Source organism: Hermetia illucens, chromosome 1 (genome assembly GCF_905115235.1).
Source record: "Hermetia illucens chromosome 1, iHerIll2.2.curated.20191125, whole genome shotgun sequence".
NCBI lineage: Eukaryota > Metazoa > Arthropoda > Insecta > Diptera > Stratiomyidae > Hermetia > Hermetia illucens.
The window spans coordinates 205,728,621-206,206,262 of NC_051849.1; the positions used below are offsets into that span (position 1 = coordinate 205,728,621).

At 43.9% G+C, this 477,642-nt stretch overlaps 8 protein-coding genes across 20 annotated transcripts; 5 read left to right on the top strand and 3 right to left on the bottom strand.

Annotated features, from left to right (window-relative positions):
* Positions 1-53,683: 53,683 nt before the first annotated feature.
* On the top strand, positions 53,684-97,187 carry LOC119661179 (protein Wnt-4). The gene is made up of 4 exons (XM_038070397.1): positions 53,684-54,253; positions 86,384-86,900; positions 87,332-87,553; positions 96,911-97,187. Exons 1-4 carry the CDS (start codon positions 54,171-54,173, stop codon positions 97,145-97,147), a joined length of 1,059 nt encoding a protein of 352 aa, XP_037926325.1. The 5' UTR covers positions 53,684-54,170; the 3' UTR covers positions 97,148-97,187.
* A 10,408-nt stretch (positions 97,188-107,595) lies between these two features.
* LOC119649693 (sodium bicarbonate cotransporter 3) lies at positions 107,596-301,523 on the top strand. 12 transcript variants are annotated; one of them, XM_038051972.1, is made up of 15 exons: positions 107,596-108,497; positions 135,398-135,431; positions 209,544-209,641; positions 217,318-217,446; positions 218,434-218,493; positions 239,105-239,596; positions 240,143-240,313; positions 258,343-258,577; positions 258,649-259,462; positions 259,536-259,673; positions 266,361-266,860; positions 271,341-271,653; positions 271,759-272,007; positions 279,309-279,583; positions 280,519-280,784. In XM_038051972.1, exons 3-15 carry the CDS (start codon positions 209,554-209,556, stop codon positions 280,691-280,693), a joined length of 3,639 nt encoding a protein of 1,212 aa, XP_037907900.1. In that variant the 5' UTR covers positions 107,596-108,497; positions 135,398-135,431; positions 209,544-209,553; the 3' UTR covers positions 280,694-280,784. The 12 variants fall into 12 exon arrangements, with proteins under 12 accessions (XP_037907900.1, XP_037907908.1, XP_037907928.1 ...); XM_038051964.1 differs by lacking the exons at positions 107,596-108,497; positions 135,398-135,431 and adding exons at positions 201,509-202,104; positions 299,630-301,376; XM_038051980.1 differs by lacking the exon at positions 135,398-135,431.
* Positions 301,524-308,717: 7,194 nt separating this feature from the next.
* On the bottom strand, positions 308,718-316,827 carry LOC119652537 (elongation factor G, mitochondrial). The gene is made up of 4 exons (XM_038056744.1): positions 316,638-316,827; positions 315,153-316,548; positions 314,471-315,092; positions 308,718-309,092 (listed from the first exon to the last, which is right to left on the bottom strand). Exons 1-4 carry the CDS (start codon positions 316,707-316,709, stop codon positions 308,951-308,953), a joined length of 2,232 nt encoding a protein of 743 aa, XP_037912672.1. The 5' UTR covers positions 316,710-316,827; the 3' UTR covers positions 308,718-308,950.
* A 105-nt stretch (positions 316,828-316,932) lies between these two features.
* Positions 316,933-328,597, top strand: LOC119647191 (SWI/SNF-related matrix-associated actin-dependent regulator of chromatin subfamily A-like protein 1). Its single transcript, XM_038048002.1, has 10 exons — positions 316,933-317,675; positions 317,737-317,962; positions 323,686-323,820; positions 323,891-324,246; positions 324,307-324,457; positions 327,233-327,385; positions 327,446-327,596; positions 327,690-327,821; positions 327,994-328,188; positions 328,274-328,597. The coding sequence occupies exons 1-10, from the start codon at positions 317,243-317,245 to the stop codon at positions 328,481-328,483; spliced, it is 2,142 nt and encodes a 713-aa protein (XP_037903930.1). The 5' UTR covers positions 316,933-317,242; the 3' UTR covers positions 328,484-328,597.
* A 9,687-nt stretch (positions 328,598-338,284) lies between these two features.
* On the top strand, positions 338,285-344,548 carry LOC119657603 (thioredoxin domain-containing protein 17). The gene is made up of 3 exons (XM_038064605.1): positions 338,285-338,638; positions 338,697-338,778; positions 344,296-344,548. The coding sequence occupies exons 1-3, from the start codon at positions 338,494-338,496 to the stop codon at positions 344,447-344,449; spliced, it is 381 nt and encodes a 126-aa protein (XP_037920533.1). The 5' UTR covers positions 338,285-338,493; the 3' UTR covers positions 344,450-344,548.
* A 3,472-nt stretch (positions 344,549-348,020) lies between these two features.
* LOC119646902 (vacuolar protein sorting-associated protein 52 homolog) lies at positions 348,021-356,500 on the bottom strand. Its single transcript, XM_038047570.1, has 6 exons — positions 355,757-356,500; positions 349,394-349,609; positions 349,180-349,335; positions 349,000-349,118; positions 348,798-348,918; positions 348,021-348,719 (listed from the first exon to the last, which is right to left on the bottom strand). Exons 1-6 carry the CDS (start codon positions 356,498-356,500, stop codon positions 348,090-348,092), a joined length of 1,986 nt encoding a protein of 661 aa, XP_037903498.1. The 3' UTR covers positions 348,021-348,089.
* Positions 356,501-356,755: 255 nt separating this feature from the next.
* LOC119657539 (F-box/LRR-repeat protein 15) lies at positions 356,756-364,124 on the top strand. The gene is made up of 3 exons (XM_038064485.1): positions 356,756-357,049; positions 362,821-363,729; positions 363,807-364,124. The coding sequence occupies exons 2-3, from the start codon at positions 363,035-363,037 to the stop codon at positions 363,970-363,972; spliced, it is 861 nt and encodes a 286-aa protein (XP_037920413.1). The 5' UTR covers positions 356,756-357,049; positions 362,821-363,034; the 3' UTR covers positions 363,973-364,124.
* A 9,084-nt stretch (positions 364,125-373,208) lies between these two features.
* Positions 373,209-462,100, bottom strand: LOC119647455 (mitochondrial carrier protein Rim2). 2 transcript variants are annotated; one of them, XM_038048389.1, is made up of 7 exons: positions 461,209-462,100; positions 399,426-399,621; positions 381,600-381,667; positions 381,404-381,535; positions 380,948-381,221; positions 380,518-380,735; positions 373,209-374,544 (listed from the first exon to the last, which is right to left on the bottom strand). In XM_038048389.1, the coding sequence occupies exons 1-7, from the start codon at positions 461,253-461,255 to the stop codon at positions 374,424-374,426; spliced, it is 1,056 nt and encodes a 351-aa protein (XP_037904317.1). In that variant the 5' UTR covers positions 461,256-462,100; the 3' UTR covers positions 373,209-374,423. The 2 variants fall into 2 exon arrangements, with proteins under 2 accessions (XP_037904317.1, XP_037904322.1); XM_038048394.1 differs by lacking the exon at positions 461,209-462,100 and having other exon boundaries at positions 381,595-381,667; positions 399,426-399,605.
* Positions 462,101-477,642: the final 15,542 nt, after the last annotated feature.

Below are 477,642 nucleotides of genomic sequence, written 5' to 3' on the forward strand. Positions count from 1 at the left end.
GATGTGATGAGAGCTGCAGAAATGTACAAACTTGCAACCTTTCACCATTATCGTTACAGTCACCAAGACCGTGCTTCCCCAACATATGTCCGAGCAAGTGTTGACAGAGCCCACCTCGGCATCTAGATTACTTATCATGGTCACAATATCACTTTTAGCAAGTCTCTTCTGAACTGTGTGCAATTGTTAGTAGAAAGCATCCTTTTCCACAACATCTGATGTTTTCGTTATCTGCATAGCACTGTAAAACTGTAATGATCCGAAACCTGGACCAAAATCTTGCAGTCAGAATCGTATCAGAAACCGTTTCACAGGTCAGAAAAGCGCACCATGTGGTAGCCGTCGGACACAGCCGGACCCCGAATTTGCGTCTGCTACCTTTTGGCTTTCCAGAATATCAAAGAGCACTGCCATTAGTGTAACAAAAGGGAGAGGAATATCCCCCCCCCCCTCACCACTTCTCCAAAGTGCCATTATCTTACTTCGTTTAGACCCACAATGGTTGTAGAAAGCGTTGCTGACGTCTTGGTAGCAGTGAAGTTGCAGGGTGCTAGTCTTCCTTCCTCTTAAGGGAGACGCATACCCTTTAACACTCAGACCGTAGTGGCCCATTGTACCCAACGCACAACCTTTCCTGTTACTTCTGTAGCATGACTGGCATCTAGGCCCGGAGATTTTTATGCAGAGAAGCTTTTTATAGTCCAGTCGATCTTTACTTCGGTTTGGCAGTCTCGAACGGCTGGTGTGGCGTAAACCCTCCAAGCGAGGCTCTGACTCACAGTCTGACGGCAAAGTACGTCTGAACCAGCAGCTCTAAGGTTTCTGCAAAAGATCCCGTACCCGAGGCTTCCGAATTTTAAGGAAGAATGAGCTCCTATGTTCCATGGACAGAATCTTGCTGAGCCTCGCGGATTTGCTAGTACCTTCGACGTTCTGTCAATGATCCAACCATGACCGACTTGTATTCCTTGAGGCTGTCCTTGTATAAGTGCCAATATTTATCCCGGTAGCAGATGTTGAAGATTTCTTTGGTCGGCTTCTTAAGGCTGTAGAGATCTTCATTCTCCTATGGTGGCAGTGTCTTCTTGCTGTTTTTAGCAGAGCACGAGAATTTCAAGGCGGTATCGAAAGCCTTTTCGAGAGTCCCGACCCCGACTTCAGTTCGTATGTCGTGCCAATCTCGCCTTGCACACCGGAGAATTCATTTTTAATTACTTAACCCAACTTTCTCCAGTCGATTCTAATGAGGTTTCTGAAAGGGTCTCCAATCCCTCTGCGGCGAGATCTAGACTGTAAAGTGTCCAACTGTGATCCGAGAAGGGTCTGTGGACAGATACTTTCCAGTTCTGCACCCTTGTCGGTGATATCAAGGACCTCCTCCCAACCGTCACAGTTCTACGAGCTGGGGGAAATGGAAGGTTGGTGTAGTGCCCCTGTTACACACCGATAGGTTTATTGTAATTATAAAATCAAAGAATCACTCATCCCACTCATTAATTTCCGAGCTGCCCCAAAGTGTATGCCTTGCATTGGTGTCACAGCCTATCAACAGGTTGGCCTTCGTTGTTGCTATGGTACTCGTTAAATCGTGTACTAGCTGATCGGTCGTGAGCCACATAAGCCGAGGAAATATACACGTTCTCTTCCCCGCCTGCTCCAGTTTGACCACGACTAGGTTGCTGGAACTCAGAAAAGCGTGCAGACTCTTTCTCGCGTGGATACATGTTCTAGGCCTATCCCCCCCTATCAGCGTTGCCTGTGCTGTAGGATAAATTATAATATTTGCTTTGAAGCCCTTTGATGGTTCGGTCCCTCTGACACAAGGCTCCAGTATTAGTGCGATGTTAATGTCTTCCTCTAGGAAGGGAAGCAGATTAGCCGAGGCGCACTTCGAGTGCTGCAGATTTATCTGCGTTACCCTCAGTATGATCTGCTTGCGTGGGTGGTTCGTCGGCCCCCTCGCCCCGTCAATCCTTATCTCCTCCAACAGTTCATTAACGGCGTCGATTGGATCTAGATCGTCATCCGGTTTTGCATTCCGTACCGCACTTTATAGTCTACCTTTTTCCAATCAAAAACTCCGTTTATATAAAGCAGAAAAGGTTGGCTGTTTGTCTGGGATTCCTCCCCCTTGATAACTGCCCAGTCGAAAATGGGAAGTCTGGGGATTTGAAGGCGCAGGGATTGGACCTGCTTGTCCTTATCTTCGGCAAGCAGATGGGAGCGGTCTCCTGGAAACCTCGTCTCCTTTTTCTTCAGCCTTTGTCCCGATCGCAAGCGGGGTCGACTCGTCTCTTGGGAATCTAGTCGTGGGAAATGAATGAACTTTACGCCCCTGCAGGAGAATTGATCCACGCAAGTCATAACGTAGAATCCATGTACCACCTGAGAGGAATCAAAGCAGGTGATGGATATGGTGTGTTCGCCTTTGACATGCAGGAGATGCTCAATGAACATTTCCAACAGCCTGGCCTCAACACTGATCCACACCTCCGACGCTAGTTTGGCGCAAGCGGAATTACCCCGTCGGTTGATTTATACTGCTTACTTTTCTTCAGAGGATGCTTAGCGTCCGAGCTCTTGTCTACTCTGCTCCACTTGTGATCTTGTTTCACCTCGCCTTGAGATCGATTGTGTTTGAGAGCGGTAGACTTGGTCTTCTGCTCGCCTGCCGGGTGTTTGCTGTTATATTCTTCACCAATCGCCTGGAATTTAGCAAGGCCTTTTTCATCCCGTTCGTCGAGAGGCACCTTATTCTTAGCAATCTTGCTGAGAATATGCATGACTTTCTGGTACTGGCTCTTGAGCAGGACATCAGAGGACCTTCGCTTCTTAGCCGGTTTCTGGTTCTTATCGTTCTTTACTTCTGAGGGAGCTTCCGACTTCTATGGTTTCGCGTTACGAGTGCTCTGTCTGGTACTCGCTACACTCAGCTTGACGGCAGTGGATTCCAGGCTGGACGTTCATCTGCCGCGTCGCTCCGGACGATTGCTACGGCTAACAATAAATGTGTTGCTTTCAATGGCTACTGTCAGCAGTTCGTAATCCGATGATGCACCTGGCATCATCTCCTCTTCTTCTATAGTTGGTTTGTCTGTTTTTTTCAGTAATTGAGTTTATGTCTTGCTCTTGTGAGGAGTCCGGGAAGGATGTCTACCGTAGCTAGCCCAGCCACCGGGGTAGGAGTCTTATTTGAAACTGAAGGTGTCCAAGGTATTCAGATTTTGAGCTTGGTCGTCATTGTTTACGCAGCCTTGCACCTTGGTTTGTGGTCCTACAAGCACCTTCTCCAGTGCAAGGAGGACGATCCCCGGGTTGTTGCTTTTGCTCATCCCCCCGCCACATCCACTCGCCTCTAATATATTACCAGTAGACAAGCCGATCTTCGTCAGTTGGATGAGCTTTCCCCCAGTCCTGCTCTACACAATCTTGGCCCGTCCGAAGACGGTTTCCACCGGCCACCTTGAGGAGGTCGTGAAAGGACTTGCCGGATTATGCAACATTAACCTGAAGCAAGTCCTAAAAACTAGAAAGAGTTCAACTGCAAAGCCTCGAAAATGAGCTGGTTTCAATTGGTACCTGACAAAAGCAGTGGGAAATCAACATGTCTTATCGTGGTTCTTTTCAGTTCTCCTGCCTGAATTCCGCCTTCATCCCATTACTACAAATTCCTTATATCCCAACATAATCCAGAAAATCTCCGCCATCGACTTCTTTTTAAATTCCTCCTTCAACCACAATCAAAATCACCAAAACTATTTTTCTCAGAATTTTCATTGAAATTACACATTAGCTCACTCTTGTCACTAACGGCCAATATGTTATTAAAATTAATTGACATCCCAACAATTACAACCTTTTAACAGCACAAGCTCTCAAGATCAATGGATCGATCCAGTCGGCCAGTAAGCGAATGTGAGAAGGAGAGGTTGAACGGTACGAACCTCATTTTCACGCCAATAAAAATTCCAAGAAGATCGAGATCTCTGATAAGAGAAATCCATTCACTAGCAAAGAATCAATATCTGATATTAGTCATCCACGGAGATGTAGAAGATCGAGAACATATAAAGGCTAAAAAGATCAGTGTCCAGTGGGCTATCATTATACCTTCAATGATGCCCCGTCTCCTGCTTTTTGTATTAATTCAGGATCGTCTGCGTCTTTCATTTATGTCTTTGTCGTTTTTGTTGTACTTAGCGCCTTCGGGGATGAGCCTAAGCGCCATATCACACATACACTGTGCTTTGAAAGAAAGGTTGCATCCTTGTCGGGGTTGATTTTAATTGATTCAAATTAGCTACATGTGTCAGCTAACCATGAAGGGAAGACTCCAATTTTGAAGGATAAACTGGCGACTTCCGAAAATATCTCGGATTAAAGCTGGGCAAATCTAGTTTAAATTGAATACTTTCCTCTTCCACAAACTATCAACCATACAATGTAGAGGCTGCACATCCATATTTATATCCATATCAGTGTCAATCCGCTTAATAAGTTGATCGAATCGATCGATTAAATAAGGGACCCCCAGCAAAAAAACGCTAGCACAGCAAACCACAATGAGGCGCAAAGTAAGAGTCATTCCAAGCTCTAAGATCCTAATCAACAATTATCGCTATTATTGTTTAAGTCCAACCAATTAGAGATGATCCCTAGAGATAGGTACGGAAAGATCTGTCGATCGTCGAATCAGACAAATGCCGGAAAGATCGCGGTGCACTCAGCCAAAGAATTTTCTCTTCTAATTTTTTACAGGTGGTTGGTGTGTGGTATTTATATTGCCGGAGGAAATTTTTACGGCGGCACGCTATCAACAGCTGTACCAGTAAATTGGCGAGGGACCCTCTCCTCTAGCTTACTGTATTAGGCACCCTTCGCAGACGCATTAGACTTAATGTCTTAATTAAGTCGGCCGGGATCAATTTAATTGTCGGGAGTCTTTCCTTTTTTATCAATGAATGAAACGCTGGAATTTGGGCCCAACATTTTTTGTGTGCAGGGTTTAGTCATGTGTTTGGAAGCTAGGTCGGAAGTGACCAGGATCAGATGAGCAGAAAAATAAAGTTTCAGCACTCTTATGCGTCAATGAAGTGAGATAGTTTCTAAACCTGGCGAAAAGCGGGAGGAGTTTTTCCGGGGGCCGGATTATGCACTATCAAAGAATTATAGATAGATGTTTTGGTAATATAGATTAGGCCACATCAGTCCAGGGGCTGAGTTTTCTCTTTACGATCTAGCTTGTGAATGCAAAATGGTTTTAACTAATCTGCGCAAGTCAAAAGTTTTTGGGATAATGGCCATATTGGCAGAAATACCGGCGCGACCTCAAATCCATACTATGGGAGGGAAGAAGGAGAAAATAGCCTCATTGCTACTGACGTCAAATACCTAGAAGGAAGTTAGATGTTAACTGTAACTAAGACTTCAGCAGTACTTCGTAAGGTTGCAGAGATGTGTGGGATTCTGACTCAATAAAGCCACCATCCTGTTTCCCTCGTCCTTCCCCGCGGAATTTCCACAAGCATGAATTCTTGAAGAGGACTTCGCTTCAAGCGGCCAATCCTAATGCCCTCCACCTTATGAAATTTCGCCGATATCTTCCTTATTACGGAGTTGGCTACGCACCAGTTTTCTTTTAACTTCAGCATATCCTCGACAATGTTCTGCCGCCTTAGGTCCACTTCCAAAGAGTCTTCCCCTAGATCAAGTCAAGAGACGATCGTCTAACAACATTTATGACGCTACTAGTTTCATTGGCATGCACTTCAACATCACGAGGTTGTTCCCAAACGATAACAACTTTTAAATTATCCACAAAACCGATTTCCACAGCCTCCTTCTGCACAAAAAGAGCAAGAACCCCATTGTACAACACGTTCTACAGACCCAACACTGAGCTCTGTGGTACTCCAGCCGTGTCCAGCAATACTGTCGTATCCAAGTGTCCTTTTGTACTGATAATTTTCGATTATGACTAATTAGGGACACCGATGCACCGATGTCCAATCTTACCATGGCACAGCTTTTATTGGCAAATATGTAATAAGACAGCTCCAAAACTGCGTCTAAGATATCCTCATAAAAAAGATTGACGAAAATCAAGAGTAGGAGAAGTTCTATTATAAATGATTGTTTCTAGCACTTTTTCGGTCATGTCCAGGCATATCGGGTTATACGATGTCTCCGGGTTGCTTACTGTGGTTCCTGTGTAAAAACTTCTCCCTGCTTCTTTCACCCAAGGGGAAAAACTTTCTCCACCATGCATGCCTCAATCGTGCCGTTAAATTAGTCCAGTCTGGGATGTTAACGCGAAATTCAAGGGTGACGGCATCCATTCGAACCGGAAGCTTTATTCTCCCCGAGAGAATGAGAACAGGTTAGTTATGGTCTTCACCTCCTCATCTTTTTCATAATAACTTTTACGCTATCTCTAGAGGCTTTAGGTCTGCTTCCACGCAAAGTTCTTTAAGGCAAATCGGCTTGTTAGTGCTTGCAACCTACCTCATGTTTCACGAGTAGTTAGACCACTTATGATGAAGATTCGCCAGCTCGATGTCTCATCGTTTGCCATTTCTGAAGCCGCACCATCGGAGTCATTGCCTCTCAATAGAGTCTCTACCAGCAAACTCCCTTAAAGCGCGGGCTCTGTTGTTATTAGTTTAACTCTCTTATCCAGAGCCCACACGCCAAAATCAGCAACTATGACTTTGGGGTTTCCACTTCTTTCATTCGGATCCAACATTTCCTGACATTATGCCGTCGTCACATTTGGTGGAGCCTAACTGCTGTATATGTAACTGCCGGCTATTTTCTCCCTGACAGATCCTGACAAAATGTTCAAATTTAAGGCATCTAAAGGAGCGCTTGAGGGACACCTGCTCTCTGCATTGGGCAACTCGGTCTACTTCCACTTGGCCAGCTACCTGGAATGCTACTTTAGCAGCATACATATGCTGGTGACCCCTGTTTACGGAATCGGATCCCGAGTGGAGTGAAGTTTTTTTCAAGCACCTCATGGCTATCAATGTTTTTACATTGCATGGCAATCACCGAACTGTCTTTTTCTCCCAAAAACTTGTCCACCATACAAGGGATATTTTCAGCCATCTTGCCTGGAGCATTAAGTTTTCTTTTTGAAGACGTTTGGTTCATCTAATGTTATCTCTAAGGTTCATCAGTTTCGGATTGGATTTAGCATTCCTGAGAATATCGGTGAATGTCACGGTGAACACTTTTTCTGGAGATGATGAACAATTCGAGATGTATTTACCATTTTTTTTTTGCACCAACCTTGTTCCATGTTACTGCGATTCCTCTAGGTGCTCTTTTGTATTCATTAAAGCCAGAGCAGCTGTTTTTCCGATCATGATTACTTGTTGGGCTGTCAGTTTCGGCTTATGAATATATTAAACGTGTTCTCTGCTTGCTGTACTAGGCGATTTAAAGAGATCGAAATTTCTGGAATACCAATCGGCAAATTTTGAAACTTTATTGCAACCAAAACACCAGCAACGGTTAGGGACTAATCTCACGGCAGTGACCTTTGGCTATCGAAAACGGACTTTGATTGGTTTTTGAAATGTGGGAACACTCCTAGACAGCGGTAGCGAGAGTTCTCAGAATGGTCGCCTTCTCCAACTTGACCGGGGATTTCAACGATATAAGTTGAACATTTTGGGCCTCAGCGAAGTTAGATGGTGGTATTCTGGAGAGTACTCCTCTCTCTCTCTAGCGGTCATGTGCTTTATAATTGTGGAAAACGAGTGATAGCGGACGCAAATCCGATGTTAGTTTGCTTCTGACTGCTACCGGCTGATGTGGCAGCCGGTTTCTGACAGACGTCTATTTGCAATAATTCGGCCCTGATTAAGAAGCATCACAATTATACAATGCTACGAACCGATGAAGACTAACGATGTAGTGGAGAAGGATGCTTTTTTCAAATAATTAAACCCAGTTCAGAGGAAGTCTCCTAAAGGTAAGATTGTGGATGTGATGAGTAATCCGAATGTCAATGGAGGCTCTGATAACACCATGCTCACACATGTGATGAGGAAACATGGTTTTCCCAACCATGACGAAAAGGGCATGAGGTTCGTGGATTTCTGCAACTTCCACCGCTTCTTCATTGGTGACACATTGTTCAAGCACAAAGTCTGGCATAAGATCAGTTGGGTTTCAACTGACCGACACTGTACGGACAATCAAATTGATCACTTTGCGATCAGCAGCGGATTCGGTCGAAAGGGATCACCATCTGATGGTCGTTTAGGTGCGTTGCGTGTTGCTTCCACCACTTCACGTAAGTTCGGAGAGCTGCGACCCCTCAAGTTCACCGTCGACCGCTTATATGATCAGTGAACAGTGCGCGAAGTTTAAATATTTATTTCATCTAGTGTATGTATCTGGGGTACTCTACGCAGGCAGAGAAACTTATGATTATCGTCAGAGCGACATGTAATGACGCAAAGTGGACTTTGGAGTCCGTCAAGGTTGTATCTTGCCACCGATATTATTTCTTCTTAATACTATTGACGATCTTCGTGCTGTCTTGTCCAGAGGACCTGGAAAAAAAATAAAAAAATGCCGGTTGTGATTCAGTAATGGTAGTGGGAGACATAATCCTAATGGAAATGGGGGAGTACACATAAAGGAAGGTGAGAGTCACGTTTTTGCAATGCTTGCAACGCAGATGAGAGGAGCCTTCGGGGGATGCACAGCTTTCCAACATTAGAGAATGTTTTGAGCGGAAAGACGGAGAAACCAGCTACCAGTTTCCAAGTTCCTCGCGGTACACGGTGGGAAGGAGTGCGTGTTGTTGAGATTCTGAAGTAGAAAGAGAAGTGACTTTCAGTTTCCCCCACGATTGAAGAAATACAGAACGAACTGGTGAAGGAAGACAGAAGGAGGAAAACTCAAGGAACAAAAAGCACGACTTCCTAAAGGCAAACCGACCCTGCAAAGTAATACTTAAATGGTGGCCCTTTTAGGATATGGCTGTAGAGAGTGTGGGCAAGGTTTCTTTCTATGGTTATCTTGGAAAAGTTATCGAGATCTAACCAAACAGGGGGCAGGTTTGGTTCCCGAGCTTCCAGTTTCCAAGTTACTTCTTATGGTTTTAGTCAATATAACCAAAATCTATTCATAATCCGAGAAATGAGAAAAAGTATCGCTCCAGTGAAAAAATAGGAAAAGAGCTAGTTATAGTGTGTAGCTTCAGGTCGGGGACCCCAGGCGTTGCTATAGGGGAGATTTTTGTTTGAATTGGAGGTGAATTGTATTTACGCATAAAGTACGAATTCCTGTATCAGACAGACTACCAGCTAAAATAACCCCTTGGTTCATTTAGGACTTTAACCTCGAACATTTGTCACTTTACCTCAGCCGAACCCCAAAGGAAACTCCGTGGTTCAAGGAGCCTCAACCACCTTGGCATCTCCCATCTCACTTTTTTCGACTTGAGTATAACATGCGTTCCGTAAGATGGCCTGAATTATATCATAGTATCCGGAAATAATTCCCTTCAATCGGAAGGTGATGGCGATAGCGCTCCCACTTTCTCTAGAAGAGAAAAGTGTGGTAAGCATCATTCACCACATCCTCGCAATAAATGCAATCGGACAACCGTGATTTCCCGGTTGTGTGCACATAAGATTCAAAACACTCGTGTCTGCTGAGCGGCTGGGTTAGGTAATAATAATAATAATAATCATTGGCGCAAGAATCCAATTGGATCAGGGCTCTGAAGTGTGTTAGAGCACACAGACAGTAACGGTATACTACAGGATTACCGTGCCCTATAGAGTTCAATGTGGTCAGCATTGCGCTCGCCCGAGATTATTACCCTGATTTGACTCAGGTACTCATTCACAGCTAAGTCGACTGGTATCCGATGTGAAAACACGATACAAATTCCACTGCCACCAGTGAGATTTGAAATACGACAGCCTTGTGCTCTAACCAGTCAACTATCTGGACAGGTTTAAGTGATAGTCGCCCTTTATGGTTATGAGTATTCACCGACTATAAAGGGCAATGAATGGTGTCTTGCGGCAATGGAGGCAAAGATGTTGAGGGGGACAAGTAGCGTGACATGTCTTGATCACATCCCAAATGAGTATATCTGCGGTTGAAGCCTTGCTAAGATTGGTTTGAACGCCGAAGTCGATGGTAGGCGACCAAAATGCCGACAAAAACAAAAGTGGTTTGATACGCTCAATGGTGATTCGAAAGGCTCTCGATTGCATCCAGATCAGACCTTTGATAAAATTACATGGCGCAACCGATCACAATGAATAGACTCCGCTTGTAATCGGGATAAAGGCTAAGGAAAAACCCGGCCTTCGATTGAGCCACGTCCACACGTCTTTGATAAGATGCGCGGTCCATCAAACCCTCGATTCTCTTTCTCGAAATTGTTTCCATTCACGGAGAAAACGGGCACTCTCTCCATAAGCGGCGGCTACTTTCTTATTGGAGACTTACCTCGAAATTATATAAAAATTTCGTTCCGATTATTTCTGATTGTCGGTGGGACTCAGATCTCCTGTCGATTTGAGCTGAGTGGTAAACTTTTATTACCTTGGAAATTTCACACAAAGCGGAAGAAAACTGTTCACTTTATGTTTGGCAGCACATTATACATCTGTTAAAATTGACCCAATCGTGCATTGATTTCCTTGCTTGTTTCTGTTATTCACCGGGGACATCTCCTTTTGATGAACGTCCAAGCAAGATTCAGGACATTCCCTTCCATTAGGCATAATACTAGATATTTTTCGTAAACCAATCAAATTCCCGTTGTGTTTACCACAAAAATGCAGTTCTGTACTTGCAAAACATTACTATCAATAGATGCTAGGCTTGTCTAATTTGACGAAGTCCTTACACTGAGCCCATATAAAAAGCTCGAGACTCAATACAAGTCTAACCACAAACCATTTCCACCAGTGCATAGGTCCCTCAAATTCAATCCATATTCCATAATATCTCATACCCAGCACAACGGTTGAGGAGGTCAAGCCTCTGAATCTAATTGCCCTGGATTCAAATACCAGTTGTCATGGATGTTTGTGTTCGTTTTACATTTCTCGCTCTTGTAAGTGTATCAATTGCACTACATTGAAAATGGAGGAAGAAAGGCAACAAAGAAACTGAGTGGATGTCTTATGCTCCACAAATTAGCGGAAAGGAGACATACGAGTATATAAAGGTACCTTTCTGTAAAGCCTCATCTTCGTAACCACTTTGGATAACCTTCTCAGAAACTCGGGTCGAATTCCCTTCCTCGAGTAAGTACGAATCTAGGACATTGTGATAGGCAGGACGTTGAGTTCAATAGGTAACTACCGTCTGAGTGATCAAAGGCTATATCTCTCTCCCACCTCCAGACCTACAAAAGGGGGGAAGACACTCCACAGTTTCGTACTCATGGTTACATAAACTCCTTGGCGCACTCCGTCCTAATGGTTGATTTATCTTATTCATATGCACAAATAGAGAAAATCGAGAAAGAATATCTTATTTTTTTCCGAATTGGATTGTCAAAATATGCAACCAGTTGCTTCGCACAAGCAACCTGTCGAATCCAGACACTACATTAAGATATAATCTTTGGTTGCTACAAACCCCAAAAAAGCAAATCTTCTATCTCATCTATTATAATATTCAATTCTAGATTATTTTCATAATTTATTCGACTGGCATTTCGAATACATTACATTCATCTTCAATTAAATCTTCAATAAATAACCGTAATTTTAATTTGGTCAGATAGTGAAATATGATGCTATAAAGTTCATTCAATGATGATTACTTTCGAATTAAGGCGTTGTTTGGTTGTGTTGAAACCGAAAATTTCAATATACTTTGAGAAGTTGACAGGAAGACTAAGCAAAAGATATAAGGTCCAAGATAGACCGGTTCTGTTGCTATCTTTAAAGTTTAGGTAGAAGATTCGTGTTTGTATTTTGTATTCAATTAATTCTAATATTATGGAAATGATAATTACCTTGGTGGCAGACCCTAATTAGCATATGGCTCTAAATACTGCACTTTTCGGTGTTTCTTTTTCTGGGATTTATGCCCGGACGTTTACTGATTATGTCATTTTAGGTGGGAACTACTGAGATTGGGGAGAAAATGTAGATTTGAGGAGAAAATTGAAACTTTTTTAAACTGGAATGTTGTATCTCAATATTTATTCCCAGGAGATAAGTTCATACAATGAAGACGTTTGGTTGTGACATAAGAACATCGTGAATAGGAAGTGATTCGTTAGTTTAGTTTACTGGGGGCAACCGGAGCTCCGAACACTCAGGCCATTATTAGGCCCATTATACTATTCCCGTAAATCGCCTATTCAATGGCCTCCCGCATGCAGCATTCGCAAGCTTTAGCGAATCTGAGCACATTCTCCAGAGGCAGAGAGTGTGCTGATTCCGCAATGAAGAAAACCTTGCCAAGGTGTCTTTGTCGGAGATCTGAGGAGACCGGGCAGCTGCATAAAAAGCTCCTCCTGACATTGGCTGCACATAGCCGAAACCACTACCCCAATCTTTTTCATATAGTAGTTTAAGGAGCAGTGTGCCGTTAAAAGCCCTACTAGGGTATTCATGCTCCAGTTCTTAAGGGACAACAAAAATACCGCTCTAGTGGCCCTAGGCCCTTTCACAAGAATTTTCGCTTGCCGGCAAGAATCCAAATTTCTCCACTCGATTGCGTGAAGCCATGCAATTTCACCCTTCAGAGTAGACTTGGCAGTAGATGGTCGGATTCCAAGAGCTGGTTCTGGCCCCATCATTGTGGATCCAGGCCCTCGGCGAGCCAGTCTGTCAGCCTCCTCATTACCAGTGATGTTAGAGTGCCGCGGCACCCACATCAGGAATGTTTCGTTCAGTCGGCCAAGTTTCAGCAGCACCTGATGACAACTCCACACCAGCTGGCTTGATATGTCGTTGTTACTTACCGCTGATAATGCCGCCCGAGCGTCAGAACAGATTCGAATGGTGCGACCCCTCCATTTTTGTCACAGACATTCTTCTGCTACCAGTGAAATGGCATATATCTCCGCCTGGAATATGGTCGTCATTTTTCCGAGTCAGTCATATAACAGGATTCCCCGGGAACACCCCTGCGCCCAATCCGCCCTCCATGACTAACCCGTCGGTGAAGATTGTTAAGTCTGTAATCTGAAAAGACTCTTTGCCATTTGTCGACCATTCTTCTCTTTCGGTGATTACAACAGTGTACGCCCTTTTAAAGATGAATCTGAATACCATATGATCGGCCGACATCAGGGTTACCGGATGTTTGTCAAGGATTTTCCAGATAGACGCATGACCGTATGATTGGCCGCCTCTCCACACTCCAATGGTATCGAGTCTATATGCGTCATTGGCTGCTTTCCGTTTCACTTTCAAGTGAAAGGGGGTAGATTTAGGATAGCTTCAAGTGCCGCAGTCGGCGTAATACTCCTTGCTCGAGTAATACTTAGGCAACGAAGCCTCTGAATTTGCTTCCAGTTGTTAGCAAAGTTCAGTCTCGGCCACCAGACGATGCATGCCTACATCAAAATGGGTTTTATTATGGATGTATACATCCATTGGGGAAAGTCCCCAGATCTTACCTATCGCATTTGTACAGGACAAAAGCAATCTGCAGGATTTCTGATATTGTTCCTGGATATGGTGTTTCCATGTTAACTTGGAGTCGAAATGTACTCCTAAGTACTTGACTATTTGTGCAGCTAGATTCCCCCCCCCCCCTGCTAAGGTGAGTAGCGTATAGCTGCGCCATCTGATGTTTCTAGTAAAAATAACTAGTCCAGTCTTCCTAGCGTTAACCGACCAATACCATGAGTCCATTGCGGAGGCTGTGGATTACTGTGTTCGCAAATTTGCCGGCTAGATTGTCCGCAAATGCTTGCACAAAGACTTCTATGTCTTCCAGAAACCATAGCAAGATATCCATTTCCAAGAGTCATAACAGAGGAGAGCCCTGTGGGCAGCCCCTAAGACATCCTGCTTCAATAGACTTTTGGCCGACCCAAATGTGGATTTTTCTCCACTCTAGCATGTGAAGGATCCAACTGATTAGCAGCGGTTCGATTCCATGCTGTCCTGTCCCATCATAAATTGCCGCGAATGAGGCATAATTGAAGGCACCTTCAATGTCCACGAATGCGCCTAAGGCGTATTCTTTTTCGAACATCGCCTTTTCAATTTTTGCCGTAAGTTCATGGAGTGCTGTCTTCGTGGATTTGTCCTTCTGGTAGGCGTGGCCACTTTGGAATGGGTGTAACCCTTATGAGCCGATCTACTAGTCTTTTTAGTCCTTTTAATAGAAAGTACGTTAGACTGATCGATCGGATTTTTTACGTCTGTATAGCTGGGTTTCCCTGGTTTGGGAATGAATAACACCTTCACATCATTTTCCTGGAATATAAGCATGTGCTAGGCATGCGCGATATATACTCCAAACATGTTGACCTAGGGTATCCATTCCCTCTATTGCTAGTGCAGGGATGATGCCATCCGGACCTGCAGACTTGTATCTATGGAACGAGTTAAATGCCCATTTCACTCGCTCCAGTGATACTACTTTGCATGCCAGATTCCAGTTTCTCGGTTGAGGGCCATATGCACCTGTTGACCCCGTTATTAGATTTTGGATGCTGCCTGGGGGGTGGGCTTCAAACAGATGGTGTGCCGTTTCTTCATCGTTTTCTGTGTACCACCCGTTCTGTAAACGTAAATAACCCAGTTTCTTTCTACGTTCCTTAACCAGAATCCACTTCAGTTTCGAGGTTGCCTCAAGAGAGTTAGTCTCTTCACAAAAGCGTCTCCATGATGATCGTTTAGCCAATCTTATGTTCTTCTATAGAGCCTTCTGTGCGATAACGATTCCAGCTGGCGGCTGAATCACACTTCAGAGCACGATTGAGAAGCCTCCTCTGTTGGGCCAAATCCGAGTTCGACCATGGTATTTTACCCTTCTTTGGCATCTTGAGTGGACAGCTTCCTTCGAAAGTTTCTCTCATGCTAGTTGTGATCATCTGGGATGTCTTCTCAATTCCAGCAATGGATTTGATGCGCTTCCCAGGGATCGTGACTCGGGTGCTCAATTCTCAATCTTATACATCACCCAATCTGTCTTCCGCAGATTCCAAAATGGAGTGGGGGGAGGTGGATCCATACCCATTACGAAATCAATGCGCCTGTGATCGGAGAGTGTTATATCGTTTGGTACTTTCCACTCTCCGATCAAAGCCGCGATGTTAGGAGATGCCACCGTGATGTCGATGTCCTCTCGCCTGACCACGTTGAAGAAAGTGGGTTCATTACCCAAATTAAGGATCTTCAAATCGGTTCCTACTAGATACTCCAGTAGTCTCTATCCTCTTGCATTGATGTTGGAACTTCCCCAGCATATGTGATGAGTGTTGGCATTAGATCCTGCTATTAACCCCATGCCTTTACTTTTGGCATATTGGATAGCTCTGATGAGTGTTCAACTGGGAACGTCATTGGGGAAATATGCAGAGCCCCATAGTACCTCTGTATCTCCCTATTGACTTTTTATGGTTAGTTTAGCCGATAGGGTATCGCCATCACATAGGTCGTTAACCAAATTAGCCAGGAAGTCTTTTGAAACTACCATGCAGGAGCGGGGTCGATCGCTTCCATTGGCATACAATAGGTTAGCATGTTGGAAGTTTAGGCCCCTGACTAGCCTACCAACAACCCACGGTTATTTTATGAGGTATATAAATGTCTTGCAGCTATTGATCCGGCGACTGATAAGTGCAGTCGCCGCTTTGCAATGCTGCAAATTTATTGGGGAAATGTGACACCTCATCTACGTTTAAGATGAAGATGCCGAGGGCTGCACGTCCCCTTCAATGGTTTTAGAAGTCGACACTTGCAACGTGACGTTCCCTAGCCCGTAGTAAAGCCGGCAGCCCGATTTTTCCCGAACCTTCTTAGCATCGGGTTCGGGAACGCTGATAGTCAGAAAAGTTTCCAGCCTATCGGCGCTCTCTCCTGTTTTGCTGCCTAGCAGCATCAAGGTGGAAGTGTTGAGGTTATTGCGCACACCAAGTTGTTCCAGAATCCCAGCACAATTTCGCTCTTCTTCGCACTGCTTAGTATCGTAATCGGATGGATTAGAGTCGTCATACAGGACCCATCCATCGACTTTGATAGCCTTGGCTGCAAATGAAGGCGTAGCCGTTGCCCGCCGAGCCCTCTTTGCTGCCTTTTGTGTCGAAGAGTTAGGATTATCCGAGGACCGCTGCCGCTTTGGCTTCTCCTCAGCCGCGGGTGCCCCGAACGATCCTTTCCCCTCAACCTTGGGTTGTGCGTTGGCCGGAGGCGGTTTGCACGAGACGGCTTGCCCGGAGGCGGTTTGCCCGAAGGCTGTTTGTTGTCCGTGGATAGGTGCTTACTCATGGGCAAGACTTTAGCTTCATCAGGGGGGGGGGGGCAATTGGAGCCTGGGGTCAGCAGTGCTTACAGAAGGGGCCTGCTTCGGCTCATCCGTTAAGGACTGGGTCCCAATAAGATTTGTTCCCACCTGAGTAAGTGGAGAATCTGAGTCTAGACTCAGGTTAGGGTTCACCCTTCACTTGGGGTTGGATCGTCACGATCGAGGTTTAATTGTGTTTGTTTAATAAGTTTATGTTTTTGTTTTTTTGTTTTTTTTTCACAATTGGCTGCCATGGCCTCAGTTTTATCGGGGAAAGTAGGCCGATCTCGGCAGAGCCCCTTTTTGCTAAGATAAGGCTAGTCGGGGTGGGGTCGGTGGGGGGTCGCCTGATACCCAGAGTTCACCGTTTACGGCCACATCTTAACCTCTGCGATCATTCAGCTTTCGGCACGGTAGTCACACCTTGGCTTGGGGTTTTGATTACCGCTTGGCTTCAAGTATCACTTCCTGTTTCCTGGAGGATCTTCCTTATTGAGCTCTCTCACCACAACAAGGTAGGTAACCGTCAAGGGAGGAAGTGATCCGTTGTTTCTGTTCTTTCGTTCTTGCGGTTTAGATATTAATTTAGCAGTTAGATAGGATTCCCCATTGATATTTGTGATTATGCCCTGAATGAAACTATTTAAAATTAAAAATAATAATATTGAGTAATAATCCTAAGAGAAATCATGGCTATACAAATGTTTACCATGGGAAAGTAGTCGGACTTCTTCCATCTCTTATTGGATGGTCCGCAACGAATATTTTATTCGAATGGCGGGGCTTAAAAATAAAAACGGCTTTATAAATCTTTCCCGAATCAAAAAGATTTCCATTTCAAATCATCGCCACCCATATCCCCACCAGGCCCAGGGTAATTAATTTGATTACGCATTATAGACGTTCATTTGTAGAACGACATAAACAGTTTTATTATCAACTAATTCGTTATAATCGTAAAATTAAAATCTGGTCATTAGCTAAATTCCAAACAATTTCATCTGCCAAAACACCATCAATACTGATTATCGTATCGAAATATAATTAAAACGTCTTAAAATCCAGATCCATTTACTAACGAATGGACACTACCATTGACCAATCCATTCACCAAGTTAGCTCGCCCACACAGTGGATACCTCGTAAAATCCTTTCCTTCAATTTCCTTTCCAATCATTAAAATGCGATTAGTTTGTTCTCAACGTTTGACAGTGTACGAAGTATACGACCAATTTTTTTTCATGAGATCAATGAGGTTGTATGGGAATTTTAGAGTTGCCGTTTGAGTATAGTCCTTGATGAAGTGGCTTTCGTTTTGGTGGAATCAATGGTTCAGAAGAATAAAGTCAGAAATAAAAACCTTGGAAAAGTAATATAGAACCGTTTAAGGATGTTTTCTTCAACAGCTTCAGTAAGATTCAGGCAAAGAAACATAGGAGCTCGTCACTTCCAGCCAGAAGGAAATCAGCAAGGAGGACTGTGAGCCAGAATCCAGCTTGGGGGTCATTTGAGAATGTTGAGCCGATAGTAACGAGGGATAAAATTATCTAGGCAATGAATAGCTCCTCCTCTTGAAAATCTCCGGTCCCAAACATATGTTGCTCCTCTGGAAACGCGCACATATTTCTCCTATTGAAAGCGAAAAGGCGAGACCGTGAGTCGATTAATCAACCTCACTCCTTTCGAGATAAAGACCTTAGACCGCGCCCTGGACGTCCTCTCTTAAGGGTGATCAGTTACCTTTCTTCATATCTCAGCATGCCTTAATGGGGAAATCGTCAGAGACCACTCTTTATGAGGTTGAGTGATTTTTACATTGCAACAAACATCCTAGGCTGTCATTCTGGATATAAAGGAAGCACTTAGAAACATGACTATCACAGTCACCAAGGAGGCTCTCACCGGAATATTTTTGAAGAGATGCCTTACGCAATGAATAGTATCCATACTAAGAAACGAAATAATTAATTAGTTCTAGGAACTAGCCACTTGACTAGAGCTGCAAGTAAAGGGAAGGCCCAGGGTTCAAACCATCGCTCCAGTTTTTGTTCATTTAGAGATTGAGGGATCCTGATGCCACACACACACACTTGATGTCAGACCGGACTAAATGGAGAGTAACTTGCTCCTAGTTTTTCGGATGTACGCAAGTTGATCCGGACTTAAGATCCCTCAATCCCCAAACAAAAAATCGGCTTCGGCCAAGCTTTACTATATCGAATTTTCATTCGATATAATTCGCACTCGAGTTGTGCTTCGAGAATTATAAAAAGGACCGTTAACACCTTCGAACTGCACGATGCTCCTATCGTAAAGATGAAACAAGTTCTGATGAGTTGTTTGACAAACCAGTGAGTCTTCCGCGAACGCAAAATGCAATAGAGCCAAGCTCAGTAGAATCGAAAGAACTACATGTACACGAGCCACCGGGGCTCCGTAATGCGGCCAAGGGCGTTGCCCTTAATGTATCTCCATACTCCTTCCCCATTGACCTTCAAATTAAATATGTTGGATCGTTTAGTGCTGTTGGACTCTGTGAGTCTGCGTGTCTGGCAGGGAAGTTCCACGAGCATGGTAACATCCTAGACGAAATACCACAGAATACTGGATATTCTCAGCAGACTATGACCCATTCAAGTTGAGCTTCAAGAGGATTATAAGTTTAAGCCAGTTTGCAAGAGGTCCATGCGGACGATTCAGCATATAATAGTTCTTATGTAGGTATTCGTGAGTATACCCGCAATCATCCTTGTTGTTCATGTTTAAGTAATACCACAATCTTCTATTCCTGGTAAGTTCGCTGAGTATATAGTAGTAGCTCAACCTACTGTTCCTCGTCCTTCTTCAATTTTATGGTAATAAACCTCTTCCATATTCCACAGAAAGGGTGTCGTCCATTTAGCGGTCTTTCTGCTCCCTTCCCCCCAGCTCATCCGCTGCCTCATTGCCGAATATGGTCTGGAAACCGAAGTATCCTTGTTTCACTGTAACCGCCAAGTAAATTCAATTCACCCAAGTATTTCCAATAACAGTCCACACTTCATTTAGTTGGACCTGAGTGCCCTGACATGGCTTAGTGGCCAGCTAGGATGCCAATGTTCTACACTCTAAAGGAGCTCAAAGTAGTACAGTATACATTTCTCTCGTAACATATTGGTCAACCTTCCCTTTGTTTCAATGCACCTTTTCGAGGGACTAATGGTTTAAGTAATCCCACGCAATGCTCGGGGCCCCTCAGTTTATCAGGCGGGCTACGCCTTCCTAGTGCGCCCGGCTGCTCCATGATATTGGTAATTCCGGATGCCACCTAGAAATAACTTCGTTGTCGCTGTTTTGTTTGTCCATTGGAACCCAGCAAGCTAACAGTCCAAGCAGGACTTGACACTACCCACGAAGTTCACCAACAGGACTAATGGCAGGCACTTTTAGTCGTTATCCAGTTGAATGAATACCCAAGAGCCATTTTAGGTTTTAGTGTATAGTCGATGAGATCGGAATCACAGGATGTATTCCAATATTAATCAATAACGCTTTAGGATTGTGTGTGCTTATTCGTTGTTGACTTGATGAGGTTAAAGTGATGATATTAAATCTCCATCTAAAAATGCCCAAAACGGGTGAGACGTTTCGAGCGAAACAGTTTTTGTAAGCTGAAATAGGCTCTGTTGGCTGCCCACAATCTGCTGCTTTTACCTGGCCTCACACGTTGGTCAGGGTCAGCCTAGTCAGTCTTATCACTTTCGTCAGGATACCGAATTCTCTCATGGCCATGTACAGTTTTACCCTGGCTATGCTATCATAGGCGGCTTTAAAGTCGAAGAAAAGATGGTGCAACTGATGTCCATATTCCAACAGTTTTTCCGTCGCTTACCGGATAGGGAAAATCTAATCTGTTGCTGATTTGCCTGGAGTGAAGCCGCTTTGGTATGGGCCAATGCTGTTGTGGGCATATGGGGCTATCCGGCCTAGCAAGATCGCAGAGAATATCTTATAGATGATACTCAGCAACGTGATACCTCTCTAATTGCTGCACTGCATGATATCCCCCTTTTTATGTATGAGACAGATAATGCCAGTCGTCAGGCATTGTTTTGCTGTCCCGCACGTTGAGCACAAGTTGCTGAACCGCTTGGGGTAATTGGTCGCCTCCATTTTTAACCAATTCGGTTGTAATTCCATTGGCTCCTGGCGAGTTATGAATTTTTAAGCCGATGAATTATATGCACTGTTTCTTCTACACTTGGTGGTGGCAGTATTTGTCCGTCATCTTTAGTTGGCGGGACCTCCAACTCGCCGATGTTCTGGTTATTCAGTAGCTCATCAAAGTACTCAACCCATCGCTCCAATATGCCCATTCTGTCGGAAATCAGAGTTTTCTCTTTATCTCGGCAGGATGAGCATTGAGGTGTATAAGGCTTCATTCTGCTGACTTGTTGGTAAAACTTCCGCGCCTGGTGTGGTTGCTCCCTGTACTTTTCGAGTTCACAGACCGGTTGGTTCTCCCAGGCTTCCTTTTTCCGTCTGTGAAGTCGCTTCTCCGCTCGAGGGAGTTCGTGATAAGTCTCTGCGCGTGCCCGTTCTTTGAGAATGCAACATTACTCGGTATGCGGCATTCTTCCGGTCCGTTGCTAGCTTACATTCATCGTGAAACCAGCCGTTCCGACTCCTTTTGCGGCTGGGGCCAAATATGTTTGCGGCCGTATCCATGGTAACGTTTTTCAGGTGGTTGTGAAGATCATTTGTTGATGCTTCATCTCCAGGTCCTCTGTTGACTGCGGTTATTGCGGCATCCATTTCCCTCTTATAGGTGTTGCGGAGGGCTGTGTTGTAGGTGGCTTCAGTGTTAACTCTCACCTGATTGTCAGAGGGGATTCTAGGTGTTATTGTTATTTGTGCTCGGAGCACCATGCCAACGAGATAGTGATCCGAGTCTATATTGGCCCCCTTATATCTTCTGACATTCACCAAGGTTGATAGGTGGTGGCGTTCGATCAACACGTGGTTAATTTGGTTGAAAGTGGTCCGGTCTAGAGGGGCCCATGTATGTTTGTGGATCGCTTTCCGCGCAAACCAGGTATTTCCAACAACCATTTCGTCTGACACTGCTAATTGAATAATCCCCAGTCCGTTATCATTTGTATTTTCGTGTAAGCTATGAGAGCCAACGTATCGCCTGAATACGGGCTCCTTCCCTACTTGGCTGTTAAAATCCCCAAGTATGATTTTGATATCATATCTGGGACAGGCTTCGAGGGTTCGTTCTACTGCCTCGTAGAAGGTATCCTTCACCGACTATGCAGTCTCGGCTGTAGGGGCGTGAACGTTAATGAGGCTTATATTTCTAAACTTGCCTCGCAAGCACAGAGTGCATAGCCGTTCGCTTATGTTTTCAAAGCCGATAAAAGCAGGTTTCATTTTTTGGCTGACTAAGAAACCTACTCCGAACATATGGTTTACTGGATGGCCACTATAATATATGGTGTAGCGGCTCTTCTCCAAGAAACTGGTCCTTGTCCAACGCATCTCCTGTAACGCTGTTACATCAACCTTCGATGGTATGGCCACGCAATTTGCTCTAACTAGAATTCACTTGCCAGGATTGGTCTGAACATCGAAATCGATGGTAAACCATCAAAAGGCCGGCCGAAACGAGAGTGACTTGATACACTGGAAGGGGATTTGAAAGCCACGAGATTGCACCCAGATCAGGCATTTGATAAATTCAAATAGCGAGGCCGATCAGGACGAGTCGACCCCGCTTGTGAACGTGAGAAAGGCTGAAGAAAAAGAAGATAATTGTTTGCGCTCATCTTAAGGCTAGCACAGCATATTGGAAAGTTTTGTAGAAACTGCATTATTCTCAACAAAGTTATGGTAGGTTAATGTCATGCTCACTGCATCCTAAGACATCGTAACCTGTAAGTATATCGCAAAACTACTTTCGATAGTTTATTACTACCACATAACATTTCCAATAGAACAAATCAACCTTCCAAGCAATGGCAACACCTTCACCGAATCAGTGGCGCTCTCCATATTTATGTGTGTACATTTATATTATGCGCCACCGTCTACTGAGTGTGTCCCTAAATTTCTTGTAATCAATGAACATATTAACTGCCCGCACTATCTCGACTTGTTCCACTTAATATCCACCGAATGTCAGGTTCGCTTATCACAAGTCGATTAAAATAATTTCCTAGTTCTTCTACCTCCAATAAAGACAGCAACTAATGAACAAGAGGTCTCCCTTGCCGTTCGGCTTGATTAACTCCAATCCACCTTTCTTATCCGATTCGGATTACTTTCATGAGACTTTTTGTCTTTTGGGGCCGAATTGGGATGTGGTCGTTTGGCCTAGGAGGTGAATAGCGTAGGAACTGTGACGAACACCTTTGGGATGTGCTATGAGAACTGAAGTTAAGGTGGATGCAGTGTTTCGGTAACTGGAAGCTGTGGTTAAGGGAGGACATATTTGGTCGTAGTCTGCCAAAGAGACTTCATTTGCTTCGTTGGGTCTAATGTTATCTCCCGACTTCTTCAAAAAAGATGCATCATTCCGAGATTGGGGAGTTAAGTCCTCGGTCAGCCATGAACTCAACTCTGGGAAGCTTCAAGGATCTCCAAGAATTTCGTAACTCTCCCTCAAATAGGTGCCGACAACAAAATGTTTCCGATACACTGGTCTAATCATCCACCTCCACCTGATTCCTCCCAGGCCAAAGTATGTGAGCCTGCATCGGAAAGAAGATGTGTAACTGCATGCCTCGTTTAATATCTCCCAAGATTCCATAATATTATATATACATGATCTCCTTTTTAACTTCTGGTTGTAATTTGATAAAAAACCGACAGGTGTATGCCACAAAAAACATCTCTTATCATATAAGTCCATTAGAGGTTAAATGTGTTTGTGTAGATGTGATATGCGACGACTAAGGTGCCTTAGATTGAGAATCATCGGCGAGGACAGTTTTATTGGTGCTCCCGAGAATGAATACATTTAATTGGAATTTACGGGCTTAGACAGTGTCTTCGGAGCTGATTCTGTTATGATACGTTGAGCTGGATGAAAGACATCGAAGGAAAGTCTAGCGCCAATGCCTGGGATCGTCGTGGGATCTATAGAATTTACAGATATACCTACGTCTTCGAAGCGTACAGGGCCGAACGCACATACGCAGCATACCAATGTTTTTATCTGTTATCATGCAAATAAATGTTTCAGATAAATGTATCTCAGATGGCAGTCTATTGCATCTTGTACTAGTTGAAGTGTTTTGCTGTGAAAGGCTGCACTTCGATGGTTCTAGTCTACTTACTTTGCTACTCCAGTTACACTCAAGGAACTAAACTTGTGTGTTTATTGCGATTAAGACAGGGAAATGAAAGGAAATTTATGCATCTTTTATTTACCAAATTTACTGCTTTCCTTCTAACCCGGATGATTCCTACCGCATAGGAGAGCATATCGAATGACTCACCAATGGGGCCGACTTCTCTCCTTCACCCTTTGCCGAACCGAGTACCAAACCCTATCGCATTCCTCGAATTCTACATATTCTCCGGAATCAGGACAAAAGCAAACAGTTCTCCGGAGTTCTCCGGAGTTCTCCGGAGCGGTACGCTACAATCTGATTAATGCAAATACACCATCTAATGACTTTCTGTTGTTATTTAGAAAACATTCATGGGAAATGAACATTTCTCATGGATTACGATGAAGAAGCGCATTACCTTTATTACCTGTTGACTTTCAGCATATTTTCGATTGAATCGTCGCTATCATATCTCATCCCTGACTCGTTGAACAGGTTGCCTGGTTGCCAGGTCTTGAAAGGAATGGCGCTCAATTCATCCGTATAAGATCATAAAAGTGTATAAACAAAGGTTGACTCAAGTGCGTCGATGTTGTCACCAAATCTGATGAGCTCAACAGCGGAGCACACACGGCTCAACTATTATACGCGTAGATAATGGCTCTCCATCCTGTTCGGAAATCCACAATGTTTGGGTGTTGTACCGGCGGATAATATGCTTCTCGGAACGTTTTATGGTTGTTATGGTTTGTCAATATGACAACAAATTTACATTTGTCGTGTTTGCCTACCAGATAAAGTTCAGTCATTGATGAAGATGGGAAGGTTTGCTACCAATGGTATTATTGTAATTTGCATTACTATTCCATAGACTAAAGTTTAGAAAAGGACATCGTAACCTCACCTTGAGCTTAGAAAATCAGGGCTCAAAAATACGGAATGGGGCGAGATGCTGCACCAACTAAATGCACATTTTCAAGGTTTTGTCTAAAGCAAATTAAAATCAGTTTACTGTCTGTCTGTCTGCTCGTCTGTCTATCTTTTTTTTGTAAGGAGGTGGAAATCTTCAAAAGACTCTGGCCTGGGCAACCTGTAAGTCCGACGATCCTTTTCTGACTGATCTCATTGCTGTTGCAATCTGCTTATGGATCTCTCATTTTCGGCTTTTTGACCTGCGATAAGGGAGAGATGGACCTGGTGTTATAAATGTTCATCATCTCGGTTGCAGGATGTCAATCGGCATCATTCCCGAGATGCCTAACGCTGCACCATCTGAGACGGTCCTGAAGGCAGAGCACGCCCTTAAGGCTGTCCGTCTGTAGACCGTACTCAGTTTTTGTGCATTACCCAAAACATGTAGCGCTTTTCCCCAAACAGCGACTCCATTCAACAAGCTAGAATTGACCACCTAGCTATGAACAGCCTGCAAGTATGCCGCGGTCCTCCCACGTTCAACGTCATCCTTGCGAGTGCCATACTCGTGGTGCATGCATTTTTTGCAAGTATGCTCTATGTGCTGCTTAAAATTGAGTTTTCCGTCTATCATCACCCCCAAGTATTTGATGGCCGGCTTGGAAGTGATGATACGATTCCCGATTCTAATGCAGGCGTAATTTCTTTTGCGGCGCTTAGTGAGGAGGACCGCTTCCGTATTTTCCACAGCGAGTGCCAGTCCAGCACTCACTAACCAAGCCTTAACAACACTGATTGCTTCGCTTGAGTACAACTCAACATCCGAAATGCTTTACGACCACAACCAGTGCTATATCATCGGCGTAACCCACCATCGTGGCCTCCGAACCGAAAGATTAAGCACATCATTATGCGTGATGTTCCACAGTAGTGGGTCCAGTACAGAACCCTGTGGGACACCCGCGGAGACAACGTACTCCTTGGGTCCATTATCGGTATGACACCAGAGTGTTTGCTCATGCAAATAGCTATCTACAATAGTGGCGAGGTAGGTGGGAACATCAATCGTTGCCAGAGACTTTGTATAAGGTTCCAATTGGCCGAGTTGAATGCATTCCTGACATCCAGGGTGACCACCACACAATATTTGCGAGTCGATGTCTGACTGTCCGCCTGTCTGTCTGTCTATCTGTCTTTTTTTTGGCTGGGGAGAAATCCATCATGAATACGCATCTGGAATCTAGGACACGCGTGCCGCACTCTTACCGACTAAAACCTCCAGACTTTCCCCGCGGGACCACCGTTTCGGTATTGCTTCGCGGGGCTGTTCAGATCTTAGCTGTTCACCCTAAACGAGCTGCTACCGCTTTGCGTGGCGGTAATTGCAGTAGCTTCCCTTCTATGTCTCCGCTGTACTTCTGCTGCTTTTAGTTACTGGTGGATCCGTTTCACCATTGCAACTACCGCGTCTCATGTTGTATTTGATTGCATCATGTACCTTATCAGATTTTCCACCGTTAAACGGATCTTAAGCTCTATTTCAAGCTTTCTTCTTGAGCTTTTAAATCTGGGACAGGCGAAGAAAACGTGTTCTGCATTTTCGGCTGTACCTTCACACGTAAAACAATCGAGCGATTCAGCTAGACCGAACCTATAGAGGTAACTCCTGTATCCACCGTGTCGGGTTAAGAACTGAGTCAGATCGTAACTCGTCTCACCGTGGTTCCGTATAGTCCACATGAAGCTGCCTTCGATTTCCCTTATTTTTGTCGCAGACGTCCATACTGGTGCCGCGTATGAAAGTACAGAGCTCACGACTCGCGATAAGAGTAATCGTCGACTGTGCTTCGGACATGCATTTGGAAGCATCCTTGCCAGTTTTGAGTTGATGTTCGCCGCTTTCTGCCCAGTAAGCTTTAGGTGGGGTTTAAAGCTCAGCTTGAAGTCGAATATTACCCCAGGTATTTCAGCGATAGCTGAGAGCTAACAACATACGCCCCGATGCAAATTTCAACAGTTTTGTGTTTCCGCCGCTTTGTGTTCGAAAAGCGCTAGCCCGTGATCTTTAAGCCAAGACTTGATCGTCCGTATAATCTCGTTCGCATATGTCTGTACTTCGTCGGGGTGATTGGATGTTATGACCACTCCAGCGACACCTGCAGATCCGACGAGAACGGCTTGCTTAGCTACCTGAAGCCGTAAAACGCCATTATACATTAAGTAGCATAGCAGAGGGCCCAGAACAGACCCCTACGGAACTCCTGCCGTTATTACATACGTCTTCAACCCTTCGTCCATATCATAAAGTAGCTTCCGCTGTCGGAAGTAATCGAAGATTACATTTAATATGTATTTTGGTGTTTGTGCCGCGATGGGCGCTTCGATGATATGGTTCCTTCTGGCAGAATTGAACGCGTTGTTGATGTCAAGAGTGACCAGTGCGCAGTATTTTCCTTCGTCGTAGACTTTTCTGGCTAGTTCAAAAACCAGTTTCGTAACATCAACCGCTCACCGAGCTTTCCGGAAGTCAAACTGCCTATTCAATAGATAACCTCCACTATCAATTAAGGGATATAGCTTACCCGCTCGCCTATTGTATTGCTTGTTGCCATTCTCATTACCAATTTCAGCGCCTTGTTGGGGATTCGATCCATGCCGGGGACTACGGCATCCCGGACCCTTTTCGCTGCTCACATGCTCGGTATATCAGTTGGGACAGCTGCGATGCTTTTTCTATGGCCGTTCCAGTAAACTCGGTGTTCAACTGCAATACTCCGAGAAATGTATCCTCATCAAGTGCTCTTGATGATCAACCTCTTTATGGTTTCTTCAGGTGAGGATTTATTGTTCTGGGTCCCTTTTAAATAGTAATATATATCTACTGGTGGTCGCTATGCGTGTATTTTTCACTAACATGCCAGTGTATATGCTTGACCAACGAATCACTTACAAAAGTAAGATCTACAACGGAACCTAGCTCTCCATGGCTAGAGGTGTTTACGCTTCCGACGTTTGCCGGGGTGACGTTTAGGCAGGAGAAAACCTCGAGTAGGATTCTTCTCCTTTCATTTATTTTCTAGCTTCCCCACTCCATTGCCCCAGCGTTGAAGTCGCCAGCAACAATTTTAGGGCTGCGATCGTTGGCGTCTCTCGCCAGTCTATCTAACTTGCAATTCTCTGGTATTGTCATACTGGGGGCGGCATAACAGCTGGTGGTCAAAGGGTAGTATAGGTCCCGGGGCGAAACGTGGATTGGTACCCACGATGGAGCATAAAACCTGGGAAATGCCTGCTGAACCAACACCAACAGCTCTACTACCAAACCCTGTCTCCACCTCCACGTGGTGACCGCTGGGAGCTCTTTCTTGACGAAAAGCTGCAGACGGAGAAGGATGAAGGCGAGTCTCCCGCGCCTAAAAACGGGACAAATTGTACCGACTGGTCCTCCAGGTTGGGGGTTGGGTAGGGCTGACAACCCTACACGGAAAACAACCGTTACGAAGCCACAACAGGAGCCTCGGATAGGATGGATATTAAAACGACGGACCCGGCAACGACAAAGGAACAACGATTTGCGCATTTTCTCATGGAACGTGCGCTCCCTGTACAGAGATGAAGCTGATAAGCAGCTAGCCGATACCCTGTCCCAATATAGGGCTGATGTAACAGCGTTGCAAGAGATGCGATGGACAGGGACCGGTTTCCTGGAGAAGAGCCACTACACCATATATTATAGCGGCCATCCAGTAAACCATGTGCTCGGAGTAGGTTTCTTAGTCAGCCAAAAAATGAAACCTGCTGTTATCGGCTTTGAAAGTATAAGCGAACGGCTATGCACTCTGCGCTTGCGAGGCAAGTTTAGAAATATAAGCCTCATAAACGTTCACGCCCCTACAGAGGAGACTGCAGAGTCGGAGAAGGATACCTGCTACGAGGCAGTAGAAAGAACCCTCGAAGCCTGTCCCAGATATGATATCAAAATCATACTTGGGGATTTTAACAGCCAAGTAGGGAAGGAGCCCGTATTCAGGCGATACGTTGGCTCCCATAGCTTACACGAAAAACCAAATGATAACGGACTGCGGATTATTCAATTAGCAGGGTCACACGAAATGGTTGTTGGAAGTACCTGGTTTGCGCGGAAAGCGGTCCACAAACATACGTGGGCCTCTCCAGACGGGACCACTTTCAACCAAATTGACCACGTGTTGATCGAACGCCGCCACCTCTCAGCCTTGATGAATGTCAGAACATATAGGGGGGCCAATATAGACTCGGATCACTATCTCGTTGGCATGGTGCTCCGAGCTCGAATAACAATACCACCTAGAATCCCCTCTGACAATCAGGTGAGAGTGAACACTGAAGCCATCCACAACACAACCCTTCGCGACACCTATAAGAGGGAAATGGATGCCGCAATAACCGCAGTCAATAGAGGACCTGGAGATGAAGCATCAACTAATGATCTTCACAACCACCTGAAGAACGTTATCATGGATACGGCCGCAAATATACTTGGCCCCAGCCGCAAAAGGAGTCGGAACGGCTGGTTTGACGATGAATGTAAGCTAGCAACGGAACGGAAGAATGCCGCATACCGAGTAATGTTGCATTCTCAAAGAACGCGGGCACGCGCGGAGACTTATCACGAACTCCGTCGAGCGGAGAAGCGACTTCACAGACGGAAAAAGGAAGCCTGGGAGAACCAACAAGTCTGTGAACTAGAAAAGTACAGGGAGCAACCGCACCAGGCGCGGAAGTTTTACCAACAAGTCAGCAGGATGAAGCCTTATACACCTCGATGCTCATCCTGCCGAGACAAAGAGGGAAATCTGATTTCCGACAGAATGGGCATATTAGAGCGATGGGTTGAGTACTTTGATGAGCTACTGAACAACCAGAACATCGGCGAGTTGGAGGTCCCGCCAACTGAAGACGACGGACAAATACTGCCACCACCAAGTTTAGGAGAAACAGTCCGTGCAATTCATCGGCTAAAAAATCATAAGCCGCCAGGAGCCGATGGAATTACAGCCGAATTGGTTAAATATGGAGGCGACCAGTTACACCAAGTGGTTCATCAACTTGTGCTCAAGGTATGGGACAGCGAATCAATGCCTGACGATTGGCAGCGAGGCATAATCTGTCTCATACATAAAAAGGGAGATATCACACAGTGCAGCAATTATAGAGGTATCACGTTGCTGAGTACCATCTATAAGATATTCTCCACTATCTTGCTAGGCCGGATAGCCCAATACGCCCAGAACATCATTGGCCCATACCAAAGAGGCTTCACTCCAGGCAAATCAGCAACAGATCAGATTTTCTCTCTGCGGCAGGCGATGGAAAAACTGTTGGAATATGGACAACAGTTGCACCATCTGTTCATCGACTTTAAAGCCGCCTATGATAGCATAGCCAGGGTAAAACTGTACACGGCCATGAGGGAATTCGGTATCCCGACGAAATTAATAAGACTGACTAGGCTGACCCTGAACAATGTGCGAGGCCAGATAAAAGCAGCAGGATCACTCTCAAGACCATTTGACATCAACAACGGTCTACGACAAGGGGATGCGCTATCATGCGTCCTCTTTAACCTGGCCCTCGAGAAGGTGATCCGTGATGCTGAGGTGAATGCAAGAGGTACGATCCTCTTCAAGTCCACCCAACTACTGGCCTATGCTGACGATATCGACATCATGGGAAGAACCACCCGAGACGTTCAAACTGCCTTCATCCAGATCGAGCAGGCGGCGCGAGATCTTGGGCTGCACATCAATGAAGGCAAGACAAAATACATGGTGGCAACGTCAGCACCGAAGACGAATCAACCAACAACATCAAACCGCACTGGTCAAACACAAGCACGAACAAGAATAAGGATAGGGGAATACAACTTTGAGACCGTTGACAATTTCTCCTATCTAGGGTCGAAAATCACAACTGATAACAACTACGATGATGAAATCCGCGCACGGTTGTTGTCAGCCAACAGAGCCTACTTCAGCTTACAAAGACTGTTCCGCTCGAAACGTCTCACCATAGGGTCAAAGCTCTTACTGTACAAGACTATGATCTTGCCAGTCCTCATGTATTCCTCGGAAACTTGGGTTCTTAGCAAGAAAAATTGCGAACTCTTGGCCGCGTTCGAGAGAAGAATCCTCCGAAGAATTTTTGGCCCCCTACATGAGGATGGACGATTCCGTAGCCTACACAATGACGAAATCTATGAGCGATACCATGACCGTCCGGTTGTGGATAAAATCCGGCTCAATAGGTTACGGTGGGCGGGTCACTTAATCCGTATGGATGAAGATGATCCCACCCGGAAAGTCTATAAGGGCAATATCTATGGTAGGAAAAGAAGACGAGGCAGACCCTGCCTAAGATGGAGCGATGGCGTGGGCCAGGACGCCAGACAGCTTTTAGGGATATCGAATTGGTGGACCTCGGCGCAAAACCGGGATGTCTGGAGTTCCTTATTAAGGCAGGCCTAGACCGGATACCGGTTGTTGCGCCGTTGATGATGATGATGATAACAGCTGTATATGTAGAGGCCATCTATCTTAACCCTTACAAAATTGTGTTCGCGGTGCTTCATTGCTTGCTGTAAGGCTCGATTGCCGCAAGCGCACACCACAGCCTTTCCACCCATGTCTGTTTCCCAGACGCCGTGATGGAGGCTTTTGCATTTCTCGCAAACAATCACAACATCGATTTCCTCCTCATATACTTTCTGTGCTAGCAGGTCGCAGTGGCTTGGCAGTGATTTAGATTCAGCTGAACGGCTCCCGTGGTCAAATGGTACTATAGGTCCCAGGGCGAAACGTGGATTGGTACCCACAATGGAGCATAAAACCTGGGAAATGCCTGCTGAATCAACACCAACAGCTCCACTACCAAACCCTATCTCCACCTCCACCTGGTGACCGCTGGGAACTCTTTCTTAACGAAAAGCTGCAGACGGAGAAGGATGAAGGCGAGTTTCCCGCGCTTAACAACGGGAGAAATTGTACCAACTGGTCCTCCAGGTTGGGGGTTGAGTAGGGTTGACAACCCTACACGAAAAACCGAAGTTACGAACCCACAACAGGAGCCTCGGACTGGACGGATAACACAACGGCGAACCCGGCAACGACAAAGGAATAGCGATTTGCGCATTTTCTCATGGAACGTGCGCTTCCTGTACAGAGATGGAGCTGTCAAGCTCTGCCCTGAGGGGCTGATGTAACAGTGTTACAGGCATCGGTTTCCTGGAGAAGAGTCAATACACCATGTATTATACCGGCCATCCAGTCAACTATGTGCTCGGAGTAGATTTCTTAGTCAGCCAAAATATGAAACCCGCTGTTATCGGCTTTGAAAACATAAGTAAAAGGCTATGCACTCTGCTCTTACGAGGCAAATTTAGAAATATAAGCCTCATTACCGTGCACGTCCCTACAGAGAGACTGCAGAGTCGGCGAAATATACCTTCTACGAGGCAGTAAAACGAACCCTCGAAGCCTGTCCCAGATATGCTATCAAAATCATACTTGGGGATTTTAACAGCCAAGTAGGGAAGGAGCCCGTATTCAGGCGATACGTTGGCTCCCATAGCTTACACGAAAATACAAATGATAACGGACTGCGGATTATTCAATTAGCAGTGTCACATGAAATGGTGTTGAAAGTATCTGGTTTCCGCGGAAGGCAGTACACAAACATACATGGGCCTCTCCAGACGGGACCACTTTCAACCAAATTGACCACGTGTCGATCGAATGCCGCCACCTCTCAGCCTCCATGAATGTCAGAATATTTAGGGGGCCAAGATGAACTCAAATCACTATCTCGTTGGCATGGTACTCCGAGCTCGAATAACAATACCACCGAGAATCCCATCTGACAATCAGGTGAGAGTTAACATTGAAATTATCCACAGCATAGCCCTCCGCAACACCTATAAGAGGGAAATGGATGCCACAATAACCGCAGTCAACGGAGATTCTGGGGATGATGCATCAACAAATGGTCTTCACAATCACCTGAAGAACGTTATCATAAATACGGCCACAAACATACTTGGCCCCAGTCGCAAAAAGAGTCGGAAGGACTGGTTTGACGATGAATTTAAGCTAGCAACGGAAAGGAAGAATGCTGCATACCGAGTAATGTTGCATTCTCAAAGAACGCGGGCACGCGCGGAGACTTATCACGAACTCCGGTGAACGGAGAAGTGACCTCACAGACGGAAAAAAGAAGCCTGGGAAAACCAACAAGTCTGTGAACTAGAAAAGTACATTGAGTAACCGCGCCAGGCCCAAAAGGCGGAAGTTTTACCATCAAGTCAGCAGGATGAAGCCTTAGATACCTCAATGGTCATCCTGCTGAGACAAAGAGGGAAATCTGATTTCCGACAGAATGGGCGTATTGGAACGATGGGTTGAGTATTTTGATGAACTACTGAACAACCAGAACATCGGCGAGTTGGAGGTCCCGCCAACTGAAGACGACGGACAAATACTGCCACCACAAGTATAGAAGAAACAGTCTGTGCAATTCATCGGGTGAAAAAGTCAACCCGCCTGGAGCCGATGGAATTACAGCCGAATTGGTTAAATATGGAGGCGACCAATTACACCAAGCGGTTCACCAACTCATGCTCAATTTGTGGGACAGTGCATCAGTGTCTGAGGACTGGCAAAGAGGCATTATCTGCCTCACTCATAAAAAGGGAGATATCACACAGTGCTGCAATTATAGAGGTATCACGTTGCCGAGTACCGCCTATTAGATATTCTCCGCTATGTAGATAGGTCGGATAGCCCCATACGCTCAAAACATCATTGGCCCATACCAAAGAAGCTTCACTTCAGGCAAATCGGTAACCGATCTGATTTTCCCTCCGCCACAAGCGATGGAAAAACTGTTGGAATATGGACCATTTCTTCATCGACTTTAAAGCCGCCTACGATAGCATAGCCAAAGTAAAACTGCACACGGCCATGAGAGAATTCGGTATACCGACGAACGTGGTAAGACTGACTAGGCTGACCCTGACCAATGTACGAAGCCAGGTAAAAGCCGCAGGATTGCTCTCAAGACCATTTGGCATCAACAACGATCAACGACAAGGGGATGCCCAACCATGCGTCTTCCTTAACCTGGCCCCCGAGAAGTGATCCGTGATACAGAGATAAATACAAGGAGTGCGATCCTCTTTAAGTCCACTTAACTACTGGCCTATGTTGACGATATCGATATCATGGGAAGAACGCCTTCATCCAGATCGAGCAGGCACATGCATTCCTCGGAGACTTGGGTTCTTAGCAGGAAAAATCTCGAACTCTTAGCCACGTTCAAGAGAAGAATCATGGCCGTCAAGTTGTGGATAAAATTCTGCTCAATAGGTTACGGTGGGCAGGTCACTTAATCCAGCCCGGAAAGTCTTTAAGAACAATATATATGGTGGAAAAAGAAGACGCGGCAGACCCTGCCTGAGATGGAGCGATGGCGGAGGTCAGGACACCAGATAGCTTTTGGGGATATCGAATTGGTGGACCTCGGCGCAAAGTCGGGATGTCTGGAGTTCCTTATTAAGGCAGTCCTAGACCAGATACCGATTGTTGCGCCCTTGATAATGATGATGATGATAATGGTTATCATTGCCGCTTATACGAGGCATAGTACACCAATCACTTCCAAGCGCCACCAATATCGATTTCAGAATATATTTTCCAAAGGGCCTTTCGAACTGTTCTGCGTCACACATTCCGAAGGCGGCCTATTCGGTAGCGGTCTCATGACAATGGATTCCATTATATTCCTTAGCCAGCAATAGAGCTGTCACTGCCACTTCTGCTTTTCTTAATATGTCGAACCTGAGTACTTCGATAGCTTGACGGAGACCGGTGTTGCAAGCCACTTTGCAATAAAATCGCTTTTGTCAATAATACATTTCAGGGCGTGATGTCATCCTCCGATCATCTGCCTGCTTTGACGTAAGTAAATTCCGGTTAATATTTTGACACCTCTGAAGATGAAGAAAAATCTTTGACAGGTAAGGTCATGGGTCTCGTTCGAATCTGGAACTCCAAAGGACCAGTCACAGATATATCATTTGAGTCCATAGAGCCCTGGCTATTTTAAGTTTCGGATTGCATAGGTCACCCTCAATTACCTTACTTTATTTGACAGAAGACGAGTTTGATTTTGTAAAAAACAAAGATAAATCTGAATATTCCAAGCTGTCATTAGCCAATATCTCTATTCCAAAAGCTTTTAAAGATTCTGCCAAATTAAGTGTCATTAATCAGTTAAATCAGCCTAAAACGATTGCACCATAAGCAATTTCTATAAATAAATTCCTGGTCATCGCAAACAACCGGACGTTTTGATTTCAGGCGGTCGTTCATCATCCATTTTTCACTCAAATATTTTCCCTAATTAACTGTTAAAATTAGTTGATTATGCAAAACTGAAATCGTTAATCTGCACTTAGCACAAAACGTGTGAGGTCCAAAAACATAACCATAAATAATATATCCGTTTCTTCGCCCCAATTGGCATGAAAAAAAGCTCCAAGAAAAAAACATAACAAAGTAATTAAAACATCACATTCTGGAAATGTCTTCATTACAAGCGGATCCAGTTGATCCCATACAACAAACATATTATTCGAGCATCTTTTTTGGGATTATTAAAATCGCTGCTAGACTTATCACCATGAAGCCCAAAACCACTACCACTAATGACTAAGACCCGTGAATGCTCACTGCCCATTTTCATATTTATTCACCTTTAAACTTGTTAATTATCACAAATTCAACGATGACGTGACAACATACTAATCTTCTGTTCGGATCGAACCTGAGCGAGGAATGGCATTAACCCCAATTCGATAATTGAAATTCCCTTTTTTGAATTTTTCAAAAGACCACCACATATGCTGGAATACTGGTTCCCAATGGCCTCCTGAAAAAATATGTCCATATGCCACCTAGATGCCGTGTGGTACGGTTATTTGGTCATTGGCTAAATTACGTCGATCGGATTGGACCACACCGACTGCCAGACGACAAGTTTATCAATTTTGAAAAAAGCTTAAAAGATTTCCCTTTGGAAATTTTTTTCAAAAAATATCTTAAAATTGGGAGATTTGGTCAGGTAAAAAACTCGAGAAACTTGACTAGGTGAGTTGACTTGAATCTTAAATAGACTCGTGCGCTAGGGACGCAGCGCTTGGATATCCTTTGAGCCCCTCAACTGAGACCATTAACTAGAAAAAAGCTTACCCCTCTGAAAAAAAAGGAAGTTCAATCTATCCTTTAAAAGCTTTGGAAACAAAAGGCAACCACACCATATTTACTACCAAAAATCTAAACAACCCCCACAAAACCTGCCGAGTGAGCCCTCCCCCCTCTCAAGAAAAAGGCCCATTAGTTCAACCCATCCATGACAATCCTCTCTAAATTGATGTTGTGATTCCAACGAGCGAACAACCACATTCCAAATCTCATTATCAATGCCCAAAAATTCCAAAATAAATTTGTCAATTCGTAATTAATCGACCACCATCGATGTTCTAATTTAAGTGAATCAACAAAAAAGAAGGTAAATGACAACCTGGAGAGATGCTGAAATCCGGAAAAAAAAACTCCAAAAATCTTTATGAATTTATTAAAAATGTTGAAATTCTTTGTGGTACGTTTTCTGGTTCGCGCAAAATGCCAGCAGGGCGAAGTGTTTAGCATAAATTGATCGTTTAAAAGGCATCAATAACGTCAGCCGATGAATGTTTATAAAAAGAAGACCAGGAAAAGGCTAAAATTTGATTATGTCATTTTGATTTTTTTTAATGAGATCCATTTCAAGCAGATACTTATTGCACTGCAATTTTTTAAGATAAATTCCATTTGTTTATGCAATTCATGGTTTTTATTTATCAACAAAAAGGAACAGATACAAGATAATTATAACATTAAATATATTATAAGGATTCTTGGGAGGGAAGACCTTGTCCGCAAGACTTAGCTAATTCCAGGACGTCATTTTGAATTTATCTGATAGAAGGCTTAAGGTTTACATGAAACATGTTTCACCGTTTTTTATCCTTAATTTCTTTGGTTAAAATGCTTACCAAGAAGAAAATTCGGATTATGTACAAAAATGTTCAATTAGTAATCAATTAAATTAAAATGACGAATCGGCGCCCAACGTGGGCTAGTTTTAATTTGGAGCTGAATTCTAGAATGTTGGTGAATTTACAGCTGTTTGCCCCCCCTTTATCCGAGGGAAGAGTGCCATCACGATATCGAGCAGAAGATGCGGGCAGGTCAGTTGTGGTGTTCGCTTTCTCATCTTCATAACCATCCGGTGCACTGTTCCCCAGAGACTTTGGTCTGCCTCTACGCAAAGCTCCTTGAAGAGACTAGCATACACATCATTCCTTCGAATTCTGCTATCGTCGCGCTTGATGGAGCATAGCAACTATATATATAGATACTAGCTATTTTTGCTCTGGCGAATCCAACTTCTGGAAACTCCATCACCTCTTGAATGGCTTGATTTCCACACGCCCATATTGCCGACTTGCCAGTTGCATCTGCATTCCAGGCACCGCTCTTATTATTGCGATAATACTCGCTGATTATGGCAGTTTCGATTCCCTTCTCACAGATGGTCCGCAAAAGAAGGTCTTGCGCTGCCTCGCAGTGGTTGAGGTTGATTTGTATCAACCTCATTTCTTTACTGCATTCAAGGCTCACCTAAACACTGGGCATCTGCGGCTACCTGCAACGTACCGACAGCCGACTCCCTTTTTCTCCTTGTAAAGCATACATTCAGGCCCAGCCTTGCACTCTCTGAACATATGACCTTCCCCCCCACATTTTCTGCAACTTTTTGACCAGTCACGGTCAACGGTGCATTTCGCCGCTACGTGGTCAAATTTCAGGCATTTAAAGCAGCGCTTAAGGGACACCTGCTTCCTGAGTCGGCAAACGACCCAACCTATTTTTACTTTTCCAGCCGCCAGCAGTTTGAACGCTGCTTCAGCTGGTAAGCTTATGATTGCCGTTTGCGTGCCTCGTTACGCTTTCCTCAGTCCCCTCATTGCGGGATCTTGTAAGCAAAATGGTTCGAACTGCTTTTTTGAAGCGCCACGGATATCCTCCTTACTTTATATAACAATCTTGAGCTTTCTGGTCCGTTTTTGTGCTTCTTCTCCTAAGAACTTCTCCACCTTGCCGAGGAAATTTTCTACCGTTTTGCCCGGAGACTTCTTCAGCTCTAGCATCAAATCTCCTTTTAGAGAGCGTCTGGTTCGGCTGACGTTTTCTCCAAGGTTCATCAGCTCATGATCGGATTTGACCTTCCTGAGGATATCAGCGTAAGTCATATCACCTGTTTTTGGAGATGATAATTAATCCGGGCCGTGATTTTCTTTTCTGTTTCGTATTTTTCTTTCCGCCAACCTTGGTCCATGCTTCCTTAGTTCCCTTTTGGGCCTTTGCCTCACTTGGGTCGATTGGAGCCGACGCGGCAGTTTCCACGATTTTTGTAACTTTGACTGTCTTCCCTTTTGCCGGTGAGAGGCCTTTTTGGCCTTTTCGCGTCCTGTGAGGATCCGAAAGAACCGTTCGCGACCTCTCTACTCCTTTTTTCAAGCTCCTCCTCTGCTAGGTTCTCCCACTGGGCGCTTGCGGGTTTATTAGCCTACCGGGAGTTTCCCTGATTTCTTTCCTTCATCGACGTTGATTTTGGAAGAAGATCGCAGGATCGTCGAGCTTCTCCTAAATGGACCAAACACTAAGCCCTGCGGCATGTTCCGACCAGGTGTAGTCACTCCAATATGGGCTAATGAATGACCAGTTTGTGGGGCACCTTTTCATGTATTTTGAACCGGCGTTGTCAGGCGTGATATACTCCTTTTAAATGCCTCTTTGTCCAGGCTACTTGTAGTATTCGATGCAACGGTGGCCAAGCCATCCACCACCGAGGCACTGCTTGCCCACTCCCAAAAGCCGCCGGTACTGGGCTTCCGAAGCCCTCCACCCTAACTTTATTCTCCTTCTGTTCCTCCATGTTTGGTTTCATTTCTAGGTATCCTTCCCATAGCCAATTTTTATCCACGAGTGGGCGTTTACTTCACACCTACCCGCCCTGCGCATAAGCATGCCCATACACGCACACCTCCAAATGCGTATATGTGCATATTCCTTCGCATCCGTCGAGCATTCCCTTATCCACACGAAGGGACGCGCCTGATGGGAGATCTGGCAACTCTTCACAGGTCTGTCTGTCTGTCTGTCACACGAACTTTTCTCAGAAACGGCTACACCGATTGACACTAAATTTAGTGAGAAGGTGGGAACTGTGAACACCCAGGCTGCAGTGAGTGATATCCTTCTACGCTGAGTTTAACGGGGGTCCCCATACATGCAAAAGGGGGGGTGTAGATTTTTCTTTTCACCAAATATAGTCATGTTGGGTATCAAATGAAAGGTCTCGATTAGTACTTTTCTGGCCTTAATTTTGAGATTTGCTCAAAAAGCGAGGAGTAGGATGGGTGGAAAGTGATGATTTCTTTAACAGACCCATTCTCAGAAACTACCCAACCGAAAAATCTGAAAAAATCATGAAGCTGTCTCTGTATGATGTTCAGGCCTCAAAATACTCTCCATATCGATATCTGCTCAAATTAAGTTAATATTGCCATATTTTTTGTAAAATTCAGTAAAAATCCCCCTTAAGTTCATCGCAGGCAGCAGTATAGAATGTAATATGAAGCATATTATTCCCAAGTTTGATCAAAATCATACCATTAGTAACAAAGTTACAGTAGCTCAGAGTGAATTTACTGTAACTCAATACCAAATGCGATAGCTCCGCACTCAAATATACTCACAGAAGAAGCAAGCAAAACCTTTCATACCTGAGGCGCCCAGCTTCCGGTGTCCCGGCTTGTTTATGTATGGAACATATAATGCCCATCGTCAGGCATTGATTTACTGTGCCACATCTTGAGCATTAGTTGATGAACCGCTTAGTGTAATTGGTCGTCTCCATATTTAACCCATTGTTTCTTCTCTACTTGGTGGTGGTAGTAGTTGTCCATCGCCTTTAGTTGGCGGGACCTCCAACTTGCCGATATATGGGTTGTTGCGCAATTCATCAAAATACTCAACCCATCGCTCCAATATGCCTATTCTGTCAGAATTAAATTTCCCTCTTTGTCTCGGCTGCATCCTGCTGACTTGTTGGTAAAACTTCCGCCTTCTGTGCCTGGTGCGGTTGCTCCCTGTACTTTTCGTGTGAACCTGTTGGTTTTCCCAGGCTTCCTTTTACCGGCTGTGGAGTCGCTTCGCCGCTCGCCGGAGTTCATGATAAGTCTCTGCGCGTGCCCGCGTTCTTTGAGAATTCAGCATTACTCGGTATGCAGCATCCTTCCGTTCCATTGCTAGCTTACATTCATCGTCAAACTAGCCGTTCGGACGCTTTTTGCGGCTGGGGCCAAGTATGTTTGTGGCCGTATTTATGATAACGGTCTTCAGGTGGTTGTGAAGATCATTTTTTGATGCTTCATCTCCAGAATCTCTATTGACAGCTGTCATTGCGGCATCTATTTCCCTCTTATATGGATTGCGGCGGACTGTGTTGTGGATGGCTTCAGTGTTAACTCTCACCTGATTGTCAGCGGGGATTCTGGGTATTATTGTTATTCGAGCTCGGAGCGCCATGCCAACGAGATAGGGATCCGAGTCTATATTGGCCCCCTATATGTTCTGACATTCATCTAGGCTGAGAGATGGCGGTGTTCGATCAACACGTGGTCAATTTGGTGGAAAGTGGTCCCATCTGGAGAGACCCAAGTTTTGTTTGTGGACCACTTTCCGCGCAAACCAGGTACTTCCAACAACCATTTCGTGCGATTCTGGTAATTGAATACTCCATAGGCCGTTATCATTGATATCTTTATGGGAGGTATCGCCTGAATACGGGCTTCGTTCCTACTTGGCTGTTGAAATCTCCAAATATGATTTTGATATACTACCTTCGACAAGCTTCGGGGGTCCACTCAACTACCTCGTAGAAGGTGTCCTTCTCCGCCTATGTAGTCTCCTCTGAGGCGTGAACATTCATGAGGCTTATGTTTCTAAATTTGCCTCGCAAGGGCAGAGTGTATAGCCTTTCGTTTATATTTTCAAAGCCGATAACAGTAGGTTTCATTTTGACTGACTAAAACATCTAATCCAAGCACATGGCTTACTGTTACATTAGCCTTATATAGCTATACTGCTGCTCAGCAGCATTCGGTCTGTACAGGGAGCGCACGTTCAACGAGAAAACGAGAAAATTTTTGTTCGGTTGTCGTTACCAGAATCATCATTTTAAAGTCCATCCTGTCCGAAGCTCCTTCCATGAATTCGTAACAAGTTGTTTTTCTTAAGGAGTTCTCAACCCTGCCCAACTTCCAACGCTAAAAAAATTCAACTCACTCACAATCATTTAATGAGAAAGTAAGTGCAGGTGGACACCCAGCTGAATCAGAATAAATCTACCATACTACATCCTACCTGATCACACCCCCTTGTCACGAGGTCTAAAGAAATTAAACCGATTCTGGAGGTTGGGGATTCTGTGCGACAGGCTTACAACCAACGATCCACCAAAGAATATCATGTAGAGGAACAGGATGAGCAGCCTCGGACAGGATGGAAACCATGGAAACAACTGCGGTAGCGAAAGGATGACTATGTTTTTAGGTCGTGCAATGTAAGATCACAAAACAAATCTAGTGCTGTTAACGACCTACTCCGCAAGGCCAAGTACAATGTAGTGCTGTTAGCAGTCCAGGAAATGAATTGGAATGATTGCAAGATAACCGAAATGAGGTTGAACACTATCCTGAAAAGTGGGCAGCTACCAAGGAAACGTGCCTTTTGAGGCGCTTTTATGGTGAATAAGGACTTTCAATGAAATGGGGCTTGAAATCTGGACATGATATATTATATGCGCCTCGCATTGAAGCAAAGTTTTTTCTTCATATATGGGTTGCTAACATACACGCCCCAATTGGAGAAAAAGATAACGGAAAGAAACAGTAATTTTATGAAAGCCTGGAAAGACTGCGATTGTTGTGAAGATATCGCTCGCTGATTCCATCGCAAAGATTGGGAACGAGGAGACACTGCGAGAAACGACCGCGGGGCACAGTCTCCAAAAGATGTCCGTCCAGAATTTTCGACGTGAGATCATATCGAGAAACAAAGTAAAGGGCGAAAGTGACGCACGTAAGAGGTGGTCGCCTTTATTTACCCCCGCATACAACTCAACCTACCTCATACAACCAGAACCTACAAGAATTATGATCGAGCATAATGGAAACACTGAATTGTCAATGTTGAAAGAAATAAAGCCAGCCATCAAATGCCAAATAAGTAAGAAACCGGAAGCTTGACGCTTCAGGTAGGCTGATTTTTATATAAGAATATTTGACTACACGATGGTTCCCCTTATATATAACTCGTAGTGTATACTCGTTGAATTACCCGATATTCAAAGGGCGATTTGGCCTACTATAATTTTATTAATAATGGTAGGATTTCGAGCAAACTATCCCCCTGCACTCCTCACCCTTGTAACCAATGTCAAAACTAATATCTGCTTCGAAAAGTGCAAATTGAAACTCTTCATTTAATATTCCGCATGGCTACATTGGTTGAAAAAATGTTCATCTCACTTTTGCGCATATGGGAACTCCCCTTAAGTTCAACGGGCAGCAATGTATTATAATGGGTGAGGGAGGTTCACAGTTCCCACTTTTTCACCAAATTTCGTGTCAATCAATCAATCGTTTCTGCGAAAGGTACGTGTGACAGATAGACAGACAGGACGCAAGAAATCATAAGCCGGATACGGTTGAATCTGCAACCCAAACTACGAATGTAACTTTCTCCCTCAATAATGTCAAGGTCAAAAACTCACGGAGAAGCCACCTCAAGAAAGATTAGTTGTCTTCGCAGCGAAAACTGAAAAGAAATTGAAGGAACCAACTTGGATGAGGGTTGAGATCAATAAAAAGCTTGGAAATAGAGGCCGACCTCATGCCTTCATTATTGCTAGCAAAAGCGAAGTTCCCTATTCGAAGAGTTTACGTAGAATAAAATCAGATTCTCCTATGATAGATCTAGAGGAGAACGCAACGCGTACAAAGCAAACGCTGAAAGGAAGCAAACACTGGAGGATCAAACACATCCCGAAGATGGGAATTGGGTTTTATAATAGACATAACATTCATGAGTGAAACCCTAGCTAAGGATCTCCAATGGCATGTTAGCAGGCATTACATGTATAGCGAACATCAACAGATTGCCTTTCAAATGGGGCACACCTTTCGACGAAAGCAACGCAGCTCTCCAGATGTAGGAGGGACTGCCAGAAAGCTCGATGAAGAAACATTCTCGGAGGTATTGCTGCAAGGTACAAATTTCTCAAGGAATGCAATGGACACGACTGCACAGATTCTGGAGCGAAGGCAGTTGGCTTCTGACGCCTCCATGCGCGGGAAATGGGATCCTTAAAGCGAAGACAAATTGGCGATATCTCGCGTTCCTGATACCATAGCGTGAAAGTTCTTGCATTTCCGTAATCTGGGCCGCATTCCCTCTCGATCGAGGCATCGCTCACCGAAATCCGACGATTTTGCATTTTTGGTCATTTTGTCGACCCGGGAGTCGTGGAAATTTAAAATTCTCTTGGATTTTGGCTAGTCTCCGTGGCGGCGGATTTTCTGCGATATCTCGCGTTCCCGATATCGTAGCGTGAAAATTCTTGCATTTCCGCTCGTGGAAATCCGACTATTTTACATTTTTGGCCATTTTGTCGACCCGGGAGTCGTAGCGATTTTCAATTTTCTTGGATTTTGACCAGTCTCCCAAGGAATACAACAGAAACAGGCCAGAATATGAGGAGCTACACCAACCAGGCTATCGCAAAGAGTAAAACCATGCATTCCAAGCAGCTCTGCAGGGAAGCTGACAGTCACTCTCGGGGTGATCATACAAGGACTATAGCCAACAAGGGGATAGCGTTGCCCACTGATTGATTACACGTCCCAAGTCGCTGAGCGACATACTTAATGTCCTGCTCCCTCAGAATATTACCAGAGATAAGCGACGAAGAGGTAATGGAAGCGCATCAAGGTCAACAAGGCTCCCAGCTTAGATGGCATACCGAACATAACTATCGGCAGTAGGGATACTCCCAACAACTGTCCCACAAGTATTTACTGCGTTCTTGATAGAAGATATTTTTCATGCACAGCGAATACACAAAAATTGATACTCAGTCCCGAATCCAAACAAGCCACTAGGCAAACCCTCGTCGTATAGGTCAATATGCCTCTTGAATGTTATCGAAAAAGTTTTCGATATTTTCGATATTACTCCTAATCGAGCAAAACGGAAGGCGGTCTATCAAAATGTCATTTTGGATTCGGGAAAGGAAAATCAACGGCCAATCTGGTTAGAAATCTGGCGAAATCGGCTTATGAAGGAAACAAATGTTGATGATAAACCCCGACGTAAAAAATGCCTCCAACTCGACGAGGTTGAAGCAAATCATTGTGGCACTGGCAAGGTTTGGTGGCGTGGCGTACCTTATACGTATTGTTCTCGAGTTTCCAATAAAAAAGCGACTTCGTTACAACTTAGATGAGGGCCCTAAAGAATACCGTACAACCTGTGGTGTACCAAAACGATCAGTCCTCGATCCGTTATTGTGGAGTATAATGTATAACGGAGTGCTAACGTTGCATCTCCCTGACAAATTTGCAAATGAAATGAAATTACAACCCTAACAAGCTCCGTTGGCAGATAAAGTCGGGGTTGGAAAATGCTGGACTATCCACTCACAGATCACAAAACAGAATCAGTTCTGATCATTAAGCGCAGGAAGAATACGTCTAGCCGGTGACGAAGTTATTAAATCCCAGCCTGTTCTGAAATATTTCGGGGTGATTTTCGATCAGAAGTTGAACTTCGGGCTGCAGATGGTGCCCGAAGTTATGCAGCTACAAATGTGTCTAACATCAGCTCGTTGATTATTAGAATACTACCGAATATAGGGGACCTAAAATAAAGCCATCGATAACTCATTTCAAAAGTGGTTACTTCGGTGTTATTGTACGAAACACCTGCGTGGACAATCGTGCTAGGTAATATTAACAAAAGAAGAAAAATGGCAGCGGTTTATCGACTTATCGACCTCCAAACACACTGCGCTAACCAAGCAACATCCAACGCCGCAGCATCTATAATAGCTGGGACTTTGTCTACTTCATCAATCTAAACGATTGAAGCCCTACGAATTCGCGAAGCCGGTGAGCCTAACATGGATCGACGACAGTCAACAAAGGATCTATCACTGGTAGAATGGCAGAAAGGACGCTGGACTGATAAGTCCACACCGAACGTAGAAAACTGGATTAACCAGAGACTTAGTACGGTGGGCTATAACTTGACAAAGTTTCCAGGCGGACATGGTGGTCATCGGGGATACCTCCACCGATTTGGTCATAATGAATCTTCGGAGTGCCCGATTTACAAGTACATAACGGAGGATTCGGAGCATGTATTCTTTCACTGCCACTGATCCAGCCCCGCGATGGGCGGAGATGGGCGATGGAAGTGGGTAGAGAAGGAGGTGGCCTTAATGGGGAAAAGTCCCGCATAACCGCATGGTAGACGTCAGCGGTAACTTTTGAAACTTTCCATGGGGAAGATTCTGCAAGAGTGATTAACAAGTGTGATATGCCCTGTCCACAACAGAGACGAAAATATGATATGCGAAAATTAAGGAGGCTAATCACCACATTCCACGTCTTCGGTGGTATACAACTGATGAAAGATAAAAATGAAGTTAACGAAATAAAACGTCAGCTCGCAAACAAGGCCTTCTACTTAGTCCTACCCATTTTGAAATCCAGCTGCATACACAAGAAAGCAAAGCTCCGAGTATAAATATCGATAATAAGACCTTTGCTATGCTCCAGATGTGAAACACGGACCTTGATACAAACTTCCGAAAATTTGGTCAACACTTTCGAGGGGAGGGTCCTGAGGAGAATAAAACGAGCTAAATGAGTGGACGACCAATGGTGAATTAGATACAACTATGCGTTGTATCAAATATTTGACGACCTTGAAGTCTCAAAAATAATCAGTCCTCAGAAGTTGTAATGGTTTGGTCACGTTCAACGTATGGACGACACTCAAATATCCAAAAGCGTATTTGAAGTGGGAACAGAAGGACGAACACAGGTAGAAAAGCCACGAGAGGCAGATTTCGATGTTGAAGACAGTGCATCCCTACTTAGATTTTAAAATTGGTGGACCTGATCAATGAATGGAAATGGTTGGAGGAAGGACATCCTGAAGACCAAGGCCCAACATGGGCTGTTGAATCTCTACAATGACGAGGACATAAGCGGTTCGAAGCCGATCCAAAGATTTAAGTTCTCTTGACCCAGTTGCTCGTTTCTTTCTCTCTCTCTTCTCATTCGCATATTCATGACTAAAACAAAACTAAAACAAACTAAACTTAGTGCCTCTCTTAAAGCATGGTTTGAACGCCGTATTGTAGTTTAAAGTAAAGTTGACTATGGTTAACCACTAGGGTACGGCTATCCTGGAACCTAGGGAAATGTGGCGAAAGTTGACGGCTTAGATCCGTCAACACTAACAACAACTCCATTCAAGTATTCCGTCGACAGGCCGCCTTTGGGACGGCCAGTGGAACAGGGGCTTAGATCACTTCCCAACCTTGCAATTATTCAGTAAATAGGGAACTAATATAAGACAGAATAATGATCACATTTTGAAAGAATTTTGTCTTATTTATAGGGGTATGTCAGAGCTCTTATGAACTGTCAAAATGCTATAACTTCTTTTGGAAATACTGTCAAAGGTGAATGAAATTAATCAAAATTTGATTTCATGGAACAAAAAGCGAGGATTTGTTTTAAGATATCGTTCATACAAGCACGTTAAGGGGGTCATCCCGTGTGAAGACCGTTTTTTTGCCTTTTTGAAAAATTATTTTGGAGGACTGGATAAAGATAGAAACGTGATTTTTTCACCATATGTTTACTGATATCTCTAGTATATGCGATAAATTTTTCAGCTTGATATCATAGCTAGTTTTCGGAATACGTGTCAATTTATACACCCATCTCCAAAAAAAGTGTTTTTCTGCTGCCACGCTGAAGAGGGCTGTGTTCATCTGAGGAAAACTGAACGGCATTTTAATGTGGACAATATTCCACGGTCCGCAAACTTTTATAAATAACAAAAAAACGACCCATTCGATTGCAATTATCCTAGTTTGCGGACCGTAGAAATATGTATTAAAGAAGTCGTGATAATTTTAAAGAATTTGGTAAGTTAGATTTTGAGCTATGGTACAGCCGATTTCCAAGATGCAATTTCGAGAAAAACGCATTTGAAAATTTAAATGTGATTATCAACAGTAAAATTTTAACTCACCATTAATCTGCTCTACCTGGTCCATAGAGAGTACCTTCCGTTTCTTCAAAAAAGTCTTGTAAGGCCGATTGTTGCTCTCTGGTTTCAATTCTGGCTCTTTTAGCGAGGTCAGTCGATCGTCGTTCGGACCGCCAAATTCGCGCTGCATTACGGCGGTCGACATAAACCTGACATATGTGACCAACTTGACATCCCATTGTCACTAGAATTTTGAGAATGCCATTGAATCCTTCATTGAAAATAATTGCAGCCAGAAAAGTGGCTATTTCTATGACCTTGGCCCCAGAATGAAGGTGTTTAGGAGCGAAAGTCCAGATTAATGCATTTAACGACTCATTGTTATTCTGGGTCTCTGCTCCTGAACATCTGTTCAAGAGATCATCTCGTGACAAATCTTCGTAGATTGGTTTGATTACTGTTTGAACTTCTTCAGTCAAAGGTGCCTTCTCGTGGTGAAAACTATCCAGTTCTCCTTTAGCTTCCACTTTGCGCCATTTGCACCAACTGTCCTCGCCTGCTGGACAATTTTGATTGCTGAGGATTTTCGTCTATAGAACATTTATGGAAGAAAGTTGACCAAATTTCTTGCTTCATTCCTTCTATCGAATTCGCGTGTCGACGAATAGCTAGCCCAAAAATATAGTGAGGTGTGTGTGTGTGTGTGTATGGTGGGGGAGAAGCTACAGCTTCTGAGCACTCAGGCCGTGTTGGCCTATTGTGCTCGCCTCCCCCGTCTAACGGAATATTCCGGATTCGTTAACGTATCGCAGGATTTCCGTTAGTGGATGTGATGCTACCCGTCGCAATTGGAGGACATCAGCACTAAAGATCTGATGCCTGATGCGTCCATAGGCGGGGCATTCACATAGGAAATGCTCCGTGGATTCCGCTTCCTCATTACAGGAGGGACACGTATCATCTTCGGTAATTCCTATTCTGAACATATGCCCAGCTAGTGAATTAGGGCCTGTCAGAATGCCCACAATACACCTGCAAGTCCTCCTGCTTTTCGACAGGATAAACTTTGCGGTACGTATGTTGGGTTCTGGGAGGAAAATTTTGGTGTGTCGAGCAGCATTTAAGCTCTGCCACCTGTCGTTATGGGAAACTTGTTCCCAGTTTTTGAAAACAGATTTAGCCAATGCTACTGATACCCCAATTGCTGGCTCCGGTCCCGGCATAGGGGAGATTGATCCCTCTTTCGCTAAAGTGTCCGAGATTTCATTTCCCTCTATGCCACAGTGACCAGGTACCCAGAGTTGTTCCACCGTATTGAATCTAGACGTAGAGTTCAAACGGTTTCTACATTCCTGAACGATTTTCGAAGTGATCAAAGGACTGCTCAATGCCCTCAGTGCAGCTTGACTGTCATTGCAGATTGCGATGCGCCTGCCCTTCAACTGCTCGTCAATCACCCAGTTTGCCGCCCTTAGAATCGCATAAACTTCGGCTTGAAAAACCGTTGCATATTGTCCCAAAGGAAAAGCCCACTTCTCGTTTTTATTCGAGAGGTAGACTCCGGCTCCAGAACCCTCTTCTGTTTTTGAGCCATCGGTGTAGAAGACTTCCGTATATCCCACCACGCATTCCTCTGGGTCTTTCCAGTTCTCTCTACGCTTCAGGGTTACTACACATCTTCTACCAAACAGATGTATGGGGACACGAGAATCGGAAGGCATTGTAAGAACTGGATTTAGTGCTCCCAGTAACTCTTACAATGCTCTGTGCCCCCCACATCCGTTGTTTTCCCATAGATCTAATCGAATTAGCCTATGAGCTGCTCTCATTGCAGTGCTTCGAATAAATATATCCAGGGACTGCAAATTGAGTAGTGCATTCAGAGCTGCGCCGGATGTCGTGCTCATGGCACCAGTGATACCCAGACAAACAGTTCTTTGCAGTGCGTCTAGTTTACGGTGAAAACCTTTTTGTCTCACCTTAACCCACCTCACTACGGATGCATATACGAACATCGGCCTAATGATGGCAACATATATCCACATTACCACATGAGGCCTGAGTCCCGATGTCGAGGCAAAGGTCCGTCTGCACAGCCCATAAGCTGTGAGAGCTCGTTTCATCTTTATCTCTACATGTTTGTTCCAAAGAAGTTTTTTATCTAGAGTGACTCCCAGATATTTCACTTCTTCGGAGAGTTGAAGGGTAGTACCCCTCATCTCAGGGAGACAAAGTCAATCCAGTTTTCTCCTTTTTGTGAATAAAAGCATTGTGGTTTTATTTGGATTAACTGACAAACCATGTCTAAGGCACCAGCTGTCTATCAAATCAACGGCACGCTGTATATTCCTACACACCGTTCCAAGGTCCCGATCAACAGCAAATACAGCCACGTCATCAGCATAAGCTTGAGCGTGTATTGGCAAATTTTGCACTCCGCATAGCAATGAGTCGATCGGCATACTCCACAGAAGCGGCGAAAGCACACCTCCTTGGGGGCAGCCCTTCGTCGCTTCCGTAGTTAAGTAGCGATCGACCCCTACCTCAGCGCACAACAATCTTTGCGTTAGCATAGGATGGATCCACTTAATTAAAGCATCATCAACACCATGCGCTCTGGCGGATTCACAAAGTTTTTGAAAAGGCGCACAGTCAAAATCCCCTTCAATGTCCACGAACACCCCCATCGCGTACTCACCATTCAAAGTTGCATCCTCTATCTTTGTGACCAAAGAATGAAGAGCAGACTCACAGGACTTTCCACGTTGGTAAGCATGTTGGTTTTCACTAAGTGGGTGTGACCTAAGTGCGTTTCCACGAATGTGACGCTCCACCAGTCTCTCCAAACCTTTCAGCAAGAATGAAGTCAAGCTGATCTGTCTGGAGTTCTTTGGATTAGAATAGTCATCTTTCCCAGGTTTCGGTATGAAAACTACCTTAACCTGTTGCCAAGAAGAAGACACGTAGCCCAGAGCAAGACATCCTCGAAAAATATTTCTTAGAGGTTGCTCTAAATGCTCCATACCCTCCTGTAGCATTGTCGGATAGATGCCATCCATGCCAGGTGCTTTGAAATGTTCAAAGGACAGTATGGCAGCTCTCACCTTTTCATGGGTAACAACCGCTTTCGCAGTGTTCCAGTTCCCCTTGCAACGCTTGCGTGTTGAAGGGGTTACAAGAACCGTCAACTCTCCCCCTACCACTTCTCTCACCCGTTCTCCCGGGTGGTGTACTTCCAGGAGGGTCTGTACTGACTCCAGTCTGGAGCTCGTGAAAGTACCGTCGGGTTTTCTAAGAGAATCCAACTTGGCCGACTCATCCCTTTTGAAGACTCTGCACAGCCTTGAAGTCTCCCTTTCGCCTTCCAGTTCCTCACAGTACGCTCTAAAGGAGTCTCGTTTCGAGCACCTCACGAGCCTCTTATATTCACGTTGTGAGTTCCTGAAATTTAACCAGTCTTCGTCCTTGTTACTTTTGCAAGCACGATTTAGAAGTCGCCTGGTTGATTTCCTGAGTTTTTGCAATTCTCGGTACCACCAAGGAACCGTTTTACCGCTTTGACCTCGGGAAATAGGACAAGCCTCTTCATAGCACTCTAAAAGTGTGCAGTTCAGAGTTTTCAATTCATCTTCCAGCACCAAAGGAGTCCTTAGTCGGCTAGGGAACTGTACTTTATTGCCAAGAAGTTCATTGAACTTTACCCAATCCGTTTTCCTAGGGTTCCGTCTTTGTACTGCAGACTGTTCGCCCGCAATAGTCAGATTGAATTCTAGATATCGGTGATCTGACAGTGAGACCTTGTCTAGCACTCGCCAGTCTGTAATCAACTCTAACAATTTTGGGGTACAGATTGTTAGATCAATTACTTCGCTTCTTCTCGGTCCCACGAACGTAGGGGCGCACCCTACGTTTGCAGTCATAAGACCAGCTGAAGTGATGAAATCAAATAGCTTCTCTCCTCTTGCATTGCATCTGCTACTGCCCCAACAAATATGTTGAGCATTCGCATCGCAACCTATTAAGAGTTCGAGACCACTTGATTCTGCATACGCCACCAGATCCCTTCTTGCGTCGGTGGAGGATACAAAGAATCATAGGGTAAATAAGCGGAGGCAACTATGATGTTTTTCCTCTCGCCACCGTAGCTAGGTCCTGGGAACAATATTGTCTCAGCATAGTTGCCTCTAACCGTCTTGACATCAGGACGCAAGCTTTCGGTCTTATGGATCTTTCGTCGTAGAAGATCCTAGCCCCCTTTACTGATCCAATGCCACAGATTCTGTTAAATCGAACCCATGGTTCTTGCACCAAAAAGATATAGGGGAAATCCTGCAGCTTTGTCATTCTCGCTGCCAACAGGTAGGAGGGAGCTTTGGCATGCTGCAGGTTGATTTGACCAATCTTTATGTTTTTCGACATAAACTTAGTCTATTGTCGCTGACGGAAGAGTCTGGTGCGTCCAGTGTGGATCTTACCGGGGTTTCCAGTTTATCCCCACCTTCCGCCGGAGATTCCGCTTCCGTGTGTCCGATTTCTCTGGGCGTTACCGCGCCTAGTGGTACAACCACGTCCATGTCCTCATTCCCAAGGTGCTTCATCTTCCTTCGCAGTGCTCTCTTCTGCCGTCGGCTTAGGGTGTTCGGTGTTCGGACCGCTTGGATCCATTTCCACATACTGGCGTTGAACCAGTAGCGTCCACGTCACCAGCTTCCCGTTCTTCCGCTCTTCCCAGTAAGGATGGCGGAGAAGATTCTGACAGGCAGGATTCAGCCCCCTCTCCTAAGTGACCGAAGTTCCCTTCTGCCGGGCCTTCCTCTTCCGCTTGCGGGTAGATTTGGGCTGTAGTACCGCGGACGGGCCGGCCGTAGTCGGATTTCCAGTTTCTCCCAATTTGAGAGTTTCCGTACTTTCCTTTCTGGCTAACTTCGCCGTAGGCACTAAATGCAAACTTTCCACTGAGTCGGAAAGCATGCCTTCTACAGATTGCTCTATAGGCAAATATGAATGTGGTGAGGCCTCCAAAATCCGCGCCTCGGCCGCGACATGATTGCTCATGGTCGCGGGTGGATTCGAAGTCTATGACTTCTTACCACTTGGAGAGTTTAAATCCATCGTTTCCATATTCATATTTTTGGACACCCTTAGTGTAGTAGTAAACTACTACAGGCTCCCCCACCACGACAAGGTGGTGTCCGAGGGGGAGTTGGGACTGCCAGTTGACCATGGGCTTTGACCAGTTCCCAACCTTGCAATTATAGGGGTATGTCAGAGCTCTTACGAACTGTCAAAATGATATACCTTTTTTTGGAAACCCTGTTTGTTTTAAGATGTCGTTCATACAGGCACGTTTAGTAGAAAGCAAAGGTTGGGGGGGAGGGATCACCCCGAGCCCGACTTCTTTCACTGGCTTCAAGAAAATTAGATCAATTATGCAATTTTGAGGGGACCTGCATAATTTTCACCCCGGGTCCAACTGTTCCACCCTGCGACCCTAGGTTCTGCCATCACTGAAAGATTTGTTCCATGCTCCCATTGAATCTATTTTATGGCTGGTCGGTGATAACAAAAACGATGCCATTAGATCCCCAACACTGTCAGATTTCTCAACGAATGATTATAAAAGCGTTTTATTGATACATGAGTAAATTATCCACCCATCACGCCGCACATTTAAATATCTTAACTCGCTTTTTTCATTCGCCACGGAATGGCTCCGCATTTTACGAAACAAAGTGAAATAGCGAGAGTGTCTAGCCCCTCCCAGCTATAAAATATTCAAACATCTTAAAAATTAATAGATACTAACATCTTATCACTTAGCTAAACACTAAATCACGCAAGCAGCTAATAGCCGCCGAAAGCGAAATGTGAGCTGCGAGTGGAGTTATTTGACGGTAATCACGTGAGTGTATCTTTCTGGGGCCCACATATCTACCCATCCGCGCACCACCGTCATTGATCACGTTCGACACTACGCACATATGTAGGTAGGATCATATTAGTTGCCTGGAAAAATTGCCTTATTGACAGGCCAAACAATGAGCAAGTGCATTCAAGAAACCATCTAAGATCGGGGCCGTGTAAATTTTTTATGTACTTTCTCACGCCTGCTGTGAGGCCGTGCACTGCCTTGGTGGAGGTGAGTTTCGCTCAGGTGAGCTGGGCCAGGTATGTATGGACATATATAGGTGTTTATGTGCATGGCGGATCCCCGAAGTGGTGGTCTTGGGAACACTGAGCCCATCCCATCTCGTTCCACATCCGAAACTAGTGTATCGCCACAGATACTCGTAAAACGCTGTCTGGAACTATGTTCTGATGAATTCGTTGGTTTTTTACTCGTTTGTATATTTGTTGCACCTAAACAGGAATGTATGCACAGCCATAGTATATGGACGGGTATATGTTTGCCGAAGCCTGTGCAACGCCTTCACCGTCCATTCTCCTAAGATGTTCTCACATATTTCTTGCTGGCTAAGTCCAACCACGATATTATCCGAAAACTGCTCTGTACCTTTTGCAATTTCTTCGTATTTATGGCCGTGTTGGTATGTGAATGGAAACACGGATAAGCCTATCATTAAGTTTTTATCATTCGAACAAATCGGGTTACAGTGATTTAACAGATTAGCTTCGAAAAAAATCGCACTCCTCGGCCCATAGGCAATAAACTCGTTTCGGAACCAATCGCAGATTTTTCGAAAATAGTTTTTATTGCTGCACATAAGGACGGGAGGAAATTAACTACCACCACCGCCTGGATCGGGGATTTTAATTAAATTTGTTTATAATCAGATAATTTTTAAACAAATTCATTCAGTGTTTAACTCAATTAATAACATTTAAGTATAAAAACAAACCATCCAACACGGATCCCCCCGGCTTAATGGAATCTAAAAATCTATCTAAAGTTATGTCCGTGCTGACCGCCCACACCTAGTTCCATCTTTCCCGTATTCGCCAGTTACCAGCTATGTTGCCGTGGTTCATCCTCGTTAATTGTATCTACAGTAGTGTGATATTCAGCTCCATTGTTTGTGGGGATGTAGTGAACGGGTGAGTATCTGATCCATTGCAATCGCCTCCTGGGCAGTAACATTAACATTTCCAAATCAATCTTTTACCCTCCACGAGTGTTAATTAGTCACATTTCCCAAGTATCGATTCCAAATCTTTTCAGTCACTAATTAGTGCATTTGTTTATTTAAGCACTCAGTGTTGTTTGACAATGTCTTCTTCGATTCATTTTGTTGTTTTGTTTCTTGGTATTTCTAAGCGTTTTGTCTTTTCGACACCTTCAGAGCGAAATAAGTCACTTAATGGTCGCGATGACGACATAAATGCAAACAAAGTCTCGCCCCAAAAAGGAAGTGACTTGACTAGACGACAGTCTATTTGCCCAAGAAATATGGGCACTGTCAATAGTATGACGAATTAGTCACATAGCGTTTTGCTTCAATGGCCATTTAAGGTAGTAAAATTCAGAGCAACTAAATGTACGACATAAAATATTAGACAATAGATAAATAGAAGGCCGTAGAAGTTTTACGTTGTATCTGTCACTTGTGTAGAATAGTTACATTTCAGACCAAAGATTACACATCCCTTATATGCTCAACAAACTGGTTTGAAATCCTTTTTGTCCTTTACTGTCCCAAAACTTCGTCATACTCCACACAGAGCCTGCAGACAGTGCCTGTAGATATCCCTAACTTCCCCAGGTGATAGTTTAGTCAGCAATGACTAGTGAGTATTCCCATTACAATCTAGACGCTCTTCTTGGTGAGGTTTAAACGATCCTTTGAGCGCTTGGGTTCGTATCCCCCCATGAATAACCTAGACTGCTCCATTCCTGATGAATTCGCTGAGTATAGTTCCCTCAGCCACTCCTCTTCATTTGTCAATATGCATCCGATTGCACAAAAGGGTTTTGGTCTGTGTAAAGGCGTCCCTGCTCCCTTTCTGACCAGTTCTACCGCTACCCCATTGTCTTCTAACCCAAAATGACATGGAACCCACAGTATGCAGACCTTATTGTGCAAGGCGAGCGTCCTCAGTCTCTCCCGGCATTCCCATACCAGTTTAGAGTTCACCTAGTTGGATCCCCCCGAGAGCCACCAGCGGAACACCGCATGTATTCACCGAAAGGCTGCCAATAGCAGAGCTTTCTCTGGCCAGTCCGCTGGCTCATTCCCATCTATGTTCCTATGCCCGGTAACCAAGAGCTGGGTGACCTTGAGCGTACCGCCCAGATAATTCAGCGCGTCTCTGCACTCCCCCCCCAGCCTAGAAGATGTTGTCGCCTCTTAGCGGTCCTGATGGTCGACTTGTACTCCTTCAGGTAGTTCTTGTATGGCTGCCAATATTTTTGCCTGTAGCAGATGTTGAAGGTTTCTCAGGTCAGCTTCCTGAGGCTGGAGAGATCTTCATTTCATCGACTTTAAAGACGGTATCGAAAGCCTTTTCCAGAGCCCCGATCTTTGACTCCAGTTCGTCTGTCGTGCCAATCTTACCAATTTGCGCATCGGAGAGTTTGGTCTTAATTACTTGTCCTAACATTCTCCAGTCGATCCTCCTGGGTTCTCTGAAGGGTTTGCAGACCTCTGCCGTGAGATCTAGACTGAAAAGTAGAGAAGGATCTCTGGTCAGACACTCTCCAGTCGTCCACCCTGAGAATCCCATTGTCGTTTATTAGGGTGATATCAAGGACCTCTTCCCAACCGTCAACGCGTATGCCTTGCATTGGCGTCGCAGTCTATCTACAGGTTGGCTTTCTTTGTTACTATGGTGTTCGTCAGATGTTGTAGTTCTTCTGGCGGAGCTGATCGTTCGTGAGCCATGTAAGCCGAGAAAATATACACGTTCTCTGTCCCCGCCTGCTCCAGCTTGACCACGAATAGGTTGCTGGAACTCAGGTCCGGACACAGAAAAACGTGCAAACTCTTCCTCGCGAGAATACATACTCTACGTCTATTCTGATCAGCGTCTCCTGCGCTGTGGAATAAATTAAAATATTAGCTTTGGAGCCCTGTGATGGTTCGGTCGTCTCCGACCCAGTCTTCCTCCAAGAGGAAGACAATCAGATTAGCCGAGGCGCAGTTCGAGTGCAGCAGATTTATCTGCGTTACTCTCAGGATGATCTGCTTGCGTGGAGGGTTCGTCAATCCCCGTCGGTCCGTCGATTGTTATCTCCTCCAACAGCTCGTTGGCGGCGTCGAACACTTTTACCTTTGCATTCCTGACTCTGAACCGCACTTTATAGTCGGCTTTTTTCAGTGTCTCCAGACACTCTTCATTTATACAGAATAGTAAAGTTTGACTGTTTGTCTAAGGTTCCTCCTCCTTGATAACAACCCAATCGTCCATGGGAATCCCGTGGTTTTGAAGGCGCAGGAATTGGACGAGCTTGTCCTTATCCATGTGGATCTTCGGCAACCAGATGCGAGCGACCGGTCTCCTGGGAATCTCGTCATAAGGGAGGACCTTGAGCTTTACACCCTCCCAGGCGTGGCTGATCTTAGTGACAAACGAACCGAGAAAGTCCCTAGAAAACTGGTCCTCGCAAGCTATAACGTGGAACCCACGGATGACCTGGAAGGAATCAAAGCAAGGGATGAGTCCCGTCTGTTTGCCTTCGGTGTCCAGGAGACGCTCAAAGACCATCGCCGAGAGTCTGACCTCAACCCTGGTCCAAAACTACGGCGTTAGTTTGCTGCTAGCAGAATTACCATCCGTCAGTGCCACACGTAGGTGGCTCCTGGTCACGTCGCTAAAGGGTTTCGTAGTTCGTGGCTCGTAGACTGACTGTTGTTGGGCAACTTTCTTCAGATGTTGCCTAACGTCTGAGCTCTTGCCCACTCTGCACCGCTTCTTATCTTGCCCGACCTCGTCTTGAGATCGATTGCGTTTCAGAGCGATGGGCTTCGCCTTCTGCTCGTCCACCAGGCCGCCACGTGTTTCAAATTTCTGATAGAAATAAAATGTTGCTATCATATTATCCCTTCCTCTTCCATGGCGCTAAAGTCCAAATTAAGCCTTGAACTTCCGCGTCCAATTATCTCGATGCAAAGACCGCGTCCTCCAGTTAGAAAATCTTACAACTAATCTGCAATATGCGTCCAGTGACTCCTTTCGACGTTTCCTTGACTTCCCTATTGGTCCCCTACTATTGAATCTACCTTTCTACACTCGTTTCGGAGTCCATTGCAATTTCCAAATTTTGACTAGTGTCAACGTTGGTGGGTTGTCAAATAATTCATACAATTCGGGATTGTATCTGATTTGCTAAGCATCTCCTTCTTTTCATCATCAAAGGCGCAACAACCGGTATCCGATCTAGGCCTGCCTTAGTAAGGAACTCCAGGTACCCCGGTATTGCACCGAGGTCCGCCAATTCGATATCCTTAAAAGCTGTCTAGCGTCCTTACCTACACCATCGTTCCATCTTAGGCAGGGTCTGCCTTGTCTTCTTTTTCTACTGTAGATATTGCCCCTATGGACTTTCCGGGCTGGATCATTCTCATCCATGTGGATTAGATGGCCCACCCACGGCAACCTGTTGAGCCACATTTTTTCCACAACAAGACAGTCGTAGTATCGGTCAGGGTTTCGCGCTTGTAGAGGCTCCGAAATCGCCCATCCTTGAAGAGGATGGTGCCTCTCTCTTGTATATCAGCATTGCGAATCAAGATGGTACTACTGATGTCCATATGTCAATAGCTTCTCCATCGCTTGCTGCAGAGAGAAAATCTGATCTGTTGCTGATTTGCCTGGAGTGAAGCCTCTTTGGTATGAGCCAATGATGTTCTGAGCGTATGGGGCTATCCGGCCTAGCAAGATAGAGGAGAATATCTTATAAATGGTAATCAGCAACGTGATACCTCTCTAATTGCTGCACTGCATGATATCCCCCTTTTTATGTATGAGACAGATAATGCCTTGTTGCCAGTCATCAGGCATTGATTCGCTGTCCCATACCTTGAGCATCAATTTATGAACCACTTGGTGTATTTGGTCGCCTCCATATTTAACCAATTCGCCTGTAATTCCATCGGCTCCTGGCGACTTATGATTTTTTAGCCGATGAATTGCACGAACTGTTTCTCCTAAACTTGGTGGTGGCAGTATTTGTCCGTCGTCTTCAGTTGGCGTCAGTATACAGCATCTACAGAGAACCTACTTCTGGTTGACGATATTTATTGGATAATGGCTTCTCGAAAAGTTAAGCAGTCTGTGTGAGGGTCCTTTCTGATTTCTGACACTTCACACTTCCTCACGTCAAATACAAAGCTTCATTCGGTGAAATGAATGCAACTCTCATCGTACCTTGGTATCTCCCAGCCTTAATATATATAGGGAAATATCCCCTACCTCCAAATAGAATATGCCAACTGATCTGTGAATACTCAAATTTTCTCCTTATAATGACGTTTGCCTAAAGATAATTTTGCAATTTGTAATGAACTTAGAGGGATTGATATTGATGGTCAAGCGAGTGGCCGGAGGTGACCTAGAGGGGAGAGTCATCCCAAAACCTCAAAAAAACTGGCTAAGTTGACCGTGAAGGTCTGCCCACAAATACTGAAGTTCGATCGAAACACACTGTCGACACGTGCTTGCACGCCTCTGAGCTAGCTAGGCACGGGAATGTGTAGAGTTCTGGCCAGTCTACCATGAAGTTCTGACTGGTTCATCAGCCATTTGATCGAAGCGTCAGTTCTGTGAATGCTGTGCCTTTAATGTACGCTTTAAATTTGGTTTAGAGAACTTGGGGCTGTGCAAGACCGGACTCGAAAAGAGACTCGTTTTCAAAGCGTCGAAGGCCAATATAGCTTCCTTAGTCGGGGAAAACTCACGCTTGTTCTGAAGCTTGTCCGTCAATGGTGTTATCAGTGAAGTGTAACTTGGCACAAATCGCTGATACCACCTACATATTCCAAGAAGCCACCGTAGTTCTTTGACGGTTTTCGGCCGCGGAAAATCTTTGATGGCGCGCACCTTGTCGGGATCGGTACAAATCGTCCCGTTACCGATGATGTATCCCAAGTATCGAACCTCCCTTGTGACAAATTTGCTCTTCCGCCACTTCGCTTAAGAGCAACGTGTGCTGGTGGAAGGTCTCTGTGATGAGCAACAAGTCATCTAGATATACAAACACTTGATGGCACAAGTGAATAGGGATGGCTTTGTCCATCAGTCATTGCAGAGCCCAATTGATACAGTGGCTGCCCCGGAACTATGAAGCCTTATCCTTGGACGCATCATCCCGTTGAATTTATCAGAACGCATCCTTCAAATCTAGACCCGTGATAAATCTAGCCTTCGCAAAGCGGCTGAAAATCCCCTCGATGGGAGGTAAAGGATGAGCGTCCTTCGTGGTGACACTTTTCACCTTACTTGCACGAAAGCAAAGCCGCACTTCGTCAGGTATCACCACAAGAGTAACTGACGAGGACCGATGCTTTGCGATTTCTCGATGACTCCCAACACCGGCGGTCAATCTCTTCATAGAGGAGCTTCTGAATGGCGAGAGAGACTGAGAAGTGTTTCTGTTCGATGGATTTATTATTCCCGCATTGATGACGTGCCTTGTTAGACTTGAACGTCCTAAGATTTCCGACTCGAAAGAAGGAAACTGCCTTGCTCGCTGGCGTGTCGTCAACTGGTTTTGGTTGACGTTCTCGACACTTCCTGTCGAACATACAGAAGGTGCAAATAAATCAATAAATCAATCAAAATCAGCACCATGGTAGAGATTTTGAATTACCGATGGGATAAAGAGGAATGATTCCTCCTATTGTTGAGAGGGTAGTCCCGTCTCCTACCCAGAGATCGATACGTGATCTCCCCCATTTGTGCCGACCGTCGTTAATAATTATCCAATCGAAATCCGAAGCGAAGTAACTTTGGGTCCGGTACCAATCAGTCCAGAGACACGTTCACCCAAGACTGTGACATCCGCATACAGGCGAATATCATTGCTGGGCCGACTTATGAAAACGACAATGACAATGGTTGCGCATTATTCGCCGCTGATATTGACGAAGAAGAACAGAGCGCTTAAGCTTTTGCGTCGCCACCTCTGCTACTCCGAAGATTCGGCCGCTTAATATTCTTGCAGTCTCACGTACCACGGCCTCGTAACCGAATGCATGGGTTTTCTAGAAATAATTGGTTGTAGGTTTCAACACGAGAGGCAGACAGAGGGTCGACACGTCTAAGGTTGTGATGGCAAGCTGATTTTGCGGCCTCCTCCCCCAGGAGAAATATTCCTCCATTTTTTTTTTGGGAGCTCGCAGCGAAAACCCTGTGACTTCATGTTCCGCAGCCGTACCTACCCCACACAATCTTTCCACTGGCGTCCCAGACCACCGCAGTTCCTGCGACCACGGGACTGTACCGGTTCGACCTCCACTTCAAGCATATCATGGAGATTCTCGTCGTCCTTTTCGCAAAATGTTTCGGTTCCGTCCACTTCCGGAAGATGACGCTTTGAATTGAACTAGCTGATGTAGGGCCAAGCGGTCTTGCTGATTTTCAAATTTTTCGACCCATCCACATAACTCAGGAATTGTAGTTATGTGAATAGGGAACATTCCCGGATGATTTCGACACAGGGTTTCCACCAGTTTAGCCTCCTTAGGCGGTTGCTAGAGTCTAGATACCAGACGCCAAATGTCTTGATAGAAATCCGCGAAGAACTCCCATTCTTTTTGGGTCCGACTTCGGATTCGCTCCTAGAGATCAATATCTGGCAGTCGATTCCGAAATTGATCCCGATGAGCGTCCCACAGATTCCGCCACCAAACGTCTGAGTTGCCTTGTCGGTACTCCCAGTACCACTCTGTCACCTCGCATACCAGGAGTATGTACGTGTACTCTAACAATATAAAGAAGTTCCCCTGTAGACTCGAATGAGTCAAGGATTTGACCCTTAAAAGGAACTTGTCTATAGGCAACGACCCGTCTGACCCATCATAACTTAAACCCCAGGAGTTTAAGATATATGATATCTTGTCAAGGACAACACGCCACGAACACGAACTGTCAAACTAGCTGGGGATGTCGAAGGCGTCGAAAGCGACACAGAAGCTGGGGCTCGATCCATCATCGGAGGCCTTTTAAGTTTGGATGAGCGCTGTAGCTCGTCCAACACCTCTCAGACGACCAAGCTCAGCCTAGACATCAATCTGGGTTCCAGATACGACGACGATTCCGGAGTCATATCATACGGTTTCCTAACATGGATTGCCGTGTTAAAAGACCCTCGTTGGGTGTCTTCTGTCAGAGGATAAGCGGAGTCTTCGGGGGTAGCTGAGGTCCAGCGGCGCTTTACACTCGCTCCATGATGATGGGTCGTTGCCCAACCCGGTAGAAATGGTCGTTTGACCATTACTTTTCCCCCTAAGCTAATTACAAATGGCGCCCAACGTGGGGCCTTGCGTTTCCTAGATTCAAAATATATATGTATGTTGAAAGGGATCAGATATCAAATATTAAGTTTTCGTTTTGACATACTATCAACCAACAACATTGTCTTTCCAGAAGCAGATGCATCAGACTTTAATCGCTAAGCTATCCGGATACAAGCTGTAATTATAAAAACAAATTCTCTCTCTTTCGACTGCAGTCTCCCCATATCAAGTAGGTCCTAAATGGAAATCCATCTATTTGACAGTACTATGTTTGGAGTTCTTGCTAAACACTTAGGTCAAACTAGTTAAAACCAACCAGTCTTAGAAAAAATTAAAATGAACGGGGGATCCTGAAATTCAAATTCAAGTGTTGTTTCAGATCCACTTAGTTGGCGCAAACTAGAACCAAATACGGTCCTATCGTCAGATTCCATACGCTACCAAATGTGGACTAGAAACAGAAACAATTTGGAGGCTAAATACTAAAAATAGACCACAATACTGGAAAACACCAATTATTCAGTTCCCCAACCTCAGAAGTAAACAGAATCCAAACGGAACGCCTTTCCGCGCCGAGATGATGAGTTATTTCGCTAAAATCCATAAAATCAATTAACACTGACTATACCAATAACTTCACCGATACATTATTGTCTTAACCGGAAAAGCAATTAGCACCTCTGATGCACTTAATCAAAGAACTAATTAAGCCTTTCATAGTCAACCGTTGGGTCCCGCTTTCAAATGTCCGCTTATGACTAGTTTCATCAAGTCTGCGACTTCACAACCGCGGGTATAAGTAACATCTCGTCTCGTCTTAGGTCTCCATTCTTAAGGAATCAGCAGATCACCTCAAGGTGAATCTTCGTGGAACCTGCCAGCTTATAGTGATCCCCTCATAAACGACGTGTTTATTCATCTTGTCAAAACGCTGATGGCAATCGATGGCTTAGAAGATGATGAAAATTAGAAAGAACCAACTACGACTATGCAATATCTTCTCGTCTTGTCCGGTCTCCAATCTTTTCCGTCTCAGATATGTAAAAGTAAAATTTAATTGCATAAACAAATGGAAAATATCCGTGGACAAAAAGCAGACAATTAAGTGGTAATTCGCATTTAACTGTTTAATCACGTCTTTGTTGTATGAATGCAATTATCTCCATTCCATCTTAAATGGGAAGAGGAGAACTAATTGATTTTATTCTAAATGGAAATGATAGCAATTTATTTGTTGTTATTTCCTTTCCCTTTCATTAAGAATATATTATTTTCTCCATCAAATATTGACTACAGAGTACCATGTCTTATAGCTCTTCAATTTCGTTCATTTTGACTAACCAGATAGCATCGGTTTTTGGGGAACCATCTCCCCAATTAAATGAAAGATAATTATTTTTCATTGATTTTGCTCTTATAATTTATTGACTACTTCATTCTAGAACGAATATAACTTCTATTACTAATTACATCTTTTAGATTATATTATATTTTTATTAAAATGAAAGTAAAGCTGAAATTATGGTCCTTCTCTGGCCGCGGATGCAATTAGAGTGTTGAGAAATGTCATTCTTGTCGTGGCCATTGAATATAGCGGCAGAGGCGAATTCACAATGACGCTCAGGTTCGCGCCTCCGATGTGCTGCCACAGATTTCTTATTTCACCTCGGAATTTTGATAATCAGCTTTCAAGTTTTCGGTTATTATTCTGTTCTATTTTTTTCATCGAATATAGAACACATATTATTCAAATTATATAAGAACCCGCAGCAAAAATTGTTTTCAATTTTAAAAGTAATTTCTGTACTTCTTCTTTCGAATTTAATGCTTTACTCGGGGCAACACTTATAGGAGTCGATAGAGTAATGTATTATGTCCTGCGAAAACCTGTTCAATACCTGATGAATGACCAACTGGAAATTGCCAGAGTACAATCGAACAAAGAAAGGTTTAAATGAATGGACTATGAACACAGTACTAAGGAAGCGACCAGATTGATGGACCTGTGATCCACCCACCGATTTGGAAAATCGTCACTATCCACAACAACCGGTGTCCAGTCTAGATTTCCTTAAATATGGTAGCTCAAAAACGCCCAGTTTTACACCGAAGGCCACCAATGTAGCATTTGTGATGTAGCATCACTTCGGTCGATTTGGTTGAAAGTGGCCCCATCTATAGAAACCCACGTTTGTTTGCAGATCTATTTCCGTGCCAACCAGATACTTCCAAAGACTGTTTCATGTGACAAATATGATTTTGATACTTACCTGGGAAAAGCTTCGTGAGTTCGTTCCAGTGCATCATAGGAAGTATATTCCTCTGACCCTAGAGCCTCCTTTGTTGGAGCGTAATTATTTATGCAGCTTACTTTTCGAAATTTGCCTTCGTTTATGTTCCTAAAGCTGATAACAGTAAGCTTTATTTTTAAGTTGACTGGAAAACTTACCCCAAGCACTTGGTTTACTAGAAGTTCGCTACCTTATATGGTATAGTGGCTCGTTTCTAACGCTGTGATGTCAGCCTTATATCAATTTGCACGGTAGAGGCACATTCCATGAGAAAATGCTCTTTTGTTTTTCTCCCTGCCCGTTCTGTCGTTGTATTATCAGTCCGAGGCTCTTTTCGTGGCTGCACAGTAGGTAGCTTTTTCTGGAGTGAGGTCAGCGCTAATCAACTCTCAAGCTAGAGAATCAATTTATCAGGTTTTGAGGCGCGGTTCACCTGCATCCTTCTCCGTCTGTAGTCTTTCATTAAGAGGAAGCTCCCAGCGATCAGTACCTGGAGATGGAGATGAGGTTTCGTAGCAAAGCTATTAGGTGTTAGTTCAGCAGACGTTTCCCCAGTCTTATGCGTAGGTACATTTTACCACCATTGGACCGTCGAAAAATTTCGTTCAGTCAAATTTGCACTTGGGGCTGGTAATTGTGCACCGTTCTCCATTGATAATTTCATCAAATTTGGGTCAACTTTCAAGTACCGACGAAAATGTTGTTAGCGAAGTTTCACATAAAATACAGCCATAATGTTACTCTGTCGCCCCCTCTCCGTAAATGAGGAGATTGGTTTTCTTAAAAAACAAAACTAAGCTCTCCTTAACAAACTTGAGGGAGCTCTTGAAAAAAAAACAAGTCTTTAGAAGGCTCAATCCGCAGCCTGTAGACGACGATTCCCTAGATTCAAGCCGACCAACTGCTCGACTACAGTGCCACAGAAACAAACGACCAGTGCCACTGCTCTAACCGAATTTGCTAACAAACAGCAACCGTAACAACAACCACCGTAAGCGCTGCGAAGGAAGCAGGTGGGTACCAAAATTCCTCCGTTGAACTGCCAAAGGATTTTAGGGCTACGCAAAGCTCCATTACAAATTCCGTCACCAATGACTCCCTGGTTAAGAAATCAGATATATCTAATCATTAAATCCTCCTCAAAAACAAAGAGGATTTCTCAGCGACGAAAGATCTTTTCATGAAAACCCAAGCGAAATTCTTCACCTATAACTTTGAGCGGATCAAGGACAAACGGTGAGTCGGCCATGCGGCGCCGAACTGCCATTTGCAATATCATAATCATCATCAACGCGCAGCGGTGGTTCGACAAATTCCGGTCAGGCGACGTAAACCTTCAAAGTGAGCCACGTGGACATCCAGAACCATCGATTGACAACGATGATCTGCATTTGCTAGGCGAATCCGACACAAGTCAGCCTGTGAGAGACATGCCAGAAAAACTGGGCGTACTCTATTCAACCGTTTCCCCGCCCTAGCAACATCTTGGAAAGGTGAAAAAGCTCAACAAATGGGTTCCGCATGCCCTTACGGAGCAAACATGGCGCTTCGAATGGAAATTTGCAGTTCTTTACTCTCCCGCAACAGAAGCGATACCTTTTTGCATAGAATAGTGACATATGATGAAAAGCGGATATTATACGACAATCGTCGCCGATCAGCACAATGGCTAGATGCTGATGAGCCACCGAAGCATATGCCGAAACCGAGCCTCTATGCGAAGAAGGTAATAGTGACTGTTTGGTGGTCTACAGCTGAAGTTATCCACTATTCTTTTTTGGCACCTGGAGAAATGTTAAATGCACAGGAATACTGTGCCCAACTCGAGGAAGTGCACAAAAATTGAGTATTCAACGGCCGAGGTTGGTCAACAGAGATGATGTAATACTCATTCACGACAATGCACGACCTCATGTATCCAGAACAACGGTTCCAAAGGTGAACGAATTGCAGTATGAGACTCTGCCCCATCCACCATACTCACCGGACCTTTCGCCAACCGACTACCACTTTTTTAAGCATTTGGATCATTTTTTGGCCGAAAAAGAATTTAGGAACGAAGAGGCTGTTAAAATTGCCTTCGACGAATTTATCAACACCCGACAGTTGGACTTCTACGAAACTGGCATATATGCTCTTGAACCTCGCTGGGAGAAGTGTTTTGAATCGACTGGGCTGTAAATCTCGCCCAACGAACTAAAATGTGCTCTGCGTCCACTGAGATATTCGACCATTTTGGGCAATATGGCGAATCGTCATTTCCAAACTGCTAGAGATACGCTCAATATCTTCCGTGTCCGCTCAAGAACTGGCTTAGGTTGAGACCTACCTCGCCGTGGGATCGTTCGATCCAGTTGATTCTGTGGCTCCAGCGGACCCGTCTCACTTCTCCTGCCATTCTGCAATAGTTTCACTTCCCAGGGGCAGGAGATCCTCCATTGAGATACATTCGATTATAAAGTCGTTGCCCTTCTCTCGCCAGAATCTCAATGAGGATCATTCCTGCTATCACGTAGGCTGTTTTATCGCGGTTTCATTGGTGTTCTGTAAGCGCAACATGTTCGAAGTGCACTAACGCGATATGCAGTTCCAATCCTTCTCTTATTTGTTGTATCCTCAGTACGTCTGCCCACACTGAAGCTGCATACAGTAGGATCGACCTGACCGCCCCCGAAATAAGCAGTCGATGGCTCGGCCTTGGGCCTTGAAGTTTAGCCTCTGATCAATCATCACGAATAAGTACTTGAGCGCAGGCTTCCAATGAATGGTTTGTGTTCCAACTTGTATCTTCATTGACGTGCACTTTCCCCGCTTAGTAATAACTACTACTTCCGTCTTCTGTTCTGCGAGAAGTAGACCAGCATTCTCTGACTAGAACTTAATGTCATAGACTGCTTCATTACCATAAAGCCCAATTTCTTCGAGGAAGCGTGCAACAACCGTCACACCAATGTCATCCGCGACACCAGTGCAGGTCACACCTGTAAGGAGGTCTAACGTCATTACTCCGTTATGCATAATAATTGCCAAAAGTGATCCTAGGACGGACCCTTGTGAAACTCCACATGTTGTTTAGTATAATTTCATTCCTTCATATGTATGTATGATGTATGATGAAGGTTCTCCCAACGGTTTTTCTGGTTTGGGTATGAGAATCAACCTTTGCTTTTTCCACTTTGTGAGAAATACTCCTTCCTTAAGACATGCGGTAACAATCTCGGCAAACATATTTGGCACTTTATTTACTTCTCCCTCAAGGGCTTTGTTTGGGATACTATCCAAGCTAGGAACCTTAATTTCTGCTATTTTCTTTTCAGCTTCCAAGACCTCTTCTTCGCTTAGCAGCTAACTTCATTGCTTAGTTCAGAATCCCATCCACGCAGCCTTATTATCTCCAATACGTCCACAAATCCCTCGTAGTTACTCTTCGGTGACCTCGGGGATTGTGAAGACGTCCTGTTCCACCGTTGGCTGATGCCCACTTCCTTTCTGTTGGGGAAAAAGATTCCGATTAGTTTGAACAAGAGCCGCAAGAACGTCACTTAGGGTGAGTTTTGCCAACGAATCTTCTTCATTACAACCTTGTACACAGCGCCCCAGGGGTTCGTATTGCTACCAGGCACAATTGCTTGTAGCAATTCCGTTTACTTTCCCGTATAGTCTTTTTGAAAGTACGCCAAAGATCGGGGTATTATTTCTCCGACTGCCAATGTTCCTGCTCTAGTGGACCGCCCAGCTATCCTGGTTTTTCAGCTTTTGTTGCTTACTCGGCCGTCGCCTAACTCGTTTCTGATGTTAAGGAAGGTGGCCTGGTTCAGTCACTCGCCAGACCATCCCTCTCCCCAACGGGGCACTGACGATCGAACCTAGCCCTCTACCTCGGAAGGTGGATACCCATCCAGCATTGGCTAGTACAATGTCCACCTCTGCGAATGTTTCAAGCAAGATTTGCTTTCTGGTGTTCGTTACTCGACTTCCCTAGTCTAAGGCCTACGCGTTGAAATTTCCGGGTTACCGTCACATGCCCATAACGCAGTGTTTCCCGATGAGTCTTCCAACCACTTAGCATTACCATAATTTCGGTTCACATATTACCGCCACGTCTACATTCGACTCTCGAATGATTTGCAACAGCAAATCTTGAGCTGCCTCCCAGTGGTTAAGCTTAATTTTTATCAACCTCATTTAGCCGTACCCCCACCTGCAACGTGTTGGTACTCCAATTCTTTTTTAAGGTTTTATTCGTAGTTTATCCTAAATTACTGCGATCATGGAATTGATCGCATCCGAATCCTCCTGACAAGCTACCATTCTCTGGACAAAATGTTCGGGTGATAGCACTTCACCTAGAGTTTCCTCTAGGTTCCTCCTTTCTTTCACGAACCTAGGATATTAGAAGAATACGTGCGCTGGGTCCTGTCCCTGGGACCCTGTCACAGTTTAGACAATTAGGTGAGGTGCCCAACTTAAACCTGTACAGGTATTGACGGTACCGTAGATGGCCCGTGAGAAACTGAGTGAAATTGTAATTAATCTCCCCATTCTTTCTCTCCAGCCACTTTCCGATGGGAGGGATCAACCTGTAAGTCCGACCCTTTTCTGACTGATCGCATCGCTGTTGCCATCAGCGTATGAAACTCTAGCTGTCGATAATAGCCGCGAAGTAGGTGGAAACACCAATCATCGCCAGAGACTTTAGCATGAGATTCCAATTGGCCGAGTTGAATGCATTCTTCACGTCCAAGGTCACCACCACACAACATTTGCTGGCACAAACCCTTCCGTGAATTGCATTTTCGGCTAAGCCAGTAACTATTTTGATGGCATCAATGGTTGATCTGGCTTTACGGAACCAAGACTTCCTATCTGAAACGCCCCCTTGACTCTCGACGACTTGGAGTAATCTATTATAAATTACCGTTCCAACATTTCTCCCATAGTGTCTAGAAGACGAATGGGTCTATTGAAGGACGATTCCCCTGGAAGTTTGCCAGCCTTAGGCAGCAGCACCAGCTTCTGCCGCTTCCATGGTGCAGGAAAGATACCCTCGGAGATGCACGTTTCGAACAACTTCGCGAACATATCCGGCCTACATTTCACGGCAAGTTTGAGGGTCTTATTCGGTATGCCGTCCAGATCCGCAGTTTTGCAGTTCCTTATTCGACTACAGATCTACAGCAGCTCGTTCCTGGTGTAATTCGCGTCACATTCAGGGGCGCTGGAAAGTGTCAGTAGCCCTCTCTTGCTGGAAAAACAACCCCTGGATTATTTTCAATAAGAGCATAAAGCACGGGATCTGCGGAGATGATCGGTCTCTGAATCGTCCTGTCACGATTTTATAAGCGCTACCCCACGAATTTATGTCCACTTCTGAATAGAGCTTCTTAAAAATGCCCCTGTCTTCTCGCTGGATTTTTTTAATTCCAGCAGCAAATCCGCCTTCTGCGTACGCCTGACACGACTCACACTGCCGCCCAGGTCTGTCAATTCTGGATCGAGTTGGACTTTCCGAAGGATATCAGCGTAAGATATATCTCCTTTCTTGGAAATAATGATTTTCTCCGGACGAATTTTCTTTTTTCCTCCTGCCGCCATTTGCCGATCACTTTTGTCCATTTTTCAGGTTTGCGAGAATCTTGACTGACGGTTTCGTCCAGGGGTGTACGAGCTGTACACTCTTCTCCCCTACCCGAAAATTCCTCCGGCGTCGCTTTCTTCGGCGAAGAGTCCTTTTTCTTCTTGGCCGATTGCTGGGCACCAAGGGGTTCACTCATCCCGTCCCTACTCCGTTTGTTTGCGTTCTCACCCACCTTATGTTGTTATGTATGTAGCCTCGTTCTTCACCTGCGCCTCCCGCGTGACTTTGCCACATAACGCTTGGACGTTTTTCTCCTCCATCGCCCTAATATTGGGCAACTTAATGCCACGTGTCAGAGCCCTGATATTTTGGTGAATATTCTGCCTCTCTTTGATGAACTCACAGAGTTAATTTATGCGTTCTCCCAGTGAAACAAACGCTATTATAGCTTGTTGCCTTCAACGCTCGTCTTCTGCCGCATCGGTAATTAAGACAATCCGGAGACTATCCAAGTTCCTTTCCGAGTCCCGCGACGAATCTCGACTACCAAGGGGTAACGTTGCCCTCAGTGGTGATTTCCCAAGTTTCGAGCTTTTGCGAAAGGGATCCCATGTAGATCTCACTTCCACTCCATTAAGATGCCTTGTAACATTATATGTCAGAGGTACCAAGTTTCCTACTACTTAGGCACTGCGTCACTAGATAACGTCGGCCGAGAGCCTGCTTGCTCACTCCCAAAAACCGACGGTACTGGGTGTCCGAAGCCCTGCACTATGAAAAAAACTTCCTTTCTCGTCCTCCATTTTTGGTTTGATTTCTGGGTGTTCTTCCCATAGCCAATTTTTATTCACGGGTGGGCGTTTGCTTCCCACCTACAACGGGTGGCTTCCTTTTCACTGGGTTTAAAGGGGGTTCCCCATGGACGTCAAAGGAGGGTGTATACTTTTTTTAAGAACATGGTCATGTGAGGTACCAAATGAAAGGACTCAGTTAATACTTTTCAAAACTGATGATATGGCATACTTACTAGTGGTCTGGATTAACTACGGATGGATACTGAGATTAACTCCAATTTGAAAATGAACGTGTCACATCTGTCAGATACATCTCAAATGAACTCGTACATAATTTCATGGTGCGAACTTTTGATTTTATTTCTACTAATTGGCCCATTTTGTTCTTCCATTAAGTAAATCATTTTCAATTTCATCCAAGCGTTCTTATAAAAATCTTGGGACGCTTTTCCGAAAAGAATTACGACCTCAACACTTGCTCTGACAAATATGCCATTAGAAGACCTTGATGAGGCTGCTAAGTGAGAAATTTTCTCCACATCCGAAAATAGAATAAAATCGTCTCATTTATTGTCCCATGACCTACACAAAACAAAGCATAATTATGATGTATCGCACTTCCATTCACAACAGCTTTTCCTCCTCCATCTCACCTCCATTTCCCTAGCCAAATACCCTCTAATCCGCATGTAATTTTCTTGTAACTCCGCAGACTTTTTCACAGATTGTTAACTCATTTAACGGGCATTCAAAATCACTTGCGACCAAGCCCGCCGTATCTGACCCCTCGCGCTTAAATCATGCAAGATTTTAGATTTTTTCCTCAAATTTACGAGTCTATTAGCCCAAACGGTTCTAACCTTGTGGAAGTAAGAGAAGTCGAAATCTTCAGATTTTCACAGAATTATAATTTCGTGACAGCGAATTTCAGCTAAGCCGAGGTATTAGATTACTGACTTTATCGAGCATGAAAATTAGCCGGTGAATGAGAAGAGGAAAGAAGAGATTAAGCATTGTTTCGGTGATAGCGTGGAATAGATCCGGCGAATCGAGACCGTAGATAACACCCCGGAATTTCCTTTTTTCGAGATAAATGTGGCTTTGGTTGAGGCGTTTGTTGGCTATTAGCTGCGTAATGATGGTCAATCATAATAATTTTCAGGAAGGATGAATTATTGAATGGATATGGTTCCAAGTTAGTGCAGTTTAGTTACTCATCAACCCGCAATGCTAGTAGGAATAATGGTTCGGAACAAATTCTAAATGAAGCTGTCGTTTATAAACAAAAAAAAAGTAATTTTTAGTCATTTTTCCATGAATTTTAGAAAATAAATGACTATGGTTTTTTAATTCTAATTTTATTACTCTCAATAGTACAGAATTATTTCTAATTAGAAATAAATGTTCAAAGAACCGAAGTATTCTGAGTAATATCCGCTCCCCAGTGTGAAATTCATCACTAAAATCTAAAAACTACTTATTAGAAATTAAATGTATTTTTAGAGGCAGAGAGTGTGCAGATTCTTCATTGAAGAAAACCTTGCCAAGGTGTCTTCGTCTGAGATCTGAGGATGCTGGCCAGCTGTATAAAAAGTGCAGGGCCATCTCCTCCTCCTCCTCACTCACATTGGCTGCACATAGCCAAAACCACTACCTCAATCTTTTCCATATAGTAGTTTAAGGAGCAGTGTCCCGTTAAATACCCTACTAGGGTTTTCATGTCCCACTACTTAAGAGACAATAAAAATGTGGCTCTAGTGACCTAAGACTCTTTCACAAGGATTTTCGCTCCACTCGGGTGCGTGAATCCTTGGCTAAACTCAAAAAGCTGGTTCTGTCTCCACCATTGTGGATTCAGACCCTCGGCGAGCCAGTCTGTCATCCTCTACATTACCGGCAATGTTAGAGTTCCCCGGCACCCACATCAGGAATGTTTCGTTCAGTCGGCCAAGTTTCAGCAGCACGTGATGACAACTCCACACCAACTGGCTTGATATGTCGTTGCAATTTAGTGCTGCTCATGCCGCCCAACTGTTGGAACAGATTCGAATGGTGCGATCCCTCCATTTTTGTCGCAGACATTCTTCTGCTGCCAATGAAATGGCATATATCTCCGCCTGGAATATGGTCGTCATTTTTCCGAGGGGTCGGACCAGTTCTATAATCGGATTCTCCGAGAACACCGCTGCACCCGATTCACCCTCCATGACTGATTCGTCGGTGAAGATTATTAACTCTGTAATCTGAAAAGACTCATGACCATTTGAAGACCATTCTTCTCTTCCGGTGATTACAACAGTGTATGTCTTTTCAAAGACGAATCCGGAAACCATATGACGGTCGGCATCAGGGCTACTGGATGTTTTTCAAGGAATTTCCAGATAGACGCATGACGGCGTGATTGGCCGCCCTTCCAGGCCCCAATGGTATCGAGCCTATATGCGTCGTTGGTTGCTTTCCTTTTCACCTCCAAGTGAATGGGGGTAAATTTAGGATAGCTTCAAGTGCCGCAGTCGGCGTAGTACTAATTGGTCCAGTAATACTTAGGTAACCAAGTCTCTGAATCTGCGTTAGCAGCTTCCTGCTGTTAGCAAAGTTCAGTCTTGACCACCAGACGATGCATGCATCCATCCAGTATATCCGATTTGGTAAAAGTCCCCAGGTCTTACCTATCGCATTCCTACAGCACCAGAGCAATCTCTAGGATTTCTGATATTGTCCACGTTAACTTGGGGTCGAAATGTCCTCCTAGGTACTTGACTGTTTATGCCAGCTGGATTTCCACCCCTGCTAAGGTGGGTAGCGAATAGTTGCCCTACCTGACGTTCCTAGTGAACATAACCAGTCCAGTCTTGCTAGCGTTCACCGTGAGTCCATTGCGGAGGCACCAGCTGTGGAGTTCATGCAGAGTTGCATTCAAGTGGTCACATACTGTGTCCGCAAACTTGCCGGTAATTATTACAGCTAGGTCGACCGCAAATGCTGGCGCAAAGACTTTTTGTCCTCCAGAAGCCACAGCAGGGCATCCATTACCAAAAGCCATAACAGTGGAGAGAGAACCCCTCCCTGTGGGCAGCCTCTGAGAAATCTTGCTTCAATAGACTTCTGGCCCACCGATATGTGGATTTTTCCCCATCCTAGCATGTGAAGGATCTAACTAATTAGCAGCGGTTCGATTCCATGCTGCCTTCCCGCATCACAAATTGCCGCGAATGAGGCATAACTGGAGGCACCTTCGCTGTCCAAGGTGTCTAAGGCGTATTCTTTTTCGAACATCGCCTTTTCAATTTTTGTCGTAAATTCATGGAGTGCTGTCTCCGTGGATTTGGCTTTCTGATAGGCATGTTGCCTATGGTGAAGTGGTCACTTAAGAATGTGTGCATCCCTCATGAACCGACCTACTAGCCTTTCTAGTCCTTTTAGCAAAAAGGACGTTCGACTAATCGGTCGCAAGCTTTTTGCGTCTGTGTAGGTGGGTTTCCCTGGTTCGGGAATGAATAACAATAAGCGTGTGGTAGGCATGCGCGATATATATTCCTAATATGTAGACTCAGGGCATCCATTCCCTCTATTACTAGCGCAGGAATGATGCCATCCGGACTTGTATCTACGGAACGAGTTAAATTCCCATTTTACTCGCTCCAGTGATACTACTTTGCATGCCAGATTCCAGTCTCTCGTTTGAAGGCTGTATGCACCTGTTGTCCCCGAGATTAGATTTTGGAGGCTGCCTGGGAAGTGCACTTCAAACAAATAGTTTGCCTTTTCTTCATCGTTTTCTGTGTACTTCCCATTCTGAAAACGTAAATAACCCAGTTTCTGGCTACGGTCTTTAACCAAAATCCACTTCAGCTTTGAGGTTGCCTCAAGAGAGTTAGTCTTTTCGCAAAAGCGTCTCCATGATGATCGTTTAGCCGGTCTTATGCTCTTCTTTAGAGCCTTCTGTGCCTCTTTGCACCGATTCCAGCTAGCGTCTACATCACACTTCAGAGCACGATTGAAAAGCATCCTTGTCGTTCTCCTCTGTTTTGCCAAATCCGAGTTCCACCATGGTATTTTACCCTTCTTTGGCATCTTGAGTGGACAGCTTTCTTCGAAAGTTGCGATCATCTGGGTTGTCTTCTCAATTCCAGCAATGGATTTGATTCGCTTCCCAGGGATCGTGACTCGAGCACTCAATTCTATTTTATACATCACCCAATCTGTCTTCCGCGGATACATGCCCATTACGAAATCAATGCGTCTGTGATCCGAGACTGTGATTTCGTTTGATACTCTCCACTCTCCGGTCAGAGCCGCGATGTCAGGAGATGCCAGCGTGATGTCGATGACCTCTCGCCTGACCACGTTGAAGAAAGGGGGTTCATTACCCAAATTAAGGATCTGCAAATCGGTTCCTACTAGATACTCCAGTAGTCTTGATCCTCTTGCAATGATGTTCGAACTTCCCCAGCATATGTGGTGAGCGTTGACATCACATCCTGCTATTACCCCCATGCCTCTACTTTTAGCATATTGGATAGCTCTGATGAATGTTCCACTGGGAACGTCTTCTGCATCATAGAGGAAATATGCAGAGCACCTGGTATCTCTTTATCTCCCTGTTGACTTTTTATCGTTAGTTTAGCGGAGATGGTGTCCCCATCACACAGGTCGTTAACTAATTTGGGCTGGAAGACTTTTGAGACCTTGCAGGAGCCGGCTCGATCGCTTCCATTGGCATACAACAGGTCAGCATGTTGGAAGTTTAGGCGCCTGACTACCCTACCAACAATCCACGATTCTTGTATGAGGTATATAAATGTCTTGCAGCTATTGATCCGACGACTGGTAAGTACAGTCGCCGCTTTACAATGCTGCAAATTTATTTGGGAATGCACGTCCCTTTCAATGGCTTTAGGAGCTAACACTTGTAATTTGACGGTCCCTAGCCAATAGTAGAGCCGCTTCGGTTTCCCCTTAGCCGCAGGTGCCCCGAACGCTCCTTTCCCCTTAACCTTGGCACAACTCTTGGGCTGTGCGTTGCCCGGAAGCAGTTTGCCCGAAGGCGGTTTGCCGGAAGCGATTTGCCCGAAGACGGTTTGCCCGAAGGCGGTTTCCCGGAGGCGGTTTGCCCCGAGGCGATTTGCCCGAAGGGTTTACATCAAACTTGAAGACTGCTCTCAAGTCCATCTCTCAGCTCTGCCATTGCACATTTCTCATCACTACTTACCACCATATCATTACCATATGAATCGTAGGGTCCTTCCCGGAATTACCTATAAGTAATCGATATATCACATATATTTCTTACCTTCGCAGTTTTTTTGGAAAAGTTCGTGTATGGTCTTATCTATTTTCTCAAATTACTTAAATTAAATTGGTAATTTACTACTACACTAAAGGTGTCCAAAAACACATGAAGATGGAAACAAAGGATTGTAACTCTCCAAGTGGTAAGAAGTCTTCGAATCCACCCGCGACTTTAAGAAATCAGGCGTGGTCGAGGCACGGATTTTGGAGACCTCACCTAATTCATGTTCCCCCAAAGAGAAATCTGTGGAAGGCAGGCTCTCCACATTAGTGGAAAACCTACACCCTTTGCCTATGGCGCGGTCACCCAAAAAGGATAGTACGACCCCCTACCTCCGGCCTGTCGGTGACACGGTTGCCCAACTCTTCTAAAATACGGGGGAGGAAGGATCGACAAAAGGAAAATTTAGCCGCAAAGGAGAAGGGAGTACAGGCTTGCCTATCAAAACCTTCTCCTCCACCAGCACCCGGAAAAAAAAGAAAGGGAAGCTGGTAATGTTGATGCAACTGGTCTAACGTCAATATGTGAAAACAGATCCATGCAGCCGACAACAACGGAAGGCACTGCGAAAGAAGACGAAGTTTCTTGGGAATGAGGACGCGAACGTTGCTACACCACCAAGTATGACGATATCCAAAGAAATCGGAGGCAACAAAGCGGAACTTTCGGTGGAAAGTGAAGGCAAGCTTGTAACCGCGGTAAGATCCAGATGGCTTTTCAGTTAGCGACGGTTTTCATATTAGACTGCACTTAAGACTACAAACATAAGAATTAGTCAAATCAATCTGCAGCATGCCAAAGCTTCTTCCTATCTACTGGCGGCAAGGCGGACAAAGTTGCAGTCCTTATATATTTCTCTGAGGGCTCTGAATCTGAGTGTAATTATGCGGGGTTTCCAACGATTAATTATTTGAAATAATAAAGAACTTCTTGTCTCTTTTTCGCTGGTGGGAATTGGGTTACTGCCAGAGCGGGTGTTATCAATGAAAAGGCGAGAGCTGCTATGCTATCATTTGAACACTTCAAACCACCTGGCATGGATGGCATCTACCCAGCGATGCTAAAGGAGAGTATAGAGCACGTCACTGAGAGCAACTTCTAAGATATATTTTTCTAGGATGTCATGCTCTAGGCTATGTGCCTTCCTCTTGGCAGACGGTGAAGGTAGTCTTAATAGCAAGGCCTGGGAAAGATGACTATTCAAATCCAAAGAATTTCAGGCAAATCATTTTCCATGAAATGTCTGGAAAGACTGGTTGAGCATCACATTCCCGAGAAGGCACTAAGGTCGCACCCCCTAACTAAAAACCAACATGCTTACCAACGTGGAAAATCCTGTGAATCTGCTTTTCATTCTTTGATTTCAAAGATAGAGGATGCCACTCTGAAAGGTGCGCATGCGATGGGGATGTTTGTAGACTTTGAAGGAGTTTTTGACTGTGCGCCATTCCAAAAGCTCTGTGACGCCGCCAGAGAGCATGATCTTGACGAAGTTCTAATAAAGTGGATCTACGCTACGCTAACGCAGAGACTGTTGTGTGCTGAAGTGGGTGTTCTTCGCTACGTAACAACAGAAACGACGAAAGGCTGCCGTCATCAATAGGTGTGCTATCGTCTCTTCTGTAGAGTATGCCTATCAACTCCCTACTATGCGAATCGCAAAATCTGACAATACAGCTTTCAGTAAATCCAAATAAAACCACAATGGTATTATTTACAAAATGGAGGAAACTGAATGGTCTTTGCCTTCCAAAGATTAGGGGTGCAACCCTTCAACTCTCCGAAGAAGTGAAATATCTGGGAGTTATTCTAGACAAGAAGCTTCTTTGGAACAAACATGTAGAGATAAAGATGAAACGAGCTCTCACAGCTTATGGGCTGTGCATACCGACCTTTACCTCGACATGAGGACCCAGGCCTCATGTGGTAATGTGGATATATGCTGACATTATTAGGCCGATGTTCGTATATGCATCCCTAGTGTGGTGAGTTAAGGTGAGACAAAAAGGTTTTCACCGTAAACTAGCCGTACTGCAAAGAACTGTGTGTCTGGGTATTACTGGCGCCATGAGCACAATATTCGGCGCAGCTCTGAATGCATTGCTCAATTTGCAGACCTTGGATTTGTTTATTCAGAGCCCTGCAATGAGAGCAGCTTATAGAATAATTCGATTCGATCTATGGTGAAACAATGGACATGGGGGCACAGAGAATTGGAAGAATCACTGGGAGAATTGAATCCAGTTTTCGTAATGCTTTCTGATCCTCGGATCCCCATACATCTGTTTGGTAGAAGATATGATACTATCTTGAAACGAGGAGAAAACTGGGATGAACCAGAAGAATGCGTGTCAGGATATACTGACTTCTTCTACACTGATGGCTCAAAAACAGAAAATCGTTCTGAAGCAGGAGTCTACCTCTCAAATAAAAGCGTGAATTGGCCTTTTCCCTTGGGACAATACAGAACGGTCTTTCAGGCTGAAGTGTATGCAATCCTAAGGGCGACAACCTGGCTGATTGCCGAGCGATTGAAGGGCAGACGCGTCGCAGAGTCATTGAGGACTTTGAGTAGTACTTTGATCACTTCAAAAATAGTTCAGGAATGTAGAAACCGGTACCTGGTCATTGTCGTGTAGAGGGAAATGAAATCTCAGGGGTTCTATTCCCACCTCCCATGCCCACACCCGAACCAGCAATCGGGGTGTGTAGCATTGGCTAATGCTGCCACCAAAACTGAGAACAAGCTTACTATAATGACAGGTGGCTGAGCCTTAATGCTGCTAAACACACCAACCTTTTCCTGTCAGAACCAAACAAACGTACGACAAAGTTTATCCTGTCGAAAAGGAGGAATACTTGTAGAAGTATTGTAGGCATTCTGACTGCCTATAATTCGCTAGTTTCATTGTTTACCGGCAGGCTTTCGGGCAATTTTATGTTTCTGGGAATAATTTATCCCTCTTAATTGACTTCGGTCGCTCATGATTACCCTGCTCCCATTGCAAACGAATAGTTTGAACCTCATCGAACAAAAATTGATTACAAATGAAAATTTTTTCGTATTATTCTAGAGCAGAAAAGACTTTTTTAACCTTAACTTCAACTATTCACTTCTTTCCAGAAAAATTATCTTTTTAAATTCTGATAGATGACACTAAATATCATAGACACGAACAATTTTATTATTGAGCACAAAATTTTAGCGAATATTCAACCCGTTGCTAATGTTGATCTAGGAATCAAACCCGAAACAGTGAGCTACGGAATGACTTGAGCAATAGTTGAAAGCAGTTGAACAAAAGAAAGCATTCCGTGCAGGGAATCCGATTAAGGCTCATGGATGGAGGATAATAAGTTTAAAACGGAGTCAGTGAGCTAATGAATGCCGCAAATAAAAACTTTTGAGTATCTCGCTCGAATCTATGTATGTCGAAATCTTATACGTACCATCCATTCCCACCATTGTATGGTGGCAGGCTTTGAAGAAAAAATACAATGGGATGAAGCTTAATAGGATCCCATGAACCACGTCCGCAGATGCTACTGGGGCTCTGGAGTCCTGCCCGGCAGATGCTCTCAATGTACTCCTGCACCTCCGCACCTTCCACTTTAAATACGTTGCAGCGTGCAATGCCGTCAGACTATGTGAGTCCGGACGCTGGGCAGCGAAGTCCTACGGCCACAGCAGCATCCTAGTCGAAGTACCTTGGAAAATCTGTGCATTTCCCACGGACTATGCCACACGCAAGCTGAACTTCAAGAGAAACTTTGCTGTGGACAAGGTTATGACGACAGTATTCTTTACGGACGGCTCAAAGATGGCCTGTGGAGTCGGCGCGGGAGTTTTCTCGAATACACACAGTGTATCGAAGTCGTATGGTCTCCCAGGTTTCGCCAGTGTATTCCAGGTGGAAGTACTGGCGATATTGGAAGTCTGTCGATGGCTGGAGCGAGATTCGAACCCCAAGCGTAACATTCTGACCGACAGCCAAGCGGCCATCAAGGCCTTGTACTCAACGACGACATCTTCCCGGCTGGTGGAGCAGTGCAGCGACGCGCTTAACCATCTAGGCGCACGCTCAAGGTCACTCTCCTCTGGGTTCCCCGGCATAGGAACATAGAGGAAAATGAGCGGGCTGACGAATTGGCCAGGAAAGGCTCTGCACTTGGCACTCCTTCGGTGAATACAGTCGGATTTCCGCTAGCGGCTGTCGGGGGCCGAGTCTATTCGCACTACCTAGTAGCCGCAGGCCTAAGATGGCGAAGGCTTACGAGCTGTGCTAAGTCAAGAAGAATTTGGCCCGGTTATAACATAGCTCGATCACAAGATCTCCTGTGGCAGACGCGTGAAAATGCAGTCAAGATTACGGCGGTCTGCACGGAATAGTGGCCCATAGGCTTGGCATACCCTACAATTCGCATTGCCGAAGCTGCGGAGGAGGAAGGGAGACTATCATGCACTTTCTCATGACTCTGGCTAGAGTCAGGCTGCGGATACTGGATAAACCATTCTTTGGGGACCTCAGGAAGATTTCTAGCTGCAGAGTGGGAGAGCTGCTTTCCTTCGTGAATGCTACGGGCTGGCTCTGAAGATCCGAGCCGGCTGGACTCTGCTTCCCTGCTCCCATAACAACAGTCACGGTCTTAGGAGTTTGTGGCATCAAAATGGCGCACCAAAGCGCTAATTGTGCTCCTCGGAGCGGCCACTGATACCTACCTACCTACTATGGTCAGTCAGGAACGTTGCCCCTCGCAATAAGGCATAATGATAAGATCCAGATAAACATGTTCGAATCTAGATGATGGTGGCGCAAAGATCCCGCCCGGCTGTTGCAGTCACATGACAAGTCACTTTTGATCGCTGACAATTCCTGCCATCGGTTTTGATAGATGATCAAACAAACCTCTGTGTTATCAGTTTAACGGTGGCGTTTGCTCCTGAGTGGGATAAGTAGTGTCAGCAGTTGGAAACATTTTTCCGGAATGGTTGAGTGATGACCGATGATGACCAGTGGATACATCACACCATAGCTTGCAGCTGACACCTGGAACTGCTTATTCGAAGCCCTGTATTTCCTTGTTGTAGCATTTTGAACTCTTCGTCCGCGGGGTGAGACGCTGCCAATTTTGCGTAATCGATAATTGATTGAAACTCCTCATTGCACTATAATGCATCCGCGACAACATTTCCGCAATCGGATATGTGCTGGATATCGGTGATAAACTGCCCAATATAATCTAGATGAGGCGAAATTGACGTGGTGAACGCTCGTTCTTTTTGTGGAAGGCAAAGGTTATCAGCTTGTGATCCATGAAGAAGGTGAACTCCTTCGCCCTAACCATACGAGGAAAGTGTTTTACCGCTAAGCATACATCCACTAGCTCCCGGCTGTACGCTCCGTATTTACGCTCCACTGGTCCGAGCTTTTTCAAAAAAAGTTAATGATTCCCAGCAAGAATTAATCCGTTGTTACAGCACTGCGAAGTCAGATGCATCGCAGAAAATAGCCAAAGATGCGTCAGATTTTGGATGCGCAAGCAGCGTCGCCTGTTCCAGTGTGGTTTTGGAACCTATGTACAAATTTAACATACCAAAGAATGCTCTAAGCTGCTTCACGTTGGTTCATTGCGGGTATGATTGGATCACTTTGTTTTGGTCTGCTTCGGCGCAAAATTCCTTATAGCATTCTCGTTTCTTGGCCCTTATAGCCTACTTACGCCTCCCTTGATAGCTTGCGTATAGTTTCCGTATCTTGTCAAAGCCTGATCTTCTTCTAGATTGTTGGCAAATCCTTCTTACTCGGAAACATGCAGTCCGCAACTCCGCGATTTCTTTGATCCACCAATATTATTGAGGATTCGCCGCCTCCTCCTGGCAGCATAGCATACTCTCGTTATGCGCCTCATCATCTGTGCTATCTTTTCTGCAACCGTTCAATCAGGATCATGGCCTCCCCATAGCGTCTCTGTGAGTTCATCCTCTTCAAAAGTTTTGGCCAGCCCTGATTTCCAGCTCCGCGGGAAGATCTCCAAACGCCCATATTCAATCTGCAGGAAAATCGCCTGGTGGTCGCTATGAGTGTAGTGCTCACTGACAAACCAGACTATTATCCTCGTCAATGTGGTACTCACATATGTCAGATCTTGGAAATAAAAGTGGAAACGTTTCCAGTATTCGTAAGCAGCAAAATACGTTCGTAGTTCGACTGCCCCAATCCACAGTCTACGTGTTGAAATCACCCGGTATGTTGGGGTTTTGAAGGTATTTTGGGGTTTCTCCCCCACATTTTCTACACCTTTTTCATCTGTCACAGTTACCGGTAGATTTCGCTACTTCGATTCTACCTCCTTCTCCCACGGGTAATTGTGTAGTAATCTGATGTCTTTCACATTATCCTTAATTACTGCAGTTACTGTACCTTAACCTTGGACCTGCCTTTCCTTAATTTTCTTGGGCTCTCACTCCTGAAGTATCTCGTTCGATCCCTGTAATCATCACCAAAATTCATCTGTGACAGTTCGAGGAATCATCCACAGCGATACGATGCAGATAGCTTCAGTAGAAACCACCGTGTGCAGTGAGAATTCCCTAATATCAGGAATAAGCTGGTATGTACACCGACCCTTCGACGACTCGTCCCACCGTCGTTGCCAGAGTCTATGCGACTCCCCTCTTGCTGTTCGTCGATGATGTGCTTCGGTTCCAGATGGATCCGCCTACCTCCATCCATACAGGCATCGCATCTCCCTTGCTAATAGATTAAAAGAGACCACCACTTATTATGAACACCGTATCATGCGAACTAGTTCGAAATGCGCTGCATACCCTCAGCACAATCAGACGATAGACTGAATCTATCTTTCTCCAGTTCTGTACCTTGTCTAAAGCCTCCGCCCACACAGGCGACGCATACAATAATATGGACCGCACGACCCTAGCTATTAGCAGCCTGCTATACTATTTTGGCTCACCAACGTTCTGCATCATCTTAGCAAGGGCCGTGGTAGCCTTTGCAGATTTTTCACTGTCATACAATATATGTCCCCTGAAACTCAGTCTACCATCGAGAATCACGCCAAGACATTTGATGGTCGGCTTTGAGACAATCATATAACTTCCAACCCACAGACTGATCGTATTTCTTTTCCGGCGATTTGTAATGAGGATTGCGTCTGTCTTTCCCTCCGCCAGGTTCAGTCCAACATATTCCTCATAGTGTCCAGCAAACAGATAGGTCGATAGGATGTTGGGTCCCCCGTTGGCTTGCCGAATTTGGGCAAAAACACAAGTTTTTGCCTTTTCTATTGTGGTTGTGTGGTATTGTGGCGTATTTCCTACGCCTTCCACCATGAACCAATCAGGTCTGGTCCCCACCGACAGCTTCAGCGCTTTATTGGGGATGCTATTCAACCCCGGAGCCTTGCCATCATCGAATCGTCCGCAGACCTCCCAAAGTTCCTCCTTGGTAACGCGACACATTACATCCACCTCGAATTGGGCCACCGTTTCATACCTGCTCCCTGTATGGTGAGGAAAGAGCGTGGTTACAATTTTTCATAGAAGCCATGGACAGGTCACCTAGGGCGACCTTTGCCCCTGCAACTTCTTAATAACCAGCCTGTAAGCCTTGCCCCAGGGGTTTATGTTGGGGTCCACATTGCCGCCTAAAGCAATCTCTTTTGCTCCTACGAATGGCCTCGTCTATTCTGCCACGCAACGCCCCATAATCCTGTTCGCGGTCCTCGTGATCGGGTCTTCCCTGGATCGTTAGAACTGCCTTATTGTTCGATGACATGCCTTTCTTTGCTCTGCGATTTCGCTATCCCACCAATAGTTTGTCTGTTTACTTCCAAACTCTCACCTCCGGGGCATAGCAGCGTCGCATTCCTCGGTCACCCATCGCATGATTCTCGATGCCATTTCGGTCGCCGTGCTATTCAGGTCGTCATGACCCGCCAGAGCTTCAGAGAACGTATCCTGCTTGAACGCCCTCGTTGCCCAACGCGACATCCCTATTCGCTTTCTGCGAGTATTAAACCCGTCACTTGGCCCTCCAGCGTCGCTGTGGGCGTAAAGCTCATTGACATATCAGGTGGTTCCCCTCGCGAATGCGATAGAGCCCAGGCCTCTCCCTATAAAAGTAAATGAGTTCGCAACACTGGCAAGTACAACAATCAACTCGGCAAATGCCTCGAGTAGGATACGTCCTCTCCCGTTTGTTCTTCGGTTACCCCACTCACAGGCCCAGGCATTGAAGGCAGCCGCTATGATTTTCGGGTATGACTCCAGTACCAAATGGCATCTCTTCGTACTGCGCACGTGTTGCGCTTGGAGGAGCGTAACAGCTGTAGACATGAATCCGGCCTGCCCGCCACAAGTCCATATCGCTGCTTTACCAGTCTAGTCCCTGGCCCACGCACCACCACCATAGTTGCGATAGGGTTCGCAACTAATGGCAACGTCAATTCATTTCTCTTGGATGGTCTGTGAGAGGAGGTCTTGCGCCGCCTCACAGTTGTTGAGATTGACTTGAATCAATCTCATTTGGGCCTTGTATTTAGCACTCTCCTGATGACTGGACATCTGCTACTGCCAGCAATATGTCGGTTGTCGATGTCCTCCTTTCCTTCGCACAGCATGCATTTTAGGTCAGCTCTTTGGCGATATGTGCCTCTCCTCTGCACTTTCTGCAACGCTTTGATCTAGCGTGGACACTGATGCATGCTGCGGCTCTGTGTCCGAAATCAAGGCACCTGAAATATCTCTTCACGTCCACTCGCTCTTTGAGCCAACAGTTGACCTAGCCTATCTCCACTCTACCCGACGCTTATATTTTGAACGCTGTCTCTGCTGGCAGGTTGATAACTGCAGTCTACGTCCCCCCATAAGCCTTTCGCATCGATTTCCGCCGTTCGGTTACTAGACTTCTTTAGCTCCAGCATAAGCTCTCCCTTCCCTGGCCGTCTAATTCGGTTGACACTCTTCCCTACATCCCTAAGCTCTGGTTCCGATTTAACTCGCTTAAGAATATCGGCATAAGTTGTTTCCCCTTTTCGGAAATGACAATCACTTCTGGCCGTATCCTCCTCCTCTCCTTCCCCTTCTTGGGTACAACTTTGCTCCATGCCTCCGTGCGTCGCACTTCACGCTCTACCTCATTAGCAGGCATCACAGCTACCGCCTTTTTTTTAAATCTTTGGCTGTTTTCAATGCGTGCTCCGATTTCTTTGGAGAAGGGCGTTTCATCCTTTTGGGGATCTGTTGTGGTCTAGGTATTTCACCCATCCCCTCTTTCTAGCCTTCTCGCCGAGTAACCTTTCCAGAGAAGGTGTCACCTTTGTCGCCTAGGTGACTTTCTTGCTGGTTTACACTCTCCTTTCTCCTACTGAGCTCTGCCGTACTCTATTTTGATATTCTCTGATCATAGCCCTAATATTTTGGTGGATGTTCTTCCTATCCTTTATGAACTCACATAGCTCCATTATCTTCTCTCCCGGGTAGCCATTCTCTCGTTGACATTCATCTCACCCATCATCTGGTATTAGAATCACATCGCTGGGCTTGACTTCCTTAAATTAGTTCGTCGTTGTCTGACAAATACCTCGTCCCTCTAGTGGTCTCGCTTGATTAGGTGGCGATTTAAGAAGCACTGAACTCTTTCTGAAAGGATCCGGTATCGAATTAGAAATCCTAGAAAACTGCAACCGAGGCAGTACGGTCGCTGGTCATCGTCGGTCGTGAGCCGATTCGTTCGTTCCCAAAAAACTGGGGCTTTTCAAGGTCTCTATTGTTGATGCAGGTATTTTGTTGTTCGCATCCATTTGATTGTTTGGGTATTTGCCCCAAATTCAGGCACGGGCTCGCGTTCACGGACCATAGCCGTGGCAATTACCAGCATTTTGCCTTCCGCTACTCCCGTGCTAAATTGGAAGTCATATCCTTCCAACCGTCTTTTCCCCTCTTTAAACTGCCTGCCTACCATCAGCAGGCAGCCACCGAAGATTCCGTAGACCTTCAGGAGTAGTCGTACTAACTCAGGTGTTTCCCCTAGTTTAAGGCGCGCTACCTCCCTAAACCGCCGTTCCCCCGCCTCAGGAATGCAGCAAAGTGGTGTGTTGGATTCCGGATGCCGCAGGAACCATTCACCTCAGCCGACCAGCTATAACCTTACCCGGGACACCGTATGGCCCATGCGGAGAGAAACATGAACGTCCAGCTGACACGTACGGCTGGGAAGACCGCTTACAAGATGATACAGCTGGTAGTCGTACCATCTTGCGTCAGTGAAGTAACGTATTCTTTTATTACTGGCTCCCAAGAAAGTTAAGTATTGATCCTAAGGATACCCTGTTTCAAGTCTATTGTAGCATTGCCCCATTAGCCACACAATTCACCTCCGAAATACTTTAATGAAGTGATGTAGATGACCGGGAGCCTGCATTCCTACGGTCAAAGACCGACGGTTTTAGGATTGCGAGTCTTTGCAGTGTAAGTTCCTTCTTGCCAGGAAGAACTATAGCGCTCCTATTACATGAAGACTTTGACGAACAAATAATTGATTGAGTTCACATCAAAATCGTGAAAGTCAACAGGTCAGTAAATGCAAACTAGACTCTTTGCAAATTTGAAACCGATTCAAATCCATTAAACCCCACAGACGATAAACCACAATTTATTCCCAACCCCTTTCGAATAATCTAAATACAAAATCTAAATTTTAAAGGCACGAACCCCTTATGGGAATCACTCACATTCCGCTTACAAAGCATCCCAAGTTTTTATTGATGCATTCAATTTCCTCTTCCATTTCAGCGAACGATATCTAGCGAAGAGTGCTGTCATGTCTATGTTCAATCCTGTTTCGTCGCTATATCCTGGTCCATGTGCATACGTTGCGGCCAGTCGAAAACAAAACCACCAATGCCGGAAGGACGCGGGCCTACCCCGTGCTGTTAAGGATGCCAGCCAACTGGCTCGAACTCACTGTGCTGAACAATTCCGCTACGACCGCTGGAACTGCTCTGTGGAGACCCGGGGCAAACGCAACATTTACAAAAAGCTCTACCGAGAAACGGCATTTGTGCATGCCCTGGTTGCAGCCGCCCTCACCCACTCGATTACACGTGCCTGCTCCGAGGGTAAAATGACGAAATGCACGTGCGTGGGTGGCGGAGTCGGAGGGGCTGCAAAATCAACTTCAATGGCATGGCGATGGGGCGAATGCAATGATAATCTGAAACATGGAAAACGTGTCACTAGGCGATTCCTTGAACTTGGTCAGCAGAACAGCGGGGACCAAGTGGCTGAAATGCTTCGGCATAATTCAGAGGTAAGTGGTCCGTGAAATGGTGATGGTCGTGATTTGAATTGATGCAGAAGTTTTCATGGGAAGGGACTGTTTGCTGCCGGATATTCTGCTCCTAGCACCGCTTTTCAGTGAAAAGGAAGCGCACTGCATATGAATGAACTCAAAGGATATTGATGAAATGGATGTGAATTGAGTGTGAAAGGTTAAAGTTCCATCGAATGACTCTGAAAGGTCAATCATAATAGACAAAGGCAGAAATAGCTTTCACGTTAAAATGACTTCACCCTCAACCCTTCTGCATCAATCTCAACACACTCACAGCTCCTACTTCGCATAAAATTACTGTCAACCCTGACTAACATATATTTTTTTCTCTCATTATCGTATCCGCGTTAATCACTGCACATTATCCTGACTCTGCTGTCGACGCCTTCGTAAATGGCTGCACATAGGTTGGCATCCAAGCTGTCGCTACAACAATGGCGAATAAATGCAAATGCCATGGAATATCGGGTTCATGTTCCATGAAAACCTGCTGGAGAAAATTATCGTCTTTCAACGTGACAGCGGAGCTCCTTCGGAAGAAGTATTATCAAGCCATAAGGAAATCACCAAGCAACAGTACGTCTAGGAAGCGAACGGGAAAAGTACGGAAGCATAAAAAGAAAAAGAAAGTAAGTAGATATTAAGGGATGTGTTTGGGGATGTGCAATCAACTGTACTTAAACTGAAAGTGGCTCATAGTTGTCTGTCAAGCCTCTTACCGACAAGTGAGTATTCAAATGCAATTTTCGTTTCTCACACATCATAATCGGTGCAGGTACTCGGCCGCTAAAGAGGTCTGGATGTGGTAAAATACGCCGACCGTATATGGTGGATTATACTTGTATCTTTTTAATTTTGAGCATCTTGTCAGAAAAATTTTACGTCTCCCTTGAACTCCTACCCCTGATTTGGCTTCGAGTCGTTTTCAACTATTCTATGCCATTTACTTGAACTTCGACCTCTCCGACATAGATCCCATTCTATGTCATGGCCAATAACAAAATTATCGCATTTGTCAAACCTAGTAGGTAGGTAGGTAGATATCAGTGGTCGTTCCGAGGAGCGGTGCGCCGTTTTGATGCCACAAACTCCTAAGACCTTGGAGGCCGAGTCGAGCCGGCTTGGATCTTCAGAGCCAGCCCGTAGCATTCACGAAGGAAAGCAGCTCTCCGACCCTGCAGCTAGAAATCTCTCTGAGGTCCCCAAAGAATGGTTTACCCAGAGTCCTCAGCCTGACTCTAGCCAGAGCTGGGCAGTCGCAGAGAAAGTGCATGAGGGTTTCCCTTCCTTCTCCGCAGCTTTGGCAATGCAAGTTGTAGGGTATGCCGAGCCTAGCGGCATGGTCCCTATGGGCCAGTGCCCGTGCAGACCGTCAAACCTGAGTAGTGGCGACTTAGAAGTTAGATTAAATCCTTTACTAGTTCTAGCCTCTATACCCACTTCGCCTGTCATTAGAAGGAATGTCAGGCCTCATAAACCCGACGATGTGGAATCCCAGGAGCCACATTCTTGACGAAAAACTGTTAAAAAGGCGCTGCAACACCAAGTTACAGCAGTGTGTGGGACCCTCACCCCACTTCTTCGCCTATATCCTCTCTGGACCACCGTGAAGTATTATTTCGCGGGGAGGGTTCTGGTCTACAACCGCACGATTAAAAGAACGGTCCGCCGCGTTTTCGAGGTTCAATCCAGTTCCTAGACCTCATCATCTCTTACATGAGATTAGGCGTCGTTCAACCTACTTCTTTCATCAGCAAATCTCGGACTCGTCCAATCCGAAGCCGCGCAAATATTTCCTGGAACTATCGTGCCCCGTACGGAACTGTGTTTGGTCGTAATTCAAGTCTTCACGTTTTTCTGTCGACCCATCTATCAACACACAAATTCAATGTATGGGTCCAGTGGCCTTATCCGGAATTTTCCTATCATAGATGCCATGTCCTGAACAGCTTCTTCCTACTCATCATCATCAACGGCACAACAACCGGTATCCGGTCTAGGCCTGCCTAATTTAAGGAACTTCAGACATCTCGGTTTTGCGCCGAGGTCCACCAATTCGATATCCCCAAAAGCTGTCTGGCGTCCTAGCCTACGCCATCGCTCCATTTTAAGCAGGGTCTGCCTCGTCTTCTTTTTCTACCATAGATATTGCCCTTATAGACTTTCCGGGTGGGATCATCTTCATCCATATGGATTAAATGACCCGCCCACCGTAACCTATTGAGCCGGATTTTATCCACAACCGGACGGTCATGGTATCGCTCATAGATTTCGTCATTGTGTAGGCTACGGAATCGTCCAACCTCATGTAGGGAGCCAAAAATTATTCGGAGGATTCTTCTCTCGAACGCGGCCAAGAGTTCGCAATTTTTCTTGCTAAGAACCCAAGTTCCGAGGAATACATAAGGACTGGCAAAATCATAGTCTTGTACAGTAAGAGCTTTGACCCTATGGTGAGAAGTTTCCAGCGGAACAGTTTTTGTAAGCTGAAATAGGCTCTGTTGGCTGGCAACAACCGTGCGCAGATTTCATCATCGTAGCTGTTATCGGTTGTGATTTTCGACCATAGATAGGAGAAATTGTTAACGGTCTCAAAGTTGTATTCCCCTATCCTTATTCTTCCTGTTTGACCAGTGTGGTATGATGTTGCAGGTTGGTTGGTTTTCAATGCTTATACCATATACTTTGTCTTGCCTTCATTGATATGCAGCCCAAAATCTCGCCTCAATTGCCGCCTGCTCGATTTGGATGAAGGCAATTTGTACGTCTCGAGTGGTTCTTCCCATGATGTCGATATCGTCAGCATAGACCAGTAATTGGGTGGACTTGAAGAGGATCGTACCTCTTGCATTTACCTCAGCATCACGGATCACTTTCTCGAGGGCCAGGTTAAAGAGGACACATGATAGGGCATCCCCTTGTCGTAGACCGTTGTTGATGTCGAATGGTCTTGAGAGTGATCCTGCTGCTTTTATCTGGCCTCGCACATTAGTCAGGGTCAACCTAGTCAGTCTTATTAATTTCGCCGGGATACCGAATTCTCTCATGGCCATGTACAGTTTTACCCTGGCTATGCTATCATAGGCGGCTTTAAAGTCGATGAACAGATGGTGCAACTGTTGTCCATATTCCAACAGTTTTTCCATCGCCTGCCGCAGAGATAAAATCTGATCTGTTGCTGATTTGCCTGGAGTGAAGCCTCTTTGGTATTGGCCAATGATGTTCTGGGAGTATGGGGCTATCCGACCTAGCAAGATAGTGGAGAATATCTTATAGATGGTACTCAGCAACGTGATACCTCTATAATTGTTGCACTGTGTGATATCTCCCTTTTTATGTATGAGACAGATAATGCCTCGTTGCCAATCGTCAAGCATTGATTCGCTGTCCCATACCTTGAACACAAGTTGATGAACCACTTGGTGTAACTGGTCACCTCCATTTTTAACCTTCTTCCTACTAGCTTTTCGAATTCACCCTCCTTCATTGGTAGAGACAGTGCACTCCATTTGCTAGAATATTCCTGAGAATCTTCCCCGCGATGACATTCAATGCCTCACCTGATGCCTGCCGTATATGTGCTGCCCACCCTCAGCACAGTTGACCAGTATGCCGAACTCACCTCGTTATCCCGTACTCCTGCCCTGACAGGAACCGCGGCTATATTTTGGCGCTCTAATGTTAGGCATGATCCTTGCTGGAGGTGAACTAGCCTTCGCTGTCTTTTTCAACACAAAGACTAAGTGCCCCTCAGGCATCTGTCAATTGATTTGAAAACGACTACGTGATCAATCCTTCTGTTGGTATGCCGTTTTGTGCAGCCCGTTTATAGTTAGAAAACAAAAAAAAACCAAAATTTTCCTATAATGCCGGAAAAGATGTTTCATATACCGATATTTCGAGTAATTGGTAATAAGGACGGCATCTGCCATTTCGTCCACCAGGTCCAGTTCAACCATTCATAACTATGGGTTGCTAGCATGAATGGTTTCCCTTCCATAAAGTTTTACGTCCTCAGGGTGCTTCAAAATTATAAACACTGACAGGTCCTCAGCAAAACTAATCGTCGTTGCCTTCTTTTGCACACGAAGGCTAGGCCCACCGTTATAAAGTATGTTTCATAGTAGACCCTTGGGGAACACCTGTTTCCACAACATTTTTTTTTGGCCTGTAATTCGTCTCGTACAAAAGAAGCCTCTCTGAGAGTTAAATCTCTATTATCCGAACTATGTAACTATGAACACCCAGTATATCCATGGAGCCCTTAATACAACCCCAGTTGGCAGAATTAAAGGGTATCTAATGTCACAACCGAGCAGCGCTCACCAGCTTGCATCGACCATACTTATTGAATGGGCGCATTGAATCCCATACTGCCGCTTCGACAAACCACCCGTTAACTCGACGAACGAACCAAGCGGTTTTTATCCTCCTCTCCATAGTGTCTAAAAGGCAAATAGGACGATGTGGACAAGATGTGCCAGGTGTTTTTTGACGCTTTGTTAGAAAAATCAACCTCTGTTGCCTCCATTGGGGGGGAACATCCCTTCCATCATGTACGATTCAAATGCCCTTATGAACCATGTTGACCTGCTTTTACCAGCCAACTTGAGGGCTTAGTTCGGACTCCTTTCCAAACCCAGAGCCTCATTACCTTTAATTCGTCCACAGACATCTCGTAGATCTCCAGTATAGTGTTTGGAGAGATGGACTTCCTTTCCCCACTTCCTGCCTCTTGTCGATCTATCGTGTTGACTGTTGCATGTTACTGCAAAATGACAGAAATCAAAGCACCTGAAACATATCTTGAAGGATTCTTGCCCCTAAGTCGACGCGGGGCCAGACCTATTTTTACGTTGGCCGCGACAATCAGTTTAAACGCTGATAGGTTGCAGTCTGGGTACACCAATATATCTTCTTCATCCTCTATGTTGCACTCTAAGGATAAGTTGTTCTCTTAGGGCAACACAGATTTTCTCCCGTGATGTAATCTCGTGTAGGTCCTTCCGCTCGATTGTTATTTCTTGGAAAGGTGGAAAACCTTTCATTTTCAGCTTTCGCCTAATACGTTCACACTATCGCGTAAGTCTGTCAATTCTGGTTCCAGTTAAACTTCTTGAAAATAATGATTACTCCCGGACAGATCCACTTTTCGCCGTTGTGGTCCATATTTGTCTACTGCTCTAATTTACAAACTATTGGTACCAACTTTCCCCAGAATTTTCGTCGGCTCAATGTACCCCCGGCGGTAAAGACGCTTCCTTTGGCCGTTAACTGAACTGGGAGGAGGGAGGGTTACTAATATCAGGTTTTCAGGTTCCAGCTCTTATGAAAATGATCAAGTGTAGATCTCATTTCCATTTCGCTGTTATCTCTTGTAGGATTAGATACCACCGTAGCTAAATTTCTTGCTATTGAGGCACCGCGGTCGCAGGATATTAGCAGTGGTGAGCCCGCTTGCCCGCCCCAAAAAACTGCCGGTACTGTAAAAAAAACTTCCTTTCTCCTTCTCCATATTTGGTTTGATTTCTGGATATCTTTCCCATAGCCAATATTTGTTCACTGGTTGGTGGTTGCTTCCACTCAGCCTGTGTATGTCCATAACCCATCTGCCAGACATTCACTTATCCGCGCTTGATGGGAGATTTGACAATTCTACTTAAGCAAGGTAAGATTGCAAATATGGATTCGAAGTAATATATGCGTCGGATGCAGCGGTTTAGAAAGTGGCTTTTTAGCGTCAGTTTTCAGAGGGCTACATCGATTCGTTTGCTCCAGATATCAACCGGTTTCGATGACTCTTAGATGCGTGATCAGCGAAATCAGTAAATTAATCTAAAATCACCCAACTTGGATTGAAGATGAATGCTTCTAAATAGCGGACTTAAAAGTTCCTGAAGAATGTCGGACCCGTGACGTTACTTTTTGAACCAAACCCAGGAGACCACAGAAGAATAGAAACGGCATTGCTTGGATGCAATGGCAACCATTATGGGTCAAACTTCATTAGCGAAACATAAGAAAATCAAATGGTAGCGGCTTCCTCTCGCAATACCTTATGAGTCTAATAAATTATTCCGGTACAACCTGGATGTCACTTCCTAGGAAGTTCCACCATGCTACGACAGCCTTGCGAATTCTCCCGTCGGATTCCAATAAAGCTTGGATAGACAAGAGGTCTCCACTCGGGAATTCCGAAAGACTTGGCTTTTCGCAGAAGAAATCCAAAATTTCCACGAATCCGCCCACCCCGGTATATCTAGGGATCTTGAGCCAGCGCTATCCCAATGTTATCTTTAGACGTTGTCGTTGCAATTACTGTAGGCGTACAGTCTTTGCATGGTGGATGTTGGGGTATTTTAGTGCTAACCATTGGTTTTATCCTCTGACATGGTACTTGTTTGTAATTCGCTGTTCGCCTGGAGCCTTAGGAGATCCAGGACAACACCGTCTAGTTTGCCCTGCTCCTAACTCACTCCTGCCCTTTCAGTACTCGCAATCCCCACGATTCCTTCAGGGTATGTGGATTTCAACTCAGTTTATGCGCTTTGCTGCATACAGCAAGATAGATATCACGGTCCCGGCTACAAAGTCTACAAGTAAACCGCGGGCCTCCAATATTGGTATTCAATCGACGAACTATCGACAATAGCTACGAGGTAGTTTGGAACACCAATCATCGTCAGCGGCTGTCATATAAGGCTCCAACTGGCAAAATTGATTGCATCCCTCGCGTCCAGGGTCACTACTACTCTGGTACTGCTGGTATTACTCTTTCTATGAATCACATTCTCGTCCAAACCAGCAACCCATTGGGTGGTATCAATGGTTTATCTGGTTTTGTGGAACCCATGCCATCGATCGGAAAGGGCTCTTTGACTGCAAACGACTGGAAGCAATCTACTGTAGATTATCTATTTTCACATTTTTTCCATAGTGTCTAGAAGACATATCTGTCTATATGAGCATGACTCACCTGGAGATTTACCAACCTTGGTCAACAAGGGCAATATCTATGGTAGAAAAAGAAGACGAGGCAGACCCTGCCTGAGATGGAGCGATGGCATAAGTAAGGACGCCAGACAGCTTTTAAGGATATCGAATTCGTGGACCTCGGCGCAAAACCGGGAAGTCTGGAGTTCCTTATTAAGGCAGGTTTAGACCGGATATCGGTTGTTGCGTCGTTGATGATGACTTACGACTTTGGATCTAACCAAGGCGGATCACCAAAATCCTTGTCGCTCCCGAAGAAATTCCGAAGATGGCAATCTGCACACCTTTTGGATTCTTCGAGTTCAGCACGATGACTTTCGATTTGTCTAACGCTGCGCAGACTTTCCAGAGGTTCATCCACTCTGTCTTACGAAACATAAGCTTTTGTTTCGTTTATATGGATGATGTTTTGGTTAATTCTTCTTCAGAATCTGAGCCTCAAGTGCATTTTTCAATGTATCCTTGTCCAAAACGTTGAAAAATGCAGATTCCTACAGAAGCAGATAAATTTCTTCGGCCACTTAACAACCCTTGACCGTATCCAACCTGACCCAGGCAAGGTTGAGGCGATAAAGAGCTTTCCCACGGTGAAGGATCTACGAAGGTTCTTGGGTGTGTAAAACTACTGTCGTCATTTCTTGCTCAAGGTCGCTCATCACCAAGCGATGTTTAACGTCCACTTGTCTGGACCCAAAACCAAAGACTCCCACGAGGATGCGTGGTTTGCTGAGACCGTCCATGAGTTTGAGAGAGTCAAACATCAGCTTGTTGATGCAATACGACTGGCATTTCCTTAGCTGTGTTCGTCGATGCCTCAGATACAGCGGTAGGCGCCGCTCTTTATCAACGGGTGAATCAAATCTGGTAACCGTTGAGCTTCTTTTCAAAACAAATCAACCCAGCCCAAAGTAACTACAATGCCTAAGATCGTGAGCTACCCGCCGGCTAAATCGCTATAAAATACTTCCGACCACGAACCAGGACGTAAAATCTTGGGCCAAGCAGTGCATCGTGTGGCATAAATGCAAAGTCAACAAGCACGTACGAAAAGAAGTAGGCGTATTTCCTAGGACAACCAAGCGCTTCCACGCCATTCATCTCGACATCATCGGCCCTTTGCAATACCCACACAAGTATTGCCTCGCAATCATGGACAGGTTTATGCGGTGGCAATACCTCTGTCGGACATTACGGCGTGATCATGATCCAAGGCCCTCTGTCGAGGGTGGATGCCGCACTATGATGTACCAGCCGGAATCAAACACGGGCCAGGGAATGCAATTAGAGTCTACTCTTTTCGCGGAGTTAAGCAAGCTCCTTGGTTTCAAATGGCTTCTGACTACAATGGTATGCGGGAACGTTAGCACCGGACCCCGAAGGCTGCCCCATTAAGCTCGCGACGATCCGTTGTGGTCCCGGTCCTTGCCTTTCGTCCTCCTCGCCCTCCGCGCAGCCCACCGAGAAGAGTTCATGGCCAGCCCCGCGGAAATGGTTGACGGGGAAAATCTACGCCCCCCCACCGACCCTGTGCTGAACATCAGAATCAAGTTAAATGACTCTGGGATGCTGGGTCTGCTCAGAGTGGTTTTGAAGCTGCGACTAGCTCCACCGTCCCGACACGCAACAGTGGAAGTCAACATCCCCAGGGACCTCGAGATGTGTACACAGATCTTCATTCGGGTAGGCGCTCCTCGGAAGCCGTACAAACACCATACGAGGGCCCCTTTAGAGTTTTGAAGTGAGGCGTCAAGCTCGTCGCCGAAGCGAGCCCAAGTGGGTCTCCTTGTTGAGGTTGAAAACATTCGACAAGCCCGTGGTCACTTCGAGGAGCCGCTCACGGCCCGTCAGATTCGCAGGGAGACCCCATTGGGGGATCAAGTGCTAGGTTTGCTCCGCTGAATTCGCGCGGTTTCAACTGGGGGCGAAGTGATGTGGTAGCACATCGAAGGCGCGAACCTGAACGCCGATGTCAACTCGCCTCTGCCGATGAATTTAATGGCCGTGAAACCAGCTGACGGCCTTGCAAAAGACTGGGGTGACCAATGTCAACAATGCCATTTCATTTCTGGACTCTTATCTTGTCGGCCGGCCCCGAAATGCCATGGCTCAATCTACTGCCTCTGGTCTTGCTTGGCTTCCGCACCACTATGAAGTACGATTTGCAGGCATCGCCTGCGGAGATGATGTACAGCACGACTTCAGACGCCTATTCCTCCAAATTCGTTGAGAGTTTCCGCAGCCTTGCGCATACTATTAAACCAGCGACAGCATCGAGACTAATCCCGAAGGAGCCTGCGGGATCTACGCTCGTGCACCCGTGTTTTTAAAAGAGTGGAGGCCATAAGTAAGCCCCTGCAACTGCCGTTCTCTGGAACGTACCGAATCATCCGCCGCAATGATAACCAAACGTACAAAATATACGTCACCGGCCAGGTCATACGATCTGAACAAATGTCCTAAAACCAGCACATCTCGAAACGATCGATAGCCACACCGATGGTGCTTCGTATCAGTGCTTACGCACCATAGCATGATCAACCCCTCAACGGCCTCCGTCAAAGATCCAACAAACTAAGGGTACCCGGTACGATGTAAAGAGTAATTTTGATTACAACCAATATATAAAGTCTTATTTAAAGAGCTTGGGAATGGTTAGGACTAAAGCGATATCGAAAGTCATTTATGCTATTCTTTCAAGTGTTGAAAGATCAATGACTTTCCACCCTGGAATCTTTATTTGCTAATTTTTCGAGCCATCAAAATCTATTCAATATTTTGTTAGTCTATCCATTCTTCGTTTATTTGGAATTAATAATTATACTTCAAATCGACTTTCATTGTCAGCACATCTGCAACATTATCCACGTCTATGTACATTACCTCCCTCCCCGTATATTATTTGACTTTACTTTGATGAAAACTTTTCAGACTTCACAAGGATATTTATGTGGTTCCATTCCCTACTAATTTTCTACATTTCTTTCCTTTTCAAGGCATCACCGTATACTACACTCTTGTACTTGGAAACATCTCCAACTTTCTGTTCCGTCACGAAAGGACGTCGTTGCCTCAATCCAGACAATTGCTCCATCTTGTGCTGTGGAAGGGGCCACACCACCTTCGTCGAGCGTTTTGTGGAGAAGTGCCGATGCAGGTTCAAGGAACCTGGAAGTTTCAAGGTGATTTGTGACAGTTGCAAGCGAACTGAGGACAGATTCTATTGTAAATAGATTTAAGATACAATTAAAGATAAATTAATTTCTTTGTAAGCGATTGGAATGTTTTATTGCTTTTGCGGTTTCCTTTTCTTTGACAGGTAAGACGTTGCTAGATTGAAGAGATGTTTTCCAGAAGACAAAGTTAATCCTCGGTTTTCACTGCAATGCGGTCCATACGGGAATCACAAAGCGTAAAACTAAGTTTAGAGTCTCAATTAAAGTTGAATTTTCAATGAGGGCTCGTCATCGAAAACGCTTAAGGACACGAGTATATAATCGAAAATTATCGACAATATTTCCCACACCCACGTTCATTCCACATCCTTTCCAGCAACATTAAAACCCAACGTCCCTAAAACTTCTTCAGTTTTTCGCTTCATACCACACATCTGAGAGCGATTCAAGGTTCAAGACGATAATCTTGAATCAGCACCAGCCTCTCAGGGACGAGAGGAGTCAGGCTCTTTGTGTAATTTTATCGTTTCATTATGTATTCCTCTACAAGTGGATTATGGGTAAGTTCTCGAAAGCTTCGAATGTAATCACCCTCTCTTGAATTCACGGTCAAATGACGGCAGAAAAAGTCCCTTTGTCAATAGACGCGGCTGATACTTAGGTACACTCCTACGAAGGTACAAGTGCCAGGACATCTAATGAATACCCGAATGAATACAGAGGACGACATTCAGGGACACTTTTGCGAATATTATCATTAATGTTCACAGCCTACTTCTCTGCTTCGTATCTTATGTAAATGAGTCAGACTCAGTGAATGGTTTTCCGAATTTAAAACACATCCTCGGAATTTTCCCTTTATCTTAAGGATGATTCGACGTTAAGGACGTCAGTAGTAATTTGATAATGCAAATTCAAAAGACACAGTAATGATAAATTTATTATCATAAATTAGAATAAACAATGCAAAGAAGTCCTACTTCAAAAAGAAATGAGTGCCGTCTTACCACAAAGGACACAATCTTCTGAACTGGTTAACAATTTTAGTCCTGAATATTTTTGATATTAAGTCAATTCTCACTTCAGTCCTGAGAATACCAAAAACCTTTCCATACATTCTCCAAAACATTTTTAATCAATTCCTTTTTAAAGTAGGAAACCACAAAAATCTAAGATGATTTCCAAGAAAACGTAAAATTTTCTCTGACGTAAGTCCTTGAATTTCAAGGGGGTTTCGAATCCTTGAAGTTTCTTTGCAAATTTTTCACGTTTTACTCGATTTTTTCCTTAATCTTGATCTTGAAAGTTCCATCTATGATACAGAAATACACTAAAACTTTTTTTCGCCGAAGATATTGTCTTCCCTAGAAAGTTCCTGCAAATTAAAAGGGAACTTTTTTTAATTTGTTTTTGGTTTCCTTGGAAGTACCTGGGGAGGCTTTTTTTTGTACTTGCACGTGGAAGGACAAATTTGTATTTAGGGATGGTATCTTTTGAAGAATGACCAAATTTTATCAGTTTATCATTCAAATTTTAGATATTTTTATATCTGATGAAAATGAGTATCTTCAAGGTTATTTTCGTATAAAGGAATGGCAGATTTCTTAAGGGTAAACCGTAAATTCTAAGACCTTGACTGCTGCGGTATGAACAAATAGAGTTCAGTTGGTTTATATCTTCAGAAACATCCGTGGTACTCCTTGCAAAGACCTTCCTCCTGCTGTAGAAGGCTATGTAAGCCTTCTTAACCTTCAGTTCTCTCTCTTAACCTCCAATTTACACTGGAGGAACGAGCAAATTTTTATTCATTTAGCTACGGGAGGCTGAATTCAGGATTACTTGTCTCGGTGTAACATCTGCTCCGTTTTGGTTCAGATCTTCCCGCCCGCAGGCACACCTCTTCCAAAGCTCCTTAAATTATATCATTCATAATGAAGTGAAGTATCCCTGACACTACTCTGGAAGACACATGTCGGAAACATTTGTCGGAAAGCCACGAGGGCTCTGATGACTTGCAGATCCATAGCAGGAAAAAAATGGGGTTGCAGCCCGAAGATACTACTTTAGATATATACTGCAATAGTAAGGCCAATGATTACCTATGGAGCGGTAATCTGGGCAGAAAGAACCGAGCTCAGCACACAAGCCAGGGAATTACATAAGCTCCAAAGGCTGGCTTGCGTGTGTATCAGTGGGGCAATGAGGACATGCCCAACGGCATCCCTGGAAGTCCTTCTGGGATTAACCCCTCTCCATCTGCACATACAGATGCAGGCAAGGAGATCAATATTCAGGATGGTCGGTAGTAAGAGTGAGGCAAGGAACTGCCTAAGTCGAAGGAAGATTGATATCCTTTCTAAGCGGTTTCCCGAATTACTGATACCGAGGGACAACATGACAACGAGGTTTCACTTCGATAAGAAGTTTGAAACACGTTGGAGTAACAAGGCAAACTGGGAGAGCGTGGCTACGACATACGGCTTAAACCAGCAACTGATTACTTGGTACACTGACGGATCCCTCACAGCAGAGGGAGCGGGTGCCGGTCTCATTGGTCCAAGGAAAATGTACTTTGAGCCAGTGGGCAGGTACATTAGCATATTCTAGGCGGAAATTTACGCAATAGACAAATGTGCCTCCTTTAATCTGCAAAGGAACTACAGGGGGCAGAACATAGCTATTCTCGCCGATAGCCAAGCAGCGATCAAGGCACAATATGTCCAACCAGGTGAACTCTAAACCGGTATGGGAATGACTTGAGAGACTGAATACACTCGGCTCGTCCAGCAAGGTCTGGATATTTTGGGTTCCAGGCCACGCTGGGTTGGAAGGCAACGAGGCAGCGGATGAACTAGCCAAGAAGGGAGCAGGGATGCCTTTACACGGGCCATAACCCTTCTGTGGAATCGGAAACGGTTTCATGGCTATGAATCTAAGAAACGAAGAGAAACGGTTGAGGGAACTATATTGGGCGGGCCTACCAGGGATGGAGCAGTCCAGGGTGCTTATTGGTGGATACGAACCCATGCGTACAAAGGATTGCTTAAACCTCACCAAAAAGAATCTCCCAATCATAGTGGGAATTCTCACTGGTCATTGCCGGCTGAACTATCACCTAGGGAAGCTAGGGATATCTACGGACACCGCCTGCAGGTTTTGTGAAGAGGAGGACGAAACCTCTATACACGTCCTGGGACAGTGTCCGGCACTTGTGCAAAGTAGGTCGATACATCTGGGAGAACACTTATTACCAGATGCAAAGCTGAAACATCTGGAAGTGGGGAACATACTCAAGTTCCTAACGGTTACAGGCCTGCTTGAGATACTGTGATCAATAGGTACACTATAACCAGTAAATGGGGCACAATAGTTCTTCAAGGACGTGGTGCGACTTTCCCTTAACAGAATAATAATAATAATAATCCCTGACACGAATACCATCAAGTCATCGACATAAGCCACCAATTTCACCTTCCTCTTGTGCTGAAATTTGGAGAAGCGCGTCCCCTTCATAATCGTCCCTTAATGGATATCCACCTGCTGTGCCAATTTGCACAATGAAGAGTTTCTTCTTGACAACTTGACCTAACTTCGTTCAATTGACCCTTCTGATGATATTGAAAGGGGTGGAATAAAGAATCTGACTGTAATCTGACACGGATCTCTGGTCAAATACTCTCCAGTTCTTCACCCTGAAATTCTCATTGTCGATTAGTAGGGTGATATCAAGGACGTCTTCCCAATGGTCACAGTTCTCCGAACTGGGGAAATGGAAGGTTGGTGTACTGCCGCACCGATTAGTGCTAGTAATTAAGACAAAGAGGAATTCACTCCTTTCATTATTAACAGGTTCGCTTTTTTGCTGTAATAGTGGTTGTCGATTGTTAAGTGAGTGATTTAATCTGGGGAGATGCACACGTACCACGATTAGGTCTTCAGAACTCAGGGAAGGGCACAGAAAATCGTGGAGGCACTTGAGTTCATCACAGGTGTAAACGCCCGGGTGGCGGCATTCGCGTCAAAGGAAGAGCACAGATCAACTAAACCGAGACTACGGAACACCAAGTTTGAGGCCCGAAGGTCTCTGTTCGCTTGAACGTAACCACAATCCTCATGAAGCTCCCACTATAGCTGAATGCACATGAAACAGGAATTCGCTTGTGAACGGAAGAAAAGCTGAAGAAAAAAAAAGAAGATGTGAATTCGGGGCCTATACCGATTGCATGATACCAGTTTACCCTTGGAAAAGTTTTGTGACTTACTGCCACTTCAGGTGAGTCTATACAGGTTCTCCTTGGTCACTTGGTTTTGGTTTGGCTGACAAGGTTACTGGACCGTCTTCCTCAACAGCACCATTATTCCCATGGAGTATAGAAATAACAAAATTGAGGAAATAGTAATGAAGGGGGATGAACTGGGTGCATTTAGGTGTAGTACGGAAATGCGTCGCTCTTCGCCGTGTTGAAACACCCGAGAAAACACCGGGGTGCGCAAAACCAGATAAAGGGAAAAAGGGAAAGTAGCCTAGCGAAAATCGCAGAAACCGGGCAGTTGGTTTTCGATATAAGCTGGTTGGGATACAAATCCTTCACCGTTGCTAGAGCCGAAGAGAAAAGGAAATCATGAAATGCACGGCTGTTGTGAGGCGTATTCGATCTGTATCTTTTCCTAAAAAAATTTAAGCAAAGACGCAAAAAACTTTCATGAACAGCAACAATTGGTTGCGGGAAACGAATATAGGTAGCCCGAACTAAGTGTTACAGGTGCTTACAATGTTGTCTCATGTCAACAACCAGGCAGATTTAACAGCAGGGCGGCATGCTGCAGAGGCAGCCAGGTAGATCACAAAGCGAAGACTTGCAACAAAAAGGGCAGTTGCACTATCTTTAGAGATCGTGGCACATCTGGTGGGAGCGTTTCACACACTGCGAGCTCGACGTGGTAGTTAGTAGGCAGCATGATTCACAAAAATTGAGATGCATGACTTTACATCGTTTATCTAACACCAACTTAGACTATTCCGACGCAGGGTTGATGCTCTGGAAGACGAAGTTTTGGGCACGGTGTACGGATCCTTAGTAGGAGTGGTTTCATTGCCAGGGCGGTGCCCAGGTAACGTAATCTTTGCGTGGAAACGGCTCGTGTCGCCGGTCGACGAATGGCGAGTTTTGGAAGACTTCTCGACAAGTGGCCACCAATATATCAAATTCGAAGTAGTTGACTGCTTGCACGCTGAACGTCACAAAGATTGAACTCTTTCCAGGTGATATTATCATAAATTCAGTCATGCACCTGATAATGATAGCCTGCCAAACTTCCATGCCCCTTGGAGCACCCTGTCATGACAAGGCTTTATTTTGGCTGACAGCGAAAATTACAAAGGGTTGTAATAACCAAGGGACGGCATACATCTGAATTAATGAGTATAAATCAGCTAAAAAGAGACGCCGGAATGAGATAAATAAAGATTGCTGCTTGCTTAGTCGACGAAGTGAATAAGGTTCCGTGGGAACTCGGTTATGAGCTTGACACCCGGAAAATCGGGGTTCTGCGAAAACCCTATTTACTTAATGACGAAAATATGAATAACATTATTGATTACTTGATGACAACATCGTAGAAGACCATAAGGACTGCCCACTTTTCGCCATGAGAGAGCATCAAGATGCAGATCTCCATACGAAAAACAAGGAAACGCCCGGTTCTGATCGTATCTCAGCAGAGTTATATAAGCCAGTTTTCCACCATTGGCATTTTTCCTTGCCGCTGAAAGGTGGCGAAACGCACCTTGATCAGCAAACAGAAAGGAGACTCTTTGCTGCCAACCGCATACCGCCTATTATGTATATTTGACATTATTGGGAAGGTGCTAGAAACACTCATCGTGAATCAATCAATCAAAAATCACCGCAGGGATATTTGTTGACAGAGGAGGAAGGAATAAACTTCTTAATAACACATTGGTTTACCTTAAGGTCGGACTTCTGGAACGCTTCCTACGATAGTGAGAAAAGAGTCGACATGATAGAAGTATCTCGCCCGGGTCGGTTATTGAGGATCATATTGCTGCATTTGTTATGGACCGCACTCTTGAAAAGGCGCAAAGGAAATTTGACACCCCAATGCAATAATGAGCTTGTGATGGGGAAATACGGTATTGGCGACCATAACGGTAATGGTTGGAGATTCGTGGATTTCTGCAACTTCCACCGCCTCGTCATTGGTGACCCACTGTTCAAGCACAGAAGCTGCCATAAGGTCAGTTGGGTTTCCACTTCGTGATCCCCAGTAAATTTAGGAGTTGTCCCCTGGATGTCAGCAACAAAAGAGTCACTGACATCGGTCTCACTATGATGTTCGCTTACGTTAGCTTGCATGTTACGTCCGCCACTTTCCGCAGGTTTGAAGAGCTGCAACCCCCCCTCAACATGGGCCGCTTGTATGACTCAGCTGTCGCTCGACAGTCGGAAAGTCATCTTGTTGATCGAACGGCAGATGTACTAGTAACGTGCCTCAGAATATCGATGAGCTTAGGACTGCCATAAAAAACTCTTTTATCGGGTGGTACATAGGCTGTCGGCCAAGTCCCGGACAGGAAGAAAGTCATTTCGACCCCCAATGAACTCAAACGGAGTAAAGCCGCTGAGCTTGCAATTACTGCAGATCTGCTGCTTCCATATTGGGAATTCGAGACTTTTCCCAGAGAGACAATTGACAATTGAAATCTCAGAGGATAATAAGGTCCAAAGCGGAGTCCTTCAGGGTTGCATCTTATCACCGATATTATTTCTTTTTGTTATCGATGACGTTCTTGATGCTGTCCTGTTCGGAGGACGTGGAGGAATTTAATGGACGATGATATCTTTCCTCAAACATCTCGTCCACGCTGATGATATCTGTGTGCTCACTCATCAGGAGCTTTGCAGTAGATGACGAGTACGAGTACCTCGGTCGATGTCGGCGGGGGGGGGGGGGGAACTACAGCGCGCCCGAGGTTGATGCTATCTCGCCGGTGCTCTGGCTAATAGTGAAGGTGGTTTCATATGCTGACGTCTTGGTGATATTGATGTGAGAGGTATTGCCCTCCATTAGGAGCGACATCATTGAAAGAAAAAAAGGTATGCCTACTGCCACAAGATGCAGACTCGCATAAATCCAACTGAAATGATATTGATACTATTCACCACCAAGACCTAAATTCCATCTCCTGCGACTGAATGAACAATGATTGGTTTGTAATTGGATGTAATCCTGAATACGAAGCTAAATCGGAGATTAAACATAGAAGGGTGTTCAGTAGGTCTGTATAGCTTTTTATGCCTGCAGGGGAACCTTTGGAAAGAAATGAGATCTCCGGCCGAAGATGATTCTCTGAATGCACAGCTGTGGTACGTCACATCCTAACATATGACTGCATTGTATAGTGACAGGCTTTAAGCAAAAAGTACAATAGAAAGGAGCTTAATAGGGCTTAAATAACTACGTGTGCAGGTGCTACCGTGGCTCTGCAGCCCTGCCAAGCAGATGCTCTCAATATACTCCTGCATCTCCTCCCCCTACACCTTAAATACGGTGTAGGGTGCAGTGTAGTAAAAGGACCCAAAAAACCGCCGGTGCAGGTGCTATTGGGGCTCTACCGTCTTGCCCGAATTTATGTACTCCTGCATCTCCTCCCTCTTGAACTCCAATTTTAGTACGCATTAGCGTGCAGTGCTGTCAGACTACTAGAGTCCGGATGCTGGGCAGCGGAACCTTACGTTCATAGTAAGATCCTAGATGAAGTACTTCGGAAAATATGGATACTCCCCAGGGACTACACCACACGCAAGTTAAACTTCACGAGAAATTTTCCTGTGGGCTTTTCGACCAGGGCAGAATAGTAGGCCGGCGGGGTGTTACAACGCTATGACACAGTATTCTTCACCGACGGATCAAAGATGGTCTGTGGAGATTGCATGGGTGCTCTTCTCGAATACACATAGTATATCCGAGTTATACCGTCTCCTAGGTTACGCCAATATACTCCAAATGGAAGTACTGGCGATAGTAGAAACCTGTCGAAAGGTGAGGCATGATCTGAATGCCACGTGTAATATAACCATTCTGATTGCCAGTCAAGCGACCATTAAGGCCTTGTACTCAGCGGTGAAATCGCCCAGGCTGGTGGAGCAGTGGAGAAACGTGCTAAACAGTCTGGGCCTACGTTGAAGATCATCATCCCCGGGAACATAGGAACATGGAGCTGAACTAGCACAGACTGACGGACTGACCAGACGGGACTCTGCTCTTGACAGTCCTTCGTGACCCGCTGGCGACTGTCAAAAATGGAACCTACTCGCACTACTTAGGAGCCGCGAACCTCAAATGTGCCAAGTCAAGGAGGATTTGGAACGCTTATAACCAAACCCGATCGCGAAAGCTCTTGTGCCAGACCGATGCAAATGCATATAAAATTACAGCGGTCTGCACGGAGCACTGGCATATAGGTGACCAGATTTTTAGCTGGTGATTAGCAGAGCGGCCTTCCTTCATGAATGCTACGAGTTGGCTCGGAACATCTGAGCCGGCGGGACTTTGCCTTTTTGCCCCCATAACAGTAGTCATGATCTTAGGAGTTTGTTATATCAAAACGGCACACCACAGTGCAAAACTAGACGCAACGTGCCAGTAATTTATGGCATTTCATTAATAATAGATTCCATTTTCTTTCCGCTTATCAGTGACTTGGGATATAAAATATTCTCATCGAATATACCCAGAAGATTCATTTATATTTTTCCTGACTAGAAGCTGAAACCTTTGGGTAAAAGGTGATTAATAATTTTGAAATTTGACGCAGAGTCAGGGACTACCTCCAGAGCAACGGTCCTGACCAGTTTTCTCAGATTGGTTTTCCAAGCAAATTCATATAGATTATCTCCAAGGGGAGATATATAGGCAGGCAGAATGCTCACCTAGGCTCCGTCTTAATAATATCGATGACATAAGCTCGACCCTTCATTAAGGAAACATGGCATAGTGTCAATCGTATCAGAAACAATATTTCGGATTACAAGGAAACATTTATTTTGATTTCCATCCCCCGGAACTTCCAATAACTTCATCCTTTTTCCGATATTCAAGGTTCAATTCAGAGATTATTATCGTGTGCACGCTTGACAGCAGCGACTCAAATCATGTCCTTAAATTGTAAAAAACAACATCGTACAACAAAGAGACAACATTTGACTCAATTCTCACAGCTGCCACGCTTCAATTTTACCAATGAGGGAAACGTTTCAGTATTCCAACAAAAGACACCTTGAAAGCACTTAACAGGCTCAATCCAGTTGACAAAATCTCGTGAACAATCTAATCAATCTTAATACAGACAGTCAGACAGTATTGCGCAAAAAACCCAAATACCCGAATGTTCATAGTGTTTTCGTAATGCAATCGCTGTTCGTGTAATAGAGGCTAACAACATTATCAATCAAGTACCACTGATAAATACAACTCACCACTAATTAGAATACAAAGGGTGGCTTTTCAAGTAATCCAGTTTGGCAGAAGTCATAGCAGCTCGCCTAGACAATATACATAAACGCCGGAGCATAAGCAAGCGTGGAAGTGCCATATCGCCCGGTCTCATCCCCGCATAATGGGGAAAGGCTACACGTGTAGAACCTATGGAGGTACTTATGCTCCCAAGCTAACTATCGCGGTAAATGCCGCTCATAAATTCTCGAAATATTTATCACCAGGGAAACGGTCCTCAAACGATAGTTGTCACACACGTACTGGAGCTACTGCAGAAGCATCTCAAGTGGAAGCAATGGATACCGCCGGTGAGCTTTCCATGAGCACTCAGTCATCTATTCGACCTCTACAGCTTTGCACATGAGCAGTGTCCCAACTTCCCACCCTCCAGAGTGTTATCGCGAAAAATTCTACTACGAAAACTGGGCTAATAGTACATTATGCTACCCTCTCGTTGGAATAGGTTGGCTAGACGGAAGTTTATTGTTGTCCCCAAAATACGCAATGGTCATTACGGGAATGTCGACTCCGAGAATATAGGGCAGAAGTTGATAGTCTTTGTTCGGCCGATACCACTGATTCCACTGACTCGACAAACCTCATGTTACTTAATTCATCAAAAAGAAAGATATAGACCGGTATCTAGATGACCATCAGCGGTACGTTGCTCCCAGATAAACTGCCAACTGCCGTGTCTACTCGTGCTAGAATTCCAACCACGAATGTATCTTTCTTTCATCGAATCTGATAACATCTCTTGCATGCAAACGAATGTAGCCCCACAAACTTCGTTGGCTCAGAGTCAAGCGAACTCGCTTCCAAACAATGTAACCGGCACGAAGCCGCCGCAGCAACGTACTAGATTCAAACTACCCCCGAGTAACTCACTCCAACCACCCACCCAGATTAACCCTGTAGAGGAATTCCATTTGAAAGCCATAGAAAATTTTTCCGGGATGTGCAGTATTAGAGCTTTCTGGTCAGTTGCTCGTTGACTTTCATTAAAACCGCTCGGAATCCAGTGGACGTTGATCACTTTTCACTCTGGAAGTTTTCTTCACACCCAACTAGCACCTCTAGTGTAGGTGCCTGAAGAGCATTTCCCAACCAAGGAGGCATGAAAAGAAGTGAAATTACCATCTTATGTCGCACTGCCGCACCAGCGAATGCCTCTTCAGTGAAAATGATTAAGTGCGCTTCGAGATATCCACGAAAACTGGAAGCTTCGATAATTCTGGCCATGTGAAAAACTCCTTTGCGGAATCTCCTATCGATTTTCCTCGGAAGCATGAATTCAGTGATTGGCGATGGAGTGCACAAGTTCCGTTTAGGTTTCTAGAAATGTGATTGAGTTGAAAAAGTACCGGAAATTACATTGTGTGCCTCCGTAAAAGCGGAAGTGAATATGATCCTGGCCTTAGTGAAAAGTTTGTTTTAGGTAAATGTTGTATTGTGTACAGAAGAACAGAGAGCCTCCAGCCTATTTCCGCCCTTCTTAAATACCGAATTGATTGGGCCACTGGCAAAAATTCTCAACTCAAACATTGCGTGAGCTTTCGTTCCTGTCTTCATGATGGAGGTACTGAAATGGTGCTGCTCTGCTCTATACCAATTCCACTTAATCGAATCGATTGTATGGATTAGCCGAATTTAAGTTAGTCATAGTTAAATGTTAGCGAAATCGTTGAATTGGTGCTACCGACAAAGTGAAACGCTGTTATCTAGTGAAGTCTAGTGAAATTTTTAGTGAAAGCATTCCGTGTTACAGAGGCATTCAACCCTAACTGCCATCCACCACCACAAAGCCACCCCATCGCCAGTAATCAGGAGGACTCCACTCCACGGGAAGATTCCCGGTGACAATCAAGCGAAACCGTTTAATTGCAAAGTAAGTGAGTCATTCAATTTTCCAATTAGGCTAGGAAAGCTAACTCAGCAAATCACGAGTGGTGGCATGTTGCTCTGAATTACATAGTGGAAATGGCACGACAAATGGAAGATACTCCGAAGAAAAGGTGTCACACAAATAATTTACAGAACAGCAGCCACCACTATTGATTTTCAGCTTCTCCCTTCCTGTCTCCGCCAAGTTTTGTCTTTGTTGCTTCGCTAGTTCCCGGAAGTTGTGAGACACAGTTTGGTTTTTGGTTTTTAGGTTTTATTGTGAAAGTTTGGAAGCAAACACTTTTACGATGTAATAATACCCCGGGACTGAAGGATCAGCATTGCGGCATGGGCCCGCTATGACTTAGAATGTACTCCTTTTTGTGAATACTTATTTAACTGCTTTTCATACGTACAATGAGCTAGCTTATCCTCCCACTTTTCCGCAATATAAAGCTACTGCATTCGTTACTTCGCACAGGAGACCCTACCTATTTTCAACCACTTCGTTTGCGAACTTACACTCAGCACCGATAGTGTAGGCAATCGGCAGAATCAAAGGAACGAAATCTTATAAAAAAGGAACAGTAAAAGCCCATAAATCCCAGCTAAAGTCTGAATTAAATGAGCACCGTAAGTACGTACATATGCGTAAGCTATACCAGTTCATACATAAATGTGGGGTGGGAAATAACTTAAAAGCCCAAATGACAATAAAAACACAATAAACTCTGCCGATTATCGATATAACCAGAATGTAGAAGAATATAAAATTCCCGGAATGTCCTGGGGGAACTCAAGCTCAAGTATATCGCCAACAACCGGGAAACGTGGCGTGTCGGCCTAATTGAAGCGTTATGCCCTACGTAGGGGTTTATGGCATGGTGTAAAAACAAAGGATAAAAATAGATATACAGATTGACGGTCCCACCAGACCGAATCAGCTAAAAGTCGGGAACCATTCCATTTAATCTTAGAAAAATACATCCACTCCAACTAAGCCGCAAGAACCACCACCCCTAGCTATCCAGATTAAAACTGGCAGGCCCACCATTTCGGTACTTCTGGTCTTCAGAGGCAGCCCGTAGCATTCACGGGGGAAAGCAGCTCTCCCACCCTGCAACTTGAAATCTCTCTGAGGTACCCAAAAAATGGCTTACCCAGTATCCGTAGCCTGACTCTAGCTAGAGCTGGGAAATCGCAGAAAAAATACCTCCCTTCACTCTCCGCAGCTTCGGCAATGCGAATTGTAGGGTATGCCAAGCCTGGCGCATGGTCCGCTATGGACCAATGCCTCGTGCAGGTCGCCGTAATCTTGAATGCATTTGCACGCATCTAGCACAGGGGCTAAGCGGGCCAAATTCTCCTTGACTTGGCACAGCTCGTGTGGATTTTCCTTTGAGGTAGGCATGCTAGGACTTAGAGAAAGGCGTTCTCTCCATATTCGTCCTTAAATGAATGTCCAGCATGCACTCAGGTCTTCAGTACGAAAGAGGTCAGGCTGATTGGTCGAAAGTCCTTCGCGGGCTCATGACCGCGCCTGCCCGCTTTCGGTATGAAAACCACTCGTGCACGCCTCCAGGACTGTGGTACGAATCCTAAAGAAATACAACCCTTTCCTGCCGCTTCTGAAGCATGACTGGCATTATGCCTGGAGATTTATATGAGGAGAAGCTGTTTGTAGCCCAGTCGATCTTATCTTCGGTAATTACCGATTTGATAGTCTCCTACAGCTGGGGAGGCCGCAAACCCCTAAGTAAGGTTCTGACTCACAGTCCTCCTCGCTGGCGGGAAAGTACGTTTGAACCAGCAGCTCCAAGTTTCGCTAGAAGATTCCGTTCAGGAGCCTTCCGACATTTTAAGAAAGGATGGTCTCTTATGTTCCTCGGACAGAATCTTACTGAGCCTCGCGGATTCACTGATGTTCTGATGTTCTCACAATGGCCATCTTGTACTTCTTCAGGTAATCCTTGTATGGCTGCCAATATTTTTGTCTGTAGCAGATGTTGAAAATTCCTCTCGCTTCCTGTGGCTGGAGAAATCTTCATTCCACTACGGTGGCAACGTCTTTTTGCTGTACTTAGTAGGGCATGGGACTTTAAAGGCGGTATCGAATCTCTTTTCTAGAGTCCCGACCTTTGACTCCAGTTCGTCTGTCGTGCCAATCATACCAATTTGCGCACCGGAGCGTTTGTTCTTAATTACTTGACCAGGCTTTCTCCAGTCGATACTCCTGGAGTCTCTGAAGGGTTTGGAGACCTCTGCGGCGAGATCTAGACTAAACAGTATCCAACTGTGATCAGAGAACGATCTCTGCTCAGACACTCTCCACTCCTCCGGAAGGGGAAATGGAAGGTTGGTGTACTGCTCCTGTTACACACCGAGAGGTATGAAGTAATAATAAAATCCAAGAATGACTCACCTCTCTCGTTGATTTCCGAGCTGCCCCAAAGCCTATGCCTTGCATTGACGTCAACCTATCAACAGGTTGGCCTTCTTTGTTGCTATGGTGTTCGTCAGATGCTGTAGTTCTTTTAGGGGAGGTGATCGGCCATGAGCCATATAAGCCAGGGAAATATACACGTTCTCTGCCCCCAGTTTAACTACGACTACGTCGCTGGAACTCAGATTTGGACACGGAAAAGCGTGCAGACTCTTCCTTACGAGATGCTGATCAGCATCTACTGTGCTGTGGAATAAACTAAAATATTGGGGTTGGGGTTCGTCAGTCCCCGTCAGACCGTCGATCGTCACCTCCTCGAACAGCTCGTTTGCGGCGTCGATTGGATCTAGGCCGTCGCCCGGTTTTGCAGAGCAGAACACTTTTACCTTTGCATTCCTGACTCCAAACCGCACTTTATGGTCGAAATTTTTCTTCATTTGTACGGAGTCGTAAAGGTTGGTTGTTTGTCTGAGGCTCCTCCTCCTTGATAACAACCCAGTCGTCCATAGAAATCCCGGGGGTTTTGAAGGCACAGGAATTGGGTGAGCTTGTCCTTATCCATGCGGATCTTCGGCAACCAGATGCAAGGGACCGGCCCCCATCGTAAGGAATGACCTTGACCCCCCCCCCCCCTTCTCCGGTGCACGGAGGACGATCCCCGGGCTGTTGCTTCGGTCCATCCCCCCGCCAGATCTACTTGCCCCTAACACATGACCAGTAGACAAGCAGATCCTCGTCAGTTGGATGAGCCTATTTCCTGCCCGGCCCTACACACTCTTGGCTCGTCCGAAGATGGTTTCCAGCGACCGAATTGCCGAATTATGCAACTTTATTCTGAAGCATAATCAGACCAGGCCGCCATCAGCGCCTTATTCGGATCTGTATTTTTCGCCCGCGAATCTCGAACAGTAAACAATCACAGGCCTTCGATAGTCTAGTAAACCCAATTCAAGATGGTGAAGTTGATATCAACAGCATCCACCGTGTTCCATTTTTAGTAGCCTCCTTTTGTGGGCGTTCAAGTCAATCTCTAATGTTAGAAATCAGCCTATACCTCCGCTGCTCCTTCCAGAACTGGTGAAATAGTATGGGACTGACACTCATTATAACCACCGCCACTATTTTGGCCATTTTTCCGCGGGGCCATCATAAAATAGGCTCCGGTATAGACCGGCATAATCAAATAACCCGTCCGAAGTACTTTCTGAGCCCCATTCGGTTTTCAGCGCGTTTCAAGTTATTTCAGATCTCTATATTCCCTTTACGATATTGTGTCACCTGATAACTATGTTGGAAGCATTGCTCAAACACTTCAGACGGTGGAACAAAAGGTATTCCAGGAGAGGGGGGGGGGGGGGGGGAAGGGATTGGTAGGCTCGAAATAGAAGTTTCAATGAAACAAATAGATAATATGCCGGCTGACATAATTTTCAACCCGTAAAATTTGCCCCCCCCTAGCCCCATATTTTCGAATAATTCCCACCCCAGGCCTCTCTGCGGGCTTCCATGCCCTTTACTCCTTGCTGGGGTATAGCGCGTCAACCACACCTGCTCGCCATCGTTCATGGTTACTTAAAATGCCCTTTAGCTCCCCCACGACTTCCCGAGATGCTTGCACTCATCCTTAACTGCTCTGCGCCAAGTGCCCTTAGGGCGGCTCACTCACCGGTCTTCTTGGAGAGTGAATTCCACTGCATGGAATAGCCCGCAATGCAATAGTTGCCTCTCCTTAATGTGTATCCACTGTCACTTCCGTCTTCCTATCACATCGCCTTTCAGTATCAGACTGATGCGCCGACCCAGTTGCTTGTTTGACGTCGTGTCAGGCTAACATACTCCGATGATACTACGCGGAGAGGTATTGAGAGAAGCCTGGAGCTTTCCAGTAACAGTGGAATTCACCTTCCATGTGCTTCTTCCATATAGCAACATAGAAAGGACACTACAATGAACAGTCTAGGATCTAACGCTGTTAATGCGTTGGACAGGGACAGAGGTATGATATCAAAATCACACTTGGAGATTTCAGCAGTCAAGTAGGGACACAGCCCGTATTTAAGCGACACGGTGACTCCCATAGCTAACATAGGAATACCAACAATAACGAACTGCGGATTATTCAATGGTCGAAGTGGTTGTAGGAAGTACCTGGTTTGCGCGGAAAGCGGTCCACAAACATGGGTGGGCCTCTCCAGACGGGACCACTTTCAACCAAGTTGCCCACGTGCCGTTCCCCTCTGACAATCAGATGAGAGTGAATACTGAAGCCATTCACAACACAGCCCTCCGCAATACCTACAAGAGGGAAATGGATGCCGCAATAACCGCAGTCAACAGAGGTCCTGGAGGTGAAGCATCAACAAATGATCTTCACAATCACCTGAAGAACGTTATCATAAATACGGCCACAAACATACTTGGCCCCAGCCGCAAAGGAGTACGAACGGCTGGTTTGACGATGAATGTAAGCTAGCAACAGAACGGAAGAATGCTGCATACCGAGCAATGTTCGATTCTCAAAGAACGCTGGCACGGACAGAGACGTACCACAAACTCCAGCGAGCGGAGAAACGACTTCACAGCCGAAAAAAGGAAGCCTGGGAGAACCAACAAAGTACAGGGAGCAATCGCACCAGGCACAGAAGGCGGAAGTTTTACCAACAAGTCAGCAGCTCTATACACCTCAATGCTCATTCTGTCGAGACCGGGAGGGAAATTCCGTCTTCATTTAGAAGCTTTACTGATGACGCGACGTGTCGTTTTCTTTTGTCCCTCTTCGCCTTCTTCTTTTGAGCCCTGGAGAGTACCTGAGTGAAGTTTCCTTCAGATGTCCCTTCCACCTTTCGTTTTTTCCCCAGTTTGCTCTGCAATGAGCTGTCTGCGATCCGTTTGTTTTGCTTTCTGCTTCAAATGGATTTTCCTCTCAATATCCGCCTATAATATGAAATTCTGCCCAGCTCCATCAGCCAGTTTTTGATCCCTTTGCTGACGTTTTTCTGGAGAAACGTCACAGATCGCATGCGCTTCACAACTGCCGCGCCTTTCTTAATAAGCTTCTCCTCTACAGCTTGCACCAGGGTAATCCTAAACCTTCCTACTCGGCTTATATTCGAAACTATTTGATTACTTTCGGCAGTTTCCACTGTGCCTCTTTCTGCCATTATAGCACAGTATGGTACGTGGTGCGTATAAACGTAGCCAGCTCACTCTCCATTTCCACAATCTCCTCGTTTGTTTTGTTTTTGCTCGCCATTTAAATTTTTACCAGCGCATCGTGTGCAAGAGCGGGTTCACCAATAGTCAGGAATGGGTATACCCTCGGGGACAAAGCCACTACCTCAGCTCCCTGAGACCTGACCTACGATTAGCTGATCCCGGAACTCACAGAAGGATCAGTGCTCGCTCGGGGCAATGCGGTCTACTAATGCCGGTTCAATGCACACTACCCGACCAGGGTCCCGAAGAGGCTGGCTCCTAATACCCACCACAACTACCACCTTGACAGAGCTGGGCTCACATCACCCCATCGGCGTCGATAAGGAGTTGTCGACGGCTTCGGGGACTCACAGTGTGTCCCGGCGTGTATCGGTTATTAGCAGTTCGCTCTTCACTGAGAAACTTTTTCGAGGCAACTAGGGAGTCAGAACTACTTGCTAGGGCACCTCGGGGACGCCACTCCCCGTATCGTAAACGAGCGAAAATTTCAACCATCCCTTCATTTCCCATCACAAATATCGTACATCATGAGTACTGTTGACATTACTGCTTCTACCATTTGACTCTAATAACGCTAGAAGGTATTCCAATAATCAATGGCCACTTTTCGAAAAAAATGTCATCTACAAGATGCAGTCTTCTATAACGAGCAAGATATTTGCAGTAGCTCAATAACAACAAAGTTGCAAATGCACAATTGTTCAGAATCTGTGCCTAATCGCTGGTGACATTATAACTCTTTCCCAACGAGTTCATCTCAATTGTTCTCCCCACCTTTGCTCCTTGTGGAAATTCATTTAGAATTCTATGCTTGTCACATAGTTAAATATACTTACACCCACGTACCTACCCTTTGTCAAGCCACTAGCAAATGTGCTATCGAAAAATTATACCACGGTCGATTTCAACAGGATGTAACCTCATGACCTGGATTTTCGCTCTCCCACCCTCTCTCCATATCCACTTGTTCGTCACTTTGGCCTGGTTAATGGAGAAAAGAAAGCAGGTCCGCGAGTGTATTTATGTAGTCGATTACTCCTCCTTGCCTGATGGGTTGTAATCAATATTTCTAAGCTTGTCCTTAGGACAGGATTCTGAACGGGTGATGCAGGATTGGATTACATAAAAGAAAAAATCATAAATTTTTTTAGGACGTTGCAAGCGTTCGATGAGAACAAGCCGCTTATTGGTCGGAAAATTTATCTTGAGATAAATCTTATTATAAGTATCGCTAGAGTGAAGTAACATAATCGCTTGTTTAGATATTCCGAAACATCACAAAAGAGGGTGAAAAAGCTTAATCTGGACCCTTCGAAAACGATTCCTTCTTCACAGGGCTAGAAAAATGTAAATTCATGAAAGGTTCTGCTCAGCAACACAAGCATAAAATATAACAATGGAAGATCTTCTGAAATTAATATATTCCAGCATCTTGTGAAAATAAAGTGCGAAACTGCCCCAATGAAAGATTTTCTTTCAGACATAAAAAATGTCGCCAAATCAGCACCACAGATTGACGATCCCATCTTGTCTGTTCTATGACCTATTAATCCTCCAATAAAATCTGAAACGATAGTCCCGTGCATCCTGGCCCTCGAAACGTCTCTTTCTTAAATATTTTGTCAGTCGATCAATAAATAAGAAAATCATCCAGGATACATGATTTTCCTCTATAGAATCGGTAGGTAAGTGTGGCAGGATGTTGTAAGGATATAGCATGCAACAGAAATAGATTCTGTTATGCTGGTGGAAATCAAATACGCCTGTCTTGAATTTTTGAAGAGACCCTGATGGGATCCTAACGACAAAATAATGTGCTTGAGTTCAGGATTTTATTTATATCTTGGGCTAATTGTTGAGAAGATTTGAAGACAATAGGACCTAGGGAACGTACTCTAAGATATTTATGGAGGAAACAAAGTAGTTTTTAAGTATTAATTGTCTCATGTTGAAAGTTTCCTAATGGGGATGTACTGTAGTTGATGATGTATCTTCAAAGGAGTTATTTTTACATCGAGCTATCATCATTGGGAGGCTGCTTCTCCCTGCTTTCTATTTAAATAAACTTGCTTTCTGTCTACGCAAAGGTGCTGTACTGTTTCTCAGGCCAAGAGATTTGCCTATACTATTGGAATACTAAAGAGTCCTCATCTTTCCTTGATTCCTCATTAATGTGGAAACTAGGATGCCAAATTTAAGTTGGAACCAAACTATCTATTAATTCAAATAGCGCCAAATATAGGTCCTTTGAGGCCCTATCGCAGTTTAGACACCAGACGAGGTGACCGATTTAAACCTATACAGGCACTGACGGTATCCTCAATGACCTGTGAGCAACTGAGTGAGACTATAAGTGGTCGATAAAGGAAAGATAGACCTGATGTTATATATATTCACCATCTCGTCTGCCAGGATGTCAATCGGCATCATTGCCGAGATGAACAACGCTGCTTCTTCTGTGACCGTCCTAAAGCAGAACACACCCTTAAGACTGTTATTTTGTAGACCGTACATAAACTAAGTGCATTGCCTAAAACATGCAACGCTGTTCCCCCAATTGGGACTGTAAACAGTAAGATGTTACTGACCAGCCTGTAAGTATGTCGTGGCCCTCGTACCTTGAACATTCTTGTTGGAGACCTACCCGAGGTGGATGTTTTCCTGCAAGTAGTATGATTAATGTGCTGCTTAAAATTCAGTTTTCCGTCTATCGACATTACCAAGTATTTGATGACAGATTTGGAAATGATGATATGATTCCCAATTCTGATGAGCACAGCTTCTCTAACCAAGCCTTAATAGCACTGATTGCTTCGCTTGAGTATAATTCAGCATTTTCGTGGTACTTCGCGATCAATCTTCTACTGCTTCCATGAGGCAAAAAAGATCTCCTCGGGCATGCACGCTTGGAAAACCTCGACGAACATATCCGGTCTATTTTTCATGGCAAACTTGAGGGAGGGCCTTATTGGGTATGCTGTCCAAAGACAGAACTCGACCAACTCGTCTGTATTTACTACCGAAATCGACACCACATTCAGGGCTCAGTGAAGACGTCTTGCTGGAGCATGATTTTTAGCAAGAGGGTAGAACATGGAGATGAACGGCCTCTAAATCGTCCCGTCACGATTTTATAGGTATTACCTCACGGCTTATATCCGTCTCCGAATAGAGCTCCTTAAAACATTCCCTCTTGCTACACTGGATGGCGACCTTGAGATTCTTGCTTTTACTGTTTTTTCCCCTGACAAATCCTGCCTACCGCCCTATGGTCGGTAGAAGGCCAATCTAATAGGGGGGTCTAAATTTTGACCGATTTTTAGGTTAACTAATTCTAATTATAGTATTCTGTTAGGGGAAAGTCGTACCGCGTCCAAAAAGAACTATTGCGCCCCTTTTGCTGGTTATAGTGTACCTATTAATCGTAGTCCCTGAAGCAAGCCTATAACCGTTAGGAATTTTAGTATATTCCTTGCTTCTTGATCTTTCAACTTTGCATCTGGTGTTAAGTGCTCTCCCAGATGCCTCGACCTACTTTGCGCAAGTGCCGGCGACTGTCACAGAACATGAGGTTTCATCACACTCCCCATAGAACCTGCAGGCAGTGTCCATAGATATCCCTAGCTCCTTTGGCGATACTTTAGCCGACAGTGACCAGGAAGAATTCCCACTATGATTCGCAGATTCTTTTTGGCAAAGTTTAAGCAATCCTTTGTGCGCATGGATTCGTATCACCCAATAAGCACCCTGAACTGCTTCATTCCTGGTAGGGCCTACCAGGAGCGGGCCGCTCAGTATAATTCCCTCAACCGTTCCTCTTAATTTTTTAATGTTATAACCTTGAACCCGTCTCCGAAACCACAGAAGGGTTCTGGCGCGTGTAAAGGCGCCTCTGCTTCCTTCTTGGCTACTTCGCCCGCTGCCTCATTGTCTTCCAACCCAAAAACGGCCTGGAACCCAGAGTATCCAGACGTTATTGGAGGAGCCAAGCCTATTCAGCTTCTCAAGGCATAATCAGGTATCAATAATTTGTGGCACCGCCTAGAATGAATATGAATCTTTCTTCGATTTATGTAGCTCCTCACTGATACCCCCACCTATCCTGAATATTGCCCTTTTTGCCTGCATCTTTATGTGCAGATGGACAGAGGTTAATCCCAGAAGGACCTCCAGGGATGCCGTTGGACATATCCTCATTGCCCCATTGATACCCATGCTTGTATTCTGAGTTCAGCTCCTTAAATAATCATTGGCCTTACTATTGCAGTGTATGTCCAAAGTAGTATCTCCGGATTTCAACCCCATTAGAGCCCTTGCAGCTTTCCGACAAGTATTTCCGACATGCGTCTTTCTAAGTAATTTTTGGTCTAGCATAATTCCCAAATATTTGACCTCTATTTCTCGTTTCACCTCCATGTCATAAGACCTTATGGCAGGTGATCATGCTTACGTTTCCTAGTGAATGGCAATATAGTGATTCTGGCTGGATTGATATTGAGTCCCACCTTCCTGCACCAGGCACTAGTAACCCTTAGTCCAGTTTGGACTCTATCCATATATTTGCCACTACAGATTGAAACAATGTCATCCGCGTAACCCTGGACCTGTATTTCAGCATTTGTTAGCACGTCCAGAAGTTTGTCCACTACCATACTCCACATATGTGGTGGTAGTACCCGGCCCTGTAAACAACCTTGACTAGTATTCACAACAATAGAACTTGTACCTATCGGTGCTTCCATTTGCCTCCTCTCGAGCATTTTGCCCATCCATTGGTGGCGAATAGCATTAGCTACCTTTTAGTTGGATTTATGCCAAATCCGTATCTTGGAGTCCACCGGCGCACCTTTGCTAGCACTCCCTCCATGATTTCACTTATAACCGAGGGACGCATCCCTGATACCGATATCACCAAGTCGTCACCATCTTCACCCCGTTCCTGTTCAATATGCATAAAATTTCCTCCATTGCTATCAACCACAGCTCCGGGCAAATAATTATCTCCCAAATCAGACTGAATTATGCTAGTCCTCAGCAAAGGTACCCTCTAATCCTATTCTAGCTAAAGCTTCCTTGATGGCTTTTGTACTAATGCTGTTGAAAGCTCCCTCTATATCCGCGAATGCAGCTAGAGGATATTGTTAATACTCTAGGAACCGCTTAACCCCTCTAATTACCTCCTGAAGAGTGGTTTCTATAGATTTGCCTTTAAAGTAGGGTTCTGAGTCTTTGAAAAAGGTGTTCACTCTATAATTGCCCTTGAATTGATGTCCATGATACGTTCTAGCGTTTTCAACACGAAAGAGATGGGGCTGATTGATTGAAAATATTTCATACCAACAGTTTGCAAGCGCGGTGCAAATTTCCAAGAGTGTGATATCCCAAAAAAATACAGCTCCACTATTTCTTTAAGCTACGGCACAACCCTTTCCTCTTCAGCATGACTGGCATTATACCATCTATGGCCAAAGATTTATTTGAGGAGAAGCTGTTTGTAGCCTAGCTTTTGTCTTTGGTACCTACCGATTTGGTAATCTTACACGACTGGAGCTACATACCCTCCAAGTCAGTCTCTGACACACAGTTCTCCTTGCTGGCGGGAGAATGCGCCTGAACTAGCAATTCCTGATCAATGTCCCTTTAGTGGTTCGATCTCCTTGGATCCAGGGTGACGTCGATGTCTTCCACAAGCAGGAAGACCAGCAGATTACCAGAAGCACACTTCGGGTGTTGCAGATTTCGCTCATCAGTCCTCGTCAGACAGTCGATCTTCATCTTCTCCAACATCTCGTGTGTCCCCTTTCGCCAAGTGTTCCTGATTTCGAACCGCACTGTATAACCCATCTTTTTCAGTGTCTATAGATATTTTCCAATTTTTCGGAACAGAAAAGGTTGGCGTTCACCTGGGTTTCTTCCTCCTTGATCACCACCCACTCCATTGGAATACAGGCCTGATCTCGATCTTCACGCCTTAAGAGGCGTCGCTTAACGTTGCTAAGATAACACAGAAGAAAGTCCCTGGAGAATTGGGCCACGCATATTATGACATGAACCTCATCGTTCACCTGGGAGAAATAAAAGCGAAGGATACAGACTTCTGTTCCCTTTTACCGTCTAGGAGGTGTTTGATGACCATCTCTAAGAGCTTGGTCTCAACACGCTAGCGGAATTACTATCGGTTAGCGCCACACGTAAGTGACTCCTGGCCACGTTGTTGAAGGGTTTCGCAGTTCGTGATTCGTCGGCAGGCTGTTGCTGCTTACCTGCTTTCAGGAGTTGCTTGGCGTCCGAGCCCTTGCACACTCTGCTCCACTTCTGTTGATGTTCGGTCCCGTCTTGAAATCGATTACTTTTGAAGGCGATGGGCTTCGCTATTCGCTCTTTTCCCATGTGTCTGTCACTATATCCTAGAACAATTACTTGGTATTTTGCGAGGTCCTCTTCATCCTGTTCTTTGACATCTTTTCCCGGCCTGGTAATTCCCTTGTAGTCTAGCTCAGAATGTTTATAGCCTTCTGGTACTGGTTCGGTTTCCGATGACCGACATTCTCGTTAACCCTTGAGGACACGTCTGCGGTTTCGGGGTTAGGAGTTCCGGTATTCACTACACACAGCTCGACAACATTAGTTTCCAAACCAAAAACCATTAGTCCACCGCGGCCTCGCTCCCGGAGACCCCTGCTTTTGGCTTCAGCTAAGCGGTGCTACAGCTGGCACCGACTGTACTGCCCTCAATGGCTGCACTCTCCGGCTAGATACCAGCAGCTCGTCCTCGGATGATGCGCCTCGCATAAATACCTCTTCGTTTATCGTTGTTTTGGTGTTTGTTTGATTCCATATCTTGGTCCCACGAGTAGTCCGTGAAAAATGTCCACCCTGGCTAGCCCGGCCACCAGGTAAGGGTCTTATTTGAAATTGAAAGTGTCCAAGATATTCAGAATTTGCATACCTTGGATTGGGGTCCTATTAACCAATCTTCCAACGCGAGGCGGAGGATGCCCGGGTTTTTGCATCGACTCATCCCCCCGCCAGATCAGCTTTCCTCTAGCACATGACCAGCAAGCAAACAGATCCTTGTCAGTTGGATGAGCATATTCTAAGGCCGACCCTGCACACTCTTGGCCCGTCCGAAGACGTATGAGGTATGAGGGTTTGCCAATTTATGCAACCTTAACGTGAAGGATAATGATGGAACCCACTCTCCCAAGATGCTCAACGATTAGATCGTCCCAAGAGAACTTGGCGCAGAACTACAGAGGAGAGGTGCAGGCATCTCTGGTAGTCCTGGGGGGACTTGAAGTAAATTTTGGCGAACCGCGAATGATGGCGGGTGGGGATGGTTGAGGCGCTATACCCCACAAAACAATAGAGCGCTGGATGTACTTCGTAACCATTATCACGAATATCATGTATATGTTTTACTTAGCCTAAAGTGATGCTTCCAAATATCATAAATGACCCTTTTCCACTCTTTCCAAGGAGCACTTGCAATAAGACATACTATAGAACTCCCATTCTCCGAATAATACACGCATGTATATCTAAAATTAACGGTGAGAGCTTTAGCTTAACCCACTTTCCGTTCTTTCTTTCTAATAAAATTGACCAGCCAATACTTTTTTATAGGAATATTACCACAAATTTCGATTTTCGTCAGTTTATGACTTCTGTAATTAATAACTGTGAAAGCAATATTGTACGTAACATCATCAGGCTAGTACTCAAAATGGCTACCTTGTATTATCAGGAACACCTACAATGGTCTTCCATCACCATAAATATTTTATAGATTTCTATAAAATTGCCTACGTGTAAAGAAACAGAAGTTGTAGCAGAGTTCGTTTGATAACATTTTCATAATGCTTGTCTTCTATTCACCGATAACAATACATAGCCCCAGCTGGTGGTCGGATCCTTTTCTCCCTCTGAAGCCACCCTCGGTCTTCCAGTTATTCTTCCTCCATTTTCGACTCCTCGTTGTTCTTTGTCGTAGTGAGCAAAATGGGAACGGAAATATCTTGTCGGTCTACCATAACGTCCATACGTGAATTCTGTAACTCAAATTATGTTAAATTTACCGAAAACTTTGTTTTCAATGAACTTTTGTTGGAGTCCTTCAAAGGGCTGTTGTTACTTCGTGGTAGGGGGTCTCGGATAGAAAACGAATAGGAGCATGTGTATTTGGAAGTGACTTCGATTTTCGGTTGTTCTAAATTGAAATCTTGAAATAATTGGAAACGCCTACGTTCATGTGGAGATAGTATTATGTAGATAGAGGTGAAGAGAAAGGGGATGTAGGGGGGCTTTCAAAGGCAAATGCTTTTATTCAAATGAAGGGAATAATTTCCTATTCATTTCCCTTGAAACGTATTTACGTTCCTAATGTTTCAATGATTTGGGCTGACACTAATACACCTTGAATTTAATCTAATGAGTGAAGCTTGCTAATTTCATTGAAATTGAAAGAGACTTTCATGGAAAGTGGGAAAATCGATTTCATAGGTATCCCTATTTAAGCCTGCAGGTATGTCACCAAGCCAACAGAAGGAGAATTGGAGAATTCTGAAAGATTGCATTGTCATTTCGAACCACATTACTTTATTCTAGTTGACAGCCAAATGAAATGTAAATCCGTAAACTTCAGAGAGTTGCTTTTAAGAATTTCTATAAAACAAATGTGACATGTAGGTTACATGTTTCCTGGTCAATCCACTCCTGGCATCCACACTGCCCATTTCGTAACATTTTTCTATTTGATTTTCAATGAGAATAAGCTTCAGTTTCACTGTCATTACACATAATAGGATACAAGCAATAAGCCTACAGCAGCAGGCCAGCACAAAGACGAATACAACCATACATGACAAATCGAAATTCGAACACATGGCAATGAGACGATACCAGTTCAAACTAAAAATACAATCCAAATTTCTTCAACTCAGATTCCCGCAAAATTAAATTATACTGAACGAGACTATACAGTTCTTCAATTATATCTAGCGCCAAACGTCCACTGTCCTACGAACTTGAAGTGTGCTCTGCCGCGTACCAAAAAGAAAAGAAATGCTTCACTTACCGATAGATACGGGCCTATCTCTACCCTCTCAACCACGACAAAATCTTCGATTGAATCATCAAATCATTGATGAACACTGTGATAGGAACGAAACTATCCAAGGTTAGTTGAACAATCGGTCAAGTCACTTTGTTGAGCATTAATTCTGAAAACCTATGTCTTCCATGGCATTCGTTGCAGGACACCTACAGCAGCCTATATCCTTGATATAAAGAAGGCTTTCAACTACTTGATAAGCCACTCCCACATCTTCAAGCTAATCCTTCTCTATATCGGCGGCAATCCCAATCTTCACCTACCAACCTGGCTGGAATTCCAAAAGGATCCGTCTTCACTGCGCTCTTCACATCGAATATTCCTTGCACCTACACCTGTCAAAAGTATGGTCAAAATATAGTCTTATCATAGAAACGAACGTAGAAAGTAATTTCAGAAACCAAGCAGCAGGCGACTGTCATATCATTCCTGGTTTTCCTGGTGCCCGTTTACCTTCTACTTTGCCTTAAATTACATGCCTGGGGATCCTTCTGCCGTTCTTCCGCTATAGACGATCTGTATACTGGACCTTTCAAATCTAAAAACGGAGGGTGACTTTTTTTAGGTATAACTTACCCCTTCCACCCTCACTAGGCCTAATATTGTCCTCAGAACTCAACGTTTAATGGCATTGCCAAACCTGTATAGGAACTTACCCTAGACACAGCGATAACTAATCTACCTATCAGTGATCGAAATCAGCCTATGAATTCATCCGCGATTCATTGAGTTATTCTATCGGGTCTACAATGACCCTTTCCCGGTCTTCACCGTCGTCATCTTCGGCTGTCGTTCTCCTGATACAGATTCCCGTCATCTATTCAGCCAAGATGTTCACCGACAATGAACCGGCTATGAATAACGCCGCACCCCCGGAGATCATTCAAAAACCGCTAATCCCTCTTATAGCACATTCCTGTATGACAACCACAAGTAGATCTTGCCTGATTTGTCGCTAATATTGCTGGTTCAATAGTTTCAAGTCAACTCTGAATCTCCCGAATCGCTATATTTGTTGCTATTACGACTGTTATAACATCCTTCACTCCATCCAGTAAGGGCAGGCATAAGACCCCAACGCACATGATCCATAAGAGTGGACTAGCACGATCCCTGAGGAATGCCTGCTAACCAACGCTGCTGATTTATGCCTTCGTCGATTTCGCATTTTAGTTTTCTATCGTTGAAGTAGCTGTCCTGGTGAGCGACCTTTTGCTGGACGACCAATATGCCTATACTTCACGTGGTCCCTAAACCCAATGGCGAATAGAGTCCTTATGACGAATACAGACGTCTGAATGCCCAGACCATTCCAGACCGCTATCCCATACCACTCATCCACGACTTTGCGCACCCTATCGCAAACTGTCAAATCCCTGTAGCTCCCGACGACATTCCGAAAAAGACAATATGCGCAGTTTTCGGACTCTTCGAGTTGACTAGGATGACTTTTGGACTGTGTAACGTGACGCAAACCTTTCAGTGATTCATCAACTTTGTGCTACGAAACCTCAACTTCTGTTCAGTATATTTGGATGATGTTCTGATCATGTCTTTCTCTGAATCCGAGCATTTAGAGCAGCTTGAGTGCATTTTTCAACATCTCCTTGAGGCTTGTCTAGTTTTAACTTTAAGAAAAACAAATTTCTACAATCGCACATGAGATCCCTCAACCACCTGATTATCCCTGAAGGCATCCAACCGGGTCCACTAAAGGTACAAGCGGTTTCGAGCTTTCCACTCCCAAAAACTTTTTAAGATCTCAGAAGGTTCTTGAGCATATTAAACTTCTATCGTCTTTTTTTGCCCAAGGCTTCCCATCATCAGTCAATCGTAAATGCCTTTTTTTGTTAAGGCCGGAAACCAAAGACTCCCGTCTAATTGTGTGGTTTCCAGAGGGTGTCCAGGCGGTTGAGACCACCAAGCAACAGTTGGTGGATGCTACACTTCTGACATTGCCTCTTCAGCAAGATGCACCCCTAATCGTATTCGTCAATACCTCAGATATTGCCACAGGTGCTGCTCTTCACCAAAAACTGAATCAAATCTGGCAGCCGTTGAGCTTCTTCTCCAAACAGCTCAATCTCGCTCAAAGGAACTACAGCACCTACGATCGTGAGTTACTCATTACAAATTATCAACGTACCATAAGCCCACTCTCTTTTGCTTTGAAGCAAAAGCTCAACAAAGCATCCCCTCGCCAACTTCGGCACTTGAGCTTTATCAGCCAGTTAACTTCCGACATTATACATTTCTCTGGAAAAGATCTCGTGGTTGCTGGCGTTTTGTCACGTGTTGCAGAGGTCAAGATCATCAATTTTCCGCAGAAGGACGACGCAGTTCTTCAGAGCTTGAGTATCAACTCCAAATACACTTTTAGCGAGTTTCCTATCTTCGGTTCAACATCCTGTATATACTTCGAGACCTCAGAAAAGGGACCAAAGCCATACATTCCGTCCGATTTCCGAAAGAAAATCTTTCATCGGAAAGTACTTCTGGCGGTCCATGAACAAGGACATTAATTCTTAGGTAAGACGGTGCATCATATTCCAGAAGTACAAAACAACAAAGCATGTGGGGAAATAAGTAGGAGTGTTCCCTCGGTCCACCAGACGTTTTCACACAAACCACCTCGACACCATTGGCCTTTTGGGAGACTCGCACGGTTTCAGGTATTGTCTTACAATCATAGATAAGTTCACGCAGTCGCCTGAGGCAATACCTCTGAAAAACATTACTGCACAATCTTGGGTCTAGTTCCTTGCTGAAAGCCCGCTTCGTTTCAGCTGGGAGTGGAGTGTTGTGGCGGAGCCAATAACTTGCGACTCGCAAGTGCAAATTGAGTTGGCCACGACATCGAAAAACAATTTTTGACAGCGAAAATTGTTTTTAGATGTCAGGCCGACTGTAATGTCGATGTAAGGTCATATCATCAGAAAACTCCAAATGAAAGGACCCATCACGAAAAGCCTCATTGTTAACATTGGCCTCAGTCTGCACTTTAAAATAGCGTCCCGTGGAATAGTGGAACCTCCACTGGTATCGGCCTGAAATGAGACTGTGGTTTCGACATCCGTCCTTCCCTTTTCCTCCTTAATATTAGGGTTCCTGTGGTATGGACTAGATTTATTTGATGGCCTCCTGTCACAAAAATGCTAGTTCACCTGAAAAACGCGCAAATAGGACCTAGCGCAAAGTACATTCAATCATTTCCTCTTGTAGATGATGCGTTAGTCTAACGCTTTTTGGGTGCATTACCGCTGAGAGAAGAATCCTTTGTGTCCACCGTAAATCTCGGCCACACTTTTCACTCCGTTCCCACACCTCATCCCCAAAGAGCTTCGCCTTCTTTCTGAATGCCTTCCTCTGCTGTCAGTACATACCTCTATTAAACAGTTACATACACATCACAACCATCACCGTTTTTCCCGGTAAAAGTATAGGCGAAAGTTTGGTAGGCAGCATTTTGCCTGGCGTCTGCTCCCCTCTTTCACTTTGAGGATCTTCATCATCATCAACGGCACAACAACCGGTATCCGGTCTAGGGCTGCATTAATAAGGAACTCCAGACATCCCGGTTTTGCGCCGAAGTCCACCAATTCGATATCCCTAAAAGCTGTCTGGCGTCTGGAGTCTCTGGCCTACGCCATCACTCCATCTTAGGCAGGGTCTGCCTCGTCTTCTTTTTCTACCATAAATATTGGCCTTATAGACTTTTCGGGCTGGATCATCCTCATCCATACGGATGAAGTTACCCGCCCACCATAACCTATTGAGCCGGATTTTACATACAACCAGACGGTCATGGTATCGCTCATAGATTTCGTCATTGTGTGGCCTACGGAATCGTCCATCCTCATGTAGGGGGCCAAAAATTCTTCGCAGGATTCTTCTCTGGAACGCGACCAAGAGTTCGCAATTCTTCTTGCTAAGAATCCAAGTCTCCGAGTAATACATGAGGACTGCCAAGCTCATAGTCTTGTACAGTAAGAGCTTTGACCCTATGGTGAGACGTTTCGAGTGGAACAGTTTTTGTGAACTGAAATATGCTCTGTTCGCTGACAACAACCGTGCACGGATTTCATAATCGTAGCTGTTATCGGTTGTGATTTTCGACCCGAGATAGGAGAAATTATCAACGGTTTCAAAGTTGTATTCTCTTATCCTTATTCTTCCTGTTTGACCAGTGCGGTTTGATGTTGTTGGTTGGTTCGTCTTCAGTGCTGACGTTGCCACCATATATTTTGGTTCAGCATTATTTCTAAAAACCGATGTCCTCTTTGGTATTAATTGTAAGATACCTACATCAAAAGCTTGTCTCTTTGATATAAGGAAGGCTTTCGGCTTACTCTTTCCAAAAGAACCTCCACAAGTGAACCCTTAGTTCTATAAATCGGCGGCAATATCTAGTGAAAGTTGAACGGCAGTAAAAGACTGCAGAAGACTTCTACTGCTGTTGCCAAACTACTTCCTACCAGTCCGAATGGAATTCCATAAGGCTCCTTCTTCTATGCGACCCTATTCTAGCTTTACAGAGCGGATATCCCTTGGACTTACTCCAATTAAACTCCTGTAGAAAGCCTATGACTTTATCATAGAAACGGTCACAGATATTTAAAGGGTACAAGGTACAACTTACTAAATTTATATTTAGACAAATTTAACAGAAACTTTTTCCTTCTTCTATGACACTACACTTCGATGTCAGTACTTGGCTTCCCATACTCTTCGTCGTTGTCTTTTATGAGAGCTGCGCCTAGCTACACAAAACTGTCCACCTGTTCGTATCCTTTTGGTGTCGCATGTTTTTCTTCTAGGTTGTGTCATGATTTTAGCCTCTTCTTCCATTGACTCCAATCAGTCTTGCCGGAACTTTAAACAATATTTTGTGCGATTCATATGTTTTCTTGGCTGGATGTGGATTCTTCAAAGGATATCGACGGTAGCCGCTGACGTCCACCAAAAGCCAACCAATATCAACTGCTCACCCCGGGTAACTGTCGTTAGATATTACTTCACGGGGCGGATTAGCTATTACGCTGCTACTTTCTTATATCTACCGCCCACGCCTTCCTCCGCTTGAAAGGTAGCCCTTTTTGTTGTAAATACCATTACATCCTGCCATCCGTCCCTCGAGTTTAGCATGAATCCATCAGCAAATGTCCGATATGTTGCTCTTCCACCCCGGGAAGCAACTACAAAAGAATATTGCATGCTCTGCCTGTTCTTCTTAGTCTGGTCAAGACGGAAATGATGGAAATCCGTCGTGTCCAAACCTATATAGGTGCTTACAGTAGCCACCGTGATCACCTAAAACTGCGTTGACAGGTACCTACAACTTCCACGGCGTATGTATCCATCAGCCCTTCGTAAATCTATTCAATCGGGTCCGCAATCTAACCCATTCCTCCGTCTTCATCATTGTCACGTCATCTTCGGTTCTCCTTCTCCTCTTCAGTCAAGATGTCTGCCGGCAACAAACCGGCAAAGGGCAAGACCAAGTTATTGACTCCAGAGAGTAATACTCTCCTGACGTGTCTAGTTCCACCGATAATTGGTAAGATTCGCAAGAGTGCTTCCTATAACAGTAGTGCCTTTTTCTCTGCATGTTCCACATGTACCTTAAATCTTAGACTGTTATCGAACATTACCCGGAAAAAAAAAATCTTAGGTATCCGGCTGCCTGCTTGCTTTTTATGGTCTAATCTCCAACTGGTTCTTCCGACGTGTTATTAGGATGACTTCAGTTTTCTGGATTCGTCTATGTACCACAGGATTTTCATTAGCCAATGTGATACTACCCGCTACAGCTGCAATATGTCAGTACCAAAAATCTGGTGCTTGATGCATCAAGTGTGCCGTGTTCCATGAATTTTATTTCACTTATTACAGGACTTATCATCTTGTAAAACGGCTTGCCAGAATGCCCACAATGCCTCTAGCTGTCCTCCTGATTTTTTACAGGATAGACTTCACAGTGGTATTTAGAGTATGCCACTTTTCCTCTGGAGAAGTTTGATGCCAGATTTTAATAGTACTATTAGTCAATGTTTCTGATACTCTAATTGCTGGTTTCGGTATTAAAGAGATTGAGCCCTGGTTTGCCACCACAGTGACCAGGTACCTCGAGTAGATACAAAGTTCAAACGAGTTCTAACAAACCCGAATTATTTTTGAGGTAATTAAGGACTGCTCACTACATCTAAGGATATTATGCTGCGGTTCTACCATCACTCGACATTCATCCAAGTTGTCTCTCTTAGGACGAATATGCAGTCAGGTCAGATTGAAATACTATTGCATATTGTCCCAAAGAAAAGGCCCTCCTTTCATTTGTATTTAAAACCTAGATCCCTACTCCAAAACCTTGCCCTATTTCCAAGTCAGAGCGACCACATTATACAGACATGTTTGAGGGTCTATTGGTAGATTTTGCAGTTCACAGAACGGTAAGTCGATCAGCATGGTTCAAAGGAGTAACAATTGTACACCTCCTTAAATTGGATAGCGATCATTAATCCACACCAACTTCGGCAACAAGTATATCCAAGAGCCATTTAACTAAGGCATGATCAACACCATGCTGTCTAGCAACGTCGTTCTTCAATAGGCTTTGATTCACAGGACTCTCCACGCTGGTTAGAATGATGGTCTCCATTTGGCGTGTTCAACCCTAGCGCCTTCTCGCCAATGTAATGCCCAAACCGTCTTTCCAAACGAGAATGATATTAAAATAATTTGTCTAAAATTCTTTGGGTTTGAATAGTCATCCTTCTCTTGATATGAAGACTGCCTCAACCTTCTGACAAGAGGTAGACCAGACTCGCTACGAAGATATTTGCTAGAGGTCACTCAAGGTGTCATATACCTTCATCCAAGTTCGCGTATTGCGGCTGTCACATCTTGCAGGTCGTCGGTCAAGTCCTGAAGGGGCGTCATAAGATCTGGCTGCCTACGGAATCGTAAAAAGGGATCGATGGGCGGAAAGAGTTAAAGGCTCTTTTAACCGCTGCAAGTGATGATGGGTGAGACGCGTTCGAACTCGCGTACCGAGCGAAATCCCGAGAAGCTTAGTACGCAATATGAAGCTTAGTACGCGATATATGAGCGGGTCAGGGAAGTGGAAGATGCCGCAGAACGCAATAATTTCTGAAGTGCATACCACATCGCGAAAAGCTTGCATATGGTTGCAAATCTTTCGATGGTCCTGCGAAAAACGCTAACCGTCGACTTCTCATACACGATGACAAACAACTAAAGAGGTGGAAAGAATATTCACCACGGCTCTCAAGTGTTTTACATCCGGTGAGATACTTCTTCGCGGGGATGAAGTGGCAAGTCACCATAACATGCGAATAAGGAATGTGGCCCCAGGCAGAAACGATGATTATTAAGATTCTAAAGAGGACATCTCTTTTGTGTGCGACAACTAGAGGGACATCTGCGTGTTCCCTGGCGTCACAAAGATAATAACAATGTTACCCTGGAGCGCATTGAAGAACATCTCGGAAGCTTGATATACAAAGATTTTTTCGTTTTTCGCCCCGAATCCTCCTGTATTAACCACATCAACGCCATACAGATTATCTTAGAGCAGTACCTGGAATTTAGATCTTCGCTTCATCGATTTCGCGAAAGCCTTCGATAGCGTGAAAAAAAGTATACTATATATGGCGGGCTCAACGAAGGAAAGGCTGACTGATGATAGCTGTTTGCTCTCTCACCGGGTCATGGAGCTTGGCCAAATGACTCTGAATTCGGAAAGAGAGGCAAAGCAATTAGAGTCAAATTGCCGACATACACCAATGAAACCAAGGTTCTCAGTCCCCTCACGCACTCTCCCTATCTCTATTAATGGGCAGTGCATCGAAGGCGTTGATCAATTTGTAGATCTAGGAAGCGTGGTTTCCGCTGACCCGGCATCAAACTGGATGCCTATATGCTGCTATATCCACTTTCGCTGTCCTGCCTAAAATCTGAAAATGCAGTTATCTCAACACCGAGATCAAATTGACATTTTCTGTGCTAGTGTTCTTTGTGTATTGCTATATAGGACTAGCACATGAAAAGTGAACCCCATTGTCATTTAAATGATCGGCGCACAAGCCTGGCACTTGTACGCACTTTGATCAGAAGGCGAAAGTGGAGGTGAATAGGTCACACATTAAAGTAGGCGACAATTGCATTGCTGGCTACGCCATGCAGTGGTAGTCAATCTCCCAAGATGGCAGGCGAGTGGGTGGCCCCAAAGGCACTTGGCACAGAACTGTAGAGAAGGAGTGCAGGCAGTTCAAGAAATCGTATGGGGATCTGAAACGCGTTTCAGGTAACCACGAGCCATGGCGCGTTGGTGTGATACATGCGTGATACCCCGTAAAGGTATAATTTGCAACAATACATATATTCGTCTGTGTTTGACTTCGCGATGTATTGTTCCGATTGTTCCGTTCAAGGTGTAGTAGGTGTAGTTCCTTCACCTGTACGAGCCCCGTAGAAATCCTGCCAAAGTTTATTCTATCCTCCACGGGCGGATCTATCGTGGAGAAGAATACTGAAGATGTCGCAATTTGGTCTCTTCTTTGAATGAGTCAAAGACCAAAATCGTTTTTAACCTTCCTAATCAAAATGATGCTATACAGTTTCCTGACTAATGATGCGGCTAACCGCTAGATCTCTTAACGTAGATTTGTTCTCGTTAGCATTCATGAACATTAAAATTTTACTCTCTACTGTCTGAGATCAACGCCCGTATTCTGTTCTCTAGCGTGCGATGGTTTCCTCCGCCTTCCTTTGAGAATCGGTACTCATGATCTTAGGCCAGTCACCAGAACTTATAGTTTTGAGACAGTGCCATAAGCAGATGCTACTCGCAAAACTCTCCATCTCTGCACTTCAGCAAGGCCCTTAGCAAGGGCATCAGCCCATACCACCGCGCCGTAGAGTAGAACGGACTGCATAGCTCCCATAAGAAGGTGTCTCCTTTCATACCTGAAGCGTCGAGCTTCCTGCTTCCTGACCTGTTTATTTTTGTTATGTTTGTTCTCCAAGGGAATTTCGCCTTCACATTCTGTGCAAGGGAAGGGAACGGGTGTACTCTCGAAGACAAAGCCGCTACCCCAGTTCCCTGAGGCTTGACCTATATTTAACTTATCCCGGAACTCATGGGCTGATCTGCTCTCCCTCGGCTCAACGCAATCTACTAGATTCGGTTAAATTCACACTACTCACCAGGGTCCTGAAGGGTAACCTCCTGATACACGTCACAAACACCATCTTGGCAGAGCTAGGTTCACATCGCCTCATCGACGTCGGCGGGGAGCTGTCAACAACTCCGAGGATTTCCAGTGTGTCTCAACTGGTCATTCGCTGTCCGTGAGCGGCCCTGTAAAAATCGCTGGCGGCCCCTAAGACAGGCAATTAATAGTTGGGATTAGGATGGATCATCGGTGAACTTCAAACGAAAAAGCCCATCTGGGAAAGCCTGATTGTTAAACATGGTCTTCGGCCGAGGCTTTGAAAGAGCCTCGCACAGAATGGTGGAACTTCCAACGGTAACGACCTGAAACGAGGCTACTGTTTGCTCATACGCCCTTTTCTTTCCCACCTTCTACTTAGTATTCATATGGAAAGGATTAGCTTTATTTGATGACCTCCTGATAAAACGGTACCAGTTCAAGTAGACAACGTTAAAGTAGAGCCTAGAGCGAAATATATCAAATCGTCGCCACCTCCTAGATGATACGTGAGTCTAACTGCCGACCGAAGAATCTGTTGCATCTACTATGAGTCTCGCCCTATTCTGAAAGAACTTTGCCTTCTTCGGGAGCGCCTTCCTAGGACGACTGAAGCCTTCTCATTTTCACGGCGTCCAATCCGTATAGATCCGTTTTCACATAACTGCATTAAGCAGTTGCATACACATCACTAGCTTAAATTTTTTCCGCTTCTCCGAGTAAGGCGAAAGATCAGACAGGCAGTATTTAACCTGCCTTACCCTTTCGCTTTGCGTATGTTTAAAGCAATAATGCGGGAGAAGGCCATGCTCTCTTTTCTGGCGGACTGTTCCATAGGCAGTAGGTGCAGGCTTTCGATTGAATGGGAGAAGATTCCTTCCAAGGATTTCTCTGTGAAGGAACATGAAATAGGTAAGGCCTCCAACATCAGCGCCAACCTCATAATCATGGGTGGATTCGAAATCTATGACTTCTTACTATCTGAATAGTCAATATCCCCAGATTGCATGTTCATGTTTAGATACTATCTGCTAGCGAACTACTACAGGTAAACTCACCATGTCAAGGTTAAGTCTGAGGGGAGTAGGAATGCTTAGAATACGATCGTTTTTTGAATGGAAAGAAACGGTCTCAATGCAGAAACTTTCAACACAAAATATCAAGTGCCTTTCGGAGTGGTGGTTAAACCTATTCAGTACAAGCGTCAACTTTATCAAATCTAATTATCTACGAAAAGGATTTTCTAATGATGATGTAGAGTCCTAGCTGCTGTGTAACTAAAACAAAGCTCTAACAAAGCTCTGTGGATAAACAAAAGATTACTTTCAATAATTTTAATAATCCAAAGATAAACAAATCACATTTAATCGCGTGGGCAATCCATGTCAATCCCTTCAACATGACACAAACAGCAATTACCAAAATTCCTGAAAATCCCATAATAAAATCGTTCATAGCATTTCTGGACGTCAGAAGTCCGATACCAGTAGTTTGATATATTCCGGATTGTAAGGAGTGCGTGCGCCCATGAATTAGTGATGGATAACCTACTTAATTATGAACTTAGTCATTCCACTCGCAAGAGCGACCCCACCGCAATTGAATGATGAATCGATTGCTTCAATTGAAACGACTGCTGATAATTTCATCTAATCCAGATCGTACTATCATGAATTCGCGTAGATACGAATAGATATATCTAGTTAGTGCTTGCATGCATCTACGAGTATATGAACGCTAAAAGATACAAAGCGCAAAGCAATGCAAAAAATCGAAACTGTCTCCCCGTGCCAAACCAAATTGACTAAAATAACTTCAAGGGGACTCCTGGGGATAGTTCTCGATATTTCACTTATTGAATTTCGTAGTCTCGCGTTTAGTGAAAGCTGAAGCAGAAATGCATCATATGTAGGTGAGCATATGCAGTTCAATTGAATCATCAAAAAGCTCCAAGTTAGCACTATATGTATCTTTGTATTGTCGGGACGGAAATATATAGATTACAGTGCCCCCGTCTATCAGAAGTGGTATTATAATAAAAGTACGCTCTCTTGTTCTGGCTACGTATTCCTCTACAAATACCACATAATGCCAATGTTAAGGTTGCCGAAGCCACTTAAGAGTGTAATGTGCAAATCGATTTAATCTAGTAACAGGTGAGAATGGAAGACAACATCATACTACAGTTATGCAAATGAAAAAAGACGATAATACTCAGTACATGGAATTACGAAATAAAGTTCAATAGTATCATTCTGTCTCCGACTCTCAGAATACCCTGGACTTACATGTCTCCATTCGGTCGTCCCAAAAAACACCCTAACGATTGCATGGAAACATTCTAATTACTCTGGAATGAAATCAGCAGACCACAATCGAGGTACCTTTACACGAAAAGAATGTTATGAAAAGTAGATGAAAGTAACTTCGATAAAATCTCTTTAATTAAAATGTCACGCACCTTCCGTCCTCGAGCCGAACCTAGTTCAAAGATCAGCTGGTAAAGTATAGATAATCGCGGGGTATTTTTTGGGGCTAAAGGATGAGTTCAGATAAAATGAGTTCCACTGCACCCTCCAATGTGTAATATGTATCTATTTTAATACCACAGAAGCGAAAAATAGATCAACTAAACGATTAGGAAAACTATCTGTGAAAGGCTAATTGAGTTGCATTAAAAAAGCAAACAATCTAGAATCAAAATTGCGGGCAATCGGTTTCATTGCATCGCATTAGCTCACTCATTCTTCCGGTGTTGTCTCGCCAATCGCCACCATGGACTACAACAAGATATGGCAATAAGTTTTTTAATCTATTTTGTTTGTTTATCTGCTCTGTCAATTTTAATTAAATTTGGTGATTTCGAAACTAATTTGGTACTTGAATGTTGTGTATTTCAGATTGCTAGTTGTTAACACATCATTGAACTAAGCTGTGAGTATCTTTTTGATAAAAATTAACACTTTTATGAATTGTTCATTAAACATCAACTTGACAAGGTATTTCTTTGAATAATAATGAAGGATACACGGTCATATCCTTGAAAGCAGGGAACCAATGCACCAACCGAACTCACGAAGCAATTTCATCCTCTCAGTTGAGCCGATTTCATTCTTTCCGCTTATCTTATTATCTGAGCTGTGAATACGAGTTCCAAGATATTCACGACCTCCTATAGGTGACTCAAAGGTGTTGTTTCTAGGATACCCTCTAGCATACCTCAGGTGACATGACTTATCAATCTAAAGGGCGCCAAAAAGCTCCATCGGAATAGACCTCTTTGTATACATATAGAAAGGAGCGCACTCTAAAAATGACATCTTTCCATCAAACTGTTCAAAGGTAGGTCCCAGGGCGAAACGTGGATTGGTACCCACGATGGGGCATAAAACCTGGGAAATGCCTGCTGAAATAACACCAACAGCTCTACTACCAAACCCTATCTCCACCTCTACGTGGTGACCGTTGGGAGCTCTTTCGTAACGAAAAGCTGCAGACAGAGAAGGATGAAGGCGAGTCTCCCGCGGGACAAACTGTACCAACTGGTCCTCCAGGTTGGAGGTTGGGTAGGGCTGACAACCCTACACGGAAAACCGATGTTACGGAGCCACGAAAGGAGCCTCGGACAGGATGGACTTTACAACGACGAACCCGGCAACGACAACGATTTGCGCATTTTCTCATGAAACGTGCGCTCCCTGTACAGAGATAAAACTGATGAGCAGCTAGCCGATACCCTGTCCCAATATAGGGCTGATATAACAGCGTTACAAGAGATACGACGGACAGGGACCGGTTTCCTGAAGAAGAGCAGCTACACCATATATTATAGCGGTCATCCAGTAAACCATGTGCTCGGAGTAGGTTTCTTAGTCAGCCAAAAAATTAAACTTCCTGTTATCGGCTTTGAAAACACAAGCGTACGGCTATGCACTCTGCGCTTGCGAGGCAAGTTTAGAAATATAAGCCTCATGAACGTTCACGCCCCTACAGAGGAGACTGCAGAGTCGGAGAAGGATACCTTCTACGAGGCAGTAGAACGAACCCTCGAAGCCTGTCCCAGATATGATGTCAAAATCATACTTGGGGATTTTAACAGCCAAGTAGGGAAGGAGCCCATATTCAGGCGATACGTTGGCTCCCATAGCTTACACGAAAAAACAAATGATAACGGACTGCGGACTATTCAATTAGCAGGGTCACACGAAATGGTTGTTGGAAGTACCTGGTTTGCGCGGAAAGCGGTCCACAAAGATATGTGGGCCTCTCCAGACGGGAACACTTTCAACCAAAACAAAACCTTATTAAAATCGGTTCAATGTCTGTCTATCTGTCCGTCTTGTTTTTTTTTTAAGGAGCTGTAAATCTTCAAAAGACTCTGGCCTGGGCACGCCAGAGTGTGTGATGTTTACCCACTAAAACCACCTCCGAATCCCCCTTCCCCGTGGAACCACCTTTAGGTATTACATCACGGGGCGGAGTTAGCTTACTTTAGCTAGGTCTCCTTCCGTCTTCCTGCGGGGTTCGTAACCGCACCTTCCTCACTTCTTCTGCTTTTCGCAGTTTCTCCTGAATTACTGCGATCATGGAATTGATCGCATCCCAGTCTTCCTGGCAAGCTACCATTCTCCGGACAAAATTTTCCGGTGATAGCACTTCACCTAGAGTTTCCTCTAGGTTCCTTATTTCTTCCACGAACCTAGGAAATTGGAAGAATACGTGCGCTGGGTCCTCTGGGACCCCGTGGGAGTTTGGACAATTAGGTCCGGTGTCCAATTTGAACCTGTACAGGTATTGACGGTATCCTCCATGGCCGGTGAAAAAACTGGATGAGATTATAATTGATCGCACCATGCTTTCTCTCCAGCCACTCCCTGATGGAAGGGATCAACCTATAAGTCCAACAACCCTTTTCTGACTGGTCCCATCGCTGTTGCCATCTGCTTATAGATCTCTCTCTTTCGGCTTTTATCACCTGCGATAAGGGAGAGATGGACCTGGTGTTATGAATGTTCATCATTTCGGTTGCCAGGATGTCAAGCGGCATCATTCCCAAAATGACGAACGCTGCATCGTCTGAGACGATCCTGAAGGCCAAACACACCCTTAAGGTTGTTCTTCTGTAAACCGAACTCAGTTTATATGCATTGCCTAAAACCTGCTGCACGTTTCCTCAAACTGGGACTGCATATAGCATGATAGAACTCACCACCCTGGCTATGAGCAGCGTGCAAGCATGCCGCGGTCCTCCTACGTTCGGCATCATCCTTGCGAGAGCCATACTCGTGGTAGATGCTTTTTTACAAGTATGCCCTATGTGCTGCTTAAAATTGAGTTTTCCCTCTATCATCACTCCCAAGTATTTCGTGGCCGGCTTGGAAGTGATGATCCGATTCCCGGTTCTAATGTAGGCGTAATTTCTTTTGCGGCGCTTAGTGATGAGGACCGCTTCCGCCTTTTCCTCAGCGAGTGCCAGTCCAGCACTCTCTAGCCAAGCCTTAACAACACTGATTGTTTCGCTTGAGTATAACTCAGCATCCTCCAGATACTTTGCGACCACAACCAGTGCTATGTCATCGGCGTAACCCACCACCGTGGCTTCCTCCGGAACCGGAAGGTTAACCACATCATTGTACATGATGCTCCACAGTAATGGGCCCAGTACAGAACCCTGTGGGACACCCGCGGAGACAACGTACTCCTTGGGACCATCATCGGTATGATACCAGAGTGTTCGCTCATCCAAGTAGCTATCTATAATAGCGGCGAGGTAGGTGGGAACACCAATCGTCGCCAGAGGCTTTCGTATAAGGTTCCAATTGGCCGAGTTGAATGCATTCCTCACATCCAGTTTGACCACCACACAATATTTGCTGGTACAACCCCTTCCGTGAATTCCATTTTCGGCCAAGCCAATAACCATTTTGATGGCATCAATAGTTGATCTGGCTTTACAGAACCCATACTGCCTATCTGAGAGGCCCCCTTCGCTCTCGACGACTGGGAGTAATCTATTGTAAATAACCCGCTTCAACATTTTCCCCATAGTGTCTAGACGACATATGGGCTTATAGGAGACGACATATGGGCTTATAGGCTTCTGCCGCTTCTACGGTGCTGGAAAGATACCCTTGGACATGCACGTTTCGAACAGCTCCGCGAACATATCCGGTCTACATTTGACGGCAAGTTTGAGGGTCTTATTCGGTATGCCGTCTAGACCCGGGGCTTTGCTGTCGCCTATTCGACTGCAGATATCTAGCAGCTCGTCCCTGGTGACTGGTGGAATCGGCGTCACATTCAGGGGACGCTGGAAAGTGTTAGTACCCGACTCTTGTTGGGGAAATAACCCCTGGATTATTTTCAACAATAGGATAGGACATGTAATCTGCGGAGATGATCGGCCTCTGAATCGCCCTGTCACGATTTTATGTCCGCTTCCAAACAGAGCTCCTTGAAACATTCCCTCTTACTCCGCTGGATGGCGAGCTTGAGGTTCTTGCCAGCTTCCCTATAGGCATGCTCTTTTGCCCTTGATCGATCCTACATATTGCTCTCTGAGCCGTTCGTCTGGCTCTATGGCAAATCGATCGAAGGCTGGCAAATTCACTATTCCACCAATAATTGGGTCTTCTGGTGGAGAATGAGCATCTCCTAGGCATCGACGCGTCACATACCTTAGAGAGGCTTTGTGTAACATGGAGAGCTCTATCCGTGGAGGTACCTGCTTTCCTAGGAAGGTCTAGCCACACTTCCATGAATATTTGCTCATCCATCGCTTTTGCAGACCATTCTGGTGTTCTTTTGGATTTCGGCTTCCTGGGTGCGGGTATCCTGCCTTGTGGCTCCGTCCTTAGTTCAAAGGTGATAGCCTGGTGGTCGCTGTACGTAAAGTCCTCGCTAACTTGCCAAGACATGTCATGTGCCAGATCTAAAATTGAACCAGTTATCCCTTTCTGATAAGTGGTTACATCGCCTTCGTTAGCCAGAACTACGTCTAACTGGACAAATGCTTCTAATAAGCACCGCCCCCTTGCGTTAGTCTCTTTACTTCCCCACTCGATAGCCCACGCATTAAAGTCACCGGCTATCGTCGTCTTGCGTCGTGAACAAGAACCTTCCCCACGGCCAACAATGTCTGCACTGACTCCACTGGCAGTCGCATTGTGGCCGTTTGAGTACCACCATACGCTTTTCTTAGGCTCACGATAGATCCTTCGCTGAATTTCTCCAACTTCCTTGCCTATGCTTCAAGGCAGTGCAGATCTCTTCTCTGGATGTTACTTCATCGAGATCCTTGCACTGGATATAGATCTCATGTTTTTGGGAACGAACCGCGACATTCTCCCCAAGTGAGTTTAAAACTTGGTTACGAAATCCTTCAGTTTTCCCCACGCTGGATTTTTTCAGTTCAAACATTTCCCTTTCTGGGTCCTCCGGATTTTGCTGACATTTCCGCCAAGGTATTTTAGGTCGGGGTCAGATTTTACCTTCTTCAGTGTCTCCGCATACGTCCTATGCTGGAGATTACAATTGCCTCCGGGCGAATTCGCATCTTTGGTTTCCTGTCTCTTTTCTTGTTCACGACTCTGTCTGTCCGTCTGCCTGTCTATCTGTCTGTCTGTCACAGACACTTTTCTCAGAAACGGCTATACCGATTGACAGGAAATTTGGAAAGAAGGTGGGACCTGTGGACCCCCAGACATGCAGTGATTGATATCCTTTTACGTTGAGATTTAGAGGGTCCCCATACATGTAAAAGGGCATACTGCCGGCGACATTACTTATCAAATTAAGGGTGTCAAAAAGCTCCTTCGGAAAAGACCTCTCTGTATACATATAGACACGAGCGCACTCGAAGAATGATATCCTTCCCTGGAATTTTTGCAACCCAGGTATAGTGGAAATTTTCATTTTTCCTCGATTTTGGCCAGGTACTCCGCCCGCAGAATTTCCAACATATCTCGCGTTCCCGACCTCGTAGCGCAGAAATTCATGCATTTCGTGAATCTTGGTCGCCTCCCGGCTCGAACTAGGTATCTTCCTTGAGAATCCGATGATTTCGCATTTCTGGCCATTTTTCCGACCCGGGTATAGTGCAAAATTTCAATTTTCCTCGATTTCGGCCAGACCCTCCACCCGCACATTTTCCAACATATCTCGCGTTCCCGACCTCGTAGCGCAGAAATTCTTGCGTTTCGTGAATCCGGATCGCCTCCCGGTTCGAACGAGGTATCTTCCTTGAGAATCCAACGATTTTGCATTTTTCGTCATTTTTCCGACCCGGGTATCGTGCAAAATTTCAATTTTCCTCGATTTCGGCCAGACACTCCGCCCGCACATTTTCCAACATATCTCGCGTTCCCGACCTCGTAGCGCAGAAATTCTTGCGTTTCGTGAATCCGGATCGCCTCCCGGTTCGAACGAGGTATCTTCCTTGAGAATCCAACGATTTTGCATTTTTCGTCATTTTTCCGACCCGGGTATCGTGCAAAATTTCAATTTTCCTCGATTTCGGCCAGACCCTCCACCCGCACATTTTCCAACATATCTCGCGTTCCCGACCTCGTAGCGGAGAAATTCTTGCGTTTCGTGAATCTGGGTCGCCTCCCGGTTCGAACGAGGTATCTTCCTTGAGAATCCGGCGATTTTGCATTTTTCGTCATTTTTCCGACCCGGGTATCGTGTAAGTTTTCAATTTTCCTCGATTTCAGCCAGACACTCCGCCCGCACATTTTCCAACATATCTCGCGTTCCCGACCTCGTAGCGCAGAAATTCTTGCGTTTCGTGAATCTGGGTCGCCTCCCGGTTCGAACGAGGTATCTTCCTTGAGAATCCGACGATTTTGCATTTTTCGTCATTTTTCCGACCCGGGTATCGTGCAAATTTTCAATTTTCCTCGATTTCGGCCAGACCCTCCGCCGGCACATTTTCCAACATATCTCGCGTTCCCGACCTCGTAGCGGAGAAATTCTTGCGTTTCGTGAATCTGGGTCGCCTCCCGGTTCGAACGAGGTATCTTCCTTGAGAATCCGGCGATTTTGCATTTTTCGTCATTTTTCCGACCCGGGTATCGTGCAAATTTTCAATTTTCCTCGATTTCGGCCAGACCCTCCGCCGGCACATTTTCCAACATATCTCGCGTTCCCGACCTCGTAGCGCAGAAATTCTTGCGTTTCGTGAATCTGGGTCGCCTCCCGGTTCGAACGAGGTATCTTCCTTGAGAATCCGACGATTTTGCATTTTTCGTCATTTTTCCGACCCGGGTATCGTGCAAGTTTTCAATTTTCCTCGATTTCGGCCAGACCCTCCACCCGCACATTTTCCAACATATCTCGCGTTCCCAACCTCGTAGCGCAGAAATTCTTGCGTTTCGTGAATCTGGGTCGCCTCCCGGTTCGAACGAGGTATCCTCCTTGAGAATCCGACGATTTTGCATTTTTCGTCATTTTTCCGACCCGGGTATCGTGCAAAATTTCAATTTTCCTCGATTTCGGCCAGACCCTCCGCCGGCACATTTTCCAACATATCTCGCGTTCCCGACCTCGTAGCGCAGAAATTCTTGCGTTTCGTGAATCTGGGTCGCCTCCCGGTTCGAACGAGGTATCTTCCTTGAGAATCCGACGATTTTGCATTTTTCGTCATTTTTCCGACCCGGGTATCGTGCAAGTTTTCAATTTTCCTCGATTTCGGCCAGACCCTCCACCCGCACATTTTCCAACATATCTCGCGTTCCCAACCTCGTAGCGCAGAAATTCTTGCGTTTCGTGAATCTGGGTCGCCTCCCGGTTCGAACGAGGTATCCTCCTTGAGAATCCGACGATTTTGCATTTTTCGTCATTTTTCCGACCCGGGTATCGTGCAAAATTTCAATTTTCCTCGATTTCGGCCAGACCCTCCGCCGGCACATTTTCCAACATATCTCGCGTTCCCGACCTCGTAGCGCAGAAATTCTTGCGTTTCGTGAATCTGGGTCGCCTCCCGGTTCGAACGAGGTATCTTCCTTGAGAATCCGACGATTTTGCATTTTTCGTCATTTTTCCGACCCGGGTATCGTGCAAATTTTCAATTTTCCTCGATTTCAGCCAGACACTCCGCCCGCACATTTTCCAACATATCTCGCGTTCTCGACCTCGTAGCGCAGAAATTCTTGCGTTTCGTGAATCTGGGTCGCCTCCCGGTTCGAACGAGGTATCTTCCTTGAGAATCCGACGATTTTGCATTTTTCGTCATTTTTCCGACCCGGGTATCGTGCAAGTTTTGAATTTTCCTCGATTTCGGCCAGACCCTCCACCCGCACATTTTCCAACATATCTCGCGTTCCCGACCTCGTAGCGCAGAAATTCTTGCGTTTCGTGAATCTGGGTCGCCTCCCGGTTCGAACGAGGTATCTTCCTTGAGAATCCGACGATTTTGCATTTTTCGTCATTTTTCCGACCCGGGTATCGTGCAAATTTTCAATTTTCCTCGATTTCAGCCAGACACTCCGCCCGCACATTTTCCAACATATCTCGCGTTCCCGACCTCGTAGCGCAGAAATTCTTGCGTTTCGTGAATCCGGGTCGCCTCCCGGTTCGAACGAGGTATCTTCCTTGAGAATCCGACGATTTTGCATTTTTCGTCATTTTTCCGAACCAGGTATCGTGCAAGTTTTCAATTTTCCCCGATTTCGGCCAGAGCCTCCACCCGCACATTTTCCAACATATCTCGCGTTCCCGACCTCGTAGCGCAGAAATTCTTGCGTTTCGTGAATCTGGGTCGCCTCCCGGTTCGAACGAGGTATCTTCCTTGAGAATCCGGCGATTTTGCATTTTTCGTCATTTTTCCGACCCGGGTATCGTGCAAAATTTCAATTTTCCTCGATTTCGGCCAGACCCTCCGCCGGCACATTTTCCAACATATCTCGCGTTCCCGACCTCGTAGCGCAGAAATTCTTGCGTTTCGTGAATCTGGGTCGCCTCCCGGTTCGAACGAGGTATCTTCCTTGAGAATCCGGCGATTTTGCATTTTTCGTCATTTTTCCGACCCGGGTATTGTGCAAAATTTCAATTTTCCTCGATTTCGGCCCGACCCTCCGCCCGCACATTTTCCAACATATCTCGCGTTCCCGACCTCGTAGCGGAGAAATTCTTGCGTTTCGTGAATCTGGGTCGCCTCCCGGTTCGGACGGGGTATCTTCCTTGAGAATCCGACGATTTTGCATTTTTCGTCATTTTTCCGACCCGGGTATCGTGCAAGTTTTCAATTTTCCTCGATTTCGGCCAGACCCTCCACCCGCACATTTTCCAACATATCTCGCGTTCCCAACCTCGTAGCGCAGAAATTCTTGCGTTTCGTGAATCTGGGTCGCCTCCCGGTTCGAACGAGGTATCCTCCTTGAGAATCCGACGATTTTGCATTTTTCGTCATTTTTCCGACCCGGGTATCGTGCAAAATTTCAATTTTCCTCGATTTCGGCCAGACCCTCCGCCGGCACATTTTCCAACATATCTCGCGTTCCCGACCTCGTAGCGCAGAAATTCTTGCGTTTCGTGAATCTGGGTCGCCTCCCGGTTCGAACGAGGTATCTTCCTTGAGAATCCGACGATTTTGCATTTTTCGTCATTTTTCCGACCCGGGTATCGTGCAAGTTTTCAATTTTCCTCGATTTCGGCCAGACCCTCCACCCGCACATTTTCCAACATATCTCGCGTTCCCAACCTCGTAGCGCAGAAATTCTTGCGTTTCGTGAATCTGGGTCGCCTCCCGGTTCGAACGAGGTATCCTCCTTGAGAATCCGACGATTTTGCATTTTTCGTCATTTTTCCGACCCGGGTATCGTGCAAAATTTCAATTTTCCTCGATTTCGGCCAGACCCTCCGCCGGCACATTTTCCAACATATCTCGCGTTCCCGACCTCGTAGCGCAGAAATTCTTGCGTTTCGTGAATCTGGGTCGCCTCCCGGTTCGAACGAGGTATCTTCCTTGAGAATCCGACGATTTTGCATTTTTCGTCATTTTTCCGACCCGGGTATCGTGCAAATTTTCAATTTTCCTCGATTTCAGCCAGACACTCCGCCCGCACATTTTCCAACATATCTCGCGTTCTCGACCTCGTAGCGCAGAAATTCTTGCGTTTCGTGAATCTGGGTCGCCTCCCGGTTCGAACGAGGTATCTTCCTTGAGAATCCGACGATTTTGCATTTTTCGTCATTTTTCCGACCCGGGTATCGTGCAAGTTTTGAATTTTCCTCGATTTCGGCCAGACCCTCCACCCGCACATTTTCCAACATATCTCGCGTTCCCGACCTCGTAGCGCAGAAATTCTTGCGTTTCGTGAATCTGGGTCGCCTCCCGGTTCGAACGAGGTATCTTCCTTGAGAATCCGACGATTTTGCATTTTTCGTCATTTTTCCGACCCGGGTATCGTGCAAATTTTCAATTTTCCTCGATTTCAGCCAGACACTCCGCCCGCACATTTTCCAACATATCTCGCGTTCCCGACCTCGTAGCGCAGAAATTCTTGCGTTTCGTGAATCCGGGTCGCCTCCCGGTTCGAACGAGGTATCTTCCTTGAGAATCCGACGATTTTGCATTTTTCGTCATTTTTCCGAACCAGGTATCGTGCAAGTTTTCAATTTTCCCCGATTTCGGCCAGAGCCTCCACCCGCACATTTTCCAACATATCTCGCGTTCCCGACCTCGTAGCGCAGAAATTCTTGCGTTTCGTGAATCTGGGTCGCCTCCCGGTTCGAACGAGGTATCTTCCTTGAGAATCCGGCGATTTTGCATTTTTCGTCATTTTTCCGACCCGGGTATCGTGCAAAATTTCAATTTTCCTCGATTTCGGCCAGACCCTCCGCCGGCACATTTTCCAACATATCTCGCGTTCCCGACCTCGTAGCGCAGAAATTCTTGCGTTTCGTGAATCTGGGTCGCCTCCCGGTTCGAACGAGGTATCTTCCTTGAGAATCCGGCGATTTTGCATTTTTCGTCATTTTTCCGACCCGGGTATTGTGCAAAATTTCAATTTTCCTCGATTTCGGCCCGACCCTCCGCCCGCACATTTTCCAACATATCTCGCGTTCCCGACCTCGTAGCGGAGAAATTCTTGCGTTTCGTGAATCTGGGTCGCCTCCCGGTTCGGACGGGGTATCTTCCTTGAGAATCCGACGATTTTGCATTTTTCGTCATTTTTCCGACCCGGGTATCGTGCAAGTTTTCAATTTTCCTCGATTTCGGCCAGACCCTCCACCCGCACATTTTCCAACATATCTCGCGTTCCCGACCTCGTAGCGCAGAAATTCTTGCGTTTCGTGAATCTGGGTCGCCTCCCGGTTCGAACGAGGTATCTTCCTTGAGAATCCGACGATTTTGCATTTTTCGTCATTTTTCCGACCCGGGTATCGTGCAAGTTTTCAATTTTCCCCGATTTCGGCCAGACCCTCCACCCGCACATTTTCCAACATATCTCGCGTTCCCGACCTCGTAGCGCAGAAATTCTTGCATTTCGTGAATCTGGGTCGCCTCCCGGTTCGAACGAGGTATCTTCCTTGAGAATCCGACGATTTTGCATTTTTCGTCATTTTTCCGACCCGGGTATCGTGCAAGTTTTCAATTTTCCCCGATTTCGGCCAGACCCTCCACCCGCACATTTTCCAACATATCTCGCGTTCCCGACCTCGTAGCGCAGAAATTCTTGCGTTTCGTGAATCTGGGTCGCCTCCCGGTTCGAACGAGGTATCTTCCTTGAGAATCCGACGATTTTGCATTTTTCGTCATTTTTCCGACCCGGGTATCGTGCAAGTTTTCAATTTTCCCCGATTTCGGCCAGACCCTCCACCCGCACATTTTCCAACATATCTCACGTTCCCGACCTCGTAGCGCAGAAATTCTTGCGTTTCGTGAATCTGGGTCGCCTCCCGGTTCGAACGAGGTATCTTCCTTGAGAATCCGACGATTTTGCATTTTTCGTCATTTTTCCGACCCGGGTATCGTGCAAGTTTTCAATTTTCCCCGATTTCGGCCAGACCCTCCACCCGCACATTTTCCAACATATCTCACGTTCCCGACCTCGTAGCGCGGAAATTCTTGCGTTTCGTGAATCTGGGTCGCCTCCCGGTTCGAACGAGGTATCCTCTTGCGAATCCGACGATTTTGCATTTTGGGCCTTTTTTCCGACCCGGGTATCGTGCAAGTTTTCAATTTTCCTCGATTTCGGCCAGACCCTCCGCCCGCACATTTTCCAACATATCTCGCGTTCCCGACCTCGTAGCGCAGAAATTCTTGCATTTCGTGAATCTGGGTCGCCTCCCGGTTCGAACGAGGTATCTTCCTTGAGAATCCGACGATTTTGCATTTTTCGTCATTTTTCCGACCCGGGTATCGTGCAAGTTTTCAATTTTCCCCGATTTCGGCCAGACCCTCCACCCGCACATTTTCCAACATATCTCGCGTTCCCGACCTCGTAGCGGAGAAATTCTTGCGTTTCGTGAATCTGGGTCGCCTCCCGGTTCAAACGGGGTGTCTTCCTTGAGAATCCGACGATTTTGCATTTTTCGTCATTTTCCGACCCGGGTATCGTGCAAGTTTTCAATTTTCCCCGATTTCGGCCAGACCCTCCACCCGCACATTTTCCAACATATCTCGCGTTCCCGACCTCGTGGCGGAGAAATTCCTGCGTTTCGTGAATCTGGGTCGCCTCCCGGTTCGAACGAGGTATCTTCCTTGAGAATCCGGCGATTTTGCATTTTTGGTCATTTTTCCGACCCGGGTATCGTGCAAAATTTCAATTTTCCTCGATTTCGACCGGGCTGCCCGCCAGCAGGTCGATCCGATCGAGTGATCTTCCTTAGCAGTACGACGATTTTGCAGTTTTCGCCTTTGCGACCTGGCGCCTAGTTCCCTGAAGGATGTCCGGCGTTGTCGGCCTGACGCCTACTTCGTTCATTTCGTTGGTAGTAGTTTTTGGGGCTGGAAGGTTCTAATTTGTCTACCGCCTTGCCCTTGAAAGTTCTTGCCATTGTTTCCTTCGCTTACGTGGGACGACTAGCCCCGAACCTGTACTGCCTGCAAGAGCCCCTACCTCTCCTTTCTGAATGCTATCAGTTCGTCTTCGATGATCTAGCTGTTATGCGAACCAATCCTTTTTCTATCCGCTTACGTTCTTTAAAATATGGATTCGTATCTTGGTCCCAGAAATAATCCGGGAATAGAGTCCCACCTGGCTAGTTGAGTTACCAGGGAGAAGTCATTCCCCATTTACCCCTAAAACCTGATGAACACCAAAAAAGTCCGCTCCCAGTCGGGCCATTTACACTTTTGACCTCTCCGAAGACAGTTTCTCGCAACAACTGCAGGAAGTCATATGAGGACTTACCCAGTTACCCAACCTTAACCTGAAAAATAATCGGGCTAGGCTGGTCTCTAATGAGACTAACTACAGACTTTTAGTAAAGAAAAAACATAGTAGGACAACTTTAACAAGAAACCAATTGAGCTCCTCACACTATGAAAGAATGAAACCACACGCAATTCCATAAATTATGCGGGACAATCTTTTTCCTAATTACAGATATCTGCATAGAAGCATTTCAAATGCTTTGACGCCACGCAAATTGCGTATGTACATACGAGCATGAATTGAGTAAGGACTGCAATCACTCTTCAAATTGCCACTAACTACATACAATATAGCAAGATCTGAGGCGTAAGACAATAACCCCTTTGAAGCCTTCCAAAATCCAAGAAAATCGCAACCATAAATAACATTCGCAGACTCTATTATCCTCGTACATGTACGACCGTGAAGGGCAGGACGCCCAATTAGTCTGCTGACACATATATTCTACGACGAAACCATGATATCAATATCATTATTAGGGCTTTCACCCAGAAGCCTGGAATTCATCACTCACTTTCAACAGCCATTTAATGGGATCTCCTTTTTTAGCCAAATGCAATATTTATGGAGTTCCAAGAGCTCTCCAGAATCTACATGAAATTCTCGAGGTTTTTTTCGGATCAATTTCAGTTCGTATAAAAAATTATCCTGGAAGGAGTAGGTAATTTGGAGAATTTTTTATTCGATGGTATTTCGAGATGGAGAATATTCCTTTGAATACTTCTTGAGGGAATCGTATAGTATAATTGCCTGGGAAAACCATTCAACCTTAAGAGACGTAAAATCAAATAATGAGCCCCTTCACTTGGCCTTGCATTTCTCCTTGATGACGTCTGATTTGACGTTTAGAAAAGATTGCTTGGAAAATTATACAGAATATACTCATAAAATCATGTAGAAATTCGAATATTCTATCAATAAAACCCACGACCAATATACGAATTTTCAATTTATCCGAAATTATTAGGTCACATTTCTGCGAAATTTTGATTAACGATTTTCAATGATGTTCAACACAATTTCCCAAAGGAAAATAGACTGAACATAATATCTGTGCAACCACTTAGACCTAAATTTAATTATTTAATCAATGTCATAGGGAAACTTTCCAATTAAGTACGGAATTTCAAAGTAGTCCTTCACAAACGCTTATCTTTTCCACTCGATACAGTAGTGAATTGTGTAGTATGGCTGTTTCTCGTCAGCATCTATGTACTTTCATTTGAGAGTGAAAATCTAAATTATTAATGAAGATATCTCTACCCAGCTCCTGTGAGTTCAAGTTTAAGAGTGTGCTCATAATTTTCACTAAGACTGCTACCATTGCATTAGGCCTTGAATAGGAGTTTGTCCTCCTTTTGTGATAACAACCTTGAAATGAGATAGGAGGGGAATTTAATATATTTGAGAAGCCATTCATATGCTCGTTAAAAATTAATATTTCATAAGCAATTATAGCATTTTGTTCAATTACTTAGAGCCTAGATATACAAGTAATTACTTCGGAAAATTTGGGTCTCATTTTACTTCACAGAACTAACGCTGACAATTGATTTTCAAATTTAAGCACAAACTTACCAGCATAGGGTTTCCATATTGATACCAATGATCAAACAAGCTTCAAACGACTCCACTAACATATTTGGCTTGCTTCTCAAGGTTCTCTTTAGCTTGGTCACCATTCCAGAAAGTTATAAAAAGCTAAAATGGCTCTTAGTGGAATAAGACTTAATAGCATCGAGAGATGGTGTCGTTCATCCTGTTGTTTTCTACGGTTCTGTTTGCTAGCTGACTGCCAAAGGTAACGAACGAAGCCTTGCGGTATTGGAGACAAAGATATTACATAGTTTCAATTCATGATCAAATTCGAAACGAAAACATCTACAATAGCTATAACATAGTGCTGCATCCTTCGTGAATAAATTACGAGAGTCACCTTCCTTAGTATAGTCACGTGGACCTGAAGAGTCGATAGGAAATGACGCAGAACCCAAGCTTGACACGGCAGATGATAATTAGAGACCATCTCAAATCCACCCCGACCAAGCTTACGACCGGAAAAAATGACGAATCTGAAAGGATAGCGAAATTGGTCGTGAAGGTCCGCCCACAAATGTTGAAGCCTCATCGAAGTGGTCCGTCGACACGTGCTTGCACGCCTCTATGTTTATGTCCTTAAGAAACTTTTTCCCGAAAACAATACTATCAGTTTCGAGGGAGTTATGTCCAATTTAACAAAGTTCGAAGCTAGTCACTTTTTTCAATAATATCAATTCACAGGACCCAATAATAATATATTGTGAGTGCTGCTGCTTCCCCGATACCTATGGTAGCCAATCAAAGGAATCCGAAAGCGGGATCCCGGAGCGGAATCCGGAAGCGAAAACCGGTGGTGATCACCTTTTATGCACTAATAAAAAGTTTGAAGCAAAGAATGAAAGCAACTTTGAGTCTAATGTGTTGGAGGAATTCAGGATCAACATATTGAGAAGAAGCTATCCTTCCTTTTGCGTTAAGCAGGCAAAATCGCACGATCGGCGTTCGGTTGGAAAAGCTTCAAAATAATGTTGCACTTCTGCAACCAACGTTTGCATCGGCTAAAACTTAATATTTCGTCAGTACGAACGCAGGAGAAAGGACCCGGGTGGAGGAAACACGCATCTTACCCTCGACTAGTCGCCGCCGCCGCTGGGCACAACCTTTTAAGTTTGCCTTTTCGGTTCGCCTTCCTGATTTATCGTTATCGTCATCAGTCTCTCATCTTGTGTAAAACCTCCATGTGAATCTACTCCACATTTTCCCAAAAGACCAAAAGCGTTTTCACTTGGTTGCTTCGCCTTCTTTGGCGGCAGATTCCTGTTTTCCGGCCCGGAATGGCTGTTGTTAATGCTGGAAGCGTCTATTTGTTTTTTGTCATAATTACTACCCGTCGTAATTAGTACCTTTACAAATCGTTCAAAAAATCACCTACCCACTTTGGTCGTTAGGAAATTGTCCCTGGAAAATTCAGATCCGAGGTGTATCCGTGGATCACAAGCAAAAACAGACCACCAATTCCAAAACACCGTATAAAATTATAATATAATAATAACATATATTATCTACATGGAAAATTTTATTATATTCACTATAAATTAAAATTTATTTAGCCGTGTCACTATTCTTTTCTCATCGAAGCACTAAACTCAAATAACGTGTCCAGTTCATCTGCTGCCTCTCTAATCAGCCGGTCCTCAGTCCCGTTAATCTCATGCAAAAATGCATTTTCATTCGTCTCAACCAGACCAACTGTTAGGCCTGCATTCCGAAATATGTGAACCGGTAAAGTTTGAATGTAAGTTCGATGATCCCTTTGGACCGACCATGCAATATTTGAACATTCTTTTTATATACTAATTGACAATCTTTATATAAATATATTAATGACTTTTAGAAATGTTGGGGAAGGTGGTTGGTTTCGATAAATAAATGAAGCGGTTTGTTTTCAAAATTTTCAATTGTTGATTTAAACGAATGTCAGGGAGGGAAAAAGGAAAGTGGGAGAAGTATATTGGGAAAAGTAAGAGGTGTTAAATTGGAAGAAAAGGGAAAAATACTCCATATTAGAGGAAGCATGCTTTTTCAAAAGTTGTCTCTAGAAAAAACGAAGTAAGGACTGCACCTGTCGGAAAGACGCGGACACTACAGACTTAGAAAAGGCCCATCAAACGCATCTCCGCATCTAGCATCGCTAAAGTGATAACCTTTGGATTTACCACAAATCTAAATTCATTGCTCTTAAAAGAAAACGCAAGAAACTCTATAAATGTACATATACCTTGTTTTCCTTACCGCACTCTTACTTCTTCCATGCCAACATGGCTCTCTCTTTAACATGCTTTTTCTAAACCTCTCATTCCGAATTTTACCCGCAGAAAAATGAATATGAATGTTATGTGATGATCAAATAACCATCCAAGTGGACGATTGTCGACCACGTAAGTTTTGAAACAATCTACGAAAATGGCGGTTTTACTCATTTTGCGTAATTCAGCTCTACCAAAGAGCCCATCAACACACGTTCACTCCCAGTTTTGTATGCGAGTTTAGGAAGGTGGGTCCAACCTTTAGCGTGGTTAAAGTGTGGTGGGCCTGCACTTTAGTGCAAGTTACAGAGGCTACATTTTGCCAAATGCCGCGACTAAAGGCGGGCGGTTATCATCTTCTGATACCTCTTTCGGCCTCAGCCCTTATTACGGCACAATTATTGAACCTGACACTCTCCCTGACATCTCATGGTGTATATAATTTGAGACGCCCCACATTAAATTTTAAATTCCTAATTGATCTGAAAGAAAAAGGAACCAGCTAATTACCAAACACATTTATTGCCTTAGATCTACAATTGCCAAAGAGAATGTCTATTCCAGGAGCCAGAGATGCCTATGTTCAGCACAACTTTCCCAGTACAGGTACCTCACGGGAAACTACATAATTGATAATGCAATCCTTAGGCCACACTTCAACTCCTAGCGGTGTAAGAAATCTTGGCATGGAAATTGAATCGGTGTTATTTCTCACTAAAGCCAACTCGCGATGCAGAATGCCTTACAGTCAAAACCCTCACGTACCTCAGCTTGCTCAATGGAAAATGATCTATGCCACCTGCCTTCCTACTGCTTTTTAACATGGCTTGACAATTTACCTTTTACAGAACTTCCATATTCCAACTGACTCGAAAATAGAATTTTGATTTATCTCCCTGCACCTGGCGCGAACCATCTTGGAAGTGGAGACCCTGCTGCATGGCGTGACCCACAATGGAATTATCGCTGCTGCCTTATGTATGACCTATTCAGTGCCACTTCCGCCTTTTGATCACCGCGCGAATGAGCGCCAGGCCTGTGCGAGGGCCAATTCTCCCTTTTAAGGCCAGCGTACTCCGATGATCCGACGGAGACAGGTATTGCTGAAGGCTTGGAGCTTTTAAGTAACAGTAGGGTTCACTCGCCCTATGAACTATGCAGTCCCATATAGCAAGACAGAAAGAACACAAGCACAGAACAGTCTCAAATTGATTTTGGTGTTGAGATAACCCCATTTCCAGATTTGAGACAGGGCAGCGAAAGCGGATCTAGCGCTGTAAATGCGTCGGGCAATATCCAGTTCGGTGCGAACGTTGGCAAACACCATGCTTCCTAGATATAAAAATTGATCGATGCTCTTCCCATTAATGTAGATAAGGAGAGTGCGAAGACACGTCAGACATAGAACCTTACTTTTGTTGGTGTTTATCGCCACTTCAACTATACTTTCTTCCATTTCATCAAAGTCCATGATCCGGTGAGAGAGCAAACAGATATCGTCAGCGTAGTCGAATTGTTTGAGGAAAGATGTCATTGTCCATTGAATTCTTCCACATCCTCCCAACAGGGCAACATGAAGGACGTCATCGATAACAAGAAGGAATAATATCGGTGACAGGATGCAACCCTGGTGGACTCCACTCTCGACTTCAAATTCCTCTGAGATTTTACCTCGGTGTAGCACGTGACATTTGGCGCTATCATATGTCGCTCTAATAATAGCTATTAATTTCTCCCGAATGCCACTCCTACGTAGAGCACTCCAGATTCACTCCGTGTTTACGCTATCGATCGGTACCAGGGTTCGAGCGCATCATGCCCGCCATTAGTCGCACCGGTCAAGAGAGCCTCCAACCCCTTCCGTTCATCGATCCGGTTCCAGTATGTCTGCCGTCCGATCAACACAATAGCTCTCCCATTGCCGAGTGACAGCTGGGTCGTACAAGCGGTCGATGTTGAACTTAGGAAGTTGTGGTTCCCCAACCCTGCGAAAAGTGGCGCACGCAACACACAAGTGAACGTAAGTGAACATCAGATGGTAATCCCTTTCGAGGCCGATGCCAGTGCCTCTCTTGTTACCCACATCCAGAAGACAGCTCCTAAATCTATCACTGATCGCGAAGTGGTCGATTTGATTGTTCGTACGGCGTCGGTCATGTGAAACCCAACTGATCTTATGCCAGTCACTTTGCACGAACGGTGTGCCAATGACGAGGCATATGAGAATTGAAGGGGATGAAATATAGAGTTAACTTTCAAGGGTCCTATCAAACTGGTAGGCAGAGGAACTTTCATGAAATGATTGACAAGAACGTTGTTGGGACAATTTGAAGTGGCCTATAAGCCACCAATTGATCATTCTGATATCCACAGCTATTGGAGGCGATTGGATCGATTCGGGAGATGGATGTAGTGAATCGTGATTGCTGATACTAGAAAGGACATCAAGGAGTAGAACGCTGTTTGAATCAGATACTTATCAGAAAGTTGTCGAAAGATGAATGGTTGTGCCCTACAAAGAGCCCCTGAGACGTTCTGCCAGCTAGGCGAAATTGGTCTGCGGAAAAAAATTTAATTATGAAGACTTTCGGATCATCAGTGGGTGATTTTTTCTAAAGGAAGATTATGTGCGAAGAACTTCGTCTTATTTGCCACGAGACGGTTCCCTACCGTGACGTGCTCACCTTTGTTTCTAAGAATAATCCATGATTCCTGCCCTCTGATTTCTTAGTTAAAAATGATTCGCGCTAGACTGGAAAATTTTGCTTTATATGGTCGTGAAATCTTCGAAGGATTATACAACCAGAATTGTGAGCATTTTATTACTTACAAGTTTCCTCCACGTTATCCGCTGCGGTTCTTGCACCTTAACTGTTGTTGAAGTTTATAGCTTCGATTTAGCTGATCTTTGTTTAACTCCTTCTTATCAAGAGCCGGGACATTTTTTCCCTGAGGCACCTAAAATTCGCCCTCCATTGGAAGCCGAGCCGCTCCAATCTTATCGCTTGTGGAGGATACAGTCACTATGCCACTTTTCAACTGATGATGACCGGAAAGATCGGAATCTGGCTACCCAGGGAATTGCAACAATGCTACTTCTTGCACTGTCTGTGCAACAGTAGATACTCGGAAGAGAAAATAGCCTATGCCAGTTATCTGTCTAATGCTGAAATTTCTATTTTACCTGTAAATCTAATGTCTATTGAAAGAGGACAATGAAAACAGCTGAACTACGAGATTACCCTACTTACGCTTCCAGGCGCCTAAATGTTGTAGGACGATTCAGGCTATAATGACTCTTCTCACTGCCCTATTACCCTGTTCAAGTTTTTCTGCATGTGTATAGTGATAATGCAACCAAAACGAGCCAGTCATGCATAAATATCTTTACAGAAATTGTTTTAAACATGAGTCAAAGCTTGTGAGCCTTGATATTAACTTAAACAATGCAAAATAAACTGGATTCCAATAGATTGATTCAAGTTGTCGCAAATATATTATTTGCGTAATAGAATGAATCACAAATATTTAATAACTTACTTCAAGTCTCCAAAGAGGAATGAATTATGATAGACATCTTCGTCATTTATCAGATAAAAATAATGAAAGATACTCTACCACGAAGCAAGATACACAAGGCTCCATATAGATAGATTCACTCATAATGTATAATGCTATGTCAATGATAAGCTTATGAACTTATGAAGGGAAAGTAATAAGTGATATAATAATTGGTTAGATAGGTGAGAAATATATTGTACTTTCCTAGGCTGTGGACAGATAATGTCATGTAATACATATATGTACCTAGCAACACCTTTCCTTGGATTTAAATCAACCACTTTATTTATTTGTATCTGAAAGGTATCGAAATAGATACAATGTCTATTTCGTCCGTGCACAAGTTATCCTTCTTCATACCAAAGGACCTATGGTCAGAAATGACTGAAGTTGGACGCTTCCGGGATGGAAGGTTTTGTTTATTTCTTATAAAAGAATTTTCGAGTCGTCATTTGTCCCATTTCTACCTAGCTCGTCACTTATAGGCATATACAATTATTATTCACTATAGGGTCATGCTGTCATTCAAAGTCATAGGTTGCAGTAAGTTTTCACAAAAGCCACAACTCCAATCTATTATATTTTTGCTAGTAATTGTGCGATTTCCACCAAACTTGGTAGCAACAACTTAAGGGGGGTTTTCAGCCAAATTCTAAAAATCTAGTATCATCCTATTATTAATCTTTTTTGAGCAGATATCGATATGGAGGGTAATTCAGAATCTGAACATCGCGTATTAGTAGCTTCATTTTTTTCAGGTTTTTCGAATGGGTAGTTTCTGAGAATGGGTCCGTGAAAGAAATGATCACTTTCCTGATGCCTACTTTGAAAAATAATAAACGAAATATTTGATATGAAAATCCACATGACTATATTCGTAAATGTACAGTCTTTCTGCATGTATGGGGATCCCTCTTAAATTCAACGTAGAGTGGCGTTACTCACTTCCCTTTCCTTCCCACTAAGCATAATCACGTATCAATAGGAGGAAAATGCATGTGACCGATAGACAGACAAAACCGTAAAATGGTGAGACTTCAATTGTTGAAAACGTTTGGAATGAATAAATAAATTTGGCTGAAATGAAATGTTCAGGCCAGGGTACAATGCTATTAGAACCGAACACGCTTCCGCTTCACGCTAATTGGAACCTTGAGCTTCTTACCTGATGCAGGTCTATCCGTTGGGTCTTTTGGTGATGGATCGAACATACGCTCTTAACAGCCTAAGCGAGACAAGTGCGCTTGCATTTTCACCAGCACTTGGCGGTCTTGCATTCCCATCACTGTCTCGGAGATAAAAACAAAGTTTTCAAAAATGCAAAAACCTGAAGTAGGTCATCTTTCTTAGCGAATTCTCGGTTATTGCCTTCCACATTACACTGCACTTCAAAAAACTCCTGGTTAGCTTCAATGTCTCCTTCAATGCCTGACTCACGTTCAGTCTGCTCTACTGCACATTATTCGATTTCAGTTTAAGTGATATTGGCTACAGACACCCAGAAGATATCCCGGAAATTCAATTTCTGGTGCATCAATTGATAAAGACGACTGTATTTTATGGTATGACGTTAAGTACAGTCATTGCTCATTTTGTATTTTTTCTACGACGTAACCTCTTCCTAGTCCTCGAGACAGAAAGATAAGCAATTCAATTAACTTGATTTGTCAGCCGTAATTTCCCACGAACGGAAGTGCGGGCAGTATTTTAATTTTCTGTACATTCACCGAACTGGCAATTGAGCAACCGGCAACGTCGATACTAACCTTATAATAAAATCCGGCTTCGTATGAGCTTCTTTCAAGCTTCCATCCTACTCCGCACTCGACCAAGCTACGAATGCTGAGTAAGCCATCCAGATTTTTCGATCCCAACTGGTCTCATGGCGCCCATGGCAAAATCAAAATCATCATCTACTCTCTCTCAAACTTTCATCAAAAAGCGCCTCTTCTGTAAATCGTGACTCGAATGTGCCTCGTGGTTTGCGGTAGATTGGGCGAACCCGCAAATCTCCCTAGCAGGTCATAGAATAACCCCCATGTTTGTTAGCTACAAAAGGACCCTGCGGAACTGATACCTTACGTGACTAGCCGCATTATAGATTCCTAAATCCTGTGAGACTGGGGCATCTTAGCTGCAAGGGTACACCAAAATTTTCTCTGGTGGTATGGTCCGTTTTGGTTCACCTCATACGAAGTAACTCCTAGTGCAGACATGCCTATACATTTCGGAGGTGACCTTAACCAGCCTTAGCTAGAGAAAAATGTCCCCGTTCTCATGGTATCGACGCCAATAATTCACTCGCTAATCACTGCAAAGCGTGGGGCTATCAGGAATGTCATAGTTTCCCTTATTGATCACTTCAGTCACCTTCGGCACTTCTTAGGAAATATGAAACTACAAAGTCTTATGTCGTCCTCTAACTGTCGAGCCAATAACCGGTACACGAAAGCTGGATATCTTGAGCTCCGTATAGAAGAAAAGAAAGCACTCTTCATCGACCTCGACACGCTATACTTTTTTTTGTACCTATCATGACAGGACGCAGCTCGTGCTACAAATATTGCATGCCCAGTACTAGATATTAAAAGCCCATATCCACCACTGCGTGGTCAGGCTACCAAAAAGCTTATCAATACGTAGGGCAGCTCATAGGGCCATTTTGACGATTTTTTATTCATAGCGTAGGTGGTCGTACACGCAAAAATTATCCAGGACCCTAGCTTTCAGGCCTTGCTCAAAAGTATGCGCATTTTACAAACCACCTAGGTCCATCTACTAAACTGTACAATGACGATGGTACAGCCTTTATCGTTGTAAATCGCAGTCGCAAGCAAGTCGTTGTTGTCTGTCTTTCAGAGCAGATCCATTGTTGGTACCACTTAGCATTTCAGCTCTCTGTATGGTCCATACCAGGGGATGTGCAGGTAGAACGGAATATGATTCCCACTACTCCAACAAGTGTTTACTACTCGAAAGAAGGGCAGTTCATTTGTTTTGCTATTATCTTTGCATACAATCAATCATCCGAACGCCTCAGTGCTTAGAGCACTAGGCTGGCGTATGGAAGGTCGCGGATTTATATCATGACTTAACGTCGGATTCCAGTCGACTCAGCTGTGAGTCAAATCAGGGTAATAATCATGGGTGAAAAAGAATGGTAGAAAAAGAAAAAGAAGACGAGGCAGACCCTGCCTAAGATGAAGCGATGGCGTAGGTCAGGACGCCAGACAGCTTTTAGGGATATCGAATTGGTGGACCTCGGCGCAAAACCGGGATGTCTGGAGTTCCTTATTAAGGCAGGCCTAGACCGGATACCGGTTGTTGCGCCGTTGATGATGATAATGATGAATAATCATGGGCGAGCGCAATGTTGACCACATTGCTTCTTGCAGAGTACTGTAATACTGTAGTGTACCGTTACGGTATTGAATGAAGTGCTCTAACACACTTCAAGGCCCTGATCTAATTGAATTGTCGCGCCAACAATTATTATTTCGGAGTTATCGCAATCTCGGCGAATGCCGGATTTTAATAACTCTAGTACTAAGTACCAAGCACTTAGGCTTGGACGATCCTACCTACTTAAGAGATAAAGGGGTCCTGGTGGTGGTGGACGATGGTAGGTTTCTGGGAAAATCCATCCGATTGGTATACTTCCGCATGGTTTGAACCAGACAGTGTGAGAGTCCCAGACCATTAAGGGAAGCCGTGAGGGATTTCGGACGATCCCGCCGGCTATCTGTACCGGACCTCAAGTTTCTCCTTCTTCTCATTAGATGCAGGCGTGGTAATAGCTTCCCCAGTGAGTAATCTGCAAGACTGCAAGATTCCTGCACTTTCCTCACCTACCCCCGGAAGTGCTGCGGTGGAGTCATTGAGACTGAAGCTATCTATCCATCCTCCTTTCACAACCCGGCATGGGAGTGACTACGGCGGAGTTATTATTATTACGGAGCAAGTGCGGGGATTTCTTTTCCGGATCTCATAACATAAACTTTAATTTGCTTTTTTCCCCACTTTTTTATTTTCCGACTGTTACAAAAGGATATTTAAACAATACCACTTCAATTTTATTCAAATTACGGACACTGTCCTACATTTCAAAAATACATTGAGTGAGTGCAAGTTTGGTTGAGTTTGAACAAGACCTAATTAAAAATGCTGGCTCCACTGATGCTACTCCTATTTAAAATTTCTTTATAGTTTTAACATGCTCTCAACACTTAAAACGGAAACTCAAAAATTGCGTTTCCCGGGAAAATCTTTTCCGCTCTAAAAGAAATATCTGAAAAGTTCAGAGGTCATTCATTAAACTTTTAAATACCATTTTGTGTGAATTTGTTTCAAGTGGTCTTGAGTGGTGAATTTGATGAAAAGTATTTAAAGAATTCATCTGGTTTCGGAAGTGGTGAAGTGGAATAAAAATTTTATGCAAACCAAGGAAATTTTCAGTCGAGTTCTCCTGAATTTCCAGAATGACGAATATCAGGCATCATTTATTTATCTCCAAAGAAATCTTACAATGGCGGTTGGTATCTTTTAATAACAGTTTCAGTGAGACGCATTTTTTATAGGAAACACAATTTAAAGCAAGTCCCGTGTTATATACACAAGTGAACAAATACATATTATGTCCATTTAAAAGGATTTTCCCAACTTTCTAGGAACTCATAAAAGCATAGAATTAATAACTAGGATTTCGAGTGTACGAAACACGTAAGTTGACACGCAGGTGAGAACAGTAAACTGCCCGCCGGGAATTCCAGAATTTGGTTTAAAACACAAGAAGCAAGTGTGTCCATCAACCAGTCCTTGAGGTGCTCCTTTGAATATGGTACCAAAAACACTATGCGATGCGCCGGCCCCTTAAGGGATCTCCAACTGTTGAAACAATTCAAAATGATGAAGGTCCTGGGAGTTTAACATGTCGTGTACATATAATCCCACGGTCTTTTTCGAACACGGATTTATTTCGTTACCACAATCAATGTCCTGCCGTGAATAGCACAGTGGTACTGGCTTATACGAAGTGTAAGCCAGCATTTACACCAGCGGATACGAGACGTATGCAGCACCTCTGCGGCAATTACGGGATGAGGCTCCGAGCTGCAAAGTACCGCGATAGGGGCTGACTCCAAAAAAAGCGAGGCCGAAAGCATATCCTCCAGGAAATTTCCGGAACGGATATTCTCCAACGATAGACTTGCAAATGCAAAGTGGTGATGAATCCTAGGTCATATCAAGCCTGAAAGGAAGGCACACGCCCTTAGTTATCAAGGTTAAGTCAATCCATTTATGTCCGCAGCCAAACAAAGTAAAACGTCTCAGAGGATTTTTCCTGATATTTCTCGGAGTTTGATACATAGTGCACCGAAAGTGCAGGCACCATTTGACAGAAACATTCGCAAAAATTAAAGGAAACTCACCAATAAACTGGACTGCACTAACGGCGTCAGTTTCCTCATCTAGATTATATAGGGCAGTTTATGACTGACATCTAGAATGTAGGGTTGGTTGGGATAACATTGCCGAGAATGCATGATTCATTAAGAAGGTTGAATAAATTGCTGACTTTCCAAAACTCGCAGCATCCCAATCGTTTGGCGAAGAGCTCAATATGCTGCAACAGCGATACTCAGGGACGTGAGCTGGCTGCAGCCATCCCAGAAAGTCTTTTGTAGTATGCCCTCTTCTTCGTCTTTTCCAGAGCCAATTTTAAAAGTGACATCCTCCAATATCATGGCCTGAGGATGTCATGGCAAGGCGGGAACCTCAAAGACCACACCCCACAATACGAGGGAACATTGATCGAGACTCGAGGATCGTCCTTTTCCATCGCGAAACTAGGGTCCGGAGTTTTACGGCTCCACGCGCATGGTCGAGCCGTCTTTTTAAAAATTTTGTGTGAAACAAAACCAAAAAGGGAGTGTAATTTTTTTTCACCGTTATGTCGGATATCAAATGAAAGGAACTAATCGTGTCGAAAGCCGGTCCAAGTTTTATTTTTATTTTCAGGTTTAGCTCGCGCGCTAGTACTTCGATAGGTGAACACGAATCCCCGTGATTGTTTTATTTTGCAGGATTCAGTGCAGACCCACGAACCACAAAGGATACGTGAATTGCCGCCGAATTACTCACCCTCCAGTCCCGAGCCTGGCTAGTACAGGGGCTTGCAAACACATATCCACGGAGTGTTTCGATGGACCTTCAATATTTGCGAACAGACTTTCACGGTCAATTTCACCATCTTTTTAAGTTTTTGGGATACCTTTCCCCTCTTGGTCTTCTACGGCCATTCAGGATGGTCTTTTGAAAATCGACAATCCATATTGTGATTACTCGTTTTCAATATCGTAGGTCGCATATCATAACCAGAGCAAAATCCACCAAGTTTAAATGGTAACGGAAATGTGTTTGGGCATCCTAGCAATTATATTCAACTATAAAAAGTGGCTCATCATTTAACCACGCCTGTCAGGATTTTCGTGCAACACTTATCCAGGTTCTAGCATCTGCGGTTTAAATATCATTGGTGGCAGTGGAATTTGTATCGTGATTTGACGTCGGATACCAGTCGACTTAGCTGAGTCAAATCAGGATAATAATCTCGGGCGAACCAGGCCGAAGTGAATTTTTTGTTGAGGATGCCGGAATTCCTAAGTCCGCACCCAGTTAATGACGGACCGGGGCACTATAATTCGCACTCATGTCTAAAGCCTATCAGCGCCTATCCTAATTGTAAAGAAGTCAAGTCTACATATGGACAATCCGTTGAGCAAGCTGCCCCGGCCCTCCATACCTGCCCAAAAATTCTTTTCAGCCTTCTTTTTTCGCAGTCACACCTGAAATTGCTGAATCCGCATTCTTGATATTGTCTTCTCCAAGCTGAATGTGCATTGTTTCCCCAATTTTCAGATATTCGCCCTCATATCACTCTGGATGCTTTTGAATTCGGCGCACAAATCACTAGGTCTCATCTCCCAAGTGGTGCACAAGCTTACTTAATTCAACCTTTGGAAGGCCAATTTTGAAGCCCTGAATTTAACCCTGATGACTAGCAACTAGAATCGCATCTTCATTTGCGAAGTTTTGTGAAAAGGAAAAAAGACAATGTGTTGCATCATACTGGTAAATTTTGTGTGATCCTAATAATTAATAAAGTTACAGTAAGTCAAGTTTACCGTGCTCATCTTTTTCTGTAAATTTACAAAATGGAGCCACCGATCACCCAAACGTTCCTAGATAAAATATTTACAAAACCTTTCGTACCTGAAGCAACAAACTTCCAGTTTCCAACTTATTTCAGCATGCAACCAAAGCGGCGACACTTTTTATACCATTTTATCTAACCTGCTTTTTTGTCACGCTACTCTTTCAGCTCCCAGCGCTCTTACCCATTTTGGTTCACGATTGAGATTCATAAGAAGCTCCGCCTGAAAGTTATTGCAAAGCAAAATATAAGTCTTCCGGAAACTGCGCTAACTATACTGAATTTAATTTATTCTACGATCTAACGCCAGTGTCGAAGCCGCAACACACGAAACCCCGTCCATTCCTCTCCTACTTTCATCAAGTTTAAAGAATCCTCAGCTGAGTCGCCTCAATTATCATTTGCCTTATTTTGTGATAACCTTTCCTCGCTAAATAACTCCTTTCCTTCGTCTTCCTCTCTCCCTGGAGTAGAGCTTGCCCGCACCTTCCACAACAACCTACTTTCCCCCTCCCCTTCCTTACTGGAGTAGAGTACCTTAATAAAAATCTTGATAGCAAAGTTAGTCCCGGTGCTGACAACCTTCCTAACATCTTTCTGCTAAGGAGCTAATCAGTACATTTTCCTCCCACTCTGCATAATTTTTAACAAAATCCTCGAACATTGGCGTTTTCTCAACCTGTGGGAAGAGGCCTCCATTATCGTCATACATAAAAATAGTGATCATACATTCAATCATAAATCAAATAATGTTCTAGAATCCTTGATAAATATATCAACGGCCGGTCAATCACCTGCACAATACGGCTTTATGAAACGTCGGTCCACAGCCACAAACCTACTAGACAAACTTCATGGCCAAATGTCTACGTTCTCGACAAGAAATGCATATTATCTACATGAATTCCTCGAAAAATTTTGACTCCGTTAATTACATGATACTTTCGTCGAAACATGTCCCAAATAACATTTCACTGTCAGCCGATACATGGCACATCTTCTGCCCCTGCTGCAACCGTTTTTGCAGCAATTCCTTCGATGGTTGTATAACCCGGTATTCTCCCCCCCCCCCTCTCGTGTACAATAAGGATTCATTCTGGGTGTATTACTATTTCCAGTCTTCATCAATGATCTCCCCGCTCTCCACACTGTTGCTTGCTGGGTTCACGCCGAAGTTCTTAGTTCTTTTCTTCTGTATTTTCCTCAATAGATTATATGTCCCCCCAGTCAAATTTGACTCTCTGATTCACTGGTGCTCTATAAATGAGTAGGCACGATACGGTAGCAGATATTATTCGATGTGCTACAATCTCAAAACCTCTTTCACCCTGTTTGCTTACTCTCTTGGCGGCCATCCTTGGTCATACCTTAGCTCCATCCAAAGCGTCGGTACAAGTTTCGATGATGAGCTCCACTTCAACTGTCTTGATGTCACTTCCAGAATGTCTGGTTTCATATTGTTCATTTCCTCTGACTTTGACTCTAGTCAACCCTCCCATTTTCGACTCCCTCATTCGAAGCATTCTTGCTCTTAGATCTGGTCCTTGCTCTGTGATCTTGAAAAAGTTCAAAGTATTTCAACCGATCCCTACTCCTCCAGAAGAATTTCTCCCTTGTAGAATATCCTACTGGTCTCCACACTTTTAGTCTCCCTTGCATAAAACTACATTCGTCAATAAGTGCTACCAAATTTTCTTACCGGTTTAGTGGACTGCTCCGCTTCTATTGACATCACCAATCAGATCATCACGAAGCTCATCGGTGCAATGCCGCTCTATATCTTGGTCTGGAGTCTTCTTCCTACGGCAGGGGAGAGTTCCTCCTTCCCGGGGCAATATCAAATTAGATTCTTTCCGTTTCTCGTCCTCTTAAATGAGTTAATTAATCTGGAAATCCGCTGCATTTGTAAAATACACATAGTTTAAGGCCGAGCACGTATCCCTGGGGCACTCCTCTTCTGATCTTATGAGGGATGACGTGCAACAGCAGGTGTCTATTATAGGGTTTGCAATCATTCTCGCAACTGCATTTAAAAAGAGATCCAACTCTCAGCATCATGTCGAAAATAAGACATAAGAAACAAGTCGGGAAACCGGAAGCTGGATGCTTCACGTACCAAAGGTGTGTGTATTTCTTAGTACATAGCACGTAATATATGCATATACTATGTGACAATATCCACTTTCAGATGATATTGACATTCATAGTCTTGAATTTGCAAAGAAACAACAACTTTGTTAGTAATAGAGCGATTTCCACCAAACTTGGTGAGATCATGCTCTATGTTATACCCCATATTGTTGCGTGGCGCTAGCATGAACTTAAGGGGGGTTTTGCAGCAAATTACTAAAAATTATAGTATTATACTATTATCAACTTTATTTGTACAGATATCAGTATGGAAGGTATTTCGGAGCCCAGGCACCATATAGTGACAACCTCCTGATTTTTTTCAGATTTTTCGGTTGGCTAGTTTCTGGGAATGGCCCCCTTAAATGAATGATCACTTTCAACCCCCGCACTCCCCACCTTTCCAACAAATGTCAAAACCAACACCGGCTTCGAAAAGTACTAACTAAGACCTTTAATTTGATACCCCACATGAGTATATTTGATGGAAAAAAAGTACACCCCCCTTTTGCATGTAATGCAATTCATCGCAAAAGGATGTAACTCACTGTATGCGTGAGCGCTCACAGTTCCCAGCTTGCTACCAAATTTGTTGTCAATCAGAGAGGCAGACGATAAACCCATTTTAATAAGGTTTTGTGTTTACACAAAACCTTAAAAAGTATCTTAATAACACCTTGGAGTCTTTTTAGGGTTGGCTTTATCCTTAATGAAAATATTTGCCGGTGGCTAGTCTTGGTGTTGACCTGGCAAGTTCAAGTGCCATTAAGAGCTCAATTGGTCTAAATGCTTTTTTCTGGTGAACTCTAAATGCTCTGGCTTTGTGCTTATGGGCCGACTCCCTGTGACAGTTCTTAATAAAAAAATTCAAATTGGTCCTATTTTTCCAACACAATTTTTTTTAAAAAAGTTTACCATAATCCTTAAATTTCGAGCCAAATAATTAATTTTTAAATTATTTTTTCTATGTATGTACAAAATTTTGCCTATAGCGGATCCCCAACTTATTCAACAAAACAAGGGAATCGTTTGGGGAAAACTGATCTATATCATCTTAAAAAAATTTGCTTTTTATATATGGCAGCTTGGGTGCACGTTAAATATGAATAAATGTCTCCTTTTATAATTACTCCCAAAAAAAAATACCTTTAATTTGCTGCACCCAAGGACGATATTACCCTTTAAGTCTTTATTTAATTAAAAATTTGCCTTCATTTCGCTTCCTCGCATCAGAAAATCAAATTTAACTGTTGCAAGCCTGACAAGAGGGGATGGAAAGAAGGGGATTTCCCCCGGGCCAGGATATTTGTGGTGTCCCGGAGTAAAAATTTCTGTGCAAAAAAGGAATATTTTGCGAACACCCCTAATTTTTATGCCACACTCGTATAACTTTCGCCCCGGGCCCAATCTTGGACATAATCTTTAAAATTCCGCATCTTCTCCTATAATGTTTGTGGGTGATCACTTGTGATGTTCAGTTTTTTGTGACAAATATTGAAATATTACCTTGAACTAAGGACCCTAGCCTATTTCAGAAAATCTGCACCCCTTCAACCATTCATAAACAATTCAACCTTATAAAGGAGAGGGTCCTTGGGATAGAAATAATTAAGTGAATTGGAATAAAGCAAAGAGAAAATCTTGCTTTATTTCTTATACGAGTACTGCCTACACAGTTATTGCCTTTCAAACAATCAATCAACCCTTAGTCTGGAGGCAAGATTACGTTCTGGTTTTAGTCTTAATCCAAATCAAGTGAGTAAAAAGGGATGAAAGGCATTGAAAACCATACATTTTGTGTTTTGTTGTTCTATTTTCAGATCTTAGCAGAAATAAATATCTACAAATCTTATATTAAGCTCACTCCCTGCTGATTTTATTCCCATAATTGAATTAACATAGAAGACATTGATTCACGGAATGCATTACCCTTATTAGGTGATAATCAATGGAAAGACAAATTATTTGTAAGCAACCGTTTGAAAATTAAAATGGTCACCAAATCGAGTTCGTATTGCACAACAAAGATAATTAGATTATTTACAAATATCCCATCACGTTAAAACCCTAAATCCACCAATAAAAAACCTTTGAAAGTCAATCATGTCCCCAGTTACAAGGTCGACACATTTACACTTTCAATACTCGCTATATAGTCAATTCGAATTACAAATACAGTCCTTGAGCGATAAAATCTAATGTCAGTAATTATCTATAAAGTCTGATTCGAGAATCGGTTAAATTTCACGTCACCATCCCCCTCAGCCTTAGATGCAAATTTATAGAAAATTTGAATGCTGAAAGATATGACGGGGGAAATTGAGGCATAATTTCGATTGAGGGAGTATCCATAAAGGAGACGATTCAGTCCCTATTAGGATAGGTAAATTTGAATATTTTTTCCAATGGAGGCGATGTTTGCATAAATACTTGTGGTGGCTTGGCTTTGAAGCCGTAATTTTGATTCATAAACCCCAGAGAAATCATCATTTGATTCATGTTGAAAAGATATTGTCAGTAAACATCCATCTTCTATCATAAGTATGAAAAATGTCTTTCACTTTTTAAGGAGATTAAAATGTTTGTTGAAAGAATATTTTAAGATCCTTCCCGTCTTACAACAATTCAAGAAGAGTACCATCAAAAGTGACACTTGGGTGTAAACCGATTATGCTAGGCTCCATCATCATTTTTTCTTTGACAAAATACCAACCAAAGAGATGTTAAAATGGCCTCAAGGTCATGCAAATGCTGGAAATGGTCAATTGGTCGGATTGACTACGGTCGCTATAAGGAGAATACTATCCTAAAAATAGGTAAAGTGGAACAATAGTTGACCATGTGATTCCATCAACATCTAAGTGCACCTCCGCTGAAGTATTCCGTCAGCACACCCTTGCATTCGCCTGCGCTAGACATTTAAGTTCTTGAGGGTTTTACGTGAGCACCTGTCTGGAAGACTTAATCCCACGGTCTTCTTAGGATACGGATTGATTTTGTAACCACAATCAAAGCCCTGCTGAGACAAGCAACAACGGTACCAGCCTATACCAAGTGCATGGCTTAGCACTCATACTGGTGGATGCAAGACCTACCTAAATTTCTACCGAACTAAGGAGTACGGCACCCGTGTTGAAACGCAACACAAGGCCGAGGCCCGAAGGTCTCTTCTCGCTTGAGCATAACCACAACCCCCATGAAACTCCCACTAGGGGGCCAACGGCAAACAACCGAGCTGAACTCACATAAAATGGGAGTTCACCAGGGGCTATCCCGGTTCCCATGGTACCCCTGGTAAGGTTTCATGACCAAATTGTCACTTCAGATGAGTCCCCGTGCAGACTCGGGTCTGATCGCCCTGATTAGGCCTTGGGAGCATTCGCCTACTGCATCACGGCCGGCAAGCCAAAGTGAGTACAGCGTCTCCCGGTGTCACCACTATGGAGGTTCTCCTCGTCCACTTGGTTTTGGTTTGGCCGACAGGGTTGCTCCCCGTCTTCCTCACCGCCACCTCTGATCGCCTGCTAGACAGTTAGGGAAATATAGGAGGACCATTTCCATTCGTGGATTTATACTTTCTGGAAATCATGAACATTGCCCTCCAGCGGCCGATATCAATGGCCGGGTTCTGTTCACCAAGCATGCAGTTAAGACCCCTTGTCTTCCTTCAAAGACCAGGTATCCGAGATTCAATATGCTAGGTATTCACTACCGTGTGCTTTGACCGGCTGGGATTACCAAAGCCACTTTAAGCTAGTCTTATCAATGCACTCCAAATGGTGAAGTATATTGCAAAAACTTTAATTGTAAAGGTACTGCCACTGTCCCTCTGATATTTTACCAGCCTTAAATGAAACATAGCGACTCCCCTTTTCAATTATTTTTATTACAAGATGGGAACAATCTTCCAAAATTCAAGACGAATTTTCAATTTAAGGATTTCAAGCAACCTTTATTTCTGGTTCATCCGAATTATGCATTATTTCCTTTTTCCTAGTTTAAAGCACTTTTACCACTTTCAACATCTCACTTCCTATTTTCCATATCTTATTCCGACCCCATTATAGTAAAAATTGACACTTGGAAATTATTAATTTCAAATGGTCTGAAACGCCTGGAAATTTAAATCTCCGAAAATTCTAAATACTATTTAATAATTCTAGAACTATATAAAGGGGTCAGCCTTTCTTTTTAAAATTTTGTGATTAGAATTAACGTTGCAATGCTATGTATATGTCCGTACAATTGAGCAATGAGATGCATTCTGCCTACGCCTCGGTCCTGGTTATGAAGTAATGAATAAGTGCGCAATATTTGCATGCAGGAAGTGCAGCTTGTACTGGGCTGGTTGCGGGTAATAAATTGTCAGTTTTTTGTTGAGGATGCAAGGACTCCCAAGTTCGCAATCACCCAATGGCGAACTGGACCACTTAGGAAGTAACTTACTCCCTCTCTTGGGATCCACGGACCCCTCGTTTTGAGTTAAACACTCAAGTTTTTTTAAAAAACAAAAGGTTGACTAGCGGTTTCAGTTGATTACTCGGAGCAGGGAGTGATCAGCTTTTAGCTCTTTTATCTCACTTGATGGAGAAAAGAAAGTTTTGAAGCTTGAAAAACCTCAGTTCGTGGTGAATTGTAGAAAAAAGATAGAAATTTTGTGTTAGCGGAGGAACACAAAAATTCATGAAAGGAAATCGTTAAAAAATTGAGTGAAGTTTATTGGAAAACTGAATTTGAATTGCATTGGAGGGTGTTGCAGCCAAAACAGTTTTAATGTTTTGGAAGAATGAAGTGAAGATCGCGTCCAGAGGAGCTGTTCGAATTTGTAATATAGACTATGTTATGAGCTACTGTTGAAATCGCACTCCCGGCAATCATGCTTTTCAGGAGTAATTCTAGTGATCGAGTGGGGGGCGATTTCCGAGGAAAATTAAAAATTCAAAAACGCAACTCACACATAACTCAACCGTGATTACTGGAAAGTTGGTGATACTAGGTGGAGGATGTGAACATTTTTGTTGAACTTGGCTAGGCTTGGGAACTAAAGTGGCGAAACAGTTATATTGTCGGAAATCACCAGAGTTCTGAGTAAATTCGCAAAGCTTAAGTAAAACGATAAGCACGTAATCCTTCCTCGTTATCGGCTCCGTTACGCAGCTCCGATGATCTTCTTACTGTCGTTGAACCGGCGCCTGCCACCACTGAACCGCAGGCCATATCCGTGGTCATTCCAATTTCAAGTTCCTCCAGTGGTCCCCTACTGACCGCTGCCTCACCACCGAACCAGCTGTTCACGTCAAGGCTATCTAACTTCACCATTTCCGATAATATTCTAGCCTAAATCGGAAGCTGGGCCAGCTCTCTCATCTGGAAAACTGACAAAGGGTGGCTACCTCGGCTGAGTGATAGCTTCCTTCAAAATTACATATCGCCATGAATTCGACGCTATCAGCCAATCTTCCTTTTAGTCGGATGGGCTCATTTATCATATCTTGAGAGTATTTTCCTGCCTCAGCTTCCTTTCTTATACTATGATTTTTTCGACACATTATCAGAAGTCATAACCGTTTTGCTCTCCTCTCTTAGTTTCATCCTCTCTCCCTACGTTTTCTTGGCCTACAACTCCCGGCCGTCCTTCCCTCCCCAATAACTCCTTGTGCCCTTTCTTCCCTTTAACCATTTTCTGGAACACCTTCGCTACCCTCCAATTTAGCTTTTTCAGAAATCACCTAAATCACACTCTTGATCTTATCCCCGCTAAATTTCTTGTGCATTGCTTTTCTCAATCCCCTCATTCCTCCTATTTTCCTACGTTACTCCCGACTTGCATCGCCCTACTCTCGAGGCTGATGTTTGCATCACCCAACTTCCCTTCCCTGTCGCGCGCAAGCCTGACAAAGTTCAATTTTTTGAGGCAAACTTTGGAGGTCTAAACTGAGCAACTTGGCGACAATCAACTAGACCCCTCCCCCCTCTATATTAACGTCTCATCAAGCACTCAGCATCTTCTACACTATTTTATCAGATCTTCTTCCTCATTATGTCCCTTCCTCTTCTAAGTCCCTGCGTTCCAACATTATTTAGTCCACCAGTGAAGTCCACAAAAAAATTCATCAAGGACTAACTGTGTCCTTATAGCTGAGTAGTTAGAGAGCAAGGCTATCGTTCGGAAGGTCGTGGTTCAAATATTATTGGTGACCGTCGGATTTGTATCGTGATTTGACGTCGGATACCGTGAATAAATAAGTAACTATGAATCAAGGTTTGACGATGAATGTAAGCTAGCTACGGAACGGAGGGATGCCGCATACCGAGTAATGTTGCATTCTTAAAGGACGCGGGCACGCGCAGAGACTTATCACGAACTCCATGGAGCGGAGAAGCGACTTCACAGACGGAAAAAGGAAGCCTGGGAGAACCAACAAGTCTGCGAACTAGGAAAATACAGGGAGTAACCGCACCAGGCGCGAAAGTTTTACCAACAAGTCAGCAGGATGAAGCCTTATACACCTCGATGCTCATCCTGCCGAGACGAAAAGGGAAATCTGATTTTCGGCAGAATGGGCATATTAGAGCGATGGGTTGAGTACTTTGATGAGCTACTAACAACCAGAACATCGGCGAGTTGAAGGTCCTGCCAACTGAAGACGACGGACAAATACTGCCACCACCAAGTATAGAAGAAACAGTCCGTGCAATTCGCCGTCTTAAAAATCATAACTGGCCAGGAGCCGATGGAATTACAGCCGAATTGATTAAATATGGAGGCAACCAATTACACCAAATGGTTCATCAACTTGTGCTCAAGGTATGGGACAGCGAATCAATGCCTGACGATTGGCAACGAGGCTTTATCTGCCTCATACATAAAAAGCGAAATATCACACAGTGCTTCAATTATAGAGGTATCACGTTGCTGAGTACCATCTATAAGATATTCTCCGCTATCTTGCTAGGCCGGGTAGCCCCATACGCTCAGAACATCATTGGCCCATACCAAAGAGGCTTCACTCCAGGCAAATCACCACCAGATCAGATTTTCTCTCTGCAGCAAGCGATGGAAAAACTGTTGGAATATGGACAACAGTTGCACCATCTGTTCATCGACTTTAAAGCCGCCTATGATAGCATAGCCAGGGTAAAACTGTACACGGCCATGAGAGAATTCGCTATCCCGACGAAATTAATAAGACTGACTAGGCTGACCCTGACCAATGTGCGAGGCCAGATAAAAGCAGCAGGATCACTCTCAACACCATCAACAACGGTCTACGACAAGGGGATGCGCTATCATGCGTCCTCTTTAACCTGGCCCTCGAGAAAGTGATCCGTGATGCTGAGGTGAATGCAAGAGGTACGATCCTCTTCAAGTCCACCCAACTACTGGCCTATGCTGACGATATCGACATCATGGGAAGAACCACCCGAGACGTACAAACTGCCTTCATCCAGATCGAGCAGGCGGCGCGAGATCTTGGGCTGCACATCAATGAAGGCAAGACAAAATATATGGTGGCAATATCAGCACCGAAGACGAATCAACCAACAACATCAAACCGGACTGGTCAAACACAAACACGAAGAAGAATAAGGATAGGGAAATACAACTTTGAGATCGTTGATAATTTCTCCTATCTAGGGTTGAAAATCAAAACCGATAACAGCTACGATGATGAAATCCGCGCACGGTTGTTGTCAGCCAACAGAGCCTATTTCAGCTTACAAAAACTGTTCCGCTCGAAACGTCTCACCATAGGGTCAAAGCTCTTACTGTACAAGACTATGATCTTGCCAGTCCTCATGTATTCCTCGGAGACTTGGGTTCTTAGCAAGAAGAATCGCGAACTATTAGCCGCGTTCGAGAGAAGAATCCTCCGAAGAATTTTTGGCCCCTTACATGAGGATGGACGATTCCGTGGCCTACATCACGACGAAATCTATAAGCGATACCATGATCGTCAGGCTCAATCGGTCGCGATGGGCGGGTCAATTAATCCGTATGGATGAGGATGATGAAGTCCGGAATGTTTATAAGCGCAATATCTATGATAGGAAAAGAAGACGAGGCGGACCCTGTCTAAGATTTTTTTTTTTTGGGGTAGGGTAGGTGAATGCATTTACGCACACTGTGTTGGACTCCCGATTCGGTACGTCGTCAGACTACCAACTAAACACCTCCCCATCGTCAGAGAGCTAAACTGGAACCGTTTGTCACATTACTTCGGGCCAGCCCCCGAACTCTCCCGCCTTGCGGAGCCTTCAAATCAGGGAATTCCGTTCACCAGCGGGAGGGGAGAGGAGGAAGGAAACTGTCAGTTCAAGGAACCCCCTGCCATCCGGCTCCTCCACCGGTCGAGTTCTATCTTCTTAGCAACGAGAAGGGCCCGAACGTAATGGGCAACGCGGTTCCAGCTGTCAGCAGTCCTCAGCATCTCTTCCACAATGTTGTCTGGAGAGAGATCCCCTCTGTTTAAATAGAGCTGCTGACGAACCCCATCCCACCTTCCACAAGAAAAAAAAGTGTGGTGGGCATCGTCCACAACTCCATTGCAAAACACACAATGCGGAGAACGCGCCTTTCCAATCTTGTGCAGGTAAGACTGAAAACCTCCATGCCCACTTAAAAATTGGGTAAGGAAATAGTCAGTCTGACCATGGTTCCGATTCAGCCACGCACCTAAGTTGCCGATGAGCCGCGCTAGTTTCATTTTGCCAAGAAAGCTGCCACTCATCTAGAGTGTGTTGCCGTTCTTCGCGAGCAACCACCTCCCTTGGCTCATCTCCCTTGCGCTTGTATACGGCCTTACGCTAGCAAGAACGGCAACGGGGATAACTCCCGCGATCACCATTGCGGCCGGTTCAGAGACAGTGCGGTACGCAGACGCCACCCGTAAAGCTCCCCGTCTCTATACTTGCGCGAGGCGTCTACGATATACCTCCTTGTTAAGAGCGCCAGCCCATACCTCTGCGCCGTAGAGCAGGGCGGACTGCGTTGAGCTCATCAGGAGACGCCGCCTACTAGACGTAGGACCCCCAATGTTTGCCATTAGCCTACTTAACGCCGAAACTCCAGCCGCAGCCTTGTTTGCTGCTGCTTGGATTTGCTCAGAAAAGCTCATCTTTGAGTCAAGAGTCAACCCGAGGTACTTTACCGCTGATTTTGACTCGATTATCGACTCGCCGAACGATATGGGACGCAGAGTCGGAATTCTCTTCTTAGTCAGGATGACTACCTCGGTTTTTTCCAGTGCAAGGTTGAAGCCATGAGTAGTCACCCATCCGCTTACCCGTCGCATCAATATGCCTAGTCTGCTTTGCGCCTGTTCGACAGTGCGTCCAGCAACAAGCGCTGCGACATCATCTGCGTAGCCGACCAGGCGCGACTCTTCTGGCATGTCGAGTTTAAGCAGACTGTCATAGGTAGCGTTCCAGAGATCCGGCCCTAGGATGGATCCCTGTGCTACCCCCGACGTGACCTCCATCCACCCTTGACCCTCTAGTGTTTCATAGAGCAGGGAGCAGTTCCTCAGATAGTCCCTCAAAATCCGTAAGAGATAGTTCGGCACGTTGAAGGTATTGTCTAGTGTGCCTAGAATGTCTTTCCATCTTACGAAATTGAAGGCGTTTTTGACGTCAAGCGTTACGAGGAGCACCACCCGTCGAGTTCGGCGGCTATGTGCCTCTGCTCGTCAAACGGCGTCCACGACCTGCATGACAGCATCAATTGTCGATCTCCCTGCCCTAAAACCAAACTGCTGGGGAGATAAATCTCCGGCAGCGCGTATCGCTTCAGCGAGTCTATTTCTGATGAGCTTTTCGAGCAATTTCCCAGCAGCATCAAGCATTCTCACATCAAGCATGGGCGGTATGAAGCGGATCAGCGCAAGCCTCGCAACTTTCCAACGAGCAGGGAAAATGCCCTCTTTCAGGCAAGCGTTGAATGCGCCGAGCAGTAGGTCTGGCCGGTGTTGAAATACCAGTTTGTACACCTCTGCTGGAATACCATCGGGTCCTGGCGCCTTCTTATTTTTCATAGAGAGGACTGTCTGTTCCAACTCTTTTACAGAGAAAAGTGGACAGTCCTCTGCGCTCTCCGCGCCAACGTCACCATCCCATACGGGGTGTGCAGGGAAGAGTGCCCTCACAATGCGGTCCATCTGCTCGGCCTTAAGTGAACAGGGTTTCCGCAGAGCCCCGATTTTCCGGGTTACAAGTTTGTAACCGAGTCCCCACGGATCCCCATTCACCTCGTCGATCAGATCTTGCCAGCAGCGAGCTTTGCTCTTGTTTATTGCCTGAAATGGAGCGATGGCGTAGGTCAGGACGCTAGACAGCTTTTAGGGATATCGAATTGGTGGACCTCGGCGCAAAACCGGGATATCTTGAGTCCCTTATTAAGGCAGGCCTAGACCGGATACCGGTTGTTGCGCCGTTGACGATGATGATATTTTTAAATGGAAGCTATGAAAGGTCAGTAACTATGCCCAATAATCTGATTAGCCAAATTTCAGTCAATGCTAAATGTCCAAGCCATCGTTTACGCTAATATTACTGAATTCCTCGAAGAATATAGATCTATAGCTGCAATTCACACTTTGATCCTGATGGAGAAATATAAAGTTTCTGGAGATGATTCCAAAGATTAAGTACCAATACCCTTCCTCCTTGCGAACTAAACTTCTGATTAAAAATTAAAAATGTCCTTAAGATTTTAGAAGTGGCTAAATGAGTATGGTAAAGAAATTCTTGACCCAGGGGGAAGTTTCATAATTTTACTCCTTAGAAATAAACAGCATTCATTTCGGGGTTTTCTCGTTATGATATTTAATTATTAAGATATACGACGCTGGCTTTCTTGAGCATAAACACACTTCTCTTTGCTAAGGGTCGCCCACATTGGCTGAAATAAGATCTCTTGCATCCAGATATAGTACATCCGATTATTATCCGAGCTAAGATAGTGGGAGTCCTGAAAGTAGGGTCAGATTTTCCATTGCAAATCAGAAGGACGATTTTCAGTCAGCAGCTAAATTTAAGAGATTGAAAATATATTCTGTAATTACGAGACATCATAACTTTCCCACTATCACCGCACTCAGTTCGATTATGATACAAAGGTACAAGTAAATCATTATATTTGCGTTGTTAACATCGACCCCAACATCCCAAATATCTTCTAAACGAAAAGTGAGTCCAGTTTTTCTTCCTAATTTACATTTCAGACATCACAGAATGGAGTCCTTTCTCAAAAAGGACCGAAAGGTCGCAATTCAAATGAAGATTTAAAGTCTTACTTACGCCTTCGTTCGTTGTCAGCAAATTCAAAGCCATTTTTCTTCCGGTGATGGTTTCCCTGAACTTTCCAAATATAATTTCACAATGGTTGTTCCTAATTATGCCATAATCCAAGGGATTTGACTTTTTTTCGGCTTCAACACGATTCTGCCCATCCGTTATATTATATTCAAACCAGACACCAGTCAATCTTGCTTCCCACATTCCTTGCTCTGATTATAAAACCACTTAATTTCCTTCGCCGTACTAAGTAAAATTGAATAACTTTGGAAAAAAGGAAGAATTTTCAAAAGCATAAATCCCTTGATTGGGAGCCATATTACGGAGGTTTTTCACCTTTCGACTTTGAATTGTCTTCGCTTTTTTCCTTAAGCCGGATGAAGCAACATGTAATGAGAAAATAAGGCCAGGGGGAATGAGAATAGTTTGAATTGGAAGGAACGAAAATTATATACTTTTCATGTGAAATTATTTATAATATTGGGTTGGGGAAAAAGTAATGTCGTATTTGTGATCGAATTTTGACGCTTTATTTAACATAATTAGAATTATCCGGTTTAAGTCAAATATAATAATAATAATAAAACTCCGCCGAAGCCGGTCCCAAGCCCGGTTGTGAAAGGAGGAGGGATGGATAGCTTCAGTCTGAATGGCTGTACGCCACCGCAGCGTCTCAGGGGGTAGGTGAGGAAAGTGCAGGAACTTTGCAGTCTTGCAGATTACTCACTAAGGAAGCTATCTACACACCTGGCAGCTAGGGATAAAATGCACCACCAAAAAATGAGAAGAAGGAGAAATTTAAGGTCCGGTACGGATAACCGGCGGGAGTCGTCTGACTTGGTGACTGGGTCGGGCTCTCGTAATGGACAGCACGGCGTCGAAACCGCTAGTCGTGGGGCGGTTCGACGTCTAGGCGACACGACGACCAGGAGCACAGCTCCGCTTGCTGCAGCTGTTTCGCCACAATCTGTGGCGACCACTTCAGCAGGTTCGCGTAGGAAGCGGATGAAATGGACTGAAGAAATGAACCTCTTCATCATCCGCTCCTACTACGAAATAACGGCGGGGGCGGGTATAACATCTTACCGCCCCTTGTTGCACCAGAGATTCGTCGAGCGTTTCCCGCAATTCGCGCACGTGACTGTGCAGCGAGTCGCAGACCAGTACCGCTTCATCACTCGCAGTGACACAATCCCGGCCACCATCAGGGAACGTGTTCGACTTGAAGTCATCGGGGAAACTGGTGACCGAGAGTCGATGGGGGCAGAGGCGGCGGCATCAACAACACCACGCCGCACTGCAGGCAACAGGTTCAATACTCGCCGAAGCACTCTTCTCCACCGTCCAGCTGAGGTTTCCGCTGAAGTTCGGGACGAATTCCAAAGAGCGTGTATAGAATTCTCGGATATGGATCCTTTGCATAGACCAGGTATTCCCAGGCTCTATGCATCTCCAGCAACTCCGGGAATTCTATCTCAAATCAATGATGAGATTGCATCTCGACTGTGTGCTGATATGTCGCTGCTGCAACTACAATCACTTGTGTATTGTGGTGCAGTTGCGGCTATCAGATTGCACGGTCAGAAGATTCGCTTTCGCGTTATTGGTTTGAGTGACAAAAGAGATCCACCATGGAAAATTCGTCTGGAACGTCGGCGGGACTCACTAAGGCAGGACATTGCTAGACTGATTCAGATCAGCACTGGCAATGCCAGCCGACGGGTGAGAAATAAAGTGCAGAGGGTTTACCGGAACTATGCCATCCCCTGTGAGACACCCGTAGTTGAAATTCTGGACACACTAAAACAGAAACTTTCTGTCATATGCAGTCGGTTACGACGGTATGGCGAAAGTTATTCCAGACGTGTCCAGAATGCAACATACGCGAGGAACCAGCGGAGCTTTTTCAGATCTCTCAACGAATCCCAACAGAGCGCCCAGACAATACAGTTCTCGGTGACGGAAGCGAAAGAGTATTGGGGTGGACTTTGGGGGTTACCTGCCCAGCATGCTGAGCATGCTGAGTGGATCATCGCCGAAGCCACCCGCCATGCCAATACACCTGGCATGAATTTCGCGGATGTTACCGAAGAGGAAGTTCGACGAGCTATAAACATCTGGAAGAACTGGAGGGGCCCAGGTCTGGATCGGGTGCAGAATTTCTGGTATTTTTTTTTTTTTTTTTTGGGAGTAGGGTAGGTGAATGCGTTTACGCACAGAGTGTTGGACTCCCGCAACAGCACGCTGGCGGACTACCAACTAAACACCTCCCTGTCATCAGAGAACTAGCCTGGAACCGTTTGACACATTACTTCGGGCTAGCCCTCCCGCTCTCCCGGCTTTGGGAGCCATCAAGTCAGGGAATTCCTTTCACCAACGGGAGGGGAGGGGAGGAAGGGAGTTGTTAGTTCAGGGAACCCCTTACCGTCCGATCCTTCCGCCGGTCGAGTTCAATCTTCTTCGTAGTAAGAAGAGCCCGAACATAATGCGCAATACGATTCCAGCTGCCAGCGCTCTTCAGCATCTCTCTGACAATGTTGTCTGGAGAGAGCTCCCCTGTGTCTACATAAAGCTGCTGGCGGAGGCCGTCCCACCTCTCGCAAGAGAAAAAGGTGTGTTCAGCGTCATCCGCCACTCTATTGCAGAACACACAGTCAGGAGATCGCGCCTTCCCAACCCTGTGCAGGTAAGACTGAAAACCTCCATGCCCACTTAGAAGTTGGGTAAGGAAGTAATCAATCTCACCGTGCTTTCTGTTCAGCCACGAGTCTAATTTGTCGATGAGCCGCGCAGTCCACTTGCCCCTTGGCTCATTTTGCCAAGAAAGTTGCCACTCGTTAAGGGTGCGTTGACGTTCTTCACGGGCAACCACTTCTCTTAAGTTTTCGCCCTTACGGCGATAGATAGCTTTGAGCTCCTTGGCAAGGAGGGCAACGGGGATCACTCCCGCAATCACCATCACAGCCGGTTCGGAGACAGTGCGATAAGCAGACGCCACTCGCAAAGCTCCCCGCCTCTGCACTTGAGCGAGGCGTTTACGATGCACCTCCTTGTCAAGGGCATCAGCCCATACCTCCGCACCATAGAGAAGGACGGACTGCGTTGCTCCCATGAGGAGACGTCTCCTAGTTGATATAGGGCCGCCGACATTCGCCATTAGCCGACTTAAGGCCGCGACTCCTGCTGCAGCCCTGTCCGCTGCTGCTTTGATTTGCTCGAAGAAGCTCATCTTCGAGTCGAGCATTAAACCAAGGTATTTAACCGTTGGTTTTGACTCTATAGTCAACTCGCCGATCGATATGGGACGCAAGGTCGGGATTCTTCTTCTGGTCAGGATGACTACTTCGGTTTTTTCCAGCGCAAGGTTGAAACCGTGAGCAGTCATCCATCCGCTTACCCGTCGCATCAATATGCCAAGTCTGCTTTGCGCCTGTTCAACAGTGCGTCCGGCAACAAGTGCCGCAACGTCGTCTGCATAACCGACCAGGCGCGACTCTTCAGGCATATCGAGTCTCAGCAGACTATCGTAGGAAGCGTTCCAGAGGTCCGGCCCTAGGATGGATCCCTGCGCTACTCCCGACGTGATTTCCATCCTCCTCTGGCCCTCTAGCGTCTCATAGAACAGGGAGCGGTCTTTCAGATAATCCCTCAATATCCGCAAGAGATAGCTTGGCACGTGAAAGGAGTTCTCTAGTGTGCCCAGCATATCTGTCCATCTTACGGAATTGAAGGCATTTCTGACATCAAGCGTTATGAGGAGCACTATCCGTCGAGATCGGCGGCTGTGTGCCCCGGCTCGATTAAACGCATCTACGACCTCCATAACAGCATCCACTGTAGATTTCCCTGTTCTAAACCCGAACTGCCTTGCGGATAAGTCCCCGGCAGCACGGATCGCTTCAGCGAGTCTACCCCTGATGAGCTTCTCGAGCACTTTTCCGGCCGTGTCAAGCATACACAGCGGTCGGTATGCAGACGGGAGCTCCGGATCTCCTTTACCCTTACGGATCAACGCGAGTCTGGCCACTTTCCAGCGAGAAGGAAAAATGCCCTCCTTCAAGCACGCGTTGAACGCTTCGAGCAGCAATTCTGGCCGTTGGCGGAACACCAGTTTGTAAACTTCCGCCGGGATGCCATCAGGACCTGGCGCCTTCCTGTTTTTCATAGTGAGAACCGCTTCTTCGAGTTCTCCCATTGTGAAAAGGGGGCAATCCACGACGCTTTCCGCGCTGTCTACATCAAGCCGTACAGGGTGTCTGGGGAACAATGCCCGCACAATGCGGTCCATCTGGTCGGTGCTCAGTATGCAGGGCTTCCGCAGAGCCCCGATTTTCCGAGTGACAAGCTTATAGCCAAGTCCCCACGGGTCATCATTTACCTCATTAATAAGATTTTGCCAGCCGCGAGCTTTGCTTTTATTTATAGCGCTGCGGAGTCTCCTTTTTGCTGATCTATATTGTGCCTTTATGGCACATGCCTCCTCGTTGGCGTACAAACGTTGTGCCAAACGGCGGAGCTTATGACACTCCTTCCGTAGGTCGGCAATTTCCGCCGTCCACCAGTACATAGAAGGCTTGTCGCGCCTGGGGCCTCTCCGGGGCATGGAAGCCTCACACGCCGTCGTTATCAGATTCATCACTGAATTTACGACGGTGTCAGCTGCGACACCACCACCCCCCGGAGTGCCCCCCAGCGCGGCCCTACCTGCTCCAAGAGCTTCGATGAACCTTCCGATGTTCACCTTCGCGACATTCCACACGCAGGGGGAACGTCGTGTTGGTGTTCGCCGGCAAGTAGCGTCAAACACTTCGAACGCAATGTACTGATGATCACTTGCCGAGAAGTCTTCTAGGACTCGCCACCCGTCCACCGATGATGCCAGAGATTCCGACGCAAAAGTTATGTCGGGAATGCTTCCTTCACAACCTGAGCGCCGAAACGTTGGCGTGGATCCGGTGTTTAAAATTACGAGCCCGGTTCTCGCCGCCATTTCCAGAATCCGTTTCCCTCTGGAGTCTGATTGAGGCATGCCCCATTCAAGAGCCCTGGCATTAAAATCACCGCCAATTTCTGGTATAAGAAATTTACCAGCGTACACAGTCGGTTGGCACGCAGTATAAATGAGGTCATGAGTCGGCCGGAGGAATTTCCACCTTTCCTCACTGCGGGGATTACCTACCTTATCCCTAAGAAGGACACGGTGCAGGACCCCGCAGACACAAGACCGATCACTTGCTTACCAACCCTCTACAAATTCATCACGTCCATTATTAGTGGAAGGATCAATGCGCACCTCGAGACCAACAACATTCTGTCCGAGGAGCAGAAGGGCTGCCGAGTTGGGTCAAGGGGTTGCAAAGAGCAACTCATTATCGACTCGGTAGTTGTAGGACATGCAACTAGAGGCCAAAGAAACCTCTTCAGTTGCTATATCGATTATGCCAAGGCTTTTGATAGCGTTCCGCATACCTGGCTAATCGACATCCTACATCTGTATCGCATTGATCCGAAACTAATAAAGTTTTTGGCGACAGTCATGGAAGGGTGGCATACCACCTTGTCAGTCCGTACATCTGAGGGTGCTAATACCTCAGAGCCCATCCGTATTCGGAGGGGCATCTTCCAGGGGGATTCATTGAGTCCTCTTTGGTTTTGTATGGCACTGAACCCCCTTTCATGGCTACTGAATGATGCTAGAGGGCATGGTTTTGCAATAAAATATGGCCTACGTGCTAAGTGCGAACTGACACACTTGATGTACCTAGATGACATAAAGCTGTATGCTGGTACTGACAACCATCTTAGAAGTCTGTTGCGAATAATAGACATGTTCAGCCGTGATATTCGGATGGAGTTTGGATTAGACAAATGTCGAATCCAAGCCATTCGCAAAGGTCATCACGAGCCGCATGCCGGACATAGCATTGGTGACCTCCACATCGAAGCTATGACCGAGACAGACTTCTACAAGTACCTAGGAATTCTGCAAGGAACCCATGCTCGAGTTGGTGATCTGAAGGAAGCTCTGCTGTCCGAATTCCTGCGACGTGTAAAGCTGGTGCTGAAATCGCATCTCTCGGGGAAGAATAAAATAAGCGCGTTGAATGTATTCGCTATCCCTTCACTGGCTTATGCATTCGGAATATTGCCGTGGACGAAGACTGACCTGGAAAACGTCCAGCGGCGGATACGGACAACTATGTCCAAATTCCGAATGCATCACCCAAAGTCTGCCGTGGAGCGGATGAACCTGCCTCGTGACATCGGAGGTAGGGGCGTGGTTGACGTGGCGGCACAACATCATCGCCAAGTCGACTCGCTGCGCGCTTATTTTTACAGTAAAGAGCAGACGAGCCCCTTGCATGCGGCTGTCTGTAAGGCAGACTGTGGACTGACTCCATTTAACTTGAAGGATCGATCTTTCAATCCTCTGAGTGGGGTGAAGTCGGACCAGGAGCGGATCGAGGAATGGAAGTCGAAGGCAATGCACGGGAAACACGTGAATTGTCTTTGGCAGCCATTTGTCGATTTGCATCTGTCGAACAGGTGGCTGTGTGCTGGGGAGCTCTTTGCTGAGACGGAGGGGTTCATGTGTGCCATTCAGGATGGCGTGGTCGCCACCCGAGCTTATAAAAAGCTCATCATGAAAGAACGGGTGGAGAACGACCAGTGCAGAATGTGTGGTTCGGCGTTAGAGACGTTGGACCATCTCATTTCTGGCTGTACTGTTATGGCACCAGTGCAATACATCACCAGGCATAATGCTGTATGTAAGGTTATCCATCAAAACCTTGCATATAAGCATGGGCTGATCACGGGAACATGTCCGGTTTACCGATATGAGCCGCAAGCAGTACTTGATAGTTCTGCTTACAGCATGTATTGGGACCGGCAAGTTCTGACTGATCGCCATACCGCACACAACAAGCCTGACGTACTGCTAGTTGACAAGACGGGTCGCTCCGCGTATATTATTGATGTTTCTATCCCCCATAATAGCAACATTGAACGGAAATACGTGGAGAAGAAGGTGAACTATGAGCCATTGGCTCGGGAAATCAAAGAAATTTGGCGTCTCGAGCGGGTGGTTGTAGTTCCCATAATATTGTCAGCTACAGGTATTGTACCTAAATCCCTCACGGCTTCCCTTGATGTCCTGGAACTTTCGCACAGTCTGGTTCAAACCATGCAGAAGTACACCATTCTGCATACGTGCTCGATGTTGCGGGGAGTACTCGACGGATTCTCCCACTGACCTACCACCGGCCACCACCACCAGTGCCCCTTTAGTTTTTAAGTAGGTAGGATCGTCCGAGCCTAAATGCTTGGCACTTAGTGCTAGTATTAGGTAAAATCCGGCATCTGCCGAGATTGTGATAACTCGGAAAATAATAATAATAATAATCGTTGGCACAACAATCCATATTGGATCAGGGCCTTGAAGTGTGTTAGAGCCCTTCATTCAAGACCGTAACGGTACACTAGGAGGCAATGTGGTCAGCATTGCGCTCGCCCGAGATTATTACCCTGATTTGACTCAGGTACTCATTCACAGCTGAGTCGACTGGTATCCGACGTCAAATCAGGATGCAAATTCCACTGCCACCAGTGAGATTTGAACCGCGACCTTCCGTATGACAGCCTAGTGCTCTAACCACTGAGCTATCCGGACACTAAGTCAAATATGCGCCGTTTTATTTGCAAACTTGTTGCCATTTAGAAGGCAACACCATTGACACCCCATCCACGCTCCCGTAGCTTCTGGTGGGTCATCAAAGATGTGTGAGGCCGAGCGTTGTCCTAGTGGAATAGAAAACCATTCCTATTGACCAATCCTGGCCGCTTTGAGCAGCTCATAGTGGATAACTCCCTGCCAATTCCACCAAACACACGGCAAAACCTTCCTGGCCGTCAATCCGGGCTTGGCGATGGTTTGGGCCGGCTCACCGCGCTTCTACCACGATCTTTTTCGCTTGAGATTTTTGTACGTGATCCACTTTTTATCACCAGTCACCATCCGCTTCAAAAATGGGTCGAATTCGTTTCGTTTCAGCAGTGCATCGCAGACGTTGATTCGGTCCTGGAGATTTTTTTCCGTCAGTTCGTATGGCACCCAAACATCCAGTTTTTTTTGGAATCCAATTTTCTGCAAATAGTTCCAAACGGTTTTATGGTCCTTACCAAGTTCCTGGCCAATCGAGTGAAGTGCTAATGCTAAGAGAAGAGAAGCTTTCCCTCGCCTCACTTTTAATTAGAGATTGGACGCACATATCAGTTGTATTTTCCCAATTGGCTGTTGCTTCAATTGGTTCCCCTTTTCTGACCGCAAAATTGAAGGGCTCTTCGTTTGCTCTTATTAAGAATAGCGTTTTCAGTTTTCATGCCCCCCCCCCCCCCCCCCCCTCCTTTCAAGAAGTGATGGCAAAGTCTGGTAGATTGAGCACACTTTTCGTAAAAAATCTAAGAATTGCGCTGTTCGCGCTTCTCCCAGGAAAAACTCGGACAGACCATGTCACCGATACTTCCCCTCTCTCCCTGATATGATAGTTCCTGCTTTACTTTTTCCTGCTTCTTGGTAAGATCCCAAGGACATTTGCTGCATTTACAAGGGATGCTTCCTCCTGACTGATTTTATCAACTCCTCCATGGCTTTAAGAAAATCAAACATCACAGCTTGGTATCGAGATTCCCCAATTCGATAAACCCAGCAGCTGCCTGGCATCCTATCCCACGTCATTGCTTCATCTAAAGCAAGGTCTGTCAAGTCTTATATTTCTACTATGGATAAATAAATATTGATTTTCTGACCTGCAACATTTTTACCCATGCGGATTAGGTGACCCACCTATCATTGACCCGGATTTTATCCACAAGCAATCGTGATATCCAGATGGCTCAAACGGTTCAAATCTCACTAGTGACAGAGGGATTTGTCATCGTCACAGGTGTTGGATACCAGTCGACTCAGCTGTAAATGAGTACCTGGGTTAAATCAGGGTAATAATCCCGGGCGAGCCCAATGCTAACTACATTGCCCCCTACAGAGTACTGTAGCGTATCCTTACGGTTTACAATTAAAGTGCTCTAACACACTTCAATTCCCTGATCCAATTGGCTTGCGCAGTAAGCGTTTTGACCCTATGTTGAGACGTTATCAACGGAACAGTTTTTGAGACCTGAAGTCTTGCGCGAATTTCGTCATCGTCGCTTTTATTGGTTGTGATATTTAACTCTAGATGGGACCAATTTTGTATTATATTGTATTTTGTACTGTAGTCCCCTATCTTCATTGTTTTCATTTGATCAGTGCAATTGATCGCGACGACTCGATCAGGATAAAGACAGTTTAAAAAGCTCGGAACGCTCTTGCAATTTACCATCACCGTCAACATTAGCCAAAAGTTGGGTAGGTTTGCTTCTGACACTCACAATAATGCCGCTGATCACTTTTTAGGACCCTGGTCAAAAAGGATGGATTATAGAGCATCTTCGGCGGTTTGACGACATTGCTCCGCCTGCTGCAGCTGTTTTCCCACAATCTCTGCCGACCACATCAGCAAGTTCGCGTAGGCAGCGGGTGAAGTTGACTGAGGAAATTCACCTCTTTATAATCCACTCCTACTACGAAATGTCGGCGGGGGCAGATGCACTACCTTCCCGGCCCTTGTTGCACCAGAGATTCGTTGAGCGCTTTTCGCAATACATGCACGTAACTGTGCAACGAGTTGGAGATCAATACCGCTTTATTATTCGCAGCGAGACAATCCCGACCCGATCATCATCAGAAGGCGTGTTCAACTTGAGGTCATCGCGGAAACTGGTGACCAAGAGTCGACATGGGCAGAGACTTCGACATCAACAACACCACGCCGCACTGCGGGCAATAGTTTCAGTACTCGCCGAAGCACACTTCTTCACCGTCCGACTGAAGTCGCCGCTTACGTTCGGAACGACTTTCAAAGAGCGTGTATAGAATTCTCGGAAATATAATAGATCCTTTGCATAGACCAGGTACTCCCAGGCTCTAGTCATCTCTAACAACTCCGAGAAATCTATCTCAAATCATTGATGAGATTGCATCTCGACTGTGTGCTGCTGCAACTACAATCACATGTGTTTTGTAGTGCAGTTGTGACTGTCAGGTTATAATCGCAAGGTCACAAGATTAGCTTTCGCGTCATTGGTTTGGGTGACCGAAGAGACCCACCATGGAAAATTAATCTTGAACATCGGCAGGACTCATTACAGCAGGACAGTACTAGGCTGGAAGAGGAATGTCGACGAGACAAATCGATAAAGTGGAGGGGTCCTGTTCTAGATCAAGTGCAGAATTTGTGATACCAGAAGTTCACCAGTACACACGATCGGTTGGCACATGGCATAAATCAGTCATTAGTCGGCCTGAGGAGTTTTCACCCTCCGTTATAGTGTGGAGATTATCCATAATATCTCCAAGAAGAACACGGTGCAGGACTCCACAGATAGCAGACCGATTACTTGCTTAATAACCCTCTACAGATTCATAACGGTTGCTATTAGTGGAAGGGTCAATACGCACTCGAGACCAATAACATTCTGCTCAAGGAACAGAAGGGCTGCCGAGTCGCATCAGGGGGTTGAAAAGAGCAACTTATTATCGACTCGGTAGTTCTAGGACAAGCAACTAGAGGCCAAAGAAACCTCTTTAATTGCTATATCGATTACGCCAAGGCTTTTGACATTATCCCGCCTACCTGACTAATCCACGTTCTAAATCTGCCTGTTTATCAGTGCATTCATCTGAGGGTACCACACCTCAAAATCCATCCGCACACGGAGAGGTATTTTCCATGGGGATTCGTTGGGTTCCCTTTGGTTTTCCATGGCACTGAACCTCCTTTTGATGATGATCCTTTTGATGATGCTAAAGGTCATAATTTCGCAATAAAATATGGCCTACGTGTTAAGCGCGAGCTGGTACTCTTAATGTACTCAGATAACATTAAACTGTATGCTGCTACTGATGACCACGTAAGAAGTCTGTTGCGAATAATGGGCATGTTTAGCCGTGATTTCCTTATGAAATTTGGATTAGACTAACGTCGAATGCAAGCCATGCGTAAAAGCCATCATTCTATAAGTACCTAGGAATTCTGCAAGGAATCCAAACTCGACTTGGTGATCTGAAGGACGCTTTGCTGTCCAAATTCCTGCGACGTATAAAGCTGATACTGAACTCGCATCTCTCGGGGAGGAATAAAATAAGTGAACTGTTTATATTCGCGCGGAGGGTACGGACTACTATGTCCAAATTCCGAATGCATCGTCCAAATTCTCGCTACATCAGAGGAAGGATTGGCACAATATCACCGCCAAGTCGACTCGCTAGGCTCATAGACTTCGCCCAAGTCTTGACAAAAGCTTTGACGCTGGAAGCTCCGTGTGCCTTCAGCTCTTCTGTAATCTCAGTAGGTGAGAAGGAAGCGTCAAGACCTCTGAAGATGAGACTTGTTGTTTTCTAGGAGGGGAGAGTATAGGTGAAGAACTTGTTCTTGTTCTTCGCCACGATTTTTTTAGCAGTGGAGTAGTCTTCAGGCATCTTTATTAAAATTTAATGAGAATTACCTAATTTTTTAGGGGGGGCACGGGAAATATTATTTTTAATAGATTTAAAGTTGTTAAGAGGCTTAAAAACCACGAGTGAAGGATTCCTTATTACTAATGCTGGAGGTGTTATTGATGGATGTAGGTTTGGGGCTCTATTATTGATGGATGGTGCTTTGGGCGTGGAAGGAAGCCGTATTAATTCAATGATAGCTGGTGTGAATCGTGGCTTTATTGGTGAGAGATAAATCCGTCATCTCTGGTTCCTCTCGAGAACGGAAGGCGGGGAGGCAGCTTACCCGAAAGACCGCTTGACCGTTGCCTCCAAAGAAGCAATTGTAGCTTGAAGTCTTAGCAATAACTCAAGCTAGGACTCAGTTAGCTTCCTCAGGTTCTTGTTCTGTTTCTTCAGTGAAACAAACGGTTTCGTCGGAGCCGTGCCAAGAATCGAACTTATAGTCCGTGGACGTAGCTGACTCCGACGTAGTTGTGTCCTACCGCTCGGAGAGAGCATCCTTAGAGAAGGGGACTGATATTACGTTTCCTACGCGTGTTTGGGAGGGGGCGGCATACTGTTATTCTTATTAATAAATTTGTCTTTCTTTAGTCTTTTTCCATTTTTTAACAAACGTTTTGTTTAAGTTCTACCTCAACTCCTAAAAGGATTTAATCAATCATTATCATCATCAACGGCGCAACAACCAGTATCCAGTCTAGGCCTGCCTTAATAAGGAACTCCAGACATCCCGGTTTTGCGCCGAGGTCCACCAATTCGATATCCCTAAAAGCTGTCTGGCATCCTGACCCACGCCATCACTCCATCTTAGGCAGGGTCTGCCTCGTCTTCTTTTTCTATCATAGATATTGACCTTATAGACTTTCCGGGTGGGATCATTCTCATCCATACGGATTAAGTGACCCGCCCACCGTAACCTATTGAGCCGGATTTTATCCACAACCGGACGGTCATGGTATCGCTCATAGATTTCGTCATTGTGTAGGCTACGGAATCGTCCATCCTCATGTAGGGGGCCAAAAATTCTTCGGAGGATTCTTCTCTCGAACGCGACCAAGAGTTCGCAATTTTTCTTGCTAAGAACCCAAGTTTCCGAGGAATACATGAGGACTGGCAAGATCATAGTCTTGTACAGTAAGAGCTTTGACCCTATGGTGAGACGTTTCGAGCGGAACAGTTTTTGTAAGCTGAAATAGGCTCTGTTGGCTGACAACAACCGTTCGCGGATTTCATCATCGTAGCTGTTATCGGTTGTGATTTTCGACCCTAGATAGGAGAAATTATCAACGGTCTCAAAGTTGTATTCTCCTATTCTCTTATTCTTCCTGTTTGACCAGTGCGGTTTGATGTTGTTGGTTGGTTCGTCTTCGGTGCTGACGTTGCCACCATATATTTTGTCTTGCCTTCATTGATGTGCAGCCCAAGATCTCGCCCCAATTGCCGCCTGCTCGATCTGGATGAAGGCAGTTTGTACGTCTCGGATCGTTCTTCCCATAACGTCGATATGGTTAGCATAGACCAGTAGTTGCGTGGACTTAAAGAGGATCGTACCCCTTGCATTTACCTTACCTTTGCCTACCTTACCTCTTTGGTATGGGCCAATGATGTTCTGGGCGTATGGGGCTACCCGGCCTAGCAAGATAGCGGAAAATATCTTATAGATGGTACTCAGCAACGTGGTACCTCTATAATTACTGCACTGTGTGATATCTCCCTTTTTATGTATGAGACAAATAATGCCTCTTTGCCAATCATCAGGCATTGATTGGTGTAACTGGTCGTCTCCATATTTAACCAATTCGGCTGTAATTCCATCGGCTCCTGGCGACTTATGATTTTTAGGTCGATGAATTGCACGGACTGTTTCTTCTATACTTGGTGGTGGCAGTATCTGTCCGTCGTCTTCAGTTGGCGGGACCTCAAACTCGCCGATGTTCTGGTTGTTCAGTAGTTCATCAAAGTACTCAACCCATCGCTCCAATATGCCCATTCTGTCGGAAATCAGATTTCCCTCTTTTTCTCGGCAGGATGAGCATCGAGGTGTATAAACCTTCATCCTGCTGACTTGTTGGTAAAACTTCCACGCCTGTTGCGGTTGCTCCCTGTACTTTTCTAGTTTACAGACTTGTTGGTTCTCCCAGGCGTCCTTTTTCCATCTCTGAAGTCGGTTCTCTGCTCGCCGGAGTTCGTCATAAGTCTCTGCACGTGCCCGTGTTCTTTGAGAATGCAAATTACTCAGTATGCGGCATCCTTCCGTTCCGTTGCTAGCTTACATTCATCGTCAGACCAGCCGTTCCGACTCCTTTTGCGACTGGGGCCAAGTATGTTTGTGACCGTATCAATAATAACGTTCTTCAGGTGGTTGTTAAGGTTATTTATTCATGCTTCATCTCCAGGACCTTTGTTGATTTCGGTTATTGCGGCATCCATTTCCCTCTTATAGGTGTTGCAGAGGGCTGTATTGTGGATGGCTTCAGTGTTAACTCTCACCTGATTGTCAGAGGGGATTCTGGGTGGTGTTGTTATTCGAGCTCGAGATAGTGATTCGAGTCTATACTGGCCCTCCGTATGTTCTGACATTCATCAAGGCTGAGAGGTGGCGGCGTCCAATCAACGCCTGGTCAATTTGGTTGAAAGTGGTCCCGTCTGGAGAAGCCCATGTATGTTTGTGGACCCCAAGTATGATTTTGATATCATATCTGGGACAGGCTTCGAGGGTTCGTTTTACTGCCTCGTGGAAGGTATCCTTCTCCGACTCTGCAGTCTATTTGTACGGGCGTGAACGTGATTGAGGCTTATATTTCTAAATTTGCTTCGCAAGCGCAGAGTACATAGCCGTTCGCTTATGTTTTCAAAGCTGATAACAGCAGGTTTCATTTTTTGGCTGACTAAGAAACCTACTCCGAGCACATGGTTTACTGGACGGCCACTATAATATATGGTGTAGCGGCTCTTTTCTAGGAAACCGGTCCCTGTCCAACACATCTCTTGTAACGCTGTTACATCAGCCCTATATTGGGACAGGGTGTCGACTAGCTGCTCATCAGCTTCATCTCTGTACATGGAGTCTACGTTCCATGAGGAAAAGCGCAAATCGTTCTTCCTTTGTCGTTGCCGGGTTCATCGTTTTGTAATCCGTCCAGTCCGAGGCTCCTGTTGTGGCTTCGTAACAAGTTGTTTTCCATGTAGAGTTGTCAGCCCTACCCAACCCCCAACCTGGAGGACCATTTGGTACAATTTGTCCCGTTTTTAGGCGCGGGAGACTCGCCTTCATCCTTCTCCGTCTCCAGCTTTTCGTTAAGAAAGAACTCCCAGCGGTCACCACGTGGAGGTGGAGATAGGGTTTGGTAACAGAGCTGTTGGTGTTGGTTCAGCAGGCATTTCCCAGGTTTTATGCTCCATCGTCGGTATCAATCCACGTTTCGCCCTGGGACCTAGATAGTTTGAGAAACTCAACAACCATGAGTGAAAGATTCAGTATTGCTAATGCTGGAGCTGTTGTTGATGGATGTAGGTTTAGGGCTCTATTATTGATGGATGGTAATTTGGACGTGGAAGGAACCCGTGTTAATTTGATGATAACTGGTGTTGTGGGTTGAACCGGGGCTTTATTGGTGACAGATAAATCCGTCATCTCTGGTCCCTATTCTGGAACGGAAGCCAGGGAGTCAGCTTCCCCGAAATTCCGCTTGATCGTTGCCTCCAAAAAGGCAATTGTAGCTTGAAGTCCCAGATTAATTCATCCTGGGGCTTGTTGTTTTCTAGGGCCTCAGTTAGCTTCCTCAGGGGGTTCTGTTTCTTCAGTGAAGCATATTTTTGCATCTCTTCAACCGAGATCGGTGCATCTTTAACGGTTTCGTCGGGGTCGTGCGAAAAATTGAACTCATAGCCCGTGGACGCAGGTGACTCCGACGTAGTTGTATCTTACCGCTAGGAGAGATCATTCTTGAAGAGGGGACTGATATTATTTTCCTACGCGTGTTCCCTTCACAAGCGTGAATTTGCCCTCGGGAGGGGGTGGCATATTCTTCTTATTAATAAACTTGTCCCAACCCAAGTGAAGCTTTTCAGATAAACTTCCATAACAGCATACAGAACTAGAACTTCCTATTTCTGAATCATGTTGGTTATCCTCCAAATGAATTATTGAAATGTTATCGAACAATCTGAGCACCTCAAGTTGCAACAAATTACTGGTAGATACTCGTGTATTACCACCTATATCCAGTGATACCAGTTCACAAACTGCACACATTTCCACAAAAGCGTACACCCCTTATCTATTAGATACGTAGGTGAACAAAAGTGCAATTGATTTCTTTGGAGCACGCAATCCATTCACCAATGCATGACGAATAAAGTAGTAAATAAAGTAATAATGCATTGCATTTATTTGAAAAATCATTCCTCCATTCTTCATAAGAGGAATATTAAAACTGCGATTCGTTTTTTATTTGATTTTAATAGTTTTGTTTATTTGCTTATTGAGTTCCAACACAATAATAAGTAAGTAATGGGAAATTATCAGCATGTGAGCAGTTTTGCCACAAGTAATGGAAGCACCGCTTTCACAGCGATTTAGAACTGATTTAGTAAATTTTCCTCATTAAATTTCATTTTCTTAATTTCTTTCCTTTTATGAAAATGAAAATTTCCCTTGTAACCGTTTCACGTGCCAGGAAATAAAAGCTTTTAATTACTTGAAAGTTAGGTAACAAGCGAACTCTATGGTTTTAAAAATATACAATGACAAAGAGCTCATTTCTGCTTTATTGTAATGGAAATGTTTTACAGACCTACTCTATTCGCTGTAAATATTCTGTGAAAGAATAAGTTTTAACTGAATAACATGACCTTGGACTACAGAAACTTATCATCCACGCTATTTTTATCAGCAGTTATACTTAAAAGTTTTAAATTTACCACCATTCAGCAGCTTCTCACCACAACCATAAGTAACATAAAAAAATCCTATGTATCTCCACCAAACATCAACGTTAATTAAAATCCGTAAATCAAGACATCAAGTTAAAAATAAAGCGAACCATTTGCAATTGAGATTACTATCATTAATTAAGCAAACTTCCTACTTACTTAAATACACAACAATTACAGAAACAGTTGATAATTTTAAGCCATTTACTCAGAAATAGCAACAAACATTGTCACTTCTATATTTTTAATGCAACAAGACACTATGGCGCCAAAAATTATCTTATAGAATGAAATATGGAAAGATACTTTGAATTTAACGACCAAATGACGGGTCACAGAAGTTAGTTTAGATGGGATTTGTTGCTTAATATAGAGCTTAGATGCTTAGAGAAAATTAAATATTATTATTATTCTGTTAAGGGAAAGTCGCACCGCGTCCTCGAAGAACTATTGGGTCCCTTTTGATGGTTATATAGTATCATAATCATAGTATCTCAAGCAAAGCGTATTACCGTCAAGAACTTTAGTATATTCCCTACTTTCAGATCTTTCAAATTTGTATCTGGTTTTAAGTGTTCTCTCAGATGCCTCGACCTACTTTGCGCAAGTGTCGGACACGGTCCCAGGACATGTATAGAGGTTTTATCACACTCCGCACAAAACCTGCAGGGAGTGTCCGTAGATATTCCAAGCTTCTCTAGATGATAGCTTAACCGACAGAGACCAATGAGAATTCCCACTATAGTTCGGAGGTTCTTTTTGGTGAGGTTTAAGCAATCCTTTGTGCGCATGAGTTGGTATCCCTCAATAAGCACCCTGGACTGCTCCATTCCTAGTAGGCCCACCCAGTATAGTACCCTCAACCGTTCCTCTTCATTTTTAATGACATAACCATGAAACCATTTCCGATTCCACACAAGGGTTCTGGCCCGTGAAAAGGCTAGTTCGTCCGCTGCCTCATTGCCTTCCAACCCAGCATGGCCTGCAACCCGGAGTATCCAAGGTCTGTACCTTGTTGGACGAGCCGAGCGTATTCAGTCTCTCAAGGCATTTCGACACCAGTTTAGAGTTCATCTGGTTGGACCTAAGTGCCTTGATCGCTACTTGGCTGTCGGTGCGAATAGCAATGTTCTGCCCCCGTAGTTCCTCGGAGGGACATTTATCTATGGCGTATATTTCCACTTGGAATATGCTAGTGTACATATCCATTGACTCCAAATACATTTTCCTTGGACCAATGACACCAGTAGGGATCCGTAATGTACCAAGTTAATCAGTTGATGGTTTAAGCCGTATGTCGCAACCACGCTCTCCCAGTTTGTCTTGTTACTCCAACGTGTTTCGAACTTCATATCAAAGTGAAACCTCGTGGCCATATTATCCCTTGGTATCAGTAATTGGGGATACCGCCTAGAAAGAATATCAATCTTCCTTCGGTTTAGGCAGCTCCCCGCCACACTCATACTCCCCGCCATCCTGAATATTGCCCTCCTTGCCTGCATTTGTATGTGCAGATGCAGAGGGGTTAAGCCCCGAAGGACCTCCAGGGATGCCGTTGGTCAGTTCCTTATTACCCCACTGATACACACGCAAGCCAGTCTTCGGAGTTTGTGTAATTCCCTGGCTTGTGTGCTGAGTTCGGTTCTTTCTGCCCAGATTACCGCTTCATAGGTAATCATTGGCCTCACTATTGCATGCTACAACCCCATTTTTTCCCTGTTATGGACCCACAAGACATCAAAGCCCTCGTGGCTTTCAGACAAGTGGTCTAGCGTAATTCCAAATATTTGACCTCTGTTTCTCGTTTCACTTCCATGTCATGTAATCTTATGGCTCTCAGGTGAACAAGCTTACGTCTCCTAGTGAATGGTACTATGGTGGTTTTGGCGGGATCGATCCGCAGTGCCACCTTCCTGCACCAGGCACTAGTAACCCTTAGTCCAGTTTGGATTCTACCACATAGGGTATCCTCATATTTGCCTCTACAGATTAAAACAGAGTCGTCCGCGTAACCCGTCCAGGAGTTCGTGCACTACCATACTCCACATAAACGACGATAGTACCCCGCCTGGCACATTAAGAACCATGGTCCTCACCTGCTCTGCAGTATCTTCCGACGTGCAGTCCACCAGTATATGACCTGGTCGAAAGCGTATCCCGGTGAACACAAGTCTCGCAGTCCATCCCTTGCACATCTGCCTGACGGCAAAGTCTTCGATGATTTCCTGCTCCTCAGTATGGCCAGTCGAATGCCCTTGGCCGCACTAGCATAGCTAATGACGGGCTTCCTGATTCCTGCCTTCACCCCTGACTTGCTCAGGTTTTCTCCCGCCTTGGGTTCAAGTTTCGATTTTTTGGGAGCATTCCCTTCATGCGGGCTAACCTCTGCTGCTCCCCGCTTTCTTGGCTCCGATAAAGATGGCTTATGGCTATCTGAGCCTTTTAAAGGGCGTCCTCTAGTTTCAGGGCCTTCCTTCAGGTAGCGCAGGTACCATTTAGCACCTACGCCACTGAGACCTGTCTCCTTCCAGACGTCTGATATATTTATTTCAGACGTGCTTTTGCTAGTCCCTGCTTTTTGAGCAGTGGCGTTTGTGGATTGTTGTCCTCGAAGTATACCAATGTTAACCCTGGATCTACAGCTTGACGACCCAACTTCTCCCTGTAATCACCTGATGCGCCTCCGTCTGGTTAACCAGTTCGAGTGCGGCACGGGGTGCCGCTTTATTGGCTGTAGATTTTTATTTTTATTACTGGTACTCATTTGATTCCCACGAGTATGCGGGCTAGTGGGTTCGCCGTGCCATAGCCCCGCCCCCGTAGCACGGTAAGGTCTAATTTAATCACTGAGGCGACCAGGTTTTCAGTAAGGCTCCGCTCGAATACAATCAGTTACCCCTGACTGCAAACTATTCAATGGGCAGGGTTCGCATGACACCCTGGAGAATATTAATAGTTGCTAATTTAAAGAAGGAGGTACAAACTATTTACACCAATTTTTCTAATGTCTTTGATGCGATAAACCACAATTTTCACCTCCCCAAACTCTCTCTGCTCAACTTCTCCCCTCAGTTTTCGCATGACTCTCCTCCTACCTATGAAATCGTTCCTGCAGAATTTCCTTTCATGGTTACCCATCCCGCTCCTTTTCTCTTTTCTCTGGTGTTACCTAAGGCTCTGTACTTGGCCCCCCCCCCCCCTATTTCTATTTTTATTAATGAACTTCCTTCCACTCTCACCTGCTGTGTTTGCTTTATGCACACGACCTTAAATTATTTTCCTCCGTTTGGTTTCTGGTGTACTATGCTCTCCTGTAATTATGCTTAATTACTCTCGTCCGTTGGTACTCGCATTAAATGCCAGCAAACGTCACTGCATGTGCCACTCAAACATGCTTTTCTTATTTTCTTGATGAACAACTCCTATTTCTACTGACCTGGGTGTCATCTTCGATGGCAGGCTTTGCTTCAATTCCCACTTCTACCCGAAATCAGATTTCCCTCTTTGTCTCGGCAGGATGAGCATCGAGGTATATAAGGCTTCATTTTGTTGACTTATTGGTAAAACTTCAGCGCCTGGTGCCGCTACTCCCTCTACTTTTCGAGTTCACAGACATGTTGATTCTATTTTCGTCTGTGCTGTTGCTTTTAAGCTCGGCAGAGTTCGTGATAAATCTCTGCGCGTGCCCCCTTTCTTTAAGAATGCAACATTACTCAGTATGCAGCATTCTTCCGTTCCGTTGCTAGCTTACATCTATCGTCGAACCAGCCGTTCTGCCTTTTCTTACGGCTGGGGCCAAGTAGGTTTGTGGCCGTATCAATGATAACGTCCAGGACATATGGTAGCTGTGTTTAATGCGGCATTCATTTCCCCCTTATAGGTATTAGGCCTCATAGAAAGTATTCTTCGTCGACTCAGGAGTCTCCTCACTAGGGGCGTGAACATTTATGAGCATAGCTTTTCGCTTATATTTTCAAAGCGATAACAGCAGGTTTCATTTTTTTGCTAACTAAGAAGCCTACTCCAAACAGATAGTTTGCTAGATGGCCGCTATAATATATGGCTCTTTTCCGGGAAACCAGTCCCTGGACAGCGCATCTCTTGCAACGCTATTACATCAGCCTTATATTGGGACAGGGTTCAGCAACATTCTGTACAGGGAGCGCACGTTCCATACAAAAATGCGCAAGTCGTCATTTCGTTGTCGTTGCCAAGTTGGTCATTTAAAAATCCATCTTTCCGAGGCTCCTTCCGTGGTTTCGTAACTCCAGTTTTCGGTGTAAGGTTGTCAGCCCTACCCAACCCCCAACCTGGAGGACCAGTTGGTACAATTTGTCCCGTTTTTAAGTTCAGGAGGCTTGCGTTCATCCTTCTTCGTCTGCAGTTCTTCGTTAAGAAAGAACTCCTAATGATCATCGCGTGGAGGTGGAGATAGGGTTCGGTAATAATGCTGTTGGTGTTGACTCAGCAGGCGTTTCTCAGGGTTTACTCTCCATGTAGGTACCAATCCACGTTTCCTCCTCGGACCTAGACTACCCTTTGACATGGTGCCCTTTCCTGCCTATCAAATCGTTCCCGTAAAGTTTTCATTGGTTTTTACTCATCCCGCTCTTTTCTCCTTTCTCTATACTTGACCCCCTACTATTCCTATATTTTATTAATGAATTTCCTTTCACTCTCACCTGCCCATGTTTGCTTTTTGCACACGACCTTAATTTAATTGCCTGTGTTCCGTCTCTGCTGGACTGTGTTCTCTTGCAATTCAACTTAGATACTCAGGTCCGTTCGTCTTAACAAACTGACACTAAATGTCAACAAATGCTGAACATTTAGTGTCGGTGGCCTAAGAGCGGGTCGCCGACACTTAGCACAGAACCGATGAGTGCGAGAGGCTCTTTAAGTTGTGGCGGGAGCTGAAAGGCATTTCAGGTAACCGCGAATAAGGGCGCGCAGGTCTAATTGACGCGCTATACCCCATCAAGGAGTGTATGGTACCATATATAATATATATGTAACTATTCCTTCGATCACATCCGAAATGAGGATATCCGCGATCGTTATAGGGTTGCACCGATCGTGGAAAAGTTACGAAAGAGGCATCTTCGATGGTATGGTCACGCAATTCGTGCTAATGAGAATTCACTTGCCAAGATTGGTCGGAACATCGAAGTCGATGGTAAACGACCAAAAGCCAGGCCGAAACGGTGGCTTGATACGCTGGATGGGGATTGAAAGGCCTCGAGATTGCACCCAGATCAGGTATTCGATAGAGCCAAATGGCGAAACCGATCACGACGAGCCGACCGTGCTTGAATGGGACAAAGGCCGAAGAAAAAGAACAAGCCCTAGCGAGTTCTAAGGTCGAGAAAATAGGACAGTGTGCTAATTAATATGCAAAACTTTGGACTAAAGGCGAATATTCAGACGTCTGTAATTTACAGGTGACCATTCGCTACTTGGTTTGGGGACCAGATGGAGTGAGGACGACCAATTGCTGTTGGAAAGTGAGCATATGTCGGGCTTAAGGAGTTGTTCAGACTCCTACTGCGCAACAGCGAACTTCTGAGGTGGTAAAGGACACACCTTGAGGGAGACTAGGGAGCCAATATTGTCGATGTGGGGCTAAACAGCCAGTTAACCTGGTTGGTTGTAACGTTGTGGTATTTTTGAAGGAGTAGGCGAATATGTGCATCGGCAACGTCCTCAAAAATAATTCCTAAAATGTTGTTGTTCTGACATGTTGCACTTCACCCTGACGACTTAAGAAAGGTTGTGGGAGCTATTAGAGTTCTACGGAAAACTTCTACGCAGGCCAAGACGCACGTCGACTTGCCTGTATCAGTAAGTGTTTATGAGCGTGGTGTTTGCTATCGCTACTTATAATTGTTGCGGAGTTGAATTGTTGGATCTGATGCGAGAAGGGCCGAAACCTCCGCTACCGGGTCAATTAGGAAATTGCACTGCTAAGAAGGTCGTAAACTGTCACGATGCGTGGTACTGCGCTTCGAGTAGACGTCGCCGTGTCCCCCAGCAAACCTAGTTTTTTTTTGTCGCGGAGCTGTAAGCGTACACGACTCGGTAGATTTAGTAGCTTTTTCGTAAAATCTGCGATGATACCAGCAGCCTGAATTCAATGCAAAAGGAGGCGCGCGACTATCCGTCCCACTTCCTGGTCGACCTCTTTCTTGGTTCAACCTGTCCCTGTGCTCGGTGTTAACAGGTATGTGCGGAGGACATCGAGTATTACTCGCCACAGACTCAAAGGATTCAGTTCAAATTGCAGCTCCATCTACTACATGCGTTCTTTTTAACTTGGCCCTCGAGAAAGTTATCCGTCATGCTGAGGTCTTACATTTACCTCAGTATCACGAATCACTTTCTCAAGGGCCAGGTTAAAGAGGACGCATGATAGGGTATTTCGATTTCAGCTTACAAAACCGTTCCGCTCGAAACGTCTCACCATGCGGTCAAAGCTCTTACTGTACAAGACTATGATCTTGCCAGTCCTCATGTATTCCTCCGAAACTTGGGTTCTTAGCAAGAAAAATTGCAAACTCTTGGCCGCGTTCGAGAGAAGAATCCTCCGAAGAATTGTTGGCTCCCTACATGAGGATGGACGAAGCCGTAGCCTATATAACGACGAAATCTATGAGCGATACCATGACCGTCCGGTTGTAGATAAAATCCGGCTCAATAGGTTACGGTGGGCGGGTCACTTAATCCGTATGGATGAGGATGATCTAGCCCGGAAAGTCTATAAGGGAAATATCTATGGTAGAAAAAGAAGACGAGGCAGACCCTGCCTAAGATGGAGCGATAGCGTAGGTTAGGACGCCAGACAGCTTTTAGGGGTATCGAATTGGTGGACCTCGGCCCAAAACCGGAATGTTTGGAGTTCTTTATTAAGGCGGGCCTAGACCGGATACCGGGTATTGCGCCGTTGATGATGATGATGAAGAAAGCAGGAACAGGTTGGTAATCAGGAGCACTTGATGAGGATACATTTGTAGAGGTATTGTAGTGGAACACGGAATTTACTGGAACGGCCATAAAAAAGCATCGCAGCTGTGCCAGGAGATATACCGACCATGTGACGCTTCCATGCCAAGACGTGCATACTCTCAAAAGCGCAACCCTAACTACTGGTGGAACGCTGAAATAATGAAGTGTCGTACACGGAATACTTGAAGGCCAGAAAACAGAGTCAACGCCGAAGAAACATGCCAGAGTATGAACAACGGTACCTCAAATTTAAACAGGCACGCATCACGAAAAGTAAAAATTATTGCTTCAAGCGACTCTGTGATGAGCAGACTCAGATCCGTGGAGAGGAGCGTACAAGTCCGTTATGTCGGCTATAAAAGGCAAAAGGTCTCCTAGGTGCCCTAGATTATTGTGGGAGATAGTTTCGGCATTGTTCCCCCAACATACGGAAACAATCTTCCATACCTCCAGTAACCACAGACGAAGTTTTGGACGCGGTGACAAGGGTCGGGGATGCCGCAGCCCCCGGCATTGATCGAATCCCCAACAAGGCGCTGAAACTGACAATGAGAATGGCACCAAGTATGGTCGCACGGATATTTACAGACTACCTAAAAGAAGGGTCCTTTCCCGCTGAGTAGAAAATACAAAAGCTTGTATTGATCCCGAAGACAAGTGAGCCGATAGGTGAACCAACATCCTATAGACCTATCTATCTTCTGAATACAATACGCGAGGTCCTTGGGCGGGTAATATATAACCGGTTATATCTATTAATTGATAGTTGCGGTTATTTATCAAATAGGCAGTTTGGTTTCTGTCTGTCTATCTGTCCGTCACACGCATTTTTCTCGGAGACTGTTGGAGCGATTGACACCGAATTTGGTGGAAAGGTGGGATCTATAGACGCTCACGCGTACATTGAGTTACATCCTTTTACGTCGAATTTAAGGGGAGGTCACCATACATGCAAAAGAGAGGTGTACATTTTTTTTCACCAAATATAGTCACGTGGGGTATCAAATGAAAGGTATCGATTAGTACTTCTCGAAGCCGGTGTTAGTTTTGACATTTATTGGAAAGATGGGGAGTGCGGGAGGTCGAAAGTAATCATGTCTTTAACGGACCCATTCTGCGAAACTATCCAACCGAAAAATCTGAAAAAAATCAGGAGGCTACCACTACTTGATCCCTGGGTTCTGAAATACCTTTCATACCGATATCTGTTCAAATAAAGTTAATAATAGTATGTTACTATTATATTTAGTAATTGGCTGCAAAAACCCCCTTAAGCTCATCCTAGCACCACGAAATTTTGCAGTGATGTAGGCTATAATATAGACCCTACCAAGTTTGGCGAAAATCGTTATAATAGGTCAAAGTTGTCGCTTCTTCGCAAATTCTAAACTATGACTCGAAAGGAGATACTCCCACATAATATATGCATATATTACGTGTTACGTACTAATGGGACAAATGCACACTCCAATGTCTTTATATAAGAAATACACAAAACCTTTCATACCTGAAGTGTTCAATTTTCGGTTTCCCGACTTGTACTTCAAACAGTTTGATATGACCTAAGATACAGGTTGGTATGCACTCCAATCTGCTTTGAATACACTCCAAATCACACTCAGGCCCGTTTTCATAAAAGCATTTTCAAATCAGATCGCCTCGAGCCTCCATAATAGCAAGAATTGTATAGCCAAAACCCAACCGTTACATAAGTGTTAAATTCAAGTTTTCGAGTAAGCACAGTCTACATCTAAATCATCCGCCATCAACACATTTAGATGGAAATGCAGGCATTTTAAACTTAGGCTTAATAAGTCCAAGCAGAACTGATTAGGGGTCGACAAATACGCAATTTCACGCCAATCTTTTAATTGCACATTCCAGACACGATGTAATCAGCTATGTAAGGACGTCTTCATTACAAACGGAATACACTTCCATTAAATGCTCTTCCATGCAACCAGGTCCATTTTTTTTGCATTCTGACAGTATAAAGTGATAGAGGCTATGAACTGGACAGAGCTCCAGTGGATCGGTCAATACGAGTTCCATATCAGCCTCTAGACAGATTACGCCACCCATTTTCATTTACATACTAGACATGGATTCTAGTGAATATTACAAACTACTATTTACAAATTTTAATGATTATTCTGTCGTTTCAATGGTCTCGAAAGCAATAATTTATTTTTTTTATAAATCGTTGGTTTATGAAACCCGTTTCCAGTTGTAACGACATATTTAGTGCTGATCGTGATTTCGCTGGGAAAGGAGGAGGTAACGCTGGTCGGGTGGTGGATTCTTCCCAATGAGATGTTCTGAAAGAATCATGTCAATGAGTCCTCCTTATCTGGAGGCGATTGTGATATTTTTGCATCGGAAGCAATGAGTGTTTGTAAATATTTTCTCAGTACATGGTAACAGTGATGTGAATGGTTTGAACTTCTTTCTGGATTGAAGTTCAACTTTCCAGTGATTAAAAGGAGCGAATACTCGGTGCCTGTAAAAAAGTGTTTACTCAAGTGAAACGTGATTGCTTTCAGTGAGCACTTGTGATCCGAATCTTGGGAGAATACAATAAAAGGTCATTTTGTGGAAAAGTGTTATTTTTTTCTATCAAAATTTCCATCAAAATGGAGCTTAAGTAAGTAATTTAGAGCTCACCATTAATGCAAATCACCTGCCATTCAAAAAGATTAATTAGGATAAGCCGTCAATGGAATTAAACATAAAATCTGATAAAAAAGTTTAAAACGCAAAGATACATTTCATAATATCTGTCTACAAGCTTTGACCTTGCTCCAAAGTTACAAATATTAACTCACGTGTAGACTAGAAAAGTGGCAGCAAAAACTCAACAAATATAAATAAATCGTGGTTTCCCAATAAAAACTGTCAACCCAGCTCCATCAAACCATATTTCAAATGTTCGAATAAATCAAGCAACTGTTCCCAGGTTGCAATGGAAGTGCAATGAGGACTAGTCAGAGAACCTGCATTTAATCAGCCCACCCTGGGCGCAGTGGTTAGAGATCTGATTTATCGGAACTCTAACCGCTGCTTTTATGGTTCGAATCCTGTACCTGATCAACTTTTCTAATCATGGAAAATGTGAAAAAGGAGCTCTCAACATTGAGCATGAAATAAATTGAGCGAATATTCTGCCAGCACGAATTTAGGAAAATTCCAATAAGCTTCGAATTGAGTGACACAGCATAGGTGCAAATTGAGAGCATCGACAGAGGAAATCCCAACAAAAAATACAACAAAAAGGAGGAAAACCACACCGAAAACCCACGGCAATAAGAGGAAAGGTCATATAGATTTTATCTCAGAATTAAAGTCAATCAAAAGGAACAACCTAACCAGTAGCTTATGACGCGAAGGAGCAACACATTTCTAGAAAAATGAGTTTTCCTGCATGTCTTTTGTACCATTTTTGAGCTCTCCAACAAAAGCTAATGGTTCTCTTCATTTGAGATGAAGGAACTAATGAAGTGAAAATCAGATCAAATGTGACATTCGAAAATATTTTCAAATCGAAGGAAGGAGCCGGTAATTTTTAAGCTAAGGCTATAATGTCTTACAAAAAACAAATATTCTTTCAGGGGGATACACGTTCCGTATGGCCCCCAAGTTTTTCCTAACCCTCCAAAAATCTGATTCTTAAAGGACGATCAGCTTTTTATTTGAGATAATCCTTGAGATTAACAGGAAGATCTAGGGTTCCAGATGCAGGAAGTAGTTTGGATGCAGTTACAATCGCAACATAATTCAAAAGAATTGCTTTTAGGGCTGTATCCCCAGCAGAACCTTCTTTTGGTGTAAATTAGGGGTAGTGGGCCGATCAGGGTTTCCAACCAGCTGTCCATCTGCCTCTCTCAACCTGCACTGAATCCGCCCTCCCATGTTGTTTACTGAATTCGAGTTCCCCTGGCATACGATCATTTTTCCGGTGCAACTCTTCCTTCCCTCTGCGAATTTAGAACAATGGCAGAAAACATACTCCGGGTCTTCCGGAATGCCGTCGCAGCTTGGACAGTTGGGTGAGCAGTCCAGTTTAAACCTATAGAGGTTTTTCGATAACCGCTACGTCCCGCGAGAAACTGCGTGAGATCATAGTTTATCTCACAGTGCGTTCTTTGCATCCAAGCTTTATGCTGAGAATCAATCGGTGGGTCCATCGACCCTTTTCCGCCCATTCCCATCGTTGTTGGCTCCTGCTTAACGATTCCTCCATTCGGTGTTTTTTATGTGCCCATCAGAAGAGGAATAGGTAGAATAGATACATGCATCTCATCAGCGAAAATTTCGATCCGCATCATTCCCACTACTGCATAGGCCGCTTCGGCTGAGATGGTTCTGTAACCACAGCACAATCCTAAGGCGGCCTTTCTATAAACCGCGCTCGTCTTTTAAGTATTTGACCAAATTAGCGCCGAGTTGGGTAGTAAAAAGCTCACCTGTCAAGCTAAAGCAATCCACGAATGCATCACCTGCACTCAATATTGGCATCATCCTTGCCAGGGCCATGCTAACATTGGACTCCTTGGCGCAAACATTTTGTAAGTGAAAGATTGCCTTGGAAGATATTTTTCCTTTGAAATAATAAAAATTTGTTGTTTCTTTTTCATTGGTGTGAATATTTATTCTTGCAAAAACCGATATTTCGGAAACCACCGGTTCCCTTCATCAGTGCTAACAAGTTTAGACTCGTCGCTGATATCAAGCTTGAAGGAGTGCTTTCGTCACTCTAAGACACTCTAGAGGGGCCCTCATGTAATGGATGCAGCGGTCCCCGAGGAGCGTCCACCATAATGAGGGCCTGCAAGCATGCCTCGAGGTCCCTGGGGTTGTTTCGACCTCCGGCGTCATATGACGGCAAGGTGGGGTCGGCCGCAGGCTCAAAACCGCGCCTCTGAGCATACGCAGCATGCTGTAGTGACTTAACCTTGCTTTGATATCCAATACAGGGTCGGCGAGGAGCTGCAGATTATCCCTGGACACCATCTATGCGGGCTTGGCCGTGAACTCCTGCCGATGGGCTGTGCAACGGCGGAGATCGAACACGACGGATCGTCACGAGCCTGATGCCTGGGTGCGCAAGATCGTCTACAGCATGGAATATTTCCTTGCGAAAATCGGCCGGAATAAATGGCCCAGGTCCTTGTCTGAGGTCTTGCAGAGTAAGTAGGAGTTTGAGCCGAAGATAGAAAACTCCTTGAACTTGTATTTGGAGTTTGTCCTCAGGGTCAGAAGCTCTGCGTCGTCTTTCTGCGCCTCGACGATTGCCCTATAATCGTCTGTAACGACATTGTCTTTTCCAGACTCGTGTTGGGAGTCAGAAGTAAACTGGGTGATGAAGCGCAGTTGCCGAATTTGCGAGGGGACGCTTTGTCGGGCGTTTGTTTCAAAGTGTCGCGCGGCAGGATTCGCGGCATTCGCGAGCGGACATAACGCCACCGGCGCTCTCCACTCAGTTGAGACCTCGCCACTGGAGTGGAGAGCAAAGTGCCATGAGTGGGCGGCACAATGTCATATAAAAAAAAATAAAGTTGCTAGACTTCTACCTACCACTGAGGAGAACTACCCAAAAAAGCAATCGACATCCGCACTCCGCTTACGATTTGAATTTTAAAAAGTTTTTATGAAATATATTTATTCATGAATAGAATTTTGTTTTTTAAAATAAAATTAAGTTGAAATAAAATATAATTTATTAATTACTAAAAAAGCAAAAGTTAGTAGCTTACGGTTCATGCACAGTGTGTACAGGCCTGCCTTCAAGAGAATACCGGAAGTATTTAATTGTGAGGTATGCGACGAGTAACTCACGATCATAGGTGCTGCAGTTCCGTTGAACGAGATTCAGTTGGTCAGAGAAGAGGCTCAACGGCTGCCAGATTTGATTCACTTTTTGAAAAGTAGCACCTCCGGCAATGTCTGAGACATCGACGAATACAGCCAGGGGTGCATCTTGCCGAGGGAATGCCAGAAGTCTAGGATCCACTAGCTGTTGCTTGATGGTCTCAAACGCCTAAACTCTTGGGAATCTTTGGTCTGAGCACCAGACAGCACCAGCTTTAGGTAGGAAATTACAGTAAAACTTTACCATACCCAAAAGCCTTCTCAGGTCTTTGACCGTCTTTCTCAGCGGAAAGATTTTGATCACTGGCACCTTGTCTGGGCCGAGTTGTATGCGTCACGGGTGGCGGAATGGCCTAGAAATTCCACCTGCTGCTGAAGAAATTTGCATTCAACGTTGAAAGTTAGGCAATTATTAGGGAAGCGTGAAAAATCTGGGGTGGTAGAGGACGCACCTTCAAGAAGATCATCATGCTTAACTGAATCAGAGGAAAGCGTGAGCTCTACGTCTTCAAAAGAATGTTGCTCGAGCAGGTTGAAAATTTCTCTGGCGACCTAAGAGATGTTGTGGTATCTATCAGAGACCTACGCTACACATCTACCAGCAACCGATAGTGATACAGGAATTCTGCGTCTGAAATGGGAGCAAAGATGTCAGCCAAAATGAAACGCCACGAAAAGGTCCGACGCAAAGCCTACACACACGTCTACCTGACTGCAACCGTCAGTTACGATGGGCGTGAAATTTGCTGCCGCTAATTTCAACAGCTGAAGAAATAGTTTGTTGGGTCTGGAGACGGGGAGGACCGAAACTTTTGCGCCTGTGTCGTACACTGTTAGATTTTTTTATGCCATTCATTCTATTGAGACTTCCTGCATAGTATCTGAAACCAAAAGTTTCTCAACATAGTAAATACGAAATCTTATTAATATCTGTTGATCAATAGAACCTGGAAATGTTTTCTGAGACATAAAATCAGATACAGAAAAGAAAATGATATCGAAATTCCCACCACTTATATTCTGCAATACAAACCCCGCCGTCCACAAGATCGTAAAGATACTCACAATTTTAATTTATTTAGAAAGTCGTTAACAATTAGACTTCAGTTTCATAGCAAAAAGGTATCATCAAACAAGATTTTCTGTACTTTGCCTCCAAGTAAGATTCTAGATCCCTTAATCACATCTTGTGAGGCTATCGTTTTAGCTAGCGCCCAACTCCCTCCCGTTCATTGTATCTTGTATACCCACCCCCTGTGCTTGCCCTTCTCAACTGTACAAAGAACTCCTCACAGTCAGATTCCCTTCCCTCCCTTTCTTCCTTTTTGGAGATTTTAACCTAGCCTAATCATCACAGCCTTCCAATTCCTTCCAAACAACCTCTCCCATTCTTCCCTTCTACTTTCTTCTTTCTACTTCGCTTCTATTTTCTTCCTTGATGCCCTGCCCTGAATTTCAATATCACCAAAAACTCCTTGGGCCCTTCCTTTCCAACCTCCCTGAGCGCCACTTCTCTTTATTTCCTTGATATATCAAAACTGACAATCAACTCCGCCCCCCCCCCCCCCCCCAAAAGGGAAGTTCAAATTCCAGAACTTCGCGTAAATCTACTAAGTTCGACTTCCGCAAAGTCAGCTTTGACGGTCTCCACTCAGCGTTAGCGTCTAACAACTGGGTTCACATATTAAGCAAATCAAAGTGTGATCAAGCTCTTAGCACCTTTTACAATATCCTGTCCGGTCTGCTTTGCTATTATGTCCCTTCGTCCTTTGCTTGCCTGCTTTCGTGCCCAACTTGGTTCACAACAGAAATCTTTACTAACATTAGCCTGAAACAGGCACTGCGTAAGAAGTTTCGAGCTTCTAAGAATGAAGCCGACCTTGCTCACTTTAAGGCTAGGCGCTCCACTGTGAAGTCGATGATTAAAAAAGCACATAAAAAGTACTCGTTGAGTGTCGAAGCCGCACTTGCCCGCGGCAACTTGAAACATTTTTGGCGCCACACTCGCTATTCTTGAAATTCCACCCAGTCTCTCCCTTCTTCTATCAGTTTTCCTGACTTCACTGCCGACTCCCAACAATAATCCTGCGACATTCTCTCTTCCGTGTGTTCGGATAGCTAAGCGGTTAGAGCACTCAGCTGTGAATGAGTACCTGAGTCAAATCAGGGGAATAACCTCGGGCAAGCGCAATGTTGACCACATTGCCTCCTACAGGCTATCCTGTAGTGTACCGTTACAGGCTTGAATGAAATTCAAGGCCCTGATCTAATTGGATTGTTACGCCAACGATTATTATTATTATTACTTCTCTTCCGTGTTTTCTCCCTCGACCGCTCCACCCTCGACGCCTCTTTCTCAGTGATAATCTTGACACCAATGTCGGACCTCGCCCCGATGGGCTTCCTAACCTCTTCCTTCTTAACTGTAGAAAATATAGTTCCCTGCCCCTGTGTATATTCTACAACAAAAGTTTAGAGGAATGTTACTCCCCCGTCTCCCATCTCCTCAAGAGCGGAGACCCTTCTCTTGCTATAAACTATCGCCCTATCTCTCTTCCTCCAAAATAGTCACAAGGTTCGCCAACAGCTAGCTGACCGCCCACTTCGCGCACATAGATATATGTCTCCAAAACTTCTAGTCTTCACCAACTTCTTTGCTAAATCCTTTAATTTACGACATGAGGTAGATGCTATTTATACTTATTTCTCCAATGACTTTGATACCGTTGACCATAATATTCTCCTCTACAAACTGTCTCTACTCAACTTCCCTCTCTCAATCGTCTCCTGGCTTTCCTCCTATCTCACGTACCGTTCCTGCAGTTTTTTTCATGGTTACTCATCTCGTTCCTTCTCTCTTTCCTCTGGTGTTCCGCAAGGCTCTCTACTTGGTCCCCTACTGTTCCTGTTCTTTATCGATGATTTCGCCTCCATCCTCACCTACCCGTGCTTGCTTTACACAGCCAATCTTAAATTATTTGCCTCTGTTTCGTCTTCGCTGAGCTGTGCTCTCTTGCAGTCCTACCTTGATACTCAGGACCGTTGGAGTTCAGCTAACAAACTGGCACTGAATGTCAGTAAATGCCACTGGATGTGCTATTCGCTTAAACCCTCCCCAACATCCTTTTCCTATTCTCTTAGTCGACAACCCCTTTCACTACTGACCTCTTTCCAAGGCTCGTAATTGATGACAAACTTCGTTTCAATTCCTTCTTCGTTGACATCATAAATAGAGCTTCTAAAATGTCTGGTTTCATCCTACGTTCCTCCTCTGACTTTACCCCAATTCAGCCCTCTTTAACACTCTTCAACTCCCTTGTCAGAAACATCCTTGAATATTGCTGTATAGTCTGGTTTCCCTTTCGCATCCGTGACAGTTGCGCTCTTGAAATTGTACAACGCAAATTCACCCGGACCCTCTTTTACCAAAAGAACCTTCCACAGGTTGACTATCCGTCACGACTCCACCCCTTCACTCTCCTTTTCCTGCAGCAACGCCGCATTTTCCTCGATATGTGTACCCTTTTTAAACTCTGTAATTGCCTTATGGACTGCTCTTCCAATTCCTCTGTTCTTCTTCTGTCTCCCGCACTGCCTCTGATAATACACGCAGTGCGGACATTTTCGAAGTACCCTTCGCGAAGCTCGACATCTACTTTCAGTCCCCCATCCCCAGGCTATACCGGTCCCACAACACCCTACAGCTTGGGTGCTCTGACTCTGTCTCCTTCTTTGGCTTTAAGCATAAGATAGGCCATTTACTTGCTCCTCTCTCTGAGGACAATATGTAACAAGGAATTTGTTTTCTGCACATTGTCTCAATTAGATGAATTAAATAAATTAAATGAATTGAATAAATTAAATTAAATCACTATTAGAATTGCAGTTTCTCCAAAAATGTTTACAAAAATTACCAAAAGTAGGAAAAGGGATCAATTCACGCTCCTAAATGGAAGCGGAGGCTGAATGGCATATAATCTCCCTAGATTTACGTAGGGTGAAGTGAAATCTCATATAAAGTGAAGACAGCTATGATCGATAGACTTTCAATAATAGGCTACCATCAAATCCATTTTTTCACAATGAGGGTAGTGCCCTATTACGAATATAAAATGAATCTTACTATTTCGTCCCATCTATATCACAACTGACTCCTTTTGAATATTCAAAACAACCGCCGCTCAACTGTTCATAATATTTCCTCCTTTTTTTCAGACCTTGGACAATGCATCCCCCTATTGACGACGAAGCCCCCAAAGATCCTGGAATATGTCAACCAACTCATCAAGAATTCACAGAAAAAGATTTCGAGGGTAAGTAAACCATCCATCACGTTCTAAAATTCTAAAAAGAAGTCTTTTGCAAAAATATTTCTAGATAAGCCTTCTACATGCACAAAGTATCTACATCTATTGCTAAGAATCAAGAAAGAAAAATTATCCCTTAAACCAACACATCCTTCACAAAGGAACATTTATCATTAAATCTAATAAGATGTCCTGGTTAGCATTTGTTATCATTTATTTTATGACTTTCTCACCGCACTCTCGTAACAGATTAATTGCAACACTCAGAATACCGTTCAAAGGATATGAACTTCGACATGGCTCTGTGGAGTCGGTCTTTATTATAAGAAAGATGACTCTCAATGTACAATAATTCCTTATAATTAATTCTGACTTCATTTCTACATCACTGCGCACCTCGAGGACAAATTTACACAGAAAGGACATTCTTTTTTCTTCTCTTTTCTCATGAAATAGTTGGCAGTGTACACACACAGAAGCCTTTTTCTTAGAATCAAAAAAAGACATTTATTACTAACGATGAAGCGGATGTTAGCAAAGGACTCACCTCACCTCTCCACTGTGAATAATTTTCAACTTTTCATGGCGTCGGACACAATACATCCCCGAGAACTTTCAACTATTGCAAACTACTACCATTTCATCCCCTTTTAAATCTTACAAGGTCTACTCTGCGCTATCATTACGGACTTCATCCCAAGGATTTCTGGAAAGTTTGCTGTGAAGGCACAAACAATGTTGAAGTGTTTCCTCTCTATCAGATGGAATTTGTAATAGAACTCATGCGGCTTCCGCAGTTGATCCACATCTATTTACTCAAAGTTGTTGAGAAGTCTATAACCTTCATACTTTCCATGAGTGCGTCCTGAGGAACTTGGTTGGGGGCGAGTCAAAAGGAATCGCACAGAGTTTGCTCTTAGTGTGGCTTTGGGCTATGCCAAGTAGGAATTCGGTTCGAGGACATAAACATCGATAAACATTTGAGTAGTCCAGATTGGAAAATAAGTTGTATTAGCTGATAAGGATGGGGAGGATATTTATTCTTGCCTCAAATTCCAATGAGGGGATGAATGCGATATTTATTATCCTAATTTTTGAACAATATTTGTGGCTACCTTAGAGGACCCTGTAGCAAATTTTGCCCTGTCGGTCACGTCTGAGTATCTGAGTATCTGAAGTTTTCATAAGATTGAAACGAACACCGGAAGATACTGGATTTTGATGTCCTGTAACTTTGTCAATAATAATAAGGATGCTCAACATTCATTTACTATTATAGATATATTACTGTTGACATTGGTAGCAAAATTGAGCTTCTGTTAGAGGCTGGATTCTTCATTTCCTTAATCTAAGCACATAGAATAATAGAAGGGGCCAAGTCCTCCTCAGCTTGGCACAAGTAGTAAACCTTCGCCATTTGATCAGCGGCTGTTAAGTAGTGCCTGCAGATTCCACCCTTCACAGCCACTAGCAGGACGCCGACTGCGCCCATTGCCCAGTCTGTCGACTCGTTGATTACCGTTTTCATTATTCTTATGACTGGGAATAGCGCGTGTCTTAATTGGCCGCTTGTCTGAATGACTATTATATACTTGGACCCCAAACTGGCTTCCAGTTTCACCAGTAATTTGCGGCAAAAATGGAGGGTCGCATCATTCGAATGTGTTTCGACAGTCGGGCAGAATTATCAGAACTACGAGCAACGATATATCGAGCCACTTGGTATTGGTGCTGGAACCTCCCCGACTGAACGAAACATTCCTGATGTGGGTGCCAGGACACGCAGACATCGCTGGTTATGAGGGAGCTGACAGACTGGCTCGCCAAAGTTCTGAATCCACAATGGGAGAGCCGAAACCAGCTTTCTCCTGGAGCATATGCTCTCAGTGGGCATCCCGATTCCGATGGTACCAGATAACCTCCGGTGAGGCTTCGTGGCAGAGCCACTTCAGATGAGTCCCTTGCAGACTCGGGTCTGATCGCCCTCCTCGAGTACGTGGGGACGGAACTCACCAACGTGTTAACTGGAATCAGCTTAAACTACCACAAGGAAAAAATCGAAATGGTGGTCTCAACCATATGCAGCCAATACGGGGAGGAAGAAGAAATGTCCCTACACTTCGTATGCAGCTGGCCGACCTCCTCAGATCTCAGACGAAGATACTTTGCGCATTCTCTGCCTCTGGAGAATGTTTTGAAACGCGCGAAAGCCTACGAATGCCGTCGGTCAGAGGGTGATGAATAGGTGATCTTCGGGAATACCGCGATGGGCCTAGCGGAGATCTGAGGGCTTGCAGCTGCGTCTCACCCGACTAAAATAAACTAACTAACTAACTGTGAAAGATGAATTGAAAACTCTGAACTGCACACTTTTAGAGTGATATGAAGAGGCTTCCCTGGTGGAACCGAGAACTACAAAAACTCAACCAGACAACTTCTAAACCGTGCTTGCAAAAGTAACAAGAACGAAGACTGGTTAAACTTCAGGAACTCACAGCGTGAATATAAGAGGCTCGTTAGTTGTTCAAAACGAGACTCCTTTGGAGCGTACTGTGAGGAACTGGAAGGAGAAAGAGAGACTTCAATGCTGTGCAGACTCCTCAAAAGGGATGAGGCCGCCAAGTTGGATTCCCTGACGGTACTTTCACGAGCTCCAGACTGGATTCAGTACAGACCCTTCTGTAAGTACACCATCCGGGAGAACGAGTGACAGAAGTGGCAGGGGAAGAGTTGACGGTTCTTGCAACCCTTTCAACGCGTAAGTGGTAAGTGGAACACTGTGAAAGCGGTTATTACCCATGAAAAGGTGAGAGCTGCCATACTGTCCTTTGAACATTTCAAAGCACCTGGCATGGATGGCATCTATCCGGCAATGCTAAAGGAGGGTATGGAGGTCTTAGAGCGACCTCTAAGAAATATTTTTCGATAATGTCTTGCTCTAGGCTACGTGCCTTCCTCCTGGGAAAAGTTTAAGGTAGTCTTCATACCGAAACCTAAGAAAGATGACTATTCTAATCCAAAGAACTTCAGACAGATCAGCTTGACTTGATTCTTGCTGAAAGGTTTGGAGGGACTGGTGGAGCGTCACATTTGTGGAAATGCACTTAGGTCGCACCCACTGAAAACCAAAATACTTACCAGCGTGGAAAGTCCTATGAGTCTGCTCTTCATTCTTTGGTCACAAAGATAGAGGATGCAACTTTGAATGGTGAGTACGCGATGGGGGTGTTCGTGGACATTGAAGGGGCTTTTGACTGTGCGCCTTTTCAAAAACTTTGTGATGTCGCCAGAGAGCATGGCGTTAATGATGCTTTAATTAAGTGCTGCTATTCTAACGCAGAGGTTGCTGTGCGCTGAGGTGGGTGCCGGTCGCTATCTGACTGCAGAAGCAACGAAGGGCTACCCCCAAGGAGGTGTGCTTTCGCTACTTCTGTGGAGCATGCTGATCACTTCGCATATTAGTGCGAACTGCAAAATTTGCCAATTTACGCTCAAGCTTATGCTGATGACGTGGCTGTGCTTGGTGTTATTCGGGTTCTTGAAACGGTGTGTAGGAATATACAACGTGCCGTTGATTTGATAGACAATTGGTACCTCAGACATGGTCTTTCAGTTAGTCCAAATAAAACCATAATGGTATTATTCACAAAAAGCAGAAAACTGGATGGACTTTTCCTCTCTGAGATAACGGGTACTACTCTTCAACTTTCCGAAGAAGTGAAATATCTGGGAGTCACTCTAGATAAAAAGCTTCTTTGGAACAAACATGTAAAGGTAAAGATGAAACGAGCTGTCACAGCTTATGGGCTGTGGGGATGGGCCTTTGCCTCGACATGGGGACTCAGGCCTCATGTGGTAATGTGGATATACATTGCCATTATCAGGCCGATGTTCGTATATGTATCCGTGGTGTGGTGGGTTAAGGTGACACAAAAGGGTTTTTACCGTAAACTAGCCGCACTGCAAAGAACTGTGTGTCTGGGTATCACTGGTGCCATAAGCACGACATCCGGCGCAGCCCTACATGCATTACTCAATTCGCATCCTTTGGATATATTTATCCAAAGCACTGTAGTGAGAGCAGCATGGGGGGGGGGGATCCAATTAGATCTATGGGGAAGCAACGGATGTGGGGGCACAGAGCATTGGAAGAGTTACAGGAAGTACTGAATCCAGTTCTTACAATGCCTTCCGATTCTCCTGTCCCCATACATCTGTTTGCTAGAAGGCATGAAATCACCCTCAAGCGTAGATAGGACTGGGAAGACCCAGAGGAATGCGTGGCGGGATATACGGAAGTATTCTACACCGATGGCTCAAAAACAGAAAAGGGTTCTGGAGTCGGAGTCTACCTCTCGAATAAAAACGTGAAGTGGGCTTTTCCTTTGGGACAATATGCAACGGTTTTTCAAGTTGAAGTTTGTGCGATCCTAAGGGCGGCAAACCATCTACCATCTATAAGATATTCTCCGCTATCTTGCTAGGCCAGATAGCCCCATACGCCCAGAACATCATTGGCCCATACCAAAGAGGCTTCACTACAGGCAAATCAGCAACAGATCAGATTTTCTCTCTGCGGCAAGCGATGCAAAAACTGTTGGAATATGGACAACAGTTCCACCATCTATTCATCGACTTTAAAGCCGGCTATGATAGCATAACCAGGGTAAAACTGTACACGGCCATAAGAGAATTCGATATCCCGACGAAATTGACAAGACTGCGAGGCCAGATAAAAGCAGCAGGATCACTCTCAAGACCATTCGACATCAACAACGGTCTACGACAAGGGGATGCCCTATCATGTGTCCTCTTTAACCTGGCCCTCGAGAAAGTGATCCGTGATGCTGAGTAAATGCAAGAGGTACGATCCTCTTCAAGTCCCCCAACTACTGGCCTATGCTGACGATATCGACATCATGGGAAGAACTACCCGAGACGTACAAACTGCCTTCATCCAGATTGAGCAGGTGGCGCGAGATCTTGGGCTGCACATCAATGAAGGTAAGACAAAATAGATGGTGGCAACGTCAGCACCGAAGACGAACCAACCAACAACATCAAACCGCACTGGTCAAACAGGAAGAATAAGGATAGGAGAATACAACTTTGAGACCGTTGACAATTTCTCCTATCTAGGGTCGAAAATCACAACCGATAACAGCTACGATGAGGAAATCCGCGCACGGTTGTTGCCAGTCGACAGAGCCTATTTCAGATTACAAAAACTGTTCCGCTCGAATTGTCTCACCATTGGGTCAAAGCTCTTACTGTACAAGATGATCATGCCAGTCCTCATGTATTCATCGGAAACTTGGGTTCTTAGCAAGAAAAATTGCGAACTCTTGGCCGCGTTCGAGAGAAGAATCCTCTGAAGAATTTTTGGCCCCTACATGAGGATGGACGATTCTGTGGCCTACATAACGACGAAATCTATGAGCGATACCATGACCGTCTGGTTGTGGATAAAATCCGGGTCAATAAGTTACGGTGGGCGGGTCACTTAATCCCGGAAAGTCTATAAAGGCAATATCTATGGTAGAAAAAGAAGACGAGGCAGACCCTGCCTAAGATGGAGCGATGGCGTAGGCCAGGACGCAGAGAACTTTTAGGGATATCGAACTGGTGGACCTCGGCGCAAAACCGAGATGTGTGGAGTTCCTTATTAAGGCAGGCCTAGACCGGATACCGGTTGTTGCGCCGCTGATGATGATGATGATGAAGGGCGGCAAACGGGGTGATTGACGAGCCGTTGAAGGGCAGGCGCATCGCAATCTGCAGTGACAGCCAAGCTGCATTGAGGGCGTTGAGTAGTCCTTTGATTACCTCGAAAATCGTTCAGGAATGCAGAAGCCGTTTGAATCCTATTTCTAGATTCAATGCAGTGGAACTACTCTGGGTACCTGGTCACTGCGGCGTAGAGAGAAAGGAAATATCGGATGCTTTAGCGAAAAAGGGGTCAATCTCCCCTACGCCGGGACCGGAACCAGCAATTGGAGTATCAATAGCATGGGCTAAGTTTGTTTTCAAAAACTGAGAACAAGCTTCCCACAATGACAGGTGGCGGAGCCTAAATGCTGCTCGACACACCAAACTTTTCCGAACATGCGTACCGCATAGTTTATCCTGTCGAAAAGCAGGAGGACTTGCAGATGTATTGTGGGCATTCTGACAGGTCATAATTCACTAGCTGGGCATATGTTCAGAATAGGAATTACTCAAGATGATACGTGCCCCTCCGGTAATGAGGAAGCGGAATCCACGGAGCATTTCCTATGTGAATGCCCCGCCTATGGACGCATCAGACATGAGATCTTTGGTGCCGACGTTCTCCAATTGCGACGGGTAGCATCACTAACGGAAATCCTGCGATACGTTAACTAATCCGTAATATTCTGTTAGATGGGGGTGGCGAGTACAATGGGCCAACACGATCTGAGTTCTCAGAAGCTGTAGCTTCTCCCCCGCCATACTCGCACACAACTAACTGTGATATTCATGTACTACCTCGTAGTCAAGACTCGGCTTAGGAAGCCGCATGGGGGAAGATCATTATCAGTAACAAATAGTAACACCATCTGAAGCTAGTTGGGACACCTAAACACTCCTAATGTGGGTGCCTAGGGGCTCGAATATTGCTGGCAATGAAGAGATCTTGGGCACTTCCTGCCTCAGATTCGTAAAAGCCCGCGAACGCCGCAGCCTGAAGTCCGCTGAATAGGCATTTTAAGGAATACTACAATGGACCAAAAAAACCTGAGCGCCCTAAGACCGATTATCCCTGGTTGATGTTTCTCTTTGCATGTATTCAATTTGTGTCCTGAATGGATTCACCGGAGCATCGAATTTTATCAAAAAAAATTTTATGTAATTTTTTGTTTCTGAATTAAAGTATTTCAGTAAAGCATCTCACCCAACTTACACCAAACATATTACTCTCGAATTCCGAATTAGGTCCTTTACTTCTAGTTATAAAGCGTTCATCGAAACCCCACAGCAAGTCCGAACTTAAGGGGGAGACTTGGGGTTCAATCCTTCAACGTTTCGATAAAATAGGAAATAGAGAATTCAATAAACAACATTTTCATCATGAAAGCACAGCGGTCTGATCCCTAAGTAGTCACAGCAATGACAGAATGAGGAAGGACCCTCTTCTGTTTCTTATAAAGTAGCTTTCCGGAACATTACTAAGATTTACTTCATCATCGCCCACCTCGCAGCTTCTTTGTAATAAGATCGTTTTATGATGGATTCCGAATGGCTTTAGCTCTACGTTTGCCAAAACGTCTCTTTAAGCTGAAAATGGAGAAATTTTCCAAATCATCTTCCTACACTCTCTCTTCCTCTTAAGGCTTATTTTCAAATTACTTCGTCTGATGAATGTAGTCCTGCCAGGACTCTAATATCGGAGTTTATGTGCTAAATATTAAAGCCGAATCATGCACATGAACTTATTTTCTTGCTCAGTGAAGCAGTTTCGTCCTTTCTCTATTTTACGATCTAATATCTTAGAAAGGAACGAGTGAAGTTTTCCCAACCGGCAAAGACTTCGTCCTTATCAAAAGCTATGCTTATGTTTATTCATATTCAGACTCCCTGCACGTTGCTATTTATCTTATTCATACGTACTCGTATATCTTTATTTGCAGCGCTAACTATAACTCTTTATTATTTCATTACAGGACACCGAGCCCATACAGTTTACGTAGGTGTTCATATGCCGGGCGGGGGTAGACGGCATTCACACAGGCGACACAAACATCATCACAAGGACGAAAGTGATGATAAGATTACAGATATTGAAAGGCCAAGTGAGTATCTAGATGGAATTATATGTTGCAAAATTATTCACAAGGCACTATGTATTTTACCTTCACTGATTTTGAGTAGCTTACGTGTAAATATGTATATTCTCCATAACATAACTAAGACCTTAGGGTAATCATATGTGCACGAGCATGGGAATGCTTCAGGGTATATTGGACATAAGAAAATATGTTTGTATTCACACGTGTCCATATACAACGGGCAAATCCTATACATACTGCGAAACTCGATGAAACGTTCACTGAACGCCCTGGAGAAAGCCCTTGCAAATTTGGGAAGCGAGTGTAATAAAACCCCGCAGAGATTAAAGAAAAATCTAGGGAATCATAAAATCCACATCAAATACACGCTAATCTCCGGGACATCTACAATCGATGCCCAACTGAGCTTATAGATGTATTATACATACTCGTATATTAATCCAAGCACTTCGTAGAATTAATTGAGGATTTATGGATGTTCAATCATGATTTGGAGAGGACAGTCATCCTCTCAGGAAGTTTGAGACCACTTTGATGTTTATCTTTGAGATATTCTCCCAATAATTATAATTTGTCCTATCGATTTTCATTAGTTTATGTCAGACTTTTAAATTAAGGATGTTATCTAAAAGCGTGTTTTCCAAAGAATTTTTTCATCTACGAAGTAACTTACAAGTAAATGCTATATACTCGTCACATAGATACTCATAAATAACATTTTTGAGCTTCCATTAATTCTTAATTTCCAATATTGCTACCAAGCATAAGAAATTAATCAAAAATTGTCACCAGTTTTTCCTTAATTAAAATGCTCGCTCTTCCAAAGTATTTTTCTTTTAAATTATTAAAAAAATAAATAATATCGCCATTTGCACTCAAAATATTTTCGTTTATTTATTCATTTTAATATTTAATATTCATAAATTGATGTAGCCCAATACTAACCCATCATATTTCATATTTTTTTGGCATGCCACATATCATAATCAGGACCTGGTGCTGTGCTAGTGAGCCGTCGTAGAATAAGTATTTCAGAAGATGGAGAAATTTGTAAGCTATTTTTTCAAAATTAAATTGGTGTTAATTTTTTGCAATTAGATATCACATTACTTGTATAAATATGAAAATTAGACCTCACCGATATATGCTCGTATTTTGGATTCATTTGTTGTTTTTCCTCATTTTTGTTTCCTGTAAAAAGGGTTTAATATGTGCTTTAATAATGTAATTCCCGACAAAAATTGCAAACATCGATATCGTTGGATATTTCCACAAGTTGAAGTTTTAGAAGCAAAACTCATGAATATATCGATATTTGTTCAACGTACTTTGGCTTCGAATAAGTTTTTGAAAAATTCAAGAGATGGCAGACTTGGCGTCAAAAAGGTTTTGTTTTTAGTAAGTGTCATTTCTTACCACTTAGCTGTCAAAGTCTCAGCAATATCGGTCATATGATTTCATTTTGATTGTCAATTGAGGGAAGAAACTTTTGCTCATTTGAAAAAATGGGAAATGTGGGTTTCGGACAATAATTAAACACTTATATTTCAAAGGCTTAACACCGAATAAGATTAAAACTGAATTGAAGGAACTTTATGCCACATCAGCCCCTGTTTACAATTGGATAAATGAACTTAAACATGGCCGTGCATCCACAAAAGTTGACCATCATTCGCAAAACCCAGTGGGAATGACAACTTCCGAAATATTTGACACAATCCACTATATGGTTTTAAATAATCGACAAATCAAAACGAGCAAAGTATGTATTCACTGTCACTGGTATAGTAAGAACGACTGTCTGAGTGTAATTATGCGATGTTTCCAGCAATTAATTATTTGAAATAATAAAAAACTTGTTTTTTTTTCTCGCTGGGGTTGATATATCTATTTTTGCAACTACGGATGTTTCGGGAACCACTTGTTCCCTTCATCAGTGCTAACAAGGACTTGTAAATATCAAATAATATCAACACCAGCGGACTTGTTAGCACTGATGAAGGGAACAAGTGGTTCCCGAAATATCCGTATTTGCAAAAATAAATATATCAACACCAGCGAAAAAGAAAAAACAACCAGTTTTTTATAATTTCAATGAACGACTGGTTTCTAAACCAAAAAGGGCTCGGAAAAAGTCAAGGACAATGAAATCGGTCTGCCAGGTTATGGCCAAAGTTTTCTGAGATGCACGCGAAATCATCTATACCGATTACTTGAAAAACGAAACCTGGACAGAATTGTGTGTCATTATTGCACTGCTTCAGTAAAAGAATGGAAAGCAAGCGCCTGTATTTGAAAAAGAAAAAGTTCCCCTTTCGTCAGGACAATACATGAGTGCACCTGTGCAGAACCAGCACAAGCTCCTCGAAAAGCAAGAATTAAAAATGCAATATATTAATTAAAGAGCAGCTCATTCAGAGGGTGGATAGACAGCGACAGCCTAGGAGTCGGGGAATGGAAGTAGAAAGGCACGCTGAAAATTTCTGCGTTACGTGTATTATAAGACGCAGGATGGCAGTTTATGTCATTAGAGGCCGAGAATCTACGCTGATGTAGGAAGAGAAGGTTCAGAAAGCGGAGGCGAGAGGGATTGTCCACACAAGGGAGGTTTTTCATGAAGAAGAGGGAGCAGTACTCAAGGGTATTTCTCACGAGGGAATTGAAGAGAGCTAAGAAGGGTTGGAACAAACAAAGGCGACCATCAGCCGGTGATCCTTTTTCTGGCCAATTTCAGCGCTTCTCTTGTTATGCATATTAAAAAGGTAATTCGTAAATCTATTGTTGAGTGAGACGTGGTCGATTTGATTGATCGTGTGGTGTTGATCGTGTTGGTGATCAAACAATGTGCCAGCAATGGCAAGTCCATACAAGCTGTAGAAATCTACACACCTTCCACCATTAGCGTTACGGTCATCAAGGACGTGTTTGTCATCACATGTGCAACTAAAGCGTGTCAAAACTCACTGTGGTATCTAAATAAAATAAAGGATCTACCAAATATCCAAAAACCCGGCAACGAATTCCTGGAAATTATAACAGCCACAAACTCGCCACACAAAATGTCGCCAAGTGGTTGTTGAATAGGTTTAAGGAACTAGGGGACTACCCGCTAGAAAAGCCATCCGAAAAAGAGAGGACCTCATCAGAAAACTAAAAGATGTGGAATTTCCAACACGGGATAAACGACTAGCGTCATTCGACGTGGAGGCTTTGTTTTCAAGCATGCCAGTGAAGGAGGCGCTTCTTTATCTGGAAGAGTGCTACTGAGTAAAAATCCCACACCCTTGGCATGGAAAAGATAAACAGGGATATTCATGAAACTTGCGGGGGTATGCATGTTGGATATACCTGACATTCAGAAGGAAGTTCTACAAAGGGACCAGAGGGGTGTAACTGCCTTTCATCCTTTTTGAGTGACATATTCATGAGCAACATTGAAAATGATCTACATTCCAAAGACCTGCTCCCAAAGATCTAGTCATAGTAAGTAGATGACATTTTCACTATTGTCCATGAAGGCAATGTAGAGGAGATGCTGAAGGTCCTGAATAAGGTACATCAGAACCTCCCGTTTCTGGACTTAAAGATCATTACAGAGGAAAAGGGGATCGCTTTTCATACCTACAGGACGCCTACACACACGCAGCGAAAGATAGATAATTCAAACCACTCCCATTCATATAAAATGACACCTTTCCATGCCATATTTTAGCATGCACCTCAATGCTGAAAGGTTTAGGAAAAATAATATATAATCGACACCGGAGTAAGGAACGGCTGCCAACGGTCGACTATTGAAAGATGCATATGGATGATTATCAGAGGGGATTCTGGGTGGTGTTGTTATTCGAACTTGGAGCACCATGCCAACGAGATAGTGATCAGAGTCTATATTGGCCCCCCTATATGTTCTGAAATTCATGAAGGCTGACACATTAATTTGGTTAATTTCGTTGAAAGAGCCCACGTATGTTTGTGGACCGCTTTCCGCGCTAACCAGGTACTTCCAACAACCATTTCGTGTGACCCTGCTAATTGAATAGTCCGCAGTCCGTTATCATTTGTTTTTTCGTGTAAGCTATGGGAGCCAACGTATCGCCTGAATACGGGCTCCTTCCCTACTTGGCTGTTAAAATCCCCAAGTATGATTTTGATATTATATCTGGGGCAGGCTTCGAGGGTTCGTTCTACTGCCTCGTAGAAGGTATCCTTCTCCGACTCTGCAGTCTCCTCTGTAGGGGCGTGAACGTTTATGAGGCTTATATTTCTAAACTTGCCTCGCAAGCGCAGAGTGCATAGCCGTTCGCTTATGCTTTCAAAGCCGATAACAGCAGGTTTCATTTTTTGGCTGACTAAGAAACCTACTCCGAGCACATGGTTTACTGGATGACCGCTATAATATATGGTGTAGTGGTTCTTCTCCAGTAAACCGGTCCCTGTCCATCGCATCTCTTGCAACGCTGTTACATCGGCCCTATATTGGGACATGGTATCGGCTAGCTGCTTATCAGCTTCATCTCTGTACAGGGAGCGCACGTTCCATGAGAAAATGCGCAAATCGTTGTTCCTTTATCGTTGCCGGGTCCGTCGTTTTAAAATCCGTCCTATCCGAGGCTCCTGTTGTGGCTTCGTAACAGGTTGTTTTCCGTGTAGGGTTGTCAGCCCTACCCAACCCCCAACCTGGAGGACCAGTTGGTACAATTTGTCCCGTTTTTAGGCGCGGGAGACTCGCCTTCATCCTTCTCCGTCTGCAGCTTTTCGTCAAGAAAGAGCTCCCAGCGGTTACCACGTGGAGGTGGAGATAGGGTTTGGTAGTAGAGCTGTTGGTGTTGGTTCAGCAGGCATTTCCCAGGTTTTATGCTCCATCGTGGGTACCAATCCACGTTTCGCCCTGGGACCTATACTACCCTTTGACCACCTCAATGTACACAAATAGACAAAAACCGAAAAATTTGACGGTCTTTCGCTGCACCTGCAATTTCTGTAGATCTCCTACTTCCACTCGAGCAGAAATGGGTCTTTCCAGACAGTGGACGAGAGGGAATATTCATTAATATCTAATGGAGGACACCCGCCCCAGGTCTAATCAACGACCAACATCCAGTCTTACAGTTGAGAGCTATATGGGGTGTTTTAAATGGTTTCCTGTTTCTTCATCCCTTTTCGGGTGAAAGAAATCATCTTAGACTTATAGTCCCCTTTATAGCTTTCTGAGCTTTTTTATTCCGATTTCATCCAACAGCTGAGTTGAAACGTATCCTTGTTGTTCTCCTCTGTTTGCTATATCAGCTTTCCACCATGATGATGTTTTGAGTAGACAGTTCTGTTCGAAAGCTTCTCTCATATAAATCGGGTTATTTGCTCAATTCTAACAATGAATTCGATCTGCCTCCCAACGTACGTGAGTCGGGCGCACTTTTTGTTTTATACATATAGGGTTTATGGGTCCAGGAGATAGTATTAAAAGAATGATAGTTTGGTTAAACTAAAAGTATTTTATTGATTTCACGCGCTTAAAGTATTACGTAAGTACAGGATGACGGTGTGAATAGCTACTGCCGTTTTATTACAATGCATTCTATTTATATCCTAAATCTAATTAGACCCACGCGCTCGCATCTATTGCTAGGTACATGCTGTACTTGCGTGACCCACTTACTCATGGTTTTCCCCCCGGGGCTGCCCCGTAATGACCAGATGTGATTGTACTTAATGAGCGTCGCTCTAATTATACTCTACGTACCACATACATATTCCAATTTGTCTTCCCCAAATTTCAAAACCGAAAGGCTAGAGGTGAATCTATGCACATTTTGAAATCAATATGCCTGTGATCTGGGAGTATGGAATCGTTCGATACTCTCCACTATCTGAAAAGCGCTACCATGTCAGGGGATCCCGCCGTGATGTCGATGAACTGAGATCCGTGATCTGAGAGTGTGACATTATTCGACACTCTCCACTCAATGAAAAGCGCTATCATGGCAGGGAATGCCACCGTGATGCCGATGACCTCCCGCCTGACCGCCTTAAAGAACATGACTAAATTTATTGTTCATTCTTTCGTCTGCAAATTGTTTCTACTTTCTACAGTATACACCTACCGAATCAAAGCAAGAAGAAATTTCGTTTAAGCTGTTTACACCGCTTACTATCGTATCAGAATTGACAAGCCTTTGTTGTAATTGAAAACTCAGCCGTTGCCAACCGAACCCTGTTTGTTGTCTTTTAAACTGAGCAGTAAAGATCTTCAGAGAACCGCAGCTTCGCTTTGTTCTTAGCCGCAGTTTCCTCGAAGACCCGAAAGCAATGTTTTCTTAGAAGTCAATTTGACCAGAAACTATTTTTTGCGCGAAGGATGGTTAGCCGTAGGTAAGATGCGGCCAACTGGAGCCCGGGGCCAGGAATGCTGACAAAAAAGGCCGGCTTCGGCTCATCCATTAGAGATTGGGACCCAATTGGATTGGTCCTCCATTGAATCAGTGGAACATCTAAATATAAACTCAATTTCTCGATAATGCTTCCTCTGTCTTTAAAGAAAAACCCAGCAGCATCCTCAACTATATTCAGATATAATTTCAATTATTAACGCCCACTCCTATTCTGAAATATTTTGATTTATAATATCAATCTTTTGACTAAAAGAAAGGATTTGTATACATTTCTACCCTGTTCACCCCTGCGAAAACACAATCTGAACAACTTTACCCCACGTTGGGCGCCGAAATTTCAATCTAAAAATACGTTTGTATTTTGAAGAGTGACCCTATCCTTACACACTTTAGCATTCAATTTCCCTCTTGTATATTTTCTTATATTTGTTTTTGTTTATTTATTCATTTCTTTCATTCAATTTATTTGCGAAACAGAATCAATATACCACTCGCATTTGGATTGCATGTCCATTAAGTGACTTCCGATTAAATCGTTGATTTGTTGAATCAAATTAAAAACTGGGGTCTTTCATTTCTTATCAAGGTAGTCTATTCACTTAATTCTCTTAAAAGCGCTAAAATACAGAAGTTAAATTTAACGTTCTTTTTTTAAAAAACAGTCACTTTATTCTATTTTGGAATTTACAATTTAATAACTTGAAGCTAAATGTGAAAAACTATTAAATTTCATTGATCAATAATTGCCAATAATTTTTGTTTTGGAAATGAATTAAATTTAAGTCTGCATCCCTGTAGCAAAAGCAAACATCAAATCGGGGAAAAATAGATATCTACCACCCCACAATTATCACATTCTTCTCATTCTTTCATTTTTCCCATGGGATTTCTTCTAAAAATAAAATGCTGAGTGTGCTGGTCCCAAGCCCAGGTAAAGGAGGAGGGTTTGAGGCAACGTACTCTGTACTATCCTCAGTAAAACAAAAATAAAATGCTAAGATCAGGGAAAGAGATAAATGGAGTATAGTTGGAGTTATTCTACTATGCTAAATCCTACCTGATCTCTCTTGGTGACAGGCCCCGCGACAGGTCGACCAAGAAAATGCATAGAATGTCGTTACAAACATGATGATCGGATTAAGTCAGAGGCCTCGGAGAAATGCTAGGGCGTCCATCTCAGTCGACGCGGCAGGGCGGGCCCCGGTCCTGTCGAGAAATGGGCAAGGGTTCTTGACGCATGGACGGCCGGCGTCAGGACGTAAGCAAGTTAGTCCGCACACAACGAACAAAACAAATACGTGTCTGCACGCTAAATGTTGGTACCCTAACTGAAAAGACGGAGGAACTCGCAAGAGCCCTTCGGAAAAGGTGCATTGACATCTGCGCTCTGCAAGAAACCCGATGGTCTGGTGCCAAAAGCTGCGACATTGAACGCGAACGCGGTGAAAATGGCTACAAACTTCTCTATTTTGGTAACCCACACACTCAATATGGTGTTGGCATTGCCATCTCAGAGAGTTTCCGTGATGCCATTAAAGAAGTCGAACGATTTGATGATCGGCTGATGAAGCTCACCATTATATCAGCTGATCGCACTATTCACTTCTTCACCGCGTATGCACCACAGACAGGTCGACCTGATGCCGAAAAAGATGCCTTCTGGCAACTTCTCGATGAAAAGACTTGTCACGTGCCTGCTGACAATTATATAACCATTGCCGGCGACCTTAATGGTCATGTGGGTGAAAAGACAGACGGTAACAGGTGCCATGGGGGAAAGGGGTTCGGAGCGCGCAATGAAGGTGGCGAGCGTATAATCGATTTTGCGGACACCCAAGACCTTGTACTTATGAATACATGGTTCATCAAACGATTGTCTCATCTTCCCACATTTTATAGTGGGAACAATAAAACGCAAATCGACTATATTCTCATACGACGTCAACATTTTACCACTATCACTGATTGCAAAGTCGTTCCTTATGAGACCATCGCACCTCAACATCGGCCGTTGATTGCTGTCCTGCGAATTAAGCCACCGATAAAACGGCGTGAGGAACGCACTGACCCGCCGCGCATTAAATGGTGGCGATTTGGTGAGAAGAAAGAAGAAACGGTCTCACTCATACGATTGCCAACCATTACGAATGTGGAAGAATCATGGAACCAAATGAAAGACACGATCCACAAAGCGGCCTCTGCAACCCTCGGGGTCACCAAGCCGGGTAAGCGGTACATCAACCGAGATACTTGGCTTTGGAATGATGATGTTGAAATGAAGGTCCGTGAAAAGAAAAGCCTCTACCACAAATTTCTCGACGATAAAACGCCTGCTAATTGACAAATTTATAAGAATGCCAACCGGGATGCAAAGAAAGCGGTCGCTGTCAACCATTTCAAAAATCTTTACGATAAACTGGACACTCGGGATGGCGAGAGAGATCTGTATCGACTTGCTAAAAGCCGTGATGAACGCACACAGGATATCGAACACTTCTGTTGTGTTAATGACAAGAACGGTATTTTGCTTACCAACGGTCGAGCCGCAACGGATAGATGGCGAAAATACTTCGAGCAGATTTCAACTGAAGAATTTGCTCATCCTCCACTTCCACAATCATTGCCGACATTTGGAGCGGTTCCATCAGTCAGCGCAACTGAAGTCGAGGAGGCAATAAAACAAATGAAATCGGGGAAAGCAACAGGACCTGACGACATCGCATCTGAGCTCTGGAAAGCGAAGAGCTGGGACCCAACACTGTGGCTCAGTGAATTCTTTAACCGGGTTATTCAGGAAGGAAGAACACCATCTGACCGGCAAGAAAGTACCACTGTTCCAATATGGAAAAAGAAAGGTAGCCCAGCAGAATGTTCAAATTACCGTCCGATCCGGTTACTTTCCCATACCATGAGGGTTTTTGAACGCATTCTCGACAACCGTATTCGCGAAATCGTTGAAATAACCGTGAAACAAGCCGGATTTGTCAAGAACTGCGGAACTACTGACGTAAAACACGCTGCGCGGTTACTCATGGAGAAACACCGTGAGAAGCATCGCCCTCTTTACATTGCCTTTCTGGATCTAGAGAAAGCGTTTGACCGTGTACCACACGAACTCATCTGGTATGCTTTACGACAACACTTCATGCCAGAAGAACTCGTGCGCTGGGTTCAATTGCTCTACCACGATCCGAAAAGTAAAGTTCGAAGTATGGCGAGTGTATCAAAACCGCTTCGTGTATCTGTTGGAGTTCATCAAGGAAGTGCCCTCCCACCACTCCTCTTTGTCCTTGTTATGGACACCGTCACACGGGATATCCAACGTCCAGCGCCCTACACACTGCTTTATGCAGATGATGTTTTCCTAGCATCTGATAGCAGAAATGATCTCGAGCAACTTGTTCAAAAATGGAATGATCGCCTCATGCAACACGGTCTCAGATTGAATTTAAACAAAACTGAATTTTTGACAACCGATCCCCATGAAACAGGCACAATCACTGTCAGCGGCAGTGATCTGCCCAGAACTGAGCGGTTTAAATATCGCTTCACGCATTAACGCAACCTGGATGAAGTGGCGTTCCACAACTGGTGTCCTTTGTGATCGACGTATCAACGAACGTCTCAAATCTAAAATTTACCGCAATGTCGTCCGTCCAGTCGCTCTCTATGGTTCTGAGTGTTGGCCGACCATAAAAGATAATGAACGGCGTCTTGCGGTAATTAGAGACGAAGATGTTACGTTGGACTAGTGGCGTCACACGTTTAGATCACATCCGAAATGAGGATATCCGCGATCGTTATGGGGTTGCACCGATCGTGGAAAAGTTGCGAGAGAGGCGTCTTCGATGGTATGGTCACGCAATTCGTGCAAACGAGAATTCACTTGCAAAGATTGGTCTGAACATCGAAGTCGATGGTAAACGACCAAAAGGCAGATCTAAGCAACGGTGGCTTGATACGCTGGAGGGGGATTTGAAAGCCTCGAGATTGCACCCAGATCAGGCATTCGATAGAGCCAAATGGCGAAGCCGATCACGACGAGCCGACCCCGCTTGTGAACGGGACAACGGCTGAAGAAAAAGAAGAAGAAGAAAAAGAAGATTCCTTCTAAAATATCCTATCAAATTCAAATCAATACTCAACCCCATGAAGTGATTAGAATATTGGAAAGTTCAGACTGACTTTGAACTAATTCCAATTCCCCCCAAACACGCGCGTATGGCATACATTAACCATATCCAGGGTAGATAGGTACATTATTCAGATTCAAACATTGACGATATGATACGATAAGATACGTTTCCAAGCAAATGAATTTACATTTTTGTCAATGTTCCTTACATCCACACATTATATCGGTGGCAGATTCAATCAATATTGAATTTCTCGATGATGAAAATGATTTCAGAAGGAGGAATGTGGACTGAATTTATAATGGTTCCCGCATGTGATCAAAGGTGGTTGAAAATAAATTGGATACGATTAGTTAAATTTTGTGTTTTGAGTCGTAAATAATAGTCTTTCTCCTAAATTTGACTTGTGAATAAATATTGCATATGTGCACCTTCAGGTATAGCCCTTCGTGGAGAAGTAGGACACGTCTTCTTACAAAGTATCTCTTCTTGTTTTGCATGTTATTATCAATCTTTATTGCCATGTGAATGATAAGTTTAGAGCAGTAAAAGGAAAAAACGACAAGTAACCATATAATCAAAATCGATTGGAATGAAAGATGTGATGTTGAAAATCTGACACTCAATAACTCCATCCCTTGATCTATCAAATGGTCTCCCCACTTTCTCTCAACCAAACAGTCAAAGTACTCCACAGAAGCTACCCAGAAATGCTTAAGAGTAGGTTCCTGCAAGTATTTAAGTCACTAACAACGTATCTGTGCCTGATTGATCCCATTCCAGAATTTGAAATACTCATCTGCACCGCAAGTTCAAGCTTCTGTTAGCACATATCCCAGTCATATCGTCAGGGTACTCTTGCTCGTCATAAGTTCGAATGTACAAGTCAAGTATCCTAAAATGTACTTCTAACAAAGCGAAAGGGGCAGTAGATAGATCATACACTAAGATAAGCCGACAAATTCATTGCGGACTATGTTATGGAGCGAAATCTAGCATCCCGAGATAATCAACCAATGGATCGCCCTAAGATCATCTAGCGCAAACTAGTAGAGGAAATTCTAGATTTCCCAGTACATTCTGAAGAGAGCCACACCACATTTCTGGAAAGAATAGTTGTGCCTTAGGTAATATCTTCCGTTTTGATTATAAAAAGCATTTCTAAGCTTTCCATGGAGAGTGAGATCGAAGGGGCGTCCCGCATATCCATAGAGCAGCTCAGCATTAAAAACTCTAGGGAAGTGCCAAATTTTACTGATACATCACCGAAACGCCACTTTGCCATATTGGGCCACGGCATAGCAGGCAATTGTTTAATACGTGAGGCCTATTACAATTCAAAGTGCCATTCAGAAGCGGGACAGTTAAAAGAAGGCGACGATTTGCATTTTCCCTGCCTGCGTGTCTCCAAGAGTGTGCTACGTATTACATACGTACGATTAGCCATGATCCAATCCTTTCTTGCTTCTTCTGTAGCATGTGGGCCGGAGATTTATACACGGAGAAACTGTTGTAAACCCAGCGGATTTTATCCTCGGTTATTACCGATTTGATAGTCTCACACGACTGAAGCTGCATACCATCCAAGCAAGGCTCTGACTGACAGTCCTTCTCGCTGGTAGCAAACTGGGTCTGAACTAGCAGGCAGATTATTTAGACTAGACTATTTAAGAAAGGATGGAATCCTGTGTTCCTTGAACAAAATCTTACTGAGTCCCGACTTGTATTATACTTCCTCAGGCGGTGCTTGTATGGCTGCAAATATTTGTGACAACAGGTTGCCCTTCTTTGGTGTGATGGTGAACGTCGAATATTGTAGTCGTTCTGCGGAAGCTGGTCAGTCTTGAGCTGTGTAAGCCGAAGGAATGTACATGTTCCCCACTTCCGCCTGCCCCAGTTTGCCGCGATTAAGAAGCTGGAATACACAAAAGTGTTCAGGATACATAATCTAGGTTTGTCCCGATAAATCTCTTGTGCTGTAAATTAAATTGTAGCATTTGCTTTGGACACCTTTGATAGTTTGGCCTCCTCGAATCCAGGACTCCTGTATTATTGCGATGTCGATATTTTCTTCTAAGTCCTCACTACCTGGGATGATCTACTTGCGTGGGTGGCTCATCAGTCCTCGTCGGACGATCGATCTTCATCCAACAGCTCGTTGGCTGCGTCAACTGGATCCAAGTCGTCGTCTGGTTTCACGTAGCGGAACGCTTTGGCTTTTGCGTTCCTGACTCTGAACCGCACTTTTCAATTCACCTTTTCCCCAGGCATTCTCCATTTATACAGAGCAGAAAAGGTCAGCTGTTTACTTGGGGTTCTTTCTTCTTGGTAACTACCAAGTTGCCCAAAGGAATCCGTTTTGAAGGCGCATAGAATTAACGAGCTTGTCCTTATCGCCCAGTTGTCCAAAGGAATCCTAGCGTTTTGAAGGCGCAAAGAAAGAACGAGCTTGTCCTTATACATAACCCATGATCTTCGCCAACCAGATGCGAGCTACTGATTTCCTGAAGATCTCTTCATATGGGATGACCTTGAGCTGTACGCCCTTCCAGGCGTCGCTGACCTTAACAACGCACAAACAGAGAAAGTCCCTCCCATGGAACCAACGGACCACCTGAGAGAAATGGAAACTGGAGATGAATCGCTCAAGTGATACTCGATGATCATCTTCAACTGTCTGGACTCAACACTGGTCCCCACATTCTGGCCACGTTGATGAGGCGTTTCACAGTTCGTGTCGCATCGGCCGGTTGTTGCTGTTTTTACTTTTCAGCATAGATTGCTTGTCGATTGAGTCCTTGAACACTCTGCTCCGCTTCAAATCGATTGTGTTTGAAGGGGTGGGCTTCGCCCTCTGATGGTTTTCCAGGCGTTTGCTGTAATATTCTTCAACAGTCGCCTGGTATTTAGCGAAGTCCTACTCATGCTCAGAATATGTATGGATTTCTGGTACTGACTCTTGAACAGGACTCCACGGACCTCCGCTTCTTTGCTGATTTCCGGTCACCGACTTTCCGTCGACGCTTTCGAAATAAGAGAACTATAGCTGGTACTCACTTCATTAAGCTCGACGGTAGTGGATTCCAAACTGTAAATGGCTAATCCGTCTGCCACCTCACTCCGGGAGGTCCCTGTGATTGATTTCAGCACTGCGGTGTTACTGCTGATACTAAGTCTACTGTCTCCGGATAGACACCTGCAACTCGTCCTCCTATATTTCATCGAATAGGATATTCTAAAAGTGACCTGCATTGCGTTCTATAAAGTCTTTAACTTTGATTCCAAATTCCATAGATAAGATAGTAATACTACCAATGAGAGCTCTATGGAGTTTGGTTTTAATAACCCGACAAAACTTCTTCCATCCCATCCTCCTAGATTCCCTAAAGATTTGGTAACTTCCATCATAAGGATAAGATTGAAGTCTATCCAATGGTGACCCGAGAAAAATCCCTAATTGGGTGGTCTCCAATTTTCCATCCTGAAAGTCCTATTGTAAGTAAAGTAATATCAAGAACCTCTTCCAAGTCTAAACTATTTCTTGAACCTATCTATAGTTAGACGTTAATTCATTAATCAATCCAGTGCATTGCCGAGATTCCGTGTCAAACTATCGGTTGGTTGGATTGTTACACAAATGTGACTAGGCACAGGTTCAGCTTCCTATTTTTTAGTATGCATCGACAACCTGCGGTGCAGAAAAAGTCTGCTGTAAGCAACACATTCTTAGAGAGCTGGATTTCTCTTAGGAGAGTATAAATGAAAAACGTCACCTTCTTGTTCTCGTTAAAGTTTGTGTTGACCTAATAGTCATCGGCGATTTGAGGCAGGATTCAATAGTCACTTATGCCTTTTTAGACGATATAGTTTCACCGACGTTTTCCACCATTTATCATCAGTAGATTCCGGAGTTGTCTCCCAGATGTGCATAACAAGAGAGGCACTAACATCGGTCTCGAAAGGGATTACCATCTGTTGGTCGCTGGAATTTACTTGCGTATTGCTTCTTCAACTTTTCGTAGGGTTGGAGAGCTAAACCCCCAAATTTAATGTCGACCGCTTGTATCATCCAGCTCTCGCACGACAGTAGTGTGCTGATCGGGCATCAGAGACACTGAGTAACCCGCCTGAGAATATCGATGGACATTGGGCTACACAGGCCCTCGGTCACGTTCCGGAGGAACTTCATAGAACCTGGCTGACTATGAAATCATGCAAGTCGATCGATCAACGGAAGAGATTGAGACTCTATTGATCCCTGCGAGTTAAGAACTCGAGTTCCAATACTGCGGGAAACCCCGGGAAGTTCAACATAGTGTGTGCCGTGACAAAAGAGATTTTGTTCTTGCGTTTCTCAGAGAAACGGAAGATGTCACGTAACGCAATGAATTCAAAAATATGTACCGCATCACGAAAGAACTTGCATCTGATCACAAACCTTTCGATGGACCTGTGAGGCACGTCATCGGTCGATTCCTCATCCACAACGGCGAACAGCTGAAGAGGTGTAAAGCACACTTCACCATAGTTCTTAACCGTATCACATCCGGTGAAATTCCCCCTCTTATGGACACGGATACGGATTGTTCCTCCAAGCAGAAGAGAAATCAGCTTGGTCATCAATGCACTCAAATGAAGTAAAACGGTTGGATTTGATGGTCTCCCCGCAGAGTTATTCATCGCTGTGCCTACAGTTTCTGCAGAACTGTACTTTCGCTCCTACAGAAATCTTGGAAATCCGATACCTTTCCCAGAGAGGAAGGGAGGGACGTCACGTGATGATTGAGGTAAAATCATAGAGGAATTTTAGGTGTTAAAAGCGGAGCCCGTCAAAGCTGCAACCTTTCCCCGATATTATTTCTTTTAGTTATCGATGATAATGAAAACTCCAAGCCCTCGTGAACACTTGTTTGCAATATATCATCGGAGCACGCTAGTCTGATACTATTTCGAACAAAGAATCAGGCACCCGTAGGCGATGCGATCCGAAGCGCCAGTGGATAGGACATACATTACAGAGAGGCTGCAATTCTATTGCGGGCCACGCAGTGAAACCCACTGTCGCAAGATGCCCACGGAGTGGGTTCCCCAGTATTATTTGGCCCAGAACAGTAGAGGAGGAAGGCAGACCTGAAAATCGGCGAAGTCCTGCAAATAGTTGAAACGCATTTCCGTATACCAGATACGATAGTACATAGGTGTAATTGGTACCCTTTACCCTACCAAGGGATGAATAGCAACCATATATGCATATTTTGGAACTTAAAGTGATAGGCTGAAGCTCAATGAATCAAAAGCAAAGGGTTTTTCCCCACAACAATTTTAACGGGACTTGAGTAATCCTGTGTGCTCCGGGCTAGAATCGCTACAATCCCTCTGACAATCAAGTAAAAGTGAACACTGAAGCCATTCATAATACAGTCCTCCGTAACACCTATAAGGGGGAAATGGATGCCGCAATAACCGCAGCTAACAGATGCCCTGGAGATGAAGCATCAACAAATGAACTTCACAACCACCTGAAGGGCGTTATCATTGATACGGCCATAAACATACAGCCACAAAAAAATCGGAACGGCTTTGTTCGACGATGAATGTTAGCTAGCAACGGAACGAAAGAATGCTGCATACCGAGTAATATTGCATTCTCAAAGAACGCGGGCACGCGCAGAGGCCAAGAACTCTGTCGAGCGGAGAGCGACTCTACAGACAGAAGAAGGAAGCCTGGGTGAACCAGGTCTGTGAACTCGAAGCAGAATGAAGCCTTATACACCTCGATGCTCATCCTGTCGAGACAAATAACGAAATCTGATTTCCGAAAGAATGGGCATATTAGAGCGATGGATTGAGTATTTTGATGAACTCCTCAACAACCAAAATATTGGCGGATTCGAGGTCCCCCCAAATGAAGACGACGGACAAATGTTGCCACCACCAATCATGGAAGAAACAGTCCGCGCAATTCACCGGCTCAAAAACCATAAATCACCAGGAGCCGATAGAATTACAGCCGAATTGGTTAAATATGGAGCCGACCAATTACACCAAGTGATTCACCAACTAATGCTCAAAATGTGCCTGACGAGGCATTATCTGTCTCATACATAAAAAGGGGATATCACCCAGTGAAGCAATTATAGAGGTATCACGTTGCTGGGCACCATCTATAAGATATCCTTCGCTACTTTGCTAGGTCAGATAGCCCCTTACGCCCCGAACATCGTTGGCCCATGCCAAAGAAGCTTCACTCCAGGCAAATCAGAAACAGATCAGATTTTCTCACCACCACAAGCGATGAAAAAACTGTTGGAATATGGACATCAGTTGCACCATCTTTTCATCGACTTTAAAGCCGCCTATGATAGCAAAGCCAGGGTAAAACTGTACACGGCCATGAAAGAATTCGGTATCCCGATGAAATATATAAGACTAACTGGTTGATCCTGACCAATGTGCGAGGTCAGGTAAAAGCAGCAGGATCACTCCCAAGGCCATCAAGACACCAGATCAACGTCGAATCGCATTGGTCAAACGTAAAGAATTAAGATAGGAGACTACAACTTTGAGACTACGAAAATCACAACCCATAACAGCTACAACGATGAAATCCGCGCACGATTGTTGGTAGCCAACAGAGCCTATTTCAACTTCAACTTTCAACAAAAATCGTTCCTCTCGAAACGTCTCACCAAAGGGTCCAAGCTCTCACTGTACAAAACAATGATCTTGTCAGTCCTCATGTATTCCTCGTTTGCTTGGGTTCTTAGCTAAAAAAAATTGCGAACTCTTGGCCGCATTCGGGAGAAGAAACCTCCGACCAATTTTTGACCCCCTACATGAGGACGGGCGATTCCGTAGCCTAAATCCGGTTCAATAGGTTAGGGCGGGTCACTTAATCCGAATGGATGAGGATGATACAGCCCGAAAAATCTATACAAGCAATAAAGAAGGCGAGGCAGACCCTGCCTGAGGTGCAGCGATAGCGTAGGTCAGGATGCCAGGTAGCTTTTAGGGATATCAAATTGGTGAACTTCGGCACAAAACCAGGGTCTTTAGAGTTCCTTACTAAGGCAGGCCTAGACCAGGTATCGGTTGTTGCGTCGTTGATGATGATGATGATATTACAACTGAAAGTTTGAAACCACGGATCTCATTTGCTGATAATTCCAGTCCAATGACTGTCTTGATTATAGCGAAAAATTGAATGTCAAAAAATGCATCAGATGTGACTACCCTCCTTGGCCGTTTTTTTTCTTTTGATGCAACCGGGGGCTTGAAAAACTCCGCATTGGCCACATCCCGGACCTCCAAGTCCTTGGCTATCCCCTGTGCAGGGAAAGTGCGATCTAGACGAGGAGGGGGTGTAAATGAAGAGCCTCGTATTCTTTTGTTTTTGGGCATTCCTCGTAGTCCGCGCCAATTTTAGGGAAGAAGTGATAATCGAGTTTGCCTGTTTTTTAATCAGCAAGTTCTGGGTTAACGCACGAACAGAAACAATTAATGGGATTTTTGAACACACTTTGTTTTCTGAATGTTGTAGTTTTAGTGTTCACGGACTGTCTTATTTGCTCGCTATCGTAGCTGGGTCCTGTGCAATATCCCTTGGTTTCGCTGGGCCGTCTTTATAGGGCTGATTTGACCTTATTCGCTCGAGTAGGTGGCTTCGTGTGAGATCGCTATTGTTCTCTTAATAAGACCGGATCCACCCCAACGTTCCGGCGCCCGGGCTGCGAAGGAAGCATTCCAGACGTAACCTTCGCATCGGAATCACTGGTGTCGCTGGTGGACGGGTGGCGAGTTCTGGAAAACTTTTCGGCAAGTGACCACCAATACATTGCTTTCGAAGTGGTGGACACAAACTCTCGGTGTGCGCCACCCCAGCGATCTTTCTGTGTATGGAACGTCGCGAAAGTGAACACCGGGAAGTTTGTCGAAACTCTGGGAACAGGTGGGGCCACGCTGAAGGGTACTCCTGGGGGCGGTGGCGCCGCTGCTGACACTGTCGTAAATACAGTTATGAACCTGATAACGACGGTCTGCGGAGCCTCCATGCCCAGGAAGACATCGAGGCGCGGCAAACCTTCCATGTATTGGTGGACGGTGGAAATCGCAGAGCTCCGGAAGGAGTGTCACAGGCTCCGCCGCTTAACATAACGTCTAGGCGACCGGGAGGAGGCATGTACCATAATGATGGAGTACAAATCAGCCAAAAGGAGACTCCGCAGCTCAATAAACAAGAGCAAAACTCGCTGCTGGCAAGATCTGATCGACGAGGTGAATGGGGATCCGTGGGGACTCGGTTACAAACTTGTAACCCGAAAAATCGGGGCTCTGCGGAAACCCTGTTCACTTAAGGCCGAGCAGATGGACCGCATTGTGAGGGCACTCTTCCCTGCACACTCCGTATGGGATGGTGACATCGGCGCGGAGAGCGCAGAGGACTGTCCACTTTTCTCTATAAAAGAGTTGGAACAGGCAGTCCTCTCTATGAAAAACAAGAAGGCGCCAGGACCCGATGGTATTCCAGCAGAGGTGTACAAACTAGTATTCCAACACCGGCCAGACCTACTGCTCGGCGCATTCAACGCTTGCCTGAAAGAGGGCATTTTCCCTGCTCGTTGGAAAGTTGCAAAGCTTGCGCTGATCCCTAAAGGGAAAGGCGATCCCGAACTGCCGTCTTTATACCGCCCACTACGTATGCTTGATACTACTGGGAAAGTGCTCGAAAAGCTCATCAGAAGTAGACTCGCTGAAGCGATACGCGCTGCCGGAGATTTATCTCCCCGGCAGTTTGATTTTAGGGCAGGGAGATCGACAATTGATGCTGCCATGCAGGTCGTGCACGCCGTTCGACGAGCAGAGGCACATAGCCGCCGAACTCGACGGGTGGTGCTCCTCGTAACGCTTGACGTCAGAAACGCCTTCAATTCCGTAAGATGGAAAGACGTTCTAGGCACACTAGACAATACCTTTAACGTGCCGAACTATCTCTTACGGATTTTGAGGGACTATCTGAGGAACCGCTCCCTGCTCTATGAAACACTAGAGGGTCAAAGGTGGATGGAGGTCACGTCGGGGTAGCACAGGGATCCATCCTAGGGCCGGACCTCTGGAGCGCTACCTATGACAGTCTGCTTAAACTTGACATGCCAGAAGAGTCACGCCTGGTCGGCTACGCAGATGATGTCGCAGCGCTGGACGCACTATCGAACAGGCGTAAAGCAGACCCGGCATATTGATGCGATGGATAAGCGGATGGATGACTACTCATGGTTTCAACCTTGCACTGGAAAAAACCGAAGTAGTCATCCTGACTGAGAAGAGAATTCCGACCCTGCGTCCCATATCGTTCGGCGAGTCGATAATCGAGTCAAAATCAGCGGTAAAGTACCTCGGGTTGACTCTTGACTCAAAGATGAGCTTTTCTGAGCAAATCCAAGCAGCAGCGAATAAGGCTGCGGCTGGAGTTTCGGCGTTAAGTAGGCTAATGGCAAACATTGGGGGTCCTACGTCTAGTAGGCGACGTCTCCTGATCAGCTCAACGCAGTCCGCCCTGCTCTACGGCGCAGAGGTATGGGCTGGCGCTCTTAACAAGGAGGTATATCGTAGACGCCTCGCGCAAGTACAGAGGCGGGGAGCTCTACGGGTGGCGTCTGCGTACCGCACAGTCTCTGAACCGGCCGTGATGGTGATCGCGGGAGTTATCACCGTTGCCCTTCTTGCTAGGGAACGTCAGGCCATATACAAGCGCAAAGGAGATGAGCCAAGGGAGGTGGTTGCTCGTGAAGAACAGCAACGCACTCTAGACGACCCTCTTGGCAAAATGAAACTAGAGGCAGATAGACTGCGCGGCTCATCGGCAACTTAGGTGCGTGGCTGAATCGGAAGCATGGTGAAACTAACTATTTCCTTACCCAATTTTTAAGTGGGCATGGAAATTTTCAGTCTTACCTGCACAAGATTGGAAAGGCGCATTCTCCGGATTGTGTGTTTTGCAATGGAGTTGTGGACGATGCCCACCACACTTTTTTTTCTTGTGGAAGGTGGGATGGGGTTCGTCAGCAGCTCTATTCAAACACAGGGGATCTCTCTCCAGACAACATTGTGGAAGAGATGCTGAAGACTGCTGGCTGGTGGAACCGTGTTGCCCATTACGTTCGGACCCTTCTTGTTGCTAAGAAGATAGAACTCGACCGGTGAAGGAGCCGGATAGCAGGGGGTTTCTTGAACTGACAGTTCCCTTCCTCCTCTCCCCTCCCGTTGGTGAAAGGAATTCCCTGATTTGAAGGCTCCGCAAGGCGGGAGAGTTCGGGGGTTGGCCCGAAGTAATGTGACAAATGGTTCCAGGCTAGCTTTCTGACGATGGGGAGGTGTTTAGTTGGTAGTCCGACGACGTACCGAATCGGGAGTCCAACACTGTGTGCGTAAATGCATTCACCTACCCTACCCCCCCAAAAAAAAATAAAAAATAAGAGCGCGTGCTCATCTTTAACAATTCCACCGGAGTTGCCCCGCTTCGAACTCACTATTCAATATTACCAACATTTTTCACGCTGACCCATTTTCATTTTCGCTTTTAGTGTTTCTTTCCACCTTCCCTTAAGCCCTTTATTACAGACGATTGTATATATTCTTTCTTAACTTACATTGTTAGTCAACTTTGAAAACCATCCCACAGATACTATCTTCTAGGGGACGACCTTTCAAGAAATTACTCGTGCCGCCCCACTCCCCAATCACGCCTGCCTTCCCAGATTACCAAGAATGTCTAATTTAATTATGAAATATGAGAACAGTGATGTTGGTGAGAAAACACGCGGATATTTTCACCACCATCTGCCATTCTCATTGAAAGCTTAATTAGTATTTATCTATTTTTAAAGATAGTTTTGAAATGCGATACAAGGATCTTGATACCAATTATACGTCAAAATTCGGAGAAAAATTATACAAAGGAAATATTAAAGCACATATTAAATCACGTTTATGTTAGTCCATCCTTAGCCTGAATTTAATGTGATTGTTTTCACAATTTATTGCAAAAATGGCGATTTATTAGGCCCCATAACTGAACTACCAAATAAACAAGAAATATTGTCATGTTTTTCATACATACATTTATATATTTTACAGTCACCCCACCGGCACAAAGAGTACAATTTATCCTGGGCGAGGATGTTGACGACGGTACACATGAGTCTCATCCACTTTTCTCCGAAATGGAGGAACTTGTTAAGGAAGGCGACGATATCGAATGGAAGGAAACCGCGCGCTGGATTAAGTTCGAAGAGGACGTGGAAGAGGGTGGAAATCGCTGGTCTAAACCACATGTCGCCACCCTCTCCTTGCACTCCTTATTCGAGTTGCGAAGCTTAATACTGAATGGCACTGTCATATTAGACATGGAGGCTTGTACATTGGAATTGATTGCTGACTTGGTTTGTGAGAATATGATTAACGCTGGAACACTGCCTACGGAAAAGAAGGAACTGGTTAGGGACGCTCTACTGAGGAGACATCGTCATCAACATGAAAATTATCCGAAGAGACGAGATAATAATATGAGTCGTCTTCCAATCATTCGTTCACTAGCGGAAATTGGTCGAAATCATTCATCATCAAAAAGTGAGTATAAGTCTCTGGTTATGGCATAATATGAAGCATTTTTGACAATAGGAACCTGATTTCATCAAAATAGGGTGAAGTAATCATATTTGTTCCACATTATACACAGAAAGTCATGAGCACAGTTCATGGTGCAATAATATTTTTGGCGCACCCCTTGTTGACATAACTTTTGTAACACCGACCAACTAAGGAGTTTAGAGAAGCAGAAAGTATACAGTTCCCAAATTAATTAGAATTAGCTCTTCCAAATTTTATATTGGAACTGAATTAAGATGTAACGAGATGCGATACAAAAGTGAAATTTTTGTGGAAATTTAAGTGAAAATCGTGTCCCAAATTGCCGAAGAAATTTTTAGTTGTATTTTGAAAGGATGTCAACATTTTGGTTTTGATATACCACAACTACTGCAATTGGTCTCTAAATCTATTCTCCGAACTTTTATTATTGAATTCACTTTCGTATCACCCCCAAAAAAATAACTTCCCAATCGAATCGGATCAAATAACAATCAATAACCTGTAAAACTACAAATCAATATGTAGATCTTCAGCAACAATCACCACCCGTGAAACATGCAACGTCACCAAATCCATTGCATGTTACATCATCATCATTTTTCGACCTAGGCGATGCGCGTTCTCCATCTCCGCAAACAGCCCTTCTCAGTGGATCTAATAGAGATCAGCGCGGCTGTTACCTAGCCGTGCCAACAGGTACTATCCAAAGGATATAATTTTCGTCAAAATATTGCACTTGCCAGAAGCACTAGAACCGTATTTATTCTCACCACTAGTGTTGATTTTTCGGTAAAGTTTTTATTCCCACCAGTAATTCACTGCTTAGATCAGCTATTCCACAAGCGAGCCCCAATGTTAAATTTTGGCCAGTCCCAAGCTAAACCACTTTAGGTTGTATCTATAAAACTGCTTAAAGCTAAATGTTGTACAGAGTTTATTTGTTTAAATGGTAATTTTAGATTTTAGCCACTTACGTGAACATACCCATATGCTACACAGCCGGGACTTACACTAGCACATTCGTATAGCCAAACAATGAGAACTACTAAATCTAAATAACTAGGATCGAATATCTTAAATTGAAACCATTCTCTCTGGTGCTTTTCCACTATGGTGCAACGCACATCTAGTTGGCCATTTCGTACAGCAAAACAGTTTCCTTATTCTTTTAATGCCAGATGCTATTGCTGGCTTTATGGTAAACTGAATGTAAGTTTCAGATTTTGATTAGCAGATGTCTCTCCAAGTTTTCCGGAACTTTTGTGAATCTTTACATCAATAATTTAAATAAATTGTGATAAGAATTTTCTAATGAGGAGTAAAATGGAAATAGTAGTTTCAGCACTCAGGTCTTTACTAGACAGGTTACATGATCGCAAGCGTCCATGATCATGGTCGAAGCAATAACAATGACACGAGCCTAATATCACGGAGCTAATACTTCAACAACCTTCGCCACTACACTGATTGGTATCCATATTGATATTTACTATTGTATTTTCCTCCCTTTGATGGCTTGCCATCCATAAGAACCAATAGGAAAGAATTAAATTTTTCACGAGCTTTGACTTTTGTCCTGCGCCCTTATTTTTAGAATATTTTACGGTTTCCCTTTCTTTCCTTTTATTTTTTTTTTTGCGAGTTTTCACAATCTCGGCATATACCTAATACTAGCTACCTGCTTAAGGGATGATAATGGTGGCCATTAATAGATTAATAACAAAAACCGTCGAGAACTCCCGCATCATCGAGGATGTATGCAGAATGGGGTACTTCTGCACGGTTTGAACCAGACGGTGTGAAAGTCCCAGGGGATCAAGATAAGCCCTGAGGGGTTTAGGTACAATACCTATAGCTGTCAATATTACATGAACTACAATTCCTTTCTCGAGATGCCAAATTTCTTTGATTTCCCGAGCCAGTGGCTCATAGTTCACCTTTTCTTCTTGCTTGCTATTATGGGGATAGCAACATCAATAATATTATATAAGCGGAGCGACCCATCTTGTCAACTAACAGCATGACAGGCTTTGTGTATGGAATGTGGCGATCAATTAGAGCTTGCCGGTCCCAATACATGCTGTAAGCAGAACTCTCAAGTACTAACGCACCATAATTGGACATGTTCCTGTGATCAGCCCGTGCTTGTATGCAAGGTTTTGATGAATCACCCTACATACAGCATTATGCCCGTTCGTGAATTGCACCATAACATCAAGACCATAACAGCTAAAAATGAGATGGCCCAACGTCCCTAACGACGAACTACACATTCTGCACTGGTCGTTCTCCACCCGCTCTTTCGCTATGAGCCTTTTTTAAGCTCGGGTAGTGACCACGTCGTGCTGAATGGTACACATGAGTCCGTCCGTCTCAGCAAAGAGCTCCTCAGCACACAACCATCTGTTCAACAAATGAAAATTGACAAATGACTGCCAAAGACAATTCACGTGTTTACCGTGCATTGCCTTCAACTTCCATTCATCGATCCACTCCTGGTCCGACTTCACCTCACTCAGAGGATTGAAAGATCGATCCTTCAAGTTAAATGGAGTCAGCCCGTAGTCTGCCTTACAGACAGCCCCATGCAAGGGACTCGTCTGCTCTTTGCTGTAAAAATAAGCGCGCAGCGAGTTGACTTGGCGATAATGTTGTCCCACCACGTCAATGACGCTCCTGCCTCTGATATCACGGGGCCGGCTCATCCGCCCCACGCAGAGTTTTAATGATGCATCCAGAATCGTAGGCCATATCCGCCGTTGGACGCTTTCCACACCAGTCTTGGTTCACGGTAATATTTCGAACGCAGATGCCCGTGAAGGGATAGTGAATATGTGTTTATTCTTTCCGGAGGGATGTGATTTCATGCATGTCCAGCATGCAGCTCAAGATTACCATTGCGGATGGCTTGGATTGGACACTTGTCTAGTCCAAACTCCAACCGAATATTACGGCTTTACATATCTTCTATTCGCAACAGAATTCTGAAGTGGTCATCACTACTAGAATACAGCTTGATATCATCTAATATCAAGTGCCTCAGCGCGCACTTAGCAAGTAGGCCATATTTGATTGTGAAACCATGCCCTCTAGCATCATTCAAAAGCCATGAACGAGGGTTCAGTGTCATTCAAAACCAAAAGGGGCTCAACGAATCCTCCTGGAAAATGCCTCTCCGTATATGGACAGGCTCTGAGATATTGGCACCTCAGATGAACGAACTGATATGGTGGTGTACCACCCTTCCATGACTGTCGCCAAAAATTGGCATTGATGCTATACAGACGTAGGACATCGATTGGGTAGGTATGCGGAACGCTGTCTCAAGTCTTGTCATAATCGATATAGCAACTAAAGAGGTTTCTTTGGCCTCTAGTTGCTTGTCCTACAACTACCGAGTCGATAATGAGTTGCCTTTGCAACCCCTTGAGCCGACGGCAGCCCTTCTGCACCTCGGACAGAATATTGTTTTTCTCGAGGCGCGCATTGACCCTTCCACTAATAATGGACGTTATAAATTTGTAGAAGCTTGGTAAGCAAGTAATCGGTCTTGTGTCTGTGGGATCCTGTACTGTGTCTTTCGTAAGGATTCCTCACTGCAAGCCTTCTGCGATGATGCACTCAGCATGCTGGGCGAGTTACCCTTAAAGTCCACCCAAATACTCTTTCGCTTCCGTCGACGAAAACTGCACTGTGTCGACGCTCTGTTGGAATTCGTTGAGAGATCTGAAAAAAGTCCGCTGGTTCCTCGCGTATGTTGCATTCTGGACACGTTTGGGGTGACTTCCACCATACCATCGCAACCGACTGCATATGACAGAAAGTTTGTGCTTTAATGTGTTCAGAATTTTAATTAAGGGTATCTCACTAGACACGGCATAGTTCCTGTAAAGCCGCAACTGCACCACAATATACAAGTGATTGTAATTGCAGCAGCGACATATCAGCACACACATCCAGATGTAATCTCATCATTGATTTAAGATAGAATTATCGAAGTTGCTGAATGCATACAGCCTGGGAATACCTGGTCTATGCAAAGGATCTATTTCGGAGAATTCTATACTCGCTCTTTGGAATTCGTCCCGAACCTCAGTGAAGACAATGAAGAAGAGTGCTTCGGTGAGTACTAAACCTGTTGCCTGCAGTGCAGCGTGGTCTTGTTGATGCCGCCGCCTCTGCCTCCACTAATTCTCATCAACCAGTTTCCGCGATGACCTCAAGTCCAACACATTTCTGATGTGTGGCGGTATTGGTCTGCGACCCGCTGCACAGTCCCGTGCGCGTATTGCGGGAAGCGCTCGACGAATCTGTGGTGCTACAAAGGGGCAGTAAGATGCTTTACCTGCCCCGCCGTTATTTCGTAGCGGGAGCGGATGATGAATAGGTTAATTTCTTCAGTCCACTTCATCCGCTGAGTACACGGACCTCCTGAATTCGTCACCACAGATTGCAACGAAACAGCTGCACCACGCGGAGCAATGCTCCTGGCCATCATGACGTCTAGACGTCAAACCGCCTCACGATTGACAGTTCTGACGCCGTGCTATCCATTACTGGAGCCCGACCCAGTCACCAAGGCAGACGACTCCAGCCGGTTATCCGTACCGGACCTTAAAGTTCTCATTCTCCTCATTTTCCTCATTTTTGGTAGTGCAATGAGTAATATGAAAGACTGCAAAGTTCCTGCACTTTCCTCACCTACCCCCAGAGACGCTGCAGTGGCATATAACCATTCAGACTGAAGCTATCTACCCCTCCCCCTTTCCTTCCTTTGAGACCGGCTACGGCGGAGTTATGATTATTCAGTTTATTATTTTTTTTTCTTATTTGATTTTATTTAAGGATTTTAAATTCTATTTATTTCTTTTATTGATATTTTTTCACCCTTTCATGCTTTTTATTGTTGTAATTACTGGCAACTCATCAGACGCTGCCCCAACTTTGTCCTGGAAGCGGCATGACGAGCACCCGTTTTAGACAATAAATTCTCTATTAGTTTCTAGCTAACTGACACGGCAGCATTTTTCATATCCGATGCCATCACGGCACACATTTTTGGACATCGCGTCCCACTTTCGTACCATGTCTAGGTGCCTGATCATAAAGGTGGCTTATCGAAATCCCAATAACCGCTCAGATAGGCTATTCCTACATTTTAGATCGACAAAATTCTATTACAAGCAATTCTTTCTAGCATCTCTCTGTTTTCTCTATGTTGAACATATATGGTTGCCATTTACCTACCTCTTGGTAGGGTATAGTGCAACAAATACACTACCGCGCCGTGGCTCGCGGTTATCTGAAATGCGCTGCAGCTCCTCCCACAACCACCTGAGACAAAAAGCTGCTTAGGGCGACCCACTCGCCAGTCATCCTGGCAATTTAATGTAGCGGATCTAGCGTGGTTTATGTGTCGGGCAACATCTAGTCCAGTGTCACTATCGGCAGAAGCCAGGCATCCTAGATATACAAAATTATAGACACCTTCAATGCTCTGCCCATTAATGCAGATAGGGGGAGTGTGATGACCTGTCAGACTTAGAATCTTGCTGTTGTTGTTGCTTATCTTCAATCCAACTCTACCTGCCTCTCTTTCCAAATCAGAAGCCATTTGGCCAAGTTCCATGACCCGGCAAGAGACCGAACAAACATCATCAGCATGGTTGAGGTGTTTTAGGAAGGATTTCATAGTCTGAATTCTTCCAGGTTCTCAGGACAAAGCAGCACGAAGAATGTCACCGATAACAAGGCGAAATAATTTCGGTGACAGGATGCAACCCTGGCGGACTTCGCTTTCGACTCCAAAATTTGCCGAGATTTTGCCACAGTGCAGCACGTGATATTTCGCACCATCATATATCACTCTGAAAATAGCTATTAGTTTCTCTGGAATGCCCCTCCTGCGGAGAGCACGTGAAATATGCTAGCCGCCCACACTATCGAAGGCCTCCTCGTAATCGATGAAGAGCAGGTGAAGCGAAGATCTGAACTCCGCCCACCGTCTCAAAATGACCCCTAGAGTGTTGACGAACCACAAACCTGTCTAAGAGCAGGCAATCGATCAAACTTTCGAGATGGAACGATGATGCGTTTCAGAATTATTATTTCAGCAAAGAGCACGAAGATACCTCTCCAATTTTCACAGCCAAGACGGGTCCTCTTGTTTGGAATCTGGACTATAATCCCCTTCTTTCACTCTCTGAGAAACGTCCCTGATTCCCAAGATTTCTGTACGAGTTGAAGAAGCAAATCCCCAGTAACTGCAGATATAGCGAGAAATAACTCTACGGGAAGACCGTCAACCCCAGCGGCTTTACTCCGTTTGAGTACATTGATGGCCAAAATAATTTCTCTTCTGCTTGTAGGAGCAGTTCGTATTTGCATCTAGAGTGACTAATACATACAGAAGAAAAGTGACTTTACTGGATGTGATACAGTTAAGAACCGTAGTGAAGCGCTCTTTTTCTCTCTTCAGCAGTTCGTCATCGTGGATAAGAAGTCGTTCGATAACGTCCTTCGGACCATGTGGAGATTTGCGACTACATGCAAGCTTGTTCGTGATGCGGTATACACTTCTAAAATCATTGCATTCTGCGGCATCTTCCACGTCCCTGACCAGCGCAATAGCTAATTCTTTTTCTCGTTCTCTATCGGATTTCCAGTACGACAAGCCTGCCACCGCTCCACCACTCACTCGGGCAACAGAGCCTTCAACCTTCGACGATTCCGTAGTTAACTAGATCTTATGACACCCTTTTGGGAAGTGGCTGATGACCTGTGTAGCACCCGAGAAAATACCTTTTTTGATGCCAACCTAATGCTGTCCGATATTCTCAGGCGGGGTCGAGCAACAGTTGGATTATACAAGCAGATGTTGATCTTGGGGGTCGCGACTCCACAAATTTACGATAACGGGCGGATGCAACACTCAAGTAAACGATCTCTTTCGAGGTCAAAATCAGCACCTCTCTTATTACTCGCATACAGGAGGCTGAATCTACCGCTGATCGCAAAGTGGTCGATGGGCGTCGGTCAGTTGAAACCCTACTGACCTCATGGCAGGCTCTGTACTCGAACAATATGACACCAATTATGAGGCGGTGTAAGCTACAGAAATCCACGAACCTGACACCATTATCGTTGCGATTGTCAAGACCGTGTTTCCACATCACATGTCCGAGCAAGGTGTTGCATGAGCCTGACCTTGCCATTCAGCTCACCCATTACCATCAATGTTCCCTTTAAGAAGCCTCTCTTGAACTGCATGGACATAACATATTGCCAAAACCGACAGCAGCACCACACATAGCGATTTAAAATTTACATCAGCAATATATATTGATTTCCAAACGCCCATATTGCCACCTTGCAAGATGCATATTTCAACCGGGCCTCGTTGCTATTGCTATGATAAGGCTCCCAGCAAATTAAGGCCTTTTAATAGGTGGTCGAAGAGGTATTCACCGCCATCTTTGCATATCCTAAATATCAGACTTTCGTCTTCATATTTCCTGCATTTTTTTTAACTGACCCCCTCATGGTGGAAACTGTCATTATGCGGCAAAGAGCATCTGAAACAGTTGGCAAACGAGGCAGCTTATTTTTCACTTTTTCAACTGCTAGCAGTATGTGCGGTGTTCCTGCTGGAAAACTCATAGTTGCTCCCATATGGCCTCTTGGTTTCAGACTATGCAAATGAATGTAAATACATTCCAAGTGGTTCGGTTTGTTTTTCTCGACCTTCGCTGACATACTCCTTCGTCGTGATTCCACCAGTTTGTAATGAACCTAGGGGAAATAGGAGGATCAGACGATCATCCTAAGTGGCCGAAAGCCGACCGAATTTAAAAATAGACCACAAACAAAGAAATTCGCGACAGCCCATCGATAAAAAGCAGAACGCGAGTTAGAACTGGCAAATAAAACAAAAACGGCTCGACCGCGCGCGTGAAGTCGTAAGTCTCCGGACCCGAGTGCCGCGATCGAGAGGGAAGATCCACGACGAATCACAGTCCCGATCATGGTTTCTTCTGCCTCAGATAGTTATTGAGGCCCGGCCCCTAAGGTTCCCTCCCCTCCTTGACATGCTCAGGTAATTATTTAGAGGATGTCCTTAATAAAGTGTTACGGGCGGACCTTCACGGTCAATTTCGCAACTTTTTGGGTTTCTGGGATAGCTTTTCCCTCTAGGTCGTTCTCGGCCACTTAGGATGATCGTCGGATCCTCCGATTTCCTTTAAGTTCATTGCAAATCGGGCGCCACATTGGGCACCATAGGAAGATCCGATGATCATCCTAAGTGGCCGAAAATGACCCAAAGGGAAGAGCTATCCCAGAACCCTAAAAAGTTGGCGAAATCGACTGCAAAGGACCCCCCACATTCCCGAACCTGGCTAGTATAGAGGCGTGCAAGAACGTGTCAACCGAACACTTTAATGGAGCTTAAATCTTTGCGGGCGGACCTTCACAGTCAATTTCGCCAACTTTTTAGGTTTCTGGGATAGCTCTTCCCTCTAGGTCGTTCTAGGCCACTTAGGACGATCGACGGATCCCCCTATTTCCCATAGGTACATTATAAGTTTCATTGCATGGGATGGTATCCCCCCCCAGTCTGTTTATAATACGCGATATATTTGGAAACGGTTATACCTATTGATACGAAATTTGGCGACGATGTTGCAATTATTAACCACTATGCATGCGGTGAAAGGTACTATGTTACGTCAAGTTTCACTGAGGGTGCTCATACGTGCAAAAGTATTGTGTAAAGTTTTGTTTCCCCGAAGATAGTCATATAAGAAAAATTAAAAGCATTAATTAGTACTTTCCAAAGCGGGTCTTTGTTTTGATACCGTTTGTAGGTGAAGGGAGGCCATAATTTGAAGCACAATACTGGGGGGATGTAACATTCTTTTAAGGGCTTTCACTATTGCAGATGAAACAAGTCAGAAAACGGATACGAAAAGGAGCAATTTTAACTTATTATAACTTCATTAATAATAATAGTGTTCCCACCAAACTTTCCATTATTCCGATTTATAGAAAAACCTACATTAGTGCATTTTATGGACCTAGGATGAACTTGAGGGTGATTTGCAGTGAATAAGTTTGCCCTCGAAGTAATTGACTCATCCTCCCAAAAGATGACTAGCTTTCTTACCGCGGAATTCCTATGTAGGTTTGGCTTAAAGTAAAAGATGTACAGTACCTATCAAAGTAATGTTGTTCCACTTGAAAATTAGTTTAGCCAATAAGATACAATTTCTTTGATTGATACTGTCTTCGTTCAGATTTCTGAATTTAGATATGGCCAAACCACTTAGTCATATTGGTGTTTAGTATAATGGTCCAACTTGGAAACTATTTTCTAATTGAATTATTATATTTTATTTTGACCATAGCGTAACCTCCACAAATTATATTAATTCCGATTATCCGGAAAATATAGATAGTAAAATCTTAAATTTAAGTGAAAATTAAATAAAACAGGATGGAAATATAAAAACTTAAATCATATATATTTTACCAGGTGAAATAGCGCAAACAGCATTTCATACAGTTGGTGGTGGTAGTGGCATTGGTGTCACAACTTGCTTTCATGCTGGTGCAGCATCATTTAACTGTCCACGAGGCTCAATAGCACGAGGTTTTTTTTTAAATAAAAATTAAACAAAAAAGTCTCTATTTTACAATAAAAGCTTCATATATTCTTCTTTCTCTATTGAATGTTTCTATGTCAGTAATTGAAAAGAGAAAGATGTTTTTCCTTCAGTTCAATTCTAAAGTTAACCCCATCCTTCTATCTGTCAGTTCTTCCTTCTATGAATTTATCTATTCTATGAAAGTAATGAAATATCGATGGCGTAAATATTGATTAAATTGAATTTCTCATTTTTATATAAATTTATAATTTTCATAACAGCATAATCATCATCCTCATCTGAGTTGACATCATCAAAAAATCTATGATTTAATCATGAAGCTAACACCAGCCTGCGTTTATCTGATGATATTTTATTGAATTATTGGAACCTGATACATATTGATATGTGTTTGCACCCTATTTCTACTATTATATTGTAGTAATGTGAAGCTTTGTGCTATGAATATTTCGTGCATATTCCAAATAATATTTCTAAATACTAAAATGTAAACTATTATAACATCGTAATATTAAATGAATACCTTCTACCCAATCTGCGAGGAGACCCTTCCATATTTGTCTGGAACCCCTTCTACCCTATACGGAAATTTGAGAAAAAGAAGGATATCTCTCCAATTTTGTTGAACACATGCGTATGTCTGAAGTGGTTTTATTGTCACTCAAGATGTTTCAAGAGTTATTCCTTCTTTTTCTCAAATCAAAGAGCCAATTTTAGACCCTCCTCCTGGTGTAAGCTATCAATTGAAGTGTCAATGGAAGATATTAATGGTATCACCTTTCAACAGGAAGAGTTGGGCTTATATTCCAGAAGAAAAAAGTTTACACACGACCCCTTGATGGCAAGTAATTTAGCAGTTTAATCGTTTATGTACTACCATTCGCTTTATAGCTTACGCAATTACATGGGAGTCGACTTGTTGCGACCTAAAAACGGACGGGATTTCTCATCTGCTGCTTTCATCGGAGATATTTGTGATGTTTAATAATATTCGTACATGATTTGGTCTTACTAACATTTGGTGTCTTCAACGATTCTTTGTTGATAGTTGGTTTATGTATTTCCCCCAAGAAGTAGGGAAACAAAAAGATACATCTCGAAAGTCCTGCGAAATTTTCGCTTTTTAACTGTTCAACTATTTAAAGATATTCTTTCCAAAGCTACTATGAACCTATCCAATTTGACTGGTAGGTCAATTGTACCATTTCTGCTGGATTGTTCACTATCGAGGATTGAGGTTCTATCAATGATGATTACCAATGAAAGTGGTCCTTCAGACGATTATATCCAACGCAAGTTTCTCTTAGTCTATTGGTAATGTAACTTCTTTGAAAGTCATTGAGGTATTCTTTGACCTTTTATAAATATGTGTAGATACCATGAATAGTACAGTAAACAGTTCGAAAACTGGCTGATTTCATATTTGTCTTACACTATCCAAGATTAACACTAATAGTCCCAGGGTCAACTGTATGCAGATCAAGGACGAGATACACCGACGAGCTTTTATGTGTGAATAACACCACTAAAGATCTAAAGGGAGTCAGCATTTATTTGAGCTGACCTTCTCCGCATGTAATATATGTATATCTAACGCCGCTTTCGGTTATATAATAATTTTAAATTTATTATGTCGTCCAATACAAGGATCAACCCCACTTTTGTCAAATCATAGGTTTCAACGTAGATTTTATACGGCTATAAATTATAATACATTCTCAATCAAAGTTTTGTTTTTTTCACCAGTTACCTTATTTTATAGATATATTTATGGACCACTAGGGTCCTCATATATGTAGGGAAACCCCTGTATCCCGCCAATTCAGCTTCCAGTCGGCAATTCTGAGCGAAAAAAACAGATGAACTTCAAACCTCACTCTCAACGCGAACGGTTGATTATTTCGCCTCGTAGTGGTTACAACTTAAAAATAGTCAAATTCTCAATGCTTGTACCTTTTATTAACTTTTCCACCTTTCACATCGAAATGAGTAGCGCCACTGCAAACGTTATACTGATGATCTCAAATTTCCTGACCCCAAAAAAATTCCGCGGAATTAGACGAGTCTACCAAGCGTTGCGATGAGATTCGAATCTCTGACTTCTACGATATCTGGGGATCCAACAGTACGCCAAATTCTCGCTGGCAATCCCTAGCATCCCGAAGATTTTCGGATCTACCGCATCTTTTGGAGAGCCACCTAATGTTTCCGCGATCACTGCTTCTGCACCAGACCCTCTCGACTCAGTCAAGAGGAAGGAACTACTACATCAGCCATTCATGTCTCCCAACCTTTTCGAAAAAATCGTTGCCACAGACGCTATAATTGACGCTCTTTCACCACGCAGACGTTAAGCTCAAAGTTTCAACTTTCACGCCGTTTTTGGTGCCTCTGAATGAAAGTACAATCCGTCGTGCAACTGGAGCAATCGCCAGGAAAACTAGCGATATCGGTGACTTGAAAGACGGAAGCCAAAAACATCCATAAACAACGTCTTTTTGTATTGGATCGCTCAAATGGTCAGCAATTGAAGAAACTACTAAAATCTGATTTCAGTCTTTTGTCGCGAATGGGGCCCAATAAATACTTAAAATCATCAAGCGCTGAGCATCAACCTAGGACTTAAATGTTTCCCAACCAACTATCGGTGCAGGCTTTCTCACTGCTCAGGTTGCTACCTTTGGACACGCAGCCTTGAGTAACCCCAATTTCATGATGACATGTCAGAAAACGGGCGGCACCAGCGATGTTACACATTACATGACACCTACCAGTGGTCCTGTGTGGAAAACTAAAACAGCCAAACAGGAAGGATTTTGCCTTCCATCTGACAGCTCTTAGGCAAACCACCTGGAACACCTGATACCTAAAAGGGACGCCCCAATTTCATGATGATATGTCAGACAACGGGCGGCATCAGCGACGTTACACATTACATAGCACCTACTGGTGGTCCTGTGTGGCAGTTAAATGTCAATACAGTTCCTGAGCGTTACCCTATATGACACATCTAGGAAATCATCGCTGGACTGATTGGCAAACGTGTTTTTTTTTCAATTGACCTCCATGCATTTCACCAAATTCACCAAAAATCGCGGTCATCACACCATTTGAATTATTCGAATTGACCAACGATTTATGATTGAGAGACCAGTAGCTTCCTCCAAACTACAATTTTTATTTTTCAATGTAGATATATATTTCAGGACCAACTTACCCTCTTCATGCATAGAAAGCTACTTAAACTGCAAATAGCAAACGATATCTAATCTCTTATGATTGAGGTATTGGGAGGGCTGGATTTGTGTGCATGCTACCATATATGAATGATTGCAGGAATGGTTATCAACATTTCCAAATATGATATATCTTCAGTGTGGGGTCTCAGGTTTCTATCAGCGGTTCATTCCAGATGCTGCCATTTAGGAGCCTTTCTGTAAGAGGAGAAATCAATCAACCATCTAGTGGACTCAAAAAAACCAACGCATGTTGAAACAGCTTAGAGAAGCACCTTCGTTGTCCATCATTAACAAAATTAGCGACCCGCCCTCTGGACAGCTGCTCCAAACGTCGCAATTAGCTCACTTCTAAGACAGTTGCTGCAAATTTACTACTCTTTCCGCACATTTTGTTTCGTCTAGACCCCAGCATCCTACGGACGTCGATACAGGTTGACAAATAGCTGAATAAGAAAAAAATACTGAGCTATCCCTGCTAATGTGGCAACCTATCAAAAGTAGAAGTAGTAATCAATCAGTCTTCAAATTATGTAGATGAAGCTGTCTGTCGCCACGGATTTCTCAACATGGAGAAGTGTTATAACTACAGATCAATTCAAGTCAGGGCTCTTTACAACCCTAGCTAAACTTGAATATTAGGTTCTAAGCACAAAAGGGCTTCGCCTTACCAGCGTCGCATTGTTTTTTAAAGACAGCCATCATGGATTTACGAAGAAAACCAGCGCTAGGGTTGACTTTCTAGCAATGTTTTTACTCAGCCTTCAGGCCAGCCTAAAGGAGGATTTAAACCCTGCCCGGTTAATGTTTGGTACCTCCTTAAGATTACCAGACGAGTGGTTTTTGGATGACAATAACGACAACAATTCGCGAGTTTTCGTCAAAAAATTTCGACTTCATCTGAGATAAATTTAACAAGAGGACGGCATTTTTTCTCGACATGAATTTCAAGTCCTGATCTCACATATTCAGGAGAGAAGACTCCATCAACGAGTTTTTAGCTTAACCATTTACAGGACCTCATCTCAGAATCGCTCTCAATAGTCGTGACAGGACCACTCAACTGAGGAATAACTTACCAACCGAACTGGAACAAAAGAACTTTGGCAAATTTAGGGAAATGTTTACCAATTCAAAGAACCTTCAAAGAAAGCTGAAACTAATTCTGCTTTAACACATGAGCGAAGGCGATGACGTTCGCGACCAACTTCGAAGATTTTTCGATGCTTTTGATCGACTTCACGACATGGAATTGCTGATAAACGACGACTTCCCGGCGATATTATTACTCAATTTCCATAAGACCATGGAGTCACGTGAAAAACTTCAAAACCCTAAGACTTTTCGCATCACCCTGAGGAAAACTCGTGATGATCACCCCCACCCCTTTAAAAAGTGATTACTAGCCAAACTGATTTTTGTATATCATCGTGATAAAGTCCGATTTCCAACCTCTCCCGGTGGGGGAAAGGCTGAGGGTGGTATGCAGGAGAAAAAGCAAGGTCGTGCCTTTCTAGCCTTCTTAGAGAATTGTTGTAATCTCTCCCATTTAAAAAGTTATGGCATTTCAAAGCTACTTTGAGGTAATAACCGTAACTGACGGTTAATTTTGAACCCCACCCCGCAGAAGGTAACAAGAGCACGAAGGGAGAAGCGGAAATTTCAACGTGAGATAGCGAAATATCATAAAATTAAAGGGTTCGGAATTAGTGTCACCACCGAAACCATAGTCTATCTTGAAGAGAAAATTGCACATCAAGGAAATGGGCTCCAGGCTATCTAATCCATACGGATATGTATCGACTGATGAAGATGTTTTCAGAGCGCCACTCCAAATACTTCGTAACGTTCAATGACGATTCTTACCTTTGGAGTTAGGTTCCCTTGCTTCAACAAAAAAAAACCGGGGAACTCAGCAAAAAAAGTTACTACAGTTAAACAATAGCACGGATTACGTCGATGGTTAGTTTAAAAGTTTATTAAATAATTCCGGCCAAGGGGAAAAACCGTACCTTAGTTAAAACGGTCTGATGGCTGATCCAAGCTGGGCTTCCACCCAACTGCAGAAGCAATTTCAACTAAGAACTCCATCAGAAATCAGTGCTCTACTATTTCATTGAATATGGTAACCGCGTACAAGAGGGGAGAGAGCTTCCTGTCATTCAAAGGGTAATCTTCTTGAAAGAGCCTTAGAAACCAGAAAAAAGTCTATATGAACATTTTCATCCGGAGCAAGTGACCAAGACAGATGATAGCGATGAGAAGATACCCTTGACGTCATACTAAATTGCAATGGTCCGAATAACTTTCTAGATCACCAAGGGAGTGAGACGCCAAATTCGACAGAAGTTCCAGGAGAAGATAAACTACCTTTTCAAGATACTTTCAGCACTGAATCTCTGCTGGGCGTTGATGTGAACCCTGGCCCAACCCAACAGCCTTGAGGGGATTATGGGGGGACCAGCACTCCCGTAGCGCATTTAAGCCCACTTTTTGCCATGGGTCTCGCGACACAACGTGCCAATGTGCCTTATGTGCGTTCGACGTCTCCGCACCGGGAGGTCCCGGAAATTTTTAGCGTTCATCATTGGAAGGAAGTTCGGATCTAATGACTTAATCAACAAGACAAAGATGAAGCAGTCCGAGCTACTTTCAGAAAACAGATTGTATCATTTAAAGAAGTCCTTGTATGGATTAAAATAACTGGACGTTTTTGGCAACAGTATTTGAACGAAGAGTTACATATTTTTGGGACATGAGCTTTCGAGGATGTGAGTCTCTACGTGAACGGTCAAAGCGACGATTTGTTTATAACCATCGTCCAGGTCGACAACCTCATTTTGCTTTCAATGAACCAAACCAAATTAATTGATGAATTCTTTGGCGCTTGCTCATTTCTCTCTCGCACCGACCTGATATTTTGCTGGATGTTTCGCCACTCCGTGACGAATTCATACTGTTTGTTCCAGTGAAAGGAATGCTGCTCCAGTTTGCTGCCTTTTGCGTTCATCTTTTGCTTTGATGCCGATCTGAGGGCAGTCTGAAATTTTCTTGAGTCTCGTGACGAATCTCGATTGCTGAGGGGCAGCTTTCCCGTCGGGGGTGACCTCTCAAGCTTCAAGCTCTTACGGAAAGAATCCACATAAATGCAGCGTATACGCGTATACGTCAAAACCTATAATTTGTCATAAGGCTAATTCATGTATTCGATGACTTCAAATAATAATAAAGAAGTTGCGCTATGTACATAGTATAGCCATAAGTTCTGTCAGTCAAACAAATCTTTATTTCTCAAGAAGTAATAAACCAAATCAATCGAGAAGTACACCATTACAAAAGGGAGCTTTCAAACGAAGAAAAATTATTAAAAATGGCCGCCGCTTGCAGCTATACAAGCCCGAAATCTGTGAGGCCATGCACCGATCGCTTCACGCACCATATGAAGCGATATTTCTCGAACTGCACGCACGATGCTGACCTTCAAACTCTCCAAAACGGTGTAAGTTCGATCGCAGGCAGTCTCCTTTAACTTATCCCAATGGCTATTGTCAAGAGGATTCAAATCTGGGCTGCCTGAGGCCCAATCATCCACGGCTATGAAATCAGGAACACGTGCCGCTAATCACGGCTGAAGTATCTTAGCTTTGTGAGCGGGGGACGAGTTCTGCTGAAAGCACCACGGCTTTCCAGCAAATAGAGATTCACTCAATGGCTCGACTATATCGTCTAACATTTTTTCATACACGCTCGCATTGGTTTTGACGCCGGCCTCGCAGAAATGAATATCAGTTACTCCGTGATGTGAGACGCCCCACCAGACCATGGCAGAAATCTGGTGGTGGACGGTGACGATGTTGGACTCGCGGAGCATTTTCTTTGGCTTCATAACAATTGTGAGCATATACCCAATCATTTTGTCGGTTGAATTTTTCCACGATGGTAAAAATTTTTTCATTAGAAAATAGAATTTTGCGATATTTTATACCGGGAAATCTTTGCAGAAGAGCAGCACACCGAGTTCGCCGTATTTCCGTCAGTTTTGGCGTTAACATATGTCTAACACACCGCCGGTACCCACCGAGATCTTCTTCGAATTGAAACGCCCATTTCCGCCGGCATCCGTTTCTGCTTGCGGAGAGGATTGCAAAGAACACGCTCAAGCACAGCATGCACGATATTCTGGCGACGTTCGGAGCGCGGGTGTCACTCCCGCGGCCTGTCAACCACATCACATGTTTCGCGGTGTCGAGCTAATGTTCTAAAAGCGAATCGTTCGTTTACCGGCAGGTTTTTTAACAAACTATGAATCTTTTTCGGCGTATTCCCACATTGGTGCAACGCAATAATTGCGATTTTTTTCCGTAGTTACCGAACTTCATCCTGTTGTCGTTCACGCGTTACTGACCTCCGGAACCTAACCTGAAAGTTTGACGGAAATGGGGTATGATTAGGTACTCTCCGTGCGCAGTGTTACCAGTTTCGGCGGCCTAACATTTCTCGCATCGACTGACAGAATTTATGGCTATACTATGTATATATAGCATGCGGGCAAAATTAGTTTAAATATGACTCTCTTTAGGTCTCTGGTAGTACTACTACGACACAAAATCTCGTTCATATATTTTATACATAAGATCTGCATAGAGCAACCTCTCGGACTATAACAACATTCTCACGACTAATGAAGAAGCGTCAGCACCCTAAACATATTCAACTACAACCACAATCTTCAACTTATTCACTCATCTAAAATCTCATTGTACTATAGAATCTCATAAATTTCAATCATCAATTTATTTCCGAATAAATTCAACATTTAATAACTCAAAATCGTACACAATGCAACATTTTTAATACATATCTGCATCTTTATTTTTCCATGTCTTTTCTCTCACCTTAAAAAAAAAAATAAAAAAAAAACTCCCATTAAAATGAAAAAAAAAAAATCAAACACAGTGGAAGACCAACATGGTTTAACACCCGCCCCAAATTCATTCGCTGGCTGTCCGAGTCGTCCACAAACTAACGACAACGGAAGTGGAAAGTATCTCTCAGTGCCTGGAAAATCCACCAATACATTGAATCCTGGTAACTTTCAAATTATTGATTGATCAAAGCTTTCAATTATCAGAAAAATATAAAAAAAAATATTTTAATAATTAAAAAAAAATTAATGAATGAAAATATTAAATTCAGATGAAAGTCAAAAATTGAATGTTCCCCTGAATTTTATAATTTGGTTTTGTAAATAGTTTTTCCTCTATTTGAAGATAATTATAAATTTGTTTTCGCATAGATAGTGGGCATCTTGAGAGATATTTTTGGGAAAATTCATGTAGTATTTATAGCTGTCTACACTGTATTTGTCTAATTAATTTTAGTTTCCAACGGCCTTAATTAATTGAGGTGCAATACTAATAAATAATTATTGGGTAGCTCAATGTTAAATGTACTTTTTCATTCGTAGATACTTTATCAATCTTTTTTTTTCAAAAAAATCTACTTCAAATTCTTAGATGTAGCATGATCTATGTAAGCTTCAATTATTTGCAATGTACATGCCTGCATCTATGTAAGACTCATCTTCTATGAACCCTAGCTGGAATGGTTTTTGGCAAACTGCAATTACTAATCGATTTCATTAGATACTCCCTAACTTCCTTCTAACCGGAAGTGCCTGTGCTTGTCTAAATTTGAATTTTATGCTACTTTCTTTCAAGTATCTTAGTAAAAGCTGTGCATCTGCCTGAAACCATCGAAATAAATATGAAAAACTTTAGATACTTCAACTAATCTATTTTTATATAATTTCCACGCAACCCAGAAGCCGACATGGTGAAAAGTCCTAGTAGTCAATCAATGATGCGTGTTACGAGCAGCACAGAGATCGGTGATCACAGAGCCAACACTCAGTTCATGCGGAAAATACCGCCAGGAGCAGAAGCAAGCAATATCCTTGTAGGTGAAGTGGATTTCTTGGATAAGACCCTTTCAGCTTTTGTACGCCTAAAGCAAGCATCTGTCATGGGTGATTTGACGGAAGTTCCAGTTCCAACGAGGTTAGTCAAATACACCAGCAATCCCTTCCTTTTAAAGACAAATTATCAACCCCAATTCCACCCCCAACCAGATTCATCTTCATCCTGCTAGGCCCGCCCGGAAGTCACGGTAGCTTCCACGAAATTGGTCGTGCTATGGCCACTCTTATGTCAGACGAGATATTCCACGAGGTCGCCTACCGTGCCAAAAAACGTGACCACTTACTTGCCGGAATCGATGAATTCCTCGATGCAGTCACCGTTCTTCCGCCCGGTGAGTGGGACCCGGCCATTCGGATAGAACCTCCAGCTGCTATTCCATCCCAAGAAGATCGAAAACGTCCACCGGAAAATCCAAAAAAGGAAGAAGTCGACGAAGAGGAGGAGGAGCAACGACTACGAGAGGAGTCCGGACTGTCCCGGACCGGTCGTTTATTCGGAGGCCTGATAAATGATTTCAAACGAAAGGCACCCTGGTACTGGGCCGACTTTAAGGATGCTCTTTCGTTGCAATGTATTGCGTCCTGGATATTTTTATATTTTGCTTGTCTGTCACCTATTATTACGTTTGGTGGTTTGCTCAGTGAGGCCACTGGAAAGAATATGGCTGCTATGGAGTCGCTTGTTTCGGGATTTGTTTGCGGAATGGGGTATGGATTTTTTTCGGGACAGCCGCTAACTATTTTAGGATCAACGGGTCCTGTACTGGTGTTCGAAACGATAGTATACACGTTTTGCCAAGAACGGGAGTGGGATTATATGTCGTTTAGGTTCTGCATTGGAACATGGATTGCCATCATTTTGCTGATATTGGTGGCAGTGGATGCTAGTGCATTAGTTTGCTATATAACACGGTTTACTGAAGAGAATTTTGCAACGCTCATTGCGTTCATATTCATTTATAAGGTAAGCCAAAACTTTAGTTTTTAGTTGCGTTTTGACAAGAAAAACTGACTTTTTTTATTCAATATCTTTGCAGGCTGTTGAAAATGTGGCTTTGATTCAAACGAAATTCCCTATTCATGCCAAGACTGCATATGACTGTGTTTGTACACCGCCTATAGGTAGTAATGATTCGTTATTGGAATGGGCAAAATATGATAAAGCCCAATGCTTGGTAAGTATTCTACATAAAAGATCAACCAAACCTTTCATACCCGAAGCACCGAGCTTCCAGATTCCGATTTGTTTTTTTTTTGTAAGGAGGTGGAACAACAAAACTGAACATGAGAGATTTACATCCACTGAAACTACCCCCTTCCCCACCCCTTTCAAACCTTCTGGATTAGGCTACATAATGGGTTGGGGTTAGCTTATTTTAGCCTTCCTTCTATACGTGGCGACCCCAACCACGCCTTCCTCACCCCACTTCGCTTTTCGCAGTTTACTTTGGATCGTTGAGATCATGGAGATGATCGTATCCCAATCCTCCTTGCAAGGTACCATTCTCAAGACAAAATTCTCCGGCGATAGCATTTCACCTAGAGTTTCCTACCTTAGTACCTCCTTTCCTCCTTCTTCCACGAACCTCGGGTGTTGGAGCAATAAGTGCGCTGGGTCCTCCGGGACCCCATCACAGTTTGGACAATCAGGTGAGGTGTCCAATTTAAACTTATACAGGTACGGTATCCTCCATGGCCGGTTAGAAACTGGGTAAAATTAGAATTATTGTCCCCATGTTTCCTTTCCAGTCACTCCCTTATGTAAGGGATTAACCTATGCGTCCAATGGCCCTTTTATGGGTTCTCCTATCGCTGTTATCACCTAATTATAGGTCTTCTCCTTTCGGGTTTTGATTTCTAGGAACTTTTTCACTTTCTAGAAACCTTTTCACTGTACTCACCCTACTTTTTAAGGTTTTGTGTAAACACAAAACCTTATTAAAATCGGTTTACCGTCTGTCTGTCTGTCTGTCTGTCTGTCTGTCTGTCTGTCCGTCTGTCTGTCTGTCTTTTTTTTTTTTTTTTTTTTTTTTTTCGGCGTTGGAAGGTGGAAAGGTTCAAAACCTACTGCTGGCTCCTGCCACACAGTTATGTGAGACTTCTACTCACTAAAACCACCTCCTTCTCATTCCACTCTCCCCACGGAACTCCTATCAAGTATTGCATCGCGGGGCTGGATCAGCTTTTAGCTGCGGCTCATTATAGTTCTCTCCCTTCCTTGCTTTCGTCGTAGTTCTTCCTGCCTAAGCTGTTGGTGAATAGCTTGCAGTTCCCTTACAACCTGGTTCCAGGCATCCGTTGACTCCAGCATAAACTCCACAATGTTTTCGGGTGTTAAACGCCTGTCAGCGACCGCTTCCATTCTTGTTCGGTGCGCGGTGAACCTGGGGCAATCAAATATGACATGCTCCGCATTCTCAGCCACGTTACCACATCTTGGGCAGCATGGTGATTCGTCGTGACCAAATCGATGTAAATAAGCACGATAACCTCCATGTCCACTCAAGAATTGTGTTAGCTCGTGGCTTAATTCCCCATGGTTTCGTTCAAACCATCTCCGAATATCCGGAATGATGCGGTGTCTGTCTGTCTGTCTGTCTGTCTGTCTGTCTGTCTGTCCGTCACACGCATTTTTCTCGGAAACGGTTACAGCGATTGACACCAAATTTGGTAAAAAGGTGGGAACTGTGAACGCTCATGCATACAGTGAGTTACATCCTCTTACGTCGAATTTAAGGGGGGGTCCCCATACATGCAAAAGGGGGGTGTAATTTTTTTTTTCATCAAATATAGTCATGTGGGGTATCAAATTAAAGGTCTCAGTTAGTACTTTTCGAAAACGGTCTTAGTTTTGACATTTATTGGAAAGGTGGGGAGTGCGGGGGGTTGAAAGTGACCATTCCTTTACGGGGGCCATTCTCAGAAACTACGCAACCGAAAAATCTGAAAAAAATCAACAGGCTGCCACTATATGGTGCCTGGGCTCCGAAATACCTTCCACATTAATATCAGCACAAATAAAGTTAATAATAGTATATTACTATAATTTTTAGTAATTCGCTGAAAACCCCCCCTTAAGTTCATGCTAGGACCACGAAATTTCGCAACAATATAGGGTGTAACATAGAGCATAATGTTACCAAGTTTGGTGGAAATCGCACTATTGCTAACAAAGTTATAATACGTCAAAGTTGTCGCTTCTTTGCAAATTCAAGGCTATAAATGTCAATATCATCCGAAAGTGGATATTCTCACATAATATTGTATGTGCATATATTACGTGCTACGTACTAAGAAATGCACAAAACCTTTCGTACCTGAAGCGTCCAGCTTCCGGTTTCCCGAGTTGTTCTTTTTCCTCCGTGGAACCACCGAATGCTCTACTTCGCGCTTCAAACGACCCCGCCTTCTGCTCTCCATTCTGAGCGCTTACAGTGAAACATGACATGCCCATGCATCTGAATTGGTATAGATACTTCTTGTAAAGACCAGGAACAGGATGAATGAGGACCTATTTTATACCTCGTCCCGCAGGGGAGAACCACGTGCTGACCCCTTAGTACTCCTGCTGTAGTGGTGTACTCCTTAGATTCAAAGTAAGTTTTCGGAGAGACCACTTTCGATTAGCCTAAAGGAACAAACGTGAACAGCCGTTTTAGACAATGAGTCCTTTATCCATCCCCAGCTAGTCAGCAGCAACATTTTTGACGTCCAACGTCACCACCAACATTTGTTGAAAGGCATTATGTTGGAGGCTTCAATACAATGTCTATAACGACGCTCCTAGAATGAGAGGAGACGAAATCAAATTGTCACCCTAAAGGGCATCCCTATATACTATTAAAGGAAAAGTGAAGGTAAATGACCTTCCCTACCTTCTTCTCTATAGTGTCTATAAGGCAAATCCACAGGTATAATGATCGGTTCCCAGTTGCTTATTGACCTTCGGAGCAAACTTGTTAATAGCTATATGATTTCCGGTTTCGTCCAGGGAGGAGGCAACTCATCAGACGCTGCCTCTATCCCCAGGGTGACCGAAATAGTTACAAGGTCTGCCCTTGGTATCTGTGGTAGTATCTGTCCCTTATATAAATTCAGACCTAAGCTGAACTAGATAATCAAGTGAATATCAGACTTATAACTCCTTCGATTCCCAAACAAAAATCTTGCTTCTAGCTCTAACGCCCAACAGGGAAAACTCCTTCAAACATGCATGCTACAAACACGCTAGTAAACCTGTCCGGTCTGGTCTCAATAGGCGTTTGAGAATTCTACTGAGGATAACACTCACACCTCCACAAGTTCCTACCCGGCTACGGCAAGGATTGTGCAGTCCTCTAATGCATTACATTAAGAAAAAGGTTTAGATGACATTCACACCCTCAGCTTCCTCATAATAACCCTGAACACGGCTTCTGAAGAATCCACATTTCCCTCTATGCAAAGTTCTTTGAAGTATTCCCATAGGTTGCTGCGTATGGTCTATTTAAGCCTACTTGGAAATTTCAAGATCCAGTTTTCTTCTGGCTTACTAGAACAGTTTTCTGGCTTGAAATCATTCGTGATCTTATCCTTCCACCAATAGTTGTCCCCATATTGTTGAGAATTTTTCGCTTCGGTATAACATATTTTTATGCTTTCTTTATGCTTTTCTGAAGCGTCACTGGCACGACAAAATGCGGCCTCCCAATGGCATCTCTACAAACCGGATCCCCCTCAAATACTTTCACGCACCAACCCTGATTCACAGTTTCCCATGTGCGGGAAAACGCACTGCCGTATACCGATCAGGAGGAAAATATCCTGATCATGTCTATAGGTATAGTGTTCATTAGCAAACCAGGCCACTCTTCTCACTAAAGTAGTACTCCCATACGCCAGATTGACTATTAGGCACAAGCCTATCCCTCGGATTTCCGGCATTTGCAAGGACCACATCTACCTCGGCGAAAGCCTCTTGGAAAACATGGCAGCTGTTGTTTGTAGTTCGACTACCCCAATTCAAGCCTGAGCAGTAAAATTACCGGAAACGGCTTCTCATATCTGAAGTCAACATACCTAGTATTTCTCCATATTATGCCATCGTCGTAGCAGCAGTAGAGCGTAGCAACTATAGAAATTAATGGCAGCTACTTTTGCCCTGACGTATCCAGCTTTGGAAATTTCTCCATTTGCGAGAGTAAGTTCTGCGTTGCCTAATTTGTCCCAACTTCCTTTCCTAATTTTGCATCCTGCAAACTGCAAAGTTTCGTGATTCTAGGAGAACTTAAGGGGGCCTTCCTGCCAATTACTAAAAATTATAGTGTGGAGGGTTTTTTGGGGCCTAGGCACTAACAGTGGCAGCCTCTTGACTTTTTTCAGATTTTTCCGTTAAGTAGTTTCTGAGAATGGGCCCGTTAAAGAAATGATCACTTTCAACCCCCCGCACTCCCCACCTTTCCAACAAATGTCAAAACTAAGACCGACTTCGAAAACTACTAACCTAGACCTTTAATTTGATTCCCCACCACATGACTATATTTGATGAAAAAAAAAGTTACCTCCCCTTTTGCATGTATGGGAAACCCCCCCGCCCCCTCTTAAATTGGACGTAAACTCACTATGTGCGTGAACGTGGGAAAGAAAAAGAAGGTATGTAGGAGGTAGCAGAAGGTCTTCGTTTTCTACCACCACTAAAGCATTGTAGCAACCATCCGCCGCTGAATGGTTGTTGCACCCCGATCTCATACTATTAATAAGCTTCTTCGTAGGCCAATCAACGTCCTGATGTCCAGGAGGGGTTGTGACCATCGCAATTTTTCAACGAGGTTTGGAAAGGAGGACCTTGCGGGGTTGGTGTTCAAAATTAAATTCCACCGTTTTGACATCAAAATATCCGCACTTTGAGACGCCATGGCTTTTTATGGAGGATGACCCTCCTTCGTCTTCAACATATCGGCCCCATTCTCTCCCCTGCACAGAGCGCGGTTCAAAATTCGAATTTTACCATGATGGTATAAAAAAACACGTTGAGGAGCTATAACTTTTTCAAAGGCAGTGACCGCTTCAAGTTTTCATCCTCTTCCCGCTGCATGAACTTTCCACTCCCTCAAGGGATGGGGTTGAAAATTTAACTTTTACTAAAATATTTCCTATACTACTTGTTTTATTAACAAGGCGGTTCACACCTCATGGCACAACTGTTCGCAGAACGCCCCCTCCTCCCTCCACAGAATTACATAATATTTGAGAAAAAGTGTGAAGAGTTCACCATCAAGATTGCATACCAATAGGTACATTCCCGGGTACAATCCATATGGTAAATTGACAGTCAATAAATTGGTTTCCCTAAAATAGAGTTTCCAAAAAGCAAAAAATTCAAAGTTTAACCACTTTTGGCCCGTTACGCCTCTTTACGGGATCAGCGATGTCCGCACATGGTTGGCAACTGTTTCAAGAATTGGATTATCTTCCGATGTTCTATCTGCACGCAAATTTCAACAGCAAATTGAAGTCAAGATAGCAGGGAACCACTTTTCTATATTCAGCAACAAGCCTTGACAAGGGAATCCTCTTGCGTTCGCCCCGAACGTCGAGCTTAAAGGGGTGCTCCCCTCGCTCCAGGACTTTAAGAGTGCCCTCATATAATGAGTTCAGTGACCTCCATCCTAATGAGGACCTGTGAACATGTCCCGAGGTCCCTGGTGGTGTCGACCTTCGGCGTCCTGTGTTGGGAAGGTGGCGTCAGTCGCAGCTTCGAAACCGCGTCTCTGAACAGACGCAGCATGCCGGAGTCGTTTAACCCTGCTCTGATATTCAGCACATTCGAGGAGTTACAAATTCTCCCCGTACACCATCTTCGCGAGGCTGACCGTGAACTCCTCTCGGTGGGTTGTGCGAATACCGTGGAGGAGGAAATGCAAGGACTGCGACTACGACGAATCATCGCGAGCCATTAAGGCGGCCTTTAGTGTCCTTGGCCGTGACGATCACGGCTGGTACACCTAAGTGCGAGACCCACTCTCGACAGAGGGCCTCAGCAGATGATTGTGCCGTAATGTCAGTCAGAGGTATTGCCTCAGGCCACCGCGTAAACCTTTCTAATACTTGTATCCGTGCGAGACCCCTAAAGGGCCAATGATATTGAAGTGGTTAGTGTAGAAGCACTTGGTTGACCGAGGGAATACACCTACTTCCTTCCTTACGTACTTGTTGATTTTGCACTTTTGGCGCGCGATGCACTGTCTGGCTGAAGAGTTTACGTTCTTGTTCATAGACGGCAGAAGTATTTTCCAGTGACTAACCGGTTGGTCGTCCTGATGGGTGGGTGCGCAAGATCGTGTACTCCGTGAAATACTTCCTTGCGAGAATCGGCCGGAATGAATGGCCTAGGTCCCTTGTCTGAAGTCTCGCAGAGTAAGTCGCAGTTTGAGCCGAAGATAGGAAACTCCTTGAACCTATAGTTGGGGATTGCCTTCAGGCTCTGAAGCTCTGCGTCGCCGCGCCTCGGCGACCGCGGTAGAATCACAACATTAGCATCTTTTGGCCCCGTTACGCCTCCTTAATCGAAATTCTTCAAAAGCAATAAAGTCTGATTTGAAGGTAATGGGGCATAGAAAGACCATCTGTTCTCTCTACTACCGATTTCCACTTCTCCACCTTTTCGACTTCTTCAAATAATAAAATTGTCTCTACGAAAAACTCCAGTGGGATACTAAATCGAATGACGATACGATGGCCGTTAACTGCTTAATAAGAAACCACTCCTCATAGATTGTTAGCTTTAGATACTCGTACATCAAAATACTTTTACAATTTATTTAGCAACTTTTAAATATAAATTTTAAATCTTAGTACTTACAAAAATTACCCTTTCTTTCCAGAATTTCAACGGTACCCTGATTGGTGCGGATTGTTCTAAACCAGAAGCATCGAATGTATTTCTTATGTCCGTCATCTTATTTTTGGGAACCTTCATCACGTCAATTATACTAAAAGATTTCAAAAATGCTCTATTCTTTCCGTCATGTATTCGTCAAGTTATCAGTGATTTTTCTGTGATTATCGCCATTTTTTCAATGTCATTGATGGACTTTTTAAGCGGATTACCCACCCCTAAGCTGGAAGTACCGAACGAATTTAAACCAACCTTACCAAGCAGGGGATGGGTTATAGCACCTTTCGGCAAAAATCCATGGTACAGTGGAGTCATAGCAGTTTTTCCTGCATTGCTTGGAACCATCCTTATATTCATGGATCAGCAGATTACGTCGGTCATAATTAATCGGAAGGAAAATAAGTTGAAGAAAGGATGCGGATATCATTTGGATTTGTTCGTTTTGGCGATATTGATTCAAGTATGCTCAGTGATGGGATTGCCATGGTAAGAGATTGATATGATTTTTTAAGTCCCTTTATTTTTTGTATTAACTACCTCCCCCCCCCCCCCCTAAAGTCCGCATTCACATGATGCCGGACCGGACCGAATGGAGAGCAACTTGCTCCCACTCTTGATGGCCCACCGACTCCTCTTTTTGAGTTTAACACTCAAGTTTCCAAAATTAAAAAAGGGACGAAGACAGCTATAGTTTCTTACCAGGGCAGAGGCATCTCTTCAGGGAGCATATAACATCTACGAGCCGCTTCGGTCATGCTGCTCCCAGGGCAGAGGTAAGGCAGCGTCTGAAGAGTTGCCTCTGCCCTGGTAAGGAAAGGGGGCCGTCTTCATCCCTCTTTTAATTTTGGAAACTTGAGTGTTACACCTAAAAGGAGGACTCCCTAGAACATCAAGAGTGGGAGCTAGTTGCTCTCCATTTGGTCCCGAGGGCGAACAAATAAATGTCAAGCATTTAGTCAGAACAGTGGTTTAGAGAAGGATGTTCTGGAGGATGTCGTCCAGTAACGGGCGTAATCTACAGTATTATTTAATACCCAGTCTTTTTAATGTTGTTGGATCTGACATAATCTGAATCAGAGAGTTACTACCGGCTGTAATCCTACGAAGATTTTTTCACCTCCTATCGAAGTATGAACAATTCCGTAGACTATACAACGAAAAAACTTATAAACGATACCCCGACCCTCTGGTTGAGGATAAAATCCGGTAAGGAAGATCCAACACAGAAAGTCTATAATAGTAAAAAGAAGACATTCTATGCCCTGCCTCAGATTAAGCGGACACCAGATAACTTTTTGGGAAATTGAATTGATGGACCTCGGTGAATAAGCGAGATGTCTGGATTTTCTTGCTAAGATAACCATAAACCGTATACAGATTAGTTCGTGGTAATGACAATTTTCGACAATTGAGGAAGGTTGCCATTTACTCCTTGGTGAAGTGCAGTTGGTCAACCACACCTACGTGCTAACCCTCGTGGTTACTCGAAATGCACTTCAGCTCCCTGAGGACTTGCCGAGATGCCCGTACTCTTTCTCAACTGCCCTTAGGAGGACCTACTAATCGGCCACCTTGGATGAGTGGATTCCACTGCATGGCGTAGCCAGCCCTGTAATTGTCGCCTTAATGTGCATGCATACGAGTATCACGCTTGCGCACCGACGAATTTGGCCAAAATGTCAAATCGTCGAATTGCGCCGGAGATACCTCAAAACGAAAGGGAAGGCGGGCCACTTGCCCGAAATGCAAGAATTTCCACGCTACCATGCGAGAAACCCGAGGTGTCGCAAAACGACCCCCTCCCGAGAGGTTTTCAGAAATGAAAAAAAATACAAAATCGTTGGATTCCCGCGTAAGATACCTCGATCGAAAGGAGGTGGCCCAGATTCCGAGAATGCAAGTATCCTCACGCTACCATGCGAGAAACGCGCCAAAATGTGCCCGCCGGAGATATCTCAATTGAAAGGGGAGAAGAGGCTACCCAAATGCAAGAAAATTGAAAATTTTCACGACCCCGACAAAATGGCCAAAAATGCAAAATCGTCGAATTCTCGCCGGAGATACCTCGATCGAAAGAGGAGGCGGCCCAGATTCCGACAACGCGCGATATTTCACGCTACCATGCGGAAACGCGAGATATTGCAAGAAACAAAACATCGCCAGAGAGGCTGGCCGGGCTCCAAGAAAATTTAAAATTGCCACGACCCCCGGGGCGACAAATTGGCCAAAAATATAAAATCGTCGGATTCCCGCGTGAGATACCTACATAAAAAGGGAAGCGGCCCAGATTCCAAGATTCCCGCCGGAGATACCTCGATCGAAAGAGAAGGCGGTCCAGATTCCGAAAATGCAAGAGTTTTCAGGCTACCATGCCGGAAACGCGAGATAAACCCCGCCCGAGAAGCTTTCGTAAATCCAAGAAAATTGGAAATTTTCACGACCCCCGACAATCGTAAAAGGAGGCGGCCTAGATTCCGAGAATGTAAGAATTTTCACGCTACCATGCGACAAACACAAGATATCGCGAAAAGGCTTTGGAAAATCCAGGAAAATTGAAAATTCTTACGACCCCCGGGTCGACCAAATGGCGAATGCAAAATCGTGAAATTGCCGCCGGACATACCTTAAACAGTCCAGGCTCCGAGAATGCAAGAATTTTGACGCCATCATGCGGTCAACGCGAGATATCGCAAAAAATCCCCCGCCCGAAAAGCTGGCGGAAATCCAAGAAAATTGAAAATTTTCACGAAACCCGGGTCGACAATATGGCCAAAAATGTAAAATCGTCGGATTCCCGCCAGAGGTACCTCGATTGAAAGAGGAAGCAGCCCGGATTCCGACAATTCAAGAATTTTCACGCTATCATGCGGGAAACGCGAGATAACGCGAAAAAACCCGCCCGAGAGACTTTCGGCAATCCAAGAAAATAGAAAATTTGTGCTATTCCCAGGCCCACAAAATAGCTCAGTGCCACCGTCGGTCGGAACCACGTTTCAAGAGATATAAATTGAAAAAAGCCTTCGATTGTCTACACGACAGTGCGATAACATATCATTTCATCAGCATAGACGACGTTTTTGAGGAAAGATGTTATAACCCATTGAATTCTTTCACATCCTCTAGACAAGACAGCATGAAGACCTTCACCGATTACAAGAAGAAATAATATCGATGACTGGCGAACTCCGCTCCGGACCTCAAAATCCTCATCGGCGCAGCATGGGGCATTTTGCGCCATCATATGTCGCTCTGATAATAGCTATTAGCTTCTCTGAAATGCTCCTTCTTGGGTAGAGCATGCCAAACACACTCCCAAAACCTTCTCAAAATCAATGGAGAGCAGGTGAAACGAAGATCTAAACCCCGCGCTCTGCTCCAGAATGATCCATAGAGCGTCGATGTGGTCAATCCAGCAGAATCCGAGGCAGAAACCTGCCTGCTCTCTGTCGACCAAGTTTTCGAGATGTTCCAGAATTATTTTAGCCATTATCTTTGTGACAGCAAGGAGCAAGCAGATACCCCTCCTATTGTCACACTCAAAATGAATGCCCTACTTTTTGATCATCTTCCCCTTTTTCTACTCCTTAGGAAAGGTCTCGAATTCCCGGGATTTCCATACGGGTGGAGCAGTAACTGCAGGTTCAGCGATGAATAGCTCTGCGGGAAGATCGTTAAGCCCTGCGACTTTACTCCGCTTGAGATTGATGGCCGAATTTATTTCTCTTCTTCTTAGAGGAACACTCCGTATCCGCATGTTACGGTGACTAAAGATTTAATCACGTATCAGGACCGTCACAATTTGCAGCAGTTAATAAAGCCTCCAGTCCTTTCCGGTGATCAATCCGCTTCAAAGATTCCATAGTCAACCAGATCTTATGACGCCACTTCGAGAGGTGGCCGACGATCTGTATAGTACCTGAGAAAAGAGATTTTCTGATGGCGGCCTAATAATAATAATCGTTGGCGCAACAATCCATATTGGATCAGGGCCTTGAAGTGTGTTAGAGCACTTCATTCAAGACCGTAACGGTACACTAGGAGGCAATGTGGTCAGCATTGCGCTCGCCCGAGATTATTACCCTGATTTGACTCAGGTACTCATTCACAGCTGAGTCGACTGGTATCCGACGTCAAATCACGATGCAAATTCCACTGCCACCAGTGAGATTTGAACCGCGACCTTCCGTATGACAGCCTAGTGCTCTAACCACTGAGCTATCCGGACGACGATGGCGGCCTAATGCTCATCGATATTCTCAGGCAGGTTACGCAGTGTATCTACCGTCTGATCAACAAAACAATTCTCCGTCTGTCCAGCGGCAGCTGGATCATACATGCAATCAATGTTGAAGTTGGGGGTCGCAGTTGTCCCGTCCTGCAAAAAGTGGCCTACGTCTTTCAAGGCCGATGTCAGAACCTCTCTCCATTAAGCAGACAACTCCTAAATCTACTGCTGACCACAGCGTGGTCAATCTGACTGCTCGGTCTCATTGCGGCAACCATATGAAACAAAGCAACACCAGATTCGTGTCTGGTACCACTCGGTTTTCTAGAGTACAAAAGCTCAGTGCCGCACGATAGAGAAAAATACTCCTCATATCACTTAGATCCACAATATCCACCTTATATCGCTGGAATTTGGTCAAATTGATGATATCCGGCAATACTCATTGGTTTAGAGGAGGTTGAATCTACATAATCTACATATATATATATATATATGAGCTACCAGTTGGTATTTCCGAAAGCAGGTGATGTTTAAGGCAGGGATGTCTAGGTCAATAGCAGTGTGGTCACCAATATCAGGGATAGTTTCAAGAAACGGAAATACCATTTTGGTTAGGCTATTCCTCAAAACATTTACACAAATTCAAAATTTACCATTTTAAAACAATTTCAAAGTATTCAAAAGAAAAACTAGCGTCGAGAAACTGGATGCATTTTTTTTTATTTTTCTCCAACACAGGTTCGTTGCTGCAACCGTGCTCAGTATTAATCACGTGAATTCTTTGAAGTTAGAATCGGAATGCGCAGCACCCGGTGAAAAGCCACAATTCTTGGGAGTACGAGAGCAACGTGTAACGCACATATTAATATTTTTAACAATTGGTTGCTCAGTCCTGCTAACACCTCTTCTGAGTCACATTCCAATGCCTGTTCTGTTTGGCGTATTCCTCTATATGGGCGTTGCTTCTCTTAAAGGACTCCAGTTCTTTGACAGATTATTGATCATATTCATGCCAGCCAAATATCAACCGGACTTCATGTTCCTAAGGCAGGTGAGTATCGAGCAGGATGTTATTTTTTTTTTAAATAATTTTTTTATTTTTTATCAATTTATTAATTTGTTAACTTCTTAATTTATTTCAATTACTTATTTCTAGGTTCCACTTCGACGAGTCCATTTATTCACGCTTATCCAGTTCGCCTGTCTCGTTGTTCTCTGGCTGATAAAATCATTCCAAAAGACATCAATACTCTTCCCGCTCATGTTAGTTGTGATGATTGGTATTCGAAAATCACTGGATTTCCTATTCACTCGACGCGAATTGAAGATCCTTGATGACATCATGCCCGAAATTATAAAACGACAACAGGACGATTTGCATCGCCTTGAGGATGGAACAGGAGAGGTGGGATTTTATCGCAGATTTGTCGATTGCTGTCTTGGCAAAAGACGCAAGCGATTTAGAAACTAGTAGTTTTGCACAAAATTTACTACCTATTTATCTTTTTTACTTTTGCATAATTGGTTTATGTTGAGAATTTCCCACAAAACACAAGTAACACACAATTACAATTTAATACAACCATTAACTCTGCAAAATGTCAATGTACATTTCATCATTGCAAATTAGTTTTTGAATAATATGAGAATCAATGGAAATTGTCATCCAATTTGTAGTTTTATCACATTTAGAAGTGATTCACTTCTATTGTACACACATAGTTTTATTTGTGATTGATTTTTGTTTTATTTTCAAAGATATATTTTCTCATTCATGTTGGTTTTAAAGGAAATCAAGACAGTGGATTGTTGTTATAGCGAAAATAAACTGCCATTTTCCAAATAAAACTCATTAATGAAAATATTTAAAAACAAAAAAAATGTTCTTCCGAAAACCGAATGAGAGAAAATATCATTTAAACCATTTTTATTGTTAGTTAACATTGATGTCAATCCATCCCATTTTTCAATCATTTTTATGCAATCGAAGCATGGTATGATCGAAATTTCTTACACATCTATTTCTAAAGAAAAATTATTCTACAAATTTACAAATTATCTATGCCCAGAGAAAAGAATATAAATTCTTTTAAGTAATTTATAATCTTTTGTTAAATATTTGCATCTTTCCAAAACTGAAAAATATTGGATTTTATTTAAAAATTTTCTATAAAATATTCTCGCTTCAGAATATTTATTTATTTTTCAAAGTATTTAGTTTTGAATTTTACGCATTTCAACTATATCAAATTAATTCAACTGAATTATTGCAAATATTTAATGCTGAATCTATAACGAAAATTAGGATAATTTTACATTTTAGCTAAATATACATTGTTGTATGATTTCTATTTTATTTAGAAAATTCAAAATAGAACAATATACTCCTAAAAATTAATTCTATGATAACTGTTAGTACATGAAATTGTAAATAACATAAATACACTACAGCTCAAATCCTCTAGTTAGAGATATCCACAAGTAAAGCCAGAATATTTATTTTAGACAATTATACCATATACTTATAAGAAATCATAAATTAAAGTGAAAATTCTTGCTCAGGAATTTTAATCCAATCACTTTTACCATTAATTTGAAGAAAAGTGCATACTCAAACCATTTTCCTACTTAGTTGAAAACTGCGTAGATTATAAAGTCACTTCAAACACACTCTACATACCATAAGTATCTATTAGTTGTGCACTTGTACTTACAATTGATACAACAATAAAACTAGCTAAAGGAAAACAATCAGTTAAGATTTAATAATGAAAATTAGTGATAAATGAATGTAGGCCAAATTATTGCAATAAATATCTATATAAAAAAAACTATCTTACATACTAAGGGATCCGATCATGCATCATCGCGCCATTTTATTTCGGTTTCAATAATGAACAATCCGTTTATAAAAATAACCAATATGAAAACAGCAATAATTGGATTTTTAGAAAGAGCCATGGATGCCAAACATTTGAAAGGAAAATATTGTGAAGATAACAAAATTTAAATATAATATATTGTGAAAATTATAAAACTGATAATTAGTGTTATTTGTGTCATTATTGAATTGAGACGGATTTCTATTGTGTTTTTTTTTACTATTTTAAATTTATATTTATTTTATAGTTCTATGAAGAAAAAAGCATTTTTTAACATTATTTACAAAATACTACTTGGACTAAAGTATAGATGAAAATTTATATTTATTAAGTTTTCATGTTGCATTTGGATCTGTGCCATAAAATGTAGTGACCTAAAATCGTTTAATTTTATTAAATGAGCTCAAACTAAAAGATTGATTTGTGACTCGATCTATGTTTGACTCAAAAAAATTGAAAAATATATGCTATATTTTCATATCATGGTTTTGCCGACTTTTGGAGCAGAAGTCACAGCAGAATATATATTTATATATAACCCTATTTCTTATAAAGATAAACAAGGAAATCTTATAGAAATGCTGTCGGGTCAAATTGCACCAATGTACAAACTGCTCATCCTTAAACCCATGGCTCTCTTTTTCCGTCTGTTGTATGACGAAACTATCATACAATACTACCACTTTGGAGGGGCGCTGGACTAAGGGGAAAATTACGTTATTGCATACTCATATTGGGAGCTTCCAATGTAATCTGCTAGACTCTCCGAAGTCCTGCCAGTTTACCGAAATATATTTCGACTGTAGGCCGAGAGCCATTCGCTTATCCTCGGTCTGGGGATACTGCACTCTATTGCATGGCATAGCGACAGAATCCTCTGTTACTTCCGCCTTCTAGCTAACATGTCAACGAGTGTCTTGTTCATGCGCAAGCAAACTTCTCGTTTGATATTACTTCAAGTCAGAGAGAGAAGGATCGTTGTGATTCTAGCTCCTCTTGCCTGCTTCTCTAATTCCAAAGCCATTTGGCCACGCTCCATAACTCGGTGGGAAAAGATACCATAGTTCAATGAATTAAGCCACATTCTCCGGGAAAAGCAGCCTGATGCACGTCACCTATAACAAACGGAAAAAGTATCGATGGCATAGTGCAACACTGCAGGACTCCACCATGGAACTCAAATTCTTCAGATAATTTATTTTGATGCAATTCGTGACACTTTACGACGCCGTATATTGCTCTGGTAGTTCCGATTACCCTGAACAAATTACCCCTCCTACCCAAAGTACTTCAAATGCGCTCCCTATTGATGCTGTTGAAAACTCTTTTGAAATCCACAAGTCAAGTTGGGCAAAGTTCTGAATTTCACGCCCTGCTATAGAATGATCCACAGTGTTTTAATGCGGTCAATGTAAAAGAGCCCAAACCGGAACCAACCTGCTTCCCGTCGATCGAAATATTCTTTGATGAGTTCAAAGGTGATTTTAGCCGTTATCTTTGCAACAGAAGAGAGAACGCAGATAGATTTTTCGGACTCAACCCAGATGTTCTTGTTCGGTATTGTGAGGAACATCCTTTTCCTCCAATTGCTGGGAAAGCGAGGTGATAGTTCAGCCTATGTACATCCCCCATGAGCGACTGGACTGCTCCATTCCTGGTAAGTTCGCCCAGTAAAGTTCCTTCAGTGCCTTAATAGCCACTTGGCTGTCGGCTATAATTGCGATGTCCTGCCCCCTATAGTCAGTTTTCCTGGTAATCAGTTGCTAGTTTACGCCGTATATCAATGCCACACTCTCTCAGTCTGCTCTGTTGCTCCAACATGTTTCAAACTTCTTATCGAAGTGAAACCATGTTGTTATATTATCCCTTCGTATCGGTGATTGGAAATGCTGCCTAGGAAGAATATTAATTTTCCTTCGATTTAGGCCGCTCTCCACCTCAATAACACTCCAGGATATTCTGAAAATCGCCCTCTTTTCCTACATCGGTATGTACAGATGCGAAGGAGTCAATCCAAGAAGCATTCCCCTTGATATGTTGTACCGAGTTCCGTTCTGTCTGCCCAGATTATTGCCCATAAGTAATTATTGGCCCTATTATTTCAGAGTACTCGTTTCACTTTCATACCATGTGATCTCTTGGCTCACACGTGATCAAGCTTGCGTTTCCTAGTGAAATGGTATTATATTGACCTGGATTTATGCGCAGCCCCGTCTTCCTGCAACAGTTACTAATGATTCGCAATCTGGTTTGGATTGTGTCACAAAAGGTATCCTCACATTTTCCCCTACAGATTAAAACAATCTCAACTGCGCAACCCTGAGCCTGTATTCCAGTGTTGCTACCATGTTCCCCCCTCCTTGTGGAGGGGGGGTGTAGCGATCATGACAATACCATAGAATTTGTACCAGTCGGTACTTCTATTTGCCTACTATCTAACATTCTGACCATCCAGAAGGCCAGGGTGTTCCCCACTCTCTCACGGATTAGGGCATCTCCTATCTTTGTGTCCGATATATTATTGAACGCCTCTTCGACGTACGAAAACGGACACAGTGTTATTTGCTTTATTTCTATGGTATACCGAACTATATCTGTTAACTGATACAGGGCAGTTCCGGTTGACCGTCCTATCCGATAAGCTTTCTTACATGGATGTAACAGATTGCGAATTAAAACGTTAGTTCCAACATAGTTGTCCACCAACTTCTGCCTTTACCCCTGATCCCACCGAGATTTCACCTTTCTTGGGCTCAGATTTAGATTTCTTGGGAGCATTTCCCTTTGACGTGTTGATTTCTGCTGCACCCCGCTTTCTTGGCTCCGATAATGAAAACTAAGGTCTGTCTTAAGCCTTCTTAAAAACCTCCTCCTCAGGCCCTCCTTCGGATAGCACAGATACCATTTAGCACCTGCGCCACTGATGCCTGTCTCCTTCCTGATCTCAGACGTAACCCCAGACGTACTCTTGCTCATCCCTGCTTTTTAGGCGGGGTTATGGTTGTTGGTTACAATCCTCAGAGTAAGTCAATGTTGACCTTGGGTCCACTGTTTGACAATCAGTTACCCTCGACTGGGAAAATGGGCACGGTTCGCATAACACCTTAGATTGTAGGAGGTATTTTTCAACTCCTCGGCCTGGATCTGTAGCGTTTTGTTATCATTTGTCACCTCGGCTCCTGGAGTGCCATATTTCAACCGCAGAGAGGTAGATTAACTACCAGAACGCCGCATTCCGCATCAATCTATCCTGCAGATCACGGCTCGACCTCAACCGCGATGGTTGTTCGGCCATAATTTCTCGGAAGACCTACTACCTTCAAGTCTATGTATTTCGATTTTCGAACTCTTACCTAATCTTACTAATCCTACATCTTCCCGACTTCATCATGAAAACTATCCGCTATCCCTTCGCTAAACTTGTTTAATTGCAGCGTCAAACCCTTGATCCGGCCTACGCTCTGAATTGACCTTCATTTTCAACAAACATCAGTGTAGGATTTATTTCCTTTATTCATTATTTTTGGTTGGATATTCTCGTTGGCCTTCATCTCCTTTTTTCTGAATTTCTTCCAATGTTTGAGCTTGTTTGAGCTCTTTAATTCCTGCTGGTGCTGAAACTTCTGTCAATAAGTTACTGACGTTCGCCCAGTTTTCTTTATTGAAGAGGCTTTTCTCTCTTGACTGTTTTTTGGCACACTAAGGTTTCGTTTATAACGGACTACCTCGTTTTATCAAGTTTCTTCCCTTTTCTATGTTGGGGCGGTCTCCATGGGCTACTTGTTTGTTTGGTCCTCCAGTGCCTTAAATAGACAAGCTGGGAAAAGAGGAGTACCATAGTTCCGCTAAAACTGTATAAAACGCTAAAAAGTCTATTCACACTACTTCTTGCCTATGATACTAACAAACTTTTACAGATGTAAGGAGTTCTGTCAGAGACTGGGAAACACAGATTTTTGGTGGAAAAATACCTTTCTGCAGTATCTTCGCCTGAGATTTGAGGAAGCTGTACAGCTGCATATGAAGTCCCCTCTTCAAATAGCCAAGCATACCCCAAGTGATTCTTTAGCAAACAGTTTTATAGTTAGAAGTCCTAATAGGGTTTCAATCTGCCTGTTTTTTTAGGAAAAAATAATATTAACAATCGTTGGCGCAACAATCCTATTGGGTCTGGGCCTTGAACTTTGTTAGAGCACTTCAAGACCGTAACGATACAGTACAGGTTTACTGCATCCACTAGGAAGCAAAATGGTCAGCATTATGCTCGCTCGTGATTATTACCCTGATTTGACTCAGGTACTTCGATCGATAGGTCGACCGAGACAATGATAACTTGATACGCTGGATGGAAATTTGAAAGCTTCGCGACTCTCTCCAGATCAGACCTTTGACCGAACAGAATGACGAACCCGATCAAGAGGAGGCGACTCTGCTTTTGAACGGGGCACAGTTTGAAGAAGAAGAATAGGTAAAAATATCCATCGAGTGGTCTTTATTTTTTTTCATTTTCCAATCGGCAAATTGATGTATTATACCGCATGACTCCTTACTCCATTTTTCAAAGTATATGCCTTTTATGGCCCCCTACATGAGGATGGACGATTTCATAACGTACATAACGACGAAATCTATGATACCATGACCGTCAGATTGTGGATAAAATCCGGCTCAACAGGTTGCGTTGGGTGGATGAAGATGATCCAGCCCGGAAAGTCTATAAGGGTAATATCTACGGTAGAGAAAGAAAACGAGGCAGACCCTGCCTGACATGGAGCGATGGCGTAGATCAGGGCGCCAGACAGCTTTTAGGGATATCGCATTGGTCGGCCTCGGCTCAAAACCAGGATGTCTGGAGTTCCTTATTAAGGCAGGCCCAGACCGGATACCGGTTGTTGCGCCGTTGATGATGATGAGATGCCTTTTATCAAGACCCCGATGTTTAGATGGATGCTCATACGGCTCGCTTATCCGCACCAGCCACTGTTTGGCCCCTTCTTCCTTCATATTTTCCCCGGATTTTGTTAACGCGTTCCGAGAACTATCTATGTATTTTTTCTATTTTCGATACGAATATCGTCTAACCAAAGGCAATGCTTCAGTGATGATCTACCGCAGTGTCATTCTCCCTGTCGGTCCACTATGTATATGAGTACTGACCGACTATCAATGACAATGAACTAAGATGGCCTCTTCTCTTATCATAACTTTCCATATATCCATAGTCTAAGTCTATAAATGGAAGAATCCCTCATGAGATAAACATTTTAAGCGCAATAATTAAACAAAAATGAGAGTCTATCTGAATATCTTACAACTCCTGTGTGCCATGTCCTCTCCTCATCTGTCTGAGGTAGTATCTTCTTCAAAAAGTAGCCTACATTGTCTAGCAATTCATATAGTTCATATACAATTAGTAGTTCATTAATCTTCTGCATTCTATGAAGAGATGCCTATTCCAGGGGAGGTTTTATTCCAATTATGTTAAATTTTATATCAAATTCTCACTTAATCAAATTATTGACTTGGTTTTTGGCTCATCTTTGTATCTTCTAATATCACTCGCCACACCTTTATTTTCGATAAGTCAAATAAAATCTTTGCAAATTGTCAATCAAGCACATCTAGCGTCACTTGTATAATAAATAGCAAAATATTTTTATTTTTATATTAATTTATAAAAATACTAGGACGAGTAAAAACTGCAAAAAAAAATAAATAAACACAATAAATTAAAATCACAACAAACCCAAAAACCCAAAACCTGTTATGGCGACAACAACGTTTTTCTTCTTTTCTTTCTTTTCTTTTCTTTCTTTTATTCAAGGATAATAATGGTCATCATCCGGATGATCATCATTCGTATCAAACACCAGCATCTACCGAGGGCATACGTATACCACTAGCTAACGGTAATATAATGAATATACCGATTAATATATCTGAAGAAGTGAATAAAACTTCAATATGGAAACAAGTAAATAATGAGAAAATCACAAGAAATATAGATGCACCAACACCGGAAAATTTATTTCCGGAGATAATGTCGGGACAAATAACAATAACGGTACCGCATAAAAGGAAGAATGGAAAGAATCACCAGTAAGTGTTATTTAAAACTGTCACTCTATCATCTTATACTTCGTCTAGTTAACACTATCGAGATACATAACAGTAGAGGTGATCATACCTTGTACCTGTATCGTATTCAAGGTGTGATATGAGGACCTAATAGAGCCTCCATAAAAATGGATAATCCATATTTTGTGTCTATTACTCATGTAGTTTGAGCTTGTTTGAATTATAATTTATTTAATTTGTTTTTTGTTGATTTAATGCATCCGTGATACTCCGACCGCATACTACGTTTTGTGCTTTTCATTCGAAATTTTCAAAGAAATATTTGCGTAGTAGTTTATAGTTAGATTCACAATAATTCGATATAAAAAATCATGCATTATAAAATTAATAATATTTAATTCACTGAACTCAAAGCGGATCTGGAACTCTCGGCTCGGACCCAAAAATTTATCAAAAACTAAATATTATTGATTGAAAATAGACAATTCTAAACTTGGAAATATTAATTTCGAAAATGCCACAATGTCAGGTATGTTGTTGTCAAATGTAAAAATAGAAAATATATTAATTCATTGTAATTCGCTCAAAAATTTAAATAAGAACGCTCTTTGTAGATGCTTTATTTCTCAAATTTAAGCTGTAATAAATTCAAAGCTAATTTACCTTAAAAGATACATTGATGGTATATACATATGTAATATTTATAGTTAATGCAAAATAGATACTTTTATATAATAATTGGCCCTCGGTTCAGCATAAATAAAAGTAATATAGATATCTGCTAACCTAGATAAGTAATTTTTCATATTACAATATCTTTTCACAAGTATCTATAGATATTTATAAATGTTCCAGATTTCATATTTGAGTTCTGTGCTATCTCCCCGCTTACAAGCATTGATATTTCACGTAGTGCTATAAAATACGAATCCTATCCTCTTTACCTGTAATTGCAGCTCAAACGATAAGAAATATAAAAATTGTAGAAAAGATTATAGTCCAACAACAGATAATCGATTAACAACAATGAATGAGGAAGAAGAATCTATAGCAGCAACAACAGAGATACAGCACAATGACGATGGTGGAGTAAATAAAACCACAGCTAAGTTCGATATAGTGCAAGTTTAAGAAACCATCACAGAATTAATAACATCGTTTTCTCCGAGAACAGATGAAATTGATGTCAATTGATTCGCAACCAAGTTCATCTGATTCTCAGGTTAAGTATCTGTTACACTCGAAACCATGTCAATTGTTGCAATAAATATGAAAAATTTAAGGCTGGACTAAATTAGGCAAGATAATTAATAGGATAAGGAAATTGTTAATTTTAGTAAAATTGTTGCACAAAAAAAAATAATCTAGGATTGAGGAGTAGATGGCTTAGTTTACGAATTGGTGTTGGGTGAAAAATTAAAGAAAATGAATAGAATTAAATTATTAAAAATATAAAAAACTGGTTTTTGAAAAATCAAATACAAAATATTAAGATAATTAAAAATAAGATGCTAGTTGCTAGTTGCTTTTAATATATCGAATATTTTTTCGAATATCTTTCCCAAAAAATATCCAAGATAGTTGAAACCAAGTTGCTTTTCGAAAACACTTTTACTTCCGTTTTCAACTAAGAAGCAATTTCACTCAGACATAAATTTTCTCACAATTTATGATGATAATTCAATGATATCTATGAAAGAAAGGAAATTATTCAAGTATATAAAAGAAATTTTTTTTGTTTTTATTTTTCTAATTATTTTTATTTATTGTTTATTATTATTTATTTGAAATGTTAAAGTTAATTTAGAAATTCTGCTGTAAGGCATGTTAAAATCAATTTGATCTTATTCAAAACTCTTTTTCAGAGCCAAGGCTTCATAATATCTTAGAAAGTATGTTGGTTATCTCAAGAAGACTCTGTTTTTCCAACATTTCTCTTAACAAAATAACATTTTATGTATCTATCTACTTGCCTATTGTTCCGCCCATCTATATAGTTGTCGATCTCATTTTTAAGTCGAAAACCATTACGGATACGCATATTTGATCGAGGGCTCAGACGTTGGACTTCTAACAGATAAAATCTCTCAAGTTTTCTTCGAACTCTCCCCGCCTGACAAGAGGGATCTACCGCCCCCCCCCCCCCCCCCCCCCCTCTCCAGGCCCGGAGTTTTCTCGGAGAAACGGAATAGACATTTTAATGAAAGAAAGGGATAATATTGGTCCGAATAATTTTCATAATAGACCCGTATAATTTTCACCGTGGCCCACCACGTGGTTTACCACCGTCAAATGGGATTTTAGTTCAATTTTGAGGTTTCTCCTTGAACTTTCAATTTTCGGCCACTTGAAGAAAGCTTGTTCCGTATCTTCACCACATCCAATTATCTTTTTTGAGAAAAAATCCATTTTCTAAAGATACTTTCATCTTATAGTATATACCTATAGAAATAGCATGTGAAATATTATCTACGTCTGCGACCTCAGCAAATATGCCTGGCTTATTTTAAGGATGTTTCTCAAAACGATGTCTTTTAGACTAGTTGTCATGATTGTGAACGATCTATTCGACCGAATTGGATTTCAAAAGATCGTTGCACACGTGTATCTCGAGTCAATGCTATCAACCAATGGAGAACTGCGTTATGAAATTTCTTCACGCAATAACGCAACCTGGATGAAGTAGCGTTCCACAACGGGCGTTTTTTTTATCGACGTGTCAACGACCATCTCAAATCTAAAATTGATTGCAAGGTCGTCCGCTCTGTCGCTCTCTATGGTTCTGAATGTTGGCCGACTACAAAAAAACAATGGACGGCGTCTTGCAATAATGGAAATGAAGATATTGTGTTGAAGTAGTGGCGTGACACGTTTTGATCACATCCGAAATAAGGATATCCGCGATCGTTATGGGGTTGCACCGATCATAGAAAAATTGCGAGAAAAACGTCTTCCATGGAATGGACACGTAATTCGCACTAATGAGAATACACTAGCCAAAATTGGTTTGATTATCTAAATCGATGGTAAGCCGAAATAACGGTGGCTTGACACGCTGTATGGTGATTTGAAGGCCCCGCGACTACATCCAGATCAGCCCTTTGATAAAATAAAATGACGCAACCGATCCCGACGAGCTGACCCCGCTTGTGAACGGGACAAACACTCCTTTTAATATTATCGCAAACACGACGCGAGTACAAATTATATCCAAATTAAAACCGCCAATAGTTTAAATCTAGGCTAGGCCAAAGCTTTGCCAAAGCTAAGTCCTTTTACTTACGAGTACTTGCATGTTATGCCTAAAATGAGGGATCCGTGGTTCGAAAAAAATATAAGAGTAAGTTGCTTTCCATTTGATCCACTCCGACATCAAATAGATGTGGACTTAGGGTCTCTCATGTCCCAAACAAAGATTAGGGGAAAGTGCCAATCTGGGAGGTGAAACTCGAGTGCCCTCATCTTGGTGGTAAAAAGCATCGGCCACGGTTTGGTTGGATTTATTTCGAGTCAGCATGTTGCAGCGCAAACGCGTCCTCCACAACTTCGCTCATAACAGAGGGAAGCAATCCAGACATCACAATATCACCAAGTCGTCCGCCATCATCCCTACCGCCATCATCATCATCATCAACGGCGCAACAACCGGTATCCGGTCTAGGCCTGCCTTAATAAGGAACTCCAGACATCCCGGTTTTGCGCCGAGGTCCACCAATTCGATATCCCTAAAAGCTGTCTGGCGTCCTGGCCCACGCCATCGCTCCATCTTAGGCAGGGTCTGCCTCGTTTTCTTTTCCTACCATAGATATTGCCCTTATAGACTTTCCGGGTGGGATCATCTTCATCCATACGGATTAAGTGACCCGCCCACCGTAACCTATTGAGCCGGATTTTATCCACAACCGGACGGTCATGGTATCGCTCATAGATTTCGTCATTGTGTAGGCTACGGAATCGTCCATCCTCATGTAGGGGGCCAAAAATTCTTCGGAGGATTCTTCTCTCGAACGCGGCCAAGAGTTCGCAATTTTTCTTGCTAAGAACCCAAGTTTCCGAGGAATACATGAGGACTGGCAAGATCATAGTCTTGTACAGTAAGAGCTTTGACCCTATGGTGAGACGTTTCGAGCGGAACAGTTTTTGTAAGCTGAAATAGACTCTGTTGGCTGACGACAACCGTGCGCGGATTTCATCATCGTAGTTGTTATCGGTTGTGATTTTCGACCCTAGATAGGAGAAATTGTCAACGGTCTCAAAGTTGTATTCTCCTATCCTTATTCATGTTCGTGTTTGTGTTTGACCAGTGCAGTTCGATGTTGTTGGTTGATTCGTCTTCGGTGCTGACGTTGCCACCATATATTTTGTCTTGCCTTCATTGATGTGCAGCCCAAGATCTCGCGCCACCTGCTCGATCTGGATGAAGGCAGTTTCTACGTCTCGGGTGGTTCTTCCCCTGATGTCGATATCGTCAGTATAGGCCAGTAGTTGGGTGGACTTGAAGAGGATCGTACCTCTTGCATTCACCTCAGCATCACGGATCACTTTCTCGAGGGCCTTCCTTTTTCCGTCTGTGAAGTCGCTTCTCCGCTCGACGGAGTTCGTGATAAGTCTCTGCGCGTGCCCGCGTTCTTTGAGAATGCAACATTACTCGGTATGCGGCATTCTTCCGTTCCGTTGCTAGCTTACATTCATCGTCAAACCAGCCGTTCCGACTCCTTTTGCGGCTGGGGCCAAGTATATTTGTGGCCGTATCCATGATAACGTTCTTCAGGTGGTTGTGAATGTCATTAGTTGATGCTTCATCTCCAGGTCCTCTATTGACTGCGGTTATTGCGGCATCCATTTCCCTCTTATAGGTGTCGCGGAGGGTTGTATTGTGGATGGCTTCAGTGTTCACTCTCACCTGATTGTCAGGGGGGATTCTAGGTGGTATTGTTATTCGAGCTCGGAGCACCATGCCAACGAGATAGTGATCCGAGTCTATATATGTTCTGACATTCATCAAGGCTGAGAGGTGGCGGCGTTCGATCAACACGTGGTCAATTTGGTTGAAAGTGGTCCCGTCTGGAAAGGCCCACGTATGTTTGTGGACCGCTTTCCGCGCAAACCAGGTACTTCCAACAACCATTTCGTGTGACCCTGCTAATTGAATAGTCCGCAGTCCGTTATCATTTGTTTTTTCGTGTAAGCTATGGGAGCCAACGTATCGCCTGAATACGGGCTCCTTCCCTACTTGGCTGTTAAAATCCCCAGGTTTCATTTTTTGGCTGACTAAAAAACCTACTCCGAGCACATGGTTTACTGGATGACCGCTATAATATATGGTGTAGTGGCTCTTCTCCAGGAAACCGGTCCCTGTCCATCGCATCTCTTGCAACGCTGTTACATCAGCCCTATATTAGGACAGGGTATCGGCTAGCTGCTTATCAGCTTCATCTCTGTACAGGGAGCGCACGTTCCATGAGAAAATGCGCAAATCGTTGTTCCTTTGTCGTTGCCGGGTCCGTCGTTTTAAAATCCGTCCTATCCGAGGCTCCTGTTATGGCTTCGTAACAGGTTGTTTTCCGTGTAGGGTTGTCAGCCCTACCCAACCCCCAACCTGGAGGACCAGTTGGTACAATTTGTCCCGTTTTTAGGCGCGGGAGACTCGCCTTCATCCTTCTCCGTCTGCAGCTTTTCGTCAAGAAAGAGCTCCCAGCGGTCACCACGTGGAGGTGGAGATAGGGTTTGGTAGTAGAGCTGTTGGTGTTGGTTCAGCAGGCATTTCCCAGGTTTTACGCTCCATGGTGGGTACCAATCCACGTTTCGCCCCGGGACCTATACTACCCTTTGACCACCGCCATCATCACTACCTTCAAAGGGATTCTGTCCAATGTCTGTAGAATTCCATTCATGACTATCAATCAGAGCACCGGAAAGATGGTGCGACCCTGGAACGTTACTCTACTCACAATTCTGTTCAAGTGGCTACCTACCACATTAGATTGGATCATTCCGGCTCTTAACTGTTATAGTGTCCCCCCATATAGAACTACGGTTTGTTACCTGTAGCGTAGCGAATGCTCAACTTTACTAAATACCTGATGAGGAGCGGTTTCTGTTCTCGTGAGGAGCAGTTTCCGTGAACGCAACCCTCAACCCCTCCCCCCTTACCTCGATCATCCTTAACTGGATATCTAGAACGCACTCTAAGATCTTCAACACAAAAGATTGAGTGTGATTTGCTGAAAGTCCTTCGTGGGACTATAGCTTTGACAGCCCGCTTTCCGTATGCATGCACATCAGCTCCTGGAGATTTATATGCGAAGAACCTGTTTATAGCCCTGCTGCTTCGTAGCGAATATCATCCCAGTTTCATGTCCTGCAAATTCCACTCCACAAAACAACATGTTATGGTTCAGACAGACTCCCTCCGCATAAATTACGATTTCATCGGGGAGCCGACGAATTCGGACATAGCAGCTTACTATTTTATAGTAGAGGACTGAAGACAGACTCCCGTGGAACACCCGCCGTTATATTGTATGTCTTCGACCCTTCGTCGGAATTGTAGAGCAACTTTCGCTGGTATCAGTAGGTACCCAAAGAGTTCAGCTCTGCCAATAACTCTTGCAATGTATTACTGACTGCCCGCCTGCAATAGACAAAAGCCTAGGTCTACTCTAACAATATTGATATTGCAACAACAGATAAGTTGAGCGTTTGCATCGCAACTAAGAATTTGTGGCTACCACTACCAGGGCCCCTAGTTCTGGCGTCGGTAAACCCTGTACACTGCAACATAATAATCCCAAAGATAGTGATATTGTCCGTACAGGGGGACACCGCGATGTTCTTTTATACATTGTAAAATTATTTTAATTATTACTTTTATAGTAGCATGAAGCAGGCAAATGCCCTTTATATGTCGCACTCATTTTTATATAAACGATCATCCCCTTTTTCAACTCCCTGGGATAGATCTCTGATTCCTAGGATTTGCGAATAAGTGAACTAGCAACATCAAGGTGATATCTATTAAGAATTTGCAATCCAAAGTAGAGTCCACTGTCGCTGTATGTCGCTGTATAGGGGCACCACTTCAAAACTGATCGCGACTGGTACCCAAGCCAAAAGCTTCAATAATATCGTGTTCGCGTCGGCTCATCGGCATACTCCAGAGAACATCAAATAGTGAATCTCTTTGAAGTACGGTGAAGTAGCTGGCCACACATTAAGCAAGGAAGGCAACTTCATTGGGAACTATGCTATGCATTATAGCAGAATGGTGGGTCATCCTAGAATTACATTTTGAATCATAATGGTGTATCTTACCCCTTTTAACTCATTTTCTTCAGCCTTTGTCCCGTTCACACGCGGGTCGACTCGTCATGATCGGTTTCGTCATTCTATCAAATGCCTGATCTGGATGCAATCTCGAGGCTTTTAAATACCCATTCAGCGTACCAAACCAACGTTTTTTCGGCCTGCCTTTTGGTTTTTTTCCATCAAATTCGATATTCAGATCAATCTTGGCAAGGAAATTCTCGTCAGCCGAAATTATATAGCCATATCATCGAAAACCCCCCTCTCGCAATTTTTCCACGATCGATGCAACCTCATATCGTTCGCGGATATCTTCATTTCGGATGTGGTCAAGGCGTGTCAAGCCACTAGTCCAACGTAACATCTTCGTCTCCTTGACCGCAAGACGTTGTTCATTGTTTTTATAGTCGACCAACACTCACAACTGTAGAGGGCGACAGGATGGACGACATCATTTAGAATTTTCAGGCATTCGTTGTTACATCGAACACAAAAAACACCAGTTATTGAACGCCAAATCATCGAGGTTGGGCTAATGCGTGAGTTTTCCATTGCCTGATAACATTGACCCGTGATATTTAAATCGCTCGGTTCTGGGCAAGCCACTGTCAGTGATAGTTCCTGTTTCATGTGGATTGGTCGTAAAAAAATCAGTTTTATTCAGATTTAATCTGAAACATGTGTGGCATTAGAAGATCATTCCATTTTTGGACAAGTTTCTCGAGATCATTTTTGTTATGAGGCGCGAAGTAAACATCATCTGCATGGAGCAGTATATAGGGCGAACATTGGATGTCCCGTGTGGCAGGGTCCATAACAAGATCGAAGAAGGCTGGTGAGAGGGCGCTTCCTTGATGAACACCAATGGAAATTCGAAGCAGTTTTGATACACCCACTACAATTCGAACTTTACTTTTCGGATCGTGGAAGAGCAATTAAACCCAGCGCACGATTTCCTCTGGTACTAGGTGTTGTCGTACAGCATACCAGATGAGTTAGATCATCCTTGATGGGTTTGGTACTAATGTTGTTGAATGCTCCCTCTATATATAGCACAACTAAGGTATGTTGCCTGTAGCGTATCGACTACTCAACTGCAATCTCTGTGAATCTGTTTTTAAGGTAGGTATGCTGAGATTTCGAAAAAGGCAAGCTCCCCCTGGATCATGACTAAATAGATGTCCAGGACGCGCTGTGTGTGATTGACCGAAAGTCTTTCACGGACTCATGGCCTCCGCCTCCCGCTTTCGGTGTCAAAAAAAGCGCGTTTTTAAGGCCGCTATATATATTCGAACGAAATACAGCTTCGCTAAATCTCTACAAGCCACGGCAAAGTCCTTTCTTGCTCTTTGTGGACCATAGCTGCCATTACGCCATCTGGTATATGCGGAGAAGCTGTTCATAGCCCAGGTGATTTTATCATCGGTGATTGCCGATTTGGTAATATCATACGACTGGAACTGCATAACCATCAAGCAGGGCTCTAATTCACATTCATTCCCTTAAGAAGATTCTACCTAGAAGAAAGCCGAGAGACTCCCGATTTGTTAAGAAAGGATGAAGTCCTATGTTCCTTGGCCAGAATCGGTTTCGGTTTTCCCCGCTTCATTACGCGTAATTCCACCCCAAAGTTTTCAAGGCAAAACTTTATGGTCCAGGCAGTCTCATTCATATAAATTACAATTTCACCGGGGGTGGAGTATTATGTCATCTACAAATTCGACGATAACAACTTATTTATCTAAATAGATATCTACTAAGACGCCACCATCTATTATATTTCATAGCAGAGTACCGGAGACAGACCCCTATGGAACACCCGTCGTTATATTGTATGTCTTCGACCCTTCGTATTCTCATTGATTTTATGATCACCAACCTGATTCTGGTCCCTTCAGGTTACGATTTATTGCTCTAATTTACTTTTGTGCTTGCGCTTGATAATTCCTGTGTGTATACCGTTCACTGACGTTCACAACTGCTTAATTTCGTCCTTTTTATTTCTATCCTTGGAAAGCTGAATAAATCTATATTCTCTATTATACAGTGTCCCATTCTACTGGTCAGTCGAACTTTTACTGCTTCTGGATGTCTTCCCGCCTCTTGTCCTTGTCATACATATGGTTTCAGTCTCATAGACTCTTAGCCCGATTTCCTTTACTGCCATTTGGCATTCATTGCGATGCATCACATGAAATTTTATGTCGTCATATACAGCTCTAATAATAACTAGTAATTTTTTCGGAAAGCTCCTCCTCCTTAAAACATTCGAGATACACTCCCTGTTGACGCTGTGGAAAGTCCTCTCGAAACACAACGATGTAAGCCCCTGTACACTACATCATAATGACCCCAAGGACATTAATGTAGTCAGTACAGAGGGATTCAGGGCGAAACCCACTTTGCTTCCTCTCGTTCAAGCTTTCGTGATGTTCGTTGATATGTCGTAAAATTATTTTAATTATTACCTTTACAAAAGCACGCAAGAGAGGTGTCATTTTGCAGAATCTTAACGATCATCCCTATTTTCTACTCCCTGAAATCTCTGATTCCTATATGGTTGCCTTTCACCCGTTGGTGGGGTATAACGAGTCAACTGCACCTACTCGTCATCGCTCGCGGTTACCTAAAATGCGCTTCAGCTCCCCCATGACTTCCCGAGCCGCTCGTATACCTCCTCTACTGTTGCCAAGTGCCCTTTGGGCGACCCAGTTGTCGGCCACCTTGGGAGAATGGATTCCACTGTAAGGCATAGCCCGCAACGCAAATGGCCCCCCTCTTTAATATGTTACCTATCCACTGCCACTTCCGTCTTCCTATCATACGCAAACGAGTGTCTAACCTGTGCGCCAATCAGGTTATTCGTTTTCGCTCCTAAGTAGGACCCACCGAGGTTACATTCTATCACCGATTATTTTTTTTCTCATTATCGGTGTCGTTTTTCGTGCTACTTTACTTGGAACATAGAAAGAGACTCAATAGACTTTACCATCTTGACCTCGTTGACGCTGACGACATCTACTTACTCTTTCAGCGAATACTGGACCCAAGCCGAATGACGTTAAATTTACAAAAAAAAAAACCAAAGTCGGGTTGGAGATGAATACCAAGAAAACCCCCTTGCTGTTTTGTTGAGGACATTCCATCCCACTATATTCTCTGTATCACTGTTTAGGAGCTGCACTTAGAAACTGACCCTTTCTGATACCCAAAAGCTAGTAGCTTTCATAATATCATGTTTGCGTCACCTCATCGGAATACTCGAATGACCATCAAATAATGAATCTGGTTGGAGTACGGTGCAGTAGCTGTGAATAGACCATGCATTTAGCAAGGGAGACAAATTCATTGTGAACTATATTATGCAATTGAACCTATTATACCAGAGTGATGGGTCAACCTAGAATTACATTTTGAGTCATTGTGGCGTACCGTATCCCCTTAAACTCTTGGAAAAAATAGAGTTCCTAAAATATTCAACCAGTAAACGCAGGCATAGAAAAATAAGGAAATAAGGAAAAATAAGGTACAATTCGATTCTAAACACAAACCAATAAATTCGGTAATTTTAAAATGGTTTATTACCCACATATGCCGATTTTTTCCACCCTTCTTGTAATTCTAGCTAAATTTTCTTTATTTATATTTTCATTTAATAATTGTTTTGGAGTTTTTATTTTTCTCTGTTTTTTATTTCAACTTTTCTTCATATTTTTCCAGTAAATATACTCCGCCACGCGCTATTTATTTCCTTTATTAAAGAATATCAGTATCAAAAGTAACTTTCAGCAACTAGCACCTTGCCACCAACTTGAAATCAGCCGGTAATGATAGTGAAATATACGAGAAAATCAATGAAGGAATAAGAACGAAAACAGGAAAACTACATTCCTAGAATGATTCAAATCAATTAGTAAATAATAATCCAATACATTTAGAGCAATATATTCTTAGACTGTTTAGATATAGAAGTATATTTAGCGTTTAAAAGATCAATATCAAACAGTCAGTTTGAATAAACTAAAACAATTTTGGGTGTTGATAGTTAGACTAAATGAGAAATATGCTTTCCTTGCACTAAGCTATGATTTTAGAATTTTTTATAGTTTAAATTATACCACTAGAATTATACTTATTCCTGTTAGAACAAAAAGTATTGAACTATAAAAGATAATAACAAACAAATTAAACGGAAATATCTGAAAAACAATAAGAACCATTGAAGCACAAATTAAGTATCTATTACTATAATGAAAAATAAGAAGGAAACCAACCAACTAGCAAAATAAAAAAAACACAAATTTTACAATTTTCCTAATGTAGAAAAAATTTTGACAAAAGTTTTTATCCTAAAAGAATGAAAATAGTGAAAATATAAATGAGAATCTGATAAGCATTTCAAAATTTTAAAATATACCCAAGCAGCTAAATATTATCGAAGAAGGGCGATTTATTGAAAAATATTTAATTATTTTTATTAATTAATTTGAATAAAACAATTTCAAAGGGATCCCATTTAAATTATAAGGAACATATGCAGATCAATTAATATTTCTGCTCTTAGATATAATTATCGCTTGGGATTTTCTCTCTCGTCCCTATTTTACATTTCATAATCTTTTCTTAATTTTTATATTTAGTTATTGAAGAAATATACAGGAGCAATTGTTTTTTAACTATAAAATCGCAAGGAAATGACAAAGAAGTCGACGCATGTTTGTGAAAGTAAATAATGAAAATAATCAATTTTTTCTCCTTTATATTATCTTTTATTATTTTTTTTTTGCTTGCACATTCTATGCGGTTAATAAATTTTTAATTTTCTGTTTTAATTTTTTTTTTATTTAATTTATAAATAAACTCTCATACTTTATTCCTGAAATACATAAAATTATTGTAATTCTGCTGTATCTTTTTGCTTATAAATTCATGCCATTGTAAAATGTGCTAAATCCGCAAACAAAACCTTTGCATTTTTTTTATTTTCAAACAATAAATAAATAAACATATATTATGTATGTAAAAATCAGTAAAATGCATTTTATAAATAATAACATCTGCAGATTGTATAAATGTGCTTCGAAGAAAACCCTTCAATCCAAATAAAACCATGAGTTGTGATAATTTTACTAAAAAACCATTAATTATGTATAGCTTGTACTGGAATACTTTCTAGTAAATCATCAAACCTAGTCTAATAACATGTAGTATTTTTAGATTTTGAAATCTCATACACGGATTGTTGAATCATCATACACATTGTACTAATAAAAGGTTAGTTGATTGCAACTTTCAATATATTACGCTAAACATTCCACTGTTTCTTGATTATTGTTTTACTAATGCTCAGTTGATTGTTACAATTTAAGTTGATATTAGGACAAGTTACTAATCAGTGAATTTCGATCTTCTTCCTCTGTCGTTTGGTTCTGATATGCTGTTGCCCCAATTTAGTATGATTGCATGATAAATTGAATTATGAATTACAAAATTTTTTAAACCATTCTTGCGTTATACTCCTCATTGCAGCTTGGTTTGAATGCTCATATGAAAATTTCGCTTAGAATATATACAAAAACACTGACAATTTACACATAACATAAATTTGATAATTTTAAGTGAAAGCTTCGCATTTTAGGTTATGAGATTAAAATTATATTTAGATAAATATAATATTATCTTAAATCACAAATTAGTGCGTGCAAGCTCACAAATTTATATATTTAAATGACTTAGCTTCGGTCAAATTCAAATGTTATGCTTAGCCTTCGGTGCATTGTTTGTTATTGAAGCCTTAGCCTGCATTGTAACTATTGACTATTTGAGATCTACTAATTCGATCTATTCAGAGAAGCACCACTGTCAACCAATATGAACTAAAATAAAAAAATACCAGCCAAATTTCCCCTTTTTAGTCATGTCCTTTCAGTGACTGGAAACTCTTTACGTCATGCGAGGTCGTGGTTCTTGAAATGGTACTATCTCCGAACTATGCTTGTAATCGTCGTGAAATTTCAACTGAATTAACTACCTCCCTGGGCCCGAACTTTATTATAAGTCGCGACTTCATGGAGGACCAATTAGGACCAATCCTTCCCTCTTTCAACTCCTTCTAGGTGTATGAACTCTTTAGAATGCTTAGAAAGTCAGTTCCATTTATCATGGTTCATTTGAATTAACACAATCATCATTAACACCATTACGGTCTTCACAGCAGGACAATGTTGAGTTTCACTCCACTGCCTGACTCCCCAAACTTGTCCCCTCTACCTAGTTATCAATATTGTATAGATGTGCCTCCAAATGATGGAGGTCCGCCATGCCATACCCCCGTAGCACGGTAAGGTCAAGCTTATTTACTGAGGTTGCCAGAAATCAATGAGGCCGCCCTCGCATACAGTCAGTTACAACCGACCGCAAACTAGCCAATGAGCCCCTGGATTAAGGGAAGTATTTTTTGACTCCAGAGTCTAGATCGGTAGCGTTTCATTGATTGTAAGGTCAGCTCGTAACGGTGTGGCTGTTGCCACGCATTAACGATCTTGGTAGACAAAAGAACTTGGCTCCTGGAGGTCCACATATCGACCCTTTAGAGAGCGATAGGTTGGCTCCTAGAAAGCTACATTCCTATCTACAGTATATCTTGCAGTCCACTATTTGACCCCATTCTTATCTGCACACATCCGATTTTCCTTAAAACATCACAAAATATTACCAAGAATTGCTATCTGATTACGATATGCTCCTTCCAACTAATTCAAGGAATTCAAGCATTGAAAATCTGGTTGAATTCAATCAATAAGGGATTGCCGTTCTATTTTGAACCGAACCGAAAAATGCGCAGGCTCCACTAACAGCGAAGGAAAGGATAGGGGTGCTAGTTACTAGAACACAACGGAAGTGTTAAACATTTATGAATATCGGTAAAAGTTGTCTACTTCCCACTGTTAAAACTTGAACGATTGAAGATGACCAAATGACCGTCCTAAGTGGCCGGAGACGACCAAGAGGGAAAAGCTATCCGAAAAACCTAAAACAATGGCGAAATTGACCGTGAAAGTCCGTCCACACATATTGAATTTCTATCGAAGGGCTTCGTCGACACGTGCTTGGCTCGGGAGTTTGGGGGGGACCTTTCAACTGATGCGTGGATTCGCACCGGATTCTAAATACCTATCGATTGAGCCAAAATGCCAGCGAAACCTGAAAATGAGAAAAAAAATAACGACCCGACCGCGCAGGTGGAGTGCCGTGATCGGAAAAAACGATCCACGGCCGATTGCACCCTCAATCGATGGCTCTCCTGCCTCAGATGTATGGTGAGACACGACCTTGGCATCCTCTGGCCATTCTGGTCTTTTTAAAAAAAAAAAACAAAAGCAATCAATCAACGCAAAAATAATCAAGCATTCTCAACAAAGACCTTCGCGGAATCCTTTCCCCCTAAATTTTTCGACTCTTACTAAAACAACCTTCGCAAAACGCGGGGATGACAAAAATGCCATCCCAACCTCAAAACTTGTTTGCGACCTGCGCGCAAGAACACCCTCTCCCAAAGTTTTCATCAACGGAGTAACATCCATCACACAGTATTAGGTAACCAAATCAAGCAAAAGGGATCACGGGAAATCACCCTTCTTCGTTTGAAATCCAAGAGCAAAATGAGGATGAATCGTAGAGAACAGAATGAGACAGTTTTTAGCCAACTGCCTCCGTATTCTTTGAAGGATTCATCCCGCCAAAGTAGAAAGAATATTTAATTTTTCAATTAAATGGATGAAGAGGCTGCCATTTCACACCAAAGGTAAGGAAATCCACTCCACAGAAGCTCGGACGGCAATGCCTTTCAACCTATAGCCGCATAAGCCCGTAGATCCAGGGAGATTCTGGAAGGCAATTATCTGCGAGACAGTAAGTACCAAAGCCGAACACAAGAAACAACCAACTCCTGTGCTATACTACCAAGGACAGTATAAGAAAGTATACTCCAAAAAAGGAGGGAGGGGGGGGACAGGAGCACTAGCTTCTGGCGAAAAAGGCGTTCCCGTGGACCCATGTATCGGTAAAGGACACATCCATTTTTGATATAATGAAACGTGAGGGATCGCTGTGGTTAAAGGACCCCCATATTTCGGCTATCAACTAACGACTAATTAGTTGTCTTTGGCCTGGATGAAAACAGTCACGATTTTTCTTTTATTTTTGAACTTGGGTCTTTAACCCAAAAAGAGGAGTCTTTGGACCACAAAAGTGAAAGTAAGTTACTTCCCAAGTGGACCGGCCCGTCATCAAGTAGATGCGGAGCATCGTCATCAGGAAAAAAAAAATAAATCACGGAAACTTGTTGGCATGGCACCTATCGTCCCGGCTGCTTATGAAGTGTATTTCGGCCTCTACGTGGTCAAGAAAAAACGGCAAAATATCCGAATGCTACCAAAAATATTATATGTCAAACTAAATCTTTGCTTTTTCGTCGCTAGTTGTTAATTCCCGTCGTAGTAGGCTTAGTCCATATTCAGTTAAAAGGCTTTCAAGTCAGTAGCTAACATTTCAAGACATCAGTATTTCTGGGTCGCTTTGCATTGAGTAGGATGGCCAGACCATGTAAACTTACCATCGAAGGGGTTTCTTTCAAAATTTCTCCGCGATAGAAGAGGCGCTCTAGCATGTCAATGTTATTGTATATCTTTGGGGTAGGGATGAGGTAGCTAACTGGCTCATATGTGTATTGGTATGTCGGTATGTCTATGATGCCTAGACGGCACACAGTGTTGGACTCCCGGTTCGATACGTCGTCGGACTACCAACTAAACACCTCCCCATCGTCAGGAAGCTAGCCTGGAACAGTTTGTCACATTACTTCGGCTAGTCCCCGAACTCTCCCGCCTTGCGGAGTCTTCAAACCAGGAAATTCCTTTCACCAACAGGAGGGGAGAAGAAGAAGGAAACTGTCAGTTCAACGAACCCCCGCCACCCGGCTCCTCCACCGGTCGAGCTCTATCTTCTTAGCAACGAGAAGGACCCGAACGTAATGGGCAACACGCTCCACCTGTCAGCACTCCTCAGCATCTCTTCGACAATGTTGTCTGGAGAGAGATCCCCTGTGCTTAAATAGAGCCGCTGACGAACTCCATCCCACCTTCCACAAGAAAAAAAGTGTGGTGGGCATCGCCCACAACTCCATTGCGAAACACACAATCCGGAGATCGCGCCTTTCCAATCTTGTGCAGGTACGACTGAAAATTTCCATGCCCACTTAAAAATTGGGTAAGGAAATAGTCAGTCTCACTATGCTTCCGATTCAACCACGCACCTAAGTTTCCGATGACCCGCGCGATCCACCTGCTTCTAGTTTTATTTTGCCAAGAGGGCTGCCACTCGTCTAGAGTACGTTGCCGTTTTTCACGAGCAACCACCTTCCTTGGCTCATCTCCCATGCGCTACCCCCGACGTGACCTCCATCCTCCTTTGACCCTCTAGTGTTTCATAGAGCAGGGAGCAATTCCTCAGATAGTCCCTCAATATCCGTAAGAGATCCACGTGGAAAGTATTGTCTAGTGCGCCTAGAATGTCTTTCCATCTTAGGGAATTAAAGGCGTTTCTGACGTCAAGCATTACGAGGAGCACCACCCGTCGAGTCCGGCGGCTATGTGCCTCAGCTCGTCAAACGTCATCCACGGCTTGCATGACAGCATTAACTGTGGATCTCCCTGCTCTAAAACCAAACCGCCGAGGAGATGAATCCCCGGCAGCACATATTCTTCAGCGAGTCTACTTTTGATAAGCTTTTCGAGCACTTTTCCAACAGTGTCAAGCATACACAGTGGGCGGTATAAAGACGGCAACTCGGGGTCGCCTTTCTTTCTGTGGATCAGCACAAGCCACGCACCTTCCAACGAGCAGGGAAAGTGACCTCTTTCAGGCAAGTGTTGAATGCGCCGAACAGTAGGTCTGGACGGTGTTGGAATACCAGTTTGTATGTTTCTGCTGGAATACCATCGAGTCCTGGCGCCTTCTTGCTTTTCATAGAGAGGACTGCCTGTTCCAACTCTTTCCATCTGCTCGGCCTTAAGTGAACAGGGTTTCCGCCGAGCCCCGATTTTTCGGGTTACCAGTTTGTAACCGAGTCGCCGGGGTGCGCACACCCGGAGTTTGTGTCCACCACTTCGAAGGCAATGTATTGGTGATCACTTGCCGAGAAGTCTTCCAGAACTCGCCACTCGTCCACTAGCGACACCAGTGATTCCGACGCGAAGGTTACGTCTGGAATGCTTTCCTCGCGCCGGAACGTTGGGGTGGATCCGGTGTTTAGAACTACCAATCCTATTCTCGCGCCATTTCCAAAATTCGTTTCCCTCTGGAGTCTGTGTGAAGCATTCCCCATTCAAGTGTCCTAACATTGAAGTCACCTCTGACCAGGATCCGCTCATCTGTGCCTGCCTTCCGAAGCATCAAGCCTCCGTCGAAAGCCCCGCATCGTCTCATTTGGCGTATGGTAGACACTGAAAAACATTATCGCAAAACACCGAATTCGGACAAAACCATCCCCTCGGCCTTGGGTAAGAACCCTAAGGAGGGTGGCGTCCCGAACCCAGATGGCTACGGTATCTGATATGTCAGGGTGCCATGAAACTGGGTCCTTGTTTTGGTACTGCTCACTGATGAGAACTAAATCAGCTTTGGTCTTTGCAACGAACTGCGCTAGCAACTCATGAGCGGTTGCACTCCGGTGCATATTGATTTGTAGGATATGAATCATGTTGAACGCGTTCTAGCTTTTTCCAATTCTGCTCTGAAAACTGGACACCGCCCGAGCCCGCAGGATGCGCTACGTTCTCATTAGTCGCACCACGGTCCCTGCATAGAACGCAGCTTTCCTTTTCATTGCAGGTGTTCGCTTTATGGCCTGCCTGACCGCATTTACGGTATATTGCCCTTCTGTCAGGTCCCCGCGAGATTGCAGATATGTGCCCATAATCCAAACATCTGTAACATTTGGTTGGGGCGGCCCGGATTCGTATCCTACACACCACCCAACCAATTTGTATTTTCCCGCTATTTGGAAACTTCCTCGCGGATTGCTTGGCAACTTCCACCACAGCGATTTTTTGGCCCTAGGAGCTCGCAGAGGTGATACCAATGCGGGTATCCTCCCGGTTACCTCCGAACATTTGCGTTTGATGGCTTCTTCTACCTCGTTCTTTTCTGTGAAGCAGTCAAGGTCTCGGATTTCCAGAGAACACGTGGGTTCCAAGTCTTGCCTTCCGTCGGCTTAATAAGCAAAGCTGGCGGTCTAGTCCTCCTTCGTCTCCCCACCTTTTCTTTTGGTGCGCCGTCCTTCGTGTCCACCTTAATTTTAGGTAGAATTTTATATGATGACGCAACGTGTTGTTGTCTCTTGTTCCTCTTCGTCTTCTTGTTCTGAGCCTCTGAGGATTTTCTCTTACTTTCCATGTCCGCCTATAATATGAAATCCTGTCCAGGAGCTCCTTCGGTTCCGTTAGCCCGTTTTTCACCCCCTTGCCGACGTTTTTCTGGAGAAACGTCGCAGATCGCGATGCGGCTTCACAACTGCCCCGCATTTCTTAATAAGCCTTTCCTCTTCAGCTTGCGCCAGAGTAGTCAACAGCCCTCCCAATCGGCTTATATTCGAAACCATTTGGTTAGTTTCGGCAGTTTCCACTGTGCCTCTTTCCGCAGTTATAGCTCTGCGTAGCATGGTCTGGATTCCTGTCTCTGTTGAAGGTGCCGCGTCACTTTGGGAGTCCTCTTCTCTGTTTGCGCATCCTTATGTCTTGTCGGATATTTCAGTCGTTGCCGCCTCATTCGCTGGGCGCTGGGTAGAGCGACGCATTTTCGTGCCGCGTATAAACACAAACAGCTCATTCATTCCGCTATTTCCTCGTTTATATTATTTTTATTCGCAGTTCTTACCAGCTCATCGTATGCAAGGGAGCGGGCCGCAATAGTTAGGAATGGGTATACCCTTGGAGACAAAGCCCCTTACCCCTGAGGCCTGACTTACGATTAGCTGATCCCGCAACTCACGGACGGATCAACGCTCGCTCGAGCCAACGCGGTCTACTAATACCGGATCAATTCAGCTGTGAATGAGTACCTAAGTGAGATCAGGGTAATAATCTCGGGCGAGCGCAATGCTGACCACATTGCCTGCTACAGTATACTGTAGTGTAATGTTACGGTCTTGAATGAAGTGCTCTAACACACGTCAAGGCCCTGATCCAATGTGGGCTGCTGCGCCAACAACTATTATTATTATTATAAAATTTCCAGCAATGCGCTGGGAGTCTTCTTGACCTAGTCCCTCTGCCCGATACCCTTCAATAAAGACTAGCAACTAAGTTTAGGGTTGTTTTCATTCATATAACTATGCAGTCATCCGTTAAGACCACTGCGTCGTTGCTTCATTTTTAAACGCAAGGTAATTTCGGAGACATATTTCAGACTAAGGAAAGTAATAGTTTCCTTCACTATTTCATACGAATAGTCATAGGAAATTCCATTCATCACAACAAACTCTATTTGAAATTAAAACCGATCAGGGTCCTCATTTGCTAAATTAACTATGCTTCCTAGTGGCATTTGAAAAAGTTTTCCACGTAGTCCAGTATTTAAAATTTACAAGAGGTGCTGACAATTGAAATTTTATTTATAGAAAATTAAATAAATTAATTTTGAAAACTCTATAAAACTTAGTATTGAATAGATACTAAAATATCTTGTTTCCCTTCTAATTTATAGAAAAATAAACCATCGGATAAAAATGAGCAGTTCTGGAGTGGCTCAAAATCCACATCAAAGAAGAAATTAAAACCATCGAATGAAACAACCGTATAACAAAGAGTAATGGAAAATTTTGTTTCGCCTATTGCATAGTAGGGCCTTTGAGAATGTTAAGTTACGTACAAAATACTTTTAATTCATTGTTGATATTGTTTTATTAGTATTACCTTGTTTAAAGATGAATATGTTGTAAATATGTAGCGAAAATAGTGTAAATTTTTACCGTGAAAGGATCTAGAAAAAAATGTTAAAATCCCTATATAGCAGGAAAAATAGTATAAATGTATAGATCATCTTATCTTTACTGCCTCCATTGATAATCTTGAAAATAAAAGATGGAATGATCATGAAAGTTTCAGAAATAAAGTACATAAATTAAAGGCAACAGGATATTTGGAAAGAAAATTAATAATAAATGAATAATGAAAATAGTTGAAAGCCTACTAAAAACAAAGATGAAAATATTATTCATCTTAAATAGAAAATTTAATGAAACTAGTAAATACACAAATGATAATTTAATATAATTTTTAAAAGTAAATATTTTTCTGCTTAACATTTTTTCTTATCCTGTGTCTATTGTAAAAACTCATTAAATATCAGAAATAACATTATTAACTCTTAATAAACTTAGATTATTTCAATATCGCATTGTGTGTACTAATAAAAGGTTTAAGAATGCAAAATATTTGTGTATTCTTATCCCAAACTAACGCAAACAACTTAGAATCATGCCTCATTTAGGCTCCCTTAAACACTGTAAAAGAAGCATAGAGAAATGTACAAAGGAAGTCGTAGTCACCTATTATCTTACTGTTGAATTAAAAATTCAGATCTTATGATGTTTCTACTTTGTGCGTAGAGAGAAAGTGTTTTCAGGCAAATACCACCTTAAATGATTATGTTCATTTATAAAAGGAAATAATATTGTATATTAGATACTTTCTGTCGACAGAAAACCACTAAATAAACATTCTTTTAGTGTTATTTCTATGTCCTCTATGGAACCATTCTCTAATATTTGCGGTTATCGAATTGTATAATAAAGATCTAAAAAATATATCTTTTGAATAAATTTTCATAGATTTATTAACTTTACAATTCATAATTTTGTAATTTCACTTCGAACTTGAGCTCAATTTTATATTTCAATGAACCTTCCACGTAAACTACTGAAATGACATCACATGACATCAAAGTAACGCACAAAGTAGAAAACATAAAATTTGATCCTGAAAAGTTTTAGACTAATTTTTCTCTATGTTGAATTTAAAATTAAGCAAATCAGAAATCTAATCTGTAAAAAAATACATAAAATATATTATAATATATTTTTAAGAAATATATAAACCAAAAAACCAGCAAAACCCATCACAAAAAAAAAATTATTAAAACCAAAAACAGAATGAAATTAAACCGTCTAGTGTTATTCAGATGAATTTTACTACCAAAAAAGCAACATTTATTAGTGTTCAATTATTTATTACATTTCTACTTATATACATTGAAAGAAATGAAAATATATATATATATAAATAACAGTAAAAACTGTATAACAATAATATATATATATACGATTTAAAATTTGAGAAAAAAACCCTTGTAATACGTGAAATGAATTTTACGAAAATTTTTAGGATAAAATATATTATACTTATGTTATTATGAACTTATATAAAATAAATGAATAAAAAGCTATACAGAAAATGTTGGGAGTGAAAATTATGAAAAAAAAATTTACAAACCTTTTAAATGTTGATATGAAATCAGACAGATATTATCCATTAATCTTTTAGTTAAGAAATGGTTAAAAGAAATGAAAGAAGGTTAAGAATAAATTCTGAATAATGAACTAAAAATTTGTTTGTTTTCTTTTACATTTCTCAGTCAATAGTTAAAGTTTCTATAATTTCTTTCCTTCCTCTTGGGCAATTTATCACTATATATACCATATATATTTAATATATAATTATAATTTAATTTTTCAAAAACTCCGAACTGCGAATCTATGGCGCAGTTAGCCAAAGAGTATATTCCAGCAACTCTTATAATAGGAGCAACTGTAAACCCGACTTCAATCGGCCTGTCTGCGACATTGTTGCCTAAATTTTCCACAAAACAGAAAAGGAAGGGCCAGCAGGAAAACACTTCAATCCCTACGGAGGGACTACAGGCTAAATCCTGGATATCCGAATCTCTTCTTCCACCCTAACTAGAAAGAGCGAAAGAAAGAAAACTGGTCTAATACCTGTATGTGAAAATGGATCCATGTGGACCGGACATCGTGAACTTAGGAAGGCTCCCAGCAGACGGGTGAGGGAAGGTACTCAGAAAGAAGGCGAACGTCCTTGGAGTCCGTACCTTAAAGTAGATCCAGCAAGCGATTCCAGATATTAGTTTAGAGCTAAGCAAAACAGAGCATGTCGGATGGGGATAACATCAGCATGCTTCATGAAGAGAATTGGGCCATTGAGGGTAAAGTCCATGAATGCCAGAAAGGATCCATCCCACAAATGTTGATAATTTCAGCTTTGGGTTCGACTGCTCTGGGACAGTCGCCATATGATGCTCCATTTTTTCCTAGCAAGACTCAAACTCAATCAGATCAGAAAACCGCTGGGCTTCATTTTTATTTGGAAAGTGAACGCTTATGGTCTTTGACTCACGCTCTCCACAGTAGATCAGTACGCGGCAGATAGAAGGGCTGAAGACATAACCCTATCCTTCTCTGAGATATTAAATGGAACGCGCAGAAAATGGAACCTCGAAACAACTTTGTGAAATCAAATCCAGAGCCTGTTTTTGGGTAGGGTAGGTGAATAGATTTACGAAAAACAATGTTAGACTCCCGGTTCGGTACGCCGTCGGACTACCAACTAAACACCTCCCCATCGTCAGAGAGCTAGCCTGGAACCGTTTGTCACATTACTTCGGGCTAGCCCCCGAACTCTACCGCCTCGCTTAGCCTTCAAATCAAAAATCAAATTCCTTTCATCAACGGGAGGGGAAAGGAGGAAGGGAACTGTCTTTTCAAGTAACCACCTGCCATCTGGCTCCCACACCGGCCGAGCAACAAGAAGGACCCGAAAATAATGGGCAGCACGGCTCTACCTGTCAGCACTCTCCAGCATCTCTTCGACAATGTTGTCTAGAGAGAGATCTCCTGTATTTAAATATAGCAGCTGACGAATCCCATCCCACGTTCCACAACAAAAAAAAAATGTGATGGGCTTTGTCCACAACTCCATTGCAAAACACACAATCAGGGGATCGCGCCTTTCCAATCCTGTACATGTAAGACTGAAAACCTCCATGCCCACTTAAAAATTGGGTAAGGAAATTGTCAGTCTCACCATACTTTCGATTCAGCCACGCACCTAAGTTGCCGATCAGCCGCGCAGTCCATCTGCCTCTAATTTCATTTTGCAAAGAGAGCTGCCACTCATCTAGGATGCGATGCCGTTCTTCACGAGCAACAACCTCCCTTGGCTCATCTCCCTTGCTGACGCTCCTTAGCAAGAAGGGCAACGAGGATCACTCCCGCGATCGCCACCACGCCCGGTTCAGAGACAATGCGGTACGCAGACGCCGCCTGCAAAGCTCCCCATTTCCTATACCTCCTATACCTGCACCTCTTTACCAAGAGCCTCAATGCATACCTCTGCACCGTAGAGCAAAACAGACTGTGTTCAACTCATCAGGAAACGTCGCCTGCTAGAAGTAGGACCCCCAATGTTTGCCATTTACCTACTTAACGCCGAAACTCCAGCTGCAGCCTTGTTCGCTGCTGCTTTGATTTGCTCAAAAAAGCTCATCTTTGAGTCAAGAGAACGTAACTTTATTTATTGTCTTCGGGCCTAGTTCGGCTAGCACTCCACCAGCCTTCGTTTTATGAATGGAAGACACTTCCGATCCGTTATCGTCGGGTTTAATCTTGTAACGGATTTCACTGAAGACTCCCGCAAAAGTCTTGCCTTCCGTCGGTTTAATAAGCAGAGCTGGCGGTCTAGTCCTAATTCGTCTCCCCACCTTTTCTTTTGGTGCTCCGTCCTTTGTGTCCGCCTTAATTTTAGGCAGAGGTTTTTTCTGATGGCGCGACGTGTTGTTGCCTCTCGTTCCTTTTCGGCTTCTTCTTTTAAGCCCTGGAGAGTACCTGAGTGAAGTCTCCTTCAGATGTTCATTCCTCCTTTCGTTTTTTTCTCCAGTTCGCTCTGCAATCGGCTGCCTGCGATCCGTCTAGTACTCGTAGTGTTCTCATCGGAAAGCGCGGTTGTTTCTGCTTCCCGCGGATTTTCTCTTACTCTCCATGTCTGCCTATAATATACAGTCTGGTCCAGGAGTTCCTCCAGTTCTATCAGCCCGTTTCTCATCCCTTTGCTGAAATTTTTCTGAAGGAACATCGCAGATCGCATGGGCTTCACAACTGCCGCGCATTTCTTAATAAGCCTTTCCTCTTCAGCTGGCGCCAGAGAAGTCGACAACCCTCTCATTGGTTAGTTTCGGCAGTTTCCAATATGCCTCTTTCGCAATTATAGCACTGTGTGGTATGTTCCTGTCTCCGTAGCAGGTGCTGCCTCACTTTGCGAGTCCTTCTCTCCATCTACGCGTCCAGATGTCTCGTCGGGTATTTCAGCCCATGTTGAGTCCTTCGCTGGGCGCTGGGGCACATCCCCTCGTTTGATTTGTTTTTCAATTTAAATTGTTTACCAGCGCAACGTATGCGGGGCTGCAATAGTCAGAAACGGCAAAGCCCCTACTCCAGTTTCCTGAGGCCTAACTTACGATTAGCTAATCCCGGAACTCACGGACGGATCAGCGCTCGCTCGGGGCAACGCGGTTTACTTATACCGGTTCAATGCACACTACCTGACCAGGGTTCTCGAAGGGACTGGCTCATGATACACGCTACAACTACCTCCTTCGCAAGGCTAGGCTCATCGACGGCTCCGGGGACTCCCAGTGTGTCCCGGCGTGTATCGGTCATTAGCAGTTCGCTCTTCACCGAAAAACTCTCTCGAGGCGACCCGTTAAAGAGAGCCTTAGTGGATGAAGATATGAACACTGCTGCACTGCCAAATGCGGTTATTCTCAGAGAAATTGATAGTAGAGGAACCGAATCTAGAGTCTGAGAGAAACCTGATGATATTAGTAAACTGACTGTGACATATGCTTCTAACTATTTTTAATTACATAAAAGGCTGCACCTATACCAAAAAACATAATTATATATGGTTGTCCTTCACTCCTTGATGGGGTGTAGCGCGTCAAACACACCCACGCGCCACCAGTCATGATTACCTGAAATGTCTTTCTGCTCCCCACGACTTCCCAAGATACTCTCACTCTTCCTTTACTGTTCTACGCCAAATGCCCTTAGAGTAACCCATTTATAGGCCATTTTGGGCTTGTACTGAATGTACTGATTGTACTGAATGTCCGTCCTCCAATCACAATGCATACGAGTGCCAGGCCTGTACGCCGACCAAGTTCTTCGTTTGCGATTGTAACAGGCCAGCGTACTCCAATGATACGACGCAGACATGTATTGACGAAAGCTTGTAGTTTTTAGGTAACAGTAGAGTTCACTTTCCATGTACTACTCCCATTTAGCAACACAGAAAGAACAACAGCGCAGAACAGTTTCAACTTGATCTTGGAGTTTAGATAACTGCATTTCCAGATTTGAAACAAGGCAGGGAAAACGAATCTAGCTTTGTTAATGTGTCGAGTTATATCCAGTTGGGTACTACCGTTGGCGGAAATTTCACTTCTTGAATGTACAAATTGATCCACGCTCTCGATGCTCTGCCCATTATTGCAGTTAGAGAGAGTGCGATGACCTGTCAAACTGGGAAACTTGGTTTCGTTGGTGTTTATCTTCAGCCCAACTGTAGTTGTCAAAGGTTATATACCTTTGCCAAATGTTTCTGGATTAGGAAATCGGTGATAGAGCAAACAGATGTCATCAGCGTAGTCGAGTTATTTGAGAAAAGATGTCATAGTTCATTGAATTCCTTCCTGTCCTCCGGATAAGACCGCATAAAGAATGTCACTGATAACAAGAAGAAATAATATCGATCACAGAATGCAACCCCAGTGAACTCCGCTTTTGACTTCAAAATCCTCTGACATTTTACCTTGGTGCAGCACGTGACATTTTGCGGCACCACATGTCGCTCTGATAATGACTATTAGTTTCTCCGGAATATCCCTCCTGGGTAGAACACTCCGAAATCCATGAAGAGCAGATGCAGCGAAAATATAAACTCCGCTCACCTTTCCAAAATGTTCCGTAGGGTGTTGGTGGTCCGAAGCGGAAGCCAGCTTGCTCTCTATCGATTAAACTTGCGAGATGTTCTTTTATGGTTTCCAGGACTATTTTAGCTATTATCTTTGCGATGGCGGGGAGCACGCAGATACCCCACCAATTGTCACAATCAAAAGAGGCGCCCTTATTTGGAATCTTAACAATCATCCATTTCTTCCACTCTCTGAAAAAAGTCTTGGATTCGGATTTCCGTACGAGTGAAAGCTGCATATCTGCAGTCACTGCACCGATAAATAACTGCGGGGAGACCGTCAAGCCCAGCGGCTATGTTTGAGTGTATTAATGACCGAAATGATTTCTCTTCTGCTTGGAGGAACAGTCCGTATCCGCATGTTAGGGTGACTAGTCATTTCATCCACAAGAGGAGGAACCACACCTAATGTGATACGGTTAGAACTGTAGTCGACCGTCAACGTCTTTTAAATGACTATCGAACGAAGCACAATCTTTCGTGTGTTCAACCCTGCGAGAAGTGGTGGACGCAAAACGTAAGTGAACATCAGATGATGATCTCTTTCGAGGCCGATGTCGGCGCCGTTCTTGTTACATACATCTAGGAGACAACTCCTAAATCTACTGTTGATAGCTGATCTGATTATTCGTACTGTATCGGTCAGCTGAAACCCAACTGTCCTTATAGTTCTGTGATCGAACAATGACGAGGTGGTGGAAGTTGAAGAAATCCGCGAACCTATCACCATTCTCGGTGATAGGTTGATGCCAATGTCAGCCTTGGCTACGATGTCTTCTAAACCTATTTTTGCTTAAAACTGGTCAGTCCATCTCCCCTCTCCTATCCATTATTTTCAACAAAAGCCTGGAAGAGAATAATTTTCCCGCCTTGTGGAAAGAGGCTCTCATCATCCCCACGCACAAAAGTGGCGATCGTACGCTTGTGCAGAATTAAGGTCCCATTTCGCTCCTCTCCTCCTGTTACAAAATCATAGAAAGATATGTCAGCGAGTGGTTGTCCGCCCACTTTGGCCACCACATAGTAAAAGAGCAACACGGGTGTGTCAAGTGTAGGTTCATTTCTTCCAACTTGCTTGACTTTACCAAATTTGTCACTAAATATCTAAATTCTCGGCAGGAAGTGTATATTATTTACACTGACTTTGCTTAAGCCTTCGACATTGTAAATCATAAGATATTTCTATCTAAACTCTCGTCTCGAAGCGTTCCCACACCACTTGTATTATGGCTTGCCTCCTATCTTTCCAACCGATCCTGAGACGGGTTTTAATGCCTGCACATCCCGCTCTTTCTCCCCACCACACATCTCCCCATTTGGTCCGGTCCACCATCATGTGGATGTGGACTTAGGAGCCCGCATATCCTAAACAACTACCCAGCTTTAGTCTAGCTTAGACTAAAACAACTGGCGGTTTAGTTTAATATAATTCACAACCTTATCGTGTTTTTGCGATGATATAAAGGAGCGATTTTCCACCTGTTGCCACTTTCGGTCACGCTGTTCCCAGGGCAGAGGTGAGGCAGCGTCTGAAGAGTTGCCTCTGCCCCGGACGAAACCGTTAGTCATTTTTGGTTTTTTTGATTTTCCCTCGGGTGGACTTTCCGCCACAATTTTCTGAACCTACCCTTCCTACAACAATGTCTGATGGACTGCTCGGCCTCTAACGACATCAACTACTGTCCTGTGTCTGCCCTTCGCAGAGCTCGAAGTCTACTTCCATTCCCCGATTCTTAGACTTTGCCGAAGTTACAACGCATAACAGCTTGGGCCTTTAAACTTCTCTTCTTTAAGTAGTTTTAAGCATAGGTTAAGATTATTGCTTTCTCCTCCTCCTGAGGGTAATAAGTAAGCGGAGTTTGGTCTGCTTATTGTCCGTTAAATGAATAAATACAGAATCCAGTGATGTGGATTCAGAATGAACAGCAACTTATGACGGGCCGTTCTGTTTCGCCAGTTCTTGAAGAAATGTAGTCACGTGTCCACGGTGTTTTTAGCGAAAAAGTTAGAGGGTAGAAGCGCAACACCGTCTGCGTCACTAATCATCATCATCAACGCTGCAACGATATCTGATCTAGGCCTGCCTCAGTAAGGAACTCCAAATATCCCGGGTTTGCGTCGACGTCCACCAATTCGGTATCCCTAAAAGCTGTCTGACGTCCTGACCTACGCCATCACTCCATCTCAGGCAGGGGCTGCCTCGTCTTCTTTCTCTACCATAGATATCGCCCTTATCGACTTTCCGGGCTGGGTTCTCCTCATCCATACGGATTAAGTGACACGCCCACCGTAACCTATTGAGCCGGATTTTATCCACAACCGGACGGTCATGGTATCGCTCATAGATTTCGTCGTTATGTAGGCTACGGAATCGTCCATCCTCATGTAGGGGGCCAAAAATTCTTCGGAGGATTCTTCTTTCAACCGTGGCCAAGAGTTTGCAATTTTTCATCCTGGGAACCCAAGTCTCCGAGTCTTGTATAGTAAGAGCTTTGATCCTATGGTGAGACGTTTCGAGAGGAACAGTGTTTGTAAGCTGAAATAGGCTCTGTTGGCTGCCAACAACGGTGCGCGGATTGCGCCGCCTGTTTGATCTGGATGAAGGCAGTATGTACGTCTCGGGTCCATCACGTAATGGTGGTATTTGATCAACTTTAAACCTGGAATTTTCATCTTACGAGAAATGACCAAAGAAAATAAACCACAATTGAGATTATTTTATGACAAATATTTATTTTTTTCCGTTCGATTTCCTATATAACAATATATAGTCATTCTTCACATACACTTTTGTTCGTACATGATTCGGGAGTTAGATACACACAAATGTCGATTGAGACCAAAAAAGTATCACAGTTCGAAAAGCCTCAACCTTCATTCATACTAGATTGGTTATCGATAGCATTTATTCTAAAATTAACGTATGAAATTAACTAGACATTAAGATGCACTCGCGCGGTCCTCGTAGGTCTTCATTGGGTTAGTTTTTCTTCTTTTTCTTCTCTACGTTAATTCCTTGCGATTCTTGATACTCCCGAATCAGTTTTTCCTGCAAATCTGGCAGACATGGCGAATATCGACTGTATTCCATGGTGAATTCTCCTTTGCCTTGTGTGCTGGATCTGAAAATTAGAAAAATCGGTTGAACATTTTAATGTTTATAGCATTCCGGGTTAAAGACCTAATCCAGCTTTATCAGACAACCCTTTTTTGCAGGAACACACATGTCATTGAGGCTACCTGGTTCCAAAGCACGATGGACAAATTCCAGGTCAAGGTAATAATGCTTCTAAAACCTGGATCTGTTATTGGTAACCTTAAAATCCTCTTGAGAATGGGGGGATGGGACACACAAATTGAAAATACAACTGTGAACAGCGGTGAATTTTAGTCATTTTTGTAAACTTTCTATGGAAGATGGTGCTTCCGTGATAAGGCATAGCTAAAGGCAGTTCCCACGGTCTTAGCGACTGACCAAAAGAGCAGACATAAAGGTTTACCCCAATATCAATGCGGGGAGGGATTGCTATCTGTGACCACCATTAGGAGCTAGCCTAAGGCGTCAGCATATCACTGTTATGCTATTGCGTTGTCTTTGTGATAAATATCATGATTTGGAAGTGTTATTTTCGCGGATGTCATTAGCCAAAGATACAGCGTTCCTATTCAAGATCTTTCGATTTGAAGCTTTTCAATTGGAGACTAAGTGACTTGAGAAAATTTGAATTTCACTATTGTTTCCCGAAATTTGAAATGTCGGCTGTTAACGATATCTTCAATATGAGCTACGATTTTGATCAATTGACTCATCCAGATTTTATCGTGAACTTGGAAACATGCCATATTTTCAATGTTTTCGTGGTGCTACCAGTGCTTTATCATGGCAAATACTATAAATTCCGAAGCTTTGCCATGAGTGCGAGGAAACTACGAAGACCTTGGGAATATACCCAGGCTTAGCGCAGTACTTTTTAAAACCGATTCTTCGTCCGAAAGAGGAGAATTGTGTAATAGAAAAGGCAATTATTTTCGGATTTTAATGTGTTCAAGACCACGGACCTATTAACATTCGCCAATGAGATGGCGTCGCACCCATTATGGAAAAGTTGCGAGAGCACCGCCTCCGAGACTTCAATTAAAGGATCCGCACTAATGGTGACTCGCTAGTTAAAATTTGCGTGAACGTTGAACTCCTTTGCAAGTGACCTTAACGTCGCCCCACTGAGAGGTGTTCCGATCGTTGATTCGTTCGTAAGCTAAGTAGGAAGAAGAACACGTACTCAATTAACGAAAAGGCCCTTTCCACGTGAAATAATCCTAATCTTTAGATTAGCATTGTTTTCCGAAAATGCCATCATACATCCTTTAAAGGGAGCCAGATAGAAAAATGAGACGACCGTTGCTCCAAGCACAAGAGTATGGATGAACCTTTGCCCAACTATCATAACATAGGAAAATTACCTGCTATACTTATCGAGACGCTGTCGACCATAAACTATAATAAGCTCGCCAGCCTCATGCATTAGTAACATTGCACTAACCCTTGGTATGCCTATTTAGACGCCTTCTAAAAGCAGAGAATAGACAGATTTCTCGTTGAAGCCGTACATTACTTGTGAAGTAAGCGTAAGATCGTGTCGAACCCTACAAGGATTTTCATGTTTCCTTCCTTCAAAGTCAATTCGACGAGCTCCGTCCTAGAAGCATCCAATAATGTAAGCTGCTTTATGGTGTATACGTATCCTGTATCCTGTTCACTCCTTTATGGTGTATACGGCATCCACACATTCCCTTTTTCATTCTTCTTCTTTTCTTATTTGATTTTTAATGAAACTATGCGTGTCCGAATGGCTCAAGTGTAACCGCTGAGCTGTTGTTATTGGATGTCGAATACCAGCCGACTCAGCTGGGAATGGGCGCCTGAGTCAAATCAGGAAAATAATCTCGAGCGAGCGCAATGCTGACTACATTGCTTCCTACAGTATATTGTAGTGTACCGTTGCGGTCTTGAATGAAGTGCTCTGACACACTTCAAGGCCCTGCCACAATATGCATTGTTGCGCCAACGATTGTTATTATGCTTCAGTTCAGCAACGGGACAGCATAAAACAAAACACAAGCATCCATGACCAAGTGCGATTCGAACCCGGAACCACCAAATCGGGAGATCGACAATGAACCAACTCAACTATTGCACCGTCGTGGTCCAGATGGCTTAGTAGTTAGAATACTAGCCTGCCGCAACGGGAAGTCTTGGACAACATTCCAATGGTGTCAGTGCAGCTTGTTTCATGACTAAATGTCAGCTGTAAATGAGTATCTGATAAATCAGTGCAATAGTTCGAGCCAAGCACAGTACTGAAATGCTCCGGCACCTTTCAAGGGCTAGGATCCAAATTGGATTCAATAAGAAGAGTCAATAAGAATGCCATCCACTGGTTGCGCTAATTTCACAATGGATGATTTGACCAGTTCGAGCCCACTGTTGTGGAGAAAAGCAATAGTAATAGCAATAACAATTTTCAACGGTCTCAAAGTTGAAGTCCCCTATCTTTATTGTTTTCGTTTGACCAGTACTATTCAATGTTGTTCGTTCTTTGGTTTTTGGTATTGACGTTGCCACCATGTACTTCGTCTTGCCCTCATTAATGTGTCCAGTGGTTGGGTGGACTTAAAGAGGACGGTGCCTCTCGCATTTACAACTGCATTGTGAATCACTTTCTTCACAGCCAGGGTAAAGAGGACGCATGGGACTTCCCATGCCTTAGACCGTTGTTGATGTTGAATGGTCTCGAAAGTGATCCTGCTGATTTTTTCTGACTTCACACATTGGTCGGAGTAAGCCTAGTCAGTCTAGTCAGTACTAAATAAAAGGCGATCGCGCCAAGTCGTTACGCACACGGTAGCTACCTGTGAAGCTCACAACGTGGACATCATGCTACGGTTACGACGACCTGAATTTTTACGGCGGTTGATGTCCACATGGCGGTCTTACGAGAGGATTTCCTTTGCCATTACGACCCGTTTGTCGATACTCGTGATCAACCACTGATCGCCATCTGAAGATGACGTTCAACCAATTCCCCATCGCAGAGGAGAGCATACCGAAAACCGCAGTCACGACGCCTTTGGGCTATTGAGATTACCCGATCTTTGTGGAACATGACGCAGCAGACCATGAAACATCGTTTTCACGACTTCCTTTTTGTAAAAGCATATCCGAACGACATCATTATCGCTTCCGAGAATCTCGCACGTCTTCGCCGGGTCTTTTAAGTCCTTCGCAGCGCCAAATTCCGAATAAAGGCTAAAAAGTGTGCCTTCAGGAAAGAGGAAATAACATACGTGCGATATTTTGTCTTCGCGGACGGTTTCAACCCATCGCTACATTTAATCAAGACTTACTCAGCCGTAGTCTCCCATCGAGTTTCGTCGCTACCTGGGAGTGCTGAATTACTGCCGGCGGTGCAGCGATGGCGTAGGTCAGGGCACCAGACAGCTTTTAAGGATATCGAATTGGTGGATCTCCTGGGTGTCTGGGGTTCTTAACTAAGGCAGGCCTAGACCAGATACCGCTTGTTGCGCCGTTGATGATGATGATGATGCATGCCATACAGAGCCCAGACCCTGTCGCCATTCAGCGATATGCTCAAAGCCCTTCCGCCGAAGAAGAAAAAGAGTGAAGCCGCCTGAATCCACGGAACAAATACGACATATCTACACACCTGTCTACATACATGCCTTGGCACAAGCCGCGGACCAGGAATTTCAACACACCTCAAGCACATCAAACTTGGACCCCCAGCCGCTCATAATAGATGATTTCTCTAGTCAGGCTCCATTTGCCATCGTCTCTTAAATCAATCAGCATAACCGCGCGGCCTTAAACAACTTCACCACGGCGTGAAGGCGGTTCGATTATCTGCACGTTGACCTCATCAAGTTCTTTCTTTGCCAAAGACTCCAGTATGTGCCTCATGATTGTGAACAGATTCACTAGGTGGCCAGAATTCATATCGGATCAGCAAGCAGTCACCGTCTCCAGAGCCCTCATCGATAGGTTGATCAACTGATATGAGAACTATCACGACAGACAAAGGCGAACAGTTCGAATCCAACCTGTCCTTTGAACTAGCCAAACTCTTGGCCATGGCATGTTAAAACGCACCAATCACACGCTAAAAATAGCTCCCTCGTGCGAAACGAGAACGCCATGGTCCAACGTACTTCATTTGATTTTGCTAGGCTTCCGCGCCACCTTTAAGAATTGATTGATTTGAAGACATCCCCTACGAAGATACTCTATGGCAGGACACTGAAATTTCCGAGAGAATTTTTCTGAACTCCGAGCCGTTCAGAAACCATGATCTCCACTTTCATGAAAAATATCCACAGCCTCAGACAGTCCGTGAAGCCAGTGCCAGCTCCGAGATATATCCCGGAGAACTACGCTTTTTTGAAGGACTTAGCCTTGTCCAACCACGTATTTAAAAGATTCGAGGCCACCAGACTGCCCTTGAAACCCTTGTGTTTTGGCCCGCACCGAATCATCCGCCGAAACAACGCCCGAACGTATACCATAGATTCCAACGATCAACATCCTACCGTCTCAACACAAACCTAAAAATCAGCACTTCTCGGCACGACTAACACTTCAACAGCCTCCATTGGCAGCCTAGCAAGGTAAGGGTCCAATATCACTTTGCCGCAAACATTGGAGGAAGCTGTGCCTCCAACAACCCCCAGCGACGGCCCTTCCCTCTTTCTAAATAGCAACCGTAGTCCACAAGCGAAGTTGCCTTAAAATGACTTATTCTGCTTTTTTAGGAACTGGGGAGTCCTAAGTCTGCATCCACTTGATGCCGGACCGGACCAAATAGAAAGCAACTTGCTCCCACTCTTTATGGTCCACGAACTTTTCATGGGTGTTAACCTCAAAAAGAGGAGTCCTTGGACCATAAAGATTGAGAAAAAGTTCCGCTCCATTTGGTCCGGACCGACATCAATTGGATGCGGACTTAGGACTCAACAATTCCTAAAAAAAGTGTCTAGCTCCGGCCAAGCTTTCATCCGAACTGTAGGCGGATTTACGTTGAATATAATTCGCACCCTGGTAGTGTTTTGCGGATTATAAAAGGGAGCGTATAACATGTGCGCTGCGAGCCCCTTCGGTCCCGCTGCTTCCATTGCAGAAGTGAAGTAGCATCTGATGAGTTGCCTCTGCCCTGGTACGAAACCGTAGCCGTCCTTGTCCCTCTTTTACAATTTATTCTGCTCGCTCCCAGTGAACCCCAGTGAAAGGGAGTGCTGTGACGCCACCGCCGAACAGTCGATCGCTGCCATTCAGCAGAATGCGCAGCAACCCGAGACGGGAAGGCAGAAGCGACAGCACGGAGGCAACGCGCGTAAGCATCTCCTCCACCAACGACCACCGTGCGTCCGCCCGATAATTTCATTTGTTGGAATAGCTCTGTTTGCATCGTGGAATAATCTCACTCACCTCAACTCTCCAGCATACCCGAACATATCGTTCAACGGAACCTCCGCATACACCGTGAACCACCCCTCAGCTCCATCTGTCCCCGTGATGATGCCATGCCTCTTATTCAGCTGCCCCATCACAACACCTTGGAACTCATCAGGCGCCGTAACCTCCACCAACATGATCGGCTCCAGAATCTGCCACGATCCCTCATTGAAAACTTCCTTGATAGCGCCATGCGTTGCCAAATTGAACGCCAACTCGCTCGAGTCGACAATATGATGACCACCGTCCTGCAGCCGGAATTTAATTCCTGAGATTTTATGACCAGTTAACAAGCCCTTCTCGCACATCTCCCGGAAACCACGCTCCACGCCGGGAATGAATTGTTTCGGGACATTTGTGCCCATCGTTTCGTCGGCGAATTCGTTGACTGTGTTGTGAGTGGCTGGGAGAGGTTCTACCACGCCAATGATTCGAGCGTACTGGCCAGCACCGCCTGATTGTTTCTTGTGGAGGTAGTCGAAGGCGCACGGGGAGACTAGGGTTTCCCGGAAAGCTACTTTCGGTTTGCCTAGGGTCACTGGGCAGCCGTATTCGCGCTCCATGCGTTGGGCGTAGATTTCCAAGTGAAGTTCACCTGAAAGTTGAGGAAAGTTTTGTTAAATTTACTCTGCCGGAAGAGGGTTTGTGGTCTTACCCATTCCGGATACAAGTGTCTCCTTAACGTCCGAGTCGTAGTGAAATTGGAAGGTGGGATCCTCTTTGGTGAATCGACCAATGGCCTTCGCGAAATTGTCGCGATCCTTAGAATTGGTTGGCTTGATTGACATGGAGACGACCGGTTCGGGGACGTAAATCGATTCCATAGCCAAGTTGAGCTTAGGGTCAGTGACAAAAGTATCTCCGCTCGCACAATCAACGCCGAACAAAGCGAAAATGTCTCCCGCGTAGACTTCGTTCACATCCTCCATTTGATTCGAATGAAGCCGGACCAATCGCGCCAAACGCACTTTCTTTCCGGTACGCGCGTTGTAAATGGTGTCGCCCTTTTTCAGGACTCCTTGATAGCAGCGCAAGTAAGTCAATTGACCGAATTTGCCGGCCTCCAACTTGAAGGCGAGACTCACGCATGGAAGCTTGCCGTCACGGGCCGGACTCAAGACGATTTTCTCGGTGTCCTGGCCATCCTTTTCGACTAGCGCAATGTTCTCTACTTCGCCGGGATTTGGAAGGTATTCAAGGACTGCATCCAGGAGGGGCTGCACGCCTTTGTTCTTTAGGGCTGAGCCAACGAGGACGGGGGTGAACTCTCGCTTGATACAGGACCGGCGGATTGCCGCCTTAATGTCCGCCTCTGTGAAGGGTTTCTCCTCCAGGAAGAGCTCTCCGAACTTCTCATCGGCGTTTGAAAGGTGTTCGATGAGTTCTTGGCGCTTTTCTTGGGATTCTGCGCGCATGTCTTGAGGGATTTCGTCGTATCGCAATTCTGTCCCGAGCGGGCCCTCGAAGTAGATTGATTTCTCGCCAACGAGGTCGATGATGCCTTTGAGGTTGTTCTCCAACCCGATTGGGAGCTGGATAAAGGCCGCGTTGTGGTTGAGCTTGGACCGCATGTGGGAGATCACTCGATAGGGGTTCGACCCTTGCCGATCCAGTTTGTTAATGAACGCCAAGCAAGGGACATTGTAACGCTTCATTTGCCGATTCACGGTCAGTGTTTGGCTTTGAACGCCGCCAACAGCGCAAAGCACCAGAACGGCTCCGTCCAGGACCCTCAAGGCGCGCTCGACCTCGACCGTGAAGTCAACGTGCCCGGGAGTGTCGATGATATTGATGTTGGTGTCCTTCCAGAGGGTGTACGTCGCAGCCGACTGAATGGTGATTCCTCGCTGCCGCTCCAGCTCCATAGAGTCCATCGTGGCGCCCACATTATCCTTCCCGCGGACCTCATGCATGGATTCGATGCGGCCCGTGTAGAACAAAATTCGCTCGGTCAGTGTCGTCTTGCCGCTGTCAATGTGCGCCGAGATCCCGATATTGCGGATCAGCTCGATTGGCTTATGCTCGGCATATTTAGCGTGCGAGGAAAATCCCTGTGGAGTTTTAGTGAAACATTTTTCTTATGTAATTCGGCGAATGAGATGCGGGAGATAACCTCAACCGGGAGGGAGTTTGTACGAACCTGACGCAGCTGGACAACTGTCTTCAAGTTTTGAATGATCCGAGGGAGTTTCAGGGCACTGTAGATCGTCATGACTGGGCGATCCTATTGGGAACTTGTCAGGATTCTGAAGACAAACACTAAAACGAGGAACCAATGCAAGAACGCAGCCACCCGGGAGCAATTTGACGTTTCGAAGAACATGGAGATGGGAGAAATGTCAATGCAGAGCGTATAAGAGGGGAAGTTTGCAGACAGTTTGTAATAGATTTCATTCAAATTTCTTTAAAAAACGATATAAACTTGTAAAATATTTACTATAAATTAGGAAATAGATTAAAATGCAATTAAATAGTTTGAACATGAATGGCAAAATTATCTAAAGCAACAAAAAGATTCAAATTAAGCATTCAACCTTCCATGACATCTCCTCACCGACGCGGTGACATCTACCAGAACTTCATACACTCCACGATTCTTCCTATTCCCCTCACAATTTTGACATTCGCGCCGTCTTCATGTGTTTACAAAAATCCAAGAAGTCGTTACCATTTACAGTTCCGCCAGCTGATGGGGCTCAACGTCAACGTTCCGCCAAATTTCTCATATTTTGAAACACCCTCGACATGTCTCTGTGCTCTGCCGAAGAAATCGCGGAGAAGCGCCGAATCGCCCTGGAAAGATTAAATGCAAGAAAGCAAGAAACCACGACCAGAACCGCCAGTTCCCCGGTTATAGCCAAAAATCCACCTGCGACAGGCAACAATGCAGCCAGTTTCCTTGGAGCCTTTCGGAACAATAACAACCCCGACCGCCATCTCAATCAAGCTCGGATATCAGCGCAACCGTACCCAAAGCAAGCTCCCTTGAAAACCCTACCAAGTTCCGCATTCCAGCAAAATAAGGCTCCAGAACTGGCACCAATTTTTGTTCCGAACAACATTCGAGTTGTCCATTGTCGCAGTGCAATGGTAACAGCGAGTCGGTTCGGAGTTTATATGTCCGAGTACCACGGGAAGGCGATCGATGTATGCAAAACGATCCCTTCGAGGAGTTACGGTGGGTCCCCCAAGGGAAGTCAACTTGTTAGTTCTCAATAAAAAAATCTGCTTCGTTTCAGATGGCGACAGAAGACTGTGGACCTTCGATCTCAAGCAGTATGAGCTTGTCATGGAAAGGTTCGAAGGATTGAAACCGAATGTAGTGCTCGAGGGCATCCACAAGAAAGTTTTGGATATCTTCAGAGAGGAAAGTAGGCTGGATGATGGCTCGATGTTGTCTTACATGGCTTCGATTTCGGAGCCTCTGCGGGATTCTTTGCTTCCGTTTCAAAAGGAAGGAGTTAAGTAAGTTCCTTTCTAGTCGTATAACAATATATGGTGATACAGACGAAACCTGGACCGCAATAAGAACGTGGACTGGTTAAACTTGCGGAACTCATAGCGTGAATATAAGAAATTCCTAAGATGTGCGAAATGGGGCTCCTTTAGGACGTACTGTGAGGAACTGGAAGGTGAAAGATAGACTGCAGAGTCCTTTACGGGGATGAGTCGGCCAAAAGTGAAGACTCAATGGACTGGACGAAGGTCGAAGATCGTCGTGTGGGACCGAACTCGACTTAGAGGGGAGAGCTACCCGAAAAACCTAGAAATTTGATGAAATTTACCTTGAAGGCCCGCTCCACTGCGTTATCTAGGTTCAGGGATATGGTGGGTCCTTTGTGCGTTTCGATCTCTCACGTGTCCTTTTAGCCGATGCGTGGATCTGCACCGGATCCTGAATATTCCTCAAACAACTTCTTTTTTTTTCATCACGACTTCCCGAGATGCTCCCCTTGGGAGGACCCACTCGTCGGCCATCTTAGGAGAGTGGATTCATTCCACTGCATGGCATGGCCCGCAATGCAATGGTCGCCTCTCCTTAGCGTGTAGCCTATCCACTTCCATCTTCCGCCTTCCGATCACATCGAATACAAGTGCCAAACCTGGGCGCCGACCAAGTTCTTCGTTGGAGGTTGTGTCAGGCCAACCTACTCCGATGATACGACACAGACAGCTTGGAACTGTGAGTTGGGGCTCAAGTATACACTCAAAATCTTCCTTGTTTGTCGTAAGAGGCTCTACCTAAACGTCAACGTCGACAATGGTATCGAGGGGTCACCAGAATTCTCGCTTTCTCCAACTCGAACGAGAATTCCAACGGTATAAGCTGGACTTTCTAGACCTAAGCAAACTAAGATCGGGGAACTCTGGGAGAGTGCTCCTTTCCCTCTTTCGGCAATGTACTTTTGTACTCTGGAAAGACTGGTTACAGACGCGAATCCCGGGTCTGGTTGCTTCCGACGGCTAGCGCAGGGCGGGCTCGCTTCACTTGGGAGCCGGTTTCTGACAGACTTAACTTTTAAGATTCCGGTCCACATTAAGGAACGAACCTTTCAAAACATTCAAGCACTCGAGGAAATGACACAGTCGTGGCACAAAGAAGTAAACTTGGCCAAAAGAAAAATCCTGGGAAAAAAACAACCGAGAAACTGAACAGATCAGATGGGAAAGAATTATGGAACCTGGCAAAGGCGCTAAAGAACTGGCTTCAGCCGCAAAGACCGACTGAAACCTGGACTAGTCTCCAAACAGTAAACTTCCTCTCGTTCCTGAAAAGTCAAACAAACCAACTCAGCCCTGATCTCGAGCTGGAAGACTTGTTCTCCCCGCTCGAGAACACGGTACGGACCTTCCTATGGAAGCTGCAGCGGCTTCCGGACAGCATCCGTCCTGATCAGAACGTACGTACACGAGTCCAGTTCCTTGAGGGCGCAGGCGTATGTGTGTCGGGTGGGAGTTGTGGTTTTAAAGCGGTGGAGGTTGTCTCTCAACAGACGCAGCAATCCAGACTCTGTAAGACCCGATCTCTTGTCGAAGACCGGATCACTTGGGAGCCTTAGGTTCTCCCCGTATACTATCGCCGCGGGGCTGGCAGCAAATTCTTCTCGGCGGGTTGTTCGTAGGCCGAGCAGGACGAGAGGCAAGACTTGAGTCCAGGACGGATCGTCGCGTGCCATAATGGCGGATTTCAGCGTCCGATGCCAACGATCTAGCATCCCATTGGATTGCAGGTGGTATGCAGTAGTTCGCTGGGATTTGAATCTCAGAAGTTTGCCTAACTCCGAAAAAAGGGTGGATTCAAATTGCATTCCCTGGTCAGTGATAGTTACTGCAGGGACACCAAAGCGAGGAATCCACTCCCGATAGAGGGCTTCGGCACAAGATTGCGCCGTAATGTCCTTGAGAGGTATTGCCTCAGGCCACCGCGTAAACCTGTCGATAATTGTAAGGCAATACTTGAAACCGTGCCAGTCCCGCAAAGGGCCTACGATGTCTAGTTATATTGTGTGAAATCGCCTGGTAGTGCGTGGGAATGAGCCCATTTCTTTCCTTACATGCCTGGTGACCTTACACTTCTGGCATGCGATGCACTCTCTGATCCAGGAGTTGATGTCCTTACTCATGGAGGGCCAGAAGTATTTTTCGGTGACTAGTCGATTTGTTGTCCTGATGCCTGGATGCGCTAAGTCATGAAGTGCGTTGAACACTTCCTTGCGAAAGGTGGCCAGAATATATGGTCGGGGTCCCTTTTCCGAGTATTCGCAGCAGAGAGAGAGGTTCGAGCCGAAGATGGACAACTCCCAAAATTTGTATTTAGGGTTGCATTTGAGGCTCTGAAGTACTGCGTCATCCTCCTCGAATGAGGCGGGGATGTTAACCTCGGAGACACGTGATAAAACGTCAACAACTATGTTATCCTTGCCGGACACGTGCTGTGTGTCGGACATAAACTGGCTTATAAAGCTCAGGTGTCGAAGCTGACGAGAGGACGTTTTGTCGGGCTTCAGTTTCAAATCATATGTGAGAGGCTTCCAATAGCTGTTAGTCATTTTCTCTCCACATAGTCCGTAAGCCAAACGGCGAATTGAGGCCTTGCGGAGATTACAGGCGCCTGAAAACTAAGATAATTTCCAACCGATACTCTACTCCACTCATTCATGATTTCGCGCATTCATTGTCAAACTGCCGTATTTCCACGGCCGTGGATCTAGTTAAGGCGCTGTAGCTCCCGAAAACATACTAAAAACGCCATTTGCACACCTTTCGGACTCCAGTTCACCAGGATGGCATTTGGCTTGTGTAACGCAGCACAGAAATTCTATAAATTCATCTATTCTGTCCTTCGAAACTGAAGCTTCTATTTCACCTACATGAATGATATTTTGGTCTCCTCTTCTTCTAAATCTAAACATTTAGACCATCTTCAGAGCATTGTTCAACATCTTCTTCAATCCAGGGTCGTTCAGGACATTGAAAAATTCTACAAAAGCATGTTTAATTTTTCGGCCGCATGATCACCTCTGGCGAAATTCAACCAGACCCAGACAAGGTTGAATCGATCAAAAACTTTCCCCTTCCAATCACGGTGAAGATTTGCGAAGATTCTTGGGCATGTTAAACTGTTAAACTTCTATCGTCGTTTCCTGCGGCCTTGGCGCTCATCATCAAGCGATCCTCAACGCTTACTTGTCTGGGCCCAAAATAAAAGACCCCCGCGCAGTTACGAGGTCTACTGAGGTCGTCCAGGTATTTGATACTGTCACACTTCTGGCATTTCCTCGCCCAGATGGGCTCCTAGCCATATTCGTAGATGCCTCAAACACATCGGTAAGCGCCGCTCTTCACCAGCAGGTGAACCAAACCTGGCAACCGTTCAGCTTCTGTTCGAAACAACACAACCGGCCGATTTTCGTCAGGAAATATTCCACGCTGTACACATTTTTGCGCACCCAGGCATCGGGACGACGAACCGGCTAGTCACCGGAAAATACTTGGTGCCATCCATGAAGAAGGACATTAACTCTAGAGCCAGACAGTGCATTACATGCCAGAAGTGCCATCAACAGGTACGCAAAAAAGAAAGTATGCGTATTACTTCGGTCGACTTCCACACCATCCACATGGACATCGTTTGCCCTTTGCGGGAATCGCACAGATACAAGTATTGCCTCACAATAAACGACAGATTTACGCGGTGGTCTAAAGCAATACCTCTTACTGACATTGCTGCATAATCATGTGCCGAAGCCTTTTGTCGAGAAAGGATCCCGCACTGTGGTGTACCAGCCGAAATCACACCCTGAAACCAATTTGAGTCTACTCTTTTCTCGGAGTTAGCAAGCTCCTGGGTTTCAAGCCACAAGACCACTGCATACTATCTGCAGTCCAATGGAATGCTGGACTATTAGCACGGACCCAAATGGGTCTCCTTGGCGAGATTGAAAATTTTCGCCGAACTAAAGGACGCTTCAGAAAAGCGGTAACACATATTCCGCGTTCCTCCACTAAATCCGCGCGGTTTCAGCTGGGGGCGGAATAATGTGGCGACTCAATGGAGACGTGAGTCACTGACTGCATCGCCGGCAGTATGAACGCTTCAGCCGATGCCCTGAACTACCGCCGACACATCTGGTTCCTTCTTCTAGCCGTAGCCGCTGCGCCGACCTGACAAGTGTATTCTGCCTCTTAGAGTCGTGACTTATTTTTTCAAGTACTAAGTGAAATCCGTTCAAGAATTACGGCGACCAAAGTCATCCACGATGACGAGCAACTCAAGAGGTGGAAACAACACTTCGTCACAGTTTTTAACTGAATTACATCCGGTGCGGTTCCTCCTCTTGTCGATGAAATGGCTAATCACCACCATGCTGATACGGACTGTTCCTCCAATCAGAAGAGAAATCATGTAAGCCATCAATACACCAAAACCGAGTAAAACCGCTGGCTTTAACGATGACACCGAACTGTATGTTGCCGACGCATTAACAGCGCTAGATTCAAGTCTGCTTTGCGCCTGTTCCAGAGTGCGATCGAGGTTTGCGAATGGGTTTTCTAATGTGCCTAGCGTCTCTGTTCATCTTACGGAATTGGCGGCATTTCTGGCATCAAGCGTTATGAGGAGAACTGTCCGTCGAGATCGGCAGCGGTGCGCCTCGGCTCGATGAACGGCATCCATAACAACATTCACCGTGGATCTCCCTGTTCTAAGCCCGAACTGCTCTTGAGGATAAGTGCCCGGCAGCACGGATCGCATCGGCGAGTCTACTCCTGATGAGCTTTTCAAGCACTTTCCCGACGGTGTCAAGCATACACAGCGGTCGGTATGCAGACAGTAGCTCCCACCTATGTTTGTGGACTGCTTTCCGCGCAAACCAGGTACTTCCAATACTTCCTTGCTAACCGAATAATCCGCAGTCCGTTGTCATTGGTATCCCTATGTAAATCCCTACTTGACTGTTGAAATCTGCAAGTATGATTTTGATATCATACTTGAGACATATTTTGCCTGATTAAGAAATTTACTCCGAGCACATGTTCAACTGGATGGTCACTATAATATATGGTGTAGTGGCTTTTCTCCAGGAAACCGGTCCCTGTCCAACGCATTTCCTGCAACGCTGTTACATCAGCCTTATATTGGGACAGGGTATCGGCTAGCTGCTGAGCAGCATTCGGTCTGTACAGGGAGCGCACGTTCCATGAAAAAATTGGCAAATCGTTATTTCGTTGTCGTTGGCGGATTCGCCGTTTTAAAGTCTATCCTGCTCGAAGTTCCTTCCGTGGCTTCGTAACATCGGTTTTCCATGTAGGGTTGTCAACCCTACCCAACCCTCAACCTGGAGAACACTTGCTCCAATTTGTTCCGCTTTTAGGCGCGGGAAACTTGCTTTGTTAAAATTGTTTCCTACAACGTAAGATATTTTCAACCAAAATGCGAACTGACGAATCATATAATGAAATATCGTCGGTGCCTCCTAAAGGCACAGTAAAAATTATTGTATCGTGTCGAAGTGTTCAAAAACCATTGGTCTTCTCATTGCCTTTTAGGCCTCGCTTACGTTTCAATAGGACACTCATGGACCGAACACTGAACTGTGTTTTAATTTTAGATTTTCCAGATTGAAGCCCTTTTGATTAAAGCAATTCTAACACTACCTTTACTGTATCTCGTGTTGTCTTAATTCCAGGTTCGGAATAAGTAAACAGGGTCGCGTTCTAATTGCAGACGAAATGGGCCTCGGAAAAACATACCAAGCTCTAGCCTTGGCTGACTTCTACAAGGAGGATTGGCCATTGCTCATCGCCACCACAGCGTCAACCAGGTAACCCTTCGAATTCTTTGAAATCTTAATTTTGTTTTTCCAAATTCATTCGTTTGATTCCCCCACGAAGAGATGTCTGGCTATCTCAAGTTCGTAAGCTCTTAACCTTCGTGAATTGCCACCATATAGCCTGCATAACAGCCAGTCAGGAGTGTTTTGACGATGCCAAAATAGTGATTAGCAGCTACCCTATGCTCGAAAAATGTCTAGAAAAGCTCGAATCTATGCATTTCGGTGTCCTAATTATGGATGAATCTCATACTTTAAAAAATTTCAAATCTAAATGTACAAAAGTCGCCGACAGACTCGCGAAAAAAGCAAAAAGAGTGATTTTATTATCCGGAACTCCAGCACTTTCCCGTCCTGTTGAGTTGTTTTCGCAGCTAAAGATGTTGGATAGGGGATTCCTCAATTATATGGATTACAGTGAGTTGAGATGACTGGAAGGCTTGGATTCATATTTTAACTGTTTTTGGTCATTTTCAGCGGTTCGTTACTGCGAGGGGAAAGCAGGAAACTTCGGATGGGATGCGAGTGGACAATCAAATTTAGACGAACTAAAAGTGATTCTATGTAAGAAGTTCATGATAAGGCGAACGAAAGCAGAAGTTCTACCTGAGTTAGCGGAAAAGAACAGGTAATTATTTTTAGAATAATATTCGTTTGAAAAGAGTACACATATCAAGGAAGATACGGCGTTGCTGCAGGGAGGGGAGATTAAGGCTGCGGAGTCGTGACGGATAATCAATCCGTGGAAGGGTTCTTTTTGTAAAAGTGGGTCCGGGTGAATTTGCGTTGTACAACTTCAAGAGCGCGGCAGTCCCGAATGCGGAAGGGGGACCAGACTACATAGCAATATTCAAGTACGTTTCTGACAAGGGAATTGAAGAGTGTTAAGGAGGGCTGGATTGAGGTAAAGTCGGAGGAGGAACGTAGGATAAACCAGATATTTTGGAAGCTCTTTTGATGATGTCAACGAAGTAGGAATTGAAGTTTGTCGTCGAATATTATACCCAGGTCTTCGAAGGAGGTCAGTAGTGAAAGGGGTTATCCACTGAGAGACTAGGAAAAGGCTTTGGTGAAATCGGTATAAATAGTATGTACCTCCTGTCGTGAATTCAAGCATTTAGCAACAAAGTTGGTAAAGACCAGAAGGTTTGAAGCCGTAGATCTATGTTTCACGAAACCATGCTGCTCTTTGACAATGAGGTGACCGAAGTGCACGGTCAACCAATCGTGGACGTATCTTTCGAGGATTTTGGAGCAAGAGGAGAGAAGGGAAATGGGGCGGTAGTTCACAGCAAGAGAAGGGTCTCCGCTCTTGAGGATAGGGATGATAAGAGCCTCTTTCCAGAGACGGGGAAAGTAGCATTCATCTAGAGTTTTGTTGTAGATTATACTCAGGGGAAGGGAAATGTGTTTTCTTCAGTTAATGAGGAAGAGGTTAGGGAGCGCATCGGGACCAGGTCCGAGATTGGGGTCAAGATCACCAATGAAGAACTCAACCAAGGAAGGCGTAAGGAGAAGAATGGCCAGAGATTCGGAGCAGTCTGCAGCTATGAGAAGTGTAGAGGGAGGTGGAGGGCTGGAGGGATAAAACACTGAAGAGAAGTAGATGCAGAGAAGGTCGCAGGATTGTGGGGAGTTGGCAGTGAAGACAACGAAACTGATAGAGTAAGGGAGAGATTGAGTGGGATTACGAGAATTGCGAGCGTGTGACCAAAAGGGTTTTAAGTCACCGCAGGCAAGGGTGGCTTCGGCGTTCAATAAGTAACTCTTACGCGCTTTTTCTGACCATAGACTTCACAGTAGGGCGTATAGTCTTAAAGTGAGCAAGGTCGGCATCTTTCTTAGAAGCCCGAAACTTCTTCCGCAGTGTATGTTTCAAGCGAATGTTAATAAGAATTTCCATTGTGAACCAAGTTGGATACGTTTTGAACGAGGGAGCCCCGCTTCAAATTCAAGCGCGGGGTGGTGAGCGTCAGTTTTGACATACGGGGATGTGCATGGAAATGAAGAGAGGTGCCGCTCGGGGAGGTTGGAAAGGAAAATATCGAGAGTGCGGCCCAAGGAGTTTTTGGTGCTCTTGAAATTCAGGGCAGAGCAAGTGTTCATAAAGGAAGAAAGTGGCAGGGAAGAATGGGAGAGGTTGTTGGAAGGAATTGGAAGTCTAGGATGATTAGGCCAGTGGAGCATGGGAAGATTAAAATATCTGCAAAGGAAGAAAGGGAGGAAGGAAGTCTGACAGCAAGGAGTTCAGACAAACTGTCAAACAATTCTTCATACAGGTGAGAAGGGCAACCACAGGAGACATATACAGAAGATACAATGAACGAAAGGAAGTTGGGCGGGGAGACATGAAGAGCAACACAATCAAAAGGACGGCCAGAGGAGGAGAAGACGAGTTCGGCGGGGAGTGTATCTTTTATTGCAATTAGGATCCCACCGCCGGTGGACCTTCGAGATACTTCCCGGTCCCTGTCACAGCGGAAAGTTGAGTACCCTTCGGGGAGCTCGGAATTTAATATGGCATCGTCCAGCCAGGAGATACAGATAGCATGGTGTTGCTGAACCAGCGCAGATAAATTGAAGGCCGCCAGCTTGGTTCTTAAATCCCTAAGGTTCTGATAAAACAGACGGACAGTAAACATAGATCCAGTTATATAGCTCGGCGAGGCAGGCGGGTTGCCCTGAAATTTACCCGCGAATTGGGGCGCTTGTGTGGCTTGATGAATACACCTTCAGGCCAGAAATAAGGGTTGTCGAGGATGTTAACTTCGTGTGGATAAGTCACCTTGAAAGATGCACTCATCCGGTCGGTGTTGTTGTCTTTTGTCAGTTTAACGCAAGACAGAGGAGAAAGTAAACTAACTTTGCTCTTTGTATACTCCAGAACATCGTCCATAGAAGTTGCGAACGCTAGCCTGGAGATAAAGAGCTATTTATGGATGGATGGATGGAGTGTCAGGCTATATGGCAGCGGCGGGAAGTGGAGCTTTGTTGGTGGCAGGGACAATGTCAAAAAGTGGGGCCGCTGTGGCTTGCTGAGGAGACAGCGGATGTTGCCCCGTTGTAGGTCCAATGCAGGCAGACAGGATCGGAAACTCGGTTGACCGTAACTCGTCGGATAGGGACCGCTGGAGGTGTAGAGCCAGTGGAATCAACCCTGATGTAGGAAGGCATTTCAGACGAAATCAACTCAGATTTAGAGGCCTGGTGCATAGACTCCTGAGATGATGTTAAGACTACACTGTTAGGCACAGTAGTTATGATGAAAGAGCCAAATAATTCTTATGGTTGAAACCGTTCACGAGTTTTCAAGGGTTTCTAATATTCTTGGTCCAGAAAAACAAAATATTTCGCTATCTTACACACTCTCATCTATAATTCCTTTGTCTTCTCTGACTTTCAGAGAAACTGTTTATTTAGACCCAGCCTTGATAAGCCAAAGTTTAAAGTTGCGCCATTTTTCAAAGATAGCCTCCCAATATATGACTTACATAAAAGAAGAGGATCTCATTCAGTACTATGCAGAGACGGGACGCGTGAAATGTGAAGCCATATGGTAAGGTCTCCCCCCGAAATTCGGCGCTAAACTTACTTCTATAACCCATCTTACTTCTAGTTCCTATTTGAAAGGGATTGTCAAGGAAAAAATCAAATTCATCATTTTTGCTCACCACAAATGCGTGCTTGACGCCATCTGTGAATGTCTGAAAAATCTGAAAGTCCAACATATACGGATTGATGGTTCGACGAAGAATGAAATAAGAGCGGTAAGTACGTTGAGAAATCAGTTTTTATCAATGAGTTGGGATAAACCGACCGAGATCTGATCCCATGACCTTATTTTTGATCCCATTTTATAGGAAAAAGTAGAAAAATTTCAAACAAAGCCCAAATGTCGTGCCGCTGTCCTGTCTATAAGAGCCTGTAATGCTGGTATAAGTTTGACTGCTGCACAATTAATCCTGTTTGCTGAACTAGATTGGAATCCAAGTGTAAGTATGACCATAATCTAGTCTCTTTCTAGCAAGAGTTGTTTCAAGAACATATAAATTCTAGGAGGGATGATGCATTGTTCACTTCAGCTGCCTTTTATCCGACACTTTCAAATACATTCCCTTCCCCAAAAAAGTAAATAATTTAATGTTCTTTGACACAATTTAACAGACTCTAGCACAAGCTGAAAGTCGGGCCCATCGAATCGGCCAAGAAAATGAAGTAATTTGTCGATATTTATTGGCTCGTGATACAGCCGATGATATTATCTGGCGAAAGTTGCAAAACAAACAAGATGTCTTGAATAAAGCTGGACTTTTCTCAGAAGATCTTCGAAATAGCGAGCACATCGTCGGACCAAATTCGGTAAGCATTCAAGGCTTTATATTTCCACTCTCGTTCACCTTGCTTTAGGTAACTTTCTTATTTCATTAACTTGAATGATTTGTAGTCGGGAAATATCGACAAATACGTTGTCAAGACTCCTCGCAAAACAAATCCAAATTCGCTGGATGTGAGTACGTCTAGTGATGATGACAATCGGCCTGCCCAACTTCCTCAGGATATATCGGAAACGAATGAACAGAATGCTAACTACGATTCATTCGAAGATCTATTGAATGATGGGGACGACGATGATTTTGCAAATATAGACTTTTGATCGAATGTATGCTGCTTGCATTGCTTAATGTGAAACGTGCACCTGTTTCGTTGACTGTGAAGTTTTTGATAATGTTTTGTAATTGCGTTGAACGAATAAAGACAAATATTTATGGATTAGAAAGTTTTTTAGACTGTTTATGAAGATACGTGCTCAGATCCAATCCCAAAGGGACTTCACATGGCATTTGTAATAATACCTTCTCTTCACAATCATCATCATCATCAACGGCGCAACAACCGGTCTTTTATCCGGTCTAGGCCTGCCTTAATAAGGAACTCCAGACATCCCGGTTTTGCGCCGAGGTCCACCAATTCGATATCCCTAAAAGCTGTCTGGCGTCCTGACCTACGCCATCGCTCCATCTTAGACAGGGTCTGCCTCGTCTTCTTTTTCTACTTCTAGACTATTCGGGCTGGATCATCCTCATCCATACGGATTAAGTGACACGCCCATCGTAACCTATTGAGCCAGATTTTATCCACAACCGGACGGTCATGGTATCGCTCATATATTTCGTCGTTATGTAGGCTACGGAATCGTCCATCCTCATGTAGGGGGCCAACAATTCTTCGGAGGATTCTTCTCTCGAACGAGGCCAAGAGTTCGTAATTCTTCTTGCTAAGAACTCAAGTCTCCGAGGAATACATGAGGACTGGCAAGATCATTGTCTTGTAGCGTAAGAGCTTTGACCCTATGGTGAGACGTTTCGAGCGGAACAGTTTTTGTAAGCTGAAATAGGTTCTGTTGGCTGCCAACAACCGGTCGCGGATTTCATCATCGTAGCTGTTATCGGTTTCCTACTGCCTCGTAGAAGGCATCCTTCGCCGACTCTGCAGTCTCCTCTGTAGGGGCGTGAACGTTAATGAGGCTTATATTTCTAAACTTGCCTCGCAAGCGCAGAGTGCATGACCGTTCGCTTATGTTTTCAAAGCCGATAACAGCGGGTTTCATTTTTTGGCTGACTAAGAAACCTACTCCGAGCACATGGTTTACTGGATGACCACTATAATATATGGTGTAGTGGCTCTTCTCCAGGAAACTGGTCCCTGTCAATCGCATTTCCTGTAACGCTGTTATATCAGCCCTATATTGAGACAGGGTATCGGCTAGCTGCTCATCAGCTTTATCTCTGTACACGGAGCGCACGTTCCATGAGAAAATACGCAAATCGTTAATCCGTTGTCGTTGCCGGGTTCGTCGTTGTAAAGTCCATCCTGTCCGAGGCTCCTTTCATGGCTCCGTAACATCGGTTTTCCGTGTAGGGTTGTCAGCCCTACCCAACCTCCAACCTGGAGGACCAGTTGGTACAGTTTGTCCTGCGGGAGACTCGGCTTCATCCTTCTCCGTCTGCAGCTTTTCGTTACGAAAGAGCTCCCAGCGGTCACCACGTGGAGGTGGAGATAGGGTTTGGTAGTAGAGCTGTTGGTGTTGGTTCAGCAGGCATCTCCCAGGTTTTATGCTCCATCGTGGGTACCACCCCACGTTTCGTCCCGGGACCTATACTACCCTTTGACCACTTCATAATAGCCCACTAATACATAATGTAATACTACGACACCTCAAAAATTAACACCATACAGTTTTTTTGCCACCTGCTGGCGTTTACTGGGCAAAATATGCTTCACTGTCCTACACTGCTTCTAATCATCATCAACGGCGCAAAAGCCGGTATCTGGTTTAAACCTGCCTTAGTAAGAAGCTCAATACATCTCAGTTTTGCGCCGAGGTTCCCCAATTTGATATCCCTAAAAGCTGTCTGGCGTTCAGTTGAGTCTACACAGACTCCCTTGGAAGTACACTACTCGGGAGAACAAGTCTCATAAGTGGGAGAAAGAGAATTGGCGGTTTCTGCAAACCTTTCCAAACGAAGGTTTTGCAAGGGGACCTAGGACACTGCGAGAGCGGCTGTTACCAATGGAAAGGTGAGAGCTGCTCTACTATCCTTTGAATACTTCAAAGCACTTGGCATGGATGGCATATATCCAGCACTGCTAAAGGAGGGTATAGAACAGTTAGAGCAACTTTTAAGAAATATTTTTCGAAAATATCTTGTTTGCTGCCTTTCACTTGGCAGAAGGTGAAGGTAGTCTTTACACCTAAGCCTGGGAAGGATGACTATTGAAATCCAAAGAACTTCAGACAAACCAGCTTTACATCATTTTTGCTGAAATGTCTGGAAAACCGATTGAGGGTCCCATTCGCGAAAAGGCAATCAGGCAGGTCGCACCCACTAAATAAAAACCAACATGCTTACCATCACGGAAAGGTATGTGAGTCTCCTCTTCACTTCTTGGTTCAAAGATAGAGGAAGCAACTCTGGAAGGTGAGTACGCGATGTGGATGTTCGTGGACATTGTCAGAAAGCATGGTCTTGATGAACATTTAATTAAGTGGATCTACGCTATGCTAACGCAGAGATTGCTGTCTGCTGAAGTGGGTGTTCGCTTCTGTTGTTAGATAGCGATGAACCTAACAACAGAAGTGACGAAAGGCTGCCCTCAATGAAATGTGTCATCAGCACTTCTGTGGAGTATGCTAGTCGACTCCCTACTATGCGAACTGCAAAATCTGAAAATACACGTTCAAGTTTATGCGGATGATGTGGCTGCGCTGGTTGTTGGTCGAGATCTCGAAACGGTGAGTAGAAAGACACAGTAAATCCTGGTATTATTTACAAAAAGGAGGAAACTGAATGGTCTTCGCTTTCCAGAGAAGAGGGGTACAACCCTTCAATTATCCGAAGAAGTGAAATATCTGATGATCTGATAAAGATGAAAAAGCTCTCAGAGCTTATGGGTTATGTAAGCGGACCTTTGCCTCGGCATGGCGACTTAGGCTTCAGGTAGTAATGTGGGTATATGTCGGTATCATTAGACCGATGTTCGCTCATGCATCCGTAGTGTGGGGGAGTTTTCGCTATGAACTACCCACACTGCAAAGAACTATGTGTCTGGGTACCGCCGGTGCCATGAAGACAATATCCAGCGCAGCTCCGAAGGCATTACTCAATTTACATAGACCACTGCAATGAGAGTAGCTCATAAACTAATTTGATTAGATCTATGGGGAAACAATGGACGTGGGGGCATCCAGTTTTCGCAATGCCTTCTGATTCTCGGATCCCCCCCCCCCCTGTTTGGTAGATGATATGAGGTTATCTTGAAACGAATTGAAAACTGGGTCAGGATATACTAACATTTTCTACACCAATGGCTCAAAAAGAGAACAGGATTCTGGACCAGGAGTCTACCTCTCGAATAAAAACAAGAAGTTGGCTTTTCCCTTGGGACAATATACAGCAGTCTTTCAGACTGAAGTTTATGCTAATCTAAGGGCGGCAACCTTGATCATTGACGAGCGTTTGAAAGGCAGGCGCATCCCAATCTGTAGCGATAATCAAGCTGGATTGAGGGCGTTGAGCAGTCCTTTGATCACTTCAAAAAATCGTTCAGGTATGTAGAAATCGATTGAACTCTGGTTCTAGATTCAATGCGGTGGAACTTCTCTGGGTACCCAGTCATTATGGTGTAGAGGGAAATGCAATCTCGGCTGCTTTAGCAGAAGAGGGTTCAATTTTCCCCATACCCGGACCGGAACCAGAAATTCGGGTGTCAGTAACATTGGCTAATGCCAGGTGGCTGAGCCTTAATGCTGTTAAACACACCAAACTTGTCCCGTCAGAACCAAACAAACATACGACAAAGTTTATCCTGTCAAAAAGCGGGAAGACTTGCTAAGGTATTCTAGGCATTCTGACTGGCCATAATTTACTACCTAGCCATATGTTCAGAACAGGACTTCTCTAAGGTAATGCGTGTCCTTCCTGTAATGAGGAAGCAGAATCCACGAAACATATTCTATGTGATTGCCCCGCCTATGAACGCATCAGACATCAGATTTTTCATGCTGTTGTGCTACAACTACAGCGGGTAGTATTACATCAGAATCGAGTACAATGACCCACTAGAGTCTAAGTGCTCAGAGGCTTTGCGTAGAGCATACCAGATACACTCGTTGACACTATTGAAGGCTTTCTCGTAATAGATAAAGAGCAAGCGTTGCGAAGATCTAGACTCCACGCACTATTCTAAAATGATCCGTAGAGTATTGATGAAGTCAATGTAAACGCTACCTCACCTCTGCCCTGCGTGGAGCGTGACAGAAAGGACCATATTCTCTTCTTTAGTTACATCTTTCAATCAGAAAATCCATCTATCCATAGGAACACAAGTCATCCACCAATTGTACACTGTCTAGACACAAGATTAACAATATCCTAAAATTGGGAACGGTTTAGACATCGAACAAAACTGATCATATATGATATTCGATACGGAAGTTGAAAAACAGTCTCAAGTCTAATCCTGAGGAAATGACGATAACCCAACCATACCTATAACATGCAACTCAAATTCAAAAAAAAAAAGAAATTGGATGTTTTCGTCTCCCACCAACCTAATCTGATCGTCCAAAAGTGAAATGATCGCTTCATGTAACACGGGCTCCAGATAAACTTGAATAAAACCCTATTTTTTATAACCGACCCCAATCAAAGAATGACCTGCCGAGAAATAAACTGTTAAGGAATCTTGGATCAATGCTATCAGTCAACCGTAAATTGCACTATGAAATTGCTTCACGCAGCGTTACTTGGATAAAATGGTGTCTTTAGTATTCGACTCATCAACGAATGTCTTAAATCCTAAATCTCCTATGTTGTGCGCTCTGTTCTTCTCTATGATTCTCAGTACTGGATGACAATCAAAGACAATGGACGGCGCCTTGCGATTATAAAAACGAAAATATTGTATTGGGTCAGTGTCGTGGCAAAATGGAGACATTCGCAATCTAAATGAAATGAAAAAACTGCGGCAAAAGTCACTTCAATAATATCGTCATGCAATTCGGACTGATGGGAACTCACTAGCAAAGATTGCCCTGGGCATCGAAGCCGAGCAAAAGGCGAATTGGAACAATGGCTGTTTGATAAGGCTAAAGTAGAAGAAGTGGAAGTATTTTCAATTTCACACGCATATCTCCCACAAAATCACATTACTTTAAATTAATATCGCAGCATTCCTTGATAAATATTTCAATTCCGTCATACACACCCACATATTACAGGTTGAAAAATTTTTGTAGTATTTTCAATCATTTTAAGCGCAACTTTATGTTTTTTGTTTTTTATTTATTAATCCACTAGCCATTAACATTTAGGAACCTTCATTTTTAGTATCTGCCGTTCAAACCCCCTCTTGAATAGTGCAGGGATCAAACGTGAAAGTAAGTATACCGATGGTGACAATTAAATTTATTCTATGAAAACTGAGAAAAGCCTCAAAAAGGAGCTTGTTCCTACCATTTGAGCGCAAAATTATGCCATGATTTATCGCTCGCTGCGGACTAGGGTCAATCAACAACTGAAAAATTTGAATATGCGTTCAGATATTCCCTTCTACTGTATGCTGTAAGCCTAATCTCTCCTTTTACCATGAGATCCAAGGGCGGTAAGGTAAAGATGTCTGATCATAACTTCTATCGCCCTGATCGAGCAGACCTACTTCTTGACGTAGAATTTTACTACCAACTATTGTCTATAGGGAAAATACGGTTAAGGGACAACCTTCCTATTCTTCAGAATACTTCGTTAGGCTGGATTATTGCAGGAGGAATCAGTGGAACCATGAGCAAGGACAAAATCACGTGCGGAATCGAAGTCGAAGAGTGAGAGACAATGCGAAGCACATTACGCTCGGTGGACCAAACGAACTGCAGAAGGTAGACACGAAGTTTCCCTGCATTTCACCACCGATCTGGCAGCTCTAGTCGATTCCAAGAACATGGCTCTTCGCAGATTCCGCAAGCTAGTACGTCAGCCGGGGTTACAAAAGGAACATATCGAATTTATGGAGGAGTATCTGACCTTAGGTCACATGCATGCTGCTTTTACTATACTGAAGGTATACATGGATTACCTTTGGCATTTTTCAGCCTCTTAAGGGTCAACTGAAAACAGCCCAAGTAACCTTTTCAGGCCCTGTGTTCCAGCAGTCATTTGGAAGGAGTTTCCAAGCGGTTAGTCGGCACCGTCTAAGATTTCGGCCTTCCTCTTTTGGTTGGACGTTCCGTTAGCAATACCATTGTAAAGAGGGTCGTTTTTTAAGGATTCGTTTGCAAAACAAAACCTTATTAAAATCGGTTCAATGTCTGTCTGTCCGTCTGTCTTTCTTTTTTTTTTTGAGGTGGAAATCTTCAAAAGACACTGGCCTGGACACGCCAGCGTGTGTGATTCTTACCCACTAAAACCACCCCCGACTCCTCCAAGCCCCGTGGAACCACCGTACGGTATTAAATCACAGGGCCAGAGTCAGCTCATTTTAGCTTGGCCCCCTTTCGTCTCTACGCGGCGTACGTAACCCCAGTCTTTCTGACATATTAACATTCTTCGCACCAGATTCTCTGGTACGAACACCTCTCCTAGAGTCTCCTCTAGGTTCTTCCTTTCCACCACAAACCTTGAACAGTGGAAGAATACATGCTCTGGGTCCTCAGGGAATCCATCGCAGTTTGGACAATCGGGTGAGGTATCTAGTTTAAACCTGAACATGTACTGGCGATATCCTCCATGCTCCGTGAGAAACTGAGTAAGATTATAATTAATCTCACCGTGCCGTCTCTCCAACCACTCCTTGATGGCAGGGATGGGCTGTGTGTCCATTGGCCCTTTCCCGAGCGATCTCTCAATTTGAATACGGACAAAATTTTTTTTACGGCGCTTGGTGATGAGGACGGCTTCCGTTTTTTCCTCCGCAAGTGTCAGACCAGATCTCTCTAGCCAACCCTTAACAGCACTGATCGCTTTGCATGAGTATAACTCAGCATCTTCGAGATGCTTTGCGACCACAACTAGCGCTATATCATCGGCGTAGCCCACCACCATGGCTTCCTCCGGAAGGGGAAGATTAACAATATCGCTTTACATGATGTTCCACTGCAGTGGGCCCAGTACGGAGCTCTGTGGGACACCCGCGGAGACAATGTTCTCCTGGGGTCCGTCATACCAAAGCCTCCGTTCTTGTAAATAGCTGTTGACAATAGCTGCAAGATAAGCGGGAATACCAATCGCCAGAGATTCCCGTATTAGGTTTCAATTGGCCGAATTGAATGCATTTCTCACATCCAGGGTCACTACTATGCAATATTTGCTAGTACAGTCCTTTCCGTGGATTGCATCTTCGGCCAAGCCAGTAACCATTTTGATGGCGTCAATGGTTGATCTGGCTTTACGGAACCCATACTGCCCATCTGAGAGACCTCCCTGGCTCCCAACAATCGGGAATAATCTATTATTGATTACTCGCTCTAGCATTTTCCCCACAGTGTCCAAAAGACAAATAGGTCTGTAGGAGATTGGCTCACCTGGAGGTTTGCCAGCCTTAGGCAGTAGCACCAACTTCTGTCGTTTCCATGATGCAGGAAATATCCCCTCAGACATGCACGCTTCGAACAACTCAGCGAACATGTCGGGTCTGCATTTCACGGCAAGCTTAAGGACCATATTCGGCACGCCATCCAGACCCGGAGCTTTGTTATCTCCTATCCTAACGCAGATCTCCAGCAGCTCGTCACTGGTGACTGGCGGTATTACCGTGTCGTTCTGAGGTCGCTGGAAGCTGTCTATGTTGTATATGAGCACCTCCTCTGCATGGGCGCGTCACACGCTTTGGCGATGCATTGGGCCACATGGGCAGCTAGTTCTGTAGAGACGCCTGCTTTATTAGTTCGGTCTAACCACACCTCCATGAAGGTCTGCTCATCCAGAGCTTTAACGGATCAGCCTGATATCTTTCTCGGTTTCGGGCATGATAGGTCTTTGCCCGGTGACTCCACCCATAGCCCAAAGAAGATTGCCTGGTGATCGCTGTGGGTGTAGTGTTTGCTGACGCACCAAGACATACCACGTGCCAGTGCAGGGACTGCGGCCCCTTGCATTTGTCTCTCTGCTACCCCACTCTCGAGCCCAAGCATTGAAGTCACCAGCAATCACCTTGGACTACGACCCATTGTGTCGAGAACAAGACGGTCAAGCATTTCCTTGAATTCGGACAGTGTCAGGCTTGGTGGGGCTGAACAGCTGTACACATATACCCCGTTTATTTTCGCCCACACAAAACCGCTGTATGTCTGATTCGCAGTACATTGTATGGCTTGTCTGTCTGTCACAGGCCGTTTTCTAAGAAACGGCTATACCAATTGACACGAAATTTGCAGGCATGCAGTGAGTGATATCCTTCTACGTTGAGATTTAGGGGTTTTTTTTTCACCAAATGTAGCCATGTGGGGTATCAAATGAAAGGACTCGATTAGTTCTTTTCGAAGCCGGTCTTAGTTTTGAAATTTGTTAAAAAGGCGAGGAGTGGGAGGGGTGGAAAGTGATGATTTCTTTAACGGACCCAGTCTCAGAAGCTACCCAACCGAAAAATCTGAAAAAAAAAAATCATGGAGCTGCCTCTATATGGTGTCCAGGCCTCAAAATACTCTCCATATCGACATCTGTTCAAATTAAGTTAATAATAGTATATTACCATATTTTTGGGAAAATTGAGTAAAACCCCCCTTAAGTTTATCTCAGAGTTATAAAAGTTGGTAGTAGTATAAAATGTAATATGAGGCATATTATCTCCAAGTTTGATCAAAATCATGCTATTAGTAACAAAGTTACAGGAGCTCAAAGTTACCTTTACCGTGTAAATTTACAACCCCAAGTACTAAATCTGACATGCTAAATGCATATTGTTAACGGGCTACGTACAAATGGGATAGTTCTACACTCAAATATACTCACAGAAGAAGCAAACAAAACCTTTCATACCTGATACGCCCAGCTTCCGGTTTCCCGACTTGTTTTTTTATTAAATTTTGCCAGGTAATAAATTTTCTCAGTAACCATTTAGCTATTTCGAGGGAACTTCCTTCTATCTCTATTTCGTCTATTTCCTGGTCCAGAACCTTTGATTTGGAACTCTAATAAACATTTTTAGTGACCGTACTATGAAATAGGGTCCGGATGGCTCAAGTGTAACCGCTGAGCTGTTGTAGTGGAAGGTCGTGGTTTAAATCTCCCTGATAACGGTTGGATTTGTTATTGTCACTGGATGTCGGATACCAGCCGATTCAGCTGTTAATGAGTACCTGATTCAAATCAGGATAATAACTTTGGGCGGTTGCAATGCGCACCACATTGCCTTCTACAGTGTCCTGTAGTGTACTGAATGAAGTAATCTAACACACTTCAAGGCCCTGATCCAATTGAATTTTTGCGCCAACAAATATTATTATTTCCGAGTTATCACAATCTCGGCAGATGCCGGATTTTACCTAATACTAGCATTAGGTGCCAAGCATTTAGGCTCGGACGATCCTACCTACTTAAAAACTAAATGGGCGCTGGTGGTGGTGGCCGGTGGTAAGTCAGTGGGAGAATCCGTCGAGTACTCCCCGTAACATCGAGCACGTATGCAGAATGGTGTACTTCTGCATGGTTTGAACCAGACTGTGCGAAAGTCCCAGGACATCAAGGGAAGCCGTGAGGGATTTAGGTACAATACCTGTAGCTGACAATATTATGGGAACTATAATACCTAGTTCACGAACAGTTTAAAAATAATCACAAATAACTGTATTTCGGAAACCAGCTGATCCCTCTTCAGAGTTAACTGATTCTTTAGTTTAATTATCATCTTACCGATAATAACGCCATCTCGCCTCATGCAGTCTTTAAAATTCACTTTGATATTGAATAGCACTGTCAAGTTATTCCATGCTAAGTGGTAGCTCTAGAGACATTCGTGGGGCTCGTGCACTCGCTTGCTTGTGTGTTTTTCTTTATAAATAATCTCAAAACGTATCGTTTAGGGCATTTGTTCAAAGTCGCTAGAGCAGCGGCAACGAGTGTAAAAGTAGCAAATAATTCTAACGCACGGAGCATCGTCGAGGCCGGCAGGAAAATGGTCGTAGAACATCACGTTAAAGGTTACGAGGAGTTCACGAAACTGGTGGAGGATCTTGAGACAAGTGGAGAACCAGTCCATGTCCTGTTCAGCGGTGGCAAGGAAGAAAATGGAATGAGTTGGTGCCCCTATTGTGTCAAAGGTAAATTTATTGATTCCGTGGAAAAGTGTGAATTATATTGATTCGAGGTCATTTCCAGCCGAACCTGTTGTGAAAGAGGCACTAACCAAGGCAGCCGAGAAAAGCCACTTTATTCACGTCGATGTGGGGGAGCGGAGCTAGTAAGTACTTAGTATGTAAGGAATGATATTGGATTTTGAATATTTCATGATTTTTCGAAATCGTGATTCTTCGATAATTTCTCTGAAGCACTTAAGTGAGATTTGCATAGCCCCTGTAGTGGGGGAAAATCGGTTTAATCATATCCACGACGAGGAGCGATAAAGCTGTTCTGGTTGGAATAATTTAACAGTGATGCATGGAACAGACGACCTTATCAAAGAATCCTAATCTGTCTTTACTGTGGAATGACGTTGTGAAATTTTACTCCATGCCTAGGTCGCTTAACTCACAGTATTTATATTGGGAGGCGACTTTATCTCTGTTTGATATCACTATCAACCGTCTGGAAAGCGCTTGGGACAGTTTATTGTTTTAGATATGCACCCTTAAGTGCTTCCAGAACTATTTATATTGGATTAGTTTATACTGATCGCTAGATTGGTAGATGATTATAGAATATTGAGTTAGTTTATATCACATTATATCACGTTCAAGTGTTTGGAATGGGACTAGCTTTTCCCGAAGGTTCTCGATTTTAGGCAAGGCATCATGTTTACTCGGGCTTACTAAAATCAACACCTGTTGAAAGAGTTTAGTAGAATTATGCAATATTTGACGAAACTGTATTGGGACGTTCCTCCTTAAAAGGTATGATATCATCAAAGTAGTGATTATAAAAAGTTGTCCATGAGTTATGTCTATCGAAAGTTATCATCGAATTTTACACTGAAGCCTTGAAAGAAGCCTCCGATGTCTTCTTCTTTTCCTTTAGCCTTTGTCCCGTTCACAAGCGGGGTTGGCTCGTCGTGATCGTTTTCGCCTGATCTGGGTGCAATCTCGAGGCTTTTAAATCCCCATCCAGTGTATCAAGCCACCGTTGTTTAGGCCTGCCTTTTGGTCGTTTACCAACGACTTCGATGTTCAGACCAATCTTGGCAAGTGAATTCTCGTTAGTACGAATTCCGTGACCATACCATCGAAGACGCCTCTCTCGCAACTTTTCCACGATTGGTACAACCCCACAAAGATCGCGGATATCCTCATTTCGGATGTGATCAAAACGTGTCACGTGGACGTTGGATGTCCCGTGTCACGGTGTCCATAACAAGAACAAAGAGGAGTGGTGGGAGGGCGCTTCCTTGATGAACACCAACAGAGATACGAAGCGGTTTTGATACACCCGCCATACTTCGAACTTTACTTTTCGGATCGTGGTAGAGCAATTGAACCCAGTGCACGAGTTCTTCTGGTACTAAGTGTTGTCATAAAGCATAGCAGATGAGTTCGTGTGGCACACGGTCATACGCTTTCTCTAGATCCAGAAAGGCAATTTAAAGAGGGCGATGCTTCTCACGGTGTTTCTCCATGAGTAACCGCGCAAGTGTGTATTGCGTCAGTAGTTCCGCAGTTTTTGACAAATCCGGCTTGATTCACGGTTATTTCAACGATTTCGCGAATACGGTTCTGAAGAAAAGCTTTATAGGGATTATATTTCTAGTGTTCATGGCATGTGCATCATTTCGTTCGCTTTGTCCTAAGTTCGTTTTTCTCCTGTTCAGGATTATTTTGTTACATCCGAAATTGTTGGAATAGGGGAATATGGGAATATGGACACCAATTACACGATCTATTCATCGACTTTAAAGCCGCCTATGATAGCATAGCCAGGGTAAAACTATACACGGCCATGAGAGAATTCGGTATTCCGATATTGATAAGACTGCCTAGGCTGATCATGACCACTGTGCGAGGCCAGATAAAAGCAGCAGGATGACTCTGAAGACCATTTGACATCAACAACGGTCTACGACAAGGGGATGCCCTATCATACGTCCTCTTTAACCTGGCTCGGGAGAAAGTGATCCGTAATGCTGATGTAAATGCAAGAGGTATGATCCTCTTTAAGTCCACCCAACTACTGGCCAATGCTGACGATATCGACATCATGGGAAGAACGACCCGAGATGTACAAACTGCACTGGCCAAACGGGAAGAATAAAGATAGGAGACTACAACTTTGAGACCGTTGATAGTTTCTCCTATCTAGGATACGATAATGAAATCTGCGCAAGGTTGTCAGCCAACAGAGCCTATTTCAGCTTACAAAAACTGTTTCGCTCGAAAAGTCTCACCATAGGGTCAAAGCTCTTACTGTACAAGACAATGATCTTGCCAGTCCTCATGTATTCCTCGGAGACTTGAGTTTTTAGCAAGAAGAATTGCGAACTCTTGGCCGCGTTCAAGAGAAGAAACCTCCGAAGAATATTTAGCCCCCTACATGACGATGAACGATTCCGTAGCCTACATAACGACGAAATCTATGAACGATACCATGACCGTCCCGTTGTGGATAAAATCCGGCTCAACAGGTTGCGGTGGGCGGGTCATTTAATCCGTATGGATAAGGATAATCCAGTCCTAACAGTCTGTAAGGGCAATATCTGTGGTAGAAAAAGAAGACGAGGCAGACCCTGCCTGAGATGGAGCGATGGCGTAGGTCAGTACGCCAGACAGCTTTTAGGGATATCGAATTGGTGGACCCCGGCGCAAAACCGGAATGTCTGGAGTTCCTTATTAAGGCAGACCTAGACCGGATACCGGTTGTTGCGGTGTTGATGATGATGATACTTCTTCTTTTTCTCCTGTTCGGGATCATTTTATTACGTCCGAAATTTTCGCTTATTTCAAAACATTCATAAATTATCATTTTATTTTTCTTTTCAAAAATTTTATTCAGAAAACGATCTTCCCTTCAATTTGAATACAGAACTTTTCTAATATTCCAAAATGATCGTTAACTCTTTTTGTTGTTGCTTCCATTATGCGTTCCATGACTCGGTCATAAACCGAATGAAGCTATATATTGGAAATGCATTTCTAGCGGGACTTTTGTTATTTGATAGAGGCCGGCTCAATGCAGGACAAATAAGTCAGTTCTTTGTTCGAGTATTTGGAGGAGTGCAGCTTCGTGGCTAGGAATGCGGGCAACTGAAGATGGGTGCCGGATTCGCGGTTTCACTTTCACTTTCTTCGTTTCAAGATGTTTAGAGTGATAGATTCGCGGAGTAGGTGATTCAGCAATTACGCATTCAATTTTAATTGTATTTGCTGACATTGGGCGTTTGCGTGCAGCTATTGTGATTGTTCTGGTCTTTTAATAATTAGCGTGAGTTGCTGAGTTGCATTAGAATCCGAAACGTAGCATTGGAAACTAAAGCCATTATCGGAGTAAAAGTGCAATTACTTTCTACTCAAATAGATAATGTAGAAAATTTACCGTTTGTGGTGAGCGTAAAGTTTTCACATCGAATTTCGAGGAAAAATTCAACGACAATTAGAAATCATAGATGAAGGTCTTGGTATCTACAGGCGGTGGATCAAGTGGCAGATTTGCTGAGAATACAAGAACTCCCCGCACAGTACGCAACCACATAACGTTAAGTATATTCGGTGGCACTCAAAATGTCATATCGACAGCCACTTTATACCCTTGGCACGGATCATAATCCCCGTATACCGGGCGGACAAGGCAATGGACATCACCCTACAAATTCGAGAAGGGAGATCAGACCCGGGTCTGCGAAGGACCCATCTGAAGTGGCTCTTGCTACGAAGCCTCATTTAGTACTATGGGAACCGGGATGGTCCTCCCAGAACATATGTTCCAGGAGAACCCTTCTGCTCGCTTATTTGAGGTTGGCCTCCTTGTGGGACTTTCATAATGGTTGTGCCCATATCGCGGGCAGAGCTCCTTGTGAGCTCAAGCGTGGAGTTGCGCAGAGGTGTTCGATAGGCCTCATATCCACTGATATGAATGATGAGCCTGGAAACAGTCTAAACCAGTATCGCTGCGCCAGCCATGGTGGGGCTCTGATTGCGATTTTCAAATCAGTTCATGTTCAAAGAGGGCCGTGGGATTATGCCTACATTACCCTACCTACCCCCGCTTGCAGACAAGTTCCTTTCAATTTGGCTATTTGATCGTGTATGTAATCCGAAATACATACAGCTGGCAATATAGAATCCTAACGGGCTAGCCAACCGGCGGAGACTAGGAGCCTCAACTGGTAATAATCCAGGCTTAGACGCCAACTTCTCCACAGGAGAAAGGAGAAGAAAAAAGTTCAATTTTTCTGTGTGCAAGGTTCTGTGGAGTGCTCCATAAAATTGAGTGTAATGAGTTTCATATGATCAACCATCAGCCCTATTAGCATTTGTTGCGACTAGACGTTTTTCGAGACCTACTCCAGAGCGGATTTTAGAATTGTTTTTTGGTGGTGGTCGACTTTTGGGGGTTGTTTACGACTTCGAAGTCACAAAAAAAGTTAATTACTGTTTACGATAAACAAAATAATAAGTCTAGACCTTATGGCACACTCTGTTGTCTGTTGTCAACTGCGGAAAAGTGAAAATCAATTAGTTCAGTAACCATAACGATACACTTTGTGTAGCGAGGTGGTTGATGGTGGGGTTGTCATACAAGTAGGAAAAAAATATTTGTGACCAGAATAAAAGAATAAAATGCAAAATCGAGCATGCCCCGCGGAAAATGAAGTGAGCGTTATCCCACGGATATTGGGACCTCATCGAAAGCAGTTCGGGCTTGTAACCAGCCAGTAAGTAAGTGTGAGGGGTCGTCGAGTGCTGAGTGAGATGGCTCCATAATTGTAGATAAATGGCGAAAATTGACATAAAAAAAGAGTTGAGCCAGTATTGAGCACTACCAAAAAATAAAAGAGAGCTAGCGGAGCTGGTAAATAGCTCCGATAGCGAGTTGACTCCGCATTGAAGACTGCAGAGTCGGAAGGAGGATTCTACGAAGAGGAAGGGAGGCGAAAATTTCAGGAAGTTTTAGGAGGCGATGTTACGGAGGGCAGGAGGATCAGCCAGGAGCTTGTTGGCACTCTGCTCAGAGCGGAGTATCGTCTGAGACGGTTGTTGAGGTGAACAGCAGGGTTATCCTGGAGTGCAACAATGTACTGACGAGGGTGGCCGAGAAGATGGCCCCGTATAAGGGCAAGGCTGAAAGGCTAATAGTTACCAAAGGCGGTCATGTTGCCCAGAGTGAAGCGGCACAACAACCAATGGGTGACAGGTCGCCCCTGTCCCTATTGCTAGTGACTGCTGCAGTCGGCAGAGACACGGAAACATCACCTTAGCAAGTGGAGCAGATGATTCGCGAGATGGTGCAGGAGCATTGGTATTTAGAGTTCACACGGAAGGAGGAGGGGGACTATTACTACATTAGCACGGACGATTTAATGCGGAAAATACACGACAATCATCTCGCCGGCGACATGTCGTTCGATTCTTCCCTGGACGTATGACATAGAGCATCAAATTTGAAGTAATTTTGTTATTTTAAAATGTAAGAAAAATCCTTCGGAACCCATCCAAAGGTTGAGTTCCGTTGTTAATTTTCATAATTACGAGATCCAAATTTGAGTAGCTCTACTACCATTTACATAATTTTCCTATTGATTGAAGTTTTATCATCAATTTTCTTTTATTTTCAGCTGGAAAGACATAAACTGTCCATTTAGAAAGGATCCACGTACACACTTGGTGTTCTTGCCAACTCTCCTGCGATGGAAGTCACCACAACGACTCGACGGTGAACGTGTTTCGAATAAAGATCTTGTTGAAATGTTATTCGAGGATGAAGATTGAAAGGGATAGGGATCATAATTTTTTAGGACACAATTAACATATATATGTTCACCTCTAATGAATACTGAAAATATATATAAGAATTCATGAGGTATTGGGCTTGTATTTTTTTGCTATCAACAGCTTTACGGAAATTTCAGAAGAAATAGGGGAAAAAACGTTAAATTTTGCAAAGGTAGGTATAATTTGAATAAGCAGTTGACGAGGCTACGGTCCGCTCACAGTTCGGATCAAAGCTTGGTCGGAGCTAGACACTTTTTTGGGAATTGTGGAGTTTTAAGTCCGCATCCGTATTTTTATATGTTGTATCCGTATCCGTATTTTTATATGTTGAGGAGAACAACCGACTTGAATCTGAGGAGCGGGGTAGTGAGTGCATGTGTCTGGTCCTTGAAAGTCGATGTTGCGGTGATTTCAACGGAGGAACCCGTCGCGGATGTTGTTGAAAAGCAACTTACCGTCTTCCCCCCGTAGTAAATTCAAATGGAATTAATTGGAGATACCGTCAAAATGTGGCAAATTTAGAAGTCGTAATCGCACCACATATGCGCTTGCGATGGTCTGATCGGGCTCAAGACGCGTTTAACCAGATTGGTGTGTATGTTGAGGCGTGTGATAAGGTGTTTATGGGGTCTAAACAGAAGAGCTACTAGATTCATTTATGTGGGACTCTTCCTTGCATGTTCTACATACGGGTCCCCTCTGTTGGATGAGTTTGCGGTGACGGCTATCACACGGTTTTGACCAACGCCATGCAGGTTTTGTTGAGAGTTCCTCCCTTTGATCTAGAGATAGTCCGACATGCGGATCAAAAGGCCCGTACCTCTGTCACAAACCAATTTAGTTAGTGAGCATCAGGCTGAGGAGTCAGGATCGTTTGCGGTCAAAAAGGTGCTAGATGAGAGTGTAACATCTAAATGGCAGCTTAGATGGAACGAGAGAGGGAAAACTCGGATCACGTACGAATACGTTAAAAGTGTGTCTGCCAGAGGAAGTTCCGTTGTGAAGTTTAGATTTCAGATGGACTTCTTCCTAACGAGGCATGGTAGTTTGAATGAGTTTCTCTTCTCGCTGAACCTTTTGTGCGTCCTGGGGCAGATTCAGGGGGCTAGTTTTATTGGGATTAGATTCATTATGATGAAGTGGGTAAGACGCTCCCGAAATATATATTTACATTCAAAAAAAAAAATGTACTTTGGAGGAAGCTACTCCTTATCTACTAGTTTCATGCTCTCTATGTCTGTCCAGCGTACTGTATATCTATGATTGTAGCCAGTGCTTTGCTAGCAGTGATACGCTTCATTGCACTAACGCATGCGCGCGTGCTGCCTTCCGACGAAGGAGGGAGTTCTTCGCCCCTGCTTTGTCTCCAGTATCATGGGCGAATGGCTATAGTGTACAGCCACCAGTATCGTGTGTTTTGTGTTACTGTTGTCTTGTAATTTCCTATGTGTTGTGTTGTACGCAAAGCGGTAGTTAATGGGTGGAAAGATTTCTCTGCAGTTCTCTGCATCGACTTGATTCCGGTCAACCCGTTCGTGGGTGCCAAATCTGCAAGGGAATCATCTGAAGCGGCTTTTATCATGAAGCCTCCGCGGAGGTTATCTAGCACTATAGGAATCGGCATGGAGGGAGAGGGATCTGAGAGCATGTTTCAGGAGAAGTCTTGGAGGATGTGCTCTTGTTCTCGATTATTTGCTGTTGGTGTCTTTGTGGGAGTTTCATGGTGGTTGTGGTTGCGTAGATATTGCGGGCAGAGCTCCTCGCGAGCTGAAGCGTGGAATTGTGCTATACAACCAGGATGTCCTACCCCTTAGTTGCGGTAGAAGTGTTAGATTGACCTCGCATCCACTGGTTGAATGCTGAGTCTGCACTCAGTATAAACCAGTACCGCTGTGGCTGTCATGGCGGGACTCTGATTGTGGTCTACAATTCAATCCGTGTTCAAAGAGAGCCATGGGCTTATGCCTACACGGCAGGTACTCACGTTACACTCCTAGAACCTTCATTACAGCACCATTGAAATCGAGGGAGCAATGGTGAATTGCGTTATGAAAGTCTTACGCATCAGTGCAACTTGGGTGTGAAGCCCATGGTGTTTTACGTAGGCACCTGTCGTGAGACTTAATCCTACGGTCCTCTTAAGACACGGATTGATTTTTTGACCACAATGAGAGCCCCGCTGAGACAAGCAACAACGGTACCAGTCTATACCAAGTGCATGGCTTAGCATTCATACTGGTGGATGCAAGAATTACCTAAATCTCTACCGAACTATGGAGTACGGCACCCGTGTTGATACGCAACACCACGTCGAGGCCCGAAGGTCTCTTCTCGCTTGAGCATAACCACAACCACCATGAACCACTAGGGCTGTCCTCACATACAACAGGAGTTCACCCGAAGTATGTGAGTCCAGGGGCTTTCTCGGTCCCCATGGTACCAGTATACCCCTGGTAAGGTTTCGTGACCAATTTTCCACTTCAGATGAGTCCCCGTGCAGACTCGGGTCTGATCGCCCTGATTATGCCTTTGGAGCATTCGCCTACTGAATCACGGCCGGCAAACCAAAGTGATTACAGCGTCTCCCCGTGCCACCACTATGGAGGTTCTCCTCGGCCACTTGGTTTTGGTTTGGCCGATAGGGTTGCCGCCCCATCTTCCTCGCCGCCACCTCTGAGCACCAGTGCAACTTGGGTGAAGTGAATTCTACAATTAGCATTCCAAATCCAAAATTTACCGCAGTGTCCTCCGCCCTGTCGCCCTCTATGGCTCTCAACCCTGGCCGACCACAAAAGACAATGAACGGTGCCTTGCGATAATGGAGACAAAGATGTTGTGTTGGATCAGTGACGTAATACAATATGATCACATCCAAAATGTGGACATCCTCGACTGATTTGGGGTTGCGCTGATAGTGAAAAGATTGCGAGAGAGGCGTCTTCGATGGAATAGATATGTAATTCGCGTTGATGAAGACTCATTTACCACGTTTGGTCGTTAATCAAAGCCGTTGAGAAACAACCAAATGGCCGATCGAAGCAACGTTGACTGGATACACTAGAAGGTCATTTAAGAGTCTTTCGATTTCATCTGGTCAGTTCTACGACCGAGCAAAATGGTGCAACCGATCAAGCCGAGCCGACCCTGCTTCTGAAGGGAAAAAAGAAGAGTGATTCACATTTCCACAATTTTTTTTGGATATGAATTCGCATGATAACCGGTCAGAACCTCACGTTCAAGGACCACGACCAGAGCCTCATATTCAAAGACCACAATCTGAGCCTTTCGAGAAGACCAATATTACCAATTGTAACTTGAAGGCACTTCAGGTTTTTAGCCCCGCCAGACAAAATTGCATGTAAAAAGTGCAACTGCGTACCTCTAAGACACAGGCCGAGTAGTTTTTACTTTTTCATTTTTCGATTTACCTTTATACCAAGGTCTGATCCCTCGGAAAGTCTCATTTACGAGGAGTAACACTTTTCCTGGCAATCACCCTATAAATCGTGTGGATTGTCAATACTTACCAGCATTTCACAATTGAATAAAAACGAAAATTAAATTTGTTTAACCCTATTTTATTCGATATACTTTACAAATAATTTACAACAAAAAACTATGCTATCACTAAGCCAATCTAATAATTATTCTTATATTTCTTAATCTCCACCATTATCACATGAATATTCACTAATTGCGCTCGCGCATTAGGCGTTAACAACTTATGGAATCGATGATAATATTGCACTAAGCTGGCCAAAGCCAATTGCAGCAGTGTCGATCCGGTCAACAATGACGGGAACGACAAAAGCACTTCCCTGTTCAACTCCTCCAACGCTTTCTTCCAATTTGCTGAAAAATTCGCAACCAACTGCAAACTACGACGTTCCTGTCGCCGTAGTTCATCCATTTGATCCTTGTCCACCATCTGTTCACATTCTTTCACGAACTGTATTATTCCACCGAATTGTGGAGCTAAGATTTCCTCGACGTATTCATTACTTCGGGCCGAGAGTTGTTCCCGGAATGCTTCGGCTTCCTTGGAATTGTCGCGAGTGTGTTCCATGAGAATGCCTAAGACCAAGTCGTAGTTGTTGATAAGGTAGATGAGCTGCTCCTTGCGTGATGGGAATATTGCAGCCATTCGTAGGATGAAGCATTCCACTTCGTTTTGTAATTCGAGCAATAGACGACTGACTAGTTCGTTGGGAAAGTGTTCTGAGATTCCGACGATTGCAGCTGAGAATTCAGCGTAGCGGCGTGTGATCTGAGAAAGCATTAGATATTTTATAAAAATAGCTAGACAACTCAAGAAAGAAGAAGTGACGAGATTAAGGATACTAACATAATGCGGACCAAGCTCTTTGTTAAATTTCGTTGGATCACAGTCTCGGATGCTTTGTATATTCAAGCGGAAAACATGTTCAAATCTTGGCCAAATTACAGATTGCAAGGAATCCCAATATCTGTTAATCAGCAAACCCAAAATCAAGAAAAATATGTTATTCAGGAGGAAGATGAGACACAAGAACCCAATGTTTACTCACTTATCTAATGCTGGGACACATCGCTTGTGACACATCAACTGATATCGGAAAATCAACTGAATGCAGAGGAACATAGCGATCGTATCATAACAATCTTGAATGAATGTTTCTAGGTTTTTCTAAAACAAAAATGTTCAAATAAATTCCGCAATCAAGGACAAATATCTTAAATAAATTTACAATCATTAAAGTCAGCGTCTTTCCTAAAATTTGATTGAACAGATCCTGAGCCTGAGTGCTCCGCACCATGAAGAATTCTGTCACAAAAAGGTACTCCCTGCAAGCGTTATCGACTAGAGCGTATTGTTCGGATCGGAATAATGCTTCGAAAGTATACTAGGATGGAAGTTGCAAATTTAGCATCAACAACTGGAACAAAACATTGGCAACTTACCCGATTTTTAACCTGTGCATGTGGTACAATAATTGGTGCTTCAAGTTGCTGGTTAAGGATATCTCCACGATTGCCAATAGTGAAAACTGTGCTTTTATTTTTTAGGGAGGTGTTTTTAGTGAAAAGGCCGCGCGATGCTGTGTCTTCTATTCCCATTAGGTCGTCTTTTGTTACAGATTCTTCGAATTTTAATGCTGAGAGACGCGAAGAGTAACTCTAGAAGAAAAAAATGGGAACACGGTAAACGAGGGATGGTCAAAAAGTTCTGGGACTTTCCTTACATTATAGCAATTTATCTTTAATAATCAAAAATTACAAAATTGTATCCTCTTGAAAGTATTCTCCCTGGTTGACATGACACTTTTCTCAGTGCCGCTTCTACTGTAGGAATATCCGCCGAAAATCTTCTGAAATGGCTTTCAACTTCAGAGGATTTTTCTATGGTCTCAACATTGTCAAACATTTTTCTTTTTGAGAACGAAAAAATCAGCTGGGACCAGATTTGTTGTAGAGGGAAATGTAGAGCCAAAAATGTAGAGGCGTTGTCGTGGTACAGATCCGCCACTCCATTGCAGAACACATAATCAGGAGATCGCGACTTCCCGATCCTGTGCAGGTAAGACTGAAAACCTCCATGCCCACTTAGAAGTTGGATAAGGAAATAATCAATTTCACCGTGCGTTCTGTTCAACCACGGGTCTAATTTGTCGATGAGCCGCGCAGTCCATCTGCCCCTTGGCTCATTTTGCCAAGAAAGCTGCCACTCGATAAGGCTGCGTTGAGGTTCTTCACGGGCAACCACCTCCCTTAAATTTTGGCCCTTACGACGGTAGATAGCATTGCGCTCCTTGTCAAGGAGGGCAACGGGGATCACACCCGCGATCACCATCACAGCCGGTTTGGAGACAGCGCGATAAGCAGACGCCACTCGCAAAGCTCCCCGCCTCTGCACTTGAGCAAGGCGGTTACGATGCACCTCCTTGTCAAGGGCATCAGCCTATACCTCCGCACCATAGAGCAGAACCGACTGCGTTGCTCCCATAAGGAGACGTCTCCTAGTTGATATAGGGCCCCCGACATTCGTCATTAGCCGACCCGAGGTCGCGACTCCAGCTACAGTCTAGTCCTTCTTCGCTTCCTCGTCTTTTCTGCTCCTGGCTTTTGGTTGGCAGCCTCTTTGTCTGTGGACAGACGTGTCTCTGGCGGCGGAGTCAGTTGTTTCTATTTTTTCTTCTTCGCCTTCTTTTTTGGGCCCTGGAAACTATAATACTTCGATAAAGTCTCCTTCGGACACGTCTTCCTCTTTCCGCTTTTCCCCAGTTCGCTTTGCAGTGGGCTATCTGCGGTCCGTTTGACGCAAGTAGCGTTCTCAGCGGGGAGTTCGACTGTTTCTGCTCTCCAATCGTCTTCCGCTGCTCTCCACGTTCGCCTATAGAAGGAGATGCGGTCCAATAAGCTCCTTCTGTTCCATCAGCCCGTTTTTGACGCCTTTGTTGACGTTCCTCTGGAGGAACGTTACCGACCGCATAGCTTCACCATTGCTGCGCATTTCCTGATGAGCCTTTCCTCTTCGGCTCTAGCGAGATCGGTCGACTGCACTTCCACTCGGTTTGTGTCCGAATCCATCTGCTCAGGACTAGCGGTTCTGACTGAGCTCACTTCCGAAACAGGGGCACTACAAGGTATTGGAGTTGCCATCTCCGCACGGTCAGTCGCGCCACTTGATGAGGCTTCCTCTTCATTTGGGTGCCCCGGTGTCACATCGGGTATGTCAGCCCTGGTTGCCTCTTTCGCTGATCGCTGCGGTGAATGACGCATTTTTGTGCTCCGCCTAAACGCACTCAGCTCTTCCTCATTCCCTGTTGTTTCGTAGATTTTTTTTATTAATGTGTGTTTATTCTCCATGAAAAAGTAACCATCGCGCATCGTGTGCAAGGGAGCGGGCCGCAATAGTCAGGAACGGGTGTACCCTCAAGGACACAGCCCCTACCCCAGTTCCCTGAGGCCTGACCTACGCCTAGCTGATCCCAGAATTTACGAACGGATCAGCGCTCACTCGGGGCAACGCGGTCTACTAATACCTGTTCAATGCACACTACCCGACCAGGATCCCGAAGGGACTGGCTCCTTACACGTCACAATTACCACCTTGGCAGAGCTACGCTAACATCACCCCGTCGACGCCGACAAAAAGTTGTCGTCGATGGCTCCGGAGACTCCCAGTGTGTCCCGAAGTGTACAGGTCATTCTCGGTTCGCTCTTTACCGAGAAGCTTTCTCGAGGCTACTATCTAGGACGTAGATACACTGTTAGCTAGGGAGTCAGAACTAGGCTGAAATGTCAGCAAAATCCGAAGGACCCAGAAAGGGATCTCATGTTTGAGCTGTAAAAATCCAGCATGGGAAAAACTGACGGCTTTCGTAACCAAGTTATAAACTCACTTGGGGAGAATGTTGCGGTTCGTTCCCAAAAATGTGAGATCTATTTACAACCCAAGGATCTCGATGAGATAACATCCAGAGAAGAGATCTACGCTAAATTCAAGTTGGAGGAATTCAGGGAAGAATCTATTGTGAGCCTAAAAAAAGCTTATGGCGGTACTCAAACGGCCACAATGTGACCCCCAGTGGAGGCAGCGCAGAAGTTGTTGGCCGTGGAAGGTTCAGATTGGATGGGTTCTTTGGACTAAAGGAACAAATCTCTCTAAAAAGATGCTTCAAATGTCTACTGTTTGGACACTTTGCGAAGGCATGAACCACCGGCATCGATCGGTCCGACCCAGATCGAAGATGTGGGGAGAAAGGACATATTGCCAAGGAGTGCAATAGGGACCCAAAATGCATTGTGTGCAAAGAAAAGGAGGGACGAGATCACCGGCATATTGCCGGAAGTGGTAAATGCCCGGAATTTAGGAAGGAGTTAACTGCAGTGAAAAAATGAGTTTAATACAAATAAACCTCAATCATTGCAGAGTCACACAAGATTTGCTTGCGCAGATCACTTACGAATCCGCGATGGAGGTTGGTATCATTAGTAAACTGTACAGAAACCTTGACGGTGGAATCGGAGTCGGTGGGTTACAAATTCGACTGGTGGAGCGGCGATATGGGCGTGCAGTCGTCAAGCCATAGAATATAGCACGGATCAGGCGGCTAGTGGCTTTGTGTGGGCAAAAATAAGCGGTATATTCACAAACAGCTGCTGCGCCCCACCGAGCCTCCCACTGCCTGATTTTGAAAACCTGTTTAACGATCTTATTCAAAGGTGATAGCTGGTGACTTTAATGCGCTGCTTATTAGAAGCATTCGCATTTGGATGTAAGTGGTGATGTGATGTAAACACTTATCGGAAAGGGGGATCTGGTGCAATTGTAGATCTGACTTTTGTCAGCCCCGCGCGGGGACATGATATGTCCTGGCAAGTTATCGGGGACCAGCGGAGTAAGAGGGAATGCTTCAAGGGCTTCTGTTAGGAGGCGGAGATAAATTCGTGAGGTTGCGCATATAAAATCGTGATAGGACGATTCAGAGGCCGCTCATCTCCGCAGATCACATGCTCTATGCTCTTGTTGAAAACAATCTAGGGGTTATTTGACCAGTAAGAGGAGGGTACTGACACCTTCCAGCGCACTCTGAATGTGACGCCAATTCCACTAGTCACCAAGGACGAGCTGCTGACGGTCTGCAGTCGAATAGGCGACAGTAAAGTCCCGGATATGGACGTCATACCGAATTCCTGCACCGTGAAAGCGGCAGAAGCTGGTGCTGCTGGTTAAGGCTGGTATACCTTCAGGGGAATTGTCCACCTATAGACCCATATGTCTTCTAGACACTATGGGGAAACTGTTGGAACGGATAATTTATAGCAGATTACCTCCGGTCGTCGAGAGCCAAGGAGGCTTTTCAGTTCGACAGTATGGGTTCCGTAAAGCCAGATAAACCATTGATGCCATTAAAATGGTTACTGGCTTAGCCGAAAATGCAATTCACGGAAGGGGTTGTACCGGCAAATATTACGTGGTGATGACCCTGGATGTGAAGAATTTATTCAACTCGGCCAATTAGAACCTTATACGAAAGTCTCTGGCGACGATTGGTGTTTCTACCTAAATCGCTGCTATTGCACATTGCTAGTTGCAAGAGCGGACGGTCTGGTATAATACCGATGATGGACCCAAGGAGTACATTGTCTCTGTGGGTATCCCACAGGACTCTGTACTGGGCCCACTACTGTGGAACATCATGTATAATGATGTACTTAATCCACCGGTTCTGGGGGAAGCCACGGTGGTGGGTTACGCTGACAATATAACGCTGGTTGTGTTCGCAAAGCATCTCAAAGATGCTGAGTTGTACTCAAGCGAAGCAATCAGTATTGTTAAGGCTTGATTAGAGAGTGGTGGATTGACACTCGCAGAGGAAGAAGCGAAAGCGGTCCTCATCATTAACGCCGAAAGAAAAGTTACGCTTGCATTAGGGTCGGGAATCGTACCATCACTTCCAAGCCGGCCATCAAATACCTGGAAGTGATGATAGACGGAAAACTCAGTTTTAAGCAGCACGTAGAGCATACTTGCGAAAAAGCATCCACCACGAGTATGGCTCTGGCAAGGATGATGCCGAACGTAGGAGGACCGCCGTATACTTGGAGGCTGCTCATAGTCAGGGTGGTAAATTCAGCAGCAGTCGCAATCGGTAGAAGCGCTGCATGTTTTAGGTAATGCATATACACTGAGTTCGGTCTACAGAAGAACAGCCTTAAGGATGTATTCTGCCTTCAGGACCATCTTAGATGATGCAGCGATCGTCATCTGAGGAATGATATCTGTTGTTATCCTGGCAGCCGAGATGATGAACATATATAACATTAGGTCCACCCCTCCTTCATCGCAGGTGAAAAAAGCGATTGGGTCGTTGGACTTACACGTTACGCGAGAAAGCTTGGGGAAATCAATTATAATCTCACCCAGTTCAGATACCGTCAATACCTGCGCAGGTTTAAATGGGACACCTCACCTAATTGTCCAAACTGTGACGGTGTCCCAAAGGACCCAACGCATGTATTCTTCCAATGTCCTGGGTTCATGGAAGAAAGGAGGAACCTAGAGGAAACTTTAGGTGAAGTGGTATCACCAGAAAATTTTGTCCGGATTTGGATGCGATCAATTTCACGATTGCAACAATCCAGGATAAACTGCGAAAAACAGAAGAAGTGAGGAAGGCGCAATTACGAACGCCGCGGGTAGACAGAAGGAGACCTAGCTAAAGTAACCTATTTCCGCCCGTGATGCAATACCTGAAGGTGATTCCACGGAGTAGGGAGTCGGGGCGGTTTTAGTGGGTAAAAATCCCACACTCTGGCGTGCCCAGGCCAAAGTCTTTTGAAAATTTACACCTCCTTAAAAAAAAGTGCCTGAACCCACTTTGCACAAGTGCAGATAGCTTTCCCAGGTGATAGTTTAGCCGACAGTGACCATCAAGTATTCCCACTATAAAGTGGAGGCTCTTCTTGGTGAAGTTTAGACAGTCCTTTGAGGAGCAACCTGGACTGCTCGATTCCTAGTAGATTCGTCCAGTAGAGTTTTCTCAGCAGTTCCTTTTCATTTTGAAGTCGTAGTCATGAAACCATTTTCGATTCCACAGAAGGGTCTTAGTCCGTGTAGAGGCGTCCCCGCTCCCATCCTGACGAGTTCATCTGTTTCCTCATTGCGTTCTAACCCAACATGGCCTGAAACCTAAAATATTCAGACCTTTTTGTACGAGTCGAGCGTTTTCAGTCTCTCAAAGCATTCCCATGCCAGTTTAGAGTTCGTCTTGTTAGATATAAGTGTCGTGGTCGCCGCTGTTGATCATAGCAATGTTGTGCCTCCTCTAGTTTCTTTGGAGGCTGAACCAATGATTCGGCGTCGCTCCCTCTGCTGTGAGGGATCGGTCAGTATATCAGATGATTAATTGCTAGTTTAAGCCATAGGTCACTGCCATGCTCCCAGTTTGTTCTGTTACTTCAACATATTTCAAACTTGTTATTGTAATGTAGCCTCGTCTTATTAACCTCATAATTTTTTTCTATGGACCTGCAAGTCATCAAAGCCCCCGTAGCTTCCCGACATATGTTTTCAATATAAGTCTTCCAGAGTAATTTTTGATCTAGTGTAATTTGCAAATATTTGACCTCTGCTTCTCGTTCCACCTCCATGATATGTACCCTATTGGCACTCAGGTTATCAAGCTTACTAGTAAATGGTACTATGGTGGCTTTGGTTGGAATGATACTCGGCGCATCTTCTTGCACCTGGCACTAGTAATTCTTAGTCCAGTTTGGATTCTACCACATAGGGTACCCTCAAAACTAATTTTGACTTACCTTGAAATAGCTGTAATATATCTTGCTCATTGTGTCGATATATTCATTACAGATCTCCTGGGCCACCTGCCTCTCATTGGACAAGATAAACTCGAAGAAAAACTTGTGTTTCAACATTGCATTCTGGGGCACCTGATAATTCGTCATTGGTTTCCTAAATTTGTACGTTTGTTCCAACAAGTACGTCCTGATTTTCGACATTGCCTTAATCTTCAGCTTATTCAGGACATCACTAACATCTGGAGCGCTTTTCGACTCCTTAAAGTTCAGCTCTTTCACGAGCGTCAGTTTGTGATTCAACCGATTCAACTCGTTGATGAATTCCTTCTCGGTGACGGGAGTTTCCATGATTGTTGCGATCATCTCCTCCGGCACAGCCATGTCTTCGATAAACTGTGAAAGTTGCGCGCGAACTGACTGACGATTCGTCAGCTGCACCGACATCAGGACAGATTTCTTCTGGAGAGTTGTGATCTCGGAACTGATGTTGCTCAGGACATTCTGGAAGTTCATTAGCATGGACTCCATACGTTCGAGGATTTCGTCGCATTCACCGATTTGGTTGTGTAAACTGGCGATGTTTTGGCTCTCCTTGATGTAGTCTTCGATGGATTTGTTTTCCACTTGTTTGAATTCCTTCTCGATTTGGTGTGAGTACTGGCGGAGGTCGGTGCCTGTTTTCAGGATTTCCTGGACTTCCTCGTCTTCGAGCTGCTCGGAAAGGTTGGTGTCGGACTGCGACATTTTTCTTGGGTGGTTTTTACTAACTGGTTGGAATTTGCTTAGTTTCTTGCTTATGATTTACGATCGAAAACTTTCTAAAATTACACTCAACACAGTTTTATCATCAAATTTGACAAATAGTTGACACACAATCGTGCATCAGCTGTTTACCGAAAATGTCAAACCAACTGAGCCCCCAGCACTCGGCGGCACTGGTGCACTTCTGACCAGAATTCCTCTCTTGCGCATAATGCACTTTTCATCAGCTGATCCCAATGGACTGTTGCACATTTGTCAACTCGAAAAGTCAAAATATTTTCTATCTTGAGGTGCATTTCCCATCGAACTCTTGAGTGGAGTGGTTGATTTTCGTGGTATTGGTGGTGCTGACAACAATTCGTGCTTGAGTTTATGGTTTCCTTAAACGTTCGTAGTTTCAGAGCCATTACCTATTCCGTGCATTGTCCTGCTTGGTTTTCGTCTTCGAGTTCTTATCTTCTTATGGCCACACTGATATCGTTTGCCTTTAAGTTTATGCTGAAGGCTGAGGCAAGATTCCAACACTTGATGGTAAGTAAGAGCTTCAATTCCCTTCTTGATCGGGAATCAATGAGATTTGTTTTGATCTATCTAAATGAAGGCAATTGCTAAAATAATCCTGGAATGCATTAAAGAATATCTCGAAAGTTTGGCCGACAGAGAACTGGTTGGTTTCCGCTACGGATCCCCCTGCATTGATTACATTGACACTTACTCCTTTCCACCCTAAGTATTTCAGACCAAATTGCCTAACATTGTTCGTACTCAAAACATTGGAGAAGATGATAGACAACTATATTAAAACTAACGTTCTAATACGTAATCCCCTACATCAGAGTCAACGGGCACGGGCACGACGGTCAACCGACACTGCTCTGTATCAGCTTACGAATGTATTAGGGGGGGGGGGCATAGAACCAAAGAAATAGCACCGTGCGCGTTTTTGGATATCGAAGGAGCATTCGATAACATCGCACTCAGAGATATAAGATGCCCTGATTCACAAGGGAGTGGGCTTCTAGATGGGCCAAATGTTAGAGAGTAAGCAAATAGAAGTAGCGACAGGTACAAATTCTATTGTCATGAATACTACTCAAGACGGCGTACTATCACCGCTTATTTGGTCCACGCTTATGGTAGTGGACGAACTCCTGGACGAGCTAACAAATCATCATCATCAACGGCGCAACAACCGGTATCCGGTATAGGCGTGCCTTAATAAGGAACTCCAAACATCCCGGTTTTGCGCGGAGGTACACCAATTCCCAAAAAGCTGTCTGGCGTCCTGACCTGCGCCATCGCTCCATCTTAGGCAGGGTCTGCCTCGTCTTCTTTTTCTACCATAGATATTGCCCTTATAGACTTTCCGGGTGAGATCATCCTTATCCATACAGATTAAGTGACCCGCCCACCGTAACCTATCGGACGGTCATGGTATCGCTCATAGATTTCGTCGTTATGTAGGCTACGGAATCGTCCATCCTCATGTAGGAGGGCCAAAAATTCTTCGGAGGATTCTTCTCTCGAACGCGGCCAAGGGTTCGCAATTCTTCTTGCTAAGAACCCAAGTCTCCGAGGTATACATGAGGACTGGCAAGATCATTGGCTTGTACAGTAAGAGTTTTGACCCTATGGTGAGACGTTTCGAGCGGAACAGGAATGGAGCAGTACAGGGTGCGTATTAGGGGATACGAACCAAAACGCCCAAAGGACTGTCTAAACCTCATCAAGAAGAGCCTTCGGTTTATAGTGGGAATTCTTACTGGTCACTGTCGACTAAACTATTACTTGAGGAAGCTAGGGATATCTACGGACACTGTCTACAGGTTCTGTGTGGAGTGTGTCGAAAATTTCATACACGTTTTAAGAAAGTGTCCGGCACTTAAGCAAAGTAGGTCGAGGTACATGGCAGAATACTTAATACCAGATGCAAAGTCGAAAGATTTGGAAATAGGGAATATACTAACGGTTAAAAGACTTGTTTCACATACTATAGTTAACAGGTATACTATAACAAGCAATAGTTCTTTAAGGATGCAGTGAGACAGATCAACAATAATAATTTGTCGTGCTCCATGCAGGACGGGTGCAAAATGTCACGTATTTCACTGCCCAGACAGCTAGGGTTGCATCTTGTCATCGATATTATTTCTTTTTGTTATTGGTTCAGACAAGGGAGCAGTCTTGTCCGAAGGATGTGGAGGAGTTCAATGAGCGATGACATTTTTCCTCAGACACCTCGACTACGGTGACGGGACATGGACCTTGGCCAAGTGGTTCTGGATTTAGGAGAGAGGGTGAAGATAAATACCAACAAAACCAAGATTCTCAGTATGACAATTCATCGCACTCCCCCTAACTGCATTAAGGGTCAATCAATTTGTATAACTATCAAGCGTTGTTTCTGCTGACGGATGTTGCCTGACGCATTAACAGCGCAAGATCCGCTTTCGCTGCTTTGTCTCAAACCTGGAAATTCAGTTATCTCAACACCAAGATCAAGTTGAGACTGTTCTGTGCTAAATCATAAAACTAACTGGTGACAAGTAAGGACAAGCAGGTACAAACCGAAATCGATTCACAAAGTACATCCAAATCCATGAATTACACTTCGAACTTTCAAGAGACCCTTCCAGGTATTATTGCGGCTGTTCAACTATAGGTTAGTTACGTTCATCTTCACCACCGCCTGCCTCTTTGATATCCAAAAATCCTTCGTCGTTGTCTGAAACGAAAGCCTCACATTCAAACTGTCCCACACCTTCAATTTTCACCCACAACTGTGCAGATTAATTCTGAACTACCTATCCGATCGACATTCCCTTGTCCGCATCAATGAAACACTGTCCGACTCGTACAACCCTCCTCCACGCATCCCACAAGGGTCAGTCTTGTCAGCAACCCTATTTTTCCTATACACCGCCGACATCCCACTTCAACGCTCTACCAATTCCCCCAAGCTGTAAAACCTATTCAATACGCTGACGACTTGATCCTTTATACCTCCTCTTCCAAAGTATATAAGCTGCCCAAACCTGCATCAATACCAAGATCGTAACCCTCAACAAGTTTCTCCATTCTTGGAAACTCCTCCTCAACCCCAAAAAATGTGAAGCCATGGTCTTCCGCGGTATAGCCACTTTTACCCGCAAGATTCTAGCCGAAACCCGTAAACTCGAGACTAAAATTGGGACATCCCTCAATACAATCCACTAAGTACCTTTGAATAATGCTAAATACCCGTCTATCACTCGTACCACCAGTAAACTCCATTCTTTCGAAAACCATAGCTGGGCTAAAAACCCCATGGCCCATCCTCAAGGAAGACTTCGCCATCATTCCCAAAGTCAATCTCTTTTACTACAAGCAGCTCATCCGACCTCTGATCACGTCTGGCTTCGTCGCATGGTGCGACGTCCCCTCAGCCCAATTGGAACAACTACGTGTACGTGAAAGGAGGTTCTGCAGTTATCGCGACAGTAAGACCGTAATATTCAATGATCCACACCGCCCTGGCTTCGTATATTCCACTGCCCAATAAGAATGAGGAAGTTTCATCCTGGAGAAAGGTAAAATATATTTCAGTAAACCGTCATGGACCTGCATTCCATGTGCGTCGAGGGGACCAGTCCTCTGGGAGAATAAAGAAACTTTAACAAAATTATACCGAAAATCCTATGTTGGCGGACGGCTTCGATCGCACGGCAAAGTAAATCTTAACAGATGTTGCCTCGCGCCTCTGCCCTGGGGAGCAGCGTGACCAAAAGTGGCAACAGGTAAAGGTAGCTTCATATAAACTAATTCGAAAACACCACAAGGGTATGAATTATATTGATAAAATCGCCAGGTTCGTGTTGAAATTTCATAAAAAAATGGTTATCTTGTGGGAACTCGCAAGACCTCTTCGATGGTGCCAAAAGCTTGGACATAGTACGCGGACGCTATAAAAACGTGTCGGCATTGCTAGAACCTAACACTGTGGCTCAGTGAATTCTTCAATCGGGTAATTTAGGAAGGTAGAACACCATCTGACCGGCAAGAAAGTTGTTCAAATTACCATCCAATCCGGTTACTTTCCCATACGATGAACATTTTTGAACGCACTCTTGATAACCATATTCGTGGAATAACCGTGAATCAAGGCGGATTTTTCAAGAACTGCGGAACTACTGACGCAATACACGCTGCGCGGTTACTCAAGGAAAAACACCGTGAGAAGCACCGCACTCTTTACATTGAGTTCCTGAATCTAGAGAATTCGTTTGACAGTGTGCCACGCTAACTCATCTGGTATACTCTAGGGCAACACCTAGTAGCAGAAGAATTCGTGCGTTGGGTTAAATTGCTCCACCACAATCTGAAAAGTAAAGTACGAAGCGTGGCGGGCATATCAAAACCGCTCAATGTCTCTGTCGGGGTTTATCAAGGAAGGGCCGTCTCACCACTCCTCTTTGTTCTTGTTATGGTTCGCTTGAGTTTACCTCTGTCACTTCTCGCAGGATTGGAGAGTTATGGCGCCCCAGCTATTTTGGAGAGCTATCTTGCTGATTGGACGGCAGAATGCGTGAGAATATCGAACTTCGATACCAAGTGAAATTCCAGGACGTTCAGCGTAACTTGTGCTATGAAAGAGAGTTTGCTATTGCGCTGATAAGGCAAGCGGGAGATGCCACAGAACGCATTCATGTGGTCGCAAACCTTTGAATGGTTCTGCGAAGTACGTTAACGGTCGACTACTCATTTACGATGATGAACAGCTGAAGAGGTGGAACAAAAACTTCACCAGGGTCCTTAACCGTACATATTACATTCGGTGGGATTCCAGAAGAGAAATCATTTAGGTCATCAATACACTAAAATGGAGTAAAGACGCTAGGCTTGCCGACCCTCCTCCCCAGATTTATTTATCGCCACACCTGTAGTTATTGCAAATCTACTACTTGCACTCGTACGGAAATCTTAGGAATCCGAGACCTTTCCCAAAGGGTGAAAGAAGAGGATGGTCGTTAAGATTCAGAAGAAGGCACCGGTTTTGAGTGTTCTCTGTTGTTGCGAAGCTAATAGCTAAAATAATCCTGGGACACATTAAAGAGCATCTCGAAAGCTTTGCCAACAAAAAACAGGCTGGTTTCCCCTTCGGATCCTCTTGTATTGATCATATCAACACCTTACGGATCATCTTAGAGCAGTGCGCGTAGTTTAGATCTTCGCTTCATCTGCTCTTCACCGATTTTGAGAAAGCTCTCGATAGCATGAACAAAGAGTGTATCTGTCGTGCTCTACGGATTAGGGGCATTCCGGAGAAACTAATAGCAAAATGTCACGCGCTGGGTCGAGGTAAAATCTCAGAGTATTTTAAAGTAAGGTTCAAAGCGAAGTCCGCCAGGTTAGCATCTTATCACGAATAGTATTTCCTCTTGCTATCGGTGACGTTCTCCATGCTAATTTGTCTCGAGGAGGTGGAGGAATTCAATGGACGAAGACATCTTTCCTCACACTACGCTGATGACATCTGTTTGCTCGCTCACCGAGTCATGGACCTTGGCCAAATGGCTCTGGATTTCTAAAGAGAGTAGTAGAGCTGGGCTGCAGATAAACACAAACGAAAGCAAGGTTCTGAGTCTGACGGATCATTGCATTCTACATTAATGGGGAAAGCATCGTAGGCGTCGATCAATTTGTATATCTAGGAAGCGTGGTTTCTGCCGACGACGGCACCGAACTGGATGCTGCCCGCCACATCAACAGCGCTAGATCCAGCTTCGATGCCTTGCCTAAAATCTGGATATGCAGTTATCTCAACATTAAGATCAAGTTGAAACTGTTTTGTGTTAATGTTCTTTCTGGAAAATAACACATGGCAAGTGACCATCACTGTCCCTCGAAGGCTCCAAGCCTTCTTCAACACCTGTCGTATCGTCGTGTTGGCCGACAAGTGGGTCATCGCGAGGGTACTTGACTTAAAACAGTAGAGAAGGTGTGCAGGGATCTTGGGAAATCGTGGGGGGAGCTGAAGTGTATTTTAGGTAACCACGAACGGTGGCGCGTAGGTGTCTTTGACGTGCTATATTCTACAAGGGGAGTGATTACCATATATGAAGAAGAATTTTTGAAAAAGTTGAAGCTATAAATTCGGAGCTGTGCGATGCTTGTGAAAGTATGCTAATAGTAGAGTACAATACAAATGACCCAGCGATTTTGGGAGATTAGCCGTCTTTCCTTTAAAATTACTGCTTTAAAAACGCCACAGAGAGCTTTAAATCGATTGTAAGTTATATTTGATTTCTTATTTTTCCTTGCAGCTATAAAATATCTTCAACCAGGGGCGAAATGACACATCTTTTTCCGCCACATAAATAAGTATAGTAAAAAGTGTAACAGCTTTCGCCTTCTAAAAACTTTTCGGTTTCACGTTTTTCAAATCAGTGATTAGTGTGATCAGTAAATTCACCGGGGCGTTGTAGACCAACACAAAAAGTAAGAACAAACTGAGAGCTACTTCTGATCTCCCGCGAAATGGACCCGGAAAGAAGGAGAGCGCACCGGAAAACTCCGTCTCTCCTCGATATATCGTGGGATGATGTCTTGATCCCACACCTGACACCGTACCTGTCCCTAAAAGATCTCTTCAATCTGCGCTGCTGCTCGAGGCTTTGCCAAATGCTTGTGGAACAGAGTTTTGCCTATCGCAAAAAAATCAACTTTTCCGGATATAACTCACCGAATATTGCGGAAGCGTTTCAGGTGCTGAGCGAACATTGCACGCGACTGGATGAGATCAACTTGGCTAAGTGTCTGTGGCTCACAGATAAACTCCTGATTCCTTTATTAAACAATAACAAGAAACTGAAAGTTGTTAATTTAAATGAATGCACATCGATGTCTTCGGCGGGGCTACAACCTGTGATAATTGAGTGTAATTTACTGAGGGTACTGAAGCTGTCTAAGTGCGAATGGCTGACATCGGGGGCAGTAGATGCTCTAACGCTTCATCACAGCAACTTGGTGGAGTTGGACATTTCGCACTGCTATTCTATCGGGGAGCGATGTCTGATTATATTCTTCCGCATGTTTGATAAGCTGGAGATACTGTCTTTGGCCCATACGCCCAGCGTTACGGACTATGTGCTGATCCAAATCGCCCACCATTGCCCGAAAATTAAGCATTTGAACCTGATTGGATGCCATAAGATTTCTGATTTGGGGATAGAGTAAGTTGAGTTGAACATTTCTTTTCTTTAGAAGAATGATGCTTACTAAAGTTCTATTTATTCTCTATCCTTTCCAGAGCTATTGCAACGCACTGTAAGGAGCTTGAGTCACTAATGATTCAACGGTGCCCAAACGTCACGGAGCGGGTCCTGGGGCGGTTACGAGGAAGCGTTCATATCGACAAGCCACGGCAGTTCAACAATTATCCACTCTACGATGCAAGGATATTCCTTCAAGTTTAATTTGCCAAAAAGTAGATTGTAGTAACTAAGCAGGCAAAGAAATCTCTGCAGGCAGGTTGGAAAGATGCTGAATCCCTCGAGCATTTATTTCCGAAAAACGTTGAATTTTTACTTTGGTGAAATTGTATTGGATTTTATATTTGCATTCTTGCATTCCAACCGAACACAGGTTGTTTTGAATTGCGTCTGTAGGTTAATATGTTTTTCATACTAATTTGTCGTTGGATTATGTATATCCTTCGCGGAGTTGTAAACTGTGAGGCCATCCGTTTATTGAAGGGTCTTTAAAGCTAACTTACGAATATCGGCGGTGAAGACCAAGAATATTATTGTCTGAAGGACGGAGCTTTCATCAGGATTACTATGTGGAGAGGAGAGCTGTAGCAGAACTTTCACTGCTTATCGTAATCATGTGCTGGACCTTCGCTCAAAACTAGAGCTTCTACCTGCTGAAAAGAACCAAAAGAACAAATTCATCCTTTAGTTCTGCGTGCCGATCGACTGCAATTAACCAGAGCTCGTTCGGGGCAAGCCCTTGGGTGGAAATGAATTTTCCAGCGGCTGGAGGCATGAGAAGGCAAAGATTGGCGGACGACCTACTGCAGAGCGATGGTGCTAAGAAGCCGCGGATTCTAAAAGGCAACTGGGTTTTCGAAACTCGCTCGCGGAACTGATTTGAAACTTTTGAAAATGCTGATCCAGTACACAACAGCATAGCCGGATTTCGCCGGGTCAATTTTTAAAAGAAGTTGTCAACGTAGTTTCCAATCCAGCCTGCAGGGATTTCTTTGTCAATTTACTATTTTAAGAAAATTCGAGACCTGATTGGTAGCAATACTATTTTATTAAATAATTGTTATGATTATTTGCCATAAATTATTTAAATTGGCTTATATTTGTGTAAGATTGATTTAAGTTTTATATTTATTATTTAGCAGTTTCTTAATGAATTATAAGAACTGTAATTTTATCTAATTGGATTCAAAATGTGATTGTAAGTTAAGTTTTTGAATAAATTGCAATATTTATTGGCGTAATCTTTGTTTTTCTCCTAATCTTGCAGAAGCACTTAAAAGACTTAAGAGAGAACAATTTTTTTCTTGCAATTGTTTTTTCTTTTTCTAGAAAGTAAATAAGTAGGTATCAGGCCGCTCCGAGTAGTCCAATTGGCGCTGTGGTGTGCCGTTTTGATGCCACAAACGCCTAAGACCATGACTGCTGTGATAAGATCGGGTATTGTTGTAGGCGTCTCGAATCCGTTTCGACTTGGCCCCGGTGGTGAACATTTGCCATCTGAGGCGCGGCTGCTAGGTAGTGCGAGTAAATTTCGCCCTTGATAGTCGCCAGCGGGACACAGTCGGTACTCGCCGAAGGCAGAGCCCGCCTGGTCAATCCATCAGCCCGCTTATTTCCCCCTATGTTTCTATGACCCGAGAACGCAGACAAGGATGACCTTGAGCGTGCCGCTCAGAGTATTCAGTGCGTTTCTGCACTGCTCCACAAGCCTGGAGGAGGTTGTCGCTGAATACAATGGCCACTTGGTTGTCGGTTAGAATTTTATGCTTGGGGCTCGAATCATGCCCAGGTACGTATCCTAAAGAGATGCAGCTCCGGCAACTCTCGACAAACCACGGCACAATCCTTTCCTGCTGCTTCTGTAGAATGACTGGCATTTTATGTGGAGAAGCTTTTTACAGCTCAACCGATCTTATCCTCGGTAATTACCGATTTGATAATCGCGTGCGGCTGGGGTGGCTGTAAATCTTCCAAGCAAGACTCTGACCCACAGTCCTCCTCGATGGCGGGAAAGTGCGTCTGAACCAGCAGCTCCAAGTTTTCACCAGAAGATTCCCTCCAGGAGCCTTCCGACTTTTTAAGAAAGGGTGGGTTCCAATGTTCCTTGGACAGAATCTTACTGAGCCTTGCGGATTTGTTGGTGCTTTCGATATTCTGACAACAGTCCAATCAAGACCGTCTATTGGCAGTCTTAATGGCCGACTTGTACTGCTCAAGGCAGTCCTTGTATAGCTGACATTCTAACACGGTGGTAGTCCCTTGCTTTATTTATCAGGGCACAAGACTTTAAAGGCGGTACCGAATGCCTTTTTCAGAGCCCCGAGCTTTGACTCCAGTTCGTCAGTCGTGAAAATCTTGCCAATTTACGCACTGGAGAGTTTGTTTTTGATAACTCCTGGGCTCCCTGAAGGGTTTGGAGACCTTTGCGGTAAAAGCTAGACGGAAAGTAATCCAACTATGATCTGGAAAAGATCTCTGATCAGACATTCTCCAGTTCTCCATCCTAAGAATTACATTGTTGGTTAGTAGGGTGACATCAAGGACCTCTTCCCAATCATCGCAATTTTCCGAGCTGGAAAACGGAAGGTTTGTGTAGTGCCTCTTTTACATACTAATAGATTTGCGTTAATATTAAAATCAAAGAATGGCTCTTTCGTTGATTTCCGTGGTGGTCGTCAAGTGTTGCAATTCTTCTGGCGGAGCTGATTGGTCGTGAGCTATATATGATAGAACGAGGAAACATACACGTTCTCCGCTACCGGCTGCTCCAGTCTGATCACAACTAGGTTGCTAAGATCCAAGTGCGGACATGGGAAAGCATGCAGCCTCCTTCTGGCGAGAATGCATGCTCTAGGTCTGTACCGATCAGTGTATCTTGTGCTGTGAAATAAATTATAATATTTAACTTTGAAGTCCTTTAATGGTTCGGTCTGCTCCGATCCTGGTCTCCTGTATTAGTGCGACGTCGATTTCTTCCTCCAGGAGGAAGACTAACATATTATTTGAGACGCACTTCGAGTACTGCAGACTTATCTGCGCTACCCTCAGCATGATCTGTTTGCGTAGGGAGTTTGCCAGTTCCCGTCGGACCGTCGATCTTCATCTCCTCCAACAACTCGTCGGCGGTGTCGGTTGGATCCAAGTTGTTGTACGGTTTCACCTTTGCATCCCTGACTCCGAACTGCACTTTCTGATTCGCCTTTCCACTGCCTGTAGGTACTCTCTTTATACGGATTAGAATAGGTTGGTTGTTCGCTGGGGCCTCCTCCGCATCTAGTCCCAGTCGTTCATAGGAATCCTGGTGTTTCGATGGTGCATGGATTGGACTAACTTGTGTTACCCATGCACCCATGGATTGGCGGCAACCAGATGTGAGCGACCGGTCTCCTGAGGATCGTCGTATGGGATGAATTTCATTGCTGTTGATGATATTAGCGATCCATGAACCGGGAAAGTCGCTAGATAATTGACTGGGATAATTGGGAGGAATCAAAGCAGGAAAGGAATCCCTCCTGTTCATCTTTACCTTCTAGGAAATACCCGATCACCATCTCCGACAGCCTAGCCTCCACACTGTTTCATACCTCTTGCGCCAGTTTGCCACCAAACTTATGTGACTCTTGGCCACATCGCTGAAGGGTTTCGTAGTTCGTGACTTTTTGGCCGGCCGTAGCTGCTTGCCTATTTTCAAAGGTTGCTTGGCGTCCGAGTCCTTGCACACTCTGCTTGCGTTGTTGTTCGGCCGCATATTGAGATCGTTTATAGGCGGTGGGCTTCACCTTCTACTCGTTTTCCGAGCGTTCGTTAGTATATTCTTCAACAATCGGCTGGTATTTAACAAGGTCCTTTTCATCCCGCTCGTTGATAGTACCGGCCTCCTTATTCCTCGCAATTTTCGTCAGAATATGTTTGGCTTGCTGATACCGGCTTTTGAGCAGGTCCCAGGAGCTCCGCTTCATTGCCAATTTCCCGTAACCAAAATTCATGTCAGCTTTAGCTTTTGAGGAAACCTCTGACGTCGAAGTTCTCGGGTTAGGAGTATTATGGCTTGTACTCGCTACACCCAGCTCGACGGCAGCGAATTCCAAGCTGGAAACCACCAATCCGTTTGTCACTTCGCTCTCGAAGGTCCCCACTGTGCTGCACCCGACGGCTGCATTACCACCTCTTTTTCAATCATCATTTTTTTTATATTTCTCTGAGTCCATTTCTTGGTCCCACGACTCTTGGTAGCCCTTCCACTAGAGTAAGGGTTTTAGTTGAAACTGACGGTGCCCAAGATATTCAGATATCCGCATACTAAAGACCAAAGTCCCCATTGGGCACGTAGCCCACGGCGTATGTTGTTCCGCCTCGGCTTGGGGTCCTGTGAGCACTTTTTCCAGGGGTAGCTTCCTCCAAACTACAATTTTTAGTTTTCAATATAAATATATATTTCGGGAGCAACTTACCCCCTTCATCAGTACAAAGCCACTTAGCTTATCCCTCCCGAAATATATACTTACATTGAAGATTAAAAATTGCAGTTTGGAGCTACCACTTGTCTATCAATTTTAGGCTAGACTACCAATAGCAGATAAAAATTTAATCTCATTTGCCCATCATCTATTGCCCTTATAAACTTTCCGGGTTGGATCATCCTCATCCATACGGATTAAGTGACCCGCCCACCGTAACCTATTGAGCCGGATTTTATCCACAACCAGGCGGTTGTGGTATAGCTCATATATTTCGTTGTTATGTAGGCTATGGAATCGTCCATCCTCATGTAGGGGGCCGAAAATTTTTCGGAGGATTCTTCTCTCGAACGCGGCAAAGTGTTCGCAATTTTTTTTGCCAAGAACCCAGGTTTCCGAGAAATACATGAGGACTGGAAAGGTCATTGTCTTGTACAGTAAAAGCTTTGGCCTTATGGCGAGGCGTTTCGAGCGAAACAGTTTTTGTAAGCTGAAATAGGCTCTATTGGTAGCTCTATTGGTGCGTGGATTTTATCGTCCTAAAAAATTAAATTCACTATCCCATAACCACCGATGGATGGGTCACTGAACTCTAGAGGAAGCAGACAAGCTTCTCGGAAAGTCATCACGTTTCGGCAGCGATGACGCGCATGTATAGCTACTCTGTAGCAATCATATTCTGCGTGAGCGAACTGTTTTTTGAAAGAATTCGATTAATATGGATGGAAATATCGATGTTTGGAGTGAAAAAGCATTATTAGTTTACAAAAACTTGCCAAAATTGTTTTTTATTATTTTTTCTTCGAAATGTTTGGCCCACTGAGAAACTATTCGTATAAAATGGACTTTGCGTTTCAGGTAAAAATTGAGAGCGTTATCGTGTAGATAACTGTGATTGCCCTCATATACATCGCGTTATAGCTATCGTCTTCGCAATTTAAAATCGATATTCATCATCATCAACGGCGCAACAACCGGTATCCGGTCTAGGCCTGCCTTAATAAGGAACTCCAGACATCGCGGTTTTGTGCCGAGGTCCACCAATTCGATATCCCTAAAAGCTGTCTGGCGTCCTGACCCACGCCATCGCTCCATCTTAGGCAGGGTCTGCCTCGTCTTCTTTTTCTACTATAGATATTGCCCTTATAGACTTTCCGGGCGGGATCATCCTCATCCATACGGATTAAGTGACCCGCCCACCGTAACCTATTGAGCCGGATTTTATCCACAACCGGACGGTCATGGTATCGCTCATAGATTTCGTCATTGTGTAGGCTACGGAATCGTCCATCCTCATGTAGGGGGCGAAAAATTCTTCGGAGGATTCTTCTCTCGAACGCGGCCAAGAGTTCGCAATTTTTCTTGCTAAGAACCCAGGTTTCCGAGGAATTCATGAAGACTGGCAAGATCATAGTCTTGTACAGTAAGAGCTTTGACCCTATGGTGAGACGTTTCGAGCGGAACAGTCTTTGTAAGCTGAAATAGGCTCTGTTGGCTGACAACAACCGTGCGCGGATTTCATCATCGTAGTTGTTATCGGTTGTGATTTTCGACCCTAGATAGGAGAAATTGTCAACGGTCTCAAAGTTGTATTCTCCTATCCTTATTCTTCTTCGTGATATTACTCATTGAAATTGGATCAAAAATTTCCCGCAATTACCAACGTGTAGCGCTCCTATTGACCCGATTTATATATATAGTATATATGGTTGTTAATGTGCCCTTTGTGGAGTATAGCATGTCAAGCACACGAGCGCGTCATTGTTCACGGTTGCCTGAAATGCGCTTCAGTTCCCCCAAAGATTTCCCGACACTCTCTCTCTACTGTCGGCTCCGTCAGCCATCTTGGGAGAGTGGATTCCACTGCATGGTGTAGTCAGAAATAGAATTGTCGCCCCTCCTTAATATGTGACCTATTCACTTCCGCCTTCCGATCACAGTGTGTCCAAGTGTCAGGTCTGTGTGCCGACCAAGTTCTTCGTTTGTGATATTTTCAGGCCAGCGCACTTCGATAATACGACGCCAATAGGTGTTGAGGAAGGCTTGAAGCTTTTGAGTAACAGTGGAGCTCACTCTTTATGTGCTGCTCTCATATAGCAACAAAGAAAGAACATTAGCACAGCACGGTCTCAACTTGATTGTGGTGTTGCGATAACTGCATTTCCAGATTTTAGACAAGGCAGCGAAAGCCGATCTGGCACTGTTAAGGCGTCGGGTAACATCCAGTTCGGGGCTAGTTGTACAATGCCAATTCACTCGGATCCTCTTTTACAAAAAGAACCTTCCCCGGGTTGATTATCCGTATCCTCCTTGATATGTGTACTCTTTTCAAACTCTGCAATTGCCTGATGGATTGCTCCGCCAATTCGGATATTACTTTCCGTATCACCTCGTCTCATAACACACCTATTGCGGACATTTTTGATGTACCCTTCGTGGAGCTCGAGATTTACTTCCACTCTCCGATCCCGAGGCTATGTCGGTCTTACAACGCCCTATAGCTTGGGTCGTTTGACTCTATTTCCTTCTGAGTTTTAAGCGTATAATAAGCCATTCACTTGCTCCTCTCTCTGAGGACAATATGTAATAAGGAATTTGTTTTCTGTGTATTGTCCTCATTAAATAAATAAATAAATACTTTTCTTCCACCGAACAAATTTAAATAATGCCGCAAGAGAGAATTCTTATGCAAAGGTACAACAAAAAGAGAATCATTGAGCCAATCATTATCAATGTGATACATTTGTTTTGTGGCATCTTGGCTAAAATTAAGAGTGAGTGAGATTAGCTGTAAAATATCAATGGAAATTAAGGGGGTGCATGCAAAAACATGAACATTGAAAATGAAATTGAAAATTGCATAATTCGCACTATTTTTTAAAGTTTTGGGTAAAATAACATTGTCCGTTTGTCTGTCACACTCACTTTTCTCATAAACGATTGACACGAAATTTGGTGGAGAAATGAGAACGATAAATTCCAATGCATGCAGTAAGTTACATAGTTCTATTTTACATTTATCGAAGCTTGAAATGTCGACATTGGTTGGACAGGCGGCGAATACTCAGGCCGAAAAGTGGTCATTTTATATACATTTCGAGTTACATACAAATGAAACATTTCTGCTTTCAACTATATTTACACGGCAAATTCACAAAACCTTTCATGCCCTTCCTGCATTTACCATATCAACGCCCTACGGATCATTTTGGAACAATGTGCGGAGTCTTCGTCGCACCTGCTCTTAATCGATTTGAAGAAAGCTTTCGATACCTTCAACAGAGAGTGTATCTGGAGTGCTCGAGACAAAAGGGGCATTCCGAATAAACTAATAGCCAACAGCTTTGCCGAAATTATAATGCAAAACAGATTGGTCCTTTTAACTTCCCTACTTTAAGTAGTTTTAAACGTAGGATAAGTTTTTTGCTTTCTCCTCCTCCTGAGGACAATAATTAATTGAATTTTTTTCTGTTTGTTGTCCGTTAATTAATTGATTAAATAAATAAATACATTATCAGACCAACAAATGACGACCCAGAGGATTTTGAATCCAAAGCAGATTCCGCCAGAGTTGCATCCTGTCACCAATATTTTTTCCTGTTATCGATAAGGTTCTTCACGCTGCCTTGTCTACAGAACGCGCAGGAATTCAAAGGACTATGATATCTTTCCTCAAACAACTCAACTATGCTGATGACATCTGTTTGCTCTCTCATCGGTTCATGAACCCTGGCCAAATGGCTATGAATTTGGAAAGAGAGGCAAGTAGAGTTGAACTGAAGATAAACATCAGCAAAACCAAAGTTGTCAGTCAGACAGGTCAATGCATTCTCCCTACCTTAATCAGCAAAGCATCGAAGTCGTCGATCATCTAGGTAGCATTATTTCTGCCGACTGGATGTTGGGAAGGGTTTAAGCGAATAACACATCCAGTGGCATTTGTTAACATTCAGTGTTAGCTTGTTGACCAAACACCAACGGACTACATTATCAAGGTTGGACTTTAAGAGAGCATAGTCAAGCGGAAACGAAACAGAGGCAAATAATTTGAGATCGTCTGCGTAACACAAATACGGGCAGGTGAGGACGAAGGCGAGGTCATTGATAAAAACAGGAAGAGTAGTGGGCTAAGTATAGAGCCTTGGAGAACATCAGAGGAAGGAGAGGATGAACGAGATGAGTAACCATGAAAAGAAACTTTGCAGGAACGGTATGAGAGATAGGAGAGTCAGGAGATGACTGAAGGAGGGAAGTCGAGTAATGATAGTTCAAAAAGGAGAGTGTTATGGTCAACGGTATCAAAGGCTTTGGAGAAATTCGTATAAATAGCATGTACCTCCTGTGGTGAATTAAAGTATTAGCAACGAAGTTGGTAAAGACCAGAAGGATTGAAGCCGTAAATCTATGTTTCACGAAACCATGCTGCTCTTTGATAATGAGGTCACCGAAGTGCCACCAGTCGTTGACGTATCTTTCCAGGATTTTGGAGCAAGAGGAGAGAAAAGAAATGGGGCGGTAGTTCACAGCAAAAGAAGGGTCTCCGCTCTTGAGGACAGGAATGATAAGGGCCTCTTTCCAGAGATGGGGAAAGTAGCATTCTTCTAGACTTTTGTTGTAGATTATACTCAGGGGGAGTGAAATGTGTTTTCTACAGTTAAAGAGGAAGAGGTTAGGAAGCCCATCGAGGCCAGGTCCGACATTGGGGTCAAGATTACCAATGAGAAACTCAACCAAAGGTGACACACCAATACATGAACTACAAGAGCCACGGGCCAGTTAGCTCCTACCTACCATGCGAATATGCATTCCTTGCCTGGTAGAAACTTGATTTTTACCTCCTGTCTGTAGTCCTCTTGCCTCTGCAGCTGTTACGGATGACATTTTCTATTCCACTAATTGAAAAATAAAACAAAAATTGATTTTTCTTTAAAATTTCATAATATATAATTACCCTTTAAATGGCAGAATGTGTAAATAAACGACTAACAAAAAACTTCAGTTTTTATTGATTCACTTAATCACTATTAACATAATAATTAACTCTCTCTCTCTCGCGTTCTCGTTCACACACGCAACTCACTACTCTACACTACTAATTACACACTAAATTTACTATTTACAGAACATCTTTCTTTTTTACACCATTATTTCATAATAATGTTCATTAAAAAAATAACAGAGCAGCCTTTTCTTTTCAATTTACGTTACATTCAATTTTCTCGCATGATCCAAAAATAGTTATGCTGGGAGAAACTCGTTACTTTTCTAAGAAAAATTATTGTATCTTTCTCGAATATTTTGCAACCACAATATTAGATATTCTCGTGAAGAGATTACGTAGAAGCGTCACTGATATTTAGCAATTCAATTTCATATTTTTTTGTTTGTTTTATTTTGTGTTTATTGCGTGTATTAATGTTAAGAGACAAAAGGAGCCGGCAAAGGACTCTTAGACGAAACTATGAACGGTGCCAAGTGAATGGAAATTAAAATGGAGGACATCAATGGGTGTAATCTGAATATTTGAAAAATTCGTTATAACTTGGTGATATTATGTGCTCGGTATTGTTTTAAATATTTGTTTGTGTATATGATTAAAAAATACAATATTTAGAACATTTTTTTCAATTCTTCTTTCGTGGTTATGAAAAAATCGAATTCTTTCATTTACTCCTTCGTTTAAATAAATAGATCTATAAGGATCCTATAGATCTACAACATCACAATATAACGATCAACTAATGTTATGCATTTTCTGTTTTTTTTTTCATGTTTTTTGGTTATCAAATTACTTCTTGCATCCGACTTAAGAGCTACTATCGATTCTGACTTTTTTACAGTTTAAATTGTTGGTGTTTTCTGTTACTTCCGTTGTCTGCTGGTTTTAATTATTTTGTTTTAACTTTAATGAAACTCGTAGGAAACAAGTGAACTAGCCTAGCCGAAAGTCTAATTTCGCAAAGACACAGTCAGAACGTAGTTTGAATCTTAATTTGTTTCATTTTTAATTTTTATCCATAAATAAAATTAAAAAAAAAATATGTTTCGAGTGCTTTTTTGTTACATTTTTTTTGTGTTGTATTTTATTGTGTGTTTACTTTTGCTTACGTTTAAAGACTATCGTTTAAGCGTTATTGCACTGCCACGAGATGAAGCGGGCTGAGTGCATGAGAATCATCACAATTTTTTTGTTTCCTTTTAAGACGGACTGTAGAAGTCGCTATTGAAATGTCGTGTTAACACATAGACCACAGCCTCGTATGTTGCCATCATGATAGCAGTGTTTGGTATTTGACGGACTAGTTGTGTTGCTAATCCCCTGAAATGATTCAAAAGTTGTTATTAGTAATTAGTTACGCGGGGAGATAAGAAATAGTTTACATGACAATCTAAAAAACGCGAATTATAATGAATGAGTTCTGGGTGGCTTTGAATTAAGAGATTACTTTTTACCGTAGTGGTTAAGAAAGATTAGTAACGAATCAGCAGACAAATCCAGGAAATTTTTTTGTGATGATAACCCAAGCATTATTAAAATATTTTAGAGACCGGAAGCTGGCGCCTAAATGTGAAATTTTTTGTAGTTTTGGATGTTCTTTTGGTGTCAATAAATACACACGATGAAATCCATAGTCCATGTATTTCCACCAGTTTACAGTTTCATTGAATAAAGCTGCTATACGTAAGTGATTTGGTGGGAATGCCACGCCCAGTTTTTGTCCAATGTAGGCTGGGTCTGTGCTCCAGTATAACCTGAGCTGTAAGTCTGTCTGGCAACGTACTTTGTACTATGCTTAGTAAAACAACAATAAAATGCTGAGATCAGGGGAAGAGGTAAATAGAGTAAAGTTGGACTTATTCTACTATGCTAAATCCTACCTGATCTCTCTTGGTGGCAGGTCCCGCAACAGGATGACCAAGAAGAACATGATCGGATTGAGTCACAAGTCTCGGAAAAATGCTAGGGCATCCACATCAGTCGACGCGGCAGGACGGTCCCCGGTCTTATCGAGAAATGGGCAAGGGTTCTTGACGCATGGACGGCGTCAGGACGTAAGCAAGTTAGTTCGAACAAAACAAATACGTGGCTATAAACTTCTCTATTTTGGTAGCCCACACAGTCAATTTGATGATCGACTGATGAAGTTCACCATTATATCAGCTGATCGCACTATTCACGTCTTCATCGCGTACGCACTACAGACAGGTCGACCTAATACCGAGAAAGTTTCATTCTGGCAACTTCTCGATGAAAAGACTTGTCACGTGCCTGCTAACAACTATATCATCATTGCCGGCGACCTTAAGGGGGTCATCCCGTGTGTCGGGTTGGAGAAATTGATTTTTTTTGCATGAATTGTATCTATATATAGTGGAGAATATGTGGGCAAAGGGATTTTCCAATATTCCGAGTCGTTCAGAAATTACAGTGTTAAACAGGTAAGGAGTTTGCAGCCGCGGCTAGAGTACTCGATGAGAAAGAGCATCGAATCTTTTTTTACCTGAGCCTTATAAATTCGAACACAGGTATAAATATAAAAAGATGGAAAACCAATCAATTGTCTAAACTTATCTGCTGTTTGGAATAAAAAGGATGATCCAATCTAGAGTGAGCACTGAAAGGAATGCATAGGACATGTTGAGAAAAGAATGGGAACGCGGCTTAGAAATGCAAAGAAGTATCACAAAGGCATTGGTGGAAAAGGGGCTGGAAAACTTACTGATAAGGTTATTAACGACCTCACTACATGTTTTGGGCTAGCTATTCGTCGACACGCAAATTCGATAGAAGAAATGAAGCAAGAAATTTGGGCAACTTTCTTCTATAAATGTTCTACTGACGAAAATCCACAGCATCAAAATTGTCCAGCAGGCGAGGACAGTTGGTGCAAATGGCACAAAGCGGAAGCTAAAGGAGAACTGGATAGTTTCCACCACGAAAAGGCACATTTGACTGAAGAAGTTCAAACAGTCATCAAACCAATCTACGAAGATTTGTCACGAGATGATCTCTTGAACAGATGTTTAGGAGCAGAGACCCGGAATAACAATGAGTCGTTAAATGCATTGATCTGGACTTTCGCTCCTAAACACCTTCATGCTGGGGCCTAGGTCGTAGAAATAGCCACTTTTCTGGCTGTAATTATTTTCAATGAAGGATTCAATGCCATTCTCAAAATCCTAGTGACAATAGGATGTCAAGTTGGTCACATATGTCAGGTTTATGTCGACCGTCGTAATGAAGCGCGAATTTGGCGGTCCGAACGACGATCGACTGACCTCGCTAAAAGAGCCAGAATTGAAACCAGAGAGCAACAATTGGCCTTACAAGACTTTTTCGAAGAAACGGAGGGTGCTCTCTATGGACCAGGTATAGCAGATTAATGGTGAGTTAAAATTTTACTGTTGATAATCACATTTAAATTTTCAAATGCGTTTTTTTCGAAACTGCATCTTGAAAATCGGCTGCCACCATAGCTCAAAATCTATCCAACCAAATTCTTTGAAATTTTCACGACTTCTTTAATACATATTTCTACGGTCCGTAAACTAGGATAATTGCAATCGGATAAGTCGTTTTTTTTTTTATTCACAAAAAAAGCCGTGAAAAAACACCAAAATCCAAAAAATTAAGTTTAAAAGCCCACCAAAAATTTACCTTTTAATATTTTCTAATTATCCAAGTTTGCGGACCGTGGAATATTGTCCACATTAAAATGCTGTTTAGTTTTTTTTCCTCAGATGAACACAGCGCCTTCCAGCGTGGCAGCAGAAAAACGCCTTTTTTTGGAGATGGGTGCATAAATTGGCACGTATTCCGAAAACTAGCTATGATATCAAGCATCATTTATCACATATACTAGAGATATCAATAAACATATGGTGAAAAAATCATGTTTCTATCTTTATCCAGTCCTCCAAAATAATTTTTCAAAAAAAGGAAAAAAAAAACGGCCTTCACACGGGATGACCCCGGGGCAATATCTATGGTAGAAAAAGAAGACGAGGCAGACCCTGCCTAAGATGGAGCGATGGCGTAGGTCAGGACGGCAGACAGCTTCTGGTGGACTTCGGTGCAAAACCGAGATGTCTGGAGTTCCTTATTAAGGCAGGCCTAGACCGGATACCGGTTGTTGCGCCGTTGATGATGATGATTTCGTGAGAAGAAGGAAAAAATGAGATCACTTACGAGATTACCAACTATTACGAATCTGGAAGAATCGTGGAACCAAATGAAAGACACGATCCATAAAGCGGCCTCTGCAACCCTCGGGGTCACCAAGTCGGGTAACCGGTACCGGTAACCGACCGAGATACTTGGGTTTGGAATGACGATGTTGAAATGTAGGTCCCTGAAAAAAACGCCTCTACCACAAATTTCTTGACGATAAAACACCGGCCAATTGGCAAATTTATAAGAATCCCAACAGGGAAGCAAAGAAAGCGGTCGCTGTCACCCGAGCGGACCACTACAAAAATCTTTACGATAAACTGGACACTCGGGATGGCGAGAGAGATCTGTATCGACTTGCTAAAAGCCGTAGCGAACGTACACAGGATATCGAACACTTCTGTTGTGTTAATGACAAGAACGGTACTTTGCTTACTAACCGTCGAACCGCAACGGATAGATGGGGAGAATACTTCGAGCAGATTTCAACTGAAGAATTTGCTTATTCTCCACTTCCACATTCATTGCCGACATTTGGAGCTGTTCCACCTGTCAGCGCAACTGGGTGCTCAGAGGTGGCGGTGAGGAAGGCGGGGCGGCTACCCTGTCGGCTGAACCAAAACCAACTGGCCGAGGAGAACTCCATAGTGGTGGCACCGGGAGACGCTGTATCGCGGCTTGCCGGCCGTGATCCAGTAGGCGAATACTCCAAAGGGCTAATCAGGGCAATCAGACCCGATCTGAAGTGGCAAATTGGTCCCGAAACCTTACCAGGGGTATACTGGTACCATGGGAACCGGGATAGCTCCTGGACTCTCATACTTCGGGTGAACTCCCGTTGTGTGTGAGTACAGCTCGGTTATTTGCGGTAGGCCCCCTAGTGGGAGTTTCATGGTGGTTGTGATTGTGCTCAAGCGAGAAGAGACCTTCGGGCCTCGACATGGTGTTGCGTATCAACACGGGTGCCGTACTCCATAGTTCGGTAGAGATTTAGGTAATTCTTGCATCCACCAGTATGAATGCTAAGCCATGCACTTGGTATAGACTGGTACCTTTGCTGCTTGTCTCAGCGGGACTCTGATTGTGGTCACAAAATCAATCCGTGTCTTAAGAAGACCGTAGAATTAAGTCGCAAGACAGGTGCTCACGTTAAACTCTCAAGGACTTAACTGTCAGCGCAACTGAAGTCGAGGAGGCAATAAAACGAATGAAATCGAGGAAAGCCACAAGACCTGACGACATCGCATCTGAGCTCTGGAAGAAGCGAAGAGCTGGGACCCAACACTGTGGCTCAGTGATTTTTTTAATCGGATTATTCAGGAAGGAAGAACACCATCTGACTGGCAAGAAAGTACCACTGTTCCAATATAGAAAAAGAAAGGTAATCCAGCAGAATGTTCAAATTACAGTCCGATCCGGTTACTTTCCCATACCATGAAGATTCGCGAAATCGTTGAAATAACCGTGAATCAAGCCGGATTTGTCAAGAACTGCGGAACCACAGACGCAATACACGCTGCGCGGTTACTTATAGAGAAACACCGTGAAAAGCATCGTTCTCTTTACATTGCATTTGTGGATCTAGAGAAAGCGTTTGACCGTGTGCCACACGAACTCATCTGCTATCCTTTACAACCACACTTAGTGCCAGAAGGACTCGTGCGTTGGGTTCACTTGCTCTACCACGATCCGAAAAGTAAAGTTCGAAGTATGGCGGGTGTTTCCAAACGGATTCGTGTCTATGTTGGCGTTCATCAAGGAAGCGCTCCCTCACCACTCCTCTTTGTTCTTATTATGGCCACCGTCAAACGGGGCATCCAACGTCCAACACCCTGTACACTTATGCAGATGATGTTTTCCTAGCATCCAATAACAAAAATGATCTCGAGCAACTTGTCCAAAAATGGAATCATCGCTTCATACAACACGGTCTCAGATTGAATCTAAATAAAACTGAATTTTTGGCGACCGATCCCCATGAAACAGGCACAATCACTGTTAGCGGCAGTCACCTGCCCAGAACTGAGCGATTTAAATACCTCGGGTCAACGCTATCAGCCAATGGAGAACTGCGTTATGAAATTGCTTCACGCATTAACGCAACCTGGTTGAAGTGGCGTTCAACAAATGGTATTCTTTGTGATTGACGTATCAACGAACCTCTCAAATCTAAAATTTCCCACAATGTCGTCCGTCCCGTCGCTCTCCATGGTTCTGAGTGTTGGCCGACCATAAAAGACAACAGAATCTGACGATTTTGCAATTTTTGCGACCCGGATATCGTGGAAATTTTCAATTTTCCTCGATTTCGGCCAGGCCCTCCGCCCGCACATTTTCCAACATATCTCGCGTTCCCAATCTCGTAGCGTAGAAATTCTTGCATTTCGTGAATCTGGGCCGTCTCCTGGTTCGACTGAGGTATCTTCCTTGAGAATCCGACGATTTTGCATTTCTGATCATTTTTCCGACCCGCGTATCGTGCAAACTATTAATTTTCCTCGATTTCGGCCAGGCCTTCCGCCCCCAGATTTTCCAACATATGCATTTCGTCAATGTGGGTCGTCTCCCGGTTCGAACGAGGTATTTTCCTTGAGAATGCGCGAATTTGCATTTTTGGCCATTTTTCCGACGCGATTCAAAAAGAGATGAGTTAGCTTCTTTGTTTTTTAACCTAGCTTTGCGGTACATAATAAGGTAACACCCTTTGATACAAAGAGTACTTTACTCTATAAGTCTAAACAAATTGCAGCCTACAAAGCAATGAAATCAACCATTGCTGAAATTTTAAGTTACCATCTCCCAATGGCAATGGATCAACTAACTATGCTAGGACTGCGAATATAATCAAATTCATGCTCAGAATACAAGGGCCAACTGGAGCCGGTTCCTATCCCTGAAAAAATTTGCTTATTGCTGATGTTCTCATGTAAATTTCCAGATACATTATCGCGCCCATTGAAAGATATTCACTCATTGAATCCAGTAGCACCTGAATAATATTCAAATCCTATATGACAATGCACACCTTCCAAATCGTATTACGGAAAATGAAATTATGACAATGGCTCTATATCTATGATAAAATGAAATTTTTTGATGGATATTAAACTCTCAACTCACCGATATATTCCAGCCTTTCCTTCTTCCTTCCACACAGTGTATAATGTTTGCCAGAACGTTTGGTACTTATTACCCTCTTCACGTAATCGAGTTCGTGCAACTTCGTGCGGGTACGCAATACATGAAGCAACAGTCTTCGATATGGCGCCGGCCAGCATAAATTCTAAGAAATCTCTCGACGTCTTACCATCTAATGGATGTTTGTGTCGAAGCTCAATCTATTCAGTCAGATTTCATTCGTTTTGTCAATTTTCAAAGCCATTAAACCATTGAAGGTGGATTCATATAGTTGAGTTCGACGAGAATCAGGACGTAAGTGACAAATGATGGTTGACAATGTTGGAAGGATACCGAACCGAGAAGAAGAGAAAGGAAAAATGAATATGATTACGTTCAATTGGGAATATTGAATAAAATTTATGAAGCTTACAAGTTTCGCTTTAAGAGCTTCATAAATCACAAAATGTATAACAGTTTCGGATATACCAAAATAGCTGGCCGTTATTCCTTTATAAAAGCCACGCACACCCGACTTCGCATAAATTCGTTTAATACACTCACGCACGCTCATTTGATTTTTTGAATTGTAATCCAATTGTAAACGCGTTTTTACGAACCAAATTGGATTTGTTGCTGTTGATGCTGCAAAACCGGCACATGTTGCACTTATTATATGAACAATTGGCGAGTCTGGTGGGAGATTACTGTGATTTCAAAAGAAAATAATAACGGTCAGTTGTTTCTATCACTGTAATCATTTTATATTGAATTGAAAGTGGCACAGGAAGCAAATAAATTAAATTGTTTTCAACTAGATAGAGGTGCACGCGACTCGCATTATCTCCTTCCTGGCCATTTTCATGGGGTCACGCACATGACCACTTACCCTAACTTATTCAATGTTGTCTTGGATTGTGAATATGCACAAAAATATATCGCACGAGATGGAGCAACACCGACTAAATTTGGACCAAGTCCTTTGAAAAGTGCCCGGGGGCCTTCGTTTTGTACTATGTGCCTGAAATAATTCGGAAATGTGATCATTGTACGACTGAGGTAGAGATAAGGTGTTTATACATTACTTTAAACATTGCATTATGCTCATTGACTTCGCTGAGGATGATATTCCGCAGTGTGATATTGCAATTATCTGAAATGGAAGAGAAGAATTTAACTTTGTTGTAAGTTCGAAGAATTTTCAAAAAACATTGAAATGTTTGATATTATGTCAATAATAAAAATTATAAAAACAAATTTAATTGACTCCATGCTCAGCTATAGAAGGAGGAACAATTAAAGACCATCCTTATCTTAGGGAGTAGATGAACATAGCGGGAGGACATCGAGATGACAGTAATCTGCAACATTGTTTCTATGTTGCGTCTAGACTATTATCCTGGAATCATCGGCTTAAAATTATAAGTTTAGGAACATGGGGACTTCCCAGCATAGTTTCAATTAAGTTTTCCAAAAACATTTGACACTCTTTGACAGAGGTAAATTGGCATTCCCACCTTCTACAGAGAAGAAAAGTATAGCAGGCATCATTAACTACTGGCACATACTCTTGTTAAGGGCATCAACTTTCAAAATCAGGACATCGGATTCCAGTACCGTGGGCTGAAACCAGCTCATCAGGAAATAACACCTAGCTGATGCAAGGCTTGCGATATTGGCCATCAGTCGACCAATCATAAACATCTCAACTGCATCGATATCTGTCGTGTTCCGCCGAATGTGCTCGAAGGAGCTCATTTCTGATAGCATTATGATGTCGATATATTTCACTTATGATTTGGACTCACAAAGTGAGATTCATTCTCCGTTAACCTTCCCGGGTCTCTAGAAGAGGGCACGATTTTTTAGGTAGTCCCTCAATAATCGCAACTGGTATTCCGGAACTTGAAAACGATATTCCAACGACTGTTGCATGTTCGCTTACCTCGTACAAATGAAAACGATCATTCCGTCCAGCGTTATGAGGGGCATCACTCGTCGACAGTGACGGCTTTGTGCTTTAGCTCGTCTGAATACTTGGACTATTACCTCCTTCGCAACAATTGTTAATCGGTCCCCTTTATAATCGTACTGTTTCGGTGACAGATCTCCCGATTTATCTTGGCTTATCACCACAAACCCCCCAATCTCCAACGGGAAAGGAAAACATTTCTACAGTTATCAGTTCACTAGAAATCTCATTCGTTCCTGGTGCTTTTTTGTCCTTCATGGACAAGACCGCCCCTTCCAATTCCTTTACTATGAAAAATAGCCTTGTTTAGTGTATAATTGTGTATGTACCCGAGACATGAGTTCCTGTTATTGCTTATAAGTACGTTTTTTGTCGCTTTATTTCAGGCAAAGTTCCTTTTTCGCGGTTTGGACCCTGCTGATCGAGGATTACCTCGTCTTGACTTTTCGTACGCTGTGTATTCCGCTAAGATTCTGAGGCAATTCCTTCGTAAATTGAAAATTTCAATTATTTCCCAGTGCGCAATTTTCCGCAACGAGATCTCTTTTTGGTTGCTGAGACATAGCAAGCTTTTATAGTAAGACTAGCGATGAGCTGTCGAATTGACTAACGTGAATCAGGAGAGGCAGAGCTATCTTAATGACCCGAAAACTGGGAAAATTTGACCGTGTAGGTCTGCCAGCGTTTAATGCAGCTCCACCGAACTGTCTCGATGACATGGACATGCAACATACCTTCGTCCTAGTTAGTGGTTAGTGTGAGAAATTTGGGAGAGTTTTAAAAACAACCACTTTTTAGTTTCTTAAATTATTTTAATATTAATTTTTATTCTAAATCCGTCTCCTATGTGGACGTCCTTTTCCGGAATCTTTCCTTGACTAGCTGTCAAAAAACATTGTTTTACGAAGGCATGGGCGATCCTTTCTAGAGCGTTCACAAAGGAGTGCATTCATCATGCAAATTGCTCGCTCCGCCGAATTTGCATGTATCACGAGGTTGTGGTTGTGTCCAAATGAACAAGAGGCCTTTGGGCCTCGAATGTACAGTTACATTTCAATTCGGATGCAGTAATCCTTAGTTTGGTATAGATTTAGGTAGTTTTTGCATCCACCAGTGGGAATGTTGATCCATATAATCTGGGGAGACTGGTACTATTGTTTTTGTCACAGCGGGGCTTTGATTGTGATCACAAAATGAATCCGAGTCTGAAGAAGACGATGGGGTTAGATCTTAAAGACTTGAATATGCCATTATAGGGGTTTTGAGCGTCCTGTGTCATCTTTCAAGCAACCTAATGGAATGGAATTTGACTAACTCCAAAAAAAAAAAAACGCCGGATTTAAACTGAATGAATAGTCGATTAGGCAGTAGACACTAGGAGGCAAATAGCAAACAACATACAGCAATAAGCAAACCGGCCGAAACAATGATGGCTTGATACGCTGGATAGGGATTTAAAAGTCTCGTGATCTAATCTGGATGCAGATTAGGCAATCGAAAATGGCGAAACCGCCGATTGTAAATGGGACAAAGGCTAAGAAAAAGCTGACGAATATACAGCAATAAGCAATCACGTAGAGTGGAGAACATCGAAAAGTGGAATCCACGCTCGACAGAGGTCTTCGGCACAAGATTGTGCAAAAATATCTTTCAGGCGTATCGTCTCAGGCCACCGCGTGAACCTATCGATGAATGTAAGGCAATACCTGGAATTAGGTAGATTGTGTGGGACCATGCCATGCGATGAATTGTTCCGTCCGAGAATTAATATCCTTGTTTATGAATGACTAGAAATATTTTACTAAACGATTGGTTATTCGCATGCTTGAGTGCGCTAGAGTGTGAACGGTATGAAATGCCTTACGGAAAGCGGGCGGAATCCCTTTTCTGAGGTCTTGTAGTATATACTGGACGTTCAGCTGAAGATAGGAAACTCTCTAAAAATTTATCTGGAGTTGTTCCTTAGGCGCATGAAGCACTGCGGCGTTCTTCTGGGACTCCGCGATTGTGTGGCGTGACTCGCGACCTCCACAATATATGACAAACCGTCGTTATGTACGATATCCTGACGACACGACACGTGTTGAATGTCGGAAGTGTTCTGGCTAATAAAACTCAGATACCGAAGTTGAGGAAGAGGGTGTTTTGTCGAGCTCCTGCTCCAAAGCAAAGGCTCATGGTTTGTGAACCCTGTGAACGGCTTACCTTCAACGGAATACCGGAAATATTTCATTGTGAGATATACGGTTAATTACTCAATATCGTAGGCGCTGTAGTTACTTTGAGCGAGGTTTAATTCAATGGCTGCCAGATTTAGTTCACTTTTTGATGTCAACGGGTTGCCCTCCTAGTATTATTGGGAGACTTTAACGCTAAAATTGAGAACGAACTGGTCCTTAGAAGCTTAACTGGAGGGCAGAGTCTCCATAATGAAACAACCGATAATGACCAAAGACTCATCGACTTCGTCAGGAACAAAAATTTTGTTGTAAGCCCCACTTGCTTCCTCCCAAAGGAACATACATAAAATGACGTGGCATCACCAGACGGACATTCAATCAAATCGACCACTCCTTGTTGAAAAAAGAGCTGCCTCAAACATTTTGGATGTGGGAATGGTACGGAGCGCGAACTATGAATCGGACCATTTTCTGGTTACAGGGGAATACCGCTGTCGGATAGCTAAAGGCACACTTCGACGCGCTGGTAAAAAAATTAGGGATGGTCGGTGGTAAAAAATTAGTGATGGTCTCCCGAGTGTAGCTAGAAACACCCTTGGGCATGTAGAACGAACGGTGGAACCATAACGAAAGGTTCAATGAGGTCAGCCTGGAAGCGATTAACGGGAAAAACCAGACTTATCCATTACTAATCGAAAGGCGTACCTGAGCCAGAAAAGACAAGTATCACGATCTAAGGCGAAATGATAAGAATATCGGTAGACGAGAATAACGAAAGTTCAATAACAATAGAAGTTTAACACTTGAAAGCTTAAAGAAGAATGACGTACGAGTAGACCCCCTGAGCCCAACCACGACACATTCCCACTCCTTTGTCATTCCGGTTGATATAAACGGAGAACAGATGCCCACACTCCCGACTTTGTACATAGTAGCGGCACTTTTATTTAAATTAAAACCGCATAAAACTCCCGGAATCGATGGTATTCCAGCCGTGCTCTTAAAAGAAGGGGGAATAGAGCTCACCAGTCGAATCTACAAACTAATCAGCAGAATCTAGACAACCGAATATAATACCTGACGACTGGAGGAAAATTGTAATTTGTCCAGTGTACAAAAATGGTGATCGTCTGCGTTGTGAAACCGCAGGGGAATCTCATTACTGTGCACGTTCTTCAAGGTGCTGATGAATATAATCGAATCGAAAGATGATTGACTGATCAAGGTCGCTTGAGATCCGGACAAACCACTAGATATTCGAATTTAAGCAGGTGCTTGAAAAACGCGCGGAATATGACATCGATGTGCACCAATGTTCGTGGACTTCTGTCAGGCGTACCAAAGTGTCAACCGTAATGTTTTGTACAGGATATTGATCGAGGTAAAAATCCCACCGAAGCTAGTTCGGCTAGTGGAAACCACAGCCATTAATAAGAACTAGGTACAAATCCAAAATGAACTGACAAAAATCTTTCCTATAGTATCAGGACCTAAGAAAGTGGATGGTCTTGCACCCGCCCTCTTTAACTTGGTGCTCCAATACGTCATCAGGAAGGTGGCCTCAGTTGATACCAGGCATACGTTACTGGTAAAATTCGCGCAACAGCAACAGGTGGCGTACGCAGACGACGTGGTATGAAGTCAGTCAGTAGCGAGTTAAGAGGGGTTCAGGGTCAATGAATTAAAAACGAAATACATGACCCAAACTTGAAAGGCCACTGGTAGTATGCAATATATTGCAATGGTGAGCATAATTTCGAACAGGTGGACCAATTCGTCTACCTAGGAGCCCTACTCTCGAAAGGCGGAAACGAAAAACAGGAAATCCAAAGCCGGATTAATACTGTTCATAAAGCATTTTATGCGGTCTTCCCCATAATTATATCGAAAGTACACAGACGCAATAAACCACGCATCAACAAGATATTAATCCATTCGGTGCTGCTGAATGGGAGACGTGGACCTTGGTGCAAAGGTCGGAAAAGCAAATCGATATCTGTGATCGAGAAATCAAATACGGCTAGAAGTACATCTTGCTGAGGTAATGTAGGAAGTGCAGCCTCCATCAGCTGTTGCTTGATGGTTTCGGAATACCTGGACAGCCTCTGGTGATCATCCAATCAGGCGGGTTTCTTGGCCTTCGAGCTAGACAGGTAAGTATTAGGAGTCAATTGAATGAGATTTTTAGTGATGACTTAAAGGAGGATGTGGAGTCGATGAGAGATCTGCTGCAGCAGACCTATTACCAATCCATAGTGGCACAGGCAGTCTTTATCAAAGATGAGAGTGCTAATATCCGCTATAATGAACCTGCAAGAAAAAGTTCGTTGAAGCGCTAGACTCATGTCTACTTGCCTCTAGTCATAAGTGCGGATCGACGAGGAATTTGTTGCCGCGAGTTTTTAAATTTGCGGTGGTAGACGATGATTCCCGATGGCTATTGAGATTTAGTCCCTGCACCTATTAGGAAGTAGTCCGGTTCAAGGGGTTATAAATTGTTAGGTCACGGGTAATCCTCGCCAAGTCTTTGGTGGTGCCAGCATGCTCCGACACTTGTCGAGGTTCCAACAACCTACTATCCGGTCGCCCTTTGGGCTCTTATTCAGCCTGACAGGTGTGTGGCGTCCATCATGACGGCAGCTGGAGGTGTTTCCTGGAATCTTTTTCATGACTTACTGTTAAAAAAAAAACTGTTTTACGGAGACATGGCTGACACTTTCCAGAGTGTTCACAACTGATTACGTTCATAAACCAAATTGCTCGCTCTGCAACACTTCAGTGGAGATGCATTTAGTAGTTCGCGGACTAGCATGGTCGAAATTCGTCACTTTTCTGGTCATTTGGGATAACTTTTCCATCGTGATTGACCATTGTCAAATCGGATGATCATTCAGACGATGCTAACATGGGTGCTTAGTAAGGTCACAGTACGTCTAATAAGTAGTACCCACACTCAATGAACCGAACTTGTGAACGTATTGCGGAAGCTTATCCGTACACATCATAGGCACTAAACCACATGTAGATATAGCCAGATGTTGAGGGCCTATGATGTGTATGGATAAGCTTTCCCAAAACATTCGCAAATCCGGTTCATTGAGTGTGGATACTGGCTGTTAGATATACTGTGGGTAAGGACAAGGAACAATTCAGCTCTCCTTTGTCGCACCAGCTGCCCCATCAGTCGATCAGTTGACAGATAGTGGCATTCCTGTGTGTATCTACTTGTAGGATGTGGATCATGCTGCTCGCTTGTCATTTTCTGCAGCACTTTTTTGGAGACCTGGTATCGCTTCGAGGCAAGAAGATGTGTCACTTCTTTTTTGCTGCATACCGCGGACTTTTTGAAGACTACAGCATTATTTTGACGCGGTCTTAGTTCCATACTCGCCACACTTGTAGTACAAAATTTCTTTGTCCTAAACTTTGCGTGACCCGACCCATAAGACCCTGCACTTGAATCATTAGTCTGTCTCATCTCCGTTCCGATTCTGCATATGATCCACCTGATTTTTATTGTCTCGCCAAAGAGAAGCTGCTTTGCTATCTTCTCGGAAATATCACCTTGAGATTTGTTACATCTGAGTAATCCCCTTTCTTCCATGCCAGATGTCCAAATGTCCAGATTTCTTAACTTAACTTTTCAGATTCTGCTTAGTGAATCATCTTAATAAAGATCTTCTGATCAGGCCATTGAAGCCCCTTTACCGTGGGTAATATCGTTCGAGTTGATTGGAAATTGGTGCCTTTAATAATAGACAAAGTATGGCATCAGCGTGGATCGTGATAACTTAGGAATAATATTTGCAACCGCCTGTTATGCAGTATAATTTTTTCGCTCTTAATTGAATCTAAATTCTGGCAAATTTTTAATTGGAAAATCTTTTTATTATTCACTTTTTTGTATATCAAAGCGCCCGCTACTTTGTATCTTTCTCTTATATTCTTCCTAAATTGTTCACACTATGCGCTTAGCGAATTGTCTTGATTCAGTGGAATAGGCTGCATCAATTAGTGTACCCATTCCAGTAATTCATGGTCAATTAGAATGTTTATCATATAATCAGCGGTCATTTAACAAGTTAATATACTTAAGATGCGAGTAAGACCTTGCAATTGCAATCTTTTTTTTATGCAAAATAAATATTACATCAAATTGTTATATTTACCCTGATTATCTTATCTGTGATAACAACGTTAAATCTATTTATTTTTATTGCTGTGATTAGAGCTCTGGAGTTTTTTTTACATAACAGATAAGTTGAGTATTACTTTTGCAAGCTTAGAATTTTTACGTATATAAGCGCCTTATTCGGAACTGATAAGCACACCAATTTTTGAAGGTCATGTTTTTTGACGAAAGTTATTTCTGACCTCGCCTTTTTATGCGATAAAATCACTACCTGGAGAGGGCAATGGTTGAAAAAAGGAAATATCTTTTTTGTCTATTTCACTATCGTCATTACACTGAAAACAGACATAGTACCAGTGTCAAAGAAGACAGAAATGCTAGGCCACTCCTGAAAACTGGTTCAATCTGAAGTAAAGTAAGAACTACTCCCACACTCCTCTTACCGAATTTCGGTGCATCTATACTCAACAAAGAACAGGTTGTTATCTACTAACTGAAGTTTCCTATTTTCTTTAGTTAGTAGATAACAACTTGTTAGACAGTTCTCGGCTCAGTTGAGGTGCGCCGAAAACCAGTATTGGGGACAAGCAGATAACAAACCGAAACCTTGAAATCAACACAACCCAAGTTGATATCTTGTAATTACGAGTCAAGGGAATATATGAAATTAATATCCAATCAGAAGCAATTACCCAATTATTAGCCTCATGAACAACAACAATTACAATGCATTTCTTGATATATCGAATGCACTCTTTGATTTGGTTATCGATCAAGTTTTTGCGATAGCCGCAATAATACCAAAGCATTTGTTGGCCTGATTTTGATTAATTGATTAAGACTAAAAATAAGATATCTTCTTTGTTTGATTTATTATTTGAACAGGAAGGAAAAAAACTGGGACATGTTTCTATCAATATCAAGGTTTATAAATCACATATAAACATTTTATTAATTAAGATTAGATAAATTGTAATTCGACAACATTATCATTCATATTTGTACTACTTAGGGGGTCAGCTGATGTTTCCAGGCTAATATATGCTCTCCTTAAAATTTAGGGTAGTGGATCAGGATAATTTGAAATGAAATAAAAATAAGAACAGTTACGAATATACAATAGCAGTATCTGATCCATCCAATCTATAATCAGAACAGATCTTTTTAAGTCTTTAGGAATCACTCACAGTGACCACCAGGCCATCTTCCTCCGCATTGGGAACCGGGGAAGCAGTCAACGACGCTCTGGAGATGGAAAGGCTAAGTCGGTTGGCTGGTCTATTGGAGCTTTCGACGAGGAGACATTCCTGGCCGCATTGGAGGGAGCCCATGATCCGGATGGAACAGCGGTGGAAAGGGCCACACAGCTGTCTCAGCGTGTAACCGAAGCATGTGACGCTATGATGACACGACGACGTTTGCACCACGGCAAGAGGCCAAACTATTGGTGGAACACGGAAATCGCTGCCTTGAGATCCTCTTGTCTCCGAGCGCGGAGACTTTCCCACAGGACAAGGGGAAAGCCGGAGCACCAGGAGCGTGAGGAGGAATACAGGAATCTGCGAAGCAACTTTAAAAAACCATACGAAGAAGCAAGCGGGAATGCTACCAGAAGCTCTACATGGAGGCTAATACGAATCCGTGGGGTACAGCCTACCAAGTTGTAATGAAGAAGATCCGCGGGCAAAAATCACCTCAAGTGACATGCCCCATCTTGTTGCAAATAATTACAACTCTTTTCCCGCAGCAGGAGCAGGATGAAAGAGAACCGAAACTGGCAGCTCAGCAGGACGTCTTCTTGATCCCTGATGTTACCGAAGAGGAACTTCGAGAAATCTGCCCGTTCTACGGTAGATGCAGTAGCAAAGGTCGTGGAATTGGCTCGAAATGCAATGGCCATGGGCAAATCCTGTGCTCTAGTCATGGTTACGAATGGCCAAGCTAGACCTGGCGGACGAAAACACGCAGGCGGTCCTCATTACCAATGATAGGAAGAACAACACGGTTACCATCTGGCTTGTTAATCGTGAGATCGTCTCAAAATCAGTTGTCAAATACCTGGGGGTGATGATCGATGCCAAGCTAAGTTTCAAGGGACACTTGGATTATGCGCGAGAGAAGGCAGCAAATGCCAGCTCATCCCTTGCAATGATGCTTAACGTGGGAGGGCCGAAGGAGTGGTGACGTCGATCCTGCTATACGCGGCCCCTGTCTGGGCGGGAGCGTTGAACCACTCTGTCAACCGGAGGAAGATAAGTTCGACATACCGGCCAATTGCGCCAAGGGTGTGCAGCACATTTAGGACGGCGTCGACGGAGGCAGTGTGTGTCATCGCAGGAATGTTCCCTATAGATCTTCTAGCGAGTGAGGCACACTGGCTCTACGAAAAACGGAAGGCAAATCCAGCCGAGGTGAATGCGGATTTTCGAAAAGCCATCAGGAGAGAGTTGTATGGCAGGTGGCAACAACGGTGGGATAACTCCGACAAGGGCCATTGATCCCATGTATCGAGAAATGGGTCGACCGAAAGCATGGAGAATTGAATTACCACCTGACATAGTTCCTTACGGGACACGGTGGCTATAGGAAGTGCTTGCACCGCTTCGAGTTGGACGAGTCTCCCAACTGTCCTGAATGCGGTGCTACACCCGAGGACCCGGAGCACGTTATGTTACATTGTCCCAGATTTCAGCAGCAGAACAGGAGGTGGAACAGCATCTTAGCGGCGAACATCGAGCCCTTCAACCTGGTGGAAGAGATGCTGAAGTCGGAGGAAAACTGGATGGCGATAAATGAGGCAGTAGTCGTGGTGCAGACAAAACTCCCGGAGTTAGATCGAGCTCGGACGGCGGCGCGACGGAGACGCGACATGGACGAGCTGGTATAGCGAACCAGAGCCCCCCCCCCGCGAAGTAATACTTCACGGTGGTCCCGCGGGGAGGGGCGGAAGAGTAGGGGTGGTTTTAGTGGGTGCGAATCCCACACACTACTGCAACCTGGTGCAGCAGCGTCTGACAGATTGGGAGCTGACTCCAGTTAATTTGGAGTATCAACCTTTAAATACTTCGAGGGAAATGAAATCGGATTAATATGAATGAAAGTCGAAGGTAATGCAAGGTAAACAAGTAAATTCCCTTTTGCGTTTGTTTGCCTATCTCAAACGAAGAACTTGGTGGGCGTACAGGCCTGGCCTTTGTACACATTGTGGCAGTGGATAGGTTACACATTAAGAAGGGGCAACAATTGCGTTGCGAGTTACGCTATGCAGTGGAATCCACTCTCCCAGGATGGCTGACAGGTGGATCGACCCAAAGACATTTGTCGCAGAACAGAAGAAGAGGAATGCGGGCGTCTCGGGAAGTCGTGGAAGGAACTGAAGGGCATTTCAAGTAACCACGAACGAGGAGGCGTAGGTATTATTGACGCCCTATGGCAACCATTTTGCACTTTGGTTGCTCGCCGATCTCTATTTGATGAACAGGTAGCTTTGTGCTGAGATGAAGGGATTTATGTGTGCCTTTCAGGGTTACGTGATCCTTATTTAAATTTATAGGAAATCTTATTACGAAAGAGCATGTCATGAAGCAGATAACTCGAGATAATTATATAAACATTCGAATTGACTATTATAAATCACGAGGGCCGAGCTATCAAACAATCCGAAAAAGTAGCAAATGTTGACTATTCAAATTCGCTAGCAGCTACAAGACGCCATCGGTTGAATCATGGATTTTTGCTGTAAGGGCGACCAGAGGACGATAGTAAGTTACTGAGAAAAAAATTCATGACCGTATAATTAATACGGCATGAAACGGAGATAAGGTGAAGGAGCTTGCAAAAGCCCTTGGAAGAAATATGTTCATATCTATGTTCTGCAAGAAGCCCGATTTTGTGGTGCCCAGAATTCCAACAACTCGGGATACTGGAAGTTCGGCTCTTCGGGAATGAAAGGTTATGTTTGCTGTGAGTATATTTCAGTGCAGAACTATCCCATTTGTATGTAGCCCATTATGTATATAGTCGTTTTTGAGAAAAAAGCGTGTGACAGACAGACAAACAGGCGGACAGACAGACAAATAGACATTGAATCCATTTTTATAAAGTTTTGTTATGCAAACAAAATCTTAAAAAGGAGGATGAACATGACAAAAAGGTTCAAGCTACTCTCTTTTCCCCCATGGGGTTACAGAAGTCTAGCGGTTTGATAATCGGATAGTGGAGATCAGTATCTTTGCAGCTAACCGCACAGCTAATTTCTTTACGCTCTATGTCGATAAAAAGACCTGTGACGATGAGTGTGGAGTTAAGTTTGTTAAGCCGGAAAAAGTCATCCAGTTATCCACGATGGATTGCATTCTCATGTGATACCTCTATCTGCCAGTTGTTATTGAGACGTGGTTTATGAGATCCCCTTCAATTGGCTTGGGATCGAGCCAGCGGGGGGCCCTGGGTTGTTCATACTGTAAGGGCTGTTCTGTTTTGTAAGTTGATGGGTGATGTGTTTTTCCCCCTCTCTCGAGTTGGCAAAAGCAGAAGAAAGAACAACTAAATTTGGGTGCAACGCTGCCGTCCACCGTTTCTTGTTTAATGATCTCTTTATTGGGAGGCTGGCCAGTGAACGAGTAGTATAGATCCCTCGCTGAAATGTGAACTGGTACCCACCATTGAGCATAAAATTTGGGAAATCGTTAAAACTAGGGAAAAAATGATTTTGGAAGAAAATCGATTGACGAATTAATTCGTAAAAACTGATAAAAATGGAGAAAAAATCTGCCGACACAGGATCAGAAAAAAACAGCGGGTATCAATCATCCACTACCAAATCCGTTACCAGACGGAAAATCTTCTAAAGAAGCGTGACTTTGTAGCAATATCTACTAGCAGACCACATAATTGACGACGCAATAGAAACCTCAAGGATAACAGTGAGAAAAGCGGGAAATCAGAAGACTAATAACGACTCGGTTCATCGAGAAATTAAAGGAAGCGGTTGATAGAGAAAAACGGACCAACACAGCTTTATTAGTAGCCCAACACGACACCGAAGAGAAACATACAATAACTGAGGATAATTTAAGAGTAATCAAGAGGGTTAATGATTTCTGTAAGTTAGATGATCTCAGAAATTTCATAATTCTACAGGACATCTGAGAACAAGAATTAACGATGATCTAGGTAAAATTAACAATCGGCTATTGGTGGTAAATAATTAAGTAATTATTTAAGAGGCTCCACTTCAAATCAATTTTCTTTCTCTGCAGCTAGCCATTGAAAAACTGTTGAATTATATCATCACCAGTTGTGAAACTGTACATGGTCGTGGGAGAAGACTGACTGTGCTGACCCTGATATATTCGTATGTGCGAGGTCGGATCAAAGCAACAGGATAGCTCTCGAGACTTTTTACCATCAACATCTCACGATCTAAAACAAGGGGGATACCCTATGATGCATCCATTCCGGAGAATACGGCGACAATTTTTCAACAAGATATGGCTGTAATATTTGAAGTGATTTTTTAGATTTAATGATGCTTGAAAATCGGTTGGTTCACTTGTTAAATTCGAAACTACCGCACTTGGGGACTAGGTGTTCGGAATCAAGTATTGATAGCCGAACTTGAAATCGGAAGAGGCCACTTTGAATACCAATAGAAAACGACCAAATAGTTCTTTGCGATCTGCCTTGACAAATCGAATAACTTCGATAGCGAGTCGACCTTTTTTCTGTTTACTCCATTGGTCGAGCAGTGCATGGACTGTTGAACATTATGGGCAGTCCTTTGGCGGGTGCAGTCGGCTTCCCGGTGGAATGTAACTCTAACTCTCTACTTAACAGCCGCTGAAATCAAATAGCAAAGGTTCACCGCCTACACCGAGGTAGGGAGGGCGTGAAGATGCATAGAGGATTACGGCGATTTAGAACAAGTATTGGCCTATAAGGGACCATGCCGTCAAACTCGACATACCCTATAGTTGGCATTGCCGAAACTGCAGAGATAGAAAACAGGGAGCCCTCAGGCACTTTCTTTGATATTGCCCTGTTCTAGCTAGACCAGGCTATGGGTCTTAGGAGAACAATACTTTGAGGATCTCAAAAGGGTCTCTAGTTGCTTGCTGGGAGAACTGCTATCCTTCGTGAATGCTACAAGGTGGCTCAGAAGATCTGGTTGGACTCTTCCCACAGGTGTCATGGTCTTGGGGAGTTTGTAGCATCAAAACAGCGCACCACAGCGCTAATACCTACCCTATTTTCAGTGCTTCCAATCAAAATTGTAATAAAAGACACAATCTTTTCGTTTTATTGAACCATTGGAGATACAAATTCATCGCGCAAAATGTTGTATCAATGCGTAATGATTTCCGACAGACCTTGTATAATCGAACAAAGTTGCCGTAAATTAAAAAGTGTAGGCACAATTTGTTCGGCCGCGGGACCTTAAAAAAAGAAAGCTTTATCGAAGAAAAGCTATAAAGCAGCCTTTTTCTTTTGTATTACTTTAAAAAAATTAAATAGTTTATTACATGTTCTAGAAGAATGTACTAAGCGACGCGATAGCTACCAAAGGATATCTCAGTGTGCATTTTTGGGTGTAGAAGCTTCCTTTTGGTTACAGTGGTGATACCTATAGTATTAGTTTGTAGGGGGTAAATAGTAGATTCTATGTGGCCATAGAAGTTAAATAGAGATAGAAATCCAGTACTAATGAATTGCTTTCAAGGAAAAACTACTTTGGAAGACACGTACCGGAAATATATTTGGGAAATCTACCACAATTTGGATGAGTTGTAGGTTCCTGGCAGAAGAAAATCAAAAAACACGCCGAAAATCCCCGGTGGATATAACCTATGTGGCGGCAAACTGGGTGAGTTGTATGTGTATCACTGGAGCCACGAAAACATACCCAACGGGATCCATGGGGACCTTTTGATATTGACTCCTCCTCATTTTCATACACAGGTAGTAAAAAGGGTAACCTTAAGAGTATCTAATATAGTCAATGAGGTCGAGAAGTGTCTAAACCGAAAGAAGATTAATATTTTTTCTAGGCGGTATACCAGATTACTGACACCGGGAGACAGCATGGGAATAAAGCCGCGTTTCGACAATAAATTTGAAATAGAACCAAGCGAAAGGGCAGTGCTTGAATCAGTAATTGATTACCTGGTATAGAGCAGAGAGAGTGCGTATAAGAACCAATAATCTAAGGAAAAAATAGTTGAATCTATGGAGAGGCGTACGCCATAGATACATAGGTCTGCATGCTTTAACTTCCAGAGGAATTACAGGGGTAGACCATCAGCGTCCTAACTGACGGCCAGATCCAACGACTTGAATACTAGACTGGTTTAGGAAAACGTCATTAAACACCCTTGCTTCGTGCAATAAAGTATAGAAAGTAAAGAGACAGTGGATAAACTAGCAAAGAAAGGAGCAGCACTTTATGGACTAATCTCTAGAATCGTGAAGGGGTTCACGGTTATGACACTCAGACGAAAAGCAGAGCAGTTGAGTGGACAATGCTGAGTACACTTATCAGGAATGGAATAATTCGTTAAGTTAAAATATTAGGAAGCTGGGAATATCTGGGGACATTGTCTGAAGATTCTGTGCGGAAAATTATGAAGCATCTATACTCGTATATATTTTGAGACAATGTCCTGCTCTTGTGCACAGTAGAAAAGTGCACCTAAGAGAATACATAACGAGACTCTGATTTTCAACATAGTGGAGTAGTAACTATACAGGCTCCCTGAATCGCATTTCATAACAGAGGATCCAGTATCAAGCCTCAATTACTCAGCCGAATTTTTCAAATAAAGTCAAAAGTGTCAACTGCTGCCAACATAACGACGAAATCTATGAGCGATACCATGACAGACAGACCCTGCCGTAAGGTGGAGCGATGGTGTAGGTCAGGACGCCAGACACCTTTTAGGGATATCGAATTGGCGGACCCCGTGCAAAACCAGGGTGTCTGGAGTTCCTTATTAAGGCAGGGCTAGACCGGATACTGGTTATCGCACCGTTGATGATGCTTGCTAGAACGTCACCACGAAAAACTTGATTTACGTTAATTTTTTAAAATAGGTTCCTTATTGTAGGCTGGCGGCGGGTCTATTTTTGTCTATCCAAAGTTCAAGCCGTCCAGATAGCTCAGTGGTTAGAGCACAAGGCTGCCGTACGGAGAGTCGCGGTTCAAATCTCACTGGTGGCGGTGGGATTTGTATTGTGATTTGCCGCTGGATACCAGTCGACTCAGCTGTGAATGAGTACCTGAGTCAAATCAGGGTAATAATCTCGGGCGAGCGCAATGCTGACCACATTGCCTCCTACAGTTTACTGTAGTGTACCGTTACGGCCTTGAATGAAGTGCTCTAACACACTTCAAGGCCCTGATCCAATATGGATTGTTGCGCAAACGACTATTATTATTATTATTATTAAAGTTCAAGCCGCCCCGCGCAAAGTAGAACTCTGAGTCGATTTTCGATTATTGCTACTCAATGGATTTGGCTTGGTTAGCGTAGAACTGGATTTGACAATAGAATTCCGTAGTGCTGAAAATTCGGAAAGTTAAAATCAGAACTTGATCACAACAGAAGTGCTTTGTCTACCGTAAATTAAAAATTGTAGGCACAATTTGTTCGGCCGCGGGACCTTAAAAAAAAGAAAGCATTATCGAAGAAAAGCTATGCAGCCTCCTTCTAGCCCCCAACTTCTCCACTTTGCAACTGTCAAAATTAAAACATGTTCGAAAAATTCTAACTGCGACCTTTGATTTGATATTCCACTGAACTATTTTCTGCAGCAAACATACAATTTCGAAATAAAATGTTGAAAGAAATACTCACTACTCAAAGGGATGACGTCCTATCCCGAAGACACGAAATAGGGCGGATATATATCTACTTCGAAAAGATAGCTTATTAACGTATTCAATTGCAACAGCTTCCCCAAGGACATTTAGACGAGGGTGATAAACCCGGGTAAAACCGTCATAAATTGTACTGTAGAGAATGGTAGCCCTACGCAAAAGAACAATTGTTATGACAGTTTTAACAGGATTCATACAATATTGCCGTAAAATTGGCAAACGTTATTGCCATGACCTTTGATGAGAAACTACAATGGTAACATTTTGAGGTAGAAAGAAAGCTATGACCTTGACATTATTTTTAGAAAAGTCAGGTCAACTTGAAGATAACAGATCGAGGCAGATAGATATACGGGTCCGAGGCAGTTGAAATAATAAAGACTACTTTGAAAATGTTTATGATTTGCGAAGGTTAATCTTTTTGTCAATATGGGTCATGAAGATATGAAGAAAAACAATCGTTAGTATGAAATGGGGCGCAGACGCGTCATATACTATATACAAGAATATAGAATTCTAATGCTGACACTTCTAACTGTCTTGTTAGATCAGGCCTTGTTCATAGACTTCTTTTGTAAGCGCTCGTCTCTTTAATTCATGTTACATAGGCTTACAATATTGTGTACAAGCGATGACCTGTCCAAAAGCAGTATATGTACCGCCAGGGTATAGGTATATTCTTCCATAGAGCCTTTGGTGATTTGACAGCTTGTCTAACCAAAAACCACAGGACAGGAAATTGACAGCGCGCTTGGTGTGATAAACGGGTTGGGTTCCAGCTTTTCAACTTTTTTGTCCTGGATTAGAATCTCGGTTATGGTTGGAAATTAAACGGGGGAAAAATAACAATAAGGGATCATGTGGATGCTCTATGCTTCCACAAAGGAATAAACAGAAGACAGGTACTATCAGCAATGGGATTGTTGCTTTATAAATAAGGGGACTGTCTCTCGTTCTCCATGAAATGTCTAAAATAATTGCTCAGATTATGGACATTTTTACACTTTATTACACACTGATTCATTATGGTAAGAGGGCCAGAAAAACCGCATGTACCGTGTAAAAACTGGAATGTTTCTCAATTAATTTAAAACAAATAATTAAATAAAAACAAAATAAAGTTCCATATCAATCACCACGGGAATCCCAATTTCATTACTCCTTTTTTAAACGGAACATTAAAATCCCCAAAGCAATTTCACATTTATTGATTGTATGGTAATCCGGAGCTCGATTATGTTTTCAAGAAGCGATTAAAACAATGTGGCAGTTCAATAACGCAGTTTATCCAATTCTGTCAACTGAGAGTAATTTATCAACACCAAATGCTTCATAATATTCAATTTTTCATCCCGTTCCTTATCTAATCGGCCACCAGCAGCAGTAGCACAGCTCGCTTAATGAGAAATTGATATAAAGACCCGTGATGGATTGCGATGATGGAATAAAAGATGTATCGTGGGTGAGAGAATCACAACGAAACAATGATTAGAACAGAAGATTGTCTTATCAATATTTGCGATGGAAAAGCAATTAAGAAAATTGTTGTCGAGCATCCATAAAAATGTTGGTATAATTGCCTTTGAATTAATTGAACGTTCTATGGAATGAGGTTTTCAAATTGTTGGGAAGAATCCGTTTCGATTGGGATTTTATTTCGGTTCCATAAAAGTCGAATGGCTAATTACTGAGTCCTGAAACCTTAAATCTTAGCTTGTCTGACGTTTGAGTGATTTCAGATAATCCTACCTGTGGCCTTTTTCTTAAAATAGTCGTACATAATTTTCTTCGTTGTTCAGGTCGTAGTATGGCCTCTGATGTGGGGTTGGAACCGCCTGGTAGCTCTGCTATCCGTGGTGGTTGCAAGAAGGCTGATGAGCTCTGCAGACGTGTTTTGACAACCTCTAGAGGACATGTTACTACTGCTCCAACTGTTCCTGCAACGCTGAAATAAAAGAGAAAAGGATTATATACTGATAGGTTCGAGAAAACCATCTTAAAAAAACTGATTTTTTTGTTTTGGCTGAAGGATAGACGTCGGTTGTCACTTTTTTTTTTAAATTTGAATTTTTCCTGATATTTGTTGCTCTTGAATGAATTTATATTTGCTAAAAATAAAAGTGCAAGTCAAATCCGAAAAAAAATCCTCGAAATATGGTGGCTAAATAAATGGTCAAGACAAAATATTTCGCAAAAAATTGATGTATTTTCATTTTTAGTCTGCAAGATCTATGACTTATGTAGATGGACCAACCCTGGACTAGGACATGGCATTTGATAAACGAAATCACTGATTGGTCAGGCCATGTGCCATCGAACGGAACAAGTAATCACCGAACAGCGCAATATCTGGGGAATATAGTGGGTGAGAACTTCCTGTTTAAACGTCCTATGTAGGTTTTTAACAAATTTGGCAACATGAGGCCGAGCGTTGTCATCAGAAACACTTTTTCGTGTCCCCGTTTCATTCGGTTTCAACAACTCGTAATAAATAACGCCCACCTGGTCTCACCAAATACGGAGCATAACCTTTACAGCGCGTATATAAGGCTGAGCTGACGATGTAGAAGAATGACCGAGCAGTCCACATGACTTTCTTTTTTCTGGATTGCTGGATGAATCCATTTTTCATCACCTGTCAACATGCAATGAAGAAAATCTTTCCTTTTTTTGCAGTTAGAGCAGTTGTTTACAGTTGAAAAAAAAACGATATTCAACGTCCCTTGGTTTCAAATCAGAAGGAATCCTTTTTCCTTGAGATTTAATCATTCCAACGTTTACAATCACTTGGACACAGCCTAGCGGATAACTCCTAATACCGAAGCAAGCTATTCCTGCGTTTGACATGGATCCTGGAGGCAATTTCTCAAAATTCGCGTCTTCGAAGGTTTTTGGTCGCCCTAATTAACCTTCGCCTTGCGGCCACCTCGTTTTTTAAGGTTATGTGTAGCGATTCACATCAAATTTGGTGGAAAGGTGGGAACTGTGAACGCTCATGCACACAGTGCCATGTGGGGTATCAAATGAAAGATCTTGGTTAGTACTTTCGGAAACCGGTTTTAGTTTTGATATTTGTTGGAAAGGTGGGTCAAAAACGATCATTTCTTTAACGGAACCATTCTCAGGAAATACTTAACCAAAATATCTGAAAAAAATCAAGAGGCTGCCACTATATGGTACCTAGGCCCCAAAATACCCTCCATACCGATACCTGTTCAAATAAAATTAATAATCGTATTTTATTATAATTTTTAGTGAATGGCTGCAAAACCCCCCTTAAGTTCATTCTAGCACCACGAAATGTAGGTAGTGTAGGGCATAACTTACCAAGTTTGGTGGAAATCGCACTATTACTAACAAAGTAATAATAGGTAAAAAGGGTCATTATGTTGCAAGTTGAAGACTTTGAACATTTCTGTGAAGTCATGAGGGTTTAGTAAACGGTATCTGAAAAGGAACCTTCAGGCAGAGACATCGAAAAACATTACAAAAACTAATACAGTAGAATCCCGATAATCCATACGGTCGAGGGGCTGACGATTATCGGGAATGCTAATTAAAGGGCCGGCAAATCTATACGATTGAGCCGGAAATACGAACAATTGATATACGAATTATTGGAATTTAAATTTAGCAGCAAATAGCTTTTCGACTCCATTAAAATCAGGCCTTTGGTCGATCAAAATGGCTCGTTCGATCCAAACCAGCCGATCCCGAAAGAGACAAAGGCTAAAGAAGAAGAAAAAGCGTAGAGAAAGGAAAGGATTCTTATTTAATATATAGTATTCTAGCAATTGACGCGAGATTAGCAGCTGCACCAACTGAGATCGAAAGACGTGTACAGAGGAGATAGATCAGTCACAATGTACCTAATCAAAAAAGTAAAGTTCAGAATTTTTAGAATGACCACTATGAGCCTAAAAATAAGAAGAAACTAATATTTTGAACCTTTGGAGCGTACACCGGATATGTGTGACCTTCAAATAGGGGTATGACAGATTATTGATAGAAAAGTACCGGGTATTATGTTGGAGTAATTTTTATTAATTTAACTGGCTTTGAATCTCAAGTCAGAGTAGGAAACGAGCTAACTTATAGCTTCAGGGGGCATACTGGCTTCAAGCAAGGCGTTCGCCTCAATTTTTCAACTTGAACTTGAATACTTGGTCTTCAAATGTATCAAGTGGACGCTATTCATCGAATCAAGACTCACTACCTGTACAGACGATATTCACGTTTGTACTTCTTTTAGAGAGTACCAAAGAAACCTCTGTCAGCTTTAACTCAGCTGTAAGAGGCCTAGTCTACGTTCCTCCTTCATTGTTCTGCGCCATATGCTTCTTGGGGGAGCCATTAATTGACCATTTCATAGTGGGATAGGATAGATAGGATAGTGGATTCCACTGTATGGCGTAGCCAGCAATAGCATTGTCACCATCTATAATGTGTGACTCATCCACTGCCATTCCCGCCTTCTCATCAATACGACCGCGGATAATGGGCCTGTGCCCAAAATAAGTTCTTCGTTCGAAATTGTACCATGCCAGCGTACCCCGATGACAATTCGCAGACATGAATTGATGAAAGTTTGGGGCTTTTGAGTTGCAGCGATGATAACTTTCCATATGTTAGTCCCATATAGCAATACGGAAAGGATATTAGCATAGAACAGTCTCAATTTGATGTTAGTGTTGAGATAACTGAATTTTCAGTTTTTAGACAATGCAGCGAAGGCAAACTTAGCGTTGTTAATACGTCGAACGTCATAAAGTTCAGAACCACCGTCAGCAGAAACGATACTTTCTAGACATACAATGCTTCCCCGACCAGCACAATAGCAAATTCTTTTTTTTGTCTTGCCGCACACTACGTTGATCTTCCCCGCATTCAATCTCCTCCGTTCATGAATTCGCTTCCATTATTTCGAAGACAGTCAGATCTTATGACACCCCTTCGAGAACATGAATAGCATCCGAGAAAACAACACTTTTAATGGCAGCCCAATGCTTATCAATATTTTTTAAGCAGGCTATTCAAGGTGTTCGATCAGCAAGGCAGCTTTCAAACATGGGGATCGCAGCTCTCCAGGCCTGCGAAAAGCGTCGGACGCAACTTTCAAACGAAGGCAAGCAATCACTAGATGGTGATTTCTTTTGAGGCCGATGTCAAAGTATTATAAATCGTAAATTGGTCAATGTGATTGCTCCTACGGTGTCTATCAATTTAAACCCAACTGATCTGGTATCAAGTGTTGTGCTGGAACACAATTTAAATATCCGGAGTTTTTGATTAATTAAAGATTAGCTCTTATTTATTTCTAAATCAGGCTGAAAAGTCATCATGGAGCCTTCCCAACACTGGTGTTCATCCTTTTTTCCCCAGGTAGTTTGGATTTCTAAGCTTTCTAGGATGTCCAATGTCCGTGTTCCTTGCACCGTGTACAGAATCTGGTAATTATCTATGGTGGTGCTGTGATTGCTGTTTAAAATGAACTTGAGTATTGAAGATTTGGTTCCACTCTTGATCCCGATAGTCACAATTCTTTTTGTTTGTTCCACATAGACCTGGTCGCATTCCGGGCAAAAAATTTTGTAGATCCCAACCCTTTTCATTTTTTTGCAGAAACCAGTTTTTGTTGTAGCTTATGTTTTTTGTTTGTGGATATTCTTCTTTTTCTTCAGCCTTTGTCCCGTTCACAAGCGGGGTCGGCTCGTCGCGATCGGGTTCGCCATTTGGCTCTATCGAACGCCTGATCTGGGTGCAATCTCGAGGCTTTCAAATCCCCATCCAGCGTATCAAGCCACCGTTGCTTAGGTCTGTCACCAGGTTTGTCCTCCTTATTCATTTTTCAGTAAAGAACGAAAAAGTTGGCTGGCGGTTTCTTCCAGGGCAGAGGCAGTAGAGCACGTACGAATTATATTCAAGTGAAATCCGTCATAGGTTGAAGTCTAAACCAGGCTGAAGTAAATTTTTTGTTGAGGATGCTCGTCGTTCACGCGGCTTCCAGGGCTGGGATGAGGCAGAGCCTGATGAGTTGCCTCTGTCCTGGATGAAACCGTCAGTCAACTTTTTCGTTCTTTTTTGAAAACTTGGATGTTTAACCTAAAAAAGAGGAGTCGATGGACTACAAAGGAGGAAGTAAATTGCTTCCCAAGTGGTCGAAAAAAAAATTGAATAGACTTTCTGCTCTTGGCTAAATTTTTTCATTCAATTTGTACAGATACCGTATTTCGGCAATCAATTTTCTCCTTCATCAGTCTGCCCACATAAATTTTTATTATTGGTACCTTCAAGTAGTGTATTTCCCTCAGAATGAAAATCTCCAATATCGATTGTTTGCCTGTCCCACTACCATCGACACTTTGCTCGGAAGCAAATGAAATGGAATCCGGTAGTCATATGCGGATTAGAAAACCCCACGCATACATAGAAAGGCATGATTTTGCTCAGAGCTTAAGGGGGGCGGGGATCTCAATACAAGCGAAGAGGGAGTGCAGTACTTCTTTTCGAATCCAGTTGCGTAGGGTGTCAAATGAAAGGTCTCGATTAGTACTTTACAAAGCAGATATTAAATTTGACATCGGTTGAAAAGTAGTGGCGTGAGGGATTAACAATTATAAATTTGAAGTGGGAAAGGACTCTGAAACTGACCAAACGGCAGATCTGCAAAAAAATGGTGCATCTGTATAAAATCTAGGCTTCAAAATACATCTCATATCGATGTCTTAATAATAGTATATATATACATATACTGGAAAGTTATTTTAACTTTGCTTCTGGTGCAGTTGTATTTTAAAGGATTGGTTCTTCGAATGTAGCTAGTTTTTGAAGCTGATATGAAAAGGACAAACTAACTATTAGGTTGTTGCAAATGAAATGGCCGTTTTGGTATTAAAATTTGAAACGACTGTAAAACTTACAAAAATTTATTTATTTAATCAAAATAGGTGCCAGTCGATTCAAAACACTTCTCCCAGCGAGATTCAAGAGCATGTATGCCAGTTTCGTAGAAGTCCAACTGTCGGGTGTTGATAAATTCGTCGAAGGCAATTTTGACAGCCTCTTCTTTCCTAAATTGTTTTCCCCCGCCAAAAAATGATCCAAATGCTTAAAAAAATGGTAACCGGTTGTCGAAAGGTCCGGTGAATATGGTGGATGAGGCAGAGTCTCATACTGAAATTCGTTCAACTTTTGAACTGTTGTTCTGGATACATGGGGTCGTGTATTGTCGTTAAGGAGTATTACACCATCTTTGTTGACTAATCTCGGCCGTTGAGTACTCAATTTTTGGTGCATTTCCTCGAGTTGGGCACAGTATTTCTATGCATTTATCGTTTCGCCGGGTGCCAAAAAAGAATAGTGGACAACTCCAGCTGTAGACCACCAAACAGTCACCATTACCTTCTTCGGAAGGAGGCCCGATTTCGGCATCTAGCCATTGCGCTGATCGGCGACGATTGTCGTATAATACCTACTTTTCATCACATGTCACTATTCTGTGCAAAAAGGGATCGCTTCTGTTGCGGGAGAGTAAAGAACTGCAAATTTGCATAAGAAGCGCCATGTTTTGTTCTGTAAGGGCATGCGAAACCCATTTGTCGAGCTTTATCACCGTTCCAAGTTGTTGCAAGTGCCGGCAAACTGTCGAATAGTGTACGCCCAATTTCTCTGCAATGGCTCGCATAGACTGACGTGTGTCGGATTCAACTAGCAAAGGCAGCTCGTCGTTATCAATCGATGGTCCTGTATGTCCACGTGGCTCACTTTGAAGGTTTACGTCGCCTGACGGGAATTTTTCGAACCACCGCCGTGTGGTTCATTCGCTTATCGTATCAGCTCCAAATGCGCTGTTAATGTTCCTGGTCGCCTCCGCTGCTTTGAACTCATACATACGACTAAGTTTGAACTCATACAGAAAAAGTATACGTTCTTGGGTCTTTTCCATCGTTTGTTCCTTTTTATTCACTGTTGTCACAACGATGGTCAAAACTGAAATGACTCCTTGATTAAATGTAGGAGTATCTATAGTTCATTATCTGACACCAATAGCGCCAACTGGTGGTGGTTTGATACAGCAAAATCGCAACTAACTTCACTTATTGCCAAATCGGCCATTTCATGTGCAACAACCTAATATTTGCTTGTAATCACTCAACTGAATATTTTACTTTTCTTGAAATTGCGCTCACTTCATCCAATTATATGCAATTCAAATAAGGTGCCTGACCGCATTTGGACTTCTGATCCTCTTTTGAGTTTTCCGACCCATTGTTGTAAAAATATGAAATCATCTCTTACACTTTCTCCAATAAACCGGGTTTATACGCGGTAAGCACGCCGCATCTATTTTCGTCCAATCAGTTTATACCAGTTTTATATCAAATGCCATTATCGTTTGGTTATTTTCCTATTCATTTCTAAACAGTGATTTACTACTTTTAGGAGCAAAAAAGAGATGACAAAAAAATGTATCAAAAAATCTTTTTTTTTTGTTCGTAACGGCCACCAGTGGTGCGTATTGCGCATCGGGGCGTATATGTCTGATATTTTTTTGCTAACTAATAATATATGCGAGCTGTTAACTTTTTACGCATTAAATTTTTACATATTTTATGTACATATTCCTTTACTATCACAAGATCGTGATTGGTGTATTTAAGTTTGTTAGCAATACTGATAAGAAAATCACTGAAAAGTGATTAATAAGCCAGTTCTAAATATATCGGAGCCAACATAAGTACAAAAATCTGATAATTGTATCTTTTCCAACCATAGAAAGAGTATGAAGTATTTCTGCGTATTTTCACTAACCTTTCCCTGACCTTCGTCAGCCTCAGAGTTAATGACTGTTTAGATAGTTGAATGATACCTTATAATAATTTGATGATAGCACTCGAACACTGTCGTCGCAATGCAAATACACTTTCGTTCCGTGGATAAACATTGGTCGATAAGATGGCAAAATAATAAATAGAATGTCATTATCAGCAACTTGTTAGGGTGTAATGTGTAGCAATAACGTGACTGCATGTTTTCGAGCCCCAAGCCAACTGTATTGATTCAGATTCAGGTTTCCAGTATTGTTTGCGGGGCGGGTAGTTATCGTGGACGGGCGCATTGTTTTGTGATCTCATGGCAATTATAAGACGATAGTGGAGTTGTATCACGAATAGGTTGGACAAGGTCAGGGGTGAAAGTATGTAGAGGAATGTATTGTTGGAATGGGGTTAATTTATTTTTAGTTGGACGATTCCGTCTCCGATACAAATGCACTGTTTTTACTTAGCACATTAGGTCAAGTATCGAACTATACCTGGCCCTTGGGTCAGCGCAAAGCAGTCGACCAAGAAGGTCATTCCTGATCACAGCTGAAAAACGCAGCTCCAAGCGGCACAAAACAACCACCAACCCCAGCAAGGGAAAAATGGCGCACTCCGAAAACGTTCCAGAGGATGGCATAATAGACGAGTTAACTAAGAGCCTGATTACCACCGGGAGCAAATCGCGATGTTGACGAAAACCATCAAAATGGTAAAATTAAAGTTGAGAGCAGCGCTGCCATCATTAACAGCATTTAGCATTAGCATCCCGCCATTGATCGATAATGTCAAAGATCATATGGAAGTGAATATGAGTGAAGCCCAGGAAAAGCACTAAGCTCCCTTCTCAACCAAATCCAAATAAGCCTAAGAAGATGACAGTCCCTACAGCCACAGGGCGTAATATAAACGTATCCCAAATCCTCGGAAACCCTCAAGGAAAAAGTTTTAAGGCGTCCTTAAAAAACACAAGGGCTGATAAGACTCTCATTTTTGCGAAGTCAGTTGTTGATCACGCTCATTAGAGAGCAAGGGCTTAACGCCATCACCCGACATCCAACTCTAAGTATCATACATTGACAATGATTATCAGAGGTCTTCACAGGGAAACAGACATTGAAGATATCATGTCTGAAGTAATCGCGATGCACGCAGTTAAAACCACGTCCGGTTGCAAGCTTAGTAACCAGGAAGGCCAATGAAGTACATTTTCACCAAAGCGTAACCTACCATGGGATCAGGAGTTATGAAGAAGTACAATTTACAACTGCCAAAATTTCCGAAATTGCTTAATACTGCACAGAAATGTAAAGTGCACAAAGAGCCATTGGCATGGGGAATCTCTAAGGTCCACGATAGAGGTACCACAATGCTGCAACTATGGTCAAACTGGACATCGCGGATGCTCAGCCTATAAAGAAGTGGTAGCTAGAAAGGAAGTTGCCAACACCAGTAAAAGAACTTTCTCGAGTCAAACAAACTGTGGCACAGCTATCACAAAGCTTAACAAAATGAACACAGGCAATTCGCTGCCATCAAACTCATCATAAATTTTTGGAGTTAGTGTCGTAACATTCAACTCTTCAGCGCTGGTCTCACATGCCCAACGTGCTGCATCTAAAGTGTTGGTCGATTCTTTAAAAGTAGACTTCTATTGCGTTTTCGACAAGTCAATTTCATGGAATATAACATTATCCGAAATGGCACGAACACCAGCGGTGCCCTACTTCCAAGGGGAAGAGTGTAGCGGGGTACGAGAAGGAGGAAACAATGCTGAATAATTGCTTGAGTGATATAATGTGCAGCGGCAAATCGAAAGCTGCCTTCATCGCATTATGTAATAAAGTATTAGAATTTTGCGAATTCATTAAGGAACGCCGAAATATTCATCAAACTATAAGAGCCTTGATTCAAGACATCAGGTTGGCGTACGGAAAGGCCAAGGATGACAGAGGAGCGAAGGCATCGAACGAAAAAGTAAGCCAGGCAACAAAAATGATGCCCACTTAAAACTCGGCACAAAAGAAATCGGGGAAGAGGCTACGCGAAATCCCTAAGAGAAAAAAATGCCCAACTCCCAGCAGAAGAGGTTGCTTCATGACTAAGCTAACAACCACTGTTCATTAGAAATGATACCTCTAGTTACAGAGGAAGAGCTACGGGAAATATATGATAGGATCGGTGACAATAAGGCTGCAGGTTTGGATGGCATTCCTAACCGAGTTTTGAAGCTGACAGTGAAGAACAGACCTAACTTTTTCGCCTTTGAGGCGTACCAAAAAGAAGAAATGTTCCCCGCCCAGTGGAAGAAACAAAAGTTGGTGTCACTTCCTAAATCCGGTAAGCCGCCTGGAGATCCAGCATCATATTGTCGAATCTGCCTGTTGGATACAATGGCAAAGATGATGGAGAGAGTCATATATAACATTCCTACATATGATCTCGGGCAACGCAGATGGGATGAGTCTTCGAAGGGACGCACACGCTTATTTTTAACATTATGGTATGTTTTGGGTGACAATACGGAGAAACCAACTACCACGTTACTCAGTTCCTTTATGTCGCTTTGGATAATTCACCTATTTGTCCTGCATGTAGTGGCGCACGGACGATGCAGAGCCTGTCGTTCCACTGCCCAAGGTTAGCGATGAAAACAAGGAGCCTAAAGCAAGCACTAGGAAGGAAGGTGAGCCGTGCGGAGATGCTGAAATCAAAGGAAAACGGGCTTATGGTTTTCTCCCCAATTGTAAAAATCTAAAATGAGCCGGTGAAAGAAGGAAGAAGGAAAGCTTAAAGAACGAGAATCGTAGGTGCCTAAAGACAAACCCACATCGCGAAGTAATACCTAAATGGTGGTCCCGCGGGGCTGGGGCTGGAGAATCCGGAAGTGATTTTTAGTGGGTGCGAATACCACACGGGCGTGTCTTTCCAAGATTTTCAACCTTCGTGTACGAACAGAAAAAAAAAAGACAGACATTGATAGTTTTTGTCTACATAAAATGCAATTCCCTAACCGAGCAAAGGGGGCATGATTTAAACTCTATGGCCGATCCGCAGTTCAACTTAAGGCACTAATCTCCCAGATAAACTGCCTGAGTACTCTAATCAAGGAAATGGTTGCCAAATTCCGTAATAAAGAACTTACCCGCAAGTTAGCAGATGTTAAGCCCTGACCAAATATGTTGCAGCATATAAATAGCTTGACGGGTCGAAACATATCCTGCAACTTCGTTCTTATCACGAACAGGAAACCTATTCGCAGTGACGCAAGGAAGGCACAAGTACTAGCGGAATCTTTCAAGCCACTGCTCAATACTCCTCCGCCATATTAATTGTTGATTCAACAGTTAAAGTTTTCACCTCTGAAAATACAGATAAATTAACAACTTTCTCTACCGTGAATCCGTCCAACAAACCGTCAGACATGCTGATGTCAACTCATGGCGGAACTACTAAAAATCTCAACGGTAAAAAATCACCTGGTCCAGATGAAATCCCTAATTTCGTCAGTAAAAATCTGACCAAGACCTCAATGAAGTTTATTCTCGCAGTTTTTAATAATTGCATCAATAATGGCTACTTTCCGAATATCTGGAAGATAGCAAAGATATTTCCTATAAGGAAAAAAGGCAATTTTCACGAGTGACAAAAGTTCAGGCTCATCTCTTTATTATCTAGCTTGGAAAAACTTTTCGCTTGGACCTTACAGTTGGTTTGACACTTCGATCTCAAAGGTATTATTCTTCATCACCAGTTTGGGTTTCGGGATAAACACGGAATACAACACGCTTTGAGCTATCTTCATGATATCGTGACCAATAGACTTAACATCAATAACGAACCTGCGGTAGCATGAATACTGGATTTAAAAAAGCCTTTGATTCCGTATGGGTAAAGGGACTCATATATAAATTAATTGACTATGAATTCCCTATCCCGATTATTAGATGTGCTATAAACTTCTATGGGGGTAACATGGGAAGTACCGCAGGAGTTCATTTCAGGACCAACAGTTTACAACATTTTCACGGCTGACACTCCGATTTCTAAGAACGGAACAGATATGATTCAATTTACTGACGACATACTTATCTTCTCTTCGAACCTTCGCCCCAACAAGACAGTCAAAGCCTTTGAATACTACTTGGTAGTTCTTGGCAGATACTACACACCATAGCAAGGGTATAAAAGGGTATAAAGAGTAGGTCTACGCACCAGAACCAGACACTTGCTCAACAAAAGTCATGGGAAAATATGAGGCATTCGAACGGCGAATCTTACATCACTGTACCGGTTTGTCCAGTATTGTACAATATATTGTAAAATTGGAGGAAAAAAAAGTGCGGGAGAAGCGTGGAAGTATACCGGCGAGCATAGATAAAACATTTGCGAGAGTTCGTTCTCAATCTAGTAGAGAGATTTTTCGAAAGAACGGAGAATTATCTAAACCCACTTATAAGTGGGTCGCATCTATCTCAACAGAGTAGCTCAACTCCATTGGGCACATTTTTGAGGCCCTGCCAAATTGTGAACACCATCATAAAAACCGCCATTTTTTTCCTTTTTGATACCCTGGTATTCAAAATTATATCCACCAGCCACATTTGCCTGAAAAAGTCAATACCACCAGGCAAACATACTATGATGACTAAGAAAATTTTATCTGAGCCGGATTTCTCGGAGGACAGATTTTTAACTTTTGATTAACTTCCATGGAGTAGGGAAGTCTATGGAATTCTAGGTTTGGAGAGTTCACATTTCAAATTAATTTCATGGAAAATTTTGAAGACAAAGTCCTTAGTCATTGTTAAGTACATAGTGTGATTGTTAGGCAATCTTGCAGTATAAATAAGTAAAAGCTTCTTCGTTTTGGGTTTAAATATTTTCCTTGAAGAAGTACATATCTTTTTATCAATATATGGCCTGACAGTTGGCAAATATCATTGAGTCTTCTAAAACAATTAACAACAATTTAAATGCAGAAGTGAACTAAGGGGCATGATCGTCTGAAGACTCAGTTAGTTACCAGACAATCAACCCCACAGACGAAAAAAAATTCAACATTTCTCTATTTGCTATAATAGATGATTTCTTCAATGATCAATTTAAACTTTCATTGACGATTCATCAAGAATAATATCTGCCAATAAATTCCTACGTCGATTCCTTCAGATGTTACGATAATTGTTGTTGTGCCAATTATCTAATCCAAATGGATATGGAGGTGGTCTCTAATATAAATAGAAAAAGAAATTTTATAAAAATTGATTCGAATTTATCACATTTGTAGAGAGGATCCATATAAATAGAATTGTTTACCGGTTGTGATGCCAATTTTATGTCGCGGTTTGTGAAGAGGAAATAAATAGAAAGTATACGGCGCTTGATAATAATCTTGAGATATTATAGATAAGATGTCATGTAATTGAAATTGAACAACTTTAGACATTAGATGAATTTAACTAATTCAGAATGTTAATGTAATTTTTTTTCTCAGAAAATAATTAAAAAAAAAGTTATGATTGATAGTTATGCAAAGGGTAAAAGCAGCTCGTCAGACGCTGCCAATTATATAATTCGCGACCTGAGACCATAAATAATAAAACACTCCGTCGACATATGATGCTGATCAGGAAACGGCGGTGGCAGTGGATAGGTCACTTAATGAATCACGAGAAAGTTACCCTAAAACTAAGTGGCGAAGAAATAGGAGTAGCGCAAGCTTCTTTGAAAATCATGGCGAAGCTTGCAAGGACCAACAGCTATGGTGCGTAAGTGTTGTTGACGCACTGTCCCGCATAAGAGTTTATGACAACCATTTGTTGGTTGCTCCCTCAGATATGTACATTAGCGAACACGATATGAATGCGAATTTAATTTGGCTAAAAAGTCTGCTTCCAGCATAAACTAGCCAAGCGAAAATTATTTTATTTTCGAATCTTCAATTGGATGAATACTCAGACCTCTTTCAATCTAGAAACAAAAAATATTGACGCCATAAACCAGAGTTTACATGTGAGGTCATCAACCTCTGCTTATCATCGGTGCATCGAATTTTGCTAACCATTGCCAGTTGAGATAGATGGCTTTGATCAGAGACCATAGGTAGTGTCATAAATTCGCGAAATGGGTCCTAGAACGTTTGGACGAGGGCTACCATTTTTTTCCGAAAAAATCATTTGAAACGACGAAGTCTTCAATTTCGATGGGTACGTAAACAAACAATATCGTATAATTTGGGGCTACAAAAACCCGGATCCTGCCAAATAAAAGTATACTGTGTTCTTGATGACTGATGTTGGAATAATTTCTGTGGGTAGAATTCGAAGATACGTGATTTCAATAAGATAGCACAAGAGCACACACAGCTGGTGGCAACATGTTTTGTATCAGATTAACCATTTATTTAATCCTAAGGATTATTATTTATCATTTATATTTATTATTTACAAATCGAAAACTGGAAGCTCGGCTGATATTCAATTCGACATGGTACTAGCATTTTATCCCCTAAGGACTCGTACTTTGATGCGAAAGAGGCAATTTTAACGTACTATAACTTTATTAATAATGGTAGGATTTCCACCAAACTTTCCAGTATGCTGCTTCATATTAAAACCTATATCACTGCGTTTGTGTTGTTAACTTTATTTGAACAGGTTTTGTAACGAAGGGTATATCGGGGCCTAAATGCCATATGCGCAGACTACCACAATTGTTTTCAGATTTTTCGGTTAGGTAGTTGTTGAAAACGGGCCCTTAAAGTAATTGGCCTGTTTCGGACCCCCGCACTTTTTCACATTTGTTAATAATGTGAAAACAGCTTCTGAAACTACTAATTGAGAATTTTCATTTAATACCACATATGGCTATATTTGGTGAAAAAAAATTTGCACCCCTTTTTTATTTATGGGGCTCACCCCCTTTAAATCCAATATAGTCCACCGCATGTGTGGGAGTTCACAGTTCGCAACCAACCACCCAACAAGTTTCATGTGAATCGGTGCAGTCGTTTCTGAGAAAATGCATGTGACAGACAGGGAGACAGATATTGGAACTATTTTAATGAGGTTTTGTGTAAAACAAAATGAGGGAGCTTTTTTTTAAATGTTTTATTGCACAGAACTTGTAAAATTTTGTTTTTTTAACTTGATTGAGGTGGGGCCTAGAGCCACACATGTATAGAATATGTGGTTAAAATGTCAAGCGAATAGGCTGATTAATTTCGAGGAATTTTAAAACACAACGTACAAAAATGTTTTGAGAGAAAAGGGTCCCATTTTTTTCGAAAAATCTTTCATAACATCTAATTGCCAATGCCTGCACTGTAGAGTAGGTCTTCTAATTACGGAAAATTTCACTTTTGGCCAATTTAGGCCTTCTCCATTGAGTTTAGCTTATTTTGATGCGCCATAGCACGCAGGAGAAGAAGCGCGGAATATGTTTTTCCGCTAATACAGGCGGATGTGCGGTGACGCACAAATATCGTTATAATATAAAAGTGCTGCGCAGATCTTCATTCAATTTATACATAATACTTATAAACACTTTCAAAAAATGGAAAACAATAAAAAAAACTATTTTTAAAAAGTTTTAGGGTGGGAAAACTTCTGAGGGTTTTTCTCTATATGGAATGACCGGTAGATACCGAGTTAAGGAGGGGATCTCAGAGGTTGCGCCTCATTGACAACTACTGATCTTCTCTCTCCGATCGTGAGTTTCCCCGCTTCACGCACTTTACGTGGACTTTCAGAACTCTTCACATTTAGTATTTCAGGTTTTCGTTCGGTTCTAACGCACCGGATAAGCGACACAAGAAATTGTCCGTGCTATTATGAGAGCCTGGTTAGCCAAGAGGCCTACAATCGTCTATCAACGAGACGCTTCAGTAGAGTTGCACTTAGGTCCGTGCGAACCTAAACAGTACGCCTGATCAATTTTCTTAAGATTTTTAGTATATTTCTGTTCTTATGATTCGCCATAACAAATTCGGATGACCATTCTAACTATTCCCCACTTGAAGTATTCGTCATAAAACTCAGAACGATCTTTTTCATTATAAATCAAATAATGACGTCTGTTTTCTTAAATACGGTCAAAAATACTTTGCTCCAACTGATTTTTTCTGCCGTTGTTGTTCTACTCTCTTTCAACAGTTCTTGTTTTTCTGAAAACAATATAAGAGCTCCTTGATGATTATTCATTTCATCGCTGCGATCGGGATTTGTCCTTATTGCTATTAAAGAGCATTTTCCAGTCGGTCCTGTTAGCTCCTTATGCGCCCGCCCCTATGACCCCCCCCCCCCATTTTCTTTTGTTTCTTAGTAATGCGGTTTATCTTAAAACCGTTTCACACCATCTGCCTGAAGGAGTGTTCCAAATTGATCGTTCCGTGGCACAACCGCTTCGCAAGGCACCCAAATTTAATTTCTATGCTACGGACTTCGTAGCAACGAATACCTTTCTTTTTGCAATCGACTGGAGAGATGATTTGAAAAATTTACCATGCAACCAAGCCTCGCGTTTTATGATAAACTAGAAGAACTTGTCTGCTGTTGCGTTCGCTTCTTGAGCTTCTCCGTGTGAAAATACCCTGTTTGTTTTACCGGTGATACCCGTGATGGGAAGCGTACGAAAAACTAGTCTCAGTTGAGATTCCGCCGTACAAGGAGGGCCAAAGTTCGGGGTAACTTTGTAGCCTTAAGGTCGTATTCTAAAATTCTAACAAAGAACGCGCACTCGCAACATTTAGCGAGGATTGAAGGCTTATTTAAACGTCGGAAATACAGGCCATTCTTGGTACACGTCCACAATTCTCTCTCTTCTTTTCGTACTTTCCCTCTGCTGGTAATATTAAATTCGACGACTTTACTGCCAATTTTTGTGAACCTGCATGTGAGCTTCTCCGTGATCAATTTTCTTCAATTTGTTATTCCACTCCTTCGTCCTACAAGCCAAATGACAAAACCGATCACGACGAGCCGACCCCGCTTGTGAACGGGATAAAGGCTGAAGAAAAAGAAGAAAGAAATACTCCTTCCTCCTACTCCTTTTCCGACATAGACAATCCTTCCACAGTCGTTATATGATCCATTTCTTTTCTAAATCCTTCCATTGTCGAATTTCTTATTGACAGTTCTGATGTTAACGGCGATTGCTAAATCTTCTCATATTTCCCTTCCTCTTTTTATCATTTTTAATAAGAAACTGGCCGAGGGTATTTTTCCGGCTCGTATCATCCCTTTATACAAAAAAGGTGATGTTACACTGGCTGAAAACGATCGCCCTATATCTATCCTTTCTTCGAGCTCAAAGATTCTCGAGAAATATTTGGTTGGGGAAAAAGAAATGTCGTATTTGTGATCGAAATTTGACGCTTCATTTAACATACTTAGAATTATCCGATTGAAGTCAAATATGCGCATTTTTATTCCTAAACGTGTTGCCATTTAGAAGGAACTTCATTATCCCCCCCTTATAAAGCCCCCCTTCTTATTTGCAAACAACTGAGATAGTCAATTTTCGCAAGCCTCCTTTAAGGCCAACTTAGTAGCACCAAGAGCGTTTTGCATGGACCGGAAGAGATGGTAATGACAGGTCCGGACTATACGGTGGGTGCGATAGGACATCCCATCCGAGCTCCAGTAGTTTATGGCGGGTCATCAAAGCTCATAGTGGATGACTCCCTTCCAATCCCACCAAACACACAGCAAAACCTCTGTGGCCGTCAATCCGGGCTTGGCGATGGTTTGGGCCAGTTCGCCGCGCTTCGATCACGATCTTTTTCGCTTGAGGTTGTCGTACGTGATCCACTTTTCATCACCAGCCACCATCGGCTTCAAAAATGGGTCGAATTCGTTCCGTTTCAGCAGTGCATCGCAGGCGCTGATTCGGTCCAAGAGATTTTTTTGCGTCAACTCGTGTGGCACCCAGCTTTTTTTGGAATCCAATTTTCTGCAAATGGTTCCAAACGGGTTTATGGTCTATACCTAGTTCCTGGCCAATCGAGCGAATGCTCACATGTCGGTCTATTTGGATGATTTCGACGATTTCATCGGTTTTTACGACGATTGGCCTACCAGTACGGTAGTACCAGTACGGAAGTCGATCGAACCAACGCTGTGCTGTGCGAATCGTTACAGTATCGGACAGATAAACTTCACAAATTGTTTTGGCCGCCTTCGTTGCATTTTTACCTCTCAGGTAGTAAAAATGTAAAATATGACGAATTTCTTCCTTGGTGGACTCCATCTGTGACGCGCTATAACTTGAGACTGAAACGTACTATCATAAAACTGTCAAAGAGACACCTGCAGCCCAGAATGTCGTGTTCAAATCGCCGTATAGTATAACCCGACCTCGTAGCGTAGAAATTCTTGCATTTCGTGAATATGGGTCGCCTCCCGGTTCGAACGAGGTATCTTCCTTGAGAATTTTATCGCTTTCTACGACGATTCGCCTACCAGTACGGGGTGTATCTTCGAAAACCACTACGAAATCGATCGAACCGACGCTAATTCACTAATTTTTCCGGTCGCCTTCGTTGGATTTTTACCTCTCAGGTAATAAAAACGTAAAATATGACGAATTTCTTGCTTGGTGGACTCCATCTTTGACGCGCTAACTTGAGACTGAAACGTAGGATCACAACACTGTCAAAGAGACATTTGTAGCACAGAACAACACAGAATATGTTTAAGTGTCGCCATCTATTGACAAAATACGACATTTCTTTTTCCTTAACCTTATATGTAAAAGACTGCCTCTCATGCTGTTTTGGACACTTTATTGTGAAGTAACAGCATGGATTTCGATTAAAGCGCTTGCTTAACTGTCACTAATTTGCTTGAGTTTGATAATTTTGTCGCGAAGTCTTTGGTTGATAGAAAAGATGTCCATACAGTCTATACTGATTTCTCGAAAGCATTTCATCCAGTTGATTATTTTATACTTCTAAATAAACTACGATCGTACAGCTTTCCTTCAACTGTTCTCTCTTGGCTGCAATCGTGCCTAAATGGTAGGTTATGTACAGTCTTCTTCAAATGTCCTGCCTCGAATCCTTTCTTTTCCTTATCTAGGGTCCCCAAGGCTCCATTCTTGGCCTGTGTCTATTTTCAGTTTCTATAAACGACCTTCTTTCCTTATTTACTTGCCCCTGTTTAGTATATACTGACGATCTAAAGCTATTTTTTGCCGTTGGTTCCCCTATTGAACAAAACCGCCTTCAATCAAACCTCAATACCCTATTTCTGTGACGCGCTCAGAATTTGTGAGCACTGAATGTTAGCAAATATTATGCTATAATTGTTACCATGATGGTTAACCTTTAACAGCAATTAGGTTTCACAAGGGTCTTGGGGTGACGTTTGATACCAACCTTCGTTTTAATCTCCATTATGTCAACATTCTCAGTCGAGCATCCAGAATGTCTGGCATTAATATTCGTTCCCCGCTGATCCTGGTGTCACCATCAAATATGATTATTGTTACTTTAGTTTCAGCCCATTCATTAGACGGCGTCTGATGAGGACAGTTTCTTCTCTCGTCATTTTCTTAATATTTTTCGTTGATAATCAATTCAAATCTTACTTCAAATATTGGTATTTCCTCTTAATATCCAGTGTTTATTTTTTCAAGTTCATTTAATTTTTAATTTCTTCATTTAATTTTTAAGGTTTTGTGTAAAACAAAACCTTATTAAAATCGGTTTACTGTCTGTCTGTCAGTTACACGCATTTTTCTCGAAGACTGTAGCAGCGATTGACACCAAATTTTTTTCACCAAATATAGTCATGTGGGGTATCAAATAGAAGGTCTCGGTTAGTACTTTACGAAACTGGTTTTAATTTTGACATTTGTTGGAAAGGCGGCAAAAATCAAGAGGCTGCCACTATTTCTTTAAGATGATCGGAGCGCCCGCTATCGTGGCAGCAGAAAAACATCTTTTTGGTGGGAGATGAGTGTATAAATTGCTCTGTATTTCAATAACGAACTATGCGGTCAGTATGGAAAAAATACTATGCACGCTCAAGATATTAATAAATCTATGGTGAAAAATTCGTATTTGTATCTTTATCTTGTTCTTAACAAAGTTTCTAAAAAAAGCCAAAAAAAAAACGGCCTGCACACGGGATGACCCCCTTAATAATAGTATAATTGGCTACAGAACCCCCTTTAAGTTCATCCTAGCACCACAGTGCAGCGGGATGCGCATTATCGTACCTGGTACACCCCGAAGTTAAACTTAGAAGGCAGCCAAAACGGTTCGGGAGACGTCGAATTAGTAATATTTTCCCATCTGCAAAAACTGCATGCCTCAGCCTTTAGGCATGTGCTTTAACTATCGAAATAGATGGAAATGCGGCCCTCACTCGAATTCTAATATGGAAATAAAAGAACCAATTCTTGCCTTCAAATTTATTTCGCCAATCGAATTAATAAGCCACCTTACTTTGTAGAGGACATTTGCACTTAATATAACAACACAGCAGAATTCAAAATCACAAACATATTTTTTTCCTCAATTTTTCATCAATAATGAAACTTTTGCTGCCAAAATCATTAACAATAATTTCATCCTCGAGCCACCACACGCCGAGGTAAATAACACAATTTGAACCAGGCACACTATCAATGAGACAAAATTCAAAAGAGATCCTTCAAGAAATACCATAAGCCCAAGGTGATTTTCAGAATAGTTGCAGTTCATTCACAGTATAACGTATATGTTACATACATACATAATTTTGTCATCTCACTGAGTTGGAAATTCGCCAATAAAATAAGATTATTTGTGCACAACAAGCCTTCCTCTTAGATACAAGTATCAGACGGTGAAATCACAGATTCAAAAACGTATATTTCGCAAGTGAATTCATACAAATAAACAAATTGAGTCACAATTGAAAATCTTCAAGCGAAAACACGAAACGAAAGTTTTCAAATAAATATTTGTTTATCAAATTGAAAATTTCATGATTTTCCTGGGAATTAATCGGAAAATTGCTTGTTGTGGAATTCATTTTCGTGGGAGAAAAGGATAATTGTCAAATATTTATAACATGAATGCATGAAATTTTCCAAAATCAGGGAAATTTGGCAGCTGCATCGCTGGCATCACTCCCCGAAATACTGGGAGAATGAGGAGATTCCGGGCTATCTTTTCACTCAGCAGTAAATAAACAATGTCTTCAGAATTGACGCAACTGCGGGGCTGCGTTGATTTTATCGTATCACGCCTAGTGTACCGGAACAATCTATAATAGAATTGGATTTAAGATACTTCGCACTTCAGAGCCTGCAGTAGGTTGTGGGTCTACTCACCTCATATTTGTCCAACCAGGCTTATCACTTGCGCCTTTTGTATCTTTTTTTTTCAGATGAGATATTATCGGGTCATACAGAAATTCTATTTCAGAAAAGAATGTATATAACATGCGTATTTATATTTATACATTTTTATCTCACTACCACAGTATCTAGATATTTAAATGAAGTGTGTGATATCATTTAGCACGAGATTATGTAGGACGTTCAAATTTTCTTTATTGACTTTTGATTTTGAGTGATAAGTAGCTGAAAATGGTCTAAATTGGGTGCAAATTTGGAATGAAATATGTATATATCACGAGATTCAGTGACGCAGATTGCGTATTTAATTGTATGGGGTTAATTTTATCTTAGCCTTTGATATTTAGTTATCCTGCATACTCCACTATCCTGTGCCATTCAGCCCACAATCAAACAATCCAATTGACAATTGATTCTCCGAAACTTCGAGAATGTCAGCTGCATAATTCAAAAATAAAATATCCTCCGAAATAATCTTCCTCCTTCCTGGGTCTTTCTTGTGTTATTTTAAGGTATCAAATGAGCTCCGAATGGGACGTTGATAAGAGGAAAATTTGGGACCAAAATGAAAACTGAACCCTCGTTTCAAACCGCTAGTTTTGAAAAAGACCTAATTTTGATTGGTCCTCATTCTGTTGACGGATGCCACATAAGTATATCTTGAAGAATGCATGCTGGTGGTAGAGAACGAAATACATTTTTCTCCCTCTCTCTGTCGCAGTATGACTTTCGTCGACGAGGCCGCTCTGCTTACTCATACTCTCAATCGACCAAAACATAGGAAAAAGCGCTTGATGGAGGTCCAAATGGAATCGTTTGCGAAAAAACGGCGTTTTATGGCACATTTTGCGTTTGTACACAAGAATTGAAGTGTGTCAATCGTGAAGCGGACAGGATACTCATCAATTTAATTTTTGTTTTTGAAAGTAGCCTGGGAGTGTTATTCTTTGAAATATTCACCGTTCTAACCTAAGGTTGTTTGCCTTTTGTCAGTTACTTGTGAACCCTATCGCTAAAAAACTTTTGCGGCTTCGAAATGTTGACATAAGAAATCTTTTCTGTTGAAGCGAAAAAAAAAACATAGAAACTGCAGTGTCGCACCCTTTCGTTTTGTTGGCTTGACTCAGTTCACATGGAATCCAAGTTCTTTCCTTGTACAGCTTCCCCAATGTATGTAAATATGCTGCCATAATGTGTCGAGTGACCACAAGTAAATCTGCAGGGCACGATTGACCTATCTTTCTCCTAATTGCATACCATCGAATGTATTTTGCCTAACGACTCGATTCAGGCAATGGAGGAACTTTCATGTAAATAAGATCAGACAATTGCTGATGCTAGCAAGGTATAATGGTGATTTTTTTTAGATTTCCGGTTTTTTGAAAAGTGTGAAAAATCCAATTCCATTTTTTTTAGTTCTTTAGAAAGAAGTTTACCTATAAAAGCAAAATTAACAAAGCGAATGATCCGAAGATTTCCTATGTTTTACGAACATCATTCACTATCACTCACGCAGATGTGGTTCATTTTTAATGGTTCCTGCTAAGTTTTCCTGGAGATAAAATATTGTGTTTTTATTATTATTCCATTTCTCTGAACGATGATTCGAATTCCGACGTAACGAAATAAATTGCAAGTCGAAAATCTTTTTTTTTTGTTCGAGTTTGTCGCACCAGTTAAGCTGGAAATATTTTTAAATTTAAAGCAGCTTCAGACATATTGATGGAAATCCCTTACAGAGTTGACTCATTTGGTGTCATTTCGATTAGAAGCAAAGGCAAAATTGATTCAATGGTTTCAATGGAGTAATTGTATAATGTGAAGATTGCTTTCTCCACTTCCTCCTAACTACCCACAGAACTCAGATAAAGTTCAAGAGGCATGTTTAGGTCATCGTGGCAATGTAGACTGGGGACCCGAAAGGCCGCGTCTCATTGAGGTCTGAAGCAGGACATATATTGAATGAGGATGCAATTGGACTATTCCCTTTAACGTGATGCTGAAATTTCTATCATGGTTGCAGTGAACTGACACCAAAAAGATACCTTAGACTTCTATCAATTTGTTTATAATATTTAATAAGATTTCCACGAAACTTTGTAGTATCGTATCCTATATTATAAAACAGTTTCATAATTAACTCAAGAATAGGTGAAAACCAAATTTTCGCACGTCTCCCATCCAAAGACCTACCGCTCGTAGCACGCTTAACCTCTATGACCACCGGTCGAGTTTGGCTATCTAGAGCCTTACGTAACAATATTTGTTATATAATTGATTATTTTTACATTGCTGTATTTATTATTTCCTCAAACAATACCGAACAATATATTATGGTTTATGTTACTGTAAAATTTGGAAAATGTAGAATATGCTATTATTATCGGATGTATACTGAAACTTAAGATTTTTCCGGTTGGATAATTGTTGAGGAGTCCCGTCTCACTCACTAATCTGCAATCAATATCAAATCTGTTTCTTCAAGAATATATCTTTTTTTCATTTGATACCCCACACATCTACACTTGGATACAAACTGTTTACCAGGATGGGGAGCCTCCCTTGAACGCCACAAAAAATCATGTCTTTCACTCCACCGTGGGACTTCCACCGAATTTCATTCCAATAGGTGTATCCGTTTTGTAGAAAAGTGCAGTCCGACAGACATGAACAAGCTCCGCGATGTAAAAGTGCAAAAAGGGAACATAATGAGTATTTGCAAACCCCGGAATTGCGTCCACTTTTCGAAGTACAAAGTCACATTAGCGTGGAGAAATATCTGACTTGTTAGTGAGGATAATATTGGGAGCGACTCCCAGACAATTTTACTCTAGATTAAAGATAGGCCATGCTAGGGTCCGAGATTTTGGGAATTCGGGTTGTAAAAATATTCGAAGGGAATGTGTTCGTAAATATAGTGTTAGAAGAACAGCATGCAGCTTCTGGGAAAATAGCACCAATTACTAAATGTATAATGAAAGCATATAAACATGTTATGCCGAGGCTGTAAGCTCGACCAATAGATGATCAGACTATTGCCAGAACGATAAGTTAACTGAGCTGCGATCTGGACGCTTCCGAGCTGAAGCCGAACTGCCAGATAACGAAAGCCTGGATTTCAGGGTCAAACAGGAAATATGGGTACGCGATGCCTTTAGTTCAACCTATTGCGAATAGATTAAGAAGTCATTGGTTAAATGGGTGTCCTTAGCTACTTCACTAAGCTGATCAAAAGCTGCCTCTCCGAAAAGATACCTTTGCGCAATACAGATGAAGGGTGTAAGGAATACACAATCACAACAAGGGTACCCCGTGGCTTAGTGATGAACCTGTGCAATGGTGTTCTCATCCTTCCCTGTTGACTAAAACTTCAATAATCCCTTCTTCCGATGATCTGGCTAAGGTTGCCGTGACCAAGCAATCTGAAAATATTGAAATGCACGATGGTGATCAGCGTCATAGAAACCTCACTGCAAATATCAAGCCTAACCCAGTGGCACAAAAGTCGAAACGGTCTTGATCCCCAACCGTATTATTATTACTCTGTTAAGGGAAACTCACACCGCGTCCTTGAAGAACTATTGTGGCCCTTTTACTGGTTATAGTGTACCTGTTGATCATAGTATCTCAAGCAGGCCTGTAACCGTTAGGAACTTTAGTATGTTCCCCACTACCAGAAGTTTCAGCTTTGCATCTGGTATTAAGTGTTCTCCCAGATGTATCGACCTACTTTGCATAAGTGCCGGACACTGTCCCAGGACGCGCATAGAGGTTTCGTCCTCCTCCTCACAGAACCTGCAGGCAGTGACCGTAGATATCCCTAGCTTCCCTAGGTGATAGTTCAGCCGACAATGACCAGTGACAATTCCCACTATGATTCGGAGGTTCTTTTTGGTGAGGTTTAAGCAATCCTTTGTGCGCATGGGTTCGTAACCCTCAATAAGCACCCTGGACTGCTCCATCCCTGATAGGCCCGCCCAATATAGTTCCCTCAACCGTTTCTCTTCGTTTCTTAGATTCATAGCCATGAAACCGTTTCCGATCCCACATAAGGGTTCTGGCCCCTGTAAAGGCATCCCTGCTCCCTTCTTGGCTAGTTCGTCCGCTGCCTCGTTGCCTTCCAACCCGTCATGACCTGAAACCCAAAGTATGCAGACCTCGTTGGACGAGCCGAGTGTATTCAGTCTCTCAAGGCATTCCCATACCAGTTTAGAATTCACCTGTTTGGACCAAAGTACCTTAATCGCTGCTTGGCTATCGGTAAGAATAACAATGTTCTGTCCCCCTATAGTTCCTTTGCAGATTAAAGGAGGCACATTTGCCTATGCCGTATATTTCCGCCTGGAATATGCCACTGTACCTTCCCATTGGCTCGAAGTACATTTTCCTTGGACCGATAACACCGGCACCCGCTCCCTCTGCTGTGAGGGATCCGTCAGTCTACCAAGTAATCAGTTGCTGGTTTAAGCCGTATGTTGCAGCCACGCTCTCCCAGTTTGCCTTGTTATTCCAGCTAGTTCATCCGCTGCCTCGTTGCCTTCCAACCCAGCATGGCCTGGAACCCAAAGTATCAAGACCTTGTTGGACGAGCCGAGTGTATTCAGTCTCTCAAGGCATTCCCATACCAGTTTAGAGTTCACCTGGTTGGACCTAAGTGCCTTGATCGCTGCTTGGCTATCGATGAGAATAGCTATGTTCTGCCCCCTGTAGTTCCTTTGCAGATTAAAGGAGGCACATTTGTCTATGGCGTAAATTTCCGCCTGGAATATGCTAGTGTACCTGCCCATTGGCTCAAAGTACATTTTCCTTGGACCAATGACACCGGCACCCGCTCCCTCTGCTGTGAGGGATCCGTCAGTGTACCAAGTAATCAGTTGCAGCCGTATGTCGCATCCACGTTCTCCCAGTTTGCCTTGTTACTCCAACGTGTTTCAAACTTCTTATCGAAGTGACACCTTGTTGTCATGTTGTCCCTCGGTATCAGCAATTCGGTATACCGCCAAGAAAGAATATCAATCTTCCTTCGATTTAGGCAGCTCCCCGCCTCACTCATACTACCGGCCATCCTGAATATTGATCTCCTTGCCTGTATGTGCAGATGGAGAGGGGTTAATCCCACAAGGACCCCCAGGGATGGCGTTGGGCATGTCCTCATTGCTCCACTGATACACACGCAAACCAGCCTTTGGAGCTTATGTAATTCCCTGGCTTGTGTGCTGAATTCGGTTCTTTCTGCCCAGATTACCGCTCCATAGGTAATCATTGGCCTTACTATTGCAGTATATATCCAAAGTAGTATCTTCGGGCTGCAACCCCATTTTTTTCCAGCTATGGATCTGCAAGTCATCAGAGCCGTCGTGGCTTTCCGACATGTGTCTTCCAGAGTAATTTTTTTTGCACTTACACCCTTGTATCCAAACCATTCATCAAATGCCATTGTTTTGGTCGATGTCCGGATAGCTGAGTGGTTAGAGCACAAGGCTGTCGTACAGAAGGTCGCGATTCAAATCTCGCTGGCGGCAGTGGGATTTGTATCGTGATTGGACGTCGGATACCAGTCGACTCAGCTGTGAATGAGTATCTGAGTCAAATCAGGGTAATAATCTCGGGCGAGCGTAATGCTGACCACATTGCCTCCTACAGTATACTGTAGTGTACCGTTTCGGTCTTGAATGAAGTGCTCTAACACAATTCATGGCCTTGATCCAATATGGATTGGTGTGCCAACGATTATCATATTGTTTGGTCGGTTTATGGTTAGGAGGGGGTGAATATTTTACTGACTCCTGGAAATAGCGTAAATCATCTGATGTTAAAGTTCTTTTATTTCCATCTCCTGAGAAAATTCCAGATCCGAGTGACTTCCTCATCCACAATCAGATTGGGTTCGTAGCCATCGTGATTGGTCTGTATTTTTTTGGGGAATGGAGTTTGGGATCACGTTCCTTTTAATGGACTGCACAAAGAGGCATGAAAACTAACATCTTTTGGGCTATTTCGGATGTACAGCGCGAGAAACAATTCTCGCACTCGTATACTCGGGTAGGAGTGGAAAGGACTTTGTTCTTTCTTCTATATGCCCCCCTCCCCATATTCCCATCCTACCTCTTCGGGGGTGGAGCTAGCAAATCAGCCTTGATATCCAACCAAAGTGCACATGAGTTATCAGTGATGTTCGGTGTTTCTGAGAAAATGATCATGCATCATCATCTTACGGAAATCGGCAAGACGAGAAAGCTGGACAAGTGGTTCCCTCACGAATGAACTGGTGTGCAGAAATAAACACGCCCCTTTTGAAAAGCAATAGAAATGAACCACTTTTGAATCGAATTGTTACGTGTGCCGGAAAATGGTTCATGTCTGAAAAGAGCAGGCATGGATGGCCATGGCTGGACGAAAATCAACTACCGAAATATTGCTCGAAATCGGCTCAGGTGTCATCAACTATAGCTTCATAAAGCCATGATGTGGAATCTTGCAGTTAAACAAATGAAATCAGATCTGGTCCTGGTGCAGCATTCAACCATATTTGAATTCCTCAGAGGCGGTCGAATAAGCTCTTCAGCAGTTCGTCATCTCCCATGAGCCAGGCTTCTGAGTTAGGAACGCAAAAGTGAATAAGCATGAATAATTGAAGCATAATATTGACAATTAGTTTCATTCGACATAAATATTTTAAATAATAAAAAAATGGGTTGAATTTATTTTCCGGCAAGACAATGCCGCGATTAGACAGTTCCTGGAATCTCGAAAAATCCGAAATCTCGATTGACCAGTACTTAGTCTCGATCGAAACCCCATTGAAAACCTGCCACTGTCATTTTTGTCATCCAAAGTTTTCAACCGTGGACGCCAAGTTTAGCATGTCAACGAACTAAGGTAGATTATCTGGGAGAGGAGTTGAAGAAATTAGATTGCGTGTGTTCAATCTTTAATTAACTCCATCTCAAGGCGTCTTGAAGAAGTGACAACTAACAATTGAGAGCATACTTTTTACTAAACCTCTTTGAATTATTAAAATCATTTCGGACCCTCTTCCTGGTATTACTGCTTCATGTCTTAGTTAAAAGAATACATAAAGAAAATTGGATTTTTTACAAAAATAACGTAGAAATTGTATCTTTATAATTATTTCGGTGTGTTTCGATATAGAATTGTAGAATTTTCACACAAAATATGAGTTTCGCTTAAAATGTAAAAACAAAGTCCTTTTTGACTTACCCTTTACTTTGAAGTCTCGAAGGCAAGCAAACTATCTCCGATAATAAAATACTGTGACAAAAGCATCGTCCTCTGGAATAAGATCCTTAATTCTTTTAGAAACATTGAAATTTTCCATTTTGGTCCATGATGAGTATACAGGGTCTGTCCCAAAAAGTGCCGGATTTAACCCCAAAACGAGACCAGTACCAGTAGCTTGCAGGCTGTTGAGACAGATTTACGCCCCGCGTAGAGTAGCCTACTCTCCTCGGGAAAAACATGAACAATATTTGCGGAGCAGTTGCAGCGTTGTGTAATGAAATTTTCGGTAAAACTGGGAGATGCTCGAAATGCTTCAGAAAGCCTATGGTGACAGTGTGAAGGAAAAGAACCAAATTTTCATGTGCCCCAAGAGGTTTCGGGAAATTCTAGAATCGGTCGGTCACGACATTCGCCGATATCGTAAAAGGAGGACTCGGACTCGGTGCAAGAAGTGCATCAAGTTTTGGACAAAAAATCGACGATTGAGTATTCGGATGATTGAAGAGGAGTGCAAGATACATAGATGATCCTCAAATAAGAAGTCTGTGTGGAGAAGGTATTGAAAGTCCTGGTGAGTGAGATGAAAGAGCAGCGTTTATTGGAAAGCCAGGGAACACATAAACGCTACGAAACAAATTTAACATTTTTGGACAGAGTGATCACAAGGGACGAGACGTTGATTTTTGAGTATGATCCTGGATCAAAGCGGTAGAACAGCGAGTGGCACACTAATGGAGTCTTCCCGCATGAAAAAAGCAAGGACGAGCAAATCGCGAATCAAGATAATGCTCATAGTGTTCTTTGACCGAAAAGGTATAATTCACAGTGAATAAAGTTCGACAATTTCATATTGCAACGCGACAACGCGCCAAGCCACACCGGGTTCATCGTTTCCGAGTTGCTGGCCAAAATGGGTGTGGCGACGCTACCGCACCCGCGATACAGTCTCGATTCGACTCCAGTGGATTTCTCTTTGTTCACAAGGTTTGAAAAAGCTCGACGACTACAATGATCTCCCCAATCTGTCATTAAATGGATATGGGCTCAGGGCTTCCTAAGGGGAAATCATTAATAAAGATTGTCAAGATTTTTGACGGCGTAAAAACTAATTTGTTCTGACACAAATTGAGCACAAAAATTGTTTGGTGAATATAACTAAAAATACTGTCAAAAATAGAAAATATTTCCTCAAATGTCGAGCGATGAACTTTGCCTGAATTTTTGCCTTCCATCGTTATCCAAAATGTATTCAAATTTAAAAAACAGAAAAATGTAAATTACTTTTTCCGGGACCTAGTTAATAACAAGTATATCGATCTCAACTTGAGTAAATATATTAAATTAGAAGACAACAGAAGGTCGCAATATAATAAAGACCCCAAGATCATATCATATCATTTTAATTTTTATGAATATTTTCTGTCTGGCTGGCGCCTATATAAGAGGCCATTTCCAGAGGCGTGTGTTTCTAGCATGTTCGATCAAGGTTTCTTGACCCAATTCCATTCAATCTCGCTTTCTTGATACTCCATTTCAGAATATATTTTGGATTCGACTTCCGGGCGATGAATATTCAGAATTGTCATAACACTGACAGCAAAGAAATTGAAATCAGATGGAAAGAAGGTTGAGCCAAAATGAAAGGTAGGTTCTGCGTTGAATATCTTTTTGGAGCCCCGTTGGTCTTGCATGAAGGGAGCATCCCTGAAGGTTGCAACTTGCATATTTTCGCACTAGATATAAGAGGCTGTTTTTTTACCCAAAAGAAGAGATGCACTGAAGAAGGGAATAGCTGGTTCCCGAAATATAGTATTTTCATAGTAAAATGAATTTTACCGAAAACGGAAAAATTTTCTGCATTTTTTCAACCTCGAACCAATAATCTATTGGTTAACAATCTGCTATACATTCAAACTATGATCAAAATCTCATTTTCATGGATATGTATCTTGTCTTCATACAATATCTTCCTATCAATATCTAAGTTGTTAATTAATACTTCACCAGGCAAATTATAGCTCTCAACCAATTCAAAATTTAAGGACACATACAAAGTTGAAGCTATTGATTTTCTGATCAACTTCTCTACCTAATTAAGGACTTCACAATGTCCTACTATCTTTTTTTTTGTGGGGCAGTGAATGTCAAAGAAAGAGAAACAGGAGAGGTCTTCAGCATGATGGAGTGTTCTTATGTTTGCTATTGTATTGCATTAAGGAAAATTGCTCTATATCCACGCGATAATAACATTTATTTTTAGAACATAGAAGTGGTTAATGGCACCGTACTAAACGTCGTGACCATCCACATGTTTCTCATGAAGTGTGCTTTTCTGTGTCAAATTATTTTCCACGTTAATGATATTTCCAAAAATATACCACGGAAAATGTAATAGATGTTGGACAGGTCGTGAGTTAGTAGATATTTTATGGACATCGGTGTTAATGGTTATTAGATTGTTTTTGAGAAACTTTGCTAGCTTACATTGGATAATAGTTTGCATTCGGGATATATGGTACTTGTGTCAGGAGTGGTATTATGATATATTGGTCGTTAATGTCTTTTTATAGACTTCATGACAGATACATTGATCATAAGATACACTTTGTACTTTATTTAATAGTTCACAATTGAAAGATACATTTACTGCAGATAGGTGTGGTAGAGAATACACAATAATTAAGAACTTGAAAACACCAATGGAATCATGCATGTTTTTATATTACTACGTTTATGATCCATTTTAGTAGTAATAGACCAATCACGTCCTTGGATTTCAGTAGGTGCGATAGGGATAAGATGCGGTACACAGTTGAGTGTATTTATAATTTTCCTGACAGTCTAGTCTAGACCTTGATTTTTCATACCCAGCTTCTAGGAAATAAAAACAAATCCTTAGCCGCACACGTTCCTGAACATATCTCTTTGACATTAAATATCTAACCAGATTGAATATAGAAGAAAATGTCTGCGTAAAGATAAAATATATGTTAACAAATAACTTGCAGAAAACACAAAGTATTTAGCCTGAAAATAACTTTTAGCTACTAAAAATAGGCCCAAAAATGAAAACAGAGAATGTCGCAAACGTGAATTTTCGCACAACTATCAAAATGCGTAAATCTTTCTTCCCCATCGAATGCCTGTCGGGATTTTGAAGTTCTATAGACGCCAAGAATACACAAGAATAATACCGGATTCATTCGGATAATATTAAATGCTGAGATTTTATTGTATTCTAGATTTTATTACGAACGTTCTAAAATTGATGATGCACATCTGTATCTATTTCTCAAAAATTTACGTAAAGTTTACTCAATATTCTGTGTATTTATAATTGGAAAAAAAACCTTGTAAACACTGAGATAAGGAATGCATTTTACGTCAGTGTTCAGCTGGGTAGAAAGTGGGTCTTTATTAGCATTATTACTAAATGCTTGGTTAGCACTTATGAGAATGTTGGGGCAGATAGTAAGTACGTTCAACTTCCAATATTTGACGTTTTCCTCGTCAAAAGTATATTTCATAAAAAGAGCACCAATTATAGAGATACCACGTTGCTAAGTGCAATTTAAAAGATATTCTCCACTATCTTGCTAGGCCGGATAGCCCCATACGCCCAGAACATCATCGGCCCATACTAAAGACGCTTCCAAGATCACAAATCGGAACACAGCCGCCCCACTTTTTGACATTGTTCCTGTCACCAACGAGGCTCCATGGCCCCGGGTTAAAGGTGGCGTCCCCACTTAAATACGGACAATGCACTGGAGTACATAAAGAGCAAAGTTGGTCTACTTTCTCCTCTGTCCTGTGTCAAACTGACAAAAGACAGCAACACCGACCGAGTAATAGCGTCTTTCAAGGTCACTTATCCTCACGAATTTGATGTCATTGGCAATCCTTCCTCCACCGCCATACAAGCGCACGAATTCACGGGTAAATTTCAAAACAATGGCATATATTAAACTCCGAGCTCCCCCACTTTCCGCTGTGACAGAGATCGGGATGCATCTCGTAAGCCCACCGGCGGTGGGTTCCTGATCACAATAAAAGGTACACTCCGAACTGGTCTTCTCCTTTTCTGACTCTCCTTATGACTGTGTTGCTCTTCTTGCCTCTCCGCTCAACTCCCTCCCGTTCATTGTATCTTGCATATAAGTCCCCTGCAGAAGAACGCCAAAAGGGAGAGATCCCTAAATAGATAGGAAAAGCGCTGGGAACGCAGGCTAATCCCTGCCATCAAGGAGTGGTTGGAGAGACGGCATGGTGAGATTAATTATAATCTTACCCAGTTTCTCACTGGGCATAGAGGATATCGTACCTGTTCAGGTTTAAACTAGACACCCCACCCAATTGTCTAAACTGGAATAGAGTCCCAGAACATGTATTCTTTCACTGTCCAGGGCTTGTGGAGGACAGGAAGAACCTAGAGGAGACTCTAGGAGAGGAACCCGTATCAGAAAATCTGATCCGAAGAATCCTAGCATGTCAATTCTATGGTCACATCTATCCAGAGTAAACTGCGAAAGGCAGAGGAGACGAGAAAAGTACGATTACGTACGTCGCGTAGAGACGAAAGGGGATCAAGCTAAAATGAGGTGGCTCCGCCCCGTGATATAATACCGTATAGTGGTTCCACGAGGCTTGGGGGGAGTGGGGGGTGGTTTTAGTGGCTAAGAATCCCACATGCTGGCGTGTCCAGGCCAGTGTCTTTTGAAAATTTCCACCTCTTCAAAAAACTTGATAGTCCCATACGCCCAAAGCATCATCAACCCATACCAAGGGGGCTTCATTCCAGGCAAATCAAGAACAGATCAGATTGACTCTGCGGCAAGCGATGGAAAAACTGTTGCAATATGGCCATCAGACACCTTCTCTTTATCGACTTTAAGACCCTTGCGGAGATTATCCCGTACTCAGCCGGATTTGCGTCAACAAGTACCCAGTTCGACATATACAAGACTTCGTCCCAGCGTTCTAGGGTACAAGGGTTTTTTCAACAATAGACCTGATAACAGCATTTAACCAATATCGATAGCTGAAGAAGACATACTAAAGACTAAAGGCACCACACAACGAGATTTTCCACGGCAAAATTAAAGGAACTTCACAAATCATCTGGACCAGCGAATCTACTGCAGTTTTTGAAGCTTGCAGAAATGTACTGGAACAGGCAACGCTGCTTACATATTCAAAATATGACGCACCTATCTGGCGATGCATTTGACTTCGCGATTGGAGCAGTTTTCCAACGACGGATTAACTGTAGCTGACACCATCTTTACGAATCACAAGCCAGTAACTTTTGCATTCCATAAAAAGGATGAGCGTCCACTACATCAACTTCGTCATCTAGATTATATCTGGCAGTTTACCACCGATATCCAGTGCGTATCCGGTTGCGACAATGTTGTTGCAGATGCATTATCGTGCGTTGAGGGGTTGCAATCAATTATTGATTAAGCAAAGCTTGCAGCATCCCAGGCCACAGACGAAGCACGCAAAATGTTGCAACAGAGAAACACAGGATTACGATTATAGCAACTCCAGGTTCAGCGGTCATGTACGTTATGGCGGGACTTATTTACTGGTACCATCCGACCTTATATCACTAACCTATTTCGAAACACTGTTTTCAAAACTTTACGCCATCCCTCCAATCCACTGTACCAACTGGTCCTCCAGGTTGGCGGTTGGGTAGGACTGACAAGCCTACACGAAAAACAACTTGTTACAAAGCCACAAAACGAGCCTCGAACTGGTCTGACAACACAACGGCGAACCCCGCAACGAAAATGGAATAACAATTTGCGTATTTTCTCATGGAACGTGCACTCCTTGTATAGAGAGAACGAACCCTCGAAGCCTGCCTCAAAATTGATACCAAAACAGTCAAGTAGGGACGAAGCCCGCATTCAGGCAATACGTTGGCTCCCATAGCTTATATAGGGATACCAATGACAACGGACTGCGGATTATTCAATTAGCAGTGTCTCACGAAATGGTTGTTGGAAGTACCTGGTTTGCGCGAAACCATAAACATAAACAAACGTGGGCCTCTCCAAACGGGACCACTTTCAACCAAATTGACAACCTAGAATCGCCTTTGACAATTAGATGAGAGTTAAGACTGAAGCCATCCACAGCACAGCCCTCCGTAACACCTATAAGGGGGAAATGGATGCCACAATAACCGCAGTCAATAGAGATCCTGGAGATGAAGCATCAACGAATGATTTTCGCAATCACCTGAAGGACGTTATCATTGATACGGCCACAAACATACTTGGCCTCAGTCTCGCAAAAAATGTCGGAACGGCTGGTTCGACGATGAATGTAAGCTACCTACGGAACGAAAGAATGTTGCATACCGAGTAATATTGCATTTTCAAAGGACGCGGGCACGCGCGGAGACTTATTACGAACTTCGTCGAGTGGAGAAGCACTTTCGCAGACGGAAAAAGAAAGCCTGGGAAAACAAACAGGTCTGCGCAAGTTTTACCAATAAGTCAGCAGGATGATGCCTTATACACCTCGATGCTTATCCTGTCGAGACAAAGAGGGAAATCTAATTTTCGACAGAATGGGCATATTGGAGCGATGGGTTGAGTATTTTGATGATCTACTCAACAATCACAACATCGGCGAGTTGGAGGTCCCGCCAACCGAAGACAACAGACAAATGCTGTCACCACTAAGCCTGGAAGAAACAGTCCGTGTAATCCAGAGGCTAAGAAGCCATAAGTCGCCAAGAGCTGACGGAATTACAGCCGAATTGTTTAAATATGGAGGCGACCAGTTACATCAAGTGGTTCATCAACTTATGCTCAAGGTGTGGGACAGCGAATCAATGCCTGACGACTGACAAAGAGGCATTATCGGCCCCATACATACAAAGGGAGATATCACGCAGGGAAGCAATTATAGTGGTATCACATTGCTGAGTAATATCTATAAGATATTCTCCGCTATCATCGTTTGGTCGGGTAGCCCCATACGCCCAGAACATCATTGGCCCATACCAAAGAGGCTTCACTCCAGGCAAATTAACAACAAATCAAATTTGCTCTCTGCGGCAAGCGATGGAAGAACTGTTGGATATGGTCATCAGTTGCACCACCCTTTCATCGACTTTAAAGCCACCTATGATAGCATGGCAAGGGTAAAATTCAACATGGCCATGAGAGAATTCGGTATCCCAATGACATTAATAATACTGACTAGGCTGATCCTCACCAATATGTGTCGCCAGATAAAAGCAGTAGGATCACCCTCGAGACCATTCAACATCAACAACTGTCTAAAACAAGGGGATGCCCTATCCTCTTCAACGTGGTCCTGGAGAAAGTGATTTGCGATGCAGATGTAAATGCGAGAGGCACCACCCTCTTCAAGTCCACCCAACTACTGGCTTACGCTGACGATATTGACATTATGGGAAGAACAACCCGAAATAGCCAGTCTACCTTCATACAGATCGAGCAGGTTCAACCCGTTGCGATGAGCGGGTCACCTAATCCATATGGGTGAGGATGATCCAGCCCGGAAAGTCTATAAGGGCAATATCTATGGTAGAACAAAAAAAGAAGAAGACAAGGCAGACCGTGCCTGAGATGGAGCGATTGCGTAGGTCAGGACGCCAGAGAGCTTTTAGGGATATCGAATTGGAGAACCTCAGCGCAAAACCGGGGTGTCTGGAATTCATTATTAAGGCAGACCATTACCAATTGTTGTGCCGTTGATGATGAAGATGTAGACCTCACAAGGGAAGTCTCTGAGGTATCGGTGGAGATGCGTCCAAGCCCTGGAGAGTGTCTTGCCTCGATCTTCATTTGTGTGGGGTTTTGAAGTTTTAAGTCTCAAAAGGGGCGGTTCCTTAAGTCTCTGAAATACGGGCCTCTTCGGCTGGAGGCTGAAAGGTTATACCGTCCGAGCTTTTGGAACTGTTTCTTCTTACCTTATGACAATTCTTTTTAGATTTCGACGAGCGGTTACTGATCCCTTCCCTTAGATTGGCACGGATTTCCTCGTGATTTCGTTCTTATCTTCTCACTTGGTAGGGAAGAAGGAACGGATGAGGGCGTAACATTTTATTAGAAAATGAGGACGTTCTCAATGGTGCATTCTCATCTCGTTCGCGGATTCAAGACAAAACAGAGCAGCATTTTCGCGTTTCTATTTTTGTATTTTGCTTATTTATCCTAATATTCTGCGCTGGGAGCAACTTAACTGTGGGCGGAAGTTTTCCTGAACATATGAACCACTCGAGGAGGGCGATCAGACCCGAGTCTGCAAGGGACTCATCTGAAGTGGCTCTGCCACGAAGCCTCATCGGAGGTTATCTGGTACCATGGGAACTGGGATGGCTCTCTGAGAGCATATGCTCCAGGAGAATTTCTGGAGGATGTGTTCTCGGCCCGGTTATTTGCAGTTGGCCCCCTAATGGAAGTTTCATGGTGGTTGTGGTTATGCCTACATTGCGGGCAAAGCTCTTCGGAGCTCGAGCGTGGAGTTGCGCTGTACAACTCGGGTGCCGTACTCCTTAGTTGCGGCAGAGGTGTTAGATAGGCCTTGCATCCACTGGTATGAATGCTGAGCCTGCACTCAGTATAAACCAGGACCGCTGTGCTTGCATGGCGGGGCTCTGATTGTGGTCCCAAAATCAATCCGTGTCCGAAGAGGACCGTGGGATTATGCCTTCACGGCAGGTACTCACGTTAAACCCCCAGGACTGTCATGAATATATGAACCAAAAAAGTTTTGAAGTTGGGATGACATTTTGGCCATCGAGGGGTTTTGCAAGGCGAGGCAATTAGAAATGCCTTCATTTTGAATAAAATACTTATAATGCCTCACGAATATATTATTTTTAAGTCTGAATGGAAAATTCGAATTGAAGGAAGGACATTAAACTGGGAAGTCATGCAAAGTAAACAACACCACTTTCAGAAAGCTATTATATGAAATCCACAAAGTTGAGTGTTCATTGCACTGAATTAGCAAATACCGCTTTGAGCATCCAACCATGTTTGCTATTCACACATCTGAATTAATAAAAGTTTCCATGTTAGTCAATGTCCAAGTGATAATTGCCTCTCAACATGATTTTCCCCGACAAATTTCTATAACTGTTGACGATAATATCGACTTTACTCAATCGCTAATAGGTTCAGGGCTAATTTACAACCAATCGAACAGGTTGGAAAGCAACCCGGCATAGAACTCCAGATAATAAATATCATAGTTAGCAGAAGTGCCGCAATAAACATCACAAATCATTCATCATTTCCCCAATTTTTGGTATATGTGATAAGGTCATCCACTGATTTACTATCATGTGAGTGGGAATGGCCTGATGTATTTTTTTGACGCTCGTGATCACTGGTGGTAGTTTAGTGGTGGTTGTGGCGCGATAATGCCAGTCTGCGTGGTGAGATAAAGATAAGCCCAAGGGGACGGCAGGTTCCACGATGATATGATTAAATATTAGATTATGCACATGCTGTGCGAAGATAACTGATTTGAAGTGAGTCAATTATAAGATACACGAGCAGATGAACTAATGAACTTTGATTCCCACTTGGTGCTCATGTGAAGTAGTGACGAACTTTCGGGTAAGATAAGGTGGGTGGCCTTATTTGGTTGGATGACTTGGAGAAAGTAGCGGCAGAACTGGGTGGCTATTGTAAGAGAAACCGTTTGGTTGAGCATTGAGTGCTGCGAGGTATTGGGTCAAGAATAAGACTACAGAGAACACTCTTTAGACGACTTGCGATTTCTGGCAGGGCAAGGGTAACGCATCAGGTATACCCCACTTATACCATGGAAACAGCGTGACCAAAGTGAAGTCCCTCATATAGATTTGCAACCGCAGGTGGGAATTATATTAAAAGAAAAAACCCGCCTAGCAAGTTCAGGCCTGAGCTATCCGAAGCAAAAATACGTTTTTGTTTTGGGATTTAGGAAGTCTAATGCTCACTAGACGACGATAAGCTCGTGGAAGCTTCAAAAAGGGGGGATGGCAGAATCTGCCATAACTAATTTTCATCATACCAACTGCAAGAAGCTGGCCTAATCATGCCATCAGCGAAAAACGAAAATGAAGAGATGAACCTTGAAATCCACGCCAACCCTATCATTCTGGATCAACTAGCATTGATGAACTAACGGCTGCAGTTGTGAGCTTTGTCTTCAACAGATCTATCATTTAGTTTTATAGTTAGCAGTGAACATCGAAACGAACCTACTCAAGGGGGAGGTTCCTTGAATTTTAGTAGTAGTAGTAATGGAGCTACTGGGCTATTAGATCAAAGACCTGGATATCGGACATAGCAGCGACTTTCTCCCTGAAGAATCTTCAATTTTAACGCCCTTCCCATGAGGGTACTGCAAACTACAGATCATAGTTCTAAATAATCGCTGACTAGGTCAACAATGGGATAGTTTACCCACGTTAAGAGGAGATTAGCCTCAACTGTTACCCTGATTTACACCTTGTTGAACACTACACTCAGAGTGGCCATTTGGCCTCTTCTTCGATATTGAAGGTGGAGGAATCGGCAGCGGAAGCGTTCCCACATCGAACCAGCCAGAGGGTTGGGATGATCTACCGCAACTTTCCAAGAGAATAGGTTTTTTTTGTTTACTTAGAAGGAGACGAAATTCGAAGGGAACGATGGTGGGAAAGGCGGATATTTTCCATTTTATTTTCCAACGCGTAACCGAGACGTGCGAAGCTACCATTCCGAGGCAATATTTGCTCCTTCACGTCTTCTCAATCAGGATTCAAAGTGATCCATACTGTCTAAAGTCATTACAGATGATAAGAGTTAGTATTACTGGTGTGATCCAGGTACCAAACAAGCGCCAGCCAGCGGAAGAGTCTCAACTTTTCGCACCAAAAATAGAAAGAGAAAAGGGGTTGAATGTAAAGACGATGATCATTGAATCACATCTAACGTAAAGTTCTTTGAAGGTGACTGACGGAGTTTTGAAATATAGATTGTAAAAAAAAGTTTTCGTAACAAAAACCGCTTGTTTTTGGGTTCCCCCCCCCCCTTTTTTTTTTGGGGAAGACCATGGTTTTCCAAAGTGGGAATATGCCCTTCGAACATAGCACGAGTCGATAAAAAAGCGATGGCCGTGGAGTAGTAATGGTAATTGTGAAAAATGCGTTTAATTCAGCCGATTGTGATTCGATTAAAGGCGCTTTAGCAAAATAGGATGTATCTGGTTACTGAGTTCAACTAATCGGTCAATCGTGCCTGCAGAGATATTAAAGATCGAGAAAAAAACACTGAATGTTACGTATTGGGACCTTTTCCTTTTACTCTGTAATATACGACCGACTATTTAGCCATGGCATCCCGTAGAAGACGATGGTGGTCGGTATTGTTGGTAGTAGTAGTCTGATGACGTTAGTAACCGCGAAGGGCATCGAAGAGGCGAAACTGTACGCAAGTGAAACACATCACTCCATCAAATCATGGTTGCGTATAGTCGCACTGCACCCTTGTGAAAGGCCGTAGCGGCTAAAAAGCGCCTTTGGATGGACCAGAAATGTGTAGGGCCGGGGTGGGAGTATGTTCTTCCAACTGTCGATGATCTGCTTTCTTGCTGATCTTGTTTTAGGCGCAAGTAGATCTGGCGTGGAGATGAACCGAAGCAACAGCCCGGAGATCGTCCTCTCCGCACTAAAAATCAGGGCGGAACAGCATACGGCGAAAGTTGCGGGGCCAATGGAAAGCTTGGTCTCTATTGTACGAGCTTTAAATAACTCAGGCATCTTGGTTTCAAATAAGATACACTGTTTCCGGATTAGCCAGGGTGGTCATTTCTCCCGGATTACTCGTAGGTCTAAGACATGACTCAACAAACAAAAACAAAAAACGGACGATAAAATAAGAAGAGACAGTAGCCTCGGTGCCAGCCGTAGCACCGCTGTGTTGAAATCAACAACAGGAACCTCCGGGAGCGAAGCAGCAGGCGGACAAGTGATTTCAAGCTTGGAAACGACTGTCGTCGAACTGGGTAAAGCGAATATCAGCCATAGTACTTTAACCTGAGATGGTTTACGTCCGGGGCTTGCCCATCAGAGTCCTGCTCAAGACCCAGTATCAAAAGGCATAGATATTCTGAGAAGGATTTCGAAGAATAAGGGGCCCAGTACTATCGAATGAAAAGGAACTCCCTAAATACCATTATCGAAGAATACAATAAAAGCTACCTGGGAAATCAGCAGCAATCGATCGATGGGGTTGAACAGCAAAACAAAGGAGTGGAATGTGCAAGGGCTCGGACACCAAAAAACCTATGCAAACAGGGAAACAGCAACAGCCAGCCGACAAAGCATGAACTGGCGCCGGACGTATCGACTAGTATTGAGGCCAAGCTGTTGGAGATGGTCATCGAGGATTTTCTGAAAAGCAAAAAGGAATAAGGGGATACATTCCTTGCTTTGATTCCTCCCAAATGATCGGTGAATTCCATGTCATAGCATGCGAAGGCTAATTCTCCAAGGACTTTTTCCGTTTAAGCATCGATAAGATCAGCAACTTTTGGGAGTGGTAAAGTTCAAGGTTATCCTATCCAAGGGACCGGTTGCTCGCATCTGGTTACCGAAGATCCGCATAGATAAGGATAAGCTCGTCCAATTCTTACGCTGTCACAACTCCAGTACCACTAGGACTGGAAATAGATTACAAAGTGCGATTCGCACGCGGACCGGACGACGACCTGGATTCAGTCAACTCGGAGAACTGCGACGGTGCGGAGGACGTCCGTAACGTCTTATAGACATATGGGACTTTTAGGGTGAAGTAATGGAGACTGTCTGACCAGAGATCCTTCTCAGATTACTGTTAGATACTTCCCGGTGTAAATCTTGCAGTACAGGTCTTCAACCCTTTCAGAGACCCCAGGAGGAAGTTTTTTCAAATTATCAAGGACAAACCCTCTGATGTGGGGAAAATAACAACCTCGGAACGACAGACGATCTGAAGTCAAAGGTCGATCGCTCTGGAAGAGGCGTCAACCTCACAAACAAAAGAATTAAAACCGCTCTTCACAAGATAATAGCTAATAATATGCCTTCCCGGATATAGCGGGAAAAACAATGTTAGTACCAACGTGATCAAGGAAGTCCTTATCACAACGGAGTTGGAGGGGTATCTTACGCATTGAATAATATCCACGCTGAAAACTGTGATAATCTAATTTAATCTGTAAGGTAACCACTTACCTAGGCCAAGAGCAGAGGTACACCAATGGGTGGCGCTACCTCTCCGGTGCTCTGGTTGATAGTGGCGGACGAAATTCTACGCATATTGGACAGGAGCGAGATGAAGATGGTGGTGTATGCCGACGACTTGGTGAGATTGGTGTTAGGATTATTTCTCTCGGTTATGAGCAACGTTGATGCTATTCACCACAAAGACAAGGGTACCCGAATTCCATCTCGCGGCTAAATCAACAAAGGTTAATTATTTCCTCCAATGGAAAGTACCTGGATGAGATCCTGGATCCTAGATTAAATTGGAGATTGAACATGGAATTGAGAGTTAAGAAGACAAAAGTAATTTTGTAAGAAAATGGGATCTTCGATCGAGGACGGTTCTCTTAATGTACACATCCTTGGTTTGACCGATCCTAACGTACGTTAAGCTTAATATGATTCTAAAGTCTCGTGTGCGCGTGCAGATGCCACCGGAGCACGTTGTCGTGGTGAAGGATCCAGTTACGAGCGCTGTCTGGGCGCACCTTGTTGACTGGTTTTGGCAATCTTTCGAGTACTTGGCGATAGTAATTTTGATTTACGGTTTGCCCCGGTGGAACAAATTCTTTGTAGACGATTCCACGGCTATCAAAAAAGGTAATAATCATCGTTTTCACCTTGGACTTGCTCATGCGAGCTTTTTTCGGACGTGGAGGGTGCGGAGACAACCATTGTGAGCTTTGGCTTTTGGTTTCCGGTTCCAAATAGTCTTCTGCGACGGCCATTCGATGCTACTTTTCCTCCTCAGAAAGGTTCTTTAGAACCATCTTCGCGGACAACTTTTTCATCCCGAAATCGCCTGGTAAAATTGGTCTGACTGTTTCACGGTTCATACCCAGTTCCGAGGCCAACATTCGAACTGCTAAACACTGATCTTCACGGATTAGGGCGCGCACAGATGCACATTCGCGTCAGTACCCCCCTCGACTGATCTCCCACTCCGCGCTTCGTTTCACCCTTTCACGTCCCTCCTTAAACTCTTTATGTCATCGAAACACCTGAGCACGACTAAGAGAACTATCACCATTCACTTTTACAATTTTAGGGTACGTTTCCGAAACTGTTTCGCCCAATCTGGCGCAAAATTCTATCGCGACGTGTTGCTCTAGATTTCGTTTCTCCATTTTCGTGATGAGCACCACCAACATACGTCTACCAAACACGACACAGTAGGCGAACTAAACAAGCTAGAGCTATGGTGAATATATCAATGGAGCGGGGAAGGTGAAGAGAATTTGAAGGTTGCAGGTTTACCACAAGCGCGGCAATAAAATCAGTCTCATTACTTAATTGTCTAACTTCGTATGGCCATAATAACAATAATTCTGGGCGTTGCCAAAGGAGTAGACCACACGCAAGCCAAGGCTCGCAAAGAACTTTGCTGTGGTCTTTCCAACCAGAGCAGAGTGAAGGACAGGTGACGTGTTGTAAAGTTACGACACAATATCCTTCACCGACGGATCAAAGATGAGCTGTGGAGGAGACGCAGGGATTTCCTTAAATACACATAGCGCAGTCGAGTTGTTTCCTATGATTCGACAGTATATTCCAACACAGTCTGGGCGGGACACTCAAAGTAACCTTCCTCTGAGTTCGCGGTCATAGAAACACAGAGAGAAATGAACGGGCTGGCTAGCCTAGGCTCCGCTTTTGGCAATCTTTCGGTGGACACAGTCTGAGATCCGGTGGCTGACTTCAGAGGAGGAAGGCTCACTAGCGGCAAGTCAAGGAGGATTTGATCCACTTATAACAAAACCCGATCGCGATAGCTTCTGAGTCAGACGCTTGCAAAGGCATAGAGGATTGCAGTGGTTTGCCATTTTCTCCTAGGGGACCATTCTTCCAGACTAGGCATACACAATAATTCGTATTGCCGAAACTGCGCAAAGGTAGGGAAACCCACAGACATTTCCTTTGCGATTGCTCAACGCAGGCTAGAGCCAGAATTCTGTCACTAGGTAAACACTAGATCTCTAGTTGTAGAGTGGGGGCTGCTATTATTTGTGAATGCTACGGGTTGGTCCTGAAGATCTGTGCCAGTTGGACTATGCTCTCTTCCCAAAGCAGTTAGGGCCTTGGAAGTTGGTGGCATCAAAACATCGCACCACAGCACTAATTGGACTCCTCGGAGCGGCTACTGATATGTTTCTACACTGTTGTCAAAAAATGGTGACCCTTCTTATTCACCTGAAGTACTGGCTACCATAGCATTCCGAAAATGGTCGCCACCTTGTCTCAAACTTCCGATGTCAACTATCGACTCAGAGAGGAATAAACTAGGAATTGTGAAAAATAGAATCTAATCACTCGCTCGTGACATCTGGATTGATTGACAGCTTGATCTACACATATAAATGGCTTGTTTTCACATACCATTCATTCAGAAAACGTATAATCCTCTCTTAACATTAAAAATGCAAACAAGATTTCCAAACACCTTTTTTTGCAAACTACGGTCATCAATGGGTGTTAAGTGTGCGCTATGTTGTAGAATTGCGATTCAATACGCTTTCCATAAGAAAAACAAATGAATGCACGTATTCCAATGTAGATACTCGGTTTAATCACTTAATTTTAAATGGCAATTTGCTCTTGAACGGAATGCAATTCACTAGTGCATGCATGAGTGCATAACAATCGGCCCCATCGCGGCTTAAACAATAATAAAAGTAGAGAAATTGAATTTGCATGTTCCCAGTAGTCGCAAACAACTGTCGTCATCATAATTGCTCATTGGCAGTAACCGGGTGATTATCGACCAAGCAAGCTAGCGAAGTATTGTACCCTCAAATTGCGCATAAAAAAAGTAAAATTAAAACTGAAAAAAAAAGAGAAGTTTTCCCTCCACTAGATCGACGTGAGTATCATCAGCCCAACTATGACCTTCAAGGGTTATCAGCGGAAATTGTGATAATAAATAAATACACCGAGAATTGAAAAAAACAGTTGGGTTGATACCGCCTTCAGTTCACTTGTTGACCGCCTGTTCGCCCAACGGGAGAATAATAATAAAATTCTGGACCCAAATCGAAATCAAGTCAGGAAATCCAACTAAATCCAGTTTGAAATCAGCGAAAGTACGTAAGAGATGTCAGTTTTTGACCCTTAAATGTCAAGTCATTACAGTAAATATTTCAAAATGTTTTGTTTATAGGATCAATTGTTTATTGATTAGATTAAGATTAAGAGTTAAATTTAGGTTGTTAGGTTAGGGGGCGACAGATACTTGTGCTGGAATGTTTCTTTTCTATGAAGCTACCTTGAATCAACTAGCCTCAGATGTATCTACAGACTAGGATATCTATCTCTGAGGATGAGCTGTCTCTCCTCTGGGACGCTGCATGGCTTTTCAGGGGCCAAGCCTCTCGTCTACGAAGACCGTTAGTGAGTGGTGATAACCACATCCTGTACGAGGTGACCCTAATATTAACAAAACGCTACGGATCTAGACTGGGGAGTCGAAAAACACCTCCCCCAATCCAGGGTGTTATGCGAACCGTGCCCATTGCATAGTTTGCAGTCGGGGGTAACTGACTGAATTCAAACGGAACCTCACTGATACCTGGTCGCCTCAGTGAGTAAGTTAGACCTTACCGTGCTACGGGGGGCTATGGCACGGCGGACCGCTTAACCCCCATACTCGTGGGAATCAAATGAGTACAAAAAAGAAAAGAAAACGAAAACCAAACAAGCGGGGCCCCGTACAGCTCAAAAACTGGTTAATCAGGCGGAGGCACGTCTCCGAATTACTGAGAGCCAGGTGATTACACCCAAGAAGGGAGAAGTTGGGACGTCAAGCAATGGATCCAAGGTTAACATTGGTATACTGCGTGGACAGCAGCCAACGAACACCACTGCTCAAAGAACAGGGACCAGCAAAAGCACCTCTGAGATAAATATAACAGACGCCAGGAAGGAGACAGGTCTCAGTGGCGCCGGTGTTAAATGGTACCTGCGCTATCTGAAAGAAAGCCTGAAACCAGAAGAGGCTCTTAAGAAGGCTCAGGACAGACCTAAGCCATCTCTACCGGAGCCGAGAAAGCGGGGAGTAGCAGAGTCAGCCCACATGAAGGGAATGCTCCCAAAAAATCCAAACCTGAAGCCAAGGGGGGAGAAAACGCGGGCAGGTCAGGAGTAAAGGCAGGACGCAGGAAGCCCGCCATTAGCTATGCTAGTCCGGTCAAGGGCATTCGACTGGCCATACTGCCGAAAAAGTTTCCCGAGCAAATACTCACTCGTGAGGAGCAGGAAATCATTGAGGACCTTGTCGTCAAGCAGATGATCAAGGGTTGGACTTCGAAACTTGTATTCACCGGGATACGCTTTCGACCAGGCCTTATACTGGTGAACTGCGCGACGGACGACACCCCAGAATGGGCTAGAACCATAGTTTCTAGATTGCCAGGCTGGGAAGGGGTGGAACTGTCAACATGTGCTGGGGATGATATACCAGGAGCCCACATGGTGATTGTTTTTCTGCCAAAAACCGCGGCAATAGAAACGGAAGACCTTATGAGCTTCCTAATCGCTCAGAATGAAGATCTCCCTACCCGACTATAGAGAGTCTTCAGAAGCAAGGTGGAGGGCAAGGGTAAACTCCTCACGATCGGGGTAGATGACAAGGAGGCAATTAAACGTCGGAGTTGTCATATCAACTACCGATTTGGCAACACACCCGTGCATGTACACAGCGAAAAGCCGAAGAAAGATACCTCCGAAGAGACACCGGGTGGAAAACATACCGAGTTCCCTGAAGAAGTCTCGAAAGCCATAGAGGCGGAAAGGACTGGATCAACCAGGGAAGTAGACCTGCTGCCCAGTGAAGAGCAGAAGCTGGACGACCTAGACCTAGGACTCCTAGGGCTCAGCGTGGACAGTGATGCGCAGGAAAGCGCCATGTCGAAGGAGGGTGACACTCCGACAGTGAAGAAGAGCTCCAAACAATAACGGAGCAAATGGCCAGCACTAAGATAGCCCAGACAAACCTTCACCATGCGAGAGCTGCATCTGCAGTGATTGCAAGGGCAATTTCCAAGGAGAACATTGGAATAGTGCTGGCATTGGAAGCCAGGAGGAGCACTCGAGAGGCAGTTATGGCATCGGGATACTTCCCAGATACTAGATATAACTCTAGAAAATACCCTAATGAACGGAATGGTCAGGAATTGGAGGGTGTTGGATGAACCCCCTATGTCTGATCACAGGATAATCAGATTGGACATTGAAGCTAACTCCGAAATAAAAAGAATAATAAGAAATCCCAGGAGAACGGATTGGGAATCCTACGCAACGCACTTGAACCTTTAAGGGGGCGGTGACATCAGGAGCGAACTGAAATTAGAAACGGTGGTGGAAAACATCAACGCAATCGTCATTGACGCATATGAGGGCAGCTGTCCGGCTAAGACAGTGAAGTCATCAAAGGATGTACCATAGTGGAACAAGAACCTAGCCAGAATCAGAACAGAGGCACGAAAACTCTCTGGCAGAGGTATAAAAATGCACTGACTGCGTATAACAACGCGATCAGGGAAGCGAAACGGAACAGCTTCAGGGAATTCTGTAAAGGGATCAACAGATCGCAGAAGCAACCAGGCTGTACAAGGCTGTAGCCAAAGACGGAGGAATATCCTCTGTCTGCTTGAAAAAGGAAGATGGGACATTTACCGAGAATGAAGAGGACAGGGTACACCTGCTTCTTAGAACTCATTTCCCGGGGTCCTACCCCACGGTGGCAGGCGACAACATTCTGCCTGACACGCCAACAACGTATAGAAGGGGAAGGAAGGAGAGCTGTAAACTAGCAAAAGAGATATGCTCAGAAGTTAGGCTAAGATGGGAAGTGGGCATGGGCATGGCATGGGCAAACCACTGAAATCTTCCGGAGTAGATGGCATTTTCCCAGCACTTATCCAGAGAGGCCTAGGAATTATCTTAGAGCCTCTTCTGAGGGTGGTAAGGGGGAGCATAGCACTGGGATACATACCAAGGGTATGGAGACGGGCAAAAGTGGTCTTTATTCCGAAAGCGGGTAAAAAGGATCCTTTTCACCCTAAATCTTTCAGACCAATTTGACTAACATCGTTCGTACTCAAAACGGTGGAGAAGGTCATAGATTAACATTCTAAAGCGTAATCCCCTACATCACTGTCAGCAGGCTTACTGGGCAGGACGGTCAACTGAAACTGCTCTGTATCAGCTGACAGAGGTACTACGGGATGCCATAGAAACAAAAGAAATTGCACTGTGCGCGTTTTTGGACATCGAAGGAGCATTCGACAACACATCGCACACAGAGATACAAGATGCCCTGAACCGCAAAGGAGTGGGAAACACCCTGGCATTCTGGATGGGCAAAATGCTAGAAAGCAGACAAATAGAGGTACCGACAGATACAAATTCTACTGTCATGAACACCACTCAAAGCTGTCAACAGGATGGGGTACTAGCGCCGCTGATGTGGAGTATGGTAGTGGATGAAATCCTGGACGTGTTAACAAATACTGGAATCGAAGTCCAGGGTTACGCGGACCACATTGCTTTAATCTGTAGGGGCAAATATGAAGCTACCCTATGTGATAGAATCCAAACTGGACTAAGGGTTACTAGTGCCTGGTGCAGGAAGGTGGCACTGCGGATCAACCCAGCCAAAACCACCATATTACCATTCACTAGGAGGCGTAAGCTGGATCACCTGAGAGCCATAACAATACATGATATGGAGGTGAAACCAGAAACAGAGGTCAAATACTTGGGAATTACGCTAGATCAAAAATTACTCTGGAAGACACATGTCGGAAAGCCACGAGGGCTCTGATGACTTGCAGATCCATAGCAAGAAAAAAATGGGGTTGCAGCCCGAAGATACTGCTTTGGATATATACTGCAATAGTAAGGCCAATGATTACCTATGGAGCGGTAATCTCGGTAGAAAGAAGCGAACTCAGCACACAAGCCAGGAAATTACATAAGCTCCAAAGGCTGGCTTTCGTGTGTACAAGTGGGGCCATGAGGACGTGCCCGACGCCATCCCTGGAGGTCCTTCTGGGATTAACCCCTCTCCATCTGCATATACAGATGCAGGCAAGGAGATCAATATTCAGGATGGTCGGTAGTATGAGTGAGGCGGGGAGCTACCTAAATCAAAGGAAGATTGATATTCTTTCTAGGCGATATCCCGAATTACTGATACCAAGGGATAACATGACGACGAGGTTTCACTTCGATAAGAAGTTTGAAACACGTTGAAATAACAAGGCAAACTGGGAGAGCGTGGCTGCGACTTACGGCTTAAACCAGCAACTGATTACTTGGTACACTGACGGATCCCTCACTGAGAGGGAGAGGGAGCGGGTGCCGCTGTCATTGGTCCAAGGAAAATGTACTTTGAGCCAATGGGCAGGTACACTAGCATATTCCAGGCGGAAATATACGCCATAGACAAATGTGCCTCCTTTAATCTGGAACTACAGGGGGCAGAACATAGCTATTCTCACCGATAGCCAAGCAGCGATCAAGGCACTTAGATCCAACCAGGTGAACTCTAAACTGGTATGGGAATGCCTTGAGAGACTGAATACACTCGGCTCGTCCAACAAGGTCTGGATACTTTGAGTTCCAGGCCATGCTGGGTTGGAAGGCAACGAAGCAGGGGACGAACTAGCCAAGAAGGGAGCAGAGACACCTTTACACGGGCCAGAACCCCTCTGTGGAATCGGAAACGGTTTCATGGCTATGAATCTAAGAAATGAAGAGGAACGGTTGAGGGAACTATACTGGGCGGGCCTACCAGGGATGGAGCAGTCCAGGGTGCTTATTGGGGGATACGAACCCATACGCACAAAGGATTGCTTAAACCTCACCAAAAAGAACCTCCGAGTGGGAGTTTTCACTGGTTATTGTCGGCTGAACTATCTAGGGAACTAAGGAAGCTAGGGATATCTACGGACACTGCCGACAGGTTTTATGAGGAGGACGAAACCTTTATACACGTCCTGGGACAGTGTCCGCCACTTATGCAAAGTAGGTCGAGGGATTTGGGAGAGCACTTACTACCAGATACAAAGCTGAAAGATCTGGAAGTAGTTCCTGACGGTTAAGGCCTGCTTGAGATACCATGATCAATAGGTACACTATAACCAATAAAAAGGGCACAATAGTTCTTCAAGGACGCGGTGCGATTTTCTCTTAACAGAATAATAATAATAATCTATAGACTAGAACTTGTAGCGCAATTTCCGAAGAAACACGATATCTTTAGATTCATAACATTTCAAATCTTCTCCAGTTGCGAATAGTGGATTTGATCCAAGGCCATAATCGGAGAAATGATATGATCCGCGGTATTCTTACCTGTTTGTATCGTATAACCAAATATTTATATCTGCGGCTTCCTATTGACTGGTATTGAAAATTTATCTTCAAAAGAACCTCGAGACCGGTTTAAGATACACAAGATTTTGCTTATGTGAGGAAAAGTTTGTATCTATCTGAGATTTAGTATTTATTCTGAAATACGGCATTTAGCGGAAATAGATTTCGCTAATCAAGTTCGCAATTTTCATTCTGACTGGTTAGCTTTTGAGCTATCTTTTTTTTGCATAAGTAGAATGCACCCTGCTGCATTCTTTAGGTTCACAAAAAAATACAATGAGGAAATCTTCCACCCAACAGGGAGTCAAACCGGATTCCCCAGTTTAACTGGCTTTGTGGAGATTTGACAATAGATACAAAGATCTTTTTCTCGAAATTCAGTGAAGAATAAATGCACCTTTTTATAAATCTTCAGTTTGACAGAGGAGACTCCTGCCCTTATTCTGTTCCTTCCTTTTTTCATCTAAAAATAACTGATAAAACCTCACTAAAAATAACGTTCAGGGTCGAATTTCATACGATTTGGAATATTTTTTCGACCCCATATCGATGTGACGTTAATGAAACACGAATTCTCATTTAATCTGTCTGAGCACACTTTCAATGAATGACAAATTTGAACCGCTAATGATCTCTGGTATCATTTCGGTGGTAATCTTTGTTTTAGGTTATAAAATTATGGAAAAAATTAGTCTGACATCTTTCACTTTTTTGTTTTGTGAAAAGTCCAACGTTTCGTGCACTGGTTTGATTTGGAATAATCAGTTTGACCGCATTTTATGCAAGAATTCAAAAAAGTACATTGTCAAGACTCGAAAGTAATCAGGAGTTCTTTTTTGGTCTTTAATTGTAAAGTAGATAATGGAATCAAAGTTTAAGAGGAATTTTGATTTCAAACAAGCAAGCAAGCCTCGATTATCAATGCACCCTTTCTTTGACATAGTGATCCCGCTGACCATTAACAGTGTCCATCGCTAAGATCAGCGATGCTTTGGAGGGCGTAAGGCTCAACGTAATCCTATACGATGAGATTCACCAGAGAACAGTCGCTTACATCTGGTTGCCAAAGATCCGCATGGATAAGGACACGCTTGACCGATTATTGCGACCTTCAAAACGCCAGTATCTACACGGACGTCTAGTTAGTTAAATTGCGTAGAGACATTGGAAAAGGCGAGTTATAAAACGCGAAACCGAACGACAACCTGGACTCGTCAACGTCGTCAAAGAGAAACTGAATGGAAAAGACCTAGAGTATGTGGGCTCCAGTGAACTAACCGCGCTAAAACTGGAAGAGGTGGGAGCATAAACCGTGAATATCTCGGCATACATGACTTGCGATCGATCAACTTCACCAGAAAGACTACAATACTAGCTGTCCACTATCGCAGCAAGGAAGGCCAACATGTTGATAGGCTGCGAAGCCAACGCAACGCATACGACTCGAGACATCTCGAAAATCCAACGAAAAAAGTGAGCCACTCTTTTATTATTAATATATTAACACAGATGTAAAAGGGGCAGTACACCAATCTTCCATTTCTCCAGCTGGGGAATTGGGAGGAGGTCCCTGATATACCTCTAATAATCGAAAATGGGACTTTTAGGGTGAAGTACTGGAGGGTGTATGACCAGAGATCCTTCTCAATCTAAATATCGCTGTACATGTCTTCAACCTCTTCAAGAAGGCGCCAGGACCCGATGGTATTCCAGCAGAGGTATACAAACTGGTATTCCAACACCGGCCAGACCTACTGCTCGGCGCATTCAACGCTTGCCTGAAAGAGGGCATTTTCCCTGCTCGTTGGAAGGTTGCGAGGCTTGCGGTGATCCATAAAGGGAAAGGCAACCCCCAATTGCCGCCTTCATACCGCCCACTGGTGGGAAATTGCTCGAAGAGCTCATCAGAAGTAGACTCGCTGAAGTGATACGCGCTGCCGGAGATTTATCTCCCCGGCAGTTTGGTTTTAGAGCACACACAATTCATGCTGTCATGCAAGTCGTGGACGCCGTTCGACGAGCAGACGCACATAACCGCCGAACTAGACGGGTGGTGCTCGCCGTAACACTTGACGTCAGAAACGCCTTTAATTCCGTAAGATGGACAGACATTCTAGGCACACTAGACAATACTTTCAACGTGCCGAACTATCTCTTACAGATATTGAGGGACTATCTGAGGAACCGCTCTCTGCTCTATGAAACACTAGAGGGTCAAAGGTGGATATAGATCACGTCGGGGGTAGCACAGGGATCCATCCTAGGGCCGGACCTCTGGAAAGCCACCTACGACCGTCTACTTAAACTCGACATGCCAGAAGAGTCGCGCCTGGTCGGCTATACAGATGATGTCGGGACGCTTGTTGCTGGACGCACTGTCGAACAGGCGCAAAGCAGACTCGACATATTGATGCGACGAGTAAGCGGATGGATGGCTGCGCATGGTTTCAAATTTGCACTAGAAAAAGCCGAAGTAGTCATCCTGACTAAAAAGAGAATTCCGACCCTGCGTCCCATATCGTTCGGCGAGTTGATAATCGAGTCAAAATCAGCGGTAAAGTACCTCGGGTTGACTCTTGATTCAAAGATGAGCTTTTCTGAGCAAATCAAAGCAGCAGCGAACAAGGCTGCAGCTGGAGTTTCGGCGTTAAGTAGGCTAATGGCAAACATTGGGGGTCCTACGTCTAGCAGGCGACGTCTCCTAATGAGTTCAACGCAGTCTGCCCTGCTCTACGGCGCAGAGGTATGGGCTGGCGCTCTTAATAAGGAGGTATATCGTAGACGCCAAGCGCAAGTACAGAGATGGGGAGCTTTGCGAGTGGCGTCTGCGTACCGCACTGTCTCTGAACCGGCCGTGATGGTGATCGCGGAAGTGATCCCCCTTGCCCTTCTTGCTAAGGAGCGTCAGGCCATACACAAGCGTAAGGGAGGTGGTTGTTCGCGAAGAACGGCAACGCACTCTAGACGAGTGGCAGCTCTCGTGGCAAAATGAAACTAGAGGCAGATGGACTGCGCGGCTCATCGGCAACTTAGGTGCATGACTCAATCGGAAGCATGGTGAGACTGACTATTTCCTTATCCAATTTTTAAGTGGGCATGGAAATTTTCAGTCTTACCTACACAAGATTGGAAAGGCGCGTTCTCCGGATTATGTGTTTTGCAATGGAGTTGTGGACGAAGCCCACCACAGTTTTTTCTTGTGGAAGGTGGGATGGGGTTCGTCAGCAGCTCTATTTAAATACAGGGGATCTCTCTCCAGGCAACATTGTCGAAGAGATGCTGAGGACTGCTGAAAGGTGGAACCGTGTTGCCCATTACGTTCGGGCCCTTCTCGTTGCTAAGAAGATATAACTCGACCGGTGGAGGAGCTGGATGGCAGGGGGTTCCTTGAACTGACAGTTCCCTTCTTCCTCTCCCCTCCCGTTGGTGAAAGGAATTCCCTGATTTGAAGGCTCCGCAAGGCGGGAGAGTTCGGGGACTAGCCCGAAGTAATGTGACAAACGGTTCCAGGCTAGCTCCCTGACGATGGGGAGGTGTTTATTTGGTAGTCCGACGACGCGCCGAATCGGGAGTCCAACACTGTGCGTAAATGCATTCACCTACCCTACCCCAAAACAAACCTCTTCATTGACCCCAGGAGGGAGTTTGTTCAGGTTATCAGGAACCAAGTCTCCGGTGTGCAAGCTAGCAAAATTGAAATGATAGGCAAGCTAAAATTCCAGGTCGGGACTCTGGAAAAGGAGCCAATCTCAAAGCCAAAAGTACAAAAGCCGCTTTTTACGAGGTAACTAGCACGGTTACTACACGGACATTATAATATAAGAAATATACTCTGCTACTCCCTGGATGTAGCAGTAACAACGTTAGTACCAACGCCTTCAAAAAAACGCTAATCATAATAAGACTAGAGTTAAGAACTATGATAATCCAGTCTACTCTGGGAGGTAGCCACTTGACCAAAGCTGTGAGCAGATATGCGCAGTAGCGGGGTGAAATTGGTGGCGTATACTGACACTGACTGACACTTTCCAGCGCCCCCTGAATGGGACGCCGATTCGACCAGCCACTAGGGACGAGCTGCTGGAGATCTGAAGTTAAATAGGCGACAGCAAAGCCCCGGGTTTGGACGGCATACCGAATAAGGCCCTCAAACTTGCCGTCAAATGTAGACCGGATATGTTCGCTTAGCTGTTCGAAACGTGCATGTCCGAAGGTATCTTTCCTGCACTATGGCAGCGGCAGAAGCTGGTGCTGCTGCCTAAGGCTGGCAAATCTCCATGGGAACCGCCCGCCTATAGACCCATATATCTTCTAGACCCTATGGAGAAAATGTTGGAGCGGATAATTTATAATAGATTATTCCCAATCCCAATTCAGATAGGCAGTATGGGTTCAGTGAAGCCAGATCAACCATTGATGCCATCAAAATGGTTACTGGCTTCGTCAACAAATATTGTGTGGTGGTTACCCTGGATGTGAGGAGTGCATTCAACTCGGCCAATTGGAACCTTATACGAAAGTCTCTGGCACCTACTTCGCCGCTATCTTCAATAGACACTTGCAAGAGCGGACGCTCTGGTATAATACCGATGATGGACCCAAGGAGTACAGGAGTTTTAGTGGATAAAAATCCCACACTCTGGCGTGCCCAAGCAACGAGAGAGTCTTTTGAACCTGAGACCAAATTTTCCTTTTTCGGCTCTGCATGTTTCTGGGGAAGCACGGATACCACGTCGATAGAATTTTCAATTTTTAGATTCAACTAATGTTTCGATCCAATTCTGCGAACTTTCCTAGTTGTCGAAGACTGTGGCGTGATGTCTGATGAATACGTTAGGCGGGGCAGAATTTCCCTTTTCAACGCTTCCAAATATGTCAATGAAAGACCTGGCGAACCTCGTGATTATTCGGGCTTAGGATTGTTGCTCTCCACACCATTTTCGTAGTCAGTGAAATCCCTTCCTTGACTGCCGTTGGAGCAGCTGCCCACAGGTGATTAAACGTCGTTTGAGATCGATTGACATCAACTCATCTGAGGTCCACGTTTTTTTTAACGCTTTGTGTAAAACAAAACCTTATTAAAATCGATTCACCGTCTGTCTGTCTATCTGTCACACCGACTTTTCTCCAAAACGGCTAATCCGATCCGAACAAAATTTGGTGGACAGATGGGAACTAGAAATTCCAAGCCGCAAGGTTACTGAGCCATGTCCAAGGAACATAGGAGCACATTCTTCTTTAAAAAGTCGGAATCTTCTAGTGAAACCTTAGAACTGCTTGTTCAGACGTAGCGAGGATGAGCGTGAGTCAGAGCCTTGCTTGGAGAGTTTGCAGCCAGCCACTCCAGCCGCGCGAGACTATCAAATCGATAATTTCCGAGGATAAGCTCGGCTAGGCTATGAACAGCTTGTTCGCTTATAAATCTTCGGGTCCAGATGACACAATGCCAGTTACATAAGCAGTAGAAAAGACGCCGTGGCTTGTCAAAATTTACCGGAGCTGCATTTCTTTAGGATACGTACCCCAGTCTTGGAGACGCACGAGTGATTTTCATACTGAAATGACTTTCCTTTTTCAAAACTTTCTTTATTAAGAGGTATAGACAAAAGACTGTGCACCACTTTATGCTGGTGTGAGTGGTTACACGTCCTGACAATAGTACTTGGAATTCGAAGCCGTTATTCCTCGTTAGTATTTTTATGCCGAGAAAGGGAACGCCACCGTTTGATTCCTCTTCCATCGTGAATTTTATAGTAGGGTGCCACTTATTGATTTGGTCAAGTAAATCTTGCTTATCTCCCTCTTTTACAATTGACACAACGTCATCTATATAGCGCAACCAAACTCTAGGTTTGGTCATCTGCTCTTCCATTTTCTTTTCTAGGCCTGACATAAAAATTTCACTTAATAGTGGGGATAATGGGTTCAACAACGACATCAAGGGAGCCTTGACTAGTATTGGATTGGAGGGATATCTTACGCATTTGATTATCTTCATGCTAATAACCAGGATAATCCATTCGGATCTGGTAGGCAACCATCTGACCCGAGTTGTGAACAGAGGCACACCTCCGGGTGGCACGATCTCTCCGGTGCTCTGGTTAATAGTGATGGAGGAGATTTTGCAGATATTGGATAGCAGTGGGGTGAAGATAGTGCGTGTGCAGGTGCTACTAAGGCTCTGTAGTTCTGTCCGGCGGATGCTCTCAATGTACTCCTTCATTTCCTCCCCTAGACCTCTACATTAAATACGTTGTAGCGCGCAGTGCGGCCATAGTAACATCCTATAGGAAGTACCTCGGAAAATCTGGGCACTCCTACGGACTATTCCACACGCAAGCTGAAATTTACGAGAAACTTTGCTGTGGACTTTCCAACCAGGGCAGAATAGAAAATTGGTGGCGTGTTGCAATACTATGACAAAGTATTCTTCAGTGACGGATCAAAGATGATCTGTGGAGTAAGTGCGGGAGTTTTCTGGGATACACACAATGTTTCCGAGTCGTATGGTCGCCCAGGTTTCGCCAGCTTATTCCAAGCGGAAGTACTGGCGAAAGTAGAAACCTGTCGATGGCTGAGATATGATTCGAGCCCCAAGCATAACATAGCCATTTGAATCGACAGCTAAGCGACCAATAAGGCCTTGTACTCAACAACGACATCCCCCAGACTTGTGGGGCAGTTCAGAAACGAGCTTAATTTTTTGGGCGGCATGCTCAAGCTTACCCTTATCTGGGTTCCCGGTCATAGGAATATAACGGGGAATGAGCAGGCTGACGGATTGGCCAGGCGGGGCTCTGCTCTTGGCAGACCTTCGGCGGGTACAGTCGGTATCTCGCTGGCGACTGTTAAGGGCGGAATCTACTCGCACGATCTAGCAGCCGCGGACCTCAGATGGCGAAGGCTCACCACCTGTGCCAAGTCAAGGAGGATTTGGTCCGCTTATAACAAAACCCGATAACGAGAGTTTCTATGCCAAACGCGTGCAAATGCGGAGAAGTTTGCGGCGCACGCATGGGGAACTGGCCCATAGGGGACAATGCTGTCAGGAACGGCATACCTACAATTCGCATTGCTGAAGGTGCGGAAAAGACGGGGAAGCGATCGATCAGCTCTAGCTGAGTCAGACTAAGGACACTGAGTAAACCATCCTTTAAGGACCTCAGAGAAATTCCTAACTGCAGGGTGTGAGAGCTGCTTTCCTTCATGAATGCTACGGGCTAGCTCTGATGATCTGAGCCGGCTGGACTCTGCCTCCCTGCTCTCATAACTGCAGTCACGAATTTAGAAATTTGTGGCATTAAAACGGCACACCAATGCGCTAACTGGGCTCCTCGGAACGACCACTGATACCTACCATAATCATGTGGAGTACCAAATGAAAGACTCCGATGAGTACTTTCCGAAAATTATATTAGTTTTGACATAGATTGCGAAATGTGCAAGTAAGGAATCAAAATGCGCACACTTAAAGTGAGACAGAATTCATTTTCGGAAACTACCCAACCCAAAAATCTGAAAAAAATCAGAATGATGCGCTTATATGAAAATCTAGGCCTCAAAATATATCCCATTCCGATATCTGCTCAAACAAACTTACTAATAGTGCATTAGCAACTTTTAAAAATTGACTGGAAAACTCCCCTTCAGTTCGCTCCTGACCCTAAATTTTGCACCGACATAGAGCACGTATAGTTTCCTGGAAATCTGCCCATTGGTGCCAAAGTTGTAGCTGCCGTCAAAAGTAACGAGAATAATTGACATTCCAGTGAAATATTAAACGCAACCTGGATGAAGTGGCGTTCCACAACTGGTGTTCTTTGTGATGGACGTATCAAATCTAAAACTTTCCGCAATGTTGTCCGTCTGCCGCTCTCTACAGTTATGGGTGTTGGCCGACTATAAAAGACAATGAACGGCGTCTTGTGGTTATGGGAACTAAGACGATGCATTGGACTAGTGACGTGACACGTTTTAATCACATCCGAAATGAGGATATCCGCAATCGAAATGGGGTTGCACCGATCCTGGAAAAACTGCGAGTGAGGTGTTTTCGATGGTGTGGTCACGTAATCCGCGCTAACGAGAATTCACTTACTAATATTGGTCTGAACATCGTAGTCAATGGTAATAGACCCCCTCCCTACCTTTCCAACAAATGTCAAAACTAAGACCGGCTTCGGAAAGTACCGAAGACCTTTCATTTGATACCCCACATGACTACATTTGATGAAAAAAAAATTTACACCCCGTCCGTGTGACGGACAGACAGACAGGGTTGTTCAGGATTTACTTGAGTAAACCACGTTCGAATCTGATATGGGGCGTACACTATTCGACAGTTTCCCGGCACTTGCAATAACTTGGAAAGGTGAAAAAGCTCGACAACTGGGTTCCGCATGCCCTTACGGAGGAAAACATGGAAATTTGCAGTTCTCTACTCACCCGCAACAGTACCGATCCCTTTTTGCACAGAATAGTGACATGTGATGAAAAGTGGATATTATACGACAATCGTCGCCGATCAGCGCAATGGCTAGATGCTGATGAGCCACCGAAGCACATGCCGAAACCGAGCCTTCACCCGAAGAAGGTAATGCTGAGTGTTTGGTGGTCTACAGCTGGAGTTATCCACTATTCTTTTTGGCATCTGGAGGAACGATAAATGCACATAAATACTGTGCCAAACACGAGGAATTGGACCAAAAATTGAGTAATTGAGTATTCAACGGCCGAGATTGGTCAACAGAGATGGTGTGATACTCTTTCACGACAATGCACGACCTCACGTATCCAGAACAACGACTCAAAAGTTAAACGAATTGTAGTATGAGACTCTGCTGCATCCACCATATTCACCGGACCTTCCGCCAACCGACTACCACTTTTTTAAGCATTTGGATCATTTTTTGGTGGAAAAACAATTTAGGAACGAAGAGGCTGTCAAAATTGCCTTCGACGAATTTATCAACACCCGACAGTTGGACTTCTACACCCGCAGCGATCACCAGGCAATCTTGTTTGGGACATGTGTCCCGCCACAGGACAAAGAAAGTGAGCAGACCTTCATAGAGGTGTGGTTAGATCAAGCTGATAAAGCAGGCGCCTCTACGGAAATGTCGCCCAATTCATCGCCAAAGTATGTGACGCGTCCATACCTAGGAGCTGCTCGTTACCCAGTAGAAGACAAATTACTGGTGGAATGTTGAAGTGGCTGGCCTTCGATCAGCCTGCCACCGAGCTAGAAGAGCGGCTCAGAGGGCGGAAGGTAGAGTCGATCAGGGGCAAAAAAGGCCCGCGCCTATAAGGCAGCCCACAAAACCCTCAAGCTCGCCATCCAGCGAAGCAAGAGGAAATGCTTTAAGGAACACTATTCAGAAACGGACGTAAACCCGTGGGGAAGTGCCTACAGAAACGTGATAGGACGATTCAGAGGCCTTTTCATCTTCACAGATCACGTGTCCTACTCTGAAAATCATTCAGAGGTTATACCCCAAGCAAGAGGAGGGCACCGACAATTCCAACCACCTCTGAATGTGGCGGCAATTCCACCAGCCACCAGAGACGAACTGCTGGAGATCTGCGGTAGAATAGGAGACAATAAAGCACTGGGCCTGGACAGAGTACCGAATAAGGCCCTTAAGCTTGCCGTGAAATCCAGACCGGACATGTTCGCTAAGTTGTTCGAAGCGTGCATGTCCGAGGGGATATTTCCAGCGGTATGGAAGCGGCAGAAGTTGATACTTTTGCCTAAGCCTGGTAAACCTCCAGGTGAATCATCCTCATTCCGACCCATATGTCTTTTGGACACTGTGGGGCAAATGTTAGAGTGGGCAATCTATAATAGATTACTCCCGGTTGTTGAGAGCCAAAGCGGCCTTTCAGATCGGCAGTAAGAGGTTCCGTAAAGCCATCAAATTGGATACTGGCTTGGCCGAAGATGCAATTCACGGAAAGGGTAGTACCAGCAAATATTGTGTGATAGTAACCCTGGATGTGAAAAATGCATTCAATTCGGCCAATTGGAATGTAATACGCAAATTCCTAGCGAAGGCTGATATTCCCCCCTTCTTGTGGCTATCGTCGATAGTTATTTAACTGAAAGGAGGTTCTGGTAGGACATCGATGACGGACCCCAGGAGTACGTTGTTTCCGCGCGTGTCCCGCAGGGCTCCGTATTGGGCCCATTACTGTGGAACATCATGTACAACAATGTACTTAATCTTCCCCTTCCAAGGGAGGCCACAGTGATGGGTTATGCTGGCGACATAGCGCTGGTTGCTGTCGCAAAGCATCTTGAAGGTGTTGAGTTATACTCAAGCGAGGCCATCAGTGCTATTGTTGGCTAGAGAGCTCTGGTCTGACACTTGCGAAGGAAAAAACAGAAGCGGTCCTCATCACCAAGCGCCGGGCGAGAAGTTATGCCTGTATTAGAATCGGTAATCATATCATCATTTCCAAGTCGACCATCAAATGCTTGGGGGTGGTGATAGACATGAAGCTCAGCTTTAAGCAACACGTGCAGTATATTTGCGACAAGTCATCAACTGCTAGAATGGCCTTGGCAAGGATGATGCCGAACATAGGAGAGCCACGGCATACCTCCATGTTGCTTATAGCCAAGGTGGCGACCTCAGTCATACTCTATGCGACCCCAGTTTGGAGAGAGGAGTTGCGGATTTCAGAGTGCAGTCTACAGGAGGACAGCCCTGAGGGTATGTTCTGCCTTCAGGACTGTCTGAGAATGATGCCGATTGACATCTTGACAGATGAAATGGCGAATATATACCATGCGAAGTCAATCTCTCCCTTATTGCAGACGAAGAACGCTGAGAGGGAGCGATCCATAAATAGATGGCAAGAGCGGTGGGAACGCTCAGGAAAGGGTCGGTGGACTCGCAGACTCATTCCTACCATCAAGGAGTGGTTGGAGAGACGGCACGGTGAGATTAATTATAATCTCACACAGTTTCTCATGGGGCACGGAGGATATCGCCAATACCTGCACAGGTTCAAATTGGAGACCTCACCCGATTGTCAAAATTTCGATGGAGTCCCAGAGGATCCAGAGCATGTATTCTTCCCCTCTCCGAGACGACTACTTTAGGTATGCACCGAATCGGAAGCAATCTTTTGGACATTTAATCCGTATTCGGTAAACATCTTTCCAATGTCACATTGCAACCACAAAACCTCTTCAACCGCAACATTTCCGAATGAAACTCTAAATCACAATCGCAAGCGTGACTGACAATAATAGTCCCCAACAACCGGTAACTTGTGAGCCATTAATTGTTTTCTATTCACGAGAGTTTATGACGCTCGGGTTGAATGTAAACAACTTCAAGGCTGCCGCGGTTCTAATGTGAATTGGTGGCAAAACAATTGAGAAACTGAGCGCCATGGCGGCCCGGAGATTCGTCCCAAAGACCCAGAATCGCTTTTTGGGGCACTTGGCTGCTGTGCGTGTTGTGTACTTTTATATTTTACGAAATTGTGAACAAGGCCAGTTTATAGTGCGAGAAATGTGCGTACGTGAGATCTGCCACGACTACGAATGTAAATTAACTTGAAGTCCCTAAGGGAAGGATGGCAACCGACCTTCCGGATGCGCTGCACATGCCCACACCCAAGCGTGGCACGAAACCTTCCCAGTAAAGAGACGAAAGTGCACAATCAACAGCTGATTCCCGGGAAACACCCTCCGCAAACGATAAGACCAAAACATCGAAACTTGTAAACAATTGGGCGCAATGTTGAGCAACGGCGGTTGGCCAAAGGTAAACAATGGGAAGTGGAGCGCGGACTGACATTGCATGTCGTAACCCCACCGCACTGCCAGGTTGGGACGGTGCAGCGGCTCTTGAATTACGCCGTACGCCCGATTTGCATATTCACTTCGAAAACAAACCAATAAAGAGGACATGAACATTGAGCGAGTTGTTTGGCAGCGCGTTCCACGGCAAGCGCAGCATTGGCTCGGTCGAGACCAAAACAACAACTCGGCAAGCATCACCAAACAACCCGTTCCGCTTCCCGCAGCGGACCAAGATCGCGGCGGCTCTGGGACCGGTTGCAGGGGCCCAAGCAATGCACAGAATCTATAAATAGCGCAGCCCAGCTCTGTGGCTAAATCGCTTCAATAAATTTCTCTGACGCGACGGCTAGAATGGGAATTAGTTGATATTCAGTGGGCTCGGATCGCTGCTGCTTGTGCCTGCGCTCAGCTGGAATGAATGACCCCCGACTGGAGGGTTTCGATCGAGTTTTTGAAACTCCCACAGTTGCCAAGGGTTCAAGGCTCTTAGGAACTTGGGGATTATCTCTCAACAATTTGACTAAAATCATCCACGAGTTGGCCGAAAGTTCGTACTTTTCCACTTTGATAAAACGCGCGCTGATTGCGAAATTCGAACCCCGAAATGTGGTCCACATGGCCCGGAAAAATGACATAAGACTTTGCACTTACCCTCCTGCGACCAGATGAATGACGGTATCGCGCTCCCGCTTGGACATCGTTCTTGAACCTTGGCCGACCCTTGACCGCGGGGTTGGGATCACTTCACGAAACACAGTTGAATTTTTGGGAACGACTCAATCACACTGAACTTCACTTGCACCAACTTTTTCCACTTTGTGCAGTTACATAGTATCGCACGGCACGGAAGCGATTGGGGCACCACGCGAAGCGACTCCTGCACGGTCCTTCTGCCACGAATTGTCCTCAGCGCCCTTGGCAGCTACGCGAGGGGGTCAAATCCAACGATCTGGATGCCGGCGCCAAGTCACTCTTTCACTTTGTATCCACTTTCTCGCTTGCCAGGGCGGAAGCGAAGAAACCCTTCCTCTTCGAAACGGCACCGGTTTTCTGTCGCCGACGCTCGAATGCTTCTCAGCCGCAATTCAGACAACTTTTTTCTTGTTATGTAATTTTCACAGCGACAGGAACGAGGAGATGAGATGCGAGGAACTACGCAACAAACTGGCGACGGCCACTTGCTCGCCGGGGGCTTGTTCGCAACTGGCGCTCCGTGGGCTCCTCCGCTCGGGCTAATTCAGCTGCAATACGAACTGCACTTCACACTGGTGCGCGTTAATTGCACTTTTTCAAAACAACAATTTTTGGCAACTGCGGAACACTCGGTGAGGTTAGGTCCGATTCCGGGGTTGGGGCTGATTGGAACTGCGTCGAGGGGGTTTTAGCCGGGCAAGCAGGCGCATTCGATAGAGTTCATTCAGCTGAACCGATTGGCCGAGATCAGTGCTTTGCATGGACCGAAAAACAATAACCAAAGTCGCGGTACTTTCGCTCCGACAAGGCGAGCACTTACTCCGTCACAGTAGCGAGTGAATTGTCAGCCGCGCAATGTTTTCAAGTTTTGATAGCTGCCAACTTTCAACTGTTATACTGATCTTTGAAGTGTTGCCAGAAGCTGATGTGGGTATACCAAACTGATATATTGGTTTTGGTAGTGCATATAGACTGTGATTTGTGCACAATACCGAGAAACCGGAAACTTGTCGCTTTATAGATAAAAGGTTTTGAAAAAGGAATTTCATGTGAAAGGGGCAAGTTTGAACTATTATAATTTTATTATAATAATACGATTTCATATGAATTTCTCTTTCCCCATTTGCCTATACACCTAAAGTGGGTGGCGCCGAATTGGGCGTAGGTTAATTTAACTGGCGAGGATCTGTTTGTTCGTTGATCATGTTTTTGGGCAAGGGGATCTGACAGGCGATGGACCGAAGCAGCAGCCCCGGAACCATCCTCACTGCAGTAGAAAAGGTACCAAAAGGCCCAGTTTGAAGTGACCGCGTCTTCGCGACAGGAGCGGAATCTCATTCGCCTCTTTCTGAATTATTGTGTAATGTGCAATTGCCCTAATGTTTGCCGTAGATTGCACATGATTGAATGCATTCGGGAGAATTGATCTTGACAGGCGGGAATGATTTGCCGCATCTTTGGCGCACGCCTATGTTGCTACAACATGAACTCTTGGAGTTCAAGGCGAGCTTAGCGGGATGGGGACCGGTTCGTGGGTGGACAGCGGATCAACAGCCGGTCGGATTAGAGGAAACGTTTTGGGTGGTACTTCGAACAGCCGTGGCGAACGATCGACGAATTTCCCTTGAGCGAAGAATGCTAAGCATCGCGGGAAAATGAAGTGTTCTTTTTGAAACGTTTTCAAAAGTTCCATTAAATGAATTATTCTAATTCGTGAACCTCGTCCGCTCTTTTATTCGAGGAATGAAAATTTGAAAATCCCGAGTTCGCCGGGTTCTTGTCGTCCTGTGTGTTTGCCAAAAGCCGATAAAAGTATATCAAAAACCTTTGAAAGAAGGAATTCTCGTTGGTATGAATGGAAAAAGTCTTCAGGCAACCTGTTCGCGTGGTGCAGTGCTAACCGTACGCAACGCGACACATCGAAAACCAGCCCCAGAAGAAACCACGAACTCTTAAGTGTCTCGTGGAAAATCGACATTCATACTGGAAGATCTAAATTGTTAAATTTCAAATAATCTTCCAGAATTTCAACGGAAAACTGAGTAGAAACGAAGAAATAATTTTTCAAATAATTTTTTTTTTTGATTTGAGAACTTCCTCCCTCTCTCTTCCTCCTTGACCCCGCAAAGCTTTATTAGGGACATCCTCTATATAATGGCCTGAGGATGTCAAGGATGGGAGGCGACCTCAGGGGCCGCGCGGATCTTTCCTCTCGATCGTGGCACTCGGGTGTGGAGACTTACGGCTCCACGCGCGCGGTCAAGCGTTTTTTTTTATTTTCCAGTTTTAGCTCGCGTTCTGGTTTTTATTGTTGGGCTGTCGCGAATTTCTTTGTTTGCGGTATATTTTTTAATCCGGTGCGGACCCACCCATAGACACGTTCATTTTGTACTAATGACACGTAAGAGATCAATGGAGAACTGCGTTATGAAATTGCTTCACGCACTCACGCAACCTGGATGAAGTGGCGTTCCACAACTGGTGTTCTTGCGATCGACGTATCAACGAACGTCTCAAATCTAAAACTTACTGCAATGTCGTCCGTCGTGTCGCTTTCTATGGTTCTGAGTGTTGGCCGACTATAAAAGACAATGGACGGCGTCTTGCGGTAATGGAGACGAAGATGCTGTGTTGGACTAATGATCACATCTGAAATGAGGATATCCGCGATCGTTATGGGGTTGCACCGATCGTGAAAATATTGTGAGAGAGGCGACTTCGATGGTATGGTCACGTAATTCGTGCTAACGAGAATTCACTTGCCAAGATTGGTCTGAACATCGAATTCGATGGTAAACGACCAAAAGGTAGACCGAAACAACTGTGGCTTATACGCTTGATGGGAATTTAAAAGCCTCCAGATTGCATCCAGATCAGGCATTTGATAGAGCCAAATGATGAAACCCGCTTGTGAACGGGACAAAGGCTGAAGAAAAAGAAGAAGAAACATATGTATAGTGCTCTTCCCAAGGATGTTTCGGATGCCAAGCCAATCTATGAAGATCTGAGCAAAGATGCCCTCCTGGAGCGATGTATCGTTGACTTTACGCAGAACAACAATGAGAGTTTGAACCAACTTATTTGGAAAATGTCACCAAAACACTTGGTTGGAACCTCTGTCATCGTTGAGATTGTAGCGTATATGGCAGCCTGTGTCTTCAATGAAGGTACTTTTGCTTATCTAATCTTCATGCAAGACATGGGAATCAGTAGTGGACCAAACGCTCATGAGTGGGCACGATCAACTAACTCCATGCGTATATTGGCGTATTTTTTAATATTTCTCCAAGAAAATTTAACAGAGGATTCTTCAAATGTCATACTATAATGAGAGTGACTAAAAAAACTCTCTAGATATTCTCCATTTCTGAGGAACTAGAAATAGAAATCACTCTTACATAGAGGTCTAACTTAAAGGGATAGCTGGGGTCAAGCAGTAGACTACAGGAGCCAATCCATCACTCTCTTGTGTTGATATGTGGCACTCCAGGAGCCAAGCCTCTCGTCTATCATGACCGTTAGTGGATGGTGATAGCTACACCCTTGCGAGGTGACCTTACTATTAACAAAACCCTACGGATCTAGACTGAGGAGTTGACAAATGCCCCCCACAAACCAGGGTGCCACGCGAATTGGATAATTGCAGTTGGGTGTAACTAACTGTTGAACGGAACCTTACTGATACCTGGTCGCCTTATTAAGTTTGAGCTTACTGTGTAACGGGGGGCTATGGTACAGCGCTACTAGCCCCCATAATCGTAGGAACCAAATGTGATATATATATATATGGTTGCCATTCACTCCATGGTGGGGTATAGCGTGTCAACCACACTTACCCGCCATCGTTCGCGATTGCCTGCAATGCGTTTCAGAACCCCCACGATTTTCCGAGACGCTTGCACTCCTCCTCCACTGTTCTGCGTCAAGTGGCTGCTGCTTTTTCGCGCGCATAGTCCAAGCGCCCCTTAAAGCTTAACTTGGCATCGATCATTACCCCCAAGCATCTAATGATCAATTTTGAAATGACCTCGTGATTGCCAACACGGATTTTGACAGCGATATTTTTCCTGTGATTGGTAATAAGGACTGCTCCCGCCTTGTCTTCCGCCAGGTTCAACTTCACTATTTGGAGCCATGGTTTGATGGCATGAATGGTTTCGCTTGCATACAGTTCCACGTTTTGGTGGTGTTTCGCAACCACTACCACTGCCAGATCGTCTGCAAAACCCATCAACGTTGCCTTCTTTGGCACGGGAAGGCCGAGCACTCCGTCCTACATTATGTTCCATATCAGGAGCCCCAATACGGGGCCTTGGGGAACATCTGCTGTCACAACATATTCCTTCGGCCAGTCGTCCGTCTCGTACCAAAGAAGTCTCTACGAGAGGTAACTTTTGACACCCAGCTTAGCCAGGGTGCCCTTAATTCAACCCCATTGGCTGAGTTAAGGACATTCCTGACATCCAGCGTCACCACCGTGCAGCGCTGTTAAACCGTTGCAATAGCATTAACTGTGGATCGCATCGACGAACGGAAGCAGCCAGTTGTATACCACCCTCTCCAACATCTTCTCCATAGTGTCTAAAAGAGACATAGGGCGATATGAAGAGGGTACGTCAAGTGGTTTTTGGGGCTTGGGTAGCAGAAACAATATCTGCCTTTTCCAGTGCCCGAGGAACACTTCTTCCACCATGCACGATTCAAATATACTTATGAACCATGTGGGCCTAATTTTAGCTACCAATTTCAGGGATCTGTTCAGAATCCCATCCAATTTCGGAGCCTTATTATCTCCAATTCGTCCACAGATTTCCCGTCCTTGGGAAACCCTGCGATTGTGAAGACGTCCTGGTGCATTATTGGTCCAGGCCCACCTTCTTCCTGTTGTGGGAATAGAATTGCGATTATTTTGAACGAGAGTTGCGAGCACGTTACTTGGGGTGATTTTTGTCCACGAATTTTGTTCATTATACGCTGCAAGCAGCGCCCCACGGGTTCGTATTTGTCTCAAAACACAACTGCTTGTAGCAATTCCGCTTACTTTCCCGTATAGCCCTCTTAAGGCTACTTCGAAGATCGCGGTATTCCTCCTCCGAATGCCGATGTTCTGGCTTCCCTCTGGTCCTTTGGCAAAGCCTAATCCCTCAACAGCGCTGTTTCTTGGTTCCACCAGTAGTTTGCTTCCCTACTCCCGCGGCATTGTAGAGTCGCATGCCTGACGTAACTGGCCCACCTTTTCCAGCTTCGTTCCCCTCGGGTCGTAACCTCCTTCTAAAGCCGCCAGGAATGTCTCCTCCTCGAAAGCTCCAATGGACCATCCAGCTATCCTGGTTTTTCGGCTTCTGTTGTTAACTCGACTGTCGCCCTCCCCCGTTCTTGATGTCACGAAAGGTCACTCATCTGCCAGACCATTCCTCATGCGAACGAGGTACTGAGGTAGGTCAGATCGACGATGCGGTCTAGCCCTCTGCCTCGGAAGGTACGCATCCAACGTTGGCAAGTACTATGTCTAGCTCCACCATAAACAAATAATTTTGGGGCTGTGGTCCCTAGGAGTGTAACAGCTCGAATAGTTTGTGAGAGCAATTCTTGATGTGTTTGGTGATGGTTGAGGTTGATTTGTATCAACTTTATTTAGCCCTACGATTCAGTTCCTTTCTCTATGCCGGGCACCTGCAACCACCTGCAACGTGTCGGTCGTCCATCCCTTTTTTACTTTGCACAACATGCATCCCGTGCAGTCTTTGATAAGGTGGCAATCTTCTCCATACTTCCTGCATCTTCTCGACCCATCGTGTTCACTAGTACATCGTCATCATCAACGGCGCAACAACCGGTATACGGTCTAGTCCTGCCTTAATAAGGAACTCCAGACATCCCGGTTTTGCGCCGAGGTCAACCAATTCGATATCCCTAAAAGCTGTCTGGCGTCCTGACCTACGCCATCGCTCCATCTTAGGCAGGGTCTGCCTCGTCTTCTTTTTCTACCATAGATATTGCCCTTATAGACTTTCCGGGTGGGATCATCCTCATCCATACGGATTAAGTGACCCGCCCACCGTAACCTATTGAGCCGGATTTTATCCACAACCGGACGATCATGGTATCGCTCATAGATTTCGTCATTGTGTAGGCTACGGAATCGTCCATCCACATGTAGGGGGTCAAAAATTCTTCGGAGGATTCTTCTCTCGAACGCGACCAAGAGTTCGCAATTTTTCTTGCTAAGAACCCAAGTTTCCGAGGAATACATGAGGACTGGCAAGATCATAGTCTTGTACAGTAAGAGCTTTGACCCTATGGTCAGACGCTTCGAGCAGAACAGTTTTTGGAAGCTGAAATAGGCTCTCTTGGCTGCCAACAACCGTGCGCAGATTTCATCGTCGTAGCTGTTATCGGTTGTAATTTTCGACCCTAGATAGGAGAAATTATTAACGGTCTCAAAGTTGTAGTCTTCTATCTTTATTGTTCCCGTTTGACCAGTGCGATTCGATGTTTTTGGTTCTTTGGTCTTTGGTGCTGACGTTGTCACCATTTATTTCGTTTTGTCTTCATTTATGTTCAGCCCGAGATCTCACGCCGCCTGCTCGACCTGGATGAAGGTAGACTGTACATTTCGGGTTGTTCTTCCCATGATGTCGTCAGTGTGGGCCAGTAGTTGAATGGACTTAAAGAGGATGGTGTCTCTCACATTTACGCCTGCATCGCGAATCACTTTCTCCAGGGCTAGGTTGAAGAGGACGCATGATAGGACATCCCCTTGTCTTAGACCGTTGTTGATGTTGAATGGTCTCGAGAGTAATCCTGCTGCGTTTATATGGCCTTACATTGGTCAGGGTCAGCCCAGTCAGTCTTATTAATTTCTCCGGGATACCGAATTCTTTCATGGCTGTGTAGAGTTTTACCTTGGCTATGCTGTCAAATTAATATGCACCGGAGTGCAACCGCTCACCAATTGCTAGCACAGTTCGCTGCGGAAGTAAATGTTGATCTAGTGCTAATTGGCGAGCAAGTACTCAAACAAGGACTCGGCTTCATGGCATCTCGACTTATCGGGCACCGCTGCTATCTTTCGGGACGTCGTTCGACTTCGTGTTCTTGCCGAAGGGCGAAGGAAGTGGTTGTCTGGATCCGGTGTTTATGGATGACGTTTCTTAGCGCTTACCTGACACCGAACTAGACGATGCCGTACTTTCGGTGATTTTAATGTCAGGGCTCTTGAATGAAGCATGTCTCAGTCAGATTCCAGAGGGAAACGGATTCTAGAAATGGCGGCGAGAACCGGGCTCGTAGTTTTAAACACCGGATCCACGCCAGCGTTTCAGCGCCCAGGCTGCGAAGGAAGCATTGCTGACATCACTGTTGCGTCAGAATCTCTCTCTTTCAGCGCCCAGGCTGCGAAGGAAGCATTGCTGACATCACTGTTGCGTCAGAATCTCTGGCATCATCATGGACGGGTTGCGCGTCCCAGAAGACTTCTCGGCAAATGATCACCAGTACATCGCTTTCGAAGTGGTTGACGTTACTTGCCGGCGAGCGTCAACGCAACGTGGGGACTTAGCTATACGATTGTCACCCGGAAAATCGGGGCTCAGCGAAGGCCCTGCATACTAAGTACCGATCAGATGGACCGCATTGTACGGGCACTGTTCCCCAGACATCCAGTATGGGTTGATGTCAACAGCTCGGAATGCGTCGAGGATTGCCCACTTTTCACAATGAGAGAGCTCGAAGAAGGGGTTCTCACTATGAAGAACAAGAAGGCGCCAGGTCCTGATGGCATCCCGGTGGAAGTTTACACATTGCTGTTAGGCCAACGGCCCGAATTGCTGCTTGAGATGTTCAACGCTTGCTTAAAGGTGGGCATTTTTCCTTGTCGCTGGAAAGTGGCCAGACTCGCGCTGGTCAACAAGGGTAAAAGAGATCCGGAGCTCCCGTCTGTATACCGACGCTGTGTTTGATATGGCTGGGAAAGCGCTAGAGAAGCTCATCAGGAGTCGACTCGGTGTAGCGATCCGCGCTGCAGGGGGCTTATCCCCAAGGCAGTTCGGGATCAGAACAGGGAGATCGACAGCGAATGCTATTATATTATGGAGGTCGTAGATGCGGTTCATCAAGTCGAAGCATACGGCCACTGATCCCGACGGATAGTGCTCCTCATTACGCTTGATGTCAGAAATGCCTTCAATTGCGTAAGATGGACAGATATGCTAGGCACATTAGAAAACTCATTTCATGTGCCAAGCTATCTCTTGCGGATATTGAGGGATCATCTGAAAGATCGCTCCCTGCTCTATGAGACGATAGAGGGCCAGAGGAGGATGGAAATCACATCGGAAGCAGCGTAGGGATCCATCTTAGGGCCGGATCTCTGGAACGTTTCCTACGATAATCTGTTGAGACTCGATATGTCCGAAGAGTCGCGCCTGGTCAGTTATACCGACGACGTTGCGGCACTTGTTGTCGGGCGCACTGTTGAACAGGCGCAAAGAAGACTTGGCATGTTGTTGCGACGGGTAAGCAGATGACTGCTAACGGTTTCAGCTTTGTAGTAGTTAGTAGTAGTTATCTTGACCAGAACGAGAATCCCGACCCTGCGTCCCATATCGATCGGCGAGTTGACTATAGAGCCAAAACCAGTGGTTAAATACCTTGGTTTAATGCTCGACTCAAAGATGAGCTTCTTCGAGCAAATCAAAGGAGCAGTGGGGAGGGCTGCCGCTATAGTCTCGGCTTTGAGTTGGTTAATGGCGAATTTTGGGGTTCTACATCTACTAGAAGACATCTCCTTATGGGAGCAACGCAGTCGGTTCTGCCAAGGAGGTGCATCGTAAGCACCTTACACAAGTGCAGAGGCGGGGAACATTGCGAGTGACGTCTGCTTATGGCACCGTATCTGAACCGGCTGTGATGGTGATCGCGAGAGTGATCCCCGTTGCCCTCCTTGCCAAGGAGCGCAAAGTTATCAACAGCCGTAAGGGCGAGAATTTAAGAGAGGTGGTTGCCCGTGAAGAACGTAAACGCTCCCTTACCGAGTGGTAACTCTCTTGGTAAAATGAGCCAATGGGCAGATGGACTGCGCGGCTCAGCGACAATTTAGACCCGTGGTTGAACCGAATGAACGGTAAGATTGATTACTTCCTTACCCAACTTCCAAGCGAGCGTGGAGATTTTCACTTTTACCTGCACAGGATTGGGAAGGCGCGATCTCCTGATTGTGTTCGTTTTGAGAATGAAGGGGGGTCCTAAGTCCGCATCAACTTAATGTTCTGCAATGGAGTGGCACACCACGCTGAACACATTTTTTTCTCTTGCGAGAGGTGGAACGGCTTTCGTCAGCAGCTTTATGCAGACGCAGGGGAGCTTTCTCCAGACAACATTGTCAGAGAGATGCTGAAGAGTGCTGTCAGCTGGAATTGTGTTGCGCATTATATTCGGGCTCTTCTTATTGCGAAGAAGATTGAACTCGACCGGCGGAGGGATCGGATGGTAAGGGGTTCCCTGAACTGACAACTCTTTTCCTTCCCTCTCCTCCCGTTGGTGAAAGCGATTCCCTGACTTGACGGCTCCCAAAGCCGGGAGAGCGGGAGGGCTAGTCCGAAGTAATGTGTTAAACGGTGCCAGGCTAGTTCTCTGATGACAGAGAGGTGTTTAGATGATAGTCCGACAGCGTACTGTTGCGGGATTCCAACACTCTGTGCGTAAACGCATTCATCTACCCTACTCAAAAAAAAAGGAGGGAGGAGATGGAGATAGTTGTGGTAGACGTCGGAGATTGTGCTTTACAGAGAGAAGAATGACATATTGAATAGGGACTTGGCTTCCATGAAGAAGTCCCTGGAAATGGAAGAATGTGAATCGATAAAGAGTGAAGAGTTTCGGGTCTTGCTCGACCCCTGGTTACTGCGGCGAAAGACGGGGTCAATGAGGGGTGGTCCAGTTGGCATGAAGTAGAGGGCTAGGCTGAGAGATATGAACAGACGAGGGCCTGTCAAGGTTTGGGAAGAACGGAGCAGATCGGGAGTGCGGGAAACTTTTGACTCTTTGCGCTGGATTGATTCTAGCCTGCGGGTGCACTTGGAGAAGTTGATTGGGTGACCCAGTTGGCCACGGTTTGCACATTTGAGGGGCCCCGCTGCTTCCAACTCGGCGTTGTATTGAACATTCGAACGGGGGCAGTCCCTGAAGGCGTGTGGGCCGCGCACTTGACGCATTTGGGGTTATATCCGGTACTTAAGGAAACATAGCCAAATTGTTGCCAATTGAAGCATTGAGCGACGGCCTCTTTTCTGGGGTTTTCCCAATTAATCCACTGATAAAGTAGGATATTTCATTTAGTGATTAAGTTGGCATCTGCTTCAGAGTTGAGGGTCACACGGACAAGGCTCAGATTGGTCTCATTGCCTCGTGACCACGGGGTGGAAAGCCTAGTTACATGGACAGACATATAATTCATATCATAACTAAGTTGCTGTCTTGGATGTTTAGGTATTCAGCCTTTGACTCTTCATAAATCAATGTTATTTACTGCATCCATGGGGTTCACAGTTTCAAAATTTCCACTGAATTTTGTGCCAATATGTATAAGATTTTCTGAGCAAAGTGCGTATGGCCACTGGCCACGGAGATTATCCACCTTATTCCTAAGAAGGGCACGGCGCAAGACCCCGCAGACAATAGATAGCTTGCTCACCAACCTCGTCTCGTCTGCCTCGTCTTCTTTTTCTAGCATAATATCTATGCCCTTATAGTCTTTCCGCGCTGGATCATCCTCATTCATAGGGATCACCGCAACCTATTGAGCCGGATTTTATCCACAACTTGACAGCCATGGTCACTCACAGATTTCATCGTTATGTAGGCTACGGAATCGTCGATCCTCATGTAGGGGGCCAAAAATTCGTCAGAGGATTCTTCTTTCGAACGCGGCCAAGAGTTCGCAATTTTTCTTGTTAAGAACCCAATTATTCTTTAGGATAAATGAGGGATCCTAAGTCCACAACCACTTGCTGTTGGGCCGGACCAAATGGAGAGCAACTTACTCCCACGTCTCTTTGGTCCACGGATCCCTCGTTTGGGACATGGCACCCAAGCACTCAAAAAAGTATATGACAAACGGTTTCGTCCAGGGAAGACGCAACTCGTCAGACGCTGCCTCACCTCTGCCCTGGGAGCAGCGTGACCGTAGCGGCTTCCAGATGTTAAATGCTCGTTGTCTGACGATTTGCCTTTGCCCTGGTAAGAAACCGTAAAGCCGTCATCGCTTGACATTTCTTAAGAGAGGTGGTTGCCCGTGAAGAACGTCAACGCACCCTTATCGGCAAAATGAGCCAAGGGGCAGATGGACTGTGCGGTTCAGCGACAATTTAGGCCCGTGGTTGAACCGAATGCACGGTGAGTGGGCAAGGAGGTTTTCAATCTTACCTGCAGAGGATTGGGAAGGCGCGTGTGTGTTCTGCAATGGAGTGGTGGACGACGGTGAACACAACTTTTTCTTTTGCGACAGGTGAGACGGCTTTCGTCAGCCGCTTTATGCAAACACAGGGCAGCTCTCTCCAGATAACATTGTCAGAGAGATGCTGAAGAGCGTTGCCAGCTGGAATCGTATTGCGCATTATGTTCGGGCTCTTCTAATTGCGAACAAGATTGAACTCGACCGGCGGCGGGATCGGACGGTAAGGGGTTGCCTGAACAGACAACTCCCTTCCTCCACTCCTCTCCCCTAACCTCCCCTCCCCTCTCCTCGCCTCCAATTGGTGAAAGGAATTCCCTGACTTGAAGGCCAAACCGATAGAGCTGGAGGGCTAGCCCGAAGTAATGTGTCAAACGGTTCCATGCTAGTTCTCTGATGACAGAGAGGTGTTTAGACGGTAGTCCGACAGCGTACTGTTGCGGGATTCTAACACTCTGTGCGTAAACGCATTCACCTGCCCTACTCCCAAAAAAAAACGTAGACTGGTTGACGCACAGGCCTGGCACTTGTACGCACTATGATCGGAGGACGAAAGTGGCAATGGATAGGTCACTCATTAAGGAGGGGCGACAATTGAATTGCTGGCTATGTCATGCATTAGAATCCGCTCTCCCAAGATGGTCGGGCGGGTCGTTCCAACGTCGCTTGGCGCAGAACTGTCGAGAAGGAGTGCAGGCATCTCGGAAAGTCGTTGGAGGAGCTGAAGGGCATTTCAGGTAACCGTAAATGATGACGCGTATGGGTGGTTACCACACTATACCCCTTCAAGGGCTAAATATCTAGATTTTAGAAAATAAAGAAAGCCTCTTAGTTAAGTTAAAATCCAGAATTTATTGCTCTGTCTTTGATATGACTTACAAATAGAAATAATGAAGTTAAATTTTGAATTTGTTCATTTATTGATTTAATTTGCTTCCAAGTATGCATGTGTGTGTTTGTTGAATATCTTTATGGACAATATGAGTTATTTGTTATTTAAATACAATACAATGACATTGCTCTTTCCATTGCGTTCATGAAGAAATGTTCTGAATAATAATATTTAATATTTCATTCGTTCTTTTTTTTTGTTTTGTCAATACGAAGTAAAATACAGTAAATTGCATTACAATCGTGAACATAGTTTAAGTCGGTATATGTGGGTGTATATGTAAAATTGTTTTGTATTCCATTACGTACATGTTTATTTATTTATTTTTTTTTTGTGGATTTTATCTTAAAATAATAATTTATTTACAATTTGCATTGAATTTGCACGTTTATTACATATTTTCCATATGTTTATAATTAATTTATTTAATTTGTTGGTATATTTGACTAGTGTTAATATTATTGGACCCGAATAGCAACCAAAAACATCAGTAGAAAGTCCATAAGTGTTGATTTTATGCAACATTGGAAACTATCGGAAAAAGATTTAGACTCAAATAAGAAGCTATAGGCGTAAATGATATTTAGACCAACGTTTTTTATATAATATGTAACGAAGTAACATATAAAAAGGTGGTTCGAAAGATATTTGTATCTTTTCCTCAAATAGCATTGTACATAGCGTTAAAACGTTTTAAAGGGCGACGAAAAATAGGACGGCATCACAGACTTTATATTTTTCTTTTAATAATTTTTCTTTTTCATTTCGAAATTCATTTGATGTTTCGCATTAATTCGATGAATTTATACAAATTTTGCTAAAAAAAAAACAAACGGAACCTGAAATATTTTTAGCATTTGTACATCGAAGTGAAATTTATTGAATTGAAAAAGACAAACATTTACAAACTTATTTAACAAATTTACATGCTTTCTATTAACAGTTAAATTGAAACTTTTCACGAGTAGTAATATATCTTTTTAGATTTTAGATTCTTTAATATTTTTTCTGTCTTTCCTTTTTATTATCACTGAAAATTATTGTATAGAGTTACTTTACACTGTACACCTAATTTTAGAGCTAAAGTTTAAATATTTATTGATTTTTTAACATTTTTTCCTCAATTTTTTATATAATTTTTCATTAAAGAAATTCATTCCGAGTGTCAATAAGAATTGTTAATATTTAGTTCACTAGATTATCTCCATCTTAAATTGCAATAATTATGAATCTTTTTTACGAAAATAAAATATTTATTCAAACGTTAGAATTTATTACGAAATAATGACGATTTATACATTAATAATCCATATATATATATATATTCCTAGAAGATTTTAATAATTTTCGGGAATTATTACTATTTTCTACTGCGGTAATTTGTTTTATGCACTTAATATTATTTACTATTTGATTGACATTGTGTTTTCTTCGAAGAAAAAAAAAATTTGTAAAATGTTAAATGTTATTTTTTTATTTTTATTATCATTCAAGAGAGTGCTGGGAGATATTATGCCATTTTGCTAAGTGGTATGAATTGCGACATTTTGAGGTTAAATTAGTTTTTGATGCTATTTTGCTATAATAATTGAGGAATCTATCAAATATTGAGTATACTCGTATTATGCAGATGAAGCTTATTAAATATTGCATTTGCTTTGCGATGACTGTTCCATTTTGTACTGCTTAAGATTATTGCAAGGAGGACTGGCTTGATTGCTTCCGTGTTGAAATTTTTTTTTCTTGAATGTATGTTATATGGGTCTAAGCAGTTGAGCGAGTAAAAAAAATGAGCTCATGCATATATTCTACTTTCATTGGAATGTTAAATTTAATAAACTCCCTAATTATGTAGAACTCTCATTAAAGGCGACTAAAAAGGTTAAGCGACCTATAAATAATGACACACCCATGCTAGGCAATGGAGCCTGCATTTTTATATTTGATTTTTGAAAAAAATTCCGAGCGGCTTTTGGGGGTTAAAAAGGATAACAAGATCCTTAGGAATCATTGCTATCTTCAGCTTAAATAACAACGCAAGAAAGTTACTAGGCATCCATATAGTCCTTAGTAGGTGATGTGATACCACATCACGTTCACTCACTCCTTAACCGGTCATGTGGTATTATATCACCAACATCACATATTATAATAAGCGCTCTCCCACAATGGAGCCGCGCGCGGAGGATAGTGCATACAGGGGCGGAACCCCCGTATGGGGGCTCGCACTGGGGAAGGGACTACAGAGTGAATCCTACCTGCTAGTAACTTCTCCTACACCTTCCAAGGAACAGGAGGAAGGAAGGGAAGCCAGAGACGTGAACGGAACTGACTTGATGCCAGTTCGAGTGATCGAATCTATGCAACTCGGACACCGCAAACCAATTAAAGTGCTAAGTGGAAAACAGACGAATGCTCTGCGGGATGAGATGAGATCTTTCGTGGATGAGAACATGGGAACTGCGGTACTTTCAAGCACGGCGTTTCTCAGAGAAATCAATCACGAGGGGATCGAGTCTCTGGCGGTACGGTGTGGGGGAAACCCCGTCCTACGCGGACTGCCGCATACGCTTCTAACTGTTTTCCATAAGACAATAGACTAAGTTTATGCCGAAAAACATAAAGATTGGTCAAATCAACCTGCAGTATGCCAAAGTTCCCTCCTACCTGTTGGCAGCGAGAATGACAAAGCTACAGGATTTCCTCTATATCTTTCTGGTGCAAGAACCGTGGGTTCGATTGAACACAATCTGTGGCATTGGATCAGTAAAGGGGGCTAGGATTTTCTACGACGAAAAATCCATAAGACCGAGAGCTTGCGTCCTGATGTCAAGACGGTTAGAGGCAATTATGCTGAGACAATATTGTTCCCAGGACTTGGCTACGGTCATCATACAATGCCAGATAAATGGCGAGAGGAAAACATCATAGTTGCCTCCGCTTATTTACCCTATCATTCTTTGTATCCTCCATCGACGCAAGAACTTAGGGATCTGGTGGCGTATGCAGAATCAAGTGGTCTCGAACTCTTAATAGGTTGCGATGCGAATGCTCAACATATTTGTTGGGGCAGTAGCAAATGCAATCCAAAAGGGGAGAAGCTATTCGATTTCATCACTTCAGCTGGTCTTATGACTGCAAGCGTAGGGTGCGCCCCTACGTTCGTGGGACCGAGAAGAAGCGAAGTAATTGACCTAACAATCTGGACCCCAAAATTGTTAGAGTTGATTACACACTGGCGAGTGCTAGACGAGGTCTCACTGTCAGATCACCGATATCTAGAATTCAATCTGACTATTGCGGGCGAACAGTCTGTAGTACAAAGACGGAACCTTAGGAAAACGGATTGGGCAAAGTTCAATGAACTTCTTGGCAATAAAGTACAGTTCCCTAGGCGACTAAGGACTCCTTTGGTGCTCGAAGATGAATTGAAAACTCTGAACTGCACATTTTTAGAGTGCTATGAAGAGGCTTGTCCTATTTCTCGAGGCCAAAGCGGTAAAACGGTTGCGTGGTAAAACCGAGAACTGCAAAAACTCAGAAAATAAACCAGGCGACTTCTAAACCGCGCTTGCAAAAGTAAAAAGAACGAAGACTGGTTAAATTTCAGGAACTCACAGCGTGAATATAAGAGGCTCGTTAGGTGTTCGAAATGAGATTCCTTTAGAGCGTACTGTGAGGAACTGGAGGGCGAAAGAGAGACTTCAAGGCTGTGCAGAGTCCTCAAAAGGGATGAGTCAGCCAAGTTGGATTCCCTTAGCAAACCCGACGGTACTTTCACGAGATCCAGACTGGATTCAGTACAGACCCTCCTGGAAGTACACCACCCGGGAGAACGGGTGAGAGAAGTGCTAGGGGGAGAGTTGACGGTTCTTGCAATCCCTTCAACACGCAAGTTTTGCAAGGGGAACTGGAACATTGCGAAAGCGGTTGTTACCCACGAAAAGATGAGAGCTGCCAAACTGTCCTTTGAACATTTCAAAGCAGCTGGCATGGATGGCATATATCCGGCAATGCTAAAGGAGGGTATGGAGCACTTAGAGCGACC

Bases quoted from the DNA above. Each gene is read 5' to 3' on its own strand.
- LOC119661179 (XM_038070397.1), top strand. From the start codon at position 54,171: ATGTTGCCGTGGTTCATCCTCGTTAATTGTATCTACAGTAGTGTGATA. The intron at 54,254-86,383 runs GTGAGTATCTGA...CTTCCATTTCAG, and splicing joins TGTGGGGATGTAGTGAACGG to CGAACGATATCTAGCGAAGA. The intron at 87,554-96,910 runs GTAAGTAGATAT...TTCCTTTTCAAG, and splicing joins AGCATAAAAAGAAAAAGAAA to GCATCACCGTATACTACACT.
- LOC119649693 (XM_038051964.1), top strand. The intron at 218,494-239,104 runs GTAAGCTATTTT...TATATTTTACAG, and splicing joins TTCAGAAGATGGAGAAATTT to TCACCCCACCGGCACAAAGA. The intron at 266,861-271,340 runs GTAAGAGATTGA...TCTCCAACACAG, and splicing joins TCAGTGATGGGATTGCCATG to GTTCGTTGCTGCAACCGTGC.
- LOC119652537 (XM_038056744.1), bottom strand. From the start codon at position 316,709: ATGACGATCTACAGTGCCCTGAAACTCCCTCGGATCATTCAAAACTTG. The intron at 316,549-316,637 runs GTTCGTACAAAC...AAAACTCCACAG, and splicing joins CAGTTGTCCAGCTGCGTCAG to GGATTTTCCTCGCACGCTAA. The intron at 309,093-314,470 runs GTGAGTGAGATT...TCTAATTTTCAG, and splicing joins GGGTATGCTGGAGAGTTGAG to ATCCAGCACACAAGGCAAAG.
- LOC119647191 (XM_038048002.1), top strand. From the start codon at position 317,243: ATGTCTCTGTGCTCTGCCGAAGAAATCGCGGAGAAGCGCCGAATCGCC. The intron at 324,247-324,306 runs GTGAGTTGAGAT...GGTCATTTTCAG, and splicing joins CCTCAATTATATGGATTACA to CGGTTCGTTACTGCGAGGGG. The intron at 327,597-327,689 runs GTAAGTACGTTG...CCCATTTTATAG, and splicing joins CGAAGAATGAAATAAGAGCG to GAAAAAGTAGAAAAATTTCA.
- LOC119657603 (XM_038064605.1), top strand. From the start codon at position 338,494: ATGGTCGTAGAACATCACGTTAAAGGTTACGAGGAGTTCACGAAACTG. The intron at 338,639-338,696 runs GTAAATTTATTG...GGTCATTTCCAG, and splicing joins GTGCCCCTATTGTGTCAAAG to CCGAACCTGTTGTGAAAGAG. The intron at 338,779-344,295 runs GTAAGTACTTAG...TTTTATTTTCAG, and splicing joins GATGTGGGGGAGCGGAGCTA to CTGGAAAGACATAAACTGTC.
- LOC119646902 (XM_038047570.1), bottom strand. From the start codon at position 356,500: ATGTCGCAGTCCGACACCAACCTTTCCGAGCAGCTCGAAGACGAGGAA. The intron at 349,336-349,393 runs GTAAGTTGCCAA...CTTCCATCCTAG, and splicing joins ATGCACAGGTTAAAAATCGG to TATACTTTCGAAGCATTATT. The intron at 348,919-348,999 runs GTGAGTAAACAT...GCTGATTAACAG, and splicing joins TGTGTCCCAGCATTAGATAA to ATATTGGGATTCCTTGCAAT.
- LOC119657539 (XM_038064485.1), top strand. From the start codon at position 363,035: ATGGACCCGGAAAGAAGGAGAGCGCACCGGAAAACTCCGTCTCTCCTC. The intron at 363,730-363,806 runs GTAAGTTGAGTT...TATCCTTTCCAG, and splicing joins ATTTCTGATTTGGGGATAGA to AGCTATTGCAACGCACTGTA.
- LOC119647455 (XM_038048389.1), bottom strand. From the start codon at position 461,255: ATGTCCAAGCGGGAGCGCGATACCGTCATTCATCTGGTCGCAGGAGG. The intron at 381,536-381,599 runs GTAATGTATAAA...GAATTATTTCAG, and splicing joins AGCATAATGCAATGTTTAAA to GCACATAGTACAAAACGAAG. The intron at 380,736-380,947 runs GTAAGCTTCATA...CTGACTGAATAG, and splicing joins AAGCTCTTAAAGCGAAACTT to ATTGAGCTTCGACACAAACA.